We start from the raw sequence: 495,621 nt of genomic DNA, 5'->3' as shown, positions 1-495,621 counted from the left end.
CATCACATACAGTTCAAAAACTGTCAATGGCACCTCTATTGCCCTTTATAGCTGGGCACTTGGGAGCGTCACAATTTTACCCTACCCTTCCAGGCTTAGCCTGCTCATACACACTCTACCCCAGTGGTTCCCTGACTTGACTGCACACTGGAATCATCTGAGGGTCTTTCAAAAATACTGATGTCCGGGAATTCCCTGGCAGTCCAGTGGATAGGACTCAACTTTCACTACGGAGGGCCTGGGTTGGAGAACTAAGATCCTGCAGGCCTATAGTGGGAGGGGTGTGGGGAGGGCAAAAAAAAAATAACTGATGATTGGCCCCTACTCCTACTTAATCTGATTTAATTGGTATGGGGTATGATATGGGCCCAGGATTTTTTAAAAACTCCCCTGGTGACTATGGTGGTGGTGGTTTAGTCGCCAGGTCCTGTCCGACTCTTTTTCTGTTTTTCTGCTCTAACCTCTGAGAAAATTCATCTTTCTTAATGAGGTTTCTGTTTTTTAATTTCTGATACCACATTTTGATTTTTCCAAGAGCTCTTTCTTATTCTGTAAGCATTCCTTTGGCGGTCCCCATTCTCTTTTCCACGATTACATACCTTTCCTAATTTCCCTGCAGATACAGTAGCTTTTGTTTTCTCTACATAGGCTCTGTTCCCTGAGTTCCTTTTTCTGTTTCTGTTTATTGTTTTGTTCTCCTTGTTCTGGATTTTCCTCAGATGGTTATCAGTTCAGGATTAAGAATGAGGGAACTAGATGTGCATTAATAGCGAACAACTGAATAAACCATGATATACTCACACCATAGAGAAGAACTATGTGTGCTTTTGAGCCATGAGGGGGATCACTATTTAACACTGTGGGGTAGTGGGCAGAAAATACTAAGTGGGGAAAAGTAATAAGGAGAGGTCAATATTTTAGTGCATGTGCTTATATTTTCAAAACAATGGAAGGAAAATAAAAAACTAAGACAAAAGATTACCTACAAGGGGAAACAGGGTAGAGGGGAAAGATAGGGAACCTCGGCTTCTTTAAATATACCTTGTTTTTTAGTTTTGACTTAGAAACCAAGGGAACCTTAAATATCATTGAAAAGTTAAACCTAATTTCTGAAAAGTAGTTTCTAAAATTGAGACCATACTGAAACAAATTAACTTAATGTATATCAACTGGGTAGCACCACCAAACAAAAATTATTTCAAGTGACTTTAAAACAGATTTGTTTACCCTAAGGGAAAAAAGAACCAGCAGAGAAATCTTGAGTTTCATAGTCTTACATCCTTATTAAGTAATATTGGTATGTTTTACAAAAATTCTTAAAAGCATTTATTTAGAGACATCACTTGGAAATATCTTTATTACCCAGTCGTGTGTATAAATTAGAATAAGCAAATAGTCAATTACAATCAATTTCATTCAGAATCAAGATTTTCGGTGTAAGAGAAAAGAAATACAAATATAAAATCAAAGAAGTTAGGGAAAATTCTACAAACTGAAAACTAAAATGGAAATATCAGAATGAATTTTCAGTTTATTGTCTGACTCTGTGCATTCTCTTCATCTTTGATGTGATGCATTATTTCTGGGTTTAATAATAGCAGGCATCCCTGGCACACAGGGATAGTCAAGGCTATGGTTTTTCCAATAGTCATGTATGAATGCGCGAGTTGGACCATAAAGAAGGCTGAGCACCAAAGAATTGATGCTTCTGAATGTGGTGCTGGAAAAGACTCTTAAGAGTCCCTTAGACTGCAAGGATATCAAACCAGTCAATCCTAAAGGAAATCAACCCTGAATATTCATTGGGAGGACTGTTGCTGAAACTGCAGTTCCAGTACTTTGATCACCGGATGCAAAGAGCCAATTTACTGGAAAAGACCCCGATGGTGGAAATGATTGAAGGCAGGAGAAGGGGGCAACAGTGAATTAGACGATTAGATAGCGTCACTGACTCAATGGACATGAATTTGAGCAAACTCTGGGAGACAGTGAAGGACCGGGAAGCCTGGTGTGCTGCAGACCCTGGTGTCACAAAGAATCAGACATGACTTAGCAACTGAACAACTGGCACCCAGGAGGCACTTTTTAAACACCATTTCTTTCTACAAGGAACCAGGACGCTTTAAAGAAAATCACTGATTCCAGGATGGGGAAGGAAATGTACAAGCTGAACCTGGTATGTTTTGTTGTTGCACAAAGCAAAGAAGCTATCACAGAGAATGAAAATGAAGAAAGCCTATGTGAATTATAGGATCATTGTTTAGTCGCTAAATCCTGTTTGACTCTTTTTTTTTTTTTTGGTCTTGTTTATCTAACAAGACCTCCAAAAATTATGCAGACCCCTTCTACAATTCTCCTCCGAGCCTAACTACCCGAGTCCTAAGTATGAAACAAAGGACTCGGGTGTGCGCATGGGGGAGAATGACCCTAACTCTTTGCTACCCCATGGACTATAGCCTGCCAAGCTCCTCTGTTATGGGATTTCCCAGGCAAGAATACTGGAGTGGGTTATCATTTCCTTCTTCAGGGAATCTTCCCAGAAAGAGATTGAACCTAAGTCTCCTGCATCGGCAGGTGGATTTTTTACCACCAAGCCACCAGGAAAACCCGAATTATAGGATACCATCAGACACATTATTGGAGTCCTTGAAGGAGAATCAATGGAGAAAGGAGCAGAAAGCTTATTTAAACAATGACTGAGAACTTCCCAAATCTAGGGAGAGATTTAGATATCCCAGTTTATGAAATTCATAGGTCCCTAAACAGATTCAGCCCGAAGAGATCTCCAAGATATTAAAATGCTGCTGCTGCTCCTAAGTCACTTCAGTCGTGCCTGACTCTGTGCGACCCCATATTAAAATAGAACTGTCTAAAATCAAAGACCAAGACAATATTTAGAGCAGCAATATAAAAAAATTCTCACATACAAAGGAACCCTCAACAGGCTATCAGTGAAACTTTGCAGTCCAGGAGAGAGTGGGGTGATATATTAAAAGCGCTGAAACAGAAACTGCCAACCAAGAATACTTTACCCTGCAAAGCTGTCTATTCTTCAGCAACAAAGGAGAGATAAACCCTTTACTGGGCACACAAAAGTCAAGGGAGTCCTTTACCAATAGATCTGCCTTACAAGAAATGCCAAATGGTGTTTCTCAAGCAGAAATGAAATGATGCTAAATAGGAATATGAAAATATAAAATAAAGGTAAGTATAAATCAAATCTGGAATACTTTAGTACTGTAACACAATGGTGTTAATAATTTAATTCTAGTGTAAAGGTTAAGGGCTTCCCTGGTGGCTCAGAGGGTAAAGCATCTGCCTACAATGCGGGAGACCTGGGTTCAATTCCCGGATCGGGAAGATACCCTAGAGCAGGAAATGGCAACCCACTCCGGTACTCCTGCCTGGAGAATCCCATGGACAGAGAAGCCTGGTAGGCTACAGTCCATGGGGTTGCAAAGAGTCGGACATGACTGAGTGACTTCACTTTCACTTTCAGAAAGGTTAAAGAACAAAAGTATTAAAAATAACTACCATTGACCCTTGAACAGTGAAGGTATTAGGGGCACCAACCTTCCACATAGTAAAAAATCCACATATACATTAAGTTGGCTCTCATATCTAAGGTTCCTCTTTATCTGAAATGATGCCTCCACATGTTCAACCAACTGCAGACTGTGTAGTAGTACTTACTATTGAAAAAAGCCATGTACAGTTGGGCAGCAGGTACATGAAAATGTGCTCAACATCACTAATCATCAAGGAAATGCAAATCAGAGTTACAGGGAGATATCACCCCTCACTGGTTTCTGTTAGAATAGCTATCATCAGAAAGACAAGAGACAAGTATTTGTGAGGAAGTGGAGAAAAGGGAACACTTCTGGACTGTTGGTGGGAATATAAACAGTATGTAGTTTCCTCAAAAAACCTAAAAGGAGAACTGTATGATTCAGCAATCCCACTTCTGGATATTTATCCAAAGGGAATGAAATCAGTACATTGTAGAGATATCTGTACGCTCATATTCACTGCAGCATTTTTCACAATAGCCAGCATAGGATATGGATAAAGAAAATGTGATGGGAAGAAAAAAAAGAAAATGTGATGGGGATAGCTAGACAATGTACAATGGAATATTATTCAGCCATAAGAAAGGTCACTGCAGATGGTGACTGCAGCCATGAAATTAAAAGACACTTACTCCTTGGAGGAAAAACTATGACAAACCTAGACAGCATATTAAAAAGCAGAGACATTACTTTGCTGACAAAGATCCGTATAGTCAAAGCTATGGTTTTTCCAGCAGCATGTACAGATGTGAGAGTTGGTCCATAAAGAAGGCTGAGTGCCGAAAAATCGATGCTTTCGAACTGTGGTGTTGGAGAAGACTCTTGAGCGTCCCTTGGACTGCAAGGAAATCAAACCAGTCAATCCTAAGGGAAATCAATCCTGAATATTCATAGGAAAGACTGATACTGAGGCTGAAGCTGCAATACTTTGGCCACTTGATACGAAGAGCCTACTCATTGGAAAAGACCCTGATGCTGGGAAAGACTGAAGTCAGGAGGGGAAGGGAATGACGGAGGATGAGATGGGGGGATGGCATCACTGACTCGATGGACATGAGTTTGAGCAAGCTCTGGGAGATGGTGAAGGACAGGGAAGCCTGGCGTGCTGCAGTCCATGGGGTTGCAGAGTTGGACACGACTGAGCAATAGAACATCACAAGAAAGAAGGAAATCTTACCATTTGCAAAAACACAGATGAACCTAGAGGACATTATGCTAGGTGAAATAAATTGCACAGAAAAAAACAGATACTGTATGATCTTATTTATATGTGGAACCAAAAGGAAAAAAAAAAGCCAAACCCATAGAAATAGAGAGTAGAATGGTTAGTAGGTGGTTAGCAGGTGGTTAGTAGGAGGAAATGGGGACATACTGGTCAAATCTTTCAGTTATAAGTTCTGACAAAGAACCAAGGTGCCTAGAGCTAACAATACCGTATTGAACGCTTGAGGGAATTCCGTGGCGGTCCTGTGGTTAGGACTCTGAGCTTTCACTGCCAAGGGCTCAGATTCGATCCCTAATTGAGAAACTAAGATTCTGTAAGCTGTGCAGGATGGCCAAAAAAAAGATAAAGAAACCCACAATAAATAGTTGAAACTTGCTAAGTGAATAGATCTTACACATTTTCACCACACACTCACACACTCACATACACATAGTAGCCATGTAAGGTAATGAATGTGTTCATTCTGGTAATCATTTTACAAAGTACACGTATATCATGTACATCATGTTGTACACTTTAAATATGAACAATTTTATCTACCCACTGTGCCCCAACAGAGTTGGAAGAGAAAAAAAAAGAATATTAATTTGAAGGAGCAGAAAAGTCACCTGGCAAGAGCATCCATGCATCTCTCTCATCCGAGTCTGTAGTTCATCCCTGATGATAGTGTTTTCAGGGCCAGAGCCTTTCTGCTTTTCACATGTGGTTGGTTGGCTTTTTGATTGGTTGGTTGATTGAAAGAATATAAGCTCTTTTCTCTTGAAAGTGTCCAAAAGCTCACTTCAGTGACCTTAAGAAACTGAAAACTAATGTGCAAACTGGGGGATTAGGCCGGAATCATCACTGTTAAAAATATGAACACAAATGACAATTGAGTGACTAGGAGCCATGGTGGCCACTATACCAAACGAAGACACAGACCCAACACAAATAACTAACCAAGCAAGAAAGACAAACATTTAGATAAATTATCGGGAACATAGAGTACACAAATAAATGTCAGCTGATTTTTTTTTAAGGGAAGAGCTTACATAATGAGGAAGTACAATTTATTTTCACTCAACATTTATCAGCATTTATGTTTTTTAAGTCTTTATGATAATTAAGTTGTTGTCAAGAGAGTCCACTAATTAAGTTTGGTATTATTAGCTCCATTTCACCAAACGAGAAATCAAAGAAATTAAAGGGCTACCCTGATGGCTCAGTAGGTAAAGAATCTGCCTGCAATGCAGAAGACCCCTGTTTGATTCCTGGGTAGGGAAGATCCTCTGGAGAAGGGCTAGGCTACCCACTCCAGTATTCTTGGGCTTCCCTTGTGGCTCAGCTGGTAAAGAATCTGCCTGCAATGCGGGAAACCTGGGTTTGATCCCTGGGTTGGGAAGATCCCCCAGAGAAGGGAAAGGCTACCCACCCCAGTATTCTGGCCTGGAGAATTCCATGGAATCCATGGGGTTGCAAAGAGTCAGACATGACTGAGCGACTTTCACTTCACTTCACTTCACTTCAAAGAAATAAAAGGTTAAGTGGTTTGTTAGACAATCAGTTGGTCAAAGGGCTGAGACTAGAGAACACAGATGAACTCAGAATGGACTTGGCTGTGCTTCTTGGACCCTGAGTTCTGTCCACCCTGGAATCTGGAGCTGAAGCACGATGTCATTGAAGACCATTGGGGTTATCACCCATTCATTACACATACTGTGTAATGCCTAGAGACAGACAGGTCTACACAATAGGAAGAAACACTCCGAAGCAGGCTCTGTTTTCCTTTTTCTTTTTTTGGCCATGCAGTACAGCTTGCAGAATCTTAGTTCCCTGACCAGGCATCGAACCAGTGTTTTCTGCAGTGAAAGAGCAGTGCCCTAACCACTCAACCACCAGGAAATTCCTGAAACTGTTTTTCTTTTTTTTTGAAACTGTTTTTCATTTCGGCTTTACTAGAGCTGAGTCTAGTGTTCTGAAAGCACCAATTAAGTATCATATATGTCATTAATTTATCTTGCTGACATAGGAGGAGGGGCAGTGTGGACTATGTACAGTCCAACCTTGAAACACACAGATATCTATAGCCACACAGAGATACCTACACCCACACTGAGAATTGCACATTCTCAGAAATGTGTACACAATGAGTAAACCAAAGCACATGCTCAATCAAGTCCATGCAGCTACACACACACACACACACACACACACACACACACACACACACAGCATGCTTTTCTGTTTTCATTTCCCTATCTTGAGCACAGCTATTCACATCTGATGGAGAAGGAAATGGCAACCCATTCCAGTGTTCTTGCCCGGAAAATCTCATGGACAGAGGAGCCTGGCAGGCCTCATTCTGTGGAGTCACAACGAGTCAGACATAACTGAGCATATACATACATTCACATGTGAACCCACCAATGCTCCATTCTAACCCCTGACCAGCAGGAGCCACCCTCTCAGCCTCTGAGCCAGCCCTGCAGAGGCCAGTATTTAATCCGGAGCCTTCATGCTCACATTCCTGACCACTGATGACATCGACCTTGAAGGGTCAATTCTGGAGCCTCCCGTCCCCTTAGAACTGTGCTTCTCAATCAGGCATGAGTTTTCTCCCAGGAGAACTATGCTTATCATTACTCAGTGGGGGGCGGGGGGAAGGGTCCTGCTGGCATCTCCTGTGTGGAGCCTGGGATCTGGCTAAACATTCTACAACGCACAAGTCAGCCCCTCATGGGGCAAGGCTGGGAAACCTTGCCTGGAAGAATCAGCAACTTGCTAACAAACCATTTGGGGCTGCTTCCTCTGGGACAGCTGGCCATGCTTTGTATCATAGGATCCCATCCCTGGGCACAACTACTTGGACTAGATTGGGCAGACTCCTGTCACAACGGCAGCCACGGCCGACTAGCCATTCCCAGTGAACCCAACTGGTGCGAAATGGTTCCGACAGGGACCACAGCGATACTCCGAACCAGGCCGTTTCTCAGCTACTGTGAACTCTAGCCTCCAGTTCACAATAACTGAGAAAAATGGTAGATCAGGGGCTTCCCCGATGGCTCAGCGGGTAAAGAACCTGCCTGCAATACAGGAAACTCAAGTTCAACCCCTGGGTTGGGAAGATCCCCTGAAGAAGGAAGTGGCAACCCGCTCCAGTATTCTTGCCTGAAAAAAATCCGTGGACAAGGGAGCCTAGGGGGCTACAGTCCATGGGGTCTCAAAGAGTCTGACAGGACAGAGTGACTATGCAGGCACAGAGCTAGACCAGACACCCCGGGCAGCTGATAATGGAGAGAGAGCAGCAATATGGGTCAGACAGATCGACCACATTTACTGTTACTGATAAAACTAGACGTCTATGCCAGGTCCAGTTGGCAATGGGAGGGAGCAGGGAGCGCCTCAAAGGGTGGTTTGCCCTGACCTCCCGAACTCCAGGTAACATGAGGAAATAATGTTGTTTTCACAGGCTGTTTTTGCAGCCTGATAATGGCCTTGCTGCCCTCCTCCATGCGGTAAATTCCAAAAGTCTCTGGATGACTCATCTCCATCCTTACCTCCCTTGTAAACCACTTCCTGCTCAGTGCCCCCTATTCTCTGTTACAGCGCCCACCACGTTGTCCTGTAACAGTCTGCTTGTTATCTACCCCAGACGGCATCCAAATCTAGGATTTTATTATCTTGTTCCTTCCCTGCTCCCAGCTCCCTGGCACTTAGCTGACACAATGCTTGTGGAATGGATGAGCAAATAATACGTGAGGAGTCCCAGGTCTCCCGGGAGCTGCTGGCTGGGGTGGTGGGCGCGGGGAGGAGGGGTATTCAGCAGGATTTTGCCAAGAAATTTGCATTTGAACTGCGAAACCGATTTTCTTGGGACGGGGCCGGGGGAGGGAGGAGCAAAAGAACAATCCAGAAACGAAACTGAAAGCTTTTAAAAGGACAGAAAGCCCTGCTGGGTTCTTCTTCTTTTTTTTTTTTTTTCTTTTCCTGCTGGGTTCTGATGGTGACGATGGAAGCGGGAGCTGGGAAGACCGCCAAGTGAAAGGCACTGACTGTAACCGAAGGTTCTGGAAGGGGAACCGTGGGGTGCGGGTTGTGTAAGGACGACGGAGGCGGCGGCGAGAGGAATCGGAAAGCGCTTCCAGCACCCTGACGACGGCCACCGCGCTTGGGCGTTCCTCCCCAGCGGGGAGCGCCCTTGCTGCTCTGGAAATACGCCACCGTGAGGCCGAGAGTACAGCTATACCCGGGGACCGGCTGCGGGTTTACCTCCGCTAGCAGAAACGGGTCCCATCACTCCATGGCAAATAGATGGGGGCGAGATGGAAACAGTGACGGACTTTATTTTCTTGGGCTTCAAAATCACTGCGGACGGTGATTGTAGTCATGAAATTAAAGGACTCTTGGTCCTTGGAAGAAAGGCTATGACAAAACCTAGACAGTGTATTAAAAAGCAGAGGCGTTACTTACCCTAGAAAGGCCCATATAGTCAAAGCTATGTTTTTTCCAGTAGTCATGTAAGAATGTGAGAGTTGGACAATAAAGAAGACTGAGTGCCAAAGAGCTGATGCTTTTGAAGTGGAGAAAACTCTCGAGAGTCCCTTGGATAGCAAGAAGATCAAACCAGTCCATCCTAAAGGAAATCAACCCTGAATACTCATTGGAAGGACTGATGCTGAAGCTGAAGCTCCAATAGTTTGGCCACCTGATGCGAAGACCCGACTAATTGGAAAAGACCCTGATGCTAAGAAAGGCTGAAGGTGGGAGGAGAAGGGGACGGCAGAGGATGAGATGGTTGGATGGCATCATCGGCTCAATGGATGTGAGTTTGAGCAATTCCGGGAGACGGTGAAGGACAGGGAAGCCTGGTGGGCTGCAGTCTTGGGGTCGCAAAGAGTCGAACACGACTGACTGAACGACTGAACAACCACCATGAGCGGAAACCACTCTGGCTCAGCGCTTCAGGGATGCACCTGCAGTGGCTCTAAATATAGACACAGATTTCTCTTTGCAGCAGCTGAGGAGAAGCAGAAGGAAGACCACCTGCCACTCATCTCACAATCCATCATGCCTGCCCCGAGGCTGACTGCTTGTCTCCAGTTTTCCTTCTAACTAGCCTGTAAACACTTTAGAGACAGAGGTTTACTCATCTTTGCTTCCCTACAGGGCTTTACACTCTGTTGGTGTTTTTTTGTTTTTTTTTTTAAAGCTCTTTTTAGTGCATGTATATGAAGATGATGTCTTAAGCAAATTTGTTTAAAGCTTCAAAAACAAGTCAAATAAGCCAGGCCCCAAAGGACAAAAAACTGTATGATTCCACTTAGTGTGAGATACCTAAAACATTCAAATTCATAAGGAAAGAGAAGCATAGTGGTTACCAGGGACCAAAGGGAAAGGAGGAGAAGCAGTTGGTTAATGCTTATAGACGTTGTGATTGAAATGATGAAAAAGTTCTGAAATGATACAGAGGTTGCCGGGGTCCAGCCCCAGCAGGATCCAGGGGGTACCCTCAGGATGAGCGGCGTCGGCGAGAGAGAGAGAGAAAAGACACATGAGACCAGCCTTGATAGGGCCAAGTCTGCGAGGGAGAGAGAGAGAGAGAGAATGACCAGACGGGGGTGTTTGCAGGGTCTGGCAGAGTCTGGCAATCCTTTATTTTTTTACCGTAGCTTTTATACCTAAGTTAGTACATTTCTAAGGGGAAGATAGTTTAACATTACCTCAGCTTGTTCTTCACGAAACCAGGGTGTTTTCTGCATACTTCTTTGTTTATGAGGGTCTTGTACATTATCTTCTGGCCTTGGGGCCTATTAACATTTTATGCGAGTCAGGTGAATGTAAACCTATTTTCTGTTTCTATGGTGACCTTAACTGAAAGGTAGCAGTCTCATAGGGCAACAGTACAGAGTAGAAGTATAACCTTGTTAACACAAAAATTAATCCTTCTGCGGAAGTTGTCAGTTACGTTTATCTAAAAAGTTTACCCCACACTGACTCTGCAACTTTGGTGAGGCAGCTTCTACCTAGCACTCCTGGCTGACAATTAACAACCATCTCATTGTTACCACACTAGGGCTAAGTTCTTATTTCTCTAGATCTTTAACTATATTAACAATGGTTTCTATAACACAACCTTAGCACAGTAAAAGCAAAAACACAGCAAGCAAAACACAGCAAGCAAACGTCAACCCAATAACCACCTTTAGAGTAATTTTTCTTATGTTTTCTAATAGGACTCCTTCACCCCTCAAAAATGCTCTATGTCTATTAGGGCTTTTATATAATCAGGTTCTTTATGCTATTTTATGATTAGGATATTATAAGCAATCATGCATATTAGTACCAAGGGCATAAATGCATTTGGCTAACAAACTACCAGCAAAGGAGTTTAAAACACTCCTTTCACCCTGGATAATCTCAAAATACCACCACCTGGGAAACTTACTGATTAAAGTTCTAAATTGATTCTTATTTGGGAAGAGATCGGGGAAGGCCTTCTGCCCGTGTCACAGAAGTTAGGGAGTAGTCTACTGAGGCAGGCATCAGAAAGACAGATATCATCTTTAAGGTGAGCGCCGGGGGCAGCTTTTCGAAATCCCTGAAAACCTGATCTGCCTTGCCTGTCAGGCTTTCTCCTCGTGATGTTGTCATGGATGGGATCTCGTGAACTGGCCTTTTCGAAACCCCTGAAAACCTGATCTGCCTTGCCTGTCAGGTTTTCCCCCTCATGACCTTGTCATGGGTGGGATCTCGTGTGTTGGCTCCCAGCAAGAGGTGATTGTGAATGTATGTTACACCACTGACCTCTACATTATGAAATGGCTAAAATGCAAATTTTACATTATGTATATTTCCCCACAACTTTAAAAATGAAAGAAAGGAAGTCTAGCTTTATTAACATCACATAAAACAGAATTTAGGTAAAAAAGCATCAGACAGAGTCACTTCACTCTGACAAAAGTTTCAAGTCATTGAGAAGGATGACCGATTCTAAATGTGTGTATACCAAATAACTACTTCCATATATGTAAAGCAAAAGTTGTCACACTCTTTCTTCAATGAGAAAGTCACATGCTGGTGGGAAGTTTTATCAATGCTATGTAAGTAACCCGAAAAATATTCTCCTACACATCTCCAAGACATGATTAAAAATGCTCTACTGCAGCATCATACACAATAGCAAAAACTAGAAACAGCCTAAATATCCATTAGCAGTCTCTGTTGTTCACTCAGTGAGTCCTATCCCACTCCTTTGCGACCCCATGGACTGTAGCCTACCAGGCTCCTCGGCCATGGCATTTCCCATGCAAGAATACTGGAGTGGGTTGCCATTTCCTTCTCCAGTCTATCGGCAGAAGGGATAAACCTATTAAGGGAATACTACACAACAATGAAAATGAACGAGCTGCAGCCTCGGGTGAAAAACATGGGGGAACTTTATAATGTAATGATTTTAGAGTTTTTCTTACTTTTTCAGCTGGAGCAAGGTTTTATTTAATTTTATGTTATTTTATTGCAGTATAGTTGATAAAAAGTGCTGTATTAGTTTCACATGTGCAGCAAAGTGATTCACTTATACACGTACATAATATGCATTTTTTTCAGATCCTTTTCTCATGTAGATCATCACAGCATATTGAGTCGAGTTCCCTGTGCTATACACTGAGTCCTTGTTGGTTACCTACATTATATATAGGGATATATAAGGTAGATGTATACTGTTAATCACAGATCTTGATTTATCTCTCCCCATCACATTTCCACTAGGCTAACCATAAGTTGGTTTTCAAAGCCTGGGAGTATGTTTCTGCTTGGTAAGGGAATACAGTTCATATCAGTTTTTTGATTCCACCTGTAACTGATCACATATGATATTTGACTTTGTGTGTCTGACTTGCTTCACAAGATATGGTGATGTCTCGGTCCATGCTTGCTGCTGCAAGTAGTATTATTCCATTCTTTTTATGCCTGAATAACATTGCATTGTGTACAGGGACAGCTTCTTATTTATCCATTCATCTGTAGATGGATGTTTTGGTGACTTCCAGGTCCTAGCTACTGTGAATAGTGCTGCATTGAAGGTTGGGGTGCACTTGTCTTTTCAAACGAGGGTTTTCTCTAGATACATGCCCGTGAATGAGATTGCTGGGTCCTATGGTGTTTCTGTATTTCGTTTTCTAGGTAGCCCTTATAGCGCCTGTCAGCAATTTGCTTTCCTGCCCAAGCAGAGGAGGGAGGGTTTCCTTTTCTCCAGTCCCCTCCAGCATTGATTGTGTGTAGACTTCTTGCTGATGGCCATTCTGCGTGGTGTGAGGTGATACCTCGTGGTGAGTTAGACTTTCATTTTTTTAATAATGAGTGATGTGGAACATGTTTTCCTGTGATTTTCTGTCTTTGAGTGTGTGTGGAGTTTCCCTCTGAAATTGGATTCTCAAAAGTCTGGCCTGTTTTGCGTTGTTCTTCAATGCCCTCTCCCAGGACATTTCTTGGAGGCCCATGTCATTTACAGGCCCGCAACCTCTGTGAAATGCCCCAAAGCACGTCGACTAAAGTTGTGGTTGTGAGCAGTGTCCACATGGCGGCAGCGCTTCCTCCGGCCCACCCCTCTGATAACAGTCAAGCAGAGTCCCAGGGACAGTCCTGTGCCTGGGTTATACATGAGAACGGCACCCAAGGACTTATGTTCCAGTATTTTTACTCCTTAATTTTCACCCGCAGAAAAACCCCAGCCCCTGCCAAGCCGAGGTATTGGGTGCATAGCACTCCGTTCCTGGTGCATCTCTAAGGAAGGAGGCTGGAAGTGGGAACCCCACCACCTGGATGCATGGAGATCTGGTGACTTTTGAAACCTCTTCTACCCAGAGGGCCAGCATCCTTTAGCCACACTAGGCTCCTTTACCCTCAGAAGCCCCCTTCCCCTGGCTTGAGATTATAAAGTTGCTGTTGCCAGAAATGTTGTTACCAGAAGTTTTGTCCAGAGGGTACCAGGCCCTAGAGGTCCACGGAGGTGCTGTCTGCTGGCACATTCTCTGCCGCTCTCTCTGTCCCCGATACTCCGTTTGGGAAACCGGGACCCTCAGGGTTAACAGAGGTGATGGCATAGCGGGTCACCGAGGTCTCAGTACAATACAGTAGGCAGGCTGTGTTGTTTTTTTTTTCTTTCTGTTTTCTTTTCTTCTCTCTTTCCTTCTTTTTCTCTTTGTTTTAAATTTTATTTCTTACCTTGTATTGGGGTACAGTTGATTTACAGTGTTGTGTTTGTTTTAGGTGTATAGCAAGCAGTTTTACATATGCATATATCTATTTTAAAAGTTAACTTATTTATGTGTTTTTGGCTGTGCTGGCTCTTCACTGCTGCTCATGGGCTTTCTCTAGTTGTGGTGCGCCGGCTTCTCATTGAGATGTCATCTCTCATTGCAGAGCATGAGGCCCTAGGGCGCTTGTATTGAGTAACTGTGGTCACAGGCTTAGTTGCCTCACAGCACGTGGGATCTTCCCAGTCCAGAGATAGAACTTGTGTCCCCTACATTGGACAGGCAGATTCTTATCCACTGGACCACCAGGAAGTCCGGTTATTATTATTATTATTCCATATAAGTTATTGTCGTGTGTGTTATAGAATGCCCTGTGCTGTTCAGTAGATCCTCCTTGATTCTCTGTTTCAAACATGTGTATGTATATATATATTTATGTGTACCTGTTAATCTGAGTCTCCTAATTTATTCCTCTTCCCCCATCTTTCCACTGTGATAAGCATAATCTTTTTTCTAATCCCGGGACTCACTTTCTGCTTTGTAAAGTAATTCAGCATATATTGGTTTTTCCACACAACCCATAAGTGATCACATAGGATATTTGCCTTTCTCTATCTTACTTCACATGGTATGATGATGTCTAGGTCCATGCTTGTTCCTGCAATTGGTATTATTTCATTCTTTTTATGACAGGGTAATATTGTATGGTGTATACCTACCACCTCTTCTTTATGCACTCATCTGTCGATAGACCCTTGTCTCACGTCCGTGTCCTCACAGGTGATAATAGTACTGCCTGTGAACGTGTGTCTTTTCCAGTGAGGGTTTTATCCAGTTACAAGTCCAGGACGGGGATTGCTGGATCCTATGGTGGCTCTGTTTTTCTTTTTCTATGGAACCTTCATAATACATGTCAGCCATATGCTTTCCCACCCACAGCAGAGGAGAGAAGGTTCCTTTCGGCATTGACTGTGGGTAGACCTTTTGTAGATGGCCATTCTTAGTAATGCGATGTGATACCTCGTTTTGGGTTACATTTGCGTTTTTAATAATGAGTGATGAGGAGCATGTTTTTCTGTGGTTTTCTGTTAAAGTGTATGAGTAGCATTTCCCTCCTGAAATGGATTCTTTATAGTCTGCCCTCTTTTACTCCAGAACATCCTAAAAGATGATGCTGTGAAAGTGCTGCCAGCAAAGTGCTCAATATGCCAGCAAATTTGGAAGACGCAGCAGTGGCCACAGGACTGGAAAAGGTCAGTTTTCATTCCAATCCCAAAGAAAGGCAATGCCAAAGAATGCTCAAACTACTGCACGATTGCACTCATCTCACACGCTAGCAAAGTAATGCTCAAAATTCTCCAAGCCAGGCTTCAGCAATATGTGAACTGTGAACTTCCAGGTGTTAAGCTTGTTTTAGAAAAGGCAGAGGAGCCAGAGATCAAATTGCCAACATCTGCTGGATCATCGAAAAAGCAAGAGAGTTCCAGAAAAACATCTGCTTTATTGCCTATGCCAAAGCATTTGACTGGACCTGCACAAACTCTGGGAAATTCTTAAAGAGATGGGAATACCAGACCACCTGACCTGCCCTTGAGAAATCTGTGTGCAGGTCAAGAAGCAACAGTTAGAACTGGACATGGAACAACAGACTGGTTCAAAATTGGGAAAGGAGTACGTCAAGGCTGTATATTGTCACCCTGCTTATTTGACTTATATGCAGAGTACATCATGAGAAACGCTGGGCTGGAAGAAGCACAAGCCGGAATCAAGATTGCCGGGAGAAATATCAATAACCTCAGATATGCAGATGACACCACCCTTATGGCACAAAGTGAAGAGGAACTAAAGAGTTTCTTGATGAAAGTGAAAGAGGAGAGTAAAAACATTGGCTTAAAACTCAACATTCAGAAAACTGAGATCATGGCATCTGGTCCCATCACTTCATGGCAAATAGATGGGGAAACAGTGGAAACAGTGGCAGACTTTAGTTTTGGGGGCTCCAAAATCACTGCAGATGGTGACTGCAGCCATGAAATTGAAAGATGTTTGCTCCTTGGAAGAAAAGTTATGACCAACCTAGACAGCATATTAAAAAACAGAGACATTACTTTGCCAACAAAAGGCCGTCTAGTCAAGGCTATGGTTTTTCCAGTAGTCGTGTATGGATGTGAGAGTTGGACTAAAAAGAAAGCTGAGTGCCGAAGAATTGATGCTTTTGAACTGTGGTGTTGGAGAAGACTCTTGAGAGTCCCTTGGACTGCAAGGAAATCAAATCAGTTCATCCTAAAAGAAATCAGTCCTGTATATTCATTGGAAAGACTGATGCTGGAGCTAAAACTCCAATCCTTTGGCCACCTGATGCAAAGAGCTGACTCATTCAAAAAGACCCTGATGCTGGGAAAGATTGAAGGTGGGAGGAGAAGGGGATGACAGAGGATGAGATGGTTGGATGGCATCACCGACTCAATGGACATGGGTTTGGGTGGACTCCAGGAGTTGGTGATGGACAGGGAAGTCTGGGGTGCTGTGGTTCATGGGGTCACAGAGTCGGACACGACTGAGCGACCGAACTGAACTGAACTTACCAGATATGTCCACAAGGCGGCAGCACTTCCTCATGTCCACCTCTCTGATACCCTCAGGCAAGCAGAGCCCTAGAGATAGTCCTGTGCCTGAGTTGTGTACGAGAGTGGAATGTACCGAACAAGACACAAGGATTTGTGTTCCCGTATTTTTACCCCTGAAAACCCCAAACCCTGCCAAGCTGAAGTACTGGGGGTGTAGTCCTCAGTTCCTCATGCATCTCTAAGGAGGGAGGCCGGAGGTGGGAACTCCACCACTTGGATGCATGGGTGCATGCAGGGGACTTTTGAAACATCCTTTAGCTGGGGAAGTCCCCTTTCCAGGTCTGGAGATTGTGTTTTTGCCCAGAGGGGACCAGGCGCTCTTCCACGGAGGTGCTAATTTCTGGCACATTCTCTGAAGTTCCCTCTGCCCAGGATACTCCTGCCAGGATACCCAGGACCCTCAGGGTCAATGGAAGTAACACCATTGCCAGTCACCAAGGCCTCAGGGGAATACAGTAGTCATTTCTTATTTTACCTTCTTTCTCTCTATTTGGTTTCTTCTTCTTTTTTAAAATTTTCTTCTTGCTTTGTACTGGAGTATAGTTGATTTACAATGTTGTCTTTTAGGTTTAAAGCAGACGAATTCAGTTACACATGTATCTGTTCTTTTTGGATTCTTTTTCATATAGGTTATTGTCAAGTGTGGTGTAGAATTCTCTGTGCTGTTCATTAGATCCTATTTGATTATCTGTTTCAAACGTGTACATATATGTGTACTTGTTAATGCACACTTGGGTGCTAAGTTGTCTTAGTCATGTCCAACTCTTTGAGCAACACTATGGACCATAACCTGCCAGGCTCCTCTGTCCATGGGGATTCTCTGGGCCAGAGTACTGGAGGGAGTTGCCATACCCTCCTCCAGGGAATCTTGTTAACCCAAGGATCGAACCTGCATTTCCTTAATCTCCTGCATCGCAGGCAGATTCTTTACCCACTGAACCACCTGGGAAGCCCACTTGTTAATGGGACCCTCCTAATTTATTCCTCCGCCCACTTCTTTCCACTGTGGTAACCATAAGTTTGTTTTCTACGTCTGGGAGTCTGTTTTGCTTTGTTAAAAGAGTTCAGTTAGTATCAGTATTTCCATTCCAGCTGTAAGTGATCAAATATACTTGCCTTTCTCTGTCTGACTTACCTCACTTGGTATGATGATGTCTAGGTCCATGCTTGTTGCTGCAAGTGGCGTTGTTTCGTTCTTTCTATGACTGGGTAATATTGCATGATGTATATCTACCCCCTCTGCCTTATGCACTCATCTGTTGATGGGCCTTTTTCTCACTTCCGTGTCCTCGCTGGTGATAATAGTACTGCAATGAACACTGGGATGCAAGTGTCTTTCAGAATGAGGGTTTTATCTTGATATTGACCTAGGAGTGGGATTGCCAGATCCTATGGTGTCTCCATCCCTTGTTTTTTATAGAACCTTCATAGTTCCTGTCAGCAATTTACTTTCCCACCTGCAGCAGAGGAGGGACTGTTTCCTTGTCTCCAGTCTACCTGGCATTGACTGTTTGTAGACTCTGTGCCGATGGCCATTCTGAGTGATGCTAGGTGATACCTTGTTGCTGTTTAGATTTGCATGTATTTAATAATGAGGGAAATTTTGGAAAACGCCAGCAAATCTGGAAAACTCAGCAATGGCCATGGGACTGGAAAAGGTCAGTTTTCGTTCCAATCCCAAAGAAAGGCAATGCCAAAGAATGTTCAAACTACCACACATCTCATCTCATATGCTAGCAAAGTCATGCTCAAAATTCTCCAAGCGAGGCTTCAACAGTACGTGAACCATGAACTTTCAGATGTTCAAGCTGGACTTAGGAAAGGCAGAGGAAACAGAGATCAAATTGCCAGCATCCGTTGGATCATAGAAAAAGAGAATTACAGAAAAATATCTACTTCTGTTTCATTGACTATGCTAAAGCATTTGACTGTGTGGATCACAACAAACTGTGGAAAATTCTTATAGATGAGAGTACCAGACAACCTTACCTGTCTCCTAAGAAACCTGTATGCAGGTCAAGAAGCAAAAGTTAGAACTGGACATAGAACAACAGACTGCTTCAAAATAGGGAAAGGAGTACATCAAGGCTGTAAATTGTCACCCTGCTTATTTAACTTATATGCAGAGTACATCATGAGAAACGCTGGGCTGGATGAAGCACAAGCTGGAATCAAGATTTCTGGGAGAAATATCAATAACCTCACATATGCAGATGACACCACCCTTATGGTAGAAAATGAAGAGGAACTAAAGAACTTCTTGATGAAAGTAAAAGAGGAGAGTGAAAAAGCTGGCTTAAAACTCAGCATTCATAAAACTAAGATCATGGCATCTGGTCCTATCACTTCATGGCAAATAGATGAAGAAACGAGGGAAACAGTGACAGAATTTTTTTCTTGGGCTCCAGAATCACTTTGGATGGTGACTGCAGCCGCAAAAGATGCTTGCTCCTTGCAAGAAAAGTTATGACCAACCTAGATAGCATATTAAAAAGCAGAGACATTACTTTGCCAACAAAGATCCGTCTAGTCAAAGCTATGGTTTTTCCAGTGGTCATGTATGGATGTGAGAGTTGGACTATAAAGAAAGCTGAGCACCAAAGAACTGATGCTTTTGAACTGTGGTGTTGGAGAAGACTCTTGAGAGTCCCTTGGACTGCAAGATCCAACCAGTCCATCCTGAAGGAAATCAGTCCTGAATATTCATTGGAGGGACTGATGGTGAAGCTGAAACCCCAATCCTTTGGCCACCTGATGACTCATTGGAAAAGACCCTGATGCTGGGAAAGATTGCAGGCAAGAGGAGAAGGGGACGACAGAGGATGAGATGGTTGGATGGCATCACCGACTCAATGGACATGAGTTTGAGCAGGCTCCAGGAGATGGTGAAGGACAGACAAGGAAGCCTGGTGTGCTGCAGTCCACGGGGTCACAAAGAGTCGGACACAACGGAACAAGACCAACAGCAACCCAGAGGGTCAGCATCCTTAGCTGCACGAGGCTCCCTCACCTGCTGAGCCCCCATCCCAGGTCTGGAGATTGTGGTTTTGTGCAGAGGGGACCAGGCACCAGAGGTCCACGGAGGTGCCGGTTGCTGGCACATTCTCTGCAGCTCCCGCTGCCCAGAATTCTCCACTGGGAAATACAGGATCCTCAGGGTTAATGGAGGTGACACCATGCAGCTCACCAAGGCCTCAGGGGGATATGTTAAGCATTTATTTATTTGTCTTTTCTATTTAGTTTTTTTTCTTTTAAAATTTTCTCCTTGCTTTATATTGGATTATAGTTGATTTACAATGTTGTGTTTGTGTTAGCTGTAAAACAGACTGATTCAGTTGTTCATATATCTGTTCTTTTTTGGATTTTTTTTTCCATATAGGTTATTGTCAAGTGTTGCATATACTTTTCTGTGCTGTTCTTTAGATCCTGTTTGATTATCTGTTTCAAAACTTATATGTATATATATATATATATATAAATTTTTTTTATGTTAACCTCCTAATTTTTTCTTCTCCCCCATCTTTGCACTGTGGTTACAAGTTTGTTTTCTAAGTCTGGGAGTCTGTTTCTGGTTTGTAAAATTGTTCAATTTGTAGCAGTTTTTCAATTCTACCTGTAAGTGATCAAATATACTTGCCTCTCTCTGTCTGACTTACTTCACTTGGTATGATGTCTAGGTCCATGCTTGTTGCTGCAAATGGCATTGTTTCATTCTTTTTATGACTGAGTCATATGCATTACGTATACCTACCACCTCTTCTTTATGCACTCATCTGTCGATGGGCCTTTTTCTCACTTCTGTGTCCTTGTTGGTGATAATAGTACTGCAGTGAACATTGGGGTGCAAGTCTCTTTTTGAAATCAGGTTTTATCCAGATGTAGGTTCAGGGTAGGATTGGCCAGATCCCATGCACAGAGATGCGTGGCAGGCTACAGTCCATGGGGTTGCCGAGTCAGACACGACTAAGCAACTAACACACACATGGTGACTCCATTCCCCATTTTCTTTGGAAACTTCATGGTTCCTCTCAGCAATTTACTTTCCCACCCACAGCAAAGGAGGTAGGGTTTCCTTTTCTCCAGTCCCTTCTGGCATCGACTGCTTATAGACCCTTTGCTGATGGCCATTCTGAGTGATGCGAGGTGATACCTTGTTGCGGTTTAGATTTGCATGTATTTAATAATGAGGGATGTGGAGCTTGTTTTCTTGCGGTTTTTTTTTTTTTTTTTAAACGAGTGTGACTAAATCTCTTAAAATTTGATTCTGGAACGTTTACCCTGTATTTAATTTTTCTTTGATCCCCTACCCCAGGACATTTCTTGAAGACCTGTGTCTTTTTTCTGCGGAGACCTGGGTTTGATCCCTGTGTTGGGAAGATCCCCTGGAGAAGGAAATGGCAACCCACTCCAGTATTCTTGCCTGGAGAATCCCATGGATGGAGCAACCTAGCAGGCTACAGTCCATGGGGTCGCAAAGAGTCCAATAGGACTTCACTTTAACTTTGTGTCTTTTTTCAGCCCTGCAGCCTGTGTGAATTAAGTGCCCTTAGGCGGCTCTTGTAAAGTTGTCGTTACCAGGAATGTCCACACGGTGGCAGCACTTCCCCATGCGCACCCCTCTGATAACTCAGCCAAGCAGAGCCCTAGAGAGAGTCCTGTGTCTGGGTTGGAAGTGAGAGTGGTATGTGCCTGAAGAGCACCTGAAGACTTGTGTTCCAGTATTTTAAACCTTAATTTTCACCCCCAGGAGAACTCCAGACCCTCCCAAGCCGCTGTGATGGGAGTGCAGTCCTCTGTTCGGGGTCCATCTCTAAGGAAGGAGGCTGGAGGAGTGGACTTTTGGAACCTCTTCTGCCCAGAAGGCCAGCATCCTTTAGCTGCCCTCGACTCCTTTACCAGAAGAAACTCTCTTACCCTGTCTCGAGATGCTGGTTTTCTCGAGGGGACCAGGCCCTGGAGCTCCATGGAGGCGCTGAGTGCTGATGCATTCTCTGCAGCTCCCGCCGGCAGGCGGGATTCTCCAGGGATTCTGCCATGGGATTCTCCAGGCAAGAATACTGGAGTGGGTGCCATGCGCTCCTCCAGGGGATCTTTCCGACCCAGGCATCAAACCCGCGCATCTCGTCTCCTGTATTGACAGGTGTATTCTTTACCTGCCGGGAGCCGGCACACAAGATCCCACCCATGACAAGGTCACGAGGAGAAAACCTGACAGGCAAGGCAGATCAGGTTTTCAGGGATTCCGAAAAGCTGCCCCTGGCGCTCACCTTAAAGATGATATGTGTCTTTCTGATGCTTGCTTCAATAGACTACTCCCTAATTTCTGTGACACAGGCAGAAGGCCTTCCCTGATCTCTTTCCAAATAAGGATCAATTTAGAACTTTAATCAATAAGTTTCCCTGGTGGTGGTATTTTATGAGATTATCCAGGGTGAAAAGAGTGTTTTAATTTAAACTCCTTGGCTGGTATTTTAGTTTGTTTGGCAAATGCTTTTATGCCCTTGGTACTAATATGCGTGACTGCTTATAATACCCCAATCATAAAATAGCATAAAGAACCTGATCATATAAAGGCCCTAGTAGACATAGAGCCCTTCGGGGAATGAGGAAGCCCTATTAGAAAACATAAGAAAAATTATTCTAAAGGTGGTTATTGGGTTGACGTTTGCTTGCTCTGTTTTTGCTTTTAATGTGCTAAGGTTGTGTTATAGAAACCATTGTTAATATAGTTAAAGATCTAGAAAAATAAGAGCTTAGCCCTAGTGTGGTAACAATGAGATGGTTGCTAATTGTCAGCCAGGAGTGCTAGGCAGAAGCTGCCTCACCGAAGCCGCAGAGTCAGTGTGGGGTAAACTTCTTAGATAAACACAACTGACAACTTCTGCAGGATTAATTTCTGTGTTAACAAGGTTATACTTCCACTCTGTACTGTTGCCCAATGAGACTGCTACCTTTCAGTTAAAGTCACCATAGAAACAGAAAACAGGTTTACATTCACCTGACCTGCATAAAATGTTAATAGGCCCCAAGGCCGAGGAAGATAATGTACAAGACCCTCATAAACAAAGAAGTATGCAGAAAACACCCTGGTTTCGTGAAGAACGAGCTGACGTAATGTTAAACTATCTTCCCCTTAGAAATGTACTAACTTAGGGTATAAAAGCTACAGTAAAAAACAAAGGATTGCCGGACTCTGCCAGACTCTGGTGCACCCCCGTCTGGTCACTCTCTCTCTCTCTCTTCTCTCTCTCTCCCTCGCAGACTTGGCCCTATCAAGGCTGGTCTCATGTGTCTTTTCTCTCTCTCTCTTGCCAACGCCGTTCATCCTGAGGGTACCCCCTGGATCCTGCCGAGGCTGGACCCCAGCATTTACCACTAGCACCATCTAGGAAGTATCAGTGCCCTTGGGTTGTGCTTAATATTAGCACTTATTCCAATGCCCTCTCACCCCTCTTCACCCCTGTCAGTACCTAGCTACCCCTTATGAAAGTAAGCATGTAACAGTAAATTTTAAGTGTAATCAAATTGGTGAACAGTAATTCATAATCGGTGGAAGTATAAAGCAAGACCTTATAGATTTCTTGAATTTATCAAGTAGGTTTTATTTTTTTAATCTCTAAATCTCTTTCAGGGGCTCAAAGATTATTGTATGTTTCAGTAATTATTTTACTCATAGGGCATATTTGCCTCTTATTCCACATACAACAGTAACTGACAACATAAACCAGTGTCATGGCTTGTTAAAATGATCTATGTACTTATGAAGTTACTTTCCTGGCGGTCTAGTCATTAGGGCTCTGGGCTTTCACTGCAGGGTTGTGGGTTTAATCCCTGTCAGGGAATTAAGGTCCCATAGAACCTGTGGCACAGAAAACAAAAAAATTATCTACAAAGATTACAACTTTAAGGATGGGGTCAAATTATCTTCAATTTGCCAGCAGTGTGTAGTTCACAGTAGAGTTGGGGAAGGGGAAGGGATAAAGAACATGATGCAAGATGAGGTAGGAAGGAAAAGGGTGTGGGTACCGATCATGCAGGTGGGCCGTGGTAAGGACCTTGGATGTTATTCTGTGACAGTAAACCACTGAAGCATGCTGAGCGGATGACTGGCATGCTCTGATTTACATTTTAAAATACGATTAGCTAGTTGCTGTGTGATCCATGACGAGAGAAGGATGAAGCAGGGCATATACCAGGGAGAATAGTGGGAAACACGGGCGCACACATTCAGTGAAAGACGGACACTAAAATGTTCATAAGAACTTTATTCATTAACAACTACAAACTGGAAACAACCTAAATTTCCACCAACAGTAGAATGGATTCATAAATTGTTGTATAAGTCATACGACAGAACACTACACAGAAGTATTAATAAATGAATCACAACATGGATAACTCACAGATACAATGTTGAACAAGAGTACACAGAATTATCATATTTACATGAAGCTTTAAAACAAATATAATCTCTGGTGCTAACGGTCAGAACAGTGGTTATCTGTGGCAGGCTGGGGGTGTGCACAGGAGGGCCGCGACCAGGGAGCTGAAGTGTTCCGGGTCTTGATTTGGTTGATGGATTCTAGGGTGTGCATAAAAATCCACAAGGTGTGCATGGAGTCTTTGCATTTTACTGAACATAAATTTCACCGCAATTAAAAAGAAAAAATACTTTCAAAGAAATTTTATAGACAGAGAGAGAGAGAAATATAGCTATGTGTTCGTTGGTAGTATCATCTTCCAAATATTTTTGGTTCTCTTCCAAGGCACGAGGAAGGATCACACTCCTTGGACTTGGCGTGGCCGTGGGATCTCTTCTGGCCAGTGAGAGTGCTTAAACGGCCTGTGAGTGACTTGTCCTACTTTTTCATTTCCCTAAATGAGCAGTCACAGCCTAGGTGACATCCGCTTGGTCAGCTCGAGCCCTAGAATGAGGACCACTTAAAGCCTGGGTCAGTGAACACTCTCTGAAGGGTCACATAGTGAATACTTTGCATTTTGTGGGTTGCACACTTTCTTCTCTAACCCCACAACTCTGCCAGGGTAGCAGAAAAGCAGTCATAGATAAGGCAGAAACAAATGGGCAAGGCTGTCTCCCAATTAAACTTTTAGAGAAACGGGCAGTAGGACACACCTTGCCCATGGCCTTCAACCCCCGACTTAGAGCAGAGGCCCTCGCCAGACTACCAGAGAAAAGCTGGGATCTTGTGGTTGTTACCGCATGGCAGCCTAGCTCATTGAGACAGAAAGAGTTTCTGTTTTCAAAAACCTAGAGTACTGAACACTGACTTAGTTGGCAGGCATTCTGGAAGTTGCTGTCGGAGAACAGAAGTCATTTCTGCAGGGTAATGGAAGAATTCCCTGGAGAGAATCTGGAAGGCAGAGAATCTCTCTTTAAGACAAGGAAACAAAATATTTTATGGTAGCTGTTGGTCCCATTTGACAAAACAGACAGGAAAGGGATGAACTCAGAAGAGTTCATCAGTTTGCAAGCAGAAATACAAGGGAATACAGTTCACAAACTCAAGACGTAGGAAGAGGCTACGTCTCAATTAGAGAGAGAGATAAAAATGAGAAATCCTTTATGCCAAAGGTTGAGTAAAACCCAGTTTTGCAGCAAGGATCCGATCATGGATGACAATCACACTTACTGTTAAAATCTCTGAATTAGTTAATGGGCCTCAGGCTAAAAGTCCAGTTAAGAGTGTAACACCAGTTAATCCCTTAAACTGGAAAAAACGGCTCAGCAAGAGATGAAAAAAATGAAAAAATGTAAGAGATGATGGGTGTGGCTCTTTCACAACACCTGGAAGCCCAGGTGACCCAGAAAATAAGTTCAGAGAGGCAGGAGACCAAGAAAGCAAAGAAACAGAGCAAATCTAAGCAGCATACATTGAGCACATAGCACTTCCGGGTTACCTTCCTTGGGGAGGTGATGAGTGATGACATTCTGCAAGTAGGAAAGCATGTGAACCGAGTATCTAGTGATCAGAAGGGCTGACTGGGTCCTTCTTCTCGTATTTTGTGAAATTTACTTACTTTAAAATCCCAGAAGAGCCAGAAACCATCTGTAAAGGAAAAGAGCAGGTGGTTTTCTCCCAGAGTTGATGCTTACAGAAGGAAAATAGGGATTAACTCTTAAGCAGGTATTATCTTTTTCTGGTACCGAATGTAACTGAAGTATTGTTTTAGTCCACTACATGGTTGTCCGATCTTTCTCATCCAGGTTCCTTTGTAAGCCTGCCTTTAGAAATTAGAAAGAAAGAAAAAATGAAGACTTCTATTATCAAGGAGGTAAAGACAGTAGTACACGGTGGATTCTATGAGGACACTTCATTTTACTACTTCATGTTTACAAGGGCCAACTGCAGTGTTTCCTCAACACAGTCACATGGTAAATATTTGAGCCACAGGCCAAGCACTGAACTCAATTCTAGGAATACAATTCCCTAGTCACAAGGAACTTAGTTTCATTTCTTACTTGGCAATTGGTGGATAAGTTACCCAGCAAGCAGGTCAAGGCAGAACTAGAGAAGATCAAAGACTATGAAAGGGCTGGGAAAAGTAGAACAAATATTTACTCATCCAAATATTTACTGAAAAGTTAGGCACTGTGCTAAGCATTACATGTAGCAGTGAGCAGGCATATACATGGTCTCCAGGCTTGCAAAGCTCACAGAGTAGCACGGATCAACAGGAAGGATCGATGCAGTGTGCTAAGTATATGGCTGGTGAGAAACAGGGTATTTAGGGAGGCATCGTGGGGGCACTTAGCCTAGAGGGAATGGATGAAGGCTTCCTGGAGGAAGTGGCACATAAACCGCACCTTTTCCTAAGAGCAGTGGGTGAAGCAAGGAGTGATGAGACTTCTGGAGTAATCTGGCTGCAGCGTGACAAGGGATCACAACCAGACAAAGGGAGACGGAGGGGGCCACTGCTGTGATTTAGGTAGGCTGACGGCCTGAATCAGAGTACACTGGAGAACTGAGGAATGTGTAGGCAGCAGACTTCACAGAAAGGCGTGTGTGAGTGGATGTGATGGATGAAGAGGGAAAGGTCATGGAGACCTGAGTTTGGGGCTCAGGCTGTGCCAACTGAATGGCTGGCAGTGGTGGTGCCATTTACAGAGAAAGGGACCAGGAGAGGAGCAGGTTTGGGGGACAAGGTCAAGGACATGTGTGATGCCTATGCAAAGTGGACTTGAGTTAGCAATTAGATATGGGAATCAGGGAAGGTCAAGAAAGGAGACATGAAGTTGGAGTCATTTGCATACAGTTGGTAACTGAAGGGATGAAAGAAAAAAAAAGGTCAGCTAAGGAGATGATGTAAACAAGATAGCGTAAAACCAAATTAAAAAAATCCCAAGGACACAGATGTTTAAGGGAAAGAGGTGCCTGCAAAGAAGATGTAGAACGCGTACTTGGAGATGGCCTCTCCCAAAAGCCAAACTAAGCAAGCATTTCAAGGAGGGCAGTCAGGGGTGGGAAGAGGGAAGGCATATTGACAAGGACTTGGGAAACTTAGAAGAGTGATCGGAGCACAGTATGGGAGGGAGGAATACAGACAAATCTTTGAAGAAAACTAGTAGGAATGGGAGATACTGGGACAAGAGTTTTTTAAAAAAAATAGTACTTACTTTAACTATATTCACTGATATGACAGGACCAGTAACAGCTATTTTATAAAAAGTAACTTGTAAAGACTGCCATGCAGTTACAGAATTACTTAGTACAGAAAACAGCAAAATACACACTTCTTTTTACAAACAAGGCTAATTTACATAGCAAATTCTCTACTGTTCAGGGTTAATTTAAAATTCTGGGCTTATACCTCCCCCACAGTCAGTGACTACAGAACTAATTTTATGATCACTCTAAGCAAAACATATAATGGAACTTCACAAAATGTACAAAACTTCAGTATTTGAGGAACTGGAGTTAGAAAGCAGAAGCAGCTTACAGGTCTTCCAATTATCCTTTCAATTAAGGCACCTGCCATGAAAGTGAATACTCCAAACTACTGGCAAATTACCGGCAGATGTTTTTGTTCTTTTTTGGTTTTCTAATCTGCTGTTTCTCCAGATGTTTAAGCTTACTCCCTGTTAACCCAAATCTTAACTTGACCATTCTCGCTAAGTATCTTAGAAATATAGAACACTTTCTTTCCTGCCCTAAACTAATTGTGTGTAATAAAACATGTGTAATTAAGTGTAATAGAACAGAGCCCTTTAATCTGGCTCAGTGCCAACTACTGATTTATAAATGCTCTTCTGAGCTACCAGAACCTATCAGGGCCTTGACTGTATCTTACCAGCCAAATCTGGAATGCTGGAATTAGTCTCCACCATCAAATGTTATCAATTAGCCTAACTTGCCCTTCTAATTCTGCTTCTACCGGTAATTTGCCTTCTCCCTCAAAATCAGATGATGTACTCGGGTGGAGGGGGGTCTGCTGGAACTTTGGCAGGAATTTTGACTGTGCTGTGCTATCCTATGCACCACAAGGGGAGGGTGTCATTCATGCTTACACGCCAGCAGAACTTCCTCCTAATGAATGTCACAATTAAAAAGTCTCCTTCATCTCCCTACATTTTAAAGGAGGAGATACTGTCTGATTGAGAACCACTGGCAAGATTTTGGTTCTATTTTGATTGCTCAGGCTTCACGTTCCTTCTAAATTCTTGTTTATTCTGGTTCCTTGAATTTGCTGAATTAGTGACCATAGAGAAATGCATTCCAAGAGTTAAGACAGGACTTGAGCACAAGTTTTCAAATTGTACTTGAGCGGATCTCTAAGTTGGGTCCTGTCCTTAAATCATTTCACATATTTGGCTTTACTGTAAGATTTTTTAATGGTTAACATAAATTTGAAAATTACTGTTTTAGTCCAAAGCAGGTGTCTCACTAAAAAATATGGAACTGCTACAATCAGTAAATAAAGCTGCTTCTGCAGAGTTAAAATATTTCCCCTTGTGCAGTCTTAAATACACAATGTGTGGGACAATGGCAAGTTGATAATAAATCCATTTAAAGTCACAAACAACATTTGATACATCACGTTAAAATAAAGGATTGCCTTTTAGCAGGATTTCTCTATAAAGCCTTAGCGCCCAGGCTGATGTGACAAATAAGCTAAAACAGCTCACACCTCCTGATCCTGCGATGCAAACATTTTCTCTTTCTCATCCTTTTTGACAGGGCCAAACTGTCTAGAGTACAACAAAGAATGACTAGTGGGCAGCCCCTAAGAGTCTATACTTACCATAGTCTTCTAACAGGCAAGCTCATAAAAACGGCACCCAACTGTGAAGCATTCAGGGGAAACTGCCAAAAATTGGTTAGTCTGATCTTCAAACTGTAAAAGCCTCTTAAACTAGCAATTTAAAACAATTCTTGCTCCTCTGACTAATATCATTATCGCTACCATGGGGCAGGGGAAGGGGAGAGAGAGGAAATAGGTCTAAAGTAAGTAAATATATTTAGACTCAGAAACATCTCTAAAAAAAAATAGCCAAAAAAACATTTTGATAATTAGACAAAACACCTCCTCCTTTGAAGAAGCTTCTGCAGTTGCTATGTGAGTTTCTGCAAACTGGCTCAAACATATATTTTAGGAGTTGATACTTTCAGACTATACGCATCAGAATTTTAACACCTTTTTGGTTAAAATAAGAGCAAAAGTTTCTTCGAAACACCTTAAAAACAGACTTCTGATTCAACTCACATTATTAGTACTAAACTTCTTTAAAAACAATTATATCATAAAAGCAAAAGATAATGACTTTGCCATGAAATTCAGCTTTAGAAAAAAAAAAAAGGCGTCTGCAGGTGTCAGTCCCATGCTGCTTCTTGAGATGGGGAAAAAAAAAAAAAAATCTGTCTAAAGAGTATCAATTATGATCAATTTTGATGGAAGAAGATGGTGCCTTCCCACAATCCAAATTAGCAAACTTGAAAATCAAATAGATGTTTGCTTTTAGCATTGGATTCTTGTTGAGTGTTTCAATGTTGTACTTAAAGAGTTTATGGATTGGTTTCATTTCTTCCTCTCACAAGATCATCCCAGCGTGGCTCTATTTCAGTGGTCGCAATCCGAAACAGGGCGTGGAGGTGTTCGTCTGTCAAAGGCTGGCTCAAAGTGTGTTGGTTTCGAGTCAAATATGAAAAAGCCTTTTCACAGATTTTGCTGCTATCAAACAAGGATGCCACCTTACAGGCAACCCCTTTGATAATCGGGAAAGATTCGGCAGGCAGCCCAGCATAGAACTGCCCTAAATCTTTGGTTCTGTATTCCTCCCAAAGGCTAGCATTTGCCTGAAGTTTTGTAAGTTCCACCCTTACTGAAATAGGTGCATATTCAGGTTTAAAGCTAAATGGATTAGCAAAAAGCTCTAAGTCCTTTTTAATGAACTTGAGGTCCTTGAAATGTCGTTCAAACTCTTTCTGTAGGCGACAGATCACCCCTCGATACCTCTCAAGATCGAGTACTTTTTCGTCTTCTTGAAGATTCTCTTTAAGCTCATCAACCACTTGGCTCAAGGCAGCAAAGTTGGTCAAATTTTTTTCCTCGACTTGTCTCTGAAGTAAATTCAGCTTCACTTCAAAGGCACAGATATGGTCAAAGGCAGCGGCAGCAAAGACTCTGTTCACTCTCAATAGTTCGCTAATTTCTCGAAGGTGGTCCATAATATCCACCAGGAAGCCGAAGTCACAGAGCCATTCCTTGTCTGTGAAATGGACCGTCGTGGCTCCTATCGAGACCAAGAATGTTTCTATCTCTTTTCTTAAGGAAAATATTAGTTTCAAAGTCTTCCCTTTCCTAAGCCAGTTGTTCAGACAGCGTCCGTTAACCCTTTCACCGTGCTCTGATTCAGATTCAGTCAGTAAAGCCTGAAATTCCGGCCGCCTCACGCCTCTGGTCTTAATCAAAACTATCCATTCAGATACGGCATTTATGATCTGATTAACATCCACATCGTAGGAGCTCAACAGTTCCAAGTGAAGAAATCCCGAATAGTGGATCACATTCCAACAGTTGGGGCTTACAGCCTTTTCTCTCATGTATGACACCAGTCCAGAGTTCTCACCAATCATCCTCAGAGTGTGGGTCGTGGTCAGTCCAACCATGCGCTGCAGGCTAAGCCCGGCCGTCTGCAGGGCCTCAAGGATTGCCGCCATGAGGGCGCCAACACTGAAGTGATGAGTCAGGTTGATTATGGTCAGAAGCTCTTCGTGTACCTCCAAATTGTGGCCGACGCCGCGGACAAAGACCAGCAGGTAGTTCTCATAGGCCACAAAAGCCTGGTCGTCCAAGGCAAGGGAATAGGCTCTAAAGTCCTTGGCTCGGTTAAAAAGTTGACTGCGTAGATTCTGGTGAATGTCCAGGACTCGCTGCCGCGTGGTCTCTGGAGACAAATCGATGCCATCCATAATGCCTACGTGGTCGGGCAGCACGTCGCTCAGCATCACCGCCATGCACCGGTGCACAAAGTCCCCCTCGCCCCAGCCGCAACCCTTCAAGGCCAAGAGGCGGGCGAGTCCCAGGCCTGCACGAGCTATTCTCTGCTCCGGAGTGAGCGGGGCGGCCTCCGGCAAGCCGCCCCGACGCAGACGCTCCACCAGCGCCGTGCGCTCGTCCTCCGTTACATACCGCTCGTAGTACTCGTGCTCGGCCTCGTAGTGCTGCTTGACGTCGGACTCGCCGGTAGCTGCGACCAGGCGGCGACAGACCAGGCACAAGGCGCCCTCGCCCTCCGGAGGCTCCACCACCAGGTACCGCTGGGTCCACTCGGCCCGGAACGCCCGAGACTCGTCGATTTCCATTTTGCTCCTCTTGGGCGTCATCCACATTTCACGGAGGCCACAGGAGATGGGCCGACCTCTGGGAGGCCGCAAGCAAAGGGGAGGGAGGAGCAGGAGATGGGCCCCAAGCGCCTCCTCCGATCTGCGCCAGATCACCCCAGCGGCGGACACCAACCTGGGGCACCCGCGCGTCCGTTCCTATTGGCTGGAGATTTCGTATTCCCTAGCCCCAAGGCAGGAGCCAATAGAAAGAGCAGGCAGCGATTGCAAGCGCGCAGGCGCACATCCTTCTAGCTGCGAGGCGAACAGAAGCCGTTTTAGGGCGGGGACTAAGAAACCGGAACCACGACTTCATGGGCATTAGAGCTGCCCAATCAGTAGCTTCCTGGTCCGGAAGTGACGCTACCGCCCGAGGGTTAGGCTGAATTTCGTCAACAGGATTGAGGGAAGGACGTGGGCAAGAAACTGTATGGAGATTGGCTGGAGGTACTTCCAGTGAGCTTCACGCCGTGACCCGGGATCGTCTGGCGCCAAAATGTCGCTTGTAGCGGGGGTTATCCGGCGGCTGGACGAGACAGTAGTGAACCGCATCGCGGCAGGAGAAGTTATCCAACGGCCGGCTAATGCCATCAAAGAAATGATTGAGAACTGGTACGAAGGGAGCCAAGGCTTTCTCAAAGGCCACTGCGTAACGGACCGCCGCTATGGATGGCGCGGACACGCCTCCCTGCCCTGAACCCAAGCTTGTGTGGTCGCGGCGGCGGAGGCCTAGGCCGTTGTCTGCTCCCTCGAGCGTTCTCGCGAGACTTTAGGGTTGTTGGGGGAGCAAGGACTGTAAACCAGTATTGTTTTAATGATGCTATTAACTAAGAAACCCTTTAAAAACTGTATATGTAGAAGGTGCAAGTTTTTGAATGTCTAAAAGTTTTATAGTTTAAATTCCTTTCTTTCAAACGGTACCATGGGTTATCATTTTCTTGCTTATTCCAGAACTCATCCATCTACATTCAACAGTACAATTCACTTTGAGTTATATTCAAAATTAACTGCTAGGATTTTAGGAGACGGCCGTGAACTTGGGGTTTAATTTGTCATTTTCCTATTGCCAGGTTAGTCCCCACTTAGGATTTTTAAAAATTTATTTTAATTGGCGGCTAATTACTTTACAATATTGTAGTGGTTTTGCCATACATTGACATGAAGCAGCCATGGGTGTACATGTGTTCCCCATCCTGAACCCCCCTCCCACCTCCCTCCCCATCCCGTCCCTCTGGGAAAGCCCAGTGCACCAGCCCTGAGCATCCTGTCTCATGCATCTAACCTGGACTGGCCGTCGGTTTCACATATGCTAATATACATGTTTCAATGCTATTCTCTCAAATCACCCACTTAGGATTTCCCTACCCTCTTTGCGGAGTCGCTTCAAAGATCCCTTATTTCAAAGATCTTGGGGGTATTCTGGGGATTCTGAAGTTTAGAACTGTCACACAACCATCGTGGAGAGAAGAGGTTAAAAACGTGGGCAGAAGGTTAGGTGTAAACTGTAAACTTCAAAAAGGACAGAGGCTCATAGTATACCTAAATGTGTGGGATCCTTTGTGTTGAAATGCATTGATATGGGACTTCCCAGGTGGTGCAGTGGCTGAGATTCCATCCTCCCAATGCAGGGGGCTGGAGTTCAATCCCTGGCCAGGGAACTAGAGCCCACATGCTGCAACTAAAGATCCTGCATGCTGCAAACTTAAGACTTGGTGCAGCCAAATATTTAAAAAAAGGCATTGATGTTAATACAATCCATACTTTAAAGGGGAAAAAAATGTTCCAGTTGGAAGGTTTGTAAAGGGATTGTTCTGAAAACATACACAACAAAGAGGGTAATGAAAGAACAGTGGGTCAGAAAGGACCACCAGGAGAAAGGAAGAGAATTAGAAGGTGGACAAAAGAAGAAGCGGGGAACCTGAGCATCGTTTCTCCTTTTGCCTTTACTTACATAATTGGCAAAGGCTGGCTTTTGTTTCTTCAATTTTAGAATTAACTAACAGAACAATTTAAGTGTGTTAAGGTACAGTTCAGGAACACTACACATCTTAGATCACTGGCTTACAGTTCTCTAAGAAATTTTGTATGGAGTCTAGTTCTGCTGTTTTTATTTTTTATTTTTTTTTTAGTTCTGTTTTTTTTTTTTAGTTCTGTTTTTAATACACAAGTCAAGATGGCTAAATGCAACTTCAATTCAGGGACTGCTGAGGAAGTTCTTTGATATTTAAGTAACTTATTATCTTATTTCTGAATAAATAATTGTCGTCCTAAGGAGGAGGTAACTTCTTTTTCTCATGCAGCCCCAGGCTGATTTATTTTCTCTTGCTCTATAGGTGCTCTATACTTGTAGGCTATTCTTTGAAGGTGTGATAAGGTGTATTTAATTTTCTGCAGCACCATTTTTTTCTTTCTCCCAGTATATATTTTCATAAAGAGAATAGTGGAGAAAAACTTTTAGAATTTTTTCCTTAGTGATATTTTATAAGGGTCATGTAGGATCCTGGGGCTGAATAAAGTTTGAGTAGCAGATGGTAGAATTAGTTTAGAACTAGAGGAGCAGAAATATTGCTGAATGTCCTATTGGAAGTGATGGTTGCCCCCTCCACCCCTCTCTTCTTTCCCTCTCTCTCTCTCACAACATGTAAGTTGATAACTTTGTGGTCTCAGAGCCTTTAAGACAAAAGAAAAACACATTTATCAGCCTTGTCTTTGTCTGAAATTTGTTCTTATGCCTTGATTCATTTTAAAATATGTGCATTGGAGTAACTGCAGACTGATAAATTACTATTTTTTTGTTTGATTTGCCAGTTTGGATGCAAAATCCACAAGTATTCAAGTGGTGGTTAAAGAGGGAGGCCTGAAGTTGATTCAGATTCAAGACAATGGCACTGGGATCAGGGTGAGTAAAACCTCAGAGCAGCAGGATGTTTGTGTGCTGCTTGTGTTGCATCTGCAGGAAGTGGCGGAACTTTGCCCTGTTCTGGAAACTTCAGGCTTTTATGGATGGGATTGTTTGAGAACTTCAACACCAACGATAAATATTTATTGAGTACCCATTCCATGCCGGGCAGCGTTCAGGAGAGTAAGGAGGTCAGGGATCGAGTCATGAGGCCGTTTAGAGGTTGAGTGTTCTGAGCAGAGAGAACGATACACATAAAAACCACAAAATGGAAGCTTGCTGGACACGCTTAAGGACTAGCAAGGAGCTTGGGGTGTCTAGAGTGGGGTGGTGGGGGGAGTGGAAGAGTAGCGGGAGATGAGGTCTGAAGGAGAAGCAGGCTGAGCGTGCAGGAACTTGTGGGACGTTGTACAACCTTAGGCTTTTACTCTGGATGAGGAGGGATGTGATTAGAGCATTTTGAGCCAAGAGATAACATGGTTTGGCAAGTTTTATAAGAACTCTTCTGTCTGCAGTGTGGAAAATAGACTGCAGCAGGACAGGACAGAAGCAGTGAGATTCTTTGTTGGTGATGATGAACAAAGCTCTCAGAATTTGCTGGTGTAGGGAGTAAGAGAGAGGAGTCAAGAAGGACTTCAAGGTTTTGGCCTGTGCAAATAGAAAACAAAGCTGCCATTTACTGATGGGAAAGCTGTGAAACAGGTGGATTTGGGAAGATCAGAAATTCATTTGGGGGTGTGTTAAATTTAAGATGCCTGTTAGTGGGATCCATGTGTGAGTTTGGAGTGCAAAGTAGAGGTTTGCGCTGGAGATAAAAATTTGGTGTATTGCATTTAATGGTATTAAAAGCCATGAGACTCACATGAAGAGACACTTGACGTGATTAGTCCTTAGGGAAATAGAAATAAAAACTTCAGTGAGCTCCCACTTGACATCAATTAGGATGGTTATAATTAATTAATTAATAAAAAGAGTGTCACCATATCCTGCCTGTCATGTGCTCCATACAGTGGGATGTCACTCCAGGACCTTTCTTCAGATGTGTAAGCTCCCTCATCCATTAAACCTTTGATGTCTCAAAAAGGAAATATTGGCAAGGTTGTTGAGACACTGGAGCTCTTGTACGTTGCTGGTGGGAGTATCAAATAGTGCAGCCACTGGAAGAAAACTAAAGAATTGCCATATGATTCAGCAATTCCACTTTTGGGTTTATACCCAGAAGAGTTGAAAGCAAGGTCTTAAAGAGATTTGCACACTCATGTTCATAACAACATATTCATGATATTCCAAAGATGGAGGCAACAGATGAGTGGATAAACAATATATGATAAATACATATAGTGGAATGGTATTCATCCTTAGAAAGGAGTGGATTTTTGACAAACGCTACCACATGGATGAACCCTAAAGACTGGATGCTAAGTAGAATTAGCTAGTCACAAAAGGACAAATACTGTTTGTTTCCACTTATATGGCGTACCTAGTGTAGTTAAATCTTTAGAATCAGAAAGTAGAATAGTGGTTCCCAGGGGCTTGGGGGAGGGGGAAATGGAGAGCTTTTGTTTAATGGGTACAGTTTCCATTTGGGGAGATTTCAGAGTTCTGGACATGGAAGTTGGTGACGGTTGCACAATATTGTGAATGTACTTCATACACCTAAAGAGAGTTAAAGTGGTAAATTTTGTTATTTTCTTTTGCTGCAATTAAATATATCTGTAAATTTTTAGTAAAGGAGTTTCCAAATACAGTAATATTTTTTGTACAATCTGTGAGCCTGCATGAGATCATCAAGAGAACTAGTGTAGACAGAGCAGACATCTGGGGATGGAACTGTGGATTACCCGCTGTCAGGGGAGCTGAGACAGAAGCAGCGGAGCAGGCTGAGAACCAGGTAAGTGAAGAGGAGGGAGTGTCAGGGCCTCGTAGGATTCTGGATGCCCAGAGAGGAGGCTCCTGCTGATTTAGAACTCTTCTCCCAAGAGCATTTTCTTCCTGGAGTCAGTCAAGAAAAGGGAAATTCAGAAAGATTGGGAAAAACGAGTAACATACTTATTTATTTGTTTCTTTGCACCTTGTAGAAAGAAGATCTTGAGATTGTGTGTGAGAGGTTCACTACGAGTAAACTGCAGTCGTTTGAAGATTTAGCTCACATTTCTACCTATGGCTTTCGGGGTGAGGTAAGCTGAGGATTGAAGCAGAGTGTAAATATCCTCCTGCGATAACATTTCTGCCATTTGTCAGCCTATGTTTTTCAACAGGTCAGTAAGATATCATAATTTTTACTTGTTCAGTTCAGTCGCTCAGTCATGTCTGACTCTTTTTGACCCCATGGACTGCAGCACGCCAGGCTTCCCTGTCCATCACTAACTCCCGGAGATAAACTCATGTCCATCCAGGCGGTGATGCCATCCAACCATCTCATGCTCTGTTATCCCCTTCTCTTCCTGCCTTCAATCTTTTTCAGCATCAGTGTCTTTTCTTATGAGTCAGCTCTTCACATCAGGTAGCCAGAGTATTGGAGCTTCAGCCTCAACATCAGTCCCTCCAATGAATATTCAGGATTGATTTCCTTTAGGATTGACTGGTTTGATCTCCTTGCAGTCCAAGAGACTCTCAAGAGTCTTCACCAACACCACAGTTCAAAAGCATCAGTTCTTCGGTGCTCAACCTTCTTTATGGTCCAGCTGTCACATCCATACATGACAACTGGGGAAACCATAGCTTTGACTAGATGGACCTTTGTTGGCAAAGGAATGTCTCTGCTTTTTAATATTATGTATCTCCAGAGACACCCAAGTCTCTTGATGGAAGAAGACTGCACCACCTACCAAGTTTTCTTGTCCAAAATAAGATATGAATCTCAGGCAATACCTAGATCTAAGTTACCAGTATACTGAAAATACAGGGCGTGAGGCAGCATGGTAGAGGGCGCTGAGACTGGGAAATCACGTGATGAAAACTTGTTCCCTATAAGGTAAACTGCACAGGGGAAGAAAGGCAAGGAAGGGAGCAAGAATCACAGGTTAGGGGGATTTAAGAGGCATATGAGCCAGCCTCAACGTGTGGATCTTACCTGGATCTTGATTTGCACAAACTAAAATTTTTTTGAGACAGATAATTGAACTCAGATTGATTATTTGATTTTATTGAGAAATTACTGTTAATTTTCTTGATATAAAAAGTTTCATGGGGTTTTTATTTTTTGAGTCCTAATCTTTTAAGTTATATTCTGAAGTATCTATAAATGAAATTATATGGCATATCATGGGGACATATGATATAGAAAATGGATAAAAATACTTTTAAGACTAAAATAGCTTATATTTTTATGACAATACTCTGTGGATATAAAGATATCATTGAGTATATGTAGGACTACGTGAATTATAATGGCTACATACTGTTCTATTACTTATATGTACTGTAGTCTGTTTAAAGGTTTTCTGTTGAACGTTTATGCTCTTTGCCATTTTTTTCATGCCTAATGCTCTGGTGAATATTCACATGTACAGTGTGTTTTGTTCAGTTAATTTTCTTAGGATAAGTTTATAGATACAATGTTTGTGAGTAAAAATATACATACATTTCCTGTAACTTGTATTAGCTTCCTATTGCTGCTCCCCCAAATGACCACAATCTTAGTGGTTTAAAACAACACACATTTGTTATCTTACAGTTCTGGAGGTCAGGGGACATGGCTATCACTGTGCTAAAATCCAGGTGTTGGCCGGGCAGTGTTCTGGCTGTATTCTGGGGGCTTTGAGGTACCAGAGAAACTGTTTGGGGGTAGTTATTTGGGGGGATGAGAGGGAAGGGAAGGGAATGAAGCCAACTATTTTTCATTTTAGGCCTTTTTCTAGTTTAAAAATTTTTTATCATGTGAATGTATTTTTACTTTGATTTTTTTCTTTTTAATTAAAAAGCAGTTTTTTATGACCCAGTTGCCACAATGCAGATCAAACCCAGGTGGCCTGAAGCACCCTCCGGCTCACAGTGAGCCCCAGGTTGTTGCAGGAAGGATTGGCATCAGCCTGTGAGCCTTGAGGGTCCCCTGACTTCACGTAGGTCTCAGGTTGGCCCTGGCAAAGCAGTTTCATTCTGACTTTGCAACTTCCCGAGTCAGTTCCTAAGCCTCGGGCCTTCTGTAGCCTTAGCCCAGTTGTAGGCTATGTTTGGGGTTGTGACTAAACAGGGAAGATTTACTGAGAGGTTGCTATGTGCCATTCGTGGTTCTCAGCCCTTTGTATGTATTAACCCTTTCACACTTGACAACTCTGAAAGAGTAGGTTCTGTTATTGTAACCCTGTTTGTCATACTGGGAAACCGACATTCAGACTTCAGTGTGGCTGGAGTGCACAGCTGGGAAGTGGCAGAATGGGGAACTGAGCCCTGGCAGCTTGACTCCAGAGTCCGTGTTGTTATCCTCTTCCCGCAGTGCCTGTACAAAGGCCCCTGAAGCAGCTGGATCATCTGCCAGTGGCTTGCGTTCTTCACGGTGTTGGGTAGTGTTGTAGTTTTGGATGTCCTTCCTTATCAAAATCTCAAAATCATTAAAAAAAGTCAAGTCTCAAAATCATTTACATATTTAATAATGAAAATTAGGACTTCTCTATAGCTCAGATGGTAAAGAATCTGCCTGCAATGCAGGAGACCTGGGTTTGATCCCTGGGTCAGGAAGATTCTCGAGAAGGGAATGGCAACCTACTCCAGTTTTCTTGCCTGGAGAATCCGGTGGATAGAGGAGCCTGGTGGGCTGTAGTCCTTGGGGTTGCAAAGAGTCAGACTGAACTGAGTGAAAATTAGCTTATCACAATCAACCAGGGAAATCCAGCTAGGACCTGTTAATCTCTGAGCCTGAGCCGTGGTCCTTGTTAATGAACTAAAGCTGCCACTGCTGTATTTACTGTCTGCTCAGATGTTGTCACATATCACAGTGCTTAGGCTGTGTTTTTTTATGCTGTGATGTCCTGTGAAAGGAGATATAGGTTCCACAGGGCCAGTGAATCGATCTGGATTTTCAGGGGGGAAAATGGCCATTAAAAAAAAAATTTTGTTTCATCTTAATTGCATAATTTAAAATTTTTATTTCTAAACATTAAATTGCTTACAGAAAACAGTTTTGAATACAGTTTACAACACTATCAATTTGGAGTGTTTCCATTATCCCATTTCTGAAGGCAGGCTTTAAAATTGTTAGAAGACAAGTCATTGAGAATACTAAATATGCCTATAACTCTACACCTGAACACAATTGCTGTTCACATTAATTCTTGGTTGTGTTTTCTTTCAGAACTTTTGTATGTATGTATTTTTTTCCTCTCTTGTTCTAGTAATTATGCTGCAGATTCAGTTTGATAGCTTCCTTTTTTTTAACATGTCATCAAATGAGTGAGCAGAGTGCTCTTTGTTGCCATTTGTTGATACAAAACAGAAGAGGCAATTTAGGTAACTTCTCCCTTAATGCGAGGTGGGGGTGACCCGGGAGTGGGCTTTTCTTTCACTCCATGTCCTTTCCTCCTTTAGGCTTTGGCCAGCATAAGCCACGTGGCTCACGTCACCATTACAACCAAAACAGCTGACGGGAAGTGTGCATACAGGTATAGTGCTGTCCTCTGCTCAGCGAATAGATTCATCCCGAAACATGCTTTTGGCCTGCAACTCAAAGTAATCCTGTCTAAACACGAATGTTGTATTTTTTTGCCTAGATCTTGGGTACATTTTCTTTCCTCCCTTTGGATTATGTAATCCAAAGGGGTGGTTGTAAGTAATAATCTTACTTCATGAACTTGTGAAAGGTCCGCTGTAACAGATTACAAGTGCCTGGCGCTGTGTCTGTTACACGAGGAGGGCTGAGTGGGTGGGAGCTGTGATGTCACTCTGCCCCTTGGCCCTTCAGCAGGGTGTGGCTTTGGCCTGATTCCGCGGCTGTGGCTGGGGTGCCTGAGGATTGTGACTCCTTAGCTGCCTCTGATCCCCGGCCACACGTGAATGCCCCTGTGGATTCCTTCCCACAGGTGCCCACTGGCTGTCTCTTGTGCTGGCACAGAACAAGAAGGGGATTCAAGGAATCAAAATCATACCTTTGCTCTCATAACCATTGGCCATTACTAGTGAAAGATGGGTATTCATATCTAATTCCTGCCAAAAAGGAGAATTTTTTTCTTACCATACTGACTGTTAGTTTATACAGAAAACAGCTTCAAGAGAGGGCAGTTCTGTCTGTTCCTCAGCCCTCTTCCGCAGATGAGTGTGTGCCGTCATGGACGATGGAGCTAGTCTGCAGCGCTTGGTGCTGCAGGGTGTTGTCTAGATGCAGATTGCAACAGCCTAGGGCCTGGCTGGGCTGATATGATTAGAATCTCTCCTCACAAACAGGGGAGGTGCTTGTGAGTGAATGTCTTCTGAAATGGCCTGGGGGCAGGCTCCGTTTCTTTGCCTCTGGAGTCTCATGCCCCTGCTTAGGACCTCTCACAACTCCCCCTGTGTGGCAGGATGAAATCCAGAGTCTTCGTCATAGCAGCTCGTGCCCTCCCCACGTGCTCAGTCCATCTTCCCAGCCTCTCCCCACAGCCGCGCTGCTACGTGTTCTAAAGCTTCTGTGCTTTTGTCTGTCTTTTCCCTTCCTGGATGGACTTCCCTGCCCTCTCCGCTTGAGAAGATACCAGTCTAGGGCCCAGGTGAAGCATCATCTCTTCTGCGACACTTCCTCCCACCCACCCCAGGCTCAATGTTTTCCTTCTCTGGACCACTTGGCACCTTGTTCCACACTTCAGGGAACACTCTGTCCCCTCATTAAATCAAGAACCTCCCAAGGCCTGTCTCTATTTCAGGGTGTTTACAGGCCTGGTACATGATAGCCCTTCAATAAATGATTGCAGAATTATTGAAAAAAATGTTACTGTCATCTTAGGCAGTGTCAGAACTTTTGTTTGTAGCCCAGAACTCAGAAACTAAAAATGCAGTAGTTGGTAAACAAACAGAAAAGTAGGGGTCTTTCTCCCCTTCTTTGGCACCCGTTTATGATGGTTATGGAAGTAGAAAAAGGGAGGAAGCTGGCAACTCAGACAGCATATAACATGGTTATATTTTAATCCGTTGTTGGTGTGACTTACTTTTTTAGTCTTTGGAGAAGTATCTTTTCTGTATTAGCTGTCAGTATCTCTTATATTTTCTGATAGAGCTCATTACTCAGATGGAAAGCTGAAAGCGCCTCCTAAACCGTGTGCAGGCAACCAAGGGACCCAGATCACGGTAAGAATGGTACACGGGAGGTGACGTTGTTGGGAAAGAGCTTTGTGTAAATACTGAAATAAAAGGCAGAATTGTCTCCGAGTTCTCAAAGGATTGATACAGTGAATATTTACCAGTTAATAGAGGCCTCAAGATATCACCCTGTAAGAAAGAGAAGTGATGATTGATTTTTGTGACATGGCAGCCTGCCCACAGCCTCTTTTTTTTTTCGCCTCCTTTTTTTTAAGAGGCTGGGAGATTCTTCTGTTGAGATGGCAGACATCAGTGGCAGGGTAGCTGCCATTGAAAGAACCTTAAACTTGAGTCCAGAAGACAAGTCCAGAATCCTAACCTTGCCACTCAGCGGCAGTGTGTCCAGAGGCAAGTCATTTAATGGCCGTTCATCTTACTTTGCTCCTCTATCAAAGGATGGCATGAGGAATATTTGACCACTCATTCAAAGGGCACTTGAGTAACACAATTGTGTCATTAATCAGGAGAAAGGCTGTTAAGCTGCCTTATTTCTGTGGTGCCACGTTTGGTGTATTTCTCTTCCAGGATCCCATAAATCACCCCGCTATCACGTTACACATCCCACGCCCACACCCCCAGCCCCAGCCAGAGCACATCTGCTTGAAGGCTCCAAGCCCTGGGCTTGATGAGGCAGGTCGGGGGCACAGCAATGAAGAAATATACTTTGCATCTCACATTAAGCGGGATCTTGTCCCTGGGACCACAGTGTGATTTCTAAGAACCCCCAAAAGATCTAATAATTATTTCTAGTTTGTGAAAGTTTCATGCCATGTGGTGTCACAACGGTTTATAAGTTTATCTTTCCCCCACTAAATCCTGTGCCGTTTTGGGCAGGACTGTATATTTTATTTGTTGTCTTATTCCCAGCACAAGGCAAAGAGCCTGACATGGAGGTGGACCTCAGTGCCTATCTGAGAAGTTAATGAGTTAAGTAGGAGGCAGGAAAATATGCTTGCTTGCTTTTGTTAAGGCAGCCCCATCTCCTGCCCTGTCTTCTAACGCTTAGAACTGTGCTGGTGGTAAACATAGTTGGATTCTCTGCCTTAAGACCATGCTGTATTTCCATATACTTCTGTGAATTTACAAGAAACATCAACCTTCTGTTCAGGTGGAGGACCTTTTTTACAACGTATCCACGAGGAGGAAAGCTTTAAAAAACCCAAGCGAAGAATATGGGAAAATTTTGGAAGTTGTTGGCAGGTACAGTCCACAATCTGGGTGTGGGTCTCTGAATCATTCTGTCACCAGAGAAATGTGTTCTGGTGCTTAGAAACGGAGAAGAGTTGCAGAGCTAGATGGTAAGCAGCAATACTAGCCCATAAATTGTTTCTGGTCAAAGGTTAGCTCAAGATTATTCTCTCTCCCTCTCTCTCTGAAAGAGAACAACAGTGCAGGAGATGTTGAAGCTACATTCTCAAGATGTCTTTAAGACAGCTCAGATCTTTTGAGTTTGTGAAAATAAAACTGTGGGCAAGGAGAAAGCTAATTCTGGGTTTTCTGTCACGTCCCCAGGAGAGAGCAGTTGTTTTCTGTATCTGTGAAGGGTCTTTGGTGGCAGGCAAAACAGACTGTAGCTAACCTGGGTCCAAAAGATATTTATTGAAAGGCTAGGAGTGACTCAGAAAGTAGAAGAAAGTGTAGACAGCTCCTTCTTGAAGAGGTCAAGAAGCAAGGTGGCTTCAGGGGTTTAGTGTCTGTGCCCCAACTCTCTCCATTCCTCTCCTGAGTCTGCTCAAGAGCGTCTTCTGGGAGAGTGCATCTGATTGGCATAGCCTGGGTCCCCCTGTTGTGTGCCCACATTGGTGGGGAGATGACGTCTCAATTGGTATTCTGAGAAAGGATATACAAGTGGAAGGGGGAGAGGTGGTGGGGGAAAGAGTAGGGGCTGTTAACAGAGGGAGAAGGGACCCAGGGCAGGTGAAAACAGCATCGTGTCCAGGATTGACTTAACCTGCTAGTACAGTGGCCCCAGCATGGCTTTTTGAGCCTGCGAGTCCTTGAGTTGCAACAGAGGTGTGTTATTTCTCAGTATTGCTACCAAATCTAAAATCAATAAAACATTTGCCTCTAATAAAGTAGAATGAACTTTGTTAGATAAAGTCCATTTTATTAATAGAGTGGAATGAACTTACACATCAGGTTTCTTTGCTTTTTCCCCTGGAGTCATATGAATCAGTATCAGAATGTTAATTAGCTCCTGGAAATAGACGCATTCTGATTGACTGTTTTGCTTCTATGTGCGGTAAGTGAACTGTTACTGAATAAGTGCGTTTTGCTAGGCACAATCCTTCAGTTCCTGGGGCCCATGGAGGGAGGAGGGGTAAATGGTAGCCAGTGGAGAAAAGGCTGGGAGATCCTGAAGCAGGATCTCGTGGGGAGAAAGACACGGGTTGAGAGGGGACTGTGTTAGGGTCTCTGAGAGAGAAGAACAGTACAGGGGGTGTTCAGGCTACATTCTCAAGAAGTTTTTGAGGCCACTCAGATCTTTTGAGTTTGAAGATAAAACTAGGCAAGGAGGAGATTGTGTTGAAATACCCTCGAGCCTAGTCAGCAATGCATGGAAGCAAAAGGGAAACCTGTTTTTTGTTCATTTCTGCCACATTTAGCAATGAGATCTTCATGCAGTCTCTGCTGGTTTATTTTCATGTGGGCAAAATATGATATTTGAAGATATTTTTGTTTGTCTGTATCTTTGTTTAGATCAGTTAACTCCACTGATTTAACTACAAGGGGGCTCTTTCTCATATGGTGCGTTTGGCTTCTCTTTTTTACTATTTTGTTTTTTCTCTTGCTAGGTATGCAATACACAATTCAGGGATTGGTTTCTCAGTTAAAAAAGTAAGTTCTTAATTTATAAAGGATGGTTACATACTATAAAAGAAGAAGGCTTGTTTTTTTTTTTTTTTTTAAATAGTTGTCTGTGGAGATAAGATTATGGTATTTCAGTCAGCTCTGTTCTGTTTATCAGCAAGGTGAAACGGTAGCCGACGTCAGGACCCTGCCAAATGCCACGACTGTGGACAACATTCGCTCCATCTTTGGAAATGCTGTTAGCCGGTATGCTGATAACTTGCATTTTTAAAAATCTTCTGTGCTTTATCACATTATTTTGGAATCTGTTTACACTTGCCTTAAGAGTTTTCTTTAACCAAGTACAGGCTTGTTTTTATGCTTCAGGCTTGTCGTGCTTCAGATTATTTCGTGTAATCAGTGCTTCTTGGGTGTACGTCATCTCCTAGGTGGTCTGGCTGCAAACTGTTTGTTCTCTCTAGATCTCTGTCTTCAGAACATCTCTGGTGTAAAAGAATTCTATCCTCCGTTGTTCCCGCTTGTCCTTATATTTTCATAATTGTCCCTTGGATTGCATTTATTACCACTCAACATTTATTTATTGCCTCCCATATTCTGGGCTTTGTGCCAGAAGGTAAAGATGTAAAGACAAGTAGAATGTTCTGCCCCTGAAGACGTCCCTGTCTGGTGGCGAGCAGTGTCGTGTCGCTAGATCTTCATGGTCAAAGCCTCAGCGGGAAAAGTGCTTGTATTCTAGATTTCTCACGGCACTCCCCTCGATGCGTGAAGGCCACTGTTTCCAATACACATCCGTAACTTAATCTCAGGGCTTTGCAAAGCCCAAAGTGTCTGTGTCATAATCTGAGGGGAAGATACTAAGCGCCTTCTGTGTGCCAGGCAGGCCCCAGAAGCTGGAGGTACACGGATGAACGAGACAGCCCCCGACTTCACCTTTTCCAGCAATCTTAAAAGCAGGAGCAATGGTCCCAGAACTCAGTTTTTTACTCCAAAGGACAGATTACTCACTCTTTGGACCAAACCAGGTTCCTAACTAGAGGACAGTCAATTTGCTTTTAATTGCCCCCTTTTTTTTTTTACTAATCAAGTGTTAAAGAATTATTTTTCCAGTTGTGCTCCCAGAGCAAACAGAGAGTTCTGTTGACCAAATTTTAAGACCCAGTGAAACTTTTTTTTTTTCCCCCAGTGAAACTTTTAAGAGCTCTTTGGCTAGATTCTAAGGTTCAGAATTAGTTGTTATGAAACTCTTAGAGAGTATAAGAGATTGGAAACCCCATGGAGGAGCAGCTCCCCAAACAGGTTTCCAGGAAACCAGCCTCTTTTTTGGGGAGAGAGGGCCTGCTGGTTCGCTGTGTGGGAGGCATGGGAAGCTGTTCTCTGTGCAGACTTGGAGCGCACACCACTGCCTGTGGAGCGTCAGCCATCCTTCCAGCAAGTGTGTAATGAGCTTCTGCCTCTTGCTGGCCACTGTGCCGTGGGGTAGAGATGGGGAGGAGGGAATAAAGCAGGAAGGATTCTTGCCCTCAGACTACTCACACTGTAACTGAAAAGACAGAGGAAATACTTACTCCATTCATTAGTGACTGTGCTCGATGGCTTAAAGGAGAGTATAAGGTGGGGCGTCTCCTGAGGTCAGGGAGAGGGATTGTCATGGAAGGCTCTTTGAGGAGGTGACCCCTACATGCAGTGGGTAAGGAGGAATTAACTAGCCCGTGTTTGTGCCAAGTCGCTTCAGTCGTGTCCGACTCCGTGCGAGCCCATGGACTGTAGCCCTCGGGGCTTCTCTGTCCACAGGATTCTCCAGGCAAGAATACTGGAGTGGGTTGCCATTCCTACTCCAGGGGATCTTCCTGACCCAGGGATTGAACCCGGGTCTCTTACGTGTCCTGCTTTGGCAGGCAGGTTCTTTACCACTAGCGCCACCTGGGAAGCCACACCAGCAGAGGGAACTTTGCAGCTGGAGGGACTAGCACTTGAGAGGCCCTCAGGCAGAAGTGAGTGTGGCTCATGGGGGGACCTTGTTTCATCTTAATAGGTGCCCCTGCTCCCATAAACACACTCTAGGGGGCACCACACAGGAGCCTGTCATGTTCCCCATCAGCAAAGTAAGAGATTTTCAACAGAGATGATTCTTTGGAATCTCATCTTTGGGACTGAGTTACTAAGATACATAAAAGTTTCAGCAAAATAACGTCTCAGAACTTGATTTGCCATGTCCCAACAGTGACAGTGACGATTGACATATAAATGCTTGAAAATACTGGCTAGGTGGGTGAATGGATGGCTAGATAGGTGGATGAGAGGTTGGATAGACAGATGGAGCGTGGGCCTGGAGGATCTTAATGAACCAAGTCTCTGGGATCATTTTATGGGAAGAAGCACTGATTTTTCCAACTCTGATTCTTTAGAGTGTTTGAATTTTCCAGTTGTTGGAAAAGCATCAAAATTTCTCTTTTTTCCAACCAGAGAATTGATAGAAGTTGAATGTGAGGATAAAACCCTTGCCTTCAAAATGAGTGGCTACATATCCAATGCAAACTATTCGGTGAAGAAGTGCATCTTCTTACTCTTCATCAACCGTAAGTGAGAAAGAGCTATGTGGAGAAATCTCTCCACAGGGAACTTTAAGGGGCCATGGAGGAATTTCTTACCCACAGGCTTGATTACACGCAGGGAAACCTTATGCAGAAATGTGGCTTAATTAGGAGGTAGTTACGGCTTCTGCCCGGAGTCTCCTCAGTCCTCTCACACGTGCTCAGGGTTGGCTGACAGTTGCGGAGTCTGGTTCTTGCCTCTGAGAGGATGCCCAGGGGAGGGCATCCCAGCCCTGTGAGCCAGTCCAGCCTCCTCCCTGCTGGCCTCGGAGCCTTACCAGCAGGCCCGGGCAGACCTTTGTTCTCTTCTTACATCAAGACCCACTGTTGGAAATCGCACAGCGGGGCATAGGGAGGGGGTATTTTAGGTGCAGGCAGTGTTTTTTCCTTTTTTTAATTGAAGTATAGTTGATTTACAGTATTGTATTAGTTTTAGGTATACAGCAAAGTGAATCAGTTATACACTTATGTATATATATTTTCAGATTCTTTCCATTATAGGTTATTGCAATATATTGAATATAGTTCCCTGTGCTATACAGTAAATCTTTGTTGTCTGTTTAACATACAGTGGTGTGTATTGGTTAATCCCATGCTCCTAATTTATCCTCCCCCCTTTTTCCATTGGTATCCATAAGTTTGTTTTCTATGTCTGTGAGTCTGTTTCTGTTTTGTAAATAAGTTCATTTGTAGTATTTTTTATATTCTACATAAAAGTGATCCAATAATTTGTCTTTGACTTATCTCACTTACCATGTTGCTGCAAATGGCAATATTTCATTTTTTTTCATGGCTAATATTCCCACTGTGATATATCTATGCACATAAACGCTTATAGAAATACACACCACGTCTTCTTTGTTCTCGCATCTGTTCATGGACATTCGGGTTGCTTCCGTGTCTTTGCAGCTGTGAATTTTGGGGTGCATTTGTACCTTTTTGAATTGGAGTTTTCATTTTCTCCAGATGTTGGATCGTATGGTAACTCTATTTTTAGTTTTTTAAGGAACCTCTATACTGTTCTCTGTAGTGGCTGTACCAATTTACATTCCCACCAGCAGTGGAGGAGGGTTCATTTTCTCCACACCCTCTCCAGCATTTATTATTTATAGACTTTTTAGAGGTTAGGTCAGACTCTTAATGTGTGTTGTTCACTTATCTACACACTGGGCAGGCTCTCTCGGGTGGCAGGGACAAAGAACACTTCTCCAGCGTGTCTCAAGTTCAGAAACCTCAGCAGAGGGCCCCTTTGGTTAGGTTACGTAGCACAGCGACATCATCGTGGCAGCTGTGGGTGACGTAGTGAGCACTCAGAATAATAGTCTCCTTGCTCATAAGATCACTGCCTCTCTTTCCTTGGACATAAAAAGATGTGACATACCCACCACTCCACCAGCACAGGACAGTAGATCATCAACAGGTCAAGAGTCTGGGGAGAAGAGAGAGCCGTGTTGTTCGAAAATAGATCCTCCAGCTTATCTTTCCGGCTTTTGTCGTTTTCTACCCTCTCAAGCCTGCCTCATCTCCTAAATTACTCTCAGCTTGCAGTCAGAGATTTGTACCCCCTGAAGTGCCTGGGAAATGCACTTACCCTTAAGTCTCTGTTCCGCTACCCCAGTGTTGGAGCTCCCTGGGCCAGCGTAGCTGCCGTCTCCCCCACCATTCAGCACGCCGGCTCCAGCAGTGGTCCTTACCACGGGGAGCTGGGACTAGTTCTGTTCACCAGCCTCTGTTTCCCTGCTTGTAGCCCAGAGTGTATATTTGCAGAATGAAGTTCTGAGCAGGGGCACGTGGTCTGCCTGGGCTGCCGGGGAGGGGTGAGGAAGGGAGCAGGGAGGCAGAATTGGCTGTAGCTGCTGCTCTGGTGAGAGGAGAGCCCCACGCCCCAGTGAGATGCTGGGGGATCATGATGGTAAAGGGGGACTGTTGTGGGTGTCACCCCAGCCGTGTTCTTCCCGAGCTGATGTCATGGCATGGTATTGGTGGGCACCTGTCACCTCACCCTTAAGACAGATAGGAGCTTATTGCCTTTTATTTTCTAGATCGTCTGGTAGAGTCTGCTTCCTTAAGAAAAGCCATAGAAACGGTGTATGCAGCGTATTTGCCCAAAAGCACACACCCGTTCCTGTACCTCAGGTAAGGCAGTACTGAATTCCTCACCCAAGACTCGTAGAGAAGAGAAATTCTGTACACCCATCCTCTCTGAAAGAGCCACAGACTTGTTAGTTCGCCCAGTGAGAGTGAACCCCATATTCCGCTGGCTCAGGGTGTTCTGTCCCTTTTCACAGGTGAAAGGCACAGTTTGCCTTTATTTATTCACTTCTGCTGTAGAATCCCCCCGAGAGCCTCCCTGGTGCCAGGCAGTATGTTAGTGAAACAAAAGTGAACCTCGCCTTGCCCCGAACCAGGAGGAACCCGCCTTAACCTGGCAGAGAAACCCTTTTCTCCTCCGAGTCTGTCCAGCGCCCTCTACCGACAACAGCTCACACTGCCACACTCCGTTAGCAGAGCTTGTAGTGGTGGATGCTGGCTTTGACCTGAGGCAGTAAGTTGATGGCACAGCCTTTAAACTGACTTTTATGCAACATTTTAATGTTAGAAAGTTCTCTCACATATATTATTTTTTGAATATGTTTTTATCTCCACATAGTACTGAACAGTAAGTAGGGACAGGTTCGTGGTTACATATGGGAGAACCAGTCCTGAGAAGTTAACACATTGTTGACTGGGGAATTTTTGCAGAAACTGACACCTGTCATTGACGAGTTGTTATGTACATGAATATTGAAACACTCTGGTCTATAAAGTTTGGGTAACAGAAGACATATTAATAGGTTGCTGGTCAGTGAATTGTTAAATGCCTTGGCTGTGAGTTATCGAATGAGAAATTCAACTAGCTCTAGAGTGATGGTAATAACAGCTGATGGATGATAAATGTGCCGGGTACATGCAAAGTGCTTTACATGAATTTAATCCCCAACATGTATTAGGTCCAGTTCACAGGCACGGAAATCGAGGCATAGAAAGATGCTGTAACCTACCTGCAGCGACTCGGCTGTCAAGTAGCAGAGTCAGCATTTGAACCATGGTCACTTGGATTTGACCTTGAAGTCTTAACCACTGCGTCATTTGGCCTCCCCACGTCTCCTGCCCACCGCATACACTGTGAGTGAATTTTCCCCGCTTTTCTCACTGTGTTACGTGATTCTTCTTTTTCCTGCCAGTCTAGAAATCAGCCCCCAGAATGTGGATGTCAACGTGCACCCCACGAAGCACGAGGTTCACTTCCTGCACGAGGATAGCATCCTGGAGCGGGTACAGCAGCACATTGAGAGCAGGCTCCTGGGCGCCAACGCCTCCAGGACCTACTTCACCCAGGTGGGGGCGCCTCACCCAGCTCTTTCTCCCGTGCCTTTGCCACCGTAAACGTGCCCTGCCACACAGGAGAGCCCAGATATTCCACTGTTGCTTTATGGGACTTTCGACTTACTTTGATACTTTTCTTTTTTTCTTTTGGCCTTGACCTGCAGCACGCAGGATCTTAGTTCCCTGAACAGAGATCAAATCCATGCCCCCTGCAGTGGAAACTTAGTGTCTTAACCATGGGACCATCGGGGGAGTCCCCCTTTAATAGTTCTCTTTCAGCACCTTTCTTGAACCCAACTCTGAAGGTTCATGGTGTTATCCCTGAGCCTGGAGTTGTAAGCCCTGAGTTCTCTCTCTGCCTCTTTCTGGGGGCCTTAGACCACCTTCCTAGGAACAGGGGCCGTCTGAAACAGAGTGGGGCGCCTCTCAGCTGCATTGCCCACTGGAGACGTTCAGAGGAGGCTGATCCCCCATATCTGGGGCAGAGTGTAGGGGCAGGGCCCTGGGCAGGGCCTTTAGTCAGGCCTTGTTACCACCGTGTGACTGCCTTTCCCTGACCTCCACGTCTCCCTCAGTAAGGATGGAGCTGGTCACCCTCACATCCCAGGAAAGTAGTAAGTGGTTGGTGAACAGCAAGTGGAAAATGTCTGGTCCGGAACCAGGCACCATTCAACTTACTGCAATTGTCCAGGTTCTAAGAGCGTTGATTATAAACTTTTCCCCTTCTCTGGGGCCTCAGTTTCCCCATCTGTACAATAAGCAGGTGTAGTACCATGTCCAGTGTCTGGTTGCAGTTCTGAGGTGACTGCCCCGAGTAGTGAGGGTGGGTTCATCAGCGGCATAGCAGATGCCGCGACTAGGGACATGGAGCCTCCCCCTTACGTCACCCTGGGTCCTGCCAGCAGGAAGTGGGCTTCTGTGAGCCCTGCTTCTCTGAAAACTTGCAAAGTGGCCGAGCAGGTGAGCGCCTCCCCAAGAGCACTCACGGTTACCTGCCTGCAGAGAGCCTCGGTGGGGGATGGTGTGGGCTCCAGCAGTGAGCAGAGCGCCCTTGGGCAGCCGCACCTGCCCGGGGACCTGCACGCCTGCAGGTTGTTGGGCCCCAGTGGGGTGTGCGTGAGCCCTCCCTGCTGATCCGGGAGGTTTTCATCCGTTGTTGCCGACTCAGCCTCAGTGCCCTTTGCTGCTCCCTCCCCAGATACCCACAGACGCCCCCTGATGGGCCCTGGGTGCTGGGGGTGCAGCAGAGACCGATTCCTCCCTTCAGGAAGGCTAGAGTCCACATCCCACATGAGAGCAAAGCAGACTTGGAGGGCACGGGGCTCTTGTGCGGGACGTGAGCCTCGGAGACGTGGGGGAAGGGATGTGGAACCTTGGCCTCCAAGGCCGAGAAGGAATTAGGTGGGCAGAAGGGACAGGCGTGCACAGGGCGTTTCTGGCAGAGGAGAGGATGAGGATGCAGGCCTGCCGGGTGGTGGGGGAGGGCTGCAAGGTAACAGGTGTTGAGGATCTGAATGCTCAGCATGCTGTCAGCGTTCTCCATGCTGGCCGCCTGATGGGAATCACCTGGGCCATGTTTAAAAACTACCTGGGCCCTCCCCAAACCAGTAAATCTATTTCAGGGGGTGGGTCTGGGTGTCAGTAGTTTTTAAAAGCTTGGCCAGGCATGGGCATGCGTAGGGGGGTTAAGCAGCGCTGGGTATGTGTGACGCTCTACGCTCCCTGCAGAGTTCAGGTCAGTTCAAGGGGTTTTATCAGCAAGGTAAGGAGTGTAGACTTCAATGTGACGGTAATGGATAGGATCTGGTTTGCATTTTACGAAGAGCTCCGTGGCTGCCTCATGGAAAGCGGATGGAAACCCACAGCGACTTGGGCAGAGTGAGGAGGGAGCCTGGACAGAGGGCCTGTCTCTGATCACTGATGAATAGTTGAAATCTGGAAATGCCGGCACCGGGGCCTTGGTTGGTTGGTGGGAAGGGGAGGAGAGGCCTGGAGGAAGGAGTTCACCAGAGTCCCAGGAGGCGACTGTGGCTCTACCAGGAAAAGAACCTCTCGACTTCCCTGCTTGTCCTATCCTGCATGAGGCAGATTTGTTAGATTCCATTTTATTTCCCGAGATAACTCTGTGGGTTCCAACTGGTGTGTCTTTAGAAGGAAGGTGGGTTTCTGGATCAGAGGACCCGCCTCTGTCTGTCGGTGCACTGTTCTGGGTAGAGGGCTCCAAACTCAGACACCTTCTTGCCCTGCCAACATCAGGTCACCCTGGCTCCTCACTTTTTGGGCCTGGGTTGCCTTCCTCCTGCTCCCCAGCTTGGGCCTTGCACTTCGCTCCTGGGGCCAGGACAACAGCAGCCCTGGTTTGCTGGGCTGCCGTTTGGTGTGAAAATCGGGAACCCTGGTGGTGCTTGTGGGTTGTTCCAGCTCCGTCACGTTGGACGAGGTATTTCACTTTTTAGGACTTTAAAGTAACTGTCTGCAAAGTAGTTTTGTTAGTTTTTGCCTCCCCAAACCCACCTGTGGATTGCACAGGCAAATGAAGTTAAGTACATATGCAAGTAAGTATCGCTGTGATAAGATTCATCAGTGGTCTCAGCTGCTAACAGCCTGATTCCTTTACCATGAAGGTCACCATTAGTGATTAGTTTCACCGTTCCTTGATGGTTGTTGCCTGAGCCAGTATTTCATTAGGATTGTGAGATTATGATTTTCTTGATTTTATCATTTCTTCTTTATTAATAAACCAGTTTTTTTCTGTAGCAAATAATTTTCACTTGTTTTTTAGTTATTAGGTTATCCTGAAATAGTTTATGCCAGAAAGAAAGGATAAATGCTGAGTTCTTTGCCTTTGGTGATCAGTTTGCAGGGAAATGGGTTGGTGTCCTAGCAATGTCCAGTAATGTTTAGTGACTTTGTTCTCCCTATCTCATCTCTCTCCTTCCTGCTCTCCTTTCTTCCTCTCCATTTTTCTTTCTCTTTCAGTATTTAGTCATAGCTGTTAACAAGCATCATAATTCGATTAGTTGTAGTTAAATTATTCCATCCTTGACCAGCAGAAACCACTTCAGGTTGGTGCTCTTGTCCTTTTAACCCAATTGCTTGAATCTTTGATAATTTCCTTGTTTCTGATAAGATAGGATTTTTGTAGGCTCACTGTATAGTTTCCCAGTCCATGCCCTGAAATTGGCCACTTTCCCAAAGAACTGCTTTATTTTAGTGGGGAATGGCATTTAGAAACTATAATCTGGGGTTGAGGTGGTGGGGTGTTCCTCAGCTACTGGGTGGTCACTGCTTCCAGGCCTTATCAGTGCACAGAAGTAGGAAATGGGTATATTTAAAAATAAGACAGTTGGAAGGGTGGCTGCCAGAAGCGAGGGGAGAGTTTCCACTTGGGAGGATGGATGTAGGTGATGGTTGCACAACATGGTCAGTGTACTTAAGGACTGTACACATGAACATAGTTAAATAAATTCTATGTTGTGCATATTTTACCAGAATAAATCTCTTATGGCAACAAAAAAATGGACAGAAATAAATGAGCTTTACATACATATTTTTATATCAAACCGATTTTTAAATTGTAAGGATTTTGGTGAATTTTTGGTTTTATATTGTCTATTTCTGTCTTTATTACTTTTTTGGCCATGCTGTGTGGCATGCGGGGTCTTAGTTCTCTGACCAGGGATCAAACCCAGGCCCCCTGCATTGGGAACCACTGGACACCAAGGAAGTCCCTACATTTGTGTATTTTTAATTTCATACTTCAAATTTTGGTCAGAATTCCTTCTATAATAATTCTGTGGTGATAATTATACCTGGTTCTAGCTTCTGCTCTGTTTTGGGGCCTGTACTTCTGTACTTCATAGTCTGAATCTTCCCACGGTCTTCTTTTTTGGCACAGACTTTACTGCCAGGCCTTACTGGCCCCTCTGGGGAAGCAGTTAAATCCACTGCGAGTGTGACTTCCTCATCCACTGCCGGAAGTGCTGACAGAGTGTATGCCCACCAGATGGTCCGCACAGACTGCCGGGAACAGAAGCTCGATGCCTTCCTGCAGCCTGTGAGCAAGGCCCTGTCCAGTCAGCCCCAGGCTGTTGTCCCAGAGCACAGGACAGATGCTTCTAGTAGCGGGACCAGGCAGCAGGATGAGGAGATGCTTGAACTCCCAGCTCCTGCTGAAGTGGCTGCCAGGAGTCAGGCCTTAGAGGACGACGCAACAATGAGGACTGCAGACCTGGCCGAGAAGAGAGGGCCCTCTTCCAGCCCTGAGAACCTCAGGTGTGAGCTCGAGGGGAAGGCAGCTGGCTGCCTTTGTTCTTTGATGAAACTGCCTTCTAACTTGAACTGTCACAAAGTCCTCGCACCTTCTCTCTGCCTGTTCACCGTCTCCCTCCAGTGGGATGGTCCACTGTCTGCCTTTGACCATGGCTTGAGAGTCACCCATCACAGTGGGCTTTGAAATACCTTAAATGCCCATGATTCCAAACATTATTTGAAAACACATCAGAAAAAAAATCAGATTTATCCTTAATAATGAATTTTAATAAAGCCTCAACAGCAGAGGTGGCTGGGAACAGGGACCTAAAATATCTGGAGGATTCTTCATCCTTCTCCAAGCTGTTGTCACTCCTTTGAGAAGAAGCAGAGTTTCTCAGTCTAAATTATGAAACTACCTGAAGTGCATGGGCTAGTGGTGGAGAGTTAGAGAGAGAGAGGAACAGCTGAACCAATGACTTGTCAATTTAATTTTTTTAATTGGAACATATTTGCTTTATAACTTTGTTAGTTTCTGCTGTACAGCAGTGTGAATCAGCTAACTGTGTACGTGTACCCCCTCCCTCTTGGTCTCTACCCCCGTCCCACCCTCCTAGGTCGTGACAGCACTGAGCTGAGCTCCTTGTTCTATCTAGCAGCTTCCCACCAGCTGTCTAGTTTACTCATGGTAATGTGTTTATGTCAGACGTACCCTCCTCTTTCTCCTGTGTCCACACATCTGTCCTCTATGTCTGTGTCTCTCTTCTTGCCCTGTAAATAGGTTCATCTGTACTATTTTTCTAGATCCCACATATGTGCATTAATATACAATATTTGTTTTTCTCTTTCTGACTTCAGTCTGTATGATAGACTCTATGGCCATCCATATCTCTACAAATGACCCAATTTCACTTCTTTTTATGGCTGAGTAATATTCCCTGTATATGTACACATACCACATCTTTGTCTATTTCTCTGTTGATGGTCATTTAGGTTGTTTCTGTGTTTTAGCTATTGTAAGTAGTGCTGCAGTAAACACTGGGGTGCTTGCATCTTTTTGACTTACAGTTTTCTCAGCGTAGTAGGATTGCCGGGTTACATGGTAGTTCTGTTTTTTAAGAAACTTCCATACTGTTGTCCACAGTGTCTGTGCCAGTTTACATTCTCATCAACAGTTGAAGTTTCCCTTTTCTTCACACCCTTGCCAACATTTATTGTTCATAGATTTTTTAATGATTGCCATTCTGACTGATGTGAGATGATACCTCACTGTAGTTTTGGTGTGCATTTTTCTAATAATTATGTTGAGCATCTTTTCATGTGCTGCTTGGCCATCTGTATATTTTCTTTGGTGTTCAGTGTACACTCTGTGGGTGCTTTAAGGACATCTCACTGGAATTTGTAAGGTACATATTCCTTACTCAGCGTGTGCAGGCAGTGTCCCTGGAGCTCTGGGTGAAGTCCTTTGCCCAAGGCCACGTGTCCACCTGGTGGCTGACCACCAAAACCCGGGCTCTAAATGCCCACTGGAACTTGGGCCTGTTACTTGACTTTGGTTTGCTCATCTCCCAGTCAGTCTAGCAAGACGACTTCTAAGGATTTGTTTCCAGAGAATAATAAAGGGTGCTAACACTTACTGAGCATCCGCTGTATGCCAGATACTTTGCATGCATTAGCTCAGTTCATGATCTTAACAGCCCTGCCGGGAAGTGTGACATTTTTATTTATCACTTGGGAAGGTAGGTGACACTACGAGCCATTGACTGCACAGCAAAGAGACCTTTTTAAACCAGGAACCAGAGTGCATCAGTCCTTGCTGAAAGCCACGTGGAGTGAAGCCAGCCTGGCGCCCCAGCCCATCACCCTCTTCCCCTTCGTGGCGCTTCGGCCGGACTCGGCCCTCAGCCCAGGAACTCTCCGACCTCTTGTCACCCAGGTCTCAGCTCAGGTGTCACCTCTCACCAGAGACCGTCTTCGTCCATTTAATCTAAAGTTCTTTCCTTCTCCCCTCCGTCTGTTACCTTGTTTTATTTTCGTCACAGCGTCTGTTGCTACTTAAAACGACCTTTCTCCTGTTGCTGTTTGTGCCACTGGACAGCCAGCATGGTGAAGGCAGGCGCCTTGTCATGGCTGAGTGAGGTTGGGGTTATGCAACAGTGATGGGTGGAGGGGCAGCTGGAGGGTGGAGGGCTGAATGAATGAGACGTGGCGAGATCGGCACACTTGCTCCAGCCCCTGCAGGTCTCTGGGCTGAGCCATGTCCAGTGGTCCCTTCTTGGGCCCCAGAGGTGTCTGAGAAGCAGTATCCGGGAGAACAGACTGATCTGACTGGCTCCTTTGTGGGGAGGTCCCCCCGCCCCCAATATGTGCAGATTTGGCACATAGAAGCTACTTCCTTCTCCAAAATGCGAGGCAAAATTTGACTGACTTTAAAAACTTTAAAGATAGTGTTGACCTGCCAGTTCCTCATCTCCCTTGCAGAAAGAGGCCTCGGGAAGACTCTGATGTGGAAATGGTGGAGGATGCATCCCGAAAGGAGATGACAGCCGCTTGTACCCCCCGGAGAAGGATCATCAACCTCACCAGCGTTCTGAGTCTCCAGGAGGAGATCAACGAGCGGGGCCATGAGAGTACGTAAGTGCCGAGGGCTGCCTGCGCCTCCCGCGGCCGGAACTGCTCTGGTGAAGGTTTGGGAAATGCAGGAAGCATGCTTGTCCTGATGGTCTCTGCAGTGCGCTGAGCGAACCTTGCTTTCTTTACTAATCCATGGTGGTGTCAGCTTCAAGGTAATCGACACCTGGGAGAGAAGAGAAAAAGTGAGTCTCTGGTTTTAGCCAGAGCGAATCATACTCTTGTTAAATCAGAGAAGTCAGAGTAAAGTGGTCATTTCAAGCAGTGGTCCCCATCCTTTTCGGCACCAGGGACTGGTTTCATGGAAGACAACATTGCCATAGACTAGGGGAGTGGGCAAGGAGGGGGGATTGTTTGAGGGTGATTAAAGTGCGTTACATTTATTGTGCACTTCCTTATTATTATTACATCAGCTCCACCTCAGATCATCAGGCATTGGGGACCCCTGATTTAAAGAATCTTGTTTGTTTCTATCTCTGCTAAAAGCAGTGTGCCCTGCCTGGGGTATGCTGTGGCTGAGAGTACACAGGTTCTGGCGGGCCCTGGTGTGTATCCAGGCAGCTCCCACGTCTGCTGTCTGACCTTAGCCTTTCTGTGCCTGGTTGTTCCTTATCTGTAAAATGAGGTTAATTTTACCATTGAAGATTACTGGTGCTGATTAGAGATAAAATGTAAGTGAAACACTTGGTACAGAGTAAGAAGTCAATAGCTATTTGTGTATCCTGAAGATAAAATGAAAAATCATTATTATTTTCCTCAGAAATAGTTTTCAGAACGCCCAAGTATAGAGCTCCACTTGAGTCCCTGTTACTCTGAAATGATGTTTATGGTTTTAGGAATGGAGAGGGCTCATCACCTCCTGGGGATAAATTGATGCAGGGACTGAGGTGTGTGGCAGTGACTTGTCCCTGATAGAAGTCCTGACCCCACACTGGGTCACAGTCATGCTCTGGGTGGGTCCGTCGTTGCTGGGCGGTGTTGCACCTGAGTCTGTGCAGTTGAGCCCTGTCCTTGCCATTTTTCATCTACTGCACATTTTCAATTAAACAAGTTACATTTTATAGCAGTGTTGAAAGTTATCTTAAAATAGGACAACCTGGACTAACTTTGAAATGAAATGAATGGCCGAGGAACAATTCAGGGCCCTTTCCACTGATCCTTAGCCTTCTAAACAGCTGTTCTGGCTCAGACACCCCTTCCCTCTTCTCTCAGTTACCACTCGTTGGAATGAACTCAAGAGAGGCCTCAGTTTGCCTTTCCTAGCTAGTTCTTTCTCATCTTCGCGCTCTGGGCCCTTGTCTGTCTGCATGTGGGGGAAGGCGTGGGGTCTGCTCCCTCGGGAAGTCTGCACACTTCCTGTGATTAGGGCCTGGCCAGTTGTAGATGGCGCTGCCAACTGGCTTCTGATTTCTGTTTCCGTGAAGATTTGTTCCCCTTGCTTCTATTCCCTCTGTTACTGGCTTTCAAGCTGGGAGCTTTTAAAATCATTTTTAAATAATGAAAGGAAGGTGGGCCATGACTTGATTTATTTAGCAGTCTCCCTCACAGTTGTTTTAATTGACAGACTCCCTCAGATTTGGAATTTACTGAGTTTTCTCTAAGAGTTTGTATTTCTCATGCAGAGCAGGCTATTTAAAAGTTATAATTTCAGTGAATTTCTGAATAGTTGCAAACTATTTTCGGTAAATCTAATCTATACCAAGTTTGGTTAGGTTTGGAGTCCATTGCTAAGGTGATGATGAATCAAAATGTTCTAAAATTGTATGTTCATGCATATTACCTCATTTAATTCTAGAATAGTCTTGTGAGGGAGGCAGAGCAGATGCTGTTATCTCTGTTTTAAAGATAAAGAAATGGAAGGTGGAGAGATTAGTTGGAACATCCCCTCAGTGCAAAGCTGGTCTGGGTGCCTGCCTCGTGGAGGGGGGGGGGTTGTTGCTAGCCCAGCCTGCAGCAGCGGGGCTGGTCCAGGGCTTAGATGCAAAACTAGATCAGCTGCTTTAGATCACGTGGTGGGATGAGTAAGCCACGTGATCCCTGATCCCTCAGACTGAGGCTGTTTCCAGATGAGCAGGGCTGGGTTTTCCAGAGGGGTCCTGGTCTTGGTGTGGGGAGTAGGGCTGCCTTTTGGAGCCAGGAGAATTCCGTTGAAGCTCTTACCACCTACAGCATTCCGTAGCCAGTCAGAAGTCTGTTCACCTTTGTGGGGCATCTGTTCCCTGCTCTGTGAACAGGTGCTCCTGTTACAGCCCTTACTCGGCTGTTGTGATGAACACCTGAGACATTGTTTATACAGCCCCAAGCAGGGAAGCTGGTTGAGTTAAATGCCTACAGGGATCTCTCTGAAGCTCGGATTTGGGGAAGTAGGCTAGAACCTGGCTGCACTCCCACAGAGCTATGCCCTGGCCCAGGAAAGAAGTCAGATGCTTTTGATCTTGGGTGGCCTGGGCCAGCTTGAAGTGGGGCTTGGATTCCCAGCCAGAGATTGAGGTTGGATCACAGCAGTGATAGTGTTAAATCCTAGCCACTAGACCAGTGGTCATTGACGAGGCCCTGGCCCTTTGGCTTTGCAGATAAAGAATTCCCACAGAGATAGAAAGGTGAAACAAGTGAAGTATTTATTAAGAGGAAGAAGTTAAGTACAGGTGGGAAACGCGGCTGTACTGACACTGAGGGGATCAGACTGTCGCTGAGTCTCACCCTTGAGGCAGTTTGAGTTACTGTTATGGGGCGTTTTTTCCTGTTTTTCTTTGGCCAGTCATTTTGATCTGCCTGCTTCAGAGCCCATATTTGGTATATCTCATGTGTGCACACTCATCTGTCAGCCAAGATGGACTCCAGAGAAGAGGTGTAACTTAGCATTGCTCCCTTTTTGCCCTCCAAGGAGCTTTCTATTCAGGAAGGTCTCCTTTGAGACTGAGAAAATGTGTGGTCTCTTATCTGGGGAGGGTCCAGCCTCCTCTCTCGATTGTCCTGCTATTGATATTTAGGAGTTTCTGTCCCCAGGGAACGAACTTCAGTTGCTCACCCTGATTCGGGGGGGCACATCTACCACCTGCCTCAAATCCTCCTTGAGACATAGACCCCAAGAAATTTTTATCAGGAAGATAGATAAAGGGTAAAACTTCTGTAGCTTCTTCAGCTGGCCAGGGCCTCGTAAGACCCTATATAGTTGGGTTCATGAAGCTCTCTCCCTGTCTCCTTAAAGGGCCCCAGATTGCTCTTTCAGCAGGGTCTGCTGTGGGGAGTGACTGGAGTCCCTCCGTCACCACTATTCTGTGATGTCCCAGAGAAAGCAAACTACTTAGAGAAGCAAGGACTAAAGACCAGTAAAAGACTGTTACAATCAGACTCAAGCAAGGGTAGGAATCTGGTTATACAAGGTCAGCCTATCTTTGTTAATCTCAGGCTTAAAATTTAGTATCTTTCTCTATTTCTAAAATGAAAGATCTGAAAAAAAATAAATGAAAGATATGAACCCGTTGGTCCCAGGCCTCCTTCTTGGACTGAAAGGTCTTAGTTGCAGATTTGCAACAGTATGGAAAACAATGGTGAAAGTCGCTCAGTCGTGTCCAGCCCTTTGCAACCCCATGGACTATAGAGTCCATGGAATTCTCCAGGCTAGAATACTCGGGTGGGTAGCCTTTCTCTTCTCCAGGGCATCTTCCCAACGCAGGGATCGAACCCAGGTCTCCCGCATTGCAGGCGGATTCTTTACCACCAGGGAAGCCCAACAGAGCACTGGGCAAAATATAAATCAGGATGGCTGAGAAGAGAAAGTTTGTAAGAAAATGTTTCTAAGGAAAGGGTTAGGCAAGAGACATTCAAATTTTCTTCAGTTGGAAAATGAACAATTCTGACCCTGTACATTACTATTCTGAGTCTAGGGTCTCTGGTGGAAGACCATTTTCCCTCAGGAACTTGGTTGAAATTCCTTACAGGATGGACTTAGCTTGGGGTAAGCAAATCCAGCTTTCCATCAACTCAGTGGAAGAAGCATGAATTTGTGCAGTGCAAGCCAGAGAGTTGTCTGTTCATCCTGTGGATAAGGGAAAGAGGTATAGAGAAGCTAAGTCAGTCAGTAGCTTCATCATAGCACCAGTCAGGCCATAATTGAGTCACCCAGCGTGGGCAGAGAAGTTTAGTAAATTCCAAGAGCAAGAGTGAGAGCAGAGAAGACAGTAGTTATCCAAACCTACCAGAGCACATCAGTTATTCTGTAAATGGATTGGTGTACCAGAAGGCAAAAGGAAGATAGTAGCTGTTACTTAGCCTAGGGTCTAAGACGTCTTTCTGTGCTTTTTGAATAAGAGGTTTAGGTCTTGGAGTGGCTTATTCATCTACCTGGAATTTTCAGGCTGTCTTGGGTCCTCTGGGTCCTGTAGAGCCGTGCTTCCCAGCCTTTTTGGCACCAGGGACCAGTTTCAAGGAAGACGGTTTTTCCATGGACCGGGGCTGGGGGGCAGGGGATGGTTCAGCGGGAATGAGAGCGATGGGGAGCAGCAGATGAAGCTTCACTTGCTTGCCCACCACCTCCTGCTCTGGGACTCCGTTCTTAGCAGGCCTCACCACTACTGCTCCACGGCCCAGGGCTTGGGGACTTCTGCTGTACAGACTTCGAGAAAGGGTGGATTCACAGGGATGATTGGAATGTGGGTCTTCAGGTTCCTGTAACATATCGGTGGAGACAGGTTTAATCCTGGACAGGTGAACCCAGCTGGTGACCCCCTGGAGTTTGCTATGGGAGTACTCAGCAAGATTTAGTAAGGACCTTTCCATTTTGGGAGTAGCTAGTCGCCAGGGGTTCATTTGTCTAGGTCTTTAAGAGTACCCAGTCTCCAGGGTAACCGGGACTGTCATCTGGAGAGGGCTGCGCTCTGTTGCCACCTTCTTGTCTAGCCTTCTGGACCTGGCCTAGGTTTATAATGTATCTAAGGTGAGCCTGGGTTTCTGAGTCAGTTAGCATGTCCAGAGTAGGGAATGGCCTCTGTATGTCATTTTGCAAGGACTTAACTTAGTGGTAGTTTCAGGAGCTGCCCTGACCCTTAGGCAGGCTGTTGGCAGCAGGTGATAACTCGACTCCAACGTTTCCTGACAGTTTGCCCAAGGTTTTATTTCGAGTACGATTATCCGGTTCCGCTTTTCCTAAGGATTGAGGTCTTCAGGATGAATGGAGGTGGCACTTAATTCCCAAAGTCTGCAAAATCTGTTGTGTGATTTTTGCTATAAATGAAGGGTCATTGTCACCCTGAAGGTGATGGGGCAATCTGAATCTATGAATAATTTCCTTTAGGAGCACCTTAGCCACTTCAGTTACTTTCTCTGTTCTATTAGGGAAGGCCTCCATCTATACAGTTAAAGTCCCTGTAAAGACTAGTAAGTATTTGAAGCCCTGGAAAGAGGGCATCTGAGTGAAACCTATTTGCAGTCCTCTCCTGGGTAAATCCCACATTGCTGGACTGGGCTGACGAGGGGGAGGCTTGACGTTGCCTCCTAGATTATGGGTGGTGCAAAGGGCACAGGCTCAAGTTACTCTTTTAATTGTCTCCAGGAGCCCTTTCCCTGTAAAAACTTGGAAAACAACTATAGGCATTGCATCTCTCCCCAGATGGAGAGAATCATGTAGCCCTTTAGTAATTTTCCAGTGGTCGGAGGAAGGAATGAGCAATTTCTGATCTGTGTGTCACCAGCCATCTGGTCCCTTAATTCCCCCCCCTGTTTCGTGCCTAGGTCTCTTCAGAATTGAGTACTTGGGTATAACATTAGAAGGGGTAAGGGATAGGATTAAAGCCATTTTCGTTACGGACATCAGGGTACTTTGCTCGCTTCCCAGTCAGCCCTGTCATTTCCTCAGAAAATTTGAGAAGTTTCCTTTTGGTGCCCATGGCAATGAATGCCTGCTACATGTTTTGGTTTTTGAACCGCTTCTATGAGATGTAGAATCTCAGCCCCACATTTTACAGGGAAATTTCTTGCATTTAGAAGTTGCATTAGACTTGCATTAGAAGTCTTCTCTATTTCCGGATAGCTGTGTGGCATGTAAAACGAAGGCATATTTTGAGTCTGTGTATATGTCTATAATTTTCCTTCCCTTGGGATTAAGGCTCACATTAGGGCAGTTAGCTCAGCCTTTCGGGCTGAGGTGTCAGGTGGCAAAGACTCTGCTGCTTTAATACTATAATTGCTCACAATGGCATACCCTGCGCTCCTGACCCCATCTCTGACGAAACTGGTGTTAGCACTTCCTCAGTTGTCTATGGCCTGGCCTACAGGTCAGATCAGCAGGCACAGACCTGGTCAAGGGTTTTGAGGCAAGAGTGTGTTAGCTCTGGGCTTCAGGTGGGCATTGGTAGTGGGGTCGAGTATGTGGCAGATTTTGAGGGTTGGTTCTGGGGAGTCAAGGGGCAAAGCCTGGTACTTGATAAGGTACCCTTCTAGTTTGCCTGTTATCTCTAAAGTTGCTGGTACTTGTGAGGGGTCTGGATTTCAAGTGGCTGTCCAAAGACAAGCTTGTTAGGTTTTTCCACCAATAAACCAGTGGCTGCTACAGCCTGGAGGCAGTCAGGCCAAACTTGGGCCACAGAGTCTAGTTGCTTGAAAAAGTAGCTGTTAGGCTGAGGAACTTCCCCTAGCTTCTGTATAAGGACCCCCCAAGGCTGTCCCCTGCCTTTCAGCCATGTACAAGATGAATGGCTTTTCCAAACTGAGGATACCCAGAGCAAGGGCTCTGGTGAGGGCCTGCTTGATATTATTAAAAGACTTCTCCTGTTCTCCATTCCAAAGTATCAGTTCCGTATCTGGGCCTTTAATGGCTTCATATAGGGGCTTAGCCATTAGTCCAAATCCTGGAATCCAAGTTCTACAAAATCCTGCCATGCTTCAAAAAAGATGGAGATGTTTCTTTGTCTTTGGAGTGCTTAGGCCTAATATAGTTTGCTTTCTATCTGGAGATAATTGTCTACTTCTGGAGTTTATAATATATCCCAGATATTCAACTTGTTGCTTTGTGCCTTTTTCTGAGAGACTCTAACCCTGGGCCCCGAGGAAATTAGGGACTTCAATGATATTTTGATCTGAAGCCTCCATGGAGGGACTCCATATTAAAATATTGTCCAAATACTGTGGAATGATCCCTTCTTTTAGGTGTGTCTCCCTTAGTTCCTTCTTAGGGCCTGGGGGAACAAGTGTGGGTTGTCCCGAAACCCCCGAGGGGATATTGTATATTGTTGCATTTGGTCTGAGTCAGGGTTAATCCACCTGAAGGCAAACAGATACTGAGATGAGGGATGAGCTGGGATGCCAAAAAAAAAAAAAAAAGCCATCTTTGAGTCTTAGCACAGTAAACTATTTGGCATCTCCAGGAATCTGAGCTAATACGTTACAAGGATTGGCCATAAGGGTCTATATAGGGACCACTGAATCTTTTACTGCTTTAAGGTCTTGTGCTGTACTGTACTCCCCGTTCGGCTTGACAACTGGCAGAAAACAAGTGTAGTGCATGGAGGCTGGAGGGCACCAAGAGGCCACGTCCTAAGAATTTATCTGCACGGGGTTGTAAACCCTTCTTTGCTTCCAGCTTTATAGAATATTGTCTCCTGTTGGGATAGGCAGTTTCTGGCCTAAGCTAATTCTTACATGTTGGGCATTTATGGTCCTTGCAGGGATTCCTTTGTCCCATACTGAAGGGTCTGCTGTTTGTAGAATATGCCTGGGAATAGGACTTTGCCCTTCTGGCCAATGTTAGAGGCAAAATAAGAGGCTGCCCGGGTCCTCCTATCTGGAGTATGGCCCTGAGGAAACTCAGAAGTTCTCTCCCAAGGAGAGGGGTGGGACACTTGGTACAACTAAAAAGGCATGCGAAATCAACTGCTGCTCAAGTTGGCAAGTGAGAGGCCCAGTAAAATAATGGATGCGAGACTTTCCCTCGACATCCATTATAATACAGCTTTTGAAGGAAAGAAGTTCAGCGTGAGGAATCAGGACAGGGTAAGTGGCTCCCTTATCAGTTAAAAAATCGATTTTCTTATCTGTCAGTCAAGGACTACCTGCGGCTCCTTGAAGGAGATAGATGTCTCGTTGTGGGGGGAGCCACCAGAATCCCCGGGCCGCCTCAGTCGTCCAGCATGGCCCTCTCAGGAGCGGGAGCCCTGCTTCCCCTTCAGGAAGGAGTGAGGTCTGTCTTCCAGTGACCTGTTTGTTTGCAGGCTAGGCATGGCCCGGGGGGATCTTTCTGGCAATCTCGGGCCCAGTGGCCAGTTGACTTGCATTTGTAGCATTTCCCTGTTGGTGTTACCTTCGGACAGATAGTTGGACTTTCTTGGTACCTTTGGGTTGTCCTGAGGTTACAAGGCGTGGGTGAGAGCAATGGCCGTCAGTTTTGCATGCGCCCTGCCTGTCTTTCCTCATGTTGGGTTCCCTCTTCCTCCTCAGCTTGATCTCCATTATTAAACACCCCAAAGGCCACCCCTAAGAGTTGGGGCATGAGTGTCTGTGGGCCAAATTGTAACTTCTGGAGGTTCCACCTAGTGTGAGGGGCAGACTGGCTGATAAAGTTCTGTCCCAGTAGGGACTGACCTTCACAAGTGGAGGGATCTATGTTGGTCTATTTCCTAAAAGCCTCCACACACCACATGTGAAAGAAGGATGGATTTTCTTTTTCTTCTTAGGTCATTTCTTTAACCTTTTCATAGTTAACTGACTTTTTGATACACTTTCTCATCCCTTCTAATGGACATCGGATAAATGCTTCTTGGCTTCTGTTCCTTCCCAGGAATTATAATTCCAAGAGGGTTCCTGATCTGGGACTGCGTCTTCACTCAGAGCATAATGTTTGGGTTGGTCTCCGGTAAACTGGTCAGTTCCCTTTGACCTGCTGTCCAGATTCTGTTTTTCCTCAAAAGTACAATGAGTAGATAGGACTACTTGGACATCCTTCTGGTTAAATCATAGACCAGAGTGAGGACGTAAGACCGTTCAGCAAACTTTACTAGGGTCTTCAGAAAATTGGTCCAGTTTCTGTTTATACTGGGCTGTATCAGTTAAAGAAAAGGACACGTGCTCTGTCCCTTTTCCATTTGCCACTTCTCTGACAGGGCATACTTTTCCTAAGCCTGGGTGATAGGAAGCTCCACTGTAAGTTACCCCAGAGGGACTAGTCTCTCTTCTTTGGGGTAACAGAGGGTATGAAGGGACGTAGGGAGGTGGAGTTTAGGATTGGTCAGAGGGAGCGAGAGAAGTAGGTGACTCTGAAAAAGTACAGATGCTGTTGTTAGGAGTCGGGGGAGCTAGATTTCCCCCTGAGAGATGGGAACTTACAAGATCATCTAAAATGTCAGGAGAGTCTTCTTGTTCCCCAGGTTTTTAGTATATATGCTGCCTAAGCGAGCACATTCCCCAGGGTTTGAATTATGAGACCCATATAGGGCGAGATGTTGGTAAGGACCATGAAAGCCTGAACATAGGGAATCTCATTCCACTTTTCCATCTTGTGGCAGTAAAGATCCAATTGCAGAATGGTATTATAATTTAGAAACCCATTTTCAAGGCATTTTTCTCCATTCCCCAATTTATGCAAAGACCAGGCACTGTGACAGTAGAATTTGTTTTTCCTTTTTCTGTTGTTCAGTCCCTCAGTTGAGTCTGACTTTTTGCAACCCCACGGACTGCAGCACACAGGTTTCCCTGCCCTTCACCATCTCCTGGAGTTTGCTGAAACTCGTATCCGTTGAGTCGGTGATGGCATCCAACCATTTAATCCTCAGGGAAGCGCTCTCCTTTATTAGCCCTTCAATTTAAAAAAAAGGCCACTTCTTAACGATACACTCCAGAAGTGTTTCTCCTGGCTCGGAGGGGGAATCCTCCCATGTTGAATAACCTGCAACCAAAAATAAGAGAGCACTCTTGGAGTGGAGTGTGGCATCCTGGAAATGTTTACCAGGAGGCATTAACCTGAAGGGGTTTCGGGTGCCCCTGAAATTCTCTTCAAACCTGATGGGACTTCATATGTCCTCTTCACTCTCTGGTTGGTTTCTGGCCCCCAAGATACCCTGCTCAGGGCACCCAACCCAGCACAGCCGGAGAAAGGCTTTTGAACCAGTGTAGACAGGTTGCCAGGACTTCCCTCAGGGATCTGTTGTTTATAGAGCTTATGTCCTACAATAAGTCCTCCTGTGCTGGAGTGTATTCCCTGAGACTGAGCATCTACAAAGTTTATATTATAATTCGGGCTTCTGGTAGCGGCCAACCTGATAGGCTCTCTGTAGCAGTGTGGAGGCTGCTATGCCTGGAGTGAAGGGGGTCTGGTAGGTGTAAAGAGGAATCCTTGGAGAAGTTGGAGCTGGGTGCTATGGAAGATGGCGTGGGGTTCAAGACTTGAGGGCCAGGAAGTGGAGAAATTCTCAATAGTAAATTTCTGGACATTGAGGTGAGAGACTAGACCGCTGAAGAATTCCAAATCTTTTGTCCTATCTTCCTGGCAGCTAAGATAGAATTGGGGGGACTTCCTGGTGGTCCAGTGGCTAAGACTTTGCGCCTCCAGTGCAAGGGGGCCCAGGTTCGATCCCTGGTCAGGGAGCTAGATCTAAAATGCCACAACTAAAAGTTCTCACATGCTATAACTAAGCAGCCAAATAGATAAACAAATACTTACAGTAAAGGAAAAAAAGAGTTGGGAATCGTCTGATTTTGTCTGACGCACATGGCACTGAATTAGGCAGTGGCAGGGATGCAGTTTAGGAATGATATCTAGGAAATCTTTCCATAAAAGGGTGTAGAGAAAAAAAGTAAGAAATAGACCTTGTTGTTCAAGTAAAGTGGGAAAGAATACCTTAGTGGAGGTTTCTGCACGGGAAAGTTAGAGAGTGAGAGTGAGACCCCCTGGGCTCCTGCGTGGTCAGAAATTGCGTTTCTGCCATGTCCCGAAGGACAGCATCAGCTGTCACCCAAACATTTGAATCTGCACAACCTGCGAAATTCTCCTGCCATCCCCAGTGTCGCAGGGAGCCATAATGCCGTGAGTGGACAGACATGATGGCCTGTGGGTCTTGAAAGTGAAGGGGATGGTGAGAGAAAGAAAGCAAGAGTAAAAGCCACAGCTGGGCAAACTCCATGGCTTACCTTGACTTCTCGAATTCCCGAGTTTCGGCACCAAATATGATCTTGGGTGGCCTCGGCCTACAGCTGCTTAGAGCCAGGCTTCGGTTCCCTGGCCAGAGACTGAGCGTGGCTCACAGCCGGGGGAGCACCAGATGCTCGCTGCTGGACCAGTGGTCAGTACTGGCACTTCAGCTTTGCAGATGAAGGATTCCCACAAAGATGGAAAGCAGTGAAACAAGTGAAGTATTTATTAGGAGGAAAAAGTACAGTCCATGTGGGTAGACACTTGGGCAGACTCAAGAGTTACTGAGGCATGCCCTTGTGGCAGTTGAATTACTTTTATGGGGCATTTCTTCTCGTTTCCTTGGCCAGTCATTTTGATTTACCTGGTTTAGAGTCCAAATTTAGTTTATATCTCAGGACCCTCCCATATGTAGGTATGCATCTCTTAGCCAAGATGGATTGCACCAAAGAGGACTATGGGTAGTGAGCCACCAGTTGGCATCTCTCCCCTTTTTGAACTCCAAGGAGCCTTTCTGTGCATGTATAATTGGGGAGGTCTCTTGGGTTCAAGAATGAGAAATATGTGGTCTCTTATCTTCTATCTGGGCAGGCCCTGTCTCCTCTCTGAGCTTTCCTGCTATTCTTGTTTTGAAGTTTCAGTCCCCAGGGAATAAGTCTCCTATCCTTTTACCTTGTGGGAGCCCATCTACTTCCTGCCTCACTTTCCTTTAGCGACATTTTTAGTTGCATTTATTTGTGTAATTATTTCATTATGGTGCCAGGCAGAGTGCCTGGCTTGGGGACTCAGGAGATCTTTACTGAAGCAGTGATTGGGAAGAGCCACCTCAGAGGGGGAACCCTGCAATCTGTAATCTGAAGGGATGTCAGGGTTGAACACTCCATCAGACAACGTCTTGAGTCTGGATTTATCCATTCCTCGTGAATACACTTTCAAGCAACAAGTGAGGTTAATTTCTGGCCCAACATCCAGCCACCTGTTCCGTGGAATTAGGCTCATCCTGGATTAGTAACAACCAAGTTACTTATTGCCAGTCACATAATTTTGATCCATTAATTAAGGAGGATGAGGAATGTCGTAAGTTATTTGCTAACACTTAAATCAGAAAATGTGCTTACCATTTTATCTGCAGCTTTATTTTGGTGAACAGTCCTGGGTCTTAATGTATACACTCTTCTATGTTTATCACCAGATGACAGGTTCTTTTGGTTCAATAAGTCAGCTCGGCAGACATTTATCAGATGTCTTCTATGTACAAAGTATGCTGTGTCCCTGAGGCAAAAAACCCACTGAATAAGTTCAAACCCTTGACTTAAAGGAGTCCATGCTGTTGTGGGGGGTGTTTGGTAAATTGCCGGCTGTGACATAAGGTCGAATGAGAGACATTCTGGGACAGAGACAGAAGGCCACGTCAACCAGGGTGACAGGGTGACATTTCCCTGGCAGGTCTGCTGGATCTACTGAGGCAGGGCCAGAGGCCCTGGCCCCCGGGGGCTGCGGGCACGGGAGAGCTTGCTCCCGGAGGGGCCCTCGGGAGCCGGAGGACTGCTCGCCCTTCCTCTGGGCACCTTCACTCGCTAGTGCTCAGAGATACGTGCTCAAGATGGAGGGTGCCCTTGTGAACGTGGATGTGTGGTTTGGCGTTGAAGCACAGAGGATTTGGTCCCATCTTGGTGCTGGTAGAGTGACAGGAGATGCCCGCAGACCCCCAGTGCTGTGGGCGTGACTGGGGCGGAGCCCGGCCTGTCTTCCGTGCCGACCTCCTGCCTGAGTAGAGCCCCGCCTCCCCGCCCCCGGCCGGGCTGCGCTTCGGTAGCTGTGGATGCGCCAGAGCTTCCGTGAAAAATGTGTATGGAAAAATCTGTGGTCCTTTTTTAGTGGATTACACTGCTTCTCTTTTCTCCAGTGCCTCATTATTAAAGATTATTTGATGTTCTCCAGCTTTTAAAATAATTATTTTCCACCTACGCAGAACATCCTGTAGAGACATTGAGTTTCCAGTGGGAACAGAGGGGAACACTTATGTTAAAATTAGGAAAATAAGCCTCTTTTGGGGAGGGGGAGCAGAGAGTGTTGCAGAACTTATGTAACAGTGCAGGAACTCACATGTGGTGCCTGAGTTTAAAAACAAAAATGTGATGTTGAGGCTTACTGCTGTCCCCAGACGCTTGCCCTGTTGTCTCCAACCCCTCTCCTCCATTCCCCTTTGTAGTGGTGGGGCTTTTACTTCCTTTATTAAATGTATATTTATGTACTCACGTGCACAGGCACTCAGATAAGTTAGCAGATGCAAAATTGTGCTTATAGAACATAAGTAGGAGCTACTGGAGAGAACGTAGACAACACCGCTGTGTAAAGAAACACTGGTGTTTGACACCACTGCTTAGAGAAGCAACAGCGATGTGCTGCTGGCCCGTCCCAGCCTCTCCCTCCTCTCTTAGGGTAACTGTCACCTTACATTTTGTGACTATTATTTCCTTTCTGTTATTAGAATTTTACCACCCATGTTTGTAGCCCTACAAAACTTATTGTGCAGATTTTAAACTTTATATAGAGGGAAATATACAGTATTTTTCTGCACTGTATATAAATATGCATACACATTGCTAAAATTCATCCATCTTGCTATACTCTGGTTTGCTTTTTCTGTTTGTGATAGATTCCACTTTGTGATTCTGCCCTGTGTTTAATCATTCATTCTGCAGTGGAAGAACATGCGGGGGACTTCAGGGGCCCCACCTCTGCCTCTCAGCCCCCAGCCCCTTTCCTAGACTTGAGCAGATCATGAGCTCGGCGCACTGGCCGGCAAGCTCTGTGTAGGGTAGACACACCACCCGGCTGGCTCCTAAAAGTGAAGGTTTGTCTTCCAGATGGGTTGCTAAGTGTGTGGTCCCTCCAACAGTGTAGACAGCTGCTTTGCTTCAGTTTTTCTCCAGCGTTTGATATTGTCGACTTTTTACTGGTTTCTTGTTAGTGAAATGGTGTCTAATGGTAGTTTTCATTTGCACTTCCTTGGTCTTTGATAAAGTTGACTAAGTATTTCCTTTTGGTAAGTGCCTGTTTCTAGCTTTCTGCCCATGTTTCTGTTGGGTTTTTGGTCTTTTCTGATTTTAAGAGTGTTTTATGTAATGTAAACATTGATCAGTTATCTGAGAACATCTTCCTTCAGTTTAGGGTTCATGGGGTATGTATTTTTTTATGAATGCTTGTGTGTGTGCGTGTGCACACGTGTGTGTGCGTGTTAGTTGCTCTGTCATGTCTGACTCTTTGTGATCCCATGGACTGTAGCCCACCAGGCTCCTCTCTCTATGGAATTGCTCCTGGCAAGAATACTGGAGTGGGTTGCCATTTCCTTCTCTAGTAATGAGAAGGAAATGGGCTCCCCCCATATATATATATATATATATTTTTTTTTTTAATTAAAAAAAATTTATATTGGAGTATAGTTAACAATGTTGTGTTAGTTTCAGGTGTAGAGCAAAACAATTTACATTCCCACTAAAGTGTAGAAGGGTCCTTTTTGTCCACACCTTCTCCATCATTTATGGTTTGTAGACTTGATGATGACCATTTTGACTGGTGTGAGGCAATAGCTCATTAAAGTTTTGATTTGCATTTCTAATAATTAGTGATCTTGAATTTCTTTTCATGCGCCTCTTGGCCATCTGTATGTCTTCTTTGGAGAAATATCTATTTAGGTCTTCTGCCCACTTTTTTGATTGGGAATTTGGGTTTTTGATACTGACTCGCATGAGCTGTTAATTTTGGAGATTAATCTGTTGTTGGTCACATCATTTGCAAATATTTTCTCCTGTAGTTTGTCTGTTTTGCTTATGGTTTGCTTTGCAAAAACTTTTGAGTTTAATTAAGTCCCACTTGTTTATTTTTGTTTTTATTTCTATTACTCTAGGAGATGGGTCAAAATACACGTTGCTCTGATTTATCTCAGAGTATTTGCGTATGTTTTCCTTTAAGAGTATTATATAGTAACCAGTCTTACTTTAAGGTTTTTAATCCATTTAAAATTTATTTTAGCATATGATGTTAAAGAATGTTCTAACTTCATTTTTTTTTACATGTAGCTCTCTAGTTTTCCCAGGACTGTTTATTGAAGAGACTGTCTTTTTTCTCTGTTGTGTAGTCTTGCCTCTTTTGTCTCAGATTAATTGATCATAGGTACATGGGTTTATTTCTGGGCTTTCTCCCCTGTTCCATTGATTTATATTTTTATTTTTGTGCCAATACCATATTGTTTTGATGACTGTAGTTTTATAGTATAGTCTGAAGCAGCTCCATTTTTCTTTTTCAAGATTGCTTTGGCTATTTGAGATCTTTTGTGTCTCCATACAAATTTTAAGATTTTTTGGTGTGTGTTCTAGTTCTGTGAAAATGCCATTGGTAATTTGGTAGGGATTGCATTGATTCTCTAGATTACCTTGGGTAGGATAGTAATTTTTACAGGATTGATTCTTCCAATCCAGGAATATGGTATGTCTTTCTGTTTGTCATCTTTGATTTCTTTCATCAGTATCTTACAGTTTTTGGAGTACAGGTTTTTGCCTCCTTAGGTTTATTCCTAGGTTTTTATTTTTATTTTTTTTGGTGCGGTGGTAAATGGGATTGTTGCTTTAATTTCTCTTGCTGATTTTTTGTTAATGTGAAGAAATGTAACAGATTTTTGGGTGTTTATTTTGTATTCTTCAACTTCACTGAATTCATTGATGAGCTCTAGTAGTTTTGTGGTAGCATCTTTAGGATTTTCTATGTATAGTATCATGTTACCTGTAAACAATGGCCATTTTACTATTTCTTTTCCAAGTGGTAAGAGTAAACATCCTTGTCTTGTTCCTGACCTTAGAGGAAATGCTTTCAGTTTTTCACTGTTGAGAACATTGTTAGTAGTTTTGTCATATATGTCCTTTATTATGTTGAGGTATATTCCCTCTATGCCTACTTTCTGGAGAGTTTTTATTATAAATGGGTGTTGAATTTTGTCAGAACCATTTCTGCGTCTATTTAGGTGTTTTTTAAAAAAATGATTTATTTTTGTCTGTAATGTGTCTTCGTTGCTGTGTGTGGGCTTTCTCTAGTTGCAGCAAGTTGCAGCTGCTCTTCATTGAGGTACCTGGGCTTCTCATTGCAGTGGCTTCTCTTGTTGCAGAGCATGGGCTGTAGGCACACTGGCTTCAGTAGCTGCGGTTCATGGGCTCAGTCATTGCAGCTTTTGGGCTCTTGTGGCACGCAGGCTTAGTTGCTTCTGCATGTGGGATCTTCCTGGACAAGGGATTGAACCTGTGTACCCTGCATTGGCAGGTGGATTTTAAACCACTGAACCACTAGGGAAGTCCTGATTATATGATTTTTATTCTCCTATTTGTCGATGTGTATCACACTGATTTATTTGCAAATATTGAAAAATCCTTGCTTCCCTGGGGTAAATCCCACTTAATCATGGTGTATGGGTTTCCCTGGCAGCTCAAACAGTAAAGAATATGCCTGCAATGGAGGAGACTGGGATTCGATCCCTGGGTCAAGAAGATCTCCGGGAAAAGGGAATGACTACCCACTAAAGTATTCTTGCCTAGAGAATTCAGTGGACAGAGAGGAGCCTGGTGGGCTCCAGTCCATGGGGTCATGAAGGATTGGACAGGACTGAGTGACGGGAGAGAGAGAGATGGTTCTTTTAATGTATTGTTGGATTCTGTTTGCTGCTGTTTTCTGGATGACTTCTGCATTTATGTTCACCGGTGATACTGGTCAGTACTTTTCTTTTTTTGTGGTATCTTTGTCTGGTTTTGGTATCATAATGATGGTGTTTGGGGGTGTTTCTTCCTCTGCAAATTTTTGGGGAGAGTTTCAGAAGGATAGGTGTTAACTCTTCTCCAAAAGTTTGATAGAATTTACCAGTGAAGAATTCACCATTCATGTGATCCTGGACATTTGTTGGGAGCTTTTTATTTTTTATTTATTTTTTAAATTTTTTATTTATTTTTTTATTAGTTGGAGGCTAATTACTTCACAACATTTCAGTGGGTTTTGTCATACATTGATATGAATCAGCCATAGATTTACACGTATTCCCCATCCCGATCCCCCCTCCCACCTCCCTCTCCACCCGATTCCTCTGGGTCTTCCCAGTGCACCAGGCCGGAGCACTTGTCTCATGCATCCCACCTGGGCTGCTGATCTGTTTCACCATAGATAGTATACATGCTGTTCTTTTGAAATATCCCACCCTCACATTCTCCCACAGAGTTCAAAAGTCTGTTCTGTATTTCCGTGTCTCTTTTTCTGTTTTGCATATAGGGTTATCGTTACCATCTTTCTAAATTCCATATATATGTGTTAGTATGCTGTAATGTTCTTTATCTTTCTGGCTTACTTCACTCTGTATAAGGGGCTCCAGTTTCATCCATCTCATTAGGATTGGTTCAAATGAATTCTTTTTAACAGCTGAGTAATATTCCATGGTGTATATGTACCACAGCTTCCTTATCCATTCATCTGCTGATGGGCATGTTGGGAGCTTTTTAATCACAGTTTCAATTTCAGTACTTGTGATTGGTCTGTTCATATTTTCTGTTTCTTCTTGGTTCAGTCTTAGGAGATTGTACCTTTCTCAGAATTTGTCCATTTCTGCTAGGTTGTCCATTTTATTTGCATATAGTTGCTGCAAGTAGTCTGCCATGATCCTTTGTATTTCTGTGATGTCTGTAAGTTTTTGATTTTTTAGAGAATTATTTATTTATTTTTCACGAGATGGGGTTTTCGTTGCTGCAGGCAGGCTTTCTCTGGTTGTGGTGGCTTCTCTCGTTGCAGAGCACAGGCTCTAGGCTTGCAGGCTTCAGTAGCTGCAGCACGCGGGCTCGGTAGGCGCCGCACACAGGTGCAGCAGTTGTGGTGCGCAGGCTTACTTGCCCCGAGGCTTGTGGGATCTTCCCAGACCTGATGTTGATCCCCTGTGCCCTGCATTGGTAGGTGGATTCCTAACCACTGGACCACCAGAGAAGTCCCTCCGTTGTATCTTTCCTTTTTTGTTTCTAATTTTATTGATTTAGACCCTCTCTCTTTTTCTGGATGAGTCTGGCTAAAGGTTTATCAGTTTTGTTAATTTTTTCAAAGAATCAGCTTTTAGCTTCATTGATCTTTTCCAGTTCTTCTCTATTTCATTTATTTCTGCTCTCATTTTTATGATTTCTTTCTTTCCACTAACTATGGATTTTGTTTGTTCTTTCTTTAGTTGCTTTAGGTTTAATGTTATGTTGTTTATTTGATATTTTTCTTCTTTCCTGAAGTAAGATTGTATTGCAATAACCTTCTGTCTTAGAACTGCTTTTGCTGTGTCCCATCAGTTTTGAATCACCATGTTTTCATTGTCATTTGTCTCTAGATATTTTTTGATTTCCTCTTTGATTTCTTCAGTGATCCATTGGTTGTTTAGTAGCATATTACTTAGCCTCCATGTATTTATGTTTTTTACAGGTTTTTTTAATCTTGTGATTGATTTCTAATCTAATAGCATTGTCAACTTAAAAAAAATGCACAACATGAGAGTTGCAAGTTAAGTTTTTTTGGGGCCAAATGAAGACTATAGCCTCGGAGACAGCATTTCAGGTAGTTATGAGAAACTGCTCCAAATAGGTAGGGGAGGAAGGTCAATATATATGTGACTTGGTGAATAGGGATTGCATGCAGTCAGTCACATATTTTTGCAGAAGGTCTTGTGAGGGTTACTGTTAGTCATGAGGAGCAGACATCACCATGAAGGAATTTAGTGCTTTTCTAGATAATGAGGAGATGCAAGAACTGGACTCATAAAATCAGCTCCTGAAAATACCTAATTATCTGAAGACCTGTTCTGCCTGTTTTTCTAGAGAACAGAGTGTCTCCTTCATGTTCCTCCATCCTGAACTCCCTTCCAGGGGTGTTGAAGGTCAGCAGCACATGATTTAATCCTTGTAGAGGCAGATGGCAAGTGCCCATGGCAAGTGCTGTTTTGTAGTTGACAGAGCCTCTTCATGGTGATAAATTCGTTCCATGGTGCTAGGAAGGTGCATTCCTAGATGGTGAAGATTTTGGTGATAGACCATTCAGTGTGGTCTTATGAACAGTAACTAAAGATCTCTGGGCCACCCAACTTCTAGTCTTTTTTGGTCCAAGAAAAAAATTCCCTCTTGCTGCATCTTCCCATATCGAGAATTATACTATTACAGTCATTGATCGCATACAGAATTATATGTTTGATCAACTGCTTCAAGTTGCCTCAGTGTGTTAGTCATTAAGTCGTGTCTGACTTTTTGTGACCCCATGGACTGTAGCTGGCCAGCCTCTGTCCATGGGATTTCCCAGGCAAGAATACTGGAGTGGGTTGCCATTTCTTCTCCAGGGAGGTCTTCCCAACCCAGGGATCAAACTTGGGTCTCCTGCGTTAAAGGTGGATTCTTTATCATCTGAGCCACCAAGCCACCAGGAAAGCCATCATTATTTTTTTGGAGGCTCAGTCACACATTTGGTAATACAAAAAATGCTAATCTTGTATAACAGGCAAAATGCCAATAATATAGCTAATAACTTTAATAGAGTTGTAAGTAAATGTTTAAGCCAAGAGCTTCCCACACCAAACTGATTTTTGAAAAGCTTTCAAGACTAGGGTGTGGGTCACTGAAAGCACAGTTCTGGTTTTTCATGTGGTTCATTAAACGTGTTGTATGAGAGGGTTCTTCAGGTACGAAACACAGCATTCAGTTTGAATTATGGCACAGGTGTGTCCCTGAGATTCTGTAAGGACGTTACAGGCTGTGTAAATTTCGTAGCACTGCTTTTCTCATCATACAGACCTCAGAGTTCAACAGGCTCATACCCCAGTTACTGTCATTTAAAGCCTGTTGAGTAAATGTTGTTAAGGCTTTGATATGCCGATTACATTCTCCAGTCCTACTGAAGGCACAAAAATAGTTGTTAAATGGTCATACCAGTGGCATACAGATCTCTAGATTGGCTGGGGTCATCTCTGAATTGTTATGTATATGACCTATGTCCATGGGACTCGCAGGACATTTTCCTATCCATCCCAGTGGAAGCCAAGGCTGTAAGTTAGTACCACAAATCCACTGAGTTTCAGTACTTGCAACCCAGTGACTCTCTGACCGTCTGACTCAGTTCCATACCGATCATTGTCTCTAAGGGTAATCATATGTAGGCATTGTTCACAAGGCACCCAGCCAAATTTCCTACTGTTACTAGGCTTAGTTTGATTCACCCTTAGTGTGATTTAACTGTTCCCAACATAGAGGAGCTTTTGAACTTAAATGACAATATAAATCCATCCCATAATTGTGGAAGGTTTCCTCTTAATAGATGACAAGTTACAGTTTTTGATTGAGATTTAGCTTGTTCTGATTGAGTTTGAGTGACACTAAAGGAAAATTTGTATCTGTGACCAGGGTCAGAGTGGGTATTATTTATTTCATGAGTAGCCTGAACAGGACTGGTCTTGCCTCTAAAATAAATTTCCTCAGGGCTATCCAGTCAGAGCCTTGGAAGGGAGAAATCTTCCAGGGTAAGCCTGGTAGTAGACACAGATAATTGGCCACAAACCCAATAAGTGGATTGATTTTTTTTTTTTAATTAGCATAGGATTGTGCCCATGATAGGAAAACATTTGATTCATATGCAGAGGTCCAGGAAGTCAGGAAAACTGTAAATGATCATATGTGTCAGTTCCGGTATCTTGGGTAAGCTGTCTACTTCTCATGTTGTCTTCTCATCCTGATGTGAGTGTAGTTTCTCCTTTATTTGAGCATCGTGTTAAGGTGAGTTTGAGGTCAGCAGTCCTCTCTACAGACCAGTCTGTCGCAGGGCCCCTTTTTAAGTGGAAAATGTGAATCCAACAGTCAGTTTCCTTTGGTTTTGTTGCACATGAGCTAGTTAAGAGTGCCTGGTGAGGGCCTTTCCATCTGGGTTGTAGTGAGTCTTTTATTTATTTATTTTTTTTTGTAGTGAGTCTTTTAAATGACGTCTTTTCCAATATACATAATCTGGTTGCACATCATGGGATATCTGATCTTCATCCAAAAATAGATTACTATGATAAACTTCAGAAACAAGCTTAAAATGCTCTTTTAGGAATTCAGTTAAGCATTTACAATAATATAACATGTTCCCTTTTAATAATATATGTTTATAAAATCCTTCATCCAGTCTCTTTGGTCTCCCAGTGATAATTTCAAAAGGATACAAAGGATGTTTCCCAAAGGGAATTAATCTTAGGTTGAGGAGGACCAGTGGAACGGCCTTTGGCCAAGGTAAGGAATAAGCATCTACGATTTTAGCCAATTAGTATTTACTTATTTATTTTTTCCAGTTGATTTTTAATTGTTTCATTTGTACTTTCTACTAGCCTAGAGGCCTGGGGGTGGAAAGTACAGTGGAAATGCTTCATAATTAGCCCAATTTTGCAAATTTTCTTGACAATTTGTCCAATAAAATGGGTTCCCCTATAATTCTGTATTTCTATAGGGACTCCCCAAATGGGAATCACCCTAGTATTCATTTGCTTACCAACTGTGCAGTGTGCCCTTCTGTATGGAAATGCCTCAGCCCAATGTGAAGGCATGCAAATCCTAACAGGTTACATGCTGGTAACCTTGAGAGGGGCCATTTGGATAAATTCAACCTGCCAAATTTCAGAAGAGCCAGCAGGTAATGGAAAACTTCCCTGAGAACTATGTAATGGCTTTCCTGAGTTGTATTTTGGACATTTGGTGCACCTAGAATAAGTTTTCCGAGTTAGAGTGAAGGAGTGCTTCCCCAAATACTGTTTTATCCCACAGTACTGTCTTACCTGAGTTCCGGTGAGTTAGCTTATGAATTTATTGTAAAATGGGGTATTGTATGCTGAACAGAAGAATATAGCTTTCCATTTGGGCCTATCCAGAGCCCTTTGTTGGAGTCAAACCTTGCTCCTTTTTGTTTCCATGTTTCCTTTTCTCCCTTTGGTGCTGTTCTTAAAAATTTAGCAGGGTGTCAGCAAGGTTCCTGGGAGGCTGGAAAGAGAAACCCGCTGTTGACTTATCATTTTGCAGAGCTGCCATCTTGGCAATGTGATCAGCTACGGAGTTCCCTCTTGCTTCGTGGTGTCAGTCTCTGAATGACCTGATACCTTAATGATAGCTAATGCACTTGGTAGAAGAATTGCATCCAGTAATTCTGTAACTTGTCCCCTGAGGCTGCCCTGAGGAAGTTAAAAATCCTCTGTTTCCAAAGCATGCCAAAATCGTGTGCTACCCCAGAAGCTTTGTGGCTGTTGGTGTAAATATTATGGGATTTCCCTTGCCAAGTGGCAGGCTCTTGTTAGTGCTATCAATTCAGCTTCTTGGGCAGAAGAGATGTCAGGTAAGGGACCATCCTCAAGGATTGGTACTGGAGAAGCAGCAGCGTAACTAGTACCAGCACATAACCGGTACTTTCCACGAGGTCCTCACGGATACGAACCATCAGTGAATAATGTAAAGTCAGGATTATCCATAGGGCTTCCTCGGAGATTGATCCTGAGAGATAAAAGGTTGTCAGGTAAAACAACACAATCATGTTTTTCATCATTAACATCTAATTCCTCTGGTAGCAAGGTGGCTGGATGAAGCTTGTTTCATCTGTGAAGAATTATATTCGGGTAGAGCAAGATAGTCTCATGGGAAGTTAATCGACTTGCTGAATAATGTTGTTTGTGATGAAAGTTTAGTTAAGACTTCCACAAGGCAAGGAACAAAGATGGCTGGAGAGTGTGACTCATGATTGTCTCTACTGTGGTCTGACACAGCCCAGCTGTCCCTCTGACAGCCTGGAGGCAAGGCGAGAGGTCCCTGGCTACTGAATCTAACTTGGCTGGTAGTAAGGGCTATGTTGCTGGGTTAGTACTCCTGGTGCAGTCTCCTTGTTTTCGTGAACGAAGAGGAGGAAGGGTAGATTATAATTTCAATGCCCCAGGGCTGGGGCTTTGGCCAGAAGTTTTTCTTTTTTTTTTTTTTAAGATCTTCATGGCTTGAAAATGTTCTTCTGCATTTCAGCAACGAGGTTCAGGTTGGTCTTGTTTGAGTAGAATATATACTGGTTAGGAGATGAAGGAAAAAATTGGAATTCAATTCCTACAGTAGCCTACAAGTCCTAAAAATCCCTTAATTGTCTTTTTGTCTTTGGGACAGTTAAGGTTAGGATGTCTTTTACTCTACCCAGATCAATTAAAAGTCCTTCTTTAGATATCCTGTGTCCTAGATATTTTATACTAGTCTTACAGTATTGCAGTTTTTCTTTGGACATTTTATGTCTCTTTAAGGCTAGCTTCTGAAGAAAATACAGGGTGTTTTGTTGGCTGTTTATCGAAGATTTGAACACAGCAGTAAATCATCTACATATTGTATCAAACCTGACTTCTGAGGACAATCTAGATCATCTAGATCAGCTTTTATTATCTGAGAGAAGTAAATGAGGCTTTCAGCATAGCCCTGTGGCATTGTAGTCCATGTGTATTGTCATTCATTTGAAGTGAAGGCAAAGAAAATCCTGATCATCAGGATGTATAGGGATTCTAAAAAATGCACCACAGAGATCTGTCACAGAAAAGAAGTCACTGTTTACAGGAAGGTATAGGAATTTGGCACTACAGAATGTTGAGGGATAATATTAATAATAGCATTGATAGATCTCAAGTTCTGTACAAATCTCCAATCTTTGCCATTTGGTTTTCTTAACCGGCAAAATGGGATTTATTACAAGGGCTAGAAAAATTGATGCTTTTGAACTGTGGTGTTGGAGAAGACTCTTGAGAATCCCTTGGACTGCAAGGAGATCCAACCAGTCCATCCTGAAGGAGATCAGTCCTGGGTGTTCATTGGAAGGACTGATGCTGAAGCTGAAACTCCAATCCTTTGGCCACCTGATGCGAAGAGTTGACTCATTGGAAAAGACCCTGATGCTGGGAGGGATTGGGGGCAGGAGGAGAGGGGGACGACAGAGGATGAGATGGCTGGATGGCATCACTGACTCGATGGACATGAGTTTGAGTAAACTCCGGGAGTTGGTGATGGACAGGGAGGCTTGGCGTGCTGCAGTTCATGGGGTCGCAAAGAGCCGGACACGACTGAGCGACTGAACTGAACTGAACTGAGAAGGCAGGAGGAGAAGGGGATGACAGAGGATGAGATGGTTGGATGACATCACTGACTCAATGGACAGGAGTTTGAGAAAACTCTGGGAGATGGTGAAGGACAGGGAAGCCTGGCGTGCTGCAGCCTGTGGGGTCATAAAGAGTCGGACACGGCTGAGTGACGAACAGCAACAGCAAGGACTGGTGCAAGGCGCAGTAAGCCCTTTCTCAGTGTGATCTGATATTGAAGGCGTATTCCTTCTGTGGCCTCCTGCCTTAATGGATATTGGCAAATATTGGGCAGGGGCTTTTCCTTTTCTACAGTAATTTCGATGGCAGATGCAGAATGTATTCTTCCAATGTCAGTAGAATAAAGTGCCCATATTCTTTAGGTACTAAGCTGAGCAGTTTGTTTTGTTCAGTGTCATCCTCGTCAGGAGTCACAGACATCTGTGATTGGTCCTTTAGCTCTAGATACATTTCTCCCTTAGGAGTCAAGGAAGTAAGGGCTTCATAAGCTTCTGATAGATCTCTACCTGTCAAATGAACAGAAGCACTTTCTACTAGAAAAAAGGAGTGTCTTCCTTTAAGTTCCCCTAAGTAGAATTCTAAAGGTAATGATTTAAGTCTTAATAGCACACTAGAAATGCCTACCATCTGTACTGAGGTATTACTCTGAGGGAGAGAGCCTTTAATTTTGGTGGGGTTCAAAAGTGAGAAGATGGCCCTGGTATCTCTTAAGTCTTTGTTTCTCTTTGTATGATCATTTCGACTTTTCCCAGGGTGTTAGGAGAAGGGGAGAGACTCACCACATTCCCTCTGAGCAGCCCTATTCTAGTTTAACTTGAAATTCTGGCCTAAAATCCAGTTTTCCTTCTAGGCGTCTTTTACTTAACTTACAGTTCCTTTTCTGATGTCTTGGTTTTCTGCAGTAACAGCAAACTTTTTGTTTCTCTCTCAGTTGAGAATTACATGGAGGTTGGTTAACCTTCAACTGCTGTTGGGAACTTAATAGTGCAGTTGAAGTTTCGTGATTTTTGTAGATAGCCCCCTTTCTTTTATTTTTTTTAATTTTTTTAATTTTTTAATTTTTTTTGTCATACATTGATATGAATCAGCCATAGATTTACACGTATTCCCCATCCCGATCCCCCCTCCCACCTCCCTCTCCACCCGATTCCTCTGGGTCTTCCCAGCCCCTTTCTTTTTAGTGGCTTTGAAAAGTTGATCAGCCAGTGTAACAAGGGCATTTGTATGTAATGTGGACCAACCTAGATTGTGTCTTTTGCTCAGAGTAGCCAAATCCTCATCTAGGCAAAGGATCATTTTAGTGGTTAGAGAATGATTCAGGTGTCAAGTCAGAAAATTGCTTAAAAGTTTTTTAAATCTCTCATAATAATCTGGAATTGATTCATCTGGTCTTTGCTTGCACTGTTGAATCTTTATCCAGTCTACAGTTTTTGGGAAAAGCTCTGGGATAAGTTAAGAGTAGTTTCTGAGCTAAATCTTTCCATTCAGTGCGAGCTTGTGAACTATGTGATTCAAAGTCCATTAAGGGGTGTTCCTCTATCCATTCCCTGCTTTGCTTTCAGAAACTAATAAACTATTAATTTAGATCTGAAAACCCAAGTTCGTAGGTCTGGATGGTTAACTCAGATTCGTTGTTGTTGTTGGAGTCACTAAATTGTGTCTGACTCTTTGAGCTCCCATGGACTGTAGCCCCCAGGCTTCTCTGTGCATGGAATTTCCCAGGCAAAAATACTGGAGTGAATTGCCATTTCCTTCTCCAGGGGATCCTCCTGCGCCAGTGATTGAACCTGCGTCGCGTGCATTGGCAGGTGGATTCTTTCCCACGGAGCCACCGGGGCAGCCCTTGGATTCCTCAGCAGATTCCAGTGGACCCTGACTTGGATCAGGAAACTCTTTAGCTAAGCCTCCCTCTAAGGCTCTGTTTGGGTCCAGGGGATGTGTGTGAGCAGCGAGGATGGTTCACCTCGCCTTCTAATTGGTTTCTCCTCAAAGGGAGCTGTAATCACTTCTGATTTTTTATCCTCCTAAGGGGAGCAGCAGGAGGCAGAAGAGTTGGAAGAGAAAAAGAGATAGTGTCTGGGCCAGGCTATTCAGATAGAAGAGGAACAGAGCGGGAGAGAGAGTCAGCACTAGCGGCTTTTTTTAGTTTTGATATAATTTCAAGCAATTTTCTGCTTGTTTCCTGCAAAGAAGTTACTGTATCATTTCTTCTTTTAGAAGCTTCTAAATAACCAATCAGAGTGAGCATTCCATTCAGTCTGTCTGATCTTAACAGCCGGCTTTTCTAACTGTGCATGCAAAAATACCAGTTTTGGACTATCAAAAGAACCCCAATTTGACCATTTTAGGTTGAGATCTCCTTTAGTTATAATTTCCCCATTTCACTAGTACTTTCAAATATGAGCTCCAGGTATGAGCTTTGTATGTGTTGTACATGAATCTGGCTTGGGTGTTCGTTGGAGGCTTGTTTTGTGATGCCCCTCGTTTCTGTGTTTGAGAGAGTCTATTTCTCATTATAAGTTGAAATTGTCAGGGGTAAAATTTACTAATGAAGTTGTGTGGTGGGCCAGTGTGCTGTCTGTGAGCTTAACTCCTCTAGGAGTCACCTTTGAGTCGTTTCAGCCCTCTTTGTCTTGGTTTTTCTCCCTTGGACAGTCTAAGACCACCATAGGTGCTTGGATGGCTGAGTGGCCAATTTTTATTCATGACTCCTGGTGAGCAAGTGTTTCAATTAATGAGTGGTTTTCCCTATGGGACCACTGCATGGTATGAGGACACTGTCTCCACCATTCCTGTAAACTTTTCAGTCTCCTGAGAAAGCCATAACTGGCTGAGAGGAGTCTTGTTCCTTTTCTTTGGAGGTCACTTTTATCCCAACAGTTTCTATTAAGGCAGCCAAATTGAGGAAAAGTGTCAGATCAGCTTCTTACCTACCCATTCAGTCAAGACCACTCAGTCTCCACAGCTGAGCAAAACCTGGTATCTTTCTACTGAGCCCCCCACCCCACCCTCCCAGTATCTTTCAGCTGAGAGGGCAGGTACTTGTTATACATTGTCACATAAAACTCAGAATCATCAGCTGGTGTGGGAGATCTGAGAACTGTAAGAGACTTACCTGAATTCACCTGGACTCCCCAAGGAGACAGAGGGGTACCAGGGGCCACTGCTGGTGCCGAGGCTCTAGTTCCTCATAAAATTCAGGCAAAGGAGGGAAGTTCACTCTGGGTCACTTCGTTGGTCGCCACAAAATTGTCAAATGTACAACATGAGAGTTGTGAGTTAAGTTTTATTTAGGGCAAAATGAGGACTATAGCCTGGGAGATAGCATTTCAGGTAGTTCTGAGAAATTGCTCCAAAGAGGTAGTGGGAAAGGTCAAGATATACATGACTTTGGTGAAGGGGAGGTACATGAAATTCAGTTATTTTTGCCGAAGGTCTCCTGAGGGTTACTGCTAGTCATGAGCAGATGTTACCATGAAGGAATTTAGTGCTTTTCTAGATATGAGGAGAAGCAAGAATTGGGCTCATAAAATGAGTTCCTGAACATAATCTAACTATCTGCAACCTGCATGCCAGTTTTTCTCTGGCACAAAGTGCCTCATGCCTGATATCCACCCTGCTGCCTTCAGAGGGTGTTGAAGGTCAGCAACTGCAGCCACATGTGACTTAATCCTTTCAGAGGTAGACGGCAAGTGCCAGTTTGTAGTTGACAGCATTGTGGTCAGAAAAGACGCTTGATATGATTTCAGTTTTCTTAAATTTGCCAAGGCCTCCTTTGGCGGCCCAGCCTGCGATCATTCCTGGAGAGTGTTGCTTGTGCACCTGAGAAGAGTGTACATTCTGCTGCATTTGGGTGGGATGCTCTGTGAATACCAGTTAACTAATGTGTCATTTAAGCTCTGTGTTACCTTGTTGATTTTCTGTCTGAATAATCTTTCCACTGATGAAAGTAGGGTGTTAAAGTCCCCCACTATTATTGTGTTATTGTCGATTTTTCCTTCTATGGCTGTTATTACTTGCCTTATGTATTGAGGTGCTTGTATGTTGGGTACATACATATTCGCAATTGATACAGCTTTTTCTTGGGTTGTTTTGGAGTGCTCTTCTTTCTTGGTCTCTTGTAAGTCTATTTTAAAGTCCCTTTTGTCTGATACCAATATAAAATATTGATATCCTGGCTGGCTTTTGATTTCCATGGAATACCTTTTTCTGTCCCCTCACTTTGTATGTGTCCCTTGATCTGAAGTGGGTCTCCTGTAGACAGCATATATGTAGTCTTGTTCTGTATCAATTCAGACTGCTTGGTATATCAGTCTCTGTATAAACAAGATTGTTTTAAATTGCTGGTGTTTTAATTTCAAATGCATTTCCAGTATCCTGCATTTGTCCAATATCCTCTTCTCACAGTTGCTGATTTTGATATTATATCTGCAAGCATCTGATTTCGTACCTTTTATTTTATGTCTGCCTTTACTAGGGAGCTTTTCTGTTAACGACTTTCTTGTTTCTAGTTGTGGCCTTTTCTGTCTAGTGAAGCTCCTGAAGCGTTTGTTGCAAAGCTGGTCTGATGGTCCTGAACTCTCTTAGCTTTCGTGTGTCTGTAAAGTGTTTTATTTCTCTGTTGAATCTGAGTAAGAGCCTTGCTGAGTAGACTATCCTTCCTCATTGTAGGGTTTTCCCTTTCTTCACTTTAAATATATTGTGCCGCTCCCTTCTGGCCTGCAGAGTTTCTGCTGAGAAGTCAGCTGATACTCTTACAGGAGTTCCCTTGTATGTTTGTTGTTTTTCCCTTATTGCTTTTTAATATTTTTTTCTTTGTCTTTTGTTTTTGTCCATTTGGTTAGTTTGTCTTGGTATGTTTCTCCTTATGTTTCTCCTGCCTGGGATGGTCTGTGCTTCGTGGACAGGGGTGATTGTTTCCTTTCCCATGTTAGGGAAGTTTTCAGTTACTATCTCTTCAAATACTTTCTCAGGTCTTTTATATGTTTCTCTTTTCCTTCTAGGATCCCTATAATGTGAATGTTGGTGCATTTAATGTTGTCCCAGAGGTTTCTTAGACCTCATTTTTCATTCTTTTTTCTTTATTCTGTTCTTTGGCAGTAATTTCCACTATTCTGTCTTCTAACTCACCTGTTTTCAGCTCACTGTTCTGCTTCAGTTATTCTGTTATTGATTCCTTCTAGTGTATTTTTCATTTCAGTTATTCTGTTGTTCATCTCTGTTCTTTAGTTCTTCTAGGTCTTTGTTAAACATTTCTTGTGTCTTGATCTGTGCCTTCATTTTTTCCCAGATCATCTTTACTGTCATTACTGTTTTTCCTCCAGTAGATGGCCTGCTTCCACTTCACTTCACTTGTTCTTCTGGGTTTTTAATCTTGTTAATTCATCTGGGACACATTGGTCTACTCTAATTTTGTCTACCTTCCTGTGATTTTGGTTTCCATTTTGCAAGCTGCAGGGTTATAGTACTTTTTGCTTCTGTCCACCCCCTGGTGGATGAGGCTGTCTAAGAGACTTGTGCAGGCTTCCTGGTGGGAGGAGCTGCTGCTTGCCCACTGGTGAGTGGAGCTGGATGTTGTTCCTCTGGTAGGCAGGACCACATCAGGGGGTGCGTTTATTGAGGAGCTATGTGCGCAGGAAGATTTTAAGCAGTCTATCCCAGCCTGTTGGTTGCTTAGCCTGAGGCATTCCAGCACTGGAGCCTCCAGGCTGTTGGGTGGGACCAGGTCTTAGTGAGAAAACCGCTTCCAAGGGGGCTCACCCTGGTGCCTCCTCTGTCCTTGTCCCCACAGTGAACCACAACTGCCCCCTACCTTGCCGGAGACCCTCCAATACTGGCAGGTACGTTGGGCCCAGTCTCTTATGAGGTCATTGCTTTTTCCTGCTGGATCTTTGTATACTTGAGATCCTGTGTGCACCCTCCAAGAGTGGGATTTCTATTTCCCCTAGTCCTGTGGAATTCCTGTGATCAAACCCTGATGAACTTCAAAACCAGATTTTCTGGGGATTCCTACTCCCATTGCCAGACCCACAGGTTGGGAAGCCTGATGTGGGGTTTAGAACTTTCACTCCTCTGGGAGAACTTCAGTGGTATAATTATTTTCTCGTTTGTGGGTTGCCTGCCTGATGTGTGTGGGGTTTGATTTCATCACTATTGGGCCCCTCTTACTGTCTTGTTTTGGCTTTTTCTTTGGATTTAGGGTATCCTTTTTGATAGGTTACAGTGGTTTTTTGTCAGTACTTGTTCAGTAGTTAGTTGTGGTTTGGATGTTTTTTTAAGGAGAGGTGAGCTCATGTTCTTCTCCTCTACCATCTCATCTCCTTGATTCCTTGTATTTCAAATACTCGTTGGTGTAAGGAATGGCTGAGTCTGCAATCACTCCACCTTCCTTTAGAGTCTCCTTCAGCTTCTCCATTTCCTGGGCAGGTGTGTGTGCTCAGTTCTCTGACAAAGGGCTCCAGGCTTTGTTGCCAACACCTCACCCTAACAAGATGCTCGTGGACCAGCTGTGCCGCTGCCTAGGCAGCGAGTGGGCACTCTAGATCATGAAGGCTTTTTCATGAACAGAAATTCTTAGATTTAACGTGCAGACTTTATGAGTTGTTTACTACATGTTGGCTTTTTTTAAAAAAAATAAAGCATACTTGATTGACAGTGTCGTGCTGATTTCTGCTGTGCAGCAAAGTGATTCAGTCACATACACGTGTTCATTCTTTTTTAGTCTTCTTTTCCCTTGTGGTTTGTCATAAAGTACTGAATATAGTTCCCTGTTCTGTGCACAGGACTGTGGTGTTTATCCATTCTGTATATAAGAGTTTATGTTTACTCACCTCAACCTGTCACTCCGTCCCTCCCCTCACCCCCTCGTCTTGGTGATCACGAGTCTGTTCTCTGTATTCGTGACTGTTTCACAGGTGGGTTCATTTGTGGCACATTTCAGCTCCCGCGTGTAAGTAATACCGTGAGTCATTTGTCTTTCTCTTTCCAGCTTACTTCACTGAGTGTGATGATTTCTGGTTGCACCCATGCTGCTGCAAATGGCATTACGTCATTCTTTTGTATGGCTGAGTAGTAGTCCATTTTATGTGTCTTCTGTATCCATTCATTTGTGGATAGACATTTGCTTACATGTCTTGGCTGTTGTAAATTGTGCTGCAGTGAACATAAGGGTGCTGTGTATCTTTCTGGATTAGAGTCTGCCTGGATTTAGCTGCCCTGGTGGCTCAGACGGTAAGAAATCTGCCTGCAATTCAGGAGACCTGGGTTCGATACCTGGGTGGGGAAGATCCCCTGGAGAAGGTAATGGCAACCCACTCCACTGTTCTTGCCTGGAGAATTCCACGGACAGGGGAGCCTGGCGGGCTGCAGTCCATGGGGTTGTAAAGAGTCGGACACGACTGAGCACGTGCGCATACACTGATGCATTAACTCTCCACTCTTGACCACTGGAAGCAGAGTTGCTGGGTTCAGGGTTTGGCACACCTTGAAGGTAATGTCCAGGATGTTTGTTAGAAGAGTCTGATACCTTGTTAACTTTCTTCCGGTCAGCCAATGATGTCCTTTGACTTCCAGCACAGATTGTACCTGATGAGGGGTTAATACACCTAAGTGTTGTTGCAGGGTGAGCTTGGATACCTCATTAACAAGCAGGGCTGCTACTGCCCACAGCCAGCTCGGCCATCCCAGGGCCGCCGAGTGCATTTGTTTTGAAAAGTAAGCCACTGGTCTCTGATCCAGTCCCCGCTTTTGGCTCAGGACTCCTTGTGGCTAGTCACGACCCCTTCATGCACGTACAGGGTAAAGGGCCTTTCCGCATGTGCGAGCCCCGCTGCTGGTGCTCTGCTCAGCTCGGTGCTCAGCGTCCCAGAGGCCCTTTAGTTCACTGATGGTCCTTATTCTGTTGGAGGGGTTCCTTTCTCCTCCCTTTAGAGCCTCATATCGGGGTTAGCTATATGGCTGTCATTTAGAACCCAGATATGACAGAACCCAGCTGTCCCGAGAAAGCCTTGGAGTTGTTTCTTGGTGGTTGGAGATGGTATGCACTAATTGCTGTTTGATCTATGGCCAGGGTTTGTTTGCCCCTCGGGTCAAAACAAATCCTAAATATTAAACTCGCTGCTGTGAAATCTGAGCCTTGGTTGGAGAGACTTTATATCCACTTTTTGCCAGAAAATTTAGGGCCCTATCGGTATTTTGATCTGAATCACTGCTTATCAGTGTAGTCAACAGACTGTAGCAGAGCTCTCTCCTCAAGGCTCAGTTCCCTTTTTTCCCTTGCTAATGCATTTCCAAAAAGATGGAGGCCGTCCTGAAGATCCTGGGGAAGCACTATCCAGGTATATTGGTTAGCCCCCAGGGTGTCAGGGTCCCTCCATTCAAAGGCAAAAAGGTATTGAGAATCTGGATGTTGGGGAATCCAGAAAAATGCATCTTTGAGGTCCCAAACAGAAACACTGGGTGTTCCCTTGCAGTTGGGTGAGGAGGTTGTGTGTGGGTTTGGCACCAGTCGGTAAATAGGGATGACCGCCTCATTCACTACTGCTGAGTCTTGCACCAACTGATACTGCCTGGTAGGCATCTGGACAGGAAGGATTGGGATGTTGCAGGGGGATTGGCAGGATCTGATGAGTCATGTTTTAGGAATTTGCTGAGCAGTAGTTGGATTCCCCTCAGGGCCTCAGGCTTCAGAGGATATTGTCTCTTCCAGGGGTGTTTTCCTCAGGCCTTAAATCTTATTTTTTATTGGGGGAGCACATTTTGTCCTTCCTGGCATTGAGGGTATCCCAGACTACAGGATCTACTTGTTCTCAAATTTCTTGAAGGATGTTATGGGGGATATTTTGATGCCCACCAGGTGGGTCATCTGGGGTTGCTCACATATGCATTCTCTATTTGGATTCTTTACCTCCTTGGACTTCATCCTGTTCTAAGATTATGTAGCAGATCTCAGCCGAGTAGGGGGACTGGGCATTCTGGCATGTACAGAAAGGAGTGAGTAGTAACAATAGACCCGACTCTGCAGGCAAGGGGGAGATGTAAATCACCTTACCTCTAGTTGGCCAAGTCAGAACAGAGCAGGTATCTCCACTGTCCACAGGAAGCTCTGTTTTCTTACCTGCCACATCGAAGATGACCCGAGGCTCTCTGGAGTAATGAGGATGGATCAAGTGGGACGTGGAACCGGCCAGGCACCTGAGCCTGTCACTTGGGGTGTGGAGATTGCTCACAGGGAACTGGGGCCAGTCAGGGTCACCCCTCTGGTGTCCCACAGGAGGGTGCTCAGGACAGCCCCCCTCCCAGTGCCCCGCTTCCTGACAAAAGGCATTACTGGCTCAGGCCCAGGTGGTTTCTTGGTGGTGTGTCCAGCCTTCTCTGCCCTCCATGGTTCCCTGGAGGTGGTGGGTGAGTCAGAGCCGCCAAAAGCTGTGTTTTCTGTATTAGCCTCTTATCTTGGTTGGCCTCCTCTGTTAAGTCTCGGCTGTTATAGACCTTTACAGTGGGGTTTGGGCCCAGCCTCAAGTTTTTGTCATTTTCTCTGGATATCAGGAGTAGCCTGAGTGATAAAATGCATGGCCAGTAGTGTCTCCCTTAAGACTCAGGCTCTGTATTGGTGTCCTTCCTGAGTGTCTCCGTCACTGGTTCAGGAGGACTGCTGGATTTTCATCTTTGTCCCGTGTAACCTCTCAGACCTTATAATAATTTACAGGCTTTGGCACACCTTTTAGTTCCTTCTGATAGACAAGTAATGTAATGTCTCATCCTAGCGGCCTTACATGATTGTCATAGTTGGATTATGGGTCATGTTCTGGGGTTACATACCTGCGCCCACCTCTGCACCCCACTCCCCCACCTGATGAGTTTGGTGGTGTGGATTGGTGGCCAGTAGGCCATCTGCTATTTCCCTGGCCTTTGTCAGTATATCCTCCTTTTCATCTGGGGTGCAGCAGTGGGCCAGAATAACCCTGATGCCTGCTGTGTCAGAGAGAATGCCAACCCCAGCCTGACAAATTTACCGCTAAACTTGTCAGGGTTCTCTGAGAACCTAGCAAACTTCTCCTTGCAGATTAACCCAGTTACTTTAAGATCTCTCTTTGGGATGTCCTCCAGGGGCCCCTTAAAGCACCCCAAAGTTAACTGGAAGTCAGGAGAGTTTCCATTAGAATTTGATATTTGAAAATTCTGTCAAAAAGATTTAAAACACCCAGGCAGATAGGATCATAGGTTTCTGTGAAACAATCCTTACTCCTTGAACTAAGGTGGGAAAAAATAAAGGTCGATGTAGACCTTAAAGGCACTGACACGATCTGTTATCAAAAGAGCATCCAGGACAGCTTTTGTTCTCTTGTGAGAGAGGCCAGTCCAGTCCTGCACCAGTCTGCTCTTAATAAAATCCATTTGCCTAGTTAAGTTTAATCCAACCTTAGAAAATCCTGACCACATACAAAATTCTTTTCTCACTGCTCCTCTTCTGCAAATCACCTGCCACTTTCTATAGCTGTACGTTGTCCCTTGTTCTCTTCCCATTCAGAGAGCCAACTCCAGGACAAAAGCATCTTGTTTCTCTTAAACAAAATACGTTTCCATGCCCCAGACTCCCTTTTCTGAATCCACACCTCCTGCTTTCCTTAAGCAACCGTGCACTGTCGCTTACATTGGCATTCCCTTGTTGCTGTCCGGTCACTGAGTAGTGTCGACTCTGTGACCCCATGGACTGCAGCACTCTGGCATCCCTGTCCTTCAGTGTCTCCCAGAGTTTGCTCAGACTCAAGTCCATCGAGTCAGGGATGGCATCCAACCATCCATCAGCCTCTATTGTCCACTTCTCCTCCTGCCCTCAACCTTTCCTAGCATCAAGTGGTGTTTTCCAGGGAGTCAGCTCTTTGCATCAGGTGGCCCAAGTATTGGAACTTCAGCCTCAGCATCAGTCCTTCCAATGAGTATTTGGGGTTGATTTCCTTTACGATTGACTGGTTTGGTCTCCTTGCTGTTCAAGGGACTTCAAAGAGTCTTTTCCAGCACCACAATTTGAAAGCGTCAGTTCTTTAGCACTCAGCTTTCTTTATGGTTCGACTCTCACATCCACACATGAATACATGACTATTGGAAAAACCATAGCTTTAACTATATGGACCTTTGTTGGCAAGGTGATGTCTCTGCTTTTTAATACACTGTCTAGGTTTGTCATAACTATTCTTCCAAGGAGCAAGTGTCTTTTAATTTCGTGGCTGCAGTCACTGTCTGCATTGATTTTGGAGCCCAAGAAAATGAAATATGACACTGTTTTCACATTGTCCCCGTCTATATGCCATGCAGTGATAGACTGGATGCCATGATCTTTGTTTTTTGAATGTTGAGTTTTAAGCCAGTTTTTTCACTCTCTTCTTTCACCCTCATCAAGAGACTTCTCTTCACTTTCTTCCATTAAAGTGGTATCATATGCATATCTGAGGTTGTTGATATTTCTCTCGGCAATCTTGATTCCACTTTATGATTCATCCAGCCTGGCGTTTCGCATGATGTACTTTGCATATAAGTTAAATAAGCAGAGTGACAATATACAGCCTTGATGTACTCCTTTCCCAATTTTGAACTACTCTGTTGTTCCATGTGCAGTTCTAACTGATGTTTCTTGACTTGCATACAGGTTTCTCAGGAGGCAGGCGATGTGGTCTGGTATTCCCATCTCTTGAAGAATATTCCACAGTTGATTGTGATCCACATAGTCAAAGGCTTTAGCATAGTCAATGAAGCAGATGTTTTTCTGGAATTCTCTTGCTTTTTCTGTGATCCAGTGGTTGTTGGTAATTTGATCTCTGGGTCTTCTGCCTTTTCTAAACCCAGCTTGTACATCTGGAAGTTTGCAGTTCACCTGCTGTTGAAGCCTAGCTTGAAGGATTTTGAGCATAATCTTGCTGGCATATGAAATAAGTGTAACTGTATGGTAATTTGAGCATTCTTTGGCATTGCCTTTCTTTGGGATTGGAATTAACACTGACCTTTTCCAGTCCTGTAGCTACTGCTGAGTTTCCCAAATTTGCTGGCATACTGAGTGCAACACTTTGGCAGCAGCATCTTTTAGGATATGAAATAGCTCAGTTGGAATTCCATCACCTCCACTAGCTTTGTTTGTGGTAATGTCTCCTAAGGCCCACTTGACTTCATACTCCAGGATGTCTGGCTCTAGGTGAGTGGTCACACCATCGTGGTTATCTGGGTCATGAAGATCTTTTTTGTACAGTTCTTTTGTGTATTCTTGCCACCGCTTCTTAATCTCTTCTGCTTCTGTTAGGTCCTTGCTTTTTTTATCCTTAATTGTGCCTATCTTTGTATGAAATATTCTCTTGATATCTCCAGTTTTCTTAAAGAGATCTCTAGTCTTTCCCATTCTGTTGTTTTCCTCTGTTTGTTTGCATTGTTTACTTAAGAAGGCTTTCTTATCTTTCCTTGCTGTTCTCTGCAACTCTGCATTCAGTTGGGTATTATCTTTCCCTTTCTCCTTTCCCTTTCATTTTTCTTCTTTTCTCAGCTTTCTGTAAGGCCTCCTCTGACAGCCACTTAGCCTTCTTCCATCTCTTTTTCTTTTGGATGGTTTTGGTCACCACCTCCTGTACAATGTTATGAACCTCTGTCCGTAGTTCTTCAGGCACTCTCTCTACCAGATCTAGTCCCTTGAATCTACTTGTCACCTTCACTGAATAATCATAAGGGATTTGATTTAGTCATACCTGAATAGCCTAGTGATTTTCCCTGCTTTTATTCAGTTTTAGCTGGAATTTTGCAATAAGGAGCTCATGATCTGAGCTACAGTCTGCACCAGGTCTTGTTTTTGCTGACTGGATAGAGCTTCATCTTCAGCTGCAAAGAATATAATCAGTCTGACTTTGGTATTTGCCATCTGGTGATGTCCGTGTGTAGAGTCATCTCTTGTGTTGTTGGAACAGGGTGTTTGCTATGACCAGTGCGTTTTCTTGACAAAACTGTGTTAGCCTTTGCCCTGCTTCATTCTGTATCCAAGGCCAAACTTGACTGTTATTCCAGGTATCTTTTGATGTCCTACTTTTGCATTCCAGTCGCATATGACGAAAAGGATATCTTCTTTTGGTATTAGTTCTAGGATGTTTTGTAGGTCTTCATAGAATAATTCAGCTTTAACTTCTTCAGCATTAGTGGTTAGGGCATAGAGTTGGATTGTTGTGATGTTGAATGGTTTGCCTTAGAAGTGAACCAAGATCATTCTGTCATTTTTGAGATTGCAACCAAGTACTGCATTTCAGACTCTTGTGTTGACTATGAGGGCTACTCCATTCCTTCTAGGCTTAGCTCAGATGGTAAAGAATCTGCCTGCAATATGGGAGACCTGGGTTCAATCCCTAGGTTGGTAAGATGCCCTGAAGAAGAGAATGGCTACTCACTTCAGTATTCTGGCCTGGAGAATTCCCTGGACTGTATAGTCCATGGGGTCACAGAGAGTCCGACATGACTGAGCGACTTTCACTTTCACTTTCCATTCCTTCAAAGGGATTCTTGGCCATAGTAGTAGATATAATGGTCATCTGAATTACATTCGCCCTTTCCTGTCCATTTTAGTTCACTGATTCCTAACATGTCGATGTTCACTCCTGCCATCTCCTGTTGACCACTTCTAATTTATCTTGATTCATGGACCTAACATTACAGGTGTTGTATTGTTGTATTGTTCTTTGCAGCATCGGGATTTACTTTCACCACCAGACACGTCCACAGCTGGACATTGTTCCCCTCTGGCTCAGTCTCTTCGTTCTTTCTGTAGCTATTTCTCCGCTCTTCCCCAGTAGTGGACACCAGCAACCTCGGGAGTTCATCTTTCAGTGTCATCTTTTTGCCTTTTCATACTGTTCATGGGGTTCTCAAGACAAGAATACTGAAGTGGTTTGCCAGTCCATAAATTGGTAGAAAACATTTCAAGGTAGCACCGTACATCTTTAGTTTCTCTCTCAGAAGATGAACGACTGAAGTGACTTAGCAGCAGCAGCAGCACCAGATGAAAGTAGATAAACTTAGACCTTTTAGCAATTAGTGTTCCAGTATTTTATCTTATTTGAAATTGTCTGGATATTCAGTTAGTTCCTATCGTTTAACTTATTTTTAAACTTACCAAAACTTGGAGGGACTGCTTTAGATGAAAGTTTTCAAAACATGATTAGTCCTGTGGGATTTACCAAAAAGTTCTTATTCCAGTTACCTTTACTTCAAAATTTCATCATATCAGGTTGTTTTCCATGTTGACAGATTTTATAACAGAAACACTGTGCACTTACTGACTTCTGGTAACCCTCGGTACAGTGAAAGTGTTATACTTAACCTCGGTGTCTCTAAAGACAGGTTGGTATTGATTAAGCACACAGGTTTAAGCCAGACAAGCCAATTTCTATAGAACCAGAGATCTCATAGTTTCCCCGCTTGAATTTAAAACGCACCTCTCCTTTTTTCCCCTCAGTCTAGGGTCTACAGATCAATCAAGTACTTGCTGAGAGCACAGACAGAGCAGTTACATTGCAGAGGGCGAGGAGAGATGCAGGCTGCTCCAGCTCAGGCAGGAGGGGAAATGCAGGCTCCTGTCTTTTCTTCCTGTTCTTTAAAATCCCTCCAAGTACCCCAGGGCTGCCGTCTCAGGCCGTGTGGTCTATGTTTGTATTTCAAGGCTTAAGTGCTCCACCGTGCCCGCGGTGTCCCAGAGACTTGCAGGAACAGCTGGACAAAACTGCCACAAAGACAGCAGTCACAAAACCTAAAGACACCGAAAGCTTTCAGATAAAGGGGCCGTAGTGTAGGGGTGAGGACTGAGGAAGAGGTAAGGGGAGGGGGCACAGAAAGACTGGAAAACAGAGAGAGTGCTGTTTGTACCCGCCCCCTGCCGGCGTCTGTTCAGGCACCAACCAGCACTTTTCCGGGAAGGGCCAGTGAAGGAGGGAGCCCCCTGTCCACTGCCCACCCGACGATCTGCCCAGAAACCAGCCAGTTGTTTGTCTGTGGGACTGCGACCCAAAGGTGGGACTCTGACCGCGCAGTATATAGTATATATAGTGTATAGTATATAGCAGTCTGCCACTTCATCCTGTCCCCAGCAGGGCGTCTCTTGGTGGCAGGAAATAAAGGTGAGAATATTGGGACAGTCAGACTTGCAGCCACTACACGACCTGAGGGTGGAACCTCTGTGACTCTCGTGAGTCTCCTGGGGGAGCCCTCTGGACCGGGGTCTGTGCGGTGTGAAGTGAGCTGCTCCACCTCTGCCCGTCACCCGCCAGAAGGAGCAGTCTCACAGGCTGAGAGGAGGGATGCTGTAGCTGCCCGATGTCCACTCTTGGGAGGGTAGGACAGAGAGAGAGAAATTTCAGGAGAGGGAAAGGACAAAGGGGAGGGGGAGGCGTTGCCTGAGTGAGGCATTGAGGCCCCGAGGGCCAGGAAAGCAGCCTTCAAACGCGGTGGTGCTGAAACGAAGGGTTCAGGTGGCCGCTTGTCACCCATGGGCAGCTGCATTCCATGGTCCCAGAGGGGCCCAGGTCCTCTCCCCAGAAGGGGACAGGCCCCATGTTGGGCACTGCAAAATATGTTGCCAACCAGCTTCTTGGCCTCCTTGATCAGAGGCCAGATGAAACATTCAGGCAAGGCTTCTTGGGCCCCTGCTGCAGCGGGGGTCAGAGGGACACAAGACAGGTTCCCTTGGGCGCTCCCCACTCACTTTCAATCTCTGGGTGTCCTTTGCCCCAAAGTGGGTCTCTTACAGGCAGCCTGTTGTAGGCTCTAGTTTTTTAATCAAATCTGCCACTCTGTCTCTTTTGATTAGAGCCTTTAGTCTATCAACCTTTAAGGGAATTATTGATAGATACGTATTTATTGCCATTTTAACCTTGTTTTCCCAGTTGGTTTTGTATTTCTTTGTCTTTCCCCCCTTTTTTTGTTTTTCCTGTTGTGGTTTGATGGTTTTCTTCTGTATTATGCTTGTGTTCCCTTCTTGGTTTGTGAGTCTGTTGTGTGTTTTTCATTTGTGGTTATCATGCTTTTCAAGTTTGTTAGCTGCATCCTATATCTGCTTGCCTTAGGCTGGGAGTCATACAGGCTCAAACATGTTCTAGGAAGTGAACAAATATATATACATTTTCTTTGCTCCCTCACATTGTATGATTTTGATGTCCTTTTTTTTGCATCCTTATGCTCATCCTTTTGGTGTTTTCACAGTGGTAATTATTGATACTGACCAGGGTTCTTGGCCTTCCTTAATTAGTGGAAACTGACTGAAGGCCATACAAGAAATTCAGGTATAAGGCTTTATTCAGGCTTTTGCGCTGGCTGCAGAAGTGAGTGAAAACAAATAACACGTTCCCTTGCGCACTTGCTCCCCAAGTGGGGGACGAGCTTGTTCCTTCTATGGGGTGAGGGTAGGGGTGTGTCAGGGGTCAGTGGCGGGGGTGGCTTAGGTGGTTTGCCCACCTCTCTGGTGGTGGTGAGTGCAGTGGGGGCCTGCACAGCGCCTGCTTTTGCTTGTGACACCCGGGTTTTGTTCTTGGCTCTTCAGAAATGGCATCTTTTTTTTTTTTTTTTTGCCTTTTTTGTATCTTTTGGTCCCAAATTTGCCTCAACTGTACATGCACAGGATTGTTTTTAGTCCCAGTATTTTGTAGCTTGAGGAGAGGTGTGTCCAGGGCCAGGCTTTGCAACACTGCAGCAAAGGGTCCCAGGTCCCAGGCGTATCTCATGACTTTCACAGATGGTGTTTTATTTTTTTGTTTCTAATCTATATACTGGCTTATTTAGGGATTTGCTTTTCAATTGTGAATTTCTATTTTCTGTATATTCTTACTTTTCTATTTAGAGAAGACCTTTCTATATTTTGGGCTTCCCCAGTAGGGCTCAGATGGTAAAGAGTCTGCCTGCAGTACAGGAGACCTGGGCTCGATTCCTGGGTCAGGGAGATCCCTTGGAGAAGGGAATAGCAACTTTCTCCAGTATTCCTGCCTGGAGAATCCCACAGACAGAGGAGCTTGGCGGGCTACAGTCCATGGTGTTGCACAGAGTCAGACATGACTGAACGACTAACACTTTCAATATTTCTTTCAGGATATATGTAACATTGCTATATTCTTTTACTTTCTGGTTGTCTGAGAAATTGTCTTTCCTAGTCTAAATGATAATTCTGTTGGGTAGAGTGTCTTAGGTTGCAGATTTTTCCCTTTCAAGACTTTGAGTATATCTTGCCATTCCCTTCTGGCCTGCAACTTTTCTGGCTGCAGCTCTCAGAAATCAGCTGCTAGCCTTATCGGGGTCCTTGCTGCCTTTGGCTTTCTCTTTCTACCTTTGTAATCTTTGTTTTTAACCTTTGCCATTTTCCAAATAGTATGTCTTAAGTTTACCTTGTTTGAGAGCTTCTGTGCTTCCTTACCTGAATATGTTTCCTTCTTTAGCTTTGGGAAATTTTCAGCCATAATTTCTTCAAAAACATTTTCAATCTCCTTTTCTCTTTCTTCCCCTTCTGGAAAGGGGCTTCTTCCCCTATTATACATAGCTTGGCATGCCTTTTATTATCCCATTGGTTTCTTATGGGCTTCCTAGGTTGTGCCAGTGGTAAAGAATCCCCCTGCCAGTGCAGGAGATGCAAGAGTCGCGGGTCTGATCCTTAGGTTGGAAAGATCTCCTGGAATAGGAAATGGCAAGCTCCAGTATTCTTGCCAGGAAAATTGCGTGGACAGAGACGCCTGGTGGGCTGCAGCCCATGGGGTCACAGGAGAGTCAGACACGACTGAGCATGCATGCACTAGAACCTACTAGGTGTCTTACATTGCTTTCATTTTCTTTTAAAATTTGGCTTTCTGTCTGCTGTCCTGAGTGGGTAATTTCCATTATTCCAATCTTCCAGGTCACCTATTCATTCTTCTGCATTATTTATTGTGCTATTCATTGCCTTTAAATAGTTTAAATTTAATTAAACCATTTAAATTAAATTAAACCATTTAAATAAATGGTTCCTCTGCCTTTTCTAAAACAAGCTTGAACATCTGGAAGTTCCCAGTTCACATATTGCTGAAGCCTGGCTTGGAGAATTTTGAGCATTACTTTACTAGCACGTGAGATGAGTGCAATTGTGCGGTAGTTTGAGCATTCTTTGGGAAAAGGCAATGACTAGCACAACAACATGGCGGGAAATCAAATTGCCAATATCTGCTGGATCATCGAAAAAGCAAGAGAGTTCCAGAACAACATCTATTTCTGCTTTATTGACTATGCCAAAGCCTTCGACTGTGTGGATCACAATAAACTGTGGAAAATTCTGAAAGAGATGGGAATACCAGACCACCTGACCTGCCTCTTGAGAAACTTGTATGCAGGTCAGGAAGCAACAGTTAGAACTGGACATGGAGCAACAGACTGGTTCCAAATAGGAAAAGGAGTATGTCAAGCCTGTATATTGTCACCCTGCTTATTTAACTTATATGCAGAGTACATCATGAGAAACTCTGGGCTGGATGAAGCACAAGATGGAATCAAGATTGCTGGGAGAAATATCAGTAACCTCAGATATGCAGATGACACCACCCTTATGGCAGAAAGTGAAGAGGAACTAAAGAGCCTCTTGATGAAAGTGAAGGAGGAGAGTGAAAAAGCTGGCTTAAAGCTCAACATTCAGAAAACTAAGATCATGGCATCTGGTCCCATCACCTCATGGGAAATAGATGGGGAGACAGTGGAAACAGTGTCAGACTTCATTTTTTTGGGCTCCAAAATCACTGCAGATGGTGATTGCAGCCATGAAATTAAAAGACGCTTACTCCTTGGAAGGAAAGTTATGACCAACCTAAATAGCATATTTAAAAGCAGAGACATTACTTTGCCAACAAAGTCCGTCTGGTCAAAGCTATGGTTTTTCCAGTGGTCATGTATGGATGTGAGAGTTGGACTGTGAAGAAAGCTGAGTGCCGAAGAATTGATGCTTTTGAACTGTGGTGTTGGAGAAGACTCTTGAGAGTCCCTTGGACTGCAAGGAGATACAACCAGTCCATCCTGAAGGAGATCAGTCCTGGGTGTTCATTGGAAGGACTGATGCTGAAGCTGAAACTCCAGTGCTTTGGCCACCTGATGCAAAGAGTTGACTCATTGGAAAAGACCCTGATGCTGGGAGGGATTGGGGGCAGGAGGAGAAGGGGACGACAGAGGATGGGATAGCTGGATGGCATCACTGACTCAATGGGCATGGGTTTGAGTAAACTCTGGGAGTTGGTGATGGACAGGGAGGCCTGGTGTGCTGCAATTCATGGGGTCGCAAAGAGTCGGACACGACTGAGCGACTGAACTGGACTGATTCATTGCCTTTAGTTCAGTTTTCATCTTAGCGAATGAGTTTTCTAACTTTTTCTTGGTTCCTCTTTCTAGTTTCTAGTTCCTTTTTATAATATTCTTCACTTCTATTGATTGACGTTGTTGTTCTGTCGCCAGGTTGTGTCCAGCTCTTTGCAAATCCATGGACTGCAGCATGCCAGGCTTCCCTGTCCCTCACCATCTCCTGGAGTTTTCACATGCAAACTCATGTCCGTTGAATCAGTATTGCCATCCAACCATCTCATCCTCTGTTCCCTTTTCTTCTGCTTTCAATCTTTCCCAGCATCAGAGTCTTTTCCAGTGAGTCAGCTCTTTGCATCAGGTGGCCAAAGTATTAGAGCATCAGCATCAGCCCTTCCAGAAGAGTATTCAGGGTTGATTTCCTTTGGGATTAACTGGCTTGATGTCCTTGCAGTCCAAGGGACTCTAAAGAGTCTGTTCCAGCACTACAGTTTGAAAGCATCATTTTTTCATTGCTCTACCTTCTTCATTGTCCAGCTCTCACATGCGTACATGATAACTGGAGAGATCATAGCCTGGATTATATGGACCTTGTTGGCAAAGTGGTATCTTTGCTTTTTAACACACTGTCTAGGTTTGTCATAGCTTTCCTGCCAAGAAGCAGTTGTCTTCTAATTTCATGGCTGCAGTCACCATCCACAGTGATTTTAAAGCCCAGGAAGATGAAATCTGTCAGTGCTTCCACCTTTTCCCCTTCTATTTGCCATGAAGTGATGGGACTGGATGCCATAATCTTAGTTTTCTTTTAACATTGAGTTTTAAGATGGTTTTTTCACTCTTCTTCACCCTCATCAAGTGGTTCTTTAGTTCCTCTTCACTTTCTGCCATTAGAGTGGTATCATCTGCACATCTGAGGTGGTTAGCATTTCTCTGGGCAATCTTGATTCCAGATTGTAACTCATCCAGTCTGGCATCTTGTATAACATGCTCTGCGTATAAGTTAAACAAACAGCCTTGCCGTACTCCTTTCTCCATCCTGAACCAATCAGTTGTTCCATACAGGGTTCTGACTGTTGCTTCTTGACCCACACACAGGTTTCTCAGGAGACAGGCAAGATGGTCTGGTATTACCATCTCTTTAAGAGTTTTCCACAGTTTGTTGTGATTTACACAGTCAAAGGCTCCAGTGTAGTCAATGAAGCAGAAGTAGATGTTTTTCTGGAATTCCCTTGCTTTCTCTATGATCCAGCGAATTTTGGCAATTTCATCTCTCGTTCCTCTGCCTTTTCTAAATTCAGCTTGTACATCTGGACGCTCTCGGTTCACATACTGCTGAAGGCTAACTTAGAGGATTTTGAGCATTACCTTACTAGCGTGGGAGATGAGTGCCATTGGTGGTGTGAACATTGTTTAGTTCTGCCCTTCTTGGGAATTGGGATGAGGATTAACCTTCTCCAGTCCTGTGGCTGCTGCTGAGTTTTCCAAATTTGCTGGCATGTTGAGCGCAGCACTTTCATAGCAGCATCTTTTAGGATTTGAAATAGCTCAGCTGGAATTGCATCACTTCTACTAGCTTTGTTCATAGTAATGTTTCCTAAGGCCCGCTTGACTTCACACTGCAGGATGTCTGGCTCTGAGTGAGACTACACCATCATGGTTATCAGGGTCATTAAGACCTTTTTTGTACAGTTCTTCTGTATGTTCTTTCCATCTCCTTGATCTCTTCTGCTTCTGTTAGATCTTTACCATTTCTCTCCTTTATTGTGCCCATCTTTGGATGAAATATTCCTTTGATATTTCCAGTTTTCTCAAAGAGCTCTCTAGTCTTAGCCTATCTGTTGTTTTCCTTTATTTCTTTGCATTGTTCATTGGAGAAGGCCTTCCTGTCTCCCCTTGCTATTCTCTGGAACTCTGCGTTTAGTTGGGTGTACTTTTCCCTTTCTCCCTTGCTTTTTGCTTCGTTTCTTTTCTCAGTCGTTTGTAAAGCCTCCTCAGATAACACTGTGCCTTCTTGCATTTCTTTGGGATGGTTTAGTTCACTGCTTCCTGTACGGTATTACAGACCCCTGTCCATAGTTCTTCAGGTGCTCTGTTTACGATGTCTAATCCCTTGAATCTATTCTCTGTTCGTCACCTCCATGTATATTTGTAGGGGATTTGATTTAAGTCATACCTGACTGGCCTGGTGGTTTTCCCTGCTTTTTTAGTTTAAGCCTGAATTTTGCTATGAGGAGCTGATGGAGAGGATCGCCATTCCCTCCTCCAGTGGACCGCGTCTCGTTAGAAGGCTGCACTGGGACCCAGCCGCCTCGGGGGGCCTTACACGGCATGGCTCACAGCTTCACTGACTTGCACAAGCCCTTTTGCCATGACAAGGCAGTGATCCTTGGAGATTTCTGTCAATAGCCTTTCTTAATTCCTTGAGTATTTTCATTATCTCCATTTTGAAATCAGTGTCTATTAGGTCTGTTTCATTGTTCTTTCTGGGGAATTCTCTTGATCGTTTAACTGGGAGCGCTTTCTCTGCCCCTTCATCCTCTTGCTATGTGGGGCAAGGAGAAACCGTTACCTACTGCTGGAGGAGTAGTCTTGGAGGGCTGTCTATATGTGGGCCTGTCCCTGTGTAGCTTGTGTGGGTTTAATATAATGTGAGGACTGGTTTTATTTTTTATGTATTTGGCTGCATGGGTCCTAGCTGTGGCGTGCAGGATGTAGCACGTGGGGTCTAGTTCGCTGACCAGGGACTGAAGCCGGGCCCCCTGCATTGGGAGTACTGAGCCTTCACTACTGGGCAACCAGGGAAGTCCCGGGAGGGCTGTTCTCAGTACGGGCGCCTGTTGGCTCTTTGCCCTGCAAGTGCTGGGCGCTCTCCCCGTGATACAGTGGGTGTGCAGATGCAGCGGCTGGTGCTGGGCGATGGACTTCTCAGTGGTAGTGGTAGCTCATGTGCAGCCCAGAAGCTTCGTGATGGGAGTGGAGGTAGCGGATGGCTGCTCCTGGAGGCTGGGAGGGGGTAGCCCGCAGCTTGAGACTGCTCCTGCAGCGACTAGTGCCCGCTCTTGGAGCTTGTCCTGCCACCCGCAGCCTCACGAGGAAGAACGGCTGTGATGGCGGGGCCTCTGCTCCCCTCGCGCGCCCCCCACACAGTGGTGCCTGGCCTCTGCGGCGGCTCGGGATTCCTCCTCAGAGACCATCGCGTGTGGTCACACCAGGCTGCAGCCCCTCACGGTGTGTGCACACAGCACCCCGTCCTCCCCCAGGCCCGCTCTCCGGGGGTGCAGAGCTCTCTGGTCAGGCCTGTCCGAGCTGACCGCTACAGACCAGGCCATGTTCTGCTCTGAGGCTCTGACGCTCCGCCTCCATCCTGGCCGATCTCCCTGCTGCTGAGGGGACTTCGCAGCACGCAGGACCTTTCCTCCTCCACAGCTCCCTCCCTGCGGCATGGTCCAGTCTCATTCTGCGCTTGCTTTCTTTTTGTCCTTCTTGGTTACATGCGATTTCCTTGCCCTTGCAGAGGTCTGAGGTCTTCTGCCAACATTTAGTAGATGCTCTGTGAGGGTCCCTCCACACCTAGATGTATCTTTGATGTACCTGCGGAAGGAGGTGAGCTTCACATCCTGGTGTTCCACCATCCTGAATGGCTCCTGTATCACACAGTCCTTTTTATCACACAGACCTTTTTATCTATTTAGGGAATTCTTGCTCACTCTGGGATAATTAAATATATGGTCTTTTGTTAGCTCCTAAAATGCTTATATGTAAATCTCTTGTCCACCTGAGATTTAGTTTTGGTATATGGCGTTATATTCACAATTTCTATGTATCTGATTCTTCCATATTACATTGTTAACTCTGTTTTTTGAATTTATCCAGTATTTTTTGCTCAGTATTCTTTTCCTCAGACCTTTCATGGCATACGGACCTACTTCCTCTTTCAGTGGGGCCGTGGATGGAAAGCTTTTTGTTTTGTCTAATCCATCTTTATTTTGATAAGTTTCTTTGCTGGGTTTAAAATTCCAGAGTTGCAGTTACTTTCTCTAAGTGCATTGAAGGTCTACCAATCGTTGGCTCCTACTATTGTTGAAAATTTGTCGGTCTTTTTTTTTTTTTTGCTTCGCTGTGCAGCTTGCGGAGATCTAGGGATTAAACTGGCATCCTTGGCCATGAAAGTGTGGAGTCCTAACCATTGGACTGCCAGGGAATTCCCTGTCAGCCCTGTAATTTGTTACTTTGTGGTGATCTCTCCTCTGTCTCTGAGTGCTTTTAAGGTCTCTTTTCTTTGGTATTCTGTTTATCTCAGGTGTAGATTTTGTCAGGCTTCCTGGAGCCGAGGCTTGGTATCATTCATCACTTTTGGGACGTTCTCTGATACTTTGTCTTGAGAGTCTTCAGATACTGTCTCTCCCTGTTTCCCAACGCTTCTGCAATTTTAATTACGTATTATTTTCCTCTGCTCTGCATAAGCTTCCTGTTTGTTTTCATGTCGTCAGGCTGTGCTCCCGATAGTTCTACCTTTTAACTGCCTTGCCAGCTTTGTCCGCTCTGTTCAGTTGATCTTGGTTTTTGTTTTAGGACTTGTTTTTGATTTTTTGGCTGTGGTGGATCTTTGTTGCTGCACGCGCGCCTTCTGTAGCTGTGGTGAGAGGGAGCGAGTGGCGCGGGCTTCTCGCGGTGGCTTCTCTTGCTGCACGGCCCGGGCTCAGAGCACGCCGGCGGCAGCTGCAGCTCGTGAGCTCAGCACTTGTGCACGGGCTGGGTTGCTCTGCGGCACGTGGGATCTTCCTGGACCACGTGGGATCTTCCTGGACCACGTGGGATCTTCCTGGACCACGTGGGATCTTCCTGGACCATGTGGGATCTTCCTGGACCACGTGGGATCTTCCTGGACCAGGGATCAAACTGGCATATTGGGTTGCATTGCAAGGTGGATTCTCAACTACTGGATCACCAGGGAAACCTGGATCTTGATTTTTTTAATTTCAATTCTTGTATTTTTTATTTTTAGACATTTTATTTGGTTTTTTGGAAATCTCCTTGATCATTTTTTAATATGAACTTTTTAAAAATTCTGATTTTAATTTTTAAGGTTGAGTCAGAATCATTTTCCCCATTGTTTACCATGAAATTTTTACCCTCATCCATTAGTATATTAAAATACAAAAGACCTTGTGTCACATGACCTTGCCAAGGGTCCAGATAAAGTTCTACTGTTTTTCCTTTCATATTTTTAGTTTGCTTTCCTTGCCTCACTACAATGTTTAGAACCCACAATACAATGTCAAATAGAATGAGTGAGCATGGGAGTTGTTATTTTTTTCTGTATTGTGGAAATTATGCATTTACTGTTTCACCATTAAACATGATGCTAGTTGGAGGTTTTTCATTGATAGGTTTTTCAGATTAAGGAAGTTATTTTCTATTCCTAGTTTGCCGAGGGTATTTTTTGTGTTTTTTTGACTGTGCCACACAGCCTGTGGGATCTTAATTCCCCAACCAGGGATTAAACCTGCACCCCCTGCGTTGGAAGTGTGGAGTCTTAACCACTGGATTGCTAGTGTTACGACAGTCTCTGAGAGTTTTTATTTAAAAATTGTTGTTGTCAAATACTCTTTCTGTGTCTGTTAAAATGATTATTTTTTTCTCATTTATTCTGTCTATATGGTGAGATTTTCCAAATGCTAAATCACCTTATATTCCTGGCCTAATCTCTTCTTGATTATATTATTTTCATATTGCTTGATATGCTAATTTTTTGTTAAGAATTTTTGCATCTGTGACCCACAAGGATGTTGGCCTAAAATTTTCCTTTTTTAATAATGTTTTCTCATCTTAGGGTTAGGATAGGGTTATGCTAGTCTTGTAGGAATTACTCTGTCTTCCTTTATTTTTTGAAAGTTTATGTAGAGTGTTTGTTGTTTCTGTTTGTTGTTTCTTCCTGTTTTTTAAGTTGAACTGTAGTCGATTTACAATATTGTTAGTTTCAGGTGTATGGCAAAGTGATTGTTACACACACGTTCTTTTTCAGATTGTGTTTTGTTCTAGGTTGTCACAAGATATTGAATATAGCTCCTTGAGCTGTAGATTAGGTCCTTGTTTATATCTGTTAATCCCATACTCCTAATTAATCCCTTCCTATCTGCTTTCCCCTTTGGTTACCATAAATTTTTTTTCTGAGTCCTTCTGTTTTGTAGAAGTTCACTTGTATTATTTTCTAGATTCCACATGTAGGTGAAATGAATTTTGTCTTTCCATGATCATTGTGATAGTCTGTGACTTACTCTATGTTTTAATACCTTTTAAGTGCACTGTACATGCTTACTGTTTTATCATCTTTACTGGAATTTTCAGTCTTTAAAACTTGGTAGATACTGTGTGATTTCTTCTGGATTCTAATTCTTGGTGCCTAGTTTTGACCACAGAGGTCCTGGTTCTTTACCTGTGAGGAATTATTTGAAGTCTAAATTGAAGATGAATTTCTCCAGAGAGAATTTGCCTTTGATTCTAGGAGGGACCTGGAGGAACAGTTAGCCCTGGAATCAGTTTAAATTAAAACCTCCACAGACTTTTCAGGCAGCCTGCTTAGCGTGAATCCTGGCTGCAGAAGGGGCACGTGACCTCCTGTCACAGTCCCCATTTGACCCCATTCCTAGGCTTTTCATAGTCTGCACAAACTGAAGTCCATGAATCCTGCAGTTCCTCCGGTGTCTTAGTTCATAGAGGGTTTCAGAGCTCTTGTCACTTCTCTGGCTTCCTGCTTTGTATTGGATTGTGATCTTTGAGTACTCCGTAATCTTTTGGCAATTTCTCGTTCCATTGTGAAAGATTAATTCTGTCTTACTCCTTCCTCGTGTGTGTTTTCAGCAGGAGTTTCCCATGTGGGCGCCTTTGCTTATCTGTCGTCTAGTTCTGGTGCTTGGTGCTCGGGGGGCAGGGAGGTGTTGGGGGGGCCCGTCCTGACCCGTGTCTTGTTTTCCAGCTCTCCGGGAGATGCTGCATAACCACTCCTTTGTGGGCTGCGTGAATCCCCAGTGGGCCTTGGCACAGCATCAGACCAAGTTATACCTTCTCAACACCACCAGACTTAGGTAAATCGGTGCAAACACGAGAGGCGCAGAGCTGCTGGGAGGGTGGTCTGCAGGCAGAGCAGGAGAGGCAGGGGGGAGCAGGGAGACCGTCAGAAGGGCCCAGCCTGAGTCAGACACGCGCGGGTTCTCGCCCAGGCCCAACCGTTTACCGCTCATGTGACCACGGCCAAGTCACTCTGATAACTGAGTCTCGGATTTCTCTCCTGTAAAAGTGGGGTATCACTGTTAATTCACAGGGTTTTGTGAAGGTAAAATGACGTGAGACCCCTGGGTTTGGTTGGCTGCTGTGAGCCGGGTGTTGAGAGTGTGGAGCTGGCGGGGCTGTTCCAGCCTGTGTGGTGGACAGCAGGGGCCGCGGGCTGCTCTGCGACGCCGGCTCTCAGCTGCTCAAATCCAGCTGACTGGATTTAAAGCTGGGACCAGGTCCCGTGAGCAGGGGCGGATTGAATTCAAGTAGTGGGGAGGGGGGCAGAGGTGAGCACCTGGGAGATTCTGAGGGAGAACCCGCTCCCCCCCTTTCTAACAGGGCACCCCGCTGCACACAGTGAGAGGAGGGAGACCACGTGGGCCTTGGCCCGAGCCAGCGCGGCCTCCAGGGCAGGGAAAGTGAGAGGCCCTGACCCCTCTTTCCTTTCAGCTTTGGGGTGGAGCCAAGGCCTATTCTAGCCCCGAGGAGCCAGTGGGGTCCATGAGCATGGGATGGGCCAACTCAGCAGTCGCCCTTTGCCCAGCAAGTGTCCGATGACATTTATGGTGGTTTCCAGGAGTCTTGGCGGATGAGCTCCTGTTGAGTCTAGAACCTCTGTTAAATACGACCTCGAATCGGTAGTTCAGGTGGGCGGCGCTGCCACCCTCCACCCCTGGACACCGTCGCTTGGCCGTCGTGGGGCTCCGTCCTGCTGAGGCCTTGCAGTGCCGCTTGGCCCTGAGTGGGGTGGCCACACGAGACAGACCCACGTGACCTCCCTGAGCTAGAGCCGCCCCACTGGGGAGCTTGCTGCCGGCACACCCCGGCCTTGGATGCCGGTGACTCCTTCCTCCTAGGCTCGGAAACCCTTGGTGAGCTCAGCTCAGGGCCACTGTCTGTCTTCAGGAGCCATGGGCTCTCCCAGGGAGCTCTTACCGGTTATTGGGGATCCTGCTCCCTTTGTTTTTTCTTTGCCAGGAAATCTAACTGCATGATTTCCAAGATCCCAAATCACAATTGTTTCGGTTCTTTCACTTTACGATTACAAACCTAGGGCAGTCCTGGAATCCTAGCTGCTAATAAATGTGAAGTTTCCCAGCGAGCATGTGACCGGGGTGAGAGCAGGGGTTTTAGACTTGGCTCCCTCCCTCCCCGCCGACTGACCCGGGACCAGCCAGCGGCTCTCCGGGTACCGCGGTGTCCCTGCTGCCGCGCTTTGTCTACGCTGATAGCCAAGTCTTTAAACAAGACCTGTGTGGTGCAGATCTCTTCCATGACTGTAGAGTACAGTTACTTCAGTTGTTTCTGCAGGTAGTTCAGTACATTGTACACAGCCGCCTACACCACCCCCCCGGCCCCCTGGTCTGTCCCCTGCCGACTACACGGGGAGTCCCCTGCCCCCGGTACAGCCCACACTTCTAGATGGTGGGTGGTAAAAGAAATGGCTTATATGATCCTTTGCCAGTGGGGAAAAGTGAGCAAAAACTCCGTGACTTTGTCACCAGTGGGTGTCAGAGCCTTTTACAGCCAGAAAGGTGGGGACAGCGCGCGGTGACGGCGGGGCAGACGGTCTCCATGCTCTGAGCGGGCAGACGCCGCCTCCCTGGTGGTGCAGAGCCCAGGGCTGCTGGCGAGGCCGCCGCGAGGCAGTGCGTCTTCATCCCCACCAGGTCTTGGGTTCTCTCTCCTGTTTTGTCCCTGCCCCCTGGCTCTCAGCATATTCTGCTTTTCCTTAAATTAAAGTCACTTCATTTTTATTTTCAGTGAAGAGCTGTTCTACCAGATTCTCATTTATGATTTTGCCAATTTTGGGGTTCTGAGGTTATCGGTAAGTCTACTTCCTGCTTCTCATTTCTGAGACCAACAGCTGGTCATTTCTGAAAACAGCCCTGCCCCTTTATCTTATTTGCTGTATAATAAGTGTTTCTAAATGTGATTAGAACAGTTTATGTATGAGTTTCATATGGAAGTATCCTTATAATAGTTTTATACAAAGCAGAACAGTCATTTGGTAGCCAACTTAAATGTTTATTATTATAGAAACTAATACATATCTACTTAAAACTTAAGAGATAGAAGCAGAAATAAACATTTTGTAAAGCCTGTGACCCAGACACAACCCCAGCTAACAATTTTAGTCCATTTCTTTCAAAACCTTCTCATTGATTGCCTAATTTTAATTTAAAATTAAAAATCATGCTATCCATGTAGTTTGTATCTTCTTTTTACATCTGACATACAGAAAAGCCCTCTGGAATTTTTATTGGGATTGTGTTGAGCCTATACTATAGATCAATTTGGGGAGAAAAATCTCTCAGTTTATTTCTTAACAGTCACAATTTTTGGATACTATTGTAAAAGGCATTTTAAAAAATTGTCAGTTTGTTGCTATTATATAGAAGTACAAGTGTTTTGGTAATTATGTCTTGCAACCTTGTTAAACTCACTCATTAGCTGTAGCTTTTTTATTGATTCCAGCAAATTTTCTAGGTGTATGATCATAGCATCTGTGAATAAAGACAGTCTTATTCCTTCCTCTCCAACCCAGATGCCTTTTCTTTCTCTTGCTTGGTTGCACCGGCAAGAACCTAAGTACAGGCTAAGCAGAAGTGGCGAGAATGGAAATACTCTTATTTTCAGTCTTGGGGGAAGCGTTCAGCCTTTGACCATGAGTATGCAGGTTTTTGTAGATGGCCCGCGGGGTGGCTGAGGAAGTTCCCTTCTGTTCCTCGTGTGCTTCAGGTTTTGATTTAGGCAGGGAGGCTGAAGTTTTTTCAGATGCTTCCTCTGTGTCTGTTCAGATAATTGTATGGTTTTCCTTTTTTTAGTTTGTTAATATAGGGAATTATATTGATTGGTTTTCATATTTTAAACCAGTCTTGCATTCCTGGGATAAGCCCTGCTTGTACATGATATATTACCCTTTTTATATTTTACTGGGATTGACTTGTCATAATTTGTTTACAACTCTTAACATTTGTATTCATGCATAAGACTAGTTTTTGGTCTAGTGCTCAGTTGCGTCCGATTCTTTGTGACCCCACGGACTGTAGCCCACCAGGCTCCTCTGTCCATGGGCTTCTCCAGACAAGACTACTGGAGTGGGTTGCCATTTCCTTCTCTAGGGGATCTTCCCAGTCCAGGGATCAAACCTACATCTCTTGCGTCTCCTGCATTGGAAGGTGGATTCTTTACCACTAGTGGCACCTGGGAAGTCCTACTGGTTTGTAGTTTTCTGGTATTGTCTTTGTCTGGTTTTGGTATCAAATACTGGCTTCATGGAATAAGTTGAGAAAGTTATTCCATCTTCTGATGGAATTTATTTACAGTTTGTTTATGCTTTAGAGTTTGTTTACAGTTGTTTATGCTTTAGATGTTTGGTAGAATTCATCAGTTGAAGCTATCTGGGCCTGGAGATTTCCTTATAGGAAGATTTTTAAGTAAAATTTTTAGTGATATAGAGCTATTCATGTTAGCTTTGAGGGGCCTTTAAAAATACTTGCCCATTTAGGTTTTCAAATTTATTGGCATGAAGTTGTTCATAATCTTTTTTTATTCTTCTAATGTCTGTACATCTGTAATGATGTGACCTCTCTCATTCCTAATATTGGTAATTTATGTCTTCTTTTTAACTTGATCAGTCTGACTGAGGTTTGTCAACCTGGACCCAAAGAACTGACTTTGGTTTCATTGATTCTTCTGTTGTTTTTCTGATTTCAGCTTCACTGATACTTGCTCTCCTCTTTATTTCCTTTCTTCTACTTAAAGTGCTGTAAAATTTCCCCAAGTGCTGCTTTAGCAGTCCCACACATTTCGATAAGTTTTCATTTTCATCCAGTTCAGAATACTTCTAAATTTCCTTTTGATTTTTTTTGACCCTCACATTATTTAGAAGTATATTATTTAGTCTCTGGTTACTTGGAGTTTTCTCAGAGATCAGCTATTGATTTCTAATTTGATTCCATTTTTGCAGGGAACAAAGTTGAATCCTCTACACTTATTGAGACTTGTTTTATGGCCCAGAGTATAATCGGTGTTGGTAATATTCCATGTGCATTTGAAAAGAATTTGTGTTCTGGTCTTGTTGAGTAGAATGTCCCACAAATGGCAGGTGTCTCAAATTGTTGGTGACACCGACGTCTTGTATATACTGACTTTCTGTCAGTTATTGGGAAAAGGATATGGAAGCCTCCATGTAACTGTGTATGCTTCTCTTCACTGTTCTGTTTTACTCTTCAAGTATTGTAGAGCTCTGTTACCGAGTGCATAAACATCTAGGATGGTTAGGTCTTTCTGTTAATTGACTCTTCTGTTATTATGAAAAAGTAAGAACAATATACTGTGGGTTTATAACATGTAAAATGTATTAATATGACAACAGTAACAATATTCAAAGGGGAGAAATAAAACTTAGGGATCTTACCTTTCACAATAGATTTCAATCTCCTTCCTAATCAGATGATTTACCTGAACGTCCTTCGCTTTAACATACTTCCCCCCCCGCCCCCCCGCCCCCCTTGCTTTAGTAAGGCCGTAGGAAGAAATGAAGGCTCGGCCTCGTGAGTTTCTAGAAATACGAAAGCGAGGTCTTTAGAGCCGCACGGGAGGGAGTGCCTTCCAATGGCTGTGCCTTTCTCGGCTCTTCAGCAGGTCTGTGCGCCGGTGACGCCGTCTCTGCTGAAATGGCCATTGGTGAGGAGGACAACCTTGTTTTGTAGATTTTCAAGTGTTTTCTTTGGGGGAATTGAGGAATGAGTGCTAGATTTGTGGTCTTGTGGGAATTCAGCCAGTGTTTGAAAGCCCTGTTAATGCTTGCTCCTAATGTTTTTGCCCCTTCCTAGGAGCCAGCACCGCTCTTTGACCTGGCCATGCTCGCCTTAGACAGTCCCGAGAGTGGCTGGACAGAGGAGGACGGTCCCAAGGAAGGACTTGCCGAGTACATTGTCGAGTTTCTGAAAAAGAAGGCTGAGATGCTTGCAGACTACTTCTCTCTGGAGATTGATGAGGTGGGTGACGGCCGTTTTTGTCCCCCTTGACCTCTGGGACTTGGTTTGCTGTGTTCAGTTTGTGAGCAGACCTAAAGAGAACCCCCAGAGAAGGCTCTCTAAGCATTTGGCTCTGCTGCCCCCAGGCCCCAGCCTGGTCGCCCAGAATGGCAAGTCTGAGGACAGGACCTGGAGCAAGCGCCAGGGAGATGGAATTGGTCTAACAGCATGGTTTCTTATCCCCCTTGTCTAGGAAGGGAACCTGGTTGGATTACCCCTTCTGATCGACAACTATGTGCCCCCGCTGGAGGGTCTGCCTGTCTTCATCCTCAGACTGGCCACTGAGGCAAGTGATGGAGCTCGTCCTGCTGACAGTCCTGTGGGGGGATGAGTGTTGGGGGTATGGGGGTGCAGGCTTGCAGCTCCACCATCGTCTGTGATGAGGAGGAGGAAAAGCTAACGAGGCTAAGGCCCCTCTCGTCCCCACCCACCCTAGCAGTACTCAGCAATTCTAGTCTACAGCTTTCATGCCTAAAAATCACATGTCCTTTTTAAGTCGTCTGTTATCTCCATTTAGAAATGAAATGTGTTTAAAGCATGTACATATGTTGACTTATTGAATTCTCTCTTTGGACCAGGTGAACTGGGATGAAGAAAAGGAATGTTTTGAAAGCCTCAGTAAGGAATGTGCGATGTTTTACTCCATCCGGAAGCAGTACGTGTCTGCAGAGTCGACCCTTTCAGGCCAGCAGGTATGAGGGCAATACACACTGGCGCTCCAGAACTGGGATGGGCGCTCACACGAGCCCGCCCCTCTCTGAACTCCTACGATCCAAGGCACAGCAGCTTTAACACAGTGGTCAGCTCTTAAAAATTTTATCTCCTCCTGAAACGCTACTGGGAGGTACCCCTAGAGTGATCTCACTGTCAGATGTACAGACAAGCCACTGTAGTGAGAAGCAGGTGGATTCCAGGGCCCGGGCCAGTGTCTCCCACTGTGAGCCTGGAAGGAGGTGCGGCCGCAGCCGGCACGTCCTGGCCAGTCGCCCCGTCTCTTGCGGCCTGTGCCTCACTCTGCCTCTGACACTGCTACGCCAGACGGACCTGGCTTAGTGGGTCAGGTTCCCAGCTCTTCTTAAGAGAGGGCCCTGGGTTCTTCATGTTTCCATGTCAGATGACAGCGCTTTTCAATCCACAGCTATTTTGGAGGTTTTGTTTGGGTGAGGAGAGGTGACTGAAACACAGGCAGTCCTTAGACATTTTGCAAGTTCTGTTTCAGACCACTGCAATAAAGCGAGTTCACAAATTTTGGGGTTTCCGAGTGCATATAAAATGTTACGTTTACACTGTCCTGTCTGTCAAGTGCTTTATTAAAGCATTGTGTCTTAAAGCCAATACATGTCCCCACATTTAAAAATGCCGTCGCAAAGATGCCACCAGTAGATTTGGTGCAGGGTTCCAGAAACCTTCAGTTTGTGTTTAAAAACAAAACCACAACAGTCTGCAAAGTGCAATAAAACAAGGTCTGCCTGTGGTGTCAGATGGACATGGAGTCACTTTATACACAGAACCACCTGGGTGATCACACCCGTCCTGAGATGACGTGCGGTGCTCCAGTTTCAGGGTGTGTTCAAAGGCTCCCAGAGCCTGTGGTGATTTTGGAGTGTACTTCCTACCGCTGCCATTCAGGCAGCACGGTCAGGAGGAGACATTATTTTAGATGCTGCTACGGTGAGCACTGTCCCCGAATGGAAACAGCTTCCATGGGGGGAAGCATCACAGAGCCACGGCTGAGTCTCTTCACCCTCTCGTTGCTGTGCTCAGGCCGCAGGATCCCTGCGAGGCTGGCCTGGAAAAGAGACCTCTCAGGCATGAGGTCGCACAGCCCCACTGTAAGCCCCCACAACTCTCCAGGCCCGGCGTACCCTGGGACGTGGACTCAACCTTGTCTCTTCCAGAGTGAAGTGCCCGGCTCCTCTGCAAACCCCTGGAAGTGGACTGTGGAGCACGTCCTCTATAAAGCCTTCCGCTCCCACCTGCTGCCTCCGAAACACTTCACAGAAGATGGGAACATCCTGCAGCTCGCTAACCTGCCTGATCTGTACAAAGTCTTTGAGAGGTGCTGACTGGTCGCCTGGGGACTCTGGGGTGGTTTGTTCTTCCTTCTCTGTCCTGATGTCGGTAGGTGGAACTTTCACCTCACGTACGCCTTCTCACTAGGAGCATTGCTTCATGTGTGGCAGACTGACTATAAATAAATAGCCAAATTTGTCCTGAGCATGATTTATTTAATTTCATTACAAATGAAATTTACCTAGATCCATTTTCACCTAGTGTATACCTGATTGTGTTGAAGACTGCCAAAAGCAGTTTGAAAGCCTCTTGGACATCTGGTAAGTCTAAATGGCCTTGAAAATTTTATATAGATCATGCATTGATTTGATTCTTTATATTCTGATGCATTTCTAATATCAGGTGATAGACATTATGTTTTTTATGCTTTTAAAAGGCACCTGAACCTATAAGAGACTCTGATGGTGTTGTCAGTTCAGCTTTCTACATGGTCAATCTATTAGTACCTTTAATAACTAATTAATTTAGTCTTAGTAAAAAAAAAAAAAGTTGAACAGTCTTTATGCAATGCATAACAGGCATGAGTTTGTAAGTTAGCCTACTTTGTTAATGGCTATCAATTATACCAGCATATGATAAAGGCATTTCTAGGCATTCTTGTTTGAAGGGTGTTATAAAAATACAAACTTGAATTATCAGTGCCATTAAAAATAAGCTTAATATGAGCCTGCATTAAAGAAATGTGCAGTCAGCACCGGGAGGAAGAATGCCTGTAGTTTGGAAGTAAGTGCAGCTCACAAGGCTCAGTGAAGAAAGTTCTGCAGAAAAGAAGTGGAGCCATTCCATTTGGAAAAGACAGGGACAAGGACAGACAGCCCTGGGAGCAAGACAGGCTGAGTGACCACGGGCGGAGAGGAGGAGGGACTCCCGGGGCCTGCAGCTGGACCACACAGCATGCCGGCGCCAGGTGTGGGATTCTAGGACAGATCTGCATCCCAGAACATGCCTCCCCACCGCCCCTCCTACACACCACCTGAAAGAAAACTTACAGGAAATCACCTCAATTCAGGACATTGGTTTCCATATTTTTAAAACAGATAATTATTCTAAAGAAGAGAATAATTTTTAGAGATTTTATTCATATTTAAGTTAACTTTATTACCTAGTTTCATGTCTAATTTTATCTTATGTGGCCTTAATTCATTAGACTTCCCCCGTATTTTTTGTGTAAACACATTGAAGATATAATAATCACTTCCATGAAACCACCTCAATTCTGAGAACAACAGAGAATCACAAATACTGCAACATGGCTACACACTCCACGGCAAAACCCTCGGAACTGGGTACCTTTAAGGATGAAACCAAAGTTCTTAAATTCTGTGTTTCAGATTATTCTTCCTTAAGGAGAGAGGAGGGGCGTGAGCGCCATGATTTGTTTTAAAGGCTCCTCTTAACAGAACGAATGTGTCAGTAGCCAATTGTAGTCAGCAGAAGGGTGTGTTTAACAGACTCTTCAGGCTGACCTCCACCTGCCTGGCCTGCCCTTCCTTCTCCATTGGGCTGGTCTGAGGTTTCATTCCACAAATAAGCAGCAGATGAAAATACTTTACAAGATACAGCACAGCTGATGTGAAGACTAAGGGACCCTACTCTTACTTTAAGAGCAATAGGCCCTGGGCGCCCCTGCCCCATGCAATAAAACAAGTTTTATATACACTCCCCATATCCTTTTCTAACATTTTCTTATATAAATTTAAATATCTTACAAAAAAGGCTTTTTCCTCCAAACATACAAATTTGAGTGAAACATATATTCCCCACCTGTGAACTTGTTTCTTCACTAAATATAAACGCTACCTGATATTAAGGGTAAGTGTCTCTTGGCCCCTGGAGATCACTGTAGTCTGAATTGCACCGTGGAGAAGGCACTTGTGTTTCTGAGGTCTCCAGGAAGTATCTCAGTGGGCGCTGAGCCGCTGTCCTCCAGAAACGGGCCCAGTCACTGAGGCGGCTGGGGAACAATGGTGAGTAAACTTGATTCTAAAATTACGGAAATAAAAAGTAACGGCATGGACTAGTTCTTAGTCTAGAATCAACTACACACAAAATGTTCATTCATGAAGATTCAAACCGGTTTCATTCTCTCATAAATTATAAAATACCAAGTGGCTATCTGAATGACAAAGCCCAAACAGCCCTGAGAGGGGCCTGCGCTGCTGGGCGGGTGGGCCTACTGCTGGGCCAGCAGTGCGGTTCTGTTGGCCTTCATCTTCTCCAGCCGCTTGGCCAGGTGGCTGTTGGTCATCTCCATCTCCTCGATCTTGTCCAGTGCTGTTCGGAGCTGCAAACGGGAAAAGAGCGGTCACTTCTCATGGTCAGAGACAAAGCCCGACATGGCTTTCCTCTGCACTCTCGGGGAAATGGAATTACTGCCGGGGGTGGGGTGGGGTGGAGGGGGTGGTCTTAAATGTCTTTTTTCAGCCAGCCAGAGGTGTGAACCAGTGGTGCTGAGAGAAAGGGCATACAGACATACAGAGACATAACCTCATTTAAAACAAAAACTTTTCTGAGCAAAACGTAAATGGCAGTCCCCGTGCAGGTCAGAAAACCAACACAGAGTAAATGATTCTACTGCTGTGTCATTAAAGACTGGAGCCAGGATGAAAATCCTTACACAGCAAAGAATGTATTTCCAAAGGAGTTTTTTTTTAGGAACGTATTTCGAGAAGCATACTGGGTGCTCCCACAGCACCCAGTAAGTACCTCTCTTTGTAGCTTCCTCTTTTCTGCTTTCAGTTCATCCTCGACTTTCTCCGCATTCTCAGCAGCGGTTTTGTATCTCAGCACCTGCCCCTCCAGGCGGTTGATCTGTAAATACGAGAACACAGTCCTCAGGGGCTGGCACTAGGAGCCACCAGTTTTTTTGCAGCCAAGATGCAAACACGACATCACGACAGATTCCAAGTAACCTAATGCTAGCAAGCCCCTTCAGGGTGAGTCGGAGGTCCTCTCAGAACCCAGCTGCTATGGAGAGGATGAGCTGTGCAGTCATCACAGGGCCAGTTTCCCATGTTCAGTTTTATGATGACTATATTGTTCAAGAGCCACAGTAACATCCCGGGAGGAGACTCCCAGAATGGAGAAGTCGTTAGGCTTTCTGAAATGTACAGGAAGGGAATATATTATAAAGGGCCATTTTCTTGAATTGGCTCCAAGAAATGTAAGTATAGCTTTGGTCTTCCTTCATAGAGAAGACTGAAGTTCACTGCTGGCTTCTCCACTTTAATATGGAGCTGTTCTAGAGATCCAGCTGCAGACACAGCTCAGAGAAACCTAGGCACTCACGGGGTTAGCCACTGAGAGGCAGGAAGCAGATGTGTTGTCAGGGGGACTAAAATCACTTGGTACCTTTCACAGGAAGGACTTACGCTTTGCTCCAAGGTGGTTATATCCTGTTCCGCTTTAGAAAGCTTGAACTTGTATTCACTAATTTGTCTGTTGGCATCTCCTAGGAGAGAAGAGAATAAACCACCTCTTGCAGGGATGCAGGTGTGAGGAGAGGCAGGGGGACCCGCCTGCTGCCCAGTAGAGGGCTGTGTGGCGAAGAGCACGCAGGCCGCCGCTGCCGTCAGCCCGGTCCCGGCGCGGTGCTGCGGGCCGCTCCAGCGCGTGCTCCCACAGCACCCAGAAGAGATTCTGGTGTGTGCGGGTGGAGCTTGGAGCAGGGAGCCCGACTCTGAACGCAGCAGGGCCCCTGTCCTGGTTCCCCTTCTGCCCACCTCTGATCTCTTAAGTCTAGCAGCCATTAAGGTCCTCAGTTTTCACCTTCTTCATGACCCTCTAAAGTTAACTGTAGCTTCTCCTTCCTTTGTTCCTTTTTGCGCTCTTAGGACATTTATCATGTTTTCCTCACGTTATATAGAACATAGGAAAACACAGGTCCCCTGGTGCCTCAGCTTTTTGCGTCTACCTGTTTCCAGCTAAGTGCTCTGCACATAATGTACGCTTAATATTTGCTGAAGTAAATGCTTTTCAGTAGTATGTTGTGATAATGCGTTAGGGATAGAGCTGGAAATCATCAGCTGTATATCTGACCTAGAAGCAAACTATTTAAAACAAGAAGTTTAGAAATGCTGGGGGAGAAAAATTCCTTCCAGCCATCCATATTTAACAGAAACGTTAATGGTAGTAAGTTAGTTCTAATGAAGCCTTTGTCCAAAAAGGCCTACGTGGCCTCACTCAGAATATGTAGATGAAAAGGTCATGGAGGAACCAGTTATTTTAAAATAAGTTATTAGAAATGCCTTATTCAAATTGGAAAAATAAAAGTCTCCCCTGTGTGGATTATACATTCTCCATATACAGATGTCTCCCTACTGTGGAATACTGTGAATACAGTAGGTGTTTTACAATATTCAGTAATATTGGGTCAAAAACAGGCAGGAAAACTGAATGGGCTTACTTTGTGGCCTGTTTTAAATTCCATCTAGTAAAGTCAAGACTATTTCTGGGAAAACTCTAAAACCACTCTGCATGGTGTGAGTGAGTTCTGAATACATCCCTCCAATCATCTAAGATAAACTCCCCAGAAAAACTTATCAGTAGGAAGGAGGCTTACAGATGACAAAGGAATGTGAAAAAGGACAGTGTCGTGATGTCACTAGCTGCAAGATGTTCTAGAAATCATGTCACCCAGGAGGGGAGAGCACTACCCAGGACAGCAGCTAGAAGCAGGCTCTTCAGTCCGTGACTGACTGGGACAGCTTTTCTGGTCCACCTCAGGGCTGATGTTTGGAACCACAGGCCCGAGCAGCCCGCTCGCACCCCACCCCGGGGAGTGCGCCGGCCCAGCCTCACTCTGCATCTCGATGAGCTGCAGGTCTGAGCCGTTCTGTAGCTCCGCCAGGTCGCCGGCTGTGCCTCCGTCGCTCCTGGAGCCCTTCTGCCGCTCCTCCTCCAACTGCAGCTTCAGTTTCCTAATCTGAAGAGGAAGTAAGGGCTCATCAGCGAGGTCCAGCCTCTCAAATGAAACAGATGCTTGGCCCCATGGCCGCATCTTAGAATAAGGCCACAGATAGTCACTCAGAGACCCTCTCACTGTCTCAGGTGCTGGAGGCCAGCTATGAACAAAATGATCAAAAGGAGTGAGCTCCAGGACCGGGGGTCTTAATGAAAATAGCCAAAAAATAGCCATATTTCATTATTTGTGTTCATCTGTAGAAAAGCACATCTTTGGGTATTTTTAAATTTTTGTTTAAAATGGAAAATCCCACCATCAGTTGGATGTTTCTTGTTCTAATTTGAGAGTTAAGTATTCTTATTTAGAAAGCTGTATACACAAATAATTGGAAATATATTTTTGAGTTTGGCTACAAAATTTACCTTATTTTACCCCCAAATAAAGGCCATTTAGCAGCTTACTCATTAATAGCCCCAAACAAGAAACTGTTGAAATGTCCATCAACGGAAGGATAAAGCAAACAGTAGTTCATGTATATACAGTGGATTACTGCTCGGCCAAAGAAGCGAACATGCTGCTAACACATGCAGCAAAATGGTGAGTTTCAAGCTAAGTATATGCAGTGCAAGAAACTCCAGAAAATACAAACCGAAGAGGCAAAAAGGTACATTGGTGGTTTCCGGAGAAGGGGAGGAGGTGGGAGAGGAAGGAGGGTTACAAAGGGACACAGGGACTTGGGTTATGCATGTTTTTACCCTGTGGTTTCATAGGTTGCTGTCCCCCCAAAGTTCCTGTATTACAGTCCTAAGCTCACTGCCTCATAATGTGATCTTATTTTGGAAACAGTCACTGCAGAGGCTCTTAGTTGAGATGAAATGACACTGAAATAAGGTGTGCCCTGAGTCTAGTATGCCTGGGTCCTTAATCAGAAGAGCACCACATGGACAGGGAAGCCGTGTGATGGCAGAGAGAACACTGTCACCAAGCCAAGGGACCCAGCGGCCCGCCGTCTAGAAGAGAGGCCTCCCCCACAGGCCTCAGGAGGAAGCTGCGCTGCGGACACAGGACCCCGGGCTCCTCGCCTCCACAGTGGAGACTGCCTCTGTCCTGCGGTCTCTGTCGTGGCGCCCTTGGAGACTAATCTCTGCACACTGTAAGTGTGTGCCCAGCTGGCACTAGCGGTAAAGAACCTGCCTGCCAGTCCAGGTGACCTAAGAGATGCGGGTTCAGGCCTGGGGTCAGGACATCCCCTGGAGGAAGACACAGCAGCCCACTCCAGTGTTCCTGCCTGGAGCATCCCATGGACAGGGGAGCCCCGAGGGCCACAGTCCGTAGGGCCACACAGAGTCGGGCACGACTAAGCATACACAACAGCTGATTTTATGCCAATTATAAGCTATCTACATTAAAAAAAAAAATAGAAGATAAACTTGAGGGACTTTGGACTGGGAAAGAAGAAGGTCCAGTTGGAGACAGCAGTTGCATGAATGGAAAATGAGATGGACAGAAATGAGCTGCATGGGGAGGCCTCTAGCCCACCCTGTTTCCACACTGCACACAGCTGGGCTTGGAGCCTCAGGCAGAAGATTGGAGGCGCACTCTTTAGAATTCTGATGAGCCTAAAATACAAGTCCAGCACGCCCACATCGAAGGCTCCCAGCCACATCAAGCTTTACAGAAACTCGGATGGGCCCCACCAACAAGCTGCCCATCAGCTTTTTAGTATTCCACTTTTAAACTGAAAACTAAATAAATCTACATAAAAGAACATCTGGAATGAAACAAACTACACAGAAAAAAATTAAAGGGGAGCAAATCAACTGGCATATCAATATTGTCCGAGATAAAGACTTCAGAAATACAACTCAGTAAAAATAAGAAGGTACAGTTGAGAAGATCTTTTAGAAAGCAGAACAAATGAGATGAAAGGGATAGAAAACCAGGAGAGAGAATCTGAGTATCTGGCCTGAGGTCTACTCCCCTTCCCCCCAAGTCAGAAATCAAAGTCAAGTTCCCCAAATGCCCACAGCACTTCCCACCAGAGACGCAGGAGGCAGCACATGGGGCGAAGCCTAGGCCTCCCCACGCCTCCCGAGCGCTTCCTCCTCAGGGGTCAAAGGTGAGGCTGCATGCTAAGAGCGCTGGCCGTCCTTAGCTCCATCCCCAGGGGGCAGAGGGACGGCTTGGCACTGGGCCAAGTCTGCCTGCCCCCCGCCATGGAGAAGGGTGAGCTGGGCACCAGGACTGAACCGGTCCTTCCTGTCAGCTCTGCCCTTTCAGCCACGACATCACTACCCACCTCGGGTCGCCTTCCCTGTCGTTCCTGCTCATGTCCATCTCAGAAAGGCTCACCTCTCTTGCCTGTGCTCTTCCCCAAAGGACCCTGGTAACCCTCTGGTTACCTTGTGTCATCAGCAGCCCCTCCGTCCCCACTGCACGGGCCCACTGCCCCAGCCTGCTCCCCCCTGAGGGGCTGCTTCCCCTGCAGGCAGGCAGCCCCTCGCCCCTGCTGAGCCTGAGGACGGGTCAGGGTCCCCTGCTCTCCTTGCGCACACGCCTCCCTCTGGCCCCCTGAACTCCTAATGCAGCTCCCAGTCACATCTCCTCTTTATAAATGCTCATCACTACCATCACCCCGCACTCTCATCACCATTATAGCTCCTAACTCGCATACCTGCAAGGTTATTCCTGCCTGAATTGTTGGCAAATTCAAATCCATCTGAGCAGAGCATCTCTCACAGTGAATCCCTCAGTGTCTGGAACAGGACCTCGCCATCTACTCCACCCCGCCCTCAGCCGCGCGCTCCCACTGTCATGCACCAGATCTCGTCACCAGACGCCAGCCAGCCCTGCCCAGGGCAGTCCCGTGCATCTTCCAACCACTCCTCTTGATCTTTCCAGCTTATTCTCTCTGCACCCAACTCCAAAAGTCCTTCCACCCCACTGGCCCTGTGATCCACTGTCTGCATCTTCTCTCCAGTGTGCCTTGGTGTCTTCCTAGGTTCCCCATAAACCTCCTTGGCCAGCTTAATCTCAAGGTCCATCATCACTCTGGCATATGCCTGCACCCCATCTGCCTGAGTCTCCTCACCTGGTAAAATCTTAACACTGCTCACTCCATGCCTACACCTGTGCTGCTAAACGTGCCTGGAGAAACAATAAAGGCATTCACACAAAACGCCAAACCACATCACTGAACTTTCATAATACTAGGGAGAAAGGAGAGTATGGGCCAAGCTTCCAGAGGGGAAAAACAGGTCACAGATAAAAAATAAAAAATCAGAATGTCCTTGAAATTCTCAATAGCCAAAGGAGGCCAGAAGACAATGAAGCAATTTCTTTGAAAAAGAAGATGAATGCAAGTGATTACAACAAAGAAGTCCACAACCACATCAAACTGTTAATCAAATAAAGGGGTAAGATGACATTTTCACTCCTGTGAAGCTAAGAAAAATTTATTGCCCCCAAACTGTCCTCTGCAAGCTACTGGGGGATGTACCTGAGCAAGAGAACAGAGGTGGAGGGAGGGAGGCCTAAGACGCTGCAGAATGGGGTCCAGCCTGGCGCTTACAGGCAAAGGAAACCAGATGATGAGCAGGGTGGTAAGGTCTCTGCCCCAGGGAGCGAGCCAGCATGTTCAGAAGGGCTGAGCCAGACGCTCCAGGAACCAGAAAGTGGAACTGAGGGAACACGGAGTGTGGGCCGAAACTACTGCTGGAGAGCCTGCCCCTAGATGAGAAACCAGCACCTAGGAACCCAAGCGCGAGGCGAGGCAAACCCCGGTCCTGACTTGCAGGGAGCCGAGACGCCCGAGATGAAAGGGCCCCAGGGCACGCTCCGAGGCCCGCTGTGCGCGCTGCTTACAGACCTCCGATGACACAGCCCGACTGGAGTCCCGCTGTCCCTCTGCGGGGAGGGAGTGGGGACGGGAAGGACAGACGTTGGGCAGGGAGATGGGGTGAAGCAAGTGAAGTCCCCACGCTCCATAGAGGGGTGTCACCAGGACCGCCTTCACAGAACGGCCAGGAAGCAGCCGAAGCACGTCACACAGAAGCGCAGCGGTCAGCGCGCACCGCAGGCAGCTACAGGGACCGAACACGAGAGCCAGGCGGGAACGCCCGTCCTAACAGGGCTTGCAGAGCAGGCTGCCTGAATGAACTGTGGCCTATACCTGTTTTTTAAAGACTAGGAGACAACAAAGAGGTAAATACGACTTTTTATCTTTCAACTCTTACTGGAGTAGTGATAGCTGAAATAAGCACATGTCTTTCTAGTGCACATTTTAATTTGCTCACATTTTACCACATGATTTAGTCAGTTACAATTATGATTACCCTCCCATGAGAAGAATGCGTTTACCTGTGATAGTAGCTCTTCCTTTTCCCCAGCGAGTTTTCGTAGCCTTATGTCTAAAACAAATGAAAAGTGTGTAATGATGTAGTATATAAACAATTTAAAATAATTCTTCAAATTCACAAATAGCAAACATCTGATAAACAATTTACCGCTTTGAGTATCAAAACACATGAAGGCTTTAATGATGAAAGGGAAAGTACTGGATGATTCAAGACATATTTCCACACAGTTGATGTTTATCAGGCACTGAATACAACATTTGCTCCCCAAAGCAGTGATTTTCCACGGGAAGACAAATGCAAGTACAAAGATCATTTCCTCGTTTCAAAAATTTGAAAGTTTTACCAGGAGACAATCCCCTGAAAGCCAAGGGTACCCCTACAGGCTTTTAAGTCCTTAGAATGAGAAAACAAACTCCGGGAGAGAGGACAGGGCTGAGAATGAGCCTGAGGGGATGCTGGAGCAAAGAACGCCCAGGAACACGATGCCAGGAGCAGGCAAGGCCCATAAGGCCTGTGTGTGTGGGGACAGGGGTGCGGGCTCTAAGACGTGGGCCGTCAAGGCTCGTCAGAGGCTCTGCAGCAGGACCATGCAGGCCACCCCTGGCCTGAGGGGATGGATGCTCCCTCCCAACATGCCGGAGAATAGGGCCCTGGACCGACGGGATGCCAACAGATGACGAGCTCCCCACGGCCAACCACGGTCACCGCCAAAGACTCCAGCCCCTCCCACGAGGCAGAGGAAACCCTGCAGCTGCCCGTGGCCGGACACGTCCGTGCTCTGCGGCATCCTCCGCTGCATCAGAGGGCCGACAGGCAGTTACACTTCCAGAGCCCCCTCATTGAGAGTGGGCCTGCCTCTATCATATACACATTCTTCTAGGAAACTGACACACATGAAAATAAAAGAGGAAGAAAGATCACTTTTAATATAAAAGTGGCTGATGACAGAGCATCCGCCTGTGCATCCCCGAGGGCTGGATTCTGAGCAGACGCAGCAGATGGGCGTCTTCCTGAGGGTAGTGTCGTCAGGCTCTCAAAGCGTCCAATTTAAGTGGCTTAGCCCTGAACACATAACTGACGGGGGGACTGTTGCAGAAACTAACACTGGTGGCTGGCAATTTGTTATGTAAGTGAATACTGAAATGCTAACTTTTGCTCATCTGTTGCCTTAAGAAGTGCGGTGGCAAAGAGCTACAGAATCCTGAGTCGCAAAACAGAAAACCAGATGCTCCTGTAGGAAAAAACTTAGAACATGCTCAGGAAGCCACCGACCAGCCCTCTGGCTCCCTAGGACACAATGTGCTGTATTCTCTCTTCGCAGAAAGTAGTGTTTAAATGACAAAGCCACACACACACACCCAACATGCTTCCGACCAGGGGCCTTACCCCCTGACCCTGCCTGGCAAGGGCCCAAGTGCTGCTTTCCCAAGGTCAAGGACGTCCGAGGACAGCATGCCCAGGTGTCTTCCTCTCAAGAATGTCGAGAAGGCTCAGAGCACCCTGGTTTTTGTTTTCCAAGAGAGGATGTGCCCAGGTTGGATGTCCAGGAGGACAACACCAACCCCAGTCAACGCAGCGGCAGCGTCTTACCGAGCGGCCCTTCCCCCGCCGACTCCAAGACCTGGGCGGCTTCCTGAGACACCACAGTGATGGCCCCGACTGCGGGCTCCTGGTGGACGTCGCCGTTGGGAGTGCCGTCGGGGATGATGACTAGGCCATGTTTCTGCGGGGAGGAGGAGACTCGGTGTCACAGAAGAGCCCCAGGGAAGCAGGAGGCGGCAGCACGGTGGCCCTGTGACAACACCCGCCTGCTGCGGGGACCCCTGGTCAGCACCAGCTCCGCAGACGGACTCACACCCCGGCTCTGGACGGGAGAGCTTCAGAGGCAGGAGGACAGGGCGGCAGGAGCAGCAAAGCGGCGAGGAGCTCACGTACCTCTCCCGCCTCCGCCGCTGCCTTCAGGGTGGCCAGCTCCTCCCGGAGCGCATCCCGCTCACTCCTGAGGCAGCCCGCGTGCTCTTTCAGTTTCTCAAAGGCCTGGTTTAGATGGGGCAGCGGGAGAAAGAAGGGCAGAGAGAGAGAGAGCAAATGAAAGGGAGCAGAGCAGGACCGGATTCAACTTCAAAAAAGATAAAGCGTCAGAGACAAGGAGGCGTTAAAAGCTTTGGACACAAGCACTTAGATACGGAGGGAACACAGAGTCCTATGTATCTAGCTTCAGAAGAAAGTTTTGTAGAAAGTGGTTAATCGTGTGTAAATCTGGCAAAGCATGCTTAGTGCATCAGGCAAGAAAACAAACCCTTTTTAGTCAATGAAAATAAACAGAGAAGGAAGGTGAAGAATAAATAATACTAATATAAAGGTTTCCTGACAAACCTCCTAAGGATGCTTTTATCTGATAGTCCAAAAACCCACATTTCATGTTAAACTGAACTAGTATATTCAAGAATATACTTGATTTTTAAAAAAATAAAAAATGGGTTCTGGAATAACCAGTATATATACAATGTATTTTAATTAAATACTGGCTGCAGTAATTGTCCTCTACATCATATGGTAAAATATTCCTCATATACCACTCAATGAAAAATAGCTAACCCCCTACCCCAAATTCTCAAGGATCTGTTTTTGTTAATTAAATGCAACTAATGGTTATTTGCTTTTCTGATGTACATTCAAAATGTGAAAAACTGATGAAATAAACCCAGCCCACTTATGGCAGGTAGCAGAATATGGGTTTGCAAACAGGCCGATGAGTCCCGGCACCTCCTAACTGACCTGTGCCTCAGTTTCCTCACCAGAAGAAAGGATGATACCAGCACCACCCACTGGCCCAGGCTGAGAGGAGTACTCAGCGCCAGCACCCTGCAGTGCGGAAGACGCAGGAAGGTTCATGGAAAGCCGGCCTGGGTTCCATGTGTATTCTCCCTGTTGCTGCCTAAAGCTCACAGCTGTCAGAGCTGAGGACAGCGGACAGAAGCAGGAACACGTCTGGTCCATGCTGACATACTGCTACTTCATGTCATAAAATAGCCAGACTTCAAACCCACCCGGGTAAGCAGTGCATGCAACCTAGCAGCTGGGCTGTTTGAAAAAGCCTTTCTCTGCACATTTGTTCCTACGTTTAGTGTTTTCTACCAGCGTTCCCATTCATGCAAGAAGTTGAACTACAACAGGAATTCTCTTCTTGGTTTACAGAGTCTAGAAGTGGGCCAACTGCTTAGTTACTCACTGCTGAAAAGCTGGAGAACTTTCTAAATCATTATAACCCTATTTCCCAGCCAGTAAGTAAATAAGGGATGGTGGCAACTGCCATTTGTGTAGCTCCAGGTCTTAAAATTGATGTCTCTCATGTATTTTTATATTTAATTTTTCCCTTACATACCCTGTACTTTTCTTATCCCCATTTCACAGATCAGAAAATTGAGGCTCTGACAGGCTGTTTTCTACCTGAAGTCACAGTAAGTGGCAAAGCCAGAAAATGAGTCCAGGTTTTTGGTTCAAAGCCCTCGCATACTCTGCATGTATTGTCACCCCACGAAGGCCACATTATCTTCCCTTACTGTCACCCCAGATGCCACTGGAAAAGCAGTTCACAGGACAAGTCCTATTCCTTCTTTGCCCAAACTGCAATGTGAACATCCAGCTTCCTCTTTCAACAATCTACATTCATACTGTGTGTCGAGAGCCTGCCTGTAAGTTAGTAAGTGCATTCCCAACACCACGAGGCATTCAGTGGAACACTTCAAGCCAGTATTAACACTGTTACATTACTAGCAAGTGTAACATTAGGACAGCAAAGCCCAACAGCACTGTCCCATCCGTGGCAGCCTGTCCTCTCTGGGCTGGCTGTTTTGGGTTATAGGTGTCCACGTGCGTTGTCGTGCCGTGCATCGCCACACACGGCGGGGACGGCGGCCACTGTCACAACATGCTCGATTAATAACACTGGAGAAAACCCCTTAGGAACAGACCAATTTGAAACTCGAGTTCTAGCAAATGCTAGCTAGTACATGCCATTTGTTCCTCTTCCCAATCTTACAGCAGACTGTATCTTTACTTTTGGACTTTCAAATTTCACCTTCCCATAATTATGGGTGGGAAAATAAAATATATCCTGCAAATCTTCCCATCTTACCACAGAGTTTGAAGACTACTGAAATACCTTATAAGTAGACCAAATGTATTCACACTGGATCTGAAATCCTCTGTATTACCTGACCATATAATCACTACTCTTGGGCTTGTCTTCCGTAAGTGTTCCTACAGCAGATTTTTTTAGGGTAAAAAGTACATGCTTGTGGAGCTTTAAATAATTTTTTACCCCTGACCTAACCTCAAATTCTAGTGTCAAGAAGCCCGAAAGGCTGAACTTCTTGACAACAGGTTATAATTACATACAGGCACAAATATCTTTAGTGAGAATGGGAGTGAGCCTTGGTGCTAGGCTGTAGGGACATACAAGCCCTTCACACACACCCATTCTGCACATGACCCCTGGGTGCTCAGAGCTACGCTGGTGCCAGATGAACGAACACTGGGGTCAATGAAATAATTAAAACTGAACTTGAATATGAGAACAGGGGCATGCTCCTTCATGGAGCTACTAAATTTAAGTCTTGATAGTGAAGCTAGAGACATGATACATCAGGTAGTCACACATCATATTTAAAATGCATCTTTTAAAAGTCCAGGGAGGACCACCTCACACACATGATGATGGCTACTACAAAAAAATAAATGAGTGCTGGCAATGATGGAGAGAAACTGGAACCCTTGTACAGTGCTGGTGGAAAGGTAAATGGTGCAGCTGCTATGGAACACAGTATGGTTGTTCCTCAAAAAGTAAACTACATATAACGTAGCAGTTCCCCTCCTGGGTATGTACCCAAAAGAAACCACCAGAAGAGACTGGCAAACTCATGATCACAGCAGCAAAAAGACGGGAGCAACCAAGTGTCCATCAATGAATGACTGAGTCCACGAAGTGTGGTACACACACACACTGGAGTATCATTCAGCCTTAAAAGGAAGGACTTCTGACATATGCTATGACATGTCTGAACCCCGAGGACATACGCTGAACTGAAATAAGCCAGTCGCAAAAAGACAAATACTGTATGACTCCACATATGAGGTACCCAGAGTAGTCAAATTCATAGAAACGGAAGTAGAATGGGGGCTCCCAGGGGACAGACGAGGGGACCTGGGGAGTAGTTGTTTAATAAAGTTCAGTTTCAGTTCTGCAAGATGCAAAGAGGTTCTGTGGAACCTCCAATGTGAATGGACTTAATACTACCGAACTCTTCCTTAGAAATGATTTAAATGGTCAATTTTATGTTATTTTTTGTATGTTGCCACAACAACAACAAAACAACTTTTTAAAGCAAAAGAGGGACAAACTTTTGATGCATGAAGCACCTTGGATGAATCTTAAGGGGAATTATTCTCAGTGGAAAAAATGTAATTCCACAGGGCTATATACTGTACAATCCCACTTATAAAACATTCTTAAGATGACAAATTACAGAAATGGAGAGGCGCAGTTGCCAGCACCTGGGACAGCGGTGCTGAGGCAGCAGACGTGACTAGGAGAGCAGGAGGAGGGGCCCCTCGCAGTGAGGAGATGTGCTCCACCCAGAGTGGGTCAAGACCAACGCCCGACTGTGCTACCGTTTTACAAGATGTTACATTTTGGGAAAACTGGATAAAGGGCATGCAAGATCTCTGCATTAATTCTTACAACTGCATGAGAGTCTAGGATGATTTCAAAAAAAGTTTGGGCTTCCCAGGTGGTGCTCGTGGTAACAAACCCGCCTGCCCATGCAGGAGACGGAAGAGATACGGGTTCAGTCCCTGGGTTGGGAAGATCCCCTGGAGGAGGGCACGGCAACCCACTCCAGTATTCTTGCCTGGGGATCCCATGGCCAGCGGAGCCTGGCGGGCTCCAGTCCAGGGGGTCGCACAGAGTCGGACACGACTCAGGGACTGAGCGCCACCACCACCAGCTAATTTCAAGCAGAACAAGACTTCCTTAGTCCTCAGGCCAGAGGTCTCCTGTCTTTTCCTTCATCTCCCCTGACAAGGGGAGTCTCTGGAACAGAGGTCCTATGCCATGAGGCGGTTGCCAGTCAAAAGGCTACCTGGGATGAGCTGGCAGGAATGTTTTCAGTCTCTGGAGTTCTTGGGGTCTACCTGAAGGGCTTAGCAAAAAGGCAGAGAACTTCTTCCTTATCTGGGCCCCTGCTCTGGGGAGTTATGAGGATATAATTAGAGGAGACGTCACAGTTTGGCAGCACCAGCAAAATCTTACATTCCTATCCACTTCCGTAATTAAAATGATTCTGATCTCTTCCTATTTTATTCACCAAAGATTTATGGGATGTTAATAACTTCTCCCCCACCCCCTATCCTCTGCTGCTTCTCCAGATTCTTGCAATGTAAGAGTATCAAATTACCCACAGAGTTTGAACTAAATGCCTGTGGCTGTTTCTGCACAAAAATCCTGGGAAAATGAAGAACAACTTCCTTAGAAAGCTCTTGCTTGTACATTTTACAAGCCCAGAGTCAGCTGGAGAGAAGAGTTCTTTCCAGGCATAGGATCAGGTTTTCCCAGGGAACCTTCTGTCTTCTGCTAATTTATATTTCACTCTGTATAAATGCTCAAAGATAATCAAAGGACAGAACTTTAGGAATCTCTAAATTACATTTACATTGGTCTAGTCCTTGTCTGTGAGCTTCGGGCCAAAGCCCAGTTTCACTTCATACCCTAATGCTCTTATCTTTCCAAAGCAGCGTCTCCTGGAGTTCGAACACCTCTTTTGTCATGGTGTCTATTTTCTGCTGCATATGCTGCTTCTCCTGCAGAGGAAGAGGGGAAGAGGAAAAATGAAAGAGCAGGAAGAAAAAGAGGATGGGGTGAGGGGGAGGAAAGCAGAAGAGAAATAAAGCTGATAAAGAAACTTAACTAAAGGAGAAAGGCTGTGATGAACAGGAAAAGCAAGAGCTGCTTGTCGGAAGGAAGGATGACACGCAGTGTCTAGGCGCCGTGACTGCCACTGGCCTGGTGCGGGGCCAGCCAGCGAGGGGCCGGGGACGGCGGTCCCAGCCACAGCCAGCCAGCGGGCTCCTGCACACGCCCAGCTAGCTCCGCGCGTGTACTCTTCCACTCGTGACTGCCCTTCCTCCAACACGGGACACTTACACTTCTAGAGAGGGGAAGTCAGACCTGCTTATGAGCACGTGACCCTTGTCACTGACAACAAGCAGGAGTTTCTGAGCTCTTTTTTTAAAGCAGAACTGGAAAAAACAGGAGAGGGACACAGCTCAATCATGCTCACTTTCCTTTAGCAGCATCTATGATAGCAAGAACATCATAATTTACAAATGATCACAGCAGTTTTTAGAAATACTTGAATTTTAGCATTCAGCAATTCTTAACTCTTTTGAGGAGGCAGTGATGCACAATTTATACCCTCTTATATTTAGCAGGTTTCATTTCTGCATTACTGGTAAATTATCACCTCCTACTTTCCCTACTCACACCTCTCATGTATTTACCACGTGGTTCTCAATTCTAAAGACCAAAAAGCATTATTTTGGCATAGCCAAGACTCTTCAGTTATAAGTAAATGCGTATATTAACATCTGGTGGTGGTTTAGTCACTAAATCGTGTATGACTCTTGTGACTCTATGGACTGTAGCCCTCCAGGCTCCTCTGTCCATGAGATTTCTCAGGCAAGAATACTGGAGTAGGTTGCCATTTCCTTCTCCAGTACTAATATCTGAAGGATGTTAATTCTAAACATAAGAAAATACCTAAAACTAAAGTTTGTATACCCAGCGCCTTAGGCTTTAAATTAAGAGACCATGCTGACAAGTTGTAAAAGTCAAGCATTAAAATTCCTCTTAAATGCAATCATCACATTAAAAATCAGAACACTTAACCAGTTCTACCGTAAGTTACTGAATTTGAGAAGCAGCTCCCAAAGCAGTTTTATCATTCTTTTGAAATTGTAATGGGGAAAAATTATACATTTTAACTAGAAAAAGAAGGAAGTGGCTGGCATACTGACACATAAAAACAAGAAGACAGAGAGGGAGAAGAACTCACACATTATTTTTAGGTGCCAGCAAGAAACAGTGTGGACAATATACTTCTTGCCATATATGGTAAACCAAGGCAACTAACTCCATATGTAACCTGATAGTTTCAAAGGGTTATCTGTGTTTGCATTTAGAATTCACAAATTCTACCCGCTTTCAGCAAGCCAAGTTCAGTTATTCTCAAGAATGACAAAAAAGTAATATAAATCCGCAAATAGAATCACTTCTTTTCCTCGATTAAATCATTTTTAAAATCATTCACATGGGGGGAGGTAAAGTGAGTCAGATCCGCTGGGGGAAGAGAAAAAGGAGGGGGGAAGCAGCAGGGAGGGGAGCTCTGAACCACTAGGGACATGGATGAGCTGAGCGTGACATATGAGGCGGCATCTCAGGGTCGCTGGAGCGGGCCTCTCTGACATCACCACGGCACCTCTGCTCATCAACACGAGACGTGCCGGGAAACCACGCCGAGGAAGCAAGCAGGAGCCAGTCCCAACAAACCTAACCCCATATTTATTAAAAAATGGCAACCTCGAGAGGAAAACCACATTTAAAGAAAAACAGAGATGCATGCCAGGTAGCAGGTCCAAAAGGATGAGAACTGCCATCAAAGGTTTCCTGGAGGCCCACAGGGCTCCCCTCCTAGGACCCTGCCGTGATCCTAGAGCTCCTTGCCAGGGGAACCAGAGCCGCAGCCTCAGCCAAGTTTCGCCTTCTGTCTCCCACCAGGCATCCAGACAACTTCTTTCCATTTAGCCATTTCAGAAATGCACCTACCTGAGTGAAGATCAAACTTCTTCTTCCCCAAGAATCATGTCCCAAAATAGAGCATTCACTACATTCCCAAGAATCATGGTACTCTGAGGGGTTTCCTTTTGCCCACTTCCTAAGGTATCTTTAGGGAAGAGTGTGCTTAGGAATAAAAGACAGTAACCAAAGCTTCTGCTATTAAAAAGGAAATACTTACAGGGGTTACAGCATTAATTTTTTAAGCCTGCTCTCATGTTTCACACTTGTAAAATGTTTGGGTGCGGCCAAATGTGAAGAGACAGGTACAGGGTTTGTGGCATTTTAACTCCCTTCCCTCCCAACACACATGCCCTCATTCCATTTGGCGCATTTTCTCCTCAAAATAGGTATTTCCACAGTTCCCGGACGTACCTCAATTAGCTCATCTCTTTGTCGGAGGCCTTCTTTAAGCTCATCCATCTTGTGCTGTAGCACGCTACACATATGTTTCTGCCTTTCTAACTCCTGTTATTAAAGAAATGATACGGTTAACACAGATGGTGGCACAGGACAGATGGAACAGCTACAATATAGCGACAGAGAGGCTGTGTGTGACCCCCAGAACACACCTGCGCTGCCATGCACTGTAACTTAGAAAAATTCTGTGTTTTGCGGAAAGGCTCAGGAAATTCTCAATTTTCATCTCATATGATTACATATCTAGAAAATCCAAACTAATCAATGGCAAATTTACTTTGAATAATGAAATGACTTAGTAAAACCACAGCTTATAAAATTAACATGCAAAATTCAAGAAGTGCCACAGATCAAAATGAGAGAAGATACAAGAAACACACTATCAAAAAATAAAATACATACACGTAAACTTGTAAGATATACTCAAAATATATACGAGGAAAATAATATAAAACATTCCTGGAAGACAGAGACGTAGGACTGAACCAATGGAAAGGCATGCCATATTCTTGAATAAAACGATGCATCATAAAAACATAGGTTCCCCCTAAAATAACCTATGCATTAAATGCAGTCCAAATAAAAATACCAACAGGTTTTTCTCCCCACAGAGCAACATAAGTTGATTATAAAGTTTATTTGGGAGAAAAACAAGAAAAAAACAGCTAGAAAAACACAAAAAAAGAAAGCTACCCTTACTAGATATTGAAACAGTACTATACGGCTTATATAATTAAAAATGTTGTAATGGCTCATGAATACAGACCAATGGAATAGAATAGAAAATCCAGAAACAGGCCCAATGACATATTAAACAACGACAAAACAAAAAGCGGTTCAAATCAATGAGAAAAGCTACGCTTTTAAATGAGCAGTGTTGGCATAACTGGATATAAACACAGAAGAAGAAAATTGGAACCGAACTTCACAGAACACACCAGAAGAGATGCACTGAAGGAAAAGGGAGAGGAAACCAGAGACAGAAGAACGGAAGTTAGACACACGGTCACTAGAGAAAAAGGTGAGTGTATCGCCATAACCAAGGAGTGGATAAAACATTACTAAAACATGACTCAAAAATCCACAAACAAGAAGGAGAATGGGGTAAAAAAATTGGACTACATAAAAATTTAAGACTTTTGGGAAACTCCCTGGAGATCCAATGGTTAGGGTTTCGTGCTTCCACTAAAGAGGGCGGTGGTTTGATCCCTGGTTGGGGAACTAAGATTCCACAAGCAGTTGCAGCGGCGCCAAAAAACAAAACAAAAACACAACTTTTGCATGGCAAAAACACTATAAACAAAGCAAAAAGACAAGTGACAAATGATTACAAAAAACTGTTTAACTAAGTTATAGCAGAGACAAAAGGATACCATCTTTCCATATAGAGAGCCTCAAAAATTAGAAATAGGAGGGGAAAAACCCTACTATTTATTAGAATAGGCTAAAAAAAAAAAAAAAAGGGACAATTCACAGAAAAAGAAGTACATTGCTCTGAAAATGAAAAGATGCCCATACTAAGAGAAATGCAAAATAAAACTGTGTTTCTCACCAAAACACCAGTAAAAGTCCCCAAACTTAACACCATACTCAGGGGGAAGTAGTACGGAGAAGGAAACTGACCCTCTCTTAAAATATGTGGGAATACAAAATCGTACATCCCGGACAAAGGAGAGTCCATCATATCCAGCAGGGCCACCAGGCCTTCTGACCCAGCAAACTCAACTTTTCTGGCTTGCACAGATACTGGCAAAAATATACAAAGACCTATGCAGTACATTGGTTTTGCAGGACTATTTTGAAGGGCAAAAAACTGCAAACAACTCAAATGTCCATTAATAGGAAACTGGTGGTACAAAGTGTAGTATAAGTGATTAAAAAAAAAGACAGAGGAAAAGCTCCCTATATTAGTCATCAGGTGATAAAGTCAAGATACAGAAAAATAGTACAGTATGCTACCATTTTCTAAGAAAGGAGAAACACAAATATATTTTATTTTTTGAATGGGGAAAAATGTCTTCTTAGGATTAAAAAAAAAAAAAGGAGGATAAACCATTTAATTAAAAAAATTCCCTTAAGGAAGGAGAAAATCGGGATGACGAGAATGAGACAAAAGACTGACTTCTTTGAATATATTTTTGTTACTGATTTGACTTCAGATCTGTGTACATAATTCACAAATTGTGTAAAAAATTTCACTGTGGAAGCAACCCAAATGTCCATTGACAGATGAAGGGCAGACAAAATGTGGTACATAAGTACAGTGGAGTAGTGTTCAGAAGAAAATCTCGTCACTTGCTACAAACGTGCGTGAGCCCTGAGGACAGTATGCTAAGTAAAATAAGCCAGAGATGACCCCACTTATATGGGGTACCTGGGGGAGTCACTCATAGGGGCAGGAAGCAGAACTGCCTCCAGGAGCAGGAGGAGGAACTGGGGGGTTGTTCAATGGATACAGAGTTTCAGTTTCATAAGATGAAAAGTTTTCAAGAGCTGTCACACAACAGTGTGAATAAACATTAATGAGATGCACACTCTAAATCAGTTAAGATGGTAAATTTTGTTATTTTTTTTACCACAATTAAAAGTAAAAATAATTTCATAATAAAAAATTTGAAAAAGCAATTCCTAAATAGTGAAAGGAAAATGTAGTGAACCTAGTTGTATGTATTCAGTTAGTGATACAAGCACAGAGAAACTATTTCAAGTAACTTTAAAAACAATGGTTGTACTATATATAGCCAAGCAGTAAAATAACAACCAAACAGAGAAAAACAAACATGCTTTTAACTATTTTCAGTAATTATACTGCTGGTGGTAATGCTGGTATTGCTATTCTAGGTACTGTGGGATAAAGTGATGAAAATAGAATATAACAAAATTACCCCCATCCCGAGTGACTCTGAGAACTGGGAAGGGCAGTTTCAGAAGAAGGAGATACACACATGTAAGACAGAGAGGTCAAGTAAAAATCCGAAGTCTGAATATAAATTAACACTATACATGTTTTGACTTTAAAAACAAAAAATACCCCGTGTACACATCGCCCTCACACAGCCACTGAAAAGGCCCAGAGAGTCACCAGCGCCGTGGTGCGTGCGCCCTGAGCACCCACACCACTCCAGCGAGAGAGCCAGGGCTCCCTGGGCTGACAGCTGATTCAGGTCTGGAGCAGAAAATGCACCAGACAAGCCCTGAAAACGTGCTTACACTACACGGCAAAGAGGCTATCACAACCAATCAGACTCAGGTCGAAATTTCTTGGGAATCAACCTGAAGATGTTCACTTTAGATAAACGTGGGACAACTTGAAAATCAGTAAGAATAAAGCTACAGTGAATGGAAATCATGAAATTCCTGCCTTCATAATGGTTTTTTAAAAATGATAATAATTGGTCACTGTGAGAGGATGCTAAACAATCAATTCCTTATTTTGAAAACTTGTAAACAAAGGAAGAGAGTCATGCTTTTATCTTGCCTTTCCTATGTAAACTGTTGCACTGAGTAATAAGGGACGAGGGGCAGCTTACACTAATAAATAAAGCAGAGTCAGGTGAAAAGACAAGTCATGGAATGGGAGAAAATATTTGCCAGCCACGTATTTGATGAGGAACTTGAATCTAGAATATACAAACCCTAACAATGCAATAACACAAAGATAATCCAATTTAAAAATGGGCAAAGGATCTGAACAGACGTTTCTCCATAGAAGATGTACAAACAGTACACATATCAAAATACACTCAAAATCATTAGTCATCAAGGAAATGCATTCCAAAGCCACATCTCCCAGGATGGCGAGGAAGAGACTCAGATAAGAACAAGTGTTGGTGAGGATGTGGAGAAATCAGAATCTGCATACACCACCGGAGGGAAGAGAAAACGGTGCAACCACTTTGGAAAAGGGTCTGGTTATTCCTTAAATGTTTAAACACAGACTTGCCGAATGACCCAGCAATTCCACTCCTAGGTATAATATTTAAAAGATGAATGTTCCCACAAAAAACTTGTACACAAATGTTTATAGCAGCATAATTCATCACAGATAAAAAGTGAAAAAAATGTCCATCAACACACGAATGGATAAACATGGTATATCTATACAATGGAATATTATTAGGCTATAAATAGGGATGAAGTACAGATGCATGTACCACACAGTTGAACTTGAAAATATTAACCAAAGTGAAAGAGGCCAATTTGCAGCCAGAGACATTCTGCCAGAAGAAGAACTCTCTTATGACTATTCAGGAAGATTTCTTAATCTAATGAATGGTGAAGACAAAGCAAGGTTAGATAATGGGAAATTAAGGAAACCTTGTTACTGTGGCGCCAGATCGTGTGCTGCGTTCCTGCCCTATGACAGCTCCCTGTACTGCCCCTCGGAAAAGCCAAACACGAGTGAGGAAGGAAGAGCGTAGGAGAAATGTGTCCGGCCTCACAGTGGAAGAGAATGAGCAGGAACCAAGCGTGTTGGCTCAGCCCTTCCTGGGTTCCCTTCTTATAAGCAACTTGCCCTCGAGGTTGGTCTCTGCTCTCCAGAAAGCAGCTCACTCACCCCTTACTCTAGGGGAGCCCAGTGGTTGCCTGGCTGCGTAAGTTTAATTTGGGAATGTGGCAGAGACGACAGATTGTCCAGCAACACTCTCTCCCTTCCTATCAGAATTCTCAGTTTTTAGCTGGGTATGTGACTATCGAGAACATAGTAAGTGCTCTACATACAAACCTTCAAGTTGCAAACTGTCAAAGATGCAAACATGCATACCATCAACGTCAGGTGTGAGGGAAATTGCAGCTTGCCCTCCATCTCCTATCGTTGACGATCCTTCAGCTCTACCATCACTCACCCCCTTTAGTCAGTAACTCTCCTTGCCTGTTCACTCAGTGTCAGCCCCTTGTGTGCCAGCTCTTGTACTGTACTGTACTAATGTACTTTTCAAGGTACTGTACTGTAAGATTAAAAATGTTTCATTTTGTGTGTAAAAAAAAAAAAAAAAAAAAAAAAGATCACATAGTATACGACTCCACTGATATGAAAGGCAACTAACTCTACAGAGACAGAAAGTAGAACCAACACTTAGGGCTGAGAGGCTGAAGCGAGAAGACTGCTGAAGGGTACGGGGCTGCTTTCTCAAGTGATGAAACATTCCAAAATTGGTTGTGGTTGCACTTGTCTGTGAAGATGCAAAATAACCCACTGAACTGTACATTTAAGATGGATGAAATATACAGTATGTGAATTATATCTCAATAAAGCTGTTTTAAAACAATTATGGAAAAATAAAAGAAAGCAGTAAAGATAAAAATAGAATGCCATTTTGCCACCCCTAACCAACTAGTGGATATAAACACCCTGTTGCAGTATCAGAGAGATGCCCTATGCCTGGGCCTCCTGAAGGAAAAGAATCTATGAAGTAGACTGAACCCACTTCAGTAGACTGAAGTGATTAAACCTCTAAACCTAACTATTTATAGGAAACACAGAAGAAAAAGGAGCATGGTAAAGAACCAGTTAATGAAACAGCAAAATCCCCAAGACTGTCAGAAACTGTTAAGACCAGCAATCCAGTTTCTTCAACCCATAAACTGCAAGAGAGAAAAAGAGATGAAAGGAAACCTATAAATAGAGATTTGTAAGACATGACAACCAACGCCAATGTGTGGAACTCATCAAGACTCTGATTAAGTGTAAAAAAGAAAAATCATTTATGACCTTTGAAACTGAAATTTTAACAATGACAGGATATATAGTATGAAGGAATTATTCTTAACTTTTCAGATGTAAAATGGTATTGCCATTATATTTTTAAAAAGAGAGTACATGTTTAAATTCATATTAAATTCAGGAATATTCTGGCAGTCCAGTGGTTAGGACTTGGCACTTAATACTGTCCAAGATCTGGGTTCAATCCCTGGTCAGGGAACTAGGATCCCACCAGCCATACAGTGTGGCCAAAAATAAATAAATAAAATAATAAACTCATATTAAAATATGGGGTATTTAGGACTTGTTTCAAACAAACCGGTGGCGGAAGTGGACATGGTAAAACTGGCTATGCATCGATGTCCTATCTGTGATCAGTGATGGGTTCGGGAAAGTTCATTATACTCTTTTTTTTTTTTGGTCTGTTTAAAATTTGCAGTAAAAGATTTTGTTAAATCTCAGATAAACTAAAAAAAAGAAGAAAAGGAAAGAAAAAAGAAAAAGAAGTCCCTACGATAATGCAGACATTCCTAACCAGGCATTCCGTCCCTGTAGTATAGACCCAACATGTAAGACGCAGTTACCATAATCCCAGCAGAAGACACGAAAGACATTTTGAAAGGTGGCATGAATATTGTTGTGTAAAAGAACAGGAACATCTGTATGAGGCAGTATCTGTTCAGGAGGAGAGAGGCTGGGCTGAAGGTGCATCACAGACATGCCCACGAAGTCTTCTGCGTCACTGTATTTGAAGCAGATTCCCAGGGCATTAAAAAAACACACAGACTTTTCAAAGTCAAAAAGCACAAGATTTAGAAACAAAAACAAACTGAAAGAAAACCACAACTCTATGTATACTAAGACATCTCTATATCCTAGAAAATGATAGGAGGGAAAATGAAGTAGGTTAAAACAGCTTATCATAGGGATTTTTTTTTTTTTAATGCTCACGGTCACTGGAGGAGATAGAAGGAGAAGAACTCCTTTTAGTACTGGCCATTCAACACATACCATGAGCTTTTCTTCTACTCTGTTAGAAGCAAGAGCCAGAAATAGACATGAGAAATGTGTGGTAAGGTAGAACAAGAGTCCAAGGACTAAGAAAAGTAAGATGGCTTGGACTCTCCAAAACTGGCTGATGAGATACAGGAAGAATCAAAGAGGAATCCATCTACCATCACCGCATTGTCAAGGAGCCACTGTCATCAATATGAAAACACCCAGAAGCCCCTGTCACCTGATCTAGATGCAGGTCTTCTTATCCTAATGTTTTTGTTTACAAACATTATTTTTTTCTGAGGAGTTTAAGGCAAAAATCTAGCAGAAACTACAGAGTTCCCAAATACCCCTGTCCCCTCTCCCGCTTTCCAGAACAGCCTTCCCCCACTATCAACATCCTACACCAGTGGGGTACATTTGTTGCCGGGCTTCCCTGGTGGCTCAGATGGTGAAGCGTCTGCCTGCAATGCGGGAGACCTAGGTTCAACCCCTGGGTCGGGAAGATCCCCTGGAGAAGGAAATGGCAACCCACTCCAGTACTCTTGCCTGGAAAATCCCATGGATGGAGGGGCCTGGTGAGCTACAGTCCATGGGGTCGCTAAGAGTCGGACACGACTGAGCGACTTCATTCATATTTGCTGCAATCAATGAGCCTACACAGACATGTCACTGTCACTCAAAGCCCACAGCTGACATTGAGTTCACTCTCTGTTGTACATTCTGTGAGTTGTGATAAATGTACAATGTATGATATAAAATAGCACTGCTGCCCTAAAAATCTCCTGCACTCTGCCTCTTCAGCCTTCCTTCCCCTAACCCTGCTGCAAATACTTCGTAACACTTTGTAAAAGTGACGAAAACAGACTGGAATGAGCATTTTCAGTCCTCAAGAAATCCCTATAGAGTCTACAGTAATACTGTGGGTCCCTTAGAGGTTATATTAACACCTTCTCTCCCTTTATTATGTACAAATACAGATTGTTATTGCTCCTAACAATTCACCAAAGCACATTTCCTAAATTCTTTTCTTCTTTTTTTTAATACAATGTACCGGCAGCTCATTTCTTCATAGTAATATCCATCTGTCCTCTGCTTGGACTGATTTCAGCACTTTTTAAAAAATCCAATAAGCTTTTTAAGGGAACTCAACTTGTTTCCTGCGGCTGTCAAAAGGCAAAACCAGGCCTTGGGCAGAGGCTTTTATTTTCCATCTGCACATTTTAACAATATAGCTTACAAATCGCTAAAGAAAACATCTGCTGATTTCTGATCCACACCTCCACACTGCTGTTTCCAAATAACTGGTTAAAGACTTCTCCCCAATCATTTACAAAACAGGTTCTCTTGAAAGATGAGAGAAGAAAAGAAGAGAGAAGAGAAGAAAAAAAGAAAAGAGAAAAAACGAGCCATCTCACTGAAAGTCTCTGGAGCTTTGTGAAGTTCTAGCATTTATAACAGGAAGAAGTAATTCACTCTAATTGTCGAATTAAGAGATAGAAAACAAAGATCAAATTTGAACTGCATTCTATTTTCAGAAACTAAAGGAGGTGATAAGTTTCCCCTGATGAAAATAAATTAAATCTTATAAAAATTAAAAAAGGAAAATATTCCAGGAATGGCAGTCTTATGTTCTGTTGATTTCCTTGCAGCAACCAGTTTTGAGGGAAATACCATTCCCCAGGACCCTGGCCTCTTCCATCAAAGCCAGTACTTTAAAAAAATTTTTAATTCTCCTTTATTCTTCATCGATAATACTAACAACCATTTACTGAAAAAATACTATGTGCTAAATAAACACTTTATAGTCAGTAATAATCATTAACCCCTCATCACAGAACTATGATGTAGGCATTACTGGCCCCATTTTACAGAAGAAAACAGTACTTTTTAAATAGCAGGTTTTAATTTTCTGACCCCAGAGAAAGGCATGATGTAAAATGAGCAAATTACCTTTGATTTTTCTTCATTTTCTCTATAAAATTCTGCCATCTGTTCCTCCTGCTCTTCAATAACATCCTTGAGGGTATCTACTTGGTATATCAAATTGTTCTTCTCATTGTCTAACTGTGCATTGGAAACCATGGCTTTCTTGTATTTTTCTTCCACTTCAGACAAAGACTCCTAAATGAAAGTCAGAGTCATCAGTCTGACATCATCGTTCATCACCTACAGCACTGGCACAAACATAGGAAGACATATTTTTGCAAAATACAAGCAGTTTTGGAAACTTTGTTTAGTGACATGCACATGAAACAGGAGGATGACAATAAGCCAAGAATGCCATTATAAGCACTTTATGGGCTCTCTGCTATCCAAGAAAACAACATCAAGCAGCAACGTAGCCTCCGAAAGACGAAAAGGCATGCAGACAACACGTAAGAGTCAGAGTGTAAAAGTCATAAAATGGAGACTCATGAATGTTTTCAGAAATGTTGCTCCTGTGGTTTTCAACAGCACGCTGTCCGGCACTCTGAGCGCAATGACAGGGATACAGCCTCTTTTCTACAAGCAGGCTTCACACCCCTTTGAGTCTCACCAATTCTTGGATCTCTGTTTTCAGTACTTTCCTGTTCTGCATATGTTAATAAATGTATACACATTTTCTCTGGACATTATTCAAATACCAGCCATTTAAAATAAGTTAAGTGACACAAAACAATTATTTTTTTAAAAAGAGCTACCAGGGGAATTCCCTGGCGGCCCAGTGGTTAGGACTCCGTGCTTTCACTGCAGGGCCTGGGTTCAGTCCCTGGCTGGGGAACTCAGATAACACAAGCCTGGCTGCAAGCTCCCCCCTCCCCACCCCCAAAAAAGTGCTACCACTGAATGCCTAAATTTTTATATACTTCAAAGTTTTCTGCCTAAAATAGCTTACAGTCTGTTTTTAAATAGCTGCTTCTATTTTGGTAGATTACTATTACCTATTTTTAAAGCTAAAAAGAAAAACATTTCACATAGAAAAAGCCATCACTTCTGTATTTTTAAAATACTGATGCAAATGGTTAACAAACAAAAGAGCAATGATATTTGAACTGAGGGTTCTGAGAGTCCAGAATCCTTTACACATTTATGATCAACTGATATTGGACAAGGGTGCCCAGACAACTCAGTGGGAAAGAATATTGTTTTCATAAATGGTGTTGGGGCAACTAAGATCCACATGCAAGCAAATAAAGGTGAACTCCTACCTCACACCTACATACACAAAAATTAACTCAAAATGGATCACAGTCCTAAATTAAAAGCCAAAATTATAAAACTCTTCCCCCAAAACACAGAAGTAAATCTTTATGACTGGCGTAGGCAGTGGTTTCTCAGATATGAAACCAAACTATCAATGTAAGAAAAAAACACTTTATCAAAATTAAAAACTTTTATGCTACAAACTATGTATCATCAAGAAAATAAAAAGACCATGCAAAAAATGGGAGAAAACATTTGTAAATCTTATATCTGATAAGGTACCTGTATCTAGAATATATAAAGAACACTTATAAATCAACAATTAAAAGACACACAATTCAATTTTAAAATGGGAAAGGATTTGAACAGATATTCCTCCAAAGAGGGTATAAAATGGTAAGCATACAAAAATATTCTTAATATCATTAATGATTAAAGAAATAAGACCAAAACCACAATGAGATACTACTCCAGACTGAATAGGATGGCTATTGTACATAATCAAAAAAAGAGATAACAAGTGTTGGTGAGGAAATGGAAAAACCAGAATCCTCATACATTGCTAGTGAGAATGTAAAATAGTGCAGCTGCTTCAGGAAAAGAGTCTGGCAGCAAGTCAAAATGTTAAACATAGAGTTGCCATATGACCCAACACTTCTATTTCTAGGTAATCTGCCCAAGAGAAATGAAAAGATGTATCTATACAAAAAACTGGACACAAATGTTTACGGCAGCATTATTCATAACAGCTCCAAACTATAAATAATTCAAATGCCTATCAACTAATAAATGGATAAACAAAATATAGTAAATCTGTACCCTGTAATGTTACCAATTTTTACATATATACACACATACACACACACACAGATGCATGTTATGACATGGATGAATCTTGAGAACATTAAGTAAAAAGTCAATCACAAAAGACGACATTGACTAGTGGTCTGGGAGTGACGGAATGGAGAACTGCTGCTGATTAGTATGGGGTTTCTTTCTGGGGTAATGAAAATACTGTAAAACTGGTGATGTCTGTGCAACTCTGTGACTATGCCAAAAAAAAAAAAAAACCAACCACTACACTGTACACTTTTTCAATAGGTAAATTTTATGGCATGTGAGTTTTATCTTAATGAAGACACACACACACACACACACTTAATTGTTCGCAAATCAGGAGTGTATTAATGTTTTGGGGTTTTTTCCAGAAAAAATGAACAAACTTTTAGCCCAACCCCACACAATGCAGAATTTAGAGTGATTCTGATCCATCTTAGAGACAAATGGCAAAAAAGAAAAAAAAGAAGAAAAGTCATCCTCACAACTCAGTCCCATACAAAATGGGACATGACTGCATGAACACCAGAATCTAACGTAGTTTAAGCAGCAGCGGCAAGGATACAACATATAAAATAATAAAATTGACATAAAATGTGTGGAATGTACTTTTCTTTAAACAACAGACCACAGAGGACTAGTTTAAGTGTCAAGGTACTTTTAATGATTTTAATCTAGTTCACACAGTGATACCCAAAAGGAATTAGTCTACTTAAATATATCCAAGGAATTGATTTTCAGTGTAGGTTCTGGACTAGAAGCAACAACATTATCTAGGACCTGGCTAAAAATAAAAACTTTCAATAACCCCATCCTAGACTTTTTGAATGAGAAAATCTGGGAGTAGAGTCCAGCAATCTGTGCTATTAATTAGACCCAGGTGACGATGGATGGAAGTTGGAGTGGGGAAAAAACCCCTCACAGGCAGACGTACTTGAGAATAATGTCATAAGCAATGACCTACCATTCTTTTTTAATAGGATATGGGTACATCACACCACTGTGCTTTGACCACCAACTGGATGATTTCGTAAATGACTTTTTTCTTCTGTTTAAAAGACTCATTTCAAGGATAAACACAATCTGAAGTCAAGTTCAGTTGTACACTAACTATGAATGAAAAAAAGGGGTCTTATCTGTTCAAAGTCTCAAATAAGGTGAATCTGTTTTCTGTATCCTTCAAAGAATGCAATAAATGGTAGGTCAAAAAGAGGAAAATGTTCAAAATAAAAGGACAAACAAGTAAGAATTCCTCTGAATCATTTGCTTTCCTGATACATTATGTTACACTCAATACTTTAAAATGAATGTATTGATTGAAAGTCCTGGATTTGTTCCTTTGATCTAAGATATTTCCAAGTCATAGCTCCAAAACTTGAAGATGAGAGCAATAAGGCTGAGTGAGCACATAGGCACACTAACTGGATTCTCCTGATGTTCACCAGTGCCCACACACGGTTGTCAGTGGTGTCCGGGCGTCCCAGGAACGCTCTCCACAGGCCTTTCCACCCTTTCTGGTCCTGAGTCTTAACCGTGTGCCTTTTGGGCCACAGTCACCTGCGTGAAGGCTTTGGCTGGTAGCTGGCCCAAGTCCAGTCATGCCAGGGCAGCTGAGCAAAGCCTTTGCTTGTTAGGTTCATACTGTGTTCTTGGGGCATCGCCCAAGTCACCTTTCTGAATGCCTTGTTTACATATTTTAAGAGGCCTATATTAAATAGGGAACTACCTGTGTTCAGAGAAACTTACGGTAATTCATATATTAGATCTGGACTTTGTAAGAAAACACAGGGAAGAGCATGATAATCAAATGCCATTTATAACTAAGATGTCTGCCACACACCTACACTTCTATTGAAAACTGGTATCCATTCTTGCTACCATTTAAAAAGGGAACGTGTTAGTCGCTCAATCATGTCTGACTCTTTGTGACCCCATGGACTATAGCCTCTGTCCACGGAATTCTCCAGGCAAGAAGACTGGAGTGGGTTGCCACTCCCTTCTCCAGGGGAACTTCCCAACCCAGGGATCGAACCTGGGTCTCCTGCATTGCAGGGAGACTCTTTACTGTCTGAGCCACCAGGGAAGATCCCTATTTAAATTTACCTTCAAATTCTTTAAGGCACTGAATCTGTGTAACCCTTTTTGACCTACATGTTAAAAAAAACACCAAAACACAGTCCTCATGCTTCAGGGTCTTTCCACCACAGGGATTATTTATAGGAATGCTCTCTCTCAGATGCTTCTTCCTCCTGTTTCTAACACTGAATTTGGTGACAGAAATAGGCAATGCTCTTTTGTTTAGCTTGGAAGAATTTTAACGTTTAATTCTCAAAAAAATATATATATATTCTTAGAACACTTCTTAGGTTTTTGCCTAACTCAATTTTGTAAGGCTAAGACACAAGGGATATGTAAGTATTTTACAAGGTTTAAAAACTGAGGCCAACTATCTTTTGCTGAATAGTCCCAAAACTACACCACACATGTACATATCAGCAGAGACTGGAAGTTCGCCTTTCACTGCAGGTTAAGCACACGCTTGAAAGACAAACAGGGTTAGTAAAGCCATGTGCAGTGGGGTTAAGAGAACTCGGGAAACCGCCGTTACTGACACTTCTGCGCACAGAGAGCATGCTTGGGCTGCAGAAAGGGCCCTGATACCTTCAGTTCTTTAAGCCCCTGCATGTATCTCCCTTCTACATCCTGAATCTGGTCCTTAAGGTCATAGATATCCTGCAGGACATAGGAATGAACCATTGCATAAAACCACATACGCCAAGTCTCAAAGGATTCATGAAAATGTGAATTACTTCTGTAGAGACCAGACCAAAAGAAGAGACGTTAAAGTACACAAACTTAACTGCCACTCCAGACAGACATGTGATGGTGGGGCTGGGGAAGGCCCTAGAGTAACCAATTCAACTTATTAAAAATTTTCTTGGCATTGATTCCTGTTGAAGCAATATTAGCAAACAGGGGCATGGCTGTGTATGGACAAAAGCTATAGCTTATAACATTTTTTAAAACACAATTTTGAAAATTGCATAAATCATTTAATTTTGAGTATAACACTTCACCAAGAAGTAGTAAAATATGTAGCAAATTAATTACAAGTTGAAAATTTTACTGAGTTATGCAGAAGTTTTTAAAAAATGGAAAACTAGATATGAACAAAGTTGTGTTTCAATGACTTGGTTACTGACCACAATTCATTTGGGAGAAAGAGAAGGGAGGGAAATTAAACACAAACCTTTTTAAATACAATGTCAAATGAGACAGTCTATCCTGAGGACAGCATTTAAATGATGAGAAAAGTCTTTGCTCCAAATGTTACCATAATCCTTATAAAAAAAAGTAAAGCAGGTCAAACTTTAAATGGAAAATATTGTCTCTCTTGTACCCAACCTTGCTACATGAGATCTACTCTGGATGGTTGATTTAGGTTGGAAATAACACCTACAGACCCTTGAACATAACTTTACAATTACAGGCAGGAACAATGGCCCACTGCACAGTTTCTACATTACGTAACATTTCCCCTGCCTCTTCATTCCCTCCCGGGGGGCCTGTTACTCCTCGGTTCCCTCACTGACGTTTACCAAGCGCCGATGCTGTGCTGTGCTTAGTCACTCAGTCGTGTCTGGCTGCGACCCCAGGGACTGTAGCCCGCCTGGCTCCTCTGCCCATGGGCATTCCCCAGGCAAGAATGCTGGAGTGGGTTGCCTTCCCTTCTCCAGGGGATCCTCCCAACCCAGGGATCGCACCCAGGCCTCCTGCACTGCATGGGGATTCTTCACTGTCTGAGCCACCAGAGTGTCTACTGGGAGCCAGACACTAGCTCGTTATACAAGCTCATTTCCTTCCAAGAGGCTGTAAATAGCGAGCACAGGCTGAGTCTGAAGCTGGAAAGCCCCATCCTCCTGTCTTTTGCTGGACTAGAAAACAGCATTTAAAGGCAAGAGCTGAGCTTATTTACTTTGCACCCCCACGCTTCTGCCTGGTACTAAGAGCTCAACAACACTGGCCCCTTCACAGTCAGAGCTCGGGTGACCTGGGCTGCCTCCTGCACGGCCACGGCCACGGCCGCGATCCTCCCTAGCCTCTGCTAATCCTCAGCCCACTGTACAAGCTGCCCGCATCACACACCAGACTCCTGCTCCTGAGCCGCCTGCAGTCTGACTCGGTCACCCACGGTCCCTCCCTCCTCCTCTACTGTGTCCGGGGAAGGGGCGCCCACCTCCCCCAGCCTTATCTGGACATTCCTCTCACCCACTCAGGCACTTTCTGTTCAGTTATTCCTCTCCTTAACTTCATGGTCTCTCTCTAATGGCTCAATCCAACCAATGAAGATAGTAACTAAGGCTGCCTTTAAAAGAAAGCAAAAACCCTCTCTTAACACTCTCTCTATTGACCAATCAACTTCCAGCCTCCAATACTCTCTTCAGAGGAAGCTGCCTGCATTTCCTCCCATTACTGTTTTGACTTGCTCATCTCCTCCCCACTGTTCAACCACAGGGTAACAGTTCTCCTTGCCTCCAAGGTTTCTTCCAGCCTGTGGTCAACCTTTAGGAATGCAAATCAGATAGCACCGCTTCCCTGCTTCATATCCCACCGTTGTCAGGGTGAACCTGAATTCCTCTCAGGCGGCCACACGAAGTGTTTTGAGACATGGCCCATCATTACTCCTCCAGCCTTCTCTCTCATCCATTACAAATCCTCACTTTCCATCCTATCCTCTGGCAACTCTGCTACCCAGATAACCTTTTGGTTCTCTGAATTTATCAGAAAACACCTTCACGCTTCAGCTTCTTTGCCTGGTTTTTATTGTTCCTTCACTCCTTCTCTCCTCTGAAAAGCCTTTCATTATCTCTTCTAACTTAGATGATGCTTCTCTGAATTCCCTTAACAGCCTTACTCTTGCCACTATGATAGTACCACACCACCTGGCTTTACTGGTTTATATTCACTTGTCTCCCATGTGAAACAGTGAATTCCTCAGGTTTCCAAAGTATGTTTTACTGCCTGAACCTATGGGGCCAAGTGCTCGATAAACGTTGAATGAATGAATAAATGCAGTTTTTATTACTACCCTTGCCTCGTTCCTCACAAACAGGATGCTCAGCAAATAGACATTCATAGCCATTTTGAAAGGGTTATTAGTGAGACTGGAGGCTCAACTAACGGGTTAAATGAGCTTTCATTACTCAGGTATTTCTGTCATCCCAAATATTATTATACTTGTCTTATCATGAAACTCTGAGAGATAACTGTATTCAAGCAGCCAAATAATACTATAATGGCTCAAAAGACTAATAATCCCCAATGTCTGGTTCCCTGTACATCCACATATTTTCCATTTAAAATGTGGCCAATTATTTGAAAGGATGACTTTTATATACATTAGAAAGTTTTTTTGGCATTTGTAAACTAGCAGAACTCATTCCAAATACCATCAAATGCTCAGGAAAGAGAACAGAAAAGAATTAACTAATCTCCTTCCTTTCAGACCCTAGTCACATTCTTGAACTGTTATTAACATTTTTTTTTTTAAAGAACTCATACTTCTTTCCTTCCTACCAAGTCACATTAAATGTTAAATGGTTCCAGTATACTACAAAGAAGTAAAAAATAAAAAATGTTTATAAAAAGCAAACCAAAATGGCGGTTTACCCGCAATTCACTTAATGAGGTGTCTGGGTCTATTAAGCTGCTGGTATCCCCGCTTCCTCGCCTGGATGAGTTTCCACTTAGAGGGGTTGTTGCTGAGGCAGAATTTCGAGATGAAGGCTAGAGAAAAAGAGAGATGACACTTTTAAGTCTTAGTTCTTTAAAAATAAATTTGCTGTGGAAACTAAAAGTGGGGCAGGGTGACAGGAAGAGCTCTAACACAGCGTGGATGAGAAGTCACTGAACGCAGTCCACAAGCAATTTAGACTGGCCTTGGTGGGGAGCTGGGGAAGGGGGGTTACCCCGAGACGGGCCCAGGCATACTCAGCACAACTGCGTTTGCTCACTCTTTTGGAATCTAGGATTCATAATCACTAAGAAGGAAATAGTTCGTGTGAAGAGTTGTCTGTTTTCTAAGTTTATCTCTGCTGTACTGTAAACAGTGCTGGGGTGAGGACATCAGCTTGATTTTAAACAGTTTCAGAATGCTATGTTGGTATGCTAATCATTAGGTTCCTGAAGCTGCTTCTTTAGAACCTTTTCTTTTCCCAACACTTTGTTGATAAAAGCTGGAGACACTGTCTGCAGCTGAGAGCAACAGCATTTTGCCCTCAGCTGCGGATGATGCTCCTGATTAATAAACGGCAGAGATATGGGATGTTCAATTAATTCAGCAGACAACCCGCCACATGTGGCGACTGAGCACTTGGAATGTGACTGGTCCAAATTGAGAATTCTTTCTCAGGTGTGAAATACACACCAGATTTCAAAGTCTTGATGTGGAAAAAAGAATGTAAAATATCTCACTGATAAGTTTTCATGTTGGTTATGCTTAAAATATTTTGGACATTTGGGTTAAATAAAATACATCATTTGAATTAATTTTATCTGCTTCCTTTTACTATTTTAGTGTGACTGCTAGAAAGTTCACATGTGGCTTACATTTGTGGCTTGCACTATATTTCTACTGGACAGAAGTGGCATATCATTGGGGACATAGCAAAAAATTAATCCAGATAATTTCCTAGGATGACTTTCTAAAAATGTTTCTAGAAGAAAGAGACTTTTTTTTTTAAACACAAAGTAACTCCTAAAAAGGAATTATTTCACTTCAAAGAAATAATTTATCTATACAGGAAAAAGAAAGAAAACCTTCAGAGTTTGTCACCACCATTCCTAAAGACACTTCCCCACTTCCAGTATGTAATGGTTTCTTCTCAGGATGAAATTCTAGAGGAATGAAAATCAAAAGAGCAGCCACAAGTTTAAGAAGTGACATGCAAGGAAATAAAATGCAGTGTCTCTTCTCTTCCCAGGGCTTCACATGATTCAACTGCAGAGGAATTTGGGGGTCAAGGACAGGAAGTAGATGAAGAAAGGAAGAGTAACTCCATCAGTTAAACTGTTGTAAAATCAAGAATAAAACGGTAGTAGAAAGTAAGCTAGTGACCTTGAGAACTTAATTTCCTTAGGAATTTATATACTCACCCTTGTGTAATTTTCAGCATACTGTTTATCAGATTTTTCATCCAACTAGAAAAGAACAGAGATAAAAATCAGAAAAGATGTTGAGCATTTTGACTTTTTTAAGGGGGAAGAAAAAAAGAAGTGACACCATTTGAGTTCTCCAAGCTCAGCTGATATTTGGATCCTAAAAGTAAACATACTAAAAGTGAAATAAAAGTTGGGACACAGAAGACAAGATGTTAACTTCAATTCTTATTCAAGGAAGACAGAGTAAGCATGCTATCCTTATGAAAAAAGTTAGAACTTTTGCATAGATTTTTCTTTTCATGGTATTTGAAACAATTAAAGAAAACTACATATAAACGTAAACTCTAGCATTGCAAAAGTTACACACACACAAAAATACTCATACATGGAAGAAGAAAAAGTCTGATAAAACCAAAAGCCAACAAACTTTATTACATTATTAGTACACAGCACACATAGATAAGGCTAGCGCACTTAGCCAAAAAAGTTCAGACTGGACTACAGCATGTGAAATGCATCCTGAAAAAAATTCCTCCACAGCCCAAGGATTTGGTTGTATGGTTTCCGTTTTTGCTTTTTAACTAATACATGCACAAATCTAAAAAGAGAAAAAAATCCAACAGCACAAAGGGCATGTGCTTCCCTCAAGGGCAGTCTACTCCCAAGTCTTTACAAAATTCTAACAGTGGTGTCCCAAATACATCCCATATAGTCTCTTTTCCCCCACCATGTTTCAGAGATTAGAGAAAGTATTTTTCTTCATGGCATTTATCACTCCCTGACCCCATGATACTTATTAATCTATTTATTATCTGATCTCTCTCTTTAATGTAAACTTCGTGTCTGTATGTTCTTTTCTGTATTCCTAACACCAAGAATAGCACCTGGCATACAGAAGGACTAAAACCTTGTCAGATGAATGAATAAACGAACTGTCCTCCTCCTGCACCTACAGACTGACCTCCTTTAACAGCTGCATAGTACCCTACTGTCTGGACATACCATACCAGTTATTCCCTCTCTCACAGACAGGCCTTAACGGTTGTTTCAGTCCGTGTTTCAAGAAGAGAAGTACCTTAAAGGTCTCGCCTAAAACTCTGACTTTACAGCTCAGGAAAGAGAAATTTCAGATCTTGCTGAAGGATGAACAACAACTAAACAACAACTAAATGCCAGAGCAGGATCCAGATCTCAGCTTCGTCAATTGTTCATATTATTTACCTGTATATACTGTCCCAATTACCACTAGGGAGAAAAAAGTCACAGAGAATTTTAACTAAATGAAAATATACCTGGACCCTAACTTCTAGACCAATAACCCTTCCAGCCCAATCTAGAGAAGAGATTTGCAAACTGTCCTCAGTGAATTATTAAAACACAAAACATCACTATTTCTGGCCCAGTTCAGATCACTTCACTCTAACTTCCTCATATTTGAAAGTTTTCCTTTTTTTTTATTACTCACATTTATCATGTTCATTTTCTATCTCAGTAAACACCTTTTTCTATAAGTACTAAATCAGAACATAAATCCTGTCTTAGACTTTGAATTCTTTTTGCTGCTTCTTACTACAATACTCTTAAAAAAGAATGGACATTACTTCATTTTGACTTCTTAAACCACACATGAAATGTCTTAAAACAAACAAGCAGTAACAGTAGTTTTTCATGTTGGCAAATACTGCCATAAGGAGGAATTACCTTCCTCATATCTATACTAGTAAAAATATATTGCTTAATACTTAACGTGTTATTCCTCAGAACAAAAGAAATACATCTAAATAGACTGCCTTATTCTCCTTAGAGTACCTTCCAACTCTCTTCTCCTAATGAGTTAAAGAGAAAAACAGGCAGCATTCAGAAACAACCTTCCAGGTTCATCTGAAATTCTGTCCCTTACCTTGCTCTCACACAAATGACCCCCAGCCCACCCACTTTTAACAGGCAGTCACCTGAGAGAAACCTCACAATCCAGAGGGTGCATCAGTGACCTAGCCGACCACAGGGCTGGTCCTCCTGCTGTCTCTATCCTCTGACAGAACTGCCGCAACCCAGGCTGATCACGCGCCAGACTTCAGGACTGTGGAGGCAGCAAAAGCGCTGAGGCCAGCCCCACCGCAGCCCAGTTATTTTGGCTGCAGGGACTTGGCCAGAGACTCCCCAATTCGCCTCCTGTGCTACATTATGTGCAGCCTTCCATTTAGACAAAAAGCCAGCTGAAACCTGGTATTCTAAATGCCCCAGGAGGTCTACATAGCTGCACTGCAACAAGAAGCCAGTTTTCAAAATGATGACCCAAAGGCTCCACCAGATCCTGGAAAGGATCTTAAACGGAATAAAATGGAATCATATTTAATATGCTAAGGTATAAAAGAAGGAAATGCTGCTGGTAAAAGGGTACAAACTTTCAGCTGTAAGATAAATAAAGTCGGAGGATCTAATGTAAAATATGGTGACTATAGGTGACTTTTCAAAAATTGTTGTTTATGAATAACACGCAAAAAATGAATATGTAGTAATATGAAAAATGAGAAAACAAAGGCTCTATGTATAATACTATATGGTCACAATTTTGTAAAACAAGCAAATTAAACTGAGATCGAAAAGAATACTGAAAATAAATCATTTGTAAAGACCTCAGAACTTGCTCATGAATACTGACGACAGCTTATTCAGCCTCAAAAATTTTCAAGTACATGTTATGTCATTACATTCCTAAATAATTAAATATGTAATTTTCTAATCAAGAAAAGGGTTTCCTTGATAGTTGGAAATGGAAAGTTGGCTAACAGGCTTGTAATATTTTACATTCATATTAATCTGCAAAGAGCATATGATGGCAAACTTCATTGCTTCTTTCAAGAATTTCAAATTATCAACCGGTAAACAAAGCGTCAACCATCATCTTTTCTTTGGTGATAAATGCCTTTACCTTATCTATGTCTGGGAAATCTGAAAATACTTTGCTCTTAACATCCTAGAACACAGACTGTTTCTCTTTAAGTCTAAACTCCATGATTATTTGTTGAAATTAGCACACGAAAAATATTTCTTAGAATATATATCTTGTCAAATCTTTGAAACTTTCTCTTTCAAAGAACGGTATTTCTTATTCTCAGATGAAGAGGCCCATTGGCCTTGTTTCAGCATATGAGTACTGTAACCGATAATTCTGTCCTACTAAAATGGTAAAACATAACTGAATTTTTTTGAATGGAAACAGAATTTTAGTTATGAATACATTTTAATACCATCATTTGAAAGTAATGTTTAGAAATAGAAAGAGTTGTTTAGAAATAAAGATGCATTTTGTTCCAAATTATATTTCTTTTTTAAAAGGACACTGGAGATTTGATATAACTGAGCTACACGTATCTGATATGGAGAGCCACTTTCAGCAAGCAGCAACCATTCTGTCACCCATAACATAAATCTAATATAATGTGTGACCAAGAGATAAGAGTATTATATTAAGCCATTTGAACAAACTTTATTTTTTAAGGTATAAGGTATAAAATTATCATCTAGTGAAGAGTTTATAGTATAGCTTGCTGAGGCTTCCCTGGTGGCTCAGCTGGTGAAGAATCCGCCTGCAATGCGGGAGACCCGGGTTCTACCCCTGGGTTGGGAAGATCCCCTGGAGAAGGGAAAGGCAACCCACTCCAGTATTCTGGCCTGCAGAATTCCATGGACTGTATAGTCCATGAGGTAGCAAAGAGTCGGACACAACTGAGCAACTTTCACTTTTCTTGGCTTAAAGCAGTCACTGGAGTCTAATCCTTTGTTAACTTCTAATTTATATGTATATACTGATTTGATAATGTTATTTAAAAATTCTATTTGGAGAAAACCCTAAAAAACAGAAGCTCTGACTCCCCAACCATAGAAGAGTAAGTGTGAGTTGCTCAGTCATGTCCTGCTCTTTGCAACCCTATGGACTGTAGCCCGCCAGTCTCCTCTGTTCGTGGGGATTCTCCAGGCAAGAATACTGGAGTGGGTTGCCATTTCCTTCTCCAGGGATCTTCCCAACCCAGGGGTAGAACCCGGGTCTCCCGCCTAGCAGACAGATTCCTTACTGTCTGAGCCACGAGGGAAGCAACCATAGAAGGGAAGGGAACAATTAGTAATCTCCTAAAGCAAAACTAGCTGAGGAGTCCATTCAGAAATAGTCTAATCATTAATAATCAGTAAAACTACAGTTAAGCACATTTACATTCTTCTCCTTTATTCTAGCCCAACCCAAGGGACAGAAAGGGAAACAGTGCAGAAGAAAAGACGAGAGACAAAAGCAACCACGCTGTGACCAGAGTCCTGCCAAAACAGGGCCTGGCACCTTCTCCAGCACCTTCGAGCTGAGATTTATAAACTAGCAGACTGTTACGCATATGTTGATCCACAGTGGGGAAGCCGGAAGCTATCCTTTGAAATTTTTAATTCACTGTTAGCATTTTAAAATTGAGATATTTCACAAGGATTCTTTTTTCAGAACAAGTGGTAAATATCGCTTTGTCCTTTGTTCCTCACATTTTCTGAGCAATGTTAAACTGGCTTAGGTCTTCCTGTCCCTCTCCCAGCACCTCAGTAAATCTTCTTTAAACTGCATTTAGTATAAAATGTAGTCCCTATAGGCATTAATGAGGAATTTGTTCCAAACGTCACAGGATCATAAGAAAATTCCTTTATAGATCATTGCTTCATGCCAAATTATGCTGTCCCGAAAATGCCCAGACTGAAAAAAATATTCATTTGCTTGCTGAATAAAAGTGAATACTTCACTACTTAAAAAAAAAAACCCGAGATATTTCACATAAAAATGCAGATTTCAGCTTATCCTTTTAAAAAGCATATGTGTGAGGGACTGGGGGGTGGAGATCTTACCAACATCAAGTCCACTTTTTGTTTATAATGAGCTGAATTACAGTATAACCTTTAGAGGAAATAATATTAGACAATTTTTTTTTTTTTTGCTCTAGAGAGGGGACCAACATATACATGTATTTTAGGCTGTGCCAGGAGGCAAAATTAAGGATATCACATAGGTACTTAGACAACCATTCAGGAAAAAAAATCACTTCGGCTCATAGGCTATAACACAGGGTGCCGGCCAACGCCCTGGAGAACCTCGTGCTTATGTTGTAAGGCGCACAGCATGGTTTGATACATTTGCACAGCCTGCACGGGGCTTCCCTGGCAGCTCAGTGGTAAAGAACCCACCTGCCAATGCAGGAGGTGTGGGTTCTGTCCCTGGATAGGAAAGACCCCCTAGAGAAGGAAATGGCAACCCATTCCAGTATTCTTGCCTGGGAAATCCCATGGACAGAGGAGCCTGGTGGGCTACAGTCCATGGGGTTGCAAAACAGTTGGACATGACTTAGCGACTAAATTAACAATAAGAAGCCTATATACATGTGTATCAAATCCAAATCATTAGTTATATATTCTTAAATATGTATAATTTTTATTAAAATGTGTAGATAAATCAAAATAATTACTGGGAGAAGAGTTTCATTTAATTAGAAGCAGCAGTGGAAGACTTTAAAAATAAAGTCAATCTTTTCACTTCTGTATAGTTACTAAAATAAACTGCGAAGAAATAAACGTAAGGAGGATATAACCAGTAATTCAGACATCCTATTAGGTGCTAAACGGATTCAAAGTTTTTAAGAGAAAGGGTGTATATAATAAATTAAATTGAGTATATCTATGAAAAAACAGGTTAATAAGCAAATTAATAAAATAGGCAATATTTCAGGGGGAGGACCTGGGAGCCAGTCTTCTAACTTGGGTGCAGAGAGATTCCTTGATCTGATGAAAGCCAAGACAGGGGCTGTTGCTCAGCCAGCTTTGAGAGCCAACCATCTGGAATACTTGAGGACCACACTTAGAATTGTTTTCTAGGATTAGTCATTCACAAGTAGCTATTTAAATACAATCTGTGATGTGCTAAATATAAATAACTATCTCTTCATTTAAAAAAAGTGTCTATTTTTTTGTTAAGAAACTCTGCATCATCTGATTCAAAGAGTTGATAACTAGAGCAGTTGTTGGTTCAAGGTCAAAACAACACAAAAACAACACTAATGTCCGCAACAGAGAGGTGTTACAAACAGAAAATCAGGCTGTTAGATATACCAGGCAGGTAGACATGTGCTGCTGTGGGTTCCTTCATTAAGGTAAATGCCTCCAGGCATTTCTACTGGACACTCTTTCCTAAATGCAGTTCCCAATGAATGTGAGGGCTTCCCAGGTGGCCCAGTGGTAAAATAATCTGCCTGCCAATGCAGGGGATTCAGGAAACACGGTTCGATCCCTGATTGGGAAGATCCCCTGGAGGAGGAAACAGTAATCCAGTCTAGTATTCTTGCTGGAGAATTCCATGGACAGAGGAGCCTGACAGGCTACAGTCCATGGGGTCACTAAGAGTTGGACACGACTGAGCAGAGAGCACACATAATGAATGTGAAAGCAACGGACAGGCATTTCTTCAAAAACAATGCCATAACCCAAATGTTCAGATCTATTCGGATTCTTCCCAGTTATGATAAATTAGTGACATTTTACTAAGTAGTGTATTTTATTGTTCAACTGTCAAAGTCCACCTAAAAATTTATAGATTCACCAGAATGAAAAGAGAAGAAAAATTTTAAGACTGATCAGGAATATCTAAATATGGGAAAGATATTAGATCGTTTTAAGGAGTTTTTTATCCTTTCATTAGGTCTGATACAATAAGAAAAAAGTTCTTAACTAGGGAGGCATACTGAACTATTTATTTGGAAATGGCGTGATGTATGGGATTTGCTTTAAAATAATTCAGGGAAAAAAAGGAGGGAAAGAGGAAGAAATAGATGAAACAAAATTGGCAAAATATCAGTAATTGTTCGGGCTGCTCCTAGAAAACTTCCATAGGAAAAACTGTTTTAAAAAATAAGAACGAAAAAAAAAAAAGAAAGAAAAAATAAAGAAAAAAAATAAGAACATATCAATGTATACACTTTGAAACAAAACAAAAAAGTATTTAATGCTGGTGTACTCAAATAAATTAAATTCTGATTTTAAAATAGCTGTTAGTCACAAGCCTGAGACAGTGGGTCCCCATGCGCTGCACTCACGCTGGTCAGATCTGGGATGCTCACGTCATCCACGTCGGAGACGACACTCCCCCTACGATTGGAGCGACTAAAATAATCAGCGGCAGAAACCTTTCAGTTAGAAAAAGATGAGATGCTTTAAAATTAAGGAGAGAGAGAAGAAAACAATAAGAACATTGTCATATGGGGGAAACCTTTTTTTTCTTTTTGTTGTGTGATAAAGTTTCATGAAATGAAATGAGGGAAGTGCTGTGATTACCTACTCTAGAAGGTAAGAAAGAAATGTACAGGGTTCCAAAATGACATCACAGCTCCCTAAAATAAACTCTTACTAATTTTAGCCAGAGTTCTATGCTACAGAGATCATCATCTACTGCCTGAAGAGGAGCATCACCCTCACCACGAGGGATTCTAGGATAGCATTTACCTAAAGCTTCTACTATATGCCACAAATGTATAATGCATTATAGCTATCAAGTCGGTTAAGCACATATATGCTGAATGCAGATTACCTGCAGAGTATTTATTGTGCCTTTTACCAAGTTTCCAGTTTCCCCTTTTTCATATTTCTCAGGACAAGGAGCTGTAGAACAAACAATGAAGGAACTACACTGGCCTCTTTCTGGTTCCCTGAACACAACAGTCTCTTCTCACCTTAGCTGTTGGCACTGGCCTAAGAACTCTCAGCTCAAAGGTCACCTCCCTTGGAGACGCCTTCTCTGATCACCCCATCCCGAAGTGACACACATTCCACTCAATGTCCTCTATCACATCACCTGCTTTTTCTCTTCACAGTCCCTGGGCTTACTTTCTCTTTTTGTTTCTTCCTTTACCAGTCTTTTTCCTATTTCTTTCATTAGGATGTAAGCTCCATGAAGTCAGCAATCTGGCCCGTGTGGCATACCACATCATTCCCAGCACTGAACACAGTGCCTCACATATAACTGGTACTCACTCCATAAGCATTTGTTGAATTAAAAAACAATGAACATGTTACCTCACTCATCAGCTACTGCTTACCTCAGCTCTGTCTGATTACCTTGCTCAAAAACTCTTCTCTTCCAGAAAGGAATCTGGAAGCCCATCTACACAGATGCCTCCTTTAAGGCTTACATATATGAAGTTTTATGAAGAGCTGAGATGGTCAAGCAATAGTATTCTTGTTCACAGTAACGCAACTTAAATTTACATATAATAATATTATAAAGGTACCCACTATCTCAGAATTTCGATAGTTCATTTACTCCATATATTAGGCCTACCTACAAAGATAGTCATTACATGCTCATTAAAGAAATAAAGAAAGAAATAAAAACAATAAGTAAAGAAATCGCTGTTAATACAACTAATGGGCTGGAGCAACAGTACAAGCCCCTGCCCTTCCCACTCCGTCACCTTCCAGGGTGTTTTCGGGCGTTGGGGACTGTTCTTTCTTCTTCAGCTGTGATTATGAGCATTACCTTGCTTGCCAGGGAACCAAAACTGGCTTAGTTCAATCACTGTATTTCTGGCAACAAAGCTCACAAACTCTCGCTGTTCCCCTTTTCTATGAAAAATTTGGGTTTGCAATCTTTCACAAAACATGACTCAAAGTAAACGGCCTTCTAATTTCTTAAAGGAATTATAGCCTCTATAGCCGCTCAGTTATTGGGCTCTCTTTTTTTCTTTTAGCTCTAAGCTGATACACCATTCTCCTCAATGTAATTTTCGAATCAGTTCTTAATATAGCAAAAATGTCATCAGCTCTCTGTAAAACTCCTTACTTCATAAAAAAAAAAAAACCAAACCTGAAATCATATAATTTATATTCTAACATAGCTGTTTCTTACCTTTACAATTGTAACTCTAGTTGAATTCTAAGACAATATTTTAAAATTTTGCCATCAGCAACTCAAAAAATTCACAGGTCTTAAAAGACATATAAACAATAGTTAAATACAGAGTGAAGAAAACTACTAATTAATGGCAGCATGATTTCTAACCCGTAGTAATGAGTTTTAAAGAATGTGGAAACATTAATTTTATTTGAGATTTTTTTTTGTTTTTGGTGAACTGTGCATATACATGCATGTGCATAAAACAGCAACAAGGAATAAAAAGTGAAAATCTGTCAAGTACATAATGACTAGCACATAAGAGGTGTCACTAGGAAAGCTTACACAGCCCACTGAGAAAATGTATTCTCAGGAATACATTTCTGAATGTAAATTATTCATATAAACTAAATTGGAAGAAAACGCTCATTTTGTCAAGTGAAAATTTCATTTTGCAATAGATTTCATATGATCACACAGTGTTGCAATTTTAAAACATTAGATGCGTTTGCATGCAAACACGCTCACCACGCTGTCCCTTCGCCCACGGCTGGCACAACCAGAAGACGCAACGCTTGCAGTGTCATCGTCGATAAACTATGGATATTAAAAGCAGATAATGACAAAGATGCAGTTTCAGTATAGTCTTCCCGTGACCATAAGCACAGGAAGGCAGGCTTTGGGAAGCATGCAAATGCTCTCTATGAGTATTGATTGTAATTAGCACCACTATTGTGCACCATTAAACCAAAAAACTGTTTTGAGGCGTATTGAATAATCACCAAAAACCAAAAGATAGTTCCAAAAAGCACAAAGATTAAAATAGTATTTACTTTACCTTTTAAGTTAAATGAAAGAAAAAGGGGGGTGAAGCATGACTACTAGCCAACACTTGCTAGGGACCTCATGCTTTTTAAACCTCTAGGCCCTCTGGGATCCCCTGATTACAATGAATTATACTCTTATAATTGATTAAGTCAATAAATAGCCTGTCTTTTAGTTGGGGAGAGAAAAATAATCTTCTCAAATGAAACAATATGTCAAACACAGAACTTCCTACCACCAAGGGCACTGAAATGATGGTTCCTGTTGTCCTTTATTCACTCCCGTGCAGCACATGCAGGTATTTCTAACATTACTGCACATCCCCGCCCTCCTTCATCAGCAGTGGAAGACGCACCTCCAGTATGTGGAGGCTGCCCCCATTCTGACGTCACTAAGGAGCCATTCTGGCATCACTGGGGTAGTAACTCTGAGTCCCAACTTGCAAATGAAATAACATTTAGCCAGCACACAAGGACCAGATTCTACACTCGACTAAAAACATTACCATAAATTTTTTTGTTTTTTTGCAAGGGACCATCACAGCTGGGACACTAGAAACGACATCAGGCTCAAGAATTGCCAAATGGAATTTTATTACCAGGTGGGTTAAAAATAAACTTCCTCCTGTGAAAAAGCTTGTATATCCTTAAACATCCCTATAATAACTTTTTGTTAACTGTAACAGTGGAATCCTTGATAAATGTCACTTGGAAATGGCAGGAGAAATGAGTCAAACATCTACATAGAGGAAAGTCCATATAACTTGTCTATTCTACTCCACAAAGTAACCTATGCTGACCTTTAAGAAACTGCTTAATAATTTCTCCAATTTTAATATCATCAAGAATAACAAGGTAGTTCCTAAAAAAGTCATAATTTGCTTAATTAGTGCAGTCTTTTTGGTGGATAATATGGTAATATACATAACTTAAATGTACATACTCTTTGGTTCCCATCATTTCATTATTAGCAACTTACCATGCAGATTTACTCATAATATACTTGTATAAGCATGTTCACTGTACAAGTATCTGTTGTAGCAAAAATCTGACAACCTAAAAGCTCATCAAAACAGGAGCAACTTTTCAAATGTACAGCCCAGCACTAACAGAATGATGATACACTGCCATTAAAAAAAATGTGCTGACCTAAAACTAATCTCCAAGAGGCACTCAGGGGAAATAGAAAGGGACATGACACACTTTTTTAAATCTTTTAAATGCCAAAAAAAAAAGAATAAAATAAATCTTTATATACTGATTTGAAAAGACACTGTGAGTAAAGAAAACAAGTTAAGCAGCATTAGGTACACGAATCACTTGCATACTGTTCAAACAAAGGACACTAGTACAGACATAAAATATCTCTGAAAGGATATACACAAACCAAGGTTGCACCTGGGTGACAGAAACAGGAGAAAAGTCAGAGGACTTTTACTTTGTACTTTCCTTAAGCTAATATTACGTTTATAAATTTAAAGCAAGTTTTAATACTCTAGAAAGACTGGGTAATTAGAATTGTCCCAGTTTCGTGTTTTATGTAGCAATTCTTTAAAGTTGACATATTTCATTTCTTCTTTCACTCCACTGATTGAAGGGCTAGGAAGCAAGTGGAATGGTTCCATGTAGAAAGTAGAGATGAAAAGGAGAAAGAAAAAGGATAGGGCAGCCAATTCACACCCTGAATTACCCCCACTGGAAAAAAACAACAAGAATTTCCAAATGAGAATTACATATAAATTAAAAAAGAATTCCAATGGCACTAGCTTCAGACTCATTTAAGAATTATGTGCTAAGTCACATTCATACAGAAACCACCAATTCAGACAAATTAGTTCTTGAGTTTGTGTGCTGAAGGAAAATGGCAATCCATGCACAACAGGGTGAGACACACCACACCCTCGATATTCTGAACGGTGAGTGCAGATTAATGAACCAATCAGAAGTGTCTACAGGACATGCAAGGAGACCAGGCAGCTCACCACAGGACTGCTTCGGGATGAACTCGTTCTTGATGAGTGGAAACTGTATTCAGATGGCTATAAAGTTTCCAAGAAGACAGGTTTTACAATAATGATCAGCTCCTTTTCCCGCTGGGAGGACATCAGTGCCCCTGGACCTGTCTCACCCTGGCTCCCAGGTGAAGGAAACTCTTACTCCCCCGGTGGAGCCCTACTGCACTCCTGCCCTCCGGACCCAGCCGCCGCCCACTGCCCACGGCGGTGCAAGCAGAGAACAAAGGGGTGCCCGAGAAGTGCTATTCTCGTTCTCTCCCCGAGGAACTAATGAGCCAGAAAAGCGGCTTCTCTGCTTGTACTGCCTTCACACTTGAAGCCTCGGTTTGCAGCAGGCGCTTTCTCACAGCTTGGGGGAGTCGCAGTTGACAAGCTGATGGGTCACAGCTTGGAGAGTTATTACAGGTCAGATTAAATGGCTTTTCTCTTTGTAAGTAAACTGTGCCCACCTACACATCGCCCTCCCCACCACCGCCCCCTGCTTGGACTTACAGTTCGAGAACCGTAAGGGTTATATAATCCACCATTATACAATGACACCTGAAGAACAAAGGAAATACCATTTAGCCATTCAGCGTCAAAGTTATTTTGAAAGTGATGTAACTTCTTCAAAGTACTCAGTTCCAAAAAAGCTGAAGAATAGTGTTTAAGTGTACAGCCTCCCAAGGTGATAACACTCATTTACGTCTGCATAAATTCCTGCATCAGCCTCAGTAAAGCTTCAGGATCACACTTCATTTCAAAAAGCACCACTGGTTACAGCATTGCCTTTCATCATCATGTTATGAAATTAGGAGAACATTTACCAATTTATTCTTTCAAAAGAGGGAAGAAAACAGATAAGAAAGTGAGGTACAGAAAGCTTTGCCCACTGTCACGATAAAATCAAGCACAAAGCCTCAGGTTCCCGGTCACTAGAAGAGGCCACAACAAAACAAACAGCCTGAAAGCAACCAACTCACGATCGCACATTACACAGAGCGATTGTTTTGGCTTTCGAGTCAGCTGGCTTCATTAGAGCCAAGTATTAATGTGGTCAAGGCCACAGCTGTTCCCCTGCAAAATATGACATCCCATGCCTAGGCAGCCATCTCACACAAGTATGCCAGTGGAGTGGAACCCATGCAAATCCACCTCGTCTAGAGGAAGCCAATTCTAGGCAAGGGCCCACCAACAGCCAGCACTATCTACCACTGTGAGGAGGACACGCTCATTTTTACTCCCCGGAAGTTTTGTACTTTAAGCAGAGGCAGCACATTTTGTGGTACACACAGCACTAAAGCCACGTGCTTTAGTGACTATTTTGACTATTTTGGAGGAAAGATGTCAAGCTAGAGCCAGCACCATGACAATGGCTCCGCCAAGAGTACACACGTTGGAAGTGGAAAATACAAACCAGACTGGCACTTCTCAGCAGGCCAGAATTTACAGTGGAGGAGGCCTATGGAGAAAGAGCACGATTTAACCCAAAGGAACGTAACCGGCAGCTCTGAAGGCACCGCCCTCCTCAGGAAGTACTAACCCTGTAGCTCTTGGATGTCGCCAGAGGGTCGCTGTACAAGGAGGAGGACTGCTGAGAAACAAAAACAAAACACAAGCAAGAAAAGAAAGAACTGGTCTCACAATCGTGAAAGCAGAAAGCCTGTGTCTACTTTATATCCCGTAATTCATTAGTGATTCCTAAGCGTTTAAGGCAGTTAAGTGACACACAGTGAGAAAAACTTAACCATTAGACATCTCTTTGACTATCAATTCTAAGGGCTCAGAAAGAAAAACACTTGGAACAGTTTTCTACAAATGTGTCTTAAGTCCCACTGGTCTTTGAACATGAATGTCAGGAGACGAGAGGGCCACCTAAGAAAATGTCCTGGGAACAAGGGCCCGGCTCGGGGAGTGCCGCACGCTGTGGCCACGCCGCAGCAGTCACCAGACGCTCCTGTGACAGCGAACGGGCCTATCCTGACTACTGGGAGGCCAGGTGAGTGAGCTCTGAGTTATTGCTATAAACTCTCTTTTCCAAATGGATTAGGAAACCTATATTTCAGAACAAGCCATGGGCAAAGTGCCTTGGTTTAATTAGATAAATTATACTGGTCACAGTGAATCCATGCATTAAATAAGGCACAGCATTATTTAAAAAGGAATTAAATTTTTTCCTGATGTCATCTCAATACATTTTCAGTTCTTTTTCACTAAGCCCAATCAGACACGGAAAATAAGATTAAATCATGTACGCAGGTTTTGACAACTGAATTATTTTAAATGTACTGCGTGCCATATATTTAATATGTTCTAAATGTATGATGTGCCAAATGACTTGAAAGAACAAGAGATTCTCACATTACATAATTACATTCTTCTCATCACATATTTTTTTGGTTGTGCTGCTCAGCTTGTGGGATCTTAGTTCCCCAACCAGGGACTGAACTCAGGCCCTGGCAGTGGAAGCGCTGAGTCCTAACCACTGGACCACCAGGGAATTCCCTCTCATCACACTTATAGTTTATATTTCCACATGTACATTTTTATTTAGTAAAAGGACATACACTGTGATATGTACTGATGTGTACAACTTATTTTGAAATGTGTCCTTCCCAAAAAGACGGGCTGATGGAAACACGGTGGGACAGACAGATAATTACACGATAAAGGAAATACAGTAAAAATGTCAACTGTCGAATCTGAGTATAGGTGTGTGGGTGGTTACTATACAATTCTTTGAACTTTTTTGTAAATGTTAAATACTTTACACTTAAAAAACTGGAAAAAATGGTCCTCATTAATAAATGTGGTGATTCAACATTTACCATCATTCAAAGATACACTCACACAGACAATGTGAATTCAGTTATCACAAACCTGTACAAACACAGCCATTCACAGATTAGTCCTAACTACTCAAAATGCAAAACAGGGGATTAGAAATGTGTTAAAGTTGGATAAAACACATGAAGCCAAAAAAACCTTGTGACAAACCCGAGAACAGTAGGCAGAGGTGGGTTTGCTATGTCTAAGACTGCTATAGTTTCTTTGGTCAAAGTAGAGGCCACTCTGCAAAAAGCAAAATCAAACACATTTTTCTTAGGTTAAATGCTATTAACCTAACAACAATGACAAAATTGGATATTGCCAAACCCCTTCGAATTATATTAAGTCAAAGTTAAAATAAGAGCTATTTCAAGTCTCTCAAAAAAGACTAATATTAAAGGTTAACTTTTCAAACCAAATCATTACTAATTTTTTTTTACTTTAAAAAGAATATAAGTCCTCAGATAAAATAGAAAGGAAATGGTAAGTGAATTATTCTCATGTCACACTTAGGAATGTCCTTGAAAAACCCAGGACGAACGGATAATTACCGCTTTTATAATCTATTTAGAAACATCACAGAAATCATTAAAGCTATTTTTTTTCAAAATTCCTTCTAATTCCATTATTTGTCCAAATAAACTCATCAAATTAAATTACCAAAGAAAGAGTGTGAGCAGTAAATACGGTTTGGTCTAAAACATGTACGGCAGGTCCATCTTCAGTATGCTAAGCCAAGCAATTACATTATTGATTTGCTTGGGTGGGGGGTGGGGGGGGGGCGGGGGGAAGAAATCATCTATAAAATTTCAGCCATCTCTTTTGCTCAAGGTTAAGGAAGCCCAGGCAATCCCTGACTGAAAGACGGCTCCTCCACTGTTGACAATGCAATAGGGGACACCCCCTCCTCCCATCGTAACCCTGCCCTGCCCGACCCGCCTGCACCACACCCTCTGAGAGGCACCATGACTCACTTCTCCCCAAAGCTCCCAATACTCCACCTGCCAGGGCCTCTCACTAATGTCCTCCCATTTCATCCTCGCCTCCTTCCGCATTTCCACCAGCCAAAGGTTCCCACCCCTCTCCCCACCTCACCAATGGTCAGAGCCCTACCCAAGGGAGCCCCGAGTTAGCAAAGAGCTTGGGCTGCACTTCCTCTGCCAGTGCTGTTGCAACTCGACAGGGAAGAGGTGTTCCCAGCACCCCAAATGGGCACTGTAGACATTTTTTTTTCTCCACACAGCAACACCATTTAGCAAGTTGGCTGGAATGGAGAACACTATCAGTCCTACAGTTTAATTACACTATAGGTTGAAGAATTTTCTGCAAGACAGCATGGGAATTCTGCCATCATAAACCTTGTTGTTTCTACCAGAAAATTAATTTCAAGTTCCCCAAATCTCAAACCTATAAAAACAATCATTCAGAATGACAGCTCCATGTGAGTTTGGTACTGCCTATAATACCACAACTGTTCTTAGTCGCTCAGTCGTGTCCAATTCTTTGTCACCCCATGGACTGTAGCACACCAGACTCTGTTCACAGGGATTCTCCAGGCAAGAATACTGGAGTGGGTTTCCATGCCCTCCTCTAGGCGATCTGCCCAACCCAGGGATCGAATCCAGGTCTCCCCACATTGCAGGCAGATTCCGTCTAAGCCACCAGGGAAGCCCAATACCACAACTAAATCAATTCAAATTTCCAAAATAAGTTATAAGAATCTCACTAAACCTATTCTTAAGGTACCATCCTCCAAAGCCCAATTCATAGATGAAAATACAATATTAATGAACTTAGTGTGACACTTTCCTAAGTCTAGCCACCAGGGTTAGCATACGCTGGTGAAGTGAAAGTCGCTCAGTCACTTCCGACTCTTTGCAACCCCAAGGACTTAGGCCTGCCAGGCTCCTCTGTCCATGGAATTCTCCAGGCAAGAATACTGGTGTGGGTATCCTATCAAGAATACTCCAGGCAAGAATACTGGATAGGGTAACCTATCCTTTCTCCTTTCCCAACCAAGGGATAGAACCAGGGTCTCCTGCATTGCAACTGGATTCTTTACCAGCTGAGCTACCAGGGAAGCCCATCATACGTTAACTTGACATTAAATCTTGTAAATGAAAACAAAATTATTTTAAAATAAGGTTCTGATAAGTCATGTTTCAGTATATTATCAGGTTTCAATAATGCCTGAAGAGCAGTCATAATTCTTAATTTCCCTGAAAGGATCAGTGAATTTTACAACCACACAAAATACTGTGATATGAGACACAACAGAACTAACCAGTGGGTCTTTATGAGAACCAGAAGATCTCTTCTTCATTCCGTAAGAGTGACTGTAAGAATGACTCTAGAAGTAAATATTGAAGTTAACTTTAAAGATTGGATAGTGAAGTTTTAAGATAATTTAATAAAACCATCTTAACATCATACACAGAAAAACGCCCACATGGGACACAGAGCACTCCACACGCATGCACTCTACTTCCCACCTGTGAGCGGGAAACTGGCTAAGACACACAGCCTGCCTGCCCACCAGCGCTCCCCTCATCTCCTCTGTGCCGTCCAGCACTGTGTTGAGTCACCTGAAAACTTAATTAGGCTTTAAGTGAGGACCTTCACTCCACACCTCATTTGAGTCTCTGCTTCCTTAAAAACGTATGAGTGACAAGAGAGGCCACTTCCTTTTGCAGTCCTCCTTACCTAAAGGCCAAAGAGCAATCCTGTGTACCCAGCAAAGCAAGAAGAGAACAGAAAACAACACTGCACTGCCCGAGACAGCCCTCTTAACCCGAGTTACTGGTCCACAGCACGTGCTGCTCAGCGGAGAGCAGCCGGCACAGCGTGGCCTGTCTCAAGGAGCAGCAGCGTCATTAGATAATAACCTGACCTCCGAGTCCTTTGAAGATAGCACTGTCTAATACATAATTTCTAGGAGTCAGAGCCAAGTGCATGTGAGGGGACAGAGGACAGCAATACTACTGAACAGGACAACCGGCAGATAAGAAGTCCAATGTGGATATGCACCTTTGGTCTGAAAGGAGGAGATGCAGCTAGAAGGGTCCTAGCCATCAACAGCCTGCTCTACACACATCACCTGAAACATGCACAGCTAGACCCTGAATCAGTGATTACAAACTCATTTTCTTTTTTTTTTAAAGTGCATATCTTTCTTTTAGACATTACTACTCTGAACATAAGAGCTGTGGCAACCTATGGACACATTAACCCAAGAAAAACACACTACAAGTCAACTTCCTTGGCCAAGATGACATGCCATCAAAAATAAACCAAATCAAGCAAAAAATGAGTGGATGGAACTGATGTTTCAGTTGTCACCTGAATCCTTTCACAGCTGCTGGCTTGTGAGACAAAACATACAACATAGCAGGTGCAGCTGTAGAACACGCCGCTGCAGTTCAGTACATCTCAAAACACCGCTGGAAGCATGTCTTCCAGGGCATGAGTATGTGTCAGCTGGGTGACTCACCATTTTAAGAAAAGACACTACTACCAATCTTAGTCCTGAATAGGAAAGCAAAAAATTTTATCTGATCCTGAGATCCTAAAAGGCAAAGCTATTCAAGTGCTAAATCATGTCACAATTGCACACTAGAATTTGCTGTTAGTCACATATTTCCCCCAAACATCACAACAGACCTGTGAAAAAGTTAGACATAATCTAGGATTAGTATCACCAATTGTTTATAAAGTGAAACTATATTTAACACAAAGTCATGCAATACGTACTAATGATGGAAGTCTTGATGATCTATCCTTAAGAGCACCATACTGGATTTCAGGAAAAGGTGAAAGTTGGTTTTATTTCCAAAATCAGAAATATAAAGGGGGGAGGGGAAGCAACATTTATAGTTATGAAAAATCCAGCACTACTTTAAACGTCCCAAATTATTAAACATAACAGTTGTGACATCTGAATTAAAGAATACTCTCCCCCTCACTCTTTCCTAGTATAGGTTATTGTTAAACTATATGTACAAGAAAAACTGCATGTTCTCATTCAAAACCAGAATGTATAATCAGTAATGTTCAGATGATTCACCCCAGTACGCTACAGCACAAAACACCCAAGGAAGCCTTTAGACACAGGCATTAAGCATCCTAAAGGTCTGTGACCATCATTGTCCATCACGTGAAACGTGGCAAAAGCAAGTCATGGAGAAGCAATGAAGCAGGAACACACAGCTAGTATAATGAAACTTACCAAAAAAGCAACAAACAAAAAACCGAAAGACAAAAAACAACTGCAGCATTAAAATGGGGAGAGTTCCCTTGGATCTGCTTATGCACACACTTGGAAAACAACCCTTCTCAAGAACTTTCCCTATGAAACATAGTGAACAAAGCTAGAAACTTGGTGAGAGCAAAGTGTGGAATGGATAGTATACATATAAAAGTGGCATGAAATATAAATAAAAGAAAATAGATATAAAATTTATGACAAGACCAGAAAAACCATATTCCCTGTAGTGTCTTTAAGAAAGTAATACGTTTAGCACCACATGTCAACTTCAAGAAACCAAATTAAATAGTAACTAACTACTCAGATTTGTGCTTTCCTAATTTTTTAAGCATTCTAGTGAGATTTTTTAAGCAGTCTTGCCCAGAAGAGCAATGTATAAAGCAAAAGCAATGAATAAGCTCCTCAGGTAGTTTGGTAAAAATATTTTTCTTTTGCAACTCTTATACCCATTTAGGATTTTAGGGAACACTATTTAGAAACCTGATCTAAAGTAATGTTTTTCTAAATGTGGACTGCAACTCATTAGTAGTTCATAAAGTCAATTTATGGGTGCAACCAACATTAAGAAAATACAAAATACTAGAGTAGATCACGTACAGTACATATTATTTTTGTAAAATTTGTTTCTGTATTTTTTATATACTTCTATACATACAAAAACAGGCACATCTCTGGGTATGTATATTGGATTAGAGTGTAAAATGTATTCCTGTCATAGAGGCTGCAATTTTAAAAAGCCTAAAATACACTAGAAGATAAAATTTAAAAGTGTAGTTCTAATAAAGCATTAAAATAATATTTCAGACAGGACAAAGGTTTCAATTCATGCTTAATGAGATGATCATTCACAAAAAATATTGCAGAAATTCCCCAAAATGTATTTCATAAGTATAAGGCTAAGTGGTATAATTTTACCACTGGCAAAATTAAATTTGGTGAAAATGATATTGCAATAAATACTAACAGGTACTGAAGCAAAATATCTGCATTTGCATACTTTCCTTGTATTATCATGAAAACAGAATATAAAGTGTTACTACCATGTGTAAAAAAAATCTTTTTTATCCAAAATTTTCTAAAATGCCTAATGGTGTGCATTTGGTGGTAAATGATGTGTGTGGTCAAGTCACTGTGGTGAATGACACTTCACTGAAAATAAAGTTCCCTCTCTATGAAAGTTTCACCTGCGACTTCTCTAACAAAATATCTTTTTTGTTTAAAAAAAAAAAAACAAAAACCATGACCAAAACATGTATTACTCAAATCACACATTCCTGCATATAAACTATTCCATCCTCCAAAAAGGTAAGTTCATTGAAGGAATCAGTCTTAGTTCTCATCCTCTCTGGAACATCTGATCTTCTGCAAAAGCATAAGATTTAACAAGTTGAACTGAAAATGATCTATTTTGATTTTCTTTTCCCAAAATATAATGCAGAGTGCAGATAGTTTTATTATATTTATCTACTCATTCAGCTGCGCTGTGAGGCTTGCAGGATCTTAGTTCCTCGACCAGGGATGGAATCAGGGCCCCAGCATTGGAAGAGTGGAGTTCTAACCACTGGACCGCCAGGGAATTCCCTCAGTTTTAAAAACTGCTGAATCTGATAGGAAAATCCACAACTTGGACATCCCAATCACTACTACTGGTTGTACACCCAGTGAACAAAAAGGATCCTCCAGTATGTGACAGTTGGTATTTAAGTTGTTTAAAAACAAATGATTCATCAAAGAAGGGAGAACTGAAAATATTAAAGGCTCTAGCTAAACAAAATATTTCCAGACTTGCTATTATAAAAAGTATTAAAAAGGAGGCTACAGAAACAAAAGTTCGGCAAGTGTCTGTTTCTGTGGGAATGGACCTATTGCTCAAGTCCCCGGGGCGCTGTGAGTCAACAGTGAATGCGCAGTACTAACGCTGCACATTTCCCTGGGCTACACGCCACGAGGTCTTCACTTCTGGTGTACGGGCTTGGCTCCAATGTGTCCCTGTAACATCCTTCGATGGGTTCTTCCACGGAATTAAACAGTGTAGGAGTAAATGACAGAATAAAAAATTCCAAGCATGTTAAAATTAAATTCATTAAAATTATACTAAAGCCATTGATACATAAATAGGAACTAATAAAAAACAACAGTAAAGCTCTCCACCAGTGAAAACTGTGATGTATCCCTACCACTCTGATTCAAGATCACCTCATTTTCTAATTTCGGATCTCTTCCTTATAGTCTTCTTGTATTTCAATATATAAAAGCATGACAAAGCAGTCAGTCAGATTTTTTTTTTTTTAAAGGTAGATTGCTTTTTAAAGAAGCACTGTTTCAATTCTAAACTCAGGGCTTTGATTTAATCTTCCTTCCCCAAACCTACCATCTTGAACCATCTTGAACTATCTCTGCTCTATTTTTATACAGAATGTCTATAGCATTGATACCATCTCTAGCCCCACATAGCTTCAGGCAGGACACTTTTCAAAGAAAGCAGTTAAGTGGACAAAAGGAGAGATCAAAGTCCGAAGAATGTGGCATAAAACCATAAACACATCTTCCTCATATCCAAGTACTGCTGATGTTCATGTACCCAATACAAGGTCCAAAAGTCTTAGACTTTTTAATATACAGCTCATAAGTTTAAAAAAATAACTAGAAAAGAAATACCAAACCCCCAAATAATATAGCAAACCCCAATAAAATTTAGGTCAGGGTTTTAAGCCATAACATATATTTTTACAGAGAACACAAGTTGTCTACATTTTTGGTATAATGTAGATGGTAAAGTTATTCTAAAAAGCAATAATCTGATGAAAATTTAAAACTCCCAAAATTATCAAGTTAGAAAAAAAGAAAAAAACTTAAACTATATTTCTTTTATACTGTGTTATTAGTAAGCTTTCATTTCAAATCAGACATTTCTAAGAAAGTCTAAAAACTTAAATATTCTAAATGTATACTCACAGTAGTACTGAAGTCTCTACAAGGTAAAAATTTTACTAATCTTGAAGTTCACAGACTGCTTTTTAAAAATATTAGGAGTTTTACTTTTTGCTACATAATAGCAAATTTTCATAACTACCATAATGAAATAAAATACTATTTGAGTTCCAGTTATATCTTAAATTTATTTAATGATGTAATTTCCATGAAATGAAAATCAATCTCATTTTGTAGACACTGAGTAAACAATTCCTTATTTAATTGCAGATTTATTTTTTGTTTACAGATTTGTTTTAAAAACAAATTAGGTCGAACTTGGATGGCTTTACCATTAGGTTAAACTAATATGTAAGTTTCCATGCAAATTTACAAATAACCAGCTTGAAGACTGTGAACTTCACACTATGAACATTATAATAAGTCATATATTTTTCAAGAAGAGGTGAGATGGGATTATTTTCAAAGCCCTCCAAGCTCAACTTTTAAGTTTTTGTTAACTCCCTGTGAGGAAAAAAAGCACCAAAATCTCTCCAGGGAGAAGCATGACAAATTTATTATCTTAAAGCTCTTTTCCTTTAAAATCATTCTTAAACCACTAATTTCTATAAAGGCTTTTTAATATTCTTATAAATCTAAACTTTTATAATCAACCAAAATGTTTATGATTCAAGTACTAGCTTACTAATTTACTTCAAAAAGACAGTAGATTACATTCACCAATAAGAAATATAACCACTCTTGGGACCAACTATACGTTCAGAAAACATCATCTTGCCTGTCATTCAATTTAGTGCATATGCATGTGCAAAATTTATGGGAAAAAGCTGCACTCAGCCAATATGCAACAGATTTTAGCAAAAGGAAAATTATCTAAAAAATAAAATATGGTCTTAAGAATGTAAGTGAATTAAAAAAAAAAAGAAATATAACCAGAGTAAAAGACTATTTAAGAATGCAAACATATCAATAACTAGTATACCAGAACACACTGTTTAATACAGCGTATTTTCAAGATAGGAAAAAAATACAAGATAGGAACATTATACAAGACAGGAAGAAAACGAGACCTGGAGATATTAACAAATACAGATCTTAACAAGAATAGAATTTTACTGATGAAAAAATCTAGATATGAGCACATATACTATATTAACAATGTACAAATTAAAAGCACTGCTCTAAGACTTAAAACACAATTCATTATGAATAGAGATCAGCTTTTTTGGCACAATATGCAAGCCTTTAATAAGCAATTTCTCATTTATTTTGATTTACAATGATGTACACTAAATACTTGAGACAAACTACAGAATATTAATCAAAATATTGAAGCATGATCATTTCTATAAATATGGTAAGACAGGCATTTTGAAAATCAGAAGTTCAATTTTTCCACTGAATAAAACTATAATTAGTCACCCATGCCCCCAAATAATAAATTTTATTAAAAAAATGATTATTTAAAAAAAATCTGAAAGTAGGAAAAATCTGAAAGTTAGAACCATGCAGGTGTTATTTTATAAAATCAATCTTATTTTGTGATGATTTTCCAAAATCAAAAGTCCTTTTATAGAAAAAAAAGTAGATATACATGTTAATAGACAAAAATATTTATTATTTTAGAATTGATTTACTTATAGCAATAATTTGAGAGAAAAATATCACTTTCCAATGAAAAGAACTTTGCCAATATTTTATTTTTTATTTTTTTAGAAAAGACAAAGGGATAGCTTTGCTATTAGGGTGTAAACAACTTAAAATACCAACCCTGTGACTGCCAAGACTTCGAATGGACAGTGCCTCCTCAACTCCCTGATAAGATAAAAACAAACAGTAAAGGCGTGTGAGGGACTGCAGCAGCTGGTGAGGAAAAGCATCAGAGGCAAGTCTGCAGGTCATTACAAACCAGAGAAGGACGATGATGACTGGGTCTGTGGGAGTGCCTGGCCCTTTCCGACTCTTCCTGGGGAAGGAGAAAGTACAGGGACAGTTAATCACTGAGCAGACGGCTGTCTATCAGAACTGAGCACAGAGGTGAGTTTCCTCAGAGCCGAGCTGGGGCAGTCACGTCCCTCAGTTGCAAGGGAAGTAGAAATCATCTTAGCAATGTTTTCATTTGAACAAGTGTATGTATGCTGGCCATTTGTAGAATGTACTCTATATATTGTACTCTATATTGACCAAGAGAGCTCAATATACCAACATAAAAATAAGTAAGTATACTTAACCAACAGAAATTGAGGTCAGCATTAAAAGCAGACTTTGATCTATTTATGATGTTAGTTTATGCAAGGCAGGAAGAAATGTTTATTATAGATGTAGTTTATGGTAAAAATGTATTCTTTTAAAGAGGTTTGGGTTATAATTTTGTGCTCATTGCAAAAATTTTTTTTCTTTTACCACTCTAACTGGAAAAGTAAAGAACAACTAAATGAAATAGCCCCTGACTGTGTACAGTTAATATGAAAAACTACTTATAATTAGGGGAAACTGAGTAAATACTTTAGAGGTGATAAAGTTGCTTCAGAAGTTATGCCTTATGAAGATTGTGAAAAAAAAACACACAAAAAAATCCAATTAACTAAAAGTAATACTAATTTTTTTCCATATTCAGCTATTAGTACTGTGGCATTAAGTACTAAGTCATGTGAAATTAAATGACTAGTCCCTAGAACCTTATCAACTGTAAGAAGCTTCTGATCTTTCAGAATTTCAAAGTTTGGAGTGTCAATTCGCATTGACTAAGAATCTACACACAACTGGCCAACTGGGTTCACAGCTAATCGACACCGCTTTCCCCAAAATGCACCAAAACTTCAACACCCCATGACAATGCAGCATGATCATCATGCAGATGGAATAATTAGATGTGGCTATGCCTGATCATTCATCGTGAATCCAGCAACAGTAATTCAACAGAAACACCACAATTTAATCCTTTGTTTTGGTCATGATCTTTGAATACAATTTCAAAAAACGCCTGGTTGTCATCTGTCGTGTACATTGATGCATTTGATCAAATCTGTTCAGAAGTCTGTTTATATGTACCAGGATGATTCAATAATTCAATATTCAACATGGTGTTCTGATCTTTAAGAATTCATCACTGATTCACAGTTTTGTTATGTAATAGATACATGTAATCTGTAAGAAGCCAAGCAAGTTTCTTTCCTCTCTTTGATTATCAGGTGATGTATCACAAAACTTTGGGGGGCATGAGTGTTAGCCCAGCAGGGTAGGTACAGCTTACTAAGTGGTAACAAGTTCTAGGCTAGTTAGCTTTGTTAGTTTAAGTTAATTCCATGTGCCCGCTCCTAGTGTTATTTGGGGTACCAGGGTGACATATCAATACAAGGTCTAATGTTCAGTCTTCTCTTTATTCTATCCTTTCTTTTCATTCCACCTACCACACAGGAGCACTTTTAAAAACCTGTCTCTAAAGAGCACATCCCATTAAACATGCAGCAAAGACAGATGAATTCATATTTATCCTTAATTATGCCTATTATAAAAATTACTCTAAATAACAACAGAGTAAGTATTGGAGTATCTCTAGATTTACACAGCTTTCTTTTTAGCACCATTTGGAAAAAATGACCTAATGAGTTCAGAAAACTACAGAATAAAATGTAAGCCCATATAGGCTGGGAGAAATTAGGAGAAATTTTTAATATAGGAAGACTCTTCCTTCTAGTAGTCGATAACCTGTTTGTCTATGCATTATTTATTATAAATTTATTAGTAATTCATATTTTACACTGTGACGATCACATGCCAACTTCTATAAGTTTATAGACAGAAAGCAGCCAGAAAGGCAAGGATAAGAAGAGGAAAAATCAGTTTGAAGGAAGTGCCAGAAGGGGTTGGAATGTTAATTATTCTATCTGAAACTAAACCCCACCTTCGCTGCCTGTCCAAATCCTACCTATTATTTAAGACTTGGACACCTGCATTTTAAACCCTAACCCAAACTGCTCCTTTTGATGTAAGAATTAAATATTAGACTTTTAACATAGGTTTTTCTTATTTAATGCTTTGATCTGCCCTAAGATATTAAAATCCTAGGCAATTTAATTTGAGAATTATAATACATAATTATAAGAAGAAATTAATATTTCCACTTTTGCAATTAAGAATTATTTCTCTTAACTCATGCAAAAATATTCTTAAGACATTATCAGTAATATTAAGCCAGTTACATGCAGAAGACACTTGAATAAAAAAATAAGCTAGCTTTAATAACAAGAAAGGACAGATTCCACTCCAAAATAACAAACACATACATGAGGACTTGCTTAATTTTAAGTAACCAAACATCTTTTTTCTCTCTTTTCTAAAATATCACAATGAGACGTATGATGAAGCTTTAAAATTTGTAGGTAAATACAATCATAAATATTTAAATTCTAGTTATACCTTAAAATGCTATTCTAGAAGGGATTTGCTTATGAAAGTTGCTTGTTAAGCAGCAATTAAACAGTGGTTCTTAACCTCTTAGGGATCACAGACTCCTTTTGAGAATCTGATGATAAAAATTCCTGTGACCATTTCATATGAAAACATACACACACTCAAAACCTGGCATGAGATGTTCTTACCCCATCCCTCAAGCCTATCCAGACACCAAGCTAAGAACCCCTGCAATCAGAGGCAGCTAGGGCACTTGTCAACACTGAAAAAAGCTCAAATTTAGGAATGACTCACAGTAACTCAAACATTACTGGGTGCAATTTGCTCTTGCAGCTAACAAATTTGGGAGTGACAGTGTAAGACTTGAAAGGAAACTGAGAGAACTAACAAAATAAAGGCAATTTTCAGAGGGGATGAAAGAATGATTTGGTTCATCTTTCTATGAAGAACCTGATGATATAGCTTTTTAAAAAAGAGAGAAATGAAGAAAGGGGCAGGGGAGAAGGTGGGATGGAGAGGGGTGGACAAATTTTAGGGACAGAAGAACAGATCCACAGAGCGAAAACACATTCATTTACTCAATCTTTCTTGGTCAGGAGCATTTATGAGATGAGCGTGAGGCTGTAACTACAACAAAAATGGCTGGACTCCAAGCACACATTTGGTCCACTACAGGCAGAAGAGACACTCGCTGACCTTTAGGTTCAAACATGACAAACACTCCTACTTGGCAAATGATTAGTCAATGTTTTACTTTGAGATTGCATATTTCAGCAACTGATCACAACATGCAGGGCAGGCAATTCTGGCCTACCAGCCACTTCTGAATCTGTCCCCATTTCCGATCAAAGGAATGATGAGAGTGCTACAAATGCAAAAGTTTCACAAACTCAAGTTTCCAACATACTGTCTGCTATGGAAAGTCTTAAATTAGTCACATACATTTGTCCTGCAAGGCAATGATTGTTAATTCAAAGTTACACATTCAAAATACACAACATACTAAGCTAAATATGTTCAGTCTGCAGCTAAGAGAACTACAAATAAAACAAACCTAATAAAAAAAAAAAACAAAAAAACAACAAACCTAATAACTCTATTCTTATAGTTCACTACAATTTTAGGAGTATGAAAGACAACGCATTGTATTGTAACATTTCATCTCAAGCCAAGAACTGCATTCAATATTTGAAGCTACGAGGTAAAAAAAAAAAAATTAGCAATACATTAACTGCTTTTGGCTTTGTTTTTGAGCTGTGACAATATGGACTCTATATACATCTCTTTAACTCATTAACAGAAAATTCACCACAAACCCCAAAATAAAGTGTTTAATATTGCCCTGCAGCTTTATCCCCCCTATGAACTAAAACATCAGAAATGTTTTTTATGGGAATTTTCAAAGTCAGGTCAATGTCAGAAGGAAAGAGTAAAAAAGAGTATTTGTTTTCTTTTTAAAGCAGCCCAATTTCTATATGTCTAGTTAGCAATTTTTCTTTTTTTTTTTTTGCTTTTCTCACTGATAATTAGAACAGATGGAAATGTATTAGCGATACAAAAGTGTAACGTAAAACCAATCATAATCCCACCATAGATAAACCAAAGTACTGAGAGTAATTACTTCTTTCCAGTAGTTTTTGATCTATATATGGATACTAGTTTTTGTAACACAAGACTGGAGTCCTAAAAGTGCTACAATTGTGGGTTTTTTTCCATTTCTTTTATGAATATTTTCCTCCATTATTAAGTATGTTTACAAACTATAAGGTTGTTTCACAGAGTTTAACTATGTAGTTAAGCTACATAGCTTAACTATGTATTTATCATAACACAGTAAAACTTCTAGGACATTTAGGACTACAGTAAATAATCCTGTCATCTCTAAGCCTTTTTCGGCTATTACAAGGACTTATAACACAACAGTAACTTATGACAAGAGGTATATAGGTGTCTGCTGTTACGATTTCAAACAAATATTGCACTTAACTTGCTGACACAGAATGGCTCGTTAAAACACATACATCAGGTTACTCTATTCCCAGTATTTCAAAAGGAACCAGGTTTACTTCAGAAGGAAACTAGCCACGTACTGATCTGGGGGGGGGAAATAACACAAAATCCGGGTTATTTTCCCCAATTACCTCTTTCTGCTGCCGCTCCAGTTCTCTCATGCGGATATCTCTTGCTTCAGCCCGGGCTGCCCGTTTTGCTGCCAGTCTTGCCTCTGCCTGCAAAGCAACAGAAAGACTGAGCTTTATTTAAAAACCAGTGGTTCCAGCACCACCCCTCAAGACCAGCTTGGAGGATAGAGAGTCAAAAAGAGTGGGGACACGGCGTTGTCCACCAGCAGCCTGACGACCTCTTCGGTTTACATCCCCTCACCCCCTCCATAACTCACTTCTTTTTCTAGTCCCAGAGTCTCCTGAAATCTGGGCCTTTATGCACAACTGTCTGACTTGATAACATACTCAAAACATTTCACACTGTCCATTGTAGGTTTCTCCAAACTTGCTTTTTCCAGAATTTCTTTCCCCATCAGTTTAATTATACAAATTAGAAATGGCAGGGCTGGCCCCTATTTCACTGTGAGCATCGCCAATATTCACTCTCCTGTCAATTCTTGACCAACTCTTGGGTTGACTTGACAACCCAAGCTGTCAACTCTTGGGTTGAGTTTCCCTCTAACCCATCTCGTTTTCTTTATGCTCACTATTCCTGTTTATTTCAGGAACTCTTCCTCTCTTTCTCTCTGCGATAATAATTGACAAGCCATCAGATTCACCACTTAAAAACATACAATTCAGTGGGTTTTTAAGTATATTCACAAAGTCGCACAATTATCATTACCATCTAATGATACTTTCATCACCCCAAAAGGAAAACCTGTACCCATTAGTCGTAATTTCCCATTACCCAACCCCAGCCCTTGGCAACCACTGGTCTACTTTCTGTCTCTATGAATCTGCCTCTTCTGGACACAGCATATAAATGAAATCATATAATAAGAACTCTATCTCTTAGACACTGCAACTGCCTCCAAATCCGTCTACCTGACTCCAGACTTGACTCTACAATTCATCATCTATGTGGTTACATGACTGCCAGTCTGCCTTACAAAACACATTTCTGATCAAATCAATCACTCTGCTCTGTAAAATACTCTAGGGGCTCCCCCTTACTCATCGTTAAAGCAAAAATTCCACAGACCAGCACAAAGAGGGAGAAAGGAATGGCAACCCACTCCAGTATTCTTGCCTGGAAAATCCCACGGACGGAGGAGCCTGGTAGGCTACAGTCCATGGGGTTGCTAAGAGTCGGACATGATTGAGCAACTTCACTTTCACTTTTCCTTTCATGCATTGGAGAAGGAAATGGCAGCCCACTCTAATGTTCTTGCCTGGAGAATCCCAGGGACGGGGAAGACTGGTGGGCTGCCGTCTATGGGGTCACACAGAGTCAGACACGACTGAAGCGACTTAGCAGCAGCAGCACAAAGAGAAGACAGGAGACGAAGAGCAAAAACAGAGAGAAGGTTTCTCCCAGTCAGTTCTCTGCCTTTTGTCCCCCAGTTGGCCCCAGCTTCACCAGCTGCATCCACCCACCTCCATTCCTGGACTCCATCTCCTGGGCTGGGAGGTTCAGCCTCTCTTCACAGAAGACTGTTTGCTGGCAGGAGGTAGTCTCCCTTCTCTCTCAATTCAGCGACCACACTACTTTCTATTAAGAGTTCCTCCAGGCCCTCTGTCACAGAGAATGCCCTATGCACATGTCCCTACTGTGACTTCTTACACAGTGTTAAATGTATTATATGGTATTAAAATTACATGCTTCTGTCACCCTGTAACTTTCATGCCTCGGTGTCTGCTAAACAAACAAGAGATTTCCAGGCCATGGGCCGGTGTATCAAGGAAATGAGACAACAAAACAGCTTGATGTACCATATGAAACTAAAAAAAATCTCTGTGGTTTCTCTGGGAGTGCTTTCCTGGCTTCTTGGCTGGATTGTAACTCTGATTCAGAGTCCTCCTCTGATAAGGACAGTAGCTGCCGCTTCTCCTGTTGTGATAATATTTGTGCCCTAGTCTCACAGTAGGAGGGCCTCCCAGCGGGCACAGCGGTAAAGAACCCACCTGCCAATGCAGGAGACAGAAGAGACGCGGGTTCCATCCTCGGGTCAGGAAGATCCCCTGGAGTAGGGGCAAGGATACTGGGGTACATGGGAAATCCCACGGACAGAGGGGCCCGGCGGGCTACGTACATGGGGTCACAAAGAGTTGGACACAACTGAGCAACTGAGCCTGCAGGCACTCTCAGACTAAGAAGAGATTCAGCCAAGGTTTAGAAGGATCTCCTGTGTGTAAGCACTATACTGAGTGCAAAAAATACAGAATAGGACATGCCATTTCTGCCTAAAGACTTCACAGTCTAGCCGAGAGAGAGAAACACACTGCTTAAAGGAAGGACGCCTGCAGGAAGGGGCAGTGGGTTTTGCCAGGCAAGGTCACAGTAGGCCTCTAAGAAGCATAGACAGTGTAAGAATTACTAGTTATTCAACCATCTCAATTTTGGCATTTTCCTAGTCAGTTTTATATGTGTTTTAGTAGCAAAAACCCTGCAAAGTGAATTGCAATCTACCATCCTTAAGCTCTCACACCATCATCTCCAGAGCACTTAGTTTTCTCACATGAATTTTCCAATGGCCTCTATCTTTAAACACCTATACTCAGACTTCCCTGGTGGTCCAGTGGATAGGAACTCACGGGGCAATGCAGGGGACACGGGTTCAGGCCCTGGTCAGGGAAGATTCCACATGCTGCGGGGAAATTACACCCAGGCACCACAGGTACTGAAGGCTGCACGCCTAGAGCTGATGCTCCCCAAGAGAAGCCGCTGCAATGAGAAGCCCTCACACCGTAACGAGGAGCAGCACCAGCTCCCTGCAACTAGAGAAAGCCCACTCAGCAACGAAGTGACCCAGCGCGGCCAAATAATTAAGTAGTTACTTTAAAAATAAGCCTACACTCTCCACCTTCTTTTCCCCTCTATGAATGATCACCACGTTCTTACCAGAATGTGTATTTTACAGAAAAAGACTTCAAGGCTAAGTTATGCTTCAGCACATAATAAATACATCTACACTTGCAGCCTCCCTTAGAAATATATCAAGAATGCTGATTTAATCCTTCTGATATCTGTGGCCAATTCTGCAGGCACATCTATTCTAAAATGGGAGTTCTCTAACCAAACAGAATTATAGGTAATCGAAATTTATTCTCTAATAGTACAACCTCTTGCACAACAAAAGGGAAGGGACCTAACTGCCGTACAACAGAAAGACCACGGGTGTCAGGGCCACAAACACACCCTCCTCTTTGCTGCTCAGCCAACTCTAAGCAAAACTCGGATGTTACCTCCCTTGGAGATGGTATTAAATAGAGCAAGCTTTAAGAAGATAAAGAGGTTTCAAAACTACTTTATCTGTTTCTTTTTTATACATTGCTTCCAGGTTCCTGATGGTAGGAATAGCAAGGGGCTAACAACCAATGGTCACTCCAATCTGGTAAGACAGGATGTGTACTCTATTCTTATACTGATACATTTTTACATTTTTTTTTTAAATTATGAAAGTATAACAACACATTTATAGGAGACTTGGAAAACATAGAACAAAATTACATATAGTTCCACTATATATTACAAGCATTTTAAGTAAATTAGGATTTTTAGTTGGACTTTCAAAATCAAATTCTCAAAAATTAATAAAATACATAGAAAAGTAGAAAGATATAATAGACCTGAAAAGCACCGTGAACCAATCCAACATAATTAGGATTTATACAATTTTCAGACAATAGCAGGATACAAATTCTATTCAAATTCCCATAGATTATAAACCAGGAGACACTGGAACATATCCAGGGACATAAAACAAGGTGCAAAAATTTCCTGGTCTAAAGGTATTTAAATCATATACCTTTATGATATCATATATATATCATATGATATATATGATATATTATATCATATATATGAAATCATATATACCTCTTAACACTGTGGAATTGTTAGAAATCAATATCAAAAACATTTGAAATTAACCCACATATTTCCAAGTGCAATGTGACATTTACCAAGACAGATCTTTGACTCAGCCACTGAAAGCCTCAGTAAAGTTACAAGACAAGAAAAACACAGAGCACGACTGCAAAGAAAGCCTTTAAATGAGAAATTAGTATCAAAACGAGAACTTAATGTCAAAGATGCTTAAAAAAACCCATGTATATGGAAATTAAATGTCCACTTAAATGAGTGTATACAAGAAGTCATAACAAATAAAGTTAGAAAATATGTGTAATAGAATAAAAATGAAAAGACATTTATCAGAATTTGCTGCATTCCGCTAATGCTGCTCAATGCAACTAAATATAATGTGAAATTTTAAATAAGGTATGAAAACAAATAATAGATCCTAGCATAAAATTTTGTAAGATTTGAATAAAACCTGTACTTTAGTTAATAATACTGTGAAGTGAAGTGAAAGTCACTCGGTCGTGTCCAACTCTTTGCGATCCCATGGACTATACAGGCCATGGAATTCTCCAGGCCAGAATAATGGAGTGGGTAGCCTTTCCCTTCTCCAGGGGATCTTCCCAGCCCAGGCAGGTCTCCAGGACTGCAGGTGGATTCTTTACCAGCTGAGCCATAAGGGAAGCCCAAATAATACTGTATCATATGTTAATTTCATGTTTGTTTGTTTACAACAGTATTTTTTTATATTTTCAGAACTGGATTAGAAATTTCAAGTCTCATTCAAAATTGTTTTAAAAATCACTAAGATAATACGCTTTCTAGACTTTTACCCATAATACTAGATATACTGATGTATGTTTAAACAGTCAAATTATAGGTTCACAAACCACACTTCAAAGTAGCAACACCAGCACCTTCCCCTCAGGATACAATTGTGTCAAAGAGCTACCACAGATGAGTTTTAATCCACTCTCACAGATACAAAATAAAAAAGATAAAACAATAAAGGGCCACAAGGATTGAACTAAGTTCAAAACAAAGGTTGGTTAATAAAAATTAAACACAGAATCACCACTTGACCCAATAATTTCACTTCTGGGTACACACACAAAAGAACTGAAAGTAAAGACTCAAACAGACATACACCAAATGTTCACAGCAATATTACTCATAAGAGTCAAAACGTGTAACAACCCAAATGTCTATCAGCAGATGAATGGATAAAGAAAATGTACCTACATTTTCCTTACAATGGAATATTATGTATCCTTTAAAAGCAGGAAGCTCTGACTATATGCAACAACTTTGATGAATTTTGAAGACACTGCTGAGTGAAATAAGCCAGACACAAAAGGACAAATATTAAATGCTTCTGCTTATCTCAAGTTTCTAAAATAGTCAAATACCACAGGGATAGAAAGTAGAACAGTGATGCCCAGTGTGGGAAGAAGGGGATGGGAGTTGTTATTTTAATGGGTACAGAATTTTACTAAGGATGCTGAAAAAATTCTGAGGATGGCCAGTGGTCATGACTGCACAGCAGTTTAAATGTACTTAACATCACTGAATTGTACACTTGAAGATGATCAAAATGATTTCATGTTATGTTTATTTGACCACAAAGAAAGGTTAGTTAATTTAAAAGTCAGCATAAGATGTGAATGAAATCAGAAATATTCAGGAGCCTAAATCATTGAAGTATCTGTATAGCCTTTCGGCTGATATGACCTAAACTTTTAAGTAAGGTTAATAGGAAAATTCAGGAACTGGAAATTCAGGTTCAGAAATTACCAGTAAATCTAGTAAGCACTGGACCAGGTTTCTAAACATTATTCTGATTATTATGCTTTGAAATTTTGGACATATAAAAGCTGGTTAAAGGAAATAATTTATAATTGAATAGGTATAGAAATTTATTCTCCATAGAGCAGTGAAAATGAAAACACAAAAAAGAAAGATATATTTGCATAGAATTAAATCTTATTTCTCACTAAATGCTTGGGGCAAGTGGAAGAAAACATGGGCTTTGAATATCCTTGGAACAAATGCTCTAGATTGTGCTAAATTATAAACCTTCTAAACTCATTGAATGTTCACTTTATCACTCAACTAATAACTAGGAACCATGCAAAGGGAAACATGAGACCTAAACATGTATTACAGTTTGAATGCTTCTACCTTAGGGACTTCTCAACCATCAGAATTTTGTATTGTGTTGTTTTGGAATTTAAGAAAAGAAACATACATGAGATGCAATAAAAAGACAAATACAGCTGACCCTAGAACAACATGGGTTTGAATTTTGTGGATCCACTTATACATTAGGGAAATGCAAATCAAAACCACACTGAGATACCATTTCATACCCATGAGGATGGCTATAACAAAAACATTTTTTAAGTGGAAAATAACTAGTGTTGGTAATGATGTGGAGAAGTCAGAACACACCACTGGTGGAGAAGCAAAATGATTGCAGCTGCTACTGAAGATGTCTTAGGAACTCCTGAAAACATTAAACATAGTCCATCAGACCTAGCATCCACCTCTAGATACATACCTAGGGAAATGGAAACATGTGTCCACACGAAAGCCTGTACATAAGTGTTCACAGTAGTATCATGCGTAACAGCCTCCAACATGGAAACAACTGAAATGTTCAACTGATGAGTGGATAAAAAAGGTGGTTATCATCCATAGAATGGAGTATTATTCAGCTATGAAAAAGGAATGGAGTGCTGATACAGGTTACAGCATGGATGAACCCTAAAAACATCACGCCAAGTGAAAGAAGCCAGGCACAAAAGGCCACATCCTCCATGACTCCACTTATATGAAATGCCCACAACAGTCAGATCCAAAGCCAGAATGCGGACGACTGACTGCTGGGGGCTGGAGCAAGGGGGAGATGGACAGTGACTGCTGACTGGTGTGGTGTTTCTTTATGTGCAGACGAGACTTTCTGTAATTAGAAAGGGGCAGCGGTTGCTCATCCTTCTGAATACACTAAACACCACTAAAAACTGTATACTTTATTTTTTTTTATTTTTTTTTTTAAAACTGTATTCTTTAAAATGGTGAGTTTTATTGTATGTGAAGTACATCTCAATTAAAAAAGTTCTAATTGGATTTCTTTGGTGGTTTAGTGGTTAAGACTCCAGGTTTCCAAAGCAGGGGGCATGAGTTTGATTCCTGGTCAAGAAAGTTCCACATGCCACGTGGTGTGGCCAAAAAAAAAACAAAATTTTTTTTTAATAAATGAGAAATGCATAAAAATATAATGCTATGTTAAATAATAAAAGATATAAAATACCAACACATAAAATTCAATATATAAAATGGAAGAAAGGGAATCTTATGATTTCTTAAGTCTAGAAAATACCAGGCTAATTTTTTTTTAAATCAGATCTTTAGGAATATACATTATGAATTTCCAAGAAAAGGATAAAACAAACGCATTTCTCAGATTTACTTAACCACATTACTAAATAAACCGTAAGTAATTCTTCAAGGATCTTGCTCCAAGGAAGACAGTGGGGAAATAACGATCAAGCTCTGGCAACCCGATTCAAAATGTACTAATTTTGTAAAGGGGGGACCCTCACCTTTGCTCTTAATATTTATAAAACTGAACAGTGCTTTGAGAATGATCTTCATAGAATCAAAACTCAAACTTTCAAGATGACAGAAAAGATGAGACCTCACACTAATGTTACTACCATCATTTGAGCACTTAGCAAAGCTAGGTGGTTATTTTCCTTTAATTCACAAAGTAACCCCTTGAGGTACAGAAAGATGAAGTAATTTGCCTAATATCCCCTGGCCAGCAGGTACTGGAACTGAGATCCAGATCCTAAGAATCTGATTCCAGTTCACGCTCTTAACTATGTTGTCACAACTTATATCTTTATATGCCAAGTATAAGAACACACCCTTAGGCAAATAATAAAAGTTTACTTTGGATGAATTATCCTATGATTTTCAATTTAGCATAGACTCTTTTTTCTGTGAAAATGTACTATTCTGGTTCTCTTTTTTCTTTGACCAGGACTTTACACCAAATGTAGTCAATCTTCTTTTGTTACACACAGCCTTTCCTGTCGTTTTTTAACTCCCCATTTTCAACTATTGACCAATGAGAATGACTCAAATCTTACATCTTGGGCTCTGACCAAAATCAAGGCCTACATTTCTAACTGTTTGGTGGATCTCTTGTCATGCACTAAGAGTGAATAAAAGCAACCTCATCCCCATGAATACTCTCTGCTTCCCTATTTTTCAATCTCCAGAAGTGGAACCCTTGTTGAAAACTCAGCCTCAGGGATTCCTGCTTCTTAATCACACTTTCTTCACACTCGCCCTTGAGTCCAACCTTTGATTTTCCTTCCAAGCAGGCCCTTACCACTTTCACCTATGATACTGATTTTAACTTCACTTTCTCCGTTCCCACTCTCCTCCTATCCCTGTTATTCCATATTACACACTGTTAAATTCACCAAGAACTGACTCACTGGAAAAGACCCTGATGCTGGGAAAGATTGAAGGCAGGAGGAGAAGGGGATGACAGAGGATGAGATGGTTGGATGGCATCAATGACTCAATGGATATGAGTTTGAGCAAGCTTTGGGAGTTGGAGATGGACAGGGCAGCCTGGCGTGCTGCAGTCCATGGGGTCACAAAGAATCGGACACGACTGAGCGACTGAACTAACTAAATTCACCAATACCCAAAAGCACCCTTACACTGTTACAATTTTAAATTTGGATTCTGTCACTGCTTAGTCAAATAAACACAGGCAAATGGGCAAAAATGAACTCAGTGTGGCTCCCACTGGCATCCCAAATCAGAAACTCAACCAAGGCCAATCCTATTCTAAGTATCTGTCCTAAGGGTCTACAAGTAAAGCAGGATCTATCCCACCCAATGGACAGTGCCCTGTTTCCTTGGAATATAACCCCCATGTCAAATTTCACTATTCTAGGGGGAACAAAGTTATATTCATTAAAAAAAAAACAGTTTGAATTCATCATCCTAAGAGTCAAAGGCAGGAGTTTACTATACAGCTATATAACAAGGTAAATATATGTATAGACATGTAAAGTTATATAACAATGTACATATAAAACACAGACGGACGTGTCTATATATAGACACACACACCCTCCCTACTATGATGGGAACTCAACCCTCCCCAGGGACCTTGCCTCAACTATCTGATCGCTCTCCTGCCTGCACCCTCTCCCTCTATTGGTTTGTCCTTCTCATCCTAAGTAGGTTAAAAGCCTCTCCTATCTTTAATAAACAAACAAATGGGGAGTTCCCTGGCAGCCTAGTAGTGAGGATTCCGGGCTTTCACTGCCATGGCCCCGGTTCAGTCCCTGGCTGGGGAACTGAGATCCCATAAGCTGTGCAACCAACAGACAAACCGTCCCATCCCAGTTCGATTCTGTCTCATCTTCTCTTGGAGATGGACACAGGGCCAACTATTCTCTCACCTTCCTCCTGACTCTCTTCAAATGACTGCTTTCTGGCTTCTGCCCAAGTCATTTCAGAGAAACTGCTCACGCCAAAGTCACTCATGACCTCTGACTACCAAACCCAGTAGAATTTTTCTCTTCTTATCTTGCTTGTCCTTTCTGGATTTCCCATATCACTGCCACTCAGTTCCTTCTGAAACACTCCTCTCTGGGCTTTCTGCAATGCTTCTCTCTCCTGGTTTTCCTCTTGACTCCGTGATCTGTCTTCTTCAGAGTCCGACATGAGCTACCTCCTCAAACTTTAATGTAACCAAAGCTTCCAGACTTCATCTCACTCTCTTTACCCTATGTCCACCCTAAGTTCTCTCCCTGGGTGATAGTGAGAGTCTGCAAATCTCTGCGTCCAACAGAGACTTTTCTCTCTCCTGACCCAACTGGCTGTTAAACACTGGGCTGTCCCACTGGAACCTCAGATTCAAAGCATCACAAATGGAATTTACCATAGTGGTACTGAATGGAGCCAAATGCGGAATTGCCAGCCTGCGTGTACATCCGTAATGCGAAATCCACGCAACTGGCATGAGAAAGAAAAGGTGTGTGTGTGTGCGTGTCCCTCAGCTATGTCCAACTCTCTGCAACCCCAGGAAACCAGCCAAGCTTCTCTGTCCATGGGATTTCCCAGGCAAGAATACTGGAGTGGGTTACCATTTCCTTCTCCAGGGTATCTTCCTGACCCAGGGATCAAACCTCGGTCTCCTGCATTGCAGGTAGATTCTTTACCGTCTGAGTTATTTAGGGCTTTACAGACTATGCTTTAATTTCAAGAAATCTGAAATACAAAATTATACCAAGTGAAACTGTCAAAGAAAATGACTAATTCAGGTAGCTAGGTCTCAAGAGTTTACTGTGTTTAATTTTGTTTATTCTTCCATGACGCTCATGCCAAAAGAACACTGAAAGACAAGCTGAGACATAATATTTATTGTGTTGCTACGGTTTCCAAATTAACAAATAAAAGTCATTACTCAACTTCCTAGTAACTTCCCTTTAGTAGAAAATCTTGGGTACCATTTTTCTTAATTTGATCTTACAATATCAACTTTTTTTTTTTTTTTTAAGCTTTTGGTAGTTGAAAACCAAGTATATAAACTTTCCTGAGCATAAACAACAATATTAGATAAAATCTATGGAATTTTAACCCATTTTCTTCTGATGTCTAACAACTGTATCTTCCTTTTATTCAGAAATCTTCTGTCAGCAAAATATTCTTTTGGAATGAGAAGAAATTTAAGATTGCAGACTTTATTACTGAGGTTTGAATACAATCTAATAAATAAGATAGCACAGGAAAGCTGAAACTTTGGCTCAGCAATGACATGTCTTGCCAAAGGAAAATGTGATTCACAGTCCCAGCAGAAATACTTTGTGTGTGTCTTGGAGGCTGGGAGTAGAGGTTGCTAGTAATGGCTTTATATTTAGGATAATGATACTGTGCTATCTGAATTTTTTCTCCAAATGCCTGTAAGTCACAGAAATGGAGAAGATAATGACAATGAATTTTATACCAAACATATTTTAGTCACACTGACACAAAACTTCAGGCTCAGTAATCCTCCCTTAATTCTGGTTAGAGGGATAACTCCAGGAACAGTGAGACACCAAGAGTAACGCTGGCCATCACAGAGCCAGGGCTTTGGATTGCATGGGGAGGGGTGCCCCAATCACATCGGCCTCCTTCCTTTGCCTTAATTTCAGTGGGTAAATGGGGAAAAAAAATGAAGACAGGTGCATTCATGCACTAATGCCACTGGAAAGATTCCTAATTGACTAAAAGTGACAACTCTTTCAAAGCATTTGTCTAATAAAAACATTAAGTACAGGACTTCCCTGGTGGTCCAGTGGTTAAAGAATCCGCCTGCCAATGTAGAGGAAATGAGTTCCATGCCTGGTCTGGGAAGATCCCACAAGCCGCGGAGCAACTGACCCTGTGTGTGCCACCGCTGGGGCAGCCCATGCACCCACAGCCCGTGCTCTGCACCAAGAGAAGCCCCCGCAGGGGGAAGCCCGCGCCCCACCGAGAGCGGCTCCTGCTTGCCACCATCAGAGAACGCCCGAGCAGCAACAAAGACCCAGCACAGCAAAGACTAAAACAAAAAACCAGTGAGTACAAAGCGGCAGAATTTTTTAAGAAAACCCTTAACTGGGTAGAAATGGAAAGAAAAGCATTCATTTTTCATAACTCTGAAAAGTTGACTCATATTTTATAATCTTTTATAAATTTTGTGTACCACCACTGAGCATATTAAAGGTAATTTAAAGAAGAGTAATTCTGCCTTCTGTGGAAATACTTTTCAGACAAATCCAATTTGCACAGAACAATCTGAACCAAACACAAAAGGATGATGAAAGAAAGTGTCAACATTCGGAAGACTCGAGATCTGACCTGGAGTGCTTCAGGGCTCAGCCCAAGGAGTGACTACCCTCAACTCTACACTTTCTCTCTACACAATCTCATCCACAACTCATGATTTCAATCCCTTTCTACAGGTGCACAAGTCTCAGATGTGTATGTAGAGCCCAGACCTCTCCTTTGAGCTCCTGACCCAAACCCCCAAGCTGCTTATTCAAAATCTCCAGACACATTAAATACCACACAGCCTAACATAAATTTACAGTCTTCCCTCTGCAAACGTCCTCCCCACACTAACGCTGCCTACCATGCGACCGGATGCACAACCCCAAGCCTCCACCCCCGCTACCCAACCACTGCCGCTCACTGAGCACCTTCTCTGCCTCCATGCCAACCATCTCCCCTCATCGCCACAGTCGTCACTTTAGGCCAGGCCACCACGGGCTCCCATGACTCATCTCCCTGCAACCACTAAGGTCTCTTTCTGGTATTATTAATAACAGCATCTCCAACCCACAGGAAAGTCATCTTTTGAAGGCAGAAATCTGATCACGTCACATCCCTACACAAAATCCTTCATTGTCCCCCTTTCCTCTTTAGAACGCAGACCAAAATCATATCAGGGTTCTCAACCTAAGTCTTACTGACATTTGAACCAGAGAGTTCTTTCTTGTGGGGGAGCTGTCCTGGGCACTGTAGCATTTTTAGCAATATCCCTGACCTCTCCCCACAAATGCCAGTAGTGACAGGCAGAAATATCCTCACACGTTGCCCACCGTCTCCTGTGGGACAAAGCCACTCGCTGTTGAGAGCCGCCAGCCTACGTGATCTGGGTCCTGCCTGCCTCTCCAGCTACTCTCCTCCTCGCTGTCCACGTCACAGTCACAGTGATATCCTAGAGGCACAACAGTTAGGAGTGGAGGAGCCCAAGCGCACTTGTAAACCCGACCCCTTTCCCGCTATGTGACCTTGAGCAAGTTACCTCACTTCTCCATGCCTTGGATTCATCATGGATACAATGAGAACAGCAGACCACCCCACAGAGTTATCAAGAGGATTAAGTCTGTTTAAAGGATTCAGAACAGTGCCTGGTACATAATCAGAGCTCAGCAAAAGTTAGCTGGTGCTATTCCTTGAATTCTCCATATCTTTCAGCCTCAGAAGCTTGTCCCATGTTCTTCCCTCTGACTGTAAAGCTCTTCCTGGAATCTGACAGCTCCTCCTAAATCATTCCACTCCTTCTTCAAAACTCAACTGAAAGGGCGCTTCCTCAGGGAAGCCTTCCCAAAGCCGTCAAACATGTTAAGTCCCCCATCACACACTCATCAATAAAATCATTTACTGTTCACTCAAAGTACTTAGCACGGCTGTACATAAATATATTATTACATTTGCTCAATTTTAAGAATGCTACTGGTTGTGACATATACTGACAACCACAGCTTTCAAGACAGAAATTACAATATTAAATGCAGACATTAATTTTAGGGTCAATTTTTTCCTCTAGCATCTAAGCTCTATGAGGGAAGTGGTCACATTAGACCTTGTCCTGACCTAACACAGCACCTGTGAGAGTAGATGCTCAATAAACATTTACTAAATAAATGACATTCAAAATTCATGTTTCTTAAAAGCCCCACTTTATTCTTAAATGAAAAATGGTATTAATACCCATAATCATTATTGATTATGGAAATTCTTTGCATTTTAAAAAACTGCTATCCTTCACACCAGTTTTTTATCCTTAATTCAACACTGCCTAAAAATGAACAGATTATTAGAACAAAACAGCAAAACAACTATGAGAAAATCATTAACTCTATCAAGCTATCATGGCTGTTATTCCATAAAACAGTAACACTGGACAGTATTTTTTAAACTAAGCACAGTTCTTCCCTTTGTATCCTTCTTCTCAGGCTGCTAATTCATAATCAAATTTCTGGTTCTCATTACTAGGTGGCTGGAATCTACCATTTTAGGCAGCAAAATAATAAAATCCAAGCAACTATTCATCATCAGATAAATGGATAAAGAAAATGCAATATATACATACAATGGACTATCATTTATCCATAAAAGGAGGAATTAAGTTCTTTAAAATGGAAGAAAAAGAGGAATGAAGTTCTGACACTTGCTACAACATGGATGAATCTTGAAGACATTATGCTAAGGCATTAAGCCAGACACAAGAGGACAAATATTGTATAATTCCAATTACATGAAATATCTAGAATTAGAAAAATTCATAGGGACATAAAGTAAATCAGAGGTTACCAGGAGCTGAAAGAGGGGGCAAAGGTGTTATTGCTTAATGGTTACAGAACTTCTGTCTGGAGTGATGAAAAGATTTTTGAAATAGACAGTGGTGATGGTTACATATATTTTGACCACAGCTTAAAAATTAGTCATGTAAAAACCATTGAATGGTGTGCTTCAGAGGAGTGAATTACATGTTATGTGAATTATATCTCAATAAAGCTAGTGTTAAAAAAAAAATGAACTCTGAAAGTTCCAGCAGCGACAAATGCTAAATAGTCATAGAGTTTCCTTTTGTCCTTACTATTACAAACAGGTGTGCACACAGAATATGTTTACATGCAAACTCTGCTCAACATGACAGTTTTCACACATTTCATTTGCTAGACTCTAACCCTTATGGCAGCAAGTGAAGAGGAACTAAAAAGCCTCTTGATGAAAGTGAAAGAGGAGAGTGAAAAAGTTGGCTTAAAGCGCAACATTCAGAAAACTAAGATCATGGCATCTGGTCCCATCACTTCATGGGAAATAGATGGGGAAACAGTGGAAACAGTGTCAGACTTTATTTTGGGGGGCTCCAAAATCACTGCAGATGGTGACTGCAGCCAGGAAATTAAAAGATGCTTACTCCTTGGAAGGAAAGTTATGACCAACCTAGACAGCCTATTAAAAAACAGAGACATTACTTTGCCAACAAAGGTCCATCTAGTCAAGGCTACGATTTTTCCAGTGGTCATGTATGGATGTAAGAGTTGGACTATAATGAAAGCTGAGCACTGAAGAATTGATGCTTTTGAACTGTGGTGTTGGAGAAGACTCTTGAGAGTCCCTTGGACTGCAAGGAGATCCAACCAGTCCATCCTAAAGGAAATCAGTCCTGGGTGTTCATTGGAAGGACTGATGTTGAAGCTGAAGTTCCAATACTTTGGCCACCTGATGCGAAGAGCTGACTCACTGGATAAGACCCTGATGCTGGGAGGGATTGGGGGCAGGAGGAGAAGGGGACGACAGAGGATGGGATGGTTGGATGGCATCACTGACTCGATGGACATGGGTTTGAGTAAACTCTGGGAGCTGGTGATGGACAGGGAGGCCTGGCGTGCTGTGATTCATGGGGTTGCAAAGAGTCGGACACGACTGAGCAACTGAACTGAACTCCTATAAAAGATCAGTTTCTATGCTTGTCATTGATTCTGTTTTTTAATTTTTTTTTTTTTTTTTTTGGCTGTGTCGGGTTTCAGTTGTGGCATGAGGGATCTTTGATCTTTGTTGTGCTTGTAGGATCTTTTAAGTTGCAGCACATGTGAACACTTAGTTGCGGCATATGGGATCTAGTCCCCTGACCAGGGATGGAACCAGGCCCCTCATTGGGAGTGCAGAGTCTTAGCCACTGGACTGCCAGGGAAGTCACTGTCAATGACTCCTTAGATTTGAGAGAACTGTGCAAGATGAGTATGAATTTTGAGGGGGGTCCTGAATCTCAAAAGAAATCACAGAATTTTAGAACTGGAAAGACATTCCGACCATCAGGTTCAAAAGTAAGCAACATTCTGATGAGTTTCATTTGAAGGGAAGTGCAGAAAACATGTTTTCTTCATCATTTCGGCTCTACAACAAGGAAAGGAGTAATATTCCAGGCTTCAGTGATGCCGTAATCAGACTGCCTGCAAACCCTTCAAGACCCTTCTACTTTTCACAGAAACACTCACCGTAACACTCACAAACCTGACTGTGGTGAGGCGGCATAACTGGCTTTCATCCTTCCCCGTCCTCCCTTTCAGATGCTAGCTGCCTAAGGGTCCCCAAGTTGATACACTCTGTGCTTTTAGGTAATTTTCACTGACAGTCAATTCTCCAACAGCATTTTTCCCAAACCTGGGGGACAATCAAAGCCACAGGAGCAAACAAGGTAATAAGCATCCAGATGGGCCTTCTGATAGCCCGGAGAACCTGCGGGGACCTCCCCCAACACCTGTTCTCACGAGCGAGCGCCGTGACAGATATGCCCTCCTGAGAGAGCAGCAGCTCACCGACCACAGCATGGAAGGACTCCTCATTCACAGAGCAGTCTCCAAACATTGCAACATTTCCAAAGATCCATACAGGTTTTACAAGATAAGAAGAATCCTAGAGATAGATGGTGATGACGGTTGCACACGTGACCGTACTTAAACCCACAGAACTGCACACTTAAAAATGGTTACAGTGGTCAATGTTATGAGTACTTTATAACAATTTTCAAATGCACTCAGTTCCACATGTTAGCACACAAATTATTCAGTGTGCAGAACACCATCATGCCTCTTTTTCCTTTTCTCCTCCTTCCCTCTAGTTGTCTGATTTGGTGCCAACTGAGAAGCATGGAAACTTGAAAGAAAGTAAGCAGGAGGAAAATGAAGCTATTTTTATTTATGGCATGCCCTATCTACTTCAAAAAGCAATCTGAAATGAGGAAAGACAAATTAAACTCGTAAGATTAAACTTTAAAAAAAAAGATTAAGCTATTTGTCATTTTTAGTTGTTACGAGGGTTCTGTTAGTTTTAATTCCTAACCCAAGGCATTTCTGTGTGTGTGAAAGGATGATCCTATCAGAGAAAATAAAGATTGGGGACTCTCTATGAATGCCCACTGTCCAACATATGAGTGGACAATAGAGAACTGGCTATGAAAACCTGAAAGAGAAAAAAAGAATCACAAAGGATATATGAAAGAATTATTAAGACTGCTAAACCTATTTCCTCTAAAGTTTCACAACAACTGCATCATACATTAGGCACTCATTCTTGTAAATAAAATCTTCAATCTTAAAAGAAAAAACTAGTCTTTTAAGTTTCAGGTTTAAGCTGACCAGATCATTAGAGTTGGAATATTCACGTTCAGAGTTCGGAAGACAGACATGAAAACTAGCAATCAGTTCAGTTCAGTCGCTCAGTCGTGTCCAACTCTTTGTGACCCCATGAATTGCAGCACACCAGGCCTCCCTGTCCATCACCAACTGCTGGGGTCACCAAACCCATGTCCATTGAGTCGGTGATGCCATCCAACCATCCCATCCTCTGTCGTCCCCTTCTCCTCCTGCCCCCAATCCCTCCCAGCATCAGGGTCTTTTCAAATGAGTCAGTTCTTCGCATCAGGTGGCCAAAGTATTAGAGTTTCAGCTTCAGCATCAGTCCTTCCTATGAACACCCAGGACTGATCTCCTTTAGGATAGACTGGTCGGTTCTCCTTGCAGTCCAAGGAACTCTCAAGAGTCTTCTCCAACACCACAGTTCAGAAGCATCAATTCTTCAGCACTCAGCTTTCTTTATAGTCCAACTCTCACATCCATACATGACCACTGCAAACACCATAGCCTTGACTAGATGGACCTTTGTTGGCAAAGTAATGTCTCTGCTTTTGAATATGCTGTCTAGGTTGTTCATAACTTTCCTTACAAGCAGTAAGCGTCTTCTAATTTCACGGCTGCAGTCACCATTTGCAGTGATTTTAGAGCCCCCCAAAATAGAGTTCATTTTAAATGCTTAGAAAAGTATTTGTCACATAGTAAGCACTCAAGGGTTAGATGCTTGAATGATACCCCATTTTGAAAATGAAGCATCATATCCAAAAAAAGTTAAAATACCTAGGGACAGCACAAAAAGAGCCTAAAACAGACTGGGATTTCCTCCCCTTATAGAAACCTGGGTATGTAAATCTCTCCAAGTTTGGGATCAAACATTCTGAGAAGTTTCAATTTTCAACTAAATATGTGGCTTCCAAAATATTTCATTCAGGTAAATTCTTAAGATCACTGTAAAGTGTTAGCCAATGCTTCATTTTTAAATATCTTTCTCCTTTTCATCTAAAACTATCTCACCAATTTTTAAAAACAACTTTGTTAAGGTATTATCACAGTTTTGTCATCAGATTTTAGACAACTTCCCTCTGCCTCAAATATCCTCCTACAAAATTTGACTTTCAATTCAAAAGCTGAGTAGCTTACAAAAAGAAAAATGTAACAATGAGCTAAATCCAAAAAAACACTGTGTGATATGTCAAAAGGAAACAGCACTAGTTTTACATGAGTTATTTACTAAGAATAACAAAGAGGAAGTGATGCGGGAACAATTCGCACCCAAAGAATACAATCTGAAAATGCTCTAAGTGCTTCTTCTGCCAGGTTAGTATACGGTCAGGTCTGCAACTGCAGACAGAGTTTGAAACAAAGTTGGCTCCTCACTAAGAAATCACAGCTGGGAGTTATCTGAAATGTCCAATATGCAACAGGAAATGCTGCCAGAGATCTAATAGGTGACACTCCTTTCCTTTTTGTCCTTTTTTCTGAGTTGTCAACAAATCAAAACAAAAATGCTCCAGAAGCTCTATTACTAGCTAAAAGTTAAACACAAAAATTCCACTGCAGTTACTTCAAAAACTGCTAAGATGCTGAATCTGAGCAGACACCAAATAAGGACTGTTTCTGTCAACAATTATACAGTGCTTCCTGGAAGATATTAACTGTGGAGCCCAAATGAGCATTTCTATAATAGAGCTATCATATCTTCAACATTCTAACTACCTTAAGCTTCAATAATGAGTATTAATTATAAATTTCAAAACATTAGGACAAGTCCCTGGAGGTCAACTAAACCACAAAAATAAAATGAAAAATTAATTTTAGATAACTTGAATAAATACCCAAGTAAAGAGACAGTAACTGCATTTTATTCTAATACAATATTTTGGAGGCTGTATTTAACATCTAATTTACAGTAAACATTCTGAAACTAGCTCAATGAATGAATCTCTGTATTTCTCCCCCCAGCATCTTTACAACATTCTCTTTTATACAACTCAGTGGTGAGAGAGGTTTTCTAGACATACCTCTCTGGCAATGCTACTCAAAGCTTCATCTTCTGCAGAAAATCGGTCTTTCACAGGTGTCCTTTTCCTTCCAGAACCAGGAGTCCCCATCTTGTCTTCTAAATAGTCTTTAAACAATGAAATGCGACTTCACTGTTTTCAGCCCTGAAATAAAAAAGAAACAGAATAATTTAGGATGTTTCTCTTTATATAGTTTTAATACTCACACTTTTAACAATGAGAAATTATATTTAAGTATCAATTACTGAAATTAGTCACCACTTTGTCTTCCACTATCAGTTTTTTCACAATAAATTTTAGAATATTTAAATTTATACTAATTACTAAATCTCCTAAGCTTTTCACCATATTATCCACAGCACTCTGTGAGAACGTATTATATTAGCTTCAGAAAACTGCAAACAGCAGTAATTTTACATTACAATTTAAAATTACTAGAGCTATTTCTAAAATCTATTTCCATTCTAGAGAGAAAAAAACATTTCACAGGTCATTCAGCCTAAAACTTTGAGAGTGCATATTCAAGAAAATTTAATACAGAACCTTAAAGCTACAAAGGCAAGTTGGCTTTTAGTGTAAATCAAGAAACAATTCCACTTAAACCACTGTTGTTGTGTAGTTGCTAAGTTGTGACCAACTCTGCAACCCCATGGACTATAGCCCAACAGGTTCCTCTGTCGATGGGATTTTACAGGCAGAAATACTGGAATGGGTTGCCATTTCCTTCTCCAGGAGATACTCTCAACCCAGGGATCGAATCTGCTCCTTCTGCATTGGCAGGTGGATTCTTTACCACTGAGCCACCAGAGAAGTTACCACGTTAAAAAAAAAAAAGAATAAAGTTTATTATTCTGCAATTAGCAATAAACAACAATGTCTGTTGTTCAGTCTTTAAGTTGGGTCCAACTCTTTGCGATCCCGTGGACTGCAGCATGCCAGGCTTCCCTGTCCTTCACTTTCTCCTGGAGTTTGCTCAAACTCATGTTCATTGAATCGGTGATAACTATCTAACCATCTCATCCTCTGCCGCCTCCTTCTCCTTTTGCCTTCAATCTTTCCCAGCATCAGGGTCTTTTCCAATGAGTTGGCTCCCCGCATCAGGTGGCCAAAGTATTAGAGCTTCAGCATCAGTCCTTCCAATGAATATTTAAGGTTAATTTCCTTTAGGATTGACTGGCTTGATCTCCCTGCTGTCCAAGGGACTCTCAAGAGTCTTCCCTACACCATAATTCAAAAGCATCAATTCTTCAGCGCTCAGCCTTCTTTATGGTCCACGTCTCACATCTGTACATGACTACTGGAAAAACCATAGTTTTGGCTACATGGACCTTTGTCAGCAAGATGATGTCTCTGCTTTTCAATACAGTGTCTATGTTTGTCATAGGTTTCCTTCCAAGGAGCAAGCATCTTTTAATTCTTTGGCTGCAGGCACTGTTGGCAGTGATTCTGAAGCCCAAGAAAATAAAGTCTGTCACTGTTTCCCATTTTTCCCCTTCTATTTGCCATGAAGTGATGGGACCAGACGCCATGATCTTAGTTTTCTGAATGTTGAGTTTTAAGCCAGCTTTTTCACTTTTGCCCTTCATGGATCACAGTCTTGTTGCAGCAAAGGGGCTTGTGTAACTCAATGAAACTATGAGCCACGCTGTGCAGGGCCACCCAAGACGGATGGATCATAGTCGAGAGTTCTGACAAAACATGGTCAACTGGAGGAGAGAATGGCAAACCACTCCAGTGTTCTGGGCCTGAGAACCCCATGAACAGTACGACAACCAACATCAAGGGCAACAAATCCTGAACAGCTGCTATTGCCAGGTAGGTACTATGGGAGGTGTTAAAAATACAGTGATGAACAAAACAGCAATGAGATAGGCCAATGACTAAGAATATATCTATTGGTATATTATTATTGTTATTATAAAATAGATGTATTTTTACAAAGGAGAGAAGGAAAAAGTCATCTGCTAGGATTAAGTAACAAGGATGATAAAGACCATCTAACCTTTCTAGCACATGGTATTTGAAATAAAAGACACCAGTGAGAGAATGCATCCCAAATTACATGACTCCTTCTCTCCTATACACATTCCTGGGCATGTATTTTTTTTTAATGAAATATTCATCAGTTTTTCCCTAGTTTTAACAAAATAAACTGGCGAGGGACTTCCCTGGTGGTTCAGTGGTTAAGAATCAGCCTTCTAATGCAGACGACGCAAGTTTGAGCCCTGATTGGAGAACCGGGATCCCACATGCCATGGAGCAACTAAGCTCATGAGCCACAACTACTGAAGCCCACAGGGCATAACTAGAGAGCCCGTGCGCAGCAGCAAAAGATCCTGCATGCTACAACTAAGACCCGACACAAGTAAACAAAATAAATAATAAATACATCAACCAGCAAAATTTCATTCGACAAGAAGCCACAAAGAAAATCTCAAGTGAGTTTGTCCTAATAGAATACACTATTGAATATATTAAACGTATAAGTGACTTTAATGTATTGGAATGAATTTACTTGATCCAAGCAAAATAAAACAGAACTCATCAATTCATTCTGCCCAAAAAAGTTCTCTCTGATAAAAATTCAGGCCATTCCTATCTTAGCTGACTCCATTTTTTATTCCTACACAGCTGGCCTGTTATGTTTGTCAATCAGATGATAGTCTCATTATTCTGCCATAGAAAATATATCTCTATACAAGAAAGTCCATGCAGTCCATGGAGTAGCAAAGAGTTTGACATGACGAGCGATTGAACTGATACAAGAAAAGGATTCATTTAAATGGAAACAGAAGAAAAAAAAATAAGAATGTATATCTGAAGGCAGCACCTGATTAAATCCTAGCCATGAATCAAGGCAATTTCTGGAAAGCACAGATGATTTTTTTCCCCCCAGAAAATGGTGCCATCATTCTTAGCCTCAGCACCATTTTAAAGATCATTCACTTATTTAATAGTAATGCTGTGCAAACACTAGTTACCCACTGAGAGAAAAGCAGCATGCAACAGAAGGTCCCTTTTCAGACCCGAGTGACAATTTAACTGCTGCTCTGTGGTATGTATCATCCAATATTTGCTCTTCAGCCAACTTTCCAAGGACTCACTGAAAGACATTTCACAGAAGTGGGGTACAAAACATAGGCATTTTCTAATTCCAGACACACAAAAATAATTAGAGAAGAAAAAAAGATTTGTCTGGAACTATAGCAAAGTTTAACAGTAGTTTTGCTAGAAGGATGAGTTTTTTTCTTCTTGACTCTCTAAAACTTCAATAGCATCGGGGGAAAAGAGATGCATTTAAAAATAAAAGCTTTCATATCAGAGAATAAACTGGCCCCAAAGTGGATTGCACCCAAATTAGGCCCAATATGCTACCCAGCTGAGACACGTTATTTGACACCACCACCAGTGGCATGCTTTTGAATAGAGGATTTCTTTCTCCTCTTTTCCCATAATCCATTTTCCTTGTTTCTCAATTAATACACTGCCTTAGACATTAGAGCTGCCAGGATATTCCTTAGCACACAGATTTACCTAAATAATTCTTTTCTAGGGGGCTTCCCAGTGGCTCAGTGGTAAAGAATCTGCCTGCCAATGCAGGGGACATGGGTTTGAGCCCTGATCCAGGAAGATCCCCACATTCTATGGAGTAACTAAGGCCGTGCGTCATAACTACTGAAGCCCGAGCGCCCTAGAGCCTGTGCTCTGCAAGAAAAGCCACTGCAACGAGAAGCCAGCGCACTGCAACAAAGACCCAGCACCGCCAAAAATAAATAACAAATAAAATTTTTTTAAAGAATTATCTTTTCTTAACAATGCCTAAACACCAAAACTGTTTCAACAAGCTCCAGGCTAAGCCACCCCGAGAGAAAGATGACAGCGAAAAGGACGGAGGCACAGGACAACAGAGAGGAAGCGGAGACAACTTCCTGTCTCCCTTGTCCTCTGAGACTCATCCACAAGGGCTCCCAGGTGTTCTCATGCACAACTGGCCAGATCCCGGCACGTGAGGCAGATCAGTCATTACCTATCTTAAAAAACAATTGAGGGCTTTTGCAAAAATTACGTTGTTTGTATCCTATAAGGAGACATCCTTCCTGACATTAGAAAAATGTAAGGTTTTCAGTCCCTATGCAACCATCTTCTAATAACTCTAGAAGAGTCTACATCACCGACAGGGGGAAACCTTAAAAGAAATAAGATTTCTGGCACAGGCAATAGAAAACTACTTTTCAATGAAACGACAAAATTAAAGATAGTCTTGAAGGTGACCTCAAATAAATTATTTCCAGTTTCTGATTCTAAAGGATTCTAAAGTAAATTTCTATTCCAAGGAGGTTTTTTTCAAGAACAGTTTTCTTTGGGAGCCATGCTAATTTCTTCCAGCTTTTCCTCAGTGCTATCAACCAAACCCGGAGCTAACCCTTTACACCCCTTGACAAGAGCAAAACTGCCTGCATTTTTGTGAACTCCTTTACCCAATGTCAAGTTGATTTTCTCCAGATGGTTTTGTCATTAAGTATTTGTCTACCTAGAGGAAAGAAAGGGTGCTGTGAAAGATAAACCTTCCAAAACAGACATATCAATAAGGCTTTCTCTTCTCCAACAAGCTTCTCATACAATACATTTCTGAAAAACAGGCATTTTGCCGCATTAAGTGGCGTTTCACTCATGACACGGTTCACTTTTATGAGGACAGAGTATCAGCGTGTCGTATGCTAAATATAGCACACTCAGATAGTTCTGTCTGGGTCCTGATGGTGGCGGTTCCCTACATCGTAAGTATTATATTTCATCATAGAGAATTCAACATACTGGCGTTAAGTCTTCTGTGTCAGCATTGTCATTACAGGTAACCCAAGTCCATACAATAAAACAGTTGGTAGTTACTTATAAGCAAATCCCAAGATCCAGAATGGCACCTGAACTGAAGTTAGAGCGACCGGAGCTGCTGCCCCTGGACAAGACTTAAAGCGAGAGGCTCTGAGCTGGTTGCACGACCAGTTGCTGCTCTGCTCGTCCCACTGCCTACGCCTTCCTTTCCTCACCCGAAGAGCAGAAATAACAACCGTCCCCACTGTCTGACATGGCTAATGTGAGGCTCAGGTGAGTTAAGATAAATGCAAGCACTTAGCAGACAAAATGTTTCACGTGTCTTGAACTAACTAGCTCTTTTACACATTTAGCTTATGAAGCTGACAAAAGGGCATTCCTAGCCTTTCTTTAAAATTCTTTATTTTTAACTAAACAAAAGTATCCTCAAAATTGCTTCTACCAGTATGCTTCTTGAGGTATCACTGGCCATGCTAAAAAACATTTTAAGGTACTCTGTTATTCAAAGTCTTTTTTGGAAAATCTGAATAAATACACAAGTTCAGAGGTATAACTGTATAATGTGTGTTAGTCACCTTATTAGAACACAAATTGACTTAGAAAGACAAAGGTCATTAAATGGTACACTTATGATCTGCGCATATATCTCTATGTAAATTCCACCTCAAAAGGAAAGGACCTTCAAACAAATACTGAACTCTAGTCAATGATGCACATACTGAAACATTCAGGGTTGAAGTGTACTGATACCTTCTACTTATTTTGAAATGCATCCAAAAATAAAAAGGAATAATTGACAGAGAGGAGAATGGATAAAGGACTATACGGGTGACAACATATAATAAAATATTAATAGCAGAATCCAGGTGGTAGGTACAAGAGTGTTCACAGACCTCTGTCAACTGTTTTTTTTTAGCTGTGCCACGCAGCTTGCAAGATCTTAGTTCCCTGACCAGAAATCAAACCTGGGCCTGCAGTGAAAGTGTGGAGTCCTAACTACTAGACCACCAGCGAGTTCCCTCAACTTTTTTGTATGTTTGAGATTTTTTATAATAAAGTGCTGGGAAAAAAGTAACTGGTTGACAAAGGTAGATGACTAAATGAACAAAAGGCATGGCAACTGGGAATTGCAATTAAAAAATCTTGATTTGAAATAAAAAGGAAGGCAGAGGTACTCACAGTATAGAAGAATACCAATAGTTATGTATACATTAGAAAGATTATGGGAAAAGGAGAGAACATGAATTCCTGGACTAAAAGGAAAAAAAAAAATGGAGGCGGCGGAAGGGCACAAAAAGCATGGGGAGGAGAGGGGGAGAGAAAAAGAGAAAAAAGCAAGGAAGGGAGGGAGGGATTGCAAAGACATCAATTCTGAAATATTTAGATGAGACCATTACACAGAACCCACAAAAGCAACAAAAGGAACACCCAGAACTTGAGGCAAAGTAAAAAATGAAAAATACATACATGAGGCAAAACTGGAGGGCCTGGCAGAACAAAGAAACATAGGTACTAAACACAAACTAAATCTCAGGAAAAGTATCAGAACCTATAAGGGTTAATTTAAACTCATCTTTTATAAAATACAATGACTATAAAAGGTCAAAGACTTGTATAGTCACATCTCCTACTTCCACACCCAGTAGTCCTAAGAATTACCAATAATGTTTTTTAAAGTCTAGTATTTTGAATACTTAGTATTCTTATATACCCAACACAACCAATAATCTTTCCGTTTCCTCTTTTCATAAGAGTACATGCCAGGCGCGAACTTCCTTCCTTGCTAACAATGTTATTCAATAAATGAACTCTAACGGGCTGTATGTTCAACATGATTTATAATACTACATTATCAACTGTGCAGAACCTAAATCAGGAAGATGTACTCTTACCAACAACTGCATTCTCAGTCTGTCCTAAGAAGTAAACCACGTTCTAGTAGTACCATTTGAATGGACTCCTTTCCCCATACCTTTAAGTAGCTCAGAAATGTACTGTCACATGTTCAGAGACTGAATGGGAAGGAGACAAAATTACATACTACTGAAGATAGGTCCTGCTTAAAAGTGTGAAATAAAGCAGAAAACAAGAAAACAGCACAAGTACTAGGGTTAAAAATAGAAGCTCAGGTGACAAAAAAACCCAAACAAAAGTGATAAAATCCCACAGGTGATAAAACCCCAAACAAAGGAAAAATGTAGAAGTGTGAAATAAGGATATGATTTTCTAATGTAATATGAAGGAGATTCTAAAATTACAAAATTTTAATAAAAGAAATCATATACCTTTAATTTTTCCCTTTTCAATGAAGATCTACGAAAAATTTGCAAGGTACTATGTACATATTAATCATTGCCTTGTAAGTGGAAGAAAGAGTACAATGGGAAAATTAAAATCGTAAAGAGGTCAGAGAGAATGTAGCTATACCATTTCTACATATTCTTTTTTTAAAGTCAAATAATTAATTACTTATTGGCCACACTGGAGCGCATATGGGAACTTAGTTCGCTAACCAGAGACCAAACCCATGCCCCGTGTAGGGAAGTGAGAGTCTTAACCACTGGACATCAGGGAAGTCCTGTCTACATATCCTTTCTCACTATTCAGAGAATAGTGTTCTCTGAAGCACAAAGGTTTTTATTTTGAGGAAGTCAAATCACCTATTTTTTTCTTGTGTTGTAAGACTTTGATGGTGTATAGGCTAAGAAAGCACTGTCCACCCAAAGGTGACAAAGATTTACTCTCTTTTCTTCTAAGAGTTTTACAGCTTTAGCTTTTACATAATCCATTCTGAGTTAGTTTTTTACATGGTGTGACGCAGGGATCCAACTTCATTCTTTTGCATGTGGTTATCTACTTTTTCCAGTACCATTTGTTTAAAAGACAGTCCTTTCCCTCACTGAACTGTCTTGGTACCCTTGTTAAAAATCAGCTAAACATAAAAGTAAGGGTTTATTTCTGGCCGCACAATTCCATTCCACTGATTATTATGTATATCCTTATGCCAGTATTACACCGTCTGTAATTGATTACTATAGCTTCAGAGTAAGTTTTAACATTAAGAAGCATGAATCCTCCAACTTTGTTCCTCTTTAAGATTGTATTGCCGGGTCTGGGTCCCTTATCTTGCCATACAAATTTTAAGATGGGCATGACTGTTTCTGCAACAAAAATTCAATTCTGCACTGTCCAAGATCAATTTGTACAGCAGTGTCACCTTAACAATATTCATATTCCAAAACATGAACATGGGATGCCTTGCCATTTATATAGATCTTCTTTAATTTCTTTCACCAATATTTTGTGATTTTCAATCAACAAATCTTGAATTATTTAAATTAAATTTCTTTTCCCATCACAAGGGTCATTTTAAAGATGAAATGGATATATTGAGTACGTTTTTATAAACTGTAAAATGTTTCAGAAATATAAGATGTAACTGATACCAAAAAAACCCAAAATCTGAAATCACAATAGCAAAAGAGGTGACAAAGCAAAACTCAGAAGGAAATCCCATGGCTAAAGTTAATCTCAGTTGAGCCACAAGTGGGTGGGTAGGTGGGTGGGGAGCTGTGTATTTTCAAACATAAATCTAACCCTAAATCTAATTCAACACCAGACCTACATCCTTTGTGGGAAGGCATTTTTCTCTATTTCCAATTAACTATATATGTTCAGTTCAGTTGCTCAGTCGTGTCTGACTCTTTGTGACCCCACTGACTGCAGCACACCAGGCCTCCCTGTCTATCACCAACTGCCAGAGTTTACTCAAACTCATGTCGACATCGAGTCACTGATGCTATCCAACCATCTCATCCTCTGTCATCCCCTTCTCCTCCTGCCTTCAATCTTTCCCAGCATCAAGGTCTTTTCCAATGAGTCAGTTCTTCACATCAGGTGGCAGAAATATTGGAGTTTCAGCTTTAGCATCAGTGCTTCCAATGAATATTCAGGACTGATTTCCTTTAGGATGAACTAGTTTGATTTCCCTGCAGTCCAAGGGACTCTCAAGAGTCTTCTCCAACACCACAGTTCAAAAGCATCGATTCTTCTATGCTCACCTTTCTTTATAGTCCAACTCTCACATCCATACAGGACTACTGGAAAAACCATAGCTTTGACTAAACGGACCTTTGTTAGCAAAGTAATTTCTCTTTTTACTATGCTGTCTAGGTTGGTCACAGCTTTTCTTCCAAGGAGCAAGCATCTTTTAATGTCATGGCTGCAATCACCATCTGCAGTGATTTTGGACCAAAGAAAATGAAGTCTCTCACTGTTTCCATTGTTTCCCCATCTATTTGCCATGAAGTGATGGGGCCAGATGCCATGATCTTAGTTTTCTGAATGTTGAGCTTTAAGCCAACTTTTTCACTCTCCTCTTTCACTTTCATCAAGAGGCTCTTTAGTTCTTCTTCACTTTCTGCCATAAGGGTAGTGTCATCTGTATATCTGAGGTTATTAATATTTCTGCCAGCAATCTTGATACCAGTTTGTGCGTCATCCAGCCTGGCATTTCACATGATGTACTCTGCATATAAGTTAAATAAGCAGGGTGACAATATATAGCCTTGATGTACTCCTTTCCTGATTTGGAACCAGTCTGTTGTTCCACGTCCACTTCTAACTTTTGATTCTTGGCCTGCATACAGATTTCTCAGGAGGCAGGTCAGGTGGTCTAGTATTCCCATCTCTTAAAGAATTTTCCACAGTTTGTTGTGATCCACACAGTCAAAGGCTTTGGCACAGTCAATAAAGCAGATGTTTTTCTGGAACTCTCTTGCCTTTTTGATGATCCAACGGATGTTGGCTATTTGATCTCTGGTTCCTCTGGCTTTTCTAAATCCAGCTTGAACATCTGGAATTTCACAGTTCACGTATTGTTGAAGCCTGGCTTGGAGAATTTTGAGCGTTCTTTTGCTAGTGTGTGAGATGAGTGCAATTGTGCGGTAGTTTGAACATTCTTTGGCATTGCCTTTCTTTGGGATTGGAATGGAAACTGACCTTTTCCAGTCCTGTGGCCACTGCTCAGTTTTCCAAATTTGATGGCATATTGAGTGCAGCACTTTCACAGCATCATCTTTAGGATTTGAAATAGCTCAACTGGAATTCCATCACCTCCACCAGCCTTGTTCGTAGTGACGCTTCCTAAGGCCCACTTGACTTTGCATTCCAGGATGTCTGGCTCTAGGTGAATGATCACACCATCGTGGTTATCTGTGTCATGAAGATTTTTTTTTGTATAGTTCTTCTGTGTATTCTTGCCACCTCTTCTTAATATCTTCGGCTTCTGTTAGGTCCATACCATTTCTGTCCTTTATTGTGCCCATCTTTGCATGAAATGTTCCTTTGGTATCTCAGATTTTCTTGAAGAGATCTCTAGTCTTTCCCATTCTATTATTTCCCTCTATTTTTTTGCGCTGATCACTGAGGAAGGCTTTCTTATCTCTCCTTGCTATTCTCTGGAACTCTGCATTCAAATGGGTATATCTTTCCTTTTCTCCTTTGCCTTTCACTTCTCTTCTTTTGTCAGCTATTTGTAGGGCCTCCTAAGAGAACCACTTTGCCCTTTTGCATTGCTTTTTCTTGAGGACGGTCTTGATCACTGCCTGTTGTACAATGTCAGGAACCTCTGTCCACAGTTCTTCAGGCACTCTGTCTATCAGATCTAGTCCAAGGTATGAAGCAACATTAAAAAGAACTACCTGTCCTCCTACTGAACTTACAAGGGTGTGTTCTCTTTCTGAAGTATGTATAATTATAACTGAAATACTTTCATGAAAAGAAGTAAAAATCAAAATATGATAGAAGAATAAGATACCTGCTGCTGATAATAAAATAGAAGGGATCAGAATTAAGTCCCAAAGTGGGTGGGCGGGGGGGGGGGGGGCGGGAATTAGCTTTAGACTTTAGTTTCTCCTTCTGCTTGGGAGTGAATTCTACCGACGATACTCACATTAACTCTATTCTATTAGTAAAAAAAAAAACAAAAAAAAACAACAAACTTAGAATACAACAAAAGAAAAAATTACATGAATAAAGACAATCATTTTAATTTCTTTTTGATCTATAGTAAAACAAAACACTAAGCTGAAAATGACCCAAACTGACAATAGCTTTAAGTCAAGGCCAGTCAACATGATACAATAAATTATAGCATTAGAAAACTCATGGGAAGCAAATAAAGACAGGGACAAGTTTGATATCTTGTCTACAAGGTACAAAAAGATGACAAATGGCATGTAAAGTGTGATTGAAATTATGTAATATTTTGTACATATGAAAAATAAATGGCAAAGGAAATAGTGTATAAAAAATTCTTTTTTCTTTTTTTTTTTTTTAAATTCTTTTTTCTTAAGCTTTATATATTGCAGATAATCACCTTACCAAAAACTGATTTAAGCTACTAAAAGCTACAATTCTGGGGCTACCTCATAGTATGAAAACATGTAAAAACAATAATCAACTTTGACACTGTATTAAGCCGATGAAGGGGAAAGATTCATTTGACCTGTCAGAGTACTACAAAGTAGGACTATAAAAATTTATGTTGGTTATATCTGGTAAAATCATAATGTTCTAACAGATTTCACACCAACCAAGACTCTTATGGACACAACGAAATTCTAAGTAAACGAAAAACACGTTATTAATTTTAAAAAGAATGAACACCATTAGATTAACCTTAAAAACGTAATAAAATTAGAACTCTGACTCCAATCAGTAAGTCAAAATTAGAACAAAGAAGTAACCATTAACGTTACCAAGACTCTAAAGTCTTGGGTAAGACATCAATGTTCAACTCTACATGTTCTTATGATCAGAGCAAAATTCTTTGAAATTTTGGGTTTCTCTTTAGATCCCTATGATTCTTCCACCATGCTTTCACCCACTGGGGGAAAAATAGTGGTGACAGGAAGATGCCAACATTTCCCTTCTCTTGGGCCATGCTGGTCAGGTTTGTGTAGCTTAAACTTGTCTTAGAAAGACAAAATAATTCCCTGAAATGGTAGGCAAGATACTGACTAGGCTTATAAAAGGATGAAGTTAACAGATAAATACGATGTAAGTACAGTGTTCATGAAGGAAGGACTAGAGAAGAGGGCAGAGCTGACAGCACAGCTGCGAGAGTGGGTGACCCAAGTGTCACTCCAATCCAAAGACACAGGTGACGAGGGCCATTCCAGACACATTCCTTCTGCTCATGAAAGACTCAATACCAATACTTGGTGGGCTCCTTTCTGTAAAAACGAACAGGCCCTCCCAAACCTGCTCATCTACTACCCCCAACACCCCCCACCCCACACACACACACTCTGACATTCACACACACAAAGAAAATGAAATCATTAATAAAATAACTTCTCTGGGACTTCCCTGGTGGTCCAGTGGCTAAGACTCCACTCTCCCGATGCAGGGAGCCTGGGTCTGATCCCTGTTCAGGGAACCAGGTCCCATATGCCACAACCAAAGAGCCTGCATGCCGCAGCTAAGATCCCACATGCTGCAACTAAGATCCAGTGCAGCCAAATTAATTTTAAAAAGTAGTAACTTTCATGAAGTTAAGGCCATGAGTCACCAGATTCAAAAGGCCTACTGACTGTACAAGTCCTGAATCTACACCAAGGTATTTCATAGTGAATTCTTATAGTTAATTTCAAACATGGGAACAAGAATGATTTTACAAGCTTTCCAGGGATGGAAAGATCAGGTCACAGATAAAGGATTAACAATTAGAATGGTTTCAGTCTTCTGGCAACAAGAAGACAATAGAGTGATGCCTTCACATTCCTGAAAGAAAATTACAGACCCCCTGTAAGAGGCTTAAGCCCAACACTGCTCTGTTCTCATGCGCACACGCTCAGCTGTGTGTGAGTTAGTCACTCAGTCGTGTCCGACTTTTTGTGACCCATGGACTGTAGCCTGCCAGGCTCCTCTGTCCATGGATTTTTCTAGGCAAGAATACTGGAGTGGGTTGCCATTTTCTCCTCCAGGGTCATCCTCAAACTTGATTACAAAAGACTTCAGACACACACAGTTTCAAAAATTTATCTTTTACACCCTATGTTAATGTTACTAAAGGTACATCTCTAATAAAAGAGAAAATCAAGAAGACGGAAACATAGCATACAGGGAATAAATCCAAGACCGAAGAGGTGAACGGGATCAAGCCATCCCAGGGTGGAGGACATCCCAGGAAGAAAGCTACAGACTGAAGCAATCACTGGTTCCAGAGACATAACAGAGAGCTGGCATCGCCCAAACCTCCACAGCCTTTGAGACTTCTTTTTAATACGAGCTGAGCTGGCCCAGGCTTTTAATCTGAATTTAGCCCGTCTTGACCCCATGTTGGAAGTTCCCAATGTTCCACCCCCAGCTGCCTAGATGGGAGGGAGGCCATATTTCACACCATGGATATATTTCACTTTTACCTTCTGCTAACAGAGCAGGAAGAGCCTGAAAGAACAGTGTACTTCCCCAACCATATTTCTTCTTGGTACTTAACACCTTGTAAAGACTTCAGCTCCACCAGGTGCTCTGACTGTAGTGAGTCTTAGGGTTTCTCAGGACTTATTAGCAAACTTTCCCAAGGACTTAGCAGAAAGGACTCAAGAAAGAATCTGTTCAGCTTGTCTGCTTCTGTCAGCCTTCATTTAATAGTAGTAATGTGGACCTTTCTATTCTTAACTAGGTTCATATTTGCCATTCAGTTTTTCAACTGTCAAAACAGACACTGCCTAGGGATAAATACTGTGGTAGAAATTGGTCTACCGTTCATCGAGTCATTTCCCCTTTTTGCCCAGTTATACTACATTTCAGGGGCTTCCCAGGTTGCACAGTGGTAAAGAATCCATTTGCAATACAGGAGATACAGGAGACTCGGCTTCAAACCCTGAGTCAGGAAGATCCCTGGAGAAGGAAATGGCAGCCCACTCCAGTACTCTTGCCTGGAGAATCCCAAGGACAGAGCAGCCTGGGGGGCTACAGTCCATGGGGTCTCCGGGAGTCGGACATGACTGGGCAACTGAGCACACACACGTGCTACATTTCACGACCTGCCTTGAATTAGGAGCAGCTATTTGACTGAATTCTGGCTCATGGAATGTGGACAAAAATGATATATGTACTAGTCCAGGCCCACAAACTTGCCATGGAACCCACCATGCTCCCTCTCTTTGCCCTTGCATCTGTCAGCCAGAGGCAAAGAGTTCAGTGCAAGTGTGAAAGTCTCTGAGTCCCATGGAAGAGCAGGGTCACTAGATGAAAGTGGTCTGAGTCCTCAGTGGCTGTGTGGAACCAGCTACTCCGTTGCCAGTGGGAGGGAGAAAGAAGCTTTAATGTGTTAAACTACTGAGACTTGGGTATTGTTTGTTACAGTAGGTTAGCCTAACCTGACTAATAGACACAAAAGGGTGATCAAACCATTCAGTTTTTCAAAATGAAGTCACAAACTGATTAGGAATACATATTTGCAGGAAGGGATATGATTACAGAGCAAGGCAGGGAATGGTTCCAAAAGAGTTATTACCATGTAAAATGGGATTATGATTACTGGGAGGGCAAAGAGCTGTCATTTAAGATTATTTACAGGAAACTTATAGGATACTGAATGTTCAGTTTCTTGGCCTTGGTAGTGAGGCCATAGGTGCTTATTTTATTAGTCTTCCTGAAATTGTATTTTTGTTTTCTATTTCTCTATACGTATTTCACAAATAAACCACAAATTACTAAATTAGAAAGAGCATACACTTGAAAATTTAAATAAATTAGAAAGAGTAGACATGTGAAAAATCTACTGGAGCATTTGGGGAAAATAAGGTGACTAGAAAGCTAACCCCCTCCCTCTCCAAAAAAAAGTCCTTAAATCTCGGGGTGGGGGGAGGGGTGGGAAAGAAAGTTAAACAAGAATGGAAACAATCATGATATTAATTCTTGGCTTAAGTAGTAAATAGCATTTATTTAGTTATAAGGAAGACACAACTATTAAAATAAATTAATTTTAAAATTAAAATTGCAAAACTAGAATATTGCAGGGAGAAATAGGAACAAATAATGAAAAAAATACTATAAAACAATGATTAAAAAACAGCAGTTTTCCACCATTTGAAGATACTCTCAAGTGCATATATGCTTTTCACACAAAAATAGGTTGATAGAACATGTGCTATTTTGTAACCAGCTATGGCTGATGCTACGGTCGGTTCCCACTCTGGTTTACATCTTTGTGTGAACACCTCACTTGGAATGTAGGCAGAACTCATGACTTGCTTCTACCAACAGACTATGACAAAGGTTACAAGACGTCATTCCCATGATTATACCACACTACATGGGGCTGTCTAGCCTGTAGAATCGCCCTGGGCTTTCCTTGATGCTTTGATGAAGTGGTCAGAACACCCAAGGGTCAAGAACTTCAGGTTGCCCCTAAAAGCTAAGAGCAGCCTTTAGGACCTTGAAGACAGCCTACAGATGACCAAGCAACTTCTAGTAAGCAAGAAGTCTCAGTCATAATTTCACAAGATAACTAATTCTGCCAAAAACCTAAGTGAGCTTAGAAGCAATTTTTTCCCCCAGTTGAGTCTTCAGGTGAGTCTACAGCCCAGCCAACACGTGACTGCGATTTCATGAGACCCTAAATAGAAGACAGTTTAACTTCGCTCAGACTCCTGCCCCCAAAGAAACTGTAGGATAATAAATGTGTGTTATTTTAAGTTGCTAAATTTGTGCACTCTGTTATACAACACAGAAAACAAATGCAACTGCTTTAAAAACTGGATGAATGAATTCAGCAAAGGTGTAGGGATACAAAATCAATACAGAAGATCAGCCGTATTTCTATACACTAACAACCAAATGAACAACTAAAAAGGAAAGAAAGAAAACAATACTGTTTACGATAAGAAAAAAAGAACAAAACACTAGGAATACGCTTAATTGAGAAGGCAAAAGATCTGTTCACTGAAAACTACAAAATATTGCTAAAAGAAATGAAAGGACACATAAATAAATGGAAAGCTACCTCACGTTCATGGATTGGAAAACTTTATACTGTTAAAACGTCAAAACACCCAAAGAAACCAACAGCTCCAATGCACTCTCTACAAATCCCAATTACAGATTCTGCAAAAATGGAAAAATCCATCCTAACATTAAAACTCCTATGGAATCTCATGGGACCCCAAATAGCCAAAACAATCTTGAAAAAGAAAAAGAAGGAGGCATCACACTTTCTGATTTCAAAACTTGCTAGAAAGCTACAATAGCCAAAACAATGTGTTATGGGCATATAGAGAGGCATAGAGGCCAACAGAATTTAACAGATAGCACAAAAATCAACCTGGCATATATGGTCAAATGATTTTCAACAAGGGTGTGAAGATCAGTTAATGGGGAATGGACAGTCTTTCCAACAACTGGTGCTGGTAAAACTGGAAATGCACATGCAGAAGAATAAAGCTGGACTCTTACTGTATGTTGTATACAAAAATCACCTGCTAGTAGGCCAAAGAAATAAATAGAAGAGCTAAAACTGTCTACATACAAAAAGGCTTCTGATGTTTCATATAGCAAAGAATTTTTGAAGAGGACACCAAAATCACAGGCAACAACAGGAAAAGTTAGAGGAAGTGGACTTCAAAACTAAAAACTTTTGTGTATTAAAGAACACTATCAACAGAGTGAAAAAAAATTGACCCATGGAACGGGAGAAAATATTTGCAAATCATGTATCTGATAAGGGATTACTAGCATGTGGAATATATAGAGAACCCCCAAAACTCAACAACAACAACAACTCTTTCAAAGCCAGACAAAGGACTTGAACAGCTGCTTCTCCAAAGATATACAAATGATCAAAAAATACTTGAAAAGATGCTCAACACCATTAATCATTATGGAAATGCAAGTCAAAGCCACAATGAGATAGTACCACTTACCCACAAGAATGGCCCTATTTTCAGAAAGAAACAAAGAGGGAGAATCTTTGACAGAGTATGTCAAAGATGCAGAGATATCAGAACCTTTGGACATTATAAAATGGTGCAGTTGCTACAGAAAATGGCATGCAAGTCTTCAAAAAAATAACCACAAAATTATTATATGATCCAGCAATTCCATTTCTGGGTACACATCCAGAAGAAAAGCAAGCAGGGACTCACACAGATATGCACCTGTGTTCAAAAGGAGCATTGTTCACAGGAGCCAAAAGGTAGAAGCAACCCGAAGGTCCATCAACAGATGAATAGACAAAATGTGTTATATATCTATATATGATAAAGTATTATTCAGCTTTGAAATCAAGTGAAATTCTCATACACGCTCCAACATGGATGAACCTTGAAGACATGCTAAGGGAAATAAACTAGCTATTTTATAAGACAAATACTCCATGAGTCTACTTACATGAGGTGTCTAGAGCAGTCAAATTCACAGGGACAGAAGGTAGAATGTGGTTACCAGGGGCTGGGGAGCAATGAGGATTATTGTTGAATGGGTAAAGAGTTTCCCTCTGGGAAGAGGAGAAAGTTTTGGAGATGGATGGTGGTGATGGCTGCGCGACAATGTGGGTGTACTTAACTGCACACTTTAAAATGCTGAAAATGGCAAATTTTATGTTACATGTATTTTACCACAGTGAAAAAACCACTTTGGATAGAGAGCAAAGGATGAGTGTAGCAAGACAGCAGGATAGAATCCTCTCATTTCCTTGACTATCCACTTGGACATGGGGAAAAACATCTCATCTAAATCTAAAACGGATTTCTTGGGATTTCCCTGGTGGTCCACAGGTTAAAAGTCCCCCTGCCAGTGCAGGGGACACGGGTTTGATCCCTGGTTCAGGAATATCCCACATGCTGGGGGGCAATTAAGCCTGTGGGCCACAACTACTGAGGCCTGTGCTCCAGAGCCCACGCTCCGCAATGAGAAGCCACAGCACAACTCGGGGAGGCCCGTGTGCGGCAACGAAGACCCCGCGCAGCCAGAGATAAATCAGTAATTCCTTTTTAACGGACTTTTTTCTATTTTCTATTTTTAGTCCTATAATCTTTGGATCATTTAGCAACAACATGTATGCTTACTAATTATGTTGTAATTATACAAGAAACAACACAATAAATACAATTTTGTTACTATAAGTGATTAAACCATGTAACAGAGAAATGAACACTTTAACATCCTAATTCCCTGCACACAGCATAGTTTAACTGCTCCTAGCTGTTAAAATGTTTCTATTGAGAAAAGTGAGAGATGTAGAAAGAATAACAAAGTGATCAGAACAAGCAACTTAAAAGTTAAATTTGTTTCCTAAAGCAGTAATTTTATATCCAAACTAGTTAAAAATTTCCTGTTCCTACTGAAGGAAAACTAAGATATAGAAGATTCAAACTGAAAACAATGGGAAAAGATGACTGTGATTTTTAAAGGAGGATTTTATTAATCTACTTCTGAGAAAATAAAAACACCCTGATAAGCCCTTGAACTTCAAGGTTTCTCCAACCTCTTTTCCGCTCTCCCTCTCTGCTCTGCTCTAATCTCACTCTTTTTTTGGAGGAGAAGGGGAAGGCAGAGACAGGGAAGGGATATAACAAGATAATAGGAACATGACAGATAATAGGAATAGAGGAGAGAGAAAAACAGTGGTTATTTTTTTCTACTCACACTGAATACTAAATGCATCATCATCATCAAATGCTAACAATCCAAATTTTTGAGGGAAAGGAAAAACTCAACTTTTCTGGAGTGCCAGCCTACTGTGAAGCAAAAGAAAGGAAACCATCTGCAGGTTTTGCATCTATAAATGAAGTCTGTATGCCAAATTCTTCAAACAACCTCCACTCTAATCAAGGATTTGGATAAATATGGTGACATGAGCCTTGATCAAGAAAGCAGCACACTAAGCTCTTTAACAGCCTTCTGGCCTAAGAAGCTCTGAGACCAGTGGAAGAACTCCAAACCCAAGCACTTTATTCACTAAGTATGGAAACACCAAGGTTCCATGAGAAAGCATCTGGTACAGAAAGGCAGCTATGCGGGGACACAGCATCTGGTAATACACCAGAAATTTAGAGCGAGAACTTTCTGATATTATACATGGGGCTGCACAGTTCTATGGGAAGAAGAGAATGAGAATTCGGGAAGAAGCTTATTTCTCTGTATACACTCAATAATCCTTTTTTAACAGCCCATCATTCCCAGTGTCCTTTTGATCCCAGGGACAAGGTCTCCAAACTGGACTTCTATTTCAACTCGGGGCATGGCCTCCCTATTGGGGTAAGAGTAATGTTTTCCCCCTGGTGTAGAACATTAGCCTGATCCTTGCCAAACACTCAGAACCAGACATGACATCAATACTGTGCTCCTCCTTGCACATATTCTTCTACAATGCTGCCCTCGTTAGTTTTCCTTAATCAAGCTCATCCCGTACCAAGGGAAAACAAAAAAAAAAAACCTGGATCTTAGACATGCATGCTAAGCACATTTTCACCCCCAAACTGAGTCTTAATCTTCTGAAGGCACATGTCCTTTATAAGCTCCCTCTTCTGTTGCCATCTTCCTAAACCGCAGGCCTTCCTGACTTGCAGTGGGGCCAGGACAGATTGTGGTTATGTGGTAGGTTCTGTCAGGAGAGCTTTGACAAGGCCTCAAAATAGACCCTGGGCACCGGCCAAGGAAACTGCCACTCACAAGTTCCAGCTTTGTCCTCATACATTAGTTCCTCAGCACTTCCTACCCGCCCCCGCCCCTGCCCCATCTCTCCTTTAAGAAGAGTAAAGATTTTTGAACTCTTGCTAGTCTTGAGTGAGGTGTATAACACTGAAATTAAAAATGAAAATCTTCCTTATTCTGCTCAGGAACACTTTGCAGAATAAAGATTAAATCTGTCCTTCTGCCTTGAGAAATTAATCCATCAAGAGCATTCTGGATTGTAAAATGATTTTTGGATCTCGAACCCCACAGAGATTTATTTTATTATAAATAGATTAGGATGTGGAAGGTAAAGGAAGCGAAAAAATAGGCCATTTATTTCCCATGTGACTAATATATGGCAGCAGACTTCTGCAGGGCAAGAAGTGAAACTGTATACATTTTTAATTGATATTGGTCATAAACTCCTAAAACAATCAAGCTACTACAAAAGGCACTCATTTAACTAGTATTGCCAAATATAAATGAAGTAGTTTGTCTATAATAGCACAGTCTTCAAAGTACAATGCTTCTACCTCTACCAGTATAAATAAAATCACCCACCTGTCACTCTAAGGTGTTTAAAATTACCTTATAAAATACACTTGTAGTATATTTTTAAATTGCAAGGAGTAGAAAGAATACAAAGTAATTAACAGCTCTTTTCTCCTACAAGGTTAAGAAGAAAGGTAATTTCTATTATAAAATAAATCCCAATATAAGCTTGAAATAAATTTTTAAAATTTCACAATTTAAGTCCCAACCTTGCCCTCACACTTCCAGAAATAAATTCCATATACAGACTTACACACTATAGCAAAGGCTTATATATGAGCTGTTCATTACAGCAGTGTTAGCAGAAAGCTAAAAACAACCTTGCTGTTGTAGTTTAGTCACTAACTCGTGTCCGACTCTTTTACGACCCCACGGACTCTAGTCCACCAGGCTCTCTGTCCGTGGGATTTCCCAGGCAAGAATACTGGAGTGAGTTGCCATTTCCTCCTCCAGTGGATCTTCCTGACCCAGGGATGGAAATCTGCATCTCCCACATTGACAGGCAGATTCTTTACTGCTAAGCCACCAGCGAAGCCAAATGTCTTGAACAGAGAATGTTAAACTGTGGGAAATGAGCAAGTTTTGTTTCATCTATATTAGACAGGTCAGCTGGTCTTTTTTGAAAAATAGATGGACATATGTGCTAATATAGAATGATCTCTAAGACATATCGAAGGTCAGAATGAAAGGGACAGGGCATTTTTTTCTAAACACAGGAGATTATATATGGAAGAGAAATTTTGGAGAGACACATGGGAAACCATTAACCGGAAACCACTGCTTGGATTATGGAGTTGGGTGGCGGAGGGAGTCAAGCCTAGAAGTTTATGGTGAGAGGAAACTTCCTTTTCACCAGGGGACATTTTTTTTTTTTAATGTTTAATCAATTTTAAAAAGTTCTACAAACAACTACTGAAGCCAGGAGGTGAGCACACTCCTATGGATGCCATTTCTCCACCTCTTCTTAATCACCTGTACTCTTCTTATCTACTGCTCTTCCCATCTCTAGACTAAAACAACAGCACACGTATGGAGCAAATCTCAGAGCTTCCACAAGAAACAGAATCCCTTTCTCCATCCCCCAATCAAAATAAAGATATAACAGAACAAAGGAAAAAGCATTAGCATACAATAAACCCAGTTTTTAGCCCAGTGTTGGATTCCTTTTAAGTCTGCCTTAATTTACTGAAGGCCAGAAAGTTTTTAAAGTGGAAGCACAATGTGCAACGCAGATCATTTCTAATGGTGTCCTATCTGTTATCTCAAAGGGAAAAAGTGGAGAGAAGGGCAAAGTTATCTTACTCACAGGGTAAATTTTGCTCAACCCTTCTGTCAGAAGTTTTAAAAGTTGAGTTTTGAATGATGGTCATAAACTTTACTGTGTTTCTAACCGAATAAGGTTAAAAGACCATCTTTCCATTCATATTCTCCAGGGAGAAAGCAAAGGCAAAGGTCTATGCAATGGCCTATTTGTAGGTACGATGGAAAGTGAGCCTGTGGTGAGGACAGAATGTGTTTCCTCTAAAATGATCCTCATCAACATTCCCAACATGCTGCAGGGAGATTTTTTTTTTCCCCCTATATATCATCGATTCTGTTCCTCTTCACACTAGGAGCAGGGTAAACAATTTACAAAGAGCTTTGCAAGAAACTGCTCCCTCTCGCTTCTAGTAAAGACCTGTTTTTGTTTTGAGAGAAAAAGAATCTACTTTGCCAAACATATTCTCAGAATCAGTTTTTCCCTTCATTGTGGAGATGCTTAAATCCTGACCTAAGAAGGATTCTCTTACAAAGCTACCCATCAGGACTGTCAGTTCGGGTGGTTTCCACAAGGGATTTTCCAAAAGGGAATCTCTGTTCAGTTGGAAACTGAAACTCTTAAGTCACTATTAGTTGGACAAAAATCAAAAGCAATATTAGGGAACGCTCTGAATATAATGGATATCCAAGGGAATAAAATGCCAAAATTTAGTCCAAGAATTAAAAGAATTTACTAAGCAAGATCAACAGGGCAAATTTACCATTACTTAATAACTGATAAGTAACTATAAAGTTCTTTATAAACCAACATAAAATAAGCTGATTTCCAAAAAGAAGAAATCGAGGCTAAGAGTATCAAGAACTCTATGATTCAAAGTCATTTTGCTTAGCAACACTTCAAAAGTCAAAAATGATCAAATTACATTCCAGTCATAAAAAGTTATTTCTAATTTAAAATGAATTCATTCCCATAACGAACCACCACTTTAATACACACTTTCTTCTCGGACAGAACTTAAACAGGAGCTCTGTATGGTCTTCCCAGGTGTCTCAGTGGTAAAGAATCCGCCCACCAGTGCAGCAGACGCAGGTGAGATCCCTGATTCAGAAAATCCCCTGGGGGAGGAAATGGCAACCCACTCCAGTATTCTTGTCTGGAGAATTCCACGGATTGGAGTCTGGAGGACTAAAGTCCGTGCACAAATGAGCATGTATAAAGTCTCATTCCACCTTTTTAAGGGCAGATTTTCCCAAATGGGTAAGGTCTTTCCCTCAAATGACTGCTTGTTCTCTGTACTGCAGATTCTTTGAGTGAACTTTTTCCTACCTTAATGATGGTAGCTGTCCTTTTCACTGACATTTAATTTGTTTCTAGACATTTATCTTCCTGGAGTGGGTAAAATCACAATTCACTTAGGAACTAACAAACTATTTTAAATCCAAAGCTTCTGCAAAAGTCCACTATTTGTTTCTCTACCATACTAATGACAATTATTAGCAGCAACAAACCTAACAAAGCATCAATGCAACACTTCCTAGGAGTGACGGTATCTAATTAAACAGGCAGTAACAAACCTCAAACTTTCCTCTATTCCAAGTTTAAGAACCCTATCAATGATTCATTCACACAGAGAGTGATCTAACTTCCTCAATGAATCACACTTTCTGAAATTCTTATTCTACATGAGTATAATACTGGGTCATCATCTCTACATGTGTTGAACACAGCATGAAGTTGGTTAAACTGAGTTAATCCTGTAAGACATTCAAACCACAGCGAACCTCAAGTCCCTGCCAAGCAACACTTATCTGCAACACTTCGCCTTTTCCAACAATTGCACCTCTCCAAACAGATGCATCCCCAAAATAAACATTTAATCTTGAAACACTTATTTTAAACACTAATCAAGAACTGTTTCATCCACACCCTGCCCTCCATCTCTCCGATTCCACTACTGCATCCCCATTCTCCTCCCGTTGTGATGCCATGAAAAAGTAATGGACACTGTTATTCTCACACTCAACCTTTAATCAATGAACCTACATTACACTTTTTCTTTTTAAGGGCAGAAGTGCTGAGTCATTAAATGGAAACTCAAAGAAAAAGAGCTACAAGCAGTTGAAGTTTAGGATCCCATTATTTTCCTGGCCAGGTCTCCACAGCCTTATATTTGTATATCCCACGGTGGAAAAAGGAAAGCAAACACTTGAACTTTTTTCCCCTCCCCGTCGAAGAAAGAGAGATGGGTTTCCTTAGGTCCTCTGGCTTCCAGCAACATACCCACGGGCACAAGAAGCAGGCCCGGCTGGAGCTACATAACTTAACAATCTGGGTGTGAATAACACCTGGCAGTAGTCAAGCATTAACCCTGACACTCCTAGCTCGGGCTTCATTCGGTTCGGATCAAGGAGGAAGGGGGAAAAAAAAAAATCCCATACAAGCTCCACGCCCTCCACCGGCCTGACACCTTTCCCCGGGTGGCCGGCCGGGGACAGACCGAGGGAGTGGTGTGTCGGGGAGAGGGAGGAGGAGCCCTGAGCACCCAAAGCGCAGAGACAGCGGCCCGAGTTCATTTCTCCCACAATGGGAGTAACGCTGTCCCCGCTCGCGGACCGAGGCTGCGCGTTCGAGACCCGGCGTGATGCCCGAGGACGCCGCAGGCAGGGGGCGACCTCGACCCCGGGGCCCGCCGGAGGGGGCCTGGCCCCCAGCAGGGGTCGGCGGCAGCGCGGACCTCGCCAAGCTGCAGAGGCCGAGAAGCGGGGGCCCCGTTCCCCGCCAAGGCCGGCGGGAGGAGCGGCCCTTACCTGTGTCCGGGCGCGGGTTGGGGCTGCGGGCGCCGCCGGGAAGGGCCGGAGCGCGGCTCGCCGTCCGGGAGCCTGTCGGAGCGAAGGGCGAGGGGCGCGGAAGGTGGACTCGGTCCCAGGTCCCCGGCCAGGCGGGCCGGGCAGGGCGCGGCGGCTACCGGCGCCGACGGCCGGTCAGTCAGTCACGCCGGTGTCCCCTCGGCGCCGCGGCTGAGACAGCGGGAACCGGCCCCCGGGAGGAGCCGCAGCCCGAGCGGCGGGCGGCGGAGGCGGAGGAGGGGCGGGGCCACAGGGTCGGCGACCCACTCACCCGGAAGTACTTGTGGTCGCGGCGGCGCGCGCTGCGCGACGGGCTTGACCCCCGCGGCTGGCTGCGCGCCGCCGGAGGAGATGAGACTCTGGACCCCGAGTAGGGTGGAGGCTCGGGCGGCCTCCTGAGGCGGCTCCTCCAGGCCCGCGGGGCCCACCCCGCTCCTCCGCCCCCAGGACGGGGGTCGGGAATGTGAACTGATGCGCGTGCCCGTTGGAGGCTATCCCTGCCTCGGTCACCTCTAAACTGTCCGGCCTAGAGGGCTTGGGTGAGTGGGCCGGGGCGGCAGTTCAAACCGTTGGAACGTAGGTGGGTGGGTGCGGTCGAAACGCTGGAAGCCTTATTTCCAAAATGAATGATTTTGGAATGATTTCCGGTGAAGAGTGCTGGGGGCGGGGCTGGGGGGAAAATACAGAGTCCGTTCAATATCTGATGGACTCGGACCTGTCATTCACTCCGAGAGTCTCTGTCGAGATCCACCAGCTTCAGGGCCCTGGAGAAAGACCAGAGGTCCTGCTCTTTGGGAAGCTGATCTTCTAGTGGGGTGGGCGGATTTAAGCAAATAAGGCAATGACAGATTGCGGTGAGGCTCCGCAGGAGATACAAAAAGGTGATGAGAGATCCTGTAGGCGAGACCTCTGGCAGGAGGAGACCTCCAGAGGGAAGTGGCAGTTGAGCAGCCTCCTGAGCAGAAGGCAGAAAACACTTCAACACAACTTTGCATCCGGGACAGTAGAAGGTTCCAGGACCCGCTGGATAAGCCCATGATTCCATGTTAAGAACCTGGCTCGAATGCCTTCTAAGGGCTGTTTGTCTGCTGCCCACACCTGCGATTTCAGAAGGCTTGTTCACCTTTTAGAGTTCATGAGGGCGGGAGTGCGGCACTGCGAGGGAGGCGTGGCTTAAGGAACTGTGGTCTCCGGGCAGAGAGACACCAACAGGTGGCTTCATGGCCGGAGGATTATAATACCATCAGCCTTGGAAAGACAAAGTCTCCAACCTCGCGCTCTTTCTCTTTCCATGTCGCTGTTTTTCTCAAGACCTGTGAACAAATATTGAAACTTGTTTTTACCTGGGATCAAGAGGTGCTTAATATCCCCAAAAGATCACACTACGTTATGATCTGAAAAAAAGGATTAATGACGTGTTTTGCTCAGTTAAAGATAAACTAAAAAGCAGACTTGCAAGAGAGAACCTATTCAGGTTCCCGAATAATACCAATAATGTTTATTAAGTATTAGTTTATGTGACTGCATAATTAATGGAAAGACTGTTTGGAATGATATTAGGATTGGATGGGACTTCCGTGGTGGTCCAGTGGTTAAGACTCCATGCTCCCAATGCAGGGGGTCTGGGTTTCAGATCCATGGTTGGGGAACTATTAATAGATCCCACATGCCACAACTGAAAGATGGGGCATGTGACCGACAACAAGGAAAAAGATCCTTCCAGCCACAGCTACGACCTGGTGCAGCCAAATAAATAACTACAAATAAATGTGTGTATATTTAGGATTAGATTCTCTTGCTTTTTAAAATTTTACTCCTTAGCCACATGTTTCACCTTATACCAAACAGAGAAAGAAAGGTCTTGCTGTGTCTTCTGGGAAAACTGGGAGGCAGCTCACAACAGTATTTGCACAACATTCTACTAAACTCTTAAATATATGATCCCTTTCAGTTCTAGGACCAACCTTGAGATATGGGGATTGTTATACCCATTTTGGTAACAAAGTCATTGAGATTCAGAGAAATAATGATTTGTCTAAGGTAACAAAACTAGTAGCTGAGAGAGTCTGAAATTTGAAACTGAATTTGAAACTCTCGTCTTTCTGGCCCTAGTACTCCTTTTATTTTATGCCGCATTGCTGTAATTTTAATATTTAAGAGGGAAATATAAACGAAGCGTCCAGCCAAGCAAATGTCTATGTTGCTCTTGTAATTTTATTAGGAAAGTATACTTTAAGGTAGGGTGCCATAAGGCAATTTTGGAAATTATCTGTGTTTTTAGTTCTCCCACAGTAGAATATTTGCCATCTGTTACCCCCCCAAAAAATTTCACTTGTTTTAAGAGTTCCTGATGTCACGTGTCTTTTGAAGGCTCCCAAGAATGTTCTGATGCTAACATTTTGTTATTGCAAGGGGATCCTTACTAAATGCATCACTCTGAACTGTTTCACAAGCAGTCTTTCCCTGCACATTCTTTCCACCAAAAATATGTGTTCCCAGATCTTTATGGGATATTCTGACATGTGAATGCCCCCAGGTCTGTGTGAGCTAGCTTCTTTAGGGACATATTAATAGATGAAGGAAAAAATCTTTTTGAGCAATGAGGTGGTAGGATTTGTACATTTTTGTTCATTTCATATTAAAATCCTTCACATTTTTCTTTGATGATGTCAAGAAATAAAAGTTTTCCTTTCTCAAGAGCAGACACTCATTTTTGCGGTTTTCACAAAATTGAATTTCGCAAACAATGCTATGTTTCACTCTATGCAACTCTCTGGAAAACATTAGTTCAAACATTAAAAATAGGACGCTACTTTTCAGAGCCCAATCTTTTTTATTAGTAAAGTGTGTGTATGTAAGCACACTTCTGGAAGCATTTTAAAAATTTTTGTTAACTCCTTACAAACCTGCGGAAACCTAGCAAAGCAACCGTCTTTGCTTACGTGTCTGTGCTTTCAGTTCTGTTTCCAAAAATGCCTTCTTATCTAGACTTACTACTTTTTATTGCTTTCCTTTTTGGTGAGGAGGGGAGTTACAGACTCACAAGAAGTTACAAAAATAATACAGAAAAGTCCTGTTTACTCTTTATCCAGTTTCCTCAATTGGCAGCATCTTATATATCTATAAAACATTATTAAAACTAAGAAATTGACATTTCACTGTCTTTTGATTATTAGTTTCTTTTTGTGTTTCATCATATTAAAAATTTACCATTTTGCAACAATTCATTTGGCTCTTCTCCCTTTCCTAAATTAGCAAATGATAATATTAATAAACTTGCCACAGTGCTTGTCTAGAATTACAAGTTTACTAAAAAATTTTGTGAGTCAACACACTTAAATGTGATTTATTTGTAAGATTTTTGCTTTTTCTGCTTATATTGTACCATATCTTCCTGCCCTAATAAACCTATAAATTTATACAACTTGCAAATGTGTGTTTTAATATATATCCTCTGACCACTGAAATATTTGCAAAGAGATTTTTATTAAGGAATGCATAAGTTTTCATTTGACAGAAAAGGGAAAAAAAGTTTGCAAACATCTAATTATCCACATGAGAACGCTATGATCTGTTGGTTTGGAAGCCATATCTCACGGCTAATTCTGACTCCATCTGGATTCTCCTAGCAAGAGCAGTTCATCCTTTCCTCTACCAGATAGCAGATAAAGGAAAGAGAAGTGTAATTTCCTTTCTTCAGTCTCAGTGATGTAGGAAAGGTTGATGAGAGGGAAGAATTTGGAGTTTCGTGTTGTTGTTTGGTTATTAGGTTGTGTTTGACTCTTTATGACCCCATGGACTGCAGCATGCCAGGCTTCCTTGTCCTTCACCATCTCCCAGAGTTTACTCAGATTTATGTCTATTAAATCAGTGAAGCTATCTAACCATCTCATCCTCTTTTGCCCCCTTCTCCTTTTGCCTTCAATCTTTCCCAGCATCAGGGAGTTTCTTGTAGGTATCAGTTATGTATAAATGCCTCATCACGATAATCAAGTGATGGCTCTTCTGCATTGTATGCTCTGTAAATAAGTAATCAAACATCCTTCATGTTAGGGCTCATTTAGCACACTTATTTACCTACAGTATACCAGGAACCCAGTTTTGCACTGGTAACACAGGAACACAACAGGGTCTATTTTTAAAATAAGTATTAAGCTCTTCTTATGTGCCAAATACTTCCCAGATGCTACGGATTCAAGGAGGAGTAAAAAGAAAGCTGTGTTTCCTTCTCTCGTGAAACTTACTGTCTGGTAGAGGAGATAATCACACAAAATTCACTCTATAATCCTAATAGGTGTTACTAAGGGCAGGTATGTGGTGCCTGAGGGTGAGGAGGAGGTAGATCCCCCCAGACTGAGAAGCTGCAGCTGGTCTCTTGCTGATGCTTCGAGATGTGGCACCAACAGGAGCTCTGGGCCCTGACTGGGTGCACTCTCATGGGTTTCTCAGTCTGACACACGCACAGAGAGGCCCTCAGTCTCGGGGCAGGACAAAACGAGGCAGAAGTCACCAGCTGGAATCCACCTTGGCTGAGAAATGTGTGCCCACGCCAGGACCAGGTGAGCAGAACCCGCCCCCCCCCCCCCCCCCCACCGAAAACTGCCCCTATGTTAACAATCTAAGCCGACCCTGTTGGGGGCAACTCACTCCAAGCTCACCTGTGTGCTCCCTCTATACTATTTTGCTTTTTCCACACATACTTCGTTTCTTCCACATGTGCTGTGTTTCTAATAAGTGCTTCTGTCTTTTTCACCGTCTTGGTCTATTTTCTTTCATCAAAGGAAACAAGAGCTGAGGTCCTTCTAGCTTTTCACCACCAGAATCAAGGGCATTAAAGTGGAATTCAGTCTAACCTGAGGTATCAGAAATGACTTCTAATAAGAGATGCTATAAGCCAAGATTTAAAACCACCTCAGAGTGAACTCAGTGCAGAAGTTAGGGAAGAGCAAGGAAGACCACAAAGACCTCACAATGGGACAAGCAGAGTCCCAGAGACTAAAAAGAAATGAGGGAGATGACGCAAGATGAGTCTAGAGAACTAAGGGGCCCCATGCAGGGACCTACAGTCTTCCTAAGGATCCTTATCTTCATTTTGAAAGTAATGCAAACAAATTGGAGAGTTTTTAGTAGGAATGACATGATCAGACTTTGTATTTTTAATGATCACCTTGACTTCAGTGTAAAGAATTCATTCCTTAAATAAATATGTCCTCGGTGCACACTACAGGCCAAGTACTGGTCTGTGTCCTGAGTCCACAGAAGTGGACAAATGCAGACTCCCTGTCTTTGAGGATCTCATAGACAATACATAAATCGTACATAAGACGGTGAGACGTGCTCTCAAGAATATTGGAACCCAGGGACTTCCCTGGCAGTCCAGAGGCTAAGACTCCATGCTTCCAGGGCAGGGACCCCAGGTTCGATCCCTGGTCAGGGAACTCGATCTCACGTGCAGCACCTATGACTTTGCATGCTGCAGCTAAGACCTGGTGCAGCCAGATAAATATTATTTTTAAAAAAGAATATTGGAACCCAGGTAAGAATAAGAGGGTTAGGGTCTAGTTGTTTTATTAGTTTGAACCATATGAAATTACTGCTCTCTTTGCATCTTTTTTCTCTTATAACTTCAGGATGATATTTGGTTTATGTGGCACAGCTGAGTAGAATGACATTAGAATTACATCATTCAACCTAACACCTGGAAGAGTCAGAGAAGTCCGAATGAGGTGACCCAAAGAGGCAAGCCATGCAAAGTCATGGCAGGGAAAGCCTCCCAAGCAAGGGACAGCAAATGCAAAGAATGTATTTAGAGTGTTTGAGGAACAAACACTCTTCAGTGTGGCTGAAGAGTAATGGACAAGAGGGAAGATTGGTAGCAGGGGCCAGAGGGTGCTAGGTCTTGTAGACCATGGTATGAAATTTGCTTTTCTTCATTGAGTGAGATGAGCTGTTGAGGAATTTTGACCAGAGGAGCTGCACGACCTGTCATTTTTAAAAGGACTGTTCTGTTCATGGTAGATTCTAGGAAGCCAGTATACAGATGGATCACTGTAAAATCTTTCAACTTTGCTGTGTTTTAAATTTTTCTCAATAAAATGAGAAGACTTTCCTCTGCTGGACTGTAAACAGACTTTGGCTGGGGGGGGCGGCCAGGGAGGGTGAGATCAGGAAGACCCATACTACAATAATTCACACAGGAGTAGAGACAGAAAGATATGGTTAGATTCCAAATAAATTTTGAAGATAGAGCCAATAAATTTTGCTTACATAATGGATTCCAGATGTGAGAAAAAAAGATAATGCTTAAGGTTTTAGACCTGAGCCACTGGAAGGATGGGGTTGCTATCTCCTGAAATCTGGAAGGCAGTCTATTCAAACAGATTTGGAGGAGAAGACTTTTTGGACAAGGTGAGTTTGTGATGCCTGTTGGACATCTAAGTGGAGATATCAAATAAGCAACTGAATATACAATCAGTAATTCACAGTAAACATTAAGACAAAGATATAAAGATCAATGCCTTGAGAATTAAATGGAAATACTCAGTTGAGCCTAAAGCCCATGACTCATGCTGTTGTTCTAGGCTAGTTTTGTTTGTAGGTAGTTATCAGTTACTTTGTATTACCATTCAGAATATTTATATACATTACTATGTTCTGTTCACTTATATGCATTACTATCTGCTATTCACAGTTTTGTTTTTCTCTTGCACACTTCACAATGCCATATCACAGACATTTTATAATGTTCATATAGTAAATTATTGGAATGTAGAGTTTGCTGTTGTTATCATAAAGCATCCATTTTCTTACAAATATTTAATTTGGGCACTTGTAGCTCTCCTATGAAAATAAGGGTAGAATTATGATTTTCAGTCTATTGTGCCACCAAGCCCATATCAGGTCAGTTAAATAAAAGAGAGCCTTCTTATGCGACCTACTTAAAAGCTTTTGCACAGCAAAGGAAACAAAATGAAAAAAGACCCCAGATTGGGAGAAAATATTTGCAAACGATGTAACTGACAGAAAGAAAAAACCTACAAACAGCTTATGATGTTTAACAGCATCAAAACCCAACCCGATCCAAAAATGGGCAGAAGACCTAAATAGACATTTCTCCAAAGAAGACATACAGATGGCCAAGGGGCACATGAAAAGATGTTAAACACTGCCAATTATTGGAACATCGCTAATTATTCCTGAGAAACGCAAATCAAAACTACAATGAGGTATCATCTCACACCAGTCAGAATGGCTATCATCAAAAATCCACAAACAAGAAATCCTGGAGAGGGTGTGGAGAGAAGGTAACCCTCTTACACTGTTGGTGGGAATGTAAATTGGTAAAGCCACTATGGAGAACAGTGTGGAGGCTCCTTAAAAAACTAAGGTAGGGCTACCATATGACCCTACATCCCACTCCTGGGCATATATCCAGAGAAAAACATGGCTGAAAACGATACATGCACCCCAGTGTTCACTGCAGCACTGTTTATAATAGCCAAGACATGGAAGCAACCTAAATGTCCATTGACAGAAGAGTGGATAAAGAAGATATTGTACATAAACACAATGGAATATTATACAGCCATTAAAAATAATGAAATAATGTCATTTGCAGCAGTATGGATGAACCCAAGATTGTCATTCTGAGTCAAGCAAGTCAGATAAGCAGAAACATTGTATGACATACCTTATATGCAGAATCTAAAAAGATATAATCAATTTGTTTAAAAAACAGAAACAAACTCACAGACCTAGACAAGGAACTTACGGTTGACGGGGAAGGATGGGGGGAAGGGATAGTTAGGAAGTTTGGGGTCGACATGTACACACTGCTTTATTTAAAATGGATAACCAACGAGAACCTACTTTGCTCAATGTTATGTGGAAGCTGTAGCCTGCCAGGACGTTCTGTCCATGGGATTATCTCGACAAGAATACTGGAGTAGGTTGCCGTTTCCTCCTCCAGGGGCATCTTCCTGTCCCAGGGATTGAAATTGTGTCTCCTGAAGCTTTTGTATTGGCAGCTGGATTCTTTACCCACCTAGGGGAGAAGAGATACATGTATACGTATGGCTGAGTCGCTTTGCTGTTCGCCTGAAACTATCACAGCATTGTTAATCGGCTGTAATCCAACACAAAATAAAAAGGTTAATTAAAAAAGAGAGAGCCTTCTTAGAAAAAAAGAAAGGCTCAGCTATCCTCCATGTTAGCTTAAAACTCAGACTTCATGTGATAGCAAGACAGTTCCCAACAAGTTCAAGTGTACATGCACCCAGTCCAAGTCCAGCAAGAAAGAGATCCTTCACTGTAGTCTTGGATTCACTAACGGAACCAACATGGCTACCTGCCCATCCCTTAACAAATTACTGAGCTTGGAAAATTCTGTGCTGTGATTGGCCAAATATGAGTCATACACTTTACCTCTGGTTCACCCAAAGAGCGTGGACTATAGAAGAGGAGTGTTCTCCAGAAGAAAAAACTGGATCACTGTCACCGAAATAAGGAAATGGATGAAAAAAAGTGTTAGTCACTTAGTTATGTCTGACTCCTTTGTGACCTTATGGACTGTAGCCTGCCAGGCTTCTCTGTCCATGGAATTATCCAGGCAAGAATATTGGAGTGGGTTGCCATTCCCTTCTCCAGGGGATATTCCTGACCCAGGGATCGAACCCAGGTCTCCTGCATTGCAGGCAGATTCTTTACTATAAGGAAGTGGACTTTGTTGTTTCCAAGTCATGTCCGACTCTTTGCGACCCCATGAACTACAGCACCGGCTTCCCTGTCCTTCACTGTCTCCCAGAGTTTGCTCAGATTCCTGTCCATTGAGTCGGTGATGCTATCTAACCCTCTCCCTCTTCTCTTTTTGCCTTCAGTCTTTCCCAGCATCAGGGCCTTTTTCAGGATGGATAGCGATGATCAAAAAAACAATGCATACTACACCTAGAACTGAAAAGGCCTAAGCATTGTTACTTCCTTAAGTTCTTGAAAGATGTTAGTAATGCCACGCATGCACTTTGAATCTCTTCTGATTCTGTCTATAATACTGCATGTCCCTCTGAACCATTCAGCTGTCACATACTCACTTGTTATTGCTGAATGAACCACAACCAAAAGTAAATGCAGGAACCTCAAAGTTAACCAGCTGGAAGGGTCAGTATCTCAGCACGTCACTTTCCAGGATACTCCCACCTAGGTATTACAGGTAGTTTCTTGTCCTGCAGTTCTTTCCTATTGTCAGCCTGCCTGAAACATATTTATTTGCCCTCAGTACCCTGGAGGCAGGGTGGCTGCTAGCTAAGGTGCCTGGGAAACCACTGCAGAAGCAAGTGACAATGAATCAGCTTAAATTCATCTTCTAGAAGGATATTTACATAGTGTAGAATCTTGAAAGCAAAATGTATCTGCAGATATGTCTTTTTAGCTTCACCATTTCCATTTCTTTCTATACTAATAGGTTACTCCCCCACCCCCCGCTCCCCCTGCCCACCCCATTCCCCCCCTGCTGCAAGATGATCTAACTTGTTTGGCTTTTTTTAAAAAAACATTTTAGTTCAAATGTTGCTGCAATAAATGGATAACTTTGGTATAAAGGAAATGTTGACTCTACCTGGAATTTGGGTCTGGAATTTGGGTCCCTCCTCCTCTTTGTTGCTTCCCCGGACACCAAACATCACACTCGGTGTCCTAGGACCTGCTTCGAGTTGGCCATAAGACTGGCATAAAATCAAGCCAAATCTAAATGAATGGTTGTTGAAGTTACTCTCATATCCTGGAGCTGTGTGTGTCATAAAACAGGCTGCTTTTATTAAGAAGCACAGTTCTAATCAGAATCATTGCTCTGTGGTCCTGTTCATCAAAATTTCATGTTTGGAAACTGGATTTGGGTCTGGTTAGTTTTAAAATTTCTAATGTGGGAAAAGGTAACATAGGATAGTGTTAACCATGCACTTAGTAAACAGTATGTTCTAGATGATTCCAACATTGTTAATGCTGTACGTAGAGAATTACAAGAAGAGATACCCAAATGTTAACCTTAAGGAATGGAATTATCAATTATTTAACTTGATTGCTTACTTTTCAAAATAGTCCTAGATGACATGTACCACATCTGTCTCAGATAAACTAACTTTTAGAGAAAGAATAGTTTATCATACCAATATCCCAGAGTCAAAATATGCAACGAATACAAGTGAAAAATACATCTAATTGTGCTTCTCACTGCTCAAAACCAGTGTGGATCTTTTTCTTGCTTGGCATACATCATTTGTTCTTTTCTTTTAAAAAAGCAAACCATGTCCTGGATTCTTGGGAGTAAATATAAAATACAAGTATGGCTCCTGCCTTCCTAGAATTAACTAGCTAACTAACCAACTAACTTTCTAGTGGAGAAATAAGCCGACAGCAAACCAAGGGTGTTACAGTCGATAACAGTTTTATGCATCCCTCACCAAAACACCCAACCCTCCTTCTACAGAATAAATTCTGTCCTTGGCACATCAGGGCTTCTGTCACAGCTCAGATGGTAAAGAATTCCCCTGCAATGCAGGGGACCCTGGTTCGATTCCTGGGTTGGGAAGATCCGCTGGAGAAGGGATAGGCTACCCACTCCAGTATTCTTGGACTTCCTTTGTGACTTAGCTAGTAAAGAATCCTCCTGCAATGCGGGAGACCTGGGTTTGATCCCTGGGTTGGGAAGATCCCCTGGAGAAGGGAAAGGCTACCCACTCCAGTATTCTGGCCTGGAGAATTGCATGGACTGTAAAGTCTATGGGATCACAAAGAGACGGACGCGACTAGGCGACTTTCACTTTCACTCACTTGGAACGTCAGATGACAAGCGTGTTGAACTGTCTCATGGCAGCACTCACTGGTGGTCAGTGCTTCCGTTTGAGCCTCATCCCTATCGTGTTCACATGGCAGTTTTCAATTATCAGGGCATTGTTCAATTATTCAAGTATTCACACACATAGAAAACGAACTTAGGGTTACCACAAAGAAAGGGGGATGGATGAGTTAAGAGGCTGTGATAACATACATCCACCACTATGGGTAAAATAGATAACAACAAGGACCTACTGTATAGCACAGGGAACTATCCTCAGTGTTCTGAAATAACCTATAAGGGGAAAGAATCTGAAAAAGAATATATGTGTAACTGAGGCACTGTGCTATACACCTGCAACTAATACAACATAGTAAATCAACTGTACTTCAATTTTTAAAAAAGAAGAAAAAAATGATTTGAGTGCTTACTTGCTCTTATTTTATAAAAATGAAAGTCCAAATACTAGTTACAGGAAATGTAGACTGTGTAAGTGTAATTTGAATGATACAAAGATGAAATTGTTAAGTGGGCCAGAAGGAGTGAATCTCTAGCCTCAAACAGACAATCAGGCATTCAAGATTGTAAACAGAGTGAAAGAAAGAGGAAAATCAGAGAGCGAGAAAATCCTGGAAAGATTCATTGTTAAATGTTGTAGCTAGAAGTTTAGGTATGTTTAGAGATTTTGATCTCACGTCTTAGCTCTGTAGGAAAGGATTCCTCCTAAAACAAGTAAGTTTGTCGGATTTTTAGATACATTTGCTGGAGTGCTTTATGTTTGAAAGTTGGAACTGCCTTTGGTTTCCACCACTGGCTGTAGAATGTATTCTAAATCAACTATCACGTCAGTGATGTTAACATCCACAAGTTTATAGTGATATTAAGAAAAGAGAGAACTTACAAGCCATCTACAAGTTGCTATCGTAAGTGGCTAAAGTATATATTAATGGTAAAAGAAGAGGAAGAGTAAAACATGCATTCTGCCTTTCTTGGACAAACTGTATTTTAGGGTAGCCAAAGAGTTGTTAAGGAAAAGTCCTTCTGTATGAAATATTTCCTACTAATAAATGTAAAAGAAGTGATTTAAAAAATCATTTCAGAAACTAAAAAATATACCATATTTAAATAACAGTCATCAATGGTGGCAACCCACTCCAGTATTCTTGCCTGGAAAAGTCCATGGACAGAGGAGCCTGGCGGGCTGCAGTCCATGGGGTTACATGACTGAGCATGTGTGCCCGAGGGTGGAGGGAGATGGGTTGGTAGCAATAAAGTGGTAGAACTAAAAAAATAAATCATCAGTGGCTGCTAAAACCACTGAATGAAAGATGGATGGATAGAGTTTTAACGATGGATTGGGTGGACAACACCTGGACCCACTCATCAGATGTAATATCACTAAGAGTTGAATAACCGTACATCATACACGTCCTAAGATGGTGCAATCAAAAATATACTGAGTCACCTATGAAGTATTTTTGCCATTCCCCCAAATACTTTGAGTTTGAATCCAATCAGTCCTTCAAACATAGCTATCAGTTTATGGGGAGAAGGGAGAATGAACAATTTAGGAAAGTGTCAAACAACACCAAGAAGATGTAATCAAGTAACCCAAGAATGTGGAGACTTCTACATAACAAATGAGAGGATTTCCTCAATAAAGAAATTTACCTTAACAAGAGATTTAGACACCAAACAACCAAATAGACTATGCAAATCCTGATTTGACCAATCAATTATAAACAGATGTTTCAGACATTTTTGAGCCAGTGGGGAAATGTGACCAAAGACTGGATATTAGATGATGTTAATATTAAGGAATTATTAATTTCAAGGTTAGTCATTTTGTCAGTGTCATAATGGTATTGTGTCACAAGCATACAGTGGTGATGTTTTCTAAAACAGTCTGTTGTCTATTATGGACATAAAATGAATAAGGGTGAAATCCTATGATCTCTAGGACTGCCATTAAGATACTCCAGAGGGAAGGGAGAAACAGCAGAACAGATAAAAGAAGTTTAGGTGAGGGTTGATAAGGGTTCAGACTCAGTGATGGGGAGTTCTTGGTGGTCTAGTCGCTAAGACTCTGCTCCTGATGCAGGGGGCTGCGGTTTGGTGCATGGTCTGGGAACTAGGTCCTGCAACGAAGATCAAAGATCCCGTGTGTCACAACTAAGACCTGGTGCAGCCAAATAAATAAGTAAATAAAGATAAAATGTTTTTAAAAAAGGCTGAGTGATGGGTTTATGCTGGAGATGGGGTATACTATTATATTCTCTATATTATGTGTATGTTTTATATTTGCCATAATAGGATGTGAAAATTTAAACCAACGCATACATACAAGCTTCAGGGCAGCTTATTTCTGCACCTGACTTGTTACCTGGGGAAGAGACTGAGTGCACAATGAATCCAAAGAACTATCACACTGGGACCCCTGAGTCAGTGTGGGTGCACCTATCTAAATGTGTAATCCCAAGGGGAGGAGCACCTCCCTTTCTTTTTTGTGGAGTCCCTGAAGGGAAATACAGAAGGAACAGCCACTGTGAGGACAAGAGCCTCCATCCAAATCACTTCTTTCGGATGGCCTGTGTATTCACAGATGACCAGAGGATTGGTCGCCGAAGCCCTCCCCCACACCTGGGGCTGCAGGAATAATTATCTCAGGCTGGGGTGTTCATATATGGGCTTCCCTAGTGGCTCAGATGGTCATCTGCCTGCAATGTGGGAAACCCGGGTTTGACCCCTGGGTGGGGAAGATCCCCTGGAGAAGGGAAAGGCATACGTATAAGGTATAAGGACATTGTGCTTGGATCCTGCGGGCAGCAGTGGACGCTGACAAGACCACTGCTTTCCAAGGGCACACCTTTGGAAAGTTCCAGAGTCAGCAATGACACCAGGCTCCTAGCTGCTACAGCACAAGACTAACACCTTTCAGAGCAGTCAGCCCTGGTTGCGATGGCTGTGAGCCCCAGATGCAGGGGAGGAGGTGGAGCCAGGAGGGAAGGGGAGGTCTGGGATTCCCAACCGACTTAGCCATTCGGGGCTTGTGCTGACAAACCAGAGACATCCCTACAGTGAGACTCAGCGTGTTTGTCAGCTGGTGAAGCAGGATTTACTCATCACCCAGTTCTTGAATTGCATGATTGTATCATTCATTATATTACACGGCAATGACTCTGACCAGATTCGGTGGTGTGACCAGAATACTCCTCCCACTCCCTGTCTCTTGTGCAATCTTGGGCGGGTTGCCCTTCTTTAAACTAGGGTAATGATATCTTGCCTTTCTACCTCCTGGGTTGTTGTGAGGAGCTTAAGAGATAATATATGGAACTATAATTTTTGTGAACTATCAAGCAGTATTCAAATATAAGGGATCATTATGGCCATTAAGTGACTAGCTGATTTACATCTTAAAGTCACATTTTAAAAAAAATTCTCTGATGATAATGTTTAACTAGTATATTATAAAACAAGATGGTCAAGAAACAACTACAGAGAAATTTAGCTTATAGTATGATCTTTCTGTGTTCTCCAATGTTACATAGGAATTCCTGGAAATAAGAAAACTTTAGGACTTCCCTGGTAGTCCAGTGGTTAAGAATTCACCAGCCAAATCAGGGGACACATGATTGATCTCTGGTCCAGGAAGATTCCACATGCCGTGGGGCACCTAAGCCCATGTGCCACAACTGCTGAGCCCATGAGCCTAGAGTGTCTGACTCTTTGCGACCCCATGAATTGCAGCATGCCAGGCATCCCTGTCCATCACTAACTCCTGGAGTTTACTCAAACTCATGTCCATTGAGTCGGAGATGCCATCCAGCCATCTCATCCTCTGTCATCCCCTTCTCCTCCTGCCCCCAATCCTTCCCAGCATCAGGGTCTTTTCCAATGAGTCAGCTCTTCACATGAGGTGGCCAAAGTATTGGAGTTTCAGCTTTATCATCAGTCCTTCCAATGAATACCCAGGACTGATTTCCTTTAGGATGGACTGGTTGGATCTCCTTGCAGTCCAAGGAACTCTCAAGAGTCTTCTCCAACACCACAGTTCAAAAGCATTAATTTTTCGGTGCTCAGCTTTCTTCACAGTCCAACTCTCACATCCATACATGACCACTGGAAAAATCATAGCCTTGACTAGACGGACCTTTGTTGGCAAAGTAATGTCTCTGCTTTTTAATATGCTATTTAGGTTGGTCATAACTTTCCTTCCAAGGAGTAAGCGTCTTTTAATTTCATGGCTGCAATCACCGTCTGCAGTGATTTTGGAGCCCAAAAAAATAAAGTCTGCCACTTTTTCCACTGTTTCCCCATCTATTTGCCATGAAGTGATGGGACCGGATGCCATGATCTTAGTTTTCTGAATGTTGAGCTTTAAGCCAACTTTTTCACTCTCCTCTTTCACTTCCATCAAGAGGCTCTTTAGTTCCTCTTCACTTTCTGCCATAAGGGTGGTGTCATCTGCATATCTGAGGTTATTGATATTTCTCCCGGCTATCTTGATTCCAGCTTGTGCTTCTTCCAGCCCAGCGTTTCTCATGATGTACTCTGCATATAAGTTAAATAAGCAGGGTGACAATATACAGCCTTGCCATACTTCTTTTCCTATTTGGAACCAGTCTGTTGTTCCATGTCCAGTTCTAACTGTTGCTTCCTGACCTGCATACAGGTTTCTCAAGAGGTGGGTCAGGTGGTCTGGTATTCCCATTTCCTTCAGAATTTTCCACAGTTTATTGTGATCCACACAGTTAAAAGACTGGCATAGTCAGTAAAGCAGAAATAGATGTTTTTCTGGAACTCTCTTGCTTTTTCGATGATCCAGCGGATGTTGGCAATTTGATCTCTGGTTCCTCTGCCTTTTCTAAAACGAGCTTGAACATCTTGAACTCAAATTATGTATATGCAATAAAGGAAATCCTTAATTATGGTTGTAATATGCAATGACCAATTCTGAGTCAATTAAAAAATTCTATAATACAGTAAGTAAAATACAGATAAGTGGAATACAATGATATTGTTAAAAATATGTTCTCTGGCAACCCACTCCAGTATTCTTGCCTGGAAAAGTCCATGGACAGAGGAGCCTGGCGGGCTGCAGTCCATGGGGTTACATGACTGAGCGTGTGTGTATGAGGGTGGAGGGAGATGGGTTGGTAGCAATAAAGTGGTAGAACTAAAAAAAAAAATTCTCATTTTTCTCAATGTTGATGGCAAAGTAAAGAGAATTGGACACAGGGTACTTATTCTCTAACAGAAAACAGAAACCGACTTTGATAAGGGAAAGAGGAAGTTTATTGGAAAGAGGATTCTGGAGCAGTTCCAGAGGAAGGACAGCACACTGGTGAGCTCCAGGTCGCCAGCAGCAGCAGGCCCTGGTTCCGCTCCCAGGGCATTTCCACACGGTGTCAGGAGGCTTCTATTTGAATTTGGGGAAGAAATAAGTTGATGGGCCAGGGCCAGTTTGTGGCCCTGGAGGCCAGGGATGGAGTAATGTGAGTGGGAGCTTACTGGAATCCCATGGCTGGAATGAAGAAGGAACAAAGAGGACGTGAGGAAAAGGATGCCAGGCAAACAAAAGCCAACAGATGTTCTCATCAGGAGCTTCTCAGGAAACACAGGCTTTAATCCCAACATCAGCCCTAAATGAGTAAATGTGAATAAGTCGTCTCACTGTGTGGCAGGCGTATTTACACTTTATGTCAGTATAAAAGTAGGGCCACAACTGGACCCACCTGCCATAAAACTATTTATTGGTCACAGTACATAAAATTCCAACTCTCAGAACAACATTTTTAAAGTTAAAGAACAATTCTTCCAGAGGATCAAATTAAGAGATAATTTTGTAGGCACTATCATCACTTCTATTCAACACTGCACTAGAGTTTTCAGCCAGTACAAACCTTAAGATAAAAGTGAAAGAGCCAAAGAGATTGTACAGAAATAAAAAAGTTATCGTTTTTTACAGAAGGTGTGATTGTATATACATAATGTTCAAAAAATCTATTAACTATTGCAATTAATAAGTAAATTCAGCAATGTCACTGAGTGAGGGTCAATGTACAAAATTTCATCTTATTTCTGTATCAGCAACACAATAACAACAAAAACAAAATGAAATTTAAAAAATGGTACCATTGACAAAAATAGCATAGAAACGTTAAATCTGTAGGAATCCATTTGACAAAAGATGTGCAGCCAATTCCCTAAAATTATCTATAAATTAATTCAATTCCAGTGAAAGTCTCAGAAGAGCTTTTATTTTGGTGGAAACTGATCAGCTGACTCTAAAATTTATAAAGAAATGCAAAAGGTGAAGAATAGCTGAGGCAATTTTGAAGAAGAAAAACAAATTTGGAGGATCTATGTCACCAGGTATTGCAGTCTACTAGGATGGCCAACTATTCTAGTTTGCCCAGTTCTGAGGGGTTTTCTGAGATGCAATGCTGTCAGTTTTAAAAACTAGAAAGTTAAATATATCAAATTACTATTTTGTACACCTTAAACTAACATAGTGTTATATGTCAAATTATACCTCAATAAAAATGTGGGGAGTGGGGGGCTGCAATGTCCTGGGAAAACTAGGACAAGTCAATCACCCAAGGATTTAGTACAGAGCTATCGTTATTAAAATGGTATGATATTGGCACGTGCATATAAAAAAAATAAACCAATGAAAGAGAACAAAGAGACCAGAAACAGACTCAAACATATATTACCATCAGATTATGACAGATGGCATAACCGTAGTCCTTTTGGGAAACGATGATCTTTTTCCATAATTGGTACTGAATGAGTGGCTATCCATGGGGGTGGTGGAAGACACCTCAATTTCTAATTCAACACAAAAAATAAATTCCAGATGAATTATGTTTCTAAATATAAAAGATAAAACAATAAAGCTTCTAGGGGAAAAAATAGGAGAATGTTCAACCATGACATGGACAAAGATTTTCTAAATAAGGTACAGAAAATGCTAAATATAAAGGAAAAAACTGGTAAGTTGAACTAGATTAAATTTAAATGTTTGTATTCATTAAAAATATGTCTAAGAAAATGAAAATTCAAGCAAGTCACAGTGAGGGAAGATACATGATTTTCACATATACGTTGTTAAGTTGCTAAGTTGTGTCTGACTCTTGGGACCCCATGGGTGTAGCCCACCAGACTCCTCTGTCCATGGGATTTCCCAGGCAAGAACACTGGACCGGGTTGCCATTTCCTTCTCTTGGGGATCTTCCTGACCCAGGGATCAAACCCATGTCCCCTGCATTGGCAGGCAGATTCTTTACTGCCGAGCTACTGCGGAAGCCCAAATATATATGGTGTGTGTGTATATATATAAAATACATTAAATTTATGTAATTAATAATTATATAAGCATATTTATATGCATTATACATATATTTGTATTAAATATTGTATTTAACATTTATATGTTCATGTTTATATCAAATACAAAATTATATGTAATATATAATAAATATATTTTTATGTATAAATCACATATATCTCCTCTCACTCTGTATATGTGTTTTTATGTATGTATATCTATAAATCTATATATCTATACCTATCTTATCTGTTTATATAAACATACACACATAAATATACATATACACCATTTGTTAGGTATATATCTGACAAGGGAACCATATACAGAATATATAAAGAGTTCCCATAAGTCAATAATAAAAAGACATATGAAATGGTGCTTGACTTCACTAGTCATCAGAGAGATGCAAATTAAATTCTCTCTGAAAGAATACTACATGTCTACCTGAAGAGCTAAAATGAAAAAGACAGACAATACCAAGCACTGACAAGGATGTGGGGCAAGTAGAACTTCCATGCATTGTTAAAAGCAGTGTCAAATGTACAGTCATTCTGGGAAGTTCTTTGGCAATGTCTGCTAAAGCTCAACACATTCACACCTGCTGACCTACAGATTCCACTTTGGGGTACATACCTAGACACCTAACAAAAATCTTCCTGAAGGGTTTTAGACCTGGGGTCACAAATTCAAATACATACAGAGAAAGGTCAGGCAAGTGATATCAATTACTGGCCAGAAGGACATTTTCAGCAGAAGTGATTTAAGTGGACATGTTAGACACCTTTGGCATGGCTGATCCTCACTCTTTTGTTTACTTTTCCCTGAAACAGCCCCTAACCATGTCCAGACTCAGATTTCTGCCTCTCTCTCTCCCTCTCAATGGCTTATTGCTCTTATGTGGACACCTCAGCCAAACCAGGGCCATGGATGCAGGTCTGCCCAGGTCCTCCTGCCTGGGTGGGGCACCATCCCCCAGCTGCTGTGCGCGTTGGCCGCTAACAGCTCACAGTGGCCCCTTCTCTTGAATCTCCTTGATCCAAAATGCTTGAGAAATGATGCCCTCTCCTGAAGGCAGCCCACGGTCAATAACTGATGGATAGGGGGTATGCAAGCAGGCTCCATGCTTTGAGATGGGGTAACTGCAGGGCTGTACGCTCTCCAGATTCCACAGTGAGATCAGCCTGAGACTAGACTTGCATCTCTTTCTCTTGCTCTGTCCTGCTTCCCTCACTGCCTATCAGATTTCCCCTGAGAGCGTCCCCCCAGTAAATCACTTGCATCAGCACCCTTCTGCTTCTAGGGAGCCCAAGGTCAGTCACAGGGCCCATAACATGCTCTTTCCCCAAGGAACTGAGAGCCTAGTGAGACAGTCCCATCAATGTCAACACAACCACTGTCTTCCCCTTGCTGAGCTGTGGGTGTTCGGCTTCCCTTTGAATTCATAAAAGCCTTCAGGAGCTTTCCGATGATCCCCCTTTCTGTTCAAGTCAGTCAAAGTGCATTAGTCTTCCCTGAAGCCAGGATAACCTTAACTAGTCTGATGGGTATTCCAGGCCTGACCTACAACGGCTACAGAGATATGACCCAGTGCTTTGTGGAAGAACATCAGTTGGAATACTGAGGGAAAAACTCATTGATTACCCTTCCTTATTCCCTTGGCTTCAGTAACTAGGAGAGTTGCTAGGAATGCTCCCTACCCATTAATCCCCTAGGAATTCAGAGTTAATTTGTTACCCAGGGCTGTTTCCCCAAGACCTTCTCGATTCCCAGGAGGCAGAGAGCTAAATTCCTTCCACTGGTCGTCATCCCCTTGTAGCTCTCTGTTTCCAGTCCTGTCCAGGAAGCCTCTAGCATCTCTCTGAGCCTTCTTATCCCTAAAATGTACTTTTCTACATCCTCTTCTTCTGTGTGTGTGTGCGTGTGTGTGTGTGTGCGAGCAGATATACACAGTGTGTTTGCCTACATGTTAGGAAGGCAAAAAGACGAGGTGGGGGAATCACAGGAGGGTGGCGAGATTTCAAATCACCATGGGTTATAAAGAAAGGGTGACGCAGCACAAGCCTGATTAGTTCCACTCAGGATTGTTCACTGATTCATCAGAAAATTGATTCTTCTGACCCAGACTCTCCTCTCTCAATGGTCAAAGGCAGCTTTTGTTTGAGCCAGCCTCTATAGCAACTTGATGTAGTCTAGCCCAAGACAAGTTTCTACCCGAGCCAAACGGGGCTACTGCTGGGTAATATTTGAAGATGTTAACCTGTGTTCAGTTTTGCAGTGGGGGTCTCCGCCTCTCCCCTGCCTCCCCTGAAGCAGACAAGGCCGTCACGTGCCCTCAGCGAAGCCACACTGCAGGGTGAAGGGGAAAAAGTTGAAGAGTCTCTCTGACTTGTTCCTAATGACTGGTAGAGGTCACACACTGATGGTTCACTGGTCTTAAGAGTGCTCACAGATGACCGCCCATTGTACATTGTTTGGCCCCCACTGTACTTTTTAAAAGTCTCACTGGGGCCACGCTGGGCTCAGCTCTCCAGTTTACCACAGTCCCCAGTACTCCCTACTGTCTGCCCCCATTGATATTCCCCACCTGGCCTCTTTCTGGGTACACTGGAATCTGTGACCCCAACCCCAAAACCATTAATGAGGAGTATGTTTGCTACCCTAGAAGCAAACATTCTCCTCTCTGAGGAAAAAACAAGAAGAGGATTAAGAGAGGAAGTTTCTCTCTCAGAAGACAGAAAGTCACAATGTAAGGCCCAATGATGGCTATGGGCGTGATTTCACTGCATGCAACTTAAATAACAAGCCTAGGCAAGACTGATGGGTGATAGACCATCATGAGTGAAGACAGCAATGTGGGTCTAAGGGAGAAGGGAGGAGAGGCTGTGATCTAGGATCTCATCTGCTCAGCATCCCTTCCTCCCTCTCCTTGGTTATCCTTGGGAAACTGCCCCAACCCATGGCACAGAATCTTGAAGCAAATGTCAGTCAAAGTGCCATGGCCAAGGGATATGTGTGGTCAAGTGACCCAAAGCAAGCCATTCACACTCTTTCTTCCAGGAAACTGGACCTTGAACACAGGAACACAAGGGTGGAAAATCTATCCCAATAGAGGTTCCATGAAGGAATCACTCATTAACTCCTGCTACCCAGATTCCTCAGGGGTCTTAATTCCTTCTCCTTCTGGGGCTCACCATGGCAGATTCTGTACATTCTCTGAGCCTTCCCATGTTATTCCAATAAGCTCTCTCAAGGGTCAGTTTCTGTTGCAGGCAACCAGAGAACCCTGGGGTTCCTGGGGGATGTGGAATGGGAGCCAAAAAAAATGGCCTATTCCAGGTGACGAGCATGTTCTCAGCAGCACCTCTCAAGAACCCTGCTCAGCCTGGCTCAAGAGGAAACTTCAAGGGAGGAAGTGTGAGGAATTGGGTGGAGGGAGATAAGGGGAAGGGGCTAGAGTGGGAGAACACTGGACTGCTTGTCTGCAGTGGGGGCTTTCTCCCAGTGCAGTCTCCCATGATGTGGCTGGAGACATCGCTGGGCCGGAATCAGTAAGCAGCAGAGAACTGGGCAGCATGCACTGGAGACCAGGGATGTGCCAAGGAAGCAGGTTCTGCAGGAAGCCTCATCCCCCAGTGAGCTGAGGCCGCAAAGAGCTGGGAATCATTACCGAAGAGGAGCAAGACCAGTGGAGGAGGAGAGAACACCAGAATGCAAAAACTGCTTGTGAAGAACAGAATGGACTGGACTTCCCTGGTGGTCCAGTGGATCAGAATTCACCTGCCCATGCAGGGGATGTGGGTTTGCTCCCTGCTCCGGGAGAAGCCCACATGCCATAGGGCAACTGAGCCTGTGTGTCGCAACTACTGAGCCCGTGCTCCGCAGCAAGAGAAACTACAGCAATGAGAAGCCTGCGCACCACAACGAAGAGCAGCCCCTGCTTGCCACAACTAGAGGAAGCCCAAGCAGCCAAAATTAAAAAAAAAAAGAACAAAATGGACTCCTGAATCAATCCGCCTGTGTTTGAAACCTGGTTCCACCCCTGACTTTGTGTGATCAGTTGTTTCACCCTTAAATTCTCCCTGTGTGTGCATGCTAAGCCGCTTCAGTCGTGTGTGACTCTTTGAGATCCCATGGATTATAGCCCGCCAGACTCTTCTGTCCAAAGGATTCTCCAGGCAAGAATACTCAAGTGGGTTGCTATGTCCTCCTGCAGGGGATCTTCCCAACCCAGGGATTGAACTTGTGCCTCTTGACTGTCTCCTGCATTGGCAGGCAGGTTCTTTACCACTAGCGCCATCTGGGAAGCCCTAAATACTCCCTACCTCAATTTAATTTACTGGCTGGCAAAAGCCAAGCACTCAATAAAGAGTGAGTAGTGTTATTATTTTTATCAATAAAATCTTATTCCTTTAATCTGAATCATTAATTGCCAATTATTATTATTACCATTTAAACGTCAGATTCAAAGCCACAGACCATGCCTGCACACCCATACACATACAAAATACACAATTATATTTCAGAAATACCCCTGGGGCCCAGCCTGAAATTACAGACTTACAAACCTGAAACAAAGCCAGTAAGATACCATAAACACAAAAGATCCAACAGGTGTAAACTTGTACCATTTTGTTAAAAGGGAAATATAGTCTGAGACACCAAGCTATGGGATGGACAGGGATCCAGGTGACTGGCAGAATTGGGACAATAACGTGGGGCTACTTTCTGTTCTGATAAGATTCTTGGTAACTAGATACAGAAGGAGACCATGCTGCTTGAACAGAAACTCGATGGCCTGTGACGGACCTCATGAGCCCAAGGAACTGGATCTGAAAATGTAACTGTATCATTGAAATAATTCCACATGTCACTCTTTAAGAAGATGGGGTAATGGAGAAAGTGCTGGCTTGGGAGTCCCCAGAGGGCCCATGAAGGACTTCTGGGAGAGGTTCACTCTCTTAAAACCTGGCTCTCCCACATTAGCAGCCCCTGACTATGGCATGCACGGCTCTCCTCCACCCTTGTGAGTATGGCCTATTCTGTCTGGAGTACCTTAATCTCACTCCTTCTCCACTTCAGCCAGATGCTTTCAGGATCTCTGAGTTTTAAAACCAATGTGTGACAATTTGTATGGAAATACAAAAAACCTCAAATAGACAAAGCAATCTTGAGAAAGAAGAATGGAACTGGAGGAATCAACCTGCCTGACTTTAGACTATACTACAAAGCTACAGTCATCAAGACAGTACGGTACTGGCACAAAGACAGAAATATAAATCAGTGGAACAAAATAGAAAGCCCAGAGATAAATCCACACACCTATGGATACCTTATCTTTGACAAAGGAGGCAAGAATATACGATGGAGAAAGGACAATCTCTTTAACAAGTGGTGCTGGGGGTCAACAACCTGTAAAAGAATGAAACTAGAACACTTTCTAATACCATACACAAAAATAAACTCAAAATGGATTAAAGATTTAAATGTAAGACCAGAAGCTATAAAACTGCTAGAGGAAAACATAGGCAAAACACTCTCTGACATAAATCACAGCAGGATCCTCTATGACCCACCTCCTAGAGTAATGGAAATAAAAGCAAAAATAAACAAATTGGATCTAATTAAACTTAAAAGCTTTTGCACAATGGAGGAAACTATAAGCAAGGTGAAAAGGCAGTCTTCAGAATGGAAGAAAATAATAGCAAACAAAGCAACTGACAAAGAATTAATCTCAAAAATATATAAGCAACCCCTGCAGCTCAATTTGAGAAAAATAAATGACCCAATCAAAAAATGGGCCAAAGAACTAAACAGACATTTCTCCAAAGAAGACATACAGATGGCTAACAAACACAAGAAAAGATGCTCAACATCATTCATTATCAGAGAAACGCAAATCAAAACCACAATGAGGTACCATCACACGCCAGTCAGGATGGCTCCTATCCAAAAGTCTACAAGCAATAAATGCTGGAGAGGGTGTGGAGAAAAGGGAACCCTCTTACACTGTTGGTGGGAATGCAAACTAGTACAGCCACTATGGAGAACAGTGTGGAGACTCCTTAAAAAACTGGAAATAGAACTGCCATATGACCCAGCAATCCCACTTCTGGGCACACACACCGAGGAAACCAGATCTGAAAGAGACACGTGCACCCCAATGTTCATCGCAGCACTGTTTATAATAGCCAGGACATGGAAACAACCTAGATGCCCATCAGCAGACGAATGGATAAGGAAGCTGTGGTACATATACACAATGGAATATTACTCAGCCATAACACATTTGAATCAATTCTAATGAGGTGGATGAAACTGGAGCCTATTATACAGAGTGAAGTAAGTCAGAAGAAAAACACCAATACAGTATATTAACGCATATATATGGAATTTAGAAAGATGGTAACGATGACCCTATATGCAAGACAGGAAAAGAGACACAGATGTAAAGAACAGACTTTTGGACTCTGTGGGAGAAGGTGAGGGTGGGATGATTTGAGAGAATAGCAATGAAACATGTATATTACCATATGTGAAACAGATCGCCAGTCCAAGTTCGGTGCATGAAACAGGGCACTCAAAGCCAGTGCACTGGGACGACCCAGAGGGAGGGGAAGGGGAGGGAGGTGGGAGGGGGTTCAGGATGGGGGACACGTGTACACCCATGGCTGATTCATGTCAATGTATGGCAAAAACCACTACAATATTGTAAAGTAATTAGCCTCCAATTAAAGTAAATCAATCAATCAAAAAAAAAAAAAAAAAAACAATGTGTGAGATTCCCCGGTGGTCCAGTGGTTATGACTTTGCACTTTCACAGTCAAGGGCCTGGGTTTAATCCCTGGTTGGGGAACTAAGATCCTACAAGCTGAGCAGCGTGGCCATTAAAAAAAAAAAATACAATGTGTCCTCCCTCAGAAACAATATTTTATCCCAAAGGTCAGTTGGCAAATGTGGACATTGACCTTGGGTCATAACCCAATGCTGTTGAGTGGGCCATTTCCCTGGGTAATGGAGGCATAAGGAATTTAAGCTCTAAAGCCAGACTTCCCACCACTCTTCTGCATGGCAGGAGGAACAATTATTATTAACCTCACATTCCAGATGAAGAAACTGAATCTTAGTGAGAGAAGTGACTTGCTCAAGATCACAGAGCTGGGGAGTGGCCACTGAGCCCCACACCCACCTCGTCTGCCTCAAATCCAGGGTTATACCCTAGACAACCTTATTGTCTCCAGGTTCTGTAGGCTTTGAGGGACCTTCTGAACTCAGGGTCTGGGGAACAGTCCCCTTCAGGCAGAGGGGAGACCTTAGAACGAACTCCAAGATACATCGAGAAATATCCTAAGAGGCATTTGGATTATATCTATGAACAAAGCACAAAGATCCCCATCTCTGGGGAACTTACATTCTGGTTGGGAGGGAGAAACAGTAAACCATAAGAGTAACAAGTGGACGACAGTGTGAGCTTCCCAGGTGGTGCCACCAGTAAAGAACACACCTGACGATGCAGGAGACACAAGAGACACCGGTTTGATCCCTGGGTCAAAAAGATCCCCTGCAGTAGGAATGGCCACCTGCTCCACGATTCAGGCCTGGAAAATTCCATGGACAAAGGAGCCTGGCAGGCTACAGTCCACGGGGTCGCGAAGAGTCAGACACGACTGGGCGACTGAACACACACACACAGATGATAAAGTACTATCAAGAGGTAATAAAGGCAACTAAAAAGAAAGAAAGAAAAAGGAATCAGGACAGGAGGAAGTGCTGCAGTTTTAAACAAAGTGGTCAGGGAAGGTCTTTCTGGGAAGGTGACAATTTGAGCAGACTTTGAAGAAGTTCAGAGGTTGACCCATGAGATATCTGGACACAGAGGATTTCAGAAAGATAGGAGAGATGGTGCAAAGGCCCTGAGGCAGAAGTATTCCGAATGTGTGCAAGGAGGTCAGAGTGAGCTGTGGGCAGAGGGGTACGGGAGGCAGGTTGCAAGGGGCCTCTCGGGTGACTGGAAGAACTTTCACTCTGAGTGAAATAGTATGCCATGGAGGGTCCTGGGCAAAGGAGTAACATGATCTGACTCATATTTTAAGAGTAACTCTGGCCACTGTATTAGGAGTAGATTGTAGCGAGCAAGGGTGGAAGCACCTGGGCCCATTAATATGAACAGGTCAGGAAGACAGGAAACGAGCAGAAGAACAGACAGAATTAGATCAACCAGAGTGTTTTCCTAGAAGCCACAACAAGAAAGAGTTTTTTTTTTAATTGAACTATAGTTGATTCATAATATATTATTAGTTTCAGGCATATAGCAAAGTGACCCACATATATATGTGTGTGTGTGTGTGTGTATATATATATATATATACTTTTCCTTATAGATTATTAAGATATTGAATATAGATATAAGATATTGAATATATTTCCCTATACAGTAGATCCTTATTGATTATCTATTTTATATATATTAGGTTGTATATACTAATCCCAACCTCCTAATTTATCCCTCCCCTCCACATTTCCCCTTTGGTAACTATAACTTTTTGTTATTGTTGTTGTTTTTTAAAAACTTTATAAACTTTTTATTTTGTTTTGGGGTATAGCCAATTAACAATGTTGTGGTAGTTTCAGGTGAACAACAAAGGAACTCAGACATACCATATACACGTATCCATTCTCCCCCAAACCCTCCTCCCATCAAGGCTGGCACATAACACTGAGCATTCCATGTACTGCTATACGATAGGTCCTTGTTGGTTACCCATTTTAAACATAGCAGTGTTTACATGACCTTCCCAAAGTCCCTGACTGTCCCTTCCCTTCCGGCAACCAAAAGTTCATTTTCTACATAACTTTGTTTTCTAAATCTGTGAGCTTGTTTCTGTTTTGTAAATTAGCTCATTTGTATTATTTTTTTAGATTCCACATATAAATGAAATCATACATTCATCTTTCTCTGATTTACTTCATTTAATATGATCATTTTCAGGTCGATCCATGTTGCTGCAAAGGCATTTCTCTTTTTTATGACTAATATTCCGTTGTCTGTATGTACCACATCTTTTTCATTTGTCTGTCAATGGACATTTAAGTTGTGTCTATGTCATGGCTATCGTAAATAGCAGTGCTACGAACATTGGGGTGCATGTGTCTTTTTGAATTAGAGTTTTCATCTTTTCCGAATATATGCCCAGGAATGGGATTGCTAGATCATATGGTAGCTCTATTTTTAGTTTTTTAAAGTACCTTCATACTGCTGTCCACAGTGGCAGCACCGATTTACATTCCCAACAATGTAGGAGAGTTCTCTTTTCTCCATTCCCTCTTCAGCACTTATTATTTGTAGACTTAAAAAATCTTAAATTTATTGAGCACCTAGATATCTTATGTATTGTTCTAAGCATTTTATACACAGAAGCTCATCTAATCCTCATAACTTCCTTAGAAGGTAAATTTTACAGGTAAGGAAAGTAAAGTTTAGGGAGATTAAGTAACTTGTTATGTAGCCAGCAAACAAGCGAGTTAGGCTCTGAGGTTCCAAGTTGGTTCACTTAGACTCCTCTCTCTCATTATTCGTAGACTTTTCGGTGCTGGCTGTTCTAACTGGAGTGAGGTGATACCTCATTGTGGTTTTCATTTGCATTTCTCTAATAATTAGTGATGCATCTTTTGGGAACTTTTACTGGCTGTTTCCTTTCTCTGGAACAACTTCCCTCCAGCTCTTCCAGGTCTCAGCTCAGTCACTCCTCCTCAGAGGCGCTGCCCCATCCTTGTTTAAACTCTTTCTGTGCACTTCTCACTGTGTAGACTGACCTTGCTTATTTGGTTTGCCTACTGATGGTGCAGTGTAAAGAATTAGCCTGACAATGCAGGAGACGCAAGAGACATGGGTTCAGTCCCTGGGTTGGGAAGATCCCCTGGAGGAGGGCCTGGCAACCCATTCCAATATTCTTGCCTGGAAAGTCCCATGGACAGAGGAGCCTGGCGGGCTACAGTCCGTGGGATCGCAAAGAGCTGGACATGACTGAGTGACTGAACACACACACGTACTTCTGAGCGTCCTGCCTCCTCCTCTTGCATTGCTAGAATCTAAGCTCCAGGAAGGCAGGGACCTTCTCTGTCTTATTTCTTTAGGTATCATCAGTGTCTGGAACAGTGTCTGGAAAATTTTCAACTCACATACATATTTGTTGCATGAATAAAGAAGTCCCTGATTTCCCCTGACAAGGAGACTGAGGACCCACATCACACAGGTAATAGGGTCTGACCCTATTATTACTATAGGCATGGCCCCTCCCTTCAAGCCACTTTACGTAGGGAACCTGGAAAAACACATTCCTCCCCTTCTGTGTCTTGATCTCAAGTTTTATGATCTTGTCTTTGGTTCCTGTGTGGGATTACCATGGCCATCCCTCTGGGGCAAGTACTAATGGCTAAGTTGCAATGAGCTAGCATCTCCTTACCTGTTTTTCTCTATTCTAAGATGGCTACTTTTCACATTTTAGCATTTCTCCAAATGGAATTCATTTTACAGTTAATGAATACTTAATACAGTTTCCTTTTCCTCCTTGAAAACTCTTATTAAACCTGGGGTGTATCTTGCGGTAATGGTGTCTTAGAATCTGGAAGTAAATTGCAGTGGAAACTCTATTGGTTTCCAGCAAGTAATGGTATTTGGAATAAATAATGGAAATTTCTTTCTTTCCCCTGGGTTGTATTCTTTCTGTTTTACACAGATACTGTATGCATAGCCTCCGATATTTATTTTGTTGCTAATGATATATTTTCTCCTTGTCTACCTTCCTGATAGAATCTGGGAATTGAATAATGCAAGAACATAAAGATACATCTAGATTTGTTCTGACAAGTTTCATATCACTGACTCTACTTGGAGGAGAAAATTTGACCTTAAGAAAAATTACACTGAGAAATCCAGCTGCTATTACAAAAACCGGGCAGCCCAGAGAAAATGATGCTCCGTCTATTGTAGTACCCGTGTAATTTATGTCAACAGAAAGCCAATAACTTCATCATGATCTGGAAGTAAATTTCAGTTGTGAGATCTTGGGCTCTCTCCTGATCGGATAGAAGGAAGCATGCTGTATAAATTCTCGGCTCCAACTTCCCAAAAGGACTTTGGTGGGAGGTGGGAGGTGACGGTGGGGAGGGTAAGACAGATGGCTCTCAGATTGCTCTGATTTCTCATCAGCCGTCACCAAACGCTGCCAGGCATTTGACAGAGAGAAGAGATTTATGCAGGAGCATCAGGGAGGTAACAGGAAATAGAAAATATGATTTTAATAAACATTCTTCCTAAAACTAAGGCTGTCATTTTAAATTGACATGCTGAAATTGATGCTTCTCCATCAAATGTAGATTCATCTGGTCTTTTTTCTAAAAAAACAAAAACAAAAACCTCCATTCTGGATGCAAAGGCTGCTTAATCAACCTTTGGACTTTGGATTCCCAATTTGGATCTGGCAGATATTAAAACCATTTGTCCTAAGCCAGTTGTACAACCTTTTATTTGCTGTCAGTTGAAATGTGTTTTGAATGTGTTTCCCTCCATTCTGCTGGCTGCTGGGCAGTGATCTCAGACATCCTCTCCACACTGGACCACCATTCTGGGGTCTTGTGACGTCAAGTCCTAGGGAGTGAGCATCCTTTAGTGACCAGGTGCCTGGGGTCACTGCGGACACATCGACTGTCCCAGCCCACTTCTAGGGCGCCCCCTCACCACTCTTGGGCCTGGAAATCCTTTGTACAGATGTCCATATTCTTACCTCTGTGGTGAACTAATTATTCTTCTTTGGGGTCCCAACCTCTCACTGATGCTGGGAAAGATTGGGGCAGGAGGAGAAGGGGGCCACAGAGGAGGAGACGGTTGGATGGCATCACCGACTCAGTGGACATGAGTTTGAACAAACTCCAGGAGGACAGGGAAGCCCGGTGTGCTGCTGTCCATGGGGTCGCAAAGAGTCGGACACAACTGGGTGAGTGAACAACGGCTTCCACCTCTCACTAGGTCTCCAGGTGGAGGCCTGGGGCTCCCAGGGCCTAAGGAATCCTGTTTCCTCAACTGGGAAGAATCTCTGTCTGGTTTGAGGGAGATGCTTCCTTCCTCCTTCCCTCTCTGAAAACTCCTTTCTCCCTCCCTACACCCTCCAAATTCTTCCTCGGGTGGGGCTAGGGTTAGGACAAGGGGAGTGAGGTATCCTCTTCAGCCATTAAATGTAACAGTACAAACTTTAAAACTGTGGCTTTTATGAGGGTTTTCATTTTGATTTTTTAAAACTGTTGCATTAGAACATTACCTTATCTTGATTATTAAGTGTTTGGGTGGCTCCTTAAAATTTGGGACCAGGGACACTGCTTCACCTGACCTCACCCTAATCCTGGGCACAGATTTTGGAAACAAAAGCAGAAGATCCCATGGCCTGAGTCTCTTTTTGTCTTGCCATGGACCCTGAAACCATCTTGAACTGGAGAAAAGAGGGAGGGGACATGTGGGGAGGATGTATCATAAATTAATATCTCAGGGCCACACAGAAGTAGAGGGCTGGTCTGTCTCAAAGACTCTTTCCAGCCCTAATACCAAGCAGAAGAGAAGATGAGACAGAGCTGGGGGCTCCTGGATGGACGTACAGAAAGGGAGAGGCCCACTCCCCCACCCACCTCAGTTGTCAGCAGCAACTAAAACCACCTTTCAGCTCAGATTCCTGACCAGTCAACCAACCATCGCTGGCTAGAAACATCCCAGCAGGGATGACAGTGGTTCTGATCTGCTGGACGCCTCTTAGTTTCCTTTTCCTCATTTCTTTGAGGCTCAATTGTGGACTTTCTGCCTGTGGCCCTGAGACACTCTGTACTGCTGCACTCATTAAAAAACAAAACCCAAATCTCTTTTCCCCTGAAGAGTCTTTGTTTCCCAAAATGCCACCGGTGCAGCTTGATTCTATTTTTGAAAAAGGCCCCACTTTTGCCCAATGGCGTCAACACAGCACTCTCGCTAAGGTGGGGCGCTGAGCCTTCAGATCTGAGGGTGAGCCCTTTCACTGTGCCGCTTTCTTCACGCTTGCCCTCAGAGGTGAAAATCAGCACCATGGAGATCATCTTGTAAAGTCTGAAGAGCTGTTCCCCTGCCTGGAATCGGAGGGGCCTGGCCTTTGTGACCCCGACGCAGCCGCTTTCAAGCTGCCAGGCTTGGCGTTTTCAGCCCTCACAGACATTGCTCAAGGGTTGAACATCGCCGTTTTCTCCACATTGCGAACTCCCTTGAAAATACCAGGAGAAGCACAGGACCTTTTGTCCTCTGGCGGCCGCTTCTGAGCGTTTTCTTTTGCCAAGTGTCCCCCACAGCATCCCTGCCGTGGGCTCGGAGGCACTGTGTGCTGGTTTTGCGCGTTTTCTTGTCCCAGGCGGTGTTTCTGTTGCTCCTTCAGGTCCCTCTTGCACAGGTCAGAGCCTGCGGGACATCTCCTTCTGCACAGTGGCCTCTGTCTGTCCCTTCCTGTCTGAGGCACTCTTCTTCGTGTGCGTGTCTGTATAAGCTGCATCTTCCCGAAGTCATGAAGTTGCGAGGAAGATTAGCAGGTAGAAGGGGGTGTATTGTTGGGTCATGGGGTGAGGTGGGGCTGCTCATAGAAAAGGTTTCCGGAGAACGGGGGTCACTGCACTCCAGCCTTGCCGTCTCTCTGAGGCCCAGTAGCCTTGAACTGGTGCCCACCCCCCCGCCCCGCTCCTGCACACACCCCGCTTCACCCCAGCTTCCTGGGCCTCCCTCGGTGGCATCTGTGGATGTCAAGGTACCCACGCTAGCTCTTAGGTCCCCATTACCCTGAGGCTTCTCTCCTCAGAGCCAGCAGGGCCAGTGTCTCTGGGTCCATTTCCAAGTTCCTGGGAATAACCTCTGATCAGTCAGCATGGGTCTGATGGGAGATCACAGAGTACAGGGCAGCCCCTTTTGGAGGACACTGGGTTTCTCTAAGAGAAGGAGATGGGCTGGGCAGGAAATACTAGGTATCTGTGTGTATGCTCAGTCATGGCCAACTCTCTATGACCCCATGGATTGTAATCCACCATGCTCCTCTGTCCCTGGAATTTTCCAGGCAAGAATATTGGAGTGGAGTGCCATTTCCTCCTCCTGGGGATCTCGCCACCCAGGGATCGAACCCGTGTCTCTTGTGAATCATGCATTGACAGGTGGATTCTTTATTGCTGAGCTGCCTGGGAAGCCTGGGGTATCTCTGGTGCCCCTCTAAATGCTGCTTCCTGCTTTCTATCTACTGCTCCGTGGAACTTCTGAGCAGCTGACCTTTGGAGGGAAAATGATCCTCTTCTGATGGTCTGACTCCCTGATCTCCTCTGTTCTGGGTTCTGAGGCTGATGTAGGGCTAAGAGAGATCTTTCCCACACTATGACTAAAATTTAAAAAATTTTTTCCATGTGTACCTGTATGGGCTTCTCAGGTGGTGCTAGTGGTAAAGAACCTGCCTGCCAATGCAGGAGGCGTAAGAGATGTGGGTTTGATCCCTGAGTTAGGAAGATCCCTTGGAGGAGGGCATGGCAACCCACTCCAGGATTCTTGCCTAGAAAATCCCATGGAGCCTGGTGAGCTACAGTCCATAGGGTTGCAAAGAGTCAGACACAACTGAGGTGACTTAGCAGGTGTGTATCTTTATTAAACTTTTAAACAATAATTATCTCATCTATCCAGAATTAATTTTGGTGCAAGGATTCAGGTAGGAAATTCAGATTTATTTCTCCCAAAGGTGACTAGTCAGCTATCCTGACACACTTTTTGATTTATCCATTTTTGGGGGTTTCATTTTAAAGAATATCTTTTTTGTCACAGGCTAAATTTCCTTATACTTTAAGTGTGTATCTAGATTACATAGATCTTCCTCAGCTTCTGATGGGGTTGTGTCCCAATAAAGCCATTATAAGTTGAAAATATCTTAGGTCGAAAATGCATTTAATACACCTACTCTACTGAATATCATAGCTTAATCAAGCCTAACTTACATGTGCTCAGAACACTTACATTAGCCTACAGCTGGGCAAAACCATCTAATACACAGCCCATTTTATAACAACTGTCAGGACTTCCCTAGTGGTCCAGGGGTTAAGACCCTGTACTTTCAATGCAGGGGGCCTGGGTTCAACCCCTACTCAAGGAACTAGATCCCACATACCACAGCTAAGAGTTCGCATGCCACACACACTAAAGATCCCTCGTGCTACAACTAAGACCTGGCGGAGCCAAATAAGTCAATAAATATTTCTAATAAAGTGTCAAATATCTCACGTAATTTATGGAACTCTGTATTGAAAGTGAAACATGGAATGGAATGCTTGTAAGTGTTATCTTTTGTTTACCCTCATTATCATGCGGCTGACTGGGAGCTACCTCTGCACAGCATCATGAGAGAGGACCTATTATAGAGGACTAGCCCAGAAAAGATCACAATTCAAAATCTGAAGTAAAAAAAAAAAACTTTCTAACTGAACGCACTTCTCTGTGCCCCACCATGGAGTCGAGAAGTCATGTTGAACCACCAGAAGCCAGGGATCACCTGTATTCTAGTTCATTCATGTATTAACCCACGTGTCAGAATCACCCTGTTTTGATCACTACGGGCTGCTTCTCTTAAACTGTGGAGTCGTTCTGTACATCTCGTGAGTATTCTGACTGCTCACCCTTACAGAGGCGACTGGACCCTGCAGCAGGTCTCTCTCCATGGAGGGAGACCCCTGCCTTGGGAGTGCCTGCTGGGTGTGGGGCGTTTCCCTGCCATGCCCATGTGAGCTGACCAAAGCTGCAGGGTCCGGCTCTGCTCACTGGTCAGCCAGCTGCCCACGCGGGAGCCTTTCTCAGCAAGGCCCGTGTACCCGAGCTTGCTTCCCACAGGTTTAGTGCAAGGGTGAGCTCTGGGGAGAGTGAGGTCAGCCAGCCAAGAACCCTATTCCATTGGGTGCTGGCAGTGGGCTTCCTGGGATCCCATCACTTCATTTCCAGTTGGGTTTTTTCTTAAAAGCCTGTTTAGCAGACAGTGGAAAGGCCAGCACAACTTCCAGGGTTCCCTTTGTCTGTAACTTTCCAGCTTTTAAGTTTTAGGCCTGTGTCTGCTCCTCTTCTGGTTTCCTGTTGCAATTTAGAAGTTTTGACCCTAAGCTCAATTAGTTACTTTGATAGCGACTTCAGAAATGGAAGAGGGACTTCCCTGGTAGTCCAGTGACTAAGATTCTGCACTCCTAATACAGGGGACCCAGTTTTTATCTCTTGTCAGGAAACTAAATCCCACATGCTGCAACTTAAGAGTTGACATGTCACAGCTAAGACCTGGCATAGCCAGATATGTAAATATATATATAGATATAAAAAGAAATGGGAGAAAAAGAATTAAATGCATAGATTTAGTTACCCCATGGATGGGAGATTCTACACTTTTTAAAGGGAGTAATGGGAATATAAATGATTCCTTTCCTAAAGGCAATATTTCTAAAATGTGAGTCTGTGATAGATTATAGGATTTGTCCACAACTCTAGCTTCCTTCCTGGCCCTTGTCCTGGCTTCTCTCAACTTCCGTGGGAGAAATTTACATCCTTGCCCAGTTGATGTTGGCCATGTGACTTGCTCTGGCCAATAGGATGTGAGCAAAGATGATGTGAGCAGAGGCTTTAAACGTGCGTACCTGTAGCTGGGCTTCCTGTGCTTCTGCCACCTGCCACAAATAGAGCATGAGCTTGTTCAAAGGTGAATGACACCGGAAACAGACTGGAAGTTGGCCTGCAGACTGGTGGACAAGAAAAACAGAGGGTTATTGTAAGCCGTTAGAATTTGGTGGTTGTTTGTTACACAGCACAGCTCTAGTGCAGCCAACACCTGACAAATATTGAGTAATACATGCATCCTTTTTAGAGAAAGAAAATTCTAGCAAACTCTCTGTGTTGACATAATTCATTCAACAAGTAATACTGTATATGTGTGTGTAATATGTGTGTGTACTGAGGTGAGGGATAGAAACAGGGGGACCAGTTAGAAGAAGTAAATCATTGTATATAATGAAACTTAAAAATTTCAATCAACCCTACGCACACATTTCCTATTCTTGTAAGTCCTAAGAAACCATAAAGGCAAAGCAAAATTACAAGTTAACCAAATAAAGCTACATCAATAACCTCTAGCAACTCAGTGGGATGGACGATGCTTCCACAAAACTGTCTTTGCACTGCGCATATACTCCTTGCTGTTCTGTCTCAGACTCTTTTGGGTCACATATGCTCAGACCACGTGAGCCCTGGGACCTGCTGGTGGTCCAGTGGTTAAGACTGTGCTTACAATGCAGGGCCACTGGTTTGATCCCTGGTCAGGGAAATTCCACCTGCTGTGTGGCATAGCCAAACAGACAACCCCCAAAAGACCCCTGTGAGCCCTACAATGATGTAATTCCAACAAGACTTTTCTACAATTGCTATGGAGCTCACAGCTGGGTCCTTTGGCTTTTCCTTCTTAGTATCAATGCTTCCTTAAGAAGTCAGCCCACGTCTGATCTATTTCACTAAGAGGCAAGAATTAAAACAACAGCAATGAACACAATCTCCCAGCAATATCCTACCTAACAAATGTAAAACAAAGGCCTGGAATTTGGTTTGATGATTTACCTTTATCAGGCTGACGATCTGGCATATATATGTATTAACTTTTTAAGGCTATCATGGAAGTTAAAAGAGTTCACAAATCTTGGAGAGACTGTCAGATCCCCATCCTACTTATGCAGTTTGGGATCCACTGCATTCAAACTTTCTTGTTGAAGAGAAAGGAAGAGACAAGACGTTTCACAATCTGGGCAGCAGATGGCACTCACGACATTTAGAATCACACAGGGGCTGCCAAACAGGGTGTGCTGGTCCACTTCAAACACAATTTGCTGGTGTTGCATTCAGTGAGCTTGCTGTTTTAAAATCTTTTTAAAACACGCCCCTCTGTACGACCTTATTTAGGCTGAGTCAGCCAAGTTCAACCCCATGTAGCACAGGCTGGTGCTCCTTGGGCTATGCTCGTTTTTTGCTAGCAGCGTGGGCTTGTGGGGAGAGTTCCTACCCTCGTTAGGCACGGGAGGGTGGCTTTTCCAAGATGGTCCTCTCCAGAGCCTCTCACCTGCAAGGCTGTAAGGCCTTTCTGCTCTGGCCTTTCCATCAGGCTAAGGGGCTTCGGAAAGGGCATCTGTGCTTCTACCCTTAGCAACATGGAAATCCAGCATGCACTCCCTTCAGCGGTATGGAGATTGTAAGATATTTTGTTTTCAATGTGGTATATGGTCTCAACCACTCTAAGCCTTGGTTTTCCATTTGGAAACTTGGAATAGCAACATCTTCTTAAAGAATGGGTACTTACAGGGTGCCTCACTTATATAAGGACAATCACCCTGAGTTCTTTGGGATGGAGAAAATAAAGATTCAGTCATAAAATTTAAGCTGTCACTTTGTCCAGCTGAATATTTAATTCCCAGGAAGGAGAAAGAAAGTTGCTGAAGGGAGCAAGTAGATGGCTCTAGAGCTCAGCTCTTTTCTCTCCCAACACAGTATGTGTGTCTGCTTGTGTGTGTGCATGTATGTGTTTGGCTGTGGTGGGTTTCAGTCGCGGTACCGGGGTCTTTAGGGTACGGGGTACAAGGGATTTTTTAGCTGTGGCATGTAAACTCTTACTTGCAGCATGTGGGATCTGGTTTCCCAACCAGGGGTCGAACCCAGGCTCCCTGCGCTGGGAGCATGGAGTCTCAGCCACTGGACCATCAGGGAAGTCTACCAATGAAGTTTTAAAAAAATTCACAATGGATATTTTCCCCCTTGGGTGCTCCAAGTCTATGCTCACTGCTGGGCCAGCACTGGGTCAGGACTGCTCACCTGGGCATGTCCTGCCCACATAATCCTGGTGTGGAGAACAATGGAGAAAAATACAGGGTATATTCAGTCTTCATTAACCTAACCCAACCCTGGGGTGTCCTAAAGTGTGGAAGTATAGCCAGTAGTGTATTACATTTTACAGTTTGAAGGTGTCTTTGACATAAATACTTTTTATATGTGTGATATAAATATACATATATATCATCATGTATATATATATATATATATATATATATATATATATATATATATATATATATCATGCTGTGCTAAGCTGCTTCAGCTGTGCCTGACTCTCTGCGAACAATGGACTCTAGCCCACCAGGCTCCTCTGTCCATGGGATTCTCCAGGCATATGCTTCCAGATTTCAGGGACCCTCATACTAAGTATTGATTTTTTTTTTCTTTTAGGTTGAGGGCTATTTAACATCCAATAAAATGCATTGATCTTAAGTGTTTAGTTTTGACAACTGAGTAATTGCTTTTTGAGAACACAACTGAAGTCTAAAGGGGGATGGAGTAACACAATTTGTATGTGAGGGGATGAAACTTGCTCTCTCTGGCCTGTCTGGAAAGGGAGAAATACTGACTTCTCAGAGCCCCATCAGGCTTCCTGAGAGGCAGGACCCCTTACTTGTCTTCTGAAATCTCAGAAGACAAGGGGAGAGAGCATACTAGAGCTGCAGCTGTGAGTCACAGGCTCTACTTTATACTCCCAGGACCCTCATTAAGGATCTGGGGGGTCACCCTTCACTAACATGGACAAACACCAGGCCTGTCTAGGTCCACTTTAGGGACTCCTTGTGGCTCCTGGCTTTAAATGCTTGGATTTTAATTTGTTACTTCTGAATCTTTGTCTTCTATCTCCATTCTATGTTTCGTCCTGGGTCCCACTTATTCTAGTGGCTGGTTTCTGCCAAGTCTCTGCCTACCAATGGGTCTGGGGTGGTGTGGATCTGAATCTGTAATCCTAGGTGGGCAGAGAGGATCGTCTTTCTTTCTGTTCTGTTCTGTAGCCTCACTCTGCTGCGTGGACAGGAAATTCTGCCTTGGGTGTTACTGTGGGCATCTTTCCACCCTGGGATCATTTACAGAGATAAAGCAAAGGGTGGTTTTATCATTAAGTTATGTCCGACTCTTGTGACCTCATAGACTGTAGTCCACAAGGCTCCTCTGTCCATGGGATTTCCCAGGCAAGAATACTGGAGTGAGTTGCTGTTTCCTTCTCCAGGGGATCTTCCTGACCCAGGGATCGAACCCAGGTCTCCTGAATTGCAGGCGGTCTTCTGCATTGCAAGCAGATTATTTACTGACTGAGCCACCAGGGAAGCTAAAGCAAAGGGGAGGCCTCTCCGATCATGAATCATGGATCCACATTGGCTGACATGGAGAGCACCCATTGTCCCAGTCCATCAGGCCTGTTCAAGTTCAGCTTGGAGCACCAAAGTCTTTGGTGACAATGGGGGCTTTGGGTCATTTGTCTAGCCCTCCAACCCTAATGTCCCCTTGAGGTCTCGTGGTCCCCTGTAGAGCCATCCCCAAGTCTCATGGACTCACAAGTCTCCTCAGGGACGCTGCGTGGCATTCTATCTTTGCCAGCACACCTGTTCCTCTCTCCACTCTGCCTCTGGGACACGTAGTATTTCCTCAACAGGGAGCCATTGTGGAGACAGGAGAACAAGCTTGTGACCTCAAATCACTTCTGCATCCCACTCTGCAAAAAAAAAAAGAAGAAAGAAAGAAAAAACCAACCCTGAGGCAAAGAATGACAAGGGCTACTTGCATGAAATCCAAGATAAACAACCAAACAGCATCCAGTAAAATATGAATTACTATCTTCTCCCCCCAAAAGTATTCTGCCCAGTGTTTACAATACCCTAATGACCTGCTTTGCTTATAATGTTTCAGAGTTCTCTCTCACTCACTTTCCAGAGCATTCTGTGTCCCTCTTGTCTGCTGTGATTTCTCTGGCATGATCAGGATGATCATGGCAGGGGCTTCATCAGTATTTTTGCCTGGAAACAGTCACTACCTGTACTGATCTGAGCAGAAAGACCATATCCTCATGGAACCATTTATCATACCTGGGGCAGCTGTCCTCAGAGGCATTGTTGCTTAGTTACCCACACTTATTCTCATGTTCGCAGTAAGAGTTTTGGGGAGAGCTGGAATACTGTCTCTTTATGGTGTTTAAACACAGAGATGGGACTTCCCTGGTGGTCTAGTGGTTAAGACTCCATGCTGCCAATGCAGGGGGTGTGGGTTAGATCCCTGGTCGGGGAACCAAGATTCCACATGCTACCAGGTGCGGTCAAAAGATCTAAAATTTTAAAATATATATGTATTTTTAAAAAAAACACTGAAATGAGCATTAATTATAAGGAGAGTTTTTCTCTGATGTACTGAAAAGAATTTGGCCACCTGATGTGAAGAACCATCTCATTGGAAAAGACCCTGATGCTGGGAAAGATTGAGGGCAAGAGGAGAAGGGGGTGACAGAGGATGAGATGGTTGGATGGCATCACTGGCTCAATGGACATGAGTCTGAGTGAACTCTGGGAGATAGTGAAGGATAGGGATGCCTGTCATGCTGCCATCCACTGGGTCAAAAAGAGTTGGATGCAGCTTAGCAACTAAACAATAACAACTGGAAAGACAACTGGAAGAGGCTAGGAGAAGTCTCTGGAACAGTCTGGCAGTTGTGGGTATATAATTTTGGGCTGAGGACAGCCCTCGGGGGTCACACTTGAAGGGTGAGGCTATGCTGTATGTAGCCCTAGGTGGCTTCCAGGTAAGACTCTCATCCCCATCCTCATTCCCTGGCCTTTGCAAAGTCACAGGGGTGACCACACACAGTGCTGCCTTCCATGGGGGCTGGCACATATCAGCACCAGTTCTGGCTGATTTGATGTGCAGTGCACCCCAGCAAGGGAAAAAGGAGCAAACTGCTTTATTTCAAACTGAACTGAGGCTTGGTGGAGTTTTTCCTCATCATGGTATTTACTGGGACCAGAAACCTCTTGACAATTACACAAGAACGAGTAAGTGGGAGAAAATTAAAGGCAGAGTGAAGCTTTGACTTTTCTGAACCGTTAGGAGATTTTTGCTGGTCTTTAGGCTCCAGAGGCTGGCACATCCCCAAGGGCCACCAGGTGGCGCTGCCGGCCACCTCACGTTTCAGACTCTCGGGTGAGGCAGGACGATCCGGAAATCGGTCCTTGTCTCCAGGGCACTGCGGTCAAGCAGAGGAGCCAGCTTGGCTCTGATCAGGGAGTGACCTGAGGGTCACAAGATGCAGCAATGCTCGGTCCTGTCGCCTGCTTCCTGACCCCGTACCCGAAGGATTAGAGTTGTATTGGCTTCTGATAAATGCTTTCCTTCACAATCTGGGTTTGGTATCTTTCTCGTTTTCTGCCCTGCTAGGTTTAGTCTCTCAAAATGGGATATTTCTGTCAGATAAGATAAAAACTGTGTCACTGTAACAAGATGTTCATCACTGTAACAAGATGTTCTTGCTCATCGCAATGAAAAGCTTCGGGGATAAAGTGTGCAACCCCGTCCCTGATCCTCATCTACTATCCCTGACTCACTTCGTCCCACCCTAGCGGTCAGGGTGGAGGGCGTGTGTATGGACCAGGCCCAGGGGTGCGCTGGAGCTTGAACAGGGACTGGGGAGAGGGAAGAGCTGAGGATGCTGGGTGGTCAGAGGACAGGGTTGTTAACCGAAAAGGCTCAGATTTGTTGAAGGATGGGGTGGGGCTTATGCACACACTTTGCAAAGAGTGAAAAGCTACTCTGATACTTTGATCGGGTGCATGTTGCTACACATGCCATAAAAGACTGGATACAAATGTCCTAAGATTAGAAGAATCATGTCAAACTTCTGCCTTGAGGTGCCCTGGTTCCTCCAATGGACGGCTTCAGCCTCGGGGAACATGTCTCCCAGGACGACCCAGGACACCTGCTGAGCTGCACCTACTGGACCGGAATCGCGGATGCGTGGTGGGCGGGGCCTGGAGGGTGATGGGGTTGTTAAGGAGGGTTTGAATGTCAGTTCTGGGGACAACTAATTCTCTCTTTTTCAATAGCTAACAGCCCTAAATAAGCAATAAATGCTTCCAGCTGCTCTGCTCAAGCTTGCCTGGAACCAGCTGTCATGAAGAGGAGATAAGGTCTCAGATTGAAATGTTCAAATTGTGTATTTTTTTTTCTAATAACAGAGTTGCTGACAGTTGTGAGGCCTATATCATGTTACCTATTAAAATAGTTAAGGTCAGCCAACATTTTAAAATCAGATAATTAAATTGTGTTAAACAGGCCCAAGACACACTGTTGGTTATAGCTTCAGAAACTTGGGTTTTTGTATGTTGAAGGTCAGTTTGTTATAAAAGAAATTCTCTTTATATAATAAAAGCATGTTTTCATCATATCGTACTGCAAAGTCTGAGAAATCTTCACGTTTGGAAGGTGGTGTGTTTGTGTCTGTGTATAACAAAGTCTAAGTTTTGGAACTTTCAATGTGTAATTTTCTAGAAAAGTTTGCTTGCCAACTTCCCAAGATTAGCTGACAGCCTCTCAGAACCTTCTGGAATGCTACTAACTTCTAAGAAAATGTATTGTTTCTTCTAGAAGGTTAGGGAGAGTTGACGGTGGTGCTCAGTTGTGTCCAATTCCTTATGGCCCCATGGACTGTAGCCCGCCAGGCTCCTTTGTCTGTGGGGTTTCCCAGGCAAGAGTACAGGAGTGGGTTGCCATTCCCTTCTCCAGGAGATCTTCCTGACCTAAGGATCAAACCCAGGTCTCCTGCGTTGCAGGCAAATTCTTTACTGTCTGAGCCACCAGTATGCCTTTTCCATAGCTGTTCCCAGCATTGTCCTGCCCTTCCTTCCATGAAAAGAAGAGAGTAATATTCCTCAACTTTAGTTTCATAGGGGTCCACAATCATCTGCAAATTGACCAGCCTCATTGACAAAATTCCCTGATTATGGCAGGGCGGTGGGGGGTGGGGGCGTGAATGTGCTGAGTGTATCTGTCAGCTCTGATTTTGTAACAAGCAAGCATAGGAAAAGTCTCAGTGGCATACAACAAAAAGCATTTATTTAGCTCCTGCGTCTTCAGGTCAGCTATACACCTCTCTTGATTTCACCTGGACTAGTCTGTGCATCCCAGTTTGGCTGGGGGTTGACTGATCTCAGTGGGGCATGACTGAGCTCTTCTGCTTTGACTGAAATGTCTGGGGAAGCACTTCCCCCTGCAAGCCTGCCGGTGTGTTGGGCAGAGTGCCTTGGCCAGCTACAGACCCAGGGCAGATTTTTACAATGGCAGCGGCAGAAGTACAAGAAGAACGGACCCACTGCAAATGCTAACTCTGTGCCGTGTCTGCTAAGATCTCTCACCAAAGCAAGCTGTAGAGCTGATCTTGAAGTTAAGGGGCGGGGAAGTACTCTTGCTCATGCTTACGTGGGAGACCTGCAAAGTCACTTGGGAAGGGATGTGGACAGAGTGAGGGGTGAAGAGTTGGCTCCCAATGTCATCCATGAATACCACAGTGTACAAGATACTTCTCTGCACTGCTCAAAAACACAGATGCTCTGTGTTATCTTCAGCCTGGCACTCAAGAATAAAGGCACGCTTTCCTCTACCATCCTCTCTGACTCCTCACAGTCCTCTGCTGTGCGTGTGTGCTAAGTTGCTTCAGTCAAGTCCAGCTCTTTGTGACCCTACGGACTGTAGCCTGCCAGGCTCCTTTATCTGTGGGATTCTCCAGGCAGCAATACTGGAGTGGGTCGCCATGCCCTCTACCAGGGAATCTTTCCGACCCAGGGATCGAATTCACAAGTCTTTCATTTCCTACACTGGCAGGCAGGTTCTTTACCACCAGCGCCGCTTGGGAAGTCCTCTGTTACCACCTCCCAGAAAACACATCTTAAACACGTCCGCCACTGCCTGGGCTGCCCTCTCTAGTTTCTGTTTGCCTCTAAGCCCGAACCTTGTTGCCAGGGGGAAGTCAGGGTTTGCCTCCCCCAAGCAGTGTCACTGTGGCACACCACCTCTCTGAACCTGCACCATCAGTCCCCTTTCCTGGCAGCTGGTCTGGGTGGAGAGCTCCTGGAAGGCTTCACACACCTGCTGAGCCTCTGAAGCCCGGCATCCATCCTGGATGGTGCCCCGCAGGCGGCAGGTGTGCTCAGTAAATATACTGTTTTCGGCCAGGAGGTGGGAATGAAAAAGCAGAGAAAGAAAAGTTGGTCTTCCAGATGCTGGAGGGGTGGGGGAGGGGAAGAGCTCCTGCCTCAGCCATCAGGACTCTCTCTGCTCCGTTTTCAAGCTGGAGTTAGGACGAGACAGAGCAGGCCACTGGCTCATTCCAAATCCTCGTACCACCCTGGGGGCCTCAGATCAATCCACTTTCTGTTTCAATGACTGCGTCTCGGCCTCACTGATCTCCCTCAGTTAGTTCACAGGGGTAGTTCTCAGGGTTGATTAGGTGATGGAGATCATGGCATCCAGTCCCAACACTTCATGGCAAATAGAAGGGGAAAAAGTAGAAGCAGTGACAGATTTTCTCTTATTGGGCTTCAAAAATCACTGCAGATGGTGACTGTACCTGTGAAATTAGAAGACACTTGCTTCTTGGAAGGAAAGCCAGGACAAACCCTAGACAGCATATCAAAAAGCAAAGACATCACTTTGCTGAGAAAGATCTGCATAGTCAAATCTATGGTTTTTCCAGTAGTCATGTACGGATGTGAAAGTTGGACCATAAAGAAGGCTGAACACCAAGAATTGATGTTTTTGAATTTTGGTGCTGGAGAATACTCTTGAGAGTCCCTTGGACCACAAGGAGATCAAACCAGTCAATCCTAAAGGAAATCAACCCTGAATATTCACTGGGGGGACTGATGCTGAAGCGTCAATACTTTGGCCATCTGATGCAAAGAGCCAACACTTTGGAAAAGACCCTGATGCTGGGAAAGATTGAGGGCAAGAAGAGAAGGGGACAACAGAGGATGAGATGGTTGGATGGCATCACTGATTGAATGGACATGAACTTGGGCAAACTCTGGGAGACACTGAGGGACAGGGAGGCCTGGTGTGCTGCAGTCCATGGGGTTGCAGAGAGTTGGACACAACTTAGTGACTGAACAACAACAATGAAATGTACATTTATGAGTGGCAAAACCATCCTCTTACAGTGTCACCCCATCCTGAGGGTCTCATCTCCAGAGGATTTTCCCTGCTGCTTCCTGCCCTAAAACCATGGTTTACAATAAGGTTCCCTCTTTGTGCTGTACAGTGCTATGGGGGGGTTGACAAATGTATAAACTCATTTATTAGTTTCTTAGAGAAAGATTTCACCAACCCAAACATCTCCTCTGCCTCACCTGTTTATGCACCCTTCTCCCTCCTTCCCTCCCCCAAACCCTCTTGTTCTGCTTTGATAAGTGAATTAGGAAAGGCAAGATGCTGGAATATTAGCATGGCTTTGCCTCTGACTTCTGTGTCATCAGGAAGGCTAGAGGGTCTTCTGACTACAGCCTGCAGGGTTAGGCGGACAGTCTGTAAGTCAGGCAGAGGGTGCAGAGTGCCCAGCACATGGCTGGGGGCTGCACATAGGTTGTCCCTCTCTCCTTTGCCTCTGTTGTGGGTTAGCTGATATTTGGTAGCTGGAAAGAGGGTGAGGCTGCCCTGGAAATCCAAGTAATTATATTTCCTTGAGATAACTCTTTCCCCTGCCTACATCCCAAGGAGATGAGCATCAGGCTTCCCTGGCCCCAGGTAGGGGAGAGATCTGATGGGAAATTTGATTTTCTCTGTGAGTTTATAGAAGTCAGAGGCCAAGACTTGCATTGATCACCACGAGGATCCTTGACGGCCCCACTGCTTGTGGGGGTCACCTGTCCTGAATTGTTTTTCTGGGAGGACCCTTCAGAACAACCTGAACCAACCCCTTGTGATTGGCTCTGACCCACCCTGACACCAGCTGCTGAAGGCTGGCTTCCTCCAGCAAGTCACCCTCCACCCCCCTGCCCCTCACCACCCCTGCTCCTCAGTTCTCCTCTGACATGGGGAAACTTCTTCCTCGATGCATGTTCAGCCGTCTGTGGCAGGATTTCGCAACATAGACACTTCTCTTTAGCACAAGCTTTCATGATGCAGATTGGAAATGACGTAGCTTAATTTGGAAGCTTGATTTACAGTCAGGATACAGATGTTGGTTCTAACGTAGAGCTTGCGCCCTGAACAGGAAAAAGTTGTTGCTCACAACCCAAAACATTTGTTGGAGTGACTCTGTGCTTGGTTTATCTTATCGACAGAGGATTGATCAAGATCGTGCTGGAAACAGATGGCACATGCAAATATAATGTAGGAGGGTTGAGAGAGGTGTTTGCTCCCAGGTAGTACAGCGGTAAAGAACTCTCCTGCTAATGCAGGAGACATGGATTTGATCCCTGGGTTGGGAAGATCTCCCACAGAAAGAAATGGCAACCTACTCCAGTATTCTTGCATGGAGAATCCCATGGACAGAAGAGCCAGGCGGGCTACAGTCCTTGGGGTCACAAAGAGTTGAGTCAGGCACAACTTAGCGACTGAGCACACACATGAGGGAGGTGTGGATGGGGGAAGAGCACCAACAAGGAATGGGGAGACTCTGCAGGACCAAAGTCAGTGAGAAGCTGCCGCCTTCCTCGATGGGCAAGAGGCAGGGGCTTGGCAGGAGCTGTGGGTTTCAGAGAGGGGCTGTCTGGAAGGAGTTGTGGCCTGGGGTTGAGTAAAGCAGACACTGTCAATGTGCTGTCCAGCAGGGAGAGAATCAGGGAATAAACACCTCACTTTCTCCCCTGCTATTCCCTGGCTTGAAGGTACCTCCACTAGCCACATGCAATGAGAAGCCAGAAAGCAAAAGAGCCTGAAGATGCTTTCCATCAGGATCAGCTGTCTGGGGCCCCAGGCAGGGTGGGGAAGTATGGATAGATGCTGGGAAGCAGAAGAGTGTGGTACCCAGCACACCTGGATTATAAGCAGGATAAAGGTGGTAAGAATGTGTGTGGTGATCAGGGCTAATGAACGTGTTGCTGGTGAAAAGGAAACACCGGCATTAGTTGCACATGAAATAAAATCCCACATGTGCTCCATGATGTCTGATTTTGAAGCTAGGTGGTAGAGAGTTGATCCTTGAACAAAATAAGACTAAGCGATGCCAACCGGCATGCAGGCAAAAATCTGATAACTTTATACTCAGCCCTCCATATTTTCTGCACCCTCAACCAGCCATGGAGAGCGTAGTACATATTCATTGAAAAGAATCTGCGTACAAGTGGACTCACACAGTACAAACCAGTGTTGTTCAAGAGTCAATGGCAACTAAAATAGTACGGAGGTCCCTCAGGAAAGGAAAAACAGAACTGCTATACAATCCACCAATCCCACTCCCAGGCAAATATCTGGATAAAATTATAATTCAGAAAGATACACATACCCCTAATAGCAGCACTATTTACAGTTGTCAAGACATGGAAACAGCCTAAAATGTCCATTGACAGATAAATGGATAAAGAAGATGAAGAAAATATATACAACAGAATATTACTCAGCCATAAAAAAATCAAACAATACTATTTGCTGCAACATGAATTGACCTCGAGATGATCATACTAGGTGAAGTAAGTCAGAGAGAGCAAGACAAATACTATATAATATTGCTTCTACGTGTAATCTACAATATGACACAAATGAACCTATTTATGAAACAGACTCACAGACCTAGCGAAAAGACTTAAAGTTACCAAAAGGGAGGAGAGAAGGGATGGAGTGGGAGGTTGGGATTAACAGATGCAAACTCTTATACGTACGATGGATAAACAGTGAGGTATTACTGTCTAGCACAGGGAACTATACTCAATGTCTTGGGATAAACCATAATGGAAAAGAATATAAAACAGAATGTGTGTGTGTGTGTGTGTGTGTGTGTAGCTGAGTCACTTTGCTATACAGCAGAAGTTGGCACAACATTGTAAATCAACTACACTGCAGTTAAAAAAAGTCAATGTCAAACATAAAAAAAACCTTTTCTTTAAAATATCTATGGGGTTTCCCTGGTAGCTCAGTGGTAAAGAATCTGCCTGCCAATGCAGGAGACACGGGTTCAATCCCTGATCCAGGAAGACTCCACATGCTGTGGAGCAACGGAGCGCACACATCACAGCTACTGAGCCTGTGTTCTGGAGCTCAGGAACCACAGTTATTGAAGCCTGTGTGCCCTGAAGCCTGCGCTCTGCAACCAGAGAAGCCATCGCAACGAGAAGCCTGTGCGCGGCAACTAGAGAGCAGCCTACATGCAATGAAGACCCAGTACAGCCAGAAATAAATAATAAATAAAATTTAAAATATCTACATAAAAATAATTCAAGAATCCAAAATCCTTAAAGCCCTGCCTTTTCACCCTCCACACCTATTGCCGCTGAAATAGTAACAACTTCTATTGTGATTTTTAAAAGTACATAGTGTAAACTTGTCCTCAATAATTTATACTGGTTTGTTGGCTATGTCTGGGTTCTCAGACCCCAGATTTTCCAAGCAAAATCAATCAGTTCTCCTTTTCATCAGAAACGCCATCGAGAGTTTTAACATTTAGATTCCTTTCTCCAAAAAACATTAGAATGGAGTCTTGGATGTCCAGAAATAGACGTTTCAAGAGAAGGATCTGTGTGTGAGTGGTTTATGAGGAAACCTCTTTGTTGGGAAGGGAGTGTGGGAAGCCAAACAAAAGGGTGAGTCCAGGGGAAACCCCTGCCTAAGCCGAATTCTGAGGGGGGGTGCTCTGGAGTGTTAACCCCCCGGCAAAGTCTGTCCAGCTTCCAGGCAGGGAACCAGGCTTACTGCCCTACGCCTGTCAGTGACGGCCACGGCCACACGGGGATGTAAACCCTGGAGCCTCTGGTTGTCTCCTCACGTGCGGCAGTGTAGCTCTGCTGGCCCCAGAGAAGTTCTCCGAGAAGATCAGCAGGTGCAACCCAGCAGGAGTGAAGGAGGAGGGGCGTGAACAGCCACCAGGGCACCTGGGTGGCGCTCGGACAGGAAGTGTCCCCTGGGAGTCTCGGGCGCTGAGTGCTTGGGCTTAGAGGCAGCGATGGCTGGGCTCACCCCGGCACGGTTCTTTCTGTTTTCTTCCCTGTCTCCCGATCTGAGGTTGTCCCCTCTCCTCCCCATACTTGATATCAGAAAGACACATTTTCCTTATACCTTTATATTTGCTTTTATAGTTGCGTGGTTAGGCTTTTGTATTTGCACGGTTCCTCGGGAGAAAGACTACCAGTTGCCTGGTTCCTTTCATTTTCAAGGCCACAGGGCTGCCACACTTCTCACTGTGTCAAAGCCCAAGATTTTAGCAGATGAGCATGTTTCCCATTTCCAAATATATGTATGCACAATCTGGAAGAAATGGACAGATTCTTCTAAGGCTGAACCAGAAAGAAATAGAAAATAAGAACAGACCAATCACAAGTGCTGAAAGCGAAACTGTGATGAAAACTCTTCCAACAAATGAAAGTCCAGGACCAGATGGCCTCACAGGCAAATTCTATCAAACATTTAGATAATGTATCCTTCTCAAATTCTTCCAAAACACTGCTGAGGAAGAATCACTTCCAAGCTCACCCTACGAGATCATCACCTTGATATCAAAACCAGACAAAGATCTGCCACAAAAAAAGGAAATTACAGGCCAATACCACTGATGAACATAGATGCAAAAATCCTCAACAAAACACTTGTAAACAGAATCCAACAACACATTAAAAGGACCATACACCATGATCAAGTGGGATTTACCCCAGGGATGCAAGGATTCTTCAATATACACAAATAAACCAATGTGATACACCATATTAACAACCTGAAGGATAAAAACCATATGATCTGGAATTTAGAAAGATGGTAATGATAACCCTATATGTAAAACAGAAAAAGAGACACAGATGTACAGAACAGACTTTTGGACTCTGTGGGAGAAGGCGAGGGTGGGATGTTTCGAGAGAACAGCATCGAAACATGTATATTATCAAGGGTGAAACAGATCACCAGCCCAGGTTGGATGCATGAGACAAGTGCTCGGGGCTGGTGCACTGGGAAGACCCAGAGGGATGGGGGTGGGGGGGAGGTGGGAGGGGGGATCGGGATGGGGAACACATGTAAATCCATGGCTGATTCATGTCAATGTATGGCAAAAACCACTACAATATTGTAAAGTAATTAGCCTCCAACTAATAAAAAAAAGGAAAAAAAAAAACATATGATCATCTCAATAGAGGGAAGAAAAAGCTATTGACAAAATTCAAAACACTTTTATGATGAAAAGCTGTCCAGAAAGTGGGTGCAGAGGGAATCTACCTCAACATAATGAAGGCCAAATACGACAAACCCACAGCTAACATCATTCTCAGTGGTGAAAACTGAAAGCATTTCCTTCAAGTTCAGGAAATAGACACAAAATATAGTTATAAAAATATTTTTACCAGAAAGTGATGATTTAGTTTTTCAATTATCCATGCAGTTTGATTCCATTTTACTTTTAATTATCACATCCTTCAGGAGACTGGGAACAGAAAAAAGAAATGCTAAGACTTAAATGGGCCTCACATTCAACTGAGCTTGGTTAGTAATAGTTATGTGTTGACCCCTTCTACATGATGTGTGCATTAATGTGACTTATTTAAACAGAACACATTTCCCTAAAAGTAGTCATAATTTGCAGTGATGTCATCGGTAAGTTTCTTATTGATTTTGAATGATGAGAGAAAAGACAATCAATTCTAGAAGCTAACATTAGTAGCTGAAGGCAGTGGACGTGGGACTCTTTCCTGTCTGGAGTGAGTATGAGGGGAGGGGGGACCTCAGGCTTTCCAAGCACATCCTGCATCCGCTCTCCCTTCCTCTGTGTAGACAGAACATTGGCAGAGGTGGCTGGGCTGATCCGTCCAGCCCAGTCTCCCCTCCTGCCCAGCACAGGTTGGGCAGTGATGTATTTGTAGTCACTGTGTATATGCACAGTTGTGTCTGACTCTCTGTGACCCCATGGACTGTAGCCCACCAAGCTCCTCTGTCCATGGGACTTTCCAGGCAAGAATACTGGAGTGGGTTGCCATTTTCTGCTCTGTGGGTCCTCCTGACCTAGAGGTTGAACCCGAGGCTCCGGCGTCTCCTGCGCTGGCAGGCGGATTCCTCACTGCTAAGCCAGCTGGGACAGCCTTTGTGCTATTCCAGCTCCCTGGTCTCCACTGTTCCCGATGTGTCAGGTGTCCTGAAATAGCTAAAGCAAACACAAATTAACGGATGTGTACGCACATTTCCTGCCACAATTCTAATGCAGAGGATGACCCTTCTCTTAAGGACTTGTCCAAGACAATATGAGGCAGCCTTAAACTGCTTTACAAAAGCAGATCTCATGCCACAACTGGGCCAGTAAGTAGTTCTCAAAAGGCAGCTTAAATGAGTGTCTGTTAAGTAGTCTCTGATTCACATTGTAGTATGGTAGAAACCAAGACAACACTGGAAAAATTTAAAAATGAACAAAAAGAAGTAGTGTCTCTGTTCCCTTGAAGATAAGGTTCTCAATGTCACATTATTAAATCTGTGTTAAATGTCTAATCCAATTAGATTTCTCTGTCTTATATTTACTATTGTATTTCCTTGTAATAAGATTCGTAGATGCAAGCTATTACATATAGAATGGATAAACAACAAGGTCCTACTGTACAGGATAGGAACTATATTCAATATCCTGTGATAAACCATAATGAAAAGAATATAAAAAAGAATGTATATATGTATATACTGAGTCACTTGCTATATATAACAGAAATTAAGCCAACATTGTAAATCAACTATACTTCAATAAAATAAATTGAAGACAAGGAAGAAGGAGCCCTGTGCCAGCCTCCCAGATCCAGAAACAACAGAACAATGTAGAGGATGCTGGCCCGAAAGGTAGACAACCACTGTTGTGCCAGCCTAAGATGATATTTATTGGCAAAACTGAAGAATCTTCAAAAATCTTCATTCTAATCTTCATTAGTCCTAACTTTCCTCAACTAGAATTATCCAGCAGAGATCAGAGTCTTTAAGCCATAATGTTTCATATTTGAATTTAGTTCACATGGGGCTTCCCAGGTGGCTCAGTGGTAAAGAATCTGCCTGCCAATGCAGGAGACGAGGGTTCACTCCTCGGGTCAGGAAGAGCCCCTGGAGAAAGAAATGGCAACCCACTCCAGTATTCTCACCTGAAAAATCTCATGGACAGAGGAGCCTGGCAGGCTACAATCCATAGGGTCACAAAGAGTCAGACACAACTGAGTATGCACTCATCATAAAGGGCAAAAATACAGCACGGCACGCTGAATGTATAGAGCCAAACTTGTCTAGACATTTCTGATTCGTGTCCCCTTGCCCCCTGATTTCTAAAACATACAAACAACTTATACAACTCAATAACAAAAGCCAAACAACCCAGTCAAAAAACGGGCAGAAGACCTTAATAGACATTTCTCTGAAGAAGACATACAGATAGCCAAAAGGCACATGAAAAGATGCTCAACATCATTAATTACAAGGGAAATGCAAATCAAAACTACAACTCAACCAGTAAGAATGGTCATGATTAAGAAGTCTATAAATAGCAAATGCTGGAGAAGGTCTGGAGAAAAGGGAACCCTCCTACACTGTTGGTAGGAATGTAGATTGGAGCAGTCACCATGAAGAATGGTACAGAGGTTCCTTAGAAAACTAAAAATAGAATTACCATATGATCCAACAATCCCACTCCTGGCCATATATCCAGACAACACTTTAATTCAAAATGATACATGCTCCTCAACATTCATACCAGCACTATTTACAATAGGCAGGACATGGAAGAAACTTAAATATCCATTGACAGATGAATGGATAAAAAAGATGTGAAACATATAGACAATGAAATATTACTCAACCATAAAAGAATGAAATAATACTATTTGTAGCAATATGGATAGACCTAGAGATAATCATACTATATAAAGTAAGCCAGACAAAGATAATTTTGTTTGATTATGATTTTTTTATATTTGGAATCTAAAAAAATGATGTAAATGAACTTATTTAAAGTCAAATGATCCTTAGGAAGCATTACTATGAACAAAGCAAGTGGAGATGATAGAATTCCAATTGAGCTATTTCAAATCCTAAAAGATGATGCTGTTAAAGTGTTGCACTCAATATGCCAGCCTATTTGGAAAACTCAGCCATGGCCACAGGACTGGAAAAGGTCAGTTCTCATTCCAATCCCAAAGAAGGGCAATGTCAAAAAATGTTCAAACTACCTCACAATTGCACTCATTCACATGCTGGCAAGGTCATGCTCAAAATCCTTCAAGCTGGGCTTCAACAGTACATGGCCAAGAATGTCCAGATGTACAAGATGGATTTAGAAAAGGGAGAGGAACCAGAGATCAAATTGCCAACATTCGCTGGATTATAGAAAAAGCAAGGGAATTTCAGAAAAACATCTGCTTCACTGACTACACTAAAGCCTTTGACTGTGTGGATCATAATAAACTGTGGAAAACTCTTCAAGAGTTGGGAATACCAGATCACCTTACTTGCTTCCTGAGAAACCTGTAGGCAGGTCAAGAAGAAATAGAACTGGACATGTAACAATGGACTGGTTCAAAACTGGGAAAGGAGTATGTCAAGGCTGTATATTGTCACCCTGCTTAATTTATATGCAGAGTAAATAATTTGGTACATAATTTGCTGGGCTGGATGAAACACAAGCTGGAATCAAGATATCAATAATCTCAGATGTGCAGATAACACCACCCTTATGGCAGAAAACAAAGAAGAACTAAAAAGCTTCTTGATGAAGGTGAAAGAGGAGAGGGGAAAAAAACTGGCTTAAAACTCAACATTCAGAAAAGTAAGATCATGGCATCCGGTCCCACCACTTCATGGCAAATAGATGGAGAAACAATGGAAGCAGTGACAGACTTTATTTTCTTGGGCTCCAAAATCACTGTGGACAGTGACTGTGGCCACATAATAAAAAGATGCTTGCTCCTTGGAAGAAAAGCTTTGACAAACTCAGTCAGTGTATTAAAAAGCAGAGACATAAAAAAAAAAAAAAAAAAAAAAAAAAGCAGAGACATCCCCTTGCTTATAAGGTCCATATAATCAAAGCTATGGCTTTTCCAGTAGTCATGTACAGATGTGAGAGTTGGACCATAAAGAAGGCTGAGTGCCAAAGAATTGATGCTTTCGAACTGTGGTGCTAGAGAAGACTCTTGAGAGTCCCTTGGACCACAAGGAGATCAAACCAGTTAATCCTAAAGGAAATCAATCATGAATATTCATTGGAAGGACTGATGCTGAAGCACTAATACTTTGGCCATCTGTTGTGAAAAGCCGACCCACTGGAAAAGACTGTGATGCTAGGAAAGATTGAGGGCAGGAGGAGAAGAGAGCGGTAGAGGATGAGATGGTTAGATAACATCACCAACTCAATGGACATGAGTTGGAGCAAACTCTGAGAGATAGTGAAGGACAAGGAAGCCTGGTGTGCTGCAGTCTATGGGGTCACAAAGAGTCGGATATAACTGAGCAACTCAACGATAACAATAATAAAATAGAAATAGATTCATAGACATAGAAAACAAACTCATGGTGAACAAAGGGGAAAGGTGGGGGAAGGATAAGTTACAAGGCTGAGATTAACACATACACTCTAATATGTGCAAAATAGATAACCAACATGGACCAACTGTCTAGCACAGGAGATTATACTCAATATTTTGTAATAAGCTATAAGGGAGGAGAATGTGAAAAAGAATAGATATATGTATATGTGTAACTGAATCATTTTGGTATACACCTGAAACTAACACAACATTGTAAATCAACTATACTTTGATTTTTAAAAAATTGTTAAAAAAAGAAAAAGAACGCATCAAAACACAAGAGTTTTTCATTCATGCAGCTTTTTAAAAAATGAAATGATAGTTGATGTAAAAATCACATGATAATTTCCTTAGAAATACTTAAAATAAGTGATATAATGATCCATAGTGGTCTGATTTCAAAAATATCAATACCTATAGCTAAGTTCCTTTGCCATCTACCTGAAATTATATCAACATTTTTGACTGACTATACTCCAATATAAAACAAAAAGCTTAAAAATATATCAATACTTATGTGTGACACTATATCCTTTGCATTTCTTTAAATTTATGAAGAAAAATATGTGATTATGTACATGGCTTTTCAAATTTCCCTTAGGGTATATGTGAATAAGAAGGTTGAAGACAATACTGATCTAGAAGATCTTTTATTACAAAGACCCTTAAAGACCTGAAAATTCCAAGTCTAAGCACTGTTCTACATATGAGGGTCAGGGCATCTGATCTGCTTTCTGGTCCTGCTTCACAATGTCCCTTCCAACTTGTGTATATATATTCCAATCACCTATATCTTTTCTCATGTTTTACTAGCAATAACATAAAGACAACATTTCTTATGGAATCTGGCACAAATAGAAGGGAATGGCTTAATTTACCTATGAAAGGAGACATTTGGAATATTCCATGGCTGCAGGCTATCTTATTAATTTCCCCATTTTCCATATTCAATGAGACTATAGCTTCATTTAGAAAGCTCTGTAAGACTGCAGACTGTAAAATAGGACATGTGGAGCCCGGGGGCTTTTGTGGGGGTGAAGGTCACGGCCTACTCAATGTCTGGGATGGATATTGTTCCACTTGCTTCCTGAATTATCAGGTTCACGTAAATACATTAAAGTAAGCCTGGACATACTCTGGAATAGGATGCAAGATATGCAATAAGAATTTAAAGCTATCACACAAGACTTCTAGGAAAGTTTGAAATTGTGGTAGGAGCCAGTAGCTGTGCTTCCAGGACCACTGGGTGTGTGGAGTCCAGCATTTGCTGCTCTCAGGGAGGGCTCAGTGGATGTTTGAGAAGCCTGCTCTTTGGGCTTCGCCTCTTGGTGGTGGGCCTTGGTGTTACGGGCAGAGAAGAGACTCCAGGCATCCTTAATGTCTACATTTTACACTCTTATAGATGTGGCTCTTGTTGTTTGGTCCTGCTGCTGGCCTTGCCCCTGAGGCCATTCCAGATACAGCGTTTGAAAGGTGTTTGCAGGGTTTGCAGAAGTTCTAGTGGGTTTTCTTCTTGGCTGACATTCAAAGGGGAACTTTTTTTGCTTGGGTTACAAGGAGGTCGATATCTCATTAACAACGATGACAGATTGTAGGAGCTCAAAGATAGCCTCTTGCCAAATGTGAAACAACCAATATGTTTATGAAATCATTTAATCCATAATCATGGCATGTAATGAAAGGGGCTGGTGGCCTGGCATTGGCATTTACAAGGCTGACACTGTCCTATGTTTCCGTGAATTATGGATTGAGCAAACTCTAACTTATGAGTCGTGAGAAAAAAGGATTCATCCAGGCAGTTCTTGAAGCTTGTAGAGGAAAGGTGATGTCTTTAATCAACCTGAATATAAAAATCACGCTTCTGAGTTATTTCACTATTCTGTGTAGTGCGTTGTTCCTCTGATTCTTAGCATTTTCTGAAGGATTTGGGGAGCAGAGGGGGTAACATGCAGTTTTGCTGATCATAAGCTTTTTATTTTCCAAAGATGCTATGGACGTGGTGCAATTATTTTCTTTGCAATGCAGAGACAATAGAACTGTGACATTGAGTGCACTGCTTGTATTGACCTTGAGAAATTACTTCAGTTGACCATTCATCAGATAAATTGAGAGCCATAATTTGGCCCTAAATGAGGCTGCAGACAAGAGCATCTGTGAGATTTCTGTGGACTTTGGGTTTCTCATCATTCTCCATAGTGCAGAGCAACCCCTCTCTGAACTCTGACTTCACTGATCAATATTTCAATGGGTCATTAATTGTGTTCATAGTGATTCATTCCTTTATGACCACCGCAGAAAGGCCCCATTTGTCCGTCTCCACACAGCAGGTCAAGTTTAATACACATTTGGCAAATCCAGGCCTATCGTGACCTTTGGTGTCTTAATCTGGAAGGTGATGACACTGTAAATGTTTATGCAGGTGATGAGGATGACATGATCCCAGGTGGGAAGCATCAGCACACTGATGCTCAGTAAATGTCAGTTTCAATGTCTTGCTCCCACCAGTATTAAATATTCAACACATTCTCCCAGGGCAGGGAAAGGGTGCTGGGGTATAACTACATGCTCTCTTGGCTTTAATGAGGGTGGGGTGTTGCCCAGAGTGAATCAGACCCTGGGTGTTGGCTTGTAGATGAACATCAAGAGAACCTAAGTATTGGCTGCATATCACTGTTGCATGGTTTATGTATACATTTCCCCCCTGCTATTCCATATTCCCTAAAATCCACATTTTGAAGAAGAAAGGTACAATTTTGCCTATTAAATTTCAGCCACTCTTATGGCCCTTGAGTGCACTGCTCTCTGCAGTTACATTTTATCTGTACAGTTCTGCTGGATTTGGGGGCTTCCCTTGTGGCTCGGATGGTAAAGAATCTTCCTGCAATGGAGGAGACACAGGTTCGATCCCTGGGTAAGGAAGATCTGCTGGAGAAGGGAATGGCAACCCACTCCAACATTCTTGCGTAGAGAATTCCATGGATGGAGGAGACTGGTGGGCTACAGTCCATGGGGCGCAAAGAGTCAGACACAACTGAGCAACTAACACAACACGTCGCTGGATTTTAGTATTACAGCTAAGATAAATGCGCTAAAAATGCTTTTTGTGAGTAGCCAGAATCCACAGGGGGATTTGACATGGAATCCAGTTCTAGGTTTCTACTTTGTTGTCTCCTCCCCATATTTTTTCCTCATATAATGGGGATGTTTGAGTGATTTAGGTTGTGGTCAGATGTGGCAGGTTACCTGAAGATAACACTTTACCAACCTTTGTATGATCCCAGTATTCACAGATACACCTCTTTTTGATGTAAGAGTTGTCTCATATTCACAACTTAGTCCTGGGGTTTATAAATATAGAAATGTAAGGCCAATTTATATTTTTAGAAAGAGCCACTCCCTCTCCCCATCTCCAGAGAAATAGTTAATGATATGTGCACAGACATGTCGATAAGGATGCTCACTGCAGCTCTCTCTATGACAGCAACAACAACAAAAAAACTGTAATTATCCATAATTATTGAGACATCAGTGTTTGTAACCTTCACAAAAAATAATTCCACTTCAAATGTCAGTGGAGAAGAAAACCCTGTATAGCCACTTCCGTGCTGCAAACTCTTCCCAACACATCTAGAAAGGCCTCAGGAAAAGGGGTCAGTGGCAGGGCCAGAGGGGAAAGGGCCATATTTATAAAATAAAATATTTACTTCTGTCAATGGGAACCACTTTAAGCAATGGGAAGCAATCACACAGTCCTGTCTTTCCAATGTTCTCAGTAACAAGTGACAAGAGTGAACACCTGGGGGGTGCTGCGGTGGGGTGAGGGGAAGGGTTGGGAACCATGCTGATATTTCCACCTAAATTTCAATGTCCTAGAAGTCTTGGGTTTCATCTTTAAAAATGAACATACATTCTGTATTTTATGCCACAATAATCTGTCCTTTATATCAATATTTAGGAAGTTGGATGTTACTGCTATTAAGTAAAACTGATGCCCCCAAGAGTCTGCGCCATGTCCCTCTTGGTCTTTGAGGAACCCACGGCTTTCTGCCGAGGGTCAGTTACCCCAGTTGAAAACCTGAAGTTGGGTGCATGTTTTTATTAGACATGTTCTCTGACACTCTTAGAAATATCTTCTTTGGGAGGGAGGTGGAAGGGAGGTTCAAGAGGGAGAGGATGTATGTATACCAAGGGCTGATTCATGTTGATGTTTGGCAGAAACCAACACAATTCGGTAAAGCAATTATCCTTCAATTAAAAAATAAATAAACTTAAAAAAAGAAGGAATACTTGCTCAAATGATCCTTGAAGCAGCTGTAGTAACTCTTAGTGAGGTGGTAACACTGGCTGTGGAGCGTGTCAGGAGAAAGGGGTCCCCCAGGAGCAGACGAAGAGGGCGGTGGTGGGGAGCCCTCAGGAGAGGCACAGAGATGACAGGGAGGTGACCTTGGTCCTGGAGCGGATCTGCCTGCTCAGCTCTGTCTCAGCAGGACGACGGCCACGCTCCTTGCAGGGAGGCATGTACACTGGAAGAGGGTCTGTTTCAGGGCAGTGAGACAGGTGTAGCACAGATGAAACGTGAGGGTTGGTTCGTGGTTCCGGCTGTGGTCACAGCTGGAATGAGGAGAAACAGCATGCGGTCCAGATACCGGGCTGCCTTGAAGGAGGTGGGAGAGCAGGTCTCTCAGTCTGCCAGCTGCTTGGAGCCAGAGTGGAATTTCCCTCTCGGTTTCTGACACTGAGATAAGATTCAAAAATGCAGGCACAGTAGGGCAGGTCTTTGTGGCGCGAGGGGATTCCATTCTGCCTTCACCTAAAAACAGAGGCTTCCTGCTTCACACTGAAGAGCTGGAAGAGGCGCTCTCTCCCTCCACTGGCAGCCCCTGGACTGGTCTGGTTTTAGGGGGAAGCAGCAAGAACGTCACTAGGACTGAGACTGCGGCCTGTCGCTGGGTCTGAGGGCCAGCAGAGAGCAGCAGAAGAGGCCAGGAGAACAAATGTGAAAAGAATACAATCGCAAAGGCAGAGAGGGCTTTGAGTGTCATCGCCAGCCGAGGAGCAATAAAAGGATTACTCAGGACTGACTACATTCCTGGCACTGCGAGCCGTCACGTGAGTCGTCAAAGGGAAGCAAGAGGCCGGCTGAGCTCTCAGCGTCGTCTTAGCTCGGGGATAATAAGGCAACATTTGGTTCAGGCTAAAAACGTTCAGGCAGAGATTTACTGGGAGTGAGTCGTGCACAGATGATCAGCTTGAGGCTGACAGGGGGTCCTGGACTGTTCGGAGGTTCATAATTCACTGCAATGGCTTGGACTCCCAAGGAGATAGACAACTCCTCCTTTTGTTTTATGAGAAGAGAAATATGAGCTTGTTTTCATACAGGAGGCCTGGTTCCCTTCTCTCAGTGTCCTTATTTTAAAAGTGAAACATAGTGAGATGACGAATATTGGATGCATGGGATAGGTGGGCATAAGCTGAGGAACTTATGACTTTATGAAACTCTTCTGAGTTTCATATTGCATCAGCCAATTCTACTTAATAAAACTGACTATATAAGTAACTGTGGGGGGTATAAAATACATGTCTAGGAATTACATATCATACTATAAAAAAAGGCTATATTCTTCACCCAGAAATCTTTTAAAGGATTCATTTAGCTTAAAATGGGATATTTTTGAGACAAGCCATGAGAAAAATACTTGTATGTAACTCGGTTTCTTGATGCTCACTGAGTATATCCAAATGAATAATTGTCTTAATTTTCATTTTCCAGTCATTGGAAACCTAACAACGAATTCCAGGATAAACACTGGAACCTTTCAAGGCACCTACGGAACGGAAATGTCTGATGGTCCTGAAGCAGAGTTGGCACTCCAGCCTCTGCAGGAGCTGTCTGCTGGCTACACAGACATCTCTTCTCAGCTCTTTCAGGGCTGGCTTAAGCTTGGAAATGGGAAGCATACTTCCTGAAATGTCCAGGAAAGTTCATATTGTAGAGTTTCCTATGTTTGTGTTCTGAAGGAAGCTGCTAAAATAATTTGCTATTATGTTGTGGCTGGAGTTTTCACAGTCATCATCATCACTTGTCATAATTTTAAAGCCTTGACAGATTTGTTTACTCATATATTTATATGTGGGCTTCCCAGGTGGTGCTAGTGGTAAAGAACCCGCCTACCAATGCAGGAGGAAGATCCCCTGGAGGAGGGCATGGCAACCCACTCCAGTATTCTTGCCTAGAGAATCCCATGGACATAGGAGCCTGGTGGACTACAGTCCATAGGGTCTCAAAGAGTTGGACACGACTGAATCGACTTAGAACATATGCACATACTTATATATGGATGCAGTACTGTGTTAGACGTCAGACAGCCGGAGAATCAGCTTTAAGTAGTTGCCATCAACGTAGGGAAGATGAAAGTCAGACAAGGGACTTCCCTGGTGGTCCAATGGTTAAGACCCTACATGTCCAAGGCAGGAGATGCAAGTTTGGTCCCTGGCTGGGGAACTAAGATCCCACACACCTCGGAGTGACTAAGCCTGCACACTGCAGCTACGCTGAAGCCTGCGCTCTGGAGCTCGCACACCACAGCTAGAGAGTCTGTGTGCTGCAACGGGAGATTCCGCATGGTGAAACAAAGATCCTGCCTGCCACAACTAGGTCCCGACACAGTGAAAGAAATAAATATCAAAAAAACAAACCCACTATATTTGAAAAAGGCAAGTCTGAATGTCCACCAAGAACATGACTGTGCACAGTACACGCCCTGAGCTGGCTCATATGCTTTCTAAACCTAAGCTGACACTATAAACAAACAAACGGACAAAAGTCATGGTAGCAACAGATGTACCACAAATCCCCAGGGTTCTAAGACAAGCAGGAAAGATTACAGCATGGGAGTGTTTTATGAAGGAAAACCAACTCTTAGAGCTTGTGCTAAGTAGTTCATTAATACTAGAGTTTAGAAATCCAAGAGAGAACTCTGTGAGGGACTCTGCTTGTAATGTCTTAATCTTGCTATTTCGATGATCAAAGGAAAGCAATTGAATAAACCAAGGATATTTCTCACATTTCCACCTCCATTTCCACCTGCTCGGTTATACATAAAATTGTCACCTGATTCCAAAAGTATAGCTGATTAATGATTATAGCCATTTCTAAAGATGAGATGGACCAGAGCACCATACCAGGAGTGAGTTTCAGCAGGGTAACTTTGCACAAGTTAATATTTCTGAGCTTCAGTTTCCTCTTCTACATAATCCCTATTTGGTTTAAAAGCATATGACATGGATCAAATGAGACAATCAAAGTATATGCATTTGGAAAACTGTCAAATTGTATTTAAATGTGAGTTGTGATTATGTTTGTCTACTCTTGCAGTTTTATAGATATTTTAACATCTCTCATTGTTCTCCTTTTTAAAAAGTCCTTAAATATTCTCCAGATTAGTTTGGGATTAGCTGGTTAATCTTTCCAAAATATGTTGCTGCAATTTTAATTTGATTGTATTTAGTTTATATATTAATTTGGGAAAGACTGACATCTTGACCACAATGGGTGGTTTAATTTGATAACTTAAATTAATACACAGAAATCTCCTGCACTCATATATACTAACAATGAAAGGTCAGAAAGAAAAATTAAGGAAACAATCCCATTTACAATTGCAACAAAAAGAATAAAATACCTAGGAATAATCAACCTAAGGAGGCCAAATATCTGTATGTAGAAAACTATAAGACACTGAGGAAAGAAACCAAAGATAACAAAAACAGATGGAGAGATATACCATGTTCTTGGATTGGGAGAATATTGAGAAAATGACTATATTACCCAAAGCAATCTACAGATTCAATGCTCTGTCAAATTACCAATGGCATTATTCACAGAGCTAAAACAAAATTTTTATAATTTGCATGGAAACAAAAAACATCCTGAATAGCCAAAGCAATCTTGAGGGAAAAAAATGGAGCTGGAAGAATCAGGCTCCCTAACTTCAAACTAAACTACAAAGCTACAGTAATCAAGACAGCATGGTACTGGCACAAAAACAGAAATATAGATCAAGGGGATGGGATAGAAAGCTCAGATATAAACCCATGCCCCTACGGACACCTTATATTTGACAAATGAGGCAAGAATATACAGTGGAGAAAAGGCAGTCCCTTCAGTAAGTGGTGTTGGGAAAACTGGGCAGCTGCATGTAAAAGAATGAGATTAGAACACTTCCTAACACCATACACAAAAATAAACTCAAAATGGATTAAAGAACTAAATGTAAGGCCAGACATTATAAAACTCTTTGAGGAAAACACAGAACACTCTTTGACATAAATCACAGCTAGATCCTTTTCAACCCACCTCCTAGAGTAATGAAAATAAAAACAAAAATAAACAAATGAGATCTAATTAAGCTTAAAAGCTTTGCATAGCAAAGGAAACCACAAAAAAGACAAAAGACAACCTTCAGAATGGGAGAAAATATTTGCAAATGAAGCAACTGACAAAGAATTAATCCCCCAATACAAACAGTTCCTGCAGCTCAATACCAGAGAAACAAACAATCCAATAAAAAAATGGGTGGAAGACCTAAATAGACATTTCTCCAAAGAAAACATACAAGCGGTCAACAAACACATGAAAAGATGCTCAATAACACTGATTATTAGGGAAATGTAAATCAAAATTTCAAAGAAGTATCACCTCATACGGGTCAGAATGGCCATCAGTGCAAATCTGATGCATGAAGCAGGGCACTCAAAGCTGGTGCTCTGGGATAATCAAGAGGGATGGGGTGGGGAGGGAGGTGGGGGGTGCTCAGGATGGGGGGGGACACTGGTACACCCATGGGTGGTTCACGTCAATGTATGGCAAAAATCACCACAATCTTGTAAAGTAGTGAAAGTCACTCAGTCGTGTCTGACTCTTTGCAGCCCCATGGACTATACAGTCCATGGAATTCTCCAGGCCAGAATACTGGAGTGGGTAGCCTTTCCTGTCTCCAGGGGATCTTCCCAACCCAGGGACCAAACCCTGGTCTTCGATGTTGCAGGTGGATTCTTTATCAGCTGAGCCACAAGGGAAGCTCATGGTAAAGTAATTAGCCTCCAATTAAAATAAATAAATTAAATAGCCCCCTCCCCCCAAAAAATCTACCAAAAATAAGTGCTAGAGCCAGTGTGGAGAAAAAGGAACCCTCTTGCCCTGTTGGTGGGAATGTAAATTGATACAGCCACTCTGGAGAATAGTATGAAGGTTCCTTAGAAAACTAAAAACAGAATTACCATATGACCCAGCAATCTCACTACTGGGCATATAACCTGAGAAAATCATTATTCAAAAAGACATACGTACTCCAGTATTCACTGCAGTACTATTTACAGTAGCCAGGGCACGAAAAAGTGAAAAAAGTGAAAGTCTTAGATGCTCAGCTGTGTCCTACTCTTTGAGACCCCATGGACTGCAGTCTGCCAGGCTCCTCTGTCCATGGAATTCTCCAGGCAAGAATACTAGAGTGGGCAGCCATTCTTTTCTTCAGAGGATCTTTCCAACCCAGGGATCAAGTCTCGGTTTCTCGCATTACAGGTGAATTCTTTACTGTCTGAGTCAAATAGGAAGTCTTATTTACAATAGCCAAGACACAGAAGTGACCTAAATAGCCGTCGAGAGATGAATGGGTAAAGATGTGGTACAGATATACAAAGGGCCATTAGTCAACCATAAAAAGGAATGAAATTGGGTCATTTGTAGAGATGTGGATGAACCTAGAGTCTGTCATGCAGAAGGAAGTCACAGAGAAAAACATGTATCGTATATTAATGCATGTATATGGGATCTAGAAAGATGGTACAGATGAACCTGTTTAATGCAGGGCAGGAATAGAGACACAGACATAGAGAATGGACATGTGGACACAGCAGTGTGGGGAAGGAGAGACTGGGATAAACTGAGAGGTGAGCACTGACATATGTACACCGCCACGTATAAAACAGATAGCTAGCGGGAAGCTGCTATGTAGCACAGGGAGCTCAGCTCGGGGCTCTGGGTGATCTAGAGTGGTGGGGTGGGGGGCGGGGGGGGAAGCAAAGGAGGGAGGGGATATATATACACACACACACACACATATAGCTGATTCATTCTGCTTTACAGCAAAAACTAGCATAACATTATAAAGCAATTATACTTCAGTGAAAAAGAAAACAAATTAGATACTTAGATACATCAGGAGCTCTAAAAAAGATGCAGGTAAATGTGGACATATGGAGAATTATCTTTGCTCTCCCCAGTTTTCGAAACCATGCTAATTCAAAAACATCTTCATTTGTTTTCTTTGTATAACCAACTGTGAGGGTCTGATTTACTATACCTTAAGACTATCCTCCAAGTATAACAAGTGTTATTGGCTAACAACTTAATCCATTATGGTTCCTTGATGACAGCTGACAATTACAGGAAATAAATTCTATTTAAGCAAAAAAAAAAAAAAAATGGCTTCCCTGATAGCTCAGTTGGTAAAGAATCTGCCTGCAATGCAGAGACCCTGGTTTGATTTCTGGGTTGGGAAGAAAAAAAAAATTGACAACGTGATATGTTGATCTCTTACTGATGCATTTTGGTGTTTTTTTTTTTTTTTTAAATTTCAGCTATTGTCTTCTTCAGCTCTATTTTAAAATCCATTGTGCAAATTCTCACTGTGTTCATCCATTCTTTTTCCAAGTACACTGAGCATCTTTATGATCATTACCTTGAACTATTTATTGGGTAGTTTGCGTCTATACTGTGACTTTAGAAACTCAGTGGAAATTGCACCATTCACTGAGAAAGGAGAGACTGGTCACTTCCTATTTGTCCTCACATCCTTTCCCCCTCCTACCCATGCTATGCTCCATATCAGAATCCTTACTGCTCAGGCTTCACTGTCAGATGGATTTTGTTTGGCCCATGGAGGCAATGGCAGAAGACTGATTAGCAAGAAGAAGGGAGCAGCCAGTATCTCCTTCTGCCTCAGGTACTTTCAGTAGAGGTTTTGTCTCTTTCGTGGCTCTAGATTCTGTCAGCCTTTAGGGTCCCATCTTTCCCTGGACAGCACTGACTTCCAGACTCTGATGATATTTCCACCTCTTCTTCCTTCCAGCCTTTCATCAGGTGATGGTAACTAATCTATGGGTTGCTTCACCATCTCCAGTCTTCATCACCTGTGTTGTCAACTCCTGGTATTTAAACATCTCCACTGGAAAGACCTAGAGTGACCCTGTTTTCCTGATTGAATACCTGGGTTAAACAACACTGGTTGGAAGGAGAGAGGAAAATAAAGAGCTTTCTGAAATTTGAGGTCTTTTGTTTTTAAATTAATTTTTATTGGGGTGTAGCTGCTTTACAATGTTGTCTTTGTCTCTAATACAGCAAAGTGAAACAGCTGCACGCTTACATATGCTGTGCTTAGTCGCTCAGTCCTGTCTGACTCTTTGCGACCTCGTGGACTGTAGCCCGCCAGGCTCCTCTGTCTGTAGAATTCTCCAGACAAGAGTACTGGAGTGGGTTGCCATGTTCCCAAACCAGGAAAGATCTTCTGCATTTCAGGCAGATTCTTTACCAACTGACCTACCAGGGAAGCCTGTGCTTACATATATCCCCTCTTTTTTGGACTTCCTTCCTATTTAGGAGGTATATTTTAGATATCAAAGTGGAGATGTCAAGGAGTGACTCCTTGATGGAAGAAGCCATATTATAATATCAAGCATTCTACTCAGACCTGTCCAGGAACATCAGGACATATAAAGGGCAACATGGGTCATGGAATCAGACAAACTTAGATTCATTTCCTGTTTTACCACTTACTGGCTATATTAATTAGAAATATACTACAGCAAAAAACAAACAAATCCAAAACAAATGTTTATGGCTTGGTGCTATAGAAATGTAACACAGCTAACCTCCACATACACAGGTGGGTATGTCGAGAATGAAGCTGGATGTGAACCTAGAATTCAGGTCAGAGGTGAAGAGATGACAATTTGGCACTTGTCAGCATATAGATGACACAAGTCTGAAGACAGATTATGTAATCCAGGGAGAAAACACAAGAAAGAAGAGAAGGGGTCCAGGATGGCCCTGGGGAATTTTGATATTCGAAATTCAAATGGAAGAAGAGAAAACTGCCAAAGGACATATGGAAGACTTGTCCAGGAAGGTAAGAGGAAAATCAACAAAATATGGAGCTGCTGAAAGAAGAGAGGAGTTAATGAAGAATGAGAGGCTATCTCAAAGGACTACAAAAGATTGAGTAATTAACATGAGAAGAGGAAAACAATGCACTGAATTTGTCAGCATAGAGCTCTCCCAAGGCCATTGCAAAAGCAGCTTTCTGGGAGGGTTGCAGACTGGAGGGAGGTGAAAGAAAATAAAAACAATTTTTGTGAATGTCTCCTACAAAGAGACACAGAGGCTTGACTTCCCTGGCTTCCAGTTACTTCTCTGGTTTGGCATTAGATCTCCTGGGACTTGTTGTGACTCTCCTGGGACATCTGTGAATGCTTGCCTTTGGTGTGAGATGTTTCCAACTCTATAAATGGGGGGATGGGGGATGGAGAGGAGGATGCATGTGAGCTCATCAGTTCAAAAAATGAATGTCTTTGCTTTATGCTTACTAATATTTGGAAATGGCTGGTATGTGAGACACATGGGCTGTCCCCGCAGGGTTGGGGTACTGATCTTGTCCCTCTGAATAGGTACGTGTGCTCTTGGAGGTGTCTGATCTTGGAGGAACGCCTCTCTGCTGGGCCATGAAGATGAAGGCTGACAACACCATGCATGTCACATACGAGGCCACATCCTCCCCACTCGTAGCTATTGTTTAGCTCAGTGTTTCCCAAACTCCTCTTCATTATGATCCCTTAAGGAGCCTGTTGAGACATCTCTTCCTAATGGTCTCTATCCCATGAAATTTCATACCAAAGATATGCCGTGTCTCTGTTTATGTGCTATTTGTATATCTTTGTCTACACGTAAATGAGTAAATGTTTTTTCACTCCCCTAAAAATCAGTTTTATTGTGGTGTCACCTTCTTTGGGAATGCATGGTCTTAGCATAATGATTTATATGATTTGGAGTGGGGCTCAGCAATTTTTTCCTATGAGGAGCTAGATAGTAAATATTTGAGGCTCTGGAGGCCATATATGGTCTCTGGTCTCTGTCACATAGTCTTCCCCCCTGAACAACTCTTTAAAAATCTCAAAATGATTCCTAGCTTGCTGGCTGTACAAAAACAGGCTGTGGGCCGGATTTGACTCACATTCCACAGCTTGCTAACTCCCTGATTTGTGATGACACAAAGGGTCAAATTTCAGAGTTTAGTTGTTTTTTTTTTTTTTTTTTTCAGATTTCTTGCATGAGAGTTTGAAATACGTGATTTTATTTTAGGTTTAAAAGGCTACACAGAATTCATTCATTTATTTGTCAAGTAATGATTGACTACTTGTGGTAAAAGGTATAAAATAATTTTTCTTTTCTTGTTTTGTTTTTTGACAGTGCTTTGAATGTTTTCCCTTTAATGTAGGCAAAGCTCCCCTGCCTGTAACTTGGCCTGAGGTCCATGGAGCAGGGGAGGGGAAGCTGATAGGAGCCGTTATGAATGCACTCAGTACCTTCAATATTATGGCAAAACAACCAACTAAGTAACTAAGTGTTAAAATGAATCCAGCCAGTGATGTGCAGATCACCCTGTGGGTGATAACTAGGAGGATGCTAGACTGGTGTAGAGGGACTACTTCGGGGCCTGAGGTCAGATAGATTGGCATTGTATCTGCACTGACTTTGGTCTGGTGGCATGACCTTGGACAAGTCACTTAACCTTTTAGTTTGTGTGTCTGTAAATAATACTGCAGGTGATAATAAACCACCATTATGGAGCTGCTGGGGGGATGAACTGTGGTCTGGATCCCTTGGAGCAGCTCTGTGGGGTTGACTTCCTTCTCTCTTCCTTCATTTAACATTACTAAACTGAAGACAATATGAATACTGTTATGAATTATGTCAGAAAAGCAAGCACATACCCATTTCAGAAATGAAGACAACGGTGGCACTTTTTATAATTAGGATACTAATGGAATTCAGGAAGCACATATAGTGCACCTATAGGAAAATATCCCCCAGGCAGTCTAGTTTGGGAATCTCCATTTTTTAGAGCATCTGAAGTGCTTCTGATACAGATGGCCCATGGGCTGCACTTTGAGAATCACTGCCCTGTTATTATGCAGAAAAGTAAGCTGAGGTTTCAAGATCCCAGAGATATACAATTTATTTTTTTTACCAGGCTTCCTGGTAGAAAACAAAGTTAGTGGAGGTGATGGAATTCCAACTGAGCTATTTCAAATCCTAAAAGATGATGCTGTTAAAGTGCTGCATTCAACATGCCAGCAAATTTAGAAAACTCAGCAGTGGCCACAGGACTGGAAAAGGTCAGTTCTCATTCCAATCCCAAAGAAGGGCAATGCCAAAGAATATTCAAACTACCACACAATCACGCTCATTTCACATGCTAGCAAGGTCATGTTCCAAATTCTTCAAGATAGATTTCAACAGTACATAAACCAAGAACTTCCAAATGTACAAGCTGGATGTAGAAAAGGCAGACAAACCAGAGATCAAATTGCCAACATCTGTTGGATCATAGTAAAAGCAAAAGAATTCCAGAAAAACATCTATTTCTGCTTCATTGACTATACTAAAGCCTTTGACTGTATGGATCACAACAAACTGTGGAATATTCTTTAAGAGATGGGAATATCGGACCACCTTACCTGCCTTAGGTCAAGAAATAACAGTTAGAACTGGACATGGAACAACAGACTGGTTCCAAATTGGGAAAGGAGTACGTCAAGGCTGTATATTGTTATCTTGCTTATTTAAATTCTATGCAGAGTACATCTGCAAAATGCCAGGCTGGATGAATAACAAGCTGGAATCAAGATTGCTGGGAGAAATATCAACAACCTCAGATATGCAGATGATACCACTCTAATGGCAGTAAGTGAAGAGGAACTAAAGAACCTCTTGAGAAGGAAGGGTCAAAGAGGAGAGTGAAAAAGCTGGCTTAAAACTCAACATTCAAAAGAGAAGATCGTGGCATCCTGCCCCATCACTTCATGGTAAATAGATGGGGAAACAATGGAAACAGTGACAGATTTTATTTTCTTGGGCTCCAAAATCACTGTGGGTAGTGACTGCAGCCATGAAATTAAAAGACGCTTGCTCCCTGGAAGGAAAGTTATGACCAACCTAGAGAGTATATTGAAAAGCAGAGACATCACTTTCCTGACAAAGGTCCATATACTCAAAGCTATGGTTTTTGGTGGTAGTCATGTACAGATGTGAGAGTTGGACCATAATGAAGGCTGAGTGCGAAAGAACTGATGCTTTCAAATTGTGGTGCTAGAGAAGACTCTTAAGAGTTCCTTGGACCACAAGGAGATCAAACCAGTCAATCCTAAAGGAAATCGATCCTGAATATTCATTGGAAGGACTGGTGCTGAAGCTGAAGCTCCAATACTTTGGCCACCTGATACGAAGAGCCAACTCAGGAAAACACCTTGATGCTGGGAAAGATTGAAGGCAGGAAGAGAAGGGGACAGCAGAGAATGAAACGGCTGAATGGCATCACTGACTGAATGGACATGAGTGTGAGCAAATACCAGGAGATAGTGGACACAGAGAAGGCAATGGCACCCCACTCCAGTACTCTTGCCTGGAAACTCCCAGGGATGGAGGAGCCTGGTAGGCTGTGGTCCATGGGTTCACAAAGAGTCAGACATGACTGAGTGACTTCACTTTCACTTTTCACTGCCATGCACTGGAGAAGGAAATGGCAACCCACTCCAGTGTTCTTGCCTGGAGAATCCCAGGGACGGGGGAGCCTGGTGGGCTGCTGTCCATGGGGTCGCACAGAGTCGGACACGACTGAAGTGACTTAGCAGCAGCAGCAGTGAAGGACAGGGAAGTTTAGCGTGCTGCAGTTCATGGAGTCACAAAGAATTGGACATGATTTAGCAATCGAAAAACCACCAGGATTCCTGAAACTTCAGGGGCAATAAAGAGGGGAAAATGACAGGGTCTGTGGTAGGGGGTCTAGCACTGCTGTCTAACCGGACTCTCTGCTACTGTGATCAGGCTAAACAGGCTCCACAAGGAAACAGAATCTAGCTTGATCCAGGCTCATGTGGCCATCCTAGGTGCCCTTCCAGGTGAGAGGGTCCAGCAGACAGAGGCTCTGGGTATTCTGTCTGTTTGGGTCAGGGCCTCGAATAATTGGGGATTCAGGAAACAGATCAAAGGCAAGAGGAGAGGAATGATAAGACCTGGTGGAGTCCAGGATCTCAGACACGGTCAACGTTGAATGACCAGTTTTACTCTCCACTGACTGCAGGATAACTTCTCAAGGGTCTCTGTTTTCATAGCTGTAAAATGGGATAATTTCCACATTAGAGTGACACTACGAGGATGACATTATATAAGGTATTTAAAGCACCCTGTGTGGCACCTAGCACATTGCAAAGTGAAAGTGAAGTCACTCAGTTGTGTCTGAGTCTTTGCGACCCCATGGACTGCAGCCTACCAGGTTCCTCCATCCATGGGATTTTCCAGGCAAGAGTACTGGAGTGGGTTGCTGTTTCCTTCTCCAGGGGATTTTCCCCACCCAGGGATCAAATCCAGGTCTCCCGCATTGTAGGCGGATGCTTTACCGTTTGAGCCATGAGGGAAGTCACCCTAGCACACTGTAGGTCCTCAATAAATAGGGGATCATTACTGGGGCAGGGAGAGTTCTGATTCAATATGAACCCTGGAGGGCTGATCAGGAGATCAGGCTCACACCAGTCTGGAAAGAGCCAGAGGAATGGTCACCTCCTGAGATATGTAGCAGCAGTGAGGTGGCCCCCATAATCCCTAAGAGGAGGGTGAGGCTTTGTGCAGGGATCACGCTACTTTGGACAGAGGCGACCCGGGTTCCAGGTAGCTGAGCCTGCGGATGGAAGGGCTCATTTTCTTCACTGCTGGGGCCTCAGCAGAGAACCCTACAGAGCCAGGCTTTGGGCTTCGGGATGCAGGTCAGTGGGAGTGGCCAGCCTCACTGGGTCTGAGACCTCCTCCATACTCCATCCAGAACATCCATTTTGCCGGGGTAGTCACTCCCAGAGACACTAACCTTGTGGATGTGGGTGAGAGCGGAGAATCTACATCTAAAACCCTCTCCATGAACTCCCCTCCCCTCTGGTCTCCAGCCTTAGAAACACTGTTCTGGGAGGTGGGAAGACAGGCGTAGGGAACAGGGGTCTTGGCTTTTTGTGTTTGAAGCCCCTCCTTTGAATTTGGGGGACACATTAGGAGGGGTCATAGAAATTAATCTGCCATTAGTAAGAGCGGCCTCTCCTGTATGATCCCATGACCACATAACAATGTCTCACGCTGCCTCAGAAGCTCCTGTCACCCCAGTGGTGCCTGGTTTGCCCTCAGAAAGTTGCTTCAGTTTGAGCAAAACAGTTACGGCTCTGATTGCACTCCTCAACATACCGGGGGCGGGGGTGGGGGGCATATTCTCGTGTTCATCCTTGGAGTCCTGTTTGACTTCTTGCTGTGCCCCCACCTCTTATTCCCAGCAAGCTGTGTTCCCCTCCACCTTGCTTTGGAGGACAGAGTGTCAGCTGACTATTTGGAATGTACCCCTGTTATAGGAAGAGTAGATCTTATGTATGATCAACAGCTGGGGGTGAGCTTGTTCCAGAACTATTTTTCTTGGACGCTGGGGTTAAGAGCCATGGACATAGACACACAGAGAGATGGGGAAGAGAGAGAGATGTGCAGAGCCCCAAAGCAGGAGTTGAACTTGATGGAGACAGGTGAGGCACCATTCAGGATAAAATATTTCCTTTTTCACAGGAGTCAGTGCTTGCAAGTGATTCTCAGGCTGAGAGAAAGCCTCCACTTTTTGTTTCTCTGATGCCTTACAGGGTGAGAGGCTGTGTTCCCTGTGTGGACTGACTCCGCACACCCGTGGATCAGCTGGGTCACATGGATCATCGTCACAATGCTGGAGCTTTCCAGCTTCTGGTCTGGCTTCAGTAGTTTGGATGTGAACTGAGACAAGTCTTTGGAATTCACCCTGTTCCTCCTCTAGGGCATGGGAGCTTGTCCCTGCGGTTTTTCTGTCTTTTCTTTGTTGGTGCAAGCACAATGTGTTCATGCTAATTGGATGTATCTGACTGAAACTGTTTTCTGCCATCATTATGAATGGAAAATGATGATTATTATTTATAAGAATTTCAAACAAAAACATACTCCTTATAAACGAATGTAGAACTAATGTTGTATGGAAATAGCATAATTTTTAAACTGAAGACACGGACATCTGTCAGCTCTTTTGCCATCTGCGTGGTTTTGGAGGCAGCAGGCAGTTAAATGCATTGCCCTCAATGTGCTAAAGTTTCACAGGCCTGGGAGTGAATCTCTGATGTTAAAAAAGGCTCTGCCGAGTTGAATTTTTGCAGGGTGGAGTACCAGTGGGCAAAGCTTTCAGGGCAAAGCTTTTGCAGGCCAGTGCTGTTCAAAGTGTGGTCTGAGGCCATGCCAGTTGGACAACTATGTGAGCCTGGTCCATGAGGACATAAGTATGAAAATGGTTAGCACACAGTTTAGTTTTCATGTTTGTTTGAAGTTTTCTTTTTTTAAAAAATACATTTAGAATTTTGATAGCAGTTTGGCATCACTGATGTGTCCCAGGGCTGACTGGCGATTTTGTCTTTGAATGGCATGTTGACTAGTCTGGTGGTGACCTTCATGATGAGTTGCATGTGGTGTGAGCTGCAAACCTGTCGCACCTGGTTGGGCCATGTGAAAAGTTGGAGATGAGTATCCTGAGCTTGTGGAAATTGCTTTAAACTCTCTTCTTCCATTTCTGTCAACATACTCTTCTATAGGATTGGTTTCTACTGTCAGTCTATAATTCTAATTAAGACAAAACAGAAATCACTTAGATATACCTTACTGCCTGTGACTAGCACTGTCAATCCAATTTTGGATTGCAAATGCCTCGGAGGTGAGCACAAATCTGGATATGAGAGATGAAGCCAGCAAATCAGGAGCCAGGGCAGGTCAGAGCAGGGGTGGAGCTGGGGGTAGGGACCCAAGTGAAGTTCAGGGGTGAAGAGTGGGGCACCAAGTGCCTCCTCGTTGTTGGGGTGTGGGCGATGAATGGGGAAGAGTTGGGAAGAGGGAGCAGGGAAAAAGAACCTGGTCTACTAACACCTTACATATTTTAATCCTACAGTCTTAGGATGGTATTTGTTCTAAGCTCAGGCTTCAAAATGGATAAAAACAAGTGCACACGAATCCCAGCATGCCCATCATCCGCTGAGTAGAACACCTGGAGCTTAGCTGTCTTCTCTAGGGAATGAAAATGAGGGTTTTTCTGGCAAGGTGCTTATGCCAACTGCTACCCATGGTGCAGTTAGAGCTTGAAATAGCACAAGAAACTGCTGGGGGCAGGAAGGGGATTGTACTGAAGTTTGTTTGTCATTGAATTATAGTTAGGGCCACAATAAAATACAAGGAGGGAATGTTTCGCAAAAACTATGAAGCTAAAAAGTATTTTTATTCCAAAAAGGTTCAGTTGGTGCTAAAATGTCAAAACAGCAGGTGGTTCACTATTCTTTTTTGTAAGTTCAATAATGTGATTTCAGAATTAAAAAGACTGACAAGTCCTGTGGACTTCTGTTGCATTTCTTCACTGAGACACATTGAGACATGTCTTCCAAGTCAGTTTTATAAACATTTACCTTCTGCCCCCAAGCCCCGTACATGCTTGGCAATGAAATAGCTGTGGGATATGGGGCCCCGGGATCACTTCATTATTTTGGTTTGACTGGATTGTTAACTCAGATGGGTAATGCATTAAAAAAATAATAATATTGCAAATGAATGAAGTGAAAGCAGAAAACTTGGCCAAAGTCACTCAGGTAGGTACTGGCAGTTGGAGCTGGAATTCAGGATTGTTCAGTGGATGGGGTTGACATGCGTTCTTGCCCAAGACTCTCGTTCACTGCTTAAATCATCAAATCACAGAAAATCATTTAACAGTCACCAGGCAAGTCAGATAGGAAAAGGACACACCACCAGAAGCCAGTGGGTCTTATTTATTGGTGTGCAGACCTAATCTGGAGATAGCGAGAAAGCAACAGAAGCCCTTATCTCTGACAGAGGCAGGGCAGGGCGGGCCAGCAAATTATGATGGAAATAGGAACACCAAGGGGCACTGGCCTCATCTGCTTCTCCTTCCACTTATTCTTGACACATGTGATTTATGAATCCCAGTTCTTTTGTCCCATTATGGAATGGAGCTATCAGTTTCGTGTCCTGACACTAATTTTGTTCTAAGCCGTTCTGTCCATTCTTTTGCATTTCCTGGCAACATCTGTGTACCCGCTTGTCAGTTCCATAAATCATTATAGATAAGCAAAGCCTTCTCTTAACCTTTAGGAAAGATAACATGACCAATATTTTCTGAGCATATCCTTGCCAGGTTTGCTTTGGGGAGATAAATGGGACCCATCTTGATGGTGCATCACTAAACAACAGAGTGATTTATGGGGTGGAATGGGCTTTGCTCTCTGTGACTCTCCCAAAACCTTTTCAAATGTCTTGGAAGAATCATGGTGAGTTGAAAGAGAACATAGTAAAGATTTTTGGTGAAGACTTTCTATGGAGGATTTCTGCAGCTGTTCCTAGGCACCAAGGGAAGTAGAGTGTGAAAAGTTTTAATACAGTCACTTAAATTATCTAGATATTCTTTTTGAGGGATGTGAGTCTTATGTTTTCTTTCTGTAGGTTTATACAGACTCCACCAAAAAGTCTCAACCAAGAAGGCTCCTTCTAGCTCCCAAAGACACACATATGCAGTCTGCTTCTAGAATGAAGGGAATTGAACTAAGATACAGGAATGTATATAGCTTTTGAGAAAATCTGTTTACTATAGCATAACCATGGTCCTGCACACCTAAAGTAAGAATATATCAACAAAACACATGTCTAGCATAAACGTCAGAGACAGAAAATGTGTTGTGGCTGATGTTCAAGCTGGTTTTAGAAAAGGCAGAGGAACCAGAAATCAAATTGCCAGTATCTGCTGGATCATCAAAAAAGAGAGTTCCAGAAAAACATCTATTTCTGCTTTATTGACTACGCCAAAGCCTTTGACTGTGTGGATCACAATAAACTGTGGAAAATTCTTAAAGAGATGGGAATACCAGACCACCTGACCTGCCTCTTGAGAAACCTGTATGCAGGTCAGGAAGCAACAGTTAGAACTGAACATGGAACAACAGACTGGTTCCAAATAGGAAAAGGAGTACGTCAAGGCTGTATATTGTCACCCTGCTTATTTAACTTATATGCAGAGTACATCATGAGAAATGCTGGACTGGATGAAGCAAAAGCTGGAATCAAGATTGCAGGGAGAAATATCAATAACCTCAGATATGCAGGTGACTTTGCCAACAAAGGTCCGTCTAGTCAAGGCTATGGTTTTTCCAGTGGTCATGTATGGATGTGAGAGTTGGACTATGAAGAAAACTAAGCACTGAAGAACTGATGCTTTTGAACTGTGATGTTGGAGAAGACTCTTCAGAGTCCTGTGGACTGCAAGGAGATCCAACCAGTCCATCCTAAAGGAGAGCAGTCCTGGGTGTTCATTGGAAGGACTGATGTTGAAGCTGTAACTCCAATCCTTTGGCCACCTGATGCAAAGAGCTGACTCACTGAAAAAGACCCTGATGCTGGGAGGGATTGAGGGCAGGAGGAGAAGGGGGCGACAGAGGACAAGAAGGTTGAATGGCATCACCGACTCAATGGACAGGAGTTTGGGTGGAGTCCAGGAGTTGGTGATGGACAGGGAGGCCTGGCGTGCTGCGGTTCATGGGGTCGCAAAGAGTTGGACACGACTGAGTGAGTGAACTGAACTGAATGGAGACACAGGCAATGGAGTTAAACAGTGGGTTGGTTTCAATGACTCTTGTCCATGGAGTGAACTTGGGCTGTACTGGGTACTTAAATTCATCTGTCTTGCTCCCTTGTAAAATATGGATAATGTGTGTGTACCTAAGTGTCATAAGGATGAAGAGAGACATTATCCTGCCTTTCCATGAAGCATTTTTTTCCTCCTCAGTATGGAGACTTGGACTGATGATAGCTACTTATTTTATAGCACATGATGATCCTAATTCCCTTCACAGTCTCTCTTTATGAATTCCTTTGTTGTCTCTTTCATCTCCCATTTCCATTCCTAGGTTCTGTTCTCAAGAAGCTCCCACTCTAGGGGAAAATCAGAGGTATCACATTATGGTGTTGAAATCATTTGACTTGCTGCCTTTTGCTCATCAGCTGGATGGCTGAGTTTCAGTTCCCAGGGCTGTCTTTTTAACTTAGCTCCATCCACAGAATCGAGAGAATACCAAGATGATATGCTTTAGAGTTGGCAGAATGAGGTTGGGACCTAATTTATTTATTTATTTTTTTTTTCAGGATAAATAAACACATACATACATGGATACACACTCTTTTCTTTCTTTTTCCTTTTCAGGGGATATCATGGGATTTTGTTTTTGTTTTTGGTAGGCATTCACTTATGCAAATTTTTAAAACTGCTCACCTTTTTTCATTTTGCTTTTGGAATAAGGGGGTCTCTGATTTGGTCTTTACCATCCATCAGGGTTGGGACTTGATGCCCTTGGTCCTGCTCAAAATCCGTGCAGTTTCTGCCTGAATTCCCTTTGGCGGCAGAAGTGAATAATTCCTAGCTCAGTTTATTCTGGGTCCCTTGGCAGGGGAAATGGAATCTTTTTTATTTTTTAATCTCCAGTCTTTTTTTTTTTTTTTTTTTGCCACACAGCACAGCTTGCAGAATCTTAATTCCCTGATCAGAGATTGAACCTGTGAAAATACAGAGTCGTAGCCACTGGCCCACCAGAGAATTCCCTCCACTGTCTTTGTCTTGTTTTCATCATCTTTTTCGTTTTAAAGCCTTTATTGAATTATTGAACTTGTTACAATATTGCTTCTGTTGTCTACATTCTGGTCTTTTGGGCTTGAGGCACTGAGATCTTAACTCCCTGACCAGAGATCGAACCCACCAGGGATCGCTCCCCTGGATTGGAAGGCAAGTCTTAGCCACTGAACCACCAGGGAAGGCCCTCCCCCCACTTTAAAAAAAACAAATGCAGTTTGTGGCAATTTCTAGTATTCATTATCTACTGCTACTAGAGTGTCGGAGGGATTTCCTTTTTGGGGGCTAACAGATTATCAGTGCTCCTCTCTTCCGCCAGGGTCGTCTTCTTGGGGTTGCAGGATGCAATTAGATAAGGAGGTAAGGTCCTGAGGAAGGTGGGACTTATGTGGGTTGCCAAAACAGCACCCTTATTGCCATACCACCAGCAAGAGAAGTTTTGTTTTGTAAATCTTGAGGCTATAAACGAATAAGGCTTCACAATTAAAGAAAATTTCATTACAGATTGTATGCTTATGAAAGGAGTATTTTCATGCCTTTAATTCTGTTTAATTTGATATTTGTATTACCGTCATGGCTTTTTTTCTTTATTAAATATTTTTTTCCTCAGTTTAAGCTCTCGGTACCATTTTGGGTTAGGAGTACGTATACACAGGATATAGTTGAGTTTACTTTCTGACCGTGTATAAGAATTCTCCCCTTTCGACAGGGAATCTACCTCAGATCATCTGTTTTCTAACAAAAATATTTCGCCATTCCATGACTTCTGTTCTGTTTACTCCTCTACATATTTTCTTTCCTTTTATTTTCTCAGTCACTTGTTAAGTGTATGTCAAGCCTTCAGTTTAGCTCTTTTTGTTCAGCTTTTTAGAAATATTCATCTCTTTTTCCAATTTTTAAATTCAGGGACTAAAAGGTCCTTTTTATGTCATTCTTGGGATTAAGATTGATTATATTTCCCCCCTCACTCCATCTTTGATACTCTAATTTGGGATTACATATCTGGACTATTATCACTATTGAATACTCTTGCTTTTGTTACATAACTTTAGTTTTGATTCTGTTTGTGTGTGTGTGTGTTTGCATCAACCAAAATTCAATTCTGATTTCTGTTTTTAATTCCTTGCCACAATTTCCCAATGACTTCATTTTTTCCAGTGAGTTGCTATCTTGAGTCCGTACTTTAGTCTGTTACTTTCTAGTTTATTTTACATCTGACAAATAGAGTTGATATATTCTTGTATTTTAGTGAGAGCATAAATTAGATTTGTTATGAAAATTTCCTTTGTATCTTATAGCAGTGTCATTCAATGTTTGCTGTTTCCCTGCATCATGTAGGAAGTAGGGGGGAAAGGAGAATGAAAGGTGCCTGGTGTTTGGTATGAGCAACCAGGTGGATGACATCTCATTTGGATATTCCACTGTGGATATGTGAAGTGTGAGCTATCTTCTAGATAATCCTCTGATGGTATATTAAGTTTAAAATTCACTGGAGATGTAAAGATAGTTGTCACCTTTATATGTGTGCTAAGTTGCTTCAGTTATGTCCAACCCTATGGAACCCTTTGGACTGTAGCCCACAAGGCTCTTCTGTCCATGGATTCTCCAGGCGAGAATACTGCAGTGGGTTGCTATGCCTTCCTCCAGGGGATCTTCCCAACCTAGGGATCAAACCCGCATCTCCTGCAACTCCTGCATTATAGGCGAATTCTTTACTGCTGAGCCACCAGAGAAGCCCCTATGTATGGGTCTTATTTAAAATGATAGGACTCTGCTGCTGCTGCTGCTAAGTCACTTCAGTCATGTCTGACTCTGTGTGACCCCACAGACAGCAGCCCACCAGGCTCTGCCGTTGCTGGGATTCTAGAGTTCATCAAATGAGGATAAAAAGAGAGAAGAAAAGACCCAGTCCTGAGGAATGCCAGGGTTCCTGGGTAGGAATACACAGATTTGGGGTAGGGGCAGAGTCATAACGAAGCAGTTGCTACTGCTGTTTAGTCGTTTAGTTGTGTCCAACTCTTTCGCGACCCCATGGAGTATAGCCCACCAGGCTCATCTGTCCATGGGATTTTCCAGGCAAGAATACTGAAGTGGGTTTCCATTTCCTTCTCCAGAGGATCTTTCTGACCCCGGAATTGAACCTGAGTCTCCTGCATTGGCAGGCAGATCCTTTACCACTGAGCCACCAGGGAAGCCCACGAAGAAGCAGAAAAGGAACCAATGATGTCAGAGGAAAAGTAGGAGATGATACGTTACAGAATCCAAGAAAGGCAAGTGCTTAAGGCCACTTATTAGTTTCAGTATAGCATGAAATTAGCCATTTAGACAATCTAGACTTGCTAGTTAAAATAAACTTCGCCCAGCTGAATATAAAGTTGAACACCAACTGGATGAAACAAAGTAAGCAACCATCTAATTAACATTGGGAATACCAGGAAAAAAAAATAACTGCCTACTCTCGAATCCTTCATTCAACCTATGAGCATGGGGAGCATAATGGTTTTCGGTCAAACGTAGAACAGTTGAGATTTTTATTTTAAAGTCTTAAATTATATCTGAACATCTGGTTCTGGAACCACGCGTTGTTTACCCATTCTAGTAGTTTAAATAGAAAAGGTAGTTAACGAGTACTCAGAGAATCAGGCGTGGAGGCTCTGAAGTTAGGAGGAAAATCAAAATTATATTCACCAGGGTTCCTCACAGGTACAGTCCCATGACTAAACAAACATTCATCCCACACTTCTCATCAAGGACAGTGACCTGGCTGTTGGTAGGAATGTAAACTGGTGCAGCCATTATGGAAAACAGTAAGAAGGGTCCTCAAAAAACTAAAACTAGAATTGCCAAATGATCCAGCAATCCCTCTCCTGGGCATAGATCCACATAAAACTATAATTTGAAAAGACACATGCACCCCTATGTTCATAGCAGCACTATTTACAAAAGCCAAGATAAGGAAACAAGCTAAACGTCCATCGACAGATGAATGGATAAAGATGTGGTACATACATATAATGGAAAACTACTCAACCATAAAAAAGAACGAGAAATGCCATTTGCAGCAACTTGGATGCAACGACAGATTATCATACTAAGTGAAGTAAGTTAGAAAGAGAAAGACACCATATGATACCACTTATATGTGGAATCTAAAATATGACACAAATGAACATATCTGTGAAACAGAAACACACTCAAAGGCAAAGAGATGAGACTTGTGGTTGCCAAAGAGGGAGGGGGATGGGGAGGGGAGGACTGAGAGCTTAGAATTACCAGATGCAGAGTAGTATATATACGGGAGAGATAAACAAGAAGGTCCTACTGGATAGCACTGGGAACTATATTCAATACCTTGTGATAAACCAGCATGGAAAAGAATATGAAAAAGAATATATATGTTTAATTGAGTCACTTTGCTGTATGGCAGAAGTTCACATGACATTGTAAATCACCCATACGTCAATGAAATTAGAAAAATAATAACTGACATTAGCCTTAAAAAAAAATAAAAAAGGACAGTGACCTGAGAAACTGCTGTGAAATCCACTGGCTGATGTTACAGTTTCTGCAATACCGATACTTCTCTCTCAAACTCCCCCTTCTTTCCAGGGAAAGGGACTCTGTGCTCCATCCTCCCATGTCTTGCTTTCTAAAGGGAAATCTGTGGGGCCATTTTACTTCTGTGTCCTATCTGCAAGGAAGGCCAGGAGAGCAAGTTCCCTTGCATTGGTGAGTCTCACAACGTGGAAAAAACAAAATACAGGAAGGGTCTTCGAAAGGTGCTGAAAGCCATCAGTAAGACAAATACAGAAAACAGACTGAATCCCAGTAAAGTCACCGGAAGCCTCAGTGATAGGAAAACTGGGAGAACAGTCCTAATCTACTTCTGTAATCAGTCTATGTCATTTCTTCTCATAGCATTTTAAGTTTGCTATCTTGCTAAAAAAATATTTTTAAAATTTTGATTTTTTACAGCACATAAGAATAGAAAACAAGCATGATTCTTAGTTCTCTTAACTTGCCACACCTGTCTTTTCTTCTTTTTATTTAGTCCTTTCAAGTGTCATTGTCTGGGAGTGACTCTGAGGTGGTGATTTGAAAGTAGGAGGTTGTCTGGGGGTATTCTCTTGGTCATAGCACCTGTAAAGAAGGGAGAATAGGGACTTCCTTGATGGTCCAGTGGCTAAGACCCCAAGCTCCCAACGCAGGGCACCTGGGTTTGATCCCTGGTCAGGCAACTAGATCCCACATGTCTTAACTAAGACCTGGCACAGCCAAATAAATAAATACATTAAAAAAAACAATTTTTAAAAAGGGAGAGTATTAGCACTGGGCAGAGGGAGAAATAACAGCAGCACCTGCAAGGTGTATGAGCATTTCCTTATCCATAAATGAATCATGTGTAAAGAAGCTTTGTGATAAAGTGAGACTGGTAGCTCAGATGGTTAAGAGTCTGCTTGCAATGAAGGAGACCTGAGTTTGATCCCTGGGTTGGGAAGATGCCCTGGAGAAGGAAATGGCAACCCACTCCAGTATTCTTGCCTGGGAAATCCCATGGACAGAGGAGCCTAGCAGGCTACAGTCCATGGGGTCGCACAGAGTTGGACACAACTGAGCGATTTTCATTTTCTTTCAAGAATGGAAAAGGCTGGGTTACTCTAAGTAAAATAGGTTTTTCATTCTTTTCTTTGTTAACAGAATTTATGCATTGTGAATCTTTGAGAGTAGACAAAATTTTCTGATTTACTTGACCTTTTTAAAAAATTTTTTTAAAGCAACACACTTTTGGGAGATGCTGGATCACCCTAATTCCTTTAGCCCTGGGGGTTTTGCAGTTGATATACATGGAATTAAGCACACTCCACAGACCTGACCTCGATGGTCAGATAATCCTCCATTCTTCTTTATTAAAACTAATATAACTTTTATCTTATGAAAAAAAAACCTGTATCTTCTTATTAGAAGATTTACATAAATGAAGCATCCACAACCTTACCATCTGCACATCACTGGTGAGACCTGTGTGTGTATTCTTTCATAATTTAAAAATGCATATTTATAGTTACTAAAATATGGGATTGTGCCTTAATTTATTTTATGCCCTGATTTTTCACTGAATAATACACAACAAACAGGTTTTCATTTCCAAACCACACACCCACAGGATCATCTTTAGTGTCATATGGGTATCTTGTAACTTAATTCATTCCTTACTATTGGACATTTAGATTTGTCTACAACATTATTGGGGCTTCCCTTGTAGCTCAGTTGGGAAAGAAACTGCCTGCAATGCAGGAGACCTGGGTTTGATTCCTGGGTAGGGAAGATCCCCTGGAGAAGGAAATGGCAACCCACTCCAGTATTCTTGCCTGGAAAATCTCATGGACAGAGGAGCCTGGTGGGCTACAGTTCATGGGGTCGCAAGAGATGGACACGACTTAGCAACTAAACCACCACCACAATGTTATTATGCAAACAACTCCCTTATTAAAAATAGTGCTGCAATGGGACTTCCCTGGTGGTCCAGTGCTAAGTGCCAAGACTGTGCTCCCAGTGCAGGGGCACTTGGTTTGATCCCTGGTCAGGGAACAATACCTCATATGCCGCAATTAAGAGTTCGCATGCTGCAACTAAAGATTCTACATGCCTCAACTGAGACCCGGTACAGCCAAATAAATTAAAAAAAAAAAAAGCTTCTAATAAGCACAAATAAATATAAAAAAAGTGCTATAAAAACATTCTTGTGTCTAAGTCTTTTACATACTCCCTTAACAAGTCTCCCTTATTTTAAATCTCCCTTAACAAAACTTCTTAATCTTAGAGAAGCTAATTTAACCATCTTAAGATTCAGTTTTCTCCTCTGTAAAATGGAACTTTTAAGAGAATCTCCCTTTCATGAGGCTAATGTGCTGTAGTCCATGGGTTTGCAAAGAGTTGGTGATCACTTATTGTGGGGGAGGGAGCAGCTGGTGAATGTGAATCGGAGTGAGGGCAGGGCCACACATTCCTCTTTCAAAGAACCTGTTATTTAAAGGCATGGAGACGTGGTGAACTGTGAGGGTGAATCACAGATCACGTTCTCAGTTTTGTAACGGAGGAGACTTTTCTGCATAGAAGTCAGAGAGGACAGAAAATTATTTCAGAATAAGTCAGAAAATAAGTCAGAAAATTATTTCAGCCTACATTCTTTCAGAGGTTACTTGGGATGGCCATTTACATCTGTCATCTTAAATCTCCAAGAGGCAGATTAATCTCCATCTTAAGCTTCATGGTACTATTATCATTTTTGTTTCACCAGTAAAGAGAGCGAAGCCAGAGTTATATAACTTGCTTAGTGACAGAGCAAGCGGGGTGCTACTTCAGCCTAGTAGATGGACTGTAAAGTCTTGGCTTGTTTCTTATTTACTAAATAAAGATGGTGGAAACATCTTCTTCTTCCTCCCATCCAAGAAATCCAATACACATGTGGGTGGTACTGTGAATGTCCTGGCATAGACAGCGAGGGTCTGAGACTACTGAGAGACCTAGGGTGAGATCATGCTGCTCACATGGCCTTTTCACCTCCTGACTGACCCCGGGTGTGCCTAGAGCACTGGGCAACTTCACAATGAATGCATTGAGCTTCTGGTAGAGCTTTCTGCGTCTCTGCTGGATGTGGCCAAAGCAGCCAGAACTCTTGGCAATTGCATCCAGATGTTGCCTTTAGCTGGAAAGCAAACAGCAACTACCTCAGCCTCTTTCTGGATCCAACAGAAGAAGCTTTGGGTTTGGTGTACTTCTTGGTGGATTTGCTGACACATTTCTTTTCATTTAGGGCCAAATGTTCTGAAAGCAGAGCCTGCATTGTATTTGCCAAACATGCATAAAAACACAAACAAAACTCATGTTTGCAAGCCCCAAATAAGCCCTTCTTACGCCTTAAGTGCCTCTGGAAACCATCCAGTGCCACAGTGGGTACGGTGTCTGAATAGTCCTTCATAATTGTGTATGCAAAGGATGCATATTCAGGGTTGTGTGAATGTCTCTAATTGCCTTTGATTACATGGCACGCTCTGTCCTACTCTCTTGAAATGAGGGTTCTTTACAAACCAGTGGCTTCCTAAATTTGAAATAGGTTCCCGTGGAGTGAAATTCTGTACAATGGAATTTTCTAATTGGAGCTGGGAGGAAAAGAGAGGGAGGAGAAATGGAAGGGGACACCAAATTCTAAACCGATAAAAAGAAAAATCTAAATGTAAATTATTACATCCCATTGCTTTTCTCCCAAACAACTCTGTAGGCAGAATAGAACTGGCACCTTGGCCAAGTTCCTGCTGGGTAGTAGACTTGTGTAGCCTTTAATAGCATCTGATGCTTCTTGGAGCCTTGTTGGATAAATATAAAAGTCAAAAGGGCCAACCGTAGGCAAGACAGAAGATGTGGGGTAATGTGTCTCATATTGTCTATTCATGCCTTCATAGGGCCTAGTATCCATCCTCCCCGTCCATGCTGGGAATGGGGGTGAACAAGACTTGTGAGGGACCCTGGTCACCAGATGGTTGTTGCCCGTGTGGACTGTTTGGATGGGAGCTGGAGAGACTCTTAGGATTACCTTGCACTAGATGACAAGAAGTAATGGGTTGCCCACTGGCAATTATAGAAGGCAATGGAAAGGTCAACAACTTAGCACTATCTTGGTTTACTCAAAACTCTTTACAACTCATGTTATAAAGCTGAGCTGGGAGTTCCCCGGCAGTCCAGTGGTTAAGAATCTGCCTGCCAATGCAGGGGACACAGGTTCAACTCCTGGACCAGGAGGATCCCACACACTGTGGGGCAACTTTCCGTGCCCACGAGAAGCTACAGTGAAGAGTAGCCCCTACTTGCTGAAACCAGAGAAAGCCCGTGTGTGGAACAAAGACCCAATGCAACCAAAAATAAATAAATATATATACACTCTTTTGTAAAAGCTGAGATGATTCCTGCCTTCTCTGAGTCCATTCATGTCCCTCAATGCTGGGCCTACACTTTTGTTTATGTGTTTTATGTAGTCTTTCACATTGGGGGAAAACTAATCAGATGTAACAAGCATAGAGATTATGCTGACAGGGAAACATTTTACAGGCTATACATTTTATTGCTTATACCCCATTTTCACCCAAAGATGGTACATGTGCTTCAAGCAGGAAACTTAAAGCCAGCAGTGATACATTATAACCAATTTTCTCTGGAGTCTGAAGCATACTGTTGGCCACACAGTGTTTAAAAAAATCATCTTTCTTTTTCTGAGTCATAGGTTCACAGCTAAAATTTTTCGTAATGAATTGAGCCTGAATTTCCCATTTTACAAAAGGCAGCAAGAGTACCAATCACACAAATGGAATACATATAACACACCAGAAGACAGAACTGCCACAAATCCTCCCAACTGCTACTGAGTCCCAAAACACTCCCCAACACAAATGGATCATAATGACTGGTCAGAACCAACTGGCAAAAGGGCCCAGAGAGCAGGTGCTCACAAATGGTCCTTAAAATCAGAGACACGCCAGAACCAATGACAAAACATCAAAATAACAGTGCTCATAAATGGTCCTAACATCACACTCACGTCAGAACCAGTTGGCAAAGATGCCCAAATAGCACTTCGTGCTCGAAAGAGAAGTTAGCCGGGTCTTGACGAACTTACTGGGTCACGGGGCTTGTCAGCTTGGCCAGATGCATGATTCCGTTCCACCAAGGAAAAGCGTACACTGCCGCCAGTGCTGAGCAGGGGAGAGGCAGAGAGGGTCTCCCCCAAAAATGGTTTCAGCAGCTGCTGGGAAGAGTGTCCCAAACCACCTGTCTGGGAGCAGTGGCTCCTCGAAGCCTTCCGGGCATGTTATCATGGCGGCGGCTCCGCTTTGGGGAAAACCCCCAGGAGCCAGATATCGCGAGAGCACAGCCTCACACCGGCACCAAAAACTTACCTAAAGTGGGTTCGGGAGTTTGCCGCTTAAAAGCCAATATAGAGGCAAGGTTGGTGGAAAGGAAAGCTTTATTTTGGAAGCTAGCAACCAGCTGAGGGGTAGAGAGGAGCTTTTATAGGTGAAGGGAGGGGGCCCCATGCAGAAACAGCACAGTCAGCTCTGCCAGTCATCTTGATACTGGCCGTCGGTGGTCTGATCAGTGTGGTCTTGATTGTTTTAAGTACAGTTAGTCTTCAGTTCTGGGGTCGGTTTGTTTCCATTTGTTTGGGGCCAATTCTCAGGATTGAGGCAGCTTACTTCATGCCTACAGTTTGATCCTCATGTAGTTAACTTCTTCCATCTGGTGGGGGTTTCAGTATCTACAGAATAGCTCCAAGGATGTGGGTTGTCTTCCTCTCTTTCTCCAGTGTCTGGTGTCTTGTAATATTAAGTTTCAGAAGAAAAAAAAAAAAAGTTTCAGAAGAGAAAACTGCTCAATAAAAAATGCAACTCTACTTTTCTTAACTGTGCTCTAGACCATAGCTTTTTTGGTTAGTATTGTGGTTTTCATTTGGGTTCTTCAGGGGATAAATGCAATCCAGCTGTTTGGAGTTGGGGAATGAAAAAGTTCAGCCAGTGGGAGTGGGGAGCATAAATATGTGTCTTTATAGTGAAATACCATGTATTGAGCTATGTGCACAATGGGCACTGCATCATGGGCCTTTTGAAACATTTTCTCCTCTGACAGATATTCAAGAAACATATTATTCTTGCATTTAAACCAATAGGGAGACTATGGGTCTGAGAGCATCAGAAACTTTCCAAGCCTTGGAATGTAGTCAGATTTGTCTGAATCCAGAAGACATGGTCTTTCTGATAACAGTCTGACTCATTTTGGAATTGCCAGGGTCTGGCCTCCTGTCCCCATTTTCCCTTGGATTCCCTTTCCTTAACTCCCAGTTCTCAGTGATGAGTCCTAGGGTGATCTTCTAGTATATTGAAGGCTGATCTGATAGCAATAATTTATACTATGCATTGCTGTTGTTGTTTCTATTTTGGAATGCATTTCAGAAATGGGGTTTTGGAGACTAGTTCTGTGTAGAACTGTTCCGAAAGGGCTTTTCAGATGTCTGAAGATGCTGGAATAAGGCTTGCCAACATTGCTGCTTATAGAGTTTTGGTAAACAAAAATGAGGCCAAGCGAGACAATACCCTGCAAAGCGACCGTGGTGCTGCTCCAATATCCCCTGAGGGGGTGGACCATCTTCCCAGCTGCCCTGAACATTGGATGCTAATGTTTCACACCAGGAAAACTGTCCTGGACTGAGGGAAGTCACCTGGCCTTAAAGAGCCAGGGAAGTGACTAATATGGGAGCATAAGCTCCATTACTTTAAGAAGTAGTTCTCTGTAGATCAGGACAAGGCCAGACTAACTATACCTGAGTCACTTTCTCTTCTCTTTGTTCCTCAAGTTCTTCACCTATGAAACAGAAATAATAATACTTCCTATCTCCTAGTATTTTAGTGAGTATTAAGTGAGACAGACAATCCATGTGTATCACTCAAGGTTCAGTCAGAGAAGCAGAACTACTTTAAGTTACATAGAAGACAAAGTTATTATAAAGATTGGAATGTGCAATTGTATAAAACGACAGAGGAATCTGCCAGGCTGTGGTCTCCTCTTCTAACGTTGAGCTTCAAGTAGCTTTAGTAAAGCAGGTTGGCAGTAAGACGGGAGAACTGGGTGTGGCTGAGAACAAAGACAAACAAAGCCAGGAGAATGAACTGGAAGCCATGACTGTCTCTCCTCACCCACAAATTCAGTGCCATGGCTGACATGCATGAGAAGCTGGTTCCCTTCGCTAAGAGCCATGGATGCCTGGGGAGAAGCTGCAGGAGGAAACAGCAAGAGTTGGAGGAAATGACAATGACCACGTGAGACAGCTGCCGTAGTGTCCAGTGCCTCATACTGACCTTTGGAGCATAAAAACTACGGTGACTGCCTCACCTCCATGTTTCATGTCTCATGCAGAATTTCTCTTGTGACCCACACTGACCTGGAGCCCCTCAGGAAAGGGAATTCTGGGAGATGTAGTTCCAGCTTAGCTATGTGGTCACAGCGCAAAGCCCATGAAGGCTCCAGGAGTGTTAAGAGGCTGAGTGTGTAGCATGGTAATAAATGTTAAGTATTGGTGTGGTTGAATTATGAGAAGACAGAGGCAGAAGGTTTCTAGTCTGAGAAAACCAGGAATGAGGGTAGTGGTCCCCCAGGGTCCACTGGAGGTTCAAGTTTGAGGTGGAGAGGGTTACTCTGCAGGCTGGAAACCTTTCTGCTTCTCGTTGTAGCTGCCGACACTGTCCCAGGCTGGCAAGTTGCACTTTGCCTTCTCAGAGTAGTCTCCCCCTCTTAATGCATAAAGGCCCTCTTCTTAGCCCCTTCTGGAGCTCTTTTTCTTCTGATTGTAGAAGAGACTGTAGAAAGAGGCTGGCTGTAGCCATAGAAACTCAGCTCAAAGCGGGATTTTGTGCTCTCCACGGCAGGTGCCACAGCCTTTGGAGCTCTGGCTTATGGGCTGTGCGACGTCATTAACTCTGACTGGTTTTTTTTTTTTAAGATTTTTTTCTTGATGTGAACCATTTTGTAAAGTCTTTATGGAATCTGTTACAATATTGTTTCTGTTTTATGTTTTTGTTTTTTGGCTGTGAAGCATGTGGGATTCTAGCTCCCTGCCCAAAGATCGAACCTGCACCTCCTGCGTTGGAAGGTGAAGTCTTAAGCCACTGGACCACCATTCAGACTCTCTACTCAATCAGCGCACCCCCTGCTGCAGCGACATCAGCCCCTCCCCATCCTGTCCCATAAGACTCCTAATCATGTTAGGAGATGGTAAGCTTTCTCCAGAAAATTATAAACATGCTCTCTGGGGATCCCTGCAGACACTCCGAGAATTTCCATGAAGCACTGGCTGGTCTTCACATATAAACGGAAAGTAAATAAGAGTGAAGAATCTCTGATTTGTGCCCCCATGCCTCAGTTTATTTGTAGGGAAGATAAGGTTGTCAGCCACCTTCCTCAAAAGGCTATTCAGAGGTTTCACACTGGAGACTTGACATTTATTAACTAGGGTTAGATGAAACCTCTGATTTAATCTCCAGAAAAAAATGCTTTGAGTGTTTTAGTCATAGGGACCATATAAGCATGAAGAATTTTACCCATAGCTCTTTAAGGAGGCTGTGGTCAGTCAACAGGGGCATGGGCCAGTCCTTGGCATGTTCTGTTTATAGTTGTGTCCAGACAAGTGGAGAATGAGAGGAGATCAGTATATACTAGGTTGACTTATTAACTTTTAACTGTTCACATACTGAACAAATGTATTCTGAAAATATTTACCATAGACGAGTATAGAATCATTTTGGTCAACAGGTTACAATTGGACTACAGCCTCTTAAGAGGGTAAGACCACTCTTGGGGGATAAAACTGTAAATATTGTTGAGCCTTCTGTGTGCCAGTCATATACACTTTCACATAAACATCTCCTTTAATTTGCTCAATAATTCTTCCAGGTGAGTATTACCAATATCATCTTTGAGGGTCAGAAATGTCAAGTAATTTGTGCATGGCCACAAGCTAGGGACTTCCCTGGTGGCTAAGTGGTAAAGAACCCCCTGCAATGCCGGAGACATGGGTTCTGTCCCTAGGTCGGGAAGACTCCTTGGAGGAGGAAATGGCAACCCACTCCAGTATTCTTGCTTGGGAAATCCCATGGACAGAGGAGCCTGGCAGGCTATATAGTCCATGGTATTGCAAAAGAGTTGAACATGACTTAGCTATTAAACAAAGACAACGACAATACAAGCTAGGCAGGAACTAAACCAGAGCTCTAACCTAGGCTGTATTAAAAAAAAAATCCATGCTCTTCTCACTATATTATGAAACACCAATAGTTGCTTTCTAGGTCAACAGCTGTATTATTTAGCACTTACTATTTATGTTATTTTTGCAACAAAGAGGTAATCTAAGTAAAGATAAAACAACCTTTTATGGACTATAGCAATTATATTTTAGAGTACACAATTATTATTAGTTCTTACTAGTATAATAATAGTATTAATCATAATATTAGTATAATATATAATAAATTATTTTTATACCTAGGCTTATAAAAAAGCAAATAATGTTACTATTCTTGTGTATTTGTGAAACAGATTCTACTCCTTGAAATAAAGACTAGTAACAGACGAATTCTTGCAAAAGGGAAGCCAATTGCATCTAGCTCTGGGAAGGAAGCTCCAGGGAACTGAAGGATACAAACATTAAAGAGAAACCCGAAGCATGATGTAAGAAAGCTTACTTGTGCAGTAAAATCACGGTACTTCAGGTCATTCCATTCCTCCTGTTTGGTTTAGGGGTGTAATGTCTATTTCTCCAAGACTAAACCATCACCAAGAATCCCTCATTGTTTCTTGTCTGTGTATGCTGGAAAGGTGACTTTTCAAATGTCATCTATTTGCTGTAATTATCCAAGTTTCAAGTCAGAAGCACAATAAAAATCATTTTGTGTTTGGCCTGAAAGGAAGACACTGATAAGCAAATAAGTGTGCATTTCACTCACATCAACAGTCACCTGAATAAGCTGATCTTACTCCATACATTTTACTTTTTTTTGACTATTACAAAAGTTCATTTAACAAAAAATTTCAGTTAAGAAAATGTACATGACCCAATTTTTCTCATAGTAAAATGTGGAGAGGGGATGCATGGAGGAAGTTGATTGCTCTGGTGAACACAGCTATTGTTCATACTCATTCCAAGGCTTCTAACATGATGATACTATTTCTTCGTATTACCACCATTCCAACACATTTTACTTTTAACATCTCTTGTAACTGGAGATTTTAAAATCATAGAATGCAAACAATTCCTATTCTTCTCCCCGTTTCCCTACCCAACCTGAGCTGTCTCCAGAAGCAATAGAGATGGAAAGGGGTGGGTATACAAAGGGGCCTTGTGGAGGCCACCATGTGAGCAAGTGCTCTTGGAGTTGTTCTCCTGGAGGTGGTGATGGATTTACCTCACCTGTTACGTGGACTGCATTCCCTGCCAAGGACAGGACAAAACCACAGCCCGAGTCTAGGCTCTGAGTCTGATCTCTGTCTCGGTGGACTTTGCTGACTGATTTAACATGCTGCAGGCAGACATCATGCTCATCTATTGCCGTGGCCTATATGTGCTAATAGATTGTGTGCTGATCATGACAGATGGGCTTGGGGATTTTTCTCATGATGTCAATACTCATGAAACTCTGAACTTACCACAATGAGAGGAATTTCCTTCTCCAAGGCAATCCAGCCTGGCATTCTACCCTCAAGGAGTTTAGGGTCTAGTCACAGAAATAAATGTAAAAAAAAAAAATTACCTCCAGTCAAACACAAAGTGACAGATGCTAACTCAGTGGTTCTGGCCAGGGCCACTCAGCTTCAGAGGTACTGAGCTTGCTCTGGGGTCACTGGACTCGCTTCTGTAGAATCTGGGAAGCCACTGGAGGGTTTTAAGCAGACAGGGTAACAAGATCAAAGTGATGCTGTAGGAAGATGATTCTGGCTTTGAGATTGACTCTGAAAAGACCCCCACCAGTCTTGCAGGTGGCACAAACTGGAGTTGTGATGTGATTCTCATGCGACAGTGATTGCTGTAATTTTTCTGTTAAAACTCCCTGACCCTGGGTCTCGCTGGTGGCTCAGTGGTAAGGAATCTGCCTGCCAATGCAGGAGACACGGGTTTGATCCCTGGTCGGGGATGATTCCACATGCCATGGAGCAACTAAACTGGTGCGTCACAATTGTTGAGCCTGTGCTCTAGAGCCTGGGAGCCGCAAGTATTGAGCCCATGCGCTGTGACTACTGAGGCCGTGCGCCGTAAGTATTGAGGCCGTGCGCCGTGACTACCGAGGCCATGCGCCTAGAGGCTGTGCTCCGCAACAAGAGAAACCATCTGCACAACTCAACTACAGAGTAGCCCCTGCTCCCCACAACTAGAAAGAGAAGTCTGCACAGTGACAAAGACCCATCCCAGCCAAAAATAAACAAATAAAATTATTAAAAAAAACCCTCCCTGACCCAATATTGAGGTTTTCCAAGAATATTTTCAGAATGTCTTCACTCAACACTGGTTCCTTGACTGTTTTCTCCAGGGAGTTAAAGATAAATGTTTACTTAGGAAATAACTTTGGTGATTCATCCCAAATGTAGAAGAGGAAGCCATGGTGGAGAGATTTTCCTCCAAGGGCTGGTACTAAAGAAGTGACTGGAGGTCCTTGCAAGGGGTTTCTCAGTTCAGTCCCTCCTCATCTTTGACAAAGCACATTTGAAAAATAAAGAAGAAAGTGGATGACTTGAATGCTTTAAGCATTTATTTAGTAGATACATATTGAGATTTATAGATTGTGGACATGGCTTTTTTTTTTCTGCCCGCATTCATTGAACATTTGCAAAGATGACTCACATATTAGAGCAAAAAATAAAATCCAATTAACTCCTCAAAGTAGAAACCACATGAACCATATTTTCTGAAAGTGTTTTTAATCACACACACACACGAAATAAAAAACCTGAGAGAAAAATCAAAACTGTAATTACAGAGTATTTTAAAATGAATGAAAATATGGTCAAAGCTAAACTCAGAGGAAAAGTCATAACCTCAGATGACTTTTTTTTACCTTAATAAAGAATGAAAATAAATGAGCTAAGCACATTTTCAAGGAGCTGGCTTAAAAGGAGTAGTAAACAAAGAATACTGCCATGCATAGAAAAACATGGGGCCAGGTGAGTAACCTGAGAACCTGAGTAAAGGAAGCCAGTGAAGGAAATCTGAAGATGACCCATCGTTTTTCTTGGATATAGGTACTGTCCCCTCTTCCAGGGTGTATATTCAGTACTTCAGTGCATCCTGAGTTCCATGAAAACATGGAATAATAGCTGTTTAAATTTGATGAGATGATTAAAAAATCTTCCACTTTTTCATTTTTGAAAAGGAGCTGTAAAATACATTGATATTACCTTGTTAAAATTTAAAGGTACAGTTAAAATTTTGTTACCCACAGGAAGACTGAGTACTATTTAAAACTCCTTATTGGAAGCTAAGGAAAAAAAACATTATGCCAGTCAAAAAACATCAGGTGACAAAGCACACAAGAGGATGGCAACTGAGAAAAATCTAAGAGATCATTACAGGGTGTCATTAAACTAGTTTTAATTTTCTCGGTCTGAGTTGTTTGTAAGGGTTTCTGTTTTGTGATAAATCTGTGGAGCGCACCTGCTTACCCAGTTTCCTGGAAGTGCTATTTTGGGTGATGCTGAACTTTCTTTCAGTCTCAGATTTATACCAGCCTAAGCCATGCTGGTCAGTATTTGCTGAAGTTATCAGAGCATGAGAAAACGACTCTTCCGCCTGAGTTTTTTATCCCAGATTCAGCTTTCTCCTACTCCCTGCAGATGCAGATCCCAGAGTACACTGTCTTTCAGCCTTCATCTTTTTACTAAGATTGTGCACTTTTGTCCTTTGCAATACTTCATAGGTATCTTAGTGAAATGCAGGAAGAAAGGGGCTAAAATATTACACAGGAATTGTCTACTGAAGATTTCGCCCCAAACTATGCTCCTTGGAATGTTCTAGCTGATGCTAACAGGTGTTCCATAGTTCTAAATCACTCTTTAAGCTCCCACAGTTTCTATCTGAGCACATGACATTTTTTCACAGCTACCTGGGCCTGACTCTAGGCTGGGGCTGACAGTAGGTTTCCTTCCTGGCTCTCTTATCCTTGGAGCAGAGAGTGATCTGAACCAGTTTGTGAACTTCCGTGGTGCTTTTTCTTTTGTCTTGCCTTTTAGCAGTACTTGGGCACACTTTTCACATGTATTGTGATCTTCCCACTGGTTTTATTTCTTCCTTTAACAGCAATGAGGACAAAATCTAGTAAGCTCCTGCATGTGTACTAAGTCAGTTCAGTTGTGTCTGACTCTTTGTGACCCTATGGGCTGTAGCCCACCAGGCTCCTCTGTCCATGGGATTCTCCAGGCAAGAATACTGGAGAGGGTGTCATTTCTTCCTCCAGGGAATCGTCTTGAGCCAGGGATTGAACCGACGTCTCTTAAGTCTCCAACATCAGCAGGGAGGTTCTTTACCACTAGTGGCACCTGGAAAGCCTCAGTACCTTCCTACCATGTTCCATCTCACTTGTTGCTTTCAATATGTAACACTGATGCTGGACTATTCATTCTGATGGGGGTGTGTATGTGTGTGTACTTGTGTGTGTGTGGTATGCAGAGTTGGGGGGTGGGGAGGGAATGGTCTGTGAAATCAACCCTACTGGTAGCCAGCTGGACATCTAGGCAGCCCCATCTAGTGGGCTTTCTTTGCAGCCCACTGCCCACATTAAAAGTGCCACGTGCTAAGCCACTTCAGTTGTATCCAACTCTTTGTGACCCTTTGAACTAGCCCACCAGGGATTCTCCAGGCAAGAATACTGGAGTGGGTTGCCTTGACCTCTTCCAGGGGATCTTCCTGACGTAGGGATCAAACCCATGTTTCCTGTGGCTGCTACATTGCAGGCAGATTCTTTACTGCTGAGCCACTGGGGAAGCCTAGAGGTGCCACAGATGTCTGCTAATGATGGGGTGACAGAAGTTCTGTTGTTCACCTCCTGAAGCCCTGAGAAAGGTTCAGCCGGGTTCTTCACTTCAAATTCACCATGATGGAATCCAATCCTACAGCACTGGTGGTGAAGCGCAGGGGCAGGCGCCCGTGCTTTACCTGGATGTGCGCCATCCTTTAGCTGGAGGCAGGGGGAGCTGAGGGGGGACAAGGAGATTCTCTCACGCTGTGAGGAGTACCCCCAAGCCCCCTTTTTCTTCTTCATATTAGCACTTTCCTCTCCTTTCTTGTCCCCTCACCAGGTTGTGTCTCCCAAAGTCTTCATCTCATCTCTATTCCAAAACTGTGGTCCTTCTTCTGGCCATTTCTTGAGTCATGGAAACCTTCAGTACTTTGGTAGGTCACAGCAATCCCGGTTCCTGCCATTTCTGCAGATAGGCAGGGGGAGTAGAGTGAGGGCTCCTAAAATCTCTCTCTCTCTCTGTGTGAGTATCCATGGCAACTGTGCTATGAGGAATATTTTGCTTTTCCTCTGATATCTAGATAGCCCCAGAACTTCAAGGAACACTAGCCATCTTGCATTTGGAGGGTGCCTGCTGTCAATAAATTGGCACCTACCAAGAGCATTGCCAACGACTGAACAACAAAGGCATCTGCCTCTACGGAGATTGAACCCCATGCTGCTGTAGCTGTTGACCTTCAACACCCCCTGAGGGAGTTCCGGATGGAGTGGGGCACTCTGTGCTCCAGGGAATCTGGTGGGACAGCTCTTTAAATAGTTGGATGTTTTTAGGAACAGATTTTATGATCTCAATCCTTGGATCTCCTCATATCTAGAGAAGCACTAAATCCCTTCATCGTGACATCAGATCCTCATGACTAACAAAAAACCTTTTGTAAAATGAGTACTTCATGGTATTGAACTCCCCCTTCACCAAAACTTTATATATTGACTTTCCCCCACTGCCGCTTTGGAGCAATCTCTCAGAGCTATTTGAGATGCTGCCTCCCAGGCTTGCAGTCCTCATTTTGTCCCAAATAAAACTCAACTCACAACTCTCAAGTTGTACATCTTTTTTAGTCGACAGTTATGGCGACTGATGAAGCAAAGTCCCAGAGGGGACTTCCTTCCTTCAACTGGACTCCACGAGGAACCGGAGCTTTGGTACCAGCAGCGGCCCCTTGCACCAATCCATCTCCTCGGGGAGTGCAGACGAATTTGGGTAAGTCTCTCCCAGTTCTTGAATCTCCGGTATTGGTTGAGTTTTATTTGGCTGTGGAGCAGGTTACCTGCCCCCTCCCAGTAGGAAAGATACTGGGAGGGAGCCCGGGTGAAACATACAGGGCATACTCACTCACGGTCTAGACACTAGTGGGGCTCGGTTGAAAGATACAGAGAAATCCCTACCCAGGCAAAGATGCCAGGGGAATTACCCACCCGGTGGAAAGGTACTGGTAGGGGGGCTTGAATGGGGAAAAAAAAAAATCGAGTAATAGCTGGGGCTGGGCTGAAAGATGCCGACAAGTTCACTAGTGATTTTTATTGACAAATTCAGCTTAAAATGGGAAACAAAATCTCTCAAAAATAGAAACAAAGGGGTGTCAGAAAGCCAGCCTCTGACTAACACTCCAGCCAGATTCACGTCCAATACGTATGGAGTTCATACTTGCAAGTACCTAGTTAACTGGAGAAATTATACTAAAAGAGATCTCAACCTAAAATGGCCAAACTGGGGTTCTCTTGATATTCCAAAATTGACATTTTTGCACGCACAATTAGAAAAGCCTGGCTGTGTTTACTTTGACTGGTATCTAGAAGCTTCTAAAATAGGAAATGAGAGTAACTTTTTGCAGGAAACCAACAAGAAATTGCTTGAAACTATCAAAAAAGGCTGCTAGCACTGACTTTGCCAGGTTGCAGGTCTAGTGGAACTGGAAAGTCATATTTGGCATTTAAGCCATTTGGCTTTTGATTTCTGGGCATCACTTTACCGTCTTTTGGGGGCACTCTTGCCACTTGGCTTTTGCTTTCTGGGCATCTCTTTGCCTTTTGTTTCATTTGGAATGTGACTCCTGGCTGGTGAAGTACTGGTGTGGTTTGGTCTTGTTAGTTTGGTTTGAGTGCGCAGACATCTGATACAAATCACTCCAGCTAATATGGAAATTGCTCACTCTAAGGTACTACACTCCACCGGGGAACCCCTTGGGGAAAAAAACATTTTTTTTTTTTTTTGATTGGTCAATCTATAGCTGTGATCCAATGACAAGAAAAAACAGCCTGGGGTTTATCAAACTAAGATCCCCTACTTCCCCAGAGGTACAATCCCTGCTGGGACCAATCTGCCCTTGTTATCAGGGCCAATTTGAATATTATCTGGTCCAAATTCTGGCTATAAAACTATAACCACAGAAAAATACGATTTTTGACAATGTGGTCACAATATTCTTTAGTCGCCAGAGAAAGCTTACAGAAAAAAAATTTTATCTCTTTAAAATTCTTGCCCCGAGGAAATAACTCCTCCTATACCTTTAGACCAGAGCTCTCTGGATCACTTACCTAGACCATCTCTAATTCCTAAAACTAAAAGGAAAAAAAAAGGGGAACAAAGCCTTTTGAAATCTCATTCCAACCATTTTTTACAACTAGTGTAGATAACTAAGTTTGGAAAACAAAGCGATAGGATCTCTTGTGTCTATTTGGATATATGTATGTCTCAGTGTGTGTCTTTGTTTTTTTGAATAATATTGCTGAGATTAGTTTGTAAATGAGCTCTAATTGAATTGACCTTAAAAAAAAAAAAGTAAGCACTTACAAATCAAACAATTTTAAAAACAGGAGAAATTAACCTAAATGAATTTCAGGTTCATGTGAACTGGGAAACATTCAGTATTAAATACCTGATATTAATGTTTGGTCTACGGCCATACCACCCTGAATGCGCCCAATCTCATCTGATATTAATGTTTGTTGATCTAACTAAAGTAGACATGTCTAAGAGAAATTAACATTAAGCAGAATATTTTCATTGTACCTAGGTTTAATATAAGTTAAATATTATATCTGTTACAAGTTTGTCAGCAAGGAAATTACCTCGATTGAAGAAACTTCTAAAAAATGTAAATGAGATTATGAGCCTTTAGATAAACTCTATTAAGAATAATTATGCTTTAGGAATATCTGTCTAAAATAGTCTCTCCAGATTGGGGTAACTTGAAATTCTAAGGGGTGTGCTGAACTAAGTGTTGGAAGTCTATTGAATAGCTAAGTCATTTCCAAATAAAATAAGATTTTGAAATGTTTACTATCCTAATTTCCTCTTACAGAGAAAGAGGTTTGGGATTTTAAAAAATGAATGATGTTTGGTGCCATCCTAAAATGTTCTAAGAAAGCAAAGGTTTTAGAAATTATCACTGATATTTATGCTCAGCAACCTATAAAATGCTAATATAAAAGTCAGTTCTTGGTTGCTTAAGGGAAGTAGGAAGTGTATTTTCGGAAAAGAAGGTATGAGGAATGGAATTGAATTTTGTGAAGGGAAAAGGAAGTAAGCCTGACTTATAGGTGGCTTTTTAGGATGGAAGAACACAGTAATGGGTACAGAAAGTGATAAGGTTTGTGAAGAGTGAACCATGAGGAAAGAGTTTTGTATAAAGTGAGGACTAAGTTTAAAATAAAGTTAAATTTACCTTTTAAATAAAGTAAGTTGGTGCAAAACTTGAATTTAGCTTTTCTCTTTGTTAAGAGGACATCTTTTCTTCAGATATTGAACTGCCTTTGATAATAGATTTAAGTTTCTTTATCTCTTAAACGACCTGTTTCTGAAATCCTTTATTGTTATTTTGGCTAAGTGAATAGCTACTGGTTCACAATGACCTATATAGTCCTATCTGACTGAGTGTTCTAAACCTTTTTGATATTTGTTGACAAAACTTCCTAAATCATTCTAATGAAGACTTCTAGCTAACTTTGGGAAGCTTCAGAGGGCCCCTGAAACATCCCAAAGAGAGATATTATACTAATTAGGTTCATTTTGCATACAGAATTACATGGGGAGTATTGTCAAGTGAGTAATAAGTCTCAGGTTATATTGTATGTTACTAATATAGATATACTAGAAACTGTATGGAGTTCCTAAAATTCTGATATGTTTGGGTAAAATGTTATCAGGTATAATTCTAGTTACTATCTCAAAATATTCTCATAGCACTAACCAAGTTTAGCAGAAATGCTTCCTCTTCAAGGAGATATATAGACAAGACTTTTGGAGAAATACGTTTCTGAATTGGGTATGGATTCTAATGGAAAACCTGATGACTTCACAAAGGTTAACAAAAGGCTGAATGAACTGGTGAATGTGCTTATAACTTTTAAAGTTTCTATCTGAAAAATTACTGACTTGAATCTGTGTTTTCCAGGTGTAAGACACACCTTCCCCTCAAACTAATTATGACAGTAATTTGGTAAAATTGTATTTTATAAACAAATTGGAACATTTATCTTTTCTATCTGAACCCTCCAGAGATTGGAAGCTCTTAGCTTCCAGTAACTTTATCAGATAAGTTAGAAAAGGTTATCTCACTAACAGGTACAGAAATCTCAAGGAATTTTGGAGACCTTGAGAATGGAGGAATTTACTTAGATCTGTTAGGCAAAATGTGTGATAAGCCTTTGGCATGACTTTCCTAGCCCTGAAAGAAAGAAAGAGGAAGAAAGAAAAGAAAGTGAAGTTGCTCAGTCGTGTCCGACTCTTTGCGACCCCCCTGGACTGTAGCCTACCAGGTTCCTTCCATCCATGGGATTTTTTCCAGGCAAGAATACTGGAGTGGGTTGTCACTTCCTTCTCCAGGAGATCTTCCTGACCCAGGGATTGAATCCCGGTCTCCTGCATTATAGACAGACGCTTTACCGTCTAAGCCTTCAGGGAAGCCCTGAAAGGTTTTATTTTAAGAGTTCAGTCTGAGACTCTATAAAGTCTATAAAGTCAGCAAAGCAAAAAAGTCTATAATCATTTATGGTTATATAAATCATCAGGCCAAGTTTATCGGGACCAGGCCTATATTACAAACAAGTCTTAATTTGGTTATATTTGGTTAAAATGATGGTGATTTTAGGGAGAAAAAGATGTTTCAATGAATATTAAATCCCAGTTTGTTAATGGAGGTCTGTATCTACTAAGAATCATTTCCTGGATAGTTCCTTTGCTGTTAGGGTATATTAATGTAACATTTAATTGAATTATTAAAGGACACGCTAGGGTTGTTTCTGAAGCTTATCTCAGTAATCTGTCTTTGGTTGAAGATCAGATGCCTCAACCTGATGAAGATGAAGATGACCTGCAACCAAGACTAGAAAAAGACATAAATTAAAGAACTGTCTCTAACCTGGATGGAAGGACCTTTCTATCAGGTACTCTTAACTGACTCATGCACAGTGAAACTGATGAGAAATTGACTCTTGAATTAACTCCCTCTTCCAAAGACCCCTAAGCTGGACTGGTTTATGGAGAGGCCTGCTGACCTCAAACTCACCTTCCTCAAACACTACACTACACTAGGACAAGAAAGAGACAACATCAGAAGTAGATAGCTTGCCCGAGATGCTGATCTGACTTGTGTGATCATTTATAATGTTTTCTTGATTCCTTGGACCTATGCCTATCAATCAAATGTTTTCTATCATGGATATGATTCTATGCTAGTTTAAAACTCAATCCAATTGTTGGGCTGGGGCCAATTACCTGTGTCTAGAACTTCTGGGTTACCTTGGTGGATTTCTGTTCTCTAGGGCTCTGATTGGATACCCCCTAGGAAATTTATTTTAGATGAGAGTTCAGTCCTGTTCTATCTATTCATGATATTACTAGATGGGATCCTCTCATCTGGCCAATTAATAATACCTGCTCTTATGCTGGCCATAGATTTAAGTTTTCTCTTAGGGTCATTCAAACACAATCAGAGTGATGAGCTGTCTCAATAAAAAAAATTAACCTCTCATCTATTGAAAGGAAATGCCCACAGCTGTGGGGTGGATCTACATGGTTAACACCAGGCTATGGTCGTATAAGTTTAAAAGCTCCTCTATGTTCAGTTCAGTTCAGTCGCTCAGTCGTGTTCGACTCTTTGCGACCCCATGAATTGCATCATACTAAAAATGATCAGCCTGGTAATTATGAGACAAGGCTGGGTGCTTTATGAACTATGTCTATTATTACCCTTAGAGAGAATGATTGGTATGGAACTCAGTGGATTTGTGGCACTAATTTATGACCTTCACATCTATAGGGATGGATATGAAGATGTAGCCTGGGATTCCCATGAATTTAAGGTCATACATTTTAACAAATTAGAGGTAACCCCAACCAATCTACCATTGGTATGATCCCAGTGAGTCAAGGATCTGTATTCTACTGGTATGACCATTTAGCAGCTTTTGTGGGTATGTGTGTGCCTTCAATGGGGTTAGAGAATGTAATCGGCCATATTGAAGCCTTAACAACTTTCATAAGCTTTAAATGATAGTAACTGGGCTATCAGCTTACTGAATGCTGAGATCTCTATGATGGGAAAGGCAGGGCTACACAAATACAAGGCCCTTGACACCTTACAGCATCTCAGGGAGATATCTCTGCTGCAATTCAGAGTTAATGCTATATTTTCATTCCTGATAAATCCTTTCATGTAACACATTTGATGAACCATATGAAAAATCAGATTTCTGCTTTAAATCACCCACTTCCTAGTCTTGATGATCTCTTAGGAAACTGGTTTGGTGTGGGAGGCTCATGGCTTAAATATTTACTTTTAATTTCACTAATGTTATTAACTATATTATTTGTATTTTGCCTCTTTCACAAGATTATCGTTTCTTGTATTACCAAGTGTATGACTGAGCCGCCAACGAAAATAATGATGACTAGACTTGAAGCAGTTGATCAAATGTATAGCTCGATATTTGATCAACGATTGTAATATTATAACTCTAGGTATGGGAAGATGCAACAGAAGGGAACACTTTTCTGGACCATAATTAGAAGACAGGTGTCCAGAGATCTTTGACTATTAAGACCTAGTCCAGTAATAGCACAGTGAGTGGACTATCAACAAAAACCTTCTTCAGAACTGGGAATGAGCCTTCCCAGGGACAAAATGATCATGAAATGCCCCCCAAAGTATGGTCGGATTTATGACCACAAGGGGGCCATGTCAACTATAAATTGGCACTTACCAAGAGCATTGCCAACGACTGACAACAAAGGCATTTGCCATCTGCCTCTACGGAGATTGAACCCCATGCTGCTGTAGCTGTTGACCTTCAACACCCCCTGAGGGAGTTCCGGATGGAGTGAGGCACTCTGTGCTCCAGGGAATCTGGTGGGACAGCTCTTTAGATAGTTGGATGTTTTTAGGAACAGATTTTATGATCTCAATCCTTGCATCTCCTCATATCTAGAGAAGCACTAAATCCCTTCATGGTGACATTAGATCCTCATGACTAACAAAAAACCTTTTGTAAAATGAGTGCTTCATGGTATTGAACGCCTCCTTCACCAAAACCTCATATATTGACTTTCCCCTATTGCCACTTTGGAGCAGTCTCAATCTGAGATGCTGCCTCCCAGGCTTGCAGTCCTCATTTTGTCCCAAATAAAACTCAACTCACAACTCTCAAGTTGTATATCTCTTTTTAGTTGACACTGCCAATACTTGATGTTTGCAAAAGCTTCTGGGCCACATTGTGCAGAAAGTTTTTTCCTCCTTTCTAACGCTGGCTTGAATGACAAAGTCCCCACTCCAGTTATCTGTATGTGTATAACAAATGACTCCCAAATCTAATGACTTAAAAACATCTTTATCTTGTTCATAAATCTTACATTTGGGCAGAGCTCAGCTTGATGACTGCCACTCTGTGATGTCTGGGTTGTTCTCTGCTGCAGTAATGTGTGGTCTCACACTGGGTCTCTCTGGGGTCGTGTCCTCAGAGTAGATAAACTTACACAGTGGCTCAGGGTTCGCAGGGGTAGAGATCCAAGAGATCCAGGCAGAGCTTCAGGGACTTTTCTGACCTAGCCATGGTTGTCACGCAGGATCACGTCTGCTGCATTCTGTTGGCCATAGGAGACCAGCCCTGACTCAGTGTGGGAGGGGAACTACACAAAGGCAAGGCTATCAGGAAGCAGAGATCAACCACGAATATTTATCGGAAGAACAGATGCTGAAGCTGATGCTGCAATGCTTTGGCCACTTGATACGAAGAACTGACTCATGAGAAAAGACCCTGGTGCTCCTTGGAAGAAAAGCTATGACCAACCTAGACAGCATGTTAAAAGCAGAGACATTGCTTTGCCAACAAAGGTCCGTCTAGTCAAAGCTATGGTTTTTCCAGGAGTCATGTATGGATGTGAGAATTGGACTATAAAGAAAGCTGAGCACCAAAGAATTGATGCTTTTGAACTGTGGTGTTGGAGACTAAACACCACAGAGAGTGGTGAGTCCCTTGGACTGCAAGGAGATCCAACCAGTCCATCCTAAAGGAAATCAGTCCTGAATATTCATTGGAAGGACTGATGCTGAAGCTGAAAACTCCAATACTTTGGCCACCTGATGTGAAGAACCCACTCATTGGAAAAGACCCTGATGCTGGGAAAGATTGAAGGTGTGAGGAGAAGGTGACAACAGAGGATGAGATGGTTGGGTGGTACCACCAACTTGATGGGCATGAGTTTGAGTAAGCTCCGGGAGTTGGTGATGGACAGGGAAGCCTGGCATGCTGCAGTCCATGGGGTCGCAAATAGTCGGACACAACTGAGCGATTAAACCGAACTGAGGATGTGACAAAACTGTACCCCAAAGCTTCAGCGGATGTTCCACTAGAAAGAAGAGATCAGGACACATGTTTTCTGTGCTCCTTCCAGCCACTGTGTTGTCTTTATTAGATGGGATTAAGAGGCAGAGAGCATTTGTTTATTCCCTTCAATGGACTGGCAGTCATGTTATCCATCCTGGCTCTCAAAGAATCCGTCTTGACTCTGCACACTCAGTTTTCACATTGTATCAGAGAGGGAGGACATTCTGGATGCTGGCTTTAAAATGAGAGTAAGGCATCCAAACTACTGTGGAAGCAGCAGCCATCCTGTCTCAGCTCCTAACTTCACACTAAGCAGTAAAAAAAGAAATAAATGGAGACAAACGGTGCTTTGGTTTGGGAAATAATGTTTACATGCGCAGGATGCATCCACTTAAGTCTTTTAAAAACCAATTGTTCTAAGGACTTTATTGCTCTGTAACAAAATAAGCCAAACTGACATTGATTCCAAGGTCACTGTGAACTGAAGTTTAACTGTATTAATAAGATGCGAGTCTGAATGCTAGGAGGAGGCTGGAGGAGGAAGGCATCACAGTATATTGCGTTCTTGTAAACAGTAGTACATACAGAGTTAAGAGGGACTCCTCTAGTTGATGCTAAATAGGACCAAGTACCTCTGCTTGCAGAGGGATGAAGCATTATGGATTACATTCCATTTTACACCTGCTGGGGCAAAATATCCTGCCCTAAAGAAGAATGGATTCCAATCTGGCTACTTTTCTCCTAAGATGCTGTTTCTATTTCTCCTCCGTGATTCCGGTTCCCTGTAAGATGGGCTCAGCCTCCAAAAGGGAGTCCTGTGGGATGGCAGGAGGGGGAACTGCCCCTAACACAGAAGAGGTCAAAGGAAGAGGAAGCTCTCACGGAGACTTTCTGCCACATTCACGTCCCCAGCTCCATCTCCTCGGGGAAAGGATTTCATCATCGAAAGGAAAGGGCTGTATAGTCGTCAGTAAGTAAGCTCTCCGCCCTACCTTCCCCCACTTGGCCCACCACCTCCATGCTTCATATCCTGCATCTGGTAATGAGAGGCAGGAGGGGCTGCCTGAAGGCAATTCCGGGGCAGATCAGGTCTTCAAGTTGCTGCCACATCAGCTTAGCCCTCACACCTAACACACACCACCAGGAGGTACTCTGAGGACAGAACATTTGGCTGGATTGTAAAGTGGGGGTGGGGGTCTGTGGGGAGCACTGGCATGTTAGGGGTTAGGGAGTAGGGCTTCCTGCCGCTCTGTAGAAAGACCGCAGGCCTCTCACATGTGACGATGCGACTGGTGGGTACTGGGGACAAAGGTCGGGAACCAGAATCACACCTGGCTACCTGGATCCGAGCCTCACCCTCGGGCCACCCCACAGACTGGAGCGCCCTCCAGCAGGTTAACTTACACCACATGGACGGGGAGGGAGCTGAGTTCTGGGGGACAACAGTGGTTACCACCTGCTGGGTACCGCACTTGGCTCCACGAGCCGAAGCTCCCAGCCTCACCCCCACCTCGGGCAGCCTGGACGTGCTGTGCCATGGGCCCCCTGCCTTGAGGCTGTTCCCCCAGAGTCTCAGACCCTTGAGTCTCGTCTCACTGTTTCCTGGGTAGCTGGTCAGGGCGGCAGCTCCTCTGGGTTAACACAGTGTGAGATGAGGCATCACCCCAGGGCTTGCCGACTTCAAAAGGAGGGGCCAGCAATCAGATGTTTTCTAGAACATCGAGGGGGACCAGGCCTCTCTTCTTTCCACTGAGCACTCTGATAAAGCCGTCTTGTTCTTCTTCAGAAGCCACACAGATCTGAGTAAAAGGAAGGAAGAAAAAAGACATGTGTGAATAGGAAAGAAGCCAGAACACGTGGCGTGTATCACTGCTGGCTGAGGTCAGCGGACACCAAATTGGAAAAGAGGGACTGGTTTAGGGAAATTGCGGCTTGGACAGAAAAATATTTGATAAGAAATTAGGCACCACCCTGGGTTTGGAACTAGATTCAGGCATTGAATGTTTCCTGAGATTCAGTTTCATGAATGAGGATCAGTAAAGCAGGACCGGAGGTGATGATTCTGTGTTCCCTTCTCAAGCGTCCCTGTTGAGAGACCCCAGAAGGACAGAATGAGATAACGTTTATCAGAGCCTAGTATGTGCCACTCAATGAGTCCTTGATGCATTATTTTATAATCCAAAATAATAGCCACCATTTAGAGGGCTCCTGTCATATACCTGGAAGTTTAAATGTAAAATATCAGGAAGTCAAAGGAAGTTATTTCATTCCTGGCCCCAAAGAAACAGATGCTAATATCTTGTATACTTTGGGGCTTCCCAGGTGGCACAGTGGCAAAGAATCTGCTTGCTAATGCATGAGACACAAGAGACGTGGGTTTGATCCCTGGGTTGGGAAGATACCCTGGAGAAGGAAATGGCAACCCACTCCAGTATTCTTGCCTGGAGAATCCCATGGACAGAGGAGCCTGGCAAGCTACACACTCCATGGAGTCGCAAAGAGTTGGACATGACTGAGCACACACACATACTTATTTCTTGCACATTTCAGAGCAGGATCGCCTACGCTAGACTTTAAAAGGAGGTGGTTAATATCCACTTGGGTACTTTGTCATTCACCCTTTACTTGACATTGAAGGGCATGTAAGGGCTTCCCTTGGGGCTCAACTGGTAAAGAGTCTACCTGCAATGCGGGAGAACTGGGTTCAATCCCTGGGTTGGGAAGATCCCCTGGAAAAGGGAACAGCTACTCACTCCAGCATTCTGGCCTGGAGGATTCCCTGGACTGTGTCGTCCACGGGGTCACAGAGTTGGACACAACTGAGCAACTTTCAAATGGAATGGAAGGGTGGGTATGTTCCAGTTGTAAGTGAGAAGTGGTTTCAAAGGGCTGTTACTGTGTTGTGAGTTTCTCCTGTTGAACTTGCTCCCAAGGGTGGTGGGTTGTGTCTTAGGTTGTATTCCCTAGGAACAGAGCCTGAGATAAAAATCCTCGTGCAAGTGACCTGCTGTGGGAGGGCTCAGGGGAGGTGGGAAGTGAGGGAAACAGGATGGGGCAGAAGGCGCTGGAAAGCTTGTGGGCTTAGCTGGACGTGAACCTCAGCCTGATCCCACAGCAAGCTCCTGAGTTTTAACTGTCACTGACCCCCTCTGAAGCAAGGGGTCTGGCAATTTGGACCACATGTTAGGTATTAGTCACTGCAGAGTGAGAAGCATAACCTCTCTGGGAGGCAGCTCTCTGGGTGATTCACTGGAGAAGGGGCAGCTCTGAGCTGTTAGTCATTCACACAGCAACTAGAAGATGGTGCCCCATCTAGTGAAGGCGATGCAGACAGGGCACCAACAGAAACCAATAGAGTGGGCTCTTTGACACAGAATAAAGAGCTTTATAGTTATATATCAGGATACTTGAGAGAGAGCTTGATGTGTGACTCCTGATGCTTGGGGCACACCATGGACTGGTGTCTGATTTACATTTCAGAAATCTCCTACCTGTGGGTTAAGTGCCCCCCTGGGCTCCATCCCATGTTGGGCCTGTCTGGCTAAAGTCCTACAGTCTAACTCACTTCTGAAAGTATGTACGCTAATAAGGTTTCCCCTTGCATTGCCTTCAAGCTAGTGTGTGCGTGCGTGCTCAGGCACTTCAGTCTTGTGTTCGACTCTTTGCAACCCCATGGACTGCCAGGCTCTTCTATCCATGGTATTTTCCTGGCAAGAATACTGGAGTGGGTTGCCATGCCTTCCTGCAGGGGATGTTCCCAACCCAGGGATCGAACCCATGTCTCCTGCGTCTTGGACATTGCAGGTGGATTCTTTACCTCTGAGCCACTGGGGAAGTCCTGCCTCCAAGCTCATTAACATTTATGCTGCCACTTAGAGCAGATGAACAGTCATTTTATTTCAAAAGATTTCTTGCCTAGCACTCTTGGATTCAGTTTTCCCCTCAAAATACCTGCAAAAAGATAGGGAACTGGAGGTGGAGAAGAAGTGTTGAAATACTGAATGCCCAGACTGACAACCATTCCAGAAGCTGAAATTTCTCTAAGACCTTTGGAGGTGAGCTCAACTGATGACAGAAGCAAGTTGTGCTGCTGGACTAAGGATAAATCTACCAGACTAAAAGATGCCACAGACACCCTTGGTGGACATCAACAGTCATCACTGCCCTCTTCCCACGCAGCAGAGTGGGGACTTTTGTTCTGTTGGTCATCTGTAGCCTGCAGGACTCAGATAAATCCTAACTGGTCCAAATGTGTTTCTGTTCTCTGTGCCAGCGATGCTCCTAGTGGTTCCCATGAGACTCGTTCTAGCCAATGAAACAGGAAGGACTATCTGCTTGGAAACTTCTGGGAAGATTTGTTTTCTTCTTGTAAGAAATGCACTGGGAAGAAAATCTCTCTTCTTCTGGCAAGGATTCTTGGAGGGCCTGCAACCCTCTCTGACCACTAGGGGAGGTGGCTAACATTTCAATATTAGCAGAACAGAGGGATGGAGGAATCTAGATCCTTGATCCTGGGATCAAACTGCTGAATTACAAATCCAAGAACTGCCCTGTATCCAGATCTCTTATTATCTTAGTAAAACATATCTTTGGAGGTCGACTCAATTGGAGTTTAGCAACTTGAGGTATGTATTGGTTTACTACTGTGGTCATAACAAATTACCATGAACTTAGTGGCTTTCAATAACACAATCTAATATGTATATATACAGCTGACTCACTTTGTGGTATAGCAGAAATGAAGACAACATTGTAAAGCAACTCTACTCCAATAAAAATTAATTTAAAAAATAAAATAAAAAATATCGGGGTTACCAAAAAACCCCCAATAGTCTGGTGTCACAGTTTTCTAAGTCCTATATCTGGTGGGCTTGGCTAGTTTTCTCTGCTCTGGGTTTCACAAGGCCAATATCAAGGAGTCAGTAGGTCCTATTCCCTTCTCTTCTCTCCCGTTTCTCTAGGAGAGAATCCAGTCCCAGGCTCGCTTAGGTTGTTGCTGAATTCAGTTACTCGTAGTTGTAGGCCTGAGGTTCTGCTTACCCTGCTGGCTGCCAGCCCTGGGTCATTCTCAGTGTCTAGAGGCCAGTTGAATTCCCTGACTTGAGGCCCCTTCCTACATCTCCATCCAGCAAGGGCGGGCTGAGTCCTTCCCACATTTAATCTCTCTCTGACCTACCCTTCTGCCTCATCTCTTTTCTACCCTCTTTTGCTGCATCTCTCTGGCTCCCGGAAGCTACATTTCACTGCCTTTAAGGACCCAAGTGTTTAGATTTGGCCAATTTAGACAGTCCACGCTACCCCCTGCCACAGGGCCCATAACCTGTGACATAATTACGTCTGCCAAGTTGCTTTTGCACATGAAATAAATCCAGATTGGTTTCCTTGGTTGCTGTAACAAATTACAGTAAGTTCCCTAAATACAAACCAGTTCCATTTCAAGACATGTCTGTAAGTCCAAGTTGTTCTTAAGTCCAACAAAGTTAGTCAAGTTACCCAACTAACAGTCAGTTATATATACTATACTGTAAAAGGTTTATAATATTGGGTTAGATAAAATGTACCTTCAGTTTTTAAGCAAAAATGAAAGACAGTTTTCATTTTCACCAAGAACTTTATTGAACAATATCTTCACTGTTTTGTTTCACTACCTTCTGCCTCCATCTTCCCAAAACTTTTTATCTTTTTGAGCAAAGAACTATTTCAGGTGCCTTTTACGGTCTTTCCATGAACTGATCTTTTTTTCCATTAAGAGAATCTTATAAAGACGGAAATAAATAGACATCTGAAGGTGCGGTATCTTGTGAATACAGCAGATGAATCAGAACTTTCCAGCCAAGCTGTGACAGTTTTTGCCTGGTTATCAAAGAAATATGCAGTCTTGCATTATCCTGTTGGGAGACTGTGACTTTTCTGTTGACTAATCTCAGATGCTTTTCATCAAGTGCTGCTTTCATTTTGTCTAACTGGGAGCAGTACTTGGACTTAATTGTTTCTTTTTCTTGGAGGAGCTCATAACAGAGGAGTCTCTTCCAACCCACCATATAGAAAACATCACCTTCTTTGAATGAAGAGCAGCCGTAGGGTGTGATTGGTGGTGGTTCACTATCTCTTCCATTCTACATTACTGTACAGTATCCACTTGCCTGCTCATTACAATTTGTTAATGGAACATTTTTGTTACGTTTAAGAAGAGAATTATATGTGGAAATGTGGTCAAGAAGGTTTTTTTCACTTAACTTATGTGGAACCCAAATAGCAAAGTGATGAACATAACCAAGCTGGTGCAAATGATTTTCAATGCTCAATTTGGACATTTTGTGTATGTTGGCTATCTCCCAAGTGGTGTAACATTGACTGTTCTCAATTAACGTCTCGATCTGATCACAGTCAACTGCAACTGGTCTACCTGACTGTGGAGCATTGTCTAGTGAGGTATCTCTAGGACGAAACTTTGCAAACCACTTTTAGCACTGTTGATCAGTCACAGCATCTTCTCCATACAGTGCACAAATCTTTTTCTGCACTTCAGTTGTGTTTTTATCTTTCTTGAAATAATAAAGCATAGTATGCTGAGAACGTTGCTTTTTACTTCCATCTTCAATACAAAAATGCTACACAAAAATTCACCAATTTTGATTTTTTTAAATGCATGCTGACATGACAGATGTCACACTATACAATTTAACAAAATTGTTTTGAATGAAGTTAAAGACAACTAAGTACTACTAGAGCCAACTTATGAAAAAAACAAAAGGAACTTTTGGGCCAACCCAATACTTTGCAAGCAAATAACACATAAAAAAGAAACACAAAAAATAAAGGAGACATTTTTACAGGACAGTACCTTGAGAAGTACAGCAGAACAGTACAACGCTGGCACTGAGGAAACAGGCAAGAGGAGTTACTGACTAGAGGAGGGAGAGAAGGTGGGCGATGGTAGAGCTGAAGGATCGTCAGCAATAGAGACGGAGGGCAAGCTGTGATTTCACTCACACACCTGACCTTGATGGCAAAGGTTCTGGTTCCTTGCTGGATTCAATTCTATCTACCCTCTTGAAAAAAAATGATCCAGCAACGTCTGGGAAGTAGTTCTTTTTTCCTCATCACAGATGACACAGTAGCACTGGACTGCATTCTGAGCAGCTGCTTCAGCCTCCGTGGACCTTTCTATGTCCGGGTCCTGCATGCCAAAAGCTAGCAGTGCCTCCTCAGATAAAGAAAACCCCTTGTCACTTCCTGTGGCGTGAGTTCCTTCGGTTCCTCAGCAGTATCAGCTACATCACCACTGCTTTTACACGTGTTTCTGGACACCCTGGGTCTGAAATAAAGACACTGTCTTGCTGTACTCTACACAGTACCGCATGTAAAGTCCACAGAAGCACGGCCGCGTGTAGAGGCTGAAGGCACAGACAATGCACGCAGACACAGGAACTAATAACGACGTGACTGGACATGCGAACACATGTTCACATCTTTGAAAGTTTGCAACGTCAAGCTTCCTATGTAGGGGACTTACTGTGCCACAAATTTGGTAAACTAAAACAACACAAATTTATTATCTTGCAGTTCTGGAGAGCAGAGTCCCCAAATCAGGGAGCTGGCAGGGCTGTGTTCTCTCCAGAGGCTCTAAGTGAGAATCTATTTCCTTGCCTTCAGCTTCTTGAGGCCACCTGCATTCCTTGGCTCATGGTCCCTTCCTTTATCTTCGAGGCCAGCAGCACAGAATCTTCAAATTCCTCTTTCTTCCTCTCTCTCTACTTCCACTGTCATCTCCTCTGACTCTGACCCTCCTATTTCTTGTAAGACTCCCTGTGATTGCATTAGGTTTATCTGGATAACCTACATCTCAAGATCCTTAACTTAAAGAAAACCTGCTGCAGAGGAAAGAGGGCTGACTGAGGAGAAAACACTATGAGGAAATAAACACTAAATTAAAATCAATGCCAGGAGCGATTAAAGTCTGAATAAAAACTTCAGAAAACTGAAATGAAGTGGGGGACTATCTTGAAACATTCTCCTAAGAAGAAGTGAAGCGATAAAGAGATTAAAACCATAAGGACAAAACAGTAAAACAGAGATGATTCAACTGAAGAGTTATTAAGCTTCTGAAGGAAGAAGCATTAAGATCAAAAGGCAAATGACAAAATGAGGGAAATGTTGGCCACGTACAGCAGATCAGGTGTCAATAGTTTTAAGGGAGAAAACTTTTTCAGTAGCATAAGAAAGTACATAAACAGATGATTCATAAAGAAATACAGGGGCTTCTCTGGTGGTCCAGTGGTTAGAAATCTGCCTTGCAATGCAGGGGACATTGGTTCAATCTCTAGTCTGAGATGATCCCACATGCCACTGGACAGCTAAGCCTGTGTACCACAACTACTGAATACGCTCTAGAGCCTGCAGCCCACACCTGCTGAGTCCATGTGCCACGGCCACTACAGCCCGAGCGCCTTAGAACCTGGGCTCTGCAACAAGAGAAGCCACTGCAATGAGAAGCCCGAGCACCGCAACCAGAGAGCGGCCACCACACAGTGACAGAGACCCGTCACAGCCAAAAATAAAAAGAAAGAAATTCTCTTTAAAAAAGAAATACAAATGCCCAATACATACATGATAAAATTTCAACTCCCCTAACCATCCAGGAAATAAGGATTAACACGAAATATTACTCACTTCTAAAAATGACAGATATCGTTTGTATGCTATACAAATATGTAATAGACAGTAATATTCAGTTCTGGCAAGGATGTGGTGACCTGAATATTTTCATAAACAGCTGATGTGGGTGTAAACTGGCATAAACTGTTGGGAGGCAGTATGTATCAAGAACTGGAAAAATGGTTTATCGGTTTTCTTGTAAATTCTAAAGCATTTCCTAAAGAAGGAATCAGAGTTATGGGAAAAAACTTAAATTTGGAGCTGTTCATTGCAGTTATCCATAATGGTTTTTTTAAAATTCTGAATCTCCAGTCACAGGAATACTAGATACTTTCTTGTATATCTGTCCATCTCGTACGGCTGGCAAACTTTTTCTGTAAGGGACTGAATAGTAAATATTTGCAGGCATTGTGGTCTCCACTGCAATGGCTCAACTCAGCTGCTGCAGTGTGCAAGCAGCCATAAGCAACGTGCAATGAATGAGTGCAGCAATGTTCTAATAAACTTTGTTTTAAAAACAGGGCCAGATGGATGCAGAGTTTGGTTTCCCAACCTCTGATCTATATGATGATATCTTATATAATTGCTAAAACCTGTGTTTTGATAAACATATAATAACTAAGATAATAAAAGTTGGAAAACTAAATAGAATATGATATCAAAATAAGAAAAGTTTGGTGGGAAATAACACAAAGGTATTCATATTGATCATTGCTTGATGGTTGAATTACCTTGAACTTGGTTTTCTTCTTTATAATTTTGGGGGGTATTTTTCAAATTTTCTCCACAATAAATGCATTTTAGTTTTATAATCTAAAAGTGATTTATCCATTAAAATGCTTTTATAGAACATAAGAATCAATTAAAATAGGTATCCAGGGATGATGGAATCATGAATGAATTAAAAAATAATTTTATGGTATTTAAGTTGATCTCATAAGGGTAGTTTTGAAATTTCAAAAATGAGAACATACTTTTGTGTCAGTGCAAACTCTAGATAGGTTCTTGACAAAAAGATAACTTAATTCTATTTGTAGCAAGAGTTCTGTGGAAACAATAATGTAATAATTGTAAGACAGATGAACCCCAGAGGCAGAAATGTGATTTAATCACAGAGATGTGTTACATGTGTTTTCAGAATCAAATTTCTTCTTTTTCCCTGCTAATGACCACTTGTCTCTTTATATTTTTAGACTTATAAGTAGCATGCTATGTTCTGCCGTCTGCTGCTGTTGTTTCAGTTGCTAAAGCCCCACGGACTGTAGCCCGCCGGACCCCTCTGTCCATGGGGTTTCCTAGGCAAGAAGAACACTGGAGTGGGTTGCCATTTCCTCTTCCAAGAGATCTTCTCGATCCAGGGATTGAACCTGCGTCTCTTGCACTGCAAGCAGGTTCTTCACCCCTGAGCAACCAGGGAAGCTTTCTGAGGTTCACCAGGTAATTTCGGGAGGCCCTGGCCGCTGCAGACGGATGTCCCCTTTAGGCAGCAAGGGTAACGACTCCACTCAGCGCTGACCCGTGGTGGCCGGGCACGGTGCTGGCGCTTTACACAGGTGACAGACGTGACCCTCATCTCCAGGCTGTGCCGATCTTACAGAGGAGAGCACTGACATTCAGAGGGGCTTTTGTCAAAATCACACGGGGTACAGACCATTTCTGTATGACACTGGGATCTGTGTTTTTGCTACTACAGTGAACTCCCCTCAATCAATAAGCAGGTTTCAAACTTGTACACCTAAAATAGCTTAAGACACTAAAGTGGAGATAAATTTAATTTTTTTCTCAATAATTGATTTTTCAATTTGTATTGATTTTTTAAAATGTAATTTTCTCTTAGGGGGCTGATATTTTCCAAAAATTGACAATGCAAAAGGCACTTTGCATTCCACATTGACGACAAAGACTGAAAACAGAGAGTCTGTGTAGAAGCAAAGAGACCTCAGTGCATTTTGCTGACGCACATGTAACTGGAAATAAAAATGCCTTCAGTTGTCACAGAACTACTAGAAGACACAAAAGTGAGAAATGGAAATGAAGGTCATTCTAGAATTTTAGCTTTGATCAGAACACCCGGGAAGTCTGTATAAAGACTAATTTCCTGCCTTTGCCCTGAAGGTTTCTGCTTTGGCAGATCTGGGGTGGAGTCAAAAATCAGCATTTTCAACAAGCTCCCAGGTTATTCTGATTCAGAGGGTGCAATGGCCACCCCTTAGAAATATCAGGCTGGACAACTATCAGAGGTTACAGCACTCTCCTACAATTATGGGCAGATCCATGTGGTTCCAGGTCCAAGCTGAAATGCTGTGCTGGGTCTTGAACACGTCTCATTAAAGATGCTGGGTGGTTTGTCTCTCCCCTGCCCCAGCAGGTTGTCAGTTCAGCCATGAAAGGGGAACACACATATATGAGCTCACTTCCAGAAAAAAAATTGAGGTTTGGGGGGATAAGGTCCAGGGATTGGCAGAAGTCACTGATTGAGCAGCTGTTCCACTTCTGGAAATTGATCAACTTAAGCACATTTTAACTTGCCTTCTGGTTGGTTTCCTGCCATTCCCTTCTCCAGGGGAATTTCCCGACCCAGGGATCAAACCCGGGTCTCCTGCATCGCAGGCAGATTCTTTACCCTCTGAGCTATCAGGGAAGCTCTATTTGTATTTTAGTAACATAAAATAATGTTTAATCTCAAATGGGGAAGCACAAGATTATTCTGAGAAGAAAAATCAAAGCAGCTAGCAAAATTACGTAATAATGCTTTGCCAATAAAGATGAACATCCTTCCTGGATGTATTTCATTCAGAAGACTTTCCAGATTTTGTAACAGGAAGAATACAGTTGAGTAATCTTGGAGAAGTTTGAGACATTGACATGGAATCCAGATGGGAAATGTGACTGTTTGCTTCGTGGGGTGTGTATGGCGTTAGAGATGGGGTCTCAGTCTGATGAGGGTGAGTCCATTGCCTGGAATCAAGAATGACTCACTAAGGCTTCTGTGGCTTCTGTATGAGCAAGAATTTGTTCCCAGGGGGTCCTTCTGGTCCTAGGACACTTGCCTTCCCCGGGAATTGACAATGCAAAAGGCACTTTGCATTCCGAGTTTGCTCCACATCGTCCAGGGCACATGGCTCAGTGGAAGGCATTGACTTGAAATTTGCAGATCTATCTTTAAGTTCCAGCCTGGCCACATGCCAGGTTATTGCCCCCAAGCAAGGCACATCATCTCTATGAGCCATTGTTTCCTCATTTATAGGGCATGTGTAAAACTTCAACAAATAAAATGTACTGGGTTGGCCAAAAGGTTCGTTGAATTTTTTTTCTGTGAGATGGCTCTAGTAGTGCTTAGTTGCCTTTAACTTCATTTGAAACAATTTTGTTTAGATTGTATTGTGACATCTATCATACCAGCATGCATTTAAAAAAACTTATCAAAATTAGTGAATTTTTGTGTAGTTATTTTAATATTGAAGACAGAAGGAAGAAGAGACATTTTTATTATGCTTTATTATTTCAAGAAAGGTAAAAATGCAACTGAAGCAAAAAAAGATTTGTGCAGTGTATGGAGAAGGTGCTGTGACTGGTCAAATGTGTCAAAAGTGGTTTGAGAAGTTTCACACTAGATTTCACGCTGGAGGATGCTCCGCAGTTAAGGTAGTGGAACAAAATGGTGAATACGTTGTTCAATACAGTTCTTGGTGAAAATGAAAAATATGTCTTTTATTTTTACTTAGAAACCAAAGGAAATTTGTAGCCAACCCAATAGATATATAAGCTTTATAAGTATTATATAAGCTATATGTTTGGTTCTCAGGAAAGGCAACTGAGCTTCCTAACATTTTGGTTTTGCCTGTTTAGATCCTGCTACACTAATATCAGGCTTCCTTGGTGGCTCAGATGGTAAAGAATCTGCCTACAATGTGGGAGACCTGGGTTTGATCCCTGGGTTGGGACGATCCCCTGGAGAAGGGAAAGGCAACCCACTCCAGTATTCTGATCTGGAGAAGTCCAAGAGGTCACAAAGAGTCAGACATGACTGAGCGATTAAAACACACACACACACAAATATCATTGGACTAAGAATATCTTTTCTCAAAGTGAATACACTCACATGACTACTCGTTCAGATTTATTGCTATTTGTAAAATGACCCTTACTCTATTTTGGTCACACTGGGTGGGTGCTGGTGGGCTTTACTCACCTGATTCTCTTTCAGGGTTATCTGTCCCTGTTCCTTACACCCAGTGAAGGTTCTAACACATCTAAAAATCTTCTCATTTTGGTGTACTCTCTGAACAAAGTTGGCTGGAAAGAAGCCAATTCTGTCTTGAATTTTCCCCTGAAAGGAAAAAAAGAGGCATGCAGCCATAATTGTAGCATTCATGGTAATTATAGTTACCAAATGATTTTTCTTAAAGAAAAAGAAATACTTACTTTCCACCAGTCTTCATTAGAGTCCTCTAGAAGAGTAATCATGTCTCCTGGCCTAAAATGAAGAATGAATGAGTTGGGTGGGGGGTAGAGAGGGTGAAAAAGAAAAAGATGGTATTTTAAAGTCAGAAGTGGTAGCTTTCACTCACCCAAATAATACTAAAATAAAAATGAATTTTACCTGCTCTTCCCACCCATGAAAGTAGCTTTGTTAGAGGCTGAATGCAAATGTAATTTCTGTGCTGTATTTAGAAAAAAATCTTTAACTTCATTTTTATACACAGATTATCATCTCTGCATTGTAAAAAACTCTGAAATGTGGAAGTCTAAAATATGAAAACTGGAGTTTTTTCATATTCTGCCCCATAATCCTCCTCCCACTGTCCAGAGGTGACCACTGTTAGTAGTTTCCTGTGTCTCCCTCTGGACTCTTTTCCACGCACTGACATTTATACAGAGATATGTAGGTGTATTTGCTGTTTCTTTTGTCTTCTATTGACATCTAGAATGAGGCATTGTCTTTACTATTAGCTGCATCTTCTCAGTACCTTCTTGAAACCACTTTTACTTAATTTCTATTTCCCTTGTCTGCCACTTTTTATGTTGGTATAATCAAGAAGTTTGTTTTAGACTTGTGTGTGTGTGCATGTTCTATCCTTCATTAGGAATTACTTGGGTTTAACTGAAGACTTACATGATGTTTTTGCTATGGGTATTGTAGATACAGTGATTATTGCCACCTCTAATTTGATTTTCACATCCACCTGTGTGTATGTGTATGTGTGTGTCTTTTATTCCTTCTACCCAGCACCTAATGGCACTTTTACTATCTGAAGACTCATATTATTTTTCAACTTGGGAAAATCTTGTCCACTATTTTTTCACTGTTTTCTCCCCGTCATTTTCTTTCTTCTTTTTTCCTGGAATTTCTAGTCAACATGTGTTGGACTTTCTAGATCAATCATCTATATCTTTTGTCTTTCTTACATATTTTCTGTCTTTAACAAGAAATCTAGTCTAAAATTTTTCTCAATTTAATCTTCCTAATTGCTTAGTTTGTGTATGGGCTTATCTCTTGTAATATTTATTACAGTACTGAGGGTTTTAGGGAAAATTTAATTTCCAAGAGTTCTTTATCATTTTCTGAATGTCTCCTTTTCACATTTGTCAACTTTATCTTATGGATGGAATAGCATGATGGATATTGCTGAGGATATTATTAGATATTAAAAACAATATTTCTTCCCTTTATTAAATTTGTTTCCATTAGGATTAGTTAGAGTGTTATTTGTCTTATTGCTTCTTTTTTTGGTTGTGCTGAGCAGCATTTGGGATCTTACTTCCCCAAGCAGGGATTGAACCCATGCCCCCTGCAATGGAAGCACAGTTTATCTTATTAGTTTACTTTTCCTTCATGTCAAGGGATTTTGTCCTGCACCTGTGTTTCTTGGCTATTTCTTTATATTCATAACTGAAAACACAGGGTGTGAATCTCTGGGTGAGTTTCTCCACTATCAGCTACATCTGCAATGTGTGAGGGCTAATTTCAAGCTCTGCTTAAGACAGCGGGGTGTGTCAGTTGATGCATCTCACTTTTGGATGCTTGAGAGTATAGCAGACAAGCAGTTTGGGGACTCCCACCACCACCCCAATGGCTAAAACAAGGGTGGCTTTCTTAACCCTGGGAAGGAGAAGGTTAATTTATTTTCCTCCAAGTAAAGCTGACTTTTCCTCCCCTACCACTCTACAAGCTCTAGAGGTCTAGAACTACCTCCAATTCTTTTTCTTTCTCAGTCTTTTGGGCCACACAGGGGCACACTTCCTTGGGCATGGGTTCCCTTTCTTAGAGCACAGGTGATGGTTTAATTCTACAGTCAATCACAACTGCTGCCTATTTTTTCTTTCTAAGTAGTAATAATGGGTTATAAACGAACACTGTTGGGACTCTGTATCAGTTATATATTGCTGTGATAATGCTGTGTAACAAACAACCCCCAAATCTCAAAGGTTCACTCACATTCTTGAGTGCTGGCTGGGATGACTGGGGTGATTTTGCCTTATTCCATGTTTCTCATGCCCAAGAAGGCCAGTTTGGACATTCATGGCATTGCCAGGGCAGCAAATGGAAATGTGAAAAACATGTAAGGCTTCTAATGCGTAGGCTCAGAACTGACATGACACATTGTCATTCTGCCTCAAAGCAACTCTGGTGAAAGAATTGTAAAGTCTCATGGCAAACAGCATGGATACAGGGACAGTGAAGAATTGAGGCCACTAATGCAATTCAGCCACTGCGACACCCACATGCTCTTTTGTGAGATCAGTGTCTGTTTGAGTATGCTCTTACATAGATGTTTCTCTCTGAGCATTCTTTGGACTCTGGTCATCTACCTTGTTCTCAATTTGCTGTAGTCTCCCAAGAAATTCCCAAGATTTGGGGGTCTCTGATAGTGTTATTTTCTAGTACTATTATGGAGATATTCTTAGAAAAACATATTTCTCACACTTTAAGGGACTGGAGCAAGAAGGGAAGCAGATCTGTGTGCTCCCTTTGCTATTCTGGTTCAATCTTCTCTGCTGTCATTTTCAGTTCTCAGCTAATATCTATCTTCGTAGGGGATTCCAAATATAACAGGCTTGTTACATCTGAAGCATTAAACACAACTGGCATTTTGGTATTTCAACAGTCACAGTTTCATACTGATGTCACAGAAAGCGAGGAGGATGAAAATCACTCTTTTCCCAGGTGAGGGGTTTAATTAAGCAGCAAGGATGAAAGTCGATGTAGAAAAATCCTTCTAGCTCCAGCAGATTTTATTTAACCTAGTAACCTGAGAAACTGCGTGTTAGCATCAACTAGAGTGACTTTGCTGATGGTTGGGCAGAAATTATAAGTAGGGAATCAAGATTGGAAGAGGCATCTTTCCCTGGGTGTAAAACAGTGTTGCCTGAATCCAACATCTATTTTTCTAAAAAAAATATTTATTTATTTATTTGACTGCATCAGGTCTTAGTTGCAGCATGCAAACTCTTAGATGAAGCATATGGGATCTAGTTCTCTGACAGGGATTGAACTTGGGTCCCCCTGCACTGCAGAATGTGGAGTCAGCCACTGGATCACCAGGGAAGTCCCTCCAACATCTATGTTTATGGTCTGAATGATCAATCTTGACTATGCCCAGAGGTAGACAGTCCCTGAGCCCATGACCCATGTGAAATAAACCATACATTAGAATAAAGCACTCACTGGAATACAAGCTATAATTTTATGAGAAAGATCAGATCTCCCGACAGCATGATGGGGATTCTGTCTTAGGAAAGAGCGCTGCCAGCATCTGAAAACTGCTTGGTGAATGAGGAGAATTACATTCATCCCTTTATCCTTTGTTGTTCTGTTTACCTGCTCATTCCACAAATATTCTAGACCACCGACTCTGAAAGGATGATTTTACTAGGCATTGGGTATACTTTGGTGAGTAAAGGCCTCACAGGAGCTAATATTCTAGTAAGAAAGATGGATAATAAATAAGAAAATGCATAATTAAACATTTCATAAATAATAAATATAGAATGTGTATGCATAACTCATAAATATATAATTGCAAATTGTCTTCAGGGCTACCAGTGAAATAAACAGGATGCATAAAGAATGAGTGATTCCTACTGATACGACTTAAATACTCTAATCATGAGGCAGAGACAGCTAATGTGTTTTTCATTTTGGGGAGGATCTTGCTTTAGGGCGGAACTTGAACCCCAAACAACAACTGTCTAATATCTGGGTCGGTACATGTGTGGCTTGTGGGGCTTCTGCTGCCCTCTTGCCTCTGCCTGGCACCCCCCAGCAATCTCAGCATTCTTTCCCACTGAGCCCGCCTTAGATCCTTTCCCACTCTGGGCTCTGGGCAGTTGATCTGAGCAGGCACTTAAGGTAAAATCATTCTGCGTAATATAATATTTTTAATTTATTTTAAAAAATGCCTTGACCCACTTTGAAACTGTGTCTAGGGACTGATGAGCTCCTCTTAGACAACTGATTAAATTAACAACCCACACCACCTCCCTCTGGGGGCTCGAATGCTCTGGGGCACTATGCACCAGCCTCATCCTTAACTGCCCTGGCGCGGGCTCTGGACAGCTCAGGACAGCCTCTGTGACTGGGGCCTGGGGCATTATTCAAATCAGCTAACCCGTGGGGAGCCTGGGAAACCTCACTCACCCAGCTGCTGGCCACACGTAAGCTGCCCCTACAGCTCCAGCTGCTGTTACCCAGACTCCCCAGTTGCTGGTGAGGTCCTGCGTGGCTGCACCACACACTTCACTCCCAACTGCGGGTTCTCTTCTAATCTGTTCTCAACTCAGGCCTCTTCCCCCTCCTTCTGCCCACCTGCTCTCCTGACGCAGAGCCTTGCCATGGGTCTTGGTAGAACGGAGGCCTAAGGCTTAAAATTCTCCTTCCTTGGGTTTTTCCTAGGATGGACACTGCCAGGGTGTGACTCTCTGCCTCCAGCTGTTTTACGCCTCTCTGCTGACTGGAGCCCTTTCCATGAAATAATTCTTATGTTGTGTTATCACATTCTGTTAGTAGAAAGTTCTGCTCTGGTCTATCAGCTATTTTCTTTCTTTTAGGTGACTTTATATTTTGATCCATTATATATAGATTTTATAATTTAACTCTATATTTCCAAATCTTGGAGATGAACTCCAAAGAAAGTGAAAGTGAAAGTTGGTAGTTGTGTCCGACTCTTTGTGACCCCACGGACTATACAGTCCATGGAAGATGAACTCATCTGGCTCCCAAATACTTAAAATAGTTTGTGCATGCTAAGTTGCTTAGTCATGTCCGACTCTTTGTGACCCTATGGACCATGGTAGCCCATCAGGGTCCTCTGTCCATGGGATTCTCCAGGCAATAATACTGGAGTGGGTCTCCATGCCCTCCTCCAGGGGATCTTCCTGTTTCTTTTGCTTAATTCAATCAATCAGAACATCCTAAGTTCAAGTATAAATTCTGCTGCATTGTAACCTAAAATTATGTTGCTGTTTTTGTTCATTGCTCAGTCATGTCCAACTCTCTGCAACCCTATGGACTGTAGCACGCCAGGTTTCCCTGTCCTTCACCATCTCCTGGAGTTTGCTCAAACTCATGTCCATTGAGTCGGAGATGCCATCCAGCCATCTCATCTTCTGTCATCCCCTTCTCCTCCTGCCTTCAATCTTTTCCAGCATCAGGGTCTTTTGCAGTGAGTTAGCTCTTTGCATCAGGTTGCCAAAGTACTAGAGAGTTATATACACTGATAAAATGTACAATACACTTCAGAAACAATCCAGTTTATAGCAGAGAGATCATAACACCACAGCTGGCCTTTTCGTTTGTTCAGTAAAATGGGTCTTAAACCTTGAGGAAGACTCTCAGATGACCTATAGCATGGTTCATGGAACATCTTAAAATTCTGAGGGAACTGTGGGCTATCCACAGGGGTAGGAATAAAGTAACAAAGCTAACTACAGAGTCATGGCTTTGTGGTGAGGAGGACAGAGTTTATTTGTGAGTGTGTATATGTGTGTTTATGTGCATGTGAGCTGGACAGTTGCTATCTGGGGTCGTTTCCAGCAGTCCTCTGTGTCCCTCATGTGGTTTTCCACTTGGACACAGCAACCCATCTCGCCCTCACCCAGGTACACTGGATTCAGGGACTGTGAGGACACAATGTTCACAGAGCGTATGAATGATGCAGGCAAGCCCAGCCATCTACAGGAAACTCTTCTGCAAGGTTAAGTTATGAAGATGGTTGAGTCTTTCATGGGTGGGGCCCCCAGAGGGTCAACTGTGAGCTGTCTCGAGGCCCCCCATGTAGCCTGTCTCTGGTCCCCACAGAGAACACAGATTCCTATGGTTGGAGACAGTGACACCCTTTTAATGAGGTCACATGTTAGGTCTCAGGTGTGTACTCAGGATAAAAAGATGCTTCAAAGCATCAGTTATCTTAACTGTTGGGTGACAATAAAAATAGTACATTTCTTACTTTTTTGATGATTAAATGAGTTAAGACCTGAGAAACACATTTAGATAAGCCCACAAGAGATGGTGGTTATTATGGTTGTTAAGACATTGTTACTGTCCTCAAGATGTTGGTGATCTCAACTGGTAACTTAACAGTATCACTGCTAAATGAGAAGAAATACACTCTAAGGGCATAGACATGTATGGAATTAGGAAACAAAATTTGCTACTAGTCTAGCAAAAAAGGAAGTGGGGGAGACTAGTAGCAAAAAAAAAAAAAAAATTTGCTACTAGTAGCAAAATTAACAAACAAAAATTCCAAACAGGCTTCTTTGAGACTGAGCTACCTCAATGATATTCACATAAGTACACACTCCAAGGCATCTATATCTCCATCTCTCTATACAGTGAACTATATTGACTTTGCAAAGTTGCTATGTGAATTAAATGAGAAGACCTATGTGGAAGCCTTCAGCACTGTGAACGATATACACTAAAGGCTTAAAAGTTCTAATTTCCTTCTAAAAATTTAGTTTTTTACTGGGGTATGAGAAAATTCAGTGTCCCCTCAGGTTTCGCAGGGGCAACTGCTTAATGTAATAACCTTTGACCTCTTAAGGGGCTTCAAAAACTGACCTTTGATGTAATTCAGTGTTTTGGAAAAGTGTCTCTCTCTTCACATCCCCAAGCCCCTCTCTCTTCCCCTTGACTCCAGATAGCGACCACATAGTTGTGGCAGGCTCAGGGTGGAGGGAAGAATCTACTGCCCATGTACTGACTTCAGGGGAGATGCTGGAAGGGTGCAGGTCCCCCCTACCCAGAGCCTGGGGGGACAGCAAAGTTCACTGAAGGAAGTGGGGGAGACTAGTAGCAATTACACACAAGGAAGAAGATCAAGAGAGACTTTCTCCCTAAGAGGGTTTGATTCCACCACTAAGTCCACGAAATCATGCTGCCTCTTATACCACTTAAACTTTGTGAAACTCCTTAGAATTGCCCATTTTATTCTGCAACTATTTGGAGATTTTAAAAAATTTCTTACAGTTTCCCATTCATTAGGCAAAAGAACCCCAAATCAAGCTTACATCAACCACTCTTACTCAGGCCAAACAAATCTCCTGGAGAAACCCAAGCCAAGGGGAACAGAAAAGTAAAAGAGAAAGTCACTCAGTTGTGTCCAACTCTTTGCAATCCCATGGACTATAGCCTGCCAGGCTCCTCTGTTCATGGGATTCTCCAGGCAAAGATACTGGAGTGGGTTGCCATTCCCTTCTCAAGAGGATCTTCCCAAACCAGGGATCGAACTCACGTCTCCTGCATTGTAGGTGGTTTCTTTACCATCTTAGCCACCAGAGAAGTCTCAAGGGGAACAGAAAAGGAGCCAGCCAAACTGCTCCATTAGTTTCAGATCTATTGCTAAATTTTCCCCTAGACCCTTTTCTTGATTTCCATTATCCTGGTCCAGAGCCTTTAAAATCTTAGCATATGGTTAGGGAACAAGGGACTCCTGAACTCTGCTGTGTGATTTTGTCTTAAGCTTGGCGTCCAGAAGACTGGCCTGCGCCTTCTCAAGTCCAGAGACCAGCTCAGAGAGAAAGGATTCAGCTAAAGGGCCATGTGGATGAGACTTGGTAAATGTTCCTGAACTGTCACAGATCATGCTCTCCAGAACCTAATTGAAAAAGGCATTTGAGTGAGAGAGAGGCTGCTAAACACATTAGTGATATTCGGGAAGATCTGGGTTTCTTGACATAGCACAGCGTCAGAGTATAATATGCATCAGAGACTTTCCTCAAATAGCCCTTAATTGCATTTTGATGTCCTGGTGACTGTGAAGATTATTTTTAAATCAAATTGGTGCATTAGAATTACATTTAGTTTTAATTAAGTTGATGCATTTGCCAAGCAGTAATGTACTTAAGAGAATGGAAACGAGACACCAAGTCTTATTTTGTCTAACACTGTCTCTAGGGCTCTCCTTTTCTTATTTTATGGAGGATTTATAAAACCATACAGAGTGAAGGACATTACCAAATAAACCACAGGCCTAAGCCGCAGTGCTGACCAGTGTATTGAGCACTGGCTGAGGATCAGAAATCTGCATCCCATTTGGGTCGGCCGCTGGCCCACTGTTCATCTCAGGAGAAGTCAGTTAAGTCACAGTTGTTCTCAAACCTGGCAGATTACCAGAGTCTAAGGGAATATTTGACCATACAGATTTCCAAATGGGAATTGAGTCTCCAGTGTGGGTGTAACCCAGGAGTCTCTATTTTAATAATGTTCTCCTGGAGATTCATACGGATTATAATATGTAGTTTAACCATCCTAACCACCATTCTCTCCTCTGCAAAATGCTGCTTGCTTGAACCACTTCACTGATCAGTTGAAAGAATGCAAGGGGTTGTCAGGGACAATTTGGAAGACTCTGAAATGGGCAAAACTGATGACTGAACTGGGGTGCTGTCTGGTGCACCCTTCTGGGTCACCTCCCCCTTTTAGGGTCTTTGAGCTACTGCACATCTCTGCAATAATGCAAATGAGCCTTACCCCGAGAAACATTAGTGAACTGTGTCTGGCAGAAAGTAGTCAATGACTACCCTGTGAATATTATCTACTTTTGCACCCATTTGTAAGTTCACATCAGCACTCCTGATTGCCTACATATGGGTGCTGCGTGAATCTTCCTTTGAATCAGATGTTAAAGTGTACTGGTTCTCTCATTCATTAGTGATTCAAATTAAAATTCTGACCTGTACTCATTTTATATTTGTAGAACAGTAATCATTTTAATTTTAAAAAATTATCCTTGACCAGGAGTGACTTTTCATGAACCCCAGTCTATAATCACACACTTCCTGTTCTTTTGAAGCAAATCTAACAATCCAAATAGATTTATAAGGAGTAATGTGAGTGGCCAAAAAGGGTAAAATTAACCCATTATCTGAATCTGCTAATATAAATTGTCTTCCTTAACAGAGAGGAAACCTATCATGTCAGTGTAGGATGGAAAGACAAGTGGATGAAGAGTCTGCCTCCCCAGATAACAGCTCCAAGCCTCCACTTCCACCTGTGGGTTCCTGGACTCGCTTCTCTCTCCCTCTCCTCAAAAGGGTAAAAGACCATAAATTGTCTCCTTGGAATATGAACTGAACAGCTAAGTGTCCATTTGCTAAGCTTTACTGAATTTTAAGACAGTCTTTCCAGAATGAAGACTGGGATGAATGTAAGAATCTAAGTATGCTCCTGCAGTGAATTTCCACAACTTCTTTTGGAATGGGATTTGCAACTGGCTTGCATCTGACACCACTTGTTCTTATAGTTGAATTATTCTTCTGTTACCCTTTCCTCAGTGGAAGAGGGAATGACTGCTCACTGTTCAAGCTGTACAGGTACTCATGTCCACTCTTTCTGGAAGTCCTGGACGGGCTGCGATGCCATCTCCTTGCAAAATCTTCCCTGGCTTCTTCCCAAGGCTGTTTCAATGCCTTCTTTTTTTTTTTTTTTTTAAAATATTAAATGAGATTATGTCGTGTAAATAACTTGATACACATTGAAAGTGTTAGTCGCTCAGTTGAGCCCAACTCTTTGCATCCCATAGACTGTAGCCCACCAGGCTCCTCTGTCCATGGAATTCTCTAGGCAAGAATACTGGAGTGAGTTGCCATTCCCTTCTCCAGGAGATCTTCCCCATCCAGGGATTGAACCCAGGTCTCCTGCATTGCAGGCAGATTCTTTACCATCTGAGCCACCAGGGAAGCCCTTGATACACAGTATATGCTCCCTCAATATTAGCTTCCTTCCTCTCTTCCTTCTAGATTTTAGATCACAGTTCTATTCTGCAGTGGGATCACGCGGTCGGAAGACCTGATTCGCTCCAGCTGATGTTTCAGCGTCCCCCTGAGGTGCAGCAGCAGTGTCTGGAACTACCTCCCTGCCCACAAGCCCTCATATTGAAGGGACTTTCTTGTCGAGGGCCTGCAGCCTTATGGCCAGGGGAGCTCTTTGATAACAGGGCCTGTGAACTACATCTCATTCACCACGAGGTGAGCGGTGGCACATGACACAAATCCTGGAGATAGCTGCACAAGGGTTAAAGTCCCATTTGACCTTATTTCAAGTGGTGCTTTCAATAAATCAGGAAGAGGTGAATTCAGCCCATCCCATCTCCAGAGGTTTTTGTGAATATCAGCTAATGGGACAATTGGTTGCCTGGTTTTGTTCAGACTCGCACATAGAAAAATCTGGTACTCATGACTTCCAAGAAAGAGTCTGGCAATTAAAGACTTTAAATCAGGAATCTAATTTGGAGTTACAAAAGAAGATATGTTTTTCTCTTACGGCCCCCAAATTTAGCTATTCTGACACAAACAGATTGAGTGGCAATTAATTTACATCTCTCTTAAAATTTAATAATATTCAAACAGCAGTTTCCTCATTCCCTCTTTTGGCTCACAGGAATTTTTCCTCTCCTCTTCACCCCTTATGAAACATGGCCATTATCATATAAATCTGTTTGGGGAGAACTAATAAAAATGAAAATGATTTAGATGTGGAAAACCAAAATGGATTCTTTGGAATAGACATACATGGTCACTTAAATATGTATTTGAACCCTTGAGTTTTTTGTTTATGCTTGATCTTTTATTTCAGAGTCCCTGACAATGTTTTAGGGGTTCATGCTTACTCAGAGTTATTTATATATGCTGACTATTTAAATAATATGTCAACTTGGCCAAGCCACTGAAGTTATTCTTACAGATTTTAAAAATATGCATCAATGTGAATTAATAAGTGATATCTCCAAGAATATTTTGCATACTTTCAATGAGACAGGTTACATTGCAAATATGGACGGCAGGATTTACTTTCATCAAAAGGCTAAGAAAGGGTTATCAAGCTTTTGCTAATATGTGTGTGTATAAATGCACGTGTATTTGTGTATGTGTGTCTGAATGTGTGTGTGTGTGTGGCTGTGTGTGAGTTTGCTTGTATCTGATTGTGAGTGTGTAGGGATGTATGTGCATATGTGAGTGTGTCACACACAGTCACGTACATGGTCAGGAGAAAGACGGACACACGGCTTTTGTGAATTTATGAGACAGTCTCTGATCATGATGCCAGTCCTGATTATGGGGTTCTCCAGTTTGTATTTCAAGTCACATTTTAAAAAGCTTTGCTCATTAATTAAGCTGGCATTCCATAAAGTGTAATTTTCAGGACTTTTAAAAAACTAGACATTAAAGGTGTTTGGTGGAAACTGTCTAAGACCCTTAATGACAGAGGTTATCTACTATGCAAGCTCATTACACTCAGCCAGAGGAACCCGGGTGGCTCACTGGTGTTATCAGACCTCAAATTATCAGCAAGGGCAGCTTAGAGAGCCCCTCGCAGGATGGCATCACATCCATCTCGTGTATCAGCGGTAAAATTCCATACCTGGAGCATGTCATGTCAGCAACCACAAAACCTACTCAGAAGGTAAGAGACGGTGTCACAGCCTCCTTATCACCAGACTAATTAGATAAAGTCTCCTTGGATGTGCTCAAAGATAAGACAGAGTGTTGAACTATATATCTATAAAGATATATATACTATATATCGTTAGAGTAATTGATCAGAAGACCAGGAAAATAAAATGTATTGTGAAATGATGCAAATGATGAAGAGATGGTATCTAAACAAACTGTACACCTCACTTTGTACTGGGCACAAATAGCATCTCTTTTTTTTTTTTTTAACATTATCTCATTGCTCAGTCTCCCTAAGAAGGAGAAAATGGAGGCTGCAAGAGATTAAACAGTTTGCTCAAATTGATGCAGCTAGGATGTGTCAGAGCTGGGAGGTGGACCCAGGTCTATGTGACCCCCAGACACTGCTCCTTTCCGCCCTGCACCCTTGCTCTCCCCTACTCTCTGCCCATGATGGTAGGAAGATTATCATGGCTTCCATGAGCTCCAGAGTTTTGGGGAGGTAACAGCAGATGAATTTATGAAGGAAGTTTGCACTGACAGTGTAGCAAAGCTGACTGTGCGAAGCCTCTGCCTTCAGGCAGTGGGTGGAGACTAATGATGGGACCACAGCAGTTTTGAGGGGGGCAGGAGCTGCTCTAGGAATAAGGAGGCAGAGCCCTACACTCCTTCTCCCTGAGGCTCACCCTACCATGCCCAAACTGTGTTTGGCTTAGCAGGGCTTCTTCCACATTGTCTTCAACTCTTTGTTCTTTGTGAATATGACTACGGGCTACTGTTGGTCTATTTTTCTACAATTTCTTCTCAACAAATCATATTCATCCTGAGTTCAAGGCCCATCTCCTTCAGGAAACAGGTCCTGGTAAACCACTTTGAGCTGGGTTAGCTTCCTCCTTTATAGCGTCCATTCTATTAACATGGACTCTATTTGCCCACTAATTGTATATGCCAGGGACAACGCTAGTTCATTCATTTAATCTCCACAATACTTATTCATTCATTCATGAAATATTTATTAAGCATCTACTAAGTCTCAAGATCCGCTGGATCATCGAAAAAGCAAGAGAGTTCCAGAAAAATATCTATTTCTGCTTTATTGATTATGCCAAAGCCTTTGACTGTGTGGATCACAACAAACTGGAAAATTCTTCAAGAGATGGGAATACCAGACCTGCCTCTTAAGAAACCTGTATGCAGGTCAGGAAGCAACAGTTAGAACTGGACATGGAACAACAGACTGGTTCCAAATAGGAAAAGGAGTGCGTCAAGGCTGTATATTGTCACCCTGCTTATTTAACTTATATGCAGAGTACATCATGAGAAACGCTGGGCTGGAAGAAGCACAAGCTGGAATCAAGATTGCCGGGAGAAATATCAATAACCTCAGATATGCAGATGACACCACCCTTATGGTAGAAAGTGAAGAAGAACTAAAGGACCTCTTGATGAAAGTGAAAGAGGAGAGTGAAAAAGTTAGCTTAAAGCTCAATAGTCAGAAAACTAAGATCATGGCATCTGGTCTCATCACTTCATGGCAATTAGATGGGGAAACAGTGGAAACAGTGGCTAACTTTATTTTTTTGGGCTCCAAAATCACTGCAGATGGTGACTGCAGCCATGAAATTAAGTGACGGTTACTCCTTGAAAGGAAAGTTATGACCAACCTAGACAGCATATTAAAAAGCAGAGACATTACTTTGCCAACAAAGGTCCATCTAGTCAAGGCTATGGTTTTTCCAGTGGGCATGTATGGATGTGAGAGTTGGGACTATAAAGAAAGCTGAGTGCCGAAGAATTGATGCTTTTGAACTGTGGTGTTGGAGAAGACTCCTGAGAGTCTTTTGGATTGCAAGGAGACCCAACCAGTCCATCCTAAAGGAAATCAGTCCTGAATATTCATTGGAAGGACTGATGTTGAAGCTGAAACTCCAATCCTTTGGCCACCTGATGCGAAGAGCTGACTCATTTGAAAAGACCCTGACATTGGGAAAGATTGAAGGCAGGAGGAGAAGGGGACGACAGAGGATGAGAAGGTTGGATGGCATCACCAACTCAATGGACATGAGTTTGGGTAAACTCCGGGAGTTGGTGATGGACAGGAAGGCCTGGCGTGCTGCAGTTCATGGGGTCGCAAAGAATCGGACACGATTGAGTGACTGAACTGAACTGAACTGAAGTCTTAAGAACTGGCCTATACTCCAGGGACACAGGGTTATTTAACAAATACAGATTTGTTCTCATGGGCTTTACAAGGGAGAGATAAGTTAACCAAACAATCCCAGAAATATATAAATACAAAATGAGATAAATGCTTTGAAAAGAAATATGATGTCATGAAAGTATATCATAGAGGATCTCACTGAGGTTGCACCAAGGAAGAGTTGAGATTTACTGGGTGTGTAATAGTCAACTGGAAGAGGGTGTGTGTGTGTGAGGGGGGTGGTGGTGGTGGGTGAATAGAAGGGTGGGAGGAACAGAGGCAAGGAAGAAAATTTCTTTGGTAAGGGTTGAAAGTGAAAGTAAAAGTTGCTCAGTTGTGTCCGACTCTTTGAGACACTATGGACTAGTCCATGGAATTCTCCAGGCCAGAATCCTGGAGTGGGTAGTCTTTCCATTCTCCAGGGGATCTTCCCAATCCAGGGATCAAACCCAGGTCTCCCACTTTGCAGGCAGATTCTTTACCAGCTGAGCCACCAGGGAAGCCTGATCCTTTTGGGGAACAAATGATGGAGCAGAGAGGTGAGGGGAACAGAGAAGCAGAGCAGTCACCAGGGTGAGAGAAGCCACCACGTCTCTGCAAATGTTCCAGTCTAGACCCAAGGGAAGTGGGAGGGCATTAGAGAGTTTTAAACGCACTTGTGGAGGCTAATTACTTTACAATATTGTAGTGGTTTTTGCCATACATTGACATGAATCAGCCATGGATTTACATGTTAATTAGCCTCCAACTAATAAAAATAAATGGAAAAAAAGAGAAAAAAATTAAAAAAAAATAAACACACTTGTGTGTCATGAGCAGACCTAAGACAGGCACAATGATTCTCTTCTTCATGCATGTATTATAAAAGCAGAAGCTCGGATGGCTTGTGGAAACTTCTCAAGCTTCATGCGGGTCACACAGGTAGTGAGTAGCTTGGCTAGAGCTTAAATCCAGGTCAAGTGATGCCCACACTTTTTATTCTTAAATACTCAGTGAATCCATGTTGCATGTCAATCTCTTTCTGCCTCATTTTTTATGTCTGCAAAGGAAGCATCTACCTCTGGAGTATGAACAGAACTGACTGGAATTAACACTGTTAAACTCCTACTATGTTATTTTATTTAATGACAACCATCCTACAAGGGCTTCCCTCGTAGCTCAGTCGGTAAAGAATCTGTCTGCAATGCAGGAGACCCGGGTTCGATCCCTGGGTCAGGAAGATCCCCTGGAGAAGGAAATGGCAGCCCACTCCAGTATTCTTGCCTGGAGAAGCCCATGGACAGAGGAGCCTGGTGGGCTACAGTCCACGGGGTCACAAAGAGATGGACATGATTTAGCAACTCAACTACCACCATCCTACAAGGACAGGCCTTATTATCTCTACTTTCAAGGTGAGAAGACAGAGGTTCAGAAAGTTAGGTAAGATGCCCTGTTGTCAGAGAATAGAGGAGCAGGGACATGAATCCATTCTGTTTGACTCCAAAGTTAGGCGATCCCAGGACACTGGGCTGTCTTTGCAGCATCCTTTCCACCCAAAGTAAATGGGAAGGGAGGAATGGGGTGGTGGTGGTATAGAGACCAGGTGGATCCCATAGCAATCCAGGGAGAGGTGAAGGTGGGGCTGGATAAAGCAGATCTGAGGCAAAGAGAACCAGTAGGAATTGAACATTGAATGCATTTTGGGCATGGGGTAAAAGAAAACCTCAGGTGGCTGGCTTGAGGCCTGGGCAGATGGTGATATCATTCACCCTGGGGACAGGTTTGTGGGGGGGCAGGACAGAAGTCCTGGGTGCCAGTCACTCCTGGGGCAGGCATGCAGAAGAATCTGGAGGTTTGGAGAGAGGTCTGGACTGTTGGCTATTAGCAGAAAAAGCTTTCTTGTTATTGAGCAGATATACAGCAAACTCTGGCTGAAGTGATGGGCCATCTGCTCTGATCTGTGACTGTTGGCTTTGCCAGTTAGACCTCCTTTGTCCTCAAGCTCACAACTTCAACATTCCCTCCACTCTCGTATCCTTTGTTTTCTTTCCTGAGGAGAATCTCCAGCATGCCCCCCAGGTCAGAAAGAAGGTGGATGAAAACAAAAGTTTTGTTAAAAGGATTTTTACTACCTCGCGGTTTAAGGAGAAAAGATAATTCACAAAGCCCTAGTTCATTCAAGGAATGATACGAAATCCCCAAAGCATTGCCTTACACATTCTAAATCAGAGCTTGGCTTCTAAAATGGGAACCTACAATCTCTTTGCAAAGAAAAAAAAAGTTAAGTATGATTTATCACTCCAATCTTGCAGTCTATGCAATGCAGACATTTCATTCCTGGGAATGAAGAGTCCTGTTTGCCTTGAAGCAGAGTGTAAACATTTGATTTGTGACCAGACAACTTGACTGTTAATGGCCTGCGACTGACTAAAATAAGCACAATATCTTAAGACCACCACCAGGCAGTTCAGACTTCACTCCTGAGACTTCTCTGGAGCTATTGTTTCCATCTGATACGTTCAGAACAATCTTCTAAGATGAAGCTGTGGGGCCTGCACAATGGGGTGCTGTTAAATTTTAAATTCTAGACACTCAAATGATAATCTCAAGAAGAACCCAATATACTGTTCGCTGCAAAGTAAATATAGGTCCTCCTTGTCTTCATCAGCAGATAGTTAACGTGGACTGTCAGTTGAGGGCAAGGGATTACACCAGTGATGAATCCTAGGTAGGTTCTGACTGACAGGGTTTGCGGTATCTTGATAGAATGGGGCTTACACCTGATAAATAGCATCTCACTCTGCTGTGCCTAATCAGGCTGTTTAGATAACATTTACAACTCCAGCCAGTGAGTTCAGCATGGTGAGTCTTCCTCAGGATGGAGAAAATTCAGATGTACGAGAACCTAATTGTCCGAACGAATCTAAGGAGCCAGGAACCAAGCCTGAACTCTGCCCGGGAAAAGCCCGAGAATCAGCTGGAAGCAGACCACAGATGAACAATGAAAGCTGACCTTGGGTGTGAGCTGGGGGAGCTGCCAGACTTCGGCAGGACACCCACACCTGCTACGGGGGCCACTGGGCCTTGTACCAGGAAGGGCAGCTGAGCGATCCAGCTTGACCCCAATGGCAAATGGGACCAGGAAACAGGGTCTAGATGGAGGCTTTTGATAGTTCTTTTCTCTTCAGGGACTTTGGGGTAAGTGGAAGAGGAGAAGGCTGATTTCACTGAGGAAGAACCATGTTCAGGCAAAAGCCAGAGGGGTCACACCAGGGAAACGGACAGACCTGAGATGTGAAAAGGACTTCCCAGGTGGCGCTAGTGATAAAGAACCTGCCTGCCAATTCAGGAGACGTCAGAGAGGTGAGTTTGATCCCTGGGTCGGGGAAGACCCCCTGGAGAAGGGAATGGCAACCCACTCCAGCATTCTTGCCTGGAGAATCCCATGGACAGAGGAGCCTGGTGGGCTATGGTCCCTAGGGTCTCAGAGAGTCTGACACAACTGATGTGACTTAGCACACATGAGTTGTGGGAAAGCTCAGAGAGCTCCAGGGTGGAGACAAGGCGTTCCAGAGCCTTCTGCAGCGAGGACCAGTGACACAGCACTTGGACGGTGGGGCCCACCGTAAAATGCAGGCTATTTTCCTAGTGCTCTGACATATGAATGGTTTTCTGTGCTAGGTTTTCCCTCCATGCTCTTCAGAGGAGGAAAGAACCCATCTCTAAGGGCCCATGTGGCTGCAAAAGCAGCCCCTTGTATCCTGCTCCAGGGCTGGAAAACACCAAGTCCCTCTCCTGAGAGTGCTTGCGGCATGGATCATGAACAGAGGGAAGGAGTGAAGTCTTTTCTTTGGCACAACCTGGGGAACGCGACGTTACAAAGACTGTACTGATGGCCAGTTCCTGAGTGTCTACCATTACTGTTCTAAATGCTTTATGAACCTTATTTGCTTTATCCTCACAAATGCCTTAGGGGAAAAGGTCACTATTATCTTTTTATCAGTAAGGAAACCAGGGAAACACGATGTTTGTACATTGCTTAAAATCACACAGCAAGGAGGATGTGGACACAGTACTGACTCCAGCCACACTACCCCTGAAACATGAGACTGTGGTCCAGAGAAAGGTTCGGATCTCATGAGCACCCTGAGGCTCACCTGTCTCTCTGTTTCACTGACCATGAGGTGGGATGGTTCCTGAAACAGAAGAACCTCTAGGTGAGAGCCAGGGGGAGCTGCCAGTCTCTGGCAGGGATAGATAGAGTTTTAGCTTGATTCGTCAGTCAGTGTTAATTTGGGCAACAAGTACATTTTTGGTTCCCTATTAGACCCCACAGGATGCCAAGTGCATCTGATGCTCAGCCTTCATGAAGAATGCCAGAAGCAGCTCTACTGATGATGTACTAACCACGCTTCTCAAAGTGTGGCCCCTGGGCCAGCAGCGTCAGCACCACCTGCAGACCAGTCAGAAACTCGGATTATCAAGCCCCACCCAAGACGCGCTGAATAGTGCTGAGTCAGAAACTTCCAGAATAAGGCCCAACAATCTGCATTAACCAGCCCCGCATGCTAACATTTGAGAATCACTGCTCTAAGGCACTTGGAGGCAGTGAAAATTGAATTATTTTCTTTCACATACATCACCACTGACTTTAAATCTTTCATTCTTCTTCTTCCTTTAAAAATATTTTTTACCTCATTTCCAAATCTTCATTCTCTTGTGGTACAAATTTGTACAAGGCAACATAGGTGTTCATCTGTAATGGGTCTTTGGAAAGAGGTCCCTGAAAGAGAAACATAAAAGAAAAATGAGAGAAGGAAGGACAAAGAAATGGAGCAAGGGAAGAAGACAGGAAATGGAGAAGTTAAATGTAATTCCAGTGTATGGATCTTTTGTGTTAAATATCTAACCATTATTATTTTGTTCCGAACATAAGTTTATTTTTAATTTCCCAGCTGAGTTTGATTTCATTACAAACTATTTGAAAACATTTATGTGGAACTTTTTGTCAGAAATACTACAATTTTCTTCAAATCACTTTTTTTTTCTTTGATCTAGTTGTTCATGAAAGATGATACAGACTTGAGTCCAAGCAAGAGAATATTCTCTCTATAGACAGGAGACAGGTAGAGAGTAGTAAACAACTTCTATTCCCTAAAATGGACAATTTTGTGTCTAGTAATATCAAAGGGATCTGAGTGTATTCATCCAGAAATAAGTTCATTCATGCTGTGGAAAAATGAAAGATGTTGTGGCCTGAGACTGATTTGATTGGTTATGGTATCACCATCCACTGACTATGAAACTGCAACAATGATAATAAAAGCTACCGTTTTTTGATAGCTTGCTGTCTGAGAGGCTTGATGGCACATGGATTAGCACATGCAATGCTAACAACAGCCCTGTGAGGTCGATATTATTGTGTCCCTAATTTGTAAACTATACAAGAGTTTTACAGGAATTATATAAACATAAGCTGTTATTATTAACTACATAAATGTTATAGCTATATAAATGTTTCTGCTTTATAATATACAAGATAAATTAAAATTATACAACATGTAATATTTATAGTGTAGCATTTTATATGCATGCAGATATACAATGTATAACTATACATTTAAATATATAATAATATAATGAATAGATGCCATAGCTAGAAAACATAAACAAAAACTGCACATAACTATATTCTTTTTATCTGTGATTCACTTTGCTACCCAAAGCTCAAGTACTTTATGCAGTAATATTCCATCTTAATTATATATGTAAATTAACATAAAATACAATATTTATGTACTATGAAATATAGTCATGATATATAATTTACATACTGTAGAGCACATATCAACTTGTATGTAACATACATAACAGGAAGAGAAGCACACAGTGCAATATCTATCCTTTGTGCCTTGGACACGTTGATATTTGTTTTGCTCAGTGCCGCCATAAGCTATGCACTCTATGGTACATTATTCTCTAAAAATGCTAGTCTGGGCCCCATTAAAGTGATTTCATGACCCACTTGGGGGGTGACCTACAGAATAACCTAAAGACCCTGTCTGGTCTGTCTTCTGAGATGTCCATAAATACCTGGTGGTTTATGTTCTTTGCTTGGTCTCTGAAATCGTCGGTGCCATTTTCTGGATACGTGAACACTGAAAGAGACCAGGAGAAGTAGGAGTTTTATGAGTCCAGTTTTATGAGTCCATATTTTGGAAACATGCTTGAAAGACGTAGCTTTATTTATTCCCTGCACCACAGTTTCAGCTCGGTTTCTCCCCGCCTTTCCCCATCCTCAGCGACCCAGCTCGCATGTCATGTCCCAACTGTTGCCCTCTGCGCCCCTTACAGGGTCCACACCGCACTCTCTGCACACCCACACCCTCGTTCACGCCTCCGGGCCAGCACACATCCTCCTGCATTGCTTGGTCTCATTTGGCAGAGCTCTTCTCAGGAGCAGAAACCATGTCATTCATCTATGTTAAATGTATCCAATCGTTTGTTAAGGGGATGGTAGGGTAGGTGAGGTATGGCGCAATTTAACTGTATTTGAATACACTTTTCTAAGTACCAGGCTCTTTGATCTCTATTAAATATCTTCATGCTAGTTTCCTGATGATCTCTGTATTCTACTTGCAGATTGAGGTTTTGAACTTCAAAATACTTCCTCAATCTCTTACTGGCAATGTATTGGGGGCTATTACTGAGAAAAAAATTAAACACTGGTTTCTCATTTAGTGTGTCCTTAAAATACACAATTTTCTACCTTCGTTAGCGGCCACTCTGTGGCCTTTGATGAAGAAAAAGGCTTCTTAAGATGGGCAGGAGTTGTCACTGTCCACACACACAGCTGTGGGAGGTCCCTGATGGGTTGATGGGTATCGGGGGGCTCTGCCTTAGCTAGTTCAAGCATCTACCCTGGAGACCAACATCATGTATCGTTCTTAAATAAAAATAAAAGGTGGCACATGTTTCCAAGTCTATATGATAGGGCCCATAGTGTTGAAATTACTCTACCTTGTAGAAGCTTTGATAATCAAAAATAATACATTGCTGTTTTAGTCTTCCCTTTGGGTCTCCTTCAGAGGGTCAAGGAAACCAGAAGAGGAAGAGAAACACATCCCAGAGAGCTCTGCACCCTCTTTCAGTTAGCCCTGACAATCTCCACTGTCCTGCAAATGGACTCAGTCACTGTGAAGGAAACACACTTCTGAACAAGAGCCCCGTAAATGCACCAATGCTCAGTAAACATCTATTGTCCATGGTTTATGGTTCCAGAGCTGGTGGACGCAGTTCCATTATCCCTAGGAAGTCAACATGCGGTCATGGAAGGAGCTCCGCTTTGTAGGAAAATGAAGGGCCGATGCTTACAGACCTTGTCTGCCTGAATATTTGGCTATGCAACTTCCTGGTTTAAAAACAGTAGAGACCAGCAATACTTTTCTCTGTTTTAAGTGATTACTTGAAATCTTGGCATAATACTTGATTCCATAAATATAAAACTGGACACATTTAAAGAATATTGAATAGTTGAATGGAAACATAACAAGACCATCTTCTTAGAAAATTATTCATTGAAGCTAAAATTGAGACTACATAAGATGCATGCGCAATATTCAGTTTGATTTTACAGTTTTGTAATTTTAAATTATTTTAGCTCTTCATTGACTATCCATTAGTCATCACAACAATGTGTATCATTTTAAACTATGCTGAACATTATTTGAAGTGACTCCAAATGTGTTTTCAGTCAAATGGTTACAGACAGAACTGGAACATTTCAAAAATGATTTTTTTAAAAACCCATTCCTTCTGGCTATTTCTAAGACGTTGATGTGAGGGGAAAGGTATAAAGAAAGATAGCTGTTTTACCAAAAAAAATGTATCAGACACTTTTTTATGTTTGGTACTTTAAATTCATTTTATGAAAAATAATTTGGCTGTTGATTTCATCCATGGAAACATACAAAATCTGTGTTAATTCTGCAGGTATGTTTTCTAATGTTACAGATGCAAAATCAATCTTCAGTTTTTGCTAGTCCCCCTAAAGCTTTCTTCTCTTCCTTTTCTACATTCTTTCTCTTTTACTTCGCAGTCCTGTGAGGCCCATGTCTCCAACGAGCTGCTGAGGTGGGTTCTCAGCTTTAACCTGGTCATGTACAAGTTACATCATCAGCTTGCTGACACTGACTCACCTCGCATTCCTGGAATAAATTCAACGTGGTAATTATGCGCTGCCTTTCTAAAATATGTTACTGGGTTCAGGGTACTGAGGTGGTTTTGTTTCAGATTTCTGCACCCATTTTCAAGAGGGGGATGAGCCAGCGATTTTCTTTCTCATGCTGTCTTCCTTTGGCTTTGAAGTCAGCATTATACCAGCCCCCTAAACTAAGTTAGAGAATGCTGCCGGCTGGCACTTTCTGTTGTCCTGAAAGAGCTTAGCTAATCTGGAAATTTTATCTTCCTTAAATGTTTGGTCAAGTTTACTTATAAAGTTGCCTGGGTCTGGCATTTTTGTTGTGAAAAAAACTTAAAATATTGATTCTGTTTCTATCATAATTGGAAGCCAAGTCAAGTTCTCTAATTTCTATTTCCTCTTGAGTCATACTTTGGTCATTGATAACTTTCTTGGCAGCTGTCCATTTGAAGTTTTAAATCTATTGGTGTGAAGTTGGTCATAAGATGCTTTCCTGTCAACCTTTGTTGACATTTCTCTTTTTAAAATTATTACTTTTGTTTCATCGTTCTTACTCTTAAAATTATCAATTGTAAATTCTACTTTTTTAAAGAACTGTGTTTAGAATTTACTGATCTACCTGTGTCACGTAATAATTCCTTGTCTTTATTACTGCCTTCCTTATCTATTCTTTTTCTTTTACTGACTTCTTTCTAAATTTTTTTTTTACTGACTTCTTGAATGTGATGCTCAGATTATTACTTTTCAGCTTTTATTTTTTAATGAAATAATTTTAGAGCTAAATACTCCAGGCACGAATTTAGCTGCATCCCACAAGTTGTGATAGGTATGTGTTCTTAAAAATTATTTATTTACGGTTGTGTTGGGTCTTTGCCGCATGAAGGCTTTCTCTAGTTGCAGCAAGTGCGGGCTAATCTCTAGTTGTGGTTCACAGGTTTCTCGTAGCAATGGCTTGTCTTTTTTCGGAGCATTGCCTCTAAGGCACGCAGACGCCAGTATTTTGTGGTGCGTGGGTTCAGTAGTTGGAGCTCAAGGGATCTACAGCTTGGGCTCAGTAGTTCTGGCTCACAGCCTTAGTTGCTCCGCAGCACACAGGATCTTCCCAGACCAGGTATCAAACCTGTGTCTTCTGCATTGGCGGGCAGATTCTTAACCACTGGACCACTAGGGAAGTCTGGTAGTGTTTTCATTATTATTTAGTTTTAAATATATTTCAATTTTCATTATGACTTCTTTGACATATTAGCTTTTAAAAAGTATGTCTTTAATTTCCTAAAGAGTGGGTTTTCCTAGTTATATTTTGGGTATTCATTTCTATCTTGTTTGCACTGTAGTTAGAAAGATGTGTTCTATATCTTATTAATTCTGTGAAATTTATGAAGCGTGCATTATAGTCCAGTAGGTAAGCAATAGTTCCATGTGTTCTTAGAAACAATGTGAATTCCTCATTTGTTAGATGAAGCGTCCTTTTTAATTTTAATTTTTTATTATTTTTAATTGAAGTACAGTTGGTTTACAATGTTGTGCTAGTCTCAGGTGTAAAAGTGATCTAGGATACATATATATGTATGTGTGCCGTGACAATTTACTTTAGCCATGTCCGACATCTTGCAACCCTATGGACGGTAGCCTGCCAGGCTCCTCTGTCCATGGGATTCTCTAGGCAAGAATATTGGAGTGGGTTGCCATGTACTCCTCCAGGGGACCTTCCCAACCCAAACCCATGTCTCTTATGTCTCCTACATTGACAGGCGGGTTCTTTACTACTAGCGCTGCCTGGGAAACCACTTTGTAAATATATTAATATATTCATTCTTTTGGAGTGTCCTTTGAAAGTTAATTAGGTTAGGATCGTCAAGTACGTCCACAGATCCTCCATGTCTATACTGAATCTCTTTGTCTATCTCATTTGCCAGTGACCAAGAGGTGTGGTAAAATCTCTGATTATGAAGTGCAATGCCAATTTCCTAACAGTTCCGTCAATTTCTCCTTGACTTTTTGTCATCTTGAGGCTATGCATTAGACAGATGCTTCACCCTTTGCTTATGACCTTGCTTCCAGGGGAGATTTGGCAGTTAAGGCAAAAGCGAAGACCAATAATTCTGCCCCTGTCAATTTCTGAGGCACCAAGGAATAATGTTGAAGACAACAACCAGAAATCCTCAGACCTGCCCAAGCGATTCATAATATAAGAGAGAAAGCAGAGACTGCGTTTTTATCAGTAAACACATGAGCATCAATTGTGCTTCTTCTGAGGTGGCCTTGGAAATATTCCTCACGAATTCTGACACAACACCTGGCTGGCAGAAATAATACCTGTGTGCCCTGTGCACTTTTTAGAACACACGTGAAACACGTGATACAGACCTGGAAGCTCTCCTTGCCGAAACTTTGAGAAGATGAGAGGGAACTTGGACTGTATGTAAGCAACTATGTTGTTTCTCAAACTGCACAGACAGAGCATTAAATCCAAATCAAAGGAACACGTTTTGAAGCAAACTGCTGCATGACTACTCACCCTCATTTCTAAGAGGGCATGTGAAGAAAGCTACTGCTGATCAAAGGAATATTTAATAGATCTCTAAAGCGTTTTAGAGATTTATTGTTTGCTAAGTTCTTGCAACAGATTTCTTTGAATAAGACTGTGAAAATGCCCCTTCATGTGAAAAAGAGACAGCAGATAATCAACTTGTGTTTTTGAGTGTATTACTTGGTGTCTCAGCTTCCTTGATCTATCCGGTATTTGCTGTGTGTGTATGTCTATGTATCCTTGTGTGTGTATGTTGGAGGAGAGGGTGTTGGACCAAATGGTCTCTAATCCTGTTTCTCAAATGTTAACAAAAATGTGAACCACAGATTCATCTGCAAATTCTGATTTTGCAGGGCCTGGGGCAGCCTGAGAGTCTGCATTTCTCATGGGCTCTCAAGTTCTGCCCAGGTTGCTGGTCCATGGGCCACACGTGAAGTAGTGAGGCTCCAGACTGTATCTTTGACACTATGTGACCTTATGATGACCTCAATAATATCAATAGTGCTTCATAGTGATGATCCTTAAATATGGTTGTTCATAATTTAAAACTCTAAGAAGATCCCCTAAAAAAAAATAGTTTATGGTTGTGCTGTCTTTGCTGCTGCATGCAGTCTTTCTCTAGTTGTAGCAAGCGGGGGCTACTCTTCATTGCTGTGCACGGGCTCCTCATTGCCGTGGCTTCTCTTGTTGTAGCACGTGGGCCCGAGAGAAGCACGGGCCACAGCAGCTGCGGCACAGGGGCTCTAGAATATGAGCTCAGTGGTTGTGGTGTATGGGCTTAGCTGCTCCATGGCATGTGTGATCTTCTTGGACCAGGGATTGAACCCATGTCCCCTGCATTGACTGGACTACCAGGGAAGTCCCTAGAAGACCACTTTCTGAGTAAAGAAATCCCCAGGGCAAATAGAGACCTCATCTACTGAGGAATGGCTGACAGCATCCATCAAGCTGGATCAGACTGGTGGAGGCAGAGAGGGAAGTGGTGGGAACACGCTGGGTATGATTCTGAAGACCAGCAGATAAAATCTGCCAACAGACTGGACAAGAGGTGCGAGAAGGAGGGTGTCAAGGATGATGCCAAAAGCCTTGGCCTGATAATCTAGCAGAATGACATTCCTACAAGTGAGTAGGAGCAACAAAGAAGAGCCAATTTCAGTGGGTGGGTGGGCGGGGAGGCAAGTGAGGGACTCAAGAGTCCACTTGGGTGCATTAGCTTAAAGATACCTGTCCTCCATTCACATGGCCATGTCCAGCAGGCTACAGGCATCAGAGGCAGCCAGGAGGCCTAATGCTAGGAATGAAGCTTCAGAGTCATCAGTGAATGGGTAGTATTTACATTCATTATCTCATTTAAAGATCACGAGGCTCTATGGATTTGGTGTTATTAGCATCGTTATTTTAGAGGTGAAGCGACTAAAGCAGAGAGAAGCGAGGTCTCTCGAAGGCCACATGATCACTAAAGGAAGCCCAGCCTTCACTTTCAGAGCAGGCAGGGGCCCAGGACCAAATACGTCCAGTGCAGTTATGATGAGAGGCCACCCGTGGTTTGGTGAAAAGCGTCTGGGGCAGGTGTCAGTTGCTCAGTCGTGTCTGACTCTGCGACCCCGTGGACTGCAGCCTGCTAGACTCCTCTGTCCTGGGATTCTCCAGGCAAGAGTACTGGAGTGGGCTGCCATTTCCTTCTCCAGGGGATCTTCCCGACCCAGGGACTGAAGCCGGGTCTCTTGCATTGTAGGCAGATTCTCTACCGATTGAGCCAGCAGAGGAGCCCACTGTCAGGGGCAGGAGACGGGCAGAATCAGACTCAGGGGAAGAACAGCTGACCAGACCTGAAGCACCAAGACGCAGCTCTGGCTTATATTCCAGTCTCTGGTGAGTTTGGTCCTAAGATACTGATGAACTCCGGGGCTGCTGGCCCAAATTCAGTTGCTGGATCTGCAGTGCTGGACAGACCCGGGCTGGGTGCATGCAGGGTTATGGCTCTGCCTCGAGGGCCCTGGCAGCCGGCGCTCTCTGATCTGTCTCCCTCATGGCACTGCTAAGTGCTCCCTGGATATCTGCATGGATCCCAAAGTATAGTTTTCCCCATGTGATGCCAAAGGCTTCTTACTCTAGCGGTATGCTTTAGCAGCTGTGTACAGGCTTGGCAAGAGGGGGGCCCTGATGGATGCTGACAGTTATTTAGGAGGGAGGGTCAGCACAGAGGCACAATCCTAACTGGAGAAGAGACATGAGTGAATTCCTAGAGCTAAAGAAATGAAGTGGTACCTCATTGTATGACAGCTGCTGACAACGCAGCTACAGGGTATTTGATGTAGAAGTTCTGTTTCCAGTCTGGAAAAGGCAGGGACAACCAGGCAAGTGGAAAATCTGTCCAAGGCAGCACTCTCCGGTGCTTCCCACATGGGGATTAGAGCCATGAACGGTAACTTCTGCCAGGAGAAGGCATTCAGCCCAAGGTAACAACACAGGTCACGGCCTGCAACATTGCTGGGTTATGAGTGACCTGAGCACGGTTCTGTGACATATGTAGTTTAGCTAGTGGTAGAAAACACTTCATAATTTATTATTTTTTTTAATAAATGAGAGGAAGTTAAGCAGTTGTTGACATCAAGGAGGCTCATCAAGATTCAAGTATTAGGAGCTGGTTATGTCTCTTTAAGCTAAGAGGAGATTCTTTCTCAATGTTAGCAAGTGGTAGCATGTAGTTAGTATTTAACAAGTATTCCAGGAATTATTTTAAAAAGGGCTTATGCTATCAGAAAACTAAATGATATTAATAAGGAATATCTGTCTTGATTGTGCAGATCAGATTTTGAATCTTAGTTATCTCTGCTGGGGAGGAGCCCAGGGGAGGCCCACACTCCTCAGCACCACCCCTCACTGAGCAGGCACATCACTGTGAGTCCTTCCGATGTTTTCTCTCTGGGATGCCCTGCTCATCCAGTGTAGGTGAGTGGGGAAAGTGATATGTTAACAAAAAGGTCTGGAAGGACCTCCATGTCCTTAAAGCCTGAGAACTCAGGAGCCAGAGCTCAGGGAATGTTATAACTGAATTCCTGAAATTCACCAAAATTTATCCGTTCCCCTCCATATTATCAAACACTGTCCAGCCTGAATTCCAGATGTAGCTGAGAAAGAGAGGGGCCTGGAAGTCATGTGAGCCTGCCTGCTGACCTGGATGATGGATGAGATCCCCGTTTGCACTGGGCGGTGGTGCCTGATTCCCACGCCCTGACTTACCACTGTTGCTCCGCTTCCGCAGGTCATACCCGTCTCCTGGCCCATCAGCCTCTTCAGGAACCTCCACAAGATCTGAAGTCTTGAAAAGAGGGAACAGCAGAGAATAAGCAATGTCATTTAAATGACTGAGTGAGCAGAGACTGTGATACCAGTAGAAGAACTAAGGTGGAATTTGCAAGATACTGTCTTAAGCATCTCTTCATTGCTCTCTTGTCTGTTTGGCTAACTTCAGAGAGGCTGTGTCCTCCCTCTCGAGCACCGTCCCTCCCTCCTGGTGTCGGGGGCAGGCTCAGGGGCTGGCACAAGAAAGGTGCTCAGTGAGAGGTGAACGAGTGCCTATATGCACCAGCTACAGTTAGGCTGCTTCCCAGGAAGAGAGGACAGAGAGAAATCAGAATTCCTGCCCACATCCTGTTACTTAAAATGTTCAGTAGAACTATAGCTTTTTCTAGGTGAGTGCTGAACATTAATTCTGGGGAACAAGATGCACTTTTGAGGGTTGCATTACTTAGGTATGAGTTAAAGCCTGTTTCCATTGCTGCAAAAAGTAATTGTTTCAGTAACATCAATACTTATTCTGCCCTTTCTTATGTATAGGAAGAGTTATATTCATTATAGGGCTTCCGTGGGGGCTCAGATGGTAAAGAATCTGCCTGCAATCTGGGAGACCTGGGTTTGATCTGTGGGTCGGGAAGAGCCCCTGGAGGAGGAAATGGTTACTCACTCCAGTATTCTCACCTGGAGAATCCCCTGGACAGAGGAGTCTGGCAGGCTAGAATCCATGGGGTCACAAAGAGTTGGACACGACTGGGCAACTAACACTTTCACTTTTTTTTTCATAGTCATTATTTAGGTTACAGAAATAACAGCAACAATAATAAAGCAGCACTCTAAATAGCTAATTATAACCAATCATCTACCGCCTGCTGTTTTTAAGTACTTTATATGAATTGTCTCATTTATGCTTCACAATAATTCTACGATAGATCTATTTTTCAGATAGGAATCTGAAGCCCAGAGGGAACTCAACTCGAAGTCTCAGAGTTCCTAAGTGGTACAGCTGGGGTTAGACCTCTGGCATTGTCTCCAGAGTCCATGCTCTTTTTTAAAATACAGTTGATCTACAGTATTATGTTAGTTTCAGGTATACAACATAAAACTTCAGTATTTTTTGCAGATTATACTCCATTAAAGGTTATTTCAAGATAATAGTTATATTTCCCTGTGCTATACAGTATATCCTAACTGCTCATCTACTTGATAATTGTTTGTATCTGTCGATCCCATAGGCCTAATTTGTCCCTCTCCCCTTTGGGAACTATAAATTTGCTTTTATATCTGTGAGTCTGTTTCTGTTTTGCATATACATTCATTTGTATTATTTTTTAGATTGCACATATAAGTGATTATCATACAGTACTGGTCGTTCTCTGACTTATTTCACTAAGCATAACATCCTCTAGATTCATCTCCTAAGCACTGGGAGATGCTGATTTTTGCTTATTTTCTTATTATTTTTTGGTCATAATACATGGCATGTGGGGTCTTAGTTCCCCAACCAAGGATCAAACCTGCGCCCTCTGTAGTAGAAGCACAGAGTCCTAACCACTGGACCATCAGGAAAGCCCCTCACCTCTCTAAAAGAGGAATTCAGGGGGCCTTAGAGGAGAGTCACATACTTTTAAAACAATTTACATCTCACTAGAGAGGAACAAGTCGGCCTTCCTAGCTCTTCTCATCAGCTCTAAAGTCCTACAGTGCTGCCTGTCTGAGACTGATTTCTTGTTACAGTTTAGCTTTAAGATTTGTTTCAGCCATTCTTCCTTTCACGACACATCAGAAAGAAGAAAAAAATAAATGTCACAGGGTCTCTAAGTCACTTGGACCCTTCTCTGCAGCTCACTGTTTCTGAACAAAAGTTGCTATGATGATGTTAATTTAATCTCATAAAACTGCAAGGTCATTCCTAAACGAGCTAACCAACTCCTAGAAAGTTTTTGTATTTGGTTTCTGCTGGCTTTCCCAAAGCCATCAAGCTTTTTATATTCTACAGCGTTTGAAAGCACATGAGAGGAAACCTAAAAATTTAGAAACAGCCAGGCAGCCACTTCCCGACAATGTAAAGCAAATGCCTCTATAGCCCTGGAAGAAAAGAAACCTTTGCTACCTGGGAATATGTTCGCTTCAGGACATAACAACACTGCCAGAATGGCAAGAGGCTGAAGTTCATTACCACTGACCCTGCAGGAAGGAAGCAAAGTCATTTTAAAGTAGCGATCAATTGTTTCTGTTTGCTTCCACCAAGGCAAGTTGGGCTCCAGGGAAAGAGTGAAGTGACAGATATTTAAGCACAATTTGATTTGTCTTTGTCTCCCTGCAGCTCTCAGAACGATGCCTTCACAGAACAAAATTCCAGGAAATATTTACCAGTGGAACCAGTGCCAGGAAGTATAAGTGGACTATGATGAACCAACAAGTTACTGACATACAGAAAACTATGCTTTTTTGCCCCTAAAACCAGTCTGTAGGGTCAAGACACAGACACAAAAGCAGCCTGGACATCCCTCAAGTGTGCCTGTGATGTTCCTCTTGCTCCAAACACCAGTCACAAATGCAGAGGTGAAAACGTTCACTGCCTCCTGCCGAGTGGTCCCTGGGATGTCTCTGTGCTAAAACTAGCTAACCAACTAGTTAGTTGAGCTAGTTCCTGCAAGCTCAGAACCGCAGGAGTGGACGCTGCTGCTGAGGTGAGCAGGTCAGACCTATCTCTGAAGTGCCTTCTCTCTGCTACAGAGCTGGGTGGCATCTTGGGGCATTCACAGAAATTCTGGTTAGGACAGCCAGAGAGGATGATGATACCAGGTCACAGAGATGCACAGAACACTCATTTTTAGGTCAGGTCAAACGAAGGAGATTCCCTGGTGGCTCAGATGGTAGTAAAGACTCTGCCTGCAATTCAATCCCTGGGTAGGGAAGATCCCCTGGAGAATGGAATGCCAACCCACTCCAGTATTCTTGCCTGGAGAATCCCATGGACAGAGGAGCCTGGAGGGGTACAGTCTATGGGCTCATAAAGAGTCAGACACGACTGAGTGACTTCACTACTGCTATTACTAAGTGTGGGAGAGGTGCCGGGGGGATGGTGATGTGACCCGTGGACAGAAATACCCCGTGCCTCTGGGGAGGGCAGTGTTCATGTGAAAGAAATCAAAGGGTGGATCTTGCTTTAAAGAGAAAGGACTGAGAACATGTGAGAAAGGGCTGTATTCTTGAACCGGGATGCAGCTGGAAGGAGAACAGGACACAGCTGGGACATTCCAGCTTCTGCCCTTGTTTGGGTCGAACCTTTCTATGTGTTGGCAGATATGCTGTCTAATGGAGGGGGGGGGGGAGGTACACGGGGGTCAGGATTATGAGGCCAAGAGTGTGGTCTCTGAGGATCTCTGGGGGCCGGCCACTGAACGTTACCCTTCAGTGCCCCAAGGCACTTGGAGCCCCCTTTGGAGGCCTCGTGACTCCCGCGACTACCCCCCACCCCCGACGCCTCTGTGGTGCTCCAGGCCTGCCCTGCCTGGGACCACGGCGGGTTACCCGAGGGAGGAGGAGGCAATCACCGAGGTTCTGTGAGGCGAGTTGGAGCCGCTGCCCGAGCTGCTCTTCTTTGTCCTCTGGGCCAGCGAGGTGCCGAAGCGGAGGGTCTCATACACAGGGTCCACCTTATTGCCGCAGGCTGCAACAGAAGAGAAAGCTCATCTGAGACAGGGTTCCCTCAAGTCACGGTCGGGGACACAGCCGACCACCGACCACACCTCCGGGGTTAACGACACCAGAAGTAAGTTCTGCACAATGGACCCGCTAACCCCTGGGAGACCCCTGGGGAAGTGAGGCTTCTGTGGTCAAGTATCCTTGGGGATGTGCACCTCCCCCCCATGATTGTGCCAATTTTCCGGCACCCTCCACTGCACTCAGCGCTCTCTGCTCCCGAACGTTCCCTGACTGGCTGGTTCTCCTCTTTGTTATCCATCCCCAGGGCTCCAATGCCAAGGTTCCTCCCAGAGACCGGCTTTATTTCCTCTAGCGAAAGGCTCTGCTTGCCAAGGTACAAAACCTTGTGACACAAAGCCGGCAGGAGGAGGCAAGTGTTTGGAAAGAAAGTCACATTACTAGGCTTCCTGAATTTCTAATTAAAAGCTTTCTAGTTTGTAAATTTCTAGGTTAAAACTTGTTCCCCCTGCCTCCACCAAAAGGCAAACATAAATGTAGAGGTTTTCAGAAAGAAAGAAAACATAGAAGTAAACTGAAAGATACTGCTGAAGAATACATTCAAGCCAGAAATATCTGTAAGACATTATTTGTCCTCATTAAAGAATAACTGATATTCACTGAGTTCCTTTCAAGCATTGGTCTTACGATGTATCTCTGTTTATTTTCATATACAGAAAATTATGAAAAGCAGCCATTGCAGTTCTCAGAGTACAGGGTCCAGCAGGTTGAGTTACTTGCTCAGATACACATCTGGCCAGTGGGGGAACTGGGCTCTGACCCAGGTCTATGGGAAGCCATGCTTCACACTGCTTCACTCTGCCATGGTGCTGAGAGCTGGCACAGCATGTCAGCAGCCTTTGGGACCTGGGTGTCTCTCAAGTTTCATCAGGGCAAGGAGAAAAACTTCAGGGGAATTTGGTCCACCTTCAGTTTCCCCTCCAGCAAAACAAATGACCATAACCCAGTTAGCCACCGAATGAATGCACTCCGCCCTGCCCCCTGCCACCCCTGTGGCCCTGGGACCCGGGAGGAGAGCAGGCCTCAGCTTGGATGTTGCTGCTCAACCCAACGCAACCCAGCAAGGTCTCAACTCACCAATGGGCATAACTTCTTTAATGCAGCCAAACTGTTCATGAATGAGCAAGGGGGAGCTGTAGTAACGCCGAAACCCCTTTGGCTGGGGAGAGAGGATGGGAAAGAAAAGGGTTCAGTGTCACTGCTGAGATGGAGGCAATCACTTGAGAACTCTGAAAATGAAAGCAGTTGGTTTCTCTAGGGACGCCTCCCTGTTGCCCTTTAAGATGCTGACATGGCCTCTAATTTCTCCCTGGGGTGGGGGCGGGGAGGTACAGCTGTCAATAAGCAAGCCCCACTCCCCCCACCCCCGCCCTCCCATCCTGCCTCTCCTCTGCACGCGGCCTGCTGCCGCCTCCTTTCTGCTGGGCTCCTTATCCCCTAGGATACAAATGGACCCTCATGCATTCTCTCACCACGTGGTCTATCACACTCATTCAAAGCCCTGGGCGTGGGCAAGCGGACCTCACAGGGAGACCTGAAGTCCCTTGTATGTCTGATGAGCTCTGAGGTCCAGATCCCATTCTGTTTCCCGGACCTCTCACCCATGGTCTCTGCCCTGGCTTGTGGGAATCACCGTGGGAGGAGGAGGAGGAGGTGGGGGGGGGGAGGGAGCAAGTGAGGCGGGGGTTTTGGAGAAGAGGGTATTGCCAGTCAAGAGTACAGAGAGGAACTCTAAGAATCGTGGCTTCACCCCAGACTCAAAAAGGAATGTCAGGGCCCTGCCCCTACAAGAATCCCAGAACCCTCTCCAACGTTCCTGGCAAGCGTTCCTCCGGTGAACACTGCTGGGGACGTGGGTGGCAGGAACTCTCACTAACCCGGGATGGAGGACCTTAGTGGCATTATCTCTGGTTGTTAAGACATGGAACCTACTGATCCTAGGTGCTTTCCCTGGAGCCATAGAGAACAACAGAATTCTTCCTTGAGCCAGATCTTAAGTTTTTCTGAATCAGCTATCATGACCTAAGTGTCTCTAGGGCAGACCTTCTTGGTCCCTTATAGTAACAGAATTCTTTGGCCATCCTCGTTTCAAATATTTTCAAAAGTGTTCTGGGTGGCTTTCTATCATTGTGTAGCACCAGTAGGGAAGCCCACTCCTGAGATGAGACAATCAGCCAGCATGGGCCAGGCTGAGGCTCCCTCTCTGGGTTTGGCCATCATGATCCATGATAGTAGTGTAGATTTTTACTACTCCACTTCTGTGGAGTGGTTAATCTCCATCCCATTCTTGATATCCTCTGAGCTGTCAGCCCATTGAACTGGGGCTGAGGAGGTTCCTGGGATGCCTAACTTTTACTTTCAAAACCTGGACAGTCCTGGGATGTGGGACTTGAGGGCTAACACTGACAAAGTCCTGACCCAAGACAAGCTGTCCACTTGACTAAAGACCCTGAGTTTTTTCTACACACAGAACTTGCACCTCTTCGGTTGAAAAAGCTCCTCCTCACTCAATCCTACTAGGAAGCCAAGCTGGCCAGCCAGAGACTGGGGCGGGGTGGGGCGGTGCTTCCTGACTTCATCAGGCAGGCAAGTGCCCCGAGCAGGGGCTCCGGGGCACACTCTGGGCACGAGCCCTTACCAGCTTGCCCATGCACCGCTGGGGCGCCAGGCCGTCCATGCACTTGTGGTGGACGCTCATCTTACAGGCCTTGCAACGCAGTCCATGCTTAGCGTTTGTTCCTGTTGGATATACGGCGAGATTTGGTTAGGACACAACATACTTTCCCAGACACTTGTATGAATTCTTTCCTGTGACTTGTACAAAGCTTTCAAAATGGACAAACTATTATGGCACATTCTTTTACCTTCTTCCCTACTTTCTAGGCAAAGTATCAGTTCTGGTTTCCCTCCACTCCTTTCCTGTTCATTTCTCCAGGAAACCTCAATCTTCTCTGCTTTCATCACTCATTCAATTCAAACTCGCAAATCCCACTTTCTTGGCTCTTCACATGGGTCACATTTCTGCTCTTTTATGTACCTCACTAAGTAGCCCAAGTCCAGACATTCTGTCCATTTACCTGAATTCCTATCACAGAGTCTGAACTCTTGGGCAAACTCTCTGGAAAATACCCAATACAGGGGGAACAGCGTGGTCTGTGTGACATCAGGGCTGATGATGCTCTGAAGTGGGGGAGAGAGAGAGCTCGATCAGACACCAGCCCTGGCCTGGGGGAGGAGGAAGGGCAGTGGGTGGCAATTAAACCACCTCTGCAGCGAGTCACGTAAGTGTCCTGGGACAGGGTGCCGTAGCACGGTGAGAAGGAAGAATGCAGAAGAGGGGAGGACAGGAGAGAGGCACCCAGGGAACTGTGCTGCTGCCCCAGGCCCATGGCAGCAGTGCTGGAACGGCACGGGGAGGACAGACCAGGGCGCTGGATGTGGCAGCTTCAGGAAGGTGGGGGCGGAGCTGGGTACCTCATTTGTTGTTTTAGAAAGTGGCTAGAAGGAGACAAGGAGAGGATGTTAAAATGGGCTGTGTTGTGTCTCCACTGAGTCCAGGACAGAGGATACAGATGGCACAAGAGATGCTATCTGCTCTGATTTATTAAAGGGAAATAGGTGCTTGGCTTCCAGGCGGGCCTTAAAAATTTGGTGCCGAAATGCATTTCACAGCTAAGTGACCGAGCAATTCAATCCTATTAGGAAAGAGGAAGGGAAGTGGGAGACTGGAGGGAGCACTTCTTTGCAGAGCTGTTTGGGCATTAAGGGTTTTATCCCTAAAACGATCCTTCTCTACATAATGAGAAGAATGTGGTGCTTTCTCCTCAGTCTCCTCCTACTGAGGGGGTTTGGAGGAGATTTGGCCGTAGGGTTGTGGCCACACCCTTGGGAGAGTATACAGGTGAGAGATACAGGTGACCGGTGGTCCTGGCAGCCTGTCCGGGAGACATAGCCATAGAGGTGAGGCCTGCACCCTAAAAGCTTGTCAGCAAGGGGATGTGTGAATACCTCCTGTGGACCACGCGGAATGCTGCCTGAGAAGACCAGCTAGAAAGGCAAAGGGCCTCCCTCAACAGCAATTAGTATGTCCACGTACTGTGACCCAGGAGCCCACAGGTCTCCCTCTGCATATCGTAGTTGGCAGGCAGGTCTGGTGGCTCAGACGGTAAAGAATCTGCCTGCCATCAGGAGGCCTGGGTTTGATCCCTCAGGCAGGAAGACCCCCCGGAGGAGGGCATGGCAACCCATTCCAGTATTCTTGCCTGGAGAATCCCATGGACAGAGAAGCCTGGCGGGCTACAGTCCAAAGTGAGGAGAGTTCGAGATACGTAAGATCCACCTCCACCTGCACCTCCTCATCCAAACCACCACCATCCCTTGTCTGGATGGTGACTGAACTGTCTTTACCTGTTTTTATGTTCCTCCCTGGTGTGTAGAAAGGCCAGACAAACATACTCAAATCCCCTTCTCCTGCTTAACTGTCTCTCAGGAGGTTCTCCCTGCCTTTCTGATGTTATACAAAATGCTTACCGTCGTGGCAAGATTTTGTATGATATGGTGGGAACCTTCGCCAGGGTATAGCTACACGGCCTTCTTCAAGTTCCTTAAATGCACAAGCTCTTGAATCTCTGGGAGTCTTTACACGTGCTGCCCTGTGTGTGTGGAACGCTGTGCCTGTCCCTCCTCACTTGTGTCACTGATCCTCATCCTTAGGGTGGCTTGGCATTTCTTCAATGAAGGCTTCTTAGAACACTCCCCTTTCCCTGTCTAAATTATATTTTTTCCTATTAGTCTTTTCATGGCACTCTGTTGTTATCTTTCACAGTATTTATCACAATTATCACTTATTTGAGTTTTTTTTTTTTTTTCCATCTGAACTATGAACTCAGTGAGGCTAAGGCTATTTGCCACTGTATACCAGCTCTGGGTTTGGTGCCCAATAAACATGCATTAAAGAAATTAACGAACAAACTCTGTATTTTATCGTCAGTCACACATGTGCTGAAATCAGTAGTGACTGATTCACATAATTAATTGAAATGGTTTTACTGATGGTGTGAAAAGCATTTGGAGACCACCTATTTCACAGATGAGAAGCTTGAGGGTTCAAGCAGTAGAGTGACTTGCCTCGGGTTCGAGGAAGTCCTGCTTAGTTTCAGTCTTTCTGGACTTGATCCAAACATTTCCTCCTTTTATTTGATTGTTTCACTGACAAGAGGATGCACTTGGGGATGTGGCAAGTCGCTTTAGTCATGTCTAACTATTTGTGACCCCATGGACTATAACCCACCAGGCTGCTCTGTCCATGGATTTCCCAGGCAAGAATACTGGAGTGGGTTGCCTGCTCTTCTCCAGGGGATCTTCCTGATCCAGGGATGGAACCCACATCTCTTATGTCTCCTGCATTGGCAGGCAGGTTCTTTACCACTAGAGCACTTGGGGATAATGAAATGATAAAATAAGGAACTATGAGAACCTGACATTCAGCTAACAAAATCAACAAGAAAACCCTTGACAGAAGAAAGTCCTAGAAACTCTTCAGGAGGTATTACCTGAAAATCCCATCCTGAAGGCACATTGAACAAAAAAGTGTTTGCTATTACAAACACAGAAAGTTGAAGTGACATATAAACGCACCATAAATTACTGGATATGTTTGTTTGTTCATAAATACTAGTTGGACAGTCTCTTTTTCACTTTGACAATAAGCACTTACTTGAAAGACTGCAATGCCTTCAAAAGACTGGACTTTGAAAGCAGTAACTTAATTTTTGTTTTCAAATTGGAGAATGCTATTTGTGCCCTATGTGAGAATGTAACTAAAAGCTTCAAAGAGGAAAGTTATTTCATTGTGTGCCGGACTCTGAAATAGAGCCATTATATATTAAGGTATATTTTCCTTCAGACTTGAACACTGTAATTTCAGTTTTCCTTGTTTGTTCTAACACACTCCACTGTATGAGTCAGATCACTAGCAATTATTCGGTTTTAGGTGTTCCAATTTCTACTGTGTAATAACAAGAGCGATTGAGGAGGAAAGCTTGTGTTCTGTGACTTAGAGAATAGTTCAAAGGAATAATTTACCTCCCAGCAGTGGCATTAGTTTACTGTAGCAAGATAGGGAGAAGCTACGATCTAACTTGTTTTATTACCAGCAACCTCCATCACAAAGGCATCACTGAACATGACCCTTATGCCTCAGTAGGGTGGGAAAAGTATGGTTTTTAAATGTGAATCCCTCATTCAGGCTCTTTAAACTAACATTCTTGGAGCCCCAGCTGTCTTATCGTCAAATGGAAACAGTACTAACTACTATCAGGGTTGCTAATAGTAACAGCATCATAATACATACAAAGGGGATAACATGGGTTTACATACTTAGAAACATAAAAGTATAAGTGGATTTTGAGTAAGCATGGTGGACAAGTCACAGGAGTTTCCTACTTACTCATACCAAAACTCCATTAAAATTAGCAAGGAAAAAAAGATGATATAGACCCCCAATAATAGGATTATCAGAAGGAGTTGCAAGGGTATAAGAAAGTTCGACATACTTTTGGAAGACAGCAACTGGAGGTACTGTAAGAAGTTTAGCAGAAGAGATGAAGATTGGATTTCTCAATAGCAACTTGGAAACTAGACGATCACAGAGCTTTAAAAACTGTGGAATTTCAAATATCTGAGAGAAAATAATTTCTAACCTAGAATTTTATACCCAGTCAAATTACCAACAGTATGAAGGTAGCATAAACACATATTCAGATTTTCAAGGAATTAAAACTATATACTTTTCACATACTCTTCCTTAGAATACTAGTGAAGAATATGCCTTAACAAGATGAAGAAATAAATCAAGAAAGAGGAAAATATCAGACTCAGTGTGCAACACAAGAACCACATAGAGGAGAGATAAATGATGTGCATACATGACAACACTATAATAGCCCTAAACAGGAGCCATGGATGATATGAGGCTAGGGGGAAAATGAAACTTAAATGTTTATGGAGCTTTTAAAGATTTGGGTATCTTAATAGATATGGGATTTGATAGGTATATGGGGGCATATAAAAAAACAATTACAGGTGTATGAAAAGTCAAGGAAATGATAAAGGCAATTTTCAATTTGGGTCAACATAAAACCTGTGTAAGAAAAGAAATGTAATAGTACCATACTTGAATCAGATGTTAGCAACAGGGACTTCCCTAGGGAACCGGTGGTTAAGAATCCTGCCAATGCAGGGAACATGGGTTCGATCCCTGGTCCGGGAAGATCCCACATGCCCTGGGCAACTGAATCCACGAGCCACAACTACTGAGCCCGTGCACTCTGAAGCCTGTGCTCCGCAATCAGAGAGGTCACCACAGTGAGACACGTGAGTGCTGAAACAGAGAGTAGCTTCTGCTCACCCCAAATAGAGAAAAGCCCTTGCAGAATGAAGTCTCAGTACAGCCAAAAATAAATTAATAGTTTTTTAAAAACTTAAAAAAAGAAGTTAGTAGCAGTCATAAAAAAGCATGAAGTGACCAGTTAACAGCAAATTGTGATATAACTACTTGGGAAGGTGAGAGAGCAAGGGAGCAGCCAAGATTGTGATATCACCCTTATGAGGAGGTGAGCGCGAGAAAGACAGGAATAGGCAGGCGTGTTGGAGAGTGAGAGCTGAATCCTCATCCTCTACAGCAGGAAGCCAAGACGCATTTGACTTGTCAATAAGGATTAGTAGTGCTGGAAGCACAGGATTTAAGATATTGATGTAAAGGCCAGAAGCAACTGTTAAAGAAGATGAAAGTGGTTGCCTTTCAGAAGCAAGATGATACAGTTTCCACTGTAGTATTTTCAGTACCATCTTTAAACTAGTCTCCTATACTACTGTAACAAAAAGCAAAAGTTGAAGATGCTGGAAACTGGGACAGGTCAGCCCCTTGGAATGAAGTGGTCCTTGGAACATGGAGACATAGGGAGGATATGGGGCCAGCACATCAGTTCTTCCCTGGGATGTGAACTTCTAGGAGAAATCTAAGATAGCTCTATGAGTTACAGTTGAAAATTGTTAAGAATGTGAGCTATGATATTAAGATGGATTTTGGAATGGATCAATGCAAACAAGTACAACACTGATTAACTGTTGGGCACCGAGCTGTTTTAGGAGCCTAGTATCATTTGCCACTATGGATAAGTGAGCTGTCCATAGAAAACCAAGTGCTGAAGCTCCAGTGAACGAAGATGTTTATACAGACATGTTGGGAGAAAATACTGAAGGGGTTTTCTGAATGCAAATGACTGAAATAACTACAGTGGATGACTTTTCGCTTTTAAAAAGCCTCACAAGGCTTTTTAAAAGAAATGATATTGATTAAAGACATCTAAGAAACAATTGACCAGGCTCATTTTGATAAGATTTTTCCGTCAAGGCACTGCTTAACCCTTGGTTGAATTTCATATATTAGTAGTATCAGAGTTAAAGATAAAACTGTGGTTGCACTTGAGGTCACTTACCTAGAGAAATAATATGGAGAATGTGTAAGAAAAGAAAGGTATAAGAAAATAAATGTAATCATAGTCAGTACTTAATTTAGCAGTGAACAATAGTTGTAATTGTTACTGATAATGTTTGCTTCCAGACAGTACAACCATAGAATCACTTCTACAATTTGTTTGAAAAAATTAATATAAATCAGACATTAGGAAAGATACTTTATGGGACTTCCCTAGTGGCCCAGTGGTTAAGAATTTATCTTGTAATGCAGGGGATGTGGGTCTGATCCCTGGTCAGGAAACTAAGACCCTTCATGCTGTGGAGCAACTCAGCCTGTTTGCTGCAGCTACTGAGCCCGAGTGCCATAATTAGAGAGTGTGCATGCAGCCAAAATAAATAAATATTAAAAACAGAAAGATACTTTACTGTGATTTGTGGAAAAAACTAAGAATATTGAAATATATATTATATATCTATGAGTATCTAGAAAAAGATACATAAATATTTCTTGGATTATATATAAAAGATTCAAAGGTAAATATAGATGAGATAGTTCAAGATGTTCCAGGTCCCTGTTCTTATCGGTTTAGCTGTTGGACTCCCCCCAGCCTCGGGCAGGACAGGCCAGGGGTAGGACAGGAGAATGCAGCATCCAATGTGCAGTCTCCGAGGACCAGAAGGCTGGATCACAGAATGGCCTCTGAGCCAGAGACATAAGAGCACAAGCCGTGGGCGAGTTTTCAGTGCCTGGGCAGACCACAGGCATTTAAGACTAGGGACTACGCAAACAGTAGTAAAGATGGCAGAGTTGGTATTTTTAAAGTAACGGTGGTAACCAAACCTCCGCTGGGTAATAATAGCCGGTAATATAATGCAGCTAGCATTATTCATGGGCCGTTTGCCTTTGCATAAACACTAACACAAGAAACGAATCAGAATTCCTTAGGATCCCCTCTGTGAGGGGACCCCTGCCGACTCTCTTTGCTTCGTTTTCAGCAGGCCCCACCCTGATGCCCTCCTCAGTTTTACCAGATCACTGTGGCTCCTGGCCAGCGCGGCCGATCGTGGCACTCGAGGGCTGCTCACATGCCTCCTCTGCCTTTCTTGTTCAATTGCTAAACAGCGTCTCATTTTCTTGAAGCCCTTTTAAGGATTTTTCAAAGCCTCCTGCACACACATTCTCCCTGCTTCCACTGCCTCAGGACCCATGCTCTCCTCTGTCCCCTCATCGTTGCCAGGTACCTTTCACAAGGGGCCCTTGATATGGAGTATCTGCCTCTAGAACCCCTGTGGCCAGGAGAAACCTTGGCACAAAGAAGATTATTGCCCACTAGGAATGATCAGTCTTTTCAGACCAGGGCCAGAGAAGCACCCAGGCTGAGAAAATGCTGAGGCTCCACTGACCATGTTATGGAAGGAGCAAGGGGCCTTCTGTGGCCCCTGGTCCCTGTGGGTTTGTGTAACTGTTGGGGTCTAGTTGCCTGCAGATCTTTACTGCCTGGGCTTCACCTGGTTGGCCTGCTTTTCATGCCAATATTCCCGTGTGACTGCATCCTGGTTTGCTGGGACCTAGAACTCTCCAAGCTTCTGGACCCTACAATCCAGGCCAGATACTGTTTCACCCGATGCTTGCCTGACCTAGGAAGAGGGCTGAAAGTCGATTCTGGGAAATCACCCCTTCCATCTCTACCACTGGCTCTTCAAACCCTCCCCAAAGCAGTTGCTGACAACTACCTGGACCTGTCCTCGTGGTGTGGTATACTTGAAAGAGCTGGAGCTTTGGCATTAGGACAATATAGCTTAAACTGCCCCCAAACTTCGGGTATCACTCAATAGTTAGAAAGTTTTCTGATTGGGGGGGGGGGGGAGCAGGAAATTTTTCCCATCATAGTTGAACTCTAGTCATGAGACCTTGATTAAAAATAACCCATGCTATCTCTCCCCTACCATGAGTTCAACTGAACAAGATGGTTTCCAAGTTTTCCGGGAAATTCACTAATGTTGACTTGAAATACCATTTAGCAAGCAGGAAGGATCATTAAAAATATGAAGCCCCCTGGGCCACCTTTCCTTGCAGACTATATTCCCCACTCCCTGACACATTACATCTTTTCCAACTCCTTCCTTGCTTAAAAAAATTAATGGCATTCGTTGTTTATAAATGCCTCTGTTGATCTTTCCTATTTCGGTTCCTGACTGCTAGTGGAAAAACTCTCCCCACTTCTCCCGGCCCTCACCCGCACTGAGCTTCAAAAATAGCAGCGGGAGTTGGGACGGTTCAGGGCTTTTTGTTTCGAGTCAGTAGCCTCTGCCCTCCGGGTCACCGGTTCATGGCCTAACACCACGGCCAGCAAACGTTCCTTCTGTTACATGTGTGTGGCTTGAAGTTTTGAGGCCTGTCTTCCTGAATGATCACTTTCTCATGACCATCTGGAACACCCCTGACCTCGGTATTAATGATCTCTGCTGCTGTCTTCTCCTTCTCTTCTCTGAGGTCTGCAGTTTTCACAGTCTCGTTGTCTTTCTTCAGAATTTTTCTTTCAGCTTAGGGCTCAAGAATTTGTATTTATCCTCAGTTTTCCCAAGAATGGATTGGCTAATCTCTGCTATACCCCCCTCTCCATCCCCAAGGTGCCTGCTATTAAGCTCAACTGTTCATACAAACAGATATATCTAACCATAATGAATAATTTTTGAGTTTTATACTCCATAAAGAACATTCACTTGTATCAATTTATTTATCAGTAAATTCCATGAAGTAGGTATTGTTATTTTTAATCTCATTTGTAAGACACTGGGATTAAAAGATCCTCAACACTGCTAACTGAGAAATGCAAATCAAAATGACAATGAGGGGATTTCCTTCATGCTCCAATGGTTAACACTCCACACTCTCAGTGCCGGGGGCCCAGATTCAATCCTTGGTCAGGGAACTGGATCCCCAAAGCTACAACTAAGAGTTCTCAGGCTATAACTAAAAGATCCCAGTATGCCACAACTAAGACTAAATAAATATGAAAGAAACCACAATGAGGTATCATCTCACACTGGCCAGAGTGGCTATCATAACAAAGTCTACAAATAATAGATGCTGGAGATGACGTGCAGAAGAAGGAACCCTCCTACACTGGTCATGGAAATGTAAATTGGTAAAGTCATTATGGAGAACAGAATGGAGGTTCCTTTAAAAACTAAAAACAGAGCTACCATATGATTCAGCAATCCCACTCCTGGTCATATGTCCAGAGAAAAAGAATTCAAAAAGACACATACACCCCAGCATTCATTGCAGCACTATTTACAATAGCCAGGACATGAAAGCAACTTAAGTGTCCATTGGCAGATAAATGGATAAAGAAGATGGGGTACATATAGACAATGGAATATTACTCAGCCATAATAAAGAATGAAATAGTGCCATTTGCAGCAACATGTATAGACCTAGAGATGATCATACCAAGTGAAGAAAGCCAGACAGAGAAAGACAAATACCATACAATATGGCTTATATGTGAAATCAAAAGACTGTTACAAATGAACTTGTGTACAAAACAGAAATAGACTCAAAAACATAGAAAATAAATGTATAGTCAACCAAAGAGGAGCCACGGCCTGGATAAACTAGGAGTTTGGGATTAAAATATACACCCACCACTATATATAAAATAGATAAACAAGAAGAATCTACTGTATAACACAAGGAACTATACTCAATATCTTATAATAATCTATAATAGAATAGAATGTAAAAAGAGAATATATATTTCTGCATATGACTAAATCACTTTGCTCTACACCTGAAACTAACGTAAGACTGTACATCAACTGTATTTCAATAAAAGTTTTTAAAAAGACACTGGGATTGAGGGAAGGTAAATTAATTGTCCAAGGTCACTTGATCTACCAAAGGCAGAATGGAATGCAAATACCCATCCTGACCTCTCTGCACCATTGTGCCTCTCTGCTGGATCTGTCTTGAAGCTCTGTGTTTTGAATCTGCTTGCAATGACCCACTTTCAGGTGTTCACTAGGGCCAGTGATGATGAATGTCAGGGCACTGGACAAAGTTTCACTTCTATAAATCTGATGGTACAGAGCCCTTATTTCTTTGCCTCTGTCAGCTACTGGAGGATTTAGAATAAGCATCAAGCTAAGGACTTGAGTACAATTCTTTGGGCAACCAGGTAGGGCAAGCATTCCTAAGAAAAGCAGGAATTCGAAGGCAGTCTGCTTTCAGAAGAGGGTTGGCAGCGGTGTAAAGGGAATGAGGTGGTGGAAATGGATACGAGAACATAGTTTAGGGAGTGCTTGAAACAGCTCAGGTGAGGTGTGCTGAACCCTGGACTGGGGCCGGAGCAGCGGGACCAGAGGAAGGACCTGGCCGTGGAAAAGTCAGAGGCGAACTGACAGAGCGTTCTGCTCATGGCTGGGTTCCTAGAGAGAGGGGTTAGGAGGAATCAAAGATGGCCTTGAGGTTCTGGGCGCTATGAGCCCCAGCAGAAGAGGCCAGCAGTAAAGCAGCAGGTTTTTTGGGGGCAGGAGATGCTGTGGGAAGATGTAGGCATTTCCACATCCACATGGCATCTGGGCAACAGAGTTCTGATAGCTGAAGTGAGAGACCAGCGCTTGGGAGGGAGGCTGGCCAGCAGCAACACACGCCTCCAGGCTGGCAGGACAGGAAAGCCGGGATCCCTGGATCTCACTGTTCGCTAACTGGGGGGCACCACTGTCTCGGGCACTGTCTCACTGAATCTATGCCACATCTGTCAGAGAGGTATTTCTATTTCTATTTCTAAAATGAGGAAATGGATGCTCAGAAAACGTTCTGTGAAATCTCCTTCCCAAAGAGGTCTGTCTGTCAGGGTGATCTCACCCAAAGGGACAGAGTCCTTCTGGGTCAAACTCAGGCTGGTTTCTGTCTCTGGTTACAGTCAGTCATTCTTGTCACTTATCTTTATGGCCTTATGGAGCTTGGATATTAGATTATAAGGGATCAGAATGAAGCAGATGTCAACTCTTGAAACCATGTTCCTGCCATGTTAATGGAAACTCACATTTCCCTGACTGGAGGCGAAGTGTGTGTGTGTGTGTGTGGTGTGCACACAAGCATACAGGTATATACGTGCACACTCCTGTGCTTGCCTGCTGTCACACTGTTGGGGCAAGGAGTACAGGGCAGCTATAAGCTTCTGGGTTTTCTTTCCAGGTAAGCTTAGCACATGATAGAATAATCTATGCTTTGTTTTTCCCGGTTCAGCAACCAGTGTCTGCATCACAGTGCGTAAGAAAAGCGTAAGAAAGTGTTAGTCACTCAGTTGTGTCCGACTCTTTTTGGCCCATGGACTGTGGCCCGCCAGGCTCCTCTGTCCATGGAATTCTCCAGCAAAGATTGCTGGAGTGGGTTGCCATTCCCTTCTCTAGGGAATTTTTCCACCCAGGGATTGAACCTGGGTCTCCTGCCTGGCAGGCAGATTCATTACCATCTGAACCACCAGCGAAGCCAGTGCATAGGTGTCTCCCACACACACACACACACATACACACCTGCTGGATGCTTTGAGCCCCAGACACACACGAAGGGCTGTCCTATTTTCTTTCACTGCTGGCCCAGTTCTGTCATTTATGTGGTATCCCTGTGGCTGTGCAGGCAAAGGGACCTTTCTAAAATAGGTCAGTGGAGCATTCCTGCCCTACACGCATCTTCCAACAGGTCTCTGTCCCACGTCTGTAACAGGAGATGGCCTGTCCCTGGAGATCCCTAGCTTCCAAACACAGAATTAATCATGGGTCCCTTCTACATATGTCTGTCATGACTTGGTCTTAACTTCAAGCAGGAAAGCATAAATCAGCAACATTACAGCCAGGAAAATGTTTTGCAGCTGCAAGTTTAGAAAATGCTTAAAGTGAATCCAGAATGCACTGTCTACTTGCTGTCTCCTCAACTCCACCTTGACTAATTTCTCTCCTTTCCTTCTGCCCTAGGCAGCTTTTTAATTTCTTGGCAGGTGGGACAAGGAGAAAATAAATGAAGCACAGAAGGTCTCAGGAGAACATGGAAGTGTATATATTCAGAATCTATTGGTTATGGTATTACTAAGTAGCATCTAGCTGGTGACCTGGACCTGAAGGGAATAACTAAAAATATAATAAAAGACCACCTTGAATTAGCATCCTCCCCCATCTGGCCAGTTATTTATGCAGTAAAAACACTCTCCTATATTGTCATTTCTCTCCACTAAGGTATGATCTTGAAGGGCTCCTGAAGTGCAGATCTCTTCTTTGGAGCACAACAGAATTATTTCTGTGAAAATCACTTCAATGTCGTGATTCTAGAAATCACCAAAACACTTGCAAACATCATGATGATTTAAGAGGGACAGTCTCTTTCCTCTGGCTACCTTTTATTTTTCACATTTTCCTCCCAAATTCGACCATTTAAGACTTTGGTCAATTACTAGCAAAATGAACAGTTCACAGGAATGAAGTCTTGCATGTTCTTTCTTACACTGCGAGGATATAGCAGCAGTGCCTGGCAACTTGTGGAATCTTTATGCATATAAAGATCCATCACCACATGGTCCCTTTTTTAACCATCGTGAGATGTTTAAGGACAGCACGGGAGGCAGTGTCCATGTCATCCTAATGTCACAACATGTGTACCTTTAGAAAAACAATTTTAGACATAGAGTGGAAGTGTGGCCAACAGCACTGAGATGAACCAAACTCTAACGGTTTCTTTGGGTCCTGACTTCCCCAAACTGGTCCCCCCAACAGGATTCAGATGTTCTCCCATCAGTGATGTGGCTTTAGGACATCCCAGGCTGATGCCCCTGGATGGGAGTGAGAGGGTGGGATGGCCCCGGAAGGCAGGCATCATGAGGCCTCTTAAACCCACCCTGCCCACTGGACACTGCAGGATCTGCACGGAAAGAGGCCAGCAGGTCTTCAGCTGGAAGAGTAAATGGCTCCTCCTCACTTCTTCCAGTTTCTACATAATCCCAGTCCCTTCTTGGGTACGTCCCAGTCTCCTCACTTGAACTTATGAAGGTGTCAGACATTAGCACTGGGCTGGTACACAACTGGCCCTCAATGTTTGATGGATCTATAGCTATTGAGATTACCCACAGTTCTACCTTTTTAATGGTGAACATTTTTGTGTGCAATAAAATTAATCATAATCATAATTCTGATGATAATAGTTATCAACGGCTGATCATCCATTTATCTGTTCATTCATTCAACAAATTCACATTGAACACCTGTAACAGGCTGGGTGCCAGGCTGAGCACTGAGGCTGCCACAGCAAACATGGTGCATCATGAGAAGCACCCCGCCCTCCGGAGTATGCACAGTGACATCTGCTATTCACCTTGTCTATGTGACAGCATTCATTAAGGATTATATGATACTAAACAGAAAACAACTGTAGACAGCATCATCTTTTAGCTGATAATAAAATACAAGAGAATCAGATACTATGATAAAGGAGTCAAAAGAAGGAATAAAAAAACCCTGAAAGGTTATTCTCTTTCATTACTTTCAGTACGTCCTGCCATTCCCTTCTGGCCTGGAGGGTTTCTATTGATAGATCAGCTGTTATCCTTATGGGGATCCCTTTGTGTGTTATTTGTTGTATCTTGAGAAAGAAGAATGGAACTGGAGGAATCAACCTGCCTGACTTCAGACTCTACTACAAAGCCACAGTCATCAAGACAGTATGGTACTGGCACAAAGACAGAAATATAGATCAATGGAACAGAATAGAAAGCCCAGAGATAAATCCACGGACCTATGGACACCTTATCTTTGACAAAGGAGGCAAGGATATACAATGGAAAAAAGACAACCTCTTTAACAAGTGGTGCTGGGATAACTGGTCAACCACTTGTAAAAGAATGAAACTAGAACACTTTCTAACACCATACACAAAAATAAACTCAAAATGGATTAAAGATCTAAATGTAAGACCAGAAACTATAAAACTCCTAGAGGAGAACATAGGCAAAACACTCTCCGACATAAATCACAGCAAGATCCTCTATGACCCACCTCCCAGAATATTGGAAATAAAAGCAAAACTAAACAAATGGGACCTAATGAAACTTAAAAGCTTTTGCACTACAAAGGAAACTATAAGTAAGGTGAAAAGACAGCCCTCAGATTGGGAGAAAATAATAGCAAATGAAGAAACAGACAAAGGATTAATCTCAAAAATATACAAGCAACTCCTGCAGCTCAATTCCAGAAAAATAAATGACCCAATCAAAAAATGGGCCAAAGAACTAAACAGACATTTCTCCAAAGAAGACATACAGATGGCTAACAAACACATGAAAAGATGCTCAACATCACTCATTATCAGAGAAATGCAAATCAAAACCACAATGAGGTACCATTACACGCCAGTCAGGATGGCTGCTATCCAAAAGTCTACAAGCAATAAATGCTGGAGAGGGTGTGGAGAAAAGGGAACCCTCTTACACTGTTGGTGGGAATGCAAACTAGTACAGCCGCTATGGAAAACAGTGTGGAGATTTCTTAAAAAACTGGAAATAGAACTGCCATATGACCCAGCAATCCCATTCCTGGGCATACACACTGAGGAAACCAGATCTGAAAGAGACACGTGCACCCCAGTGTTCATCGCAGCACTGTTTATAATAGCCAGGACATGGAAGCAACCTAGATGCCCATCAGCAGATGAATGGATAAGGAAGCTGTGGTACATATACACCATGGAATATTACTCAGCTGTTAAAAAGAATTCATTTGAATCAGTCCTAATGAGATGGATGAAACTGGAGCCCCTTATACAGAGTGAAGTAAGCCAGAAAGATAAAGAACATTACAGCATACTAACACATATATATGGAATTTAGAAAGATGGTAACGATAACCCTATATGCAAAACAGAAAAAGAGACACAGAAATACAGAACAGACTTTTGAACTCTGTGGGAGAATGTGAGGGTGGGATATTTCAAAAGAACAGCATGTATACTATTTATGGTGAAACAGATCACCAGCCCAGGTGGGATGCATGAGACAAGTGCTCGGGCCTGGTACACTGGGAAGACCCAGAGGAATCGGGTGGAGAGGGAGGTGGGAGGGGGGATCGGGATGGGGAATACGTGTAAATCTATGGCTGATTCATATCAATGTATGACCAAAAAATAAATAAATAAATAAATAAAAAAGAAAAAAAAAAAACCCCTGAAAGAATGCATAGGAAATATAGGAGAGCAAACAATGTCCATAATCAAAATCTTTATTAGAAGAAGTGAAGGTCAAAACTAACGGTACAGATGATTTAGTTACTATCATAGAGCAGCAGTTCTAAGATCTCTGGATTTCATGCACTGAAGTAGAAGAGGAGAGTGTGCAAATAGCATCAGCGAGAGCAGAGTGGACACAGGGGACAGAGATGCAGAACAGCCTGAGGGACACTGAGTGGAAACCATGGGAATTCCTGGAGTGGACTCTGCTCACCATTTTGCCCCAGTCTGCGAGAGGTTCATCAGCTAAGCAAGGGGGCCCATGGCAATGACCTCCCTTATGCCCTTTATACTTATATCCTCTGGAAAAATATTACTGAACAACTGAGAAACAAAAATAAGAGCTGAAGAATGGAGACATTATGTAAGAATAGAGCTGGTGGTAAATACTAGAATCAGTTAAACCTGGAAATGTCTAAATCGATGTACAAATCTTGTTATAAAAAGGTGTATATATCTTAAGATTTATTCTCAATCAAATGTCTGAATTGCAAAATATTGGAATAACAATAAAATTCTAGATTGGTAAGAGTGTTGTACTTATTTACAAAAACAAGAAGTTGAAATACTATTGCTGGAGGATGGGAGTTGTGATTAAAACCTCAGTAGGCTTATTTGGAACAATAGAGAAGTAAAAATACCATATTCTCACTTTTTAATAAATCTGAAATCCAATTATGTTTATTTTCAAAAGAAGCACATAGAACATATGACAAAAAAAGGTTTGAAATTACAGGCTGATAGAGGTGTATCAGGCAAATATAAAAAACTTAAGTGGAGGCATTAATAGTGAAATTCATGACAGAAGTATTCAGAACACTTGCTGACATAAATCACAACAAGATTTTTTTTGACCCACCTTCTAGAGCAATGAGAATAAAAACAAAAATAAATAAATGGGATCTAATTAAACTTGAAAGCTTTTGCACAGCAAAGGAAACCATAAACAAGATGAAAAGACAACCTTCGGAATGGGAGGAAATAATTGCAAATGAAGCAACTGGCAAGGGATTAATCTCCAAAATATAGAAACAACTCATGCAGCTCAGTATAAAAAAACAAACAACCCAATCAAAAACTGGGTGGAAGATCTAAATAGACATTTCTCCAAAGAAGACATGCAGATGTCAAGAGGCACATGAAAAGATGCTCAATATCACTAATTATTAGAGAAATGTAAGACAAAACTATAATGAGGTACCACCTTACACTGGTCAGGATGACCATCAAGAAAAAATCTACAAACAATAAATGCCGGAGAGGGTGTGAAGAAAAGGGAACCTTCCTACACTGTTAGTGGGAATGTAAACTGATACACTCACTATAGAGAAAAGTATGGAGGTCCCTTAAAAAACTAAAAATAGAACTGCATATGACCCAGCAATTCCACTCCTAGGCATATCTGGAGAAAACCATAATTCTAAAAGACACATGCATCCTAATGTTCACTGCATCACTATTTAAAATAGCCAGACATGGAAGCAACCTAAATGTCCATCAACAGAGGAATGGATAAAGAAGATGTAGTATAGTACATAATGAAATATTATGCCATAAAAAATGGCATAATGAAATATCAGCCATAAAAAGGAAAAAAAAACTGTGCCATTTGCAGATATGGATGGACCTACAGACTGTCATACAGTGAAGTCAGAGAAAAATGAGTATCACATATTAAGGCATATATGTGGAATCTAGAAAAACGGTACGGACAAACCTATCTGCAAAGCAGAAATAGAGACAGAGACATAGAGAATAAATGTACGGACACCAAGGGGGAGAGGTGGGATGAATTTGGAGACTGGGATTGACATATATACCCTACTACGTACAAAACAGAAATCTAATGAGAACCTACTACACAGCACAGGGAACTCTACTGAATGCTCTGCGGTGACTTAAACGGGAAGAAAATTCACAAAAGGGGGAATATATGTACAGGTATCGCTGAATCACGTGGCTATACAGCAGAAACTAAGACGACACTGGAAAGCAACTAAACATCAATAAAAAATTTAAGAGTTCAATGGAATTGGATGTCATTTCATTTGGCTACAGATACAATTCACAATGAAGGAATCCCTGCGATGACCATTTGTGTGCGGGGTAATTTCACATTAAAATACACAACACAAAGGAGAAATGAAGAGAACATTGTCAGATGAGAAAATAGGGCTTCTGTGCCCAGCTTCCTTTTGGGCATGGTGGAGACCTGATATACCAGGGGAGCAGCTCTCAAACGATTAGGGAGTTTTCCATGCTCTTCTGTTTCTGTTGGTTGGCATTTAAGGCTGATGACGTTTCTGCCCACTCATTCACTGCTCTTTTTAAAGTACTCACTATGAGCCAGGTGTGTGCTGTGCTGGCTGCTGTGGGAATAGGCACCGACATCAGACCAGATCATGCCTTAAAAAACATCAAAAATAGTTCTGGGAAGAAGGTATCCGGCAGTAAACAGAACAGAGTCTCTTGGGAAAACCTCCTTAATTGATGGGATGGACTCACGCAATGAGTTAGTTATTCTAATAGTACATATTGACTTGTTCAAGCCTTTAATTCCAATGAGATGCAGATTACCACAAGGAACTTCAATGCTCTCCTGAAATGAGTCACTGCAGACAGTTCAGTGTAAAGACAGAGTGCCCTAGATGGAATACATCTAGTAGTGGGTGCCCAGTGAAGATGAGTCCCCAACACTAACTCCCACTGCTAGGATCTAAGGATGGCAAGGGTGGAATTGTTTTCATAGAGAAAGCATTTCGTTCTAACCAAGTACAAGAGGATTCTCCTAGTCTAAGACTGGGTGCTGAGTCCTGATGACTCAAAGGATGTGGCGTCCAGCATTGGGGCTGGTAAACACACCTGACTGCCTACTTCTCTCATGTCTCCATGAAAAGTTGGCTTGACCATCTGTGGTTTGCTTAGGTAACAACATTTCTGGGATGGAGGTGATCAAAAAGGCTAGTCACGTCCTGGAGGCAAGATTACATTAGTAGGGGGCAGGTCAGCAGGGGAGGAGCAGTCTCAGGTGTCAAGTCCAACACTGGCAGTAGGACGGAGTAAATGAGTCAAGGAAATGGGCAGAGAAAGAGATGGGCAGGGAATGAGACTGTGGTACCGGTCTACTTTTACTGCCACTCTCCTGTGGCAAATGTTCAGCCTTTCCAGCTTTCAGGCCAGGCAGCCGGGGAGGCACACACGTGAGACCTTGGAAACCCAGCTCTGCATGTCTGTTCCAAGTTAGAAATTCTCAACAGTGAGGATGCTGGATTCTGTTAAATAAATGTCCGTCAGCTAGAAACTACACAAGTGGGATTTGATTTTTCTTGGTCATCACTAATGTCACCCTCGGTTCTCAGCTGAAAGGAAAAAAAAAAAACACCTGCTTTAATAAGTTCCCTGGAATGCCATTCTAGGGGGTTAACAGCAGGTGGTTTTCCCTTAGAATTTAGAATATGAAGATGACCCGTGGCCTGAAGAAAACAAAGCTTCAGTTGATTATGTACAGACTCTGTAGAGGCTTATGTCTCTGGAGAAACTCTGTAGGTTTGCAGAGTAAAGAAACAGGGCAGGAGTTCCCTGGTGGTCCATTGGTTAAGAATCCACCTGCCAATGCAGGGACACTGGTTCAATCCCTGGACTGGGAAAATTCCACATGCTGTGGAGCAGCTAAGCCCGAGGGCCGCAAATACTGAGCCCACGCTCTAGAGCTCACGAGCCACGACTACTGAGCCCACAAGCCCCAGAGCTCGGGCTCTGCAACGAGAAGCCACTGCAATGAGAAACCCATGTACCGTCACGAAGATCCAGCGCAGCCAAAAATAAAAATAAATAAACGGATAGAAATGACAAGGGGAAGGTCAGTCAGCTGTGCTCTCTCACAGATCATGAGTCCTGTGCAGTGTTTTGGGAAGGATGATGCCCATCAGCCTCCGCTTCACCTAACCCCTCGCCTCTCCTTGCCTCCTTCCCATGCCGTCTCTCCTCACCCGTCCCCTTTGACCTCACATCGCCTCTCTAATCCCTTTTCTCCATTCAGAGAAGGAGCTTCTATTTGCTTTACGTGGTTTTCATCTTTGAAAAGAGCAGTGTGCCTTGTTGATTGTTTTTAATCTCTTTCTTAAGATAAAAAGGCAGTTACACTATACATTTAATTCCAGAAGAGAAAAGGAGCGTGAGAGTCTCTTTAACACAAAGCATTTTGGGGAGTGTGATTTTTCAAAACAGAACCTTTCCAAACTGTTGCTGTACTTGAGGTGTACCTGGAATCCTCCTTAGGGTTAAGGAATGTTACATTCCTCAGAGATGAATTCATTTCCGTTACTTCTTTTAAAAAGACATGGGCTGTTTGTCTTTTCACACTTGTCACAACGAGATGGAAAATTGAGACTCATGATCACCTATTTAAAGGTTATGAATAGCACTGCCTTGAAAAGGCCTGGTGGAAATCTGTGTGGAAACTGAAAGTGAAGCGTTGGATTCCAAAGCGGGGAAGGCAGACACGAAAACCAAGTTGCAGACCAAACTGCCTCAGAGTTCTGAGCATGAGAGATGATGAACAACCTGCCCCACCTCCCTGACCCTCCATCCAAACCCCTGCCATGGAAACAGTCAGGAGCCAGGCATCACTTCCAGATGCAGAAGGGACATGGAAGGTGGTTCAGCTCCAAGACTCAGCAGTGTCTCCCAGACAAGCAAGGCTCCGTGATGCAGAGCCATCCTAAGCCTGGTGATGGGCTGGATTATTAACATTTTTCACCCTGTCCTCTGCCAGGTGGCTCTGCTGTCCCTGCTGCTAGGGGCAGAGTGTGTTCTCCATTCATAGACAAGGGTTTGACCCACATTCTGGTGGAGTGTCTGCAGAAGTCAAAGGGCACGACCTCCAACCCAAGGTCCTAGGGAGCTTTGTTCAGTTCCACTTGTCTTTGCCATTAGAAGGACGTGGCTTGACCAGACCCATGCACCCAAGGACAGGGTGAGAGACAAGGAGGAGACAGAAGACGCGATAACTGAGCTGAATCTGGACCAGCCAAACCCCAGCAGATCTGAAGATGCTGCCGCTGCCGCTGAGTCACTTCAGTCATGTCCGACTCTGTGCGACCCCATAGACGGCAGCCCACCAGGCTCCCCAGTCCCTGGGATTCTCCAGGCAAGAACGCTGGAGTGGGTTGCCATTTCCTTCTCTAATGCCTGAAGATGCTAAGTAATAGTAAAAGGAAGCTGGAATCTTAAGCAGTTGTGACACTTTTCCCGGAAATCCCTGACTGACGCAAAGCACTGTTGCTAACCGCGGCTTGTTGGAAGGAGGAACATGAATAACGAAAGTGACTAGAAAATGAGAGTGTGGTTACGTGAGGGTTTTCTGAGGGTGAGGACAGGCCTGTGTGTGCGGCTGCAAGAGGGGCTGACGTTGCTCCCCGTTTTGAATCACCCCTCCCCCTTAACTGGGTCTTGGTGAAGGGCACCACTCAACTTGGTCCTGGCCATGTTGGAAACCACTGATATGTGCATGGCTGATGACAGACACTGAACTCTCTGGGAAGCGGCAAACATTCCAAATCTCATTTCAAAGAATATCAGACAGTTAAGTAGGGGGCCTACTTTAAGACAATCTACACCTGGGAGAAGTTAAAACTACTTGCTACTCAGAAGGTAAACCCTTCAGTTACCAGTCAGTTACATCAGTTACACGGTTATCTTCTCCCTGAAATTTATTTGCCTTTTAGCTTTACCCCTGGTTCCCAATTCTTCCCTCTAAAACCATAGAAAGTGAGTCTCTTGATTTTTCCAATACAGGATTTTAGAACACCGTTGCACACCCAAAGTCTTTTCCAAATCAAACTCCCAGAGTTTCCTCACAATCTTATCCTGGCATGCACTCACCACTCTGATCACTTTCTTCTAGATGCCTGCTCACTTGTTCACATCCCTCACAAAATAGGAAATGCAGAATCATAGACAATCTTTAGGGTGCACAAAAAACACGGTTGTGCTAAGTTGCTTCAGGGGTGACCGACTGTTTGCAACCCTATGGCCTGTAGCCCGCCAGGCTCCTCTGTCCAGGGGATTCTCCAGACAGGAATACTGGAGTGTGTTGTCATGCCCTCCTCCAGGGGATCTTCCTGACCCAAGGATTGAACTTACATGACTGGTATCAGGGCCAGGATGGAAAGGAATCAACAGAGGCCAGTCCTGTGATCTTTAGCTCAGGCTTTCTTCCACTGCTGTGGTGGGCACTGCTGATGCCTTGCCCAGATACTCTTTCCTGGGTGTGAATAGGCAGAACAATGGCCTCCCAAAGATGTCCATGACCTAATCCCCAGAGGCTGGATGATTACGTTATGTGGCAAGGGGAACTCAAGGGTGCAAGTGGAAGTAAGGCTGCTAATCAGGTGACTCTGAGATGGGAAGGTCATACTGGTTTATTCAGGTAGGTCCAGTATAATCACAAGGGTCCTTGGGAAAGGGGAGAGTCAAGACCAAAGAGATGGCAGTGTGACCTGCCATGGCCCTGCTTCACTGCACTGAGGATGACGAGGGGCCACAAGCCAAGATGCGCGTAGCCGCTAGAAGCTGGAAAAGACAAGAACACGGATTCTTCCCTACAGCCTCCAGAAAGGACTGCAGCTCTTTGTACACCTTGATTTCAGTCCCGTGAGACTCACTGTGGCCTTCTGATCTCCAGAACTAGAAGATGATAAAACTATTGTTTTAAATTACCAAGTCTGTAGTGACTTGTTTTAGTAGCAAAACCCCACTAATACAGCAGGGGTATCCCTGCTGGCTGGTCAGAGCTCACAGCTGTCCCTTTTCTCGAGATAACTGCCTTCAGCGGAGCACGAACCACTTTGCTCAGGGGTTTGAAGTGACCTCCGTCATGGGAGGAGAAGGGAAGCCCACTGATACCAAAGGCCGGCCTTGAGGAAGGAGCAACTGCTGAAACTCATGCTCCCGCGCTCCCGCAAGACCCACCTAAGACCACGTCCTAGTTTAGTCCCTCCCTTGCCCATCGGTTTCCATTCCCCTTCTCGTCCTCTCAATAGATCACGGGCATGTGAGTCCCTGCCTCAGCTCTGCTTCTGGGGAATCCGGCCTAAGACAACTGTCATGCTCAGAAGAGACTCTGGGCACTTAAGGGGAAACTGGGGGCTGGGAGAGGTGTGTGTCAGGGCTGAGGAGCTGGAAGGCGAGAGGAACAACATGTCAGGGTCACATGGGGCACTGGCTCCCAGTTCGGGAATCAGGCTCTTGATCTTAAAGTATTCTTGTCTCAAGCCTTGGCCAGCCCAGTGCCACAGCATCCAGGCCACAAGTGAGCAGAAGGCACGGTGTGGGCCTAGCCCTGGGACCCCAGGTGGGGAAGGGCTGTCTCCCACACCTGCATCCCTCTCAGCCATGGTCCAGGAGCTCCAGGCTTCGCTTGGCTCCGTCTCTGCAGGACAAGCTCCCAGCTTGGTCAGCTTTGCATCTTTTTGATTTTCAGCCTCATTTCCTCTCTTAATTTCGGGTTTCTGCCCTTCAACTTCTCCTAGGGTGGGGGGGTGCATCCTAACCGCCCCCTTGAGAGCAATGTGGGCATCCCTTCCCCCTCCTCCCTGTTCTGCAGTGGACCAGTCAATCACTTAGGACATGCTGCTGTCTTGAAATAACTGGTTTCAATTCACTCTGGTCCCACCCAAAGTCCCTTTCCTTTTATGGTTTCCTCTATCTGTTTGGTCACTGGGTTTCTGCCACGAGGCAGGGGGTGTCAAGTGTGGAGCCCCTGTGCGTGTGATTCCAAATGGCTATGTTTTCCTTCTGGTTGGGACATTTTATAGGTCACTTTCTTCTTCTGGGCACAAGCCCTAAGACACTAGGCCACTACCATTTCTTTGTGGTACCAGGAGTGAGTCCTTCCCGGGGTCCAGAGTTGGTAATCACCATTACCACTGAATCCTCTGCTCTGGGTCAGTGCCTCCCCAATGTCTCCTACCTTCCACACCTGCCTGCCTCGCTCATTCACCACGCCATAGACCCCCTGCCCAGGTGACCTCAGGCAGACACGGCCATGCAAACACTAATGGACCCTCAATGCAGCGCTCAGACCCCCTTACAGATCGGAGGCATTCGAACCCCAACTGCCCAGTGTCTTGGCTGCCTCCCACAGAATCTCTCTCGGCTAACTGCCCTTGGCTAAAAAGAGCCGCTTTGTCCAAGATGTGGCCCTCTACCTGGGGGCTGCCGATATCCGGTGAGAGGTGATGCAGGGTACAAAGTCCCAGATCTCTGGCCTCAAAGCGAGATGACTGACCAGGGCTGGGGAGCACTCCAGGGAGCAGCTGAAGGCTCTGTCACATCCGCACCATTACCCAGCTTCTCCTCTGCCCAGCCCTGCTTCCCTTACCTTTGACACATAGTGTTCTCTCATGAGTGCGTGCATGCTAAGTCGCTCAGTTGTGTCCGATTCCTTGTGACTCTATGGACTGTAGCCTGCCAGGCTCCTCTGTCCAGGGGATTCTCCTGGCAAGAATACTGGAGTGGGTTGCCATTTCCTTCGCCAGGGCATCTTCCCAACTCAGGGATTGAACCTGCATCTCTTATGTCTCCTGCACTGGCATGTGGGTTCTTTATCACTAATGCCATCTGGGAAGCCCGGTGTTCCTCCAGACGATCCCAAACAATCCTCCCCGCTGCCAGACAGTCTCAGAGTCTGTCCACAGGGACCTGGACTCAGGTGCACCCCTCTCATCTGGCTTCCCAGAGATGTGGGGACCGGCAGCAGGGGGACAGGGGCAGGGCTTACCCACGATCATGTGGTTGCAGACATCACAGAAAGTGGGCTTCTTGAAGATGTGCTCCTGAAAGGCGTGGGCCTTGCCACCACCGCTGGGGTACAGGCCGGCCCTGGTGGGTGTGGAGGTCAGGCTTCCAGGGGCAGGGAGCGGGCTGGAGCTGGGGCTGACCTCCGCCAGCAGGTCCGCCTGCAGCTTCACGTCGCTGTTGGTTCGCTGGAAGAAGTTGTCAGCACTTTTGCTCCGTAAACTCTTGGTCTTGAAAGAAAGTGATCGTTTTAGTTTCTGGAGCTGCAATGCAACGACAGAACAGACTTACGATCAATCATGCAGACTCCTGCTGTGAGTGTTGGGGGTGGGGGTGGGGGTGAGGCCTGTTCCGTGGGCTGCTCCGTTCCCGACACCCTCAGCCCCTGTGGAGGCGCACAGGGGTCCCTGTGGGGGTGGCTGATGTCAGCGGCCCCCACTCCACCCCTCCTCCTCCTCCCTGCCGCCCTGGGCACCCATGCATGTGCTTCAAATGGCTCATGGTTTTGGACACTGTTTGCCTTTCGAATTGGAATCACTGGAAACATTAAGTGTGTGAACTCCTGGGATCACAGGCTGGGTCCATCATGCTGGGGTCTGTGCCAGCCTTTCTTTGCTGGGGTCCCTTGGCCATCATTTGTCTGTTCACACAGCAAAGCAGAGGAGGCCATCGACTGGGAATTAAAGTGGCTAAAGCATCACAGAACACAAACCAGAGCTTCCCAAGCCTGCCGGGCTCCAAAGCATGTGGATAAGTGTGTGTGTGTTTGAGGAGAACACCGTGTGGAATTATCCACCCGACTTTCTCTGCTCCGCCCCTGCCCTGCCTCTTGGTTTTAATCCTGGCAAAACTAGGCCATCTCGCCTCTGCCTTTGGGGCCTATGAAGAAGCACCACACGGGCTGGAGGAATCCTAACGCGGTTTGGTCCAGCCTGCCTCTCCAATCTAGTCTTCCCATGGGAGCTGAGAGGATATTTTGGGAACACAGATGTGACCACGTGAGCCTGTTGTTCAAAACCCTTCACAAAGTTCCCTTTGTCCTTTATAAATTAAATTTATTTTATTCTTTTGGCCATGAGGCATGTGGGGTCTTAGCTTCCTGACCAGGGATCGAACTCATGTCCCCTGCATTGAAAGTGCAGTCTTAACCACTGCACTGCCAGGGAAGCACCTGTTCTCTATAAATTTAAAGAAAAGCTCCTTGCCACGGGCTTCAAGGACTGGTAGATTCTGGGTCCCAGTGACAGCTTAGATTGCCATCCACCTTGCTCTTGCCATCCCAGCCACAGTGACCTTTTAAAAGTCTAGGTTACTTATTATGCTTTTTTTTTTTTTTTTTACCCTTCTACCTCATTTTATTTTGATTGCTTGGTTTTTTAAAATTAATTTACTTTTTAATTGAAGGATAATCGCTTTACAGAATTTTGTTGTTTACTGTCAAACCTCAACACGAATCAGCCATAGGTATTCATATATCCCCTCCCTCATGAACCTCCCTCCCACCTCCTACCCTACCCCACCCCTGTTGGAGTTTCCTGAGACATACAGCAAATTCCTGTTGGCTATCTATTTTACATACGGTAACGTAAGTTTCCATGTTACTCTCTCCATATGTCTCACCCTCTCCTCCCTTCTTATTATGCTTTTAAATCATCAGCTCTTAGTGCAGAGTGTCCCCTCTGCCCAGACAAAAGAAATGAACCACTTGGCAGGCAGCTGCATGACCTGTCATAGGTCACTTCACCTGAAAGGCAGTTTTTCCCTCATAATTGAATATCCATGCCTGTTGCCTGGAATTAATGTCTAAGCCCCAAAGTTGTAGACAGAAAGTGCTGATCACACTGTTCTAATAAAGGCCTCCATTTATTAGACAGCCCTACTGGACACACAGATGACTTCATCAAACTTGCCGAGTCCAGCCACCTCTGCACCAAGCCCCCAGCCTTCCCTGCAGGAGATCACGAAGATGTGGCGGGTTTAGTGCTTGGGGTGGATGCCACAATTCTCTACTTTACCCTTCCCAAGCTCCTTGGCAAGGTGACCTCAAGATCCGCCCATCCAAGCTGGAGCTCCTTGAATCCTGTTGGTTTGCGGGTGTTTGACCAACAGCAGGTGGCAGAAGCAACTTCAAAGCCATTTCCAAGCCCAGACTTCAAGATGTCCTGAACACTTGTCTTCTACCTCGGAAACCGGCCCAGCTGCCGTATGCACAAACATGACGCAGCCTGAAGGACGATGGGAGCACAGGGTCCAGAAACCACCCCCATCACCCGAGTGATGCAGAAGCAGAGCCACCCTGCTCCCTGCAGGGAATCAAGGATCCAGATGAGAACAGAGGAACTGCCCAGCTCAATCCTCATCAAACTGTCGACCCACAGAGTCATCCACTGAAGAGATATCTGGTGTTCTGAACCATTAATTTGGGCATCTTCTGTGTGTAAACAGCAATACAGTGCTGTTCTCCCCACCTTTTAGATACGTGCCAGGAATGTGCTTTGCTGTCCGTCTGAAGTTGGCAGTGGCTATGTGAAGCCAGTGCTCCACTTCAGGGAGCTTTCCGGGGAGAGGGGTCTGGGGGGACACCCTGCAGGGCCCTCAAGCGAAGCTCGACTGAGACCAGTAGTGGAGCGTCATCAGTCAGAAAGGGCTAGCCAGAGAAGCAGCAACAACCTACAGAAGAGGTCAGAAGCTGTGGGCCATCAAGACTCTTGTCCCTTTCTCTCCGTCCTACAGCCCAGACCCAGCAGAGGGGCTAGACCTGACAGAGGAGAAGAAGGAGGTGCTCCTGGGTTATCTTGGGGTGTTCATTACTGAACCATAATCTAGCGCATCCTCACTATACAGAAGAAGGAAGTCACGAGCCCTTGGGAGCACTGCACTTATTTTGAAGAGGAACTTCCATCTCCATCTAAGTTAACTGCGAGGGTGCTATGAACCACTCACTCTGTGAGCCTGAGTCACACAGAGGTGAGGACCTGGAGCTAGCAAAGAAACAGAACACACGTTCTTCATGTCAAGTCCTTTCAGCTATAAACTAGACTGGTGCTGAAGGAAGGCAGACTTAAACAGGAGGCAAGTGATTGAAATATGTAGTACACACACGCATATATATTGTATATTGATATAATATAGTATACAATTATATATGTACAATATACAATATTAAATACTATATATGTGGATAATAAGACATTCAAACTACTACTACTTATTTATAAAATAAGTTGCATGGGTGGACCTCCAGATTGTCATACTGAATGAAGTCAGTCAGGCAGAAGGGGAAATATCATATGACATCATATGAATATCATATGGAATCTAAAAACAAATGATACAAATGAACTTACTTACAGAACAGAAACGGGTTCACAGACTTAGAGGACCAACTTACATTGCCAGGGGTTAAGAATGGGGGAAAAGAATAGTTAGGGTTTGGGACAGTCATGTACACACAGCTATATTTAAAATGGACAATCAGCAAGGACCTACTCTATAACACATGAAACTCTGCTCAATGTTATGTGGCAGCCAGGATGGGAGAGGAGTTTTGGGGACAATGAACACATGTATATGTATGGCTGAATTCCTTTGCTGTTTACCTGAAACTATCGTAACTTTGTTAATTGACTATATTCCAATAGAAAATAAAGTTTTTAAAAAATAGGTTGCAAAGATGGCCAGCACAGGGAATATAGCCAGTATTTTATAATAACTTTATATGGAGTATAATGCATAAAAATATTGAATCAGTATGTTGTACACTGAAAACTAATACAATATTGAAAATCAAAAGTTAAGTTACTCAGTCGTGTCTGACTCTTTGCGACCCCATGGGCTGTCACCTGCCAACCTCCTCCCTCCATGGGATGCTCCAGGCAAGAATACTGGAGTGGGTTGCCATTTCCTTCTCCAGGGGATCTTCCTGACCCAGGGATCCAACTCAGGTCTCTTGCATTGCAGGTAGATTCTTTATAGTCTGAGCCAGCAGGGAAGTCTACTGTAAGTTAAACATACTTCAATTAAAAAGAAGAACTTGACCCCAAGTATCTAGGTCCACATCTGGAGACTTTTTTCATACCCTCATTCTGCTATTTTGTATTGTGTTAACTCAAGAAAAACTTGCTTGGGTCTTGAAAAAAGTGGCTAATGGATTAAGTCCATTTATAAGCTGAATCCTTTGTGTATTTTATATGCTATGTCTGATCCTTGACTTTTCATTTTCAAAGCACTGCAGAACCCCTCTAAAGCTGCACATTAGATTTATAGGAACCCAGTAAACGATTTTGGTTTAACAGCTTGCACTTTGTAAAGGCAGGCTGGAGAATCAGAAGAGCATGTAGAATCCCAACTCTGTTCAAAGCCTCACTGATGCATTCTTTGGTTTTAACAACCACTTAGCTAAAGATAAGATACGGGTTAGGGCAGTTTCCTTAGTCAAATGAACAGAATTGCTACTTTCAGATAATTAAGAAAGAAACCCAGAGTTAGGTTATGCCAAACGAAGGAAAAAAATTACTGATTTTAAACATTAGCTATTAGATGGTTAGAAAATTATTCGAAATTCTTCACTTTAGCAGGGCTCTGGAGTGTTTCTCTATGAAAGACCAATCCAGTGAAAACTGCATGGCCTATTCTTTTTAAAAACCTTTTATTTAAAATATCTTTAGTAATACAAGAATTGCAAAATAGTAGGATCCCTATATAAGTTTCACTCACTTTTCCCTAATGTTAACATTTATAGTAAATTAATTGTAACCAAGAAACTAACACTGATATAAAACTATTATCTATAGATCTTATTTGACTTTTTCCAGTTTGTCCCTTAATGTCTTTTTCCTGGTTCAGGATCCAATTAAGCATTACATATTGCATTTAGTTACATCTCCATAGTCTCTTTTTAAAATTGAAGTATAATTTATTTATAACATTGTGTTTGTTTACTTATTTACTTTTAATTTTTGACTGCACCCTGCTACATGTGGGGTCTTGTTTCTCAACCAGGGATTGAACATGCACCCCCTGCATTTGAGGCTGCGTCTTAACCACTGAACCACCAGGAAGTCCCTCCACAGTCACAGTCTCTTCAATCTATATCAGGTCCTCACTTTTCTTGTCTTTCTTACTTTGATTTTTTGAAGACTACTAAGCAGTATTTTGTAGAATGTTCTTCAATTTCTGTTTGCCTGGTGTTTGCTCATTATTAGATTGAGGTTTTTTATATATATACACACACACACACACACACACACACACACACACACACACACACTTATGTGTATATATTTATTTATTTGGTTAAGATTGGTTTTTAATATATATATATATACACATTTATGTGTATATATATATATATATTTATTTATTTGGTTAAGATTGGTTTTTTATATATATATATATACACACACACACACATAAATGTGTGTGTGTGTGTATATATATATATTTATTTATTTGGTTAAGATTAGGACAAAAGTGATGTGTTCTTCTCAGTGCAGCATATCAGGAGGTATCTGATGTCAGTTTGTCCTGTTACTGGTGATACTAACTTTGGTCACTTGGTTGAAGTGATATTTGCCAGGCTGTTCCACTCGAAAGTATTTTTCTCTTTATAATGAATGAGTTTCACACAGGGGGACTACTTTGAGACAATGTAAACATCCTGTTTCTCATCACACACTTGTTTTCTAATTTCAGCATCCATCAATGACTTCTGCCTATAAAACTTCATTATTTAGTGCTTGCCTAATGGTGATATTCTACTTCCATTATCCTTCTATGTTAATTAGTATTCTACTGTAGAATTCCTCTTTTCATCTATTTATTCAATTGGCTATGTCTGTTAGTATGGGCTGATGGATCTTTTCTTTATTCTATGAGTTACAGTTTACTACTACTGTTATTTATTTCGTTGCTCAACCTGTCCCAGGTTTGGTCACTGGAAGCTCCTTTAGGTTTGAATCTGTGTCCTTTTCCAAGTGCCCTGATTATCTCTGAAGACTTCCTTACTTTCTGACACTACAGGTTCTCCACGCTTATCTCATATTCTCCTCATTCCAGTCTTGGAGCCAGCATTTCTCCGAGGAGCCCTGGTTAGTTTTACTGGGCAGCGGTACTTTAAACTGCTCTCTGGGTACCAGATGTGCTTATTACTATTGGGGTGTCAGTGGCTTTAGCTATCTCAGGGGACAGAACTAGGAAATACATTAATGTCTACTCATAAACCCATATACACATATCTATATTTATTTTTACATGAATCTACACAACTATTAAAAAACCATGAGTTCATACTGAAGCACTCCTTTATTTATTAAAACATGTTTGATTGTTCCCTGGTTCATATATGCACGGCTGGTGATTCAGTGGTTAAGACTTTTCCAATGTAGGGGGCACAGGTTCCACACCTCTGGTCGGGGAACAAGGATCCCACATGCTGTGGGACACAGCCAGAAACTTAAAAAAATAAAAAATGAAGTTAGTGTTCTTAAAGTACAGCCAGAAGAGATAGGGACAGAAATTGGCTGGGATGAAATACACAGAACAAAGGAGAAAAACGAAAAAATTTGAGGAGTGGATAAGATGCCCGAGAAGACTCAGGCAGCCACTTAATAAAAGCTTTTTAAACTAAGTGGGTAAAAGGATCTTTTCACTTCAGTAAATACTTATTGATTATCTGCTTTGTCACATATCCCTCTAGGGACAAGGAGAGGTAATGGCATGCCCCTGGTCCTCAAGTTTTCATCTCACTCAGGGAGATATATGGGCAGATCCATGATACTCATATTATAGCGCTAAACTCAGTCTTGTGAGTGGAAAAAAAGCACGGGGGATGTAACTCACTCTTTTATTGTGGTCTAATATTCCATAAAATGGAGGTATTGGATTAACTGTTTCTCTGTTGATGGATATTTGACTGCTTCTAGTATTTTTTGAGGCAGAGACCTGCTTTTGTTTACCAAAATTCATTTTCATCTCTTCCTGGCTATACAGTTACATTACATATCCCAAAGCTTTCGGCAGATAAATGAGGAAATGAGACAGCGTTCTTGCTCATGGAATATGCTGAAATGACACGGGTCACTTCTGAAGCTAGACCTTTAGGCTGGGTGCATACCTGCACATCCTCTCTTCCTGCTTCACTCCAGCTGCAGTGATGGAGTGGCGTAGATCCTGCTTCAACTGTGGAGTTACAACATTGCTCTAGAGGATGGTGGAGCACGTGTTGGAAGGAAATGGGTGCTAGGGTGACTCATGGAGTCGAGCTGCCCTGCTAACCTAAACAGTTTACCCTGAAGTCTATGTGAGGGAAAAATAAACGTCTGCCTTTTTTGACGCACTGACTACTGACTGTGTGCTTATTACAAGAGTCTATCCTCACTCTCACTGGCTTATTTTCTATTATAAACAACACTGGGATAAATATTTTGTACATACATCTTTGCACACATGTGCAAAGATAAAGAGCTTTAGTGCTGGAAGAACACTTGCTTGTCTATATCTGTATATTTACAGTCACAGTCCACTGGTTGGTATAGGAGAATGTCTTTTTCTCCATACCTTGGTCAATACTTCTTATAATTAACTTTCAAAATATATGCCAATTTCATAGGCAGAAAATGGTTATAAACTTCCAATTTCCTAATTGTCAGTAGGGATAAATTTCCTTTTTATATGTTTATGAGCTAAACTATGTGGCTTGTATTGGCAGAAACTAACTGTTCAAAATTTGGTCAATTTCTAGGAGGTGAATAGATCTTTTTATTGTTATGTACATATTTTATAGATTTATAAAAACTTTGCCATTTGTGTGGCAAACATTTATCTCAGTTTGTCATTCATCTTTAACTTGATTCACTCAACATGCGTATGGAGGATGAATTTAAAATTTTACGAAGTCAAACTGATCAACACTGCTGCTGTGAGCTTCCCAGGTGCCGTGGTGGTAAAGAATCTGCCTGCCAACGCAGGAGACATGAGAGAGACCGGTTCCACCCCTGGGTCAGAAAGACCTCCTGGGGAAGGAAAGAGCAATCCACTCCAGTGTCCTTGCCTGGAAAGTCTCATGGACAGAGGAGCCTGGCGGGCAGTAGTCCATGGGGTCGGACACGACAGAGCAACGGAGCACACACACACAGCTGCCGCCAATGGCCAACATGTGCTGAAGATGCTCTGTCTGCTATTCTGTGTGATCACCGAGGCTGTTCTGTCAGTCAGCTAACAACATGTACTTACACTGACCTCTCTTCTGGCTCAAGACATGACACAAGGACTCGAACACCATCTACGCGAATATTCAAGTCATCCGGGTGACTTCTCTCGCTACATTTAGGCAGAAATTCCAGATCTTGAAAAGCTCATTTCACTGAGAAATTTAAGAACATAAAACATAATATGGTGCCTGTACAACCTCTAAAACCTAAAATAAGTAAATACTATAACACTCGGGTGGTAAAGGGAGAACACAGTTATGAAAATGCTTACTGTTGGAATAAAAAGTAAATTTTATTTACACTCTATTTTGTGCTTTCAATACACTTGGAAAGGTATAATCTATTAAAAAAAAAAGCTATGAAAGCTGAGATGATCAAACTCAATTAGAAAGGAAGAAGAGATCTGCTAGAGCTAAGAAAAGAATTTATAGCAACCAGTAAACTCTGGGAGTTGGTGATGGACAGGGAGGCCTGGCATGCTGTGATTCAGGGGTCGCAAAGAGTCGGGCACAACTGAGCAACTGAACTGAACTGAACTGAACCAATATCAGAATAAAATTTAAAACAAGAAAGGTAAAAGCAAAAAGGACTTGTTCTGCAGAAGGGTGATCTTGTGAGGTGGGGGCATGTTTGAGAAGCTCTCACGAAACACCAGACCTACTGTAAAGATACAAGAAGTTGAAAATCATCAGAGAAGATGATATGAGAGAGGATATGAAGAAACAACTAGGCCCTGAAGAAGACTTCAGAATGACTACAGCAGAAGCATGGTTCAAAGATAAGAGAGAATTCCTGGGCTAAATGAGGGAAGGAGACTTAAACCCATCAATGAGGGAACCACCAAGTGTCGGGACATCTGGCTAAAAAGACACAATCTCTTTTCCTGCCAGCGGGTTCAAGTGTCCTGTCAGAACATCCAGGTGTCAGAAGAAAAGGAGGACATCCAAACACACAGGAAGGAAAGTGGGTCATCCATGAAGGAAGAAACCTAAGACTCACTTCAAGTTTCTCTTCTCCAATATGAAACAACGTAAGGCAAAGTTATGACCCAAGTGTTCTTAGCCCAGACAGAGGAGCAGAGAAAACAAAAGCATTGGAAAATATGGGAAACACGAGGCATCAAAGAACTTGTGCTTGAAATAATTCAAACGTGGTTAAGTTAAAATGGTATAAACAGTTCACGAAGACAATTCACCTGTTATAAATACTTAATGAAACAGATGACATATAATTTAGAACAGATGACACATAATTTCGTTTTCACAGTAATAAAAATACCACAAGTTGTAGTAACAAAACGCAAGTAGTGAGGGGGTGGAGGATGGGGGAGGAAGCCAGCTTGTGTTAACTTCCTCATTTTATGTGGAGGAGAAAGCCAGGGTGTTAGTTACAGCTGACATTTGAGTCCTTAGGATGTGTCATGTACTATTCCTAAAACTTCACATATATCATCTCTTTTAATCCTCCAATCCACCCTATGAGGCAGTTACTGTATGGCAGACACTTGACATGCACTCTCCTATTAAACCCACTCTACAGCTCTTGGAGAGACTATTATTCCAATTTGTAGATGATGATCCTGGAGGTCATAATGTAAGTGGTAAAGCCAAGTGGTAAGCCACAGTCCTGCTTACTGTGACCAAGCCAGCATTTGCAACAAGCCCAATCTGACCATATTCCTCACTTGGAATTTCAGCCACAAGTGACCGAAGAGGATATGTTCCTTCCTCTGAGCCTAGGTACCTCGGGAATACCCTCTCACCCTTAGGGAAAGCCACCTGCTATGTCGGACTGTCACAACTGAAGTTCATTTTCTTTATTTGTTCATTTGTTTCTTGTCCTTCTTCTTAAAGAGGTCCATGTGAGGGCAAGCAGGTTTTCGGTCTTGTTCACTGGGGAGACTTCAGCAATTACTGTTGAAATGCCTGGTACAAAGGAAGTGCTCAAAGAGAAGAATGAAGCTGCCTCCATCTTTCCAATCAGAACTAATTGCTCCTTGGGTCTACAATAACAATGTTTGCATCACAATACAGTTCTTATTTCAGTTTGTAACACTTTACTATCTTTTTGTGTGTCGTGCATGTGTGCATGCATGCTTAGTCACTCAGTCGTGTCTGATTCTTTGCAACCCCATGGACTGTAGCCCACCAGGCTACTCTGTCCATGGGATTTTGCAGGCAAGAACACCAGAGTGGGTTGCCATTTTCTTCTCCAGGGGATCTTCTCAGGGATAGAGCTCACATCTCTTGAGTTTCCTGCACTGACAGGTGGATTCTTTACCACCAGCACCACCTTTTGTGTGTCTCCCCACCCTAAATTTGTAGATTCCTTACAGACTGGATTATATCTCAATGGACTTTAGATCTCTCCCAAAGCAGTTCTCAACCCTTTGTTTCCCTGTAGGACTCTGCCACCCCACCCCCTAACGCCCACCCACAGCAGATTCTGTTAGCTGTGTTTCCAACTTCCAGTCTCTACTTCTCTTTCTCTTACTAAACCTTCATTTTTCTTGAAACATCAGTACATCCAGCTTTCCTTACAGCCGGAAATAGCTTATGACACAGTCCTGACCAAGGCAGTGTACATCCAATGCAGATTTCTCCAGAGTTTTGCTTTCCTGATAAAAGAGAGAGGACTGGGTTGGTCTGATCTTTCTCTCTTCCTTCCTGTCTTGACACAGACATAATGTCTAGAGCTGCAGCAGCCCTCTTGCTATCCCATGACAATGAACAAGAGGACATAAGCCAAGAGGTCAAAGTGACAGAGCAGAGAGGAGGAAGATGGTGATGGCTTTGCTGAATGACTAAGCCAAGGCCAGCAACTTCTTATCTCCAGGCTTCTTACTATGTGAGAAAAACCAACCCACCCTTGTTTAAATTACTGTAAGTTGGATTTTTTTGGTCCCTTTAACCAAAATTATCTTTAACTTGATCCTGCTGATATTTTGAATTGGTACAGCACTTACATGCTACACTCCCATGGGTATATGCAGATTTTTGACAAACCCAAACTAGAGGTTAAGTGTCTGCCCACTGTTATTCTGACAGGAAGCGGTGGAGTCAGGAATCAAATCCAGGTCTCTCAAGACTGCCAAATCCATGCTGTGCCCTGTCACCTCATCACAGAGTGTATGCGTGACACCTGCAAAGCCGTTTCCCCCGGCCTAATGGAGACACGGGGCCTCTGATCACCGCTCTTGAAAGACTTCACCCTGCAGGAACACTCTTTCTGGGGTTTAGCTGCCATGATCTCACTTCCAATGATGGGGGTGCGACTTTGTTGGCCAAATGCTGTTTCCCCGTTCTGGGTACATCTTTAAGGGCCACTTTAGGACATCCCCCACCAGCACCCTGTGATCCTGGTCATCCTCCCACCCTGAGCTGGGAAAGTGTTCTGTATGTTTGAGGAACACCAAGGAGCTTAGGCACCACTGACTGAGACAGGCTGGGAGGGAGAGGAGGAGGCAGGGGACAAAGGCAAAGTTATACAGGCAGAGGCTGATCCTACAGGACCTCAGAGGCCTCGGGGAGGACATTGGATTCATTCCCAGTGTGATGGAAAGTCACTGCCCGACCCTGAGTGACCTGTATCTGTAAAGGATTGCACTGGTTTATACATGGAGAAGGGCTTCCCAAGTGGCACTAGTGGTAAAGAACCCATTTGCCAAGGCAGGAGACAAGTTCGATTCCTGGGTAGGGAAGATCCCCTGGAGGAGCCCATGGCAACCCACTCCAGTATTCTTGCCTGGAGAATCCCCATGGACAGAGGGGCCTGGTGGGCTATAGTCCATAGGGTTGCGAAGAGTCAGACATGACTGAGTGACTTAGCACGCACATGCATGGAGAAAGGACTAGCATTTTCATAGACAGATGACAGCTTAAGTGAGGGCCACTGCAGTGGAAATGGTAAGAAGTGGTGTGTTCTTGGCATATTCTGAAATAGAGTCCACAGAGTTTCTTAGTGAGTTAGGTGCAGTGTGAGAAAAAGAGAGAAACCAAAATGAGTTCAAGGCTTTTTTTCCTGAGCAGTTGCCATTGGAGAGATGGCTACTTACTGAGAATGATGGACAGTGGGAAGAAGCCAGTCTGGTGAGGAGATGACTATTGGTCAATTGTTTTTGATGGGCTAATTTTGAGATGACTCCTAGAAATCTATGTAAAGATGTGGTTAAAGAGAGTCCAAATCCCTGAAATGTCCAGTCCCAAACATCACAAGTTTTACCCGCTAGAGGCCAGATGCAAGGCACCAGAATGAAAACTGTGTGGGCTACGTCTGAAGATGAAGACAAAGAACAAACAGGAACTGCAGGCAAACACACTGAGGGTTTAGCTATTCAGTCTCCTTTTGCTGCTCAACTCAGTATGTTACCAAGAAGATGGGTGTGTTTCTAAGAAAGATAACTACTGATTCTATGATAATGCAGATAATAGAACTGCTCCCTTTTAAGACAGGGCTTCCCAGGTGGCGCAGTTGGTAAGGAATCCTATCGGTGCAGGAGACACAAGAGATGTGGGTTCCATTTCTGGGTCGGGAAGATCCCCTGGAGCAGGAAATGGCAACCCACTCCAGTATCCTTGCCTGGAGAATCCCATGGACAGAGGAGCCTGGAGGGCTTCAGTCCAAGGGGTTGCAAAGAGTCGGATACGACTGAGCATGCACGCACTCCTTTAAGACTGTCTCCAAAACAAACACAAGATACACAAAGACACACATAAACACGGTTCTGCAGCATGGTAATGTAATCAGTGGTCGAGGGCTCTGGGGAGCTGACTGCCTGAAATGGTCAAGCTGCCTGGCTCCAAATCCTGGTTTTGATTCCTAATAGCTCTATTAACCTCTTCATGAGAGAAAAACATAGGCTGCAGAGATAATTCAAGGAGATAATCCCCATAAGACTCTTGGCAGAGTCTGGAACACAGAATCAACCTGATAAATACTAGCTATTATTACTTACATTTACAGAAACATGTAATACAGACACACATAACCCACTGAACACACACCTCCATGCCTGTGCCCTGATAAACACACTAGTAAATCTACATCTGCAGTACATGCATGCCTGTATACAAAAAATGCCTTAAATTTTCTCATTCTCTCGCTGATATCTTGCTTGCCTTTGATGTGAAAACATTCCTTTTTAATGATTTTCAAGAATGGAAGGATTATTTTCTTTTCCTTGCAAGAGCTGGCTCTTACTACTGATGCCTGCCAGGGCTCAGGGTTGGCTGTCCTCCTGAATGAATGACAAATACCCTCAGCAAATCTCTCTAAAAATAGACCACCCCAAATGATGTTTGGCTTCAATTCTCATTTCCATGCACCTTGAAAAGAAAAGAAAAACTGCATTCTTTTTAGAGACTTAGCACTAATCTATCTCAAGTAATGTGATTTGATAAAAATGAACAAATCTCTCAAGTTCTTCAAAAAGCCCTGTTTTGCCTCATTTATTTATCAGATTTATATAAAATATAAATGGAAAGCTGACCAATTTCTCCATATTCTGCCCATTGAATGTGCATTCTGTTTGGGAGCCACTTACTTAGAGTATGATACCTTGATAACTTGCCTTCTCTATTTCTTCCTCCAGATGCATATGAATGGGTTGAGTGGCTACAAGATACCTTTCAAGTTATAGTCACTATGTAGAAGCAGATGAATTGCTCTCAGGATTACTAGCCAACTAAACTTCTGATGGACACAAATCTCCCAAGAGTTCATTTGACTTTCTGGGTCAAGGACTATGTAGTTTATATCATCTATACCACTGAGATGCATGTTTGTGGCAAAAAAAAAAAAAAAAAAAGCAAACAAAAAACAAATTTAAAAAGAACATTTAGAGTGCATTTTATATTGGGAAATCAATGCTGGTGGCCCAATGCTAATCGAGTATGAGCATGAATTCTATTAATCTCCTTACAACCTTAATATGCATAAACCAACTGAATTCTGATTTGGACCACCCTGCTGCCTTGATGTGGATCAGACAGAGACAATCAATCAAGATCTTAACACCAGATCATTAGCATCTCTTCTACAGTCTATCTTGGCACACTTATAAACCGGGGAGCATGGAATCTGGAAGACTACAGGAAACATGTCAAATCTATACTTATATCCTTCTAGATGCCATTCAGTAAAATCAGAGGCAAAGGATTTGCATATATTGCCTGCTGGTAACTTTGACATCATTCCCTGGACACAGGATGCTCCTCTCCACATTACTGCTGTTACTATCATTATCTTCATCACCATCATCATACTTCCAACTGCAGTATGTAAAGTAAGGGAACCACAATATTTCACACTGATTCACTCTGTTCTGGGGTGTGTGCCACAATTTAAGACTGATACCCGTGCACCCACTCACATACAATCATTCAGGTACCTACAGCTGCAAGTGTTAGGAAACCCAGATTCAACTTGGCTTAAGCATAATGAGACTGCTTCACATTAAGACAAGGTCATAACGCGGGAGATGACACTAGAGATAGCTAATTCAGTGGCAGAAAGACATCACAGAGAACTTAGGTTCTTTCTATCAGATTACTCTGCCTTCTTCATCCCAGACTTAAAGCTGGGACAGTCAAAAAATGGCTGCCTGTTCACAAATATTCAGCAGCAGAAGAGTGACAGCCTCTCCCCTTACATCTGTTCTTATTGGCCTGTCTGGAAAACCTTTCCTTCAAGCTCATCATCAGATTTCCCTTCTCTTATTGGCCAGAGTTGTAACCACATGTCCTTCCTAAACCTTTCTCTAACAAGGAGAGTGACTGGCTTAGACCAATTCGGATTCACTTCCTTGGTGCATGGGCTGAGAATAGTGTTTACTGAAGAACACAGTGATAGAGAGAAGGTTGGGCACCAGAGCAAAACAGCATTTTATCAGGAAGGAGAAAGGAGTAAATGGCCCTGGGGTAGGCAACCAACAGGGGTCCTAAACGTAAGGAGCCACGGGTGGAGACCCACTGGGTTAGTGAAGGAGGAAGATGGGAGGGGGATTTTAGGAGAAGATAACAAGGACTTCCCTGGTGGCTCAGAGGGTAAAGCATCTGCCTGCAAGGCGGGAGACCTCTGATCCCTGGCTCGGGAAGATCCCCTGGAGGAGGAAATGGCAACCCACTCCAGTAAACCCACTCCAGTACTCTTGCCAGTCTGGTGGGCTATAGCCCACGGGGTCGCAAAGAGCTGGACATGACTGGAGCAATTTCACTTCACTAACAAGAACTTAAGGGAGCAAAAACACATTATCCCCTCCTTATTCTTTCTCATATTCTGGGCTTCCCAGGTGGCACTAGTGATAAAGAATTTGTCTGCCAATGCAGGAGATGCCAAGAGACAGGGTTTGATCCCTGGGTCAGTAAGATCTCCAGTAGAAGGAAATGGCAACCTACTCCAGTATCCTTGCCTGGCAAATCCCATGCACAAAGGAGCCTGGCAGGCTACTGTCCATGGAGCCACAAAGAGTCAGACACAACTTCCTTGTTAGATTACTCTGTATGAGAAAAATGGTGGGATAATTGCTCCAGGGTTACTGTGCTGGGTCGTATAAGACTATCCTAGCAGGCTGGAATGACATCACCCTGCTGAAGTAAGCTTGAAGAAGCTTCCATGTTGTGGGTGAGGGAGTGGTGGCCTGTGGCAAGGACCAAAGTGGCTTCCAGTTATTGAGACCATCCCGAGCCTGTAGTTAGCAAGAAAACGGGAACCTCAGTCATCCAGCTGCAAGGAGTTGAATTCTTCCCATAATGAGTGAGCTTGGAAGAAGACCCAGGCCTCAGATGAGACTGCAGCTTTGGCTGACGCCTTAATTTCATCTCAGTAAGATGCTAAGCAAAGAAGCCCACTAACCTCCACCTAGATTCCTGACTCACAGAAACTATGAGATTAAATAAATATGTGTTAAGGTGCTAAATTTGTAGTATTTTGTTAGGCAGCAACAGAAACTCATACACCCACTTTAGTCCATCAGGTGAGTGGGAAATAAACATGTTCTTCATGTTAAGCCCTTGAACTTCGGCAGTTCATGGCAGCATGTTACCTTAACTAAATAAATACAACAGCATTAACAAGGTTGCTCATATAAAGGCAGTCAAAGCCCCATGAAATGTGCTGTGGCCATCTCCTCTGGAAACCTTGTCATAGAGGCAGTCCCCTGGGGCTCACCCACTCTTGAAATGGAATCCTGAACAGCTATTCGTTGTCACTCCCAAATTACAGCACTTTTCACTTATGGCATCTGGCTTGCTTCAATTAATTAGAATCTGTGCCAGAAATTATACCTCTGAAAACCATCAGCAGGACTGCCTGTCATATTTATGCAGCAGGAAAGGCCTTGCCTTTCTGGCAGGTACTGAGGTCCTGCTTGTTTTTTTAATAAAACAAGCAATAGTCTACCCAAATAGGGACAGAGGATTCCAGCCTTTTTCAGCCCTAAAATGTCATACAACTTTTTAAATAGACCTAATGGCTCCCATTTTAGTGAACAAATAGTGTTTATGAAGTATTGTGACAGAAATCTATATGTGCTTCTTCCTTTAATGTTTACCTCAACCCTGAAAGAGAAAATATAAATCCCATCATATTGATGAGGAACATGAGGCTTAGAGAGGTTGAACAATGTACCTAAGACCATAGTATCTGAATGGCATAGCCAAGCGCCAAATGCAAGCTCATGTGAATCATTCATCTATACATGAATTCATTTGCCATCCATCCAAGATTCCATTTTTAGGCAGCAGTGAAATTCTGCAGGTTTACTCACATATACTTTTACTTGACAATCTCCATCATCAAATGAGTACAAGGAACACTGGTCAAATCTGAATACAATAGGTGAATTGTATGAATGTCAATATCTTGGTTATGATACTATAATTTAGCAAATGTTATCACTGGAGTAAACGAGGTGTAATGTACATGAGATCTCTCTGTATTATTTCTTATAATTACATATGAATCTGTAATTATTTTAATAAACACTTCAATTAAAAGAAATTAAAAAATTTCCATCATCTATCTTTTGATCTATTTAGCTATCATTTCAATACTTCTTACATACATGAATTATCCTACACATTTTGTCCTCTGTTTTGCTTTTTCCACATCAGATTATAGACAGACTAATTTTATGAATATATTTTTCCATGCTATAGTGTATTGCACTTAATCATACTGTTGATGGAAACTTGAGGCTGTCCTAAATTTTGCTATTGCAAGCACTGTTCCAATGAACATCATCATATGTATATCCCCAAGCAGAAGTACATTTGGTAAGAGTAATAAAATAAAACCTAATATTGGTGGGTGCTACTTACAGATTGGTATTTTGGTAAGTGTTTTGCATGTGTTATTTATTTAAGTGTCACAGTTACCCTTTGAAGTAAGTTTCATTAGGATCCCAGTGCTACAAATGAAGAGACTGTGGCTAGGATAGCTGGTACTAATTCCTCAAGAAGGATGGCAGAATGGACTTACTGGTTTTCATTTTGAAAAAGCATGTTGGGGTTTTACTATTGGAAGTCACTTGAGTTTATGTGATTGACACCCTGACAATACTGAGTCTTCTCATCTAAAAATGTCATGCCTTTCCACTAATTTAGATCTCCTCATTTGCTTTCCATAATGTTGGCATGTTTCTTCACATTGCACATACATATTTCTTGCTAAAGATACTCTTCCGTATGTCACAGTTTTTGCTGGTGTAAAGAAAATTAATGGGTTTCACATTTTTTAAATTTTGAACTTGTCACATACAGAATTGTCTTATGAGTCATAGAGTTTCAACTGATTATTTTAAATAGACTTTCATATAAACTGCTCATCGTGGCAATTCTGTCTCTTCATTTTACTATTCTTATTTATTTTTCCATCCTGGGACTTCTAGAGCAATATTGGGTAACACAGGCAAGAGTGATTTTGTCTTGTTCCTCACTTTAAGGGGATACATGATTCACTACTACATGGAGTATTTGCTACAGTTTTCTGGTGAATAGTCCAGTAAGTAAATACAGCCTAACTTACTAAGAATCTTTTTGATAATCAGGAAGTCTAACTGATTCTGCATTGGTGGAGTCAAAGCAATTTTCTCCCCTCCCCAACTTTTTTTTAATCAAAGTAGGGAATTACATATTTTTTTAAAGTTTTGTTGCCCTTGCTTTTTGTGGGTCCATTCTCCTTGGTTATGAGAAATTCATTTTTAAATATACAGATGGCTTTGTGAATGCTTTACGCAGAATTTAATTTGTATCTATGCTCTTTTGGAAGACATGATGACTTTTTTTTAATGGAGTCTTCCCAATGACTTGATATTGAATTCCAAGTTGAATGTACCTTTCTGTCACAGTCTGAAAACCCTTTATTTTTACTCTCAGCCTGCTGTGACTCTTTTGAGTCTCATTATGAGAAGGTCACCTGTTTTTTAGTTTCTGGAGACATTTAGAGATTTTTCTCTATTTTTGAAGTTTAGAAAGGTCATCATGACTTTTCTAATTGCGCATATATAGTTCTTTCAATTTTATTTTTCATATCATTCTTATATTTTTGCTTTTACTGCCTAACACAACTTATATTTGACTTTTATTGCTCAGCAATTATTGAAACCTTTCAATTTTAACGTATAAATATTATTTCTTTCTCTTCAACTTTTTATTACTTTTCTTTATTTTTTCATATTTAAAAAATCCTTAAAGTTTTTTAAAAATTATCTTGTCATCTCCATTTTAGCTGTTCTAGTGGCGATGACCTGCTGGTCTTCTGTTTCTATTTTCAGTATCTCCAGACCTTTCCTTTTCTATCTCTTTTGGGAGATTCCCTACTTTACCTTCCATTTTACTGATGCAGTCTTCAGATCTGTTCATCCTATTTTTCAGACTTTGCACTTTTTAAAAAAATTTCAGAAATCTTACTTTTTCCCCAAAATTCATTCATGGCCTTTGTTGTCCCCCGCCCCCCCGCCACCCACCACCTTTTTAAAAATAGAAACCCGTTCTTTGATATGGTCACAATTCTGTTTGAATCTCTCCGAAGATACCAATTATAAAGTAATTTTATAGAGTCGCCATATGATCCAGAAATCCTACTCCTTGGCATGTGTCCAGAGAAAACTCTAATTTGAAAAGACACACGCATCTCTATGTTCACAGCAGCACTACTCACAATAGCCAAGACACGGAAACGACTTAACAGTCTCAGGAGTGAGAGGGGATGTTCCCCGCAGAGCTGAGCGCTAGCTGCTGCGAAGAGTCAGGGTGGACATTCAAGTTATCCATTGACAGACACAACGATAAAGAAGATGTGGTACATTTGTACAACGGAATACTACTCAGCCACGGAAAGAAAGAAACCATGCCATTTGCAGCAACACGGACCTAGAGATGCTCATATGATCACACTAAGTGAAGTAAGTCAGAAAGGGAAAGACAAATACTATATAATATCACTTACATGTAGAATCCAAAATGCAACACAAATAAACTTATCTATGAAACAGTAACAGACTCAGAGACAAAAAGAACAGACTTGCAGTTGCCAAGTGGGGGGGTGTGGGGAAGGGATGATGCAAGCTATTACAGAAAATGGATAAAAAACAAGGTCCCACTGTATAGTACTGGGAACCATATTCAATATTTGGGGATAAACCACAACGGAAAAGAATTTTTAAAAGAATGTTTGTATAACTGAATCACTTTGCTGTGCAGCTGAAATTAGCACAACATTGTAAATCAACTACACTTCAATAAAAACGAAACTTATTATAGGTCATAATCCTTGTGTCATCTCCCGTCTCGGGGTTATTTGGTTGTGCACACATCCTTCTCCCCTCTGCTTTTGCTGTCTGTCTGTGTTCATGGGTGAAGAACTCGCCTGAGCACACAGGTGGTTGGGATGAGCTTCCTCAGCAGATACGGCTCTGAGCAGACCCCACCATGGATCCATGTGACTTGGGAACAGGCAGCCTCTCCTTTAGGGTATCTGGGTGGGGATGACAAAGGCAGGATGGAGGGCCTCACAAATGCCAACATATGGGGGGGCTTTACTGTGAGATTTGAATGCTTTCCTATATTTCTCTCCTGGGGAGAGCTGTCTTCTGTTAACTATTTTCCTGCAGTTAAGGGTTTTTGAAGTCAGGAATTATCTTGGGCTCTGCTTCTCTGTCTGGCCTCTGAATCTACTCTGAGTGACTTCCTACACTATGCATTAGGTTATTTAGACAGCAGTCTGGAGGTGTTTGCCTCCAGCAGAAGCCTACACTGCTAGCTCTTTGCATCCTTCGGGGAACGAGGCGGAATGACAGGACCTCTGTTCCGTAGTTTGCTGCTGATACCTCCCTGCTCTTTGCATCGGCTAACTCTCAGCTTGGGCGGGGTGGATCTCCTGAGCTCTGCTGGGAATGTCTGTCTGCTCTCCTGGCTGTAAATATTAACTCCCTCCAGAACCTGTTTTGAGCAAGTTTTTTATGAATTTGCTTTCTCTGCGTCAAAATTTCCACAATTTCCTCACAAATTCTGGACTGCGGGTAGTATCATTTCTCATTTTACCACCGTTACTGACATCATCTTTTAACGTACATTATCTGCTACATCAAGGATTTTTGCGAGGAAAGGCAATTAAATATCTATCCCAGTCTAGATTCTGAATGATGAGTTCTTAATGATCTTTAAAGTGGGGCTGACCAATTGCCTGGACAAGCTACCTCCTCAGCCTCAGTTTGCTCACCTGTGGTTTGGATGGAATATTAACCTGTCACAAAGGGACTGCTGTAAGGATTAGAAACTAGATGCAACATACCTGGGTGATCAGACTCAGTACCTGGCACCTGCTTTTACTGTCTGCACTATAGTGACGTCATTGTGCCTCGCCGGATGGACGGCAAGACTCGGCCCGACACAGGACACAGCCTGCATCACTTCCCTTGCACAAGAGGAAGAGCGAGCAGCCTTCAGCACCCAGCCTCAGCCACACACAGGGTGGGGAGGCTGGGTAGAGGTAATTAACGGCTGTAAGCTTCTGGCTCCTCATCTGTAAAGCAGGCATAAAAACAAGATCTGTTTGGGAACGCTACTGTGAGGACAAAATAAAATAAGGTCCAGAAAGTGCGATGCAGTGACCAGTCCTTCCTTCACCCTCTTTTTCTCCTCTTCATACTCATCCCCTCCATCCATCCATCTCCTTTCCTTCCTCCTCTTTTCGTGGGTTTCCACTCTTATTGTTGTGCACACTCATCCTTCTCCCCTATGCTTTTGTTGTCTGTGTTTATGGGCGAAGAACTAGCCCTGAGCACACAGGTGGTTGGGATGAGCTTCCTCTGCAGATAGGGCTCTGAGTTGCTGTTACTGAACCAGGTTCCAGAGAATTAATTAATCCTTTATCTCATTAAAAATCATTATTGAGTATTGATGTTCTTTAGCCCCGTAGGGGAAAAAATCTGCAAACAGATGTAAGTGCTTTTTCCCTACAAGCTGTTAGTGCTTTCAGAACGTGGCTGTGGAAAAGGTAAAGCAAAGAAGCAACAAACCAACCAGCAACCAATCAACCTACGAGGACTCAAAGCCAGAACTGGGAACAAATTTCAGCTCACACACACACATCAGTCATATGCCCCCAGGGAAGTCACTTTGCTTTCCTGAGCCTTGACCTCTGAGGCTTCCTCATCTGTCAAATGAGGATGAATTGGAACCGTGTACACAGATCACCCCGCACAGCAAGGCCCAGGGAAATGTCCATCCCCCTTCCTTCTCACTTCCCTCACTCCGCCAGACCCTGAGTGGTGATCACCGTGCAAGGCTGGCTTTATGGGGTCACCCGCTGTGTGCCGCTGTGCTGTGCTGTTGTGTCCGACTCTTTGCGACCCCATGGACTGTAGCCTGCTAGGCTCCTCTGTCCGTGGACTTTCCAGGCAAGAATACTGGGGTGGGTTGCCATTTCCTCCTCCCCGGGACCTTGCCAACCCAGGGACTGAACCTGCGTCTCCTGCATTGCAGGTAGATTCTTTACCGCTGAGCCACTGGGGAAGCCCCCACTTCCTGTGTACGGTCACCAAAACCCTGCAGCAAGAAGAGCCCCGGATTTGGTTTAATTCTCTGCTGTTGCTGTTGAAATTCTTAATAATGTTTGAACAAGGAGCTCTTACTGTCATTTTGCACTAGATCCCTAAACTACGTAGCTGGTTTTGCAGGCTGTGGCATAACGCATGGGAGAATCCGTATTTCTGGCTTCCCCATAGACAGGGAAGAAGCAGGTTCCCAGGTGCCCGAAGGCAGCAGCTACGGAACCCTACTGCTGGCCGTCTGTGGCTTCCGCTCTCCCAGTATCATTTCTATCCAAGTTTCCAAAGCAGCCGGCGCAGGCTTCCTTGGGTTTCCTGCAGCCCTTCTAACTATAGCTCCGATTTGACACACTTGCTATTTTCTCTCCAGGTCCTCAAGGTAGTTCTCTGCAAGGTTTTGGAAGTGATGCAGCTTCCTTTTTGTTAATGACTTTAAAGGAACGAGCATGTTTGTGGGACAAGAAAACTTCTAGGAACAGGCTGGAAAAGGCAGGCTCGTGCTGTGCATGGACTAGAGCACATCCTCAAGTGTGAAAGACCAGCCAAGGAGACGGGAATCTGGGAAGTGCCCCTGCTTCCTTCCAGAGCTACCTGCTCCTTTATTTCCAGAGGGGACAGAGACTGCTTTTCACAAGCGAGTGTGACTTCACAAGGGAGGGACAGCAACTTCTTTGGAGGCTTGATTTCCCGCTTGTTTCAAAATGAACCCTGGAAAGTTGTTTGTAGGTTTGAGCAAGTTAGTCTCAAATATGTGAAACTGATGTCCATTGTCTTCTTTATCCAAGTCCAGCCCCACAAGGATGTTTCAGCCCTAAGGCAATAGTGTAGGGTGCTCCACCCAAATCCTCTCTACTGGGGCCCTTGCACTCAACTCCCAGTACCTGGGTTAGCAGATCACTCTTCCCAGAATTTTTTTGGGCTCCAAAATCACTGCAGATGGTGACTGCAGCCATGAAATTAAAAGACACTTACTCCTTGGAAGGAAACTTATGACCAACCTAGATAGCATATTTAAAAGCAGAGACATTACTTTGCCAACAAAGGTCTGTCTAGTCAAGGCTATGGTGTTTCCAGTGGTCATGTATGGATGTGAGAGTTGGACTGTGAAGAAAGCTGAGCACCAAAGAATTGATGCTTTTGAACTGTGGTGTTGGAGAAGACTCTTGAGAGTCCCTTGGACTGCAAGGAGATCCAACCAGTCCATCCGAAAGGAGATCAGTCCTGGCTGTTCATTGGAAGGACTGATGTTGAAGCTGAAACTCCAATCCTTTGGCCACCTGATGCGAAGAGCTGACTCATTTGAAAAGACCCTGACGGTGGGCAAGATTGAGGGCAGGAGGAAAAGGGGACAACAGAGGATGAGATGGTTGGATGGCATCACCGACTCAATGGACATGGGTTTGGATAAACTCAAGCAGTTGGTGATAGACAAGGAGGCCTGGCGTGCTGCAGTCCATGGGGTTGCAAAGAGTTGGACGCGACTGAACCGAACTGAACTGATGCGAAGAGCCAACTCATTAGAAAAGACCCTGATGCTGGGAGAGATAGAAGACAGGAGGAGAAGGGGATGACAGAGAACAAGATGGTTGGATGGCATCACCGACTCAATGGACATGAGTTTGAGCAAGTCAGGGAGAGGGTGAAGGGAAGCCTGGCATGCTGAGTTGATGGGGGTCACAAAGAGTCAGTCATGACTGAATGACTGAACAACAACAGAAGCCATACTGATGTACTGCTTTAAAGCCAGGATACCCCTGTTTGGGCGTCCCAGGTGGCTCAGCAGTAAAGAATCTGCCTGCCAACGCAGGAGACACAAGTTCAGTCCCTGGGTCGGGAAGATCTCCTGGAGAAGGAAATGGCAACTTGCTCCAGTATCTCACCTGGAAAATCCCATGGACAGAGGAGCTTGGCGGCCTACAGTCCATGGGGGTGCAGAAGAGTCAGACACAACTTGGCGACAAAATAGCAACAACAAAACCCCACGGTGTTGTGTGTGCCCCAGAGCCCCACTGTGGATCAGGCAAAACCGCCGGAGATTACATTCCTGATCAGCCTCATCCTGTCCTATGCTGCTTTCCTAGCACTTTCTAGGTTTCTCTTGAGTGCGTGCCCTCTGTAAATTACATGCTTCTGATCCTCATGCTTTCTTTTAGAGACCTCAACTTAAGATGAAGGAGACAGGGAAAAAAATAATCTCAATACGTTCTGAAGCTACAGCCACTTTATATGTTGGAAGTCAGCTGCTTCAAAGTTGAACTTATATGATGTGATGAGTCTGACCACTGGGAATGAGGTCAAAGTTGCTCTCCCCTTCAGCCTCTGTCTGCTCCACAGCTGCTGTCAGAGCCTGGGAAACCAAGGGCATGGGCGCCAGAAATGAGATGCAGGCTCTCAGTGCAGCTGTCCAACCAGGTTGTGGACAAACTTACAAGAGAAGGTCCAATTAAGAACCAGAAAGTGTCCAGCCATGGAGATAGAGGGCTTGGCATATTGCTCATGGCCCCTGACAGACAAGTTTAAAATATCTTCCACCTTCAACCCTATGATTTATTATAAATTAGAGTATCAAGCTTTCAACTTCCTATTGTCTGCCCAAGTCACCCTATAGGCAGTCTATAAATGGAATTTTGCCAAAATAATTCTAACCACAAGAACAAACAAACAAATCACATATAAAACTATGTACACTGCTTTCTCAGCCAAATTAATAAAATTCATGAAATTCTAGAACACTTGGGTTATCAGAACCAGATTGAAGTTATTCCTTCTGGAAAAGAGGCCATTCAGTGGTTGAGAATCTGCCCATTTGAGAGGCCTTCTGTGGGTTGAGCTGTGGTCTGATATGAAGCCTCCTAATTGTACACCATGTTCTCGCTTGTGTTCACTGTAAGAACCATAAACTGCAAGCTTTAATTTTGCAAGTTGCATTTTTTTTTCTTTTGCTCTTTTTTTTTTCCCCCATACAACATATTCATGAAACATTTATTTTGATCAGTTTACTTCCAGGCTATATACTTGGGGAGAACAGACAGAGCTCAGGATAGCAACCAGAAAAACATCACTCCATAGAAACTGACAGTAATGAGACCTTCTATTTTGGAATTAATCTTTTCAAATGTTACTGGAAGGTCAGATCCACTGGGGATGATCAGCAACAAATTGATGAATACATGAAAGATCCAGTACAAATGGATTAATGGAAAAAAATGGATACCAGAAAAAAATGGATACCAGCAACTTGAGCTTAATCAAGTTTTCTTTTTAACAAGAATTAAAAAATATTAAACTTATTGGGAATTCAGCAAGTGACTTATAGAAAATGCAGCTAAGAACCAGAAGATGTAAGCAAAAAGTCTGATGAACCAATCACTGCTGCTGCTGCTGCTGCTAAGTCGCTTCAGTCATGTCCGACTCTGTGCGACCCCATAGACAGCAGCCCACCAGGCTCCCCCATCCCTAGGATTCTCCAGGCAAGAACACTGGAGTGGGTTGCCATTTCCTTCTCCAATGCATGAAAGTGAAAAGTGAAAGTGAAGTTGCTCAGTCGTGTCCAACTCTTCGAGACCCCATGGACTGCAGCCCACCAGGCTCCTCCGTCCATGGGATTTTCCAGGCCAGAGTACTGGAGTGGGTTGCCATTGCCAATCGCTAGGTAAAGTCATTAAGTAAAATAAAAAACAAAATACTGAAACCCCCATGTCCTCTATTTACTTCCCTGATAGTCCACTGAGTGCAGTTTCTATTTTCTTTTAAGGAACATGAAATTCCCAACTAGTTTGATGATTTATTTTCCAGTATAAGAGCAAATGAGAAGAAGTATATTAGAAGATTCAAGTAGCCTGCACAGAGAAGGTGGTCTTTGTGTAGAAAGAGTTAGAAAGTTGTTAGATACAAAACTAGGAGAGCACAGCAAAATGGGAGTCATTAGTACAAGAAAAAAATAAAAAAACCTCTCCTGCATGCAAAAAGTTCAATAACTAGTGTTTAAAATGGTGAACCTGAATAATTAGGAAAAGGAAATTACAAAAGTAATATAATTGCTTTGAAATTTACAAAGCATTTACAACTCTGTTAGACTGAATGAAAATCCATGTGGCATATTCTGCTTTTGAACGCACAGAGATGTGAACCAGATTATAGAAAGAGTTGCAAGCAAAATTCTCAACAGGGAAATGCCTGGAACATGAAAGGACATGTTCTCTGTTATCAGGAAGGGTTGACCCCCACAGAACGACTCCTTTCCTGAGCATCTTTGCCTGAAAAGTTTTGTCTGTACATTTTTACAATTGGAAAGATAGTGCAATCATTGTGCAAAGTCTTGGGAATGGCCACAGAAGTGGGTGGCAAGGTGGGAGAGACTGGAAGATGAGATCTTAGAAGGAGAAAAGCTTAAGGACTGAAGAAGTCAGAATATCTGGAAGAGTCATCTGCAGAGTATGGAAACCATACAAGTGTATGACAGAGGTAGGGCTGGAATGAGGGAGAGTGAGCCTGGCGCATGGAGAGATCTTCTCAGGTTGGTAGGTGACTGCTGATGTTAGCAGCGGGTAGAGGAGCCTAAGGGTGTGGATTTTAAAGCTATACATTTTAGAGGAGGAGAGACAAGATTCTGGAAACAGTAGGGAGGTTGCCTCCCCAACAATCAAGCCTAATTGATGAAGGAGAAAAGAGTCACAATTTGAGAGGCTGCAGGGGAAGGACCGGGCATCAGAGCCAGAAGTGAAGGATGCTTCATAGAAGCTGAGGAGAGAGGATTTGCTGAAGAGTCGATTCCAGAGGGTAGAGTGGAGGTACTGCCCACTGAGGAGGGTGGCAGGCAGAGCTGATGATGTGCAGATCTGCGTGGAGATTAAACTGTGAGAAAGGAAGGGGGCCCTGCCGCCCCGTGCTCTTCTGATGATTGACGTCCCGGGGGAACGGGTATTATGGGAATCTTTTCCAAGGTCTCCAAGTGACTTGGTTCTGATAAAACTGAGAGTGTTGGAGATGAAGGGAGAGAATGTGAGGATCTTGCCAGGGCACATGGAACTCTGGGACCTCTTTTCACTGCTCTCTCTCAAGTCAGTTCGGAGGGCAAGGGAATAGGAGCGTCTTGGGAGCCTGGCGTGTTCTGGATCCCTCCTGTTTATTCCTTCTCTTGTGCCTGACCTCAGTCCTTCATGCTGTGGTCACAACTGCTCCCAGATCTGAGGAACACACTGACTGACACTTCAGCTATGGGAGCCCTTAGGAACAGACAGTGTGTCCAAGTTTCATTTTCAGATAAATGAAGCACCCTCTAGGGGCTGACAGACATCTGTCTCCTGTCCACTTGCTTTCAAAAACCTCCCTACTCAGGTCCCCGGGGGGTCATCAAGGATGAGTTTTGGTTTCAACCTGGCTGACTCACCCCACGGATGATGCTCGTCTCTGGATGAGAACACAGGAAGAAAACACAAGAAGTGAGCTGGCATCTGAGCTGAGAATGATGAGTTTAGTTGAGAGTATGCTGAATTTAAAATATACGGAGGAGATCAAGACAGGTTGTTGAAAAGGCAGTTGAATATGTTGGTCTGAAGCTCACAAGAGTGACTTCTGAACTGTGGTGGGCTTCAGATTTGGGAGTTATTAGTTGGGAGATGTAATAGAAAGAACAGGTAAGACGTTCCAGAAAGACCCAGAGAGATTGTCCAAAGTGAGAAGGGCTGAGGGCAGAGAATAGAATATTGGGGAGGACTAACTCTTGAATGATGGGTGGAGGAAGATGCGAGAACCAATAGGACTAGAGAGGAACTGTTACAGCAGTTGGAAGGGAATCAAAGGAGAAAGGTATACCTAAGAAAGGAGCAAAGACGAAACACCTTTTCTCTAGATAAGGAGGAAATGTGAGTACTGATATTTGACTTCCTGATTCCAGATCCAGATCTAAGGGACCACTGTTATATGAACACAGAGAACCACCATAAGAGGGTTTTCAGGAGATAGGAACACATAGGAAGCCTGCTAGAAACTGAGTGAGAAAGAAATGAAATTGAAGGAAGGTGCCAGGGTGGTCCTATAACAATTAATCCAGAGATGTTCTGACGATTTAAGTGAAATAATTTGCTGGCAAAATACAAGTTACCACCACTGATTCATGTCAATTTAGAAAAAAGACAACAGAATAAAAAATATAAAAATGTCTTCAAAATTTATTTTAAAATAGGTGCTAGGTTTAGACATGGCTTCCCATGGTAGCTCAGTCGGTAAAGCATCTGCCTGCAATGCAGGAGGTCTAGGTTCAATTCCTGGGTTGGAAGTTTCCCTGGAGAAGGAAATGGCAACCCACTCCAGTATTCTTGACTGGAGAATCTCATGGACAAAGGAGCCTGGCAGGCTACAGTTCATTGGATCACAAGAGTTGGACACGACTTAGCGCCATCTTTCTTAGGTTTAGATATGTTTCATTTTTTCTTTTTTCAAACATTCAAAGTGGAGATTTAGGCTCTACAAACTGTTTCACAGGGGAAAAAGACAAAAAGAACAAAACAAAAATATCCATGTATATCTTCCCAATAAATTTTTAAAACTTGGTATATCCTTAAAAATAAAGTCTGACCAGAGGACACAAAATGACAGTTAAAGAACAATCTTTCTTATGTATATAGATATAAAAATAATAAAGTATTGGCAATCAAAACTTAGCAGTTTATTAAAAGAAAATCCCCATGGTCAAGTGGGACCATTTCCAGGAATGTAAGAAGAGTTTAATTTAGGCTATCTATTAATATAATCCATCACATAAAGAGGCCAAAGGACAAAAAAAAATCACATGATTACCTTGATTCTTGCCAAAAAGTCATTTGAAACAATTCCACGTCCATTCCTAGTGGAAATTCTTAGTAAGCTAAGAAGATTACCCAAATTTAACATAAGAAACACTGACTCAGTTTAATCACAAATAGAGTGGGAAGTCTGGAATTCATGTAGAAGAAAGACTTAAAGAATGATTTAGTTGGAAATGGATTTGTTTTTAAAGTTAAAGTTGCAAATTACCACCTAATGTTTCTCAGGCTGAATGTGTAAATTTGCAGTGGCTTGGAGAGTAACTTCAGAGTCAATCAATCTAAGAGCACCCCTTAGCACCAACACTGCACAATATACACCTATACACAATGGACACTCACAGCAAAACTTTGGCAGCAAAGTTAGTTAGGTACTCGCTCAATACCTCCACTAATATTTACCATATTTTGGGGTATCTAATGAAATAATACCGTGTCCCTACCTAGCCTATTCCCCCACCTGCTAAAAGAGAGAATTATAGTTAGAGAGGCAAAATTATTATAGATTTTATGATAATCAAATAATAACAGCTAACATTGCCTTACTCTGTGCCACGCACTGTGTTAGGCACTTGGGATACACCATTAACCTAACCTACTGACAGTGCCGCACACAGAAGGGCATTACTGTGCTCACTGTACAGCAAGGACAGAGAGGCTCCGGGAAGTGAAGGTCAGGGAAGCTTGGGAGGCAGCATCACAAAGCCTCACAGTGAGAGGAGAACACAGCTGCTTCTGACTCCAGAGGACACACTCTGAATCAGTAAGCAACACTCTACCTCCTTGTTAATGAATAAGAAATGGAATCTAAAAGATATTAGATGGCAAAATTAATATAAAACTAGTATTAAATACCTAGGAAATAGCTAACAGAGGATCGGGCAAAAAGTACTTGAAGAAAATTCCTAAGCATTTGTGAGTGACATAAAAGACATTTCAATAACTATATATATTATGTTCCTGGGTGATAAATCTTCATTATATGTAAAGATTTCATTGAAATGATCTTAAAAATTTCATGCAATTACTTTCAAAATATTATATTTATAACTGCATGGAAAATCAAAAAGGTGAGTACAGCTAAAGAAATAAATAAAATTGATAAAATTGTATTATCAATTATCAGTATTATATAAAACTACAATGATTAAAACATTATTGTAATGTCAAAGTACAGCATAGTAATAAATGCACAATCATTAGAAATAACAGATGATTACAAAAAAGAACCTAGTACATATTATCATTTATTACATAATAGATGTAACACTTCAAATCAGTGAAAAAATGAGTTGTTCAACAAATAGTTTTAGAAGTACTCATTCAGGAAAAAATTAAAAGCTCTTCCTTACCACATAGTAACAAATTCCAGATGGATTAAAGTGATGAAAGTAAAAAGTATGTAATAAGGAGCTAGAGAAACATATAGTTTAATATTTACTTGTTGCCAGGTGTAGAAGACCTTTCTAAATATAGATGGAGGAAAGAAGCCATAGTTAAATAAATCTGAGACATTTAACAACATAAAAAACAAAATCTGCTATGTTGAAAATGCAATAAAATTGAAATTTCAATCTGGAAAAATGTTAACGTATATGAAAGATCATGATTTCAGTATTTATAAAACTTTTTGAAAATTAATAGGAAATAAGTGCTCTATTAAAACAGACAAGGACATGAATATAAAATTTGTAAAAGAAAAAATATAAAAATAAGTATTCTAGTGAATAACTTTAATAAAATAATAAAAAATTTCAATATATCACCGCCCTTCAAAGTTACTAATAAAAGGCTATGAATAACAAAAATTACTAACAAAAAAGGAAAGCAACTCAACTAAAAATGGGCAAAGGCCTTGAATGGACATTTCTCCAAAGAAGATACACAGATGACCAACAGTACACAGATCACCAACATGAAATGATGTTTAACAACACTAATCATTAGGGAAATGCAAATGAAAACGACAATGAGATAGCATCTCATACCTATTTTGGGTTAAAAAAAAAACCCAGAAAATAACTAGTGTTGGTGAGATGTAGAGAAACTGGAATCCTGTTCATTCCAGGTGGAAATCTAAAATGGCACAGCCATCTTTGAGAACAGAATGGTGATTCCTCAAAAAATTAAAGATAGAATTACCATGTAATCCAGCAGTCTCACTTCTGGCTATATACCTAAAAGAAATGAAAGCAGGGACTTGAACAGATAATTGTACACCCGAGTTCATAGCAGCATTATTTACAATAGTTCACTGATGGATGAGTAGACAAAGAAAATGTGTTATATATACACAACAGAACATTACTCAGTCTTAAAAAAGGACATTCTGACTTATACCACAATACAGATGGACCTAGAAGATTTATGCTAAGTGAGATAAGCCAGGTACAAAGGGAAAAATATTATATGATTCATCATAGAGGAGGTACCTAGAATAGTCGCATTCATAGAGTATCAGAGAGCAGAACAGTGGTTGCCAGGAGATAAAGGGAGGAGGAGACAGGGAATAACTGTTTAATGGGTACAGAGCGTCAGTTTGGGCCGGTAAAAAGTTCTGAAGATGGTGATAGTCACACAACATATGAATGTATTTAATGCCACATAAAATTACATTTCATATGTAACCATTTAAAAATTGGTAAGAAGGCAAATTTTATGTTATGCATATTTTAACTCAAATAAAAAATATCTTTGGAAGATTGAGTTTTACTGCCTACATAGACAGAAGATTTGAAAAGAAAGAATGAAAAAGAAACAAATCTCTCACCAAATCAGGTCAGGTCGATGAGAAAGAAATCTTAGTAGAGACATAAGGTGGACAACAAACAAACAATTATCCCCTGGGAATCATAATCATGGATCTGCCTTCACATAGATTTGAAGTTTAAATTTACACAACACAACTTGGTTTGAGAATCCCTCAAATGAAGAAAAGTAGCATAGAACTAGGTTCTCAGGTAATGATGCCCTGGGGCACTTGATGGAAGCAATCTCTGTGCAGTGGGCACTATTATTGGAAGAACTAATAGTAGGAGGATGTCTATTCTCTCCAAATGGATGTGTAGATTTAATGCAACCCCAACCAATATCCTAGCAGGTGTTTTGGTAGAAACTGATTAACTGATTCTAAAATGTATTAATATATGGAAATTTCAGGGGCCCCAAATAACCAAAACAGTTTTGAAAAAGCAGAGCAAAGCTAGAAGGCTTATTCTGCCAGATACCAAGACTTTTTAATAAGGCCATTATATTTAAGTCAGTGCCGTACTTGTACAAGGACAGACAAATAGACCAATGAGGCAGAACAGCCATCTCTACATAAATAAAAAATACAGCCATCTGATGTACGGCAAAGGCAGCAGTGCAGTGTCATAATGTATCTTGACCCCTACCTCACACCTTGGCAACTTCAAAAGGATTATAGACCTATGTGTGAAAGGCTAAGCAATAGCATTCCTAAGAAATTATATAAGAGAATACCTTCATGCCTTTGGGGTAGGCAAAGGTTCCAAGTGAAAGTGAAAGTGAAGTTGCTCAGTCGTGTCCGACTCTTTGCGATCCCATGGAATGTAGTCTACCAGGCTTCTCCATCCATGGGTTCCAAAGGGGAACACAAAAAGCATGTAAGCAAGAAACTGAATGAACTGACCTCATTGAAGAAGAGTTTTTGGGACTTTCCTGGTGGTCCAGTGGTTAAGGATCTGCCTCACAATGCAGGGGATGTGAATTCAATCCCTGGTCGGGGAACTAAAGTCCCACATGCTGTGGAGCGACTAAGCCCGAGCACCACAAGTAGAGAGTCAGTGTGCTGCAACGATCCTGCATGGTGCAGTGAGGATCCCGAGCGTTGCAGTTCAACCAAGACTCGACACAGCCAAATAAATAAATAAATAAGATATAAAAAAATAATAAAGAAAAGAGATAAGCCACAGGATGGGAAGAGATACCTAAAACATATTTATCTCTAAAAGTACTTGGATCTAGAATATGTAAAGAATTCCTACCAATTAAAAAATGACATATAGCCTAATAGGAAAATAGACAAAAGATTTGAGTAACTGCTTCATAAGAGGACATTCAAGTGCCCCAATGTATTAAAAATGCTTAGCTCACTAGTCACTGGGGACATTCAAGTTAAAACCATGGCACAACACCACTAATCACCTATGAGAATGGCTGAACTGAGAAATACAGACAATAGCAAATGTTGGTGGGATAAGGATCAGATGGAACTCCTCTTCATTGTTGCTGGGATTATGAATCGGCACAGACACTTTGGAAAGTTGATAGTATCCACTATCAATTTAGGCATATCCTGCAGCCCAAGCAATGTTGCCCCTAGGTATACACTTGAAAATAAAAGTGCCACAAGGAATACGTATAAGAACGGTCAAAGCAGTACACCTCCTAGCAGACAAAACCAAGTAGCAATCCAAATTCCACCATCAATAGAACAGTTAAATAGTGGTCTATTTATATAGTGGAATGCTATACAGCAACAAAAATGGAAAACCATGGCTACATGTGATAGCATAGATGAATCTCACAACATAATGCTAAGTGAAAGAAACCAGACATAAAAGAGTGTACTTTGTATGATTCCACTTATAAAGTTCAAAAATAAGGAAGATTAATTTACATTGTGAGAAATCAAAAATTTATTTACTTTTGGGGAGCTAGTGACAAAAAAGGGTATGAGAGAGATTCCTGGGTACTGATAACATTCTATTTTTTTATTTTTGTGTTGGTTACATACAAACCAGTAATTTATTTTCTGAAAATTCATTAATTTGTAATCTTATCATGTGTACACCTTTCACTAAAAAGTTTACAAGAAGAAAAGGTATGATATATGTTTCTAGAGAGCACTGTATCAGTGAGAGTAAAAGATCTCTGAAGTGTTTATAACCAGACCTAGTAATTCCACTTCCCATGACTCTAATCAGAAATGTATTCCAATGCTGAGGTATCAGGATGCCCATTTCAATATTTTTTAAAGCATGAAAGCTAAGAATCTAAACTATAATTAGAAGAGACTGATGAAATAGATACAGTACAGCAATGAAATGTACCATCTTTAATACTTAATCAGAGAGTAGAAGAAAACTCTGTACAACATTACGTAGAAGAAAAAATATAACATGCATCTGTGTGTGTGTGTGTGCGTGCTAAATTGCTTCAGTCCTGTCAGACTCTGCGACCCCATGGACTGTAGCCCGCCAGGCTCCTCTGTCCATGGGATTCTCCAGGCAAGAATACTGGAGTGGTTTGCCATGACCTCCTCCAGATCTTCCTGACCCAGGAATCAAACCTGCATCTCCTGCAACCCCTGCATTACAGGTGGATTATTTACTGCTGAGCCACCAGGGAAGCCACCATTTCAATTTTGTTTCAAGAATGTGTGTGTGAGTGTGTGTATAAAGGAATACAGCAAAAACTTAACAGTTCTTATGTCTAGGTCTGTGCTTAGTCACTCAGTCATGTCAGACTCTGTGACCCCATGGCCTGTAGCCTGCCAGGCTCCTCTGTCCATGGGGATTCTCCAGGCAAGAATACTGGAGGGGGTTGCCATGCCCTCCTCCAGGGAATCTTCCTAACCTAGGGATCCAACCCAGGTCTCCTGCATTGCAGGTGGATTCTTTACCATCTGAGCCACCAGGGAAGTCCCTGTCTAGGTCATTACGTGATAAATGCATTTTTATATTTTCTCTGCTTTCCAGTTTTCTACATTTAGAACTTATTACTTTTACAATCATGAAAATAATATGGACATAGTCAACCCCATAAATCTAGCTACATCTGAGCAACACTTGGATTCTTTGACAGAAGGGAGGAAACAGTAGATTACCTTTTCCAGAGCCATCATTTGGATTAAAGTATAAATGGGAAGTGAAGAAGAAGAGAAAGAAAATACAAATGGTTCCTTCAAGCATCTTGGTTGGAAGGGAAAAAATCCTGCTTTCTTTGACCTTCTATTTTTTTCAGTCTAGACAAGTGTTTCTTAAATTTGGCTGTACAAGGAAGCTTTATAAAAATACTGATTCCTGGGACTTTCACTCACAGATTTCCATTTAGCAGGTCTAGCCTATGTTCTGGAACTCGCCAGAGGATTTGAATGCAAGGCCAGGGTTCCATTTTCTTTCATCTTCCCCCCTGAGTAGAAGTTAGAAGTTAAATTCCTATCAATAATAGCTTCATATATGTGTAATGGGTTAGCTGGCCACAAAGTAGGCAATCCATACACAGTTTCTGATTAACGGACAGAGAAACTTTTCTGGGAGATGCAGGGCACATCTTCATTGTTAGGGATTGCTTCTTGCTAGCTTAGAGGGTCATCCAGGTTCAGAGAGAACCATTCTGGAATGAGGGGACACTGGTCCATGGTTCCAGTGGGACCCTAGGTGGCTTAAATCAACCTTTTAAAATCAAAGTCACTTGCCAGGGAGTCTATGGCTTAGCTTCTTGGGGATGCAACACAGCTAAGATGAAATCTCACTGGAGTCAGCAGTATAACTGAAAGTGCAGAGGGAGGAAAATTCAGTTATACTATAAGAATGTCAGTTTTGATTACTGAAATTTTCCCAATGATGAAATCTGCTGTTGGCCAGTGACAGAGTCATCTAATTTGAAGCAAGAAGAAAAAGCAAACAGTGCTTTATGCTTACAAAGGCTTTCAACATATTGGATGTTTTACATATTCTCAGACCTTACCAAAAAAACCATGGCAATAGGGAATTAGCATCCTCATTCTAGATTTTAGGAAGCTGAGACTCAAAGAGGTTAGGCAGCTTCCCCGTTGACACAAAGATGGCACGGATAAGAAAAGATCTGAAAGCTTGTTTATTTGTCCTCAAAACCTATAATCCCTTCACATAATCAAAACGTGAGCTTGTGTCATATAAGTGATGGTAAAGGGAATCCATACCAAACTCCATGCGACACTCCAGTAAGGTTTCTACATTGTCAATAAGTCAGTATAAAAAGAGACATTCACTGCAATAAAGGAAGCTGAAACATGAAATTTTTCTTAGTAGTCAATGATCTCTGTCAAACACTTAGACAATGAATTAGATTGTGGTCTTTCTGAGATAGTTAGTGGAAAGATAGAGGGGTGAGGTTCATTAGTGGCTCTGAAACTCTTTCAACTCAACTAATTTTATGAAAAAACAAAACCACATAAACTACATTATAACTTGTGCTTACTGGAATTTACTCTGAGGAAACTGTGCTGGGGTATCTAAGGCCCTGGGCTTCCCTGGTAGCTTAGATGGTAAAGAATCTGCCTGCAATGCAGGAGACTCCAGTTCTGTTCCTGGGTCAGGAAGATCCCCTTGAGAAGGGATAGGCTACCACTCCACTATTCCTGGGCTTTCCTGGTGGCTCAGATGGTAAAGAATCCGCCTGCAATGCAGGAGACCTGGGTTGGATCCCCGGGTTGGGAAGATTCCCTGGAGGAGGGCATGGCAACCCACTCCAGTATTCCTGCCTAGAGAGTCCTCATCGATAGAGGAGCCTGGTGGGCTACAGTCCATGGGGTCACAAAGAGTAGGACACGACCGAGCGACTAAGAACAGCACAGCATCCACGGCCCTAGCCAGGTTCTTAGCTGGGGTTATTGTCAGTAACTACCTTTGTGATCTTAGGCAACTCATTGCTTCTCTCTGGGCCTCCATTTACTTGACAGAGGGAAAAAAGAGAGAGAATATTTAAGTAAACTGGGAAAGCTATGAGCACTTTACTGATTTGGTATAAGCTATGGATCCCTTCCCTAGATGATGCACATATACACGTACATGAGCAATTTTGAAAGTTCTGGCTGTTCACAGGTATTCCAAAGACAATTTGTAGACCTCCAAAGACTATACTGACCCATGATTTAAAACACCTCCAGTGTGTGATAATAGGATTATAGTCATGTTTATGAAAAGAGCCCTTATTCTTTAGAGATACAACTGTAAATACATACGAATGAAATGCTTTGGTGTCTGGTGTGTGCACACATGCTCAGTCACATCCGACTCTTTGTGACCCCATGGACTGTAGCCTGCCAGGTTCCTCTGCCATGGGATTTTTCAGGTAAGAATACTAAATGGGTTGCCATGCCCCCTCCAGGGGATCTTCTGAACCCAGGGATCGAACCCATGTCCCTTGCATCTCCTGCACTGGCAGGCAGATTCTTTTACCACCTGGGAAGACCCTTGATGTCTGGAATTTGTTTCAAAATGAATCAGTGTGTGTAAGGAAGGGTGGAGGTACTGGTGGGGGTTACAGATGAAGCAAAGACTGTCCATGAATTGATAACTGGTAGAACCAGGTGATTAGGTACATGATGGTTCTTCATAGTGTTTTCTCTGCTTGTGTGTGTTGAAGTTTTCCATAATAAAATAAATGTACACAATAAAATTATCCATTATTTAAAAAATACCCGGAGTAGATCATCTCCAGTGTTTCCTATTCTTATATTTGATTTAGCATTCCAAGGAATCTGCAGAGAAAATGGCATTCCAGAAACATTTTATGTGCTGAAGGCACTGAATCATTATCATTCTCCCCTAATGGCCCCTCTAGACTAAAGGGTTCATCGTGGTCAAGTTTTCCAGATGGTTCTGTGAAGTTCCATTTAATCACTTCCGTAAATATACTTCTGGGGAAAGAGTAGAAAAATCAAAGAAGCTGGAAAAGAGTTGGTCTTTAATCATTTTACCTCATAATGTGGCTCAATTTATTTTCAAGGATTTCTTGGGAAGAACAAAACACAGTTGCAAATGGCTTTTAGTGGCATAGAAAATACTTGGTTAGGATGTTGGGCGAAACAGTATAGAACCTAAGACAGGACACGGGCATAAAAGACAGCAGCACGGTGGTCAAAAACTTGTTCTCCAGAGTCATGAGGCCCGGGATCCTGTCATTGCTGTGTCAATCAACTCACTATACAATCAAGCGGAAGTCACCTACCCATTCTGAGCTTTCACTTCCCTATCCATAAAACAGAAATAACAGCACAATATCCCTCACAGGGTTATTATGAAGGGTCAAGTTGTGTCTGACACCCAGCAAGCACCCAGTAGATGCTTACCATTGTTCTCTCAACTGGGTAAATATAAAAAAACAATGAGAAAAGGCAAATAAACAACCAAGACATTATCAGTAATTGCCTCTGGATTGTGACTAATGGGTGATTTTTTCCTTCTCTTTTTTTTTTCAGGACTTTTCAGATTTCCACAAAGTAGTTGTTACTCTTATCAGGAGAGAAAAAAAGTTATTTTAAAAATGTAGAGTGAAATCTAATAATCAAAACAAATGAGCAAATATAACCAAACAGAAACAGACTCGTAGATACAGAGAACAAACCAGTGGTTACCAGAGGGGAGGGAGGTGGGGTGAATGAGTCAAAGAGGTTGAAGGGGATTAAGAGGTACAAGCTATTAGTTATGAAATAAGTAAGTCACAGGGTGCTATGTACAGCACAGGGAATACTGTCAATAACACTGAGTATGATGACTAACTTTGTATGATGACTAATCTAGAGAAACACTGGATCACTATGTTGTATACTTGAAACTAATACAATACTGTAAGTCAATCAGACTTTAATAAAATAAAAGAAAAAATGAATTTCAAAAGTCCTTCTTGAGAAAGGTTACTGTCCAGAAGGGCTGAACTATGCCTGTCCCACACAGTATTTTGACAAACAGATCACTTCAGAGGGGAGTAATATGGGATGACTAGCTGTCCACGTTCTCCTACCAGACACTCCAGACACTCATTGTCAGATGGAAGATCCTTGTAAATGCCAATAAACTTTCAAATGTGGCGCTCCTGGTGCAGAATGAATAGAGCTTGCCTCTGTCCCTGTTTCTTGCCATCCTGCTGTTCCCTACCACACAGCCTCCACATCGGCAGTTTAGCCCTTTTGAGAAGCATTGGCCCCTTGGAGAGTATCACAAGCACTATGCCAAAAAAATTCCACATTCAGGCACACTACTTTGCACTTAGTTTCCTGGGGTTCATGGACAACCCCCCATAGCCTGTCTCCACTGATCAAGAACACCTAAGCTGTGACAGCAAATTTAGGAATATATAAATACACATAGAGAAAAACTGACGTGTACAAGTCTGAAACCATAAGCCAGATAAATTGGTGGATAATGATGGGTATTACATATGTAGTCTTTGTTTTGCCAAAGAATTTACATTAGGGTAACTATAAATAGCAAGCCCATACAGTGTGTTTGAACCATGCTGCTATAAAATCAAATGCTAAGCCCCTTCCAGAACATACCTACTGCAGAGCAACAGGCCCAATTAAAAAAGCTGATTATTAGTTTCAGTCTTGAGTTTAGTTACATTCATTTCCAGTATTCTAGATCACCTGTGAAGTGCCCACTACCCCGTATCACTTAGGTGAATTAGGTCAATGATGCACAATGATAGAGAGCCAGTAACTTCTGATTAGAGGGGCAGTGGTCCGTGTGTGGGGGTTGTGAGACCCATTTGGAGTGAATTGTCTGTGGTGAGATGGATCCCATCTCCTTATCTCAGGAAGGAAAACAGTGAACAGGATTGAGTCCTCACACTGTACTGGATAGGTGTTAGGTCATCTCTCTATGCCTCTCAATGATTCTGGAAGGTGGGGTTTTTGTTCCTGTTTATAGTTAAGTTTTAGAAAAGTTGACACACATGTTCCAGGTCAGACATTTGCCCCCAAAATAAAGATAATGCCAAGCTTTCCATCTTGGATTAGTATCTTTGATGGTTAACTTGCAGAGGCTGGGATACTGTCCAGCCGGCAGGATCACTTAGGATGGGAGTCACTTAGCTCTGCTTGTGAGCCTGCTGATTTGTCAATGGCTTCCAGGGATGGGTGTGAAGGCAGAAAAGAAGACTCTTCTTGGCCCCATCTGACCTGCTCTCCACACTGGCATCCTCCTTTCCTTCATTCCTCCACAAGAACTGCCCCACATTCCAAAGACACCCAGGGAACCCACAAGGAGATCTGGAAAAAGAGCCAGGAGCCCTGCACTTAAAGAATCCATATAACTACAAACTCCATCTTATGGTTTTTACTCCCGACTGAGATGCCATTTGGCATCGCACAGCTAGCAGCCGCATTTTACTTGATCCTCTTCCAAGATTTCCAAACATGCGCCTGGCACCCGCGAACGTCTGGGAGTAAGTGTAACAGGGACAGAAGTGCCGCGGGCTGGTTTTGTGTATGTCAGTGTAGCTCTCACAAAAGGGAGTTTAAGTTCGAGGATTAACTTCCACGAGAGGAACATCAACTTTCTCGAGAAGGTAGCATTTCCCTAATTTTTCTGAAATCAGTGGTATCCGAGGTTAGGGATGAGTTCGGTTAGCCTAAGGGTCTCAGGCCCTTGGGATACAGGCGAACCTTTGCTGGTTCGCAAATGCCCCGGCTTTTCTGGAGGAGTGTCCTGGGCTGTCTGTCCCTCAGCCTTCAGAAGCCACCTAATACCCACACGCGCTTTAGGCACATGAAGGTTCAAGGCACAGAACAAGCACGCCACCACCACCCAGGAAAGCGATCCGAACCCGGAGCCACTGTGAACTGCGGGTGCTCGCAGGGTAGGAGCCCAGCGCAACGCCCCGGGGCCGTGCGGACAAGAAGACTGGGTCCCCAGCGACGTGGTCCAGCATCGCTAGCAGCGAGTCCTGCCGGACATTCAAGTCTCAAGGGAGTACAGTCCTTGAGAAGAACTAGGGAAGCGTCTTAGCCTCCGGCGCCAGCGCCAGTGGGGAGGAAACAAAGGTGGACAGAGAGGAAGAGGAGTGAGTTTGTGTTCTCTTGGGGCAAGCGTGCGCGGTACCTTGGATTCCTGACTGCCGGTGGATGCAGGAGAGGGCGGCTGCTCGGCGCTCGCCGTCTCCTTGGGCAGCCCGTCCACGCCGTCCTCGCGGGCGCCGCTCGGGGGGATCATCGTGGCGGCGCGGGAACGGTGTTGGGCTCCCGGAGGAACAGCGAGGCTCGCCTCCCGCTGGAGCGCCCTCCCCGCCGCGCGCAGGCTCGCTCAGCTTCTGAGGCCGGGGACTCCCATCCTCGCCGAGGCGCCGCCGCGCCCTCCTGCGGCCTCGCCCCCGCCCCGGCCCTGCCCACCTCCCCGGCACCCGCCCGGGCTGGGGGAGAGCGCGCCCGCCCCGCCGCGCCCGCGGCCACCTCGGCGACGACCGCACAGTCGTGACTGCCGCTCGGGCGCGGGCGAGTGGGCTCCGGCTGACCCGCTCGCCGGAGGAGGGTGGGTGGGGGCGGGTGGCTCCGGGGCGGGGCTGCGCGGGCCCCGGCGGGGAACCAGAGGGGGCCGCGCCCTAGGGAGGCCCTGCGACCAGGCTGGGCGAGTTCGGGTGCTCGGCACGGTCCCGGGATGCTTTAGGAGGTAGAAGGAAAATTCAGACCAAAGCCCAAACGAATGATCCAGCGGGAGGGACCACCTGCAGCAACTCCCTCCTTCTGCACCCAGAGAAACTGCGACTCTCAGGGAGCCGGGATCCGGTGACTTAGCCAAGTTATTTATAGGGTTCAGTGACGGAGGAAGCAAACAGAGCTGGGGTTTCCTGGCCTGAGGGCGCTCCTCTTTCCTCGGTTCAGCTTTGGACTTAAGCAGAGAGATACTGCAAAACGTGGATGTGCCCTAGTTTGGTTGGGTTAAGCCGGTCACACTTTTTACGTCTTTATTCCTCAGAGCCACCCTATTAGGCTAGGTGTTATTAACATCGTTCTCATCTAGAGATGAGAAAACCAGGAGAGTAACTAATTTGCTCTAAGTGGCTGAGCTGTAAGTGGTGGAGCTGGGATTTGAACCCATTTTGGCTTCAAAATCCATGCTTTTTGAACTGTGGAGCCTCAAATCCAGGCCAGATCTTCTCAGCTGTGGAGTAAGTGGGCATTGCAAGATAGTAAGAATATCAGGGCTGTTTGCGGAGGGGCAAACCAGTGTGCCATAGATCTTTTGGAAACAGAGAGATGGTCCCATGGAATTAAGGGGCAGAAGGACCTGGTACCTTTTGAAGAAAAACCTCAATGTGCAGGGAAGGAAATACGTCTGGATATTTAAGTCACACCCCCTCCCATACAAAACTGCTCAATTTTCCCACAGGAAACTATAAACTCATGCTCAGATTTTATTTATTAACTATAAATGTTTGTAAGGCCAGCTTCATGGTGTTACTGAACGCAAGTTCGTGTGCCCAATGCACAGTGAAGCCAAACAAACTGAAAAGTCGGAGTTTGGGGCAGAGAAAGATTTACCCCAGGGCTTTGCAAAGAGACAGGTGGCTCATGTCTCAAAACCCCCGAACTCCTCACAGGGTTTCAGCAAAGCACTTAAAAAAATAATTAGATTTATTTATTTACGGCTGTGCATTGCTGTGAGGGCTTCTCTCTAGCTGTGGTGAGTAGGGGCTACTCTCTAGTTGCAGTGCACGGAATACAGGTTCTCAGGCACGCAGGCTTCAATAGTTGATGCATGTGGGCTCAACAGTTTTGCTTTCCAGGCTCTCAGAGCACAGGCTCAGTAGCTGTGGCACATGGGTTTAGCTGTTCTATGGCATGCGGGATCTTCCCAGATCGGGGATCAAACTTGTGTTTCCTGCAGTGGCAGGCAGACTCTTTACCACTGAGCCACCAGGGAGACCCTCAGCAAAGCACTTTTAAAGGCAGCTTGAGAGAGGGGCATGGTTAGTTGTTGCAAAATTCTTGTAAGAATTCTCTATTCTTGTAGCAGTCCACACAGTTCATAATGTTCATGTAGACCTCCAACAAGGCAAATGTTATTCTCTATCCTGCAACTTTTCATCTCTGTATGGATGGACTCTTAAAGGTCAGAGCCTTGAGAATAGTCTCTCCTGTATATTTCAGCCTATAGGCAACATTCTTTTACAAAAGCAGGGCCACCAGGACTAAGCTCCTGGGCAACAGAACACAAAGATTAAAGTGAAAAGGAACAGATCTAATAGGAGCCAGTGTTTTCTTCCCTATTACAGTGGGTATACAGTCTGTGTAGTCACACAAAGGCCCTGCACTTGTGTAAATGCTCTTCTGTCACTGTCTTGAAATTCTTGATACTTTCTGAGCAAGAGGCCTTGCATTGGCATTTTGCACTGGACCCTGTAAATAATGTATTTGGTCCTGTGTGTCTGCCATAGCTTATGTCCCTTGGAAAAAAACAAACCTATTATTCTTTTCATCCTGGACATCACTTGAAAGCTTCTGTTCTAAGTGACGGCCTCTTACCTGGCAATTGGCTCTGAGAGCTCTAAATACCCCCGTGACCCTTAACCTCTTATATGACCAGGTCATATCAGCTAACCTGAATGACTATAGCTTTCTCCTCCTCCTAACACAATTCTTGTTTTCTCCATAGAGACAAAATTCTAATAGTGAAAATCACAACAGAACAGTACACAATGGCAGGAGCCGCAGAATCAACACATCTAGCATGTATTTTGTGTCAGACATTGTGCTGGACACTGATGATAGAGCAGAGAGAAAACAGATTAAGATTGTACTCCTAGGAGGTAGAACAACTGAATCTCACACACATGCACACACCCACACATACACATTTTTCATGAACTGGGATAAAGAACAGTACAGGACTCTAGTGTGTACAAGTGCAAGGTCTGACCTAGTGTGGGACCAGAGAGAGGTTTCCTGAGAAAGTCAAGCCCTCAAGTTCAAGGAAAATTCCAATCTTGTTGGGCAAGCACACTGTGGCTTACAACAAGACATTTTTCATCTTTAGATTTTTTTTTTAAGGAATTGAAGAGCAGCTATAAGATGTTATCCTTCATTTTATAAATGCTTACCTTTGATTAACACTAGTAATTCTCCAGTAGCTTAAGCTTAAATGTGGTCCCCTTGAGGGAAATGTTAAAGGAGCTAGTACATCCTTCCTCCTCACCGTACCCCCATCCTAGTAACAGAAATCTTTGGTCTGATAAATAATAGCTACCTTTCCTAGGAAACTGTGGAATTACCCATAACTGCTAAAACTAAGCAAGCCTTTCCTCATGTATCACTTTCACACAAATCCCTTTCCATCTCACATTTTGTTATTTAGCTAACTTCTTTTGTTCTTCAAAACACATCCCCAAACATTTATTCTTCTTGAAGTCTCCTTCCTTGACTCTTTTTGTCTGATTTAGGTTTCCAAACCTAAATGCTGTGTTCTCATGGCATCCTTCCCTGAATAATCAATGACAAAGTTGCCTGTCCTCCTACTGGGCTCTGAGCTCCGCTGGGGCAAGACCACGCGGTGCTCATCTTGTTTCCTCAGCCCTTGGCTGATGGGGAAAGGAAACTGCTCTTGTAGCCCTGGAGCTTTAAGATGGCCTAGCCATTTGTTACTCCAAGTGTCCTACACAATCTGAATGGAGAAAGACCGGGATGCTTCCAGAAAACAGTAGGATTTAAAATCAAACAAGCTCCTAGATAGCAAGGATTTTGCCTTCAGTGGCTTAAGAGAGGATCTTACACTGAGAGTCACGCTATCTGTGAACATGGTGTTCACTGGTTTGGGGAGGTAGGGGGTCTGTACAAAGGCTGTTAGGTCCACAGCTCCTCTCTGGGATCCGGAGTGCAGGTGGACAAAACACCACTTTGTCTGAGTCTATGGGGAGAGGGCTGCTGGCAGAAATAGGATGCCTTGAGGCCTGGGTCATAGGCCACTTCCACTTTGGGACCTAGGCTACTAGGCCTAATTCGAGCCCTGGAGTGATGAGAGGCCTCCTGTGTTGTCATGAAAGCCTGCCCTGACCTGGTCCTGAGGGGACACTGGTATGTTTAGTGGTTATGCCCAGAGGACAGTAGAGAGGACTGACGGTCTCCGTGTACTGGAGTCCGTGGGTGGTGATTCCAGAGGACACCTCGTGAAGCACTGACATCCCTGAGAAGTGGACTTTTTCAGTCTCCACGTAAGATATCCTTTCAGGACTCCTAGGTATCCTGGGGCGACACCTCAAAGAAAACTGGATGGAGGTCCTGCATTAGAAGCTGGGGTGACCAATTCAGCCATGGCTATCAAGATGACCTCATTTCTACCAGAGGTTGGGAAATTCAAGTTGCAGATAATTATCTTAAGTCTCGAGCCTGGAGCAGAACCCTGTGATTTTCATAGCTTCCCTTCATGGTCCATTTTACTCTGATTACTGGTTAAATATCAAGGGAGTAGAAGTGTGAGGTGTGCAGAAAGGCAGCTTCACAAACTTGATGCTCCCTCTCCTGGTCCATTTATTAATTCATTAATTTGTAAAGAGAGCAAAGCCCTCCTCATTATTGCATGCAACTGTGTTTTTGCAGTAACACTGATGAGCAGAAGAGTGTATAATATTACCAACCTTCTCCCATTGCTGTGCTCCAAGTGTGGATAAAGAGACTGGACTTTAATTATATGGACTTTGGCTTCTTCTAGAGCGAAAGTAAGTAAAAAGATACCATCAAGACTACTTAACTAAAACCGTCAACTTATGAAGGGTACAAAAAAGTACAAGGAGGGAATTCCCTGGAGGTCCAGTGGTTCGGACTCTGTGCTTTCACTGCCAAGGGCATGGGTTCAATCCCTGGCTGAGGAACTAGATCCCACAAGCTGTGCAGTGCAGCCAAAGGAAAGAGGATAAGGACAACAAGGGAAAGGGGAAAAGGAAGATCATCAGAATGTCCTGGGGGTGGAGAATGACAGGGGTAAAGGAGAGAGGGTCTCAATAAAGGAGTGTTTCTCAATGTCTGATGTATCTGAGTCATCATGGGTAATGGCATGTATGACTAGGGCACATGGTTAGAATTCGGTTGTTGATAATAACAACGAAACTCCGGGAGTCGGTGATGGACAGGGAGGCCTGGCGTGCTGCGATTCATGGGGTCGCAAAGAGTCGGACACGACTGAGAGACTGAACTGAACTGAACATATATTGGGCTCCTACTATGTTACAGACATTTTCTATATGAGTTCACTTAATCTCTACAGAATCATAGCAAGATAAAGAGAATTAACTTAGATTCCACAGTGAGCATGGGAACAGGATTTGAACTCAAGATTTGAACTCCTGCTTCTGGGCCAGGTTTTGGCTTTGCTCTGCTGATCCCCAAACAACATTAGAACCCAGATCTGGTGATGAGGCAGCAGGACTGAAAGGAAAGGACTAACATGAATGAAGAGCCAGAGGCCTATTAGAAGACACAGGGAGAGTCCTCCAGAGAATGAAGCATTGCTCACTCCATTCTTTTGTCTGAAGAGTAAATAATAACCGCATCTACACTTTGAAAGTGATAGCCAAGAAGTCAAGACAAAATAGGCATTCAGCCTGCGAAGGAGACACTGGGAATCCTAACATTAAGCCTTATGCCCTGGCTACTTTGTCTGAAAACCTGCCTTAAAGCCCAGAGAAATCAAGACTTTAATTTTTTATGGCTAACACAACAACAGCAGCTCCTACTGTTAATGACAGTCTGCAATTCTCACAGCAACTCTGGACTGGTCTCTCCTCAGCGCCAAAGTGAATCATTAAATTTGGAGACTCTCATTGTCAGGGTGAATAAGATCCAGCTTAAGCATCCTCACCCTGTTTTCTCTAAGTACCGATCAATGAGAATAACGGCAATGTGAAGAGTAGATAATATCTGACCAGCGCGGCTTGGCTGCATTGGAATTCATCTCCCACTGGAGGTGCTTAGACCTCATGTAGCTGCTTTCTGGTTAAAATCTGCCTCTTTTCTCTAGACAGAGCATGTGTGGGCTTCTCCTAGTTGGTTATAATCTGTGAGAAGAGGGCGGCTTGAATCTTTATTCTACATCTGGTGGAAAGGCCATGAACTTGAACTCCAAACATCCCAGCTCTTCTGCTCACAAGCAACGAGATCTTAGACGACTAATTTCCTCTCTTTCAGTCTTGGATTCCTCAAGTCCAAACAGGGATAACAATCCCTAATTCAATGGATTTCTATAAATATTAGAAGATTTATCTTTATATTTATAAATGCCTGGTCCTGATATTATTAGTCCTATGATTTTGGTCAAATATATTAGCTTTGAGTTAGGTTTTCTATTCATGACAGCCAAATGCATAGACAATATCAAAAGTGAATCTTTTCTGCATCTCCAAAATTATGAATATCTCCTTTCTGAAGAGTTTGGATTGAGCAGATACCTCGTTTCTTAAGATTTTGCCCCTTTGGTTAGTCATTAGCATTGAGCTCTGGGTATCTATTCTGAGTTCAGGCCCACAGTTTAAAAGTCCCCGAGTCCAGCTCACTCTGGCCACTTTGCTCCTCAAAAATGCCTGGTCTGCTCGGTGCTTGCCACTCTTCCCTGCAGCTGAGGAGCCCTCACCATTCCCGGTCGCCACTGGACCTTAGCACCTACCAGCTGAACACATCCTGTGTCTTCCTCTTACTTGATGTCCTTTAGAATGTCAGTTCCACGGGGTCAGAGGCTTCATCTCAACTCTTCATCACATGTCTCTGATGCTTAAGTGTTCATGTGATAGGTGCTCAGTGAATATTTGTTAAATGAATGGAAGAGAAAATGTCGGTGCTGGAGAGGAACTTGTAGGTCTAACGAAAAGCTATTTTTTAGCAAGAAAAATGGAAGCTCATAAAGGTTACATACTTACACAGAGTCAACTAGTATGTGGCACAGTGAGCCAGTGTCTGTTTATTGCTCACCAATCCCGATGGTCGTTGCATATTCAGCTTTGGAATATACAGCCAAATTACCAGTTACATATGTTTTTTCCTCCAAGTCTTCAAATTTATCATGACGTTATGCATGGAATTCCTAAAGATTCATTTCCAAAACAATAGCTTTATCATTATTCAGGCAGTTTTTTTTTTTTTTTTTTTTTTTTTGCTCTGTGTCCCGGCGCTTGAGGATAGAACCGGCGGATTGCTGGCCGCTGGTACCAAAGACATGACGCTGAGGGGGCCAGAGCCCGTTCCCTCTACCTCTGTACATCACGCGGATCGGGACTGCACGCCCGACCCCCGCCAAGAAAAGGAGGGTTCAGGCAGTTTTCAAAAAGAATAGTGAAGAAAGTAAGAACCTTCCAGAATTCCACAACCTATTGGTAATAATTATTAGCATTTTGGTAAGCCTCCTTTCTAGAAGCACAATATATATGAGTACATTTTAAATTTATATATAGTTACATAAAAATGATCTTGGGACACTAAGTGTTTTTGTAACTTCCTTTCCTTAACATGTCACAGATAGTTCTGTGTCAATAAATATATGTACATATTACCATTTTTTAATGGACATGTATTCCACTGTATAGATGCATCATGATTTATTTATGAAGGCTTGTTTATGCTTTTTGCTAGGAACTGTTAGAGGGTAATTAAACACTCATTCTCGGGACTTCCTTGGTGGTCCAGTGGTTAAGAATCTGCCTGCCAGTGCAGGGGATACAGGTTCAATCCCTGGTCTAGGAACTAAGATCCACATGCCGGGGGGCAACCGAGCCCCCGTGCCACAACTACTGAGCCCAGTGCTGCACCTCCTGAAGCCCACATCCTAGACCCCATGCTCCACAAGAGCAGCCTCCGAAATCAGAAGCCCCTGCACCACAACTAGACAGGAGCTCATGCAGCAATGAAGACCCAGTGCAGTCAAAAGTAAATACATAAAAATTAAAAGCACAGAACAAAACTCATTCTCTCTTTTATTGCCAAATGTCAGCCTGGTGAGGTAAGTACTATTAGACCCATTTTACAGGTGAGGTCATTGGAAGTCTCAGCAGCTTTATGACTCCCCCAGTGGAGACGGTAAGTGGAGAGTAGAGATTTGGGCCACATCTCCAGATTCTAAAGCTCAGGCTCCGGACATCATGTAGGCAGACCATAAACTGAGTGTGATTGCTGCTGGGTCGGAAGCCTGCACAGCACGTTGGAGAGCACAGACGGGAAGAAGGGCGCCCACCAAGTAGGGAGGGTGTTTGGGAAGCTTCTAGTGGAGTCTGAAAAGTGACTACAATTTTTGTGGAAGGAATCTGCAGCAGAATGTATAGTATAGACACAGACTTAGGAGGGTACGCAGGATCCTGTTCCAGCTTGTTACAAAACTGTTTCTTTTCTTCATGAGTAACATTTACCAATCACATAGACAATCCTCAACAAAGGGAAAGGCTAGAGAAATTCTCTGCCTAATAGTTTCAAGTACCTTTATAAATTGCCCTGGGGGGACTTAGAGCTCAGTCAGTCTGGGAGGAACAGTATTGGTCAGTCACAGAGAGAAGGAAAAAAGCCATCAAAAGGGTTTCTGGAAGGTTAAATGGGTCACGGAGTAAGAAAGGCCAGCATTCAGAGTTCTGAGACACACAGAGAATCATCACACCAGGCAACCAGGCACAGGGAGCCCTAATTCCCTCTGAAGCAGGAACCCATTCGATAGGTTCAAAACATATGTGTAACTTGCACACTGTAACCTCTAAAGGATTCAGTTCAGTTCAGTCGCTTAGTCGTGTCCGACTCTTTGAGACCCCATGAACCGCAGCACACCAGGCCTCCCTGTCCATCACCAACTCCAGGAGTCCACCCAAACCCATGTCCATTCAGTCGGTCATGCCATCCAACCATCTCATCCTCTGTCGTCCCCTTCTCTTCCTGCCCTCAATCTTTCCCAGCATCAGGGTCTTTTCAAATGAGTCAGCTCTTCATGTCAGGTGGCCAAAGTATTGGAGTTTCAGCTTCAAAGTCAGTCCTACCAATGAACACCCAGGACTGCTCTCCTTTAGAATGGACTGGTTGGATTTCCTTGCAGTCCAAGGGACTCTCAAGAGTTCTTCTCCAACACCACAGTTCAAAAGCATCAATTCTTCTGTGCTCAGCTTTCTTCATAGTCCAATTCTCACATCCATACATGACCACTGGAAAAACCATAGCCTTAACTAGACGAACCTTTGTTGGCAAAGTAATGTCTCTGCATTTTAATATGCTGTCTAGGTTGGTCATAACTTTCCTTCCAAGGAGTAAGCATCTTTTAATTTCATGGCTGCAGTCACCATCTGCAGTGATTTTGGAGCCCCCCAAAATAAAGTCAGCCACTGTTTCCGTTGTTTCCCCATCTAATTGCCATGAAGTGATGGGACCGGATGCTATGATCTTAGTTTTCTGAATGTTGAGCTTTAAGCCAACTTTTTCACTCTCCTCTTTCACTTTCATCAAGAGGCTCTTCAGTTCCTCTTCACTTTCTGCCATAAGGGTGGTGTCATCTGCATATCTGAGGTTATTGATATTTCTCCTGGCAGTCTTGATTGCAGCTTGTGCTTCCTCCAGTCCAGCGTTTCTCATGATGTACTCTGCATATAACTTAAATAAGCAGGGTGACAATATACAGCCTTGAAGTACTCCTTGTCCTATTTGGAACCAGAATATTCAATTTGTGCTCTGTTGATCATGATGTATCTTGGGTTTTTTTGTGTGTGTGTTTTAGATTTATTTTTAATTGGAGTAATATAATGTGCTTCCTGGGGCTTCCCAGGTGGCACAGCAGTAAAGAATCCACCTGCCAATGTAAGAGACACGGGTTCGATCCCTGGGTTGGGAAGATACCCTGGAGTAGGAAATGGCTACCCACTGCAGTATTCTTGCCTGGGAAATCCCAAGGACAGAGGAACCTGGCAGACTACAGTCCATGGGGTCACAGAGTTGGACACAACTGAGCCACTGAGCATACATGAATAATTGCTTTACAATACTGTGTTATGTAAGTTTCTGCTTTGACTTCCCGAGAAGTGAGCAGTAAGACTGATGTTGTAAAACACAGAATGGGAAGTCCAGCAAAAACACCTAATAGTTCCTGTTCTTTATCCATAAAGCTTTGCACTTATTTTGAAATATGTTCTAAAAGCTTGTAGAGTCATGCTGTGGGCAAATGAATCTCAAAAATTCTCTTTACAGTGTTTTCCAGGGAGGGTTTATATTACTGCTTTGTCCTTCTGCCTTTTGTAACCCTCTGTGTTCCTCTAATAACTCACTTGGCAGCCCTAAGCCATCCATCAGGCACTTGACAATTGGCCTGGAAAAGATGACTCAGGGCTTAGCTTTAAATGCCACTTTCTTCCTCCATAGCCAAGGCAGACTTAACCATAGAGCCTGGACTTAGGAAACATACCTATGTTTCATCTGTCTTTATTCTTGCAGAGATGGCCAGGAAAATGGGGATTCTGTCTCCTCAGTTAATAATGATAACTTATCTGTTGCAGGGTTTAGTGAGATGGTATCAATGGAGTTGTTATTCAATAGACTTGGAGGTGGTTGTTGTTTACACCATATTCTCCTGTTTCCTTCTTTAAATGTAAGTTGCTAAAATGTCCCATGTCTACCAAGCAATGGCTGAGAACATCGAGGAAACCCAGGCTGGCTAGTAACTCTACTGTGTGGAATCACTGAGTTCCTTAGAATGCAGTTAGAGTTGCTAATGTATACAATGAGATGAACACCAGATTTTAAGTAAGATTCCCCCCTAGTTTACCATTTGCTTATCCTCAAAGCTCCCTCCCCACCCTCCTGATATGTGAGTGACCATGTCTTGTTGCGTCTACGTCTTACATGGTCTTGGAGTAAGGAGTTATTATTCAACTTTAGATATTTGAGATAATTATAAACTAAGGTAGAGATGTTTACATAAATGAAGTCCTTATTTTATTCACTGATTTATTTATCAACAGTTGCTGAGAACTGCTATGTAGCAGGCACTTTATGGTTCCAGCATATTTCCTGACCCAAAGGAAAAATCCAGCTTTGTGAGGATAGCAGAACTGGGACAAAGAGTAACCCCTGTGTATGACCAGCAGGCTGTAGGAGCCAGAGGAAGAATGAGTTAATTCGGCTGAGAAGCAAGGGGGAAGATTCCCCAAAGGAAAGCAAAATTATCAATAACGCGGTAAGGTAACATAGTAGCTTTTCAAAAGGAGCAGAAGAAGGTCATTCTTGGCATCTTAAGATGAGTATACTTCTCTGCTTATATTTTCTGTGACTACTTTATTATTATTACTTTGAGGCTTTGAGGGGTAGTGAAGGGACCTGGAATTGTCACCATCAATTCTCGCAATTCTTTCTCATTGAATTTGTCTTAGTTATTGTCCTGATATAACCCAATTCTCACTCAAAATTCCCTTCCTTCCATGACACCCACTACGATGTTCTTAAAGCATATATCTTAGATATGTATGCATATTGGAAAAGTATGGGCAGTTAATTCATGTGTATGAGCATTTTAAATTACATAAAACATATTGCACTGTAGCATATTTCCTCTAACTTATCTTAGGAAAAACAGTTTGATTTTTAAAACCAGATTAAAAGTAAAATATGTAAAAATCATTTAAAATGGATGAAGACCCATTCTATCCTAAGACTGCCATGACTGACTTAATCCATCGTCTGTGAATGGTTAGGTTGTTTGCATTTTTTGCTTATCATGAAGAGTGCTGCTTTGAATATTCTTGTCTATGACTTTGGGTGCAAATGCATAAGCATGAATTATGGGTTCCAGTTGTTTTCTCCAATGTGGACACTGCATTATTTTTAAATTTTATCATTGTGGCTTTATTTGCATTTCACCATCACACTCTAATTTTCACATTGTCAGTATTCCTTCCGTTGTCAGTAACTATCACTTTCTGGTAACCAGATGTGGGGCTGATCCCCTGCAAAGGAAGCTGCTCTTCACACTGACAGAGACAGCAGACACTTGCCATGTTGTGTTTTGCAGATGTGTTCAGACACCTGAGTTAACAGACATCTCTGGCCATTGTACTCAAATCCATGCTGCATCTCACCTCAGCTCCTCCTTTCTTTCTTGGACTTACATCCCCATGATTTCATATCATAACAGTCCCAGACTATATAAAGCATCATATAATAGTCTTTGGTCCCAGACAGCCTGACCTGAGATCACTCAGTTTAGTCAGCCTCTGTCTTAGATGAGGGTTCGACTACACTGACTCTTGTGACTCATCCATAAATAGTGACCTAAGCCATGGCATTCAAAACACAGGAAACATTCAGCAAGGGTCAAATGCACCACTACAGAGCAACAAGCATGTACTGAGTGTTTTTATGACCCAGTCACTGTTTTAAGTGCTTTTACATGCATTATCTCACCTAAGTCAGCAAGGTAATAATATTATTTACACTTTGCAGATGAGGGCCCTGTGACTCAGAAAGGTGAAACATCTTGCCCAGAGAGCACAAAACTAGTAAGTGAAGGCATTCTGATTAGAGTCTTGCTTTTGTATGCTATACTCCCTCCAAATTGAGCACCCTGTTAGTATTCAAAATACAAGTGGGAAATTCAAGTACACTCTTGTGACTTATCTTTCATTTACAGGCACATACAATTAGGGCCTATGGTATGAATTAGTTCAAACAAATTGGAAGAACTGAGGCCATGAAGAAGGCTTTTATTGAAAAACTCCCTCAATTTCAGTTTTGTAGCCCTTATGCATGTTCTTAGAAACATTCATTTTCTAGGTTAAGATGGAACTCAGATTGAAGACTCAATAATCTTCAGTTGTCTACCATTGTCTAACAATCTGTTGTTGTCTAGTAGGAAACAGCCATCTGTAAAGGTATTACTGAAGATTTTTTTGATACAAGGAGAAATCTGTTACCTTGAACAAACTTTTACATTTCAGAATTACTGTAATTCAGGGGAGTACTGAGGGTCAGGTGAAGCTTGGTTCAAAGGTGTTAACTGTTAGCTTACAACTAATTTAAAAAAAGGAAAAATATCAAAATATAAGTATTGTACAGTATAATTACAGCTAATTTAAATTTATGTCAATTTCTGACTTCCATTGGAATATGAACGCTCATGGCTATGAGATATTACTTGAAGTTACTTAAAAGAAATTAAACCTACATAATTGAAAAGGGAATGTTCACATATTTTCCTAATTGTGTTCCATTAGGACAGAATTATCATTTTTAGGAAATTAATTCCATTGAACTTGATGTTTAAGACAGAGAAGTGGAAAGAATCAAGCTACTTAGCACTTAATTGTTTCAGGCCATTAGCAAACCCACATATGCTTCCTGTGATATACTTGTGTATTATATTCCCCATGCTTCCCCCATGGGAGATGAGTCAGAGGATATTATGTGCCACTGAAGTCACAGAAAACAGAAACTCCAGCTGCTCAGAGTGTGTTGTGCAGAGTTGTTGTTCAGTCACCAAGTCATGTCTGACTCTTTGCAGCCCCATGGACTGCAGCACACCAGGCCTCCCTGTCCCTCACCATCTCCTGGAGTTTGCCCAAGTTCACGTCCATTGAGTCGGTGATGCCATCCAACCATCTCATCCTCTGTGGCCCCCTTCTCCTGCCCTCAATCTTTCCCAGTGTCAGAGTCTTTTCCAATGAGTCACTCTTCACATCAGGTGGCCAAAGTACTGGAGCTTCAGCTTCAGCTTCAGTCCTTCCAGTGAGTATTCAGGGTTGATCTCCTTTAAGATTGACTGGTTTGAGCTCCTTGCAGCCTAGGGGACTCTCAAGAGTCTACTCCAGCACCACATTTCAATGGCATCAATTCTTCGGTGCTCAGTCTTCTTTATGGTCCAACTCTCGTATCTGTATGTGACTCGTATCTGTATGTGACTACTGGAAAGACCATAGCCTTGACTATATGGACCTTTGTTACATTGTCTAGGTTTGTCATAGCATTCTTTCCAAGAAGCAAACATCTTCTAATTTCATGATTGTAGTCACCATCCACAGTGGTTTTAGAGCCCCCAAAGAAGAAATCTGTTACAGCTTCCACCTTTTCTTCTTCTATTTGCCATGAAGTGATGGGAGCTGATGCCATGATCTTAGTTTTTCTTTAATATTGAGTTTTAAGCCAGCTTTTTCACTCTCCTCTTTTGTCCTTATCAAGAGGTTCTTTAGTTCCTTTTCACTTTCTGCCATTAAAATGGTATTATCTGCATATCTGAGGTTGTTGATATTTCTCCTGGCAATCTTGATTCCAGCTTGTAACTCATCCAGCCCTGCATTTTGCATGATGTGCTCTGCATATACATTAAATAAGCAGGGTGACAATGTACAGCTTTGCTGTACTCCTTTCTCAATTTCAAACTAGTCAGTTGTTCCATATAAGGTTCTAACTGTTGCTTCTTGACCCGCACACAGGTTTCTCAGCAGACAGGTAAGATGGTTTGGTATTCCCATCTCTTTAAGAGTTTCCCAGTTTGTTATGATCCACACAGTCAAAGGCTGTGGTGCAGTCGATGAAACAGAAGTAGATGTTTTTCTGGAATTCCCTTGCTTTCTCTATGATCCAGCAAATGTTGGCAATTTGATCTCTGGTTCCTCCGCCTTTTCTAAACCCAGCTTGTACATCTGGAAGTTCTTGATTCAAGTACTTCTGAAGCCGAGCTTGAAGGATTTTGAGCATAACCTTACTAGCGTGGGAAGTGGGCACAATTGTCTGATAGTTTGAACATTCTTTAGTACTGCCCTTCTTGGGAATTAGAATGAAGAATAACATTTTCCAGTCCTGTGGCCACCACCGGGTTTTCCAAATTTGCTGACATATTTAGCGAAGCACTTTCATAGCATCATCTTTTAGGATTTTAAGTATTTCCACTTGAATTCCATCACTTCCACTAGCTTTACTGGCAGCAGTGCTTCCTAAGGCCCACTTGACTTCACACTTCAGGATATATGGCTCTAGGTGAGTGACCACACCATTGTGGTTGTTCCAGTCATGAAGATCTTTTTTTGTACAGTTCTTCTGTGTATTCTTGCCATCTCTTCTTCATCTTTTCTGCTTCTATTAGTTCTTTACCATTTCTGTCCTTCATTGTGCCTATCTTTGCATGAAATGTTCCTTTGATATCTCCAGTTTTCTTGAAGAGATCTCTAGTCTTTCCCCTTCTGTTATTTTCCTCTGTTTCTTTACTGTTCATTGAAAGAGGCCTTCTTTTCTCTCCTTGCTATTCTCTGGAACTATGTATTCAGTTGGATATATCTTTCCTTTTCTCCCTTGCTTTTTGCTTCTCTTCTTTCCTCAGTTATTTGTAAAGCCTCCTCAGAAAATCACTTTGCCTTCTTGCATTTCTTTTTCTTTGGGACGGTTTTGGTTAGTGCCTCCTATACAATATTACGTATTTCTGTCCATAATTCTTCAGGCAATCTGTTTACCAGATCTAATTGCTTGAGTCTATTCATCACCTCCACTATATAATCATCTGGGATTTGATTTAGGTCATACCTGAATGGCCTAGTGGTTTTCCCTGCTTTCTTTAGTTTAAGCCTGATGTTGTGCAGAGACAGTGTTTAAAAATAAGAAAAAGTTGTATTTGGGGGGAAAACCCCACAGAACCATAGCACTTCACCAAATAGCATTTAAAAACCTATTAACTGTTATAAGAAACATCCAAAATAAACTGAAAAAATCAATCAAACAAAAAAATCACCATTGTTTATTTTAAAAATATGTCCCAGGAAACTTTATGACTGTAGTAATTACACAGTATGAAGCACCCAAAAAACCACTCTTGACCTCAGGAAAAATTAAATACTAAATATAAGCATGTAATTATACTAATACTATTAGTCACTATCTGGTCACTATTTTGTAAGTTCTTTGAATGCATTATTTTATTTAATATTCTCAGCAACCTAGGAGATAATTACTATTCTGATTTCCATATTATAGAAGAGGAGACACAGGTTTCAAGAGGTGAAATAAATTATCCAGAGCCACTGAATGTACCAATTAGTTTCCATTCTACAGCATACTTATTCTATAATAAACAGCTTCATTTATTTAGCTCAGAAGTCTGTGGGCAAGCAATTGGGGTGGGCTTAGTGGGCAGTTCTACCACTAACCTTGCTGAGCTCACACACAGGTCTGAGGGCACCACCCCATCTCATAGTCTCTGATCAAACGATAGGCTATTGGGCCATGCACGTGGTAGTCTCAGGAATCCAAAGATAGGACAGTCCCAATGCTCAAGCTTCTGCTTGAGTCACAAAGTAATTGACATGGCAAAGCCAGATGCAAGAAGTAAAGAAATAGATTCTTATCTCTTGACTGGAGAAGCTGCATAGTCACAGTTTGAAGAGGAGTAGAAGGATTTTTGGCTGCTTTGAAATTCATCAGTCAGAGCCAGCCTTTGTCCAGATTTTGACAACTAATAGAGCCAGCCTTTGTCCAGATTTTGACAAGTAATAGAGCCAGCCTTTGTCCAGATTTCAAAATCCAAGTACCTAATACTGATCCTACAGTGTCTCTCAAAAGTAGATTCCTTCAAAGTTTTCAAGAGGACTGTCCCACTTTTTGAAGGGTACTTGACTTCTCTTCTTTTCTAAGTCCCTGCTAGCACCACTGAGTCAATGGACAGGAATTTGAGCAAACTCTGGGACATAGTAGAGGATGGAGGAGCCTGGTGGGCTATGGTGTTGCAGAGTTGGACATGACTGTATGACTGAACTACAACAATAACAACAATCTTCCAACCCCTGACAAACATTAGTTCTGTGTACCCGTTCTGTGCATCCATCCACTACAGCACTTATCACATTATAACGAAGCATTTATCATAATACAGTGTTTACTCTCTAGACTAGGCAGGGATTATGTCTAATTATTTTCTATAGCTCTGATCCTTGACCCAGTCTTTGGTACAGAATTTGTGCTCAAAAACAACTTGCCGAAGAAAGTCATGATGATTTACATGTTTATAATCATTCGCGTCCATTGTAATTGACAACAGCATTGAATAGCTGGCAGTGTTTATTGCTATCATCTTCAGTTAAACATTCTCAAATGCTTTGAAAAACAGCAATGATAAACATTTTACTTTTGGAAAAGTTTTCCATTTCTTTGTTATTTTAGGTGTCCCTGATAATATCAGTGGGCTTCCCGGATGCCCATAGTGGTAAAGAATTCTCCTGCTAGTGCAGGAGACATAAGAGAGACACAGGTCCAATATCTGGGTTGGGAAGATACCCTGGAAGAGCGCATGGCAACTCACTCCAGTATTCTTGCCTGGAGAGTCCCATGGACAGAGGAGCCTGGCAGGCCACAGTCCATAGGGTCACACAGAGTTGGACAAGACTGAAGCAACTTAGCTAGCACATAGTATCAGTAACATTAATTTTTTTAAAAAAAGAAAATTAGATGCACAGGGCAAGAAAGGAATTTGGAACCAATTTCACATCCAGTTTAGTAATGTTAAGGATGGAGTGTGCACAAGGTTCTCCACCTTATCTGAGCTTTTTAAGTAAGCCGCTTTCAGCACCCCAAAAGAAACAGGTGCTCAGAAGCCCCCTCCTTTCCTGGAAATTGAGTGGTACCCTTTGAAATACTGCCTGTAAGGCCCCATGGCTTGACTGAGAATCACTGCTTTACTTGTGAATTCCTTCTCTTTAGTAGCCGATGAAACTCTGGGCTGCTTCCATGGACATTTCAGTTCTTTTCTCCCCCAAACTCCTCCAACTTCTCCATGACACCCAGGGCCTTACTCCTCATCTGCACTCTGCTGTTTGAATGTTCCCTGCACACTCCATGCACACTCAGAGGCGGGTATATGGGCAAGCACAAAGGAATGGGAGGTTGGTGCAATTCACACCAGGGGCAGGAGTGAGAGAGGTGTAAGAGAAAAATACTGAGATCCAAAGCTTAACTTTTTCTTTAGTGTTTCTAATACCATCAAAAAGCTGGTAGAAGGCTGATTTATCTATGTTCCCCAGATTATATGAACCAATATTTACTGTGACTGTTATACACACAGCACATCTGTACTCGACACTTGCCAGCTGGGAGCCCTTGGCAAGCTATTAGTTTGTGAGCTTCAGTTTTCTCCTATGTCTCTTGTGGAGCACAGTATTGATGGGATGATTAGATAGATTATGCATATAGAGCAGGCAGCCCTCTGCCTAACCCAGGGGAAGTGCTCAACAAAATGGACTACTAGTTATTACCATTGTTAGTATTAGTACACCAGTGTTCCCAAGTAAATCTCAGTTCTTAGCTTAACTTTCTGTATTTTATTATTTTTGAGTTATAAAGATATTTTAAAGAACAGATTAAAGTGAATTCCTTGGCTGTCCAATGTTTACAACTCCATGCTTTCACTGCCAAGGACATGGGTTCAATAAGGAAAAAAACAGATTAAAGCACATAAAAATTAAAAAAGTAGAACCCAAATTCCTATACCATTAGCAAATCCAATTGTCTTCATTTTCCATGTTGCTGTTCAGTCCTTATCCATACATATACGTAGTTTTTCTCCTAGTTGCAATCATTACGAAGGAAACTACTTTAGTGTATGTAAATTTTTTTTCACTAGTGTTATACCCTGAAATGTATTTCAGTTGCCTGAATTTTAAAGATTCAAGTAACAGTAGCTAGCCAGAATGTTAGTTTTGTCATCTACAGTAAGTTACAGTTCTTTATGTTTAGGTAATGCTTTGTAATTTTTCATATATGCATTTTTATTTAACATGGTAGTCTTGGAAGATTATAATAATGGAATATGAATTACTATAAATAACACCCCTAAGTGCTTACTATGTGCCAAGTATTCTCATCATTATTATCCCTGTTTGACTCTCAGGGAAGCCAAGTGTCTCACTCAGTCTCACAAATCCAGTGAAACATTGAAATGGGTCTGAAGATACAGATCCTCTAGCTACTACTCCAGTCTTCTTTCCAGTTTATCAATTTACCCCTTCCAGAAAATACTGGTTCTTGGGTCATTAAATCTGGAGCGCTCTCATTGTAAACAACTGTTTTATTGGTTCCTATAAAACAAAAGTCAAATTAACCTAGGAACTCTTTTGAACAAGAAAAACCAGTTTAGGAAGCTTCACTGAGGCCTTTTTAATGGGCCTTACAGATGGTAATAAGAACAGTTAAGAATATCAACAAAAAACTTGGGAGAAAATAAAAGCTATTATTTCAATGAGGTAAAAAAAATTTTTTTTTCTTTTAAAAAAGGAGTTACCACAAATGAATTAAAAAAATTCTTTGAATGGTTACTTAGAATGGGATAATTAAGATAGACTTTTATGTGATTAAAACAAGATTTGATATTACTATACTATCTAAAGTTGGCTTTCCTGGTGGCTCAGACTGTAAAGAATCTGCTTGCCAATGCCAGAGACCGAAGTTAGTTCCCTGGGACCGAAAGATCCTCTGGAGAAGGGAACGGCAGCCCACTCCAGTATTCTTGCCTGGAGAATCCCATGGTCAGAGGAGCCTGGCGGGCTATAGCCCATGGGGTCACAGAGAGTGAGACACGACTGAGTGACTAACACACTTTCAGATCCTTTGTGGCATACAGTCCCTCTGGGCACTTTTAAAGTTTGCCTTGGCCACACATCTTGGGCACTTACGTTGCCAAGATCAGTTGGTCTAACCTGTAGGCACTTATGGTAGCATTTATTGTCCTGAATCTTTTAGACAAGTACAACCCCAATGATTAAACCGAGAGCAGAAAAACCAAATATGTCAGCAGGAAATCTAAGTGGAATGGTCTACCCTTCATTTTAAATATGAATGCTCTTTCTGTGGGTATCTTTTCTACATTTCTTTATCTAGGGGCACACTAGTCCAAGTATCATCAGGTCAAGAGTTCTTTCTATGTGCAGTCTTTTCTTTTGGCATTATTAAAACCTCACTAACCAGCACTTCAATCCAATTATTCTAGTAGTCATGTATGGATGTGAGAGTTGGACCATAAAAAAGTTGACTGCCGAAGAATTGATGCTTTTCAGCTGTGGTGTTGGAGAAGACTCTTGAGAGTCCCCTGGACTACAAGGAGATCAAACCAGTCAATCCTAAAGGAAATAAACCCTGAATATTCACTGGAAGGACTGATGCTGAAGATGAAGCTCCAATACCTTATGTGAAGAACTGACTCACTGGAAAAGACCCTGATGCTGGGAAAGATTGAAGGCAGGAGGAGAAGGGGATGACAGAGGATGAGATGGTTGGATGGCATCACTGACTCGATGGACATGAGTTTGAGCAAGCTCCAGGAGTTGGTGATGGACAGGGAAGCTTGGTGTGCTGCGGTCCATGGGGTCCCAAAGAGTCAGACACAACTGAGTGCCTGAACTGAACTGAACCCGCATCTGTCACTCTTGTTTAAAAGGTTCTAGACAGGGACATAGAGTAGTGATTGCTATTAACATAAAGTCAAAGTTAACTGCTATGGCATGGTGTAAAAACATGACAAACCTGTGCACTGACGTTCATCCCTGTCTCCTTTTGGTCAAAGTGAGACCGTTGGTGAGATGTTCTTTACATTTTTACTTGCATCCTTCCTGTACTATGATTCTATTCTTGTTTCCTGTTCACCTATCCACAACTACCTACTTCATTAACTGTCTAGTTGAAATTTTAAAAAATTCCGTTAGTGCCATCACAAAGACATTGCCAAGGGAGTATCACATGTGCCCAATTTCCTATTAATATAACTACACTAAAGTGCCATTCAAGCTCTTTAGACTCTCTCTCTGTGGGTGTTTAAAGTATCTTATTCATTCACTCAACACATAAATTAAATATTAGCATTGCTAAAATTATAGACACAATGACTAATGCCCAGAGGAAGATATATAAAATAGCATATATTCAAAAAGTAGACATAACTTCTAAAACTAAAATGCTTACAAGTATTTGGCCTTGTAATTTCTACTTTAAAATCCTCAGAAACTTGAAATTTTAGAATTTATCTTTTGTTTATAATTTACCTTTGGTTGATCTCTCTTATGAGATTGAGAGATTGTCCTATTAAATCCATCAGACTTTTTGAACTTATTAATTTGAAAAAGATATATGTTGTACTTTTATAGCAATAGAATACATTAAAATGATGCATTAAGTATGAACTTTCTTAATATTGCTATAATTATCAATTATTTTATGCTTCAAACAAGTGTTAGTTTCTATATATTCTTTGTTTCCAAATTCACCCCAAATTCTGCAATCCAGGTTCTATGAATTCCATTTTAAAATTTAAGAAATTGAGATTTAGTGAGTGACTTGAAACACTGACTTGTTTGAAACACTTGAAACACTGACTGATCTGACTTGATCTCAGAATTGATATCAAAGAGTAATTCAGTTTTTCTTTATGAACTGGAATAAAGAAAACTACTACCTGTTTATTAATGGGTCGTATTTTGTTTTCTTGGGTATATTTTTTAGGTCCTTACCTCCTTACTTTCTTTCCCTTTCCCTTCTTCCCTTCCCTCCTTCTCTCCCTAAATGCATATAAGATACATGACAAGGATGGCAATTATAAATAAAAATAATAATTACAAACACTCATTACAAGTGATCCAGCTTAAAAACAGCAATATCAACACCTTCACTGACTCTCTCTCAACCTACTGCTATGGCTTCCTGGGGAGTTTCCGAAGACAAGTTAATGGAGAAGGAAAATGATAGTATCTTAGTCTGTTTGCACTGCTGTAACAAAATAAATACCACAGCTGAGTAGCTTTTAAACAATAGACATTTACTTCTCACAGTTCTGGAGTCTGGTTTCAGAGAGGGCTATGACTGAATTGACATTACCCAATGATGATATGGCAGTTTTTTCATGAATTCCCTATGTTAGAGTTCCAAACTCTTCTACACAAGAGATAATCTGGGTGGACTTAGGCAAAAGGGGTGAGTTCATGGCTATGTCAGTCTATTTTACCTTTGCCTCTCAAAGTCCACTTCCGCCCTGTCTCTTATACTTTCCATCCTGCTCTCTGCTCAAGGAGGCTGATGTGTCTGGAATTTATCAATGATCTATCATCTAGGATTTCACGTAAAATACATGACGCATTTGAATTTCAGATAAATAAAACTTTAGTATGTCCTATAAAGTATTTAGGATATATGAAAAATTCACTTGTTTTTAATCAGAAATTGGAATCTACCGATATGTCCCACACTTTTAATTTGCTTAATTGGGTAACCCTACTTCTATCCTCTTTGGTTTTTGGCTGAGATCCTCCTCTGGGGAATGTCAACAGGAGACCGACCGATGGGAGGTTGGGATGGGAGTCCAAAATACATACTTTCCTGCCTCCCTCTGTGTGAGTTCCTTCACTGGAGCCCACTGCTCCTTGTAAAGAGACTTTTCCCATGGGACTCTCCTTCCAGGCTCCAGGGACCAGTTCTTCCCCTTGATCCTGAGAGATGGAGACAGCTCTACTGGTGTTCCCAGTTTTGTGTTACTGTACTATCCCTGTGATCACCCCAAATCTCATCATAGCTTTGTAAATAGTCTCTTTGTAAATTCAGTTCAGTTCAGTTCAGTAGCTCAGTCGTGTCTGACTCTTTGTGACACCATGAATCGCAGCTCGCCAGGCCTCCCTGTCCATCACCAACTCCCGGAGTTTATTCAAACTCATGTCCATCGAGTTGGTGATGCCATCCAGCCATCTCATCCTCTGTCGTCCCCTTCCCCTCCTGCCCCCAATCCCTCCCAGCATCAGGGTCTTTTCCAACAAGTCAACTCTTCACATGAGGTGGCCAAAGTACTAGAGTTTCAGCTTCAGCATCAGTCCTTCCAATGAACACCCAGGACTGATCTCCTTTAGAATGGACTGGTTGGATCTCCTTGCAGTCCAAGGGACTCTCAAGAGTCTTCTCCAACACCACAGTTCAAAAGCATCAATTTTTCAGCGCTCAGCTTTCTTCACAGTCCAACTCTTACATCCATACATGACCACTGGAAAAACCATAGCCTTGACTAGACGGACCTTTGTTGACAAAGTAATGTCTCTGCATTTTAATAAGCTATCTAGGTTGGTCATAACTTTCCTTTGTAAATTAACCCTCCTTAAATTATCTTACTGAAAGAGCACCAACTAGACTTAAGTCAAGGTAGTTCCAAAAAATTGTTCTGTTGCAGAATGAAACATAAATACAATTTAATCTTACAATTTCTTGTTTAGTCCAATACCTTGCTTTCCCTTTGGATCTATTGGAGTCCTTGATGTGTTTATCCAGGGGGTGCGTTTTCATCCTGATGGAACTTACAAGCTAATAAAGACATCAAATGGGAAGGAAACCAACTTCGGTTCATCTCCAAAGGAAGGTAACTTTTCCAGTGAGGCTCAGAAAGGTTAATAGGAAATTTAAAGCATATTTTCCGAAGATTTATCACCAGAGCATGCCAGAACCCTAGTTCTCATGAGATTCACTTTCTAGGCACCATTCTAGCCAAGATCTATTGAGCACATACTATAAGCCAAGTGTTGTTCTTAGCACTTTTCATATATTTACTAATTTAGTCCTCTCTAAACTCTGTGATGCAAGTACAGATATTAAAACTATTTTCCAGCTAAAAAATTTAAACAGAGAATGGTAATTCTCCCAAGTAGTTTCACAGGCAGGACAAGTGGTGGGACCAAGGTTTGCGTCCATTTAGATAGGCTCCAGAGCTCACATGCCCACCCATCATGCCTCAGGGTCATGTCTTGCTCTAAATGAGGGCTGCTCTTAATTCTTGTGTGCCAACTGCAAAAAAGCACCTTAGATAAGGCAACTGATATGGAGCAGTAGTCTGCCTGGTGTTGGGCAAAGGGTCTGTCTTTTGTGCAGTGAGATGCTGAGCAAGCCCACTTATGGTTGTTCCTGGAGTTTGTCTGCATAGGGGATGGGTGGTCTCTGGTTCACAGAGAGCAGCAATAGCTGAGGGCCTTTCAGAGGAGTTGGTTGGCCTGTTGCCTCCAACTCTCCCAGCAAGACCTCATCCTCCAAACTTATTTCTTCAGAAATTGGCTACAGTGAATCTTCTTACCTCCGTTCAACTCCTAAAAGTCACCATATTAGGGGAACTTTGAATTTTTCTCTGAAGCTCAATTACTCCCATTCCAACATAGAGAGAGCATTTTCTTTCTAACGATATGAGACCATCCAATTAAGGAAGGTAGTTAGAACAGAGAGAAGGGGAAGGGTGTAAGAGGGAGAGATGTAGAAACACATTAAATTATTAGTATTTTGTTTTCAGATAGCGTAGTTGTCTACCTGAAAAGCACAGGGAACTAACTTGAAGACTATTAAAACTCAGTAGAAGATAAACAAGGTCCTACTGTATAGCACAGGGAACTATATTCAAAAGACTTTAATAGATCATAATGGAAAAGACTATGAAAAAGAATATGTCTGTGTGTGTGTGTATGTGTGTGTGTGTGTATCTGAATCACTTTGCTGAACACCAGAAACTAACACAACACTGTAAATCAGCTACAATTTAAAAAAATGGTGTTGGGAAAGTTGACCAGATTCTGAGCCACCAGGGAAGCCCCTTGTAACTCTGGGTGGGGGGGGTCACAATTCTCTTTTAATGCGCATGGGATGGGGAGTCACCTGCAGGACGTTCTGCCATTGTCACCAACAAGGAGGCTGAAAGAGCAACACATCAAAGCACAGAGATCCTCGAGGCTGAATCCTCAAACTGATCCTCAAACTGAACGCATGCTCTACCCTGGTCACTCTAAGCAGTATCAAGGAGCCTGAATCTGACACCTTTTTTCCTGGCTGCCCGCACGGTAATGGGGGTCAGTGGCATTGTGTGTGAGCGCCTAAGTCCTGGCAGTAAAGAACAGGGTCTTAGCGTGGATCCACAGAGTGACCCCTGTGTGTGGCACGACTCCATCGACAGGTCTGACTTCTGGTATACAGCATGTAAATAAATGGAGTTAGAACACACTCATTCACCAAACACAAAAATAAACTCAATATGGCTTAAAGGCATAAACAGAAGGCGTGACACCATGAAACGCCTAGAAAACATCATAGGCAAAACATTCTCTGACATAATTTGTACAAATGTTTCCTTAGGTCAGTCTCCTAAGGCAATAGAAATAAAAGTAAAAATTAACAAATGGGACCTAATCAAACTTACAAGCTTTTGCACAGCAAGTGAAAGTGAAAGCGAAAGTCACTCAGTCGTGTCCAACTCTTTGCAACCCCATGGACTATACAGACCATGGAATTCTCTAGGTCAGAATACTAGAGTGAGTAGTCTTTCCCTTCTCCAGGGGATCTTCCCAATCCAGAGATAGAACCCAGGTCTCCTGCATTGCAGGCAGATTCTTTACCAGCTGAGCCACAAGGGAACCCCTTTGCACAGCAAAGGAAACTATAAACAAAACAAAAAGACAACTTACAGAATGGGAGAAAATATTTGCAAATGGTGCAACTGACAAAGGCTTAATTTACAAAGTATACAAAGAGCTCATATAACTTGACAACAACAACAAAACAAACAACCCAATTGAAGAATGGGCAGAAGACCTAAATAGACATTTCTCCAAAGAAGAAATACAAGGGCTAATAGGCACATGAAAAGATGCTCAACATAGCTAATTATTACAGAAATGCAAATCAAAAACCATAATGAGGTATTACCTCATAGAGGTCAGAATGGCCACCAATAAAAATCTACAAATAAATGCTGGAAAGAGTGCGGTAAAAAGGAACCTGCTTATACTGTTGGTGGGAATGTTAGCTGGTGTAGCCACTATGGAAAACAATATGGAGGTTCCTCAGAAAACTAAAAGTAGAGCTACCATATGATCCAGCAAGTGGGCATATATCCAGACAAAACACTAATTCAAAAAGATCCATGAACCCCTATGTTCATAGAAGCACTATTCACAATAGCCAAGACATGGAAACAACCTAAATGTCCATCAACACATGAATGGATAAAGGAGATGTGGTACATAAATGAATGGAGTGCTACTCAGTCATAAAAAAGAATGAAATAATGGCATTTGCAGCAACATGGATAGACCTAGAGATGATCATACTAAATGAAATAAGTCAGAAAAAGACAAATATCAATATCACTTATATGTGGAATCCAAACTATGACACAAACGAACCTACCTATGAAACAGAAACAGAATCATGGACATAGAGTGCAGACTGGTATTGCCGAGAGGGAGGGGGTTGGAGGAGAGATGGAGTGGGAGGTTGGGATTAGCAAATGTGAGCTTTTATACACAGAATGGATAAATAACAAGGTCCTAATGTATAGTACAGAGAACTATATTCAATATCTTCTGATAAAACATAGTAGAAAAGAACATAGAAAAGAACATAACAAATAATATACCTAGTGGGCCTAGTGGTAAGGAATCTGCCTACAATGCAGGAGACCCGCATACACACAGCAATAACACCAAAAGTTACTACATGCCTGACACACACACTAGGCACTTAGTCTATAACTGCTGAAGCAGTAAACAGAGGACAAAACTAGAGGTTTTAATAAGTGGTGAGAAGCATCTTGTTTCTGAATGGGAAGACATATTATCAAATAGATGTTGTCACCAACATAATTACAAATTTTATTTTCTGTAGTCCAATATTTGCAATGTTTGAACTCGGACAAGTCAATGAACTCTCCTGAATTTTCATTTCCTTGTCTTTACAATTTAAATCACCTCATGTTGTTATCAAAACGACTAAATAATAAAATTGCCTTTGAAAGCTCTATTTATAATGTGACTAATTATACATACATTCTTTGGTAAGAGAAGTCAGATCTGTCGGTGGAGTCGTGCCACACACAGGGGTCACTCTGGATCCACACTAAGATCCTGTTCTTTACTGCCAGGACTTAGGCGCTCACACACAATGCCACTGATCCCCACGACCGCGCGGGCAGCCAGGAAAAAAGGTGTCAGGTTCAGGCTCCTTGATACTGTTTAGAATGACAGGGTAGAACATGCATTTAGTTTGAGGATCAGTTTGAGGATTCAGCCTCGAGGATCTTTGTGCTTTGATGTGTTGCTCTTTCAGCCTCCTTGTTGGTGACAATGGCAGAATGTCCTGCAGGTGACTACCCATCCCATGCACATTAAAAGAGAATTGTGATCCGCCCCCCAAGAGTTACAAGGGGCTTCCCTGGTGGCTCAGAATCTGCCAGCAATGCTGGAGACCAGGGTTTGATCTCTGGGTTGGGAAAATCCCCTGGAGAAGGGAATGGCAACCCACTCCAGTATTCTTGCCTGGAAAATCCTACAGACAGAGGAGTCTGGTGGGTCCATGGGGTCACAAAGAGTCGGACATGACTGATCAACTAACACTTTCACTTTCTTTTGGAGCTACTGGGTTTAGTAGAAAGCATAGAGGAATATGACATTATAGGCAGATATTTTTAACTTTTTAACATAGGGAAAAAAGTGGGCAGAAGAGTTTGAGAGTCCTGAATAGAGAATCCAACTGGAGTTTACATGGCTCCTAAACTGTGCTACCCACCCACCCACCTCTAACGTCCATCCTAATTCCTGCTTCAAGATTTGAGGTCACTGGGGAGATCACTTCCTTGGAGTTGGTTGTGAAAAAAGCAGCCACCCCTGAAAAGAAATGGAGCACATCAAATGCGGGACTGTTCCAAATTAGTCTTGAAGCTGGGAGCTGATAATGTAAATTACCTTGGTAGGACCACCTAACGGGAGCTTTCTTTGGAAAGTCTATTTTTAACTCAGAGGCCAAGAGCAACAAAGACCCAGCAAGAAGACTGCTCCTGCCTGACACATGACGGAACGCACACACCCTGGAGTGGGCTTCCCATCCCCTTCCTCCAGCACCACACTGGGAAGGAGGAAGGTACAGCCTAAGGATTAAGGATGCCAGGAGGCTGCACAGCCTCAGTTTCTGGCATGGTTGTGAGGATCCCAATTTTTCTCCATTTTAGGGGCGCAATTCTGTATTTTAAGGGATTGGAGAGTGGTAGGGAACTTCTCAGCTGAAGCGCTGTCTAAACACAGCATGCCATCCCAGGACGTGATCGGCATGGCGGTTGCCCCTTTCTGCACCTCAGCAGTTTTCCTCACTAGCAGGTGAAGGATGATTCTGTCTTTGCATATTTGTGCTTTTCCAGCCCCTTCACCCTTCCCGTGACCACCTCTCCTCCCACCCTCTATCCCCCTAGAAGTTAAACAAAGAAAAACCTGTGAAGGAAAACAATACAGGACACCATCTTTTGCCTGAACTATTAAAATCAGCTCCCAGCTGGTTTTTCTTTTTCTTGTCCTGCTCATTCTTCTGAAAAAGTGCCGAAGGGATATTTCCAAAACAAGCTGACTGTGAACCCCTTGTAAGTCTATAAGCTCCTCCAAGGAAGTAATCATCTTTGTGTCCTTGGCTCTGGACCTAGTGCCTGGCACACGGTAGATGCTGAACCAATGTTTGCTTAATTGGGACAGAACTGAAGGTCTGTCATTCATTAACATGCATGACCAAGCTTTCTCCTCAACCCGAATGGAGGTCTTGTGTGGCTCCCCACTTCCACCAAATTCCCACAGGCTGCATGACCTCACAGCTAGTCCATAAAACACATTGTTCTACAAGTGATTCCCTGGCAAGAAACTGGAATTACCTAACAAGGCATTAGTGGAAACACTCAAGCTGGAAAACCTTTGAGTCCTGTGTTATAGCCTTCCACTAACCCATGGGAGGTGTTCTGCTGAACAACACATATGTCAAAGGTGTGCCTTAAAGGCTGTTCTTCTAAATCGCTAATATTAGACATTCTATGACAAACAAAGCAGTAATTTCACATATTTCAATATAATATTTATTGAGAGCCCACTAAATGCTGAGGCTTTAAGAGATATAGAGGGAGAATAGGCAGACCCAGTTTCTGCCTTCATGGACTTGAAAAGTCTCACATATAACACGTGCCCTGAACTTTGTGACACTGGACTGTCAGGTGCTCAGGAGTACATAATGGAAGGCAAGCAGGCAGGATCTGCTACCTTGCCAAAATCCACATCCTCCTCTTATTCCTGGGAATACAGCAGGACGAGACTACCCCATCTCTCTTGCAGTCAGGCATGGCCCCGTGACTGATGATGGAATGTGCCAAGATGTGGTGTGGGCTGATGTTCAGTTTGGCCCATAAAACCACCCATATACACTCCTCTGTGCTCTTACCCTGATCCAGCTGCCTGGGCTGGAGGTCATCATGGTGATCTTGGAAGCCACGTGTTGAAGGAGTTGTTAACTACACCAGCCTGTGTACTTGAATGATCCTGCCTTGCATGGCTACATGAGTGAGACACATAGTTCTACTGGGTTTGAGCCCATTTTTGTGCTGAAGTTCATTTGTTATAGCAGCTGGATTTACCCTAATAATACAAGAGACTATTTAGTTTAAGTCAGAAGAGGCCTGGTGGAAGTAACATTTGAGTTGGGACCTGAAAGGTGAACTAAGGTTATCTGGGCCATGCCTGAAGGGGAAAGTTAGAAGGCTGCAGCATTGTGTCTGTGAAGGTGCTGAGGAAGTATCTGGGGAGTGGAAGGGAGTTCTGTAAAGTTGGGAAGCAGGTGGCCTGAAATACACTCAGAGAGGAAGGCTGAGGCCAGATTCCATAGGATCTTTCAGTGGCATTAAGGATTTTCAATGATATTAAGGGTCTTCTGGGGGAAGAGCAGGAACCCTCGAAGGAGTTGAACCAGAGAAGTGACCTATTGCTCAGCTACATGTAAGCATTTTGTGGAAATATACATGTAACACTGTCCCTTCGGTGGCTCTGGTCCCTGATACTTGCCCTAACTCTGAGAACGAGTGTGCTTGTGAAAATGAAACACAGTCAAATTACTTTCTCCTCCTTCACCAGTTCCTCCTCTCTTCTGCCTTGCAGCTTGAGATTTGTGAAATTTTAAAGCAAAGGAATAAGGAGTTGCTTCCTCAGACAGACAGAGGAGCAAGTCCAAGAAGGCAGAAGTGTTTCTGCCTTTCTTTGGTGTTTCTGCATTCGCAATTTTCCTTGTCTTAGTCTTCTTCCTAGAGTATACTTCCTCCACTTCTGGTGTCTACTGTGTATAGCAACACAGTATTTAGTTTTTCAATAATTTAATAAAAAAAATTTGGAGAGGGCCTACTCTGTGCCAAGAACTATCTTAGCCTCTAGAATTGATGTAACAGTGAATGGAGGAGGCAAAATTCACGTTTTGTGAATTTTACATTTTAGGGTATGATATGGACAATAAAAAATAGCATGCTATCATGCCAGTCAGTATAAATATTGTGGGAAAAAGTAAAACAAGGAAGCAACCAAAGAGGGGCTGCTATTCTACTAATATATAGATTTGCCAGGGAAGGGTTTTATTTAGAAATAACATTTGACTCAAGACCTGAGTGAAATGAGAAAGTAAGCCATGGCAATATCTGGGGGAAGAATCACAGAGAAAGAGGGAGAAGCAAAGATGAAATTCCCTGGATGGGAGTGTCTGGCATACATGAAGTTCATGAGTGCGTCAGGGAAAGAGATAGTCAAAGAGATCCCTAACTGAACCATTCTTATTTCAGGCAACACTGCACCTCACTGAGGACCAACATCAGAGACTTAACACTGCAGGACAGTGTTAAAGGGGGACAGACTTCACTGATATAATCCAGTCAGTCACTAGACAAATAAAAAATCAAATAATAATAATAAGTCCAAGAAAGGGAGTACCTATGTCCAGCCACAGTTGTTATAATATTTTATCTGAAATATCTAGTTACCAGCAAAATTTATAAGGAATGCAAAGAAATAGGAAAATATGATCCATATATCATAAAAATGCAGGCAATGGAAACTGCTTCTAAAAGAGACCAGATGTCATATAAAAAAATTTCTCTATGGGAGAAGGCAAGGGTGGGATGATCTGAGAGGACAGCATCGAAACACGTATATTATCAAGTGTGAAACAGACTGCCAGTCCAGGTTGGATGCCTGAGACAAGTGCTCAGGGCTGGTGCACTGGGATTACCCAGAGGGATGGGATGGGGAGGGAGGTGGGAGGGGGGTTCAAGATGGGGAACACATGTAAATCCATGGCTGATTCATGTCAATGTATGGCAAAACCACTACAATATTGTAAAGTAATTAGCCTCCAACTAATAAAAATAAATGAAAAAAATTCAAATTAGCCATTATAAACATGTTAAAGAACTAAAGAAAAGAATGTTTAAAGGAGTAAAAGAAGGTATGATGATAATGTTCCACTAAATAGGAAATATCAATAATGAGACAGAAATCATATTAAAGGGCAAAGTGAAGCTTCTTAAATTGGAAAGTAAGGTAAGTGAAATAAAAAATTCACTTGAGGGACACAACAATAGATTTCAACTGTCAGAAGAAAGAATTAGCAGACTTGAGGATAGAGCAATAGAAATTATGTAATCTGAAGAAGAGAAAAAAATAATAAAAACAGACAGAGCCTCAGAGAAACACTAGTGCATTAAGTGTGCCAACAAGTATATGATAATACCAGAAACAGAGAAGTTAAAGACAGTAGAAAAAATACTGATGAAATAATGGGGATGAAAACATCCTAAATTTATGGAAAAACACCAAATTAAACATCTAGGAAGCTCAACAAACTTAAAGTAGAATAAATGTGCAAAGAGACACAAATAGACACATCATAGCAAAAATGCTGAAAGCCAAAGACAAGAAAAGATCTGGAAAAGCATCAGGAGAAAAATGATTCATTGTTAACAAGGGAGCCCAATGAGATTAACATCTGACTTCTCAGTAGAAATAATAGAGATCAAAAGGCAGTGGAATAACAGTATTCAAAGTGCTGGAGGAAAAAAACTTGTCAATCAAGAACCATAGGAGTGATGTCACCAACATTTAATGACATATGTTGTTCCTAATCTCACTCTTCCTCACAATAAGAACAATTAACAACTATTCAAGAACATTTTCACCACTGAGAGAATCATAGAACGTGGAGGTGAGGCTGAAGCACTGCCCTGCACCACAGAGACCAACACAGACAGCATTAGAAGGGTAAGAGAAGTGGTTATCTGTGGGCTGGATGTCTAACATTGAATTGAAGCACATCTCCAGTGAGAAGCTCATGTAGCCAGATAGTTGTTTATAAGAAGGAAAGACTAAACTAAACAGTCTTTCTGAAATGTATCACTTTCCAGTCAGGTAGACCTGAAAAGTACTGTGAATAAGCTGCAGGGAGCAGGCTGGGGGCTGCTCTGCTCCTTAATTTCAGTTGCTTTGTGGTCTAGACTGCAAAACAGATTGCTGGAAGGCATCTGTAATGCATTTCCCATGGCCCTTTCTGGGACTCTGGGAGAGAAAACTGACACTTTTCAGAACACTGCTTTGTGATAGGTACTGGGCTAAATTCATGACTCCAATTTTAAACAGAAGGAAACTGAGATTGAGAATGTTAAAATGGTATACCCAAGGACAGACAGCTAAGAAAACCAAAGGCAAGGTTTATACCAAGGTCCAAGTTCAGTTCAGTTCAGTCGCTCAGTTGTGTCCGGCTCTCTGTGACCCCATGAATCGCAGCACGCCAGGCCTCCCTGTCCATCACCAACTCCCGGAGTTTATTCAAACTCATGCCCATCGAGTCGGTGATGCCATCCAGCCATCTCATCCTCTGTCGTCCCCTTCCCCTCCTGCCCCCAATCCCTCCCAGCATCAGGGTCTTTTCCAATGAGTCAACTCTTCACATAAGGTGGCCAAAGTATTGGAGTTTCAGCCTCAGCATCAGTCCTTCCAATGAACACCCAGGACTGGTCTCCTTTAGGATGGACTGTTTGGATCTCCTTGCAGTCCAAGGGACTCTCAAGAGTCTTCTCCAACACCACAGTTCAAAAGCATCAATTCTTCGGTGCTCAGCTTTCTTCACAGTCCAACTCTCACATCCATACATGACCACTGGAAAAACCATAGCCTTGACTAGACGGACCTTTGTTGGCAAAGTAATGTCTCTGCATTTTCTTTTTCTTTTTTTTTTTTTACATTTTTTTCCTTTATTTATTTATTTTTTCAGTGGGTTTTGTCATACATTGATATGAATCAGCCATAGATTTACATGGGTTTTGTCATACATTGATATGAATCAGCCATAGATTTACACGTATTCCCCATCCCGATCCCCCCTCCCACCTCCCTCTCCACCCGATTCCTCTGGGTCTTCCCAGTGCACCAGGCCCGAGCACTTGTCTCATGCATCCCACCTGGGCTGGTGATCTGTTTCACCATAGATAATATACATGCTGTTCTTTCGAAACATCCCACCCTCACATTCTCCCACAGAGTTCAAAAGTCTGTTCTGTACTTCTGTGTCTCTTTTTCCGTTTTGCATATAGGGTTATCGTTACCATCTTTCTAAATTCCATATATATGTGTTAGTATGCTGTAATGTTCTTTATCTTTCTGGCTTACTTCACTCTGTATAAGGGGCTCCAGTTTCATCCATCTCATTAGAACTGATTCAAATGAATTCTTTTTAACGGCCGAGTAATATTCCATGGTGTATATGTACCACAGCTTCCTTATCCATTCATCTGCTGATGGGCATCTAGGTTGCTTCCATGTCCTGGCTATTATAAACAGTGCTGCGATGAACACTGGGGTGCACGTGTCTCTTTCAGATCTGGTTTCCTCAGTGTGTATGCCCAGGAGTGGGATTGCTGGGTCATATGGCAGTTCTATTTCCAGTTTTTTAAGAAATCTCCACACTGTTTTCCAAAGTGGCTGTACTAGTTTGCATTCCCACCAACAGTATAAGAGGGTTCCCTTTTCTCCACACCCTCTCCAGCATTTATTGCTTGTAGACTTTTGGATAGCAGCCATCCTGAGTGGCGTGTAATGGTACCTCATTGTGGTTTTGATTTGCATTTCTCTGATAATGAGTGATGTTGAGCATCTTTTCATGTGTTTGTTAGCCATCTGTATGTCTTCTTTGGAGAAATGTCTGTTTAGTTCTTTGGCCCATTTTTTGATTGGGTCATTTATTTTTCTGGAATTGAGCTTCAAGAGTTGCTTGTATATTTTTGAGATTAATCCTTTGTCTGTTTCTTCATTTGCTATTATTTTCTCCCAATCTGAGGGCTGTCTTTTCACCTTACTTACAGTTTCCTTTGTTGTGCAAAAGCTTTTAAGTTATATGCTATCTAGGTTGGTCATAACTTTCCTTCCAAGGAGTAAGCATCTTTTAATTTCATGGCTGCAGTCACCATCTGCAGTGATTTTGGAGCCCCCCAAAATAAAGTCTGACACTGTTTCCACTGTCTCCCCATCTATTTCCCATGAGGTGATGGGACCAGATGCTATGATCTTAGTTTTCTGAATGTTAAGCTTTAAGCCAACTTTTTCACTCTCCTCTTTCACTTTCATCAAGAGGCTTTTTAGTTCCTCTTCACTTTCTGCCATAAGGGTGGTGTCATCTGCATATCTGAGGTTATTGATATTTCTCCCAGCAATCTTGATTCCAGCTTGTGCTTCCTCTAGCCCAGGGTTTCTCATGATGTACTCTGCATATAAGTTAAATAAACAGGGTGACAATATACAGACTCGACGTAATCCTTTTCCTATTTGGAACCAGTCTGTTGTTCCATGTCCAGTTCTACCTGTTGCTTCCTGACCTGCATAAAGGTTTCTCAAGAGGCAGGTCAGGTGGTCTGGTATTCCTATCTCCTTCAGAATTTTCCACAGTTTATTGTGATCCACACAGTCGAAGGCTTTGGCGTACTCAATAAAACAGAAATAGATGTTTTTCTGGAACTCTCTTGCTTTTTCGATGATTCAGCGGATATTGGCAATTTGATCCCTGGTTCCTCTGCCTTTTCTAAAACCAGCTTGAACATCTGGAAGTTCTCAGTTCACGTATTGCTGAAGCCTGGCCTGGAGAATTTTGATCATTACTTTACTAGCGTGTGAGATGAGTGCAATTGTGCGGTAGTTTGAGCATTCTTTGGCATTGCCTTTCTTTGGGATTGGAATGGGAACTGACCTTTTCCAGTCCTGTGGTCACTGCTGAGTTTTCCAAATTTGCTGGCATATTGAGTGCAGCACTTTCACAGCATCATCTTTTAGGATTTGAAATAGCTCAACTGGAATTCCATCACCTCCACTAGCTTTGTTCATAGTGATGCTTTCTAAGGCCCACTTGACTTCACATTCCAGGATGTGTGGCTCTAGGTGAGTTATCACACCATTGTGATTATCTGGGTTGTGAAGATCTTTTTTGTAAAGTTCTGTGTATTCTTGCCACCTCTTCTTAATATCTTCAGCTTCTGTTAGGTCCATACCATTTCTGTCCTTTATTGTGCCCATTTTTGCATGAAATGTTCCCTTGGTATCTCAGATTTTCTTGAAGAGATCTCTAGTCTTTCCCATTCTGTTGAATGGAGTAGCCATCATAGTCAACAAAAGAGTCCAAAATTCAGTACTTGGATGCAATCTCAAAAACAACAGAATGATCTCTGTTCGTTTCCAAGGCAAACCATTCAATATCACGGTAATCCAAGCCTATGCCCCAACCAGTAATGCTGAAGAAGCTGAAGTTGAATAGTTCTATGAAGACCTACTAGACATTTAGACCTTTTAGAACTAACACCCAAAAAAGATGTCCTTCTCATTATAGGGGACTGGAATGCAAAAGTAGGAAGTCAAGAAACACCTGGAGTAACAGGCAAATTTGGCCTTGGAGTACAGAATGAAGCAGGGCAAAGGCTAATAGAGTTTTGCCAAGAGAACGCACTGGTCATAGCAAACACTCTCTTCCAACAACACAAGAGATGACTCTACACATGGACATCACCAGATGGCCAACACCGAAATCAGATTGATTATATTCTTTGCAGCCAAAGATGGAGGAGCTCTATACAGTCAACAAGAACAAGACTGGGAGCTGACTGTGGCTCAGATCATGAACTCCTTATTGCCAAGGTCCAAGCCCCCTGATATTTCTACTAAACCATAGTCTTCTTTTATAGGTTAAGTAAAGTTAAGCAAACCAAGCTTATTTCTCCAAATCTGTCTCCAGATGTCTGTTCTGTAGAGGAACTATATTTTCTCAGGCAAAACCCATTGTATGAAAATACTGAACATAAAACAGAGGTTGGCAAACTCTTTTATAAAGGGCAAAACAGTAAATGTTTTAGGTTTTGTGAAGCTTACCATCTCTTATCCTAACTACTCACTCTGCTGCTATACTGTGAAGGCTGCCTTATTGCAGATGATATGTAAACAAACAAGTGTGACTATATTCCAGTGAAACTTAAGGACACTGAAATTTGAATTTCATATAATTTTCACTTGTCATGGTATTTATTTCTTTCCATGCCTCTCAACTATTAAAAAAGCTTTTCTTAACTCCTGGACTGTACAAAAACAGGATGAAGGATTTGGTTTGGTGTGCAGGCCATAGTTTGTAGAGTAAGTCCCCTATATATGAACAAGTTCTGTTCTGAGAGTGAATTCATGAGTCCAACTTGTTCTAAGTCCAACCAAGTTAGCCTAGGTACCTAAGTAACACTATCGGCTATAAAGTACTGTACTGTAATAGATTTATAATATTTCTCACACAAATAATACATAAAAACAAAAAATAAAGAAAACATTTTTAATCTTCCAGTAAAAAGTGAAAGTGAAATTCCCTCAGTCGTGTCTGACTCTTTGTGACCCCAAGGACTATATAGTCCATGGAATTCTCCAGGCCAGAATACTGGAGTGGGTAGCCTTTCCCTTCTCCAGCGGATCTTCCTAATCCAAGAATCAACCCAGGGTCTCCTGCATTGCAGGCGATTCTTTACCAACTGAGCTATCAGGGAAGCCGCGATCTTGCGGTGTGGTACCTTGGAAAGTACAGTGATACAGTAAACAGCTGGCATACAGGTGCTGGCATGCAGTGAACAGGAGAGAGGAGTTACTGACTGGAGGAGGGAGAGGAGGTGGGAGAGGGTAGAGCTGGAGGATCATCAGCAACAGGAGACACAGGGCCAGCTGCTGTGAAGATTCTATTCTATTGCACTCTAAGTAGTGCTGTACACTGAAGCACAACCACTTGTAGGGGAGTTGTGCATGTGACAATGTACACCAGACGAGGGAACTAACTTGTGTGATTGGACATGTGAGCCAATGTCCACACCTTTGAAGTTTGCAACGTGAAGGTTTGTAAGTAGGGAACTTACTACACACACACACACACACACACACACACACACTGCTTGATGGTACTCTGATCATTAAATTTCTTGAATCCAGAGGATCTTTCTCATGCTGAATTTCACTTTTAATGCAACACACAGTGCCAAAATAGCAGTGTTTCAGAATATGTAGAGGAGATACAGAACATGATAGCAACAGTAGGAAACAAATGACAAGCAACAAGAATAAAAATGAGATGTGATGAACTTCTAGAACACAGTTGGTTATACACAGGTAATGTATTTATCAACTGTTGAAACAATTCCAGGTTTCTGTGTTTAATTTAAAACAGTCTCAAATAGGATTTTACAGAATTAATTTTTAGAGCAATCATTCGATCAAAGATTGAATACAGACTCTTGTTAAATAAATATAAGAGAAAAAGGCCTTTAATGGGATTCAATTATTTTGCTGTTTGGATAGTAACTTTGGAGTAGACTTCATGGTTAAAGAAAAAAAAGAGAAAAAAAAAAGGAATGAGTTTTACAAATGATTGAGTGACAAGGGTTGTCTCTGGTTGGGAAACCATTTCTCATATTTCATGTTCAAAGAATTGAATTAATGAAAATAACATCTAGCATTTGTGTAATATTTCATTATTTACAAAAGAGCTTCCCCATATGGCATCTTATTTAATTCATGTACTGATAAATGCTTTGTTGAAGTAGGTGTTTCACTAGCTTAATAATGGAAACTGAGGTTTGTAAAATTTAAGCGATTTTCAAGTTCACTTAAGAACTTGTGTTTAGAACTGGAACTCAAATATTTTCTGATTCTTAGTTGACTGTCCTTTGGGATGTTGCTAGTATTGCATGAAAAAGAAAGTTCTATAACCAAATTATTTGAAAAATGCTGAGATAAACTAGTGTCTGCTTTTAGACTCCCCAGAACCTTTCATTAACTAACATCAAATGCAAATTCCCAAAAGGAGAATATAGGAGGTGGTGTTTCCCAAATTTATTTGGTTCTAGAATCCTTTCTAGAAACAGTGATCAAGCCCCTGTGTTTCATGTGGCCCTGAATAAGAATTAAGATTGGGCAAATTACCTAAACCTCTCTACATCCCTGTGTCCTTGTCTCTAAATGGAGGGATAATGATAGCTTTTCCACAGGGTGGTTGTGAGAGTTCAAAGAGTTGATGCACTTGAAGCAGTGTCTGCCATATGTAATTGCTTAATTACAAGTAATTGCTGAATTACACATGATTGTTTGATATCCACATATACATCTGGCACACACATCGGCAAATCCAATCTCTTTTTAAAGATGAAGAGCAATTCAGGGAAGTGAAATGATTCTCTCAAGGTCACGAGGCCAGCAAGAGAGAGCTGGAATACAGACAAGTCTTCTAAACCCAAGGGCACAGTTTTATTTATCAAAACAAGAAAAATGAAACCATATATCCATTTTGATATTCAGGTCCGAATGAAAACTGGAAGATCATGGTCCTTACCTAGATTTTTTTAAAAAGAGATAAAATAAACATCTGAATATTTGGCGAGAGAGGGATGTCTGGCTGGTATTTTTGCTCACTTTCTGTCTGAGGGATGCAGTTTCCTCTTTGATGAGATTGATTTGTAACTCCCTGCACTGCTAAACCACTGATCTCAATTTAACTATACAACTTGGGAGAGCTGGAGCTGTGCCATTTTCCCAGAAAATGATTAAGACCAACTCTAAGAATATTGTGAACTTTATCAGGAAAATCAATTCCTCTAACAAGGAAGTGAATCACTATTGATTTTTTTTTCCTCTCTAATTGGACTCTGAGCCCCGATAGCTTTTCATAAGTGGTGGCAGCTTGCTTTCAGCAAAACGCGTTTTTCACTCAGCAGTGGAGCATAGCATGCTCTCCAACACCTGTGACATTCTTTTTCTTTCTCTAATTTGTATTCCAACTTGAAGGTAAGCATGGAAGCTTTCAGACACCTGCTATTCACAGCAACATGATGTTCATGAGACTTTTGTTGCCCTAAATGGACAATTTCTGTGTTCCTGTAATATGTAGATACATGGGGGTGGTGGAAAGGGCTTGGTACAGAGCAGATGATGCACAATGAGAAAATGGCTAAGATGTAACTAAGGTGACTGGTGAAGCAGCAAGCCATATACTCCCAATCCAAGATGCCTACATGAATGTGCCCCATAATTTACAATATCTGAATTATTTGAAGTACTAAAAGGAAAGTTTCCAAATTATTTTTATCAGGTAGATACACATTTTTTAAAAACTCTGCCAAAGATAGCACAATAGAAAAAAAAAACCTACAAAATTTAGTTATAAATATCCATGCAAACGTCTTAAAGTACAACTGTATTCCAGTGTACTTGCTGTGCCTGATGCTTAGGAGATGCAGTAATGGACAAGTTGCAGTGCTTGTCCTCAAGTAGTCTAAATTTAGACTGGGGTTTCAAACCAGAAAAATGATTTTACTACACAATCATGTAAGATAAGGACAATCGCAAATGACCCATATATTGCTAGGAAGGCTCAAAGGAAAGCACTTGGTAATACTTGGTTTGGGCATATGAATAACAATTTGGAAGAGCTGCTCTTTGAGTTGAGCGGTGAAGAAAATCATGGCTAAAGGTCTCAGTTCTGCCCTTGTTCTGCCAAGTTCAAATCCCAAGTCTGGGACTTCATTATTTTATGCTGCTTAACTGATGCATCTTTAGATGTGGGCTCATCTCTAGAATCTGGGTACCTTGAATAATACAGGGACATAGTAGCTTATTCTTGTTGGAACAGATCACTTTCCTCAGATAACTGTAATAGATAGCAAACATGACCACAATTCTTTGTAGCCTCTCCCATTAAGAAGTGGAATCTGAGACTTCCCTGGCTGTCCAGTGGCTAAGACTCTGTGTTCCCAATGCAGGGGGCCCTGGTTCAATCCCTGGCCAGGAAACTAGATTTCACATGCCACAACTAATACCTGGAGCATCACAAAAAAAAGTAAATATTATAAAAGAAGCAAAATCTGCTTCCTTCTTCCTTGAATCTGGGTTGGCTTTTCCATTGACTTTGATTAGCAATGTGATGAAAATGGCAGTGTACCCGTTTCACGCCTGTCTTCAAGAGGTCTTATATTTCCACTTACTGTTCTTTTCTTCTTTTTGTGTGTTCTGTTTTGCTAACATTTGTATTTATTTTTTAATAGGATTACAGAGCTGGAAAGGGTCTTGCAGATCTTGTCCTCACTCTATTTTAAATATTTTATGCTGGAGTATAGTTGATTTTCAATGTGGTGTTTGTGTCAGGTGTCCTGCAGCTTGATTCAATTATACATAGACATATATCTGTCCTTTTTTTTTTTTTAACTCTTTTCCCGTACAGTTTATAATAGAGTGTTGAGTAGAAGTCCCTGTGCTATACAGTAGGTCCTTGACTCTATTTTTATATAAAAATATGGAACACTTCCCGAATTTGCATGTCATCCTTGCGCAGCAGTCATGCTAATTTTCCCGTATGGTTCCAACTTTAGTATATGCGCTGCCGAAGCAAGCACTCGTCCTCATTCTTTTAAACTTCTGAGAATCTTCTAAATTATAACCGATGCTCTTATGACAATTTCACATACACACTTCCCAGCCATAATTTGGTGCAGGCTCTTTTAAATTTTTGGAACTGTCCAGCATTCCCTTTCATTGAGGAGAAATTCACTGATTTTTAAAAGATTTATATGTTATTGAGGTACATAAGTTTCATGTGTACAATATTATATTTCTACCTCCATATATTTTAGTTTGCTCATCACCTAAAATTTAGTTTCCATACATCACCACACAGTTGATACCCTTTACTTATTTTGCCCTACCTCATCCAGTAACCACCACTCTGTTCTCTGTATCTATATGTCTGTTTTGGTTTTGATTGTTCATTAATTTTCTTCTTCTTTTTTTTTATATTCCACACACGCATGGGTCATATGGTATTTGTATTTTTCTGACTCATTTCACTTAGCAAGGTGACTTCAAGGTGCATCCACATTGTCACAAATGACAAGGCTCATCTATTTTGGTGGCTGTCTACTCACTGTTGATGGAGCCACATGAACAGGCCTGGACCTTACTGCTGGAGGATGAGGCTGGGTAGAGAGGGAACTCAGTCACTCAGTTGTCCCAGCCCAAACCCAGATACGTCAGCCTCACAAGTCAAGCCGGGCTGCTGTCAGAAATTTCCAAAGATTTCCCACGTTTTTGTTCATGAGTACTGACTGCATATAAAAGCTACTGTGTGTTCTCTGAAGTGTTCTAGCTGTGTGTGAGACACTAAGTTGATGGGCTTAAGTGAGCAGTTCTCATTAAGACTGTGAGGCAATCTCATTCACCATTGCAACAAAAAGAATAAAATACCTAGGGATAAACCTACCTAAAGAGACAAAAGACCTGTATGAAGAAAACTCTAAGACACTGATGAAAGAAATCAAAGCTGACACAAATAGATGGAGAGATATAACATGACTATGAGTCATGCTATAATAAGTCAGAAAAAGACAAATACCATATGACCCATGCATATGTGGAATATGTGAAAATGACTATACTACCCAAAGTAATCTACTGATTCAATGCAAACTACCAATGGCATTTATCACAGAACTAGAACAAAGAATTTCACAATTTGTATGGAAGCAAAAAAGACCCCAAATAGCCAAAGCAATCTTGAGAAAGATTGCTTTGAGAAAGAAGAGTGGAGCTGGAGGAATAAACCTTCCTGACTTCAGACTATACTACAAAGCTACAGTCATTAACACAGTATGGTACTGGCACAAAAACAGAAATATAGACCAATGGAACAAGATAGAAAGCCCAGAGTAAACCCGTGCACCTTATTTTTGACAAAGGAGGCATGAATATACAATGGAGAAAAGACAAGCTCTTCAATATATGGTGCCAGGAAAACTGGACAGCTACATGTAAAAGAATGAAACTAGAACACTTTCTAGTGCTATACACAAAAATAAACTCAAAATGGATTGAAGATTTAAATGTAAGTCCGGAAATTATAAAGCTCTTAGAGGAAAACATATGCAGTACTCTTTAACATACATCACAGCAAGATCCTCTTTGACCCACATCCTAAAGTAATGGAGATAAAAACAAAAGTAAACAAATGAGACTTAATTAAACTTAAAAGATTTTGCACAACAAAGGAAGCAATAGACAATATTAAAAGACAGCCCTCAGAATGGGAGAGAATAATTGCAAGTGAAACAACTGACAAAGGATTAATCTCCAAAATATATAAGCAGCTCATGTAGCTCAATACCAGAAAAACAGACAACCCAATCAAAAAATGGGTGGAAGACCTAAAAGACATTTATTTGAAGAAGACATACAGATGGCTAATAAACTCATGAAAAGATGCTCAACATCACTCATTATTAGAGAAATGCAAATAAAAACTACAATGAGGTATCACCTCACACAGGTCAGAATGGCCATCATCAAAAATCTACAAACAATAAATGCTGGAGAGGGTGTGGAGAAAAGGGAATCCTCTTGCACTGGTGGGAATGTAAATTGATACAGCCACTATGGAGAACAGTATGGAGATATCTACTAGGTGTAGAAATACCATATGACCCAACAATCCTACTCCTGGGACATATCCTGAGAAAACCATTGAATGTACCCCCAAAATCTTCACTGCAGCACTTTTTACAATAGCTAGGACATGGAAGCAACCTAGATGTCCATCAACAGATGAATAGATACAGAAATTTTGGTACATGTATACAATGGAATATTACTCAGCTACAAAAAAGAATGCATTTGAGTCAGTCCTAATGAGGTGGATGAACCTAGAGCCTATCGAACAGAGTGAAGTCAGTCAGAACGAGAAAGACAAATATATATTAGTACATGTGTGTGGAATCTAGAAAGATGGTGCTGATGAGCCTATTTGCGGGGCAAGAACAGAGGCCAGACATAGAGAAGAGCTTTGTGGGCACAGTAGGGGAAGGACAGGGTGGGATGAATTGGGAGAGCAGCATGGAAACATATACATTACCGTGTGTAACACAGCCAGCGGGAGTCTGCTGTGAGACCCAGGCAGCTCAGCCCAGTGCTCTGTGTCAACCTAGACGGGGGGGTGGGTGGGAGAAGGGAGGGAGGTTCAGGAGGAAGGGGACATATGCACACCTGTGGCTGATTCATGTGGAGGTATGGCAGAAACCAGCATAATGCTGTAAAGCAATTATTCTCCAATATTAAATTTTTTAAAAGTCATAAAAAAAGATATGTGAGGTGTGTGAAAGCTATTTCCTGACTTCAAACGGAAGTCAGAAAATCTGGTTACTGTACTAATGAACTACAGGGATTCAAGCAAGACATTTGGCCCAAAGGGCTTTGGTTCCCTCATCATGAAATGAGGGAGCAGAATTGGGTCTCCAGGATTCTAGACTTCCTGCCATGCTGAGTCACTTTCCGGGTCCTCTGGGCACCAGGGTTAGTAGCAATTCTCTGCTATAAAAGAAAATGATTTCCATCTTCAAGCTTATATTATTTTATTTAGCTTTAAATATGCTAGTTACTCATATACCAGTGATCCATTAGTATTTAGAAAATAGAGTATTCAGATATGGAAAAAAATAATATTCCCACAATTCAGCTGTAAATTATGTGAACACTGTTAACAGTCCATCCTTATTTCTAATCATCTGCCAATGCGTGAGCCATAATAGACTTGGGTTCAATACCCTGGTTGGGAAGATCCCCTGGAGGAGGGCACGGCAACCCACTCTCGTATTCCTGCCTGGAGAATCCCATGGACAGAACAGCCTGGTAGGCTATGGTCCAAACGGTCGCAAAGAGTTGGACATGACTAAAGCGACTTAGCACAGCACAGCACACATGTATTAAAAAATAAATTTGTAAAGTACATATCCCCCTACCAATTGGTTTTTCAGGATCTTAGCACAGGGAGAGATTAAAGGGCTGCACTGTGTTCCATAGACAGATGCCGTGTCTATGGTTCCACAACCAAGTTATGCTGATTTTCACTCTTATCAACAATGTTGTGACAAACAAGGCTGAATTCCCCAAATCTGAGGAATAAATATTTGAAAAGCAGAGGACCAGGCAGAGCTTTGATGACGATCTAGTGCAAATGGTGAAACGTAAGTCTATATTTTGATATGTGTCATTGTGACATCATATATTAGCCACAGGTTCCTAAATTTGTGTCTGAAGTGAAACACTGAAAAATTCTACAGACGATGAAACTGTGTAGACCCCCTGCCGAATCTGATTAAAGCGAGGGTCTCCAGGGCAATCCTCAGATGCACAGCGAGCAAAAGCTTGCAAAGATAGCATTTCTTTAGTATACTTGTTTATTGACCTAATCAGAAAAGTGTCAGAGAACAAACCACTTTTAAAACCTTGTCCCCATTAGCTATAGATGATGAGAGGTCCCCAGACTCAAAAACACATTCTGAGATCAATGAAATGAGCATCCAGAGAAATAACCTCCTGCTTCATTTCCAGACAGGGTTTCATTTTGGTCACAAAGAAGATTTAGGAGCCTGACAGAAATGATGGCAGTGGGAACTGCCCCTGAACACAAACCAGAAAATCTGAACATCTACAGATTGAGTGGCACATTGCTCCACAAATGGTCACAAGTGGTCTCCCATCATACCCTGCAGACCTTTACCTTCTAATAATTTTTCTTCATGCCAAAGAAATTTTGTGTACCTCACATATATCTGGCCAGGTACATTTTTCAATACTTCAAGTCAAATCTACCTTAAAATACACACACTCATGTCTTCTCTGTCTCTCTTACTAGAGTATAAGGCCACTGACTGCATCTGGCACACAGGAGTGATAAGAATTGTTACTGGTTACTATGTACCGGACATCAAGCTGAATGGGTTGCATATACGGCAGGTTAATTAGACTACTTTCTTCCTTCTGGAGTTTCTGTCCTTTGTTGGTTATCAGCAGGCAAGCAGCATCTGTGTTTCTCTGTCACAGGGATCTTCACAGAACAGGAAGCAGATGTTGTAGGCATCATTGGTTCTTCCTATTCGTTAGGACTGGAGCGCTTGTGCCTGGTATTCTGGATAGTGAGGGAAGAGAGTGGTGGGTGGAAAAAGGAGGGCAGGGAGTTAGATTGAGCTTCCCCAGCTCAAACCATTACAGATAAGTTAGAGGGCCAAGTAAGCCAGAATGTGGGATATTTAATTTTTAAACCACAAAAGTCTCTGGCAAAGTTGGATGGCTGGTCACCCTAGATGAGATGACAGTCCTTCAGAGAAGGCAAAGCCTTCAGTTGGAGAGCTTGTGATATTCACCTGGAGACAGAGGAAGACTCCACATACAGGAGTCTACATTTGCCAAAAAATCTTTTGCTCTAAGTGCAACCCAGAGATGACAAGGAAAGATCTCTGGACTCAAAATTTCACCCTGTGGAGACACATTCATCTCCCTTCATTCCAGTGTCTGGGACCCCTGGGTTCTCTTGTTTCATCAAGTTACTCTGTCCCTGCTGCCTAGGAATTGCCCTGAGTCATTGATGTGTGTGTAGTATAAGCCTCATTAAGTTGCAAGATCCTTGATGACGTCTTGAATGCACCCTTGCTTTCTCTCTCCCTTTCACATAAACTCTCAGGGGTAGCGATTGACCAGCTACCCAGCAGCATCGTCATTATCTGGGAAGGCATCCCAGCACCCCTGACTCCAAGGAGCATGCCCTGGGTTCTTCACTCTTCTGTTCTTGCAGCTTTTTCCAGAGGGTGGAGTAAATTTTATTTTGTCTTCCTCAGTCTTTCAAGTGCCTTGTTAGCCATCTTTGTATCACCAGTTCATTATACAGTACCAGCCACAGGAGCTCAATAAATGTTTGCTGACATGAAGACATCAGAGAAGGCTCTAACCCTGGCTTCTCCTGAACTCCCTGTTGTCACAGATTCTAGGACGTCTTCAGGCCCAGACTCCTTGTCATCTCTGGATGGCTGGAAAGAGACTGGAAAATAAAGTGAAAATAAACTTTCACACTTTAAAAGTGAAAGTCAATTGAATGGAGAGCTTTCATCTGGATAGCACTCCACCCCCTTCTCTGGAGGTGTATACTTAAACAGAAAAGACAAGATCTGGAGGGAAGAAGGTAGGAGATGAGACTGGCTTGATTACTTCTATCAACAGTACAGTTTGGGCCATCATACTAAGGACTCTCCAAATTTTGTTCCAAAATTCAGACAAGATCTTCACCCTCACTCATCAGACCAGTTGCCTTCAAATTTGGTTCCCAAGAAGGTGGCTCCAGGTCTCACTCCCTTGATTCAATCAGAACCACTCTATTTTTTTCCTGTTGTTATGTTTTACAGACTTAAATCAGTTTTATTGATGTTCCAAGTAAGATGTTTGAAATCTATTCTAAAGATGAAAGCCTCCACGCTGCACCATGACTGTGTTGTCCCTGGGAGTGGAAGTAGCTTCTGGTCACCATCTGTGCCAGCATGGAGCCTGTCCTGAGGAAGCCCCATAGCCCCCATCCCAGGAGTGCAAGGGCAGGCCCGGGCACGTGAAGCTATGGGAGAAGTCAGACAAATGGAAAGACATAGGATTTGCACAAATTCCTTACAAACACTGTCCACATGTCTCAAAATGTTTAATAAAGCAGAGCAGCACTGTCCTCAGTCAGACAGAGAGAGTTCTTCATAAACAAGGCTTCCGCTTGTAAATGCATTTCCTCCTCATGAATTACCAGTGAGATAGGTTTCCCATAGGGAAGCTCTTGGGATCTAAAAGGGCTCAACATTTGTGTCAGGACGGCTCTCCCTCTAATAACATGCAGTTGTTTGAAGAAAATGGGCCGAGACTCACTCACCTGAATCCGGTAACAACTCCCTACAAATGTACTAGCACTGCAGCCCTTTCTTCCCTTTCCTGAAATTCTCTCTCAACTCAAACAGATCAACAGTGCACATATGTAGTAATTTAGGGATAAGAAGGTAAAAATATGTAATCAAATGCCCATATGGACACCCTCCTGTTAGTGCCCTGGCAGGGTGAGCTGCTCCTGTCTCCAACTGCCCGTGGCTGTGGAGAAGTTCACGGAAGCCTGCCTTTGGAAGCATCACCTCCATGGGCCTGAAGCCCAGGATCCTGTGTGGGACTCTGGGCCACTGCTGGTTTGTAGGACCAGCATTGGGAAGAAGAGCTGGACAGAAAGCAGGTGGAGGGCTAGGAGAAACAGGGCCCATCAGGTCCTCTGCCCTGACTGATGACCACACGTGACAACTTCGACCTTCTCAGAGTGGTATCCTCAGCTCTGGACAATTGCATATGTGTGTCAGGAGGTCAGGAGAGAAATCTGCACTTAAAAGTAGATGACTGTGGCCCAGATCATGAACTCCTTATTGCCAAATTCAGACTTAAATTGAAGAAAGTAGGGAAAACAACTAGACCATTCAGGTATGACCTAAATCAAATCCCTTATGATTATACAATGGAAGTGAGAAATAGATTTAAGGGACTAGATCTGATAGAGTGCCTGAAGACCTATGGATGGAGGTTTGTGACATTGTACAGGAGACAGGGATCAAGACCCTCCCCAGGGAAAAGAAATGCAAAAAAGCAAAATGGCTATATGAGGAGGCCTTACAAATAGCTGTGAAAAGAAGGGAAGTGAAAAGTAAAGGAAAAAAGGAAAGATATACCCATTTGAATGCAGAGTTCCAAAGAATGGCAAGGAGAGATAAGAAAGCCTTCCTCAGTGTTCACTGCAAAGAAATAGAGGAAAATAACAGAATGGGAAAGACTAGAGATCTCTTCAAGAAAATCTGAGATACCAAGGGAACATTTCATGCAAAAATGGGCACAACAAAAGACAGAAATGGGATGGACCTTACAGAAGCAGAAGATATTAAGAAGAGGTGGCAAGAATACACAGAAGAACTGTACAAAAAATATCTTCATGACCCAGATAACACACCATGGTGTGATCGCTCACCTAGAGCCACACATCCTGGAATGTGAAGTCAAGTGGGCCTTAGGAAGCATCACTATGAACAAAGCTAGTGGAGGTGATGGAATTCCAGTTGAGCTATTTCAAATCTTAAAAGATGATGCTGTGAAAGTGCTACACTCAATATACCAGCAAATCTGGAAAACTCAGCAGTGACCACAGGACTGGAAAAGGTCAGTTCCCATTCCAATCCCAAAGAAAGGCAATGCCAAAGAATGCTCAAACTACCCCCCAATTGCACTCATCTCACATGCTAGCAAAGTAATGCTCAAAATTCTCCAGGCCAGGCTTCAGCAATATATGAACTGAGAACTTCCAGATGTTCAAGTTGGATTTAGAAAAGGTAGAGGAACCAGAGGTCAAATTGCCAACATCCACTGGATCATCGAAAAAGCAAGAGAGTTCCAGAACAACATCTATTTCTGCTTTATTGACTACACCAAAGCCTTTGACTGTGTGGATCACAATAAACTGTGGAAAATTCTGAAGGAGATAGGAATACCAGACCACCTGACCTGCCTCTTGAGAAACCTTTATGCAGGTAAGGAAGCAACAGTTAGAACTGGACATGGAACAACAGACTGGTTCCAAATAGGAAAAGGAGTACGTCAAGGCTGTATATTGTCACCCTGCTTATTTAACTTATATGCAGAGTACATCATGAGAAACCCTGGGCTGGAAGAAGCACAAGCTGGAATCAAGATTGCTGGGAGAAATATCAATAACCTCAGATATGCAGATGACACCACCCTTATGGCAGAAAGTGAAGAACTAAAGAGCCTCTTGATGAAAGTGAAAGAGGAGAGTGAAAAAGTTGGCTTAAAGCTCAACATTCAGAAAACTAAGATCATAGCATCTGGTCCCATCACTTCATGGCAAATAGATGTGGAAACAGTGGCTGACTATTTTTCTGGGCTCCAAAATCACTGCAGATGGTGACTGTAAGCCATGAAATTAAAAGACGCTTCCTCCTTGGAAGGAAAGTTATGACCAACCTAGACAGCATATTAAAAAGCAGAGACATTACTTTGCCAACAAAGATCCATCTAGTCAAGGCTATGGTTTTTACAGTAGTCATGTATGGATGTGAGAGTTGGACTATAACAAAAACTGAGCGTCAAAGAATTGATGCTTTTGAACTGTGGTGTTGGAGAAGACTCTTGAGAGTCTCTTGGAATGCAAGGAGATCCAACGAGTCCATCCTAAAGGACATCAGTCGTGGGTGTTCATTGGAGGGACTGATGTTGAAGCTGAAACTCCAATACTTTGGCTACCTGATTCAAAGAGCTGACTCATTTGACAAGACCCTGATGCTGGGAAAGATTGAGGGGCAGGAGGAGAAGGGGATAATAGAGGATGAGATGGTTGGATGGCATCATCGACTCAATGGACATGAATTTGTATAAACTCCAGGAGTTGGTGATGGACAGGGAGGCCTGGTGTGCTGCAGTCCATGGGGTCGCAAAGAGTCGGACACGACTGAGCAACTGAACTGAACTGAACTGTGAGTCAGCACCAAACTAATCAAAGATGGAATGTGAAAGGGAGAGAAAGAAAAAGTTGAGGAAGGGGCAGAGGAGACGGAGTGTCTAGACAGGTGGGCAGAACCATCTCCAGCAACACCCCAGCACCAAGAAGAGAGCTTCAGGGAGGACCTGGGATCAGCAGAGTCATGTGTAGAGGGGCTTAGTGAGGCCAGGGCCAGCCAGGCTCAGCGCTGCCTAAAAGCCACTCCAGAGTTCTCTGAACCGTTCTCGAACTCTGACTGCTCCAGAGTTCTCAGCTCCTTCCTTCCAGGACCCAATATGCAGCAGAACCTTGCTAAGAAAAGGCAGCGATGTGCAATGTTTGGCTTCAGATCCACTGAATTTCATTGTAAATATCTGATTCTGATTAAAAAATATTTGAAAAGCGGCCTGATCTTTTCCTGTTTACTAAATCAGTCCATAGCTGTTTATCCTGAAACTCCCATGTAAAAAGTCTCTGAACCACATTTCTGAGTTCAGCTAAATTAAACACACACACACAAATACGCACCCACCCACACACACTCTGATATGAAGATATATGTACACATATACAAATATAGAGAAGGTAATTTTTTTCTAGCCATAATATCCATCATTACTTCACCAAGCTATTAAGATCATTTGGTTCTAAAATAAGAAAACCCTAAGTATCTATTTGAATGGTTTTCATAGACTTTGAAAATCTTCTCTACGGTGTATTTTAAAATGTGCTCAATCATGTATGTTTCCTCAAGTTACGTCTTTTCCTGCTTGATTTCCAGCTGAACACTTGTGCTCCTAGGTACACTCTTCCATAATTATAAAACAATCAGATTCAGGCTCTGCAATCTAGTTTAGCTAGACTTTTTAAAAGAACTTGTAAATTAAAAACATCTTAAAATAAAATCAAAACCAAGCATGAAGTTTCTTCTGCTATGAACTGCCCTTTTGAGCTTTTTATAAAGAAGTCCTAGAGATCTGTGCCTAAACCTCTAGAGAATGGTTGTTGTTCAGTCGCTTAGCTGTATCTGACTCTTTGTGACCCCATGGACCACAGCACACCAGGCTTCCCTGTTCTTCACCATCTCCTGGAGTTTCCTCAAACTCACGTCCACTGAGTTGGTGATGCCATCCAACCATCTCATCCTCTGATGAGAATGGTTAATGAATTCAGAACCACACCCTTCACAGTTTTTTGCTCTCCTTTCTGCTGTCACCCGAGGCAGGACCCCTCTGCCGCACTGATGTCCAGGAGGCGTCCCCTAGTGTATTCATTATACCTGGCATAGTCCCAGGAAGGTGATGGATTCTTAATACATGTTGTTCTCCTACTTACTGTGACTATTTATTTCATGCATTTGATTTGTTGGTTTATAGATCCTGCCTATTTTAATAAAGAGAGAGCTGGACTAAAAATATTACCTTTTTCTTTATAGAATTTTATTAGGAAAAGTTAAGTATAAAAATACCTATAAACTACTCTCCAGGATTCAAAAACCTTTTTGTTATATTTTTTCATATTTAAAAATATAAGGCATAAAAACATGACTAATAAAATGAAAATTCTCTCTTTACCCCCTTGGATTCCATATACGATTTGCCTGTTATATACCAAATTCCCCTAGTGAATTATTTTGTTTCTGGGTTATTCATTTAGACTTACTGTTTCAGATTCTTCTAACTATTCCTCCACTGGTGATGTAATTACTGGTGATGTTTTAATTACTATATCTTTATTTTAAGCTTTGATATTTTTGCTTTTTGCTACATTTTTTAACCTTGAATTGCCATTTCTAGATAATGTTGTCTTGTGACTTAGAATAGTGATATTGATTATATGGATGAATCTGGGGAGAATTTATCTCTTTAACATATTGAGGCATTTCATTCATGAGCACAGCCTACCTTTCTCTTTATTTGTGTATCTTCATTTGTCCTTTATCTCCTACCATAACACTAGGCAATTTCTCCAATAAGGTCACATTTATCTTTTATCAGATATGTTCCCAAGTACCTTATGTTTCTTGCTCTTATTGTGAATGGGAACTTAAAAAAACATTTACCTTTGGCTACTATTGTGTGACAGGAATGCTGTTATCTTCTGAATCGTCTTGTACTCAGAAACTCACTTACTGGTTCTTACACTCCATATAGACAAACACAACACCTGAACATACTTGTGCTGCCTTTTTATTTCTAATTCTTGTGCCTCCCACTCCCCTACCTACTGGCTCTGTCTTACTGAATTGAGGGGTGCCCTTTCAAGTTGTACATTTTCTGATCTTGAAGTCAGATGTCTCCCATGTGGGTGTCTGTGATGTCTGTTGCTCAGGTATTTTCTCATGTCTGTCTGTGAGCTCATTTTTAACAAGAGTCCTCTTCTGTGTGGGTTTTATGTGGGTTTTCGCTTGTGCAGACACTCCTATTGGAATGACAGAGTTACCTTCTGAGTCATGTCTCTTCAGGCCGCCTTTATAGTTCACAGGTTCTGGACAAGTTTTTGCATCAGGTCACTTTGTGCTTTCACATCACAGAGGTTTTGGAGATTATGGATCCCCAATATCCTGGAATTTAGTCAAGAAACTTTGCTTTCTTGCTGCTTTCTATGTTTCTACCCAGTCCTAGGGCCCTCACCAGCCCTGGGTCCTATCTTTGGCTGATCATGTGACCTTTCATAGACAGGAACACACTGCATGACTCCCAATTTTTTTTTTCATTGAAGTACAACTGATTTACAATGTGTTAGTTTCAGGTATATAGCAAAGTGATTCCGTTATATATATATACATATATATGTGTGTGTGTGTGTGTTTATGTAATGTTTTTTCCAGTTCTTTTCCATTATAGGTTATTACTAGATATTGATTATAGTTCCCTGTGTTATATAGTAAATCCTTGTTTGTCTATTTCATATATAGCAGTGTGAATACTATATAAAGCAAACAACAAGGATCCCAGATTTATTTCTGCAGGGAGCTCACAGAGGATTTGGGCTCTTGACTATCATAGCCCACATGCATCCCTTAGGATAATTATTTTTTTTAAATGAAAGCAGCCTCTACAGTTTGTAACTGGTTTGGTTACTCTGACAGACCACGTGATTTTAGTTTCACTCACAACTGAAAGATTTTCTCTCTAACTTTCCAGCACTAGAAAAAGGTCTTTTCTTAATTTTGAGCAGGGCTTTCTACTTTAAATTTTTAAAATCTATTTCACGAGCATGTGTGTGTGTGTGTGTGTATACTGTTTTGAAGACAGAGTCTCATCAAACATCAGTTTCTTTCAGAAAATAATCTAGTGCCAGGGAAAAGAGTCCAATAGCAAAGACAAAAGGTACTTCATAAGAGCACTGCAATCTTTGCTCCTGGGAGCTGGGGCAGGAAGAGAAAAAAACCAGGATATTTAAAGACTTGATGCATAATTTATGTGCAGGGCTATTTTTGCAGGCTGTTGTAATAGCAAAGGAGATAAGAAGGCATCAGCAAAAATCAACACTAGTGGAGCTTTGATTAATCTCAAAATAAGTCTCCAAGAAAGAAGCCACAGGAATTCCATAGTTCCAACAAGTATGGGAAGGTATGTCTATTTAAAAGCCTCAAATAACTGTGAAGAAAGAAAAACAGGCAAAACCCCATTAGCCCTTCAGATGAAGTCACTGTAAACGTCAGTGATCTCTCTGGCATTGGTAATCTGCAGGTGGAGATGGGGCATCTTGAAATAGAAAACTGGAGCTCTTTTACCCCAAAGCCAAAGCTTGATGAGTGCTAAGCATTTATTATAGGCAGTGCACAAATAACTTGTTGGTGAGTAATAAAAAAAAGCTTATAAAAATCTTTCAATAAATGAGCTACAACCGTGCTCTCAGCAACACCTATCTGTTGAGTGCCTTCTGGGTCTCCAGCCCTGCTCTAGGTTCTGGGTGTTGGGCAGCCAATGAAATTCCTCTACATTCCCTTCTATTTGTGAGATGATAAGCAAGTAAATAACTCTATCAATACCATAATTCTGGGACATGGGAAGTGGGAAGGGGGAAGGTGGAGAGTTTCTAGATAAGGAGAGTAGCTGCAGCCAAGGCAGACAGAGGAGCTTGCTATGGACAGAAAGAGTCATTTGACCTGAGTCCTGCATTATGAGAAGTAGGGGGGTGGGGAGAGGAAGAACGAGATGCAGGAGGTAGTAAGGGCACTGGCCCTTAGATCAGAATAAGCCTAGTTCTAGACCCCGAGAGCAGCCCAGTGCAACCGGAGTGTGCAGGAGGCATGGGCAGATGGCACAGTGCAGCATGATGGAAGACATGCATCTGCTTGTCTAAACAGGACTTGTATATACAGATCTGGATTTCAAGGGTGAAGCATAGAGTTTATTAAATAACTGGAGGAAGGGTGGTGGGTATTTGAAAGACTTCCTATAGGATTCCTTTAAATAGTAATGTTCCTTACCCACCTAGAGGGAAGGATGTAATTCACTGCTGTTGTCTAGTCACTCAGTTGTGTTCAACTCTTTTGTGACCCCATGGACTGTAGTCTTCCAGGCTCCTCTGCCCATGGAATTTCCCAGGAAAGTATGATAGAGTGGGTTGCCCTTTCCTTCTCCAGGGAAACTTCCTGACCCAGGGATCGAACACATGTCCCCTGTGTCTCCCGCATTGGCAGGCAGATTCTTTACCACTGAGCCACCACAGAAGCCCTAATTCACTGTGCATGTGTCAGTTTGACTACAGTTTCTTGTTTCATGTTTTAGGGTATGGTTATTTTCTAGGCTATGGACAACCCATGGGACTGAAAAGTTGTGTCAAACACAACTGAGTGATTAAACAACAATGATGTTGAAGCCCAATGAGGTTAAAGGACTCCTCAAGGTCATAAACCAGGGCAGGTGTACAACCCTGGCAGATGTCAGTCCCCTCATGAAGGAGGGCTATGGGACAGGGGGAAACTTCCCTGATCCCAGCTCATGGATGGTGACCCATCCCACTGGGCATGATGTCCTAGTCCCTTCATGCTTTGTAAAGGAAGCCACGGTCATAAAGGCAGAAACACACCAGCAGTGCCCATGACACTTGCAAGGACCTCACACTTCCAGTGTAAACTGTCCTTTCAACAAAATAATTTCAAAAAGATGGAAACATGAACAATATAGTTGTCCAAACAAGCAGTGCACCGAATGTTAGGCTAAGGACAAGGAGGATTTGTCTCTTTAAGAATTCACTCATGAAAAAAGAAGCACTTAGTGTTTGCTGAAATGACCCCACAATGTGTGAACAAGAGCAGTTTGAAACCTCCTTGACAATCAATTTCAATAGTTTTAAAAATGTTCAGTCTTTGACCCAAGAATTTTGCTCCTGAGAACCTGGGAACCTAAAAATACTGTAAGAATGTTACTTACACATGAGTATATAATTTACAGCACTATTTATAATGCATGAAAATAAAACAGAATGTAATATCCTCAAACAAGGCAAATGGAAGATTGCTCATGGAACTGGCTCTTGATGAATTACTGTGCTGACATTTAAATTAATCCTTATGAAGATGACATAGCTCCATGAAAAATGACCTCAAATGTAATATTTAGGTGAATAAAGCAGAAAAGGAAAGAATGAGCTAACCTTAATAGCATTCTAAAAAATGTATTAGCAAATTTAGAAGACCAAAAATGAACATGAAGAAAATGTTAAAACTGGCAGTCTATACCTATGCTGCCATTTCAAGAATTTCCTTTTGTCACCTTGCCTTTTATTCTATTTCTATAATAAATAAAACACCTTCTAGCAAATAATTTGTTTGGAGACCTGCTTTTATCTGGATGTTGGGAATCGCATCCTTCTATCACAGTCCTATCTTCTGTCTTCAGGTCATCCTGTCCAGAGCTGTGAGGCAAGGGCAACAGAGGCAGCAGGCAAGGGAGTTGGGGTGGGGGTGCCCAGCATGGTCTACTCTTGCTCAGAATCATGGATGGATGCTGGTGGCAGAAGAACTTGAACTTCTTCTGATGGAGGTCATTCATCCATATCCTGAGAAACCTTCCGCCCTTGAAGATTACAAAGGAGATGTATCATGACAAAGCACTGCAGACGGTCTGAGATGACAAGCCTTCCATCTGCACCTCCGTTTCGTAGAAATAAAACTCAGTGCCAGAAGAACTGTCAGATATAATGGGTCAACAGAAAGGCCATGTAAGATGTTTGTTTCTTTGGCATAGATGCATCCAAAATAATTGTACTCCCTCTTTTCCTCTAGTTCATAGTTATTGGCCCCAGTGGGGTGAACAGTACAAAGCAACTCATAATCCTAAAGCTCTGAATGCCTCACTTGTAATTGTTAGCAGATTTGGCTTCCTACTGATCTTGTCATTGATATATCTGTGAAAACACACATACAGACACAAACAAAGTCTCGCAATGTACTGGTAATGCAGGATATTGCTCAGCAACGGACTACATTTTTGTAAAAATTCCCAAAAGGAATTGAGAAATGTTGGAAGTTCAGTCATCCCTAAAGCCTGTCAAAGCAAGAGGTAATGAGAAGGGCTTTTACTCCCGCCACTCTCACCCCTATATAGCCTTACGTTAGAAACTCAAGGTCTGTGTTGCTGAATATAACACCCGACTGAATATCCTCCCTGTCACCAAGCAGCACTCCAAGCCATCCACAGGCATTTGGTCCTCCCCTGAACTACCCCGCTGGCCCAGCGGTACCACCCTTTATATGCCAGAGACAACTCTCAGGAATGTGAAGCAAATGAGGGCGAGAAAAAGGAAACTAACCAGTGCCCCCTGGAAGAAGAAGCGGCAGCAGCAGGGGTGATAAGAAGCCCACTGGGAACCATGTGATAAGGGGATTTCACATCTGCTTCTTATAGTGCTTCTTGCATACGATTTTTATAATTATTTCAAGATAAGTCAACTCTCCAAGAGCCAGGTATCATTCAGTCCAGTAGCGCTGCCCTAGATATGGTTCAACATTTGTTAGGAGCTGTGCTCAAACCCTTGCCTTCAACTGACTGAACTGACTGAATACCAAGGGAGAGGGTGATAGGAACCATCAAAACAACCCCCAACCCTGGGTGTTGGAAAATGTGGGCCCTGCTCAGAGCTCTCTTCATCCAATCTGAGGACAAAAATGCAAGTTAACACTCAGAGAGAGTCTCTTACATAACAGAAGGGACTATGTTTCCTAGATTTGCAGAGGAAAGGTGAATTTGTGAAAATTATTTCCAAAAGAAAAATCTAGAGAACATTTACTCTTTGTTCTCACTGATGTGTGAGATAATATTGTTTATAAAATTAGAGATTAGGAGGGGAAAGTTACAAATAAAAGTTCAAGAATTAGAATGACCTTAACTTCCTATTGGCAAAGCTGGAAAACACTACAATGGATGAACGCCTTTAATATACTGGGGAAAGGACTTCCTACCTGGAATCTCCACCCAGTTATAAAGGTCTTGTCACCTATGTGAAGCCTCACAAAGGGAACCTCCCATACCCTCTTTTTGAGAAGGCTGCTAGCACTGTAAATAGAGAAGAACCCTGAAAACCTAGTCTTTGCGATGCCTTGAATGGTAGGGTGTGGGAGACATCTTTCCTGCCTCTGGTTCCACACGCCATTCTTCACCTCTGAACTTTATAACCATCGAATGCAACATGTCACCACCATTTTCACTGCACTATTTCCTGCACAATAGCTTCCTGAGAGCTCTGGTCTCTAAAAATGGGAGCAAGGAAAAAT

At 42.7% G+C, this 495,621-nt stretch overlaps 4 protein-coding genes, 1 long non-coding RNA gene and 2 other non-coding genes across 35 annotated transcripts; 1 reads left to right on the top strand and 6 right to left on the bottom strand.

Moving 5' to 3' along the window:
- Positions 1 to 23,904: 23,904 nt before the first annotated feature.
- Positions 23,905 to 31,650, bottom strand: EPM2AIP1 (EPM2A interacting protein 1). Its single transcript, XM_043885752.1, has one exon. It carries the CDS (start codon positions 31,501 to 31,503, stop codon positions 29,677 to 29,679), a length of 1,827 nt encoding a protein of 608 aa, XP_043741687.1. The 5' UTR covers positions 31,504 to 31,650; the 3' UTR covers positions 23,905 to 29,676.
- A 215-nt stretch (positions 31,651 to 31,865) lies between these two features.
- On the top strand, positions 31,866 to 115,435 carry MLH1 (mutL homolog 1). 2 transcript variants are annotated; one of them, XM_043885725.1, is made up of 19 exons: positions 31,866 to 32,106; positions 34,303 to 34,393; positions 36,472 to 36,570; positions 39,917 to 39,990; positions 41,572 to 41,644; positions 42,765 to 42,856; positions 44,452 to 44,494; positions 44,625 to 44,713; positions 46,931 to 47,043; positions 49,101 to 49,194; positions 50,283 to 50,436; positions 54,323 to 54,699; positions 57,157 to 57,305; positions 107,878 to 107,986; positions 109,938 to 110,001; positions 113,015 to 113,179; positions 113,412 to 113,504; positions 113,797 to 113,910; positions 114,983 to 115,107. In XM_043885725.1, exons 1-19 carry the CDS (start codon positions 31,991 to 31,993, stop codon positions 115,031 to 115,033), a joined length of 2,160 nt encoding a protein of 719 aa, XP_043741660.1. In that variant the 5' UTR covers positions 31,866 to 31,990; the 3' UTR covers positions 115,034 to 115,107. The 2 variants fall into 2 exon arrangements, with proteins under 2 accessions (XP_043741660.1, XP_043741659.1); XM_043885724.1 differs by lacking the exon at positions 114,983 to 115,107 and adding an exon at positions 115,117 to 115,435 and having other exon boundaries at positions 31,868 to 32,106.
- Positions 115,436 to 116,350: 915 nt separating this feature from the next.
- LRRFIP2 (LRR binding FLII interacting protein 2) lies at positions 116,351 to 226,532 on the bottom strand. Of its 24 annotated transcripts, none has more exons than XM_043885726.1 (28): positions 223,082 to 226,532; positions 198,944 to 199,087; positions 180,051 to 180,137; positions 178,724 to 178,774; positions 175,406 to 175,462; positions 175,267 to 175,311; positions 170,052 to 170,093; positions 168,586 to 168,651; positions 166,470 to 166,544; positions 165,016 to 165,066; positions 164,890 to 164,934; positions 163,986 to 164,033; positions 163,461 to 163,517; positions 161,183 to 161,251; positions 158,862 to 158,951; positions 151,744 to 151,788; positions 150,259 to 150,375; positions 147,250 to 147,321; positions 142,519 to 142,689; positions 133,821 to 133,913; positions 131,321 to 131,413; positions 126,488 to 126,589; positions 126,143 to 126,275; positions 124,554 to 124,603; positions 120,092 to 120,215; positions 118,663 to 118,742; positions 117,998 to 118,102; positions 116,351 to 117,575 (listed from the first exon to the last, which is right to left on the bottom strand). In XM_043885726.1, the coding sequence occupies exons 2-28, from the start codon at positions 199,031 to 199,033 to the stop codon at positions 117,465 to 117,467; spliced, it is 2,169 nt and encodes a 722-aa protein (XP_043741661.1). In that variant the 5' UTR covers positions 199,034 to 199,087; positions 223,082 to 226,532; the 3' UTR covers positions 116,351 to 117,464. The 24 variants fall into 24 exon arrangements, with proteins under 24 accessions (XP_043741661.1, XP_043741662.1, XP_043741666.1 ...); XM_043885727.1 differs by having other exon boundaries at positions 165,016 to 165,063; positions 223,082 to 224,408; XM_043885731.1 differs by lacking the exon at positions 147,250 to 147,321 and having other exon boundaries at positions 223,082 to 224,410.
- Positions 226,533 to 239,223: 12,691 nt separating this feature from the next.
- LOC122682712 lies at positions 239,224 to 308,814 on the bottom strand. 3 transcript variants are annotated; one of them, XR_006337485.1, is made up of 5 exons: positions 308,602 to 308,814; positions 261,743 to 261,899; positions 257,974 to 258,075; positions 240,665 to 240,779; positions 239,224 to 239,469 (listed from the first exon to the last, which is right to left on the bottom strand). It is a non-coding gene; the product is annotated as an uncharacterized LOC122682712 (long non-coding RNA). The 3 variants fall into 3 exon arrangements; XR_006337486.1 differs by having other exon boundaries at positions 239,451 to 239,587; XR_006337487.1 differs by lacking the exon at positions 240,665 to 240,779.
- A 17,940-nt stretch (positions 308,815 to 326,754) lies between these two features.
- On the bottom strand, positions 326,755 to 438,667 carry STAC (SH3 and cysteine rich domain). 3 transcript variants are annotated; one of them, XM_043886400.1, is made up of 11 exons: positions 438,286 to 438,667; positions 397,378 to 397,657; positions 373,482 to 373,582; positions 371,921 to 372,002; positions 370,675 to 370,790; positions 367,061 to 367,139; positions 359,181 to 359,245; positions 357,782 to 357,870; positions 339,440 to 339,491; positions 339,207 to 339,344; positions 326,755 to 328,155 (listed from the first exon to the last, which is right to left on the bottom strand). In XM_043886400.1, the coding sequence occupies exons 1-11, from the start codon at positions 438,394 to 438,396 to the stop codon at positions 328,057 to 328,059; spliced, it is 1,212 nt and encodes a 403-aa protein (XP_043742335.1). In that variant the 5' UTR covers positions 438,397 to 438,667; the 3' UTR covers positions 326,755 to 328,056. The 3 variants fall into 3 exon arrangements, with proteins under 3 accessions (XP_043742335.1, XP_043742336.1, XP_043742337.1); XM_043886401.1 differs by having other exon boundaries at positions 397,378 to 397,624; XM_043886402.1 differs by lacking the exon at positions 326,755 to 328,155 and adding an exon at positions 335,952 to 336,604.
- A 6,652-nt stretch (positions 438,668 to 445,319) lies between these two features.
- Positions 445,320 to 445,468, bottom strand: LOC122683371. The gene has a single exon (XR_006337718.1). It is a non-coding gene; the product is annotated as a small nucleolar RNA SNORA57 (small nucleolar RNA).
- A 33,343-nt stretch (positions 445,469 to 478,811) lies between these two features.
- Positions 478,812 to 478,917, bottom strand: LOC122683351. The gene has a single exon (XR_006337702.1). It is a non-coding gene; the product is annotated as a U6 spliceosomal RNA (small nuclear RNA).
- Positions 478,918 to 495,621: the final 16,704 nt, after the last annotated feature.

Source organism: Cervus elaphus, chromosome 24, assembly GCF_910594005.1.
Source record: "Cervus elaphus chromosome 24, mCerEla1.1, whole genome shotgun sequence".
In the NCBI taxonomy this organism is placed as follows: domain Eukaryota; kingdom Metazoa; phylum Chordata; class Mammalia; order Artiodactyla; family Cervidae; genus Cervus; species Cervus elaphus.
The sequence above is the reverse complement of the archived record's forward strand: the minus strand, read 5'-3'. Positions and strand labels throughout refer to the sequence as shown.

Excerpts from the sequence above, each read along its gene's own strand:
- EPM2AIP1 (XM_043885752.1), bottom strand. The coding sequence starts at position 31,503 with ATGTGGATGACGCCCAAGAGGAGCAAAATGGAAATCGACGAGTCTCGG.
- STAC (XM_043886400.1), bottom strand. The coding sequence starts at position 438,396 with ATGATCCCCCCGAGCGGCGCCCGCGAGGACGGCGTGGACGGGCTGCCC. Across the intron at positions 359,246-367,060 it reads GCGGAAGCGGAGCAACAGTG|TGTTCACGTATCCAGAAAAT; the intron begins GTAAGTCAGGGC and ends GGTCTCTTTCAG. Across the intron at positions 339,492-357,781 it reads AATGAAGATTTGGAAATGAG|GCCAGGAGACATGATTACTC; the intron begins GTAAAAAATATT and ends TCTTCATTTTAG.
- LRRFIP2 (XM_043885726.1), bottom strand. The coding sequence starts at position 199,033 with ATGGGGACTCCTGGTTCTGGAAGGAAAAGGACACCTGTGAAAGACCGA. Across the intron at positions 168,652-170,051 it reads CATCAAGACTTCCATCATTA|AGTCATTCTTACAGTCACTC; the intron begins GTACGTATTGCA and ends ATTTACTTCTAG. Across the intron at positions 124,604-126,142 it reads GGCGGGGGAAGGGCCGCTCG|ACATAAGGCTACGAAAACTC; the intron begins GTAAGACGCTGC and ends CATTTGTTTTAG.
- MLH1 (XM_043885724.1), top strand. The coding sequence starts at position 31,991 with ATGTCGCTTGTAGCGGGGGTTATCCGGCGGCTGGACGAGACAGTAGTG. Across the intron at positions 36,571-39,916 it reads CCTATGGCTTTCGGGGTGAG|GCTTTGGCCAGCATAAGCCA; the intron begins GTAAGCTGAGGA and ends TTCCTCCTTTAG. Across the intron at positions 107,987-109,937 it reads CTCAACACCACCAGACTTAG|TGAAGAGCTGTTCTACCAGA; the intron begins GTAAATCGGTGC and ends TTTTATTTTCAG.